Below are 504,518 nucleotides of genomic sequence, written 5' to 3' on the forward strand. Positions count from 1 at the left end.
AGCATCACTGCTGCTGTGCCTATTGGTCAAAGCAGTTGCAAGCCTACCCAGTTTCAAGAGGGGGGTCACAGACCCTACCCCTCCATGGGAAGAATATCAAAGAACTTGGGAGCTGTGTCACAAAACCACTACAAATCTCCAGTCCATGTGTCATGAAACCACCGCAAACCTCCAGTCCACTGAACCTCACACTTTCCTCATCATCCACTCAAGTTTCTTGCCTGACATCAACCCTCTCAACCATCAGCTTGTCCTTCTCTTCTGGATCATTTCCATCAGCAAACAAGCACAACCTATGTTAAAGAAAATGGTAATTCTCACCTGATGGTACAGCACATTCAAAATCATGGCATTTACAACACTGTTATGCCTTAAAGAAAGTGACAGTTGGCCGGGAGCTGTGGCTAACACCTGTAATCCCAGCACTTTGGGAGGCCGAGGCGGGAGGACCACGAAGTCAGGAGATCAAGACCACAATGGCTAACACGGTGAAACCCCATCTCTACTAAAAATACAAATAATTATCCGGGCATGGTGGCGGGCGCCTGTAGTCCCAGCTACTTGGGAGGCTGAGGCAGGAGAATGGCGTGAACCCAAGAGGCAGAGCTTGCAGTGAGCCGAGATCACGCCACTGCACTCCAACCTGGGCGACAGAGCGAGACTCCGTCTCAAAAAAAAAAAAAAAATTCTTCTTCTGGTTTAAGAAAGAAATCTCACACATAGTTATACCTTTCAGAAAACAGATTTCTACCAGTGCAGAAGAAGATTATAATATGCACCAGAGTTGAAGTTTTTAAATAGATTGCTACTATCAGGATTTTTTTTTTTTTTTTTTGAGACACGATTTTGCTCCGTCGCCCAGGCTGGAGTGCAGTGGTGCAATCATAGTTCACTGCAACCTCCGCCTCCCAGGCTTAAGCCATTCTCCCCACTTCAGCCTTCCAAGTAGCTGGGACTACAGGTGCATACCACCACACCCAACTCATTTTTGTATTTTAGCAGAGACATGGGGTTTCACCATCTTGGCCAGGCTGGTCTCGAACTCCTGAACTCAAGTGATCCACCTGCTTTGGCCTCCCAGAGTGCTGGGATTACAGGCATGAGCCACCACACCTTGCCAGGAAATTTTTTAAATCTCTGAAATCTGAATGTCTTACTAGACTCCTTCATATAACGTACATGCCCAAAGACACTTTTATAATAGCTGAACAAACAACAGAATTATACACTTTCATGAAAGTCTTTGCACTGCAGCAGGGTCATAGCCCCAAGGAGGACAGCACTGCAGCTTCGACAAATCTCTCTCTGACATACAAATTTTGGAGAGTTTTCCATTTACTGTGATGAGTGCAAAGGGAACAGGCCCAGCAAAGTATGCCAGGAGCTATCAAGCTGGAGAATGTTTGATGTTTGGTGAGCACTTCTCAGATTTCCCCAATTCCTCCTGAAGATGCACTAAAGTTGGTGATGTCAGGGCTCTGCCTGACAGGGAGAGTCCCTGATAGGTTGCTGGAGACCCTGAACAGAGATTTACCAGGCCTCTTACACCCACAAACTTGTCATCCTGGAACTCCCAGCATAATTACCTAATTTGATTAACAAACACTGTCTTTTTTTTTTTTTTTTTTTTTCTTGAGATAGGGTCTCGCCGGGCGCGGTGGCTCAAGCCTGTAATCCCAGCACTTTGGGAGGCCGAGACGGGTGGATCATGAGGTCAGGAGATCGAGACCATCCTGGCTAACATGGTGAAACCCCGTCTCTACTAAAAATACAAAAAACTAGCCGGGTGTGGTGGCGGGTGCCTGTAGTCCCAGCTACTCGGGAGGCTGAGGCAGGAGAATGGCGTAAACCTGGGAGGTGGAGCTTGCAGTGAGCTGAGATCCGGCCACTGCACTCCAGCCTGGGCGACAGAGCGAGACTCCGTCTCAAAAAAAAAAAAAAAAAAAAAGAGATAGGGTCTCACTCTGTCACCCAGGCTGGAGTGCAGTGATGTGATCTTGGCTCACTGCAACCTCTGCCTCCTCAGCTCAAGCAAACCTCTCACCTCAGCCTCCTGAGTAGCTAGGACCACAGGCACCCACCACCATGCCTGGATAATTTTTTATTTTTTTGTAGAGACAAGGTTTCACCATGTTTTCCAGGCTGGTCTCCAACTCCTGGGCTCAAGTGATCCACCTGCCTTGGCCTCCCAATGTGTTAGGATTACAGGCATGAGCTACCATGTGTAGCCTCAAAACCTGTCTTTATCCTCTGGATCTAATAGCTAAGTTCTAAGTACAATCTTGCTACATAGGCCACAGGATAAGAGACGAGGCAGCTGGGAGGGTGGCACTTCTTCCCTCCCCTGCCTCACTTTCTCACCCACCCACCTTATTTCCTGCAGCTTCAAACAAACTACTTGCATGTGAATCCTGGTCTCAGCTACTTCTTCTGAAAGAATCCAATCTAAGGCATCCTGTTAATTATGACACTCACACTTAAATTATCAAAGACTAGTTAATCAATATTTTTACCCTCTTCCTGAACAATACAAGGACCGGAGAAGTATTTAACTATTTACTCCAGTCCCAAGTTAAATTTTATTATTATGTATTTTAATATTCTTTATTTTTCCTTTTTTTCCCTGATGTTTCAGACAGAGTCTCACTGTCACCCAGGCTGGAGTGCAGTGGCATGATCTTGGCTCACTGCAGCCTCGACCTCCCAGGCTCAAGCAATTCTCCTGCTTCAGCCTTCCGAAGTACTGGGATTATAGGTGTGAGCCACTGTGCCTGGCTATTATTTTTCTTTTCAAGACCCATAGGAATTGTTATCATTGCTTTAAACCATCAATGTTTACTTAGATTTACCCAATGTTACCTCTTACTGGATTCTTCATTCCCTTTTCTTGTCAGATCATCCTGTGATACCACTTCTTTTTTTTTTTTTTTTTTTTTCTGAGACAGAGTCTCACTCTGTCACCCAGGCTGGAGTGCAGTGGCGCTCGGCTCACTGCAAGCTCCGCCTCCCGGGTTCACGCCATTCTCCTGCCTCAGCCTCCCAAGTGGTTGGAATTACAGGCGCCCTCCACCACACCCGGCTAATTTTTTGTAGTTTTAGTAGAGACGGGGTTTCACCGTGTTAGCCAGGACGGTCTCAATCTCCTGACCTTGTGATCTGCCCGCCTCGGCCTCCCAAAGTGCTGGGATTACAGGCGTGAGCCACCGTGCCCAGCCGATACCACTTCTTTTTGCCTGAAGTACACCTTTTAAATATTTCTTTAATGAGAATCTTCGCTAGTAAACTCAGTTTGTCTGAAAATGTCTTCATTTTGTCCTTGTTCCTGAAAGATAATTGTACAGGATATAGAATTCTGGGTCAGGTCCTTAGTTTCCATTATCACCGCCAAGGTCTCATCCATTGTCCTCCTCTGGCTTTCCTTGTTGTTACAAAGCATCATCTCTCAGTCACTCCCTTGAAGGTCATTTTTCATGCATCTCCAGCTGCATTTAGGACTTTTTTGTCTTTGGTGTTCTGAAGTTTATTTTTTTCTTTTTTTTTAGACGGAGTCTCACTGTCTCCCAGGCTGGAGTGCAGTAACACAATCTCAGCTCACTGCAAGCTCTGCCTCCCGCATTCTCCTGCCTCATCCTCCCCAGTAGCTGGGACTACAGGCGCCCGCCACCATGCCAGGCTATTTTTTTGTGTTTTTAGTAGAGATGGGGTTTCACCATGTTAGCCAGCGTGGTCTCGATCTCCTGACCTCATGATCTGCCTGCCTCAACCTCCCAAAGTGCTGGGATTACAGGCGTGAGCCACCGCTCCCGGCCCTTGGTGTTCTGAAGTTTCAATGTGGTATATCTAGGTGTGGGTTTACTTTGTATTTTTTTCTGCCTGAGGTTCTCAATTATATAAATTTATATGAATTTCTCAATTACATTACTTTCATTAGTTTAGAAATTTCATAGCCATTCTCTCTTCAAAGATTTCCTCCGCTCCCTCCCATCTCTTCTCCTTCAGGCACTCTAACTAGGCTCATGTTGGATTTTCCTATTCTAGCCTTTATGTCTCTTAACCCTCCTTCCAGGTTTTCCATATCTGTGTCTTTCCAGGCAGCATTCGGTATACTTTATTCATATTTATCTTTTAGCTCATGAAGTCTCTCTTCAGTTATTTAAATCTTCTGTTAAAGCTGCATACTAAGTTTTTAATTTAGTTGAAATTAAAATTCAATGAAATTTGAACTAAATTAAAACTTTCCTTTTAGAACTTCCATTTGGTTCTTTTCAAACTGCTTGACTATGCTCTATAGTTTCATAGTGTTTATAGTGGATTTTGCATATATTTTCTTTCTTTTTCTTTTCTTTAGAGACAGGGTCTCACTGTGTTGCTCAAGCTGGAGTGCAGTGGCATGATCATGGCTCACTGCAGCCTCAACCTCCCATGCTCATGTGATTCTCCCACCTCCCAAGAAGATGGGACTACAGGTGCATACCACCCTTTTTGGCTGATTTTTTATTTTTTTGTACAGACAGGGTCTCACTATGTTGCTAGGCTGGTCTCGAATGCCTGGGCTCAAGAATTCTCCAGCCTTGGCCTCCCAAAGTGCTGGGATTATAGGTATGAACCACCATGCCCAGCCCTAAAACATATGCAGATGTAAAACATAACAACACCAATACAGAGGATGGGAGGGAGAAATGAAAACATACTGCTGTAAGGAGGCTCTCACATTATTTGTGAGATGCTATAACATTATGTGAGTGTAGACTACGACAAGTTAAAAATATATATTATAAATCCTAGAAAGAACATTTTAAAAATTACAAAAGACACAATTAGTAAGCTAAGAATGGTAATAAAACAGAATACTAAAACATACTTGATCAATCCATCAGAAAGCAAAAAAGAAGTGGAAATTGAACTAAGATGGGACAAATAAAACAAATAGCAAGATTTAAACCCAATAATATCGATGATTTCATGAAATAGAAATGATCTAAACTCAGATTGAAAGGCAGAGATTATCAGAATGTATTTAAAAAGTGAGACACAAACTATAAGCTACCTCAAGAAATGAAATGTTAAATATAAACACTAAGATAGGCTGAAAGTAATAGACTGGAAAGAAAGAAAAATAAATGAGCCAGGTGTGGTGGCTCATGCCTGTAATCCCAGCAGGGAGGCCAGGGTGGGAGGACAGCATGAGCCCAGGAGTTCAAGACCAGCCGGGGCAACAGAGTGGGACCGCATCTACACACACACACACACACACACACACACACACACACACACACACACACACACACATTAGCCAGGTGGTGGCACACACCTGTAGTCCCAGCTACTCGGGAGGCTGGCGGATTGCTTGAGCCCAGGAGGTCAAGGCTGCAGTGAGCTGTGATAGTGCCACTGGACTCCAGCCTGAGGAACAGAGTGAGACCCTATCAGAAAGGAAAAGAGAGGGCAGGGGAAGGGAGGGGAGGGGAAGGGAGGGGAGGGGAAGGAGAGAGAGGGGAAGAGGAAGAAGAAGAGAGAAGAAGAAAGAAGAAAGAAAGAAAGAAGAAAGAAGGAAGAAGGAAGAAGGAGGAGGAAGAAGGAAGGAAGGAAGGAAGGAAGGAAGGAAGGAAAGAAAGAAAGAAAGAAAGAAAGAGAAAGAGAGAGAAAGAGAATTAGAAGGAAAGATCAGAATCAATGAAATAAAAAACATATACACAATTGAGGGTAATCAATGAAACCAAAAGCTGGTTCTTTAAAAAACTCAATAAAATTGGTAAACTTCTAGCTAGACTAATCACGAAAAAAGAAGACATAAATATCCTTACCAGGAATGAAAGCACAAATATCACTATAGATTCAGCAGATATTAAAACAATTATAAAACTATGAACAACTTTATGCCAATAAACTTGACAACGTAAATTAAATGAACAAATTTCTTGAAAGACACAAATTACCAAAGCTGGAACAAAAAGAAATAGAAAAATCTGAATGGCCTCATAATTATTAAAGACATTGAATTACCAATTAAAAACCCTTCCACAAAGAAAACTCCAGATCCAGGTTGCCTTACTGGTGAATTCTAGCAAATATTTAAGGAAGAAATAATACTAATTCTACATAAACATTTCAGGAAACAGGAGGCAGAAAACTTCCCAACTCATGTTATGAAGCTAGAAGGTCACTTCTAGCTGAAAATTTGGAGAAATCATATCACCAAAGAAACTACAATCTAGTTTGTCAAATCCTCTGACAATTCAGCTCCTAATCCCTACAAAAGCCAGTAAGCATTTGATCCCATAGAAGAAACTGTGCAGCCTCCAAGAAGGTTCCTCTCCAGTGTCTTCCTAGATGTGGACACGAAGTGTAACAGACAAGGAGGAACATTCCAGAAAACAGAGCCGGCCCTGCCAGGAAAGGGGACTTCACTATTTATGCTCAATAGGATTTGGCAAGTGCCATAGACTAGAGATTGGGTCGAAATAGGGGTCTTTGTTTTATTTACCCGATTCATACTCTTTTGTTCTGTTTTGTTTTTTTGAGACAGAGTTTCACTCTTTTTGCCCAGGCTGGAGTGCAATGGCACAATCTCGGCTCACTGAAACCTCCACCTCCTGGGTTCAAGCGATTCTCCTGCCTCAGCCTCCCGAGTAGCTGGGATTACAGGCGTGCACCACCACGCCCGGTTAATTTTGTATTTTTAGTAGAGATGGGGTTTCTCCATGTTGGTCAGGCTTGTCTCTAACTCCCAACCTCAGGCGGTCCGCCCACCTCAGCCTCCCAAAGTGCAGGGATTATAGGCGTGAGCCACCACGCCTGGCCCTTACTCTTTCTTTGTATGTTTGGGACACACAATATGTTTTAGTTTGTAAGTCATTGGATTAAACTAGTGTACACTGAGTTGGTTGGAGGATGAATGACAAATCTTTTATAAGTCACTGGACCACAATGATCTACCTCTGGACCCGAAGGAGCAAACTGCATATAAGTCAGAGAACCTAAATTTTGAGCTGAATGCTGCAAGTAGTTAGAACTTTTACAGTGGTCTCCCTTAGGGATAAGGTGAGTGAGTTTCATATACAGGAAGCAGAGAGGGCATGGCCAAAGGGGCAGATGGTCCCCTAATATCGATTTTCCAGTTTTCCCATAATTTTAGAATCCCCAGTCAGCACGCACACCTGGTCTTTATCCATTCACCTGCTGACGCACACTCAGGTTGCTTCCTAATCTTGGCTATTGTGAATAATGCTGCAGTGAACATGCTAGTACAGATATCCTCCAAGACACTGATTTCATTTCCTCTGGATATACATCCAGATGTGGGATTGCTGGATTGCATGGTAGTTCTGTTTTAATTTTAATTTTTTACTGTATTCCATCATGGCTCTTCCAATCTACCTTTTCACCAACAGTATACAAGGGTTCTCTTTTCTCCACTTCCTTGTCAGCATTTGTTATCTCTCGTCTTTTTTTTTTTGAGACGGAGTCTTGCTCTGTTGCCCAGGCTGGAGCGCAGTGGCCGGATCTCAGCTCACTGCAAGCTCCGCCTCCCAGGTTTACGCCTCAGCCTCCTGAGTAGCTGGGACTACAGGCACCCGCCACCTCACCCGGCTAGTTTTTTGTATTTTTTTAGTAAAGACGGGGTTTCATCGTGTTAGCCAGAATGGTCTTGATCTCTTGACCTCATGATCCTCCTGTCTCGGCCTCCCAAGTCTTTTTTTTTTTTTTTTAAGACGGAGTTTCGCTCTGCCGCCCAGCCTGGAGTGCAGTGATCAGTATCACTAATCAGTGATGTTGGGCCCCGTCACACACTTGTTGGCCATTTGCATGTCTTCTTTGGAGAAATGTCTATTCAGGTCCTTTGCACATTTTAAAATTGGGTTATTTGCTTTTTTGCTATTGAGTTTTGTAAGTTCCTTATACATTTTTGATATTAACTCCTTATCAGATATATGATTTGCAAATATTTTCTCCCGTTCCATAGGTTGCCTTTTCATTTTGTTGACTGTATCTCGAAAAGAAATTTATAACCTATTCTTTTAAATTACACAATGGTCTAATGAAGGGATAGAGAGAGGAGAGTGGCAGCCAGGTCACGTCACATACATCACAAATCCACTCCACATTCTCATCTTCCCATCCGTGTAAACCACCAAGGAGTCCAGGCTTCACTCAGCCAACCAGGCACAGTCATAACTACTCCCAGGCCTTGAGCCAAAACATGGAATCCAGATTCTCTTTGAAGTGCATCCATGTTGATAAATTGCACTAACCTACAATTCATTCTTGGCTTTGTATCCTCATAGTCCATTCCTGCATGCATTCCCCCTAGCCTTTATTGATTGATTGATTTATTTTTGAGATGGAGTTTAGCTCTGTTGCCCAGGCTGGAGTGCAGTGGCACGATCTCGGCACAGGCTCAGGGGGCTGCCATGGTGTCAGAGAAGGCCTGGAGCAGGAAGTGCAAAGACACACAGCAGAGATGCAGCTCTGTGTCCCCTGCAGTTAAATAAAGGTGGGCTGAGGGCATCAGTCAAGACACCATCTCCTGACCCCTCAGATCTACTCAGCGACCACATTGAGTCTGCTCTGTCACGATTCTTCAAAGCAAAGGCTAGTTACAACTCCTATGAAAGCCTTAATACAAGAGGCTTAGCAGAACAAATACAACCCCCACTGCTACAGCTTCTCCCAAGTAACAGATATTCAGCAGCCACCTCCTCCTTGGCCTCACCCTCACCAGCATTCCAGCTTGTCTCCATGGCTTGCCTGGTGACACCGCCCAGACCTTCACCCTGTGGGGTCTGAGCCCTTAGAGGCTATGGCTGCTGAAAAGACCTTTTCAGCCAGGCGTGGTGGCTCAGTCCTGTAATCCCAGCACTTTGGGAGGCCAAGGTGGGCAGATCACAAGGTCAGGAGATCGAGACTATCCTGGCTAACACGGTGAAACCCCGTCTCTACTAAAAATAAAAAAATTAGTTGGGCGTGGTAACGTGCCCCTGTAGTCCCAGCTGCTCAGGAGGCTGGGGCAGGAGAAAGGCGTGAACCCGGGAGACGGAGCTTCCAGTGAGCTGAGATCGCGCTACTGCACTCCAGCCTCAGCGACAGAGCGAGACTCCATTTCAAAAAAAAAAGAAAAAAAGAAAAGAAAAAAAAAGACCTTTAATTGTCATTACTTGGCATGGAAGCACCAAGACAGACCTAGATGAATCTTCTAAGTGCCAGACCAATCCCTGCTTGCCCCATTACGCAGCAGCCACATAAACAGCTCTATCCTCACTGTTTATCAGGATCAAGTATCCCCTCCTTTGTGGCCTGCTGGTCCACCAGTATGAGATGCTGAGAGTAACCTGGTGGTCTTTGCAGATTCAGGCTTAGCGGGGGTATCCTTCCTGCAACCAGCGGGAGTGCCCTTGTGGAAGCGTTCCTACCTGGGAAACAGGCCCTAATCCGGCAGATCCTGAGGCTGTGGAGACAGAATGTACAAATTCTAAGTGTGAGTCCCTGGGAACGATGGTGAGAAGCAGCAAATCCCAACCCTTGGGTTCCTGGACCTGTGTCTTTGTTCTTGGATCCACAGAATGTATCTACTGGGGGCAGAGCACCATGTGTTAGGCTTTGATTCAGTGTGTAGATCCCAACTCCTCAGGATACTGTCCTAGAACCAGGACCTCAGCTAAGCCCTTAAGAAGTCATCCCATCTTTCCAGTAGCCTAGCGGCTTTTGCGTAACGCAGGATATTAGGGAAGCAGTGGATCCCATGGCAATCCACACACTACCATACCTCTTTCACTATAAAATGGCTTTCTTGGCCTGAGGCAATGTGATCCATGATCCCACGTTGGTACATGGAGCATGCCTGAAGTGCCTGGATAGTGATGCTGGCCTGGGACCCTGTGGATACAGAAGACAAACCCTTATCCAGAGTGGGTGTCAACTCCAGCAACGATGAAGGGCTGTAACCAACTTGCCACTAAGTAATTAGTTGGGGTGCTCTAGGGATGGTGTCTCGGCAGGGGCTCAGCACTGATCACTTTCAGCAGCAGTCATCATGAGACAAGCCTTGATAAAAGGCCTGTGTTGGGTGACACTAACCTGTGTTCCTTCTGCATGATGCCTCCACTGACAGTCCACTGTGCAAGCAGAGGGTAGCCAGGGGCACAGCTGACTGACATCCATCCATCCTGCTGTTCAGCGACTCCTCTGCAGTATTAACATGAGGCAGAAAGATGCACATATTGTCTGGCTACTCCTGTAGGTCTATCTTCCCTTCTTGCCCTTTTCAGGCCCCTGAGGAGCCAGCAGGACGTCACAACCCAGAAGCTCATATGCGTCCCTCCCTCAGGCCACTACTCTGTCTGCTCCCTCCCTACAAAGTGGATATCCACACGAACTGCTGGAAGCTCAGCCCCATGGAGGATTTCCTATTATTGTCCTTTAGGGTCACCCTGAATGGGACTGTAGTGTACCTGTGGTTCATTTTCAGTTCATATCAACACATCAAACTGACCCATACACGAACCAGACCAGAATGTTTGTTTGTTTTGTCTAAGAGAGAAGTATCAGTGCAAAGCAGATGTGGGGCCACACCGCCACCTCTTCCTGTAAATGACTGTTACCCACTAGACAGGCTTGGGTCCAAGCCCAAGGCTACCTTTTTCATTGCACAATCAATTGCTACTGAGCCTCTGACCTACTGACTTGGAGGATCTGACAATATCTCGCTTGGGCAGACTCTGTTGCAAGGTCACTGATGCCCTACCAGAAGGTGCTCAGTCTCTACTTGGGTCTGGTAGTGTGCCTGATACTGCTTTCACTTGGTGAGTAGTTCTCTGCTGCAGAAGGCATGGTCTTGTCCAAGAACTCTAGGACACTGCACTGCAACTCTTCCGTTGGAGTTTGCCAGAGATGCCATATGGGGTCCTTCCGACTCCAAATAAGCCCCCCGTAACCCACTGGATCTACGCAGCAGGGAAGCCCATCTCCCAATCCAAATCTTTAGCAGAGCCCTCTTTTTCTCTGAGTCCTACTCAACGCTGGAAGTTTCCCCGTTACCCAATACAGGGGTCAGAGGTATCCCCTAGTGCAGTGCACGCTGACTCCAAAACACAGAGGTGCATCAATGCTGTGCCTCTTTCTTCCTTATAAGGATGCAGGATGCAGTAACTTGTCCCTGGCTCACCCTCAAACGCTGCACCCCTGAAAATGTCACTGATCTGGCAGGCTCCAGAACTTCTGAGGGCTTCTCCCTCATCCTCTGACATGCATTGCCTTAACAAGGCCAGAGCACTTCCTTCTCCACCGTGTCCAACTAGTATGATGTCATCGATGTTATATGGAATATCGATAAGCTACCTAAGGTCCAACTGGAATGATGTCGTCAGTGTTACATGGAATATAGATGATAAGTGGCCTAAGGTGCAACTGGTATGTCATCAGTGTTATATGGAATATAGATAAGCTACCCAAGGACTATTGTGACAAGAGAATAGGAGAGTTCAAACAGCACGAAGCAAGACAATTTATAGAGCTGTCCTTCCCATATAAGTGTGAACTGCTTTCAATCCTCTTTACCACTGGGAATTGAAAAGAATGTTCACCAAGAGCCGGGCGCGGTGGCTCAAGCCTGTAATCCCAGCACTTTGGGAGGCCGAGACGGGCGGATCACAAGGTCAGGAGATCGAGACCATCCTGGTTAACACGGTGAAACCCCGTCTCTACTAAAAAAATACAAAAAAACTAGCCGGGCGAGGTGGTGGACGCCTGTAGTCCCAGCTACTCGGGAGGCTGAGGCAGGAGAATGGCGTGAACCCGGGAGGTGGAGCTTGCAGTGAGCTGAGATCCGGCCACTGCACTCCAGCTTGGGTGACAGAGTGAGACTCCGTCTCAAAAAAAAAAAAAAAAAAAGAAAAGAAAAGAATGTTCACCAAGTCAATAATTGCATTGAGTGCCGGAGGTGCATTCACCGGTTCCAGGAAAGATACCACACTTAGCACAGCTGTGTGATCGGGGACACGACTTGGCTAAGTTTGTGCCGGATAACATCATTTACTTGAATCCACCAAGACTTAGCAGGAGCCATTCAGGTTAATTGAAAGGATGAAATGGTGACCACCACTTTATAAGTCTTTGAGGGCGAAATACCTCTGCAATTATACCTGGAATGCAGGATTGTTTCTGACTTACAATCCTGGAAAGGTTTCAGTAGGTGAGGAGTTTCAAAGGCTTCTACTTTGCTCTTCCTTACCATATGGTACCAAAGGCCTGGGATTAATGTACAAGCTTGGCCCTCTGCTAGGTACAAACATCCCAAGTATGCATTGAGACCAGAGAAGTAACCACAGGACTTGGGTTGGGATTCTGATTATCATCTGATTTCCATACACCTGTACCCTAATGAGAGGGCCATGATGCTTCAGGGGTCCTGGTAACAACGTCAGCTCAGATCCTGTATCTAACAGCCCTTGAAAGATCTAGATAGTCCTTTTTCCAAAGTAAACTAGTTTTTTTGGTGTGTTTTTGTTGTTGGTCAGACAGGGTCTTGCTGTGTTGCTCAGGCTGGAGTGCAGTGGTGTGAACACAGGTCACTGCAGCCTTGACCTCCTGGGCTTAAGTGATTCTCTCACCTCAGCATCCAGAGTAGCTGGAACCACAGGCACCTGCCACTAGGCCCAGCTAATCTTTTAATTTTTTGTAAAGACAGGTTCTTGCTATGTTGCCCAGGCTGGTCTCAAACTCCTGGGCTCAAACGATCCTCCTACCTCAGCTTCCCAAAGTGCAGGGATTACAAGTGTGATCCACTGCCCCCAGCCAGAATCAGTTACTTTTTTTTTTTTTTTTTTGATACGGAGTCTCGCTCTGTCGCCCAGGCTGGAGTGCAGTGGCGCCATCTCGGCTCACTGCAAGCTTCGCCTCCCGGGTTCACGCCATTCTCCTGAGTAGCTGGGACTACAGGCGCCCGCCACCACGCCCAGCTAATTTTTTGTATTTTTAGTAGAAACGGGGTTTCCCCGTGGTCTCGATCTCCTGACCTCGTGATCCACCTGCCTTGGCCTCCCAAAGTGCTGGGATTACAGGCGTGAGCAACCGCGCCCGGCCCACTTTTTTTTTTTTGAGACGGAGTCTCGTTTTGTCGCTCAGGCTGGAGTGCAGTGGCTCGCTGCAACAAGGCCTGGGTTCAACAGATTCTCCTGCCTCAGCCTCCCGAATAGCTGGAATTACAGGCACACACCACCACACCCGAATAATTTTTGTATTTTTAGTAGAGACAGGGTTTCGCTATGTTGGCCAGGCTGGTCTCAAACTCCTGACCTCAAGTGATCCACCCTCCTCAGCCTCCCAAAATGCTGGGAGTACAAGCGTGAGGCACCGCGCCCGGCCCAGTTACTTTTTAAAGTGGCTCCAGGTCCCTTTAGGGTAGGATTGCGGGAGTATTTTTTGGTATATGCTCAGAGGCTGGTATTGTAAGATCCTTCCTGAGAGGAACCAAGCCTCCTTGTCAATTAATGGGCTCTAGGTCTCAAAACTGACGCTGATTTAAACAGAATGATCATGATTTTCCACTGCAGCAAGTGATATTAGCCTTGTGATCCCCAATTTTTGATTTCTTTCTGGTTATCAAATCAAACAATACTCTAGTCAGATGCCCCAAGGAAAACCATGGTTCGACAGACACTGCCACGGATCCCTGCGGGTCCAGCGTTGCTGGTCGCCGCACCAGCCTGGGGCAGCAGCAGAAATGCAGGAGGCACGTGTTTAAATCGGGGCGCCCTCAATGTGAGGTGCGCAGGCCGAGAAGGGGGCTGCGGCAAGCTGCCAGCCTCCACCTTCCGCTCTTGGGTTTGACTCTGTAATTAGTTCTAGGCCTGGAGGAGACGAGGAGGATGGGGGAGAGGGGAATGAATGAAGACGCGCATCTCAAGCAGGGCAGCAAAAGCCTCCTCAGAGGCGCGGCTCTACCGGACAGGGGAGTCCCCGTGTGACCGGGGATTTATGCACCTGGAGTCATCGAACTGTCCCAAGGGCCATATTCCTTCAGCAAATGTTTACTGCGTACCCACCAGGTGCCCGCATCCCGCACTCTGCCCGCGGTGGGCGGCCCTGCCTAGCGCGCGCGCCTCCTCCAGGCCTCACCCACGCTCAGGACGGACGCGCGCTGGGCGGCTCTTCCTCGTCGGAGCGCCCCAGAGGTCGGGGAAGAGGGCCCGGCAAGAAAGCCCTCGCACCGGAGCTGCACCTGCAGCCGCCGCACCACCGCCCCTCCGGCCCCCACGGGACAGAGGCGCGGCTCCTTCTCTCCGGTCTTCCGGGACGCTACCTCGCCCAGCCCGTTCCGCGCCCGCGCACGCGCCGCTCCGCCACCGGATTGGCCCCCGGCGCCCCGGATTGGCCCAGGCCGTCCAACAGCCGCCCCGCCCAGAGAGAGGCCATTGGTCCTTGCCCATAGGGGCGGGGCACGGCCGAGATAAGCGGAATTCGGCCTTCGGAAAGAGCCCCCGGGCCGGGGCACGGAGAGAGCCGAGCGCCGCAGCCATGAGCCGAATAGAGCCGGAGAGACCCGAGTATGACCGGAGAAGCCCAGGCCGGCCGGAAGAGGAGCCGAGCGCGGCCGGAAGGAACCGAGCCCGTCCGAAGGGAGCGGAGCGCAGCTGGGCGTGGGGCCCGGTCGATCCCGCGCCATGGCGGCCGAGGGGACAGCTGTGGCCGGAGGCGGGGCTGTTGGCGGCTGCCTGGCCAAAGACGGCTTGCAGCAGTCTAAGTGCCCGGACACTACCCCAAAACGGCGGCGCGCCTCTTCGCTGTCGCGTGACGCCGAGCGCCGAGCCTACCAGTGGTGCCGGGAGTACTTGGGCGGGGCCTGGCGCCGAGTGCAGCCCGAGGAGCTGAGGGTTTACCCCGTGAGGTGGGAGGTCAGGGGTCAGCCTCTCCGGTGCGCGGATCGGGGTCAGGGGTCAGCCGCGGGGCCCTCAGGATGCTCCATGTTTTCGCCCCTTCTTGCGTCCGAGCCTGGGGCGGGGCCGGGGCCGGCCTGGCCGGGAGGGGGCCGGGGCCGCGGCAGGTGGGGCCGCCCGCGGGCTGAGCGCGCCTGGTGTGGGTCTGCAGCGGAGGCCTCAGCAACCTGCTCTTCCGCTGCTCGCTCCCGGACCACCTGCCCAGCGTTGGCGAGGAGCCCCGGGAGGTGCTGCTGCGGCTGTACGGAGCCATCCTGCAGGTGAGGGGGTGTGAGCGCCGCAGCGCAGTGGCTTTAGGGCCTGCCGCTTACGGGATGCGGGTAGTAGTGTCCCCATTGCGCAGTTAAGGACAGCCAGGCTCACAGTCTAAGAGTAACACCTTCTCACACTGAAGCCTGGGCCTGTATTCCCAGCGCTTTGGGAGGCTGAGGCGAGAGGATCACTTGAGCACAGGAGTTCGAGACCAGCCTGAACAACATAGTGAGACCCCATCTCTAAATAAAAACAGACCATCGCGAAAGCCTGTGCTCCAGAGCCTCCAGGCAATTGGACCAGAAGTCCCAGCTCTGGTGGGAGGAAAGCAAGCCCTCATGTCTGTCCCTGTGCCACTTTGCCTTGGCCCTTTTGCTATCCATCCTTTTTCAGGGCGTGGACTCCCTGGTGCTGGAAAGCGTGATGTTTGCCATCCTTGCGGAGCGGTCGCTGGGGCCCCAGCTGTATGGCGTCTTCCCAGAGGGCCGGCTGGAACAGTACATCCCAGTACGAGCCCAGTCCTACCTTCTCCTCCCCAAGGCACCTCCACTCCCTAACCCTACCCCAGTGCCCAATGTCTGCCTTCACATCCCTCACCCCAAACCCTGACCTCCCCCCATGCCCCAATCCTTCCCCCTCCTGCCCCAGCCCCATCACCACCCTGATAGCTTCCTGGGTGCAGAGCCGGCCATTGAAAACTCAAGAGCTTCGAGAGCCAGTGTTGTCAGCAGCCATTGCCACGAAGATGGCGCAATTCCATGGCATGGAGATGCCTTTCACCAAGGAGCCCCACTGGTTGTTTGGGACCATGGAGCGGTGAGTCAGGAGCCTCCTCAGGGCTCCTGTACACCTGAGCTGAACCTCTTTGCCAGCACATGTGCCCGGGGCTCTATCCAGCCCTCCACTTGAGAGGATTTGATATCATGGGCTCTCACAGAACAGGCTTTGAAATGCCTGCCAGAGGCCACAAGCAGTGCCTCATGCCTGTAATCCCAGAACTTTGGGAGCCGAGGTGGGTGAGTCACTTGAGGTCAAGAGTTCCAAGACTGCCCTAGCCAACATGGCAAAATGCCATCTCTACTAAAAATACAAAAATTAGCCCATCGTGTTGGCAGGCACCTGTAATCCCAGCTACTCAGGAGGCTGAGGTGGGAGGATCCCTTGAGCCCAGGAGGCGGAGGTTGCAGTGAGCTGAGATCGTGCTATTGCACTTCAGCCTAGGTGACAGAGCAAGACTCTGTCTCAAAAAAACAAACAAAAAAAGAAAATAAATGATTGCCAAGGCCAGGCACGGTGGCTCATGCCTGTAATCCTAGCACTTTGGGAGGCTGAGGCGAGCATATTGCCTGAGCTCAGGAGTTCGAGACCAACCGGTGAAACCCTGTCTCTATTAAAATACAAAAAATTAGCCAGGCTAATGTCTGCGTGTACCTGTAGTCCCAGCTATTCGGGAGGCTGAGGCAGGAGAATTGCTTGAACCAGGGAGGCAGAGGTTGCAGTGAGCCGAGATCGTGTCACTGCGCTCCAGCCTGGGTGACAGAGTAAGACTGTATCTCAAAAGAAAGAAGAAATGGGCCGGGCGCGGTGGCTCAAGCCTGTAATCCCAGCACTTTGGGAGGCCGAGACGGGCGGATCACAAGGTCAGGAGATCGAGACCATCCTGGTTAACACGGTGAAACCCCGTCTCTACTAAAAAAAATACAAAAAATTAGTGGTGGGCGCATGTAGTCCCAGCTACTCGGGAGGCTGAGGCAGGAGAATGGCGTGAACCTGGGAGGCGGAGCTTGCAGTGAGCTGAGATCCGGCCACTGCACTCCAGCCCGGGCGACAGAGCGAGACTCTGTCTCAAAAAAAAAAAAAACAAAAAACAAAAAAGAAAGAAGAAATGATTGCCAGACAAGTCACACAGTGATAAGAGCAGGGGTGCAGTAGTCTGGCCTGAGGGGTAGATAGGAGAGGGATGGGAAAGAATATCAGAGCCAGTGTGTCCTATTATTTGGGCTTCAGGTACCTAAAACAGATCCAGGACCTGCCCCCAACTGGCCTCCCTGAGATGAACCTGCTGGAGATGTACAGCCTGAAGGATGAGATGGGCAACCTCAGGTGAGGGCAGGCAGGACAAGGCTAATGGTAATGGTGTCCGCCCTTCCAGTATTTGCTGAGGGCTGGTGTCAGGGCCTGGCCTGTTCGTGTGGCTCTGATCCTTCTCTAGTCACTCCTGCTCAGGACCCATGCTCCCATACCCCTGCAGGAAGTTACTAGAGTCTACCCCATCGCCAGTCGTCTTCTGCCACAATGACATCCAGGAAGGTAGGAGAAGGCATCTGAGTCTCCCAACCCAAGATGGAGGAGCCAGAGGGCTCTGGAGTGAGCAGAACCTCACCCCATTCCCCCAGGGAACATCTTGCTGCTCTCAGAGCCAGAAAATGCTGACAGCCTCATGCTGGTGGACTTCGAGTACAGCAGTTATAACTATAGGTGAGGCTGGAAAGATGGCTTCCCATAGATCTGTTCCCACAGGGCACTTGAAAACAGGCCAGCTGCCCAGGGCATTTGGGGACTGAATGTCCACTTTATTCTCCCAGGGGCTTTGACATTGGGAACCATTTTTGTGAGTGGGTTTATGATTATACTCACGAGGAATGGCCTTTCTACAAAGCAAGGCCCACAGACTACCCCACTCAAGGACAGCAGGTATGTGGGCCAGAGGCTGGGGAGCAGGACCCATCCTGTGAGGAAGGAGGGAGGTGGAGTCTGGAAGGAATGGCTGGAAAGGATGTTACCTGGGAAATACTCCACAGTCTCCCCAATTCCTGACTCTTGGCCGTTGATCGCAGCTGCATTTTATTCGCCATTACCTGGCAGAGGCGAAGAAAGGTGAGACCCTGTCCCAAGAGGAGCAGAGAAAACTGGAAGAAGATTTGCTGGTAGAAGTCAGTCGGTGAGGAAGGAGGGGCAGGGTGGGGTAGGGCAGAGCAGAGGAAAGGGGGATTGGGGAAGAGGCAGATTAATCAAGCTGCAGGGAAGGTGGTTGTGCAGAGTGGGGTTAGCACAGTGGGGGAGAAGTTAAAACTGCAGGGATTGGCCAGCCTGGGTGAGGGGATCCAAGCAGAGCCAGATGTGCTTTATGAATACCCCTACTTTTCCTGCCCTCCCCCCAGGTATGCTCTGGCGTCCCATTTCTTCTGGGGTCTGTGGTCCATCCTCCAGGCATCCATGTCCACCATAGAATTTGGTTACTTGGTAAGTGACCCTGGGAATGGGAATGCTGCTAGCTGGGGACTGGGGAGCAGCAGCAGCCACACTCTTCCAGGAGGCCTGGGGAGTCCTGGGTGGCTGTGGGCAGTCTGAGGTGGGTGCAGAATGCTGGTCCCACGTCTTCTCACCACTGTGTGGGGTGGGTTTCCTTCCCTAGGACTATGCCCAGTCTCGGTTCCAGTTCTACTTCCAGCAGAAGGGGCAGCTGACCAGTGTCCACTCCTCACCCTGACTCTCCACCCCCCCACTCCTTGGATTTCTCCTGGAGCCTCCAGGGCAGGACTTTGGAGGGAGGAGCAACCAGCAGAAGGCCCTGGGGACTGGGCTGAGCCCCCAAGTGAAACTGAGGTTCAGGAGACCGGCCTCTCCCTGAGTTTGAGTAGGTCTCCATGGCTGGCAGGCCAGAGCCCTGTGCTGTGTATGTAACACAATAAACAAACTTCTTCCTTCGCGCCCTGTCCTGGCCCTGCTGAGCAGCAGCAGCAGAAAGTACCAAACCAAGCAGTACACACAGAGGGGCTCTTCAGTGCCGTGGGCTTGAAAGTGGTTAGGGTTCATGCTGCCAGTGGGGGTCCCCCATCCCTCCCCACTCCCCTGGCTCCAGCTTAGAATAGTGAATACTAGGACTTGGGGAGGAGAAGGAGAGTGATGGGGATATGAAGACGACCCTGAGGTGGGGATGCCGCCCAGAGCACCAGCGATCCCAGAACAGGCACAGCTGACACATCGGTGACCTTTTCCCTACATTTGGCTATTTTTAGCTGTAATGCCACCATCCTCACGAGACTCTCTGGGGCCCCCCAGGCTCCCAGACCTTTGAGCAACCTTCACGGCGCAGAAACCCAGCCCCGCCCTGCAATTCCCACCGCGGAAGGCGGGTGGTCTGGTTCCCGCCCCACGTTTTTCCGGACCCCGATTTGGGAGTAGGTGTCAGGTTCCTGGTGAGGGCGGGGCGGGGGTGGCTAGGCCTGAAGGACGTGGGGACACGGGCCAGAGTGGCTGGCCCCACGCGCGGACAGGAGCGAACCTGAGCTGTGAGTAGGGGCCGGCGCAGGGCGGCCCGCGGGGGTCTGGGCCCCCAGCCCTGCACAGGGGCGAGGATGGCGCTGGGGCCCGCGCGGTCGGGCGGGGAAGGGCGGGTGCCTGAACCCTGCCTCTGTCCAGGCCAGTCCGCTTCCAGGGGCGCTTCTCTTCCCCGCCCGCGCCCTCGCTGACGCCCCCCACTCCAGGCTGCACTTCACCGTCCTTCGGGTTCCTGCAGCTTTCAAGGCCCAAACCCCCTGCGCCACAGTGGCTGTGCCCACCCGGAAGGCTGGCGCGAGGATTTGGCGGCGGTTGGCCTGGCGGGGGGCGCGGGCCGGGGGCAGCCGCTAGTCGCGGGGTGGGGGGTGCGAGGGGTCGCGGACTGGCTGGGGGCTTCTCGGCGCAGCTGGCGCGGGGCCGGCCTAAGCGCGCCCGCGCACCCACCTGCCCCCGTCCTAGGTGCCGACCAACCCCCAGGATGGCGGAAGCGCACCAGGCCGTGGCCTTCCAGTTCACGGTGACCCCAGAGGGGGTCGACTTCCGGCTCAGTCGGGAGGCCCTGAAACATGTCTACCTGTCTGGGATCAACTCCTGGAAGAAACGCCTGATCCGCATCAAGGTGCGCACAGGTGCTTCTCCCAGCAGGTGCAGAACGGAGCTCTCACAGCGGGGGCAGAGGCCGGCTGTCGGCTGTTAACCGCTTTGTTAGGGTCCCTCACTGCCTCCTTGGCTGGCAGTTCCGCCCGGTACAGGTTCTGGAAGTGCAGACGCCAGAGGGGTGCACAGGATGTGGTCCGACACAGGGAGCTGTGGGTGTGGAGGAGGAAGGAGCACAGCAGGGCATCAGGAGAGAACGCCGTCCAGGCCAAGACCAGGAGCCGGTTTCCAAGACTTCACAGGCAGGCTAACCTCACGCCCTCCGGCTCCATAAGGGCGCCTGTTTCTGCCCGCAGAATGGCATCCTCAGGGGCGTGTACCCTGGCAGCCCCACCAGCTGGCTGGTCGTCGTCATGGCAACAGTGGGTTCCTCCTTCTGCAACGTGGACGTCTCCTTGGGGCTGGTCGGTTGCATCCAGAGATGCCTCCCTCAGGGGTAAGGAGTGAAACTGGAAGAGCACAGGTGTCACCAGGGAGGGCTGGGCCCAGCTCCCAAGCCTGAGGTTCTGAGCTGGGCAGATACAGGACAATAGCCATTGGCAGTCACAGGGCAGCCCTCCCCTATGACAACCATTGTCTTAGTCCTATATCAACTCTTATTTGTTGCAGTCAGACATGAGTGTGCCCAGGGAGGTTCTTCCTCTTGATGTCTCCCCTGAGACAGTTCACAGCCACCCGAGGCTGGCCTCAGGAGGACCCCCTGCAGCCTTTGCCCCCTCTCCAGTAGGTGTGGCCCCTACCAGACCCCGCAGACCCGGGCACTTCTCAGCATGGCCATCTTCTCCACGGGCGTCTGGGTGACGGGCATCTTCTTCTTCCGCCAAACCCTGAAGCTGCTTCTCTCCTACCATGGGTGGATGTTTGAGATGCATGGCAAGACCAGCAACTTGACCAGGATCTGGGCTGTGAGCAGCAGTCAGTGGAGGGGTTCAGGCACCTGGGTTGAGACGCTTTGGGCTCCTTTAGGGTTCTGAGCTAGAAGGGAGAGGCAGACAGGGCACTGGTGCCTGTTGTGTGGTTTGTCCTGGAGGGGCTGGGATGGTTCTGAGGGTATCAGGGAGTTGCTGGTTGGTTTCCGTTCTTGCCACTGGCTCCCACCCCAGCACTCTGCTCTGTACCCCCAGATGTGTGTCCGCCTTCTATCCAGCCGGCACCCCATGCTCTACAGCTTCCAGACATCTCTGCCCAAGCTTCCTGTGCCCAGGGTGTCAGCCACAATTCAGCGGGTGAGGGCCTCGCTTGGGCATCCCAGTGGGCAGGGGAGGCTGGATTCAGGATATGTTTCCAAATATAAGGTTCTGTGCAAAGAGTGGCCTTAAGGGCTTGAGAATAATGGGGCCGGGTGAGGAGGAAGAGGTGGGAAGAGGATTAAGATAGAGGCAGCCCTCGCCATCTGACCCCACGGTGATGATAACTGGCTGGACAGTACCTAGAGTCTGTGCGCCCCTTGTTGGATGATGAGGAATATTACCGCATGGAGATGCTGGCCAAAGAATTCCAGAACAAGACTGCCCCCAGGCTGCAGAAATACCTGGTGCTCAAGTCATGGTGGGCGAGTAACTATGTAAGTTTGTGCCCCGGGCTCACTGTCACCTGCCATGTGTCCTGGCTGCCCCTGCCCCAGCTCTAACCTTCCACCTGCCCACAGGTGAGTGACTGGTGGGAAGAGTACATCTACCTTCGAGGCAGGAGCCCTCTCATGGTGAACAGCAACTACTATGTCATGGTATGAACTGGAGCCCCCAGGCCCCCGCACCTCCTCGCTCTGTCCCAGCTCCAAGGCAGAGGACCTGGAGGATAGCCCGGAGCTCTGGTAGCAGCTTCCGTGGGCAAGTGGGGGTTATGGAGTGAGGCCTGAGGGAAAGGGCAGAGGGAGAGGAGATCCTAGAAGAGTCCAGAAGCAGCTTTGGGGCAGTGGAGATCCTGAGGATGAGGAGAGTGGTGACCCCCAGCCTGCCACCGCCTCTCTCAGAGTCCCAGGGTCACTGCCCCTACCCAGCTCAGGCTGTCACCTCTTTCCTTGGTTTCCTCACTGGCCTCCTGGCCATGGGTTCCCAGCTGCCCTGACACCATAACCGGGAAGTTGTCTAGAACACGTCTTGCTTTGTGTCCCTCTGCAGAGCCGGGCAGCAGAATGAAGGCCAGGCTGCTGCTTTTAGAGCTCAGGAGGTCACAGTCTGCCTCTGCCCCATGTAACTGGCCCTTCTGAGTCTCTGGGTCTCCCAGCCACCCGGGCTGTATGGCACGCCTCTTCTCTCCTTTCCCACTGTCCAAAGCACACTTGACTTGCCAGAGTCTATCAGAATTCTCCTCCATAAGCTGTCCTTCCAGGAACTTACACACAACTTGTCCATACCAGAGGTTTTAAACTGCTTTTTAGCGGTAGAACCCCTTTATCAAAGCAAAATAAGTAGAATACAAGCACATAAAACAGGTTATAAAAAGGCAGCTCAGGCCGGATGCAGTGGCTCACTCCTGTAATCCCAGCACTTTGGGAGGCCGAGGCAGGTGGATCACGAGGTCAGGGGATCGAGACCATCCTAACACAGCGAAACCCCGTCTCTACTAAAAATACAAAAAATTAGCTGGGCATGGTGGTGGGCGCCTGTAGTCCCAGCTACTTGGGAGACTGAGGCAGGAGAATGGCATGAACCCGGGAGGCGGAGCTTGCAGTGAGGTGAGATCGTGCCACTGCACTCCAGCCTGGGCGACAGAGCGAGACTCTGTCTCAAAAAAAAAAACCAATAAATAAAAATTTAAAAATAAATATAGGCCAGGCGCGGTGGCTCACGCCTGTAATCCCAGCACTTTGGGAGGCCGAGACGGGCAGATCACGAGGTCAGGAGATCGAGACCATCCTGGCTAACACGGTGAAACCCCGTCTCTACTAAAAATACAAAAAATTAGCTGGGCATGGTGGTGGGTGCCTGTAGTCCCAGCTACTTGGGAGACTGAGGCAGGAGAATGGCGTGAACCCGGGAGGTGGAGCTTGCAGTGAGGTGAGATTGTGCCCCTGCACTCCAGCCTGGGCAACAGAGCGAGACTCCGTCTCAAAAAAATAAAATAAATAAAAATAAATAAATAAATAAATAAATAAATAAATAAATAAATAAAAAGGCAGCTCAGAGTCAGGCATGGTGGTGCATGACTCTAATCCCTGCAACTCAGGAGGCTGAGGCAGGAGGATGACTTAGGGCCAGAAATTTGAGGCTGCAGTGAGCCATGCTTGCCCCACTGCACTCCAGCCTGGGTGACAGAGCAAGAATCTAACTCTAAAAAATAAAGAATTGAAAAAGCAGCCCCAGCTGAAGCTGGAGCAGAGGGTTACTGTGACCAGCTGTGCATTTCTGGAGGCTCACCCTGGCAGCATGTGCAGGACGGACTGGAGGAGGGAGACAGAACACCTCAGGCCCCCAAATAGACTGGTCCTTGGGTCAGCAAGACCCAGGTGACACCCACACAGAGGCCCCCACCCCGCAGGCTCTGCTTTCTCTGTAGGACCTTGTGCTCATCAAGAATACAGACGTGCAGGCAGCCCGCCTGGGAAACATCATCCATGCCATGATCATGTATCGCCGTAAACTGGACCGTGAAGAAATCAAGCCTGTGAGTTGTGTCAGGGTTGAAGGTGGGATGGGAGAGGAGACCTAAGTCTGAGCCATGCTGGGCCTTCCCCCAGGTGATGGCACTAGGCATAGTGCCCATGTGCTCCTATCAGATGGAGAGGATGTTCAACACCACTCGGGTCCCGGGCAAGGAGACAGGTAACTGAGCCCTCCCTGCTCCCTGTGGGCCACTGGCTGGCTCGCTGCCCTCCTGCCTGCTCATCACCAAGCGTCCCCAGTGTCTCAGGGTCCTGAAACTGTGAATAGTAGTCAATTGTGACAGATACTAGACATCTGTTATTTACAGGCATGATGCTGGTTCAGGGACCCCATGGGGCCCAGAGCAGAGCCCCCGCACCTCCGGGGCTCACTGTGCGTGGTGAAGGGAATCCTGCTGCAGCCCAAAGCTTAGGACAGGCCGGGCACCACCATGGAGCCAGCAGAGGAGGGGAGAGGCGCACCCAGGGGTCTGGCAGAGGCAGCAGCCTTCCCTGCTTCTGACACTGTATCCTTAGGCGGTTTGCACAATCTCCTAGTGCGTTTCCTCTTCTGTGAAATACTTCATAGGATTGTTGTTGGTGTTATATGGGAGGTAGCGGAAGCACCAGCACAGGGCCTGGTTTAGGACACTCGGATCCCATCCAGGGGGCAGGAAGGCCCAGGCAGAGGCTGAGCAAAGCAGGGTCTCCAGGGACACCCAGTGCATGGGAGGTGGGCCCTTCCCAGGATGTAGCCGGGGTCCTGCCTCAGCTTGCCTGTGGCCTCTGTCACAGATGTGCTGCAGCACCTCTCAGACAGCCGGCACGTGGCTGTCTACCACAAGGGACGCTTCTTCAAGCTGTGGCTCTATGAGGGCTCCCGTCTGCTCAAGCCTCAGGATCTGGAGATGCAGTTCCAGAGGATCCTGGACGACCCCTCCCCACCTCAGCCTGGGGAGGAGAAGCTGGCAGCCCTCACTGCAGGAGGAAGGTATCAGGCTGTGGGGAGGGACTGTCCTCAGCTTGAGGTTCAGGGCTCCATGAGAAGAGGAGCATGGCCCTGACTGCCACCCTGGAACTGGAGGCTGGAGGCACAACTAGGGGAGGGGCACTGGTGGTAATGGCCGCAGGACAGCCAGCATAACCTCCCTCTGACGGGTGGCAGCTAGGTGAGAATGTGCAGAGGGTGGGGACACCCTCCGAAACAGCCTGGCACCCCCACCTCCAGGCCCAGCCTGGCACACACCCCCCCACCTCCAGGCCCAGCCTGGCACACACCCCCCCACCTCCAGGCCCAGCCTGGCACACACACCCCCACCTCCAGGCCCAGCCTGGCATACACACCCACACCTCCAGGCCCAGCCTGGCACAAACCCCCCCACCTCCAGGCCCAGCCTGGCACGTACCCCCCACCTCCAGGCCCAGCCTGGCACGTACCCCCCACCTCCAGGCCCAGCCTGGCACGTACCCCCCACCTCCAGGCCCAGCCTGGCACACACGCCCCCACCTCTAGGCCTAGCCTGGCACCCCCCACCTCCAGGCCCAGGCTGGCACGTACCCCCCACCTCCAGGCCTGGGAATCCTGCTGCAGCCCAAAGCTTAGGACAGGCCAGGCGCCACCATGGAGCCAGCAGAGGAGGGGAGAGGCGTACCCAGGGGTCTGGCAGAGGCAGCAGCCTTCCGTGCCACCTCCAGGCCCAGCCTGGCACACACACCCCCACCTCCAGGCCTAGTCTGGCACCCCCCCACCTCCAGGCCCAGTCTAGCACATACCCCCCCATCTCCTGGTACTCCCCAGTCTCCAGGTCCAGCCTGGCACCCCACCCCCATCTCCAGGTCCAGCCAGGCCCTCGGAGGCACCCTCATCCCAAGTCCATGTGCCCACTGCTTACCCTGCCCCGTGCTGCAGGGTGGAGTGGGCGCAGGCACGCCAGGCCTTCTTTAGCTCTGGAAAGAACAAGGCTGCCTTGGAGGCCATCGAGCGTGCCGCTTTCTTCGTGGCCCTGGATGAGGAGTCCTACCGCTATGACCCCGAAGACGAGGCCAGCCTCAGCCTCTATGGCAAGGCCCTGCTACATGGCAACTGCTACAACAGGTGCGGCTGCCCCCGCCCCACAGGTCACAGCTTAGGGTTAAAGGTTAGGGTTATGGTTAGAGGATTGAAGATAAAAGGTAGGTTGTGAGCTGGGTGCGGTGGCACACACCTGTGATCCTAGCAATTTGGGAGGCCGAGGCAGGTGGATCACTTGAGCACAGGAGCTCAAGACCAGCCTGGGCAATGTAGCAAGACCCTTTCTTAAAAGTAGTTAGGATTGTGATTAGTGGTTAGGTAGGGATAGTGGTTAGGATTAAAGGTTAGGGTTTGGGTTAGAGAGTAGGGTTAGAAGCCGGGCGTGTGGCAGGCACCTGTAATCCCAGCTAGTCAGGAGGCTGAGGCAGGAGAATCCCTTGAACCCGGGTGGTTACAGGGAGTCAAGATTACACCACTGCACTCCAGCCTGGGCAACAGAGCAAGACCCCATCTCAATTAAAAAAAGAGAGAGAGAGAGAAGAGAGAATAGGGTTGGTGTTAGGGTTAGTGTTAGGGTAACATCCGAGTTAGGGTTAAAGGTTGGGGTTGCAGGTCAGGCTTCTCTGGACATTCCCAGCTTTGGTTCTTCATGTGTCTACTCTCCCCGCAGGTGGTTTGACAAATCCTTCACTCTTATTTCCTTCAAGAATGGCCAGCTGGGTCTCAATGCAGAGCATGCGTGGGCAGATGCTCCCATCATTGGGCACCTCTGGGAGGTAATAGCCTTGCAGAGGGAACCTGCAGGGCAGGCTGGAGGGGATGAGGCCGGCCTCTCAGCCTCATCCTCTCCCTGCAGTTTGTCCTGGGCACAGACAGCTTCCACCTGGGCTACACGGAGACTGGGCACTGCCTGGGCAAACCGAACCCTGCGCTCCCACCTCCTACGCGGCTGCAGTGGGACATTCCAAAACAGGTGGGTTGGAAGCTCCCAGAGCAGGTGTGAGACCACAAAGCAGCAGGCGGGTACAACCCCAACAAGGCCTGAGTCCCCCTCCTCCTCCTCCTCCCCTGCTGGCCCCACCGCCTGACTCAGCCCTCGGGAAGGCACAGGGCACATCTCAGGATACCCGTAGAGTCCAAACTGGCTTCAGGGAGGACAGAGACCACCCACTGCCCCTGGGGCCATCTGTGTTTAGAGAAGGCCATGAGATGGGGGCGGCACTCACAGGCCCCTGGAGCATTTTCAGCACTTCCCTCTTCCCCACAAAGCTCAGCCCAGCCTCTGGGGGCTGATTCTCCCTCAGATTGTCTTTTGCATACCCTCCTCCTGAAGATGTCTTGGCCAGCTGTGCCCTTCCTCCACCAGCTAAATGTCATGCCTCCTAGACGTGACCCAGAGTCCTGCTTGGAGAGCCCTGCCCTCAGCTGACCCTTCCCATGTCTTGGCCGGCTGTGCCCTTCTTCCACCAGCTAAACTTCATGCCTCCTGGATGTGATCCAGAGTCCTGCTTGGAGAGCCCTGCCTGCAGCTGACCCTTCCCATGTCTTGGCAGTGCCAGGCGGTCATCGAGAGTTCCTACCAGGTGGCCAAGGCGCTGGCAGACGATGTGGAGCTGTACTGCTTCCAGTTCCTGCCCTTTGGCAAAGGCCTCATCAAGAAGTGCCGGACCAGCCCCGACGCCTTTGTGCAGATTGCACTGCAGCTGGCGCACTTCCGGGTAGGGCCCCACTCCCGCTGCTGAGAGGGCAGGGCGGTGCCAGGGTCTGCCTGCCAGATTCACCCCTCTGTATATCCCAGGACAGGGCGCACTGCAGCTGGCGCACTTCCGGGTAGGGCCCCACCTCCCGCTGCTGAGAGGGCAGGGCGGTGCCAGGGTCTGCCTGCCAGATTCACCCCTCTGTATATCCCAGGACAGGGGTAAGTTCTGCCTGACTTATGAGGCCTCAATGACCAGAATGTTCCGGGAGGGACGGACGGAGACTGTGCGTTCCTGTACCAGTGAGTCCACAGCCTTTGTGCAGGCTATGGTGGAGAAGTCCCACGCGGTGAGTGTCCTCTGCCCCGCATGGGGGCCACGGTCGTCTGCCTCCTGTCTACCTGGAGGGTCAGGGCTACTCTTCACCCCTTTACTTCTGCCCCACAGAAAGCAGACCTGCGAGATCTGTTCCAGAAAGCTGCTAAGAAGCACCAGAATATGTACCGCCTGGCCATGACCGGGGCAGGGATCGACAGGCACCTCTTCTGCCTTTACTTGGTCTCCAAGTACCTGGGAGTCAGCTCTCCTTTCCTCGCTGAGGTCAGCACCGTTGTTGGGTGTGTCCTTTGTCCCACTGCCCTCCTACACCCAGGGCTTGGGCCATCTCATGAGGGAGCACGGCCTGTGTTCTGTCTGGCTGGCTCCCCTGAAGCTCCCTGGAGGGCTGGGCCAGCTTTCCTGCCCACACCCCAGCTGGGCCTGCGGTCCTGGGCCCAGCGGGAGCAACATCCTCTTCGTGTCGTTGGTGTTCTTGTGACAGGGAACAGACAAACGTATGATCTGTCAGGTGGTGACAGCACTACTGAGACTAGTGAGGCTGTGGCGGGGAGAGGCAGAGCAGAGTGGGGGCCGGGCAGCTCACACAAGCCTTATGTGGCATGTGCAAAGGGGACCACGGGGTGGTGGCCAGGGAGCTCCTGCACCCTCAGCAGAACCGTGCCTGGCTCAGAGTACGTCGCAGACACCACCTGTCGGACAGGTGCTTTGGGCGTGTGGCATCTGACCGGCTGCGGCCTCCATTGCAGGTGCTCTCGGAACCCTGGCGTCTCTCCACCAGCCAGATCCCCCAATCCCAGATCCGCATGTTTGACCCAGAGCAGCACCCCAATCACCTGGGTGCTGGAGGTGGCTTTGGCCCTGTGAGTGCCCCTGAAGGGGGTGGGTGGGCAACACCAGGGCCCTGAGGGTTTCAGTGGCGAGTGCAGGCCCTGAGGTCAGACCAGAGGCAGGAGCACCTTGCTTAGAGCCTTGCTTAGAGGAGAGCATAACCCCAGACCTGCACAGAAGCAGAATGTTAGCTGTGGACTCAGGCAGCCAGGTGCCTGCGACCCACCCATCCCAAATACCTCCCTGCTGGAGCATGACGGTGCCTGGGGCTGTTTCCAGGGTACTGAGCAGTGCACTGGGTGCTTCTGAAGTCTGCTTATCCAAGAGAGTGCAGCTGTCTCCCACAGAAGCCTTCTCGTGGGCTAGTTTGTCAGAAGGCTAGAGAACCCTCTGGAGAGAGGCAGCGTGATCTAGAGTATAGGCCCCCTGAGGGAAACTGGGGGGTCCTAGATCCCTTGGTGGGGTCTGGGCAGCATTCTTTGGTTTTCACGGTTTCCTGGGGGTGGTCCTCAGGAAAAATGCAGTGTCTAGGGCTGGGGCCCGTTCCTGCAACTCTTGTGGGAAGAACAAGTTCCACATCAGCTTGGTTTTCGGATCTTCAGGGTTTGAGTTCTGCCCTTCTCCTTCACCCTTCGTGTTGCCCTTAGGTAGCAGATGATGGCTATGGAGTTTCCTACATGATCGCGGGTGAGAACACGATCTTCTTCCACATCTCCAGCAAGTTCTCAAGCTCAGAGACGGTGAGTCGGCCGGGCGCGGTGGCTCAAGCCTGTAATCCCAGCACTTTGGGAGGCCGAGACGGGCGGACCACGAGGTCAGGAGATCGAAACCATCCTGGCTAACACGGTGAAACCCCGTCTCTATTAAGAAATACAAAAAACTAGCCGGGCGAGGTGGCGGGCGCCTGTAGTCCCAGCTACTCGGGAGGCTGAGGCCGGAGAATGGCGTGAACCCGGGAGGCGGAGCTTGCAGTGAGCTGAGATCCGGCCACTGCACTCCAGCCTGGGCGACAGAGCGAGACTCCGTCTCAAAAAAAAAAAAAAAAAAGAGACAGTGAGTCTTCGGCCCCAGCTCAGGCCTGAGGAAGGGTGCCACCTGGGGCTGCCCAGGAACACAGGTGTCTTTGGCCGGGGAGGCGTCCTTGCTTGTGGGGACAGTGGGGTGGGTGCATATATGACGGTGCATCTGAGCTCTTGGCTCCCACAGAATGCCCAGCGCTTTGGAAACCACATCCGCCAAGCCCTGCTGGACCTCGCTGATCTTTTCCAAGTGCCCAAGACCGACAGCTGAAGGTTGGAGAAATACCAGTCACCCTTTCATCCCCACACTGTGGAGGAAAGGACCTGTGGCGGCTCACAGGCATGAGGGGTGGCCATGCACAGGTGCCCAGGCTCCAAGGACAGCTCTGGCAGCAGGTCCTCACTGGGCAGACGCTGCTCCCCGAGGGCCCGGTTGGTGGAGGTGGGGTTGGAGCAGGAAGGGAATTTTGATTTTTTTTTTCTTGATAGATACTAATAAAAATAAGGCTGTGTAATTTTCTCTCAGCCCTTAGGTACCTGTGTTTTGTTTGGGAACTAGGAGGCCCTCCCCCTCCCCCAGCTCAGACCACAGAGGTGGCAAGAGAAGGGCTGAAGCTGGAAGACTGTTCATGAGGGACTTGTGTGACCTGCTTTGAAATGTGTGACTCTGCTGAGTGACGTAGGCTCTGAGATAGCTGTCCATGCCCACGTGTTTGCTTGGAATAAATTCTTGCTTCAGAACCTTCACCTGTTCCCTGGGGCCATTTCTGTTTGTCTGTCTGCTGGAGAGTGAGCCCACCTCCTCCCATGCAGGGACATGTGTGAGGCACCCCTCTTGGCTGAGGCACAACCCTGCAGGGGCCCCGCAGCTGCTTCTCACCATGGAAAGGGGCTGCAGGCCCAGGCCTGAAGTCTTGGGGTGTCTGTGAGAGGGCACACAGGATGGTCTGTAGCAGCAGATGCTCCTTCATCGAGATTGGCTTGGCTACTAAAATCATCTTAAGAGTAAATGCAAAATAATTTTTCTTTTTTTTTGAGACGGAGTTTTGCTGTTGTCACCCAGGCCGGAGTGCAGCGGCACGATCTCAACTCACTACAACCTCTGCCTCCGGTTCAAGTGATTGGCGTGCCTCAGCTTCCTGAGTAGCTGGGATTACAGGCACCGGCCACGATGCCTGGCTAGTTTTTTGTATTTTTAGTAGAGACGGGGTTTCATCATGTTGGCCAGGCTGGTGTCGAACTCCTGACCTCAGATGATCCACCTGCCTCGGCCTCCCAACATGCAGGGATTACAGGCGTGAGCCGCCGCGCCCGGCCATAAAAAATAATTTTTCCGAAAAGTATAAGTAGGCCCTCGATTACTGCTGCGTGCTTGACTGAATCTAGATCTTAGGTGCTAAGAACCCAGAAGTGAATGTGGTTCAGTTAGATTCAGTTCTGGGCCTTCATTTAGGAACCAGTGTCTTCATCTGTTTTTAGTTTTTTTCTTTTTTTTTTTCCATGAGATGGGGTCTCACTGTGTCGCCCAGGCTGGTCTCAAACTCCTGAGCTTACGTGATCCTCCCACCTCAACTTTCCAAAGTGCTAGGATTTCAGGCGTGAGCCACCGTGCCCGGCCAGGGACCAGTGTCTGCTGGACACCCACCATAGACTTGGCCCTGTCCTGGGGATTCAGTGGTAAACAAGGTCCTATTCCTGCCCATGTCGAATTCACTGCTGGGTGAGGAGGTGTGGTCAGGGGACACAGCAGCTGGCAGGAAACCAGAGGCTTTTGGAATAATCCACTTACCAAGTGCAGGCCTGGGTTGCTTAATGAAGGGGATACATTCTGAGAAGTGCATTATTAGGCGATTTTGTTGTGCAAACATTCTAGAGTGCGTTTACACAAACATAGATGGTGCAGCCTGCTACAGACCTGGCCTCTACTGCACACCCTGTTGCTCCTCGGTTACACGCCATTACAGCATGTTACTGACTACTGTAGGCCACTGTAGTACAACGGGAAGTCTTTGTGTATCTAAACTTGTCTAAACATAGAAAAGATACAGTAAAAATGTTATATAAAAGATTAAAGGCCGGGCGCGGTGGCTCAAACCTGTAATCCCAGCACTTTGGGAGGCCGAGGCGGGTGGATCACGAGGTCAGGAGATTGAGACCACCCTGGCTAACATGGTGAAACTGTCTCTACTAAAAATACAAAAAACTAGCCGGGCGTGGTGGCGGGCGCCTGTAGTCCCAGCTACTCGGAGGCTGAGGCAGGAGAATGGCGTGAACCCGGGAGGCGGAGCTTGCAGTGAGCTGAGATCCGGCCACTGCACTCCAGCCTGGGTGACACAGCGAGACTCCGTCTCAAAAAAAAAAAAAAAAAAAAAAGATTAAAAATGGTACCCTTATGGCCGGGCACTTTGGGAGGCCGAGGCAGGTGGATCACGAGGTCAGGAGATCGAGACCATCCTAACACGGTGAAACCCCGTCTCTACAAAAAATACAAAAAATTAGCTGGGCATGGTGTCGGGCGCCTGTAGTCCCAGTTACTTGGGAGACTGAGGCAGGAGAATGGCGTGAACCCAGGAGGCGGAGCTTGCAGTGAGGCGAGATCGTGCCACTGCACTCCAGCCTGGGCAACAGAGTGAGACTCTGTCTCAAAAAAAAAAAGCAATAAATAGCCGGGCGCGGTGGCTCACGCCTGTAATCCCAGCACTTTGGGAGGCCGAGGCGGGCGGATCACAAAGTCAGGAGATCGAGACCACGGTGAAACCCCATCTCTACTAAAAATACAAAAAATTAGCCGGGCGCGGTTGCGGGCGCCTGTAGTCCCAGCTACTCGGGAGGCTGAGTCAGGAGAATGGCGGGAACCCGGGAGGCAGAGCTTGCAGTGAGCCGAGATCGCGCCACTGCACTCCAGCCTGGGCGATAGAGTGAGACTCCGTCTCAAAAAAAATAAAAATAAAAATAAAATAAATAAATAAATAAATAATTTAAAAATAAATATAGGCCAGGCGCGGTGGCTCACGCCCGTAATCCCAGCACTTTGGGAGGCCGAAACGGGCAGATCACGAGGTCAGGAGATCGAGACCATCCCGGCTAACACTGTGAAACCCCGTCTCTATTAAACAAAATACAAAAAATTAGCCGGGCGTGGTGGCGGGCGCTTGTAGTCCCAGCTACTCGGGAGGCTGAGGCAGGACAATCGCTTGAACCCGGAAGACAGAGGTTGCAGTGAACTGAGATGGCACCACTGTACTCCAGCCTGGCAGAGCGAGACTCCATCTCAAAAAAAAAAAAAAAATACACCTCTGCCCTAAAAATGTTACATTCCATATCAGAGCGTTCTTCAGCTTCCAAAAGTATTTCCAGAGACCTCTACCTGTTCGGGTGCCAGTAAGCCTCCCCTGAGAAAGTGCCTGCATTTTGGTAGGCTTCTGGGGATATCAGCTCACCCCCTCCTGAGATAGCAGTGAACAGAGTTTCCAACAAGCTAGCTTTTAATTAACATCAAAATTCTGCATTAAAGTTCTTTTATCTGATTTGTTCTGGCTTAAAATAGTGAGATGAGGAACAACAGTGGTAAACCAGGGTATAAACCTCTGGTGTGGCCGGGTGCGGTGGCTCAAGCTTGTAATCCCAGCACTTTGGGAGGCCGAGACGGGCGGATCACGAGGTCAGGAGCTCGAGACCATCCTGGCTAACACGGTGAAACCCTGTCTCTACTAAAAAATACAAAAAATTAGCCGGGCGAGGTGGCGGGTGCCTGTAGTCCCAGCTACTCGGGAGGCTGAGGCAGAAGAATGGCGTAAACCCGAGAGGCGGAGCTTGCAGTGAGCTGAGATCCGGCCACTGCACTCCAGCCTGGGCGACAGAGTGAGACTCAAAAAAACAAACAAACAAACAAACAAAAACACCTCTGGTGACTGCTAGGCATGGTAGCTCACACCTGTATCACTGTACTTTGGGAGGTCTTGAGCCCAGGAGTTCAAGACCAGCCTGGGTAGCATAGTGAGACCCCATCTCTACAAACATTTTTTTAAAAACTTAGCCAGGTGTGGTGGCATTTGCCTCTGGCTCCAGCTACTCAGGAGGCTGAGTTGGGAGGATTACTTGAGCCTGAGAGATCGAGGCTGCCGTGAGCCATGATTGACCCACTGCATTCCAGCCTAGGTGACAGAGTGACACCCTGTCTTAAAAATAAATAAATAAACCTCTGGTGACAACCCACCAAACCCCAGTTAGTTCCCTCGTGTCCCATAGGTCTGCAGGTCTGCATTAATAAAAGCTAGCAGCCATAACATAAATCCTGAAACCTCATGGATCAACCCAATAGATGTTGGACTGTTGGTCAGATAAAATCCAGTTGGCTGAGATGAGAGCTCTGCTCCATACTGTTGAATCAAGGACCTTTGGTGACAGAGACCCTGCCTTCAGCAGGTAGTTCTCAAGCTGCCTTGAGCATCAACATCATAAGTACATGGGGAGAGAAAGGGCCACTTGTGGGAGGCTTTGATGGCCTCAACCTCAAAGTGATACACAGCATTTCCCTCCACACTCTTGGCCAAGACTTGTATTTCTTTTTTTTTGTTTTTGTTTTTTTTTTTTTGGTTTTTTTTTTGTTTTTTTTTTGTTTGAGACGGAGTCTCGCTCTGTCGCCCAGGCTGGAGTGCAGTGGCGCGATCTCGGCTCACTGCAAGCTCCGCCTCCTGGGTTTACGCCATTCTCCTGCCTCAGTCTCCCAAGTAACTGGGACTACAGGCGCCCGACACCATGCCCAGCTAATTTTTTGTATTTTTAGTAGAGACGGGGTTTCACCGTGGTCTCGATTTCCTGACCTTGTGATCCGCCCGCCTCGGCCTCCCAAAGTGCTGGGATTACAGGCGTGAGCCACCGCGCCCGGCAAGACTTGTATTCCAAGAGAACCTGAGAAGTAGAGTCTAGCTGTGTGTCCAGGGTGTAAGGGAAACATTTAGTGACAGTTGGTCTCAGATACACAAGGGCATGGAAAGACCAGCCTGACATCTTCCCGGGCTTCCCAAGAGCCCATGCCTTCATGGCCTGGAGTCTGCAGGGTAGCCCACCTCCAGCTCCTGAGCAGGGTATTCAAGAGCCCGCACATTCCAGCTCAACTGATCTTTCCTGAGTCTTCTCCGTCCCTTACCAAGAACCTTGAGCTCAGAACACAGTCGCCATTCCCCAAAGGAGGCAGCCTGAGCCACACCCTCACCTTTGCCCTAGATGGGCCTTCTGCCTGGAATCCTGTGCCCTTTCTCCTACTCTCCCGGAAGCTGTCTTCATTAGCCATCAGAATTATTCCTGATTCGGGCCGGGCACAGTGGCTCACACCTGTAATCCCAGCACTTTGGGAGGCCGAGGCGGGCGGATCACCTGAGGTCAGGAGTTCGAGACCAGCCTGGCCAACATGCTGAAACCCCCTCTCTACTAAAAATACAAGTATTAGCCGGGCGTGGTGGCAGGCGCCTGTAATCCCAGCTACTCGGGAGGTTGAGGCAGCAGAATCACTTGAGCCCGGGAGGTGGAGGTTGCAGTGTGCCGAGACTGTGCCAATGCACTCCAGCCTGGGCAACAGAGTGAGGCTCTGTCTCAAAAAAAAAAAAAGAAATTATTCCTGACTCATGTTTCTCCGGGGTGCTGTAACAGAAATCGGCTCTGGGCTGTATAAGCAAATGGAAGTGTGAAGAGCAGCTCGCAGGTGGAAAGGGATGGCCAGAAAACCAGGTTCAACGGGGCAGGAACCTGGCAGCGGGGGGAGGCAGTGTGGCCCAGGCAGCAGCCTCCTCAATAAACAGGCGAATGCTCACTCCTTGCCCAGAACTGTCTGGCTCAACTCCAGCCATTTTTCCTCCTCTGCAATCAGGCTGTTAAGAATCAGAATCCCTGAGAGAAAATTCAGGGGGTCTCAGGTTTGTCAGGATTCTCAAACACAAGGTGTTCAAAATCAAAGTTAACCTTCCAAGCTAGCTTCTCCCACTCTTCCACACCTCTGCCAGTGGTATCACCCCGGCCATTAGCCCGTTCCTTCTTTCTCCCTCCCTCCCTCCCACATAACCAAGCCCTCTCAAGTCGACCTTGGAATGGCTTTGACTCTGTCCACCACTCAGCCAAACGGCCGGCTCCGGCGCCACCCGCCTCGGCAGCCAGAGACCTTTTAGCTCTGCCACTCGCCTACTTACCACCCTTGTAGGGTGCCCATGGCCCTCTGAAAAAAGGCTGAGCTCAGACTGGCCTCTGGTCAGCCTCCTCTCAGCCGGAGGCTTCTGTCACTGCCCCTCTCGGTGCTGAGTGGCTCTGCTTCCAGTTCTTGCCTGGAGACCAGGAGCGCCCGGGAGACCCCAGCACTTTCCAGCCCACATGGACCTGCGTGCACCTCTGCCTCGTCTCCCTGAGCCTGGGCTGCCTCCTCTGTAAGACACATGCCAGACAATGTCCGCCACACATGGTCGCTGTGACAGTGGAACTAGCTGGGCGTTCGCTCCTCATTCGGCAAATGTTTACCAGCACCTTTGGTACCGGGCGCTGTCCGGGACACTGGGGACACAGCAGGCAAACGGGGCCCTGCGTGTAAATCCTTAAGCTCAAGAAGGAGGTGGGGGCAAAACTGTCAGGCCGGGAAGCTCTTCATCTCCGCAGGGTTCTCCCTCAACCTCAGGACGTCCCCAGCACCGCACCTGCCAGTCCCAGACGCGGACGCCGCGGACCGACGGGAGCAACACGGGATGACCCGCCTCTTTTCCCGAGGACACCCAATGAGGGCGAAAGGCCACTTCCGGGGCGGGTCCGCTACCGGAAAGGGCGGGGCATCCCTCGTGAGGAGCGGCCTTGTTCCTCAAGCGGCCGCTGGGGGCGCCAGAGCAGGACTGGAGCGCGGCCAAGCCGGAGGTGAGCGAGGCCGCGCCGCCCCGGACCCCGGCCCTCCCGACGCGCCCTGAGGGCTGGGCTCCGCCTGACCCTGTCCTGGCGTTCGCGGCGGCACCAACCCCAAACCAGACCCTTGGCTTCGACCCGACTCCACTCACCCCACACCCCGTGCTCCTCCCCCAACGCCCCTCACCCCCGCCTCACTCTTCACCTCACCCCTCACCCGCCTCGCCCCTCACCCGCCTCGCCCCTCTCCCCTCATCCTGCTTCACCCGTCACCTCACCCCACCTCATCCCACCTCACCTCACCCCGCCTCACCCCGCCTCACCCCACCTCACCCCACCTCGCCTCACCTCACCCCACCCCGCCTCACCCCACATCACCCCACCTCACCCCTCACCCGCCTCACTTCACCTCACCCCGCCTCACCTCACCTCACCCCGCCTCACCCCTCACCCCTCATCTCTCACATCACCCCTCACCTCACCCCTCACCCGCCTCGCCCCTCACCCCTCATCCTGCTTCACCCGTCACCTCACCTCACCCCACCTCATCCCTCACCTCACCCCGCCTCACCCCACCTCACCCCACCTCGCCTCACCTCACCCCACCCCGCCTCACCCCACATCACCCCACCTCACCCCTCACCCGCCTCACTTCACCTCACCCCGCCTCACCTCACCTCACCCCACCTCATCCCTCACCTCACCCCACCTCACCCCACCTCACCCCGCCTCACTCCGCCTCACCTCACCTCACCCCTCACCTCGCCTCGCCTGTCACCCCTCATCCTGCTTCACCCCGCACCTCACCCCGCCTCACCCCGCCTCACCCCTCACCCTTCACCCCTCACCCCTCATCTCTCACATCACCCCTCACCCCACCTCACGCCACCTCACCCCTCACCCTTATCCCGCCTCACCCCTCACGCCGCCTCATTCCTCCCCCTCTCCCCTCACTGCACACCCCATACCCCACTCTCCCCACCTCACATGCCTCACCTCAGTCCTTCAGGCCCTTACAACTCATCTACATCTCCTCACACGGTACACTCCCGATCCTGAAGTCTACACACTCTGGGCTTCTCATTCCATGCAACCTGCCCCTCTTACCCTTACATCTGCCACACCTGGGACCCCAGAGTCCACACACCACCTCACACCCCAAGTTCCCACCTGCACCTCTGGCTTCCTCCCACCTGCACTTCAGGACCGGCCCAGACTCTTCATAGCCCCAACTCCAAGACTTCCCTCCGCACATCACAGGTACATTCCCTTCCTATGCTGCTGTCATCCCGTACAGAGGAGCACATCTCTGCACCAAGCATCCCTCTTATCCCCTCACATTCCTTGTTCTGAGAGGGATCCCAGGCTCTATTAGAAACTCTTTGTACCAGGCAAGACACTCAGACCACAAACCAGACTCTAGGCTCTGACTCCCTCAACTCCTGTCCTTCACACCCAAAGTGATACCCAACCCAGACCCCACACTCCCGCCCCACACTCCTCCCGCCCCACACTCCTCCCGCCCCACACTCCTCCCGTCCCACACTCCTCCTGCCCCACACTTCTCCCGCTCCACACTCCCGCCACCCATCCTAAGCCCCGTTCCATTGTTTTGGTGCAGGCTCAGGCCTCTTTCTCCACCCAGTCCCAGTCATCCCGGGCAGTCTCATCAGGGAAGAAATGCCATGAATTCTAATCCTGTGGCTGCTTCCTCCACATCAGCTTTCACACCCTCTCCCTGGATCTCCTTTTCAGACCCATCCCTCTTCTGAGATCCAGTGCTGCTCTGGCCACAGCCTCCATCCTTCTAGCAGTCTCATGCTCTATCCCCAAATCTACATGGGGCCACCCCAATGCCCCACTTATAGAAACTACGTCTTTTATATGTCTCTGCTTCACCCCATCATCTTAAGCACCCCTTAAACCACTCTCATACTTGTGCCCTCAGTGTCCTTACCTTGTCCATCCACTGTGTGTATGTTTACATTCCCAGGCCTTCTACACTCCAGACATTGTCTGTGTGCCATCTTAGGGTCCTGAGGACACTGTAGCCATGTGGCCTCAGCCACATGCCTAAGTGCCCCTAGGGAGGCATGCAGCTTTGATAAAGCTTTATCATTCTCCTCAAACCAAGAACGTCTGTTGTTACAAGAAGAAACTTTTCATTGCCATTTATTAGGGAGTTAGAGACCATCAGGCCTGAAATGCCCCCCTTGCCATCCTACCTTTACTTCTACCTACCTTATTCTATCCCTACCTCCTTACCTTCCCTTACCTGCACAGGGTGAAATTACTTGTCTGAGACCAGTCCCTGCACCTATCAGTTACCCTTTCCCCTGATTCTTGGGGGCTTTTCTGTCAAGCTAGCTCTTTCCACACAGCCTAGAAACATGAGGAATTCAAAAAGCAAAAAACCTTCACTCTGTATCACGTTCTAGTTATCTCCTATTTTTTTCTCCCCTTCCCATCTAAATCCGTACACACGATCCATTTTGTCTAATGATCCATTAATTATTCACGAAAATATTTTTACTTTTATGCCTCTCCTGAAACATCTCACCGAGTTGATCAGTGACACCCCAATCAAATATCTTGAATTTACTTAGCCTTTTTTTCTTTTGCAGAGGAGATCTTCCAGCTCTTCCTCTGTAGCCTAGACTAGAGTACAACTGTCCCATCTCAGCCTCCTGAGTAACTAGGACTGCAGGTGTGCACCAACACACCCGGTTATTTTAAAATATTTTTTGTGGAGACTGTTGCCCAGGCTGCTCTCAAACTCCTGCCTTCAAGCATTTCTCCTACTTTAGCCTCCCAAAGCACTGGGATTCCAGGCATGAGCTACTGTGCCTGGGCCTGCCATGCCCAAATACTGTAGTCTTTGACACTAGTGTAATATCTCCCAACTTAAAACAAAATACCCCTGTGACTCTACATTACATTCCAGGTACTGGCTTGTTTCTCTGCTTCTCTTTGAAGTAAAACTCACCAGTTTCTACTTCTCCTTCCCTCTCTTTAGAAACATTTCAACTGGGCTCTTGTTCCAGCCACTCCATGAAAACAGCTCCTGTCAAGATTGCCAGTGTGATCTCCAGGTTGTCAAATCCAGTGGTCACTTTTTATTTATTTTTGTTTTTGTTTTTTTGAAACAGAGTGTTGCTCTGTCACCCAGGCTGGAGAGCAGTGGCACGATCTCGGCTCACTGCAACCTCCACCTTCTGGGTTGAAGGGATTCTACTGCCTCGACCTCCTGAGTAGCTGGGACTACAGGCACACACCACCATGCCCAGCTAATTTTTGTATTTTTAGTAGAGACAGGGTTTTGTCATGTTTGCCAGGCTGGTCTTGAACTCCTGACCTTGTGATCCCCCCGCCTTGGCCTTCCAAAGTGCTGGGATTACAGGCATAAGCGACTAAGCCTGGCCACTACCTCCACTTCTAACACTCTGGTCCAAGCCTCATCATTCCTTACCTGGAGTTTTGCAGCTACCTCCTTTTTTTTTTTTTTTTTTTTTTTTTTTTTTTTTTTTTGAGATGGAGTCTTGCTCTGTCTCCCAGGCTGGAGTGCAGTGGCGGGATCTCGGCTCACTGCAAGCTCCGCCTCCCGGGTTCACGCCATTCTCCTGCCTCAGCCTCCCGAGTAGCTGGGACTACAGGCGCCCACCACCTCGCCTGGCTAGTTTTTTTGTATTTTTTTAGTAGAGACGGGGTTTCACCGTGTTAGCCAGGATGGTCTCGATCTCCTGACCTCGTGATCCGCCCATCTCGGCCTCCCAAAGTGCTGGGATTACAGGTTTGAGCCACCGCGCCCGGCCTGCAGCTACCTCCTAACTGATGTCCCTGTTCCACCATTTCCACCCCTAAGTCTATTCTCAACATAGAAGCCAGAGTGATCCTTTTAAGTCATTATTCAAATCACATCACCTTTGTCAGATTTTTCCAGTGTTTCCTCATCTCATTCAGAATAAAAATCAAAGTCCTGGCCAGGCATGGTGGCTCACACCTATAATCCCAGCACTTTGGGAGGTCGAGGCAGGCAGATCACCTGAGGTTCAGGAGTTTGAGACCAGCCTGATCAACATGGCAAAACGCCATCTTTACTGAAAATACAAAAATTATCCGGGCATGGTGGCAGGCGCCTGTAATCTCAGCTGCTCAGAAGGCTGAGGCAGGAGAATTGCTTGAACCTGGGGAGGTGGAGGTTGCGGTGAGCCAAGATCACGCCACTGCACTCCAGCCTGGGCAACAGAGTGAGACTCCGTCTCAAACAAACAAACAAAAAAGAGTGTGTAGTGAGAAGAGAAGGGGCTGAAAGGACCCTGTTTGACCCATTAGAGCCAGCAAAGGAGAGAGCCAAGAAAGAGCAGGGAAGGAACTACCAGAGGTGGACAGAGTTTGGAGAAAACAAGGTTAAAACATCAAGAGAAGAGGATTTTGAGCAGGAGAAAGTGGCCAAATGTCAGTGCTGCAGATATGTTAAATAAAAGAAAGACAGAAAGTGCCCTGGGTGTGCCAGTTATGACTTTGGTGAGGGCATTGTCAGTATCAGAGACAGATGCCAGATGACAGTGGAGTGAGGAGGACAAGCAAATGTGTGAGGCCTGGCTGGGAAAGGAAGGAGAGGAAATAGCTATAGGAGAGGGTTAAGGAAGGCGTTCCAGACATTTCTTCCTCCCATCACCCACTATTAGCCCTCTGCCCTGCCACCTGCCTGTACCTCCCCACTCACGCTTAGCAAACTATTCCTACTTACCAAAAAGCAGGATGGGGTCCCTGCATGTGGAATGGCTTCATGCCCACAGAAGTAGCTCCTTTACAGATCCCAAAAGACCATACACCCTGCCCCTGCATCCTCATTCTCAGATCTGCCTGTCAGGCCTCCTGGAGGGCCCTTTGCCTCCCCCTCAGAATCTCTACCCTTAACAGGGAGGATGGCAAGAGGGGAAAGATAATAATTTTCTTTTTTTTTTTTTTTTTGAGATGAAGTTTCCCTCTTGTTGCCCAGGCTGGAGTGCAATGGCACAATCTCGGCTCACTGCAACCTCTGCCTCCCTGGTTCAAGTGATCCTCCTGCCTCAGCCTCCCCAGTAATCCCAGTAGCTAGGATCAGGCACCCACTGCCACACCCGGCTAATTTTTATATTTTTAGTAGAGATGGGGTTTCACCATTTTGGCCAGGCTGGTCCCAAACACCTGACCTCAGGTGATCCACCCGCCTCGGCCTCCCAAAGTGCTGGGATCACCGGCGTGAGCCTCTGCGCTTGGCCAATGATCATGATTTTCTTTCAGAATTAGGGCTTTACAATAGTCAACTCCTTTATTCAGCCAATATTTATTAAGCACTGCTGTTTTCCTAGCTGTGAGCTGAACACTAGGAATAGTTCATTGGAAAGATGGCTTCTACTCTCCAGGACCCCACAGTCTAGTTGGGGAGGTAGAGGAATCCACAATCACCATACCAGCTAAGAGGCACCATGATGAGGTAGGCCCAGGAAGTCACAGGAGAACTGAGTGGATGCCTATAACTCTGAAGTAAAGACCAGGAAGGCTTTCCCCACATGCACAGTGGGAACAATACCACAGCATCTGTGGCCCATCCCTCCCTATTTTATGCTTACCTGGCTCCTTCCTTCACCTTCATGAGGGTACAAGTTCCCTGACAGCTCTTACAACATTATTAATCTATTTCTCTCCTTTCTTACTAGTGCCTTGTAGATAAATAGGTGAGCATCAAATATTAACAGAATGAATTAATGTATATTAATAAAGATGAGAGGATCTGGAGTGATTTAATTACTGTTCAACATTTTAAATAACAACAGATATGATTTATTAAGTGCTCCTTATGGTAGGTACTGTGCTGAACAGTATATAATTTATTTAAATTAATCCTCACAAAACTCCACAAGATACAGGTACTACTAATAATTCCCTTTTAAAAAAATACAAAACTTGGCTGGGTGCGATGGCTCACACCTATAATACCAGCACTTTGGGAGGCCAAAGTGGGTGGATCACCTGAGGTCGGGAGTTCGAGACCAGTCTGGCCAACATGGAGAAACCCTGTCTCTACTAAAAATACAAAATTAGCTGGGCGTGGTGGTGCGTGCCTGTAATCCCAGCTACACGGGAGGCTGAGGCAGGAGAATCACTTGAATCCAGGAGGCAGAGGTTGTGGTGAGCCAAGGTCATGCCATTGTGCTCCAGCCTGGGCAACAAGAGCAAAACTTCGTCTCAAAAAAAAAAAAAAAAAACCTACAAAAATTACCAAAAATTTGTCAAGAAGATGTGTAAGTTGCCAAACATAACACTGCTGATATGTGGTGGAGCCAAGATTTGAACCCAGGCAGCTCAATTCCAGAACCAGGACAGTCTCTATGGGGCACTACCTCTAATGCCCAGGAGAATTCTTCTGGAAAATGAAGTTGATGATAATTTTTTAATGTATGAATCATTTCATATTTTAAAATTAAACTTACTCTCCTCCAGGCTCCCATCGCTTGACGTCTGTAATTATTACATTAACTGCTTTGACATCTGTCACATCCTGGTTTGTCATATGGTGTGTGTGACTTACTCCCATATTGCACTAGAAATTCCTTAGGTACAGGAATTGTATCTTTATAACATATCAGCACAATAGCTCGCATCTTACTGGGAACTCAGTATGGTTTTGCCGGAAAAAATTCCATGTCACCATTATGACAGACTTTTTTCCTTATGATGATGAAGATGTTTTCTATGTTAATGACTCCAGCCTTCAGCTACGTTTGTATGGCAAGGATGGAAGAAAGGGGAAGGACGACTTATATGTGCCAAATGCTATGCTGGGGCGTTTAGACATTTCCCATTTAACCTTCACAACAGCCCTGTGGAGGAAGTGGTATTGTCTGAATCTGAGAGATGGGGAAGGAATTCCTTGGAGAAATCACTGAGTTATAACCAGTGGAGCTGGAATTGAAATGTGGGTCTGTCTCACTGCAGCTTCTTTCTGTGCATTGCCTAGATGGCTGATGCTGACCCTGAGGAAAGAAACTATGACAACATGCTGAAAATGCTGTCAGATCTGAATAAGGACTTGGAAAAACTATTGGAAGAGATGGAGAAAATCTCAGGTAGGATGTGTGAACCCAAAAGCATCTGAGACAGGTCTCAATCAATTTAGAAAGTTTATTTTGCCAAGGTTAAGGATGCACCTGTGACACACCCTCAGGAGGTCCTCAGGACATATGCTCAAGGTTGGCAGGGTACAGCTTGCTTTTATACGTTTTAGGGAGGGAGAATACATCAGTCAGTACCTGTAAGAGGTACATTGGTTCGATCTGGAAAGGTGGGACAACTCAAAGGGGGATGATTCCAGGTTACAAGTAGATTAAATTGTTTCTGATTGGCAACTGGTGGAAAGAGTTACTGTCTAAAGACCTGGAATCGATAGAAAAGAATGTCTGGGTTATGATGATAAGGGGTTGTGGAGACCAAAGTTTTATCATGCAGAGGAAGCCTCCAGGTAGCAGGCTTCAGAGGGAATAGATTGTAAAGGTTTCTTATCAAACTTAAGGTCTGTGTTCATGTTAATGCTGGTCACCTTTTTCTGAATTCCAAAGGAGAGGCAGGTATGATGAGTCATACCCAATTTATCCTTCTCCTCATGGCTTGAACCAATTTTGGCCAAGCAACACACCCACCTTGGCCTCCCAAAGTGTTGGGATTACAGGTGTGAGCCAGGGTGCCTGGCCAAATAATTTGTGTTCACTAGAGCAGACTTTAGAAAATCTATACTTAGAAATGTTTGCAATATTTTGCCTATGTACTTGTGAACTGTGAATAGCTGAGACACGTATCAGTTAATTTAGAAAGTTTATTTTGCCAAGTTTGGGGACACTTACCTGTGACACAACCTCAGGGGGTCCTAATGACATGTGCCCAAGGTGGTCAGAGCACAGCTTGATTTTATTTATTTATTTATTTTGAGAAAGAGTCTCGCTCTGTCGCCCAGGCTGGAGTGCAGTGGCACAACCTCGGCTCACTGCAAGCTCCGCCTCCCGGGTTCACGCCATTCTCCTGCCTCAGCCTCCCGAGTGGCTGGGACTACAGGCGCCCGCCACCATGCCTGGCTAATCTTTTGTATTTTTAGTAGAGATGAGGTTTCACCGTGTTATCCAGGATGTTCTCGATCTCCTGACCTCGTGATCCGCCCGCCTCAGCCTCCCAAAGTGCTGGGATTACAGGTGTGAGCTACCGCGCCTGGCCTTGTATTTTTAATGGAGACGGGGTTTCACCATGTTGGCCAGGATGGTCTTGATCTCCTGACCTTGTGATCTGCCCACCTCAGCCTCCCAAAGTGCTGGGATTACAGGTGTGAGCCACTGCGCCCGGCCTTTTTTTTTTTTTTTTTTTTTTGAGATGGAGTCTCACTCTGTCACCCAGGCTTGAGTGCAATGATGTGATCTCAACTCATTGCAACTCCGCCTCCCGGATTCAAGTGATTCCCCTGCCTCAGCCTCCTGGGTAGGTGGGATTACAGGCGCCCGCCACCACGCCCAGCTAATTTTTGTATTTTTAGTAGTGATGAGGTTTCACCATTTTGGCCAGGCTGGTCTCGAACTCCTGACCTCAGGTGATCCACTTGCCTTGGCCTACCAAAGTGCTAGGATTACACACGTGAGCCACTATGCCCAGCCAGCAAACAGTTTTATATATTGAAAAATCTATCAATATTTTCCTTTCTGATTTATTCCCATTATTTTGACACCTAGAATGTCTTTTCCTAATCTGAGATCAGTGAAATATTAGTTGTATTTTCTTCTACTTTGCTTTGCATTCCTTTTTAACATTTAATCCTAAACCATCTGGCATGCCAAATGACCTACACTGCTTTTTTTCTTTTTTTTTCTTTTTTGAGATGGAGTCTCGCTCTGTCACCCAGGCTGGAGTGCAGTGGCACGATCTTGGCTCACTGCAAGCTCTCCCTTGCAGCTTCATGCCATTCTCCTGCCTCACCCTCCTGAGTAGCTGGGACTACAGGTGCCCGCCACCACACATGGCTAATTTTTTTTTTTTTTTTTTTTTTTTTTTTGTATTTTTAGTACAGATGGGGTTTCACCGTGTTAGCCAGGATGGTCTCAATCTCCTGACCTCGTGATCTGCCTACCTTGGTCTCCCAAAGTGCTGGGATAACAGGCATGAGCCACCACGCCCAGCCACGTGTTGCATTTTTATATAAATCTGCTACAGGCTGGATGCAGTGGCTCATGCCTGTAATCCCAGCACTTTGGGAAGCCAAGGCAGGAGGATCACAAGGTCATGAGTCCAAGACCAGCCTGGCCAATATGGTGAAACTCCATCTCTAATAAAAATACAAAAATTAGCCGGGCGTGGTGGCGGACGCCTGTAATCCCAGCGACTCGGGAGGCTGAGGCAAGAGAATCACTTGAACCCAGGAGATGGAACTTTCAGTGAGCTGAGATCATACCACTGCACTCCAGCCTGGGGGACAGAGTGAGACTCTCTCTTCTGTGATAATCCCTGGGCATAGAGGGAGGATGCTTGTATCGTTTTAGCAGCAGAGCATTTGCAGTGAAACAGATCCGGGCCGAGTGCGACGCCAAATGAGGGAGATTCATATCTTTGGTCATCTTCAGAATACCATGATTTTAGTTTCCTGGGAAGTAAAATGAGGAGAGATAAGTTAGACAATTATAAGAGTAATTTGTGCATTAGAACGGAATAAGGAACCTATTTCATTAGGGCACCAACGAAAAATATGAGGAAAAGTTATAATCTGGTACTCTCTAGAGAATGTAGCCAAGAAACAGTGATTTAATTTGCACTCAAAAAACTTGTTTTTTTGTTATGGCCGGGCACGGTGGCTCACGCCTGTAATCCCTGCACTTTGGGAGGCCGAGGTGGGTGGATTGCCTGAGGTCAGGAGTTCGAGACCAGCCTCAACTCAAATAGAGACACCCCGTCTCCACTAAAAATACAAAATTAGCCAGGCGGGTGGTACATACCTGTAATTCCAGCTACTCAGGAGGCTAAGGCAGGAGAATTGCTTGAACCTGGAAAGTGGAGGTTGCGGTGAGCTGAGATCGCGACATTGCACTCTAGCCTGGGCAACAAGAGCGAAACTCCATCTCAAAAAAAACAACAAAAAACAAAAAACAGCTGGGCATGGTGTTGCACACCTGTGGTCCCAGCCTCTTAGAGGCTGAGGTGGGAGGATCAGTCAAGCCGAGGGTTTGGAGCCTGCAGTGAGCCATGATTTTGCCACTGTACTCCAGTCTGGGCAACAGAGCAAGATCTCAACTCAAAAGCAATACAAGACAAACATTCATTTCTCGAGGCTGGGAAGTCCAAGATCAAGGTGCCAACAGATCTGGTATGTGGTAAGAGGTCTCTTCCTGGTTTGTAGATGGTCACCTTCTTCTGTTTTTTTGTTTTTTGGTTTTATTTTTGAGACGGAGTCTCACTCTGTCGCCCAGGCTGGGGTGCAGTGGAGCAATCTCGGCTCACTGCAAGCTCCGCCTCCTGGGTTCACGCCATTCTCCTGCCTCAGTCTCCCGAGTAGCTGGGACTACAGGCGCCCACCACCACGCCCAGCTAATTTTTTTGTATTTTTAGTAGAGATGGGGTTTCACCGTGTTAGCCAGGATGGTCTCGATCTCCTGACCTCGTGATCCACCGGCCTCGGCCTCCCAAGGTGCTGGGATTACAGGCGTGAGCCACTGTACCTGGACGATGGTCACCTTCTTTTTTTTTTTTTTCTCTTTTGAGACAGGGTCACACTCTGTCACCCAAGCTGGAGTGCAGTGGTGCAATCTTGGCTCACTGCAACCTCTGCCTTCCAGGCTCGAGGGATCCTTTTTTTCACCTCAGCCTCCTGAGCAGTTGCAACTACAGGTGCACACCACCATGCCCAGCTAAATTTTATATTTTCTATAGAGGCAGGGTTTCAACATGTTGCCCAGGCTGATCTCAAACTTCTGAGCTCAAGTGATCCACTCACCTCAGCCTCCCAAAGTGCTGGGATTATAGGTATGAGCCACCTTGCCTGACCAGCCACCTTCTTGTATCCTCAATAGAGCCTCACATATCCTTGCATAGAGTAAGAGTAAGCTCTTGTGTCTCTTCTTTAAGGGGTACTAATGCCATTCAGGAGGGTCTACCCTTAGGACCTAATCGTCTCCAAAAGACCCGACCTCCTAATACCTCACGTCGGGGGTTAGGATTTCAACAGGTGAATCTGGGGGGACACATTCAGTCCATAATATGTGTGCCAGGCAGTTTACATATATCACCCATTTAATCCTCACAGTAAGCCATGAGATTGGTGGAGTCTCCAAAGATGAGGAGACTGAGATAGATATAGATAGATAGATAGATAGATAGATAGATAGATAGATAGATAGATAGATAGATAGATAGATAGATTCTTTTTTTTTTTTTTTTTTTTGAGACGGAGTCTTGCTCTGTCACCCAGGCTGGAGTGCAGTGGCCGGATCTCAGCTCACTGCAAGCTCCGCCTCCCGGGTTTACGCCGTTCTCCTGCCTCAGCCTCCCGAGTAGCTGGGACTACAGGCGCCCGCCACCTCGCCCGGCTAGTTTTTTTTGTATTTTTTAGTAGAGACGGGGTTTCACCGTGTTAGCCGGGATCGTCTCTCGATCTCCTGTCCTCGTGATCCGCCCGTCTCGGCCTGATTCTTTTTTTTTTTTTTTTTTTTTTTTTTTTGAGACAAAGTTTCGCTCTGTTGCCCAGGCTGGAGTGCAGTGGTGCAATCTTGGCTCACTGTAACCTCCACCTTCCAGGTTCAGGCGATTCTCTTGCCTCAGCCTCCCTAGTAGCTGGGACTACAGGCACCCACCACCATGCCCAGCTAATTTTTATATTTTTAGTAGAGATGGGCCAGGAACACTGGCCATGTTGGCCAGGATGGCCTCAATCTCTTGACCTCATGATCCGCCCCCCTCAGCCTCCCAAAGTGCTGGGATTATAGGCGTGACCCACTGCGCCTGGCCGGGATTGATATATTTAAGCCACTTGTTCCAGGTCACATAGTTGGCAGGTGGAGAGCTGGAAGGCACACTCTGCTCTGGCTCCCAGGTCCCTGCTGCACCTGCTGTCCAGGTGGTCTGCAGCCTCCCTGTGTGGGAATGATCTGGGATGCTTGTTAGGATTTCACAAAGAGGAATTTTAAAGGGATATGTTTGCTATCTACAGTTGGTTGTCGTGCAGAGGGGAGATGACCTTTGTTCTGTATATTTGTAGAGGGCTGAACCACACCAGCCAGTGGACTATGCAGAGAAAAGGTTGGAGGTGGGATTTCTGCACACACTTCCTTAGAGTTCACACAAGAAGCATGTGTCCACCTATAGGCCCAGGGAATGCTACCTTCAAGTTGCTGTCAGAGGGAAAGAGCAAGAGAGTACGTCAGTTCATTGGTAGATGGTCAAGGACACCTTTCCAAGGGGAAAAGCCCCAGGCTTGGGCCTCGGCGAAAGCATAGAGGTGCCCAGGTGGAGGTGGGCAGGCATCCCAGGCCACTGAACATAAGGTGACATGAGGCTGGGGTCTTGCAGGACTAGGAACAGTCAGCTCTGCCTGAGTGTGTGAGCTTGGGTAGTTGTTAGGACTCCTCAGGGGCCACCTGCAGCCACTGGCTGTGAACTGCATGTAGGTAAGGAGCTGCGGTGTGCTCTAATTCTCCTCGCATTTCGTATCAGACCGGCCTCTGGCTTTTTAACATCATGTCTGGTGTATCCAGAAGTTATGCCTTGCATGAGACTGGGAAGTGTCACTCTGGATATTTGCAGGGAGTTGTTATGAGCCTGTAACAAGTAGCCTACCAGCTGTCTCTCCCTGGAGTAACTGGTGCCTCAGCAGGGTCTGGGCCTCCAGATGCTGAGCCCAGCTGCAAGCATCTGGCCCTTCTGGAGTACCCCGGAGCTGCAGCCCCTCTCTGTGGCCTGACCAGGCCTGTCTGCTTGTTGCAGTGCAGGCAACCTGGATGGCCTATGACATGGTGGTGATGCGCACCAACCCCACGCTGGCTGAGTCCATGCGTCGGCTGGAGGATGCCTTCGTCAACTGCAAGGAGGAGATGGAGAAGAACTGGCAAGAGCTGCTGCATGAGACCAAGCAAAGACCGTAGGCCCCACTGGCCCACCACAGCTGCCATGCCACCCTCTGCCCGTGAAGAGGTCCCTGGGGGATGGAGCTGGTGCCCACGCGAACAGCTGTATGCACTGTACTTGTTTCTTAATAAACTTATTTTTAAGCACAGCCTGAGGACCTCTTCTCTCCCATGCCATGATCCACCCAGCTGCCTATCAAGCCTTGTGAACAAAACACGACAAGTGCAAGCTGTAGGTGCTTTCGGTGAATTAAAATGTATTTGGTGCCAGTGGTGCTGAACATAGAATAAAAAACAAAAAATAGAGCCCAGACAGGGACACCCAGGCTGGAGGTTGGAGTGGGCCATAGTCAGATTTATTCACCTTTCTAGCATGGGTTTCAAAGTGCGTAAGGGGAGAAAACACAGCATGGATTGTGCTGTGCGTCCTGGACACCGTGCAAGGTGCTCACAGCTGCGATCTTGTCTCCCACAACTCTCCTGGGTGACAGATGTCCACTGTCCACATTTTACAGACAAGGAGAAAGGGAAGTCAAATGTCCAAGTCCACACAGCTAAAAAGGGGCAGAACTAGGGTGACACTCAGGCCTCATTTAGAGGTGGGGGATTGGTGAGAAGTGGGGTGGGCTTCTGGAGGGGCTTGGAGAGCCCCACAAGGCTGCAGAGGGTGGTGAGCCCGGAGTGGGCCTGGCCTGGTGTGGGCTGGGGGTATGGGTAGGGGCTGCAGACTGCAGGACAGCACCAACGGACCCAGTTTCAGAGGCAAGGGTTCTAGGCCCTTGAGAATCCAGAGCGTCAAACAGACCCAGATGGCTACAGGGTTGGTACCTGGGGAGGCCTTAGGACAGGCAGGAAGTCCCAGAGGTGAGGGCATTGCCTGGGGACATTTTTGCTCCCTGTCCTGCTGACAGAGCCTAGGAAATGTGAATGTTTTCTACCCCCTCCTCTCTCGGCTCAGCAGAGCTCCAGCAAGCCAGGTCCTTGTCTGCGGGGACGCATCAGTCCCTGGCTCTAGGGAATGGGGAGTCCCACAGACAGAGGGGTGTGAGCAGGCTGAGTGGGTCTGTAAGCAGACACAGAATTGAGTCAGGAAACAGTTTGAGTGTGGAGTAAGGGGCAGAAAGAGGCTGAGGGCGTCTGGGCTTCAAAATAATTGACAACCTTTAAAGCAGAAGGGGAAAGTTGTCCAGAAACAAGAGCAGGAGGTTCCGATCCCAGCCCCTCCCTGAGCCCTGGCCTCTCAGGCCCATCCCAGGAGGGTCTCCCTGCAGAGCCGTGAAGCAGCTTTGGGTCTCTGCCTGCCACTCAGAGTGAGGTCTGCAGCCGGTCCTCAGCGGGCAGAGTCAGGATGAATGGGCTGAGGACCCCTGTGCTCCCCAAGGGGAAGGGCTGCAGCTCCTTGGCCTGGAACTGGGCAGTCCCCCCAGAGACCGTGAACGTGGCAGTGACCTGGGGGTTGAGGCAGTAAATGGTGTTACCCAGGGTGGTGCAGCGCAGTGGGGCGGGGGCGGGCAGGGGCAGGGAGGCAGCCCTGCTCCAGGAGCCGGTCACCGTGTTGTAGCGCATCACCGCCGCGCCCACACCCCGCAGTAGGTCGAAACGGTATAAGAAGCCCCCGAGTGCCACGATGTCGCTGGAACGCCGGTGGCTGGCACTGTATGGGCACTCGTCCCAAGCATCCTTCACGGGGCTGTACCTGAGCAGGCGGTAGAAGAGGTGACCCCCTGTGACGTAGATGTCCCCACGGCAGGCCACAGCCTCGTGGGCCACAGGGAAGGTGCCTGCGGGGAGAGGCGCGCGTGGGGTCCAGGCATCTGTACGCGGGTCGTAGCACTCCATGCTGTACAGGCACTCGCCACCGATGGCATACAGCAGCCCGTCCAGGGCCACCAGCTTGAGCTGGGCTCGGGCCTGCTGCATAGGCCGAACCTGGCTCCAGATGTTGGTCAGAGGGTTGTAGCAGAAGACCTCGTTGGAGCAGACGGCCTTGGCACCGGAGCCTCGGATGCCCCCCGCCAGAAACAGGTAGTTGTGCATGGTGCAGAGACCGCAGCCCCGGAGCGGGGCCTCCTCGGGCACCTGGGTCAGGGGCCGCCAGGTGTTCTCCCGGGGGTTGAACACATGCAGGTGCGAACGTAGAGGTAGGGGCACAGGGGCTGCCACAGGAGGCTCCTCGCCACGAGGGCCCCTGGGAGGCCCTGAGCGGCCCCCCTGGTAGAGGCTGGGCAGTACGAGGACGCCCAGCACCGCCTGGCCCCGGCCGGTCCGCAGGCTGAGGATGCGCTCGCGGTCGGCTGCGCTCAGCCGGCGGTAGAGGCTCGGGTCTCCCAGCACTCGTAGCAGGTTGTTGCTCATCAGCGCGTACGTCTCCTGCGCCAGGCCGGGCTCCCCGTGCTGCTGGGCAAAGGCCAGCACGTCCAGGCAACTGCCCAGGTCCAGCCGCGCGCGCAGGGCCGCCGCCGTGGTGGGCTCCAGGGCCGGGGAGCTGAGCTTCCGGGGCCCCTCCACCACCCCCCAACTCCCGGGCCTCTGCAGAAACCCCAGGAGTTTCCGGGCCTCCTTCTGCTTCTCTGTGAGCGCCCTGCTGCGGCCGGCAGGGCTGCCCCCCTCCCCCGGCGCCTCCCCTGGAGGGTCCCCTGAGGCGGCCGGCCTGACCTCCTGCTGCGAGGTCGGGGCGATTTCACACCTGCTGCGTTTCCGTGGCTGGGGTACCGGCTGTGAGCGCCTCACAGAGGAGCAGGCCACGGGGCCAGACGGCCTCTGTGCAGGGGGCTGTGGGGGGCCCCTGGGCACCGCGGCTTGGGACAGCGAGTCTAGACTTTTCTCCCTGGTTCCCTCTCCTCTTAGGCCTGGGGGAGGGTCTGGGCTGGGCGTTCCGTTGGTCTCGGAGCTTCTTGTCTGTGGCTGACCTCCAGCCTCGACCAGGCCCCCTATACCTGTCCCCATGACTGTCCCCACTGAAGAAGAGGGACCATCACTGTCCTCAGAGTGTGTGGAAGTGCTGGGATCCACAGGGCTCCCAGGAACCGCCCTGGGGACACTCCCCTGGGGCCTCTCTTGCCTGGGGAAGGGGTGGCTTCTAAGAACCATGGCAGTAAGGTTTCCCCAGCTGGCTGAGACCTGCCCCTCCTGGTAGCGCCTGGGGACAGCCACACTCTCCTGAGGCTTTGACCCGCCAGCTGGGGCAGGGGATGAAGCTGGGGCAGGGGATGCGGCTGGGGCAGGGGATGCGGCTGGGGCAGGGGATGCGGCTGGGGTCAGGGCTGGAGGTGGAGCTGGGGTTAGGGCTGGGGTTGGGGCTGAAGTGAGGGTTGGGACTGGGACTGGGGCTAGGGCTGGAGTTGGGGCTGGAGCTGGAGCTGGGGCTGGAGCGGGGACTGGAGTTGTAGCTGGACTTGGGGCTGGGGCTGGGGTTGAAGTTGGAGCTGAAGTTGGAGCTGGGGTTGGGGCTGAGGTGGGGGATGAGGTTGAGGTGGGGGCTGGGGTCGGTACTGACACTGGGGATGAGGCCAGGGCTGGGTCTAGGACTGAGGTTGGAACTGAAGTTAAGACTTGGGCTGAGGCTGAACTTGGGGCTAGCGCTGCTCTGAGATTTTTGCCCACAGAAGGACCCTGGGTAACCCCCAGGGGCAAAAAATCTGAAGGAGAAGGGGTCGGGAGAGTCAGGGCTTCAGGTGGCAACCCGGGGCCGGGAGCTGCGGGCGGGGAGGCAGAGAGCGCGCCGGGCTCACGGCTCCGGGAGGGGGCGCGGCTGCGGAAGGCTGCGGCCGGCTTTGCTTGCTCCAGGGGCCGGGTGCGCCCCAGGTCAGCGGCAGGACTGTCGTCTCGGGGGCCGTCAGCCCCGGCCTGGCCCGCATTGTTGGCCCCTGAGGCCCCCGGCCCTTGGGACGAGAGTGGGCGTCCTAGAGGCGGACTGTCTAGCCAGGGGCGCGTAGAGCCTGGGGCTGGGCCAAAGCTCCGGGTGCCCGGGACCTCCCTGCTGGCCCAGGGCCAGCCTCCTCGGGGGGCAGGGACCCCCGAAGCCTCCCTGCTCCAGCCAACCTCAGCCCCAGAGCCCTCCGTCTGAGACCCAGGCTGCGGGGCGCGGGGCGCGGGCAGCACCGGGGGTGCGGGCTCCTGGGCGAGTGGGGGTCCTGTGGGCAGGACGCGCGCGTGGGCGTCCAGGGCGGCGGCCTCATCCACCGCGTCCCACACGCTCCCCGCGGCGCCCAGGCGAAGCGGGTCCAGTTTCCGGGGGCGGCGCACTCTGTCTCCCGAGCCGGCGTCCATCCTCCGCCGCCGGCCCCGGCCTCTCCCCAGGGAGCCCGAGGGCCCCGCGCCCGCCCGCCAGGGGCCACTGTCCTGTTGCCCCGCCGGGCCCGCCGCCTGGCGAGAGGGCGCCCTGACACCACCTGTCTCCGCCTGCGCCTCCGCTTCGCTGCCAGGGCTCCGAGGAGTGAAATGGATCAGGAGGGGGGCGCACATCCTCCGCTCTTCGCTCCTGCCCGGGAAGGCAGTGCCTGGCCTGGGAGGCTCCTTTCCTTCCGCTCGGGGGGCCGTGGGGGTGGCACTGCCCCGTTGTTGTCCTAATGCCCCTCTGCGGGCCTCCTCGACAGCTGTCTTGAGTGGAAGCCGGGCCATGGCGGCCGGGTCCCCGCCCGGGGCTGCAGCAGGGACAGGGCTCCGCTGGCCGCGTCCTGGGGGCTCCGGTTTCCCCTGCCCTGGGCTCTGCCCCTCGCTGCCATCACTAACCTTGGACTTCGGTTGCAGGGCCAGCTCCGCTCTTCCTGCCTGATGAGGTTGAGCCCTGAGGGCTGTGGACACTGGTCCTGCCGCCTCTTGGTCGTGCCCGGAGCCAAACCAGTGTAAGGCCAGCGCTGTGGCAGCCACCACAGCCAGCGCCAGGAGGGCCAGCACAGCACTATCCCAGTCATTGTCACTGTCCCAGTCCCAGCCCCAGAGGGGACCGTCTGGCTCTAAGGTGCCCTCGATCATGGTTCAGGGCTGCCACCCGCTGCAAGGGGCCCGATGGCAGGCTGGCAGTGCATACAGAGCACAGAGGCCTGGGCTGGGGCACCGGCCAGCGCCCGCCCCAAGGGCTGCCCAGTTAAGGTGGACCAGTCCTCCGGGGCCTGGGAAGGGTAGGGTCTCTGCTTGCACCCAGGCCTGGGGGTGTCAGTAGGGCCTGGCTGCAGATATCAGGAGACAGTGAGGCTTATGGTAGGATAGGAGCCCAGGGTCTCTGCAAGCACCTCACCAGCTCCTGCCCTCTTCTCCTCCTCATAGGCCCCAGGGTCCAGTGGCAGCGTTCCTGAGCTCTGTGCTGACATCACAGCCAACCTGCTTCTGCCTGGTAGACCCTCACATCCCTAAATTCATTCCACACCCCAGAGTCCCTCCTCTCAGCCTGGGTCCAGCTTCAGGGGGCTTGGCAGGGAAGGGTTACCCACAGGGAGATGTTATCTCTAGCTCTAGCAATGTGATGCGGCCCTGATGAAATCACCAGAAACCGGAGAGGCAGATTCCACCGTGGGCCAGCATGGGAGGGGTGGGGGCCGTGCATGGGAGGGGTGGGGGCCAGCATGGGAGGGGTGGGGGCTGTGCACGGGAGGGGTGGGGACCATGCCTGATGGTGGTCTCTCGGGCTGAAGAGGGAGACCCTGGGCATGGGTCCTGGCAGTGAGCATTATCATTGCAGGAGTGCAGTGGAAATTTGCATTGGGGCACAGGGACGGTGCATAGAGGGGAGGCGGAGGTTCCCATAGCTCCTCCTCCAGCAGCTTCTGGACTCCTTGCTCTGGGTTCACCAGACATGGGATAGGGTTTTCAAGTCAACAGAAAAAAAAAATGGGATAAATAAAATCCAAACATATTTCTCTTTATGGCCAGGCTTATTTCAGCCCGCCTAGACCTTCTAGGATCTCCTAGACCCCCTGCACCCATCGAGAGTGTCTTGACTGCCCAGATAAGACTCTCACTGTGTCCCTGGTGAGCCCTGAGTCCAGCCTGCCCCCTGCTCCAGTTACCGCATCAGCCAGCACCTGGATCCTTCAGAAACCACCCCCCTCTGGCCCCAGGTGCTCTAAGAGCCAGACTCTGGGTGTCTTCATCTCAGTCCTCAGCCTTCCCTTGTCTGAGCTGAGGACTCGCCTGCAAGACCACATCCTGGCCGGTACCTCCTAGCCCTGGTTCAGGCCGGCATGTAGGTGCCGCTGTCGGATATGAGCACTTACTTCCTGAGGGAGAAGCCTTGGCTCCTCCTCTGCTCCTTATCTAATCCCATCTCAGGAGTGAGTCTTGGGACAGGTGCCAGGTGGGGCTCAGACATGAAAAAGAGCCTGGAGTCCCTGGGACAAAGGCAGGGCTCCCTGGAAAGTACTGTGTGTATTTTTCCTTCCTCTGGGACACAGTAGGCCTGGGGATTTCTCCCTTACTCAAGCAGCAAGGAGATGGCCTAGGAGTGTCCCTGGCACCCAGCCTGAACGCTACTGAGCCTCAGGTAACTCACCTCCCAGGTCCCCCTGGGACTATTAGATGTCAGTGAGTGGGTGAGGGTAGGCCCCATACCTTAAGGTGGACCTCAAGTTGGGGAAAAGCTTTCTAGACCCTGCCCTCATTCTCTGTCCCAGTCTCAGGCTCTGCCTCTTGGTTAAGTTTGGGGTCCACAAACCTTCAGAGGATGGAGATGACACCCCCCTACCTGCACCTTCTTATAGGCCATTCAGTGTCCATCAGTCAACTCCACCCAGCTTCTGAAGACCCCAGGCTGTGTCAGAGAACAAGGGCAGCGTTCAGCCTGTGATGCCTCAGGACACCATGGTAGGAGGAACCGAACAGAGGAAGTCACCCCACCAGCTCCCCCAGGTGTGAGGACCGCTAGCAAGGACATGCTCAGTCCCATTCTCTGTGGAAGGGAAATGCCTCACTTTGTCAAAATTCAGATCAAGGGCAGAACTTTGTCCTTTGTGGGGAAACTCCCGGTTGGGAAGGTGACTGAGGACAGGTGAGTTCTGCCTCCTAACTTCTAGAGAGTTAAAATGTGGCACACCCAGGCACAGTGGCTTGTGCCTGCAATCCTAGCTACTCGAGAGGTTGAGGTGGGAGGATCACTCTAACCAAAGAGTTTAAGACCAGCTTGAGCAACATAGCAAGACCTGCCTCTTTAAAAAGAACTGAAAAAAAACCCAGTGTGGCACTGCTAGAAAGGTGGCAGGACTTCAAAAGCACATGAGATCATCTGCACCACTGTGAAACGCGAGTCACCGTGCTGCTTGTGCTATGATAGCACAAATATCACAATTTACTTTCAAGATAAAAAGTCAAGAAAATGGGTCCCAGGAAGGTCCGACCCTCAGCAGCCTCCTTGGAGCACCCTTTGGATTACCTGCGGAGGCGGCCCAGTGACTGGAGGAAGGAAACCCTGTACCAACCTCTCCAAGAAACAAGGGACTCCTGCCTAAGACCTGAAGCTGCTGTTTCCTCAGAGACAACACAAGTGCAATAAGGATGGGGGTCGTCCCCGCCTGCCGACACCATCGCCACCTGCACACTGGCATCCACCAGAACCCACCACCACCTGATCACCCAGCCTGGGCAAAGCTGGCCTCAGCCACTGCTGTGCCCTTTCTAAAACATTTAGTAGTGCTATAGTGAAATGAAGACATACGTCCAAATGCAGAACTAAATACAGAGACAGCTCACACACATAAAATATGTAGAGAGCAGCAAACTCCATCAAATGTAAAGTTTCTCTATTATTGGAATGTTTTCGAAATAAGAAATATTGTACCATCAAAAACGATTGTACAAAACAAAGAATATCAGAGGCAGGTGTGGTGGTGCACGCCTGTAATTCCAGTTACTCAAGAGGCTGAGGTAGGAGAATCACTTGAACAGGGGAGGCGGAGGTTGCGGTGAGCCGAGATTGCACCACTGCACTCCAGCCTGGGCAACAAGAGTGAAACTCCATCTAAAAATAAAAAATAAAAATAAATAAATAAATAAATAAATAAATAAATCAAACAAAATTAAAAAGCAAGAAAGTGAACTAGAAATTAGTAGCAAGAGGAATTTTGGATTTTGAAAACTACACAAACACATGGAAATTAAACAATATGCCCCTGAATGACCAGTGGGTCAACGAAGAAATTAAGTAGGGAACTAAAAATTTTCTTGAAACAAATGAAAATGGAAATATGACATACCAGGCTGGGCATGGTAGCTCATGCCTGTAATCCCAGCACTTCGGGAGGCCGAGGCAGGCAGATCACGAGGTCAGGAGATGGAGACCATCCTGGCTAACACGGTGAAACCCCGTCTCTATTAAAAATACAAAAAATTAGCCGGGCATGGTGGCGGATGCCTGTAGTCCCAGCTACTCGGGAGGCTGAGGCAGGAGAATGGCGTGAACCCGGGAGGCGGAGCTTGCAGGAGCTGAGACCGCACCACTGCACTCAAGTCTGGGTGACAGAGCAAGACTCTGTCTCAAAAAAAAAAAGAAAAAAAGACATACCGCCGGGCGCGGTGGCTCAAGCCTGTAATCCCAGCACTTTGGGAGGCCGAGACGGGCGGATCACAAGGTCGGGAGATTGGGACCATCCTGGCTAACACGGTGAAACCCCGTCTCTACTAAAAATACAAAAAATTAGCCGGGAGAGGTGGCGGGCGCCTGTAGTCCCAGCTACTCGGGAGGCTGAGGCAGGAGAATGGCGTGAACCCGGGAGGTGGAGCTTGCAGTGAGCTGAGATCCGGCCACTGCACTCCAGCTTGGGTGACAGAGCGAGACTCCGTCTCAAAAAAAAAAAAAAAAAAAAAAAAGACATACCAAAACCTGCGGGATGCAGAGAAAGCAGTGCTAAGGGAAGTTTATAGCAACGGGAGCGTACGTCCGAAAAAAGCAGAAAAGGCTGGGTGTGGTGTCTTACACCTATAATCCCAACACCTTGGGAGGCCAAGGCAGGACGATTGCTTGAGCCCAGTCATTCAAGACCAGCCTGGGCAACACAGCAAGACCCCGTCTCTACAAAAAATTTACTAGCCAGGTGTGGTGCTGCATGCCTATAGTTCCTGCTACTCAGGAGGCTGAAGTGAGAGGATCTCTTGAGCCTGGGAGGTCGAGGCTGCAGAGGGCCAGGACCATGCCACTGCACTCTAACCCAGACAACAGAGCGAGACCCTGTCTGGGAAAAAAAGACTTTAAAAACTTCAAATAAACAACCCAACAATGTCTCTTACAGAACTAGAAATGCAAGAGCAAACCAAACCCAAAATTTGTAGAAGAAAAGAAATAATAAAGATCAGAGCAGAAATAAATGAAACCAAAACTAAAAAACAATACAGGCCAAGGCGCAGTGGCTGACACCTGTAATCCCCGCACTTTGGGATGCCAAAGTGGGCGGATCACTTGAGCTCAGGAGTTCGAGATCAGCCTGGCCAACATGGTGAAACCCTATCTCTACAAAAAAAATATGAAAATTAGCCAGGCACAGTGACACACACTTGTAGTCTCAGCTACTTGGGATGCTGAGGTGGGAGGATTGCTTGAGCCCAGGAAGTAGAGGTTGCAGTGAGCTGAAATCATGCCACTGCACTTCAGCCTGGGTCATAAAGTGAGACTATCTCAAAAAAAAAAAAAAAAAAGACAATAATAATAAGAATAATAATTGTTTTTTGTTTTGTTTTGTTTTGTTTTTGTTTTTTTTTTTGAGACAGAGTCTCGCTCTGTCGCCCGGGCTGGAGTGCAGTGGCCAGATCTCAGCTCACTGCAAGCTCCGCCTCCCGGGTTCACGCCATTCTCCTGCCTCAGCCTCCCGAGTAGCTGGGACTACAGGCGCCCATCACTGCGCCCGGCTAATTTTTTGTATTTTTTAGTAGAGACGGGGTTTCACCGTGTTAACCAGGATGGTCTCGATCTCCTGACCTCGTGATCCGCCCGTCTCGGCCTCCCAAAGTGCTGGGATTACAGGCTTGAGCCACCGCGCCCGGCCAAGAATAATAATTGTTAAAAGACATAAGATGTCAAACAGGTATATGAAAAGGTGCTTTAACATAATTGATCATCAGAGAAATGTAAACCAAAACTACAATGAGGTACCATCTTACCCTAGTTAAAATGGCTTTTATCCAAAAGACAGGTAATAACAGCCAGGCGCAGTGGCTCACGCCTGTAATCCCAACACTTTGGGAGGCTGCGGCCCGCGGAACACCTGAGATCAGGAGTTGAAGACCAGCCTGGCCAACATGGTGAAATCCTGTCTCTACTAAAAATACCAAAAAAATTATCCAGGCATGGTGGTGCACGCCTGTAGTCCCATCTACTTGGGAGACTGAGGCAGGAGAATTGCTTGAACCCGGAAGGCAGAGGATGCAGTGAACTGATATGGCACCACTACACTCCAGCCTGGGGGACAGAGTGAGACTCCGTTTCAAAAAAAAAAAAAAAGGTACCTAGGAAGAAGAACTAAATCTGTTCTTTGACAAATACATCAACCAATGTCACCGCTGATAAACAAATATTAGCCACTGAGGAAGGGGCGGGAAGGGGCGGGAGGCAGCGCGTCCCCGGGGTGCAAATGCCCTGGAACGCCAAGTGGTGGCTTCAGAACTGGATTAAAATTTGTTTCCGCGAAAGCCTGTAGTCATGTCCGGCGCCGACTGGCGTTTTCCGCCATAAACTGAGAACGCGTCAGGGATGGCTCCGTCGGCAGCGCGCGAGCGCCCCGGGGCCGCGCCTGGAGGGTTAACAGCGATTCGCGGGTGAAATGTGAACCCGCAGCCCCCGGGCAAAGCTGGAGACTGCGAGGCCCGGGGAGCGCGAATTTCTCTGCATTTCCGGCTGTGGCCGCAGGAGGAGGCTGGAATCCAAAACGGGCAAAAAAGTGCGACACCGGGGCCGAGGTGTCGGGTCGCCTCGAGGTGTCGGATCACCTGAGGTCAGCAGTTCGAGACCAGCCTGGCTAACACGGAGCAACCCTGTCTTTACCAAAAATACAAAGATTAGCCGCGCGAGGTGGCGAGCGCCTGTAGTCCCAGCTACTCCAGAGGCTGAGGCAGGAGAGTCGCTTGAACCCGGGAAGCAGAGGTTGCAGTGAGCTGAGATCACACCACTGCACTCCAGCCTGGGTGACAGAGCGAGACTCTGCCTCAAAAAAAAAAAAAAAAAAAAAAAAAAAAGAAAAGAAAAAAAGACACCAGCAAAGGTTTTTTTTCTATTAATAACTAGGTCCCCCCAACCCCCAAAAAGGAGGATGGTTAAAAGCAGAAAAATAAAGCAAAAAGTAAAGCCTTTTGGCCGGGTGCAGTGGCTCACACCTGTAATCCCAGCACTTTGGGAGGCCGAGGCAGGCAGATCACCTGAGGTCAGGAGTTCAAGACCAGCCTGGCCAACATGGTGAAACCCCTTCTCTACTAAAAGAAAAAAAAAAAATTAGCTGGGTGTGGTGCCAGACACCTGTAATCCCAGCTACTCAGAAGGCTGAGGCAGGAGAATCGCTTGAACGCAGGAGGTGGAGGTTTCAGTGAGCCAAGATCATGCCACAGCACTCCAGCCTGACCGACAGAGCGAGACTCTGTCTTAAAAAATGAAATAAATTAAGGGCTTTTATATTTCAAAATCTGAAGACAATCACTGTAGTTCAGATAAAATAAAATTTTCATATTATTTTATTATTTTAACATGTTTCATATTATTTTAACGTGTGACATTAGACAATTTCAGAAAGTTGTTTTAGGTGTTGCGCTTCTGTCTTCTTAGGTGTCCTCATCCCTTTTCACCTCAGGAACTCAGCGTCTTCCTCAGCAGCACTTATGAAATCAGCCTAATGCAGTTTCTCAATAACATGAATTGCAGTAGACCACCGCAACCTTCCGGAAGCTCTCTCAGCTCAGTTCCCATTCTCCCACAGTCTCTTGGTTCTCCTTCTACCTCACCGGTTGCTATTCCTCTGCTTCGCACCCGAAAATGTGCCCGGGGCCTACTGTGGGCCTAGCCAGGCTTGCTTACGTGGTGCAGTTTCCCATGAATGATGCCCAGTCATTACCATGTAACCTGTGGCAAGCCAGCAATATGGCCCTGGTGACAGAAAAAAAAAAAAAATGCACTAGGACTTGGATGTGGATCTAAGCCATGTTCCTTACCAACAGCATGTTTTGCAACCATGTGTTAAAGAAACATCTGACTCACGACAAAATTTTAAAGGGTTTATTTGAGTAAAAAACAATTTATGAATTGGGGAACACCTGACTGAAAGAGGTTTAGTATTCCAGAGACAAGATATCAAATGCAAGTTTTTACTGGGAAAATGTAGAAGTACAATAAAGAAATGATTTGATTGGTTACGGTTATGGAGTTGCTTTCTTTGGCTTATCGTGTTGGAAAGTCAGTATCCGTGATATAATGATAGTTGTTTACTTATGATTGGGTGGGGTTAAAATTTATCTCTGTCTAATGGAAGCATTTATCAGAAACAACTCAGCCAGCCATGGTAGCTTATGCCTATATTCCCAGCACTTTGGTGGGAGGCGGAGGTGGGCAGATCACCTGAGGTCAGGAGTTCAAGAACAGCCTGGTCAACACAGTGAAACCTTGTCTTTACAAAAATACAAAAATTAGCTGGGCGTGATGGCAAGTGCCTGTAATCCCAGCTACTTGGGAAGCTGAGGTGGGAGAATTGCTTGAAACAGGGAGGCAGAGGTTGCAGTGAGTCAAGATTGCGCCATTGCACTCCAGCCTGGGCAACAGGGAAAACTATGTCAAAAAAGAAAAAAAATAAATGACTCATGCCTGTAATCCCAGCACTTTGGGTGTGCGGCTGAGGCAGGGCAGATGACTAGTGTTTGAGACCAGTCTGGGCAACATAGCAAGACTTTGTCTCTACTGAAAAAAAAAACAAACAAAAAAATGGCTCAAGTTAAGTTTCACTTATGTTTTCAATTTAAGCAAGGTTGAAGTCACGAGGCCTAACTTGTTTTGTCTGCTTAGGGATTCTTCAGGCCTGGTCTCCATTTTAATTTACTTGAACAGGCTGGGTGCAGTGGCTCACACCTGTAATCCCAGCACTTTGGGAGGCCAAGGCGGGTGGATCACCTGAGGTCACCAGGCCTGTTGGAGACCAGCCTGGCCAACAATGGAAACCCGTCTCCACTAAAAATACAAAAAAAATTAGCCGGGCGTGGTGGTACTCACTGGTAATCCCACCTACTCAGGAGGCTGAGGCAGGAGAATCGCTGAGCCCAGGAGGCGGAGCTTGTAGTGAGCCAAGATCACGCCACTGCACTCCAGCCTGGGCAACAGAGCGAGACTCCATCTCAAAAAAACAAAACAACAACAACAACAAAAAAAACATGTATATATACAAAAATTAGCTCAGCGTGGTGGCACGCACCTGTAGTCCCAGCTACTCAGGAGGCTGAGGCAGGAGAATCGCTTGAACCTGGGAGGCAGAGGTTGCAGTGAGCCGAGATTGCACCATTGTACTCCAGCCTGGGTGACAGAGTGAGACTCCATCTCAAAATAAATAAATAAATAAATAAAACTGTCATCTCAGTTTATTTTTCTTGTTGACAAATTGTGTGATGGAGATAATATGAGTTTATTTGATTAACAAAGCTAGGTAGAAAGTCCATTTTTACTAACTCACCAATATTCTTATTTATTAAAGATTAATCAAGCTGCATGCACGTGAAAAGCATTTGGGTTCGTTCCTCTTTTTTCTGAGAAAATACTTCATATAGACACTTGTTTTTCTTTTTCTTTTCTTTTCTTTTTTTTTTGAGACAGAGTCTCGCTTTGTCCCCCAGACTGGGGTGCAGTGGTTCGATCTTGGCTCACTGCAACGTCCACCTCCCAGGTTCAAGAGATTCTCCTGCCTCAGCCTCCCGAGTAGCTGGGATTACAGGTGCCCGCCACCACACCCAGCTAATTTTTGTATTTTTAGTAAAGACAGGGTTTCTCCCTGTTAGCCAGGCTGGTCTTGAACTCCTAGTAATCCACCCGCCTTGGTCTCCCAAAGTGCTGGGATTACAGGCGTGAGCCCACCATAAACACTTTTTTTCTCAGGCCACTGACAAAAATGTCAGAGATAAGTATTTGTCTGTCTAAGAAAATGAGGAGGCATACTGAAGAAATGACTTGATTGGTTCCAGTTATTCAACTTCCTTATTTGGTCTGTCTAGTTGGGAAGTTCCTAGTTACACAATCAAGAATTAACTGGCTGCTTAGGACTGGCTGGGGTTGAGTTTTACTTCTGCTTAACATAACCATTTATCAGAAATGACTCCAGTTAAGTTTCACTTATGTTTTCCATTAAGGCAAGGTTGAGGTCAGTTACAATGCCTAACTGGTTTTGTCTGCTCAGGGATTCTGCAGGCCTGGTCTCTATTTTAATATTTAACCCATGTAAGGTAATTATGCTGGGGTTTCACAGGAATCTATTAGAGTTGGGAAAATTAAGTCTTCCTGGAATCTGACAGGACCTCACCGCAGATGTCAAATATGAGTCCACCAGCTTAAGGTCCCTGCTGAGGACGGCAGAAACTTGAGAAGCTGCACCCATCAAACATCCCACAAGCTAACTCATGAAAGTTGGCGGAGACACGCCTGAGCGCTGAGCATCGGAGGCTGTGGCTTGTTTATGATCCATGTATCAGAGTGCTGGTTTCTGCCACTCTCCAGCCCCCGGAGTGCTGCAGGGCCCTGGAGCTCTTTACCCACGTGCACACTCTCAGTCGGCAGCAAAGTTTTTGTGCAAAGAGCTGGATTGTGGCTATTTTTGCCTTTGCAGGTCATACAGTCTCTTGCAACTACTCAAGTCAGCCATTGTAACACAAAACTAACTTTAAAAAATAGTAAACAAAAGGATGTAGCTGCGTTCCAATAAAACTTTATTTTTTATTTTTATTTTATCTATTTATTTATCTATCTATCTATCTATCTATTTATTTATTTATTTGAGACGGAGTCTCGCTCTGTCGCCCAGGCTGGAGTGCAGTGGCATGATCTCGGCTCACAGCAAGCTCCGCCTCCCAGGTTTATGCCATTCTCCTGCCTCAGCCTCCCGAGTAGCTGGGACTACAGGTGCCCACCACCGCGCCCGGCTAATTTTTTGTACTTATTTTTAGTAGAGACGGGGTTTCACCGTGTTAGCCAGCATGGTCTCGATCTCCTGACCTTGTGATCCGCCCGCCTCAGCCTCCCAAAATGTTGGGATTACAGGCGTGAGCCACCGTGCCCGGCCCCAATAAAATTGTATTTACAGAAACAGGTGGTGGCTGGACTTGGTGACCCCTGCACTAAGCGGCCCCATCCATTCCCACGGCTTGCGCACGCCTGGCAGGTCGGCATCTCCGGCCTGGACCTCTCCGCTGCGTCTGCCATGAACGTCTTCCCTGGGTGGAAGACGACATCTCAAGCCTGCAGTGCTCACATCAGGACTCTTGATTTTCCACTGCGCTGAATGTGGTCCATCGTGTTCAGCTTCCATTCTCACCTCCTTTTGTTTATTTTCCGGTATTTTAGAACCTAAAATACAAATGAGGCAATACTGTGTTTTACAGATTCCGTTGCAGCCAGAGTTCTGGGCGAGGCTGTTGGAGTCAGTGCAGTTGTGTAAGATGTGAAACGCAGGAAGGACTCCTCGGAGGCCTCCGCCCTGCGCTGAGGCTGCTGGCAGGCAGGGCTGTGGAGACTCAGCCGTTGCTGAGGGAGGCCTGGGCAGCAGGGGCGCGGCCTCAGGATCCCCGGCAGGTTCCTGATCTCAGAATCACAGCTACCCAGGTCTCCTCTTAAGCTCAGTAGTCCCAAAGGCCACCTGTCAGCTATTATACCACCAACGCATCCAGTGATTCTATAATATTCCCTATCATAAATCCATTTCTACCTTAAACCCAAGTGGTTCTTGCCTGATACACTCACCCCACCTCTCTCATCTTCGCCTCGGAAAATCTCTATCCTGAGTTAGTTCCAATCAGAAGGGAACAACCACACCAGGAATGTGAACAGGAAAAACATTAACAGAGAATCATTGCCTAGTAAGATGACGTTAACAGCAAGGTCACGAAAAGAGGATGCAAAGGGATTCAGAAGCAGCAAATGCAGAAAGATGCTGCGGGCCGGGCGCGGTGGCTCACGCCTGTAATCCCAGCACTTTGGGAGGCCGAGACGGGCGGATCACGAGGTCAGGAGATCGAGACCATCCTGGCTAACACGGTGAAACCCTGTCTCTACTAAAAATACAAAAAACTAGCCGGGCAAGGTGGCGGGCGCCTGTAGTCCCAGCTACTTGGAAGGCTGAGGCAGGAGAATGGCGTGAACCCGGGAGGCAGAGCTTGCAGTGAGCTGAGATCCGGCCACTGCACTCCAGCCTGGGCGACAGAGAGAGACTCCGTCTCAAAAAAAAAAAAAAAAAAAAAAAGATGCTGCGATGGCCAGGCTTCAGGAGCAAGGAAGGGCCAGGAATGCAAAGAGCTGCCCCCGCCCAAGGCCCAGCCAAGCTGGTGCATCAAATTAACCATCGCATACAGTTAATATCTAAGAACCTTTTATTCTTTTCCTGTTTTAGAATTTTTTTGACAATTGAACACATTTTTGCATATGAACTTTAAATTTGTGTTTTCCTATTTTTAACATTGGAAATCTAACTGGAATTAAATATTTATATTCATTTGAGGAGTTGTTTGTTGTTTGTGACGGAGTCTCATTCTGTTCCCCAGGCTGGAGTGCAGTGGTGCAATCTTGGCTCACTGCAACCTCCACCTCCTGGGTTCAAGCAATTCTCCTGCCTCAGCCTCCCGAGTAGCTGGGATTACAGGTGCCTGCCACTACGCTCGGTTAATTTTGTATTTTTAGTAGAGATGGGTTTTCATCATGTTGGCCAGGCTGGTCTCCAACTCCTGACCACAAGTGATCTACCTGCCTCGGCCTCCCAAAGTGCTGCGATTACAGGCGTGAGCCACCACACCCAGTCTTGTCTTCCCATCTTGTTCAGAGGATTACTGGTAGGGTAATGAAAATCGAAAAGCTTTAGTCATCTGAACAGGTAACCTTAACTTGTTCTGTTTTATCAAAAATATAATTTAAATCCAACTGTCCTTTTACACACCCATGAATTTATATTATTATGTTTTACTGTTTTTGTTTTTGCTTTTGTTTTTGTTTTGAGACAGAGTTTTGCTCTTGTTGCCCAGGCTGAAGTGCAATGGTGCAATCTCGGCTCACTGCAACCCCCGCCTCCCGGATTCAAGCAATTCTCCTGCTTCAGCCTCCTGAGTAGCTGGGATTACAGGCGTGCACCACCACACCTGGCTAATTTTTGTATTTTTAGCAGAGACAGGGTTTCTCCATGTTGGTCAGGTTGGTCTCGAACCCCTGAACTCAGGTGATCCGCCTACCTTGGCCTCCCAAAGTGCTGGGATTACAGGTGTGAGCCACTGCGCCTGGCCTACTGTTTTATAACTAAAATTCTCAAGTGAAAAGCCACAAGATCTTTGTTTTGTCTATGTTTTTATGTCTTTATATCTATATGTGATTTTAATTTACAAAGAGCTCTATTTAATTGGCACAAAGAAAAAAAGCACTTAAATTAAGTAATTTAAGAGCATACAGTTGCCGGGCGCGGTGGCTCACACCTGTAATCCCAGCACTTTGGGAGGCCAAGGCGGGCGGATCACAAGGTCAGGAGATCGAGACCATGGTGAAACCCCATCTCTACTAAAAATAGAAAAAAATTAGCCGGGCGCAGTGGCGGGCGCCTGTAGTCCCAGCTACTCGGGAGGCTGAGGCAGGAGAATGGCGTGAACCCAGGAGGCGGAGCTTGCAGTGAGCCGAGATTGCGCCACTGCACTCCAGCCTGGGCGACAGAGCAAGACTCCGTCTCAAAAAAAAAAAAAAAAAAAGAGCATACAGTTTATACTATTTTTATACTACATTTAAGAAATATAGGGACAACTACAGTGGCTCACGTCTGTAATCCCTGAACTTTGGGAAGCCAATGCAGGAGAATTGTTTGAAGTCAGTTTGATACCAGCCTGGGCAACAAAGTAAGATCTCATCTCTACAACAACAATAAAAATAGCTGAGTGTCACTATTAAAATATAGATAGGTAGATAGATAGAATAAAATAAAATAAAATAAAAATAAAATCATTCTGCAAACTGAGTTCATCGTATTACTTTACTCTGTATGATTCTTTGAAAACTCTGCACCTGGCCGGGCGTGGTGGCTCATTCCTGTAATCCCAGCACTTTGGGAGGCCGAGGCTGGTGGATCACGGGGTCAGGAGATCGAGACCATCCTGGCTAACACAGTGAAACCTCGTCTCTACTAAAAATACACACAAAAAAAAATTAGCTGGGCATGGTGGCGGGCACCTGTAGTCCCAGCTACTCGGGAGGCTGATGCAGGAGAATGGAGTGAACCCAGGAGGTGGAGCTTGCAGTGAGCCGAGATCGTGCCACTGCACCCCAGCCTGGGCGACAGAGTGAGACTCTATCTAAAAAAAAAAAAAACAAAAAAAAAACAAAAAAACCCTGCACGTGTCGAACCTCCGCAAAAGTACAACTGCTAACCAATAATGTGGGTGCAGCACTTTGATATGACAGCGAACACCTATGAGACTGATACAATGAAAGGCTGACTTAACCCAACAGCTACTCCTTCCAAATTTCCTTCCAGCTGCTCAAATGTGGCTCAAATGGTTTTGACACTGACTTAAAATTGCTGGCCATTCTCCCAACATGGCACCAAATCAACCTGGACAAGAAGGGACAATCAAAACCTACACAGGATGATTGATCAGTGATGTCTTCAGAAAAAAAATTTTTTTTTTGCTACTGAGTCTCTCTTGGTCACCCAGGCTGGAGTGCAATGGCACAATCTTGGCTCACTGCAACCTCCGCTTCTCAGGTTCAAGTGATTCCCCTGCCTCAGTTTCCCAAGTAGCTGCATTACAGATGGTTGCCACCACGCCCAGTTAATTTATGTATTTTTAGTAGAGACGGGGTTTCACCATGTTGGCCAGGCTGGTCTCCAACTCCTGACCTCAGGTGATCCGCCCACCTCAGCCTCCCAAAGTGCCGGGATTACAGGCGGGAGCCACCGCACCTGGCCTCAGAGAAAGATCTTCATCAAAAGGAGGAAATATAAAAATTGCAATAACCCCTTCCTTCTTTAACTAGGTGTCTGAGGAGTTTTGTCTGCGGCTCGTCCTGCTACAGTTTGTAACTTCAGATTATTTCTGACAAGTTTTGATCCACGGTTTTTTAAAAAAGATTTGTCAATTTCAGGCCGGTCGCGGTGGCTCACGCCTGTAATCCCAGCACTTTGGGAGGCCGAGATGGGCAGATCACGAGGTCAGGAGATCGAGACCATCCTGGCTAACACAGTGAAACCCCATCTCTACTAAAAAATACAAAAAAACTAGCCGGGCGTGGTGGCGGGCACCTGTAGTCCCAGCTACTCGGGAGGCTGAGGCAGGAGAATGGCGTGAACCCGGGAGGCGGAGCTTGCAGTGAGCCGAGATCCCGCCACTGCACTCCAGCCTGGGAGACAGAGTGAGACTCCATCTCAAAAAAAAAAAAAGGTTTGTCAATTTCAAAATATGTGTTTGGTCCTGCTTCCTGTTCTTTCTTTCTTTTTTTTTTTTGAAACAAGGTCTCACTCTGTCACCCAGGCCAGAGTCTAGTGGTGGGATCGCAGATCACTGCAGGATCCAACTCCCAGACTCAACAGATCCTCCCACCTCAGCCACCGACCCCATAGCTGGGACTACAGGTGTATATCATCTCACTTAGCTAATTTTTAAAGTTTTTTTTGTTGAAATGGGTCTCACTGAGGCCTCACTGGGCCTCAGCCCAGGCTGAGTCTTCTTCCTCCACTTCCTTTTTTTTTCTGAGACAGTGTCTCACTCTGTCACCCAGGCTGGAGTGCAGTGGTGCCATAGTGGCTCACTGCAAGCTCCACCTCCCTGGTTAACGCCATTCTCCTGCCTCAGCCTCCCGAGTGGCTGGGACTACAGGCGCCCGCCACTACGCCCGGCTAATTTTTTGTATTTTTAGTAGAGACGAGGTGTCACCTTGTTAGCCAGGATGATCTCGATCTCCTGACCTCGTGATCCGCCCGCCTCGGCCTCCCAAAGTGCTGGGATTACAGGCGTAAGCCACCGCGCCCGGCCCTCTTCCTTTTTTTTTTTTTTTTACGTTTTGTTTGCCTAGAATTGTATTTGATTGTAATCAAATCATGTGTCATATCTGTTTTTCAATTTGTATGATTATTTTGTGGCCCAATACATGATTGTTTTTTGCGAATATTTCATGGGCTTAAATAGACAAGAAATTCTCTCTCTACACATAATTAAATGGAGTGTGTGCTTTGCATTATTCAATTCCTTTATTCCCATCCTTGCTTTTGTCTGCAGATTTGCCTAGTTCTAGAATGGGTGTACTGAAGCTTGGGTAAGGGTGAGGCCAGCGTTCTAGGGGGCTCAGCCTACTGTCCCACCCGTGCCACAGAATCCACGGAGAGGCCCAGCGGCCGCACTGGGTGGGGGCGAGGGGGGAGGCGGAGCCAGGTTGGGGTGGGTAGGCAGTCAGTGCGGTTGCCAGGAAGCGGGAAAGGGCCACAATGGGGTCTGGGAGGTGGGCGGGGCGGAGCGGGGGTGTCCAGCCACGTCGCTTTGTTTCCCATAACAGGAGCCACCACTACAGGTCAGTGCACCTCGGGGCCTCCCCTCGGGGCACCGGGTCCCCCACACCAGGCCCTCCCCGGGGCACCCTTTCCCAACACTACGAAAATCTCCTGCCCCCACCCCGCCCCCAGGTGATTCCCTCCACCAAGTCTGGGTCTAAACTTGGCCCCCGCGAGCTCACGTCCCTACCTAACCCGCCTGGAGTCCGGGTGATGGTCCTGGACCCGCTGCCGGCCCCACGCCACACACAGCGGGGCAGGAAGCTCGCGTTTGTTTTGCTGGCGCCAGGGATACGGACCAGGCCCCGCCCCACCGCGCGCTAATCCCAGGGTAGTGGGAAAGTGCGCTCCCCAAGAATTTGGGGTGGAGGGGCCGCGGCCACCGCCTTCTGTCCGCAGGTGCTGCGAGCCGTAAGCGCCCCCCACCCGCGCTATGGGCTCGGACGCCTGGGTGGGCGTTTGGCGGCCACACCGGCCCCGCGGCCCCATCGCAGCGCACTACGGAGGCCCTGGGCCCAAATACAAGCTGCCGCCCAACACCGGTAGCAGGGGCGGGCCCCGGGATTGAGGGGTGGGACGGTGCCGGGGGGAGGGAAGGGGAAGAGACCAGGGAGGTCTGCGCTCCGGGCTGAACCGAGCCTGCTAGAGGGGAGAGGGGGTCTGTGCCGGGGGAGGGTCCGTGTTCCAGACGGGGGTGGGGGCTGGGCCCGGCCAGGCGCTGACTCGGATGCTCCCAGGCTACGTCCTGCATGACCCGTCGCGGCCCCGCGCCCCCGCCTTCACCTTCGGCGCGCGCCTCCCCACGCAGCAGACGACGTGCGGCCCCGGGCCCGGCCACCTGGTGCCCGCCCGCATGACCGTGCGCGGCCCCGACGGCGCCCCCGCCTACTCCATCTACGGCCGCCCGCGCCGCTCAGCGCCCTTCCTCACTCCCGGACCTGGTCAGGACCCCCGGGACCCTGGCCACCCAACGCCGAACTGCCTCCAGGGAGGCCCACCTGGGAACCCCCCACCTGAATCCCGAGTCCCACTCAGATACCCTAACACCGCATAGTCGGAACCTTCATATCCGGGTCTCAAATCCCAAACCCCGAACCCCACGGGGCTTTGACAAATCGTGGCTCAGATTACCCCCTAGTCCCAGGACCCCATCTCGGGTACCCACCAGGCCCCCCCCCCAGTTCCAGACCCCCACACCCTTGATCCGCCCCGCAGGCAGGTACTTCCCGGAGCGAGCGGGGAACGCGACGTACCCCAGTGCGCCTCGGCACACCATTGCTCCCCGAAACTGGGGTGTCCAGGCGGAGCAGCAGAGCCCAGGTGAGGCCAGAAAGGCCCATCCCAGCACTGTGGGCCTTCCCACTCCAAACCGGGGACCGCCCTCCGGGAGCTGGGACCACCCTGCGCCTGTCCACGGAGACCCACTACCCCCGAGCCCTGCCTCCTCCCCAGGTCCCGGGGCCTATACTGTGCCCTCGCTCTTGGGTCCACGCGTCATCGGCAAAGTCTCCGCCCCAACTTACTCCATCTACGGCCGCAGAGCGGCGGGCAGTTTCTTCGAGGACCTCAGCAAGGTGGGGGAGGGGCCGGGGCGGACGCAGGGGTCCCTGGTCCGCGGCAGCGGAGGCGGCAGCCAGCACCCTCTGCCCTCCCGCAGACCCCAGGCCCATGCGCCTACCACGTCGTGAGCCCGGGGGTCTACAAGTCCCGGGCCCCCCAGTTCACCATGCTGGCGCGGACTTCGCTCCCCCAAGACAACACTCAGAAGCCAGGGCCCGCGGCCTACAACGTGGATCAGGTGGCCTGGAGTCCAGGGTCAAGGGTCAGAGTCAGGGGAGTGGGGAGGGCCTGAGGTCGGAGTGATGGGATCAGGGTCCCCGGGGATCCAGGGGTCCCGGCGCGGAGAGGACGCCGGCCCCGCGAGGTCAGTGGTGTCTCCGGGCCCGCAGCACCAGAAGCCCCGCGGCTGGAGCTTCGGGATCCGACACTCGGACTACCTGGCCCCGCTGGTGACCCACGCGGACACCTGACCTGGCAGGCGGGAGCGGCCCCACACTTGTTTGCTTAAAGTCTGCGAGTCCGCATCGTGTCCGCCTCTCTCTCTCTCTGCGCGTCCTGGGGCAAGGCCAGGGGCGGAGCCGGGGCTGGGGCCGTGTCCCAACTCCGAACGCAGCGGGGCGGGGCCGGGACTCCAGCGCTGCGCCGCGTCCGAACGTCGAGACCCCACCGAGGGCGGGAGGGGGACTCTCGGGAGCCGCAGACGCCCGAGGCCCACGCCGCGCGGGACCGGCCAGTGGTCACTCCCGCCGACGGCCCCGGGCCCCGACGGCCCGGAAGTCCCGCGTGTCCGGGGCATCGGCAGGGGGGCGGCGCGCGAGGCTCCCCCGGGGCGGTGACTGCTGAGCCCCGCCCGCCAGGCGGCCCCACCCGCCTGCTGTCCTGGGGCGTCGCCGCCCCGCCGCCCGCAGTGGACCGCTGTGCGCGAACCCTACGGTCGCGACCCGAGGCCGAGGCCGGGTACCTGGGCTGGGATCCGGAGCAGGCGGGCGAGGGCAGCCGCCCTGAGCAGGTACGGGCGGGAAGCGGGAGCCAGATACGGACAAGGGCGACACAGACACAGGACCGAGGGGCGGACACCGGAGAGACACGGGAAAGGGGTCGGGACAAGAGCACGTGGCTCAGACACCGACGCCAGGAGGCCGCAGACCCCGGACGTGTCAGGCATCCCCGCGGGCCCCGAGCGATGGCGGCCTCGATGACGGTGGGAACCGGAGCCCCACCTGCGCCTGGTGACCTCTCCGGGGAAGGGAGCCAGGGACTTCTCGACCCCTCGCCAGAGCCCAAGCAGCTCCCGGAGCTGATCCGCATAAAGCGAGACGGAGGCCGCTTGAGCGAAGCGGACATCAGGGGCTTCGTGGCCGCTGTGGTGAACGGGAGTGCGCAGGGCGCACAGATCGGTGCGTGGGGAGGGTTGGGCGTTCCTGACCCCGACCGGGAGGTCAGCCCAAGAGACTATGGGTCCCTGGGGGTGCGACAGTGCCCTACTACCAGCACCGGCCCCAGGGTGCCCCACTGCTGTGGGCTGCCACCCTCACGGGTACCCCCACATACCAGGGGCCATGCTGATGGCGATCCGACTTCAGGGCATGGATCTGGAGGAGACCTCGGTGCTGACCCAGGCCCTGGCCCAGTCGGGGCAGCAGCTGGAGTGGCCAGAGGCCTGGCACCAGCAGCTTGTGGACAAGCATTCCACAGGGGGTGTAGGCGACAAGGTCAGCCTGGTCCTCGCACCTGCCCTGGCGGCGTGTGGCTGCAAGGTTAGAAACCACCTCCTTCCCAGATGGGAGCCTGTGACCCCACATGCAGCAACCAGGCCATCCACAGGCAGCTCCCAACCTCAGGCTTGGCCCAAAGCCCCCAAGACAGTACCCAGGTTTCTCCCCAGCACAGAGCTTGGGGCCCCTCCGGCTCCAGACCAGGCCCCCTGGAGCAGGAAAAAGATCCACTGATGGAATTCAGACCCCTTTCCCCTTGTTTCCCCTGGGGACGGGTACCAACCTTCTCCCCTACTGACACTTCTCAACCGAGAAAACTTCCTTTCCATTCCCTCACCAGCTGGGCGCCCCTATAGCTGCTTAAATACTTTCTAAATCCAGCTGAGGTCCTAGCCAGGGAAGGTGAAGGGATACATGGAGGTGGGGGGAGGAGTACTGTGCAGGGCACTCAGCATCCCTGACCACCAGGTGCCAATGATCAGCGGACGTGGTCTGGGGCACACAGGAGGTACCTTGGATAAGCTGGAGTCTATTCCTGGATTCAATGTCACCCAGAGCCCAGAGCAGGTACGGGGGTGGGGCATGGATCAGTCATTGATCCAGGTTGATGATGGAGACCCTGGCCAGAATCACTAAAGGATCACTGGTGGATCATTAGGGTCATTAATAAGGACACTGGTCAAGGTTACTCATGGGCCTGAGCCAAAATCATCAGTGGAACTTTGATCAGGATCATAAAACAGGGAGTTGATCAAAATTATAGATGGCTGGTGGGGCACGATGGCTCACACCTGTAGTCCCAGCAGTTGGGGAGGCTGAGGAGGGCAGATCCCTTGAACCCAGGCATTCAAAACCAGCCTGGATAACATGGCGAAACCCTGTCTCTACAAAATAAAAAAATTAGCCGCGTGTAGTGGTGCGCACCCGTGGTTCCAGCAACTCAGGAGGCTGAGGCAGGAGGATCACTTGAGTCTGGGAGGTCTAGGCTGCAGTGAGCCGTGATGATGCCACTGCACTCCAGCCTGGGCAACAGAGTGAGACCCTGTCCCAGCACTCTGGGAGGCAGAGAGAGGATCGCTTGGGCCCAGTTGGAGACCAGCCTGGGTAATATAGTGAAAACTTCATCTTTAAAAAAAAAAAGAAAAAGAAAAAAGAAAATAAAGCCCAATGTGGTGGTATGCACCTGCAGTCCCAGCTACTGGGAAGCTGAGGTGGGAGGATCACTCAAGCCCAGGAGGCAAAGGTCTCAATGAGCAGAAATTGTGCCAACTGCACTCCAGCCTGGGCAACAGAGCAACACTCTGTCTTAGGAAAAAAAAAAAAAGGCTCTGGGCCATTTGCCAGAAGTCACTGAGGATAGGGGATGTTTGACCAGATGCAAGCGCTGCTGGAGCAGGCGGGCTGCTGTATCGTGGGTCAGAGTGAGCAGCTGGTCCCTGCAGACGGAATCCTATATGCAGCCAGAGATGTGACAGCCACCGTGGACAGCCTGCCACTCATCACAGGTGACCTGACTCCATGGCCTGCTTCTGCATGTTACAGGCCCCTGACCTCCAAACTCAAGTCAGGGTTCTCTCGTTAGGAGTTATGTGTCACCTGACAGTGTGCCCCCCTACCCCCATCACAAGATGCCTGACCACCACGTGAGGTGGCCTGATACACAACCCACCAGGTGCTGCCACCCCCATAAGGGACTTGACCCTCAATGCTCAGGGCCCCTGACCCCAAAGTCGGCATCCCCCAAGTCTCCCAAGAAGCTCTAGGTTCTCCATTGTCTCCAACCTCCTCTGCCTCCAAAGCCTCCATCCTCAGTAAGAAGCTCGTGGAGGGCCTGTCTGCTCTGGTGATCGACGTTAAGTTCGGAGGGGCCGCCGTCTTCCCCAATCAGGAGCAGGCCCGGGAGCTGGCAAGGACGCTGGTGAGCGGTGTGGCCTCTTCCTGGGGAAGCGTCTTCATGCGGGCCCAGCCTACCCTTCACCCTTCTCGTCCCCACTGCCTCCCTCCACTCAGCAGTCCTGCCTAACCCCAGTCCCACCCTCTTCTGCCCGAAGTCCCTCCCTCCCTCACGGACCCCCAACCTGCTGTGACTTTAGAGGTCAAGGCTGGCCCAGCCTGGGCCTGGGGAGGCCCTCTGTGGCGTCCCTCTCCTAGGCCAAGTACAAGTTCCTCCTGGCCCCGTGGCGAGGTGTGGCACTTCACTCGTTTCTGTTCCCCACCCCAACCCTTCCCTGACTTCATCCTGGCGGGCTGGCAACCCAGGGTGCAGCAGGGGCTGGAGTTCGACAAAGAATGGGCTGCAGGACGCCCCGCCACGTGGGGTCCGCGCTGAGCCTCGTCTCGGTAGGTTGATGTGGGAGCCAGCCTAGGGCTTCGGGTCGCGGCAGCGCTGACCGCCATGGACAAGCCCCTGGGCCGCTGCGTGGGCAACGCCCTGGAGGTGGAGGAGGCGCTGCTCTGCATGGACGGCGCAGGCCCGCCAGACTTAAGGGACCTGGTCACCACGCTCGGTGAGGGGGACGGGGCGCAGGGGAGCGGCGGACGGGGGGTGCTTCCCGCCGGGGCCGCCCTGGCCGGGCCGCGCCTAAGCCCCGTCCCCGCCCGCAGGGGGCGCCCTGCTCTGGCTCAGCGGACACGCGGGGACTCAGGCCCAGGGCGCTGCCCGGGTGGCTGCGGCGCTGGACGACGGCTCGGCCCTTGGCCGCTTCGAGCGGATGCTGGCGGCGCAGGGCGTGGATCCCGGTCTGGCCCGAGCCCTGTGCTCCGGGAGCCCCGCAGAGCGCCGGCAGCTGCTGCCTCGCGCCCAGGAGCAGGAGGAGCTGCTGGCGCCCGCGGATGGTGAGCGTCGGGGAAGTCCTGGTCATCCCGCCTCCGCCATCCCCTTCCCTTCCTGAGCCCCCGCCCCTTCCCGAGTCCGCGCGTCCCAGCCCCTCTCCCCGCAGGCACCGTGGAGCTGGTCCGGGCGCTGCCGCTGGCGCTGGTGCTGCACGAGCTCGGGGCTGGGCGCAGCCGCGCTGGGGAGCCGCTCCGCCTGGGGGTGGGCGCCGAACTGCTGGTCGACGTGGGTCAGAGGCTGCGCCGTGGTGAGCGCCGCCCCCGCCCCGCTGCCCCCGCGCCCCCGCCCCGCCCCGGCCGCGCGGCCTCTGACAGCCCCTGGCTCCGCAGGGACACCCTGGCTCCGCGTGCACCGGGACGGCCCCGCGCTCAGCGGCCCGCAGCGCCGCGCCCTGCAGGAGGCACTCGTACTCTCGGACCGCGCGCCCTTCGCGCCCCCCTCGCCCTTCGCCGAGCTCGTTCTGCCGCCGCAGCAATAAAGCTCCTTTGCCGCGAAACTTTGTGGGTGCTTGGCTCGCCGGGGCGGGAGCGAAGGGATCGGGGCCGCGGGGGCGGGGCCGTCTCGGCGAACACGTGACCTGCGGTGGGCTCCGCCTTCCGCGCAAGCGCCGAGAGCGCGTCAGCGGCCGTGCCCGTCTGCGCATGGGCAGCTCCGGGGAACGCCTGCGCCCTGGCTGCGAGCTTGTGGCGCCCACGATACCTGAGCCCGCGAGGAGCCCGCGAGGAGCCCGCGGGGCGGAGCGCAGGGAGCTGGAGGTCGCGCTGCCTCTCGGGGGACTGGTCCACTGACGCGCGGCCCCGCCGCGAGGTGCGGACGCCGGGGCCGGGAGGGAAGGAGGTAGCCCTGGGCGCTCGCTGGACTCCAGGGTAGTTTCCCAGCTCCGGCTACTGCGCGGGGCTGGCGGGGGGCACCCCGAGGGCGCGCTGGAGGGAGGAGCGAGGCTGGGGCGCCCGGGGGAGGCTCCCGGCTAGCACCGGTGTTCTCGGTGCGGCCGAGCACAGTTCTAACGCGCTCGCGCGGTTCTTTACGTGGTCCTGGGACCTTTCTGGCCACGAGGGCGTTGGCCTTGGTGGGGAGGGGACAAGCCCAGAACCGCCCGGGCGGAGGGTGCCCTCAGCAGGAGGGGGGGCAGTGACGAGGAGTCCTGAGACCTCCACCTAGCAAACCTTCCGGGGGGGGCCCGTGGGAAAGGCGCAAAGATCACCAACGCAAAGGCAGAGCGTCGGCTGTGAGCCGGGAGGAGCTGCTGGGAAGCCTGGATGTGAGGAGGGTGGGGTTTTGTGGCGGTGGAAGGAAAGGTTAAATACGGCAGGCAGGCAGAGTCCGAGCTCCGGGGGTAGGTCGTGCAGGTTTGCTGCTTGCAGTGTGGAGGAAGGCCACGGTTGGCTTAAGTGGCCCGAGGTGACAGGAAAGTGCTGGAGGAATCGGTTACTCTAGGGACTGCAAGCCAGAGTTACCCACCTCCTTTTAAGAAATGGGTTTATTGCGAATAGATAACGTGGTTAGGAGTCCAGGCAAGGCATGCACTTGGAATGCTTTCAGTCAGCAAGAGGGTCACCTTGCTGAGGTGCAGGGCAAGGTGTGGCAGGCTGGTGATCCCAGGTGGAGGACAGGAGTGACAGGTGTGGATGTTTGGTGGAGGTGTTCTGAGCTCAGGTGAGCAGTGACAAACGCCTGTTAAGCCTGAACGTGGCCTGGGTCCTTCGGATGGGTTGACTGGTCTCTCCAGTCGCAGGGGCAGCCCAGGCACCGTCCTGGGCCTTCCCTTCTGGCTCCTGACACCTGTGCTTGTTTCCAGGAGCATCAGATCCATGCTGCTGCTGACTCGGAGCCCCACAGCTTGGCACAGGCTCTCTCACCTCAAGCCCCCAGTCCTCCTTGGGACCGTGGGAGGCCAGGCCCTGCATCTGAGGTCCTGGTTTTTGTCAAGGCAGGGCCCTGCAGAGACAGGTAGGCAGGGCCAGCCTCAGGGCCCTGGGCTTCGAACCAGGCTGTTGATCACAGCCCTGTTTGGAGCTGGACTTGGTGGGGCCTGGCTGGCCCTGAGGGCTGAGAAAGAGAGGCTGCAGCAGCAAAAGCGAATAGAAGCCCTGCGCCAGGCAGCTGTGGGCCAGGGCGACTTCCACCTGCTGGACCACAAAGGCCAGGGTCGCCGCAAGGCTGACTTCCGGGGCCAGTGGGTGCTGATGTACTTTGGTTTCACTCACTGCCCTGACATCTGCCCAGACGAGCTGGAGAAGCTGGTGCAGGTGGTGCGGAAGCTGGAAGCAGAGCCTGGTTTGCCTCCAGTGCAGCCCGTCTTCATTACTGTGGACCCCGAGCGGGACGATGTGGAAGCCATGGCCCGCTATGTCCAGGACTTCCACCCAAGACTGCTGGGTCTGACCGGCTCCACCGAACAGATTGCCCAGGCTACTCACAGTTACCGTGTGTACTACAGTGCCGGCCCCAAGGATGAGGACCAGGACTACATCGTGGACCACTCCATTACCATCTACCTGCTCAACCCTGACGGCCTCTTCACCGATTACTACGGCCGGAGCAAGTCAGCTGAGCAGATCTCAGACAGTGTGCGGCGGCACATGGCGACTTTCCGCAGTGTCCTGTCTTAAGCCACTGCAGCCTGGGCCCCATCATTAAACAGGGTGCGTTTAATCTGTGCGTGTGTGATCTGTACCAGCAGCCCATGGAGGTCAGGCAGCCCTCTTCTCTGCGCAGGGCAGGTGTACGGAAAAGGGTTTTTGGGGGAAGATGAGATGGCAACACTGCTTTATTAGGCTGGGCCAGCCAGGAGCAGATGCACGGCTCCTCAGTACACATCCCCCACCCCTGCCTTGGTGCTCCCCACTCAGGGCTGGGCCATGGAGGGGGCAGTGTAGGTCTGGAAGCGCTTGTGGGCTCGCTGGTGTGTGAGCAGTCTCAGGGACATGGTGTCCACGGCCGTCTCCAGCCCAGGCTGCTGGGTGATCTCCACTGTGTAGTCATTGGCCTGCAGGGGCGGGGCATCAGCAGGGTCTGGGAACCGTCTCCCCCTCCCACGCATCGCAGGCCACTCACCAGCTGCAGGGAGGCCAGCATAGAACGGCACACCTCGAAGGCCGGCTGGCCGGCCACCAGCTCCGCAAAGGGACACCACTCATTGAGCTGGGGGAACCGCGAGACCACCTGGTCCCCATAGGTGTGGATGTCAAAGGGTACATGCTGCTCCTGCACAGGGGAGGGGCGTGTTGGCTGTGGAGAGAGGCAAGGCCTGGGACAGGCCTGCAGCAGACAGCTCTGGTTCCCAGCGACCCCGCCTCACCTGCTCCTGGAGCAGAGGCTGCACTGTGTCCTCCCAGTCCCTGATGCGCTGGCTCAGCTCTGTCTCCTGGACAAACTTCTGGGAGGTGGCGATGAAGAGCTCCTAGGAGAGGATCAGCAGAAGGTACTGCCTCCCAAGCAGGGCCTGGGCGCCTCTCACCTATCCCCCTCCCCTCCCCGTCCCTCTCTAACCCAGGCCTACCACGTTCCTTCGAACCAGCTCCTCGTAGCTCAGGGACACCGGCACTGTGTCTGGGAAGGGGCAGCTGTGAGCTGGGCAGCTGAGGGGCCACACTCTCCCCTGCCCCCAGTTCCAGTGGCCCCTCAGCACTCCTAGCCCGCTGCCCACCTACCAAGGTCAGCAGCTTCCCTGGGGTCTGCTCCCTCAGGCTCCACATACTCCTCAGGTTCTAGAAAGTCATCTGCTGGGAGGTGGGAGAGTAGACAGCACAGAGGCAGCCAGTCAGCTGGCAGCAGGTGCCAAGCCCCACCCCACCCCCACCGGCAGGCACCCACCTGCTGCCCCCAGGTCTTCCAGAGAATCCTCCAGGTGGTCCTCCTCTGCAGACCACAGCCCTTCCTCGGCCCTCGGCAGCCACTGCTCGGCCACCTGTCCAGAGACAGCATCTGTGAGGGGCACTGTCATCTCCCACCAGGGCCGCCACGGGGTCCTAGATCACAGCTGACCAGTTGGGACTTGCCTCCCTCCTCTGCAGCTTCCGGAGAGTTTCCAACTGCTCCTTCACGTGTGTCCAGTACAGGACCTCCATGTCTGCAGACAAAGACCTTGTGAAGACTCCCTTGTCCTTCCCAGGCCCTGTGCCAGTCCACCCGAGGCTCTGGTGACACCAGGTGGGGGCAGAGGTAGGGGAAGGGGAGTAAAACTGTCTTCCCTGAGGACTTCAGCCTCACCTGCAAAGGACGGACCCTTTCGCCGAGGCCTCCGGCTGTCAGCATGGTCAGCATCTGTGAGAGAACATGGTCAGCACCAACCAGGCCAAGAGCTGCCCACGGCAGTGGGGAAAGGGCGTTGATCCTCCTCCACGGGCCCTGGCCCAGCCCCCAGCTCCCAGGGGTCCGGAGTGCGTAGCACACCCACTCACAGGCAGCCAGGTACCACTGGTGGAAGTCCTGCAGCTTGGCAGCACTCTTCCTCTTGCGCTTCTGTCCCGGAGCCTCCTCCACACAGGGGGGCACAGAGTAAGGCCTACCTAGAGGCAAACAGGGACTGTCTTAGAGCTGCTGGGCAATCAGGGTGCAAAGCCCTCTCCCACCCCCCTACCTCATGCCCCAGGAGACCCAGCCAGGAGTACCTGAGTGGAGGTATCTTCCACCCAATTACCTTTCTTGAAGGGCTTAGACTCCAGGGAGTCAAAGGGGTCCAGGCTCTGCCAGGGCTCTGGAGTCTCCTGGGCACAGAGCACAAGAAGGCGCTGGAGGAGTAGGGGGTGCACAGCCGCCCTCCCAAAGGAGAAGTAGGGGGTGCACAGCCGCCCTCCCAAAGGAGAAGTAGGGGGTGCACAGCCGCCCTCCCAAAGGAGTAGGGGGTGCACAGCCGCCCTCCCAAAGGAGGAGTAGGGGGTGCACAGCCGCCCTCCCAAAGGAGGAGTAGGGGGTGCACAGCCGCCCTCCCAAAGGAGGAGTAGGGGGTGCACAGCCGCCCTCCCAAAGCCCAGGCAACAAGTGCGGTGACAGCCTGGGACAGAGCCGACCACACTCAAATCCTGGATCACAGAGGGGAACACTCGAGGGAGGGTGGGGGCCCAGAGTCGCATGAGGGGGTCTCTAAGAGAGCAAGTGCAAAGGGCCACAGGCTGAGAACACCGCAGGAGCAAGAGCATGATGGGCAGGCAGCCAGTCCTCGAATCTGCCCGTCCCTCCCTGCCAGGGTCAGGGCCCCAACGCTCCTACCTTCATGCAGGATGCAGGCTCTGGGGCCCCCTCTCGCTCCCGCAGCATGTACCTCCTGGGCAGGGCAGCACTCTGCAAAGACAGTCACAGGGTCTCCACTTCTCCCCTTTCTCCACTCAAGGCTCTGGGTACCCCAGGAACTCCACCTTGGGTCAACATCAAGAACTCTACAAGGGCCGGGCACGGTGGCTCATGCCTGTAATCGAAGCGCTTTGGGAGGCCAAGGTGGGCAGATCACCTGAGGTCAAGAGTTTGAGACCAGCCTGGTCAACACGGTGAAACCCCGCCTCTACTAAAAATACAAAAAAAATTAGCCGGGCGTGGTGGCGCACACCTGTAATCCCACCTACTCAGGAGGCTGAGGCAGGAGAATCGCTTGAACCCAGGAGGCAGAGGTTGCAGCGAGCCAAGATCACGCCACTGCACTCCAGCCTGGGCAAAAGAACAAGACTCTGTCTAAAAAAAAAGAAAAATCCTACAGGGGCCAGACACAGTGGCTCACGCCCATAATCCCAGTGCTTTGGGAGGCCAAGGCAGGCAGATCGTTTGAGCAAGGAGTTCCAGACCAGCCTGGGCAACGTAATGAGACCCCGTCTCTACAAAAAATACGAAAATTAGCCAGGCGTGGTGGCACGCACCTATAGTCCCAGCTACTCGGGAGGCTGAGGTGGAAGGATCACCTGAGCCTAGAGAGGGTCAAGGCTGTAGTGAGCCAAGATCAGGCCACTGCACTCTACCCTGGGCAACAGAGCAAGACCCTGTCTCAAAAACAAACCAACAAACAAAAAAACCCTGCTAGTACTCTCTGGGGGCATTAAAAACCCGAAGAAAAACTTTAAAACACAAACAGTGGGCTGGACGCTGTGGCTCATGCCTGTAATCCCAGCACTTTGGGAGGCCAAGGCGGGTGGATGCCGGGCATGGTGGCAGGCGACTGTAGACCCAGCTACTTGGGAGGCTGAGGCAGGAATGGCGTGAACCCAGGAGGCGGAGCTTGTAGTGAGCCAAGATCGCACCACAGAACTCCAGCCTGGGCGACAGAGTGAGACTCTGTCTCGCAAAAAACAAAAAAAAACAAAAAAAAAACACAAACAGTGGTCACGGGGTACTCTTCTTCAAAACTAAGAAAAACGAATAGAATATGACAAATATCCATGTCATCGACCAACCAGAGTGAAGAAACATTAACATTTCCTCTGTATGCATCGGGTTGATTTTCTGCTTTAATAAATAAAAAGGATTTCTTGGCTCTAGACTGCGTACAGTTGACCCTGGGGGTTGAGGGAGGCAGCAATGCCCTCCAGACACCCCCTCCTACCAGCCCAACTGCAAAAGAGGCGCCTCGGCGACCAGCGGCCATCCCAGGTAACTGTGAGCTCGGCAGGGCCCAAACCCTTGGACGCCAGCCCACTACTCCGAAGATCATCAGTTCTGTCCAGAGAGGGGAGGAACACGGAAGCTGCCGTTCCAAAGGGCTGGCTGCAGGACGGTGGGCTTCTGCCCCAGACCAATGGCCCAGGGCCAAGGCCATAGCGCTGCCCTCCTCGTGCAGGCTGACTCAGCCCCAGAGCCAGGGTTGCCCCGTTCACAGCTCAGGCTCTGCAGGCCTCCACGTGGGTCCCACCTGCTGCGGGCTCCTGGGCTCCTCAGGCTCCAGAGTGGCCTTGGGGGCCGAGGCCTCAGGAAGGTCTACTGCCTCCTCTGCATCCTCGTCCTCACCCCCGCCCAGGGGCGCCGGGCCTTCTGGAGAGGGGCCTGGACAGGGAGCAAGAGAGTGATCAGCTCCAAGGAATGTCGAGACCAGACGGCACCAGAGGGACCCTGACGGCTACTTCCTCCCTCAGCTTTAGTCACGGAACCCAGAGGATTCAGCAGGTGCCTTGCACCCTCCTCGTCATGGTAGTGTGCTGTGCTCTGTTTGGTTCATTTTATTTCTTGGCAAATGTTCCTCTTTAAATGCAGCCATCCACATCTGCCCAGAGAGGACACCCAGGAAGGCAGAGGGCAGTCAGTGAACCAAGACGGGCTGAGGCTTAGGTAAGGCCAGGGGCTGTGGCTGCTTCCCCGGGGTGAGGCCTCATTCCCGTGGGCCATGGAAAGGGTGTGAGGCTGGCAGCTGACAGCAGCGCCTTGGACCCCTGTCCACTGAGAGCTGCCTCCCTGGTCCCCTTTGGCTGCCATGCCAGTCCCACCAGGGAGCTTTCTTCTCACCTGGGTCCTGGGAGAAGCCAAGTGCTGGGACAGGGCTCCTGCACACGGAAACTTCCATTGGCTGCTCCTCAGTCCTCCCGGCATCTGGGAGACAGGGATTGGACAAGGTCAGCCCAGCCCCTCTCCAAGATGGTCCCTGCCTGGTGTTCAACAAGCCCCTCCAAGGGGCCAGCAGAAGGGCAGAGTCCAGCAGACTCCAGGCCTTGGGCTGGGGGAACACAGCAGGGCCCTGAGCCAGGCACCAGGTCCCTGGCACTGAGACCATGTTAACTTGTAATCAAGGCACAGCAGACGGGTGGGATGAGCACCAGCCAACCTGTCTAGACTGGAGCGGGCACCCAGAGAGAGGGAGCTCCCAAGACCAGAGGTGGCAAGCACAGGGCACCCCACAAGAGTCCACCCAGAAGACCCTCCCTCCCTTCCTTCCCACCAAGCCCCCGCATCCAAGCCCTCACCCTTCTGGGTCCTTGGCATGGAAGCGCCTGCTGGCTCCACGGGGGACATGCCCTCTGGCTCCAACATGAAAGCCCCTCTGGGGTGGGGAACGCACGTGTTCATCCTGAAATCCTTCCGGCTGGCCAGGACCTCACCCTGACGGCTGTGCCGGCGAGAACACGCCCGCTGTAGAGACCCTTCCCAGGCAGGCCTCCCTCCTCCCTCGCCGCCGCCGGGCTCAGACCCTACCTGTACAGGGGACTGTTGTTCTTCTCCACTTCATCAGGGGCCACCAGGGCCATGGGCAGGAGGGGGAGGATGAGGACCTCCTGCATGGAGGCCGAGGCTGGGTGAGCCAGGCATCCTTCCACTCCAGTGGAGAACAGAGCCCACACAGGGCAGCGACACCTTCCCACACCCGATCAGCTCAACACAGCCCCAGGGAAAGTGCTGAGCTCGCCCCAACCTAAGAGGGGCCAGGCCAGGACTCACGCTGGGCGCCTGATCGTTCTTGAGATCCACGTTAGTCCGGGAGTCAGGGAAGTCATCCAGCGACAGGAACTGGAGGGAGACAGAGCTCATGGGGGCCGAGCCCAGGCAAACACACAGTGGGCGGGGGCCACGTGCCCAAGAAACTCACCTCATTCTCTGCCTCCTGGGGGGCCCCAGAGCTGGCATCCCCATTGGCCCTGTCCTCCTGCACCGAAGAGAGCTGCTTGGCCCGCCTGAGAGAGAAAAGTATCCCATGGGCATCCCAGAAGCTGCGGGGGCCTCCCTGGCCACATGCAGGGCAGCACAGTGAGTGGCTCCGGAACTCACCTCTTTCCAGAGATGAAATCAAGGGCCTGGTAGACGAGCGAGTAGAGGTATTCCACCTGGTGACCAGACGCAGGCAGTGAGGACCCAGAAAGGAGGGGCCCACCCCCAAGGCCTTCCCAGCGGTGCCCTCCACGAGGCCTGGCCACTACCACCAAACCTCCAGTACAAGAAACCACCAATTTTTGTTCCAAAAATAATTCTCAAATCAAACCACGAATCTCATGAGAATTACTTTACCAGCTGAGGCCACCCACATCTCTCTCCTGCCTGCTATGTTCCACGCAGCCGCCAAGCATGGCCTTCTCAACGGGTGACCTTGACGGCAGTGTGGTGCCCACAGTATGCCTCACACAGCCCTTGGTGGCCAGGCCCCTCGTGCTTGGCACCCACTCTGCCAATGGCCTGTAGTCCTGCTGCTCCTCCGCCCATGTGCTCCTGCCAGCATCACCCTAGTTCCTCCTCCTCATGTCCTGGCCCTGCCCCGTCCCAGCTCCAGCCGCCACGGGGCCTGCAGGACACAGTCCTTCACCCACTTCCTGTCCTCCTCCTCCGCAGAACCATGAGGGTAGTGGCTGCGGATTTTCGAGGTGCTGACAATGAAGCACCCACAAGTAGAGGATGGGGAAGGGTAAGGTGGGTGCATGGGGCACCCTGGACTGTGCCCAAGTGCACACAGCAGGTGTCATTCCCCCAAGACAACAGAGCCCAACAGCACACAAGACCCTCCCTGCCTGGTTGTGCGATTTAAAATTAAAAAGTTCTTGGTGTTGGAAGGTGCCGAGGAAGTGGCTGAGACCTGAGGAGAGAGGGAGGTAGGTCACAGACGGGATGACCACTGCGCCTGCCCCAGAAGAACTGACTGCGGTCCCACTGGCCACCGAAATGCCAAGACCAGCGTCAAGCAGGGCCCACCTTCTTACTGTAGACGCAGGCAGAGCCCTGGATCAACAACGCTGCCTCAATGAAGTTCATTGTGGTCTTGCCTTCGTCAAAAGAAATGCAGATCTGATCCAGCTGCAAGAAACAACACAAGGGCGGGGGAATCCAAGGCCCAGTCTGCACTTGCTGCTTCCAGGGCAGCCCCACCCATCACTGGTCTCTGCCCAGCACCTCCTGAGACGGGTAGCGCGAGCTCTGCTATGGGCTCCCCGGTTGTCCCTGGTATTTGGGTGGATAGACAGGTCTCCGTGTTTCCTCCTACTTCCTATAACAAAAACCTGTTTTGGAAGTGGAAGGCCCCCAGGGCACACTGTCTGCAAACAACCAGGGCAGCACAGCGGCTCACTCCACAAGGCGCCGCCTCCACAAGGCGCCATAAGCTGACAGGCTCCAGCAGGAAGACCCCTGACACAGAGAAGAAAAGGAAACCTCAGGGGTAGGAAAAGCAGAGACAAAATGCGGAGGTTTCCATCCTTTGGGCAGAGAACTCAGGAAACAGTTACGGATTAGTCATCATCCTTCCTCTGCCCCCCTCAGCCTCCCGGAGCCCCAGCTCCTGTCACCCCTTAAATGTCAGTGTCCCAGGCATTCCATCCTCAGCCTCTCTTCTTCCCATGCAGCCCCCGCCATGCACATTCCTTCATCCCATGCCCAAGCTGCCAACCATGAGCCAACGAGCCCCAAACCCATCCTGACCAGCTCTCTCCTCAACTCTGGGGCTGCATTCACAGCTGGCTGCAGAGTACATTCAAATGTCCCCAAACACTTCACTTCCATACTTAACCCAAGATCCTCCCCAACGCTGGCTCATCTGTATTCCTTCTCAGCAAACGACACTTAGAAAAAACAAAAGGCCAGGCGCGGTGGCTCAAGCCTGTAATCCCAGTACTTTAGGAGGCTAAGGCAGGCGGATCATGAGGTCACGAGATCGAGACCATCCTGGCTAACACGGTGAAACCCCATCTCTACTAAAAATACAAAAAATTAGCCGGGCGTGGTGGCAGGCGCCTGTAGTCCCAGCTACTCGAGAGGCTGAGGCAGGAGAATGGCGTGAACCCCAGAGGCAGAGCTTGCAGTGAGCCGAGATCGCACCACTGCACTCCAGCCTGAGCAACAGAGCAAGACTCCATCTAAAAAAAAAAAAAAAAAAAAAAAAAAAAGGCAGGGCACAGTGGCTCAGGCCTGTAATCCCAGCACTTTGGAAGGCTGAGGCGGGCAGATCACGAGGTCAGGAGATGGAGACCATCCTAACACGGTGAAACCCTGTCTCTACTAAAAATACAAAAAATTAGCCAGGGTAGTCCCAGCTACCCGGGAGGCTGAGGGAGGAGAATGGCGTGAACCCAAGAGGCAGAGCTTGCAGTAAGCGGAGATCGTGCCACTGCACTCCAGCCTGGGCGGGTACATTCAAATGTCCCCAAACACTTTACTTCCATACTTAACCCAAGATCTTCCCCAACGCTGTGGCTCGTTGGTATTCCTTCTCAGCAAATGACACTAAAACAAAACAAAACAAAACAAAACAAAACAGGCCGGTATGGCGGCTTTGAGCGAGACTCCGTCTCAAAAAAAAAAAAAAAAGTTTTTGTAGAGACAGGGTCTCTCTCTGTTGCCCAGGCTGGTCTCAAACTCCTGGCCTCCAGCGATCCTCCTGCCTCAGCCTCCCAAAGCACGGGGATCACAGGCATGCGCCACGGCGCCCAGCCACAAACGACACTTTGAAGCCCCTGTGTGTCTTTCCAGCTCTTCAATTTTGCATTTCCATCTGCCTGGAATGCCCACCCCCAACTGTCCCCATGCAAACTCTTTTTCAGAGCCCCTCCATTCCTGGGGCCTCCGTGCAGCTCCATTAGTGTGATCATGTCCCTTAGTGAACTGTGAGCAGCATTAGTGTAATTCCAGCCTTCTGTTCAGTGCCCGACCCCGGTGCCCAGTAAATATCTGATTAACACATGCATAGGTAATGTCAAAGCTAAGCCTGGAAAACGCAGAGGCTCACCAGACAGATGAAGGGAACATGAAGGCAGCTAGCAGAGACTGGACACATCTCTTCAGGAAAATGAGCATGATCTAAACATGGCCAAAGCGTGCGGTGTGCTGGGGAGAGGCAAGATTTCGGGAACCATGGTAGCACGAAGAGAGGGAAAGGCTGGGAAGCCGTCCCCAAGGGGAGTCACTTCCATTAGCTCTTGAAGGATAAAGCGTGTTTGTCGGATCTGGGAGGAAGGGAGAGGAAACAGCAGCATGGTCGTCTACGGAGTGTGAGGACCCTGGGGGTGTTCAGGACCTGAAGAGCTGGCCCAGAAAGAAGGGAACATGGAGGAGAGGGCGGCCTGGAAGCCGAGCTGCAGAGGTGGCCCTTCTCTCTAGTGACCCTCAGCCCGGCCGGCTTGCCCGCTCCCAGGACACCGGGCCTCATTTGTCTTCTCACCTCCGCAGGTTGGACCTGCCATCTGAGCCCAAACCCACACGTCCAGCTGCCTTCTTCAAACATTGCTTGGATGTCTTCACCAAGATTCACACTGAATGCATCCACACTGAACTCCAGATACCCCCCAACCCACCTGCCCAGAAACCCCGGGGTTCCTCTCCGTAGTCACCCCCATTCTGGCCCCACCACCTCCCCTTTTGCTTCTGCACTGACAGGGCTCCTCCTGCCCTTCGCTCCCCTCACATCCACTCTCCACACTCTGCTCAGTGCCTCTGTTTAGGATTTTGAGTTTTTCGGAAGAGTGGTAGGAAAAACCCAAAAAATTAAATGGAGCCGGAGGGAGGCCTCCATGCTGGCCAGCCTCCCTCTCCAGCTGCCTGCCCTCCTCTCTACTCCCAACTCAGAACCTTCCGTTTTGTTTCGTTTTTTGAGACAGAGGACCCATAGGTCCTCTGTCCATAGGACTCTCCATAGGACCATATATTTTCTTACTCTGTCACGCAAGCTGGAATGCAGGGGTGCAATCTCAGCTCACTGCCACCTCCCCCTCCCGGGTTCAAGTAATTCTCCCTGCCTGAGCTTCCTGAGTAGCTGGACTTATAGGCGCCCGGCTAATTTTTGTAAAAACTCCAAACCTGCCAACGCCAGGTTTCCTCCACCTGGAACATTCTTTAGCTCACCATAATTAAGCAACTACTTTCATCCAAAACTAGGTCTCCCAAACTCTCCATAGGACCATATATTTTCTTTCAAATCCCTCGTAAGTTTCTGCTGTTTTTTGTTTGTTTTTTTGAGATGGAGTCTCACTCTGTTGTCCAGGCCGGAGTGCAGTGGCGCGATCTTGGCTCACTGCAACCCCTGCCTCCCAGGTTCAAGCGATTTTCCTGCCTCAGCCTACCAAGTAACTGGGACTACAGGTGTGTACCACCATACCCGGCTAATTTTTTGTATTTTTAGTAGAAACAGGTTTTCACCATGTTAGTCAGGCTGGTCTCGAACTCCTAACCTCAAATGATCCACCTGCCTTGGCCTCCCAAAGTACTAGGATTACAGGCGTGAGCCACCATGCCTGGCCATCAGTTTCTGACTACACAAAGTCACCCGCAGCGGTGGAGGATGGATTCTGATCTGCCACTAACCACTGATCATTCAGGGCACATCTCTACTGCCTCTACTAACAGAGTTTCTGTGAGGACTCTGCATTCGTATGTGTAAAGCACATAAAACAGGACTCTGCATTCGTATGTGTAAAGCACATAAACAGGTGCACAGGTGCTTAACACAAGTAAGCACCAAATGCGTATTTATTATACCTCCACGCGGTTACTCTGTTGGACCCGTCTTCCCATGACAGTGGGAGCCCTGGCATAGTGAGGGTTATCATTTGCTTTGCTTGGCACTATTTTTTCAAAGTTTAACATGGTTCTTGGCACACAATTCACAACTAACAACCATGAATAAATAAATGGATAAAAGAGGGTAGGATCACGACAGTATTAGAAAAAGAACATTCTGGCCAGTGCAGTGGCTCACACCTATAATTCCAGCACCTGGGAGGCCAAGGTAGGTGGATCGCTTGAGCTGGGAGTTTGAGAACAGCCTGGGCAACACAGTGACACCCCATCTCTACCAAAAATACAAAAAAATTAGCCGTGCAGTGGCACGTGCCTGCAGTCCCAGCTACTTGGGAGATGGGAAGATCACTTGAGCCTGGAAGGTCAAGGCTGCAGTGAGCCATGATGGCACTACTGCACTCTACCCTGGGCAACAGGGCAAGACCCTATCTAAAAACAAAAAACAAAAAACAACAAAAAAGAAAAAGAACATCATGGTAGTGTGTGAAAAATGAAAGAAGGAAAAAGATAATACTAGAAACCAGGAAATGAGGACTTAAAGCAGCAGAGGTTTGGAAGAGCAGACACAAGAAAGCAGGAAGGGAGCTGACCAAGCCAGCAAGGAGATTTACCAAGTGAACAGGTGTCCCCATGGACCCTGCTTGATCTGAAAACCTGAATCCACAGGAGCTCTGCCCAGCACAGTTTCCTGTATTTTCTCAGCCAACTATGTATCGGAGCAGAGAAGTTCAGTCATCAGACACATGTGCATTTAACAAACACTTTAACATCCACACCTATGTGCCAGGCACTCTACTAAACAGACAAAAGAGGGCATAAGCATGGTCCCTGCCCTGGCAGAATTCACATTCTAGGGTGGAGACAGGCCACAAACAGGTTGAGTTGAAGAATGGCTTGTGGCCAGGCGCAGTGGCTCACACCTGCAATCCCAGCACTTTGGGAGGCTGAGGTGGGCGGATCACGAGGTCAGGAGTTGGAGGCCAGCCTGGCCAACATGGTGAAACCCCATCTCTACGAAAAATACAAAAATTAGCCGGGCGTGGTGGCAGGCGCCTGTAATCCCGGCTACTCGAGACTGAGGCAGAAGAATCGCTTGAACCCAGAAGATGGAGGCTGCAGCGAGCCGAGATTGCACCACTGCACTCCAGCCTGGGTGACAGAGTGACAGTTTGCCTCAAAAAAATAAACATATAAATAAATAAAATTTTTTTTGGCCGGGCGCGGTGACTCACGCCTATAATTCTAGCACTCTAGGAGGCCGACACAGGTGGATCACGAGGTCAGGAGATCAAGACCATCCCGGCTAACACGGTGAAACCCCGTCTCTACTAAAAATACAAAAAATTAGCCGGGTGTGGTGGCAGGTGCCTGCAGTCCCAGCTACTCAGGAGGCTGAGGCAGGAGAATGACGTGAACCCAGGAGGCGGAGTTTGCAGTGAGCCGAGATCACGCTACTGCACTCCAGCCTGGGCGACAGAGCAAGACTCTGTCTCAAAAAAAAAAAAAAAAAAAAAATTTTTTTAAATGGCTTATGATAAACATTCTAAAGTACATAAGGTGCTGAGATGGAGAGAACTATTTTAGATAGGGTGGTCAGCTGACATTTACACTAAGATCTAAAGAATGAAAAGGACTCAGTCAGCCAGGTGTGGTGGCTCACGTCTGTAATCCCAGCACTTTGGAAAGAGGCAGAGCTGGGTGGATCACCTGAGGTCAGGAGTACAAGCCCACCTGGCCAATGTGGCGAAACCCGTCTCTATCAAAAATACAAAAATTAGCGGGGCGTGGTGGTGCATGCCTGTAATCCCAGCTACTCGGGAAGCTGAGGCAGAAGAATCACTTGAACCCGGGAGGCGGAGGTTGCAGTGAGCCAAGACTGTGCCACTGTACTCCAGCCTGGGCAATAGAGCAAGACTCCACCTCAAAAAAAAAAAAAAAAAAAAAGAAAAGAAAAAAAGAAAAAAGAAAACAGACTCAGTCATTAAAAGAATATTCCCAGTCAGGTGTGGTGGTGCACACCTGTAGTCCCAGCTACCTGAGAAGCTGAGGCAGGAGGACTGCTTGAGCACAGCAGTTTGAGACCAGCCTGGGCAACATAGTAAGATCCTCCTCTCTGATTTTTTTTCTTCTTGTCCTTGCCATATGAAGTCTCTCTTCAGTTAAAAACAAAAAAGAGGCCGGCGCGGTGGCTCACGCCTGTAATCCCAGCACTTTGGATGGCTGAGGCGGGCGGATCACGAGGTCAGGAGATCGAGACCATCCTGGCCAACACGGTGAAACCCCGTCTCTACTAAAAATACAAAAAAATTAGCCGGACAAGGTGGCGGGCGCCTGTAGTCCCAGCTACTTGGGAGGCTGAGGCAGGAGAATGGCGTGAACCCGGGAGGCGGAGCTTGCAGTGAGCCGAGATTGCGCCACTGCACTCCAGCCCGGGCAACAGAGCAAGACTCCGTCTCAAAAAAATAAATAAATAAGTAAATAAATAAATAAAATAAAATAAAACAAAATAAAAAATAAAAACAAAAAAGAACATTCCCAAGTGGGAGCAGAGAGCATGAAGACCTTCCACCAAGAAAAAGCTTGGGGTGCCACAGGTTGACTGGTTCAAAAGAAGATACAAAATAGGCCAAAATGAGGCTAAAACGGGGAGCAGAGCCAGGTTCAGGGGAGGAAATTTGGGTTTTATTCTGAGCATAACGGAAAGCCACTGAGGGGTTTTAGGCAGAAAACAGTGCTGTGGCCGGATTTTAATTTTTAAGGGTCATACTTGCTGCTGGTTGGAGCACGAATCGGAAAGGGACAAAAATAGGGATAAGGGAACCCAAATAGGAAGGTTTTACACAGATCCAGGCCAGAGACAATGGTGGCCTAGACCAGATAAAGTGGAGAACAGATGAATTCAAGTGATATTCTGGTGGTATAACTGATGGAATTCATGGGTGAACTGGGTGTTAAGCGTGGGGCTTCACTATAGTCACATTCAGCTTTTGCCTTTGAACAGTGGTGCCATTTTCCGAGATGGGAAAGGCTGAGGTTTAAGCAGAAAAATGAAGAGTTCCACTTTAAATATGTTAAATGAGATGTTTATGTAACACCCAGTAGATGTCAAGAGAGCAACTGGATATGTAAAGTAGATCTGGAGGAAAGACCTGGGATAGATGGAGCTGCAGATCTGGTAGTTCTCCTAATACAGGCGATATTTAAAAATCATAGAAATAAATGACACTGTTCAGGGGAAATGCATCAGAAGATCACCCAGGCCCTATCCTGAGGAACTCAACACTTAGAGACTAGATAGAAGAAAAAAAGCAGGCAATGAAACAGGGAAACAATCTTACTACTATGTTTCAAAAAGGAAGGAGTAGCCAGTCCAACAAATGCTGATTTGAGTAAGAGGACACTTCCAGTGTTCCATGGATTGGGTAGGATGGAGATCACTGTTGATCAAAACAAGAAACAAAAATTTAAGTGTCGTGGACGCCAGACTGAGCTGGGCTGAGGAGTGAAAATGAAGTGCAGATACGGAGCAGACAGCTTAACAGAGGTCTAGACAAGGCTGTCAAATATGGAAGAAACACTAATCGCTAACAGAATGGAGCACAGCAATAGCCTGAAATTGGTTTGAAAATCCAAGATAAAAAATCCCTCTGACGTCGTGATCCAGACCTCTCAAACACACAAGCATGCTCTTAATAACTGCAACAAAAGCAATAACGCTTTCTAGACTATTCCACTGCGTTGGGGAAACGGCTGGTCACCACCCACTCAATCATTCACACGGTTCGCTGACGGGTAGAGACCTGCAATGACAGCTCCACGCTAATCTAACAAGGGGTGATTTGGGGGAGGCAGAGATGGATTTTAAAAAGAAGCAGGGAGCCCGAAGACCAGCGCTGCCAGAGCGCCAGATGGCCATAAGCGTGGAGGCTGCGGGACGCCCACAGCCCGGGGCCCGGAGCCCCCGCCCCGCAGCCCCACCCGCCGGCCCACCCCGCGCCACTCCCCCGCCACCCTCACCTCCTCCAGATACTCGCCCAGCTGGGCCGCCACGTCCACCTCCCAGTTCTTGGTGAGATCGCGGATGGGCTGCAAGAGGTGAGCGAAGCGCGCCTCCACGTCCTCCATGTCCGGGAGGGAACGGGCGGCAAAGGGACCGTAGGGCTGCCTTCCGAGGGGTACGGCGTCCTCAGCCCGCCACTAGTTCTGGCGCCATTTTGCTGTTCCCGCCCAGGAAAATGCGTAGGCGCGGCGTCGCGCGCATGTCTATGACGTAACGCGGGCCAAAGCCCAAGAGGCGATGCCCCGCCCCGCGCGGCCGGAGCGCACCGGAAAAGTCGCGGCGCAGGGTAGGCGCCGGGGCCGAAGGGGGCGGGCGGTGGGCGGGGCTTTGGGCTGCCGCCGGTTTGGACGGGCGGGCTTTTGGGCCCGCCGTGGGTGGGGCGGGACGGGGCGGGGCGGGACCTGGGGCGCCGCGGGTTGGGCGGGCGGAGCAGTGAGGAGGCGGGGCCTCGGGCTGCCGCCGGCGAGGTAGGGAGGGACCTGGAGCTGCCGCGGGCGGGCGGGCGGGCCGAGGAGGCGGGGCTTGGGGGGCTGACGCGGGCGGGGCGGGGTGTGGAGCTGCCGCGGGCGGGCGCGCCGAGGAGGCGGGGCCTGGGGGCTGCCGCGGGCGGGGTGGGCGGGGCCTGGAGCTGCCGCGGGCGGGCGGAGAGGGCGGACCCTGCTCTAGCGGGCCGCGTAGCGGACATGGCGGGCTCCCGGCTCCCGCGGCGGCTCTTCCTCCAGGGCGTGGCGGCCGTCTTCATGTTCGCCTTCGCTTCCCTCTACACGCAGATCCCAGGTGAAGGCACCCAGGGTGGGACACCCCCAGCCTCGGCGCGGGACCCTATGTCCTCTTTTCTCTGTGCCCGGCACTCACGCAGTCTGGGGTTGGGAGTGACGGCCAGGCCTTGGCGTGGCCGGAGGGGGTAGGGGGCGGAGGTTCGTGTCCTGCAGGCCGCTGTGGGGGTAGGAATCGGTGCGGTGATCCGTTTGCTGTGAGGCTCTGGACTCTGACCTGGGGTGGGGGACAGAACTCTGGGAGAGGTGGGAGAGCGGCTTCCTCCCAGACCTGGTGGGGCGGGTAGGAGGTCGGGCTGATACCTGGAAGAGGGCAGTGGGCTCTGCTGGGTGGAGGCCCTGACCCCGCTAGTTGAGCAGGCCTCTAGCCCTGGGACGGGGTTTTGACAGGTCCTGACCTGGGGGACGGGCTCTGGAGGGACTGCGGACCCTGACCTAGGGATGGAGGTATCCGCGTGCTCTGACCTAGGTTGGGGGGTCTGCAGGCCCTGACTCAGAGGTAGTCTAGTCTGCAAGGGCTGTCCAGGGCCTGGCCCTGACGTGCCCTCCCACAGGCCTGTATGGCCCCGAGGGCATCCTACCTGCAAGGAAGACGCTGCGGCCGCAGGGCAAGGGCCGCTGGCAGCAACTGTGGGAGACCCCCACGCTGCTGTGGGAAGCGCCGAGACTGGGGCTGGACACGGCCCAGGGCCTGGAGCTGCTGAGCCTGCTGGGCGCACTACTGGCCCTGGGGGCCCTGCTGCTGAGCCCACTGCGTCACCCCGTTGTCTACCTGCTGCTGTGGGCTGCCTACCTTTCGGCCTGCCAGGCAAGTGGGACCCCTGTGACCAGCTCAGTCCACCCCTACCCCTGCCTCTGCCTTACCTGAGTCCACAGCCACACTTGCTCCCTGACGGCCCCTCTCTCTGCAGGTGGGCCAGGTGTTCCTTTATTTCCAGTGGTGAGTGACCGCTGGGCCTGGGGCTGCGGGAGGCTGGGTGGGGGTGGGGTAGGGCCTCTCCTGGGAGGACCCTCCCAGGGGAGCAGCTGTGTCGGGAGGAGCTCTTGGTGCTATTTTCTGTCCCCATAGGGACTCCCTGCTGCTAGAGACTGGCTTCCTGGCCGTGCTGGTGGCCCCGCTGAGGCCAGCCTCCCACCGCAAGCAGGCCCCCCAGGGCGGGCGGGCAGGGGCCCTGCCCCATGAAGACCTCCCCTTCTGGCTAGTGCGCTGGCTGCTGTTCCGCCTCATGTTCACCTCAGGCGTGGTCAAGCTGACCAGTCGCTGCCCCGCGTGGTGGGGGCTCACTGGTGAGGGGCCCTTCCTGGACCTGGGGTGGTCTGGGGGCTCTGCCAGCCCTGACTCCTGCTCTCGCCTGCAGCCCTCACCTACCACTACGAGACCCAGTGCCTGCCCACGCCCGCCGCCTGGTTCGCACACCACCTGCCTGTCTGGCTGCACAAACTCAGCGTGGTGGCCACCTTCCTAATCGAGATCGCCGTGCCGCCCCTGTTCTTCGCCCCCATTCGACGCCTGCGTTTGGCTGCCTTCTACTCGCAGGTAGGTGAGAGCTGCAGCTGTCAGAGAGAGGCAGACAGGGCTCGGCCTTCAGCACTGCTCAGCGTGCCCTGTTGGGGACAGGGTGGCTCCCGGGGACAGGTGGCAACCGCTGTTGGGAAGGCCTTGTAGCAGAGGGATGCGCCCCGCAGGATGGAGGTGGGTGCCTACTAGGTAGGGCTGCATCACAGGGTCGGGCGTCCGTCTCCGGGAGCATTGAGAGTGGGCCGTCCCCAGGTGCTGCTGCAGGTCCTGATAATCATCACTGGCAACTACAACTTCTTCAACCTGATGACGCTGGTGCTCACCACTGCGCTGCTAGACGACCAGCACCTGGCTGCTGAGCCTGGCCATGGCAGCCGCAAGAAGACGACCACCTGTGCGTGTCACTCGTCCTGGGTTCGCTGTCGCTAGCCCCCTGCCCTCCCGGGGGTTCTCCCCTCCAACACCCCCACAGGACTCCCACTCTAGCTGCACCCCAGCCCCCTGGCTAGGGACCCTCTGCTGACCCATGACTGTCCTGCCCCACAGCCTGGCCCAAGGCCCTGCTGGCCACACTGTCGCTGCTGCTGGAACTAGCCGTCTACGGGCTTCTAGCCTATGGCACTGTGCACTACTTTGGCTTGGAGGTTGACTGGCAGCAGCGCACCATCCACTCCAGAACCAGTGAGTGCCGACTTGGGGGGGGCCAGAGGGCAGGGGCGGACCAGTCCTCACACCCCCCTTCTCCGCCAGCTTTCACCTTCCACCAGTTCTCTCAGTGGCTAAAGACACTGACGCTGCCCACCGTGTGGCTGGGTGTGGCCTCCCTGGCCTGGGAGCTGCTGAGTGCCCTCTGGAGGTACATGGCCCAGGAAGCGGGGAGGGGGCACACGTGTGCAGGGCCGCCATGACGACCTTGGGTCCCTACCCACAGGTGGACCCAGGTGCGGGGCTGGCTACGGAAGTTCAGTGCTGCAGTCAAACTGTCCCTTGTGAGCACTGCGACTGTGGCCTTGTTCTTGATCAGCCTGGTGGGTAGCACTGGAGGGCTGGGGGGCAGGCCGGGGGCAGGACAGCCCTGAGAACCGCCCACCTGCCTCCAGGTGCCGTACTCCTACGTGGAGCCCGGGACCCACGGGCGCCTCTGGACTGGGGCCCACCGCCTGTTTGGCGCTGTGGAGCACCTGCAGCTGGCCAACTCCTACGGCCTCTTCCGCCGCATGACCGGGCTTGGTGGGCGGCCTGAGGTGGTGCTGGAGGGCAGCTACGATGGCCACCACTGGACGGTGAGCCCTCACAGGGCGGGCAGGGTGGGGCCCAGGTCAGCTGGCCCAGCTGACTTCGGCCTGCCTGGCAGGAGATCGAGTTCATGTACAAGCCTGGGAACCTGAGCCGGCCTCCCCCAGTTGTGGTGCCCCACCAACCACGCCTGGATTGGCAAATGTGGTTTGCAGCCCTGGGCCCGCACACGCACAGCCCGTGGTTCACAAGCCTGGTCTTGCGCCTGCTGCAGGGCAAGGAGCCAGGTGCGAAGCGGGGTGGGGAGGGGCAGGGTGGAGAGGGAGACAAGAGGGGGCGGGGAGGGTACTGCGGGAGTCACACTGACCCCTCTCGCTGCAGTGATCCGCCTCATCCAGAGTCAAGTGGCCAGGTATCCCTTCCACAAGCAGCCGCCCACCTACGTCCGAGCCCAGCGCTACAAGTACTGGTTCTCCCAGCCTGGAGAGCAAGGGTAAGGCCAGGCACCGGGTGAGGTGTGGAGCCCGGGGAGCAGGGGTAAGGCCGGGCACCGGGTGAGGTGTGGAGCCCGGGGAGCAGGGGTAAGGCCGGGCCCGGGTGGGGTGTGGAGCCCGGGGAGCAGGGGTAAGGCCGGGCCCGGGTGGGGTGTGGAGCCCGGGGAGCAGGGGTAAGGCCGGGCACCGGGTGGGGTGGGGTGTGGAGCCCGGGGAGCAGGGGTAAGGCCGGGCACCGGGTGGGGTGGGGTGTGGAGCCCGGGGAGCAGGGGTAAGGCCGGGCACCGGGTGGGGTGTGGAGCCCGGGGGGCAGGGGTAAGGCCGGGCACCGGGTGGGGTGTGGAGCCCGGGGGGCAGGGGTAAGGCCGGGCACCGGGTGGGGTGTGGAGCCCGGGGGGCAGGGGTAAGGCCGGGCACCGGGTGGGGTGTGGAGCCCGGGGGGCAGGGGTAAGGCCGGGCACCGGGTGGGGTGTGGAGCCCGGGGGGCAGGGGTAAGGCCGGGCACCGGGTGGGGTGTGGAGCCCGAGGTGCCGCCAGGCTCTGAACATCAGGTCCCGCTGCAGCCAGTGGTGGCGGCGCCAGTGGGTGGAGGAGTTCTTCCCACCCGTGTCCCTGGGAGACCCGACGCTGGAGACACTGCTCAGGCAGTTTGGGCTGCAGGTAAGGGGGTATCAGCCAGGCTAGGGGAGGTGGCAGGGGTGACCCTAGCCTCCTGGGGTGAACCCCGTAAGCACTTCCCCAATCTCCCTCCCACAGGACAAGAGCCCACCCCGGGCCCGCAGTGCCAACAGCACTCTGGCCCAGGCCCTCCACTGGACTCGCACTCAGCTGTCTCCTCTGGAGGCCCCCGCCCTGCTCTGGGGGCTCCTCGTGGCCATAGGGGCTGTCAGAGTTGTGCAGGCCCTGCTAGCACCCTGGTCTCTCCGGTCCTCCCCCCTGGCACCAGCCAGCGGGGAGAAGCGCAGGCCAGCCCCCCATAAAGACTCTGGAGCTGCCTCCGAACAGGCCACCCCAGCCCCCAACCCCTGTACCAGTAGTTCTCGGACCGCCCGGCGAAAGAAGTAGCTGTGTTCTCCCGGCTGCGCATCCTGAGAGGGTTGGGTCCCTGGGACTGCTCTGGCCTCCGGCAGGACAGGACCCAGCCACTGTGCCTTAGCTGACCCTGCAGGGCCGGGCACAGGTTGGGGGGCTGCCCCTGGGGTTTGCAGGGTGCTGCATTGAGGGCTCCAGGCCCCACCCCCACGCCAGCCACGCCCCTCCCCAGGACTCCCACTGTTGCCTCTGTGATTGGCCCAGGAGGGAAACACGACCCAGCTCAAGACCCTTCCCCTGCCCTGGGCTGTGGGGGTCTGAGTCTGGAACCCCCACCCCAGGCCCCATGCCGGAGGGGAAGAGGCTGACTCTCAGGGAAAGAGGGGAAGCACTGTCATCTTCCACGTCATCTTCACACCAGCCCATCCTGCCCTTTAGATCTGGGCACCAATAAAGGCGTCTTTTGTGCTTGGCTGTGTGCCTGGTGCTGCTTTCACGGGAGGCCTGAGGATGGGAGTGTCTCCCCTACTCCGGGCAGTGGGCGTCCAGAGCACCGTCAGGCTCCCCCACGGCGTGGCCCCCCAGGCACCCTCCTGCCCCATCCTTGGCATTCTCTGTAAGGAGGCCTGGCTTGGCGTTGTCCATTGCCTGACCACAGAGGAGCCTCAGGCCTGGCACAGCCCAGTGGACCTGTCAGCTCCACACTCCAAGGCTGGTGGTGGAGCTGGTCCCTCCCTTCCCTCCTGCTCACATTTCCTGGCCTCAGGAAAGGATGGAAGGGCCAGAGTGGGCAGGGGGTGAAGGAGAGATGAGGTGGGCGAGTTAATAGAGGCTCCTCTGCAGAGTGAAGCCAGGGGGAGGGGAGCTGGAGGCCCTGGGTTGGGACGGAGGAGGGAAGGTGCATCTGATGCCCCCAACCTCGATCCTAGGAAGAAGACAGCAGCAGAGAAAGCAGTCAGGGCACCGTCCAGGTTTCCGTTTGGGGTCAGGTTATCAATTGGAGGTCACCGCCCACCCTGGAAACTCACAGCACAGCTTCCTCTGCCTCTGGCCCGTCCTTGGTACAGTCCCCATCTCCTGCTCTCCCGCCAGACCCCTGGGCAGCTCCCACTATACCCAGCTCCCTCACGTCGCTGACCTCCATCTGGCCCACCCAGACAGAGCTCCATGCTCAAACACAGCCGGTGGCGTGAACTCTCAGATGCCTTCAGGGGCTCCTATACATGGAATAAACAATCGAGAAGTCAGCCTTGGCTTAGTAATAGGCCGTGCATGGTGGCTCATGCCTGTAATTCCAACTCTTTGAGAGGCTGAGGGGGGGTAGATCACCTGAGGTCAGAGTTCGAGACCAGCTTGGCCAACATGGTGAAACCCGATCTCTACTAAAAATACAAAAATTAGCCGCGTGTGGTGGCGGGTGCCTGTAATGCCGGCTACTTCACAGGCTGAAGCAGGAGAGTTGCTTGAACCTGGGAAGCGGAGGTTGCGGGGAGCCGAGATCGTGCCACTGCACTTCAGCCTAGACAACAGAGTGAGACTCCGTCTCAAAAAAAAAAGGTAATCTGTTTAAAACTCAAAAACCTGTTCCTAGGCTTCTTTGTTTTCTGGACAGGGTCTCTCTCACTCTGTTGCCCAGGCTGGAGCAGTGGTGCAGTTGTGGCTCACTGCAGCCTCAGACTCCTGAGCTCAAATGATCCTCCTGCCTCAGGCTCCCACCACCACACACACTCCCCATGTTGCCCAGGCTGATGTTCCTAAGCTTTTTTTTTTTTTGAGACGGAGTCTCGCTCTGTCGCCCAGGCTAGAGTGCAGTGGCGCAATCTCGGCTCACTGGCATGCATCCGACCTGATGTTCCTAAGCTTTTAAGCTCACTTTATGAATGTCTTCTGTATTTTTGTTTTCTGTAACAGCTTTCTTGGTAAGTCACATGCTATACAACTCACCCATTGCAAATGCACAACTCAGTGGCTTTCAGTATATTCACAGAGTTGCACATCCATCACCAGAGTTCATTTTATTTATTTATTTATTTAGAGACACAGTCTCACTGTTGCCCAGGCTGGAGGGCTGTGGCACAATCTCAGCTCACTGCAACCTCCACCTCCTGGGTTCAAGCGATTCTCCTGCCTCAGCCTCACAAGTAGCTGTGATTACAGGCGTGAACCACCACACCTGGCTAATTTTTGTAGTTTAGTAGAGATGGCTTTTCACCATGTTGGCCAGGCTGGTCTCGAACTCCTGACCTCAGGAGATCCGCCCACTTTGGCCTCCCAAAGTGCTGCGATTATAGGCCTGAGCCACGGCGCCCGGCCCAGAGGCCATTTTAGAACCTTTCATCTCCTCCGGAAGAAACTCCGAACTGTTTAGCTGTTGCCCTCTGACCCCTCCCCACCAAGCCCTAAACAACTATTCATCTACCTTTTTTCTTTGTGGATTTACCTATTCTGGACATTTCCTGTAACGTGGGACCTTTTGTGTCTGGCTGCTTTCACTCAGCACGATGTTTTCAAGGCACATCCACATCATAGCACATATCAGCGCCGTGTTCCCTTAGGAGTGAGTCAGTTCAGTGTACGCAGGGACCACATTCTCCCTGTCCTTATTCATTCAGGTATCGATGGATGCTTGGATGGCTTCCACCTCTCTTGGGTGAGTAGTGCTGCTGTGAACATTGGGTATGCAAGTTTTTGTGTGGGATTACAGATATGCGCTACCACATCTGGCTAATTTTTGTATTTTTAGTAGAAATGGGGTTTCACCATGTTGGCCAGGCTGGTCTTGAACTCCGGACCTCAAGTGATCCACCCGCCTGATCCTCCCAAAGTGCTGGGATTACAGGTGTGAGCCACCACGCCCAGCCTATGTAGAACTGATTTGATGAGAAGCTGAGTCTCTAACAGATGCAGTGACTAGGACACTATTGGGTCAAAGAACCACATAGGCTGTGCACCAGGAAGAAACACACACAGGCTGGCACTGGTAAAATGCAAAATAAATAAATAAATAAAACCACTTGCATTTGTCAAAAATAAAATTTTAGGCTGGGCGCGGTGGCTCACGCCTGTAATCGGAGCACTTTCAAGACCATCCTGGCTAACACAGTGAAACCCCATCTTTACTAAAAGTACAAAAATTGGCCGGGCGCGGTGGCTCAAGCCTGTAATCCCAGCACTTTGGGAGGCCGAGACGGGTGGATCACAAGGTCAGGAGATCGAGACCATCCTGGCTGACACAGTGAAACCCCATCTCTACTAAAAAAATACAAAAAACTAGCCGGGCGAGGTGGCGGGCGCCTGTAGTCCCAGCTACTCGGGAGGCTGAGGCAGGAGAATGGCATAAACCCGGGAGGCGGAGCTTGCAGTGAGCTGAGATCCGGCCACTGCACCCCAGGCTGGGCGACAGAGCGAGACTCTGTCTCAACAAAAAAAAAAAAAAAAAAAAAAAAAAAAGTACAAAAATTAGCTGGGCGTGGTGGGCGCCTGTAATCCAGCTACTCAGGAGGCTGAGGCAGGAGAATGGCTTGAACCTGGGAGGCGGAGCTTGCAGTGAGCTGACGTCGTGCCACTGCACTCCAGCCTGGGCAACAAGTTTTTTAAACTCCGTCTAAAAAAGAAAAAAAAAATTTGCATAGAGACATTTGTGGCTGCTCTGTATATTACAGTCATTAGCTGGAAACTGTTTATGAGGTGATAGCTAAGTAGGGGGTCGTTTAGGAGAATGAGCTATTGCCTTCGTGTATAACAACTATTGAGAAGAAATAGTTATGTGATACCATCGTAATTTTAAAAAGAGAATCTGGACCAGGCACGGTGGCTCACGCCTGTAATCCCAGCACTTTGGGAGGCCAAGGCAGGCAAATCACCTGAGGTCAGGAGTTCAAGACCAGCCTGGCCAACATGGCAAGACACTGTCTCCACTAAAAGTACAAAAAAATTAGCCAGGCATGGTGGTGTGTACCTGTAAGCCCAGCTACTCGGGAGGCTGAGGCAGGAGAATCGCTTGAACCTGGGAGGTGGAGTTTGCAGTGAGCCAAGATCGTGCCACTGCACTCCGGGCAACAGAGCGAGACTCCGTCTCAAGAGAAAATAAAAATAAATAAATAAGAGGATCTGGAATTTTGATCACATAATGATACCCACAAGAGAAAGTTCTGTCTAGTTACCAAGGGGAAATAGATCCAGAATTTGTCAATAGTCAGTGAGTTTGGAGATAGGGTTTTTTTAGTTATTTTGTGCTGATCGATATATGCACATTTCTACTTTAGTTATTATTACCCGTTACATAACATATATGCTTGAATATTTACTTCAAGGAAACACACCTCTATAAGTGATATTCAAGAGTAGCTACTGGGCTTGAGAATGAATGTGTTAGAACAAATGAGATTGTCCTATGAGAGAGGAGGCAGGAGCCAGGGAGGAGGATCCCAGGTGGCCAGGGCTCGGCAGGGAGGCAGGGCCATCGGAGGGCGGCCAACCAAGGAACCACCCCACGGAGGTTTGCAGAGGTCAGGGCCCCCCCAGGTGATTGGATTGTTGTGGAGTGCCCAGAAGACAGGGAAAGTCTGAGTTCACCAGATAACTCAGACCAACTGGAAACCCAGTGGTGGTTCTACAGAACCAACTAGCATAGGATTGGCTGTGTGAGGGTGGGGTTGGCGTCTGTCTTCACTGCAGCTCTGTCTGCAGAGCCATCACTGTAATAGCTCACAGTAGCTGCTCAATATGTGTCTGAAGTGAATTAATATCTAGGAGGGGAGGAAGACAGGTATAGCTCTTTGCAGAGACTTCCCACCTGAAATGCCATCGCCCCAGGCACTGGAGCTGTCCAAAACCTTGGCTTGTGGAGAATTTCCAGAAGGGGGCACTGTGGACGCGGTTCAGTATCTGCCTTCCAAGGCTGGGGCTCCATGTCAAAAGAAGGTGAGACGACGGGGCACAGCGGTCACTCCTGTAATCCTAGCACTTTGGGAAGCCACAGAAGGATCACTTGAGGCCAGGAGTTCAAGACCACTTGGGTAACATAGCAGGAGCTTCTCTCTACAAAAAAAAATTTAAAATGTAGCCAGATGTGGTGGCCTGAACCTGTAGTCCCAGCTACTTAGGAGTCTGAGGCAGGAGGATCACTTGAGTCAGGAGTTCAAGGCTGCAGTGAGCTCTGATTGCACCACTGCACCCCAGCGTGGCAACAGCAAGACCTGGTTTCTTAAAAAAAGAGATGAGATTGGGGTGTCCTGCTTCCAGGCATGTGGAGGGGAGAACTGGGAACTGTGGACTGTAGGGGATCGCACACCTTTGGACGGGAAGAGCAGCTTTCCAGAGCTGCACGGAAACCACGGGCAGAGGCCCTGGCTGCTGAGATGATTCTAGCCATGTGGCCCGCCCAGCGGGAAAAGCAGGAACAGAGACCAGAAATGAGGCCGGGCACAGTGGCTCACGCCTATAATCCCAGGACTTTGGAAGGCTGAGGCGGGTGGTCAGGAGTTTGAGACCAGCCTGGCCAACATGGTGAAACCCCGTCTCTACTAAAAATACAACAATTAGCCGGGCATCGTGGTGCACACCTGTAATCCCAGCTACTCAGGAGGCTGAGGCAGGAGAATCGCTTGAACCTGGGAGGCGGAGCTTGCAGTGAGTTGAGATCACACCACTGCACTCCAGCCCGGGTGACAGAGTGAGATTCCGTCTCAAAATAATAATAATAAAAAATAAATAAACGTTAAAAATGGCAAGAGTGGCCCAATCTAGAGAAAATGTAATTTGGGAGGGAATAGCTATCCCTTTACTGTGACCTTACGGTATCTACAAAGCAATGTCATGTTCTAAATCTGCAGAGAGAAAATTTTAAGGGGCCAAAGTCCAAGGCGGAAGTCAAAAGTTTTGCAAGGAAATCGATGAGGTTGGTGATCTGAGCTGGGCGAGGTTGGACAGATGGGTGCCACAGTCCAGGTGTCTGACTGTCTCTGGCAGGTAAGCAGAGATCTAGAGCTGTCCTGTGAATTAAGTGGGAGACTGGACAGAGTTGCAGACTTGTGTATTGAGGAGAAGGTCGTGGACAAGCTGGGCAGTGAGCTGGCAGAGAGAACACCCAAATACCCAGAAATATATATATATATATATATATATATATATATATATATTTTTTTTTTTTTTTTTTTTTTTTTTTTGAGATGGAGTCTTGTTCTGTCGCCCAGGCTACGGTGCAGTGGTGCGATCTCAGCTCACTGCAACCTCTGTCTCCTGGGTTCAACTGATTTTCCTGCCTCAGCCTCTGAAGTAGCTGGGATTACAGGCCGTGCCACCATGCTCAGCTACTTTGTTTATTAATTAATTATTTATTAGTAAAGACGGGGTTTCCCCATGTTGGCCAGGCTGTTCTCCAACTCCTGACCTCACGTGATCCCCTCACCTCGGCCTCCCACAGTGCTGAGATTACAGGTGTGAGCCACCACACCTGGCCCAGGAAGATTTTTTTTTTTTTTTTTTTTTCTGAGATGGCGTCTCGCTCTGTCGCCAGGCCGGAGTGCAGTGGCATGATCTTGGCTCATTGCAGCCTCCGCCTCCCGGGTTCAAGCAATTCTCCTGCCTCAGCCTCCTGAGTAGCTGGGACTACAGGCATGCACCACCATGCCTAGCTAATTTTTGTATTTTGTTTGTTTTTGAGACGGAGTTTCACTCTTGTTGGCCAGGCTGGAGTGCAATGGTGCGATGACCTTGGCTCACCGCAACCTCCGCCTCCCAGGTTCAGGTGATCCTCCTGCCTCAGCCTCTCGAGTAGCTGGGATTACAGGCATGTGCCACCACACCCGGCTAATTTTGTATTTTTAGTAGAGACGGGGTTTCTTCATGTTGGTCAGGCTGGTTTCAAACTCCTGACCTCAGGTGATCCGCCCACCTTGGCCTCCCAAAGTGCTGAGATTACAGGCGTGAGCCACCACACTGGGCCCAAGATGTTTTTAGCAGGAGAAAGATCAAGCTTAGTGCAGGTTTGGGAAAATAGGTAACAACCAAAGGTAGCAACATGAGATTCCATACCTGGATTTTGTATACAGTTTATTAAATGGATTGGGACTGGAGCAAAAATAGATTTTCTAGGAACTACGGACTCCTGTGATTGGGGGGGTAGACAAAGTACAGCAGCATCAGACAAGCCCTCGCTGAGGTGCTGGGCCAGAAATCTCAGAGGTCAGGTAGAAGAGGGCTCCTGTATGAAGAGGGAAGGTTTGGGAGGGCAACCTGACTTGTCTCCAGAAAAAGCTGGAACTAGTTGGCTTAGTGGCCAAGAGAGACTGGATTGAAAATGAGGAATCACGGCGCTGTTGCCTTGTCACGGATACCAGCCCAGCCCATTTCTCTAAGTTGCCATGGGGTAAAACAAACGTGCTGTAAACTCTTCCATTCCTTTGGTTATGAATTATGTATCTTCTTTGTTTTTTGTTTGTTTGTTTGAGACAGAGTCTTGCTCTGTCGCCCAGGCTGGAGTGCAGTGGCACGATCTTGGCTCACTGAAAGCTCCGCCTTCCAGGTTCACGCCATTCTCCTGCCTCAGCCTCCCCAGTAGCTGGGACTACAGGCCCAACTAATTTTTTTGTATTTTTAGTAGAGACAGGGTTTCACTGTGTTAACCAGGATGGTCTCTATCTCCTGACCTCATGATCCACCGGCTTCAACCTCCCAAAGTGCTGGGATTACAAGCGTGAGCCACCGTGATTGGCCATTTTTTTTTAATTTTGTTTTGTTTTTTGAGACTGAGTCTCCCTCTGTTGCCCAGGCAGGAGTGCACTGGCGCAATCTCTGCTCACTGTAAACTCTGCCTCCCAGGTTCAAGTGATTCTCCTGCCTCAGCCTCCCGAGTAGCTGGGGTTGCAGGTGCATGCCACCACACCGGCTAATTTTTGTATTTTTAGTAGAGACAGGTTTCAACATGTTGGCCAGCCTGGTTTCGAATTCCTGACCTCAAGCGATCCTGCTGCCTCGGCCTCCCAAAGTGCTGGGATTACAGGCATGAGCCACCTCACCCAGACTCCTCTCTCTTTTTTTTTTTTTTTTTGAGGCAGAGTCTCGCTGTGTCACCCAGGCTGCAGTGTACAGTGGCGCGATCTTGGTTCACTGCAAGCTCCGCCTCCCGGGTTGACGCCATTTTCCTGCCTCAGCCTCCCAAGTAGCTGGGACTACAGGCGCCCGCCACCACGCCCAGCTAATTTTTTTTAGTAGCCATGGGGTTTCACTGTGTTAGCCAGGATGGTCTTGATCTGATTTGGTGATCCACCTGCCTCGGCCTCCCAAAGTGCTGGGATTACAGGCGTGAGTCACCGCGCCCGGCCCATCCTGTTTCTTAATAAAGTTATTTTGAAAAATTAGAGCCAAGCACGGTGGCTCACACCTGTAATTCCAACCCTTTGGGAGGCCGAGGTGGGCGGATCACCTGAGGTCAGGAGTTCAGGACCAGCCTGACCAACAGGTGAAACCCCATCTCTACTAAAAATACAAAAAATTAGCCGGGCGTGGTGGCAGGTGCCTGTAATCCCAGCAACTCAGGAGGGTGAGGCAGTAGAATCACTTGAATGCAGGAGGTGGAGGTTGCAGTGAACCAAGATTGCGTCATTGCACTCCAGGCTGGGCAACAAGAGCGAAACTCTCTCAAAAAAAAAAAAAGAAAAATTAGAAAAATAAACGTATCTATTTTCTTTTTTTTTTTTTTTTTTTGAGATGGAGTCTCACTCTTGCCAGGCTAGAGTACAGTGGTGCGATCTCGGCTCACTGCAACCTCCACTTCCCTGATTTAAGCAATTCTCTTACCTCAGCCTCCCGAGTAGCTGGGACTACAAACATGCGCCACCACGCCGGCGAATTTTTGTATTTTTAGTAGAGATGGGGTTTCACCGTGTTAGCCAGGATGGTCTTGAACTCCTGACCTCGTGATCCACTGGCCTTGGCCTCCCAAAGCGCTGGGATTACAGGCCTGAGCCACCGCACCCGGCCAACTTACCTGTTTTCTTTTGTTGTCTGTGCTTTTAGTGTCATATCCAAGGAAGTATTGCCTAATCCAATGTCAAGGAGCTTGTCCTCTGTTTTCTTCTGAAGGTTATAGTTTTAGCTCTTTTTTTTTTTTTTGAGACGGAGCTTCACTCAGTCGCCCAGGCTGGAAGGTGTTGGTGCAATCTCAGCTCACTGCAAACTCTATCTACCAGATTCAAGTGATTCTCCTGCCTCAGCCTCCTGAGTAGCTGGGATTACAGGCAAGTGCCACCATGCCCAGCTAATTTTTGTATTTTTAGCAGAGACAGTGTTTCACCATGTTGGCCAGGATGGTCTCGAATTTCTGATCTCATGATTCGTCCATCTCGGCCTCCCAGAGTGCTGGGATTACAGGCGTGAGTCATTGCGCCTGGCCATTTTAGCTCTTAAGTTTAGGTCAGCCGGGCGCTGTGGTTCACGTCTGTTATTCCAGCACTTTGGGAGGCCAAGATGGGAGGATCGCTATAGCCCAGGAGTTTGACACTAGCCTGGGTAACATGGAGAAACCTTGTCTCTACGAAAAATAAAAATTAGCCAAGTGTGGTGATATGCGCCTCTAGTCCCTGCTACTACTTTGGAGGCCAAGGTGGGAGGATTACTTGAGCCCAGGAGGTCGAGGTTGCAGTTAGCTGTGATCACACCACTTCACTCCAGCCTGGGTGACAGAACAAGACCCTGTCTCAAAGCAAAAAAAGTTTAGTTCATTGATCCATTTTTATTTAATTTTTGTATATGATGTAAGGTAAGGATCCAACTTCATTTATCTTTTTTCTTTTTTTTTTTTTTTTTTTTGAGACAGAGTCTCATTCTGTCGCCCAGGCTGGAGTACAGTGGCGCGAACTCAGCTCACTGCAACCTCCGCCTCCCAGGTTCAAGTGATTCTCCTGCCTCAGCCTCAGGAGTAGCTGGGATTACAGGTGCCCGCTACCATGCCCAGCTAGTTTTTGTATTTTTAGTAGAGACAGGGTTTCACTGTGTTAGCCAGGATTGTCTCAAACTCCTGACCTCAGGTGATCCACCTGCCTCGGCCTCCCAAAGTGCTGGGATTACAGGCGTGAGCCACCATACCTGGCCCAACTTCATTTTTCTGCATGTGACTATTCTATTTGTCCAGAACCATTTGTGTTTGTTTGTTTGTTTGTTTTTTGAGACGGAGTCTGGCTCTGTTGTCCAAACTTGAGTGCAGTGGCGAGATCTTGGCTCACTGCAACCTCTGCCTCCTGGGCTCAGATGACTCTCCTGCCTCAGCCTCCCCAGTAGCTGGAGTTACAGGCATGCACCACCATGCCCAGCTAATTTTTGTATTTTCAGTCAAGACAGGATTTCACCACGTTGGCCAGGCTGGTCTTAAACTCCTGACCTCAGGTGATCTGCCCGCCTTGCCCTGCCAAAGTGCTGGGATTACAGGCGTGAGCCACTGCTCCTGGCCTCATTTGTTGAAAAGGTCATTCTGTCTACTGTTGAATGATTCTGGCACCCTTGTTGAAAACCATTTGACCATATATTGAAGGGTTTATTTCTGGGCTGTCTATTTAACCCCATTGGTCTCTGTGTCTGTCTTTAAGCCAGTGCCACACTGTTTTGTCTTTTTTTTTTTTTTGAGACAGAGTCTCACTCTGTCACCCAGGCTGGAGTGCAGGGTCGTGATCTCAGCTCACTGCAACCTCCACTTCCCAGGTTCAAGCAGTTCTTCTGCCTCAGCCTCCCGAGTGGCTGGAATTACAGGCACCCGCCACCACGCCCGGCTAATTTTTGTATTTTTAGTAGAGACGGGGTTTCATCATGTTGGCCAGGCTGGTTTCAAACTCCTGAGCTCGTGATCCACCTGCCTCGGCCTCCCAAAGTGCTGGGATTACAGGCGTGAGCCACCGCGCCTGGCCAAAATTTTTAAGTGTTATGCCAGGTATGGTGGCTCACGCCTGTAAGGGTGGGTCACCTGAGGTCAGGAGTTTGAGACTAGCCTGGCCAACATGAAGAAACCCCGTTTCTACTAAAAATACAAAAATTAGCTGGGCATGGTGTCACGTGCCTGTAGTCCCAGCTACTCAGGAGGCTGAGGCAGGAGAATCTCTTGAATCTGGGAGGTGGAGGTTGCAGTGAGCTGAGATCACGCCACTGCACTCCAGCCTGGTGACAGAGTAAGACTCCATCTCAAAAAAAAAAAAAAAAAACAAAACCCTGTCAGAAAGCTTCAAAGTTCACAGTGGTGGACACAGGTTTACCTAAATCCTGATGTTTGCTCGAAAGTTCAATTTTATCATTTACAGGAAACGCTGTCATTGTTTTCCTTGGTGGGACAGGGTGACCCGCCCACCTCAGCCTCCCAAAGTGCTGGGATTACAGGTGTGAGTCACCGCACCTGGCCGGTTAAATTTATTTCTAAATGTTTGAAGTTTTTGTAGCTGTTGTAACTGTGATTGTTTTCTTGATTTTTTGGATTGTTGTTACTGTATAGAAACACTACTGATTTTTGTATGTTGATTTTGTATGCTGCAACTGTACAGAATCTATTAACTAGTTTTAACATTTTTTGGTGGAATTTCTGTTGTTTTAAGCCACTCAATTTGTAGTAACTTGTTATGGCAGCCATAGGGAACAGTCTGGGGATCTCGTCACTCCAGATGGCAAGTTGCACATCACAGAGTGTGGCCGTCATGTCGGAAGGAGCCGGGAGTTAGCCTGGAAGACCCTCACCCGTCCCCGCCAAGGATGGAACAACTGAGCCCTAGGAAGGATCCCTCGAGGAACAGAGCTGTTAAATATGGTGAGATCTGTTGTTCTTCCTACAAACAGAAGCTGACTGCCCCGAAGGATGCCAGGGAACCAGCTCTGAGGCACGCTGGTAAATTAAGGGAAGAGGCCAGGCACGGTGGCTCATGCTTGTAATCCTAGCACTTTGGGAGGCCTAGGCAGATCACTTGGGGTCAGGAATTTGAGACCAGCCTGGCCAACATGGCGAAACCGCATCTCTACTAAAAACATAACAAATTACCCAGGCATGTTGGCAGGTGCCTGTAATCCCCACTACTCGGGAGGCTGAGGCAGGAGAATCGCTTGAACCCAGGAGGTGGAGCCGAGATCGTGCCACCATATTTCAGCCCTGGGTGACAAAGCGAGACCCTGTCTCCAAAAAAAAAAAAAAAAATTAAGGGGGCCAGGCACAGTGGCTCATGCCTGTAATCCCAGCACTCTGGGAGGCCAAGGCAGGTGGATCACCTGAGGTTAGGAGTTCGAGACCAGCCTGGCTAACACGATGAAACCTCGTTTCTTTTTTTTCTTTTTTCTGTTTTTTTCTTTTTTTTTTTTTTTGAGACGGAGTCTCGCTCTGTCTCCCAGGCTGGAGTGCAGTGGCCGGATCTTAGCTCACTGCAAGCTCCGCCTCCCGGGTTCCCGCCATTCTCCTGCCTCAGCCTCCCGAGCAGCTGGGACTACAGGCGCCCGCCACCTCGCCTGGCTAGTTTTTTCTATTTTTCAGTAGAGACGGGGTTTCACCGTGTTAGCCAGGATGGTCTCGATCTCCTGACCTCGTGATCCGCCCGTCTCGGCCTCCCAAAGTGCTGGGATTACAGGCTTGAGCCACCGCGCCCGGCCTTTTTTTTTTTTTTTTTTTTTTTTTTTTTTTTGTTGAGACGGAGTCTCACTCTGTGGCCCAGGCTGGAGTGCAGTGGCGCAATCTTGGCTCACTGCAAGCTCCACCTCCCGGGTTCACGCCATTCTCCTGCCACAGCCTCCCGAGAAGCTGGGACTACAGGCACCCCTCACCACGCCCGGCTAATTTTTTGAGTTATTAGTAGAGACGGGGTTTCACCGTGTTAGCCAGGATGGTCTCGATCTCTTGACCTCGTGATCCACCCGCCTCAGCCTCCCAAAGCGCTGGGATTACAGGCGTGAGCCACCGTGCCCGGCCAACCTCGTTTCTACTAAAAGTACAAAAAATTAGCCAGGTGTGGTGGCGCGCATCTGTAATCCCAGCTACTCGGGAGGCTGAAGCAAGAGAATCGCCTGAACCTGGGAGGCGGAGGTTGCAGTGAGGTGAGATCGCACCACTGCACTCCAGCCTGGGCGACAGAGTGAAACGGTCTCAAAAAAATAATAATAATTAAGGGAAGGACTGAAACATCGATCTACCTTTCCATACAAACAGGACCACTGTGGAGCCAAAGAGCACGTGGGAGGCAACTTCCGCTTCCTGAAGCGTTCCCTACGGTGGCCGAGGACAGACCAGAAGCGTTCCCTGCGCGGCCGAGGAGAGACCGGAAGCGTTCCCTGCGCGGCCGAGGACAGAGAGCAACCCGGCTGTTCCATACCCGGGGAGTGAAGGATCCGGATGAGCTTGAACACCCACAGCTGCCGTCTGACAACACTGAGGACAGGCCCCGCACGCCTCTTCCTCAGGAAACACCACTCCTGAAAGCACTCGTGCCCCCCACCAACCAAACGGAATCTGGGGAAGCCTCTAAATCCGGGCACCGACTGGCAGAAGGTCAGAGGAAAACGTTAACAGGTACAGAATCGGCCGGGGCGGTGGCTCGAGCCTGTAATCCCAGCACTCTGGGAGGCCGAGACGGGCGGATCACGAGGTCAGGAGATCGAGACCATCCTGGCTAACACGGTGAAACCCCGTCTCTACTAAAAATGCAAAAAATGAGCCGGGCGCGGTGGCGGCGCCTGTAGTCCCAGCTACTCGGGAGGCTGAGGCAGGAGAATGGCGGGAACCCGGGAGGTGGAGCTTGCAGTGAGCTAAGATCCGGCCACTGCACTCCAGCCTGGGCCACAGAGCGAGACTCTGTCTCAAAAAAAAAAAACAAAACAAAACAGGTACAGAATCTCCACAAAGATGAATTCCCTGGGACAATTTACTTTCTTCAGAGATGAATTTCGGAGAAGATGGAGGGGCGGCCACTGGTTGGCAACAAGGGCTGCATGCCTGAGTGACAAAACCATGTAGAGAGGAGGGACGGTGCCTTCAAAGCCGCGGAGGGGCTGCTCTGCACGGGAGCTGCACCCAGGGCACGCGGAGGGTCCTGGAGGGTCGGTTCAGGGGTGGTGGCCACAGGTGTTTGCTTTATAGCATTTAAACTGTGCACTTGTTTTATTTTATTTTATTATTTTATTTTTTATTTTTGAGATGGAATTTCACTCTTGGTACCCAGGCTGGAGTGCAGTGGTGCAATCTTGGCTCACGGCAACCTCCTCCCGGGTTCAAGCGATTCTCCTGCCTCAGCCTCCTGAATAGCTGGGATTACAGGTGCCTGCCACCATGCCTGGCTAATTTTTATATTTTTAGTAGAGACTGGGTTTCACCGTTTCGACCAGGCTGGTCTTGAACCCCTGACCTCAGGTGATCCACCCGCCTCGGCCTCCCAAAGTGCTGGGATTTTAGGTGTGAGCCGCTGTGCCCGGCCTGCATTGTTTTTTTTGTTGTTTTCTATGATGCATTATTTTAGCTATTGGGCTATTTTTTAAGGGGACGGAGCCCGGAGGACTTGGTGACTGTTTTGAGCTTGTGGGGGTGAGCTGGATGACTTGTCCCCCAGGCTCTGACATGGGAGCTGGGAGTATGAGCGGATGTTTACCACGACCAGTGAGGTGGGACACACACGTCTCAGCCTGGGAGTTGGCCTCCACCCTGCTGGCAGGGTCACTCGGCCTGGGCCACCCCCTGCTGCAGTAACACCCAGTGAGGCTCCAGAAGAAGCACAATGTCCTTCCAGGTCTTTATTGCCGCCAGGCACAAGTTGCCACGAGGGGTGGCGACCCTAAGGGGGTGAGTGGGGTCCCCCACCAAGGTGAACCCTGATGGCGGCTGTCTGCCCAGGGCCAGACCTCTCCAGACAGGCGGAGGGCCAGGCCTGGGTCCAGCAGCAGCTTGGGTGGCAGGAGGGTCACCAGCTCAGGATGCCAGGGCAGTACTTGTCAATGAGCCCCTGGTAGTAGGGCCGCAGCTTGTCCACATCCGGCAGGTCCGGGCACTTGGTGTAGAGGTCGAACTTGCTGGAGCAGGGAGAGGCGGTGAGCCCCGTGAAGAACCCCCAGGTCCCACCCCCGCCGCTTCACTCCCACAAGCCCCCTTGGCGGGGAGGGCCGTACTTGAACTCCTGTACCCAGGGCAGCATGGCCAGGTCCTGCTGGCTGCACAGCTGCTGGTAGTCGCTGCCCGTGTGCCAGGGGTAGAAGGAGTGGAACCGGATCATGTAGAAAGCCTGTGGGCAAGCCATACCCAGCCGCTGTCTCGGCTGCAGGACGGGGCCTGGTGGCCGGGGCCGGGCTGCCCCTCCCCCCACCTACCTCCGGGGGCAGTGAGAACTTGTTAAACTTCATCACCTGGTACATGTACTCTGTGGGGAGAGGGTGTCACCACCGGGCACCACCTCTGCCCCACCGTCCCCCACTGCCCCAGTCTGGCCTCACCATCGTGGCCCCAGGACATGAGGACCCTGTCGAGCCCGCAGTGGGGCTGATACATGCCGAGTTCTGTGCTGCAGTGAGATGCCAGGGTGAGGGGGGCTCAGGAGCCGCCCAGGGAGGGGAGCCCAGCCCTGGGCAGCGGGAAGCACCTGTATCGAGGATCCTGGAGGTCAGGGTTGTCCTGGAAGGTGGAGTCGCGGAAAACCACGGAAGCCTGGGGACGGCATCCGACAGGGAAGGTGTCTCCGACGACCGCCCACTGCAGAGGGACAGGCAGGTGTGGGGGTGTGGGGGGCCGTGGGGGTGCACTGGCCGGTCCCCTAGGCTGAGCACCGAGGCCACCAGAGGGACAGGCAGCCGTGGGGGGGCTGTGGGGGGTGCACTGGCCTGCCCCGCAGGTAGTATCCTAGGCCAAGCACCGAGGCCACCAGAGGGACAGGCAGTTGTGGGGGTGTGGGGTGCCGTGGGGGGTGCACTGGCCGGTCCCCTAGGCCGAGCACCGAGGCCACCAGAGGGACAGGCAGCCGTTGGGGGGCCGTGGGGGGTGCACTGGCTTGCCCTGCAGGTAGTATCCCAGGCCAAGCACTGAAGCCACTCCGCTCCCCCCACCTTGCCTCAACATGCAGACCTCCTCACCCACAACCACCAGCCCTTACCTGGGGCTCCCCGAACAGGGCCAGGACCTTCCCCAGGTCGTGCAGGAGCCCAACAAGCTGGAACCAGTCTGGGAGGGGGATGGACAGGGTAGGTTGGGGACTGCAGAGGCCAAGGCAGAGGATGAGCAGGCTTGCGGGGCTGAGAGCCAGGGGGGGCCCAGGGCCTGCTCCCCAACCCAGGCAGGGCTGCTGGAGGCCTGGGCCCACCACTGCCCCCTTCCACCCTATAGGCCGCTGCATTCTGCCCCTTGGAGGCAGCACCTGCCCCCCTGCAGCAGAGCTGGGGCTCACCCTTGTCTGGGTGGGCCTTCCGGATGCCCTCCGCTGTCTGGAAGGCATGGAAGGAGTTGGGGAAATCTACATCTGGGTCCGACTCGTCCACCAGCCCATCCAGCAGGTCCACAGCCTCCATGATTGTCATTTTCTTGTAGGAGAAGCCCCCAAACTGGGCATGCTGGTGGGGAAGGAGAAGGCAGCGTGGCCCAGGGTCAGCAGGCCCACCACACAGTCCTCTCCATCCTCTTGGTGCCTGGTGGGCTCATGGGGTTGAGGGCAAGGGTCCTCCGCGTTTGCACAGGGTGGCAGGAAACGCCTACCTTGCTCCTGACGAAGTCCACCGTCTGGTGCGTGTGCATGAGCTTGTAGGTGGTGAAGACACGGTCCAGGAGGGGACCCGACTGCAGGCCGGAGGGTCAGTGGAGGCTGGCACTACCCCCACCCTGCATACAAGGCACCGTGCCTCCCCTCTCCCAGGCAGCCCCACAGGGTGTGATGGGGGTGAGGGTTCCCACAGGGCACCTCCTGGAGCTGTGTGAGGGGCAGGTGCTGTTCCCCAGGGTGTGGATGGGGAGTCGGGGGGTGGGACGTCAAGGTACTCACTGTGTAGTTCCGGAAGCTGGCCTTGTCTTTGGCCACCTCTGGGTCCACATCAGGTCGGTAGACCAGGGAAGGGTCTGGGCCCTGGGCAGGTGGAGGATTGAACCTATTTCACCATCATGTCAGCTCCACGAGGAAGCACAGACACTCCCAGCATGGCTGCAGACTCCAAGCCTGCCTCCGCTCGAGAGCTGGTGGGGGACACGAGAGGGCACAGCCTCTCCTGCACCATCATCCCGGCCCCTGCCCTGGCCTCAGCGAGTCCCAGGAGCTCTCACTCCCAGGTCCTTATCTGCAAAGTGAATGTCAGCAGACGTCTGCTTCCGGGGTGCAGGGGACACCACGCCTGAGCGGCACCCATGGCCACCCTTGCGGGGTGGAAGCGGCCTTGGGAGGAGACTGAGTCCGCAGGGAGCCTGGGGGTCGGCAGCCACTGGCTCTTCCCCAGCTGGACGGAGCAGCAGGGCTGGCCAGCGCCAGCTAGAAGAGGGCAGGAGCAGCTGGCCAGCAGGAGAGCAGTCAGCGGGGCCTCTCTGCATGGGGTCTGGGTACTCACCACCATCACCTTCATCCTGAGAGGAAGCGGCGCTCAGGTGGCAAAGTGCAGGCTGGTGAGTGTGTCCTCAGCCGGGCTCCTATATACACCCCAGGTTACATAAGTGACTGTGGTAATGAGTGACCATCCACCCTCCTCCTGGCCTCAGGGAGTTAATGTGTCAGCACACGAGCAGCCCCCAGCAGTCCCACATCCTCTTGCCCTGACTCGGCCTCCCTCCTGTCCTGAGCCGCTGACCTGCTTAGGGTTGTCTGTGGGCCCAGCCTCCCGCTTGACTCTGGCTTTAGACCCCTCTGTGGGGTCCCACAAGTAGGGGCAGACCCAAGACCCCACCCTCAAGCACACACCTCCTCTGCACCACCCCTGCCCCGGCTGCCCCACTGGATCTCAGGGGAGAAAACTTGCCCCAGGCCGCTCATGATTCTAGGTGGGGCAGGGGCTAGTTAAGAAAAGATGATTCTGAGGACTTGTTAAAATGGTGAGAAGAGCTTTATTCGAGAGCGTGGTGAGAGGAGCTCACCTCCGAATTCAACGACCGCTGGAGATTGATGGCATCGGAGGGGTCAGCGGATGGGAAGTTGCTAGGGGAGCCTTTGAGGGTAGGGGATTCTCACCAGAGCAGCTCAACGGGGGTCTTGCAGGAGGCCGGCAGGGTGACGAGATCACGGGTGGGAGATGAAGAACTGGATCAGATATCAAGGGTGGGTAATTCTCCATAAACTGATTTACCAGGATTCTTGCTAACACCGGGGTCGGTGGGCCCAGAGAGGATGGGGATGAGGTCAAGCCTGGTCGAGGAAAGGACTCAGGAGCACCTGCCTAGAGTTCGGCCACAGAATGTGTCGGGCTCTGGGAGAGGGGCCTCATGGAGAGTGGGGAGCAGAAATGGAATCGCCAGCACCCGGGCTGCCAATGCAACTTCCCATGCATGGGTCCTGCAGGCACAGAGGACACTGGGAGAACAAAGTGCCCGCAGCAGAGCTGGCATCTTGGAGCGTGGCCAGGGAAGAGTCTGGGAACAGCAGTCAGCTGGGGCAGGGGAGAGGGCAGTGGTTTGCTGGGGCCATACCTAGGGCTGTGCAGATCACAGTTCTGGGCTTCAGGTGTCAGGTGAGGGCTGTGGGGAGCTGACCTGACTCAACAAGATTCTGGCACAGCTGAGCTGAAAAGGAGCTGTGAGGAGACCCCAGCGCCCCCATTTAAATGGCACCTGCCCCGCACTCTCCTTGTCTGACTTCCCGTGGCACTCAGCACTCCCGGCCTCTCCACCACCCACTTACTCTACCTTCTATGTTTGTCTCCTTCTGTCTCCCCCTAGAATGTCAGCCCCCAGGGGCAAGGCTGTATCCTCAAGTGTCCCAACAAGCGTGGGTCACGTGCTCAGCATGCACTGGCCAGAGGGATGGAGACAGGCACTGGGAGGAGGCTACGGCCATTGCCCCCACAGCAGGTGGTGCCTGGGTCAGGAGAAGGTGTCTGGATAGGTTCAGGAAGTGGGACCAGGCGGGATTCATAGGAAGGTGCAAGGGAAGAGGGGGGGGTTTTTGTTTTTGTTTTTGTTTTTTTTGAAACAGAGTCTTGCTCTGTCGATCAGGCTTGAGTGCAGCAGTGTAATCTCAGCTCACTGCAACCTCCACCTCCCGGGCTCAGACGAGTCTCCTGCCTCAGCCCCCTGAGTAGATGTGATTACTAGCGTGTGCCACCACACCCAGCTAATTTTTGTATTATTACTATTTTTTTTTTTTTTTTGAGACAGAACTTTGCTCTTGTTACCCAGGCTGGAGTGCAGTGGCCCAATCTCAGCTCACTGCAACCTCCAGGTTCAAGTGATCCTCCTGCCTTAGCCTCCTGAGTAGCTGGGATTACAGTCATGTGCCACCGTGCCTGATAAATTTTGTATTTTTTATTTAATATTTAATATTTTAATATTGTATATTTTATTGTATTTGTATTTAATTTTGTAATTTTTGCATTTTTAGTAGAGACGGGGTTTCACCATGTTGGCCAGGCTGGTCTTGAACTCCTGACCTCAGGTGATCTGCCTGACTTGGCCTCCCAAAGTGCTGGGATTACAGGCGTGAGCCACCGGGCCCGGCCTAGAGGAGGTTTTGGCCAGAGCAGCGGGAAGTGGTTGCTGGCGAAGGTGGGGGTGAGTGCAGGTGCTGCTGGGCCTGTGCGTGAGGGTGTCAGGTGGGTCTGGCTTCACACCTGAGGCGATGCAGAGGGTCACGGAAGGCGGCCTCCTGACTACAGGGCATGAGGAGGGTGAAGGCTTTCCTGGAGGAGGGAACACTTGGCCCTGACCACAGGCAGGCCCCAGACGGGGTGCCAAGCTGGACTTTGCCTAGGCAGGAGAGGAGGCATCTGGGAGGGTTTTGGCTGGGTTGAGTAGCGGACACTGAGCTCCTGACCCCCCAGCCTTGCCCCGGGGTCCCCTCCCTCTGCCCTCATGCCCTGTGCTCTGCTGACACCCTTCAGTGACCACAGGACACATGACTCAGAGGCCGAGGCCCCTCCACCCTGCAGCCTCTCAGCAGCCAAACCTCCTGTGCACCTGGGGACTTGGCACTCCCCGCTCCTTCCCCTAGGGAAGTCCTGCTGTCCTCAGACCTCACTGATCCAGTGCTTCTCCCAGGGAGCCGGCCTTGACTGCCTTGCTGTGCGGCCCACCACCCTGACCACCTCTGCTGCAACCCTAGTCCATCTCCCAGTGCACGGAGGCCTCCACAGGGCAGGATCAGCCTGGACTGTTCCCACAGGGCCTCATGGAGCACAGGTCAGTTACCTGGACCCGGCGATCCCTGAGCTCAGGGAGCAAGCACAGAGGCGGCGCCTGGGTGGGCGCTTCCAGGACCCTCCCCTTTGGAGGTAGTCACTGAGGGGCAGGCTGTGGGGGAATGTCCTGAGCTCTGCTGTAGCCTCTAGAGTTGGGGTGATCATGGTGACCCTCATGGGGTGGCTGAGAGGGTGACCCTAGCAAACATTTGCAAATTAAATGCTGAGTGTTTGCTAAGTAGCGGAAGGAACCCTTTCTGAACCCCGCGTTCTGCTGGACGACTGGGAGCCTCGAGTGGCACACGCACATGAGCCCCCATCTCCCCGGGGAAGAACACACACCAAGTCCGTGCACACTGGCAGTGGTTCTTGTTCTTGTCATTTGGGGCTGGGCTGCCCTCCCGGGCTCTTGGCGAGTCACCTGCTGCCCCCACACCTGGTTCCACTGGGCCCCCACACTGGGTGGTGGTGGGGCGCCTGGGTTGCCTGTGGAGCCCCACCCTTGTCTGGCTGCCAACAAGGGTCTCACCCCCTTGAGGTGGGGTGGGTCTATTTGGGCTGGGGGATCTTGCCTCACCCAGCCCTGCCCTGTCCTGGGGTAGGAAGGGGTGTCCCTGTCCCAGAATGGTTTGGGGTGGCTTCTGAACTGCTGAGTTCCCCTCCCCGGCCTCCCACAGGGCATCCAGATGGAGTCCCCATGGCTACCTCAGTCTGGGCTCCAGGGTTGGCAGCTGGAGCCACAGAGGTCCCTTCATGACCTCTGGAGGGCCACCATCCTTCCCTTGCCCAACCCCAGGGGGCTATAGCATCCCACACTCCCTGTCCTGTCCCAAAGGCATGGGGAGGGAGAGGCTGGGACCCCCGGCCAGGCAGGCACGTGGAAGGGCTGGTTGTGCATGACAGCAGGAACAGCCCAGGCACAAGGCCGGGCTTCAGTCTGACTGGACCAGCAGTGGAGGGGCCGCTTCCGGCCAATTCAGCCCCTCTCCCCTGTTCGTCCAGACGTGGCCCTGTGGGTTCAGGGCCCAGCTTCTGCTCCACGTCCCTGGCAGATGCCTCCTTTTTAAAACGCTTTTTAGCATCTGGTGCTGCCACCAGCTGGGTCTGGCAGCCATCCCCCAAGGGTTTACAATTTCAGGGTGTTTAGGCTCCTTGACATACCAGCACTGCATATAGACCAGCCTCGGTCTACAGGTGTGCAAGGGTTTACGTGTGCGACGCCGTGCAGGCATTGTTGCTGCAGGACCTGCTGTCTGCAGCTCCGCGGGACTGGGCTGCGGAGGGGGCTCAGCTGCAGCTCTGGACGGGGGCACAGCACCCTGGCTGGGATGGCCAGGGGTGTGGCCCAGCCCCACTTCAGCCATAGCTGTGGGGGCTGCTGGGGTCCACAGGAGCTGAGTCCTGCCGGCCAGCCGGTCCCATGAGTTGCCACAGGCGGTGGCTGAGATTCTGCACCTGACAGGTGCCCAGCACACAGCCCACTCGCAGGAGCTGGGCTTGGGTCCTGCGGGAGCCCGAGTGTCTTCGGGGGCCCGAGTGTTGGCGGCCACCATCCCGGAGAGGCTGACCCATAGCAGGGGCCAGGCCAGCACCCCTCTGTGGCTGGAGGGCCTGGTGAAGCTTCCAAACCACAGGTCGGGGTGCGGGGTGCCTGGGCTGCAGGTTGCTGGAAGGGGTCCGGGCTGGGGGCTCCCTGCAGAGGCAGATGGAGAATGTCAACTGGATGGCTCAGCCTTTCAGAGACCTCACACCTACCCACTTTTGCCTCTACACAGGCCTGGGTCACTGCCAGGGGAAGCCCACGGCCCCCACCCACACACAGCCTGGAGCATAGCCAGGGGAAGCCCACGCGTCCCCTCTGGGCTTGGGGCCTGGGACCATCTCAGTGGCCCGGGTCACGTGTCCTGGGAACCGGCACCTCCTTGAGCAAAGGGCACCCCCGCGGCCCAGCCTCTGCGGGTCACCACTCTCAGGGCTCAGGGTGACTCAGCTTCTGCCCTCCCTTTGGTCACAGGTGGGCCTGGGGATACCGCCAGCCTTCCCTCCCCCAGCAGACACCCCCAGAAAAGGGGCTGCTGTGTCCACCTGTGTGGGGAGAAGCAACTGCCCTGTGCAGGGAGGCAGAGGAAGAGGGTCCTCTGGCCCTGCTCAGGCGCTGCTGAGCCTGGGGCAGGGGCCTTGGTTTGGGACGGGAGCCCTAGCAGCAGGTGGCGGTTGGAGGGAGGGCGGCCCCCGGCACTCTGCTTCCCTGTGGGGGCCAGAGGGGCTGGCTGGCCCAAGACCTGGACTCACCTGGGTTTGACGGGACGCGGGTCCCCGCCCAGGCTGCGGGACAGCACGCCAGGGAGCTGCAGGCAGAGGAGGCTGATGCAACCCAGGGCGGCCGTCGGGATCCGGGCCATGGCGGGCGGCGCTGCGGGGGAGGGAGCGGTGAGCCGGGCAGGTCGGGGGCAGCCTGAGCCGCGAGCCACCCCCTCCGCCGGCACCTCGGGGAGCCCTCCGCGGTCGGGGCACCGGGCGTGGGTATGGCAAGCTGGGCACGGGCGTCCGTCGGGGCGCAGGCCTCGGGCGCGAAGCGGGCAGCGGGTCTGGGGTCGGCCGCGGGTCCAGAGCGCAAGGCGGAGCGGGCTGGGCGGGTTGGGGGTCCTGTCTGGAGCAGAGTCGCGGCCCGGATGGCACCTCTGGAGCTGAATACGTAGCCTTTCCAGCAAGGGGCGGAGCCGGGTGCACGGACGGGGCGGGGCGCCCCTGCCCCGGGCTAAGCCACGCTCCGGGGCGGGGAGGGGGCTGTTCCCGCCGGGAGCGCTCGGCGACGGGCCCGGGACCGCGGGGCTGCCAGCCTCACTCCAGGCGCCTTCTAGTGGGGACGCAGCCCCGAGCCTGGGGGGGCCGGTCTTCCCCAGGCTGAAGCGGGGTTCTAGGGGGCGAGCCGTAGTCCAAGCTGATCCCACGGCTGGGGCGGACTCTCACCCTGTCAACCACCTCCCGATTGGTGGGTCCTGGCGGTCCCACCCTCCAGGGTCTGATCCGGTGGACCCCGGACCCGGGCCTGACCAGGGAGTCCGCGGGATTCCGCTATCGTCTGACGCGGTGTCCCCAAACCCGGGGCTGCGCTCCTAAAAAGCTCTACCTACCGCCAGCCGCTCCAACCCCAGACCAAAGTATTGCACGGTTTCTGTAACAAATCTAAACAAGTGTCCGGGCGCGGTGGCTCACTCCGGTAATTCCAGCAATTTGGGAAGCCGAGGCGGGCGGATCACCTGAGGCCTGGAGTTTGAGACTAGCCTGGCCAACATGGAGAAACCCGTCTCTACTAAAAATAAAATTAGCTGGTCATGGGCCGGTGGGGCGCGGAGGCTCACGCTTGTAATCCCAGCACTGTGGGAGGCCGAGGCGAGTGGATCACGAGGTCAGGAGATCAAGACCATCCTGGCTAACACGGTGAAACTCCCTCTCTATTAAAAATACAAAAAATGAGCCGGGCGTGGTGGCGGGCGCCTGTAGTCCCAGCTACTCGGGAAGCTGAGGCAGGAGAATGGTGTGAACCCGGGAGGCGGAGCCACTGCACTCCAGCCTGGGGGACAGAGCTAGACTCCGCCTCCGAACCCCCCCCAAAAAAATTAGCTGGGCTTGGTGGCGGGTCCCTGTAATCTCAGCCACTTGGGAGGCTGAGGCAGGAAAGGCTGAGGCTTGAACCCAGGCGGTGGAGGTTACAGTGAGCTGAGATCGTGCCATTGCATTCCAGCTTGGGCGACAGAGTGAGACTCCGTCTCAAAAATTAAAAAAAAAAAGAAATTTAAACAAGTGAAACGTGAGACTCTCCTCATCATTACCACCCACTGGGTACCCCTACCCCGGTCTGGGTGGGAGCCCTCTCCTGACCCGCCCTGGGCACACCAAGGTGCGGCCGTGTGAGGCACACACATCCATGTGTGCAGACCTGCAATAGGACTGAGACCCCATTCTTTACTGAGAGCTTGTTTGTAGGTCCTGGCAGAGGAGCACAGCTACTGGAAGCCTGATCCTTCATCCTCTTTGACGGAGCACACAGCTTCAGAGGGACACACAGGGAACGGTGGGGAAGGAGGGGACACCTACCTCTGAGCCAACCACATCAGCCGAATCAACCCTGGTGACCAGTGGGGTGACAGGCCTCACAGCCTGACCGTCCTCACATCAGAGACCCCATTCTTTCCTATGGCTGGACCTACTCCAGCATATAGGTGTTGAATGATTCACTTCACCTGCGATTAACGTGAAATTAGGTGACCACCAGTCTTTTTGTGAGTTGCTGCCTCGAGCTCACAGACGTGTCTGTACGACACCTTCCTGGAAGTAGAAATTCTGGTTGAAGGTGAGTGCGTGTTGGTGTTGATAGATGGTTCACTGTTCTCCACAGTTTTCGCCTACCCACCATCCACGAGTCCTGGACTTGGTGTCATGGGCTCCAAGCTGCTGAGACTGGCCTCTCTCTTGGGTTAGCTGAGGATCTCTGCGTCTGTTTGTGCTTCCCCTTCTGTCTCCCCAACCCCTGCACTCACCCTGTAACCCCCTGCTGTGCCCCCAGCCTGGGAACACAGTCAACATCTGCTGGATGAATAAGTCGAGGAGTGCCGAGCACACACCACACAGGCCGTTCTGGGAGGGCGGGGATGCCCTGCAGGTATTATTTACTTATTTTGACCAGTTAAGGGGCAAGGAGTGTCACATTTATAGGTTTTTTTTTTGAGACGGAGTCTCGTTCTGTCACCCAGGCTGGAGTGCAGTGGCCGGATCTCAGCTCACTGCAAGCTCCACCTCCCGGGTTCACGCCATTCTCCTGCCTCAGCCTCCCGAGTAGCTGGGACTACAGACGCCGCCACCTCGCCCGGCTAGTTTTTTGTATTTTTTTTTAGTAGAGACGGGGTTTCACCGTGTTAGCCAGGATGGTCTCGATCTCCTGACCTCATGATCCACCCATCTCGGCCTCCCAAAGTGCTGGGATTACAGGCTTGAGCCACCGCGCCCGGCTTTTTTTTTTTTTTTTTTTGAGATGGAGTCCCACTCTGTCACCCAGGCTGGAGTGCAGTGGTGAAATCTCAGCTCACTGCAGCCTCCCCTCCCAGGTTCCAGCGATTCTCCTGCCTCAGCCTCCCAAGTGGCTGGAATTACAGGTGCCTACCACCACGCCCGGATAATTTCTGTATTTGAGACAAGATTTCACCTTGTTGGCCAGGCTGGTCTCAAATTCCTGACCTCAGGTGATCCACCCACCTCAGCCTCCCAAAGTGCTGTGATTTCAGGTTTGATTTGAGCCACTGCACCCAGTGGTTTGTTTTGTTTTTGGTTTTTGAGATGGAGTCTCACTCTGTCGCCCAGGCTGGAGTGCAGTGGCACAATCTTGGCTCACTGCAACCTCCGCCTCCCAAGTTCAAGTAATTCTCCTGCCTCAGCCTCCCTAGTAGCTGGGATTACAGACGCCTGCCACCACACCCAGCTAATTTTTGTATTTTTAGTAGAGACGGGGTTTCACCATGCTAGCCAGGCTGGTCTTAAACTCTTGACCTCAAGCAACCCACCCACCTCTGACTCCCAAACTGCTAGGATTACAGGTGTGAGCCACCAAGCCCAGCCAAGTGTCACATTTATGTTGAAAGGCGGAGTGGCAGCCAAGAAGGCAGGTGCTGAGGAGGCAGGCAGAAAGAGCTTGAGGGGACAGAGTGGATGAGTGGGAGAAATATAGCAGGGCAGGATGGTAAATGAGGGGCTCACAGTTCCCGGCGAAGCCCTTCTGTTTGCTGATGTGGCAGCTGCTGAGGGGGTGGGAAGAGGTCGGGACCTGGACATGCTGAGGCCGAGATGCTTGAGGGTAGTCCAGGGAGGGGGTCTGGCTGCTCCCCAGCCTGGCAGGCATGGGACTGAGAGAAGGCAGGTCGAGAACAGTTTTGGAGATCTCAGGGATGGCGCGGCCATGGAGGATATGGTGAGCCTGGTCCACAGAGAATGCGGAGAGGCCGGCCAAGAATAGAGCTCAGCGCCAGCTCTGGAGGGCCAGGGAGGGAAGGGCCTGAGCAGAGGATCTCCCAGGTTCCCAAGTCTTGCTGCTGCGGCTTCTGCTGCCTCCCGACTCGGCCCTCAGCCTTCCACACCGCCACCAGCTCCGTCCTTTCAAAATATAAGTGCAATCAAATCATTCGCCCCACCAATAAAGAAAAATCAGTGACAATTCCCTGTCCTCACAAGGTTTTAAATCTGGGACAGGTGGAGGTCAGCCCCAGTGAGGGGCTGCGTTTCAGACCCTGGGATGACAGGACAGTTGCTGCCCCTGTGAGCCACAGTCCTACCTCCCGCCGCCTGTGGGGAGGGTGTGTCCTCTGCCCTCAGGCATCAGCCTGGCTGCTGCTTCTGCACCTGCCCTGCCCACCAGAGAGGAGTCCCCCTCTGTGATCCCAGGGCCCCTGGCACTTGTTTCATGTGACTCCATTCTTAGTTGGAGGAGCTGCTTCTGGGGAGTGATAGGGCCCCAGCACTGCTTATGATGGACACAGGTGAAGAGAAGACACGAGTCGCCAAATGAGCCAGGGCTGGACCATAGGAGGGGGGCGGTGGCACTGGAGAATGCTTGTGAGAATCTAAACAAGCTAGGGTGGTAACTGGCTGGACAAAGCATCTTTGGTTTTTTCCTTTTTTTTTTTTTTGAGATGGAGTTGTGCTCTGTCGCCCAGGCTGGCATGCAGTGGTGCAATCTCGGCTCACTGCAACTTCCACCTCCTGGGTTCAAGCAACTCTCCTGCCTCAGCCTCCCGAGTCGCTGGGACTGCAGGTGTGAGCCACCACACCTGGCTAATTTTTGTATTTTTAGTAGAGACAGGGCTTCACCATGTTTACTAGGCTGGTCTCAAACTCCTGATGCCAAGTGATCCACCCACCTTGGCCTCCCAAAGTGCTGGGATTTACAGGTGTAAGCCACCACGCCTGGGCTTTGGGGGTTTTTGTTTTGAGTGTTTTATGATGGCAGAGGTAAGTTTGACTCTGATAGCAAGGAATCCATAGACAGGGAATGATGGAGTTTGGCGGTGGGCACTGACAGTGAATGATGGCCTGAGATGAGGGATGGGCAGGGGGGCAGAACCTGTGGTAATGGAGGGAGGGGTGGTGTGAGGGGTGTAAGATGGGGGCTTGGTGCTCCCACCTCATAGCTTCTGTTTGCTCTGTGAGGAGCAGCCAATCATCTCAGAGACACTGGAAGTGGGGTGGGAGGTTTGAGGAGAGTGCAGACTGCAAGACAGCTGACCAGAAATCAGCAGGCCAGGTGGTAGCGAAGGGCGTCCATCCATCTGAGCCGCCGAGCCACTATGGATGGTTGTTCCCAAGGGCCTGGTGGAAGCGTGAGAGTGGAGAGTACGATGCAGGGTCCCCAGAGTCTTTCAGAAGAGAGCCAGCCCTGGGCTCAAGCACTAGCCCAGACTTGCCCAGGGAGACTGCCAGCCTGTACACAAGCTCAATGGTGTGGTAATGTGGTGCTGAGGACCTTTTTGGGTGCAAGTGACAGAAACCAGCTTGAGCCAGCTGGAGCAAAAAGGAGGATTTCTGGTAGGGCACAGTTTCTCACACCTGTAATCCCAACACTTCTCGAGGCAGATGCAGGAGGATCATTTGAGGACAGGAGTTCAAGACAAGCCTAGGCAACATGTCAAGACCCTGTCTCTACAAAAAAATTAAATTTTAAAAAGAGGACTTCTCAACCTGTGAAAACCAACAGTGGTAGAGGAGAGGTGTAGTGTGGCCCATGCCTGAGGGCAGGGAGGGGGCCCTGGTGGGGTCTCTCAGTTTGATTCCATTCATTCTCTTGGTCTGGATCCTGCCCATGGAGGGAGCGTGGATGCCAGTCATTTGGCCAGTTCTTGCAACAGCCAAACTCATTTAAAAGCAGATCTTCAAGGCCAGCCAGGCACAGTGGCTCACGCCTGTAATCCCAGCACTTTGGGAGGCTGAGATAGGCAGATCTCGAGGTCAGAAGATCGAGACCATCCTGGCTAACACGGTGAAATCCCGTCGCTACTAAAAATACAAAAAATTAGCCGGGCGTGGTGGCAGGTGCCTGTAGTCCTAGCTACTCAGGAGGCTGAGGCAGGAGAATGGTGTGAACCTGGGAGGTGGAGCTTGCAGTGAGCTGAGATCACACCACTGCACTCCAGCCTAGGCGACAGAGCGAGACTTTGTCTCAAAACAAACAAAAACAAACAAAAAATAGACCTTCAGGTGGGCCAGGCGCAGTGGCTCACGCCAGTAATCCCAGCATTTTGGGGGACCGAGGTGGGTGGATGGCCTGAGGTCAGGAGTTCGAAACCAGCCTGGCCAACATGGTGAGACCCCGTCTCTACTAAAATACAAAAATTAGGCATGGTGGCGCACACCTGTAATCCCAGCTATGCAGGAGGCCAAGATGGGAGAATCGCTTGAACCCAGGAGAGACGGATGTTCTAGTGAGCCAAGATCGTGCCACTGAACTTAAGCCTGAGTAACAGATTGAGACTCTGCCTCAAAAACAAAACAACAAAAAACAGACGTTGGCCTGCTATGCTCAGAGGGATTTCCCTGTTGCACCAGGCTGACTCCTGCACCTTCTCTCCCAGCATGTTCTGCTGTAGGCTCATGCTCATCCCTGAGCCACTTCAGGGGTGGCCCTGGCCAGCCCTGCCCTTGAGAGGGGTGGGTACTGTCAGGGATCCTGGGTGATGCAGCTTTCCTAGAGCCCCCTGCTCCGTGGCCTCATGTGCCTCACACGCTTAGAACACTTGCTCTTTTACAGGGGGACATGAGCGTGCCGTTTTTAAGCTAATGTGTTAAATGTCTCACTTCGCCTTACAGATGGGGGCTCTTCAGCCTGGGACCCCCAAGGGCAGGGCCTGATTCTCTCCATTCCCTATCGCCAGGCTGGCAGCCCCTGAGGTGACGGCCCTGCGCCTCCTCTGACTTCTAGTTTGGGGGGCCCGGTGGGCAGCGCCCAGGCTCCTCCCGCCTTCCTCCAGTTGGACAGCGAGGGGCGGGGGACGGGGCGTCTGGGGACCCGATCCCCAGATTGGGAGGGCCCAGGAGTGGGGTTCGGGCCCCTGTGCGGGGAGTCCCAACCGCGAGGGCAGCTGTGGTCCTGGCCCTTGCCTCCCGCCGACACCACGGCCCACCCGGGTGGGGACGTCAGACCCGCCGGAGCCGCAGTCCGGGTTCCCGGCTCGAGGGGCGGTGCCCGGGCCCCAGAGTGGGCAGCGATGGGCGGGGAGCCGCCCTCGTACCTTCTGGACCAATGAAGATGCGCGGTTGAAGGCCCCGCCCACTCAGGGCGGGACGACAGCACGCAGGCGCACGGCGCGCCCGGGCGGGCCGGCTGGCTGGGAAGATGGCGGCGGGAGCCCGGGCCGCCGCCGCCGCCGCAGAGCGAACCCCGGGTGTCCGGGGTGCGCGGTCCAGCGCCGGGGCCGGGCCATGAGCGCGCCATCCTCGAGTCCCCGAGCCGCGGAGCCCGCCCGCGCCCCTCGGGCCGCCCCGCGTCCCTCGCCATGGCGCGGCTCGCGGACTACTTCGTGCTGGTGGCGTTCGGGCCGCACCCGCGCGGTGAGTGCCGAGGCCAAGCGCTGAGGGTCGGGGGCTGGGTTTGAGGGTCGGGGGTCGGGGGTCGAGGGCTGGGGGCTGGGGACCAGGTCGGGGGGCCGAGAACTGAGGGCCGGGCACTGAGGGCTGAGGACCGGGGGCTGGGCGCTGAGGGCCGGGGTCGGGGGGCCGAGGGCTGAGGGCTGAGGGCCGGGGCCGGGGACGGGGACCGGGGCCCGGGTGGGGGCTGAAGGTCGGGGCGGCCTGACAGCCCGTGGGGAGAATGGGCGTCCGCTGGGGGCGGCGTGGCCGCGCGGGCCTGGTGGCGGCCGGGAGGGAAGCCTGGGCCCGGCCTGCCCAGCCTCTGTGGGGTGGGACGGGCTCTCCCCTTGGCCGGCTGCCGGCGGCTGTGGCTCTAGTGGCTCCAGGGGCGCGGACCCGCGGCTCACCAGCCCGCCCCTGACCTTGGTGCTGCGTCTGAAGCCCCTGGCGGTCTTGGCGGGGTGCATAGAGGGGGTGGAGTTCGGGTTGGTGCATGGAGAAGCGGTGTTTGACTTGAAACTGGGAGGATTTCAGGAGGAAGCGTCGAGAGTAGAGAGGAGTATTCCTGGCGACTCGCCTGACGGGCCAGGCCCTGCACGCCAAGCCCTGGGTGGGGGATCAGCGTGGCAATGGGTGCCTATGCCCAGGAGGTCTGTGTCTGGGGTCAGCGCCCGTGTCTGAGAGCCCTTCAGCCCAGGGGGTAGGAGAAAACGGAGCCTGACGATGACATCAGCAGCAGCCTGGAGACAGCAGCGCTGGCGAGCGTGCTCGGTGTGCCAGGCCCCGCACAGCCCTTTGTGTGCATGATCTCACCTCTTCCTCCCAGCAGCCCACCGGGGTTGCCCTGCTGTTGCCCCCATCTGTAGAGAAGTCAGGCGGGGATAAGTTGACTGCCTGGCCTGGGCCGGCTCAGAGGGGCTGGGACTGGCACCCAGGCAGTCAAATCCTAGCTGCAGACGGGCAGTAAGTGAGGATGGCTGTGTGGTCAGGCAGGGGCTGGATGTTGAGGTGGGGTTGAGGTTACCTTCCCAGTTACCGTGTTTTTTTTGTCAGTCCAGCTGTCGCTGTCCCCACCCAGGACCTGGACTTCTCTCTTCTTTGTGTTTCTTCTGCTGGACCCCCCACACACTTCCTGAAGCCTCTTTAGCGTCTTCTTCATCTTCAGCCCCTCCTAGTAGCCTCTTACGCAGCACACGCTCTTCCCTGTTACCGTCTATCCAAATGTGTGTCTTATGGCACCGTCCTATCCAAGTGTGTGTCTGACGGCACCGTCAGTCGTGAGCATCTGCCTTTTTCTTTAGAGAGGGAGTTCTCGCTTGCTAGGAGCACACAGTCCTCATCCCCCGGGTGCAGGCTGGCTGTCAGTGTTGCCTTGACCCACAGAGGGAGCTGTCTGTGCTGAGGCACCTGTGAGGGGCAAAGAGGAGGCCGTACCACCTGGGGCAGAGGGTGCCTGAGGGAAGCAAGGCTGGCTGAGGGCTGCCCTGGCGTGAGGGGCCTTGGGCTGGGGGTCGGAACAGGGGCTGCAGGAACAGCTGATGATGACTCTGATGATCCTAAGGGCAGTGTGGAGAGGGTTTCGGTTGGCAGAGACTGCAGGCAAAGGCCAGGTGGGAGGCTTGGTGGCCGTGGGGTGAGGAGTTGAAGGTGGGCACAGAGAAGAGGCAGAGTGGGCTCCACGACAAGCTGGCCGTGACATGTGTGTGCTCATTGCTGGAGCCACATGTAGTGCAGGCACCTGTGTGTGTGTGTGTCCTTTGCGCAGGACAGGGTAGAAGGCTAGAGCCTGAAGTGCCCCCCTCGCCCTTCCCCTAAGTGGCAGGGAGGAGTGATAAGTGGTCCACTGTAGTAGGGTTGGGGGACCGTGGAGCCCTGTGCCCACTACCTTCTGGGGTTGAGCTGGTCAGCTGCTTGCTGGCCTCGCAGCGCCTTTGAAGGACTTGTTTATCCTTGAGGGGAACAAGCCTATAGACTGGGACTCTGGTCATGGACTGAGGATAGAACCAGGTACCAGGGCAGGTCGGGGGCGGAAGAGGCAGAGGAGCATGGCGTGGGGATCACTTATCTCTGCTTTGCCCCTTGAGAGCCTTGTGACTTGGAGCCAGTCGTTTGGCTCTCTGTGCCTCAGTTTCCTCATCTGGGGATGGAGTGAGTCATGCTAACCTCCCAGGCTGCCGTGAGGATGCAGTGAATGCACACGTGTGAAGCGGTGGCACACAGGAGGGCCCTGGAAATGATGAGTATCTTTAGTGACTGAGCAGCAGGTGTGTGGATTTTCTAGGCACAGATACAACAGACACTTCTAAGTGGGTAGAGGACCCCCTCTGTTCTGTCAGGCTGAGTATGACTTCAGGGCCGGATGCAGGGTCTCTTGGGTTGGGGATTAGGAGGGCGGATAGCTTGTCTTGCCTGGATCTGGACATCCTGTCTGGAGCTGCTGGGTGCAGGACCAGGGTGCTGAGGGTGCACGAGTCCTGCCTGAGGCAGCATCCCAGTTGCTAGTGGTCACCAGCTGGAAACCTCTCAGGAAAGGTGGGGAGGGGCCCTGAGAAGGTAAATGCCTGTGCTGGCCGTGACTCTTTCACCTCGGAGAGTGATGGTGGCCGGCGCCGGCCCATCTGCAGGCCCCTCACCTGGTGAGTCAGGGATCACCTTCTGTGCCCTGGGGCCAGCATCAGGACTAGACAGACCTCTGCCCGGCTCTTCGCCCAGAAGGGCCTTGATCACAGCATGGCCAGTGCTGAGGTGTCTTTGGGAGCAGGAGACACATTTGATCTGGCCCTGACCTGGCCAGCGGCCTTCCAGCTCCAGCAGCCAAGTGTGCATCTGCCTGGGAGGAGGGGCTGGACCCCTTGCATCTGAGAAAAAGACCTTTTACTCCATGGCCTCGCCTCATCCTGACTGTGATGAGCTGGCTGCATTCTTGAGCCCCATCTACTGTCCCCACCCACGTTCCTTCCCGCCCTCTGGAGCGGGCCGGGGCTGTTTGGGACGGCCTCAGCTGCCTCCCAGCCTCCACCCTGGGAGCCGGAAGGGGTCCAAGGCCTTGGGTCAGAGCTGCTCTGGTCTGATGGGCAGGGGAGGTTGGGGGGATGGCTGAGGAAGCTGCAGGGGCCCTGCACATGGCCTGCCGCTGTGGCTGAGGGAGCCATGTGCATGTTGGGGTTCGGTGGGTGGTGTCGCAGGAAGGTGCTGTCCTTCCTTCTTTTCTTCTCTTTTCCTATAGCTGGGTTCCCCCCAGAGCAGCAGAGCTGGCCAGGGCTGGTCTTCGTGCACGGTGGGGAGTGTGGTGGGGGAACAGGAGAGGCTGCCATCGTTCTTTGCCTCCCTACAGCACACGCTGGCCTGGGCCAGCCCTCCAGGCATCAGAGCCTGGCACTGGTGATGGGGTGCTGCCAGCAGATGACAGAACGCGAGGTCTGTGTTCGCCTGCCTGCCCGCCCGCCTTTCAGGCCTGCAGTCTGTGTGGGGCTGGCTGCGGGGACACTGGTGCAGGAGGAAGCGCTTTTTGAGGAGCTTTCAGGACAGGAGCCCTAATGTCCTTGGGTGGCCCCCTCGGCCCCATGTTCAAAGGTGGAGGGGCAAGAAAACCTTGGTGCCCTGTGCCACACGGCACACTGTTTGGATTCGTCCTGTTGCTGAGGGGAGAAGCGGGGAGGATACCCTCCTTGCTCTCTGATCTGAGGTAAAGGCAGCACTCTGGTGGGCAAGGAGCTCAGCTGCTGGAGGTCACTCCTGTGGCAATAGGGCTCAGGTGGGGTGGGTGGGGACCCCGGAGAGACATGGCAAACCCCCCCATCCCCCTGGAGGCCAAGATGTGGCCTGGCCCCAGGCAGCACAGAGCTGAGGTGCAGGCTGGGACCTCAGAACGGGGAGGAGGAGAGCTGCTCACAGCCCAGGGCTGCAGGGCCCTCCATGGCCTGCTTTTCCAGGGGCCAGCTGTGTTCTGTCATTCCCTGGGGCTCCGGAAGGTGCCCTGTACTTCTGATTGAGGAACCTGTTTGTTTGTGGGGTGTGAGTGCGTTGGGTGTGGGGAGGATGGTCGTGTAGCCGACTGTATGTGTTCTACAAGCCTTAATTAGTCTGTGGTCCGTCCCAGCCAAGCTAACAGGTGCACTAGCAGTCACTGGGGTGTGGTGGAGGGAGGTCGGTCCTATGATCCCTGTAGGCCCCAGGCTGGGGCAGAGCGTCCCAGGGGACGGGGTGCTCTGTGGGCTGAGACCTGAAGGCTGCTCTGAGACCTGAAGGGCCAGTCTGGGGCCGTCATGGCACAGAGGAGCTCAGGGAGAGATGCCTGCTTGGCCTGCTGGGCCAGCCCAAGGAGAGTGGAGCTCAGGGCTGGCTCTTTGGAGGGTAGAGCCCTGCAGAGGACTTAAGGCTGAGTGAGTTGGTGCTTCACAAGACAAATGGGGTGGAGAGGGTCAAGGTAGACAGTGACCTGCCACTTTGCCCATCCTCCTGGGGAAGACTGCCTTTCCTGCCTGGCCTGGGGGAGGCTGCAGTGCAGGGACTGCTGTCCCTGTTCATAAACCCCTCTTCCTTCCTCCGCCTGCTGCCTCGTGGCAAGAACTGGGTGAGTCCTGGGTGCCAGCCAGGGCTGGGCCCAGATGGTGGTTTGGGGCCGAGCACAAGGAGGCCTTTGGGGGAGTGGGTGGAGTGGGGGAGGAGCCGCAGCTCAGGGCCTGTGCCTGAGTGAGCTGTGCTTGGGGGTGTGGAGGTAGGTGTGGCACCCGCAGACACCTGGGTCCCCATCAGTCTGCCGCCTGTCCTCTGCAGGGTGTCAGTGGTGGGAGGGGGAGGGGAGCAGGAAGCTGAGGTTTTGTGAGTCAGAATTGGCCCCTCACCGCCCCACCATCTCCCACTTAGCAGCAACCTGCCCACTGCCGACTTCCTTGGCTCTGCCTCTGTAACCCTGGAGGGCGGGTGGTCTCCCTGCCTGTGGGGGACCTGTGGAGTGTGTGCCATTGGGCTGCCAGGGTTGCTCATCTGTTCCCAGGAGGACCAGGCACGCTGGATGTGGGGCTGCAGCTTCCTGGGGATCGGGGTGGGGGTACACGAGGCGATCTGTGTTGTGTAGGACCCCCCCTTGCCCGTCTGGCTCTGCTGCCTCCGCCAGGTGGGTGGCGGTGTTGAGGCCTGTCCAAGCGGAGGATGGGCACAGGCCCTGGGGACCTGTGGGTTGTGTGGAGGAGGCAGGGAGGCTTTCGTCTTTCTTGCTGCACCTGCTCCGTCCTCCACAAGCCCTGGGAGGCCTGTGGAGCCGTCCTGCAGCGGGAGCCACACCCTGAGTATCCCGCTGTGGTCCTGACCACCAGGCCTCCTAGTTTGGCTCTCTAGGGGTGAGCCACAGGCAGGCACCTGTAGCCCAGCAGTGTGGACTGGGCCTGGAAAGAGTGCCCGGGTGTGGTTGTCGGGGGAACAGAGTAGCCCAGCAGTGTGGACTGGGCCTGGAAAGGGTGCCCGGGTGTGGTTGTCGGGGGAACAGAGTAGCCCAGCAGTGTGGACTGGGCCTGGAAAGGGTGCCCGGGTGTGGTTGTTGGGGGAACAGAGTAGAAGGAGAGGAGGGATCTCTTGGGGAGATGTAGGCCTCTTGGCTTCCCCTGCCTGAAAGCCTCCTCCTGGCCCAGGGGAGCTTAGGCTGTGCTCAGCACCCATCCTATGGCCTTTGTGCAGGGAGATTTGGAGACAGGGAGCAGGCCTGGATGCGACCACCGTCCCACTCTCCTCTGAGAGCTGCTGGATCCCAGTGCTCAGGAGGCTGTCTGGGTATCCTTCAGTGGTCGTCCTGGACCAAGTCTCCATCCTTCCCGTCTGGCTGCTGCCCCTCTGGGTCCTGCTGGCTGTGGGGATGGTGTTCTACCAGGCAGCTGCCAAACTCCACCTTCTGGGACCTGTACTGGGTCCTGTCTCTGAGGCAGCTGGGACGGGGAGGAGTCTGGGGCTGTGGGCGCGGGGATGTCCCCTAGCCTGGTGGGGCTGAGGCTTCTTGAATCCCACACAGACAACAGACGTGAGTCCTCCACATGCCTGGCTGGGCCCAGGGCTGGTGGGTGACAGGGAGCTCTGGGGGATGCCCACTGCTGGGGGGCTGAGAGCCTAAGTGGGGGCCTGGCTGTGGTGGCAGATGCTGTGGGGGCTGTGGAACAGTCCTGAACTGTTGACCTTCGATGGAGGGCTGCTGTGCTGTGTGAAGCTGGGCTGGTCAGGCTGAAGGAGGTCTCTGGGATGGGATCGGGGAATGGGGATGGTAGTGGCAGGGGCTTCTCTACTCTCGGGTAGCCTTGGGGTCTGCGGCTGCCCAGCAGACTCTGCATACAGAACTATTTTTAGGGAACTGAGGCTGATCTGGTGCCAGATGAGGGCCTGGTGGGTGGGAATGTTTCCACACTGGGATCCTCAAGCCTCCTGGTGGATGGGGGGCGGGTCGGGTGCTCTGACCACCTGTTCTTGTCCTCAGGGAGTGGGGAAGGCCAGGGCCAGATTCTGCAGCGCTTTCCGGAGAAGGACTGGGAAGACAACCCATTCCCCCAGGGCATCGAGCTGGTAAGTGGGGGGCGTGCTGAGACGGTGCTGGCAGGTGGAGGGGGTGGCAGGTGGGGAGGGCAGGTGGGCACAGCCCTGCCCTCGTCCCTGACTGAGGGGCCTCTGCAGTGCCCGGCTTACCGCTGAGTGAGGGACCAGACAGCAGAGCCGCTGTTGGGGGGTGTGGCCGGCTTGGCCGGCAAACTGCTCGGTGCTCATGTCACTGTGTCATGTTGTCACTCAAACATGATGGTGGGGACTGTTCCCATCTTCTGGTCCTTGCCCCAGGTGGGGAGGTCAGAGGCTGTTACTCCTTTCAGTCGGAGACACTGACGCCCAGGAGGCCACGTGTCCCCAGGGTCTCCAAGCAAGGAGCTGCCTGTGTGTGTTGGAGCCTCCAGGCCTGGCAGTGCAGACGCTGGGGCAGGTGGGCTGGTTCTTGCCCCAGGTGTAGGGGGAGGAGCTGACTGCTGAGCCCTCCCTGCAGTTTTGCCAGCCTAGCGGGTGGCAGCTGTGTCCCGAGAGGAATCCACCGACCTTCTTTGTTGCTGTCCTCACTGACATCAACTCCGAGCGCCACTACTGCGCCTGCTTGACCTTCTGGGAGCCAGTGGAGCCTTCACAGGTCAGCTTGGGGCCTCTGGGTATGGCATGAACAAAGCTGCATCCTTGGGCCATGGCCAACTCCCCCTGCCCCCATCTCCCCCGACCCCTAGCAGGAAACGACGCGTGAGGAGGATGCCCCAGAGAGGGAAGAAGAGGAGGATGAGGGAGGCCAGACCCACCTGTCTCCCACAGCGCCTGCCCCATCTGCCCAGCTGTTTGCACCGAAGACGCTGGTGCTGGTGTCTCGACTTGACCACGCGGAGGTGTTCAGGGTGAGGCGGGCAGCCGGGGTGGCGAGGCAGGACGAGGGTGCTTCCATCGGCTGTCCCGCCACTCCCCGCTCTGGTCATTGCAGAACAGCCTCGGCCTCATCTATGCCATCCACGTGGAGGGCCTGAATGTGTGCCTGGAAAACGTGATTGGGAACCTGCTGACGTGCACTGTGCCCCTGGCTGGGGGCTCACAGGTGGGTTTTGGGGGCAACTGGTGTCTGCACAGCCACAGGCCCTCCTGCTGGGGCCCTTGTAGGTATTTGGAGCCCAGCCAGAGCCACACACAGCTGGAGGCCTTGGATGCTCCCTCCTGTGTCCTTGTGCCACCGTTGCCCCCGACAGTCCTGGCCTGCTCACCTGGCCTTTGCACCTGTGCTTTGGGCCTGTGTCCTTCAGCCTCTCTGTCCGCTCCTTCAGTGGTGTGTGCCTGTCTCTGGATGTTGGTGTCAGCTTGTTTGTCTGCTTCCTGCCCTGTGCCTGGGTGTGTTGGGGCGTCTAACCGTGTCTTTCTGCCCGTCTGTCCTGTGCAGCTGGACTCTGTTGAGGAAGGAGCGGTATGGATTCTTTGTTTCTTCTGCCCACCTAGGCCCCAGCCCTACCCCCAGTCAAAAGCAGCCACTCCTGTCCTGAGTTTTCTCTGCAGCTGCTTGGGACAACAGAGGCAGGGCATGGCATTTCCCTCTTGCCATGTTGCCCATCCCAGCCAGTCCCACCTCGGGTCTGTCTGTCCACCAGGGTGTGCCTGGGGCCACGGTGCTCTGGGCTGACTTAGATCTGGTCAAGCTACTGAGTCCCGATCATTCTTTTTTTGCAGAGGACGATCTCTTTGGGGGCTGGTGACCGGCAGGTCATCCAAACTCCACTGGCTGACTCGCTGCCCGTCAGCCGCTGCAGCGTGGCCCTGCTTTTCCGCCAGCTGGGTGAGCCTGTCTGTCCCACCCTGCATGGCTTCCCCTCGGGGGCTGGTAGTCAGGGATGTGGGTTCTCGCTCTGCCTGGGTAGGGGCCCAGGGTCCTCTCCAAGCTTCTCCTCTTCTTTTAGGCATCACCAACGTGCTGTCTTTGTTCTGTGCCGCCCTGACGGAGCACAAGGTTCTCTTCCTGTCCCGGAGCTACCAGCGGCTCGCCGATGCCTGTAGGGGCCTCCTGGCACTGCTGTTTCCTCTCAGATACAGGTGACCCCGCCCGGCCCTCCCAGCCCCTCCTCCTGGCCCCTTTGCCCAGCCACATCCCCTGGCTCACTGCGTCCTTTGGGGCCTGCACAGCTTCACCTATGTGCCCATCCTGCCGGCTCAGCTGCTGGAGGTCCTCAGCACACCCACGCCCTTCATCATCGGGGTCAACGCGGCCTTCCAGGCAGAGACCCAGGAACTGGTAAGGGTTGTGCTTTGTGTCCACCTCGGCCTAAGCCTGCGGGTCCCTGACTGCCGGCTCCCTCGGCCCGCAGCTCGACGTGATCGTTGCTGATCTGGATGGAGGAACGGTGGCCATCCCTGAGTGTGTGCACATTCCACCCTTGCCAGAGCCGCTGCAGAGTCAGACACACAGTGTGCTGAGCATGGTGAGGGACACCACGGGCAAGCGGGAGCCTTGGGGGCCTTTGGGATGTGGCCGCCTGGCAGCACGGGGAGCCTAGAGCTGGGGCCAGCGTGCAGCCGCCTGCTCCGTTCTGTGCTGGCAGGTCCTGGACCCGGAACTGGAGTTGGCTGACCTCGCCTTCCCTCCACCCACGACGTCCACCTCCTCCCTGAAGATGCAGGTGGGTGTCATTGCTGCTCCTGCATGGGGACCCCGGGGCACTCAGGCTGCCCCGCTCAGGTCTGCTGCCACTGACACACAAGGCATCACCCCCAGGCTGGCCCCGGCTCCTGTAGCATAAGCAGGAAGGAGCCTGGGAGCAAAGCAGCTGCCAGCAGTTAGGTGTGGTGGTCGTGAGCGGTGCGGGTGAGGCGGCAGGGGCCCAGCAAGGGGCTGGAACTCAGCCTCTGGTCACAGGAGCCCTTGAGGGTGCTGAGCAGGAGTGCCTCATCCAGACAGTTTCAGAGTTGCTGGTGGCCCTGTGTGCAGAATGGTGGGAGGGGCAGAAGAACGGGAGCAAGGCACCCTGGGGAGGCCCCTTCCCAGCTTGGGGTGGGGGGGTGGAGGAGCCCCTGAGGGACCTGGCGTGGGGGTCGGCAGGGCTGGCTTTCGCCTGCAGTCAGCTTTCCTCCCAGGACAAGGAGCTGCGAGCTGTCTTTCTGCGGCTCTTCGCTCAGCTGCTGCAGGGCTATCGCTGGTGCCTGCACGTCGTGCGCGTCCACCCGGAGCCTGTCATCCGCTTCCATAAGGTGGGGCACCTGGCGGCTGGGGGTGGAGTGGGAGATAAGTGCCTGGTGGAGACCCCTGAGGGACCGACCTGCTTGTGTCCCCCAGGCAGCCTTCCTGGGCCAGCGTGGGCTGGTGGAGGATGATTTCCTGATGAAAGTGCTGGAGGGCATGGCCTTTGCTGGCTTCGTGTCAGAGCGTGGGGTCCCGTACCGCCCCACAGACCTGTTCGATGAGGTGCACCCCCACCCTGCCCGCCCAGCCCCCTGCCCTGGCTCTGCCTGACCATGGCTTACCTAACCTCCTGCCCACCCCGCTAGCTGGTGGCCCACGAGGTGGCACGGATGCGGGCAGATGAGAACCACCCCCAGCGTGTCCTGCGTCACGTCCAGGAACTGGCAGAGCAGCTCTACAAGAACGTACGAGGGTGGAAGGATGGGAGGCGTCGCACCACCTCGCTCCCTCGGCCCCTGCTCCGAGGGTGGCAGGATGGGAGGGCATCGCACCACCTCGCTCCCTCGGCCCCTGCTCCGAGGGTGGCAGGATGGGAGGGCATCGCACCACCTCGCTCCCTCGGCCCCTGCTCCGAGGGTGGCAGGATGGGAGGGCATCGCACCACCTCGCTCCCTCGGCCCTGCTCCGAGGGTGGCAGGATGGGAGGGCATCGCACCACCTCGCTCCCTCGGCCCCTGCTCCGAGGGTGGCAGGATGGGAGGCGTCGCACCACCTCGGTCCCTCGGCCCTGCTCCGAGGGTGGCAGGATGGGAGGCGTCGCACCACCTCGCTCCCTCGGCCCCTGCTCCACACTTCCCATCTCCCCGCAGGAGAACCCGTACCCAGCCGTGGCGATGCACAAGGTACAGAGGCCCGGCGAGAGCAGCCACCTGCGACGGGTGCCCCAGCCCTTCCCCCGGCTGGATGAGGGCACCGTGCAGTGGATCGTGGACCAGGCTGCGGCCAAGATGCAGGGTGCACCCCCAGCTGTGAAGGCCGAGAGGAGGACCACTGTGCCCTCAGGGCCCCCCATGAGTGCGTAATGAGGAGGGACGGGGAGGCAGGTCCCGGGCGTGGCCCAGGACGGGCATGGGGTCAGGGGTCCGAGTGTGCGTGTTCTCTCCCCACAGCTGCCATACTGGAGCGGTGCAGCGGGCTGCATGTCAACAGCGCCCGGCGTCTGGAGGTCGTGCGCAACTGCATCTCCTATGTGTTTGAGGGGAAAATGCTTGAGGCCAAGAAGGTGAGGGCTGTGCAGGCTCCAGCCGGGCCAGGGCAGCGGGTTTCAGAGGAGACCTAGGGCACGCTTCGCCCTCGTGGGTGCTGACCCTGCCCCGGGGCCTCCTCTGTCTAACAGACAGCTGGGGGTGGCTGGGCCGGCCTGAGGGCAGGTGGGCGCCGGCTCTCCTCTCGACCGCAGTGAGTGGTGGGTCAGGCCTGCGTGGGAGGCCCAGCCAGGGAGATTTACTTCCATTTTTAGAAATCAGAAGGTTTCACTATTATGTTTCCTCTGTATCCTTCCCCTTAAATTGGGCCGTACACGACCTGCTCCTCGTGCTTTATGGAAACAGAGGTTGCTCCCTGCTGTTTTACCCTCTGTGATGCTCACTTCACACCTCTGGGGTCTTTCATCATGGCCAGTTGGAGTCTCTTGTTTTTCTTTTTTTTTTTTTTTTTTTTTTGGAGATGGAGTCTCGCTCTTTCACCCAGGCTGGAGTGCAGTGGCTGGATCTCAACTCACTGCAAGCTCCGCCTCTCGGGTTTACGCCATTCTCCTGTCTCAGCCTCCCAAGTAGCTGGGACTACAGGCGCCCGCCGCCTCGCCCGGCTAGTTTTTTGTATTTTTTTAGTAGAGACGGGGTTTCACCGTGTTAGCCAGGATGGTCTCGATCTCCTGACCTCGTGATCCGCCCGTCTCGGCCTCCCAAAGTGCTGGGATTACAGGCTTGAGCCACCGCGCCCGGCCTGTCTCTTGTTTTTCATTGGCTGTGTGGTGTCCCTTTGGGGCGGCCAGTTTTGTGATGAACGATGTAGCAATAGAATACAAACTCCAAGCCTTTCTGTGCCAGGCGAGTCACTGAGCCCTGGCCAGCCAGGCAGCTCTGAGCCTGTGAGCTGGGGGGCCTGGGCCACAAGGCCTCTCTCTGGAGCGCACCTCCCTGCCGGCTCACAGGTGCAGCGTCTGTGTCCTCGTGTCTGGCCTGGTGAACTTGTACTTGTGGAGCTGCTGGGCCCACTGGAGGTTTTAGTCTTTATTGGTCAGCAAAGCCCCAGAGTCTGGGACATCCCACCTGAAAGGCATTTGGGTCTCCTGGACTCCTGCTGCCCTCCCTGCCTGGGCCCCCAGTGGGTCTTTTCTGTGCCCTCAGCCCGTGTCTCCTTTCCCCACCTGCAGCTGCTCCCAGCTGTGTTGAGGGCCCTGAAGGGGCGAGCTGCCCGCCGCTGCCTCGCCCAGGAGCTGCACCTGCATGTGCAGCAGAACCGTGCGGTCCTGGACCACCAGCAGTTTGACTTTGTCGTCCGTATGATGAACTGCTGCCTGCAGGTGAGGCCAGGTCTCCCATCCTGCCAGGGGCGCATGAGCGGGAACAGGCGGGGAGACCCTGGTCTGCGGGTGAGAGTAGAGAGGGTGCAAGAGACTCCTGTGCCAGTGGGCAGGGGTCCTGGGTCTGCAGGGAACACAGTGGAGAGAACCGTTTTTGGGGGCAGGTGCTGGGGCCTGGGGTTTCCTGATGTAGAGCCTCTGAGGCAGCCCTGGGGAGCTGGAGCCACGGTGTCAGGTGCTGGTCCGCGGTGGCTACGGGGGTGGTGGGGGCATGGTGGGAGGTGAATGCTGCCTGGGAGGGGAGATGTCCTCACAGGCTCTCGCTTTGCCTGCAGGACTGCACTTCTCTGGATGAGCATGGCATCGCAGCTGCTCTGCTGCCTCTGGTCACAGCCTTCTGCCGGGTGAGTGGTGGCATGGCTGAGGTCTCCTTCCCAGCCCCTTCCTGGCTGCATCCCGCTGACCTTCTCCCCTGGCTTCTGCAGAAGCTGAGCCCGGGGGTGACGCAGTTCGCGTACAGCTGTGTGCAGGAGCACGTGGTGTGGAGCACGCCACAGTTCTGGGAGGCCATGTTCTATGGGGATGTGCAGACTCACATCCGGGCCCTCTACCTGGAGCCCACCGAGGACCTGGCCCCCGCCCAGGTGCGCAGGGAGTCCTGGGGCTGGGGACTGGGGGCTGGGGGCAGTGTGGCCCCAGCTCATGCCTGTGGTGCTGTGGCAGGAGGTTGGGGAGGCACCTTCCCAGGAGGACGAGCGCTCTGCCCTGGATGTGGCTTCTGAGCAGCGGCGCCTGTGGCCAACCCTGAGCCGTGAGAAGCAGCAGGAGCTGGTGCAGAAGGAGGAGAGCACGGTGTTCAGCCAGGCCATCCACTACGCCAACCGCATGAGCTACCTCCTCCTGCCCCTGGACAGCAGCAAGAGCCGCCTACTTCGGGAGCGCGCTGGGCTGGGCGACCTGGAGAGCGCCAGCAACAGCCTGGTCACCAACAGGTGAGGCGGGGACTGGGGGTTGGGCCCAGTGGAGTGGGCGGGGCCCATGCCCACAGTCTCTTCCCTGGCCCAGCATGGCTGGCAGTGTGGCTGAGAGCTATGACACGGAGAGTGGCTTTGAGGATGCAGAGACCTGCGATGTGGCTGGGGCCGTGGTCCGCTTCATCAACCGCTTCGTGGACAAGGTCTGCACGGAGAGCGGGGTCACCAGCGACCACCTCAAGGGGCTGCATGTCATGGTGCCAGGTACGGGGGTCTGGGCTGGTGACACCCCCTTGGATGGGCAGGGCTGGACGCAGAGTGTGAGAACTGCCTTCCCCCAGACATCGTCCAGATGCACATCGAGACCCTGGAGGCCGTGCAGCGGGAGAGCCGGAGGCTGCCGCCCATCCAGAAGGTTTGTGGGGGCCAGCAGGGCCACGGGCGCCCAAGGCCGGGGCTGCATCCTGAGCTCCTGCTCTTGTTTTCGAGTAGCCCAAGCTGCTGCGGCCGCGCCTGCTGCCTGGGGAGGAGTGTGTGCTGGACGGCCTGCGCGTCTACCTGCTGCCGGACGGGCGTGAGGAGGGTGCGGGGGGCAGTGCCGGGGGACCAGCATTGCTGCCAGCTGAGGGCGCCGTCTTCCTCACCACGTACCGGGTCATCTTCACAGGGATGCCCACAGACCCCCTGGGTGAGCCTGCAGACCCCCTGGCCCTGTCGCCCCCTCCCGCCAGGTCTTTGGGGTGAATGGACTTTCCCTGTTTCTCCCGCCCTCTTCTTGGGGGTTGTGGATCCCCATGGGAAATGGGCCTTTGTCTGCTCCTTCCCCACCCACTTGGGATCCCCCATAACTGTGGTACCCTGAGATTCTGGGACCCCCCTGCCTTATCTTCCTTGCTTCTGACTCTGCCTGGCCTGTCCTAAGTTGGGGAGCAGGTGGTGGTCCGTTCCTTCCCGGTGGCTGCGCTGACCAAGGAGAAGCGCATCAGCGTCCAGACCCCTGTGGACCAGCTCCTGCAGGACGGGCTGCAGCTGCGCTCCTGCACATTCCAGGTGGGGCGTGGTGCACGGGTGGGGCTCTCGTCCCCACCCTGGTCTTTCTCGTGCGAACCGGTCTTTCTCGTATGAACCATTTTTAAGCCAGTTTCCACCAGTGGCCCTGCTGTTAGGCCTGCGTGTCTGGGGCCCTCACCGTGGCTCGAGTTGACGTCCACTGTTTGATATGCAGTCTTTGGGTCCTTGTCCTTTCCTTGGGGCGCCGACCCTCAAGTGCATGTCTTGGGTGTGCCTTGCAAGCCCGGGCCTTACCTCACAGCCACTGAGATGTCAAGTTTACACAAATGCTTGCCTTTTTGTGACACGGGCACAGGCCTTTGCCTGTGCCTTGCTTCTCTCTGTGTTACGGCTGCGGGGGGAAGGGGAGCCTGGCACCTGGCAGCGTCAGAGTTGGGGGAGGGGCTGGGGGCCACCCAGACTCCTAAGGGTTGCTTTTTCTGACGCAGCTGCTGAAAATGGCCTTTGATGAGGAGGTGGGGTCTGACAGTGCCGAGCTCTTCCGCAAGCAGCTGCATAAGCTGCGGTACCCGCCGGACGTCAGGGCCACCTTCGCGTTCACCCTGGGCTCTGCCCACACACCCGGCCGGCCCCCGCGAGTCACCAAGGACAAGGGTCCTTCCCTCAGGTATGGATCTGGGTCCCAGGCCGGGGCAGCTGGGCCTCAGCCATGAGTTTCCGCTCCAACCCTCCTGGGCCCCGTGCCCATCTTTGTCCCTCTTCCTCTCACCTTGGTGACTCTGTGTGCCCCAGAACCCTGTCCCGGAACCTGGTCAAGAACGCCAAGAAGACCATCGGGCGGCAGCATGTCACTCGTAAGAAGTACAACCCCCCCAGCTGGGAGCACCGGGGCCAGCCGCCCCCCGAGGACCAGGAGGACGAGATCTCAGGTGGAAGGGTGGGGGGAGTCCTGGGTGGTCTCTGGATGCTGACACTCGCCAGGGAGGATCAGGACAGGTGGAGTGGCCTCTGGGTGATGACCCCGTGTGCCTGGCCTGCACAGTGTCGGAGGAGCTGGAGCCCAGCACGCTGACCCCGTCCTCAGCCCTGAAGCCCTCCGACCGCATGACCATGAGCAGCCTGGTGGAAAGGGCTTGCTGCCGCGACTACCAGCGCCTCGGCCTGGGCACCCTGAGCAGCAGCCTGAGCCGGGCCAAGTCTGAGCCCTTCCGCATCTCTCCGGTCAACCGCATGTACGCCATCTGCCGCAGGTGAGGCCGGCCGGGGCTGGCCGGGGGGGTCGGCAGGTGACTGAGTGTCTTTCCTGCCTCCTGTGGGCCTGGGCCACGGCTCCTGGTCACGTAAGGAATGTGGAGGGGGAGAGGGCGGAGGGACGGGCCACAGGGCTGGGGGCGTGGGCTGGAGGGCCCCCTTCTGTTGGGAGCCACGGGCTGGCTCCTCTTGCCCTGCTTGGGGCATGAGCCCAGAGTGGGTGGGGCCGGCCGCCTTCACGCCTCTGCCTCCCCACAGCTACCCAGGGCTGCTGATCGTACCCCAGAGCGTCCAGGACAACGCCCTGCAGCGCGTGTCCCGCTGCTACCGCCAGAACCGCTTCCCCGTGGTCTGCTGGCGCAGCGGGCGGTCTAAGGCCGTACTGCTGCGCTCTGGCGGCCTGCATGGCAAAGGTGTCGTTGGCCTCTTCAAGGCCCAGAACGCACCTTCTCCAGGTACCTCCTGCGTCCTGCCCTGTGCCTGCTCTGCCCTATCCCACCCTCCCCTGCCTCAGCTCCACGTCCTACCCTAGGCCAGTCCCAGGCGGACTCGAGCAGCCTGGAGCAGGAGAAGTACCTGCAGGCCGTGGTCAGCTCCATGCCCCGCTACGCCGACGCGTCGGGACGCAACACGCTTAGCGGCTTCTCCTCAGCCCACATGGGCAGTCACGGTGAGGGTGCTTGTGGGCAGACGGTGGGGCCGGGGGCACTTTGCGGGGCTGTGGTGGCATTTGTGGTTTGGCAGGCAGGCCACGGAGGGGCAGAAACGGCGTTGATCGTGGATGTTTGGGTATGGGATGAGGAGCATGCCCTTGGGGTGCCGTGGGGCAGGGGCGGGAAGCCTGCCCAGACCAGGTGTGTGCCCCGACCTCCGTCCGCCCCGACCTCCGTCCGCCCCGACCTCCGTCCGCCCCGACCTCCGTCCGCCCCGACCTCCGTCCGCCCTGACGTCCTGCCCTCCCTGACATCCTGCCTGCTCTGACTGCCCCGCTGTCCACCTCTGTGTCTGCTGCAGCTTCCTGCAGGGGCCTCTGGGTGCTGCCTCTACGTGGCTCTGTCTTATCATTTCCCACAGCCTGGAAACATCCCAGATGCTCCTCTGTCCTGTTCCCTCCCAGTGTCACTGTTTCTCCTCATGCCCCAGCCTCCGCCCTCCCCACATCCCCCTATCCAGACTGTCTGTGGAGCCTCTGGCCTGGCTCTGCCTGCTGCTTGGCCTCTGTCCTCGTGTGTCCTGGTTCCTTGGGCCTTGCCCGAGCTGGCCCTGCTGTCTCTGTCCCCACCGCCTCGCACACTTTACAGGTGCCGTACGCACACTGAGGTAGACTGGCCCCTGGACGGGGTGGCAGGTATGCCCCGCACTCACTGTCGGGAGCACTTGTTCTCTAGTGCAGAAGTGGTTTTGTTTTTCCAGATACCACGTTACATGGTTCTGTTTTACACTCACCCTGTCTTCCTGCCTTCCCACCCCTGCCAGAAACCCTGAGTGGCGCTTGCGGGTGGGCCCGGCCCGGCCCGCCCCTCCATCACCATGTGTGTGCCTCCCGTGGAGTCCCTTTTGCGTCTCCGACCATCCCCAGTGCCCGTGGCTGCTGCCTCCCAGTGTCCCTCTCAGTGCCTAGCAACACTCGGGCTCAGCTTCCCTCAGCTGTAGTTGTGGCTTCTAGTCCCAGCTCTGACCTCTTTATAAGGACCCACTGGGCCCTGGTTGGCATCCAAAGTGGGCTGGTGCTGCGTCCTCACTGTGAGCTGGGTGCCTGCAGTGTGGCCACCGTCAGAGGATGCAGGGTGTGTTGGGCCGGCATTGTGCTTGGCCCCTGGTGACTTGGTGGGCGAGGAGACGTTTCCTCTCTCAGTCCCACCCTCGGGCTCTACAGAAGCTGGTGAGCCTAAGGCAGGGCCAGGCGCCCAGAGACCCACTGTGGACCCAGGCATCTCCCAGCCCTTTGGGCTGCCACTTCCTCTTGTGGCCTCCCCTGTGCCTTCAGGCCACATCGTCCAGACTGTGAGCCTCAGCCACAGACCTGCCTGTGTCCTGGACTGAGCTGCTCTCCATCCTTTTGGACTGGGCTCAGGCTCTGAGCCCACCCTCTCCCCTCTTTGGGAAGCCTCCAGGTCGCTCGCCTATTCTCCAGGCCACACCTCTTGGGCACCTCCTGTTGCTATGCCCTGAACAGAGGCCTCTGCATGCCCGTCTGTTGCGAGTTCTGAGCTGTGCCCATCACAAGCCCTGGTCCCCTGAGTGGAGGACAAAGGGCCAGGGTGTGGAGGAGGGACTCAGAGACAGACTTGCCCTGAGCTGATTTAAGTGGGAAGAGAGGAGGTGTTCGGGGGAGAGCCCGGAATCCCCACCACACAGCCCTTCTGCTGCCACAGAGTGCTCTGCGGACTGCCCTGCCCTGGCAGAGAGGCCCGCACCAGGATGGCTCTTCCCACTCTCCTGAGATCAGGGACTTGGGGCTGACGGCTGCTACCTCCAGGCTCCCTGGGGGCTTGGTGGGACCCTCCGGCCTGTAGGCACCCCCCAAGCTGGGCACGCCCAGGCCTGGGGCTAGGCCTGAGCCTTCTCTCTGCTGTGCCCCCAGTTCCCAGCCCCAGAGCCAGGGTCACCACGCTGTCCAACCCCATGGCGGCCTCGGCCTCCAGACGGACCGCACCCCGAGGTACCGTACCGAGCCTGCACAGGCCAGCCCTTACTTGGTGCTGGTGGCCTCTAGTGTGCACTGAGTTATTGCGGGCACTAATGTCTCCCTCCACGCCTGACACTAACGACCTGTCTCCCGAGCCCCAGTCCTTACCTACCTGACCCGCGAGTCCTGCCCTAGAAACTAACACTGGCTGCCACCCCACGTCTCAGCATCTGTGTGTTCCAGCCCTCCTCTCGCACGGCCCTGCCGGGGTCCTGCCAACCACCCCTGCCCTGGGAGCTCAACCCCCTCCCTGGAGGCCAGGCCCAGCCAGCCCCAGGTAAGTGGTGCCCTGGCCCCCCTCGGGTGCTTACCTGGCGTCTTCTCCACAGGTAAGTGGGGCAGTGTCCGGACCAGTGGGCGCAGCAGTGGCCTTGGCACCGAGGTGGGCTCCCGGCTGGCTGGCAGAGACACGCTGGCCCCACCCCAGGCCAACGGGGGCCCTCCCGACCCGGGCTTCCTGCGGCCGCAGCGAGCAGCCCTCTACATCCTCGGGGACAAAGCCCAGCTTAAGGTGATTGGGCTGGGGGGTAGGGGTGGGGCCGGGCAGGGGGCTTGGGGCCTCACGTGTCTCACGGTGCTCGGCCGGGTTCTTTTCAGGGTGTGCGGCCAGACCCCCTGCAGCAGTGGGAGCTGGTGCCCATTGAGGTATTTGAGGCACGGCAGGTGAAGGCCAGCTTCAAGAAGCTGCTGAAGGCGTGTGTCCCAGGCTGCCCTGCTGCTGAGCCCAGCCCAGCCTCCTTCCTGCGCTCGCTGGAGGACTCGGAGTGGCTGATCCAGGTCTCTGCACTGCCCCTGTCCCTCTGCCCACCTTGGTGCTGGGCCTACCCCTTGGCTACAGCCGAGTGGACGGGTCTAGGTTTGCTTGTCTGAGTGTGTGGAACGCTGGAAGGAGGAAGTGACGGCCACTTCCCACCCCGGCTCTGGGGCCGGAAGGCAGCTGGCAGTGAGAGTGGCCAGGGCCTGGGCATGGGTGTGTCGGAGCAGTTTGCTGGGTCCAGGTGGGCCGATGACCACACGGGGGATGCGATTTATGGTTCTGGGCCTCTGCTGCATTCTTGTGGGGGTGGGTACTGACAGGACGCTGGCTCAGTGAACACTGAAGATGAGGCCACCGGGCATCTTGAGGGACAGGGACGTCCCTCAGTCCTAGAGAGCTTGGAAGGGGGTGGGCTGTGGCCAGCAGGCTGGAGGCGGCGGTGGTTGGCATGCCCAGAGCAAGCTGTGTCGGTCCAGTACTGTGCCCACATACAGGGCTCAGAGGGCTGTGGACAGGGCCTGCCTCCCCGGTGCCTGTGGACGTGCGGGTCTCTAGCCTGATGAGTGGTGAGGCGGGAGGGCGGGGGGTCCCAGAGGTGCTGAGGCCGCCTGTCCCTGCAGATCCACAAGCTGCTGCAGGTGTCTGTGCTGGTGGTGGAGCTCCTGGATTCAGGCTCCTCTGTGCTGGTGGGCCTGGAGGACGGCTGGGACATCACCACCCAGGTGTGTGGCGCATGGGGCTGGGGTGGGCCAGGCTCCCGGGCTCCTCACTGACCCTCCGGCGGTGCTGGCAGGTGGTATCTTTGGTGCAGCTGCTCTCAGACCCCTTTTACCGCACGCTGGAGGGCTTCCGCCTGCTGCTGGAGAAGGAGTGGCTGTCCTTCGGTCACCGCTTCAGCCACCGTGGGGCCCACACCCTGGCTGGGCAGAGCAGCGGCTTCACACCCGTCTTCCTGCAGTTCCTGGACTGCGTACATCAGGTGGGCAGGCTGCTGTGTGGGTGGGCCGGGGCTGTGCACCCTGACTGCTGACCCCTGGCCCCTGACCCACATGGCGTGCAGGTCCACCTGCAGTTCCCCATGGAGTTTGAGTTCAGCCAGTTCTACCTCAAGTTCCTTGGCTACCACCACGTCTCCCGCCGTTTCCGGACCTTCCTGCTCGACTCTGACTATGAGCGCATTGAGCTGGGTATGTGGGGAGTCGGGGCTGGGACAGCCACGGGTCAGGAGGGCCCAGGCTCACTGCTGGCCTGTGCAGGGCTGCTGTACGAGGAGAAAGGGGAACGCAGGGGCCAGCTGCCATGCAGGTCTGTGTGGGAGTACGTGGACCGACTGAGCAAGAGGACGCCTGTGTTCTACAATTACATGTATGCGCCCGAGGACACGGAGGTAAGCTGGGGCCTGGGTCGGGTAGGCAGCTCCTGCCTGACCCAGGTCCTCAACTGCAGGCCCACCCCCAGGTCCTGCGGCCCTACAGCAACGTGTCCAACCTGAAGGTGTGGGACTTCTACACTGAGGAGACGCTGGCCGAGGGCCCTCCCTATGATTGGGAACTGGCCCAGGGGCCCCCCGAGCCCCCAGAGGAAGAACGATCTGACGGAGGCGCTCCCCAGAGCCGGCGCCGTGTGGTGTGGCCCTGCTACGACAGCTGCCCGCGGGCCCAGCCTGACGCCATCTCACGCCTGCTGGAGGTGCGTGTGGTCCCGGAGCAGGGTCTGGCCTGGCACCCCCTCCTCTTGCTCAGACTCCAGGGTTGTGCTTGTGTGTGCACTTGTACACGCACGTAAGTCCGGTTACCCCTGGGGGTGGCTGTGGCTCCCCAGGGCCCCGCCCCACTCAGTGGATGCTTCCAGACAGTGACCTGAGACCCCCAGGTCTCAGTACACAGCCTCCACTCTGGGCCCGCGTGTTTTCCCTGACGTGGCTTTGAGCAGCTCAGGCAACTCTTGAGGAGTCAGCCCTTAGAGATGACGGTGTTTTACTCCCTCTGCCAGACTGCCTGCCCCACCTACCCTAAAGTGAGCAGCTCTGGGTTCTTGCCCTGAAAGCTTGGGGTTGACATTTAGGCCTCTCTTACCCCTCACTGTGCCATCCCTGGTGGGCCTGGACTGAGGGAGAAAGGAGACTGAGGGGTGGCGGCTAGGTTGGTGTGTAGGACTTCAGAGCTAGGCCATGGGGGACCTGTACTCAGCTCCCCACTGTTGGCTGCGTGGCCTTAGAGGTTATCTGAGCATCTTAGAGCTTCTGTTTCCTCGTGCAGAAAGTGGAAATGCTGATTCCTGCCTTACAGGGAAGTGGTGAGGCTGAAATGAGTCATTTATTTCAGTGACTTAGCATGGGGCACCAGGTTTGGGGGAGCACGGGAGTCATGGTTTGCGACGGAGGTGATCCACACACAGACAGCGGTCCCTTTTTCTCTCAAGCAAAGCTCATTGTCTTAGGTTGGCGCGGTCCGATTGGTGCTGACGAGTCACTCAGCTTTGCGGTGACCAGCATCCGCTTGCTCTGTGATTTTCTATACTTGTGTTTTTTACTGGTCTGTGTGTTTATGTTTAAGGTGAGTTTCTTGGACACAGGATGTAGATATAGTTGGGTCTTCCTGTTACCCAGTCTAATGGTTTTTTTTAATTGGAATTTTTAGCCCATTTTAATTTACTGTTACTATTGATGTGGCTGGCTTTAAGTCTGGCGTCTCGCTGTTTGTTTTCTCTTTGTCCCTTTGATTTTTTTTCCTTTCTTGCTTTTCTTTTTTTAAAAAATATGTTTTTAGTATTCTGTCTACTGTGAGTTGAGCTGTATCTCTCTGTGTTATGTTTCAGGAGTTGCCAGGGCTATAATCATCTGACTTGAAATTACATTACCCCGTTCACACCAGAAGAGCCTTACAGTGGTGTATGTCCATTCACGCCTTTGCTGTCCTCCTGTCACTGTCACACATTTTACTTTTACATATGACATAAACACCCAGCGTGGTGGTTTTTTTTTTTTTGAGACGGAGTCTTGCTCTGTAGCCCGGGCTGGAGTGCGGTGGCCGGATCTCAGCTCACTGCAAGCTCCGCCTCCCGGGTTCACGCCATTCTCCTGCCTCAGCCTCCCGAGTAGCTGGGACTACAGGCGCCCGCCACCTCGCCCGGCTAGTTTTTTGTATTTTTTAGTAGAGACGGGGTTTCACCGTGTTAGCCAGGATGGTCTCGATCTCCTGACCTCGTGATCCGCCCGTCTCGGCCTCCCAAAGTGCTGGGATTACAGGCTTGAGCCACCGCGCCCGGCCTGTTTTTGTTTTAAACAGTCAACTTTGTTTTAAGGAAGTTAAGAAGGAAGGAAAGCGTCTTCTATTTTTGCCGTTTTTAACATTCTTCATTCTGTCAGTATGATCCGGTCTGGTTATTATTTCTCTTCAGCCTGAAGAATTTTTAATATTTCTGGTAATACAGATCTGCCAGTCACAAGTTCCCTCAGCTTTTGCTGATCTGAAAACATCTTTGGGCCTTTATTATGCAAAGGGTGTTTTCTCTGGATATACAATTCTAGGTTGACAGCTTCTTTTTTTTTTTTTTTTTTTTTTAACATTCAGCAGCTAAACTGATGTCACTTTAAAAGATATCATTACTGCGCCGGGCACGGTGGCTCACGCCTGTAATTCCAGCACTTTGGGAGGCTGAGGCAGGTTGGATCACCTGAGGTCAGGAGTTCGAGACCAACCTGGCCAATATGGTGAAACCCCATCTCTACTAAATATAAAAATTAGCCGGGCATGGTGGCGCCTGGAATCCCAGCTACTCAGGAGGCTGAGGCAGGAGAATCGCTTCAACCTGGGAGGTGGAGGCTGCATTGAGCTAAGATCGCGCTAGTGCACTCCAGCCTGGGCGACAACAGTGAGACTCTGCCTCAAAAAAAAAAAGAAAAAAAAAATTACTTTGTTTTCTGGCCTGTATTGTTTCTGCTTAGAAGTTGGTGTTCATTCTTATCCTTATAAACTGTGTATAATGGTGCCCTTTCATCCTCTGCCTTAAGATTTTGCGTTCATTTTTGGCTTCAGCAATTTGACCATCATGGTTTTTGCTTTCATCCTGCTTGGGGTCTGTGGGATGATCATTTTCGTCAAATTCAATACATTTTAAGCCACTGCTTCTATAAATTACTTTTTCTGCATAATCTCTCCCTTTCTTTCCGGGACTTTCTTGTCCTGTATGTTGCTGAGGCTCTGCTTTTTTTTTCTCAGTTTTTATCTTTGCAATTCATTTTGGATGATTTCTGTGGTCCTATCTTCAAGTTCACTACTCTTTTCTTTGTTTTTAATATACTCAAGCCCATCAAATGAATTTTTTTTTTTTTTTAATTTCTTGAGACAGGGTTTTGCTCTGTTGCCCAGACTGGAGTGCAGTGGCACAGTCATGGCTCACTGCAGCCTGGACCTCCCAGGCTCAAGCAATCCTCATGTTCATTCAGCCTCTCGAGTTGCCGAGACTACAGGCCTGTGCCACATGCCGGCTTTTTTTTTTTTTTTTTTTTTTTTGTAGAGACAGGGTCTCCCTATGTTACCCAGACAGGTCTCATAAACTCCTGGGCTCAAGCAGTCCTGTCACCTTGGCCTCCCAAAGTGCTGGGATTACAGGTGTGAGCCACCGCACCTGGCCCCATCTAATGAATTTAACTCTCTTCATTATAGAGATTCCCCATCTGATAAACCGTTATGTCCATCTTTTCTTTTAAATCTTGAAACATATTTATAACTTAAAAATATATACAAAGATGGGGTCTTGCCCTGATGTTGCCCAGGCTGTTCTCACACTCCTTGGGTCAAGTGATTCTCCCTCCTCAGCCTCCCAAACTGTTGGGATTACAGGCGTGAGCCACTGTGCCCTGCCTGTGTTGTCTTTCTTTAAGGAGTCTTGGGTTTTATTCTTGCCGGTAGGTAATGAGCTTGTGGGTCAGCTTGATCTGTTTGAAGCTTGTTTCTAAGCTTTGTTTGGGCAGCTCTCCAGCACCTCTAGAGAAGCTGCAGGGATAAAGCAGCCTAAGGTGTGTGGCCTCTCCAGGGCTTCAGTTGGAGTTTTGTCTCTGTGTCTCCGGTGAGGTCCTGCCACACTGGCTTTTTGGAAGTCCAGCGTCTTTCAGCATTGCTTAACCTCTAGAGTTTGGACTCGGCTCATAGCTTTTTTTTTTTTTTTTTTTGAGGCAGAGTCTCGCTTTGTCGACCAGGCTGGAGTGCAATGGCGCACTCTTGGCTCACTGCAGCCTCCCGAGTAGCTGGGATTACAGGTGCCCACCACCATGCCCGGCTAATTTTTGTATTTTTAGTAGAGACGGGGTTTCGCCATGTTTGCCAGGCTGGTCTCGAACTCCTGACCTCAGATGATCCACCTGCCTCGGCCTTCCAAAGTGCTGGGATTACAGGCGGGAGCCACCGCGCCTGGCCAGGGGGTGTGTGTTTTTAACTTACCCTGTTGGGGTTTGTGGTGCTTATGTTGTTTGATGCCTCTGGTTAGTTTGGGAAATTTTTCAACTGTTGTCCCCAAATATTCACTTTGCATATTTCTTCCCTCCCTTTGCCATCTCCCCCTGTGATCCAGTTACACACGTGTTAGGCCTTTCCATTGTATCTCTTTCCTGTATTTTCCATCCTTTTGTCTTTTCATGCTGTAGTCTGGATATTTCCTTTTGAACAAACTTTTCACTAATTCTCCCCGCCAGGAGCTGCAGAGGCTGGAGACAGAGTTGGGCCGACCCGCTGAGCGCTGGAAGGACACCTGGGACCGGGTGAAGGCTGCACAGCGCCTCGAAGGCCGGCCAGACGGACGTGTGAGTGAGGGCCAGTGTGAGCGGCCACGGTGGGCCTGTTGCTGGGAGAAAGTGGCGTCTGCCCAGCCCTGACCCAAGTCCCAACCTCCTGTTTCCAGGGCACCCCTAGCTCCCTCCTGGTGTCCACCGCACCCCACCACCGCCGCTCGCTGGGTGTGTACCTGCAGGAGGGGCCCGTGGGCTCCACCCTGAGCCTCAGCCTGGACAGCGACCAGAGTAGTGGCTCAACCGCATCCGGCTCCCGCCAGGCTGCCCGCCGCAGCACCAGCACCCTGTACAGCCAGTTCCAGACAGCTGAGAGTGAGAACAGGTATGAGGGGCCCTCCCACTGCTGCACGGAAACCTCTGAGCTGGTGTTCTGGGGTCCCAGGCAGTCCTCTGGTGGGAGATGCAGGTGCTTTTGAGGAGCTTGTCATTTCTTAGGTTAGAAGGATTTGTTGGGAAGGCCACAGTGATGGCCTAAGTATACGCTACCATCGGGAGGGGTTTGGGGTGTGGAACTGGTGACCGCAGCCGACCACAGCCTGCAACGGCTGAGGGAGAAGCAGAAAGAGGGAGGTAGTGGGGCCCCCATGAGTCTGGAGCCTGACAGGATCCATCCCGGGCAGCTGCTGCCACGGCTGCTTCCACATATCTACCTGCCCGGCATCCCTCTCCTCGTCAGGGCGACTGCCGTGTGGGGGGGCTGCTTTCCCAAGACCCTGAGGCTCTGCTGTGGGGATGCTCCCTGGAGTCGAGGGGGTGGGGCATCCTTCACTGTCTCCTTTCTGGGCTGTCTTCCTGGGCTTGCAGCCCCGAGGCTGCTTTGTGGCCCCCTGGCCAGCGCTCTGGGCGTAGGTCAGTTCTGGGGACAGGGAGCCTGGTCTTACCTCCTGGGCTGGGACAGCAGGTGGGGACAACTGCTGGGGCCTGGGCTTGGCTGGGCCATGACAGCCAACCTGGCTCTGGTTCTGCTGCAAATGCAGGTCCTACGAGGGCACTCTGTACAAGAAGGGGGCCTTCATGAAGCCTTGGAAGGCCCGCTGGTTCGTGTTGGACAAGACCAAGCACCAGGTGAGTGATCAGGTGGTCGGGGGGACTCGGGGGAAGGGGCTGCGCTGACTCTGTGGCCTCCTCCAGCTGCGTTACTATGACCACCGTGTGGACACAGAGTGCAAGGGTGTCATCGACCTGGCGGAGGTGGAGGCTGTGGCACCTGGCACGCCCACCATGGGTGCCCCTAAGACTGTGGACGAGAAGGCCTTCTTTGACGTGAGCCTTGGCCGGGGCTTGGGAGAGGGGAGGGAGGGGCTCTGGGGTGTGGGGGCTGCGGAGTCAGTAACCTGCCCTTCCCCAGGTGAAGACAACGCGTCGCGTTTACAACTTCTGTGCCCAGGACGTGCCCTCGGCCCAGCAGTGGGTGGACCGGATCCAGAGCTGCCTGTCGGATGCCTGAGCCTCCCGGCCCTGCCCGGCTGCTCTGCTTCCAGTCGTTACCGACCACTAGGGGTGGGCAGGGCCGCCCCGGCCATGTTTACAGCCCCGGCCCTCGACAGTATTGAGGCCCCGAGCCCCCAGCACTTGTGTGTACAGCCCCCGTCCCTGCCCCGCCCCGCCCGGCCGGCCCTAACTTATTTTGGCATCACAGCTGAGCACCGTGCCGGGAGGTGGCCAAGGTACAGCCCGCAATGGGCCTGTAAATAGTCCAGCCAGCGGCTGCAGGCGAGTTTCTAGAACCAGAGTCTATATAAAGAGAGAACTAACGCCATGCTCCTGTGCCTGCCTTACCCACGTCCCAGCTGCCTGTTCTCAGCCTACCCAGAGGGTCCCGTCTGCCCCTATCCAGGCCCACCTAGTGGGAGGCTGGCATCTTTCTCATGAGCCTTTCCTGGTGCCTGGGTCCACCCAGCTCAGCCTGCACGTCCCTGGGAGTGGCTTTGCTCTGGGGGCAGATCGAGCAGGAGGCTTCACTGGGGCCTTGCTTGATTCCCCCCAGGCCTCAGGGCTGGTCTAGGGGCCGGCACAGCTGGAGAGGAAGCTGCCATCCCTCCCCAGGGGGTGCAGAAGCTGGCATCACGGAGACTTGGGGGGTGAAAGGGTGGGTGGTCATTTGCCCTCAGGAGGCTGTTGCAAGTCCAGAGGACACTTGAGGTGGACGGCAGCTTCTGGTTAGACCCTCTGAGCTGAAGGGATGGAGGCCAGACCCAGGAGAGGGTACAGCAGGCGCCCAGGGGAATGCGGGTCGACCACATCTGGCCCTCTTCAGGCAGCAGGCGGCACCTGGCAGAGGGAGGGGGCAGTGCCCGTGGGGGATAGACCCTGTTCTTGGGAATTCTGGGGTCTCAAAGGGCCCCGGTCCTTCCCTTTTTGGTGTCACTGTGGCCCCTCACTGCTCTTCCCATTCAAACCTGAGTCCCACCCGGCCCAGGGCTTCGCCTGCTGAGCTGCTGTGTCCTTGCCTATGGCGAGGCCTGGCCAGGGGTGTGGGAGCAGAAGGTGGGGAGGGGTGTAGGTGCTGCCAAGGCCCAGAGAACATCTGAGAGTGGCACCTGGTGACCTGGCCAGAGGGGTGGTGGGGGACAGGGGACCCAGCAAGAGGCCCTTCTCAGGTGGGAGGTGAGCAGGTGGGGGTGAGGGGAGGGTTCTGGTGATCACTGCAGAGGTGGGGCCTGGTGCTGGCAGGTGGGGGGGGGCCAAGACCCTCCCCTGGGGGGACGTTGAAGCCAAGGACAGCGTTGGACCCTGTCAGGCCCAGCATGATGCCACCACCTCCCCCACCAAACAGGTGGTGCTGGGACACCGGGGGGGCGGGGGAGACGTGGTCGGGCTCACTTGAGCCACTGAAACCAGCCAGGTCTTCCCTCAGGCCAGGCAGATGGAGCCTGACCAAAGTTCCTGGCACCTGGGAAACCCACAGGTCAGAGTAAGGGGAGAAGGGACCCTGCCCTCCCTATTCCACGTTTGTGGGGGGAGAGAACAAATGCCAGGCACAGGGCAGGGGTGAGAACAAGGCAGTGTGTGTAGCTGGGGCGGAGCCGGCTCTGGGGAGCTGAGCAGGTCCTCGCCAACCGTGGTGGAAGCAGACCCTTGAGTCATTTTTCAGATGAGCCCCCGGCAGGGGTTCCCACTCAGTGAGGCAAGGTGGGGCCCAGGCTTCCGGGAGGGGGAGGGGGAGGGGAGCTGGCACAAAAGCAAGGCCTGGGGTTGGTGTGTTTGAGCGTCAGGTGAAATGGCCCCCCCATCCCCCAAACAGGAAAAAGCTCAGTGTTTGCTCAGAGATAGAGACCTGCTGTTGTGACGTGGCCTGTTCCACCTCCACCCATTACACGGGGATGATCCTGGGGGATGGGGGGCCACAAAAGAGACGCAGGAGGAGACACTCCCACCCTGGCCGGACTGGGGCTTTGGGGCCAGAAGGTTCACAATACGCGGTTTGTCCGAACGTCACGGCTTTTATTGGGAGTTGGGGGTTTTGGGTGCCCTGTCAGGTGATCAGAACATTAAAAATGGACTCAACGTAAAATAATCTTCTGGACCCTTCTAGGACATGGCCATGACCAGTAGTGCTAGAAACCAGTCTTCAAGCCCCCAGTGCCAAGCCATGGCCCCACTTGCACACCTGTGGTCTCCCCTGCCAGGCACCCTATGCTGGGCACAGGGACATCCCTGCCAGGCCGAGAGCCTTGTGATTTTAAGGCAGTCAAATCTCACAGCCTGGTTCAGTGCCAGCTCCAAGGGTTACTGGGCAGCTGCAAGGGTCTGAGGCCCTTATGCATTCCTGTGAGTCGGGTGTCCCCAACCCAGGCCCTTGACTCTGCCCTGAGCTTGCAGCTGGATACAAAGTGCAAAAAAGCTTGGCTCCTTCTGTATTCTTTAAAAAAGTCTCTAAAAACAGCCTCCAAGTCCACGCCCTTCCTGGCCCATCAGGTCCTGGTGGCATCTCAGGGTCCTGCCCCCACCCCCACCCCGGCTCCTGCAGGCAGACCTTATTGCTGTGCTCCGGGCCTGGGGGCGGCTGAGGTGCCCCTCTGTCCTCCAGCAGGGCACGAGTGACCTGAGAGGCCCACTCAGGCAGAAGAGACGCAAGCTGGGCTGTCCAACTGGTTTCAACTGCCAGCTTTACCAATGCAGCATTTATTTTAAAATTAAATTAAATTAAAAAAAAAAAAAGATTGCATCACCAGGTAGTTTTCTCGATTAAGGATGCAGCCTGACCAGGGCGGGCCGTGGCCGGGCGGCAGCAGCATCACACTGGGCCATTTAAGGCAGCTCCTTCCGGCGGGGCATCTCTCTTCCTGCAGGAATGGGGTGGGGTTGGAGCCGTGCGGGCTGCGGGCCCTGTCCGCACCCCCTACCCCCACATTCAACCTGCTCACCCGTCCTTTGTCACTGTCCCCAGGGTGGCCACCATGGCTGGGGCTGTTGTGACTGCCATGATGGGCCCTAGGGGGACCGCCACGGCCACTGCAGAAGAGACTGCTGGGCTGGGTATGGCGGGGCCAGCCTTGCTCAGTGCTGTGGTGATGGCCACAGCAGCCTCGGGGGGCGGAGCCATGGCTGGGGCAGCGGTCACTTCCTTTGGCGCGGGGCAGGCAGGGTCTAACAGCCGGCTGTTGGCACACACGGCCCTGTGTGGCAGACACGGGTTCCGGTTACGGGCACCCCCACCCTCAGTGCCACTCCACCTCATGCCAAAGGACCAGCTGGACAAAAAGGTCCAGGTGGCCTGGAGCACCATCTTTGGCCCCTCCCACTCCTGCCCTCTGTGGGGTGGCCCAGGTTGTGCCCAGCTAGGCAGCTCTGCGGCCCCGAGTTCCAAGTACTGGGACAAGTTGCCTGTCCACGGATGACCTCAAACCTCCTTCCAGGCAGCGCTCAGATCCTGTGCTGAGCCTTACACTGGGCAGTGTGGGGAAACCGCCGGAGGGATGGGAGGGGAAAGAGGATCCTGCTGGGCATCTAAGGGGCTTGCTCTGGAGGGAGTCAGGCACCCCAAGGCCCAGCCTGGCCACGAGCAGCAGATGAGCCCTCTGGCCTCCTGCAGGGCGAGGACACTGAGTGTCTGACCCAGCGAGGGGCGCTCAGGCCGGGCGGGGGTGCAAGGAGCTCACCTGCAGGCTGGGCCGCCAGGACAGTGCAGGCACAGCTCTAAGTGTCAAGTTTTATGCAGACAGCCCCGTGGAAAAAAGCAACTTACTTTGCACAATGATATTCCCCACTTTTCAGAACAAAGCTTTTTACGGGTTGTTTAGGAAAAGTGGGTAAAGGTTTGTTTTGGTTGACAGAGTCTCTGACGCCCAGGCCGGAGTGCAATGGTGTGATCTCGGCTCACTGGTTCAAGCGATTCTCCTGCCTCAGCCTTCCGAGTAGCTGGGACTACAGGCGCCCGCCACCACGCCCGGCTAATTTTTGTATTTTTAGTAGAGACGGGTTTCACCATATTGGCCAGACTGGTCTGGAACTCCTGACCTCGTGATCCACCTGCCCCGGCCTCCTAAAGTGCTGGGATTACAGGCGTGAGCTACTGTGCCTGGCTGGGTAAAGACTGTTAAGAATTTCAGTGACTAGGCTGAGTGCAGTCACTGCTCAGCGCAACAGCGCAAGACTCCATCTCAAAAACAAAAACACAAACAAATAATTATTTTCAGTGACTAAACTTTTAAGAAGGAATGAAGCCCACGCAGGAACTCTGTATGACTTTCAACCTGAGGGGCTCTGGCCTGGGCTTCCCAGTGACTTTGGCATCGGGACATCCACTGCTGTGGCGTTGGCCCCGTTTCCTGTGCTGTGCCCCCCACTTGCTGCAGATGCCCTGAGGACAGGGTGGCCAAACAAGGGGAGAAGCTGTGAGCACAGACGGGGCCTGCCGGTCAACAGGGCGGGGAGACCAGCCCGGCGCTGAGCTTGCAGCTTGGCTGGGGGAGATGCCTGGAGCCCCAGTACCACACAGACCTTCCAGGACTGCTGGGGGTCAGCGAGCAGGACCCTCTGAGGTGTCAGACCTGCTCCACATGTGAGGGGAGGGCAGCACAGGGGAGACGCATGCAGGCTGAGGCCCTTCACAACCACGGAGCCAGGAGGGACTGGGATGTACCACCAGGCGACAGGCACCTCGTCCCCTCCTAGAGGAATCCAGTCCAAGGACTTCCCCACTGTTGCCTGGACCTACTGGGAGCTCAGGCCCCAGGGCCTTTGCACAGCTGTACCCTTGCCGGGTGCACCCTCGTCCCCCCGTCAAGCCCAGTCCTACCCTCCCCCTTAGGTTTACCTGGCCCTGGCATCTACCCCATCTGTCCTGCCCTCCTGCTAATCTCCCACCCCCTGACCCCAGAGGCCAGAGAGGTATCTGTTCACTGAAGAATGCCAGGGACCTTCTTCCTGTGGAGGGATGGATGGGGTTCAGCTTGCTGGAGGGGCCGGCCAGACGCCAGCCTCCTCACAGGGAGTGCCTCCCTCTCCACTCTCTCCCCAGGAATGGCTCTTGGGGGCTCAAGGGAGCCTGGGCCTCTGACCACCTGCAAGCTGCCTCCAACTCTCAGGGTCTGGACCCCCCAAATGCAGTCCTGAGGCCCCCACCCCCATTCTACTGTCCTGCTTCTGAGGCGTCTGGGAATCACAGGCCTCCCGTGGAAGGGGAGCAGCGGGCGAGGTCTGTGTGAGCTCCACAGATGCCCGCTCGCCTGCCAGACTTAAATTCTGTGCCCCTCCCTGACCACCAGGGTACCCAGATCCCAGGTGGCTCAGCCAGGCCCAGAGCCCCAAGAGCTGGGCTGTTCTCTCCAACCGGGATCTGGGGTAGGGGCTGCTCCCCCACGTCCCTGGAGGACTGTCTGGGACACCCAGGCCCTGTCTTCTTGTCTTAACCACTCACAACGGAGAACACAGATGTTCTGTCCGAGAAACGAGCCCCACCCTCCTCCCATCCGGCTCCACTTAATGTGCAGCATCACCCTGAGCATCACCCCCCGAGCCAGCCTCTGAGGGCCACAGGCACCACCACCCCGAGCCAGCCTCTGAGGGCCACAGGGCCATGGGGGAAGCAGTGTGGGGAAGACCTCTGGCCTGGCCTCGGCCTGCTCTGGGGGGAGCTGAGACCTGGGGACGGCCTGGAAGCCGCACCCTTTGCACTTGGGCAGGCCCGCCCCACTCCCCACGCCCCACACACCTGCCGACAGCCTCCTCTGTCCTGGCCCCTGTGGGCCGCGGGGGGGCCTCCCGGCCAGGACTCCTGCTCACGGCATCCACGGCACTCGCTGCCTTCTGGTAGTCCTCGCTGTCGGAGCCCCCAGAGGAGCTGCTGTCAGAGGCCAGCAGGGGGGCCTTCCTGGTGACACATACGTTCCAGGCACATGGAGAAGCTGGGCTGACTGCAAAGGAGGAGGCCTGTGCTGTCCAGTGAGGCAGGAGGGGCCACAGGGCACGGCCACCCTGGCCATAGGGCCCCCATACATGTGGCCTCTCACATGCGCCTGTTGCCTGCACACGTGTGCCTGAGAGCCGCATGATGAGGCAGACAGGCTCACGCACCTGCCATGGGGTCTCCACACAAGCAACCCTGTTGCCTCCCCCATGATACAGGGCAACACGCCTTGGTCTCACAGGAGGACACAGAGGCTCAGGGAGGGGCCCACTCCGCCTCATATGGTCCTGCCACAGCTCCTTCAAGCACCTGGGACACCAGTGTTGGCAGCCAGCTGTCACTCTCCTGGAGCTCTCAGCCTTATCTGGGGCAGCTTCTGAGCCTGACGAGGGGGCTGGGGGCCAGGGGCTCTGATCAGGCCCCAGAACGGCTTCCTGCCAGCACCCCACCCACATACATCTCAATACTGGGGTCCCGGGGCTGCTCGCCGGAACCCGGGGTGCAGGCCTGGGCTGTGCCACCTACTCAGACCGGACTCAGGGCCAGCCCGATGGCCTTGCTGCCTCCCCCTGGGGGCCTCCCCATCCGCACGTGGCTGCTCCAGTCCCACTGCTGTATCAAACCCCAACGTCACCAGAGGCCCAGCAGCATGCGGGGCCCTGGCCACCACCTCCCACTGCCCCCAAGGAGGGCGGCCAGCTGGCCTCAGGCCTTAAACTGGGCAAGGCTGGGCCTCTGCAGGAGCCTGGGTGCTGCCTGCACTACTCCTACTCACAGGCTTTCTCAGGGCCTTGGCTCCGGCTGCCCTCAGCGCGGCTGCGTTCTGTGTCCACTGGAGAGCTGCACCTGGGCCCTGACTCGGAGCTGCAGGCAAGCACGAGGACAGGGTCAGTCCCGGGGGACGGGCGCCTCCTGACCCTGACGGGCACTTCCTGGCACGGCCCCCTCCTGCCAGCGCATTTGTTACCAGCAGAAGGGCTGGAAGTCGGTGAACTTGGCCCAGCCTTTCTCCTCTGGAGCTGAGGTGCCAGCTGCCCACACGCTGGCACCCACGTCCCTCACCACTCCTGGGGCTGTGGGTGTCGAGTTCACTGGCTCATCAAACACTGCCGTCCACATGGCGCCTGCTGGGGGAGACACGGGTCAGGTGTGGGCAGGCCTGCCTGGGGTGCTGCAGGCAAAGGGAAGGCAGCACCCCCACCCCAGGGGCCCCACAGAGGTTGACAGGAACATGGAGCTGATCCAGGAGGGAGGGCTGGGCAGTGCGCATCAGCCTCTCAGAGAGCAACGGGGCAGCTTGAGGGTCCTGACAAGCTGCCAACACCCATGGGGCATGTGACCCGAGGCTCAGGGAGGCGCCTGAGGGGCCCCAGGCCTCCAGCAGGGCTGAACTGACCGTGGAGGTGACACCACTGCCCTGCCCTAGCCAGGAACGCAACCGACAGAGACGGCAGCTCACCGAGCACCACTGGCCCCTCCCTGGCCTCGAGGATGGGGTGCCTCCCTCCTATCTGGGATGTTCGTGCTTCCCTAGGGTGTCACCCTTGCTCCGTCAGCCTCAGCTAAGAGCTCAGCACCTCCTAACAGAGATTCCTGTCCCCCCGCAAAGTCCTGAGTGCCACACAGATTCCGGTCCCCCCTGCCCAAAGTCCTGAGTGCCGCACAGATTCCTGTCCCCCCGCCCACAGTCCTGAGTGCCGCACAGATTCCTGTCCCCCCGCCCACAGTCCTGAGTGCCGCACAGATTCCTGTCCCCCCGCCCACGGTCCTGAGTGCCGCACAGATTCCTGTCCCCCCCGCCCACAGTCCTGAGTGCCTCAGTGCTACCTCCAGGGCAGGGGTAAGGAGAGGGGTCTTATCAGCCATGCGGCCTGTGACCAGCTCCTGCCACAGACGTAGGCTGTGAGGGTGGCGGCCGGCCTGAGCTGCTGTGCTGGGGAGGGCGTCAGGCCCGTGCCCAATTTTGTGGGGGCCGGGTGGACGATGAAGACTAGGTGGACACCACCCACCAGCCTTGGCAACGTGGCTGAGTGACCACAATCAAGAGGCAGGGCCAGGAGACCACCTTGTGCCGGGCACAGGGCAGCACAGACCCCTACTCAGGATGGCTGGGAAAGAGCTGGGGATGCAGGCTCCGGGCCACAGTGAGCCCCAAATGAAGCTTCCACAACACCCAGGCCAGGGTACCATGTCCTGTCCCCAACACCCACAGCCCCGGCCCCCAGCGCCACCTTCTGAGTCACCCTCCACAGTGGGGGCTTCCTTCTTCCCAGGGGCCAGGGGGGCACCTGCCCCAGGTGCATCTCCGTGTGCTTCTGAGCTCGCCTTCCCGTCCTGGCCTCCGCGCTCTGGGCCATTCTTTGAGCAGCTGTCTGAAGCATGGGGGGCTCCAAACCTGGGGGAGACTCAGAGTCAGATGCCTGGTGGCCCAGGATGGACGCCTAACGTTAAGGGTTAGTGACGGCCCCAGGCTCGGGGCTGAGAGTGAGCACAGATCATCTCGAGAGAGGAGCAGGAGTGGCTCTAGGCCTCAGCTCCGGGCTCCTCAGGGTCACCCGCTGCGTTGGGCCCCAGAACTTGCAGGACAGGTGAGCCTGCTCTGCGAGTCAGAGTTAACAAGCAGCAGGGCGTCGGGGCGTCTGACGGGTGTTCTGGTGGCTGCACCTCCTCGGCAGAGGCTCTGGGGGATGGGCGGGCCCCGCACCTGGCTCTGGCCATCACCCGGGTGGCACAGCGAGTGTCACTGTCCTCCCAGATGTCCTCGTCCTCATCGTCATCAAAGGGCTGGATGCGGTCGCTGCAGCAGGCCTCAAACAGAGCTGCGCTGGGCTGCCGAGTAAAACGCCAAGGTCAGTTTCCAGAGGGTCTGGGGGAGACAGGAGGTGCTCTCCCCAAAGGGCTCCCAGAGGGGCTTAGTTCAGGATGTGGGAGCCCCGGGCTGGAGGGCAGGATGGGGAGGGGCAAGGAAAGCGACTGTTCCGAGCTCCACAGAGGGGCCTCCCCCAGCCCCACCACACAGGCCCACGGCAGACCACAGGCCCATGGCAGACCGAGCCATGGGCGCGGCCTGAGCTGCCTGGGAAAAGGGTGCCCGCACAGTGCCACACAGCCCCGCACAGTGCCACACAGCCCCGCACAGTGCCACACAGCCCCGCTGGCTCACACTGTCCTCGTCAGCGTCGATGTTGAAGTTAATCTCTGCAATCCTGTCAAACGGGGCACTGCAAGAGCAAGGAGGGTGGTCTCAGCGCTCCTGCCCCCTCACTGCTCATCTGGGGCCGCAGTTCTTCTCCCCTGGTGCTCACTAGGGACATCAGGCCGCACTCCTGGCAAGGCCTCAGGGAGCTGCCACCGTGGGACCCCAGCATCGAGGACGGGCGTCCAAGCAGACTCACTTGATGTTGTCGTCCTGGTCTGCAAACTCCTCATCATTGAAGCCAAACTGATCCACGAAGCTGGCTGCCATCTGCTGGATCTGGTAGTCAGAGAAGGCCTGGGAGGGAGGGAGGCAGGGACACCAGTCATGGAGCAGCCTCAGGCCTGGAGGCTGTTCTTTGGAACCACAGGCTCTCTAGTTGTTCAGGAGCTTCTCCTCCAGCAAAAGCCGGCAGTAAACTCTGACCGTTCAGGGCTCACGATTCTACCGAAACTCAGGCTGCGCGCCCGCTGCGGTCACATCTGAGATACGCCCCATATTCTGACTTTGGAGTCCATCTGCTGTGTTCTCAGCGCTCTCATCAAGGTGGAGTGACTTTGGGGTTCTCCCCTCAGACCCACCCCGCCCCATACGTGCTCGGAGACGAGCCCCCTCTCCCCTTTGCTAGTGAGATGCCATCAGACTCGTCTGGAGGACCAAGCGCAGCGCACACAGGTGCCGGCCACGCCCTCACCTGCTGAAGGGACAGCTCGTTAGGGAAAGCACCCTCAATGTCCTCGTCCTCACTCGAGGAGTGAAGGTGGTGAGTGCTCACCTAAAACACAGGCCAGATGGGGTGGGCGTGTGAGCCAGCCCAGCGCCCCAGATCCCACCCAGCCCAGCGCCCAGGACCCTGCCCAGCCCAGGGCTCCCAGACCCCGCCCAGCACGTCACTCGTCAGATCTCTGGGCCCCAGAGGCCGTGTTGTGTAAGGTGCCCAGGTGAGGCCAAGGCCCCGTGACAGCCCAACCTCCATGTGCAGGGGGCAGGTTGTGGGTCTCAGGCAAAAGGAGCCCTCTGCCAATAAGCTACAGCTCCTGGAGTGGGAGGGAAGGGAACTGAGGCCAACACCGGCTCTGCACAGAGGTCCTCAGAGACCCAGTCCTGGTGTGGCACAGGACAGGGTCTCTGTTATGGACACCAGCCCAGAGGACACACTGCACACTTGCGGGCTACGCAGGGGCGCCGCGTGCAACAGGAGCAGGCAGGTGTGCGGCCCTTGTGCCTCCCTTGGCCTCTGCCTCAGGGCAAAGGCAGGAGCGTCGGACGGCGTCCCAGCACCGTGCACATGCCAAGGGGGCAGCCTCGAGCCTCCTCACCAGGTCCACAGTGTTCCTGCGGTTCGTCTCCGTCAGTGTCTCCTCCACGAAGCTCTCCCAGCGGCCACGGCAATCCGCAGGGAGCCCTGCAAGGGAAGTGCTGCCTGGTGAGCCCTGGGAGACCCCGTGCAGATGGCGCAAGGCACCCAGGAGCTACAGCAGGTGCATCGTGGGTCCAGGAGGATGGGGCGCTGCTACCGCGGTCAGTCCGTCTGAGGGCCTGAAGCACGGGCTTTGCTGGATGGGAAGGAGGCAGCACAGCCGCGTGTCTGGAGGGACCTGGGGCCACACTGAGATTGAGGTGCAGCAACTGTGGGCAGGGTGGTGGGTACATCTGCTCCTACCGAGACCCCAATGGGCATCCGAGTTCCAAGTCTGTTGGTGCGGAAGCCCATGGTGAGGAACTCCCAGAAATGAGAAGCCGCGGAACAGAATCTAAGAAAGCAGCCAGCCTCCTCCTCCCCGCCCCACGCCGGCCTCCTCCTCCCCGCCCCACGCCGGCCTCCTCCTCCCCGCCCCACGCCGGCCTCCTCCTCCCGGCCCCACGCCGGCCTCCTCCTCCCGGCCCCACGCCGGCCTCCTCCTCCCGGCCCCACGCCGGCCTCCTCCTCCCCGCCCCACGCCGGCCTCCTCCTCCCGGCCCCACGCCGGCCTCCTCCTCCCGGCCCCACGCCGGCCTCCTCCTCCCGGCCCCACGCCGGCCTCCTCCTCCCGGCCTCACAGGCCCAAACTCAGCAGCAGCCCACAGGCCGGGGCACGTGTCCTGTCTGTTTTTCCGGGGAGGTCAGAGCCCTGGAAGGACTCACATCTGGAGATCGTGTGGGATGACCCAAGGGCTTCCTGCTTGCCCCTCGCCTCCCTAAACTGCCTCTGCCCCGGGGAGCCGTCCCTGGCCTCGACTTCTACCCATGTGCTTTGCCCTCCAGGATGTGGGGAAGCTCCTCCTGCCCTTTTATTATTTATGACGGCAGCCGGTGGGCCTGACCTCGCCAGGGCCTAATGGAGCCCAACCCAGGAGACCCCTCACTATGGTCCTGGGGTGCAGGGAGGACTATCCAGAGCTTCTTCACCTTACACAGGTATAGGGAGGAGGGGCCACAGCTGGGCCCGCCTCTGCCACACATGTGCTGTGCCTGTGCCCATCTAACCCACTGTGTTTTTTTTGTTTTTTGTTTTTTTTTTTTTGAGACGGAGTCTCGCTTTGTCGCCCAGGCTGGAGTGCAGTGGCCAGATCTCAGCTCACTGCAAGCTCCGCCTCCCGGGTTTACGCCTTTCTCCTGCCTCAGCCTCCCAAGTAGCTGGGACTACAGGCGCCCGCCACCTCGCCCGGCTAGTTTTTTGTATTTTTAGTAGAGACGGGGTTTCACTGTGTTAGCCAGGATGGTCTCGATCTCCTGACCTCATGATCCGCCCGTCTCGGCCTCCCAAAGTGCTGGGATTACAGGCTTGAGCCACCGCGCCCGGCCCCCACTGTGTTCTTAAGAGACAGGCTGCTACCTGCTCCCCTGAGAATTGTGCTAGGAAGTCTCACACCTGAGTGAGAATGAGACTCTCCAATCACCTGAGTGCAGAGCACACGGCCAGGACAGCCCAGCCAGGCAGGGCTCCATCAGATGCAAGGAGCCTGGCGGTGCTAATGGCTTCTGAGCACCAGCTCCGGAGTCACCAACTGCCCCGGCAGGACTGTCTCTTGTGCCACATGCTGACGCCTGGCAGGGTCTCCACAGTCCGCCCAACAGAACTGACACATGAGACCCAGGCCCCCCGAGGAGATATCTGATGTGTGAAGTGAGAGCACAGAGGTGGCGGCGGGGTCTCTCACTGTCAGTGCAGTCAGCACCTGCTGACGGGCAGAGGGCAGCCTCAGGCGGCAGCTCCTTTGGGGCCCCGGTGCCCATGACCAGCAGGATGACCGGGTTGGGGGCTCACCTCGGATGACCTCGCTGATGTGCGTCTGCACAGGGCCCCGCTCCAGGTTCTGTACCACCGCGTTGGCGATCCGCGTGAGGTGGCCCATGTTCCCACGTCTCATGCCACCCGCTGCCCTGAAAGCAACAGGCACCATCAGGGCGGCCTCCTAGTCCTGACCTTGCCAGACCCACGACCCAGAGAACCAAGTGGCAGAGGCCTCCAGGTTCACTTCCAGAGCAAGTGCGTGGCCTCTGCCCAGCGCTCGCGCCCCTGGCCCTGCCTCCAGGACACTTCTGTTTGAGCAGCACCTGCCACATGCAGAGGCTCACCCCAACCTCACCACCAAAAGTGCCCGAGACAGACGAGGAGACAGACACTGCTCTCACCCCATTTTACAGACAGGGAAATGGAGGCAGAAAGGCCGTGGCATGGCCTAAGCCCCGCTGGTGGCAGCAGTGGCACAGGAGGTGAGCGCACCCTGTCAGCTACAAAGCTCAGGCTCAGCACCCTGCAGGGAGGGGCGGGCAGGACCTCCATGCTGTGCAGCCCAGCTCAGCCTCTGCTTCCCCACAGCTGCACTCAGACCCCTCCCAGCTTCCGTGAGTCCCTCCTCACATCGCCCAGAGCCAGAAAGCTCCCAGCAGGACAACCAATGGGTGGAGATGGCTCTGGGCCCAGGACAATAAGCAAGACATGTGTTCTGACCAGAGGGAGCACCCATTAAGCAGCAGACACGGAAAGACCAAAATAATGTGTCCCCGTGTGTGAGTGCTGACGGAGGGCCTGAGTTCTTGGGGAAGATCAGGAATGGACAGGGGACCCGCAAGAGTTTGGCAAAGCCTAGGCAAACCAGGTTGGGCGGGGGCCAGAGCAGGTGCCTGGTGGGGACGGGACCGCTTCCTGTCAGCTCCCCGTGTCCCCTCCCCAAGTAGTATTTGCAGCTGTCCACCCAGTAGGAGGGCCCCTTGCACGGCAGCCCCAGAGTGTGGGGCCGCATCGCACACCCGACACTCCGCCCGATCCTGCAGTCCTGCACGCAGTGCCGCCAGGGCTTGAGTGAGGTGCGTCTCTGCATCCCTGACTGGCCAGGCTGGGTCCCTCCATGTCCGAGTGGCTCTTACTGTGTGTGGTCATTGGCTTCCCAGGCCTCCAGGATCCTCTGCACCAGGCAGCACTTCTGGAACAGCTGGTGGGTGGGGTGGGGGGCAGAGTGAGTCAGGGTCTGAAGGAGGCATGCACCCCTCCACCCATCCCTGGACTGGGCAGGGCTGGCTGGCGGCCACCACGTCTGTGTGGACTTTGCAGGCCCTTAACTGCTGCACACGCACAGCCTCAGCCTCCGTGGTCCTCACCAAACACCAGAGGAGGGTGCTATTCAGCAGCTCATACTGCTGAGCGCCCTGAAGATGAAGCCTGAGAAAAGGACCCTCTCCCTTCTCCTCTGACTCCTGGAATTGCCCCCTGACCCTTGCCTTCCCCTGGGCCTTCTCCCCGTCTCTCAATTGCCCCCGACTTCGGTCACTCTCCTACCCTCTTCCTCCGTGTCCAGAGGGAACAATAGGGCTGTTTGTCCTCAGCACTTTCTCTCACCTCCAGGCCCTGACACAGATCACTTCTTGTACCTGAGATGTTTTTCCTGGGCTCCACCTCACACTACGATATACCCGTGGCCCTGCTATCTGGGTGATGGTCCCTGGTTGGCCTGCAGATCCCTCAACACCCTCTCCCCACCATGCGGTTCCCATCACTGACACTGCTGGCCCCTGGGCATTTATTCCTCATCACTGACACTGCTGCCCCCTGGGCATTTATTCTCCGGGCCTCCAGCTGGAGGCCAGACTGGACTCATCTTATCCAGTGCTAACCCCTGCCAGGCCTGCACATAGAAGGCACCAGTGCCCTGCTGAAAGCAGGTGGCAATGAGACCTGCAAGCCCCACTCAAACCCAAAGCCCACTGTCTCCGAGCCTCTGACCGACACCTGGGGACCCTTTTCCAAGCCCTGCCCCCATGTCAGCTGCACAGCAAGGTCTGGCACACGTCAGCGCTGACGTGGACGCGGTCTGAGTGGGGCGCAGCTGGCGCTGATAAGCTGGATGCTGCTTGGACTCACGTGGGTCACCATTGTGTTGTCAGGGAGGCTGGCAGGAGGCTGGGGGGTCTCCAGGCTCCGGTTCCCGTTCTCATGCAGAGGCTCCGCCCTGCTCTCGGACCCGCTGGCTTCTGTCCTATCCTCGCGGGCAGCGTGGGAGAGAATAGCGGCTATGCAGAGTTCCACTTGGAAGTGCAGAAAGTTATTCCAGGTGTACTTAAAGAACAAGTCCTGGGTAAAGAGGACAGAAGACAGTTCTTAGGTCGGTTTTCTCCTGCCGGCTACACCACAAAGGGGAGGGAAACCCTTCCTAAAGGTGGCGTCCTAACTCCTCACGAGTAGTCTCTGGGCAGCCAGGAAGGAGTTTTAGGCGTTTTCCTGAGGCTCATCTCTCTGTTAAGGAGCTTCTTCAAATTCAAATAGCCACGGGCACTTCCGTCTCCTGCCTGTGGTAGCCACGGGCACGTCTGTCTCCTGACTGTGGGTGTCCATCGGTCTCTGCTCCGATCTGAGTCATCACCTTCTTTCTACTTTCTGCGGGTTTATTCTTTTTTTTTTTTTTTTTTTTGAGATGGAGTCTTGCTCTATTCCCAGGCTGGAGTGCAGTGGCGCGATCTCGGCTCACTGCAACCCCTGCCTCCTGGGTTCAAGTGATTCTCCTGGCTCAGCCTCCCGAGTAGCTGGGATTACAGGTGCCCGCCACCATGTCCAGCTAATTTTTCTATTTTTAGTAGAGACAGGGTTTTGCCATGTTGGTCAGGCTGGTCTTGAACTTCCAACCTCAGGTGATTTGCCCGCCTCAGCCTCCCAAAGTGCTGGGATGACAGGCGTGAGCTTCTTTTGTCCTTAAGTTGGAAGCTTAACTCATTAATTTGCAGCCTTTCTTCTTTTCCAGTCTGTCTTTAAAGGCTACATTTCCCCGTATACAATCAACTTTAACTACATTCTACACATTTTGCTGAGTAGTATTTTTATTCTTCTTCAGTTCTAAGTATGTGAAAAGTTCCTTTATGATTCTGCCTTTCTTGTGAGTTACCGGAAGTGTGTTAGACTCTCGAGCACATGAGGATTCCACCCAGGATGGGCAGGCGTGTGCACATCGTCCACCACACAAACATGAGACTGGGAGGGGCATATCCAGACACCCCTTAAGGGAGCCCAGACCTAAGCAGCATGGGCTGAAGCCCAGAGGAGGCTCTGGCCACCTAGGCACTCCCCTGGGGACAGAGGTGGCAGAGCGAGGACAGCTGCTGTCTCTCACCTCCCATGTAGCCCCTTCCAGACGAGGACAGAGAGGGGGACATAGGTCTGACCCACTCACCCCCCACTGTTGCCTCTTACATTCCAGGGGCCACGGCAGCCTGTGTCCCAGACCCTCTTCCGCCTCCATGGAGGAGGAGGAGGACTGTGTGGGGAGGGGAATGGGGGGAGGTATATATTCCACACCAGGATTCGAGCTTGAGCCCCTGGTTCCACACAGTGGGGTTGGAGCTAGAGAAAGGCGGGAGGCTCATTTGCTTCATGTTCTTCTCCACAGGAACACGCTCCTAAATCTCAGCTTCACCTTCTCTGCCCACGTGACCTTGAGCAACTCTGGAGAAGGCTTGACTGTGTTACCTCATCTATAACATGGGGTCAGACCTACCTCTCAAGAAAGAAAAGCCCAGACAAGATGACTTTGCTGGGAAGTTCTACCGAACATTTATTTTGCTGCCGCTTGTTTTTCATGTCCTGGCGATGAGTTCTACCACACGTTTAAAGAAGAACTAACACCAATCCTTCTCAAACTCTTCAAACACACTGAAGAGGAGAGAACATTTTCTAATTCATTCTGTGAGGACAGCATTACCCCGATGCCAAAGCCAGACAAGGACACTACAAGAAAAGAAAACTACAAACCAATATTCCGTATGAACATGGATGCAAAATACCAGCAAACCAAACTTAGCATCTTATCAAAAGAATTACAGGCCGGGCGCGGTGGCTCAAGCCTGTAATCCCAGCACTTCCGGAGGCCGAGACGGGCGGATCACGAGATCAGGAGATCGAGACCAGCCTGGCCAATATGGTGAAACCCTGTCTCTACTAAAAAATACAAAAAACTAGCCGGGCGAGGTGGCGGGCGCCTGTAGTCCCAGCTACTCCGGAGGCTGAGGCAGGAGAACGGTGTAAACCTGGGAGGCGGAGCTTGCAGTGGGCCGAGATCCGGCCACTGCTCTCCAGCCTGGGCGACAATGAGACTCCGTCTCAAAAACAAAACAAAACAAACAAACAAACAAAAAATTATATACCAGGATAAAGTGGGATTTGCTCCTCAAATGCAAAGATGGATCCACATATGAATATCAATCGATATACGACATTAACAGGGTAAAGGACAGAAGCCAAATGATATCTCAACTCATACAAACAAAATCTGATAAAATTCCACATACGGCCGGGTGCGGTGGCTCACGCCTGTAATCCCAGCACTTTGGGAAGCTGAGGAGGGTGGATCACCTGAGGTGAGGAGTTCAAGACCAGCCTGGCCAACGTGGTGACACCCGTCTTTACTGAAAATACAAAAATTAGCCGGGCGTAGTGGTGGGCACCTGTAATCTCAGCTACTCAGGAGGCTGAAGCAGGAGAATCGCTTGAGCCCAGGAGGCAGAGGCTGCAGTGAGCCGAGATCATGCCACCACACTCCAGCCTGGGCAACAGGAGTGAAACTCTGTCTCAAAAAAAAAAAAAAAAAAATCAACGTACTTTCTTGATCAAACACTCAAACTAGAAATAGAAGGAAACATCTTCAGTATGATAAAGGAATAGAAGGAAACATCTTCAGTATGATAAAGGAATAGAAGGAACCATCTTCAGTATGATAAAGGAATAGAAGGAACTATCTTCAGTATGATAAAGGCACCTATGAGAAGCTCACAGCTGACAACACATTCAATACTGAAGGACTGAAAACTTCTCTAAGATCAGGAGCAAGGCAAGGATGCCCCCTCTCACCGCTTCTATTCAATCTTCTCTTAGAAGTCTTAGCCAGAGCAATTAGGCAAGAAATAGAAAGAAAAGGCATCCAAATGGTAAAGGCAGAAGTAAAATTATCTTTGTTCCCAAATGACATGATTTTTTTTAGCAAGGGTTTTGCTCTGTTGTCCTGGCTGAAGTGCACACAGTGGCGTGATCTTGGCTCTGCAGCCCTGACCTCCCAGACTCAAGCGATCCTCCCTCTTCAGTCTCCTGAATAGCTGGGACTACAGATCTGTGCCACCACACCTGCCTAATTTTTATTACTATTCTGTAGAGACAAGGTCTCACTATGTTGCCCAGGCTGGTCTTAAACTCCTGGGTTCAAGCAATCCTCCCATCTAGGCCTCCCAAAGTGCTGGGATTACAGACGTGAGCCACCACACTCGGCCTGATATGATCTTACACACAGAAAATTCTAAATATTCCACATAAATTGCTAAAGATAATAAACAAATTCAGCAAAGTTCTAGGATACAAAATTGACACACAAAAAAGCAGTTGCATTTCCATACACTAGCACTGAATAATCCAAAAAGGAAGGTAAGAAAACAATTTTATATATGATAGCATCCAAAAGAATTAAGTCAAGGAGATAAAAGATTCGTATACTGCAAACTACAAAACACTGCTACAAGAATTTAAAGACCTAGGCCGGACACGGTAGCTCATGCCTGTAATCCCAGCACTTTGGGAGGCCGAGGCAGGTGGATCACAAGGTCAGGAGATCAAGACCATCCTGGCTAACACGGTGAAACCCCATCTCTACTAAAAATACAAAAAATTAGCCGGGCGTGGTGGGGGGCGCCTGTAGTCCCAGCTACTCGGGAGGCTGAGGCAAGAGCCTTGTTTGAACCCAGGAGGCGGAGGTTGCGATGAGTCGAGATTGCACCACTGCACTCCAGTCTGGGCAACAGAGTGAGATTCTGTCTCAAAAATATAAATAAATAAATAGGAAGACATCTGTGTTCATGGATTGAAGACTTAATATTGTTAAGAAGACAGTATTACCCAAAGTGATCTATGAATTCAATGCAATCCCTCCCAAAATCTCAACAGTATTTTTGCAAAAATCGAAAAACCCATCCCCAAATTCATACAGAATCTCAAGGGACGACTTTGAATAGCCAAAACAATCTTGAAAAAGAACAAAGTTGGAAAACTCACACTTATGACTTACTACAAAGCTACAGTCACCAAAATAGTGGGGCACTGGCATAAGGACAGACATATAAAACAACAAAATAGAACAGAGAGTCCAGAAAGAAACCACTGCACACACGGCCAGCTGTTTTTTGTTTGTTTGTTTTTTTGAGACGGAGTCTCACTCTGTTGCCCAAGCTGGATGGAGTGCAGTGACGCGATCTCAGCTCACTGCAAGCTCCACCGCCCGGGTTCATGCCATTCTCCTGCCTCAGCCTCCCGAGTAGCTGGGACTACAGGCGCCCATCACCACGTCTGGCTACTTTTTTTGTATTTTTAGTAGAGATGAGGTTTCATGGTAAACTACCATGTTACAGGATGGTTTCGATCGCCCGACCTCATGATCCACCTGCCTCAGCCTCCCAAAGTACTGGGATTACAGGCGTGAGCCACCGCGCCCGGCCAGCCAGCTGGTTTTTTAACAATTAGGCCAAGACCATTCATGGGAGAAAGGACAGTGTTTCTTTTTTTTTGAAACGGAATCTTACTCTGTCACCCAGGCTGGAGTGCAGTGGCGCAATCTCGGCTCACTGAAACCTCCGCCTCCCGGGTTCAAGTGATTCTCCTGCCTTAGCCTCCCAAGTAGTTGGGATTACAGGCGCCGCCACCACGCCTGGCTAATTTTTATATTTTTTGTAGAGACGGAGTTGTGCCATGTTGGCCAGACTGGTCACGAACTCCTGACCTCAGGTGATCTGCCTGCCTTGGCCTCCCAAAGTGCTGAGATTATAGGCGTGAGCCACCGTGCCTGGCCTAGGACCATCTTCAACAAGTGCTGGGAAAACTCGATAACCCCATGTAAAAGAATGAAGCTGGACCCTTATCTTACACCAGATACAAAAATTAATTCAAAATGGATCAAAGACCTAAACATCAGAAAGAAAACATAAAACTTTTCGAAGGAAGCACAGAAGAAAAGTTTCATGATACTGATTTGGAAATGACTTTTTTGGATATGACACCGAAAGCACAGGCAACAAAGAAAAAAAAGAAAATTGCATTTCACCAAAATTTAAAACTTGTGTGTCAAAGGAGTAAAGGCAGGGGGCTGGTGGCTCACGCCTATTAATTCCAGCACTCTGTAAGTCAGGAGTTCAAAAACAGCCTGATCAACACAGTGAGGCCCCATCTCCACAAAAAATATATAAATTAGCTGGATGTGGTGACGCACACCTGCAGTTCTAGCTACGCAGGAGGCTGAGGTGGGAGGATCACTTGAACCCAAGAGTTCAGGGTTACAGGGAGCTACGATCACTGTACCGCAAGACCCTATGTCTAAAAAATTTTTTTATGTAAAAAGATAACCCAAAGAAAATATTTGGGTATATCTGATAAAGGATTAATATCCAGGATATGTAAAGAACTTCTAAAACAAACAAACAAACAAAAAAAAACAACTCAATTCAAAAATGGTCAAAGGAAGGTTGAATAGACATTTCTCCAACAAAGCTATTCACATGGCCAACGAGCAGAAGATGTTCAACATCACTCATCACACGGAGACACCGTTCCACATGCACATCAGATGACGAGCATCAGCCACACGGAGACACCGCTCCACACGCACCACACGGAGACACCGCTCCACACGCACCACACGGAGACACCGCTCCACACGCACATCAGATGACGAGCATCAGCCACACGGACACACCATTTCACATCCACATCAGATGACCATCATGAGAAGGAAGACAAGTGTCGGCGGGATGAGGGTGAGGATGTGGAGAAAGGGGAGCCTTTGCTGACAGGAGGATAAAACGGTGCAGCCACTGTGGAAAGGTCTGGCCTCAAAAATTAACCATGGAACTGTCACATGACCTGGCCTCGTAGGTATTTATCCAAAAGAACTGAAAGGAAGGACTCAAACACGTATTTGCACACCCACATACACAGCAGCCTTATTCTCAACAGCCAAGGCTGGAAGCAACCCAGCTGTCCACCGATGGATGCACGGACAGAACGTGGGCCCCACACAGTAATTATTCAACCTTAAAAACGAAGGAAATTTGGACATACACTACAGTACTGAATGAGCTTTGGGCACATAATGCTAAGTGAAATCAGTCAGTCACAAAAAGAGAATACTTTACGATTCCACTCATAAACTGTACCTAGAATAGTCAAGTCAGAGACAAAGAGAAAGGTGCTTTGCCAGAGGCTGTGGAGAGGGAGAATGAATGGGGAGTTAGTGTTTAACAGAGAGAGAGTTTCTGTTTGGAAAAATGAAAAACTTCTAGATACGGATAATGGCAATGGCTGTACAAGATGGTGAATGCACTGAGTTACACACCTTAAAATAATTAAAACAGCCAAGTTCATGTTATGATATTTTACCACAGTAAATATAAAAGACAGGAAGAAAGTGGAAGAGAGAATTATTTTAAAGAGGGAGAAGGGACCGGGCACAGTGGCTCACGCCTGTAATCCCAGCACTTTGGGAGGCCAAGGCGGGTGGATCATGAGGTCAGGAGTTTGAGACCATCCTGGCTAACATGGTGAAACCCTGTCTCTACCAAAAATACAAAAACAATTAGCTGGGCGTGGTGGCGTGTGCCTGTAATCCCAGCTAGTCGGGAGGCTGAGGCAGGAAAATCTCTTGAACCCAGGAGGCAGAGATTGCAGTGAGCCAAGGTCGCGCCACTGCACTCCAGCCTGGCGGTAGAGCAAGACTGTGTCAAAAAAAAAAAAGAAGAGGGAAAAGGAAAGTAGGTCTTTTGTAATTGCTTCCCTGAAGCAGCCTGGGATCTCACAGCCAAAGCAGTGCCCCAGAACTTCTACATGCTGACAGAACTTCTGAGCCAGACAGCACTTCCAGCCCAGTTCTGAGACTGGCTCATCCTGGGACTAAGATTGCAGGGAGATTCCAGCAGAGCCCCAGAGCCAGGCAGAAGAGGGGAGGCTGTGTCTGCCAACAGGACCCACTAGGGCAGTGCCCCTCGCCCTCAGGGGAGCAGCCCTGTGCTCTCTGCAGAGGAGCCTGCTGCCCACAGCCAGGGCTGCTCACTGGCACTGCCCACCAGCACCGCCTGCCCTTTCCTCTCCCCAGACACCTGGAGCATCATGCAGGCCGTCTGCAGGATGGAGAAGCACTGCCCGCTGGCTTTGACAAAAACTGCCAGGTTGACCTTCTATTGTGGAAGACGGAAGCTTCTCTTTTAGCACATTTTATACTTAATAACCACCGTGTAAGTTCTACGTTGTTCAGTCAGAACATGACAAAGGAGGTAGACATGTCACTCCATTCCGTCAAACAGGGCTAGAAATCCGCCTTCTGCTTTCAGGGCAATTCTGCAGTAGACTTGTCACTTCCCGTGAGCCTGCAGCTGAGACACGCCTCACTGTTGCTCTGTGCCCCACCAGAGACCTGTGGTCCAGCCTTGGGACTGGCACCTCCCCTTGGCAGAGCTTTGTCCAAATGCTGGGGCCCCACTCTGCGGCTCCCGACAAGTCCACAGGCCAGGCCCGGCACGCTCACAGACACGCAGCGGGGCTGAGGGGCCCACTTACCAGCAGTAAGTCCATGGTGTTGAGCCGGCAGAGCTCCTGGTTGATGCTGGGTGTGTTTGTGTGCAGCAGTGCTGCCATGAGGCGGGCGCCATGCAGACGGGCATTCCCCAGGGGCTCCTCCAGCACACCAATGGTGGTCAGGATCGCTTTCTTCTGCAAACACAGAAGGTACCACCCAGTTAGGCCCTGTGAGCAATGAGGCCACTGCTGGAGTCTCTGGGCTCATGCCGGGACCCCGCCCAGGGCGGTGAGGTGCATGGCGGGGGTCCACGCCGGGACCCAGCCCAGGGCGGTGAGGTGCATGGCGGGGGTCCACGCCGGGACCCAGCCCAGGGCGGTGAGGTGCATGGCGGGGGTCCACGCCGGGACCCAGCCCAGGGCGGTGAGGTGCATGGCGGGGGTCCACGCCGGGACCCCGCCTAGGGCGGTGAGGTGCATGGCGGGGGTCCACGCCGGGACCCCGCCTAGGGTGGTGAGGTGCATGGCGGGGGTCCACGCCGGGACCCCGCCTAGGGTGGTGAGGTGCATGGCGGGGGTCCACGCTGGGACCCCGCCTAGGGTGGTGAGGTGCATGGTGGGGGTTCCTCAGGGAGGGCTGTCTGCCAGAAGAAATGAAGGGATCAGTGGGGTGAAGAGGCTGCTGCTCCCCTCAGGGCCTCAGAAGAGTGCTCCCAGGATGGCTCACGGGCACTCCAGTCTGAGCCTGTGGGGCCAGAGAGCCGTGCACCTCAGCGGGTGAGATGTCCAAGATGGGGCCAGCGGCACCAGTCTGAGGTCAGAGCCCTTGGCATGATGCCTCGCTGAGGATGCCCAGTGGGGCTGCCTCTGCGGACACAACCTCAGAACACCAAGTTAACAAGTGTCCCATGAACACACTTTGGGGAGACGGACGGAAATGCCTCCTCAGATGGGCCGCAGGTCTTTTCTGATCCCCTACACTCAGCATAATGCATCTGCCTTCTCTTCACTGAAGGCTCCAGGCTGACAAAACAGAATCCCAGCCCCCACAGGGCTCGCTAGGGGGGCAGGTGGATCTTACCAAGGTGGCGAGTGAGAGGAACTGAGCTGTAGGTCAGGAGGGCGCTACGCAGCGCGGGGTGGGGGGCGTTGTGTCTGGGGAGGGTGAGACGGGATGGGCAGTCGCCTGGCTGGCAGTCTGAGCCGGGAGGAGCCTTTGTGTGCTTCACCCTCCTCAACATGACCCACGCACTGCCCAGTGCTGCTGAGCGGGGCAAGGGGCCTCCCCTGCCACCCCCGGACCCCTCTCTCAGGAGCCCAGCATCCCTTAGCTAGGTGCCCCCAACTTGGAGGCCAGGCCTGTGGTGACCTCCAGGTCAGCTGCGGAGGCAGAGAAGAGCACTTGCAGATCTGGGAGAGCAGTCCTGAAAATGTGTTTTGGCACCTACCCGGTGCTTCTCAAGTGGGGGGGGGGGAACGGCTGTCTTAGAACACATTCACTCCACACTCTGCTTCCTATGGGACAGGCTGTGGGTTCCCCTCCCTGCAAATCAACCTCCCCTGCGAGGCCTCCAAAGGCACTCAGCAGTCGCCACGGCCATTTACCTTGGGGGGGTTGAGCAGGAGCTGGTGGAAGTCCTTCAGCCGAGGCTCGATGCCGTGTAGTACACTGCTGCTGACAGTGTATGACCTTTCCAGTCCCTGAGAAAAGGAGTCCACCAAGCCCTCTGTCCTGTGGATGAGGAAAGCAGATGGAGACCGGGGACACCAGGGCCCTGTCCAACCTCACCAGCAACTCAGTGCATCCTCTTCTTCCAGAAAGAGCCCTCTTTAACTTCCCAAAAATAAATCCTAGAGGAGTGCAGCTACCCAAGGTCTCCACACGTGATCTGGTGACTGGTACAGATAGAAGAAAAAGGCACTAAAGACCTTCAGGAAGATGACTGCTTGTGACATCCGAGAACATGGAGAAAGGGCAAGTGACACAGGACTCACTGCCCCCAGCACCGGTGGGGTGCTGCTCTGTCCTCCTGCTTTGAAAACCTTCACTGCTACCCCTGTATCTTTCACACTGTTCCTGTGTGGACCTTCTTTTTTTTACTTTTAGCCGGAGTCTCACTTGGTCACCCAGGCTGGAGTGCAATGATGCGATCTCAGTTCACTGCAACCTCCACCTCTTGGGTTCAAGTGATTCTCCTGCCTCAGCCTCCCGAGTAGCTGGGACTACAGGCATGGACCACCACAGGCATGGACCACCACACCCGGATAATTTTTGTATTTTTAGTAGAGACAGGATTTCGCCATGTTGGCCAGGCTGGTCTCAATCACCTGACCTCAGGTGATCGCCTGCCTTGCCTCCCAAAGTGCTGGGATTACAAGTGTGAGCCACCATGCCCAGCCCCTGTGGTGTTTTCAAGGAAGTCTGAGATATTTATTTAAACACTCTTTCCAGTTGTAAAAATAATACATAATCATATATTTTTTAAAGTAATAAGCAAAAGAATTTCAAAAATCAGAGAGCGAGGTGCAGTGGCTCACACCTATAATCCCAGCACTTTGCAAGGGACAGGCGGGAGGATGGCTTGAGCTCAGGACTCTGAGGCCGCACTGAGATACGGTCGTGGCACCGCACTCCCACCTGGGGGACAGAGCAAGACACCGTCTGAAAATCAGCAGCAGCAGCAGCACAAGAATCAAAGAGAAACAGCTGGCTTCTCTCTGTTTTCCTGATTTTTACACAGTCCCCTCCATCACATGTAGGGTTGAGCCTGGGCCTCAGAAGTGGCTCAGCTTTCCTGGATTTATGAAGATTAAAATACCAATATTCCACTTGCCTAACTAGAGAAAAACGACAACATTTTCACACTATTTTTGGTTAATAAACAAATAAGTATTAGGTAGTACAAGAGAGACAGAGACAGTCCTAACAACCTCACTACCAAGGTTAAGTCAATTTCTTGTCATTTTCTTATTGTTCCCTTTTCTTTCACTTTCAAAAAGCACAGGCTATCAGTGTTGGGGGCTGAATTACGTTCTCCCCAGAATGCGGAAATAAGGGAGCTACAGTCACCTTGGGAGAGTTAGACATCGTCGCATGTGATGGAATGGAGACGACGGAAATGTCCTGGAGATACCAGGTTCCCGCTGGCACGTGGGGAACCTGAATCCACAGATGGGGTTCAAGGGCCAGGGGCAGGCCAGGAGGGGAAATGCCCAGAGAACACTGATACGGCCCTTTCGAGACATACACTATAGGATCTCCTGGGCATCTGGCAGGCCAACCACACCCCCGTCCCAATGCCTCCCTCACAGACTCTCCACTCGACTGTCTTTCCATTTGCGCCTGATGGGCGTCCTCCTCGGAGTTTCAACTGCTTGAAAGGCTTTGGCACTGCCCAGCCTTCTGTGACCTGAGGGCCTTCTAGGCCACACTGTGATCCAGAGAAACAGTTTCAAACACTTCCTGAAATTTCTACCTGGGGTCAGAGAAGGGTCTCCAGCACCTATATCCTCAAACCAATTCAACTTTCACCTGAACTCACTTCTGCTGCTGACTCCTCTGTCTCTGCCTATTCACTGTCGTGCCTCAACAGGCCTCCAACAGCTGCAACTGAGGATAGCGGTGTGGGGTCACAGCAAAGGAGCTCCTCCAAGCAAGCTCCACTCTCCTCTGCCACATATTGCCCCATGCTTGTGTCCACACTGGGACCCCCTCACTGCCTCATCCCAGGTGGTCTCTGCCAGATGCGGCCTCTCAGGGAAAACGTGCCTGACTGCGAGGCTCCACCCACCAGCCCCATGTGGGTCCCTTCTTGTGAGCCCTGAGGCACAGGGTGCATGTCTACGGCACTCGCCACTCTGCATCACCCTGGCTGTCCACACACTGGCCTCCTGTGCCAGATGGGAGCAATTAAAGGGAAGGGGCTGTGTCTCAGTTCTCTGACTCCTTGGGCCTGTGTTAGTGCACAGTGGGTACAGAAATGACACCTGATGAACGAGAAAGTGCAACGGAGGACAGTCGCCTGGGAACCAAGTGCTAATGCCACAGCCCCACCCTGTGAGGGCCAGTGTCTGCCTGGGAGATAAACACATGTATATATAACTGTGTGTCGCGGTGGAAACCCTGCCACACACACACACACACACACAGGAGCTGTGGAAACCCTGCCACACACACACACACACACACACACACAGGAGCTGTGGAAACCCTGCCACACACACACACACACACACACACAGAGGAGCTGTGGAAACCCTGCCCCACACACACACACACACACACACACAGGAGCTGTGGAAACCCTGCCACACACACACACACGCACACACATACAGGAGCTGTGGAAACCCTGCCACACACACACACGCACACACACACACAGGAGCTGTGGAAACCCTGCCACACACACACACACGCACACACAGGAGCTGTGGAAACCCTGCCACACACACACACGCACACACACACACAGGAGCTGTGGAAACCCTGCCACACACACACACACGCACACACAGGAGCTGTGGGGACTTGTCACAACAGTCCTCGGGGAAAACCTGCCAACCACACCTGCTCTACACATGTCGACACCTGCATCGCCAACTGGTCACGACGAGCAGCTTCAGGCTGGAGAGGAAGCACCAGTGATGATGAGGGTCCAAGGGGACTTGGCCGCAGCCATAAAGTCAAGCCTTCAACAAGGGAAATCTATCTGTGTTATTACTTGCATAATCAAAAATTAAAAACACAAATGACATAATCCAGACTGCTCATGTGGGCTGCCAGTCACTGAAGCACCAAGTTCAGCTCCATACGATTTCTCCTCATGAGACTCACCCAACCCGCCTGGTTTCCAGCAAGGTGAGTAACACCTGAGTCCCGCTAACGAGGCAACTCTCCGTCCGGTCTCCATCAAACATGTTCTTCAGAAGCTGCTCCACACAGTCCTGCCTGCTGGACACACACAGAGGTCACTGCCTGGCAGATCAGACACACACACAAGAGACACACACAGAGGTCACTGCCTGGCAGAGCAGACACACACACAAAGGATGCAAGGATGCTTCTTGCTCCCCGTGGAGGACCCCAGCAAAACCCTAAACCTGCTCAGGCTCAAGGCCAGGCGCCAGGGTTCTCAGGACACTCCTGCTGCTGCTGGCCCACTCTCTAGACCCGCCAGGTGACTCCTCTGGAGACCCCTCCCTCTGGAAATAGGCCCCCAGTTAACACGGGCTCTGAACCTGGGGTTCATTCGAATGTGAATCAGAGGAGGTGGCAGCATGTCCTGGTGCTCAGAGCGAGGCTCAGCGATGTCCCCATGACCCAGAAAGGGAGGCCCACCAGCACCACGGCCCACCAGCACTCACGACTCCAGCGCTGTGAGGAGGGGGTCTGGCTCCAGAGCCTCTTGCAGCTGACTGCCCTGGTCTCTGCCCAGCCTAACTATGTCACAGAGAGTCTGAGAAGCATTTGACTGCCTCTGAAAAGACAAGGGAAACACAGAGCCCCTCAGTGTGGAGAAGAAACAGTAGGACCAGCCCTGGCAGGCACACAGGGCACAAGTCCTGCTGCTTCTCTGGCAGATGCTAGACTTCTGTTGTTATTCAATACCACTGTGATGTTAAATTCTTTCTTTCTTTTTTTTTTTAAAAAGATGTGGGACTTTTGCCGGTTGTAATGGCTCTGGCCTGTAATCCCAGCACTTTGGGAGGCCGAGGCGGGCGGATCATCAGGTCAGGAGATCAAGACCATCCTGGCTAACACAGTGAAACGCCATCTCTACTAAAAATACAAAAAATTAGCCGGGCATGGTGGCAGGCGCCTGTAGTCCCAGCTACTCGGGAGGTTGAGGCAGGAGAATGGCGTGAACCCGGGAGGTGGAGCCTGCAGTGAGCCGAGATCGCGCCACTGCACTCCAGCCTGGGCAACAGAGCGAGACTCCGTCTCCAAAAAAAAAAAAGGATGTGGGACTTTCTCTAAACCAGTTTTCTACAAAGATTCCAGACAACAGCTTCATTTCAAAGAAGCTCGAGTATGCCTTTTCTGTTGTCAAAATGTAGATCTGGTTAGATTTTTCTTTTTTTTAAGCTGCATTGAACTATCTTTAGGAATTCAAAACAGGGCTAATAATGGTCAGATATGCAATGCAGATACTGGGCTATACCTGTGATCCACATTTTGAAATATACTGAATATGTGGCCATGTTATTGATACTGTATTTTAAATGTGGTAATAAGTAGCTGCTGTTATTCAGAATGAGTCCTGTAAGCTGATGAAAATAGGGAAGTTGCTACCAAGAAAACAGAGGACTCAACTTTTCTAGGGAAACATTAACACACAATCCCTGATGGGAACCTGCCCCTGCTGACAATGCCGGGGTTGTTCTCTAGGGAAGACAAATGTGATTCAGAGAGAAACAACCCGACTCCTTGCAGCATTGGCTCACACGCTGTGGGAAGACGGAGGGGCAAACACTCACAGGAGTGTTTTAGGGAGAAAAGAAAGCAGCTAGATTAGCCCTGAGCTCTGCCTTTGGGACCGAGGACAGGCCATCAGTCCACAACACCCACATGCATGGGTGGACTCTGGTTCTCAGGCAGGGTGGCCTCCTCGCTTCCTACAGACGCCAGTGTGGCCTCTCCCATCTGTCTGATCAGCCCTGTGGGCTGACAGAGAACGAAGCAGGGTGATTGGCCAGGCAGCGGTGAAGGCCTCAGACACGAGTCAGCACCACTGTTTTCCAATTTGCCAAGGACGCGTGGTTGTATGTATAGACAGATACGTGTAATGCTAGGAAAAGGTCTGCTGGGATGTACCCCAAACTCTGAACAGGCATCACCACAGGGAGCCCCATTGTCACCTTAGGTGCTTCCAGGGTGGGTGGTTTCTAGGGGGCCCCTAACAATCCCCTCCTGGAGTTCATGCCCCTATAGCCCCCATCTCTTTTAGTGAGGGCTGGACCCAGCCACCCAGCTCTAAAGAGCCAAATACAGTAAGAGTGAGGGGAAAGCTCAGCTCCACGTCGTGTGCTGCCCTGTGGAGAGGCCCACGTGGTACAATGACGAGGGTGGCCTCGGCCCACAGCCCTGAGGAACTGTATGCTGCCAAGCCATCTGTGACCATGGAGCTGGCCTCTACCCCAGGGGAGCTCTGAGATGACTGCACTTTGTGAGAGAATGAGCAGAAGAGCCACTAAGCCACATTCAGATGCCTGATCCACAGAAACTGATACTGCTACAGGTAAAAATACTTGCCATAAGCAACTACGTTTCAGGGTAATTTGCTATTCAGTCGCAGACGACCAATACAATTCTATTAGAATTGTTCTTTTGTTTGTTTGTTGAGACAGAATCTCGCTGTCGCCCAGGCTGGAGTGCAGCCGTGCGATCTCGACTCACTACAAGCTCCCCTTCCCGGGTTCGAGTGATTCTCGTGCCTCAGCCTCCTGAGTGGCTGGGATTATAGGCACCCTCCACCACGCCTGGCTAATTTTTAGTAGAGACAGGGTTTCGCCATGTTGGCCAGGCTGGTCTCAAAACTCATCACCTCAAGTGATCAGCCTGCCTCAGCCTCCCAAAGTGCTGGAATTACAGGCATGAGCCACCGCGCCTGTCCTAGAATTGTTTTTATCATACACATATATTATTTTTCAGTTAAGGAAAAAAAGCCTAGGCCAGGCATGGTGGCTCACTCCTGTAACCACGGCACTTTAGGAGGCTGAGGTAGGAGGATCACTTGAGGCCAGGTGTTTGAGAACAGCCTGAGCAATGTAGTGAGACCTCCTCTCTATTTAAACAACAAGAAAACAGCCTAGAGGCCAGGTGTGGTGGCTTACCTGCCTGGGTGAGCAGGAGAATCGCTTGAACCCGAGAGGCGGAGGCTGCAGTGAGCCAAGATCGCCTCATTGCACTCTAGCCTGGGCAACAAGAGCGAAACTCCACCTCAAAAAACAAAAAAAAAAAAAAACAAAAAAAAACAGCCTAGAAGTCAGTGCTTGATTAAAGAGAGAAAAGTACCCAACAGATCCTCATCTTAGGAAAGGGATGACTTGCCCCTCCCTCGCTCCCTTGGCCGGCAGCAGTAGATGGCCCAGCAGCCACAGGCCTGGGCTAGCATGCACGAAGCTTGGTAAGCAGCACACTCACATCTTCATCCTGGCTCGGGTGGATCAACTCCACAAGCCTCTGGATGACTTTCTCTTCATTCAGCCACTGAAAGAGAAAAAGAGGCCTTTCAGTGTCGCTGCTCACGTCTAAGTAAACAGCAGGAACCTTTCCCCTTCAGCGCAGCACTGCACCCGTTTTCTAGAATAGACTCTGCCTGACACGCCCCAGACCCAGAAAGAACACAAATAACACACAATGACTGAGTTTTGGGAGGTCCTGGAAGTAGTTGAAAAGATAATATGGGGTGACCACCATGCCTCTGCCCTAACGGTGCACATGTAAGCTCTGTCTTCAGGATTTCTCTCTAAGGACCAGGGTGCAAATGAGCCACACGGGCCACAGCTCAGGAACCTGCTGGATGCTGAAGCCAGAGAAGCCTCAGCTGTTCCCTGCAGCACTGGGGCCTTCCCAGGATGAGGAAGAGTAAATCCACCCTGGCGAGGCCACAGGAACACTGTGGGGTCAAGCTCATGGGCAACGGGGGCCCAGTGTGAGTGTCGGGGTCCGGCAGGTCTGGGCCACATCTGGCTCCCACACCGCACTGCTGTGCCCTGTGCCTAAATTCCTTATCCCAGAATGGGATGACCTGTCCCCACGTGGCTACTTTGTGAAGTGAATCAAGTAAAGCAGCTAAAAGGCTGCCTGATGTACAGTTCTGCAGGCTTCCCACTAACGGCTATGACCACAGCTAGTACTGATCCTGCGTCCACTGTGCAAAGGTGGGTGACGGTCAGTCATTCCCTGCGTCCACTGTGTAAAGGTGGGTGACAGTCAGTCATTCCCTGCGTCCACTGTGAAAAGGTGGGTGACGGTCAGTCATTCCCTGCGTCCACTGTGAAAAGGTGGATGACGGTCAGTCATTCCCTGCGTCCACTGTGTAAAGGTGGGTGATGGTCGGTCATGCCCAGTGAGAAGCTGCTCCCTGAGGAAGCATTACTAACCTCAGAGTGACAGTGACCACCTGGATGAGTCCAGATTCTAGGAGCTGGGAAACAGGGAGAGGGCCTCACAGTTTACTCTATTTTATTTATTTATTTATTTTTGAGACGGAGTCTCGCTCTGTCACCCAGGCTGGAGTGCAGTGGTGCGATCTCGGCTCACTGCAAGCTCCGCCTCCCAGGTTCACACCATTCTCCTGCCTCAGCCTCCCGAGTAGCTGGGACTACAGGGGCCGCCACCACACCTGGCTATTTTTTGTATTTTTAGTAGAGACAGGGTTTCACCATATTAGCCAAGATGGTCTCCATCTCCTGACCTCATGACCCGCCCACCTCTGCCTCCCAAAGTGCTGGGATGACAGGTGAGAGCCACCGCGCCCGGCCTCTACTCTATTTTAAATCTCACCATAAACAAAGCTGGCCAAACAGTGAGTGGAAGTTTGTGGGGCATGGATTTCCCGGACTTCTCTGGGGGGCATCCTCCTCTTTTCGGGAACTATAGCACCTGCTCTCACTGACTAAACACCATCAGAACAGACGCATGCACACTCCAGGGTAAACAATGGGGCTCTGCAGGTAACTGCTGTCCACCAGGGCTCTCCTGGCAGGCACAGGCCTGGACGCAGGGCCAGCACCTCACTGACCTCCTGCTCTAAGCCACAGGGGTGGGCGCTGGCAGGGGAAAAGGAGGCAGGCAAGATAAGTCCATTTCAGCCTCTTCACAGAGCAGGAGGCTGGAGACTGCAGAGAGAAGGGACCGCTCTGCTCCGCGCTTCTGAGCAAGTTGAGTCAGAACAGTGGGAAAGGTGCAGGCCACAATCCTTGACAAGAACCCCTAACAGCCCCATGGAGAAGTGCACGCTGGGTGAAGAGATGAGGGCCGGGCGCCCTGGTGCTGTGAGCTCCTGCACTTAACCAGCTGGCTTCCTGCAGCACCCCTGCCCTCGGGAACTGGGGGGACTCCTGGACTCACATGCAGGACTTCCTGCCGGAGCCCGGCTGGCTCCACACAGCTGACCAGGCGCAGCAGCAGGTCCATAAGCGCTGAGGTGCCGATGTGCTTCAACACCAGGCTGATGAACTTGTCCTTCTTCTTCAAAAATGTAATCACCTGAAATCACACACACCTGAGAGGCAGGCAGGGCTGACCCTGACAACCATGAGACTCCTCCTTCAAAAACTCTCATGGGAAAGTTGAACTGTTAATTATATCAAGCAGAAATAACGGAAAGACCCAGACAAGATTGTAAGAAAGCTCTCTCAAGGGACAGGCAGAGAATTCTACCAGGCAGTGGTGTATGTGAGGGCCTGGCAGGGGGAGGCCGCTGCACAGGGACAGCTGTGGCTCTGCACTGACAGGACACAGCTGTCCCAGGCGGGGCACCACAGGCTGCGTGAGAAGCTGCCATTCAATACCTACTGGTTCGGGTTTTTCCAATAGAAACGAATGGTGTAGACAGAGCTGAGCTGAGCTGATGGCCATCGCTGGCAGCCCCAGGCCTAGAACACACACCCAGGGAGCACAGAGTGCACAAGATGCCAGCTGCTGACCAAAACCAGTGAGCAGCTGAAGGTGAAAGAAGACTGAGGTTTTAGAAAAGAAAAAGAGGCCTTCTGTGGCTGGCTGATGACCAGTACCAATGAAGTGTAGACAGCTAAGCGTGAGGCCACGGGGAGGCACAGCACCCATCACAGACGCAGTGAGCTGCTCAGATGGTGGATCTGAGGTAACAGTGGAGAGTTGAAGGCTGGGCTTGCTGCAAATTCAGCTCAACTCAGCCTACAGAGATAAGTGTCTGCTATGTCCAGGCTACTGGGCTGGGGGCTGGGGTAGACCCAGCCCTCCACTGGAAACAATGGGAACACAGAAGGCCCACCTGGCTACAGGGCCTCAGCCTCACTCCCCAGTGCTGCGACGAGGAGGGAGAGCAGGAAAAGGGTCGGTGGGAAAAGAGGAGGGAAGAAGAGGAGGGGAAGGAGGGGGCAGGGGAGGAGGAGAGGAGGATGGCTCTTCGAAAAGGATGATTAAACTTCTAGAAAGACTAAGGACAAAACAGAAGATGCAAATAACAATATCAAGAATGAAACAAGGGACATCACTAAAGATCCTACAGAAATAAAAACTACGATGAGAGGTTTGTAGTTTTTTTTTTCTTTTTTTTTTGAGACAGGGTCTCACTCTGTCGCCCAGGCTGGAGTGCAGTGGTGCGATCATAGCTCACTGCAGCCTCCATCTTCTGAGCTCAAGTGATCCTCCCACCTCAGCCTCCCAAAATGCTGTGGTAACACGCAGGAGCCACCACACCTGATGTACTATGAGAAATTAACAGAAACAATTTTATGCCAGTTTTTGTAAATTTAGAAAAGAAACTTCCTTTAAAAAAGTACTTATCTAAACTGACAAGAAACAAAATCAATTCCAGAACATAATAAAACCCCACAAAATCTATAATTAATAGGCTCTCTATACAGAGAAGGTTTAACGGCCTTACCAATAAATTCTTCCAAACATTTAAGAAAAAATAACCCTAGGCTGGGCGTGGTGGCTCACGCCTGTGATCATGGCACTTGTGGGAGGTCAAGGCAGGCGGATCACTTGATCTCAGGAATTCAAGACCAGCCTGGCCAACGTGGTCTCTACTAACAATGTAAAAATTAGCCAGATGTGGTGGTGGGTGCCTGTTAATCCCAGCTACTCGGGAGGCTGAGGCATGAGAATTGCTTGAACCTAGGAAGCAGAGGTTGCAATGGGCCAAGATCGCACCACAGCACTCCAGCCTGGGGGACAGAGTGAGATTCTAACTCCAAAAAAAGAAAAAAGAACCTCTATTTTTTTTGAGCCCATAATGATCAATGGATCATATTCACATATTCACATCAATATTCTAGTTGTGATATTCTACTAGTGTTTTAGAAAATGTCACCACTGGAGGAAACATGTCAGAGCATAAAAGGATTTTTTTTTTTTGAGACAGGGTCTCGCTCTGTCACCCAGGCTGGAGTGCAGTGGCCAGATCTCAGCTCACTGCAAGCTCTGCCTCCCAGGTTCACGCCATTCTCCTGCCTCAGCCTCCCGAGTAACTGGGACTACAGGCGCCCGCCACTGCACCTGGCTAATTTTTTCATTTTTACTAGAGACAGGGTTTCACCATGTTAGCCAGGATGGTCTCGATCTCCTGACCTCGTGATCCACCTGCCTCGGCCTCCCAAAGTGCTGGGATTACAGGCGTGAGCCACCGTGCCTGGCCTTTCCTTTTTCTTTTTTTTTTTTTTTTTGAGATGGAGTCTCGCTCTGTCACCTAGGCTGGAGTGCAGTGGCGCGATCTCGGCTCACTGCAATCTCTGCCTTCAGGTTCAAGTGATTCTCCTGTCTCAGCCCCACCAAGTAGCTGGGATTACAGGCATGTGCCATCACACCCAGTTAATTTTTATATTTTTAGTAGAGACAGGCTTTTGGCATGTTGGCCAGCTGCTCTCAAACTCATGGGCTCAAGTGATCCACTCACCTTGGCCTCCCAAAGTGTTGGGAGGAGTGAGCCACTGCTCTTGGCCAAGGATTTTCTTCATATTATTTCATACAAATACAATAATCTCAATCAAAATTTCAATTAAAAAGATACCATTTAAAGGCCGGGGGTAGGGGCTCATGCCTGTAATCCCAGCACTTTGGGAGGCCCAGGTAGGTGGATCACCTGAGGTCAGGAGTTCAAGACTGCCTGGCCAACATGGTGAAACCCCGTCTCTACCAAAAATACAAAAATTAGCCAGGCGTGGTGGTGGGCACCTGTAATCCCAGCTACTTGGGAGGCTGAGGCAGAAGAATCACTTGAACCCGGGGGCGGAGGCTGCAGTGAGCTGAGATTGTGCCCCTACACTCCAGCCTGGGAGACAAAAGGGAGACTTTGCCTCAAACAAAAACAAAATCCTTGTATGCTTTGACATGTTTCTTCCAATGGTGACATTTTCTAAAACACCAGCATAATATCACAACTAGAATATTGATGTATATGAGTATGATACATTGATCATTATAAGCTTGAGAAAAATAGAGGTTCTTTTTTCTTTTGTTGGAGACAGAATCTCACTCTATCCCCCAGGCGGGAGGGAGGCTGAGGCACGAGAATCACAAGAATCGCTTGAACCCAGGAGGCGGAGGTTGCAGTGAGCCAAGATCGCACCACTGCACTCCAGCCTGGATGACAGAGCAAGACTCTGTCTCAAAAAAAAAAAAAAAAAAAAAAAAAAAACACTTAGAATAATACAAAGATATCAAATACCTAAGAATAAATCCAGTGAAAGATGCTCAAGACTGCCAGACAGAGAACTGCAGTGTATTTCTGAGAAATCAAAGCAGCCTGAGCTACCGGCTGTGCTGCTATGGTGTGAAATAGAAGTGGCTGTGCTACAGTAAGGCCTCACTCACACCCTCCGTGGCTGCCTCGCTCGCACCCTCCGTGGCTGCCTTGCTCGCACCATCAGTGGCTGCTTTGCTCACACCATCAGTGGCTGCTTTTGGCCTGTTCACACTTTGCCAGACCCAACTACAGCCAACGCAAACCTCATCAAAATTTCAGTAGGTTTATTTTTTGGGGGGCAGGGTATGGAGAGGGAGAATGTAGAAACTGACAAACTCATTCTAAAATGTGCTGATTCTAAAACAATCAAGAAAAAGAAAAAAAATAAAAAATAGAAAAGAAAAAAATAAAAACAAAAAACAAAATAGGCCATATGCGGTGGCTCACGCCTATAATCCAGCACTTTGGGAGGCCGAAGCAGGCGGATCACCTGAGGTCAGGGGTTCGGGACCACTCTGGCAAACATGATGAAACTCTGTCTCTACTAAAAATACAAAAATTACCCCAGCGTGGTGGCGGGCGCCTGTAATCCCAGCTACTCAGGAGACGGAGGCAGGAGAATTGCTTGAACCCCGGAGGCAGAGGTTGCAGTGAGCTGAGGTCATGCCATTGCACTCCAGCCTGGGCAACAGAGCAAAACTCCGTCTCAAAAATCATCATCATCATCATTGGCCGGGTGCGGTGGCTCACATCTGTAATCCCAGCACTTTGGGAGGCCGAGGCGGGCGGATCACAAGGTCAAGGGATCGAGACCATCCTGGCCAACATGGTGAAACCCCATCTCTACTAAAAATACAAAAATTAGTTGGGCGTGGGGGCGCACGCCTGTAGACCCAGCTACTGGGGAGGCTGAGGCAGAAGAATCGCTTGAGCCTGGGAGGTGGAGGTTGTGGTGAGCTGAGATTGCACCACTGCACTCCAGCCTGGCAACAGAGCAAGACTCTGCCTCAAAAAAAAAAAAAAAAAATTAATAATAATAATCAAAAGGCAAAGAATCATAAAAACAATCTTGAAGAAAAATAAAGAGATACAGAAGAAATGTGATTAGCCATGAACAAATGACGTGGAATCTGACTGACAGAGACACGGGGGTTCGTGAAATATTTTCTCTAATTTGTAGACATTTGAAAGAATTCGTAACGAAGGGCGGGGAAAATGCGGACGGTCGTCTCCCGGAAGCCCCGCCTCTGGGCTACTCCCACAGTTCCAGGAAACACAGGAGGAAGGCTCGTGGCATCCCTGCCTCACGGCTGGCCCTGAGAACAAACCAGCTGCTGGGTGATGGAAAGTTTCGCTCTTGTTGCCCAGGCGGAGTGCAGGGGCACGATCTTGGCTCACCACAACCTCTGCCTCCCGGGTTCAAGCGATTCTCCTGCCTCAGCCTCCTGAGTAGCTGGGATTACACGCATGCACCACCACGCCCGGCTAATTTTGTATTTTTAGTAGAGACGGGGTTTCTCCACGTTGGTCAGGCTGGTCTCAAACTCCCAACCTCAGGTGATCCGCTTGCCTCGGCCTCCCAAAGTGCTGGGATTACATGCGTGAGCCACTGCGCCCGGCCAATAGAATAAAATTGTAACAGTTCAGTTCATATTACTTTAACGCCTTAAGTACTGGGTAAGGGAATGGGAGAAAAATATTATATGAAGTAGTAAAATTATTAAGAAAATATCTGAAAGTGGCAGAGGAATAAGATCAGCTTATGGCAAATTACGAGATACATGCATCTAGTCACTGGGCTGCAAGGGCCAGGTCATCAAGGTTTTTACAACTTCTACTACCACCCCACAGCCTCGACAACCCCCGGCCCACACCACAGCTCCCCGCCGCCTCCACTCCCACTCCCACTCCCATTCTGCCAGCAGCCTCCCACCCAGCAGCACCCACTGCTGCTGGTGCCCTTCACTTACACACAGCTTCAGAAGGAGCTGAGGTGAGGCAGTCCCCTGGGGGCCCTTGCAACTCTCAGATTTATGGCACAAGGAAAAACGGCATTCCACTATACACTCACATGCACACTGAATGTCGTCAAGGTGAACGGCGGCCTTCCTGGGGCTGCACTTTCTCAGAGCTCAAAGCAGATGTGAGATAACGGTTTGTGCCCTGACTGAATGTTTGATGGTATGAAACAATTATGGTTACTATTTTTGGAGTGTGATTATAAAATTCTGATTATATTTAAAAGAAAAAAGTCTTTATTTTAGAGATACACAGCTGGGCAACGTGGCTCACACTTGTAGTCCCAGAACTTTGGGAGGCCTGGGCAGGCAGATCACTTGAGCCCAGGAGTTCAAGACCAGCCTGGGTAACATGCGGAAACCCCATCTCTACAAAAAACATTTAAAAAAATTAGCCAGGTGCGGTGGTACGTGCCTGTAGTCCCAGCTACTCAGGAGGCCGAGGTGGGAGGATCCCCTGAGCTTGAGGAGGTTGAGACTGCAGTGGGCTGTGATGCAGCCAGTGGACTCCAGCCTGGGCAGAGTGAGACCCTGTCTCAAAAATAAATAAATATATACACATACTGAAATCTTTATATAAGAAATAATCTGGTGTCTAGGATTTGTTTTAAAATACTCTTGTCGGGGACGGGCAGGTGGGGCATGACACAGGAAGAAGACTGGGCAAGGCGGACCACAGGGTGCAGGCACAGGGGCCACCACCCCTCTCTACCTGTGTGTCCACAGCCTGGAGGGGCAGACGCCCGGGTCAGGTCACATGTGAGGCAGGAGCAAGGATGGACTCCAGGAAGACCCTGCTACAGCTGGCTGAGATGAATTCACTAACTGCTTTTGCAGAAGTCTAATGTGAGAAGTTACCTTTGTTTTGAAAGAATAAATGCTCTGGACAGACAGACACGCCACCCACACAGACAAAGCTGCAGACCTGAGAAGGTGGATGTCCAACGTCTTGCCATGAAGCCCCAGGACCTCATACCTCCACCTGGTAGGTGACAGCACAAGACGGCCTACTTTGGGGCCCCGTGCAGCTCCCAGGGATGGCGGGAAGTGGTGCTTATTCCAGAGCCAGTTACAACCTCCTCCTTCTTTTTTTTTTTTTTTTTGGACAGAGTGTCACTCTGTCGCCCAGTCTGGAGTACAGTGGTACAATCTCAGCTCACTGCAACCTCTGCCTCCCAGGTTCAAGCAATTCTCCTGCCTCAGCTTCCCAAGTAGCTGGGATTACAGATGCACACCACCACGCTCAGCTAATTTTTGTATTTTTAGTAGAGACAGGGTTTTGTCATGTTGGCCAGGCTGGTCTTGAACTCCTAACCTCAAGTGATCTGCCCAGCTCGGCCTCCCAAAGTGCTGGGATTACAGGCATGAGCCACCATACCCGGCCAGAAACACTCCTTCAAATTCCAGTTCTCAGACTGGCAAAACCCCCACTGCTCCACATGTGTTGCACAGAAGAGTCACAAATGCTGTTCCCACGGCCTGAGGATGAGTCACACAGCCAGGACCACAGCAGGACACGTCAGTATCCACCATGACAGTGCCCCAAATCACATGGGCTTTGCACATTTACCTGTTCAGTTTTTCTTGCAATGAGATTGCCAATGGTCTTGCTGAAAAAACTGGCGAGCAGAGGATTGAGAGGCGGCTCATGGTCCAGGAAGTCATACAGGAGGCTCAGCAGGCTCTCGTCCCCACCGAGGCGGTCGCTGATCTGTGGCACATCACAAGTCAGAAGCTCACAGGCTGTGTTTGGATATCTAAAAGGGCACAGTCCAAGCACTGGAGGTGAAATTAGACTTCTCCAACTCTTAGGAAGCTGCTTACATAGTCTGTTTCTTAGGAAGCAGACCCAAGTGATAAAAACTATAGACCTCAGAACAGAATAAAAACATGACTACCTGTGACCAGCTAGAAGTTTTTTAACATACCTTCTATGCTCCTCATGCCCTATATGCTGATATCCGACATTTTCTGACCCTACTCCCATTCTTTAAATAACTTCTCTCAGTCTTCTGGCTTCTCCTCTCCAGGCCTTCACACTCACCTGCCAGGTCTCTCACCTCCTGTCTGATCACACTGTTTCCATGAGGACACGTCTGTGACCATTTCCATCTTCCCCTCCACTGAGCCTCTCCTCTCCCTCTAAGCCGTGACTCTTCCATCAACAAACACAGGCCCAATCCATCCCCAGACGGGAGACACACCCCCTTAGCAGGTCAGGAAGCAGCATGAGGGACGAGGCACTATGCACTCGGGAAGCAGTGTGAGGGACGAGGCACTGTGCAAGAACTTTATGACTAGGAAATACCAACACCTGTGAATAATGCACTTTTCATCTGATTAAAATGACCAGATACAAAACAATCCATAGCCCAGTGCATATGATCCCATGAGGACATCACTGTGCTCCCTCTTTTGCACCTGGTAGACAGAGGTGGGTGATGGCCATCGCCCTAGGAAAGGCACACCCCACAGCCCACACAGCCCTCAACAGCAGCCCCCACAGCAAGGCCTGGCAGGTGACCCTGCCTCTGGGAATGCTGGAGAGAGGCACAGGGCCCAGCAGGCAGGAACCCAGTGGGAACATCCCGTAGGAATGGCTGTCTCAGAACAGGCCTGTCCCAACATCAGGAAGTGACCTGTCCTCTCTGTGTCTAGGTTTTCCCATCTGAACGTGCAGGTGAGGACAGGCACAGTGGCTCACATCTGTAATCCCAGCACTTTGGGAAGCCGAGGCGGGTGGATCACCTGAGCTCAGGAGTGGGAGACCAGCCTGGGCAACATGGTGAAACCCTGTCTCTCCAAAAAAAGAAAAAGAAAAGAAAGGAAAAATTAGCCAGGCGAGGCAGTGCGTGCCTGTGGTCCCAGCTACAGGGGAGACTGAGGTGGCAGGATAGCTTGAGCCCGGGAGGCAGAGTTTGCAGTGAGCTAAGAACACACCACTGCACTCCAGCCTGGGTGGCAGAGGAAGACCCTGACTTAAAAAAAAAAAAAACAATGCCAGGTGCGGTGGTTCACACCTGTAATCCCAGCACTTTGAGAGGCCGAGGCAGGTGGATCACCTGAGGTCAGGAGATCGACACCATCCTGGCCAACATGGTGAAACGCCATCTCTACTAAAAATACAAAAATTAGCCAGGTGTGGTGGTGCATGCCTGTAGTCCCAGCTACTTGGGAGGCTGAGGCATGAGAATCACTTGAACCTGGGAGGCGGAGGTTGTAGTGAGATGAGATCGTGCCACTGTACTCCAGTCTGGGTGACAGAGCAAGACTGTTTCCAAAAAAAAAATTAAAAAATAACGTGCAGGTGACAGTGCCTGCCCATGCCTGTCGCACAGCAAGTGTGTGCTCAAGGTCAGCTGCTATGACCTTCCTTCTCTTGCCAACATGTGGCTGGTGCCAGGTGAAGAGGCAGCCTTAGCACTGGACCTAAGCCAAGGTGGTCGCTGTGACTGGCTAGAGGGGTTTGGGTTTGGGAGACTCTATAGGAAACAGCTGGCCAGGCCTGGCGGCCGACCAAGTGTGGAAGGGGAAGAAACGCAATGACCTCGGCTGGCTGCGGGGTGGGTGTTCCTCATCAGCCCAGACAAGAAAGTGCCACTTTTAGAGCTCTGAAGAACAGCGTCTGTAAGGGCAGGTGGAACGTAGAGGGTCAAAGAGTGGCCCAGGAGGCGTGGGTTGGGGAGACAGGACCTGGTTGGGGCCTGATGGAGTAGGGCATCAGGGCACAGGGGCACTGCAGGCTGGATGTGTGGGCAGATAGGGGGCCTGAGAGGTGGGCGCAGGGAGGCTGGGGCAGGCCTGGGCTCATCCCCTCATTAGCCGACCTTTCTGGCCTTTAGTTTCCTTGTCTGTTAATTAAGGCAGGCAGTACCCACCTTGTGGGATGTCATAGGGGCTGGCCAACAAGTGCCTGGCACAGTGGACAACACACGGCCCCTCAGGGCAGAAGGACCAGAGAGCAGGAGAGGAGGGCCGGGCTGGCAGCCTCAAAGGCCACAGCGAGGCCCCAGGTCTACCAGATCTCTAACACTAAGACCGGTGTGCTGGGCAGGGGGAAGAAGTCACATCCCATGGGGTGAGGAAGAAGATCAAAAGTGAGGAAGCAGAGAAACGTCCAAATCATTCCTTGAAGAAGTATCTCAATACTATAGGGAACAAATTGATTTTTTTTTTTTTTTTGAGATAGAGTCTTGCTCTGTTACCAAGGCTGGAGTGCAATGGTGCTATCTCAGCTCACTGCAACCTCTGCCTCCCGGGTTCACATCCTGTCTCAGCCTCCTGCATAGCTGGGATTACAGACAGGCACTACCATGCTCGGCTAACTTTTGTATTTTTGGTAGAGACGGGGTTTCACCATGTTGGTCAGGCTGGTCTCGAATTCCTAACTTCAAGTGATCTGCCTGCCTCGGCCTCCCGAAGTGCTGGGATTACAGGCGTGAGCCACCAAGCCCAGCTCCAAACTCATCTTGTCTACACACGGACAAACGTATGCACACATGGCACAAACCAAGCTAGAAGACGCTGATTCTCTAGATGGAGGGACTAAGATTTTCTCCTTTTTTCCTTTATCAACATTTTACAATTATTCTTCAAATAACAGGTGCTGCTCTAGTAGTTTAAAAACTTACACAAGGTACAGAAATTCCACAGCACATGGAGCACACAGGCTTGTTGATACTCCCTCTGAAACTCCATCTCAAACAACACGAAGAATTAAAAAGACAAGAAAAGAGAGGCAGAAACGACAAACCAGGCCCGGAGGCCCGAACCAGCCGGCCACGTGAAGACGGCCTTGGCACAGGGAAGGCTGAGCTTCAGGAGCCCACAGAAGGGGCACCAACTAGAGATGAGAATTCAGGCCACAGAACTCCAGAGAGGCCTGGACATTGATTTGGCGGTCAGCAAGGGCAGGGTGGGCTGAAAACTCACAGGCCAGGGCAGTGGGACATGTCCCTCCCTTATGGCCTCCTGGGATCGGTGGGCCAGGGACGACAGGCACAGCCGCAGGGTGATCAGACACTATCCAGAAATAGGGGACTTGGAAAAAAAAAAAAACAACACTGGGGTGCCCCCAACCCTCTCCCCAACTCAGCTCCTGATACTAACAGGTCCATGCCCCACAGGGGGGAGCTAGGATTCTTTTCTGGGAAAAATAATGAGACAAAGAGAAAAGTCAACTAGTGGCCTCTAAGCTTGTGGTGAGTAAGCCCCAGGCAGATCCCAAACTCTGTGCAGGATTTAGGGCCCCACTCAGGAAAGCAGCATGGTGCTGACCAAGCAGAAAACAAGGCAGAGGAGAGCGAGTGACAAGGAGGAGAGTGAGCGTAGAGAACAGAAGACGAGGCACGCAGAGGACAGCGAGTGTAGAGAACAGAAGGAAACTCTTTTAAACTATAACGTTCTCAGAGATGACACATTGAGACTGTGTATACATGAATAAGAACTGGAAGCTTTTATTAAAATATCTGAGAATAAGAAACAGCTCTTAGAAATTAAAAATATGGGCCAATCGCGGTGGCTCACGCCTGTAATCCCAGCACTTTGGGAGGCCAAGGCGGGCGGATCACGAGGTCAGGAGATCGAGACCATCCTGGCTAACACAGTGAAACACCGTCTCTACTAAAAAATACAAAAAACTAGCCCGGCGAGGTGGCGGGCGTCTGTAGTCCCAGCTACTCGGGAGGCTGAGGCAGGAGAATGGTGTAAACCCGGGAGGCGGAGCTTGCAGCGAGCTGAGATCCGGCCACTGCACTCCAGCCCGGGCGACAGAGCGAGACTCCGTCTCAAAAAAAAAAAAAACAAAAACAAAAACAAAAATTAGCTGGGTGTGGTGGCGGGCGCCTGTTGTCCCAGCTACTTGGGAGGCTGAGGCAGGAGAATGGCATGAACCCGGGAGGCGGAGCTTGCAGTGAGCCAAGATTGTGCCACTGCACTCCAGCCTGGGCAAGAGAGCAAGACACTCTATCTCAGAAAAAAAAAAAAAAGATTAAAAATATGACAGATGTTAAGCATGGTGGCGAGCGCCTGTGGTTCCAACTGCTTGGGAGGCTGAGATGGGAGGATCACCTGAGCCCAGGAGTTTGAGTCCAGACTGGGCAACATAGCAAGACCTCATGTCTAAAACACAAACACAAAATAATGGTAGAACTTTGAAAAGTCAATAAAAGGACGAGAACTTAAAAGATGAAGAAATCTCTCAGATGTAGGTCAAAAAGGCAAAGTACAAAACATTAAAAGCAAAAATAAGGAAAGCATTAATTTGAGTGATCTAACACCTGATTAGAAGTCCCAGAAAGAGAAAAGAAGGAAAATATCAAAGAAATAATATGAGAAATTTCCCTCAGCTAACGTCATAAATGTACAGACTAAAACGGTTCAGGGAGCCCAGCACGACATATGAAGGAAATGGATATCCACTGTGGACCTCAGTGTGAATATGCACATATTGTCTACTGCTGAGCTGATTTGTTTACTTGGGGTATATCTGCTTACTTATAAAACTCTTCCCTTAGAGTTAGTTTTTCTCATTGCTCTGTTTGCTTGATTTTGTACTTATCTGTTACTAAATTCTCCCAAGCTCTGACTTTCATGAAACTCTCTTGGCTCAATGATGCTGTTCTGGGATCCTCGGTCCTGACTCAAGAGAATAATTCCACATTACTGGGAAATTCAGGAACAACAGGTCTTAGAAAAGAACCTAAATGCCCTCAGAGAGGAGAAAACAGGTGACACACGTGAGCTGGGAGCTTGTTACATCAGACTTGTGACACTAGAGGACAACACGGAGGCTCCCAAAGCCCAGGGGGTGATGCTCAGTCTGAACTTCTAATCAGAGGGTCTCAAACACGCAGGCCCGATGACCTAAACATCACTGCCCACGAACTCCGTCTCAGGAAGCTGTTTTTTGTTTTGTTTTGTTTTGTTTTGTTTTTTGAGACAGAGTCTCGCTTACTCGCCCAGGCTGGAGTGCAATGGCGCGATCTCGGCTCACTGCAAGCTCTGCCTCCCGGGTTCACGCCATTCTCCTGCCTCAGCCTCCCGAGTAGCTGGGACTACAGGCGCCCGCCACCTCGCCCGGCTAATTTTTTGCATTTTTAGTAGAGACGGGGTTTCACCGTGTTAGCCAGGATGGTCTCGATCTCCTGACCTCGTGATCCGCCCGCCTCGGCCTCCCAAAGTGCTGGGATTACAGGCGTGAGCCACCGCGCCCGGCCAGGAAGCTGTTTTAACAGAGTACAATTTACCACAGGAAGTCAACCAAAGAAGAGGAAGAAGCCATCACAGGAGGTGGGCAGTGGATGTGGAGGGGATGGACAGTTGGGCAGTGGATGTGGAGGGGATGGACAGTTGGGCAGTGGATGTGGAGGAGATGGACAGTGGCCCCATGAACTGCTACGGTGAAGTTCCCTTCCTCCCAGTGTTTCCTTTAGTGGAGATGCCGTCTTTCTTTCAGTTCTGCCGAGTGCAGCAAGTCTCTCTGGGGCGGGGTGCTTCCTGGGGGCCTGTTGTTACCCACTGCTGCTTCCCACTGGGTGAGCAGTTCTAATTCTGCAATCAGGAATCAGGAAGCCCACAGCTCAGAGTTACTAATGACACTGCTTTATGAGTAATGAAAGCGACAGCTTGGTGTCTCTTACTGGCTCTTCTGTCTTATTTCTCAAATAATCCAGATCTCGGACAAGAGCTCACGAAGAGACCAGGAGCACCCACAGGCTCTAGGGCTGACCATGTGACTGCTGCTGCCTCCAGCCCCGGGTGGCACCCTCTGCTGTGGCCTGGGCAGGCAGCACTCTGACTCCGGAAGGTGACCAGCCGTCTTACGGCCACAGTGGTTTTTCAGCCAAGGGCTGCTTCATAGAGGTAGGGGAGCTGCACATCAGGCCTCAGAAGAGGCAGCATGTGGGCCTCACCTGCCTGGAGCAGTCCCTGGCTTTAATTAACCAGGGTCAGGGGCTGCTACCTGATCCCAAACCACTCAAACCAAGTACAGCTTCTCTTGAGCATGGACAGCTCAGGCAAATTATCCACTTTCAAGAAGAGTCCTCCCATAATTCAGCCTGTGGTCATGGAGGTGTCCTGCCAGGTCTGCAGAACCCTGACCTCCAAGGCTAACAGGTTGCGGGAGGAGGTGTTTAACCTGGCAGTGCCACCGAGGCAGGGATAGCAGAGTCTCAGAAGCACAGGCGCTGCTACATTCTTGGAATGTAGCCACATCCATTTGTTTACTATTTTCTGTAGCTGCTTTCATGCTACAACTTGAGTCCTTCCAACAGAGACCTTACGGCCTGCAAAGCCTAAAGTATTTACTCTCTGACTTTTCACAGATACAGACTGCCGAATCCTGGTCTACACGCATACTTATATCTTCTCCATCTTTGTTTATTTTTTAGAGAGATGATAGTCCCGCTGTGTCACGCAGGCTGGAGTGCACTTACTCTTCGCAGGCATGATCACAGCACACACGAGTCCCCAGACTCCGGGATCTCAACTCCCACCTCAGCCTTCCAAGCAGCTGGGACCACAAGCATGTGTCACCACGCCTGGATCTTCCCCATCACTGAAAAATAATCTTGACCTTTCTTCTTCCTTCAGCTACCACTCACTCCATCCATCCATCCATCTGTCCTATTCCATTTCTCAAAAAAGGTGTTTTTTGTTTCATTTTGTTTACAATGGTAGTCATGTGACGCAGACAGACTGGAGAAGGAAGAAAGAAATCTTAACCGGTTGTGACCAATTAGGTGTAAATACTGCTGCACTTGGACTAGCCTCAAAAAAAGTGTCTTCTGTAATCCTAGCACTATCCTAGCACTTTGGGAGACTGAAGCAGGCAGACTGCCTGAGCTCAAGAGTTCAAGACCAGCCTGGCCAACATGGTAACCCCGTCTCTTCTAAAAATACAAAAAATTACCCAGGCACGGTGATGTGCACCTGTCGTCCCAGCTACTCAGGAGGCTGAGGCAGGAGAACTGCTTGAACCAGGAGGCGGAGGTTGCAGTGAGCCAAGATTGCACCACTGCACTCCAGCATGGTTGACAGAAAGAGACTGTTTCCGGAAAAAAAAGCCTTAATATGTTTCAAAAAAAAAATTTTTTTTTTAATAAAAATAGAGATGGGGGTCGGGTGCAGTGGCTCACGCCTGTAATCTCAGCACTTTGGGAGGCTGAGGCAGGTGGATCACCTGAGGTCGGGAATTCGAGACCAGTCTGGCCAAAATGGTGAAACCCCGTCTCTACTAAAAATACAAAAAATTAGCTGGGCATGGTGATGCGTGTCTGTAATCCCAGCTACTTGTGAGGCTGAGGCAGGAGAATCGCTTGAACCTGGGATGCAGAGGTTGCAGTGAGCCGAGATCGTGCCACCGCACTCCAGCCTGGACGGCAGAGTGAGACTCCGTCTCAAAAAAAAAAAAAGAGATGGGGTCTCACTATATTGCCCAAGCTGGTCTTCAACTCCTGGGCTTAAGTGATCCTCCCACCTCAGCCTCCCAAAGTGCTGGGATTACCAGCGTGAGCCACCACACCTGACTTCAATGTTTTTTATACAAGTGATATGTGCATGCGCTTTGAAAACTCAAGACAGAAGACAGGGTTGATGACTCAGAGGAAAACTCAGAGAGCTGACAGGGCTGGTAAGGAAAGGCTCCCCCTTCCCAAGTCACGCTCCTCAGAGGCAACGACTGGACTCTTTCAGCAGTTTTCTCCAATGTTAACCTCCATGTTTCTAAATAATACATACGTACATTTCTTTTTTGTTCATCAATTTTAGACATTATGAATTAACTTCCTACAATGGAAGGCAAAGCTTTCCCACCATCCAACTTCCCTCTCCCTTTCCCTCCCTCCGAAGTTACAGGGTAATTTAAGGGATATCCTGCGTGTACTGCCTACAGCTGAGCGGACCGTTCACTCAGGGCATCTCTGCCTACAGCTGAGCGGACCGTTCACTCAGGGCATCTCTGCCTACAGCTGAGCGGACTGCTCACTCGGGCATCTCTGCTTACTTATGGACGTCTCCTCCAAGTTCACAGTCCTCTTGCTGTTTGCTCGGTTCTGCACTTACCTACTACTGATTTCTCCCAAACTCTATGAGACTCTCCTGGCTCACTGCTGCTACTCTGGGATTCCTGTCCTGACCCAGAAGACGCCTCCCCACTCTCCTCGCCCCATACCTGTCTCTCAGCTCTAATTTGTCACCAGACTGGGCCACATTTGGGAGTGGGAGGGATGGGGCTATCAACAGTGATGCTGACACAGCAGGTGTGACCGGCACACCAGAAGCCACAGCAGCTTCTGGTGTAGCCGCCCCACCCTAAGCCCTCGGTTCCTTACAGGCAAGGCCCTGCTCAGGCTAGAACTCTCCTCCCCATCCCAGCACTGCTCCCCTTACCTGAGAGGACCTGCCTGACTACCCTAAATGAAGTACTGACCACCCCCTGATACAAGGACACCCTGGCTCCCTATCCTGCTTTATTTTCCTTGTAAGACCATCAAAGAGTTTCTGTAAACGGCCAGAGAGGAATTATTTCCCATGGCCCCTGCTGCAGCTGCTCAATGCTACATGAGATGTGGATGAGTGTGGATGTGTCTAATAAGACTTTATTGGTGGACACTGACACATGAGTTTCATGTCGTTTTCATGTGTGTAATAAAATATTCTTCTTTTGATTTTTTTTTTGAGACGGAGTCTCGCTCTGTCGCCCAGGCTGGAGTGCAGTGGCACGATCTCAGCTCACTGCAATCTCCACCTCCTGGGTTCAAGTCATTCTCCTGCTTCAGTCTTCCTGAGTAGCTGGGAGTACAGGCATGCACCACTACACCCGGCTAATTTTTGTATTTTTAGTAGAGACGGGGTTTCACCATGTTGGCCAGGCTGCTTTCAAACTCCTGACCTGAGGTGATCCACCCCCGTTGGCCTACCAAAGTGCTGGGATTACAGGCGTGAGCCACCATGCCCGAGCTTCCTTTGATTTTTTTCCCCCAACCATTTAAAAAGGTAAAGGTAAAACCAGCTGGACACAGTGGTTCACACCTATAATCTCAGCACTTTGGGAGGCCAAGGTGGGTGGATTGCTTGAGCCCAGGAGTTTGAAACCAGCCTGGGTAACATGGTGAAACCCCATCTCTACAAAAGAAATATAAAAATAAATTGGCCAGGCATGGTAGCATGCACCTGTAGTGCCAGCTACTTGGGAGGCTAAGGCGGGAGGATCACTTGGGACCGGGAGGCAGAGACTCCAGTGAGTTGAGATCATGCCGCTGCGCTCCAGCCCGGGCGATAGAGTGAGACCTTGTCTCAAAAAACTAAAATAAAAAAGAATATAAAACCATTCTTCACTCACAGGCCACAGAGAAACAGGACATGACCTGCAGGTTGAGGTTTGCTGACCTGAATGGATCTCCCACCTCCTGAGGCATCACCTGGGGACACAGCGGGCCATGTGCTCCTCGCAGAGCTGCACTGTGAGAAGCTGGGAGGCTGGCTCCGCCCCGTCCTCCCTCTTGCCCCAGGCCCATCCTTGCTCACCCTTCTGTCCTGACTCAAGGCCCTGAAGCTCCAGCCATCTCACCACACTGCCCCCTTCCTCTGTGTCATCTCCTAGCATCCTGGCCAGGGCTGAATGAACGTTTCAGGGAAACCTTTGAGAACGGACAGTACCACGAATGACAATCATGTAAGTCCTTCAAGCTGAAGACCTAAAGTGAAGCATGTCCCAGGACTGTGGGTCAGACACTGCACATCTCTCCTGCCTGGCCGTTCTGTGGCCTGGAGCCAACCCTGCTGACAGTGCTGCCTCATGCTGCAATGCCACCCGCATCTCTAGCATGGGATCCGTCTTTTTTCCCCAACATATTGCCACTCAAAACACTGACATATACCAACCTAAAATTTACTTATAATTCAGAATGAGAAAATGCAGGCACAAGACAGCCAAAACTCTTTTTTTTTTTGAGATGGAGTCTCGCGCTGTTGCCCAGGCTGCAGTGCAGTCACATGATCTCAGCTCACTGCAAGCTCCGCCTACCGGGTTCACGCCATCCTCCTGCCTCAGCTTCCTGAGTACAGTAGCCTCCAGGACTATGGGTGCCCGCCACCACGCCCAGCTAATGTTTTGTATTTTTAGTAGAGATGGGTTTCACTGTATTAGCCAGGATGGTCTCGACCTCCTGACCTAGTGATCTGCCCGCTTTGGCCTCCCAAAGTGCTGAGATTACAGGTGTGAGCCACTGCGCCCAGCCTTTTTTTTTTTTTTTTTAAAGACAGGATCTCACTCTTGTCACCCAGGCTGGAGTGCAGTGGCACAATCATGGCTCACTACAGACTCAACCTCCCAAGTTCAAGTGATCCTCCTACCTCAGCCTCCCAAGTAGCTGGAACCATAGGTGTACACCACCACATCCGGCTAATTTTTAAAAAAATTTTAATAGAGACAGGGTCTCACTATGTTGCCCAGGCTGGTCTCAAATTCCTGGGCTCAACTGATCCACCCACCTCAGCTTCCCAAAGTGCTGGGATTACAGGAGTGAGCCACCGCCCCCAACCTGCAAACTCCTCAACATCACACCCCATGGGAGTGCCCTCCTCACTTCTCACATGAGGTGGATTTTTATGGCTCGCTTCTTCACCAGAAATCCCCAACTCCGGCCATCCTCAGACACTGCCCGCGGCATCCCTGCAGTACTGCCTGGCGTACTGGCCCACCACAGCTTTGGTACATACTTGAAGCGGACCTTCTCCTCCATGTCCAGGGGCGGATCCTGTGTGATGAGGCTCACCAGCTCCTCCATGCACTGCTGCCTGCACAGGAAGTCCAGCAGCTTCTGGTTCTGAGCCTTACACTCCTGCAAGATGTCATCTTCATCCATTAACTCCTGCAGCGTCACATGCTCCTTGTCCAGCAGCTTGTCAACGTGGGACGTGGTGTTCAAGTCAAACTTCCAGAACATCGTGACGGCCGCGGAGCTGCAAGCGAGGGCAAAGGGGTCACTTCTCTCACCTCTGCAAATCCAGCTTCAGCAGCACTAGACCCAAGACCCAGAAGTCCATCCGCAGCATGAACACACACGATTCCCAGGGCTCAGGATGGTGATGCCCATCAGGAATGGTCTGGGCTCACAAAGTTTGCACAGACTTCCCAGCTGCTCGGCAGCTCTGAGGCTGCACCCCAGCTCCAGGACCTGCCTCTCCAGGTTCTCCTCTGGGCTAAGCCCCTCCTTTGCCCTCACTCCCCACACTGTCCCCCATCCAAAAGCATGCTCAACACGCTCCTCAGGGTTCTTTCTTGCTCTGTAGTTCTGTTCGGCGAATGCACCCCGGTGTCTCTCCCACGTGTCAGGGATGCCTTCTGTCCTGAGTGAACACCGGACACCTCCCCTCCAAAAGTCTCACATTTGTGAGCAAACTCAGCAAGTCAAAATCAAGACAGACGATGCTGCCCGACCCTGCGCTCACTCCTCTGCCACCCCCCAGCCACCGGCCCCTCCACTCATCGTCCCCATCTTGCTGAATCACACCCAGGGTTATCTCTGAAGCAGGCACCTCCTCACACGAACACCAACCGGGCACTAGGTCTTGCCACAGGCACCTGAGGAATCACCACTGATCCAGCCCCTCCTCTGCTTCCCAGACATCCTGGCTCTTGCTGTCTTTGTCTGGACAGACAGGGTTTGTCTGTCACTCTGTGGGTCAGACAATGTCACTAGGGTCTTACATGTCACTCTGTGGGTCAATGTCCCTAGGGTCTTACATGTCACTCTGTGGGTCAGACAATGTCACTAGGGTCTTACATGTCACTCTGTGGGTCAGACAATGTCACTAGGGTCTTACGTGTCACTCTGTGGGTCAGACAATGTCACTACGGTCTTACGTGTCACTCTGGGGGTCAGACAATGTCACTAGGGTCTTACGTGTCACTCTGTGGGTCAATGTCACTAGGGTCTTACGTGTCACTCTGTGGGTCAGACAATGTCACTAGGGTCTTACACGTCACTCTGTGGGTCAGACAATGTCACTAGGGTCTTACATGTCACTCTGTGGGCCAGGGCTGGTTAGCAATGAAGTTTTCACTATTCTGATAGAAAGTGAAAACATAAAGCCTACATCTTTAACAAAGTTAAAACTTTATGTGATTATAAATCTTTTCAATGTTACATGAAACATTATTTTTAAAATTATAAATAGTAGGTAGAATTTATCTTATCTAATATTTTTACTTAGAAAAATAAAAGGCTGACCACAGATGTAAATGCCCAGGTTTGTCTGTCTGTAAAGCCAGTGCTGCTCTAGGACCCCTGACATGGGAGCCTCCACCGTCCAGCCATACTCCCACAGCCTCTGGCTTTTGCTAATTCAAACTCACTTGATGTCTGCACATCTTCTCATCTCAGCTTCAAAACCTCTCCTGGTCCCAGATGCCCACTAGGCTACTTTCTACAGCATGCCACCAGGTCCTCTGGGCACCTCCTGGGTCTCCTGGACCCCATCTGCACTACAAGGACACTGCATTTTTCTTCCCATGCAAACTGCACTTTCCTACTTGTATCCTTCTGCACTGGTTCCGGAACCAGCTGCAGCTAAGGGTGTGGCCCTGCAGCCCCCAACCTATCCACACCACTGGGGTAGGCCCTTCTCATGGACTTAGATGTGAAGAGCCCAGAGGTGGAGCTCTTAAGGGCCCAAAATGAAGCTGCTTTGACTTTCAGCACAAGGGACTCCATATATACACTGATACTACACTCAGTTTTGATTCTGGGGTGTGGGGGAGTTCATTTTTTTTTTTTTTTTTTTGGTAGAGACAGGGATTCACTATGTTGCCCAGGTTGGCCTTGAACGGCTGAGCTCAAGCGATCTGCCCGCCTTGGCCTCCCAAAATGCTGGGATTACAGGCGTTGAGTCACCACACCTGGTCTGCATTCAGTTTTCCTTCTGGGTCTTAAGATCTTCCTTATTCTTCTTGTAAGGGGTGTGGATAGATATTTATGAGTGGTAGCAGCAAACTTCAGAGGACCAGAAATAATGATTCCTAAAAGGACTTTCAGGAAAAGATGGCTGCCTCCAAACACATATGGAATGCTCCTCTCTCCGAAATGCACTACGTCTCACATACCTGGATGACACACAACCCAGGAAAAGAAGCGAATCCCACCTTGTCAAGGCTGTTTTTTTTTTTTTTTCCTCCAAAATCAGAACTTGCAAGATAGGGCAGTTAGAGGTGACTTGTGGACAGTCCTGTTTCTAGCCACAGAGAAGACGGAAGGCTGGGTGGATTACCAGAGACCATCAACGAAATAGGATCCTGTTAGAAGAGTTTTTCTAGTAGGATCATTTAAAACAACCAGATTAATCCAAAAGACCAAAGCTAAAAATAAAAATACAAGGAGATAAGCAACAAAAACAGAGGAGATAAATTTAAAAAACCAGCAAGATACCAGACATAAATTCAACCATTTCAGTAAGTGCATTAAATGCAAATAGTCATTTCAATTAAAGATAAACATTGTCAGATGGGATTTTATTTTTAAAGATGGTGTTTCGCCATGTTGCCCAGGCTGGAGTGCAGTGCCACAATCATAGCAGGCTCAAGCAGTCCTCCCATCTCAGCCTCCCAAGTAGCTAGGAGTACAACCAAGCAACACCATGACCGGCTAATGTTTAAATTTTTTATAGAGATGGGGTCTTGCTATGTTGCCCAGGCTGGTCTTGAACTCTTGGTCTCAAGCGCCTTGGCCTCCCAAAGTGTCAGGATTTCAGATGTGAGCCACTGCATCCAGCCCGAATTTCTTTTTTTTTTTTTTTTTGAGACAGAGTTTCACTCTGTCACCCAGGCTGGAGTGCAGTGGCACGATCTTGGCTCACTGCAATCTCCGTCTCCCGGGGTCAAGCGATTCTCCTGCCTCACCTTCCTGGGTAGCTGGGATAACAGACACGTGCCACCATGCCTGGCTAATTTTTGTGTTTTTAGTAGAGATGGAGTTTCATCATGTTGGTCAGGCTGGTCTGGAACTCCTGACTTCGTTATCTGCCTTGGCCTCCCAAAGTGCTGGGATTACAGGTGTGAACCACCACACCCGGCCCTGAATTTCTTTTATTAGTTGACATATATTTAGGATTGTTATGTCTTTTTTTTTTTTTTTTTTTTTTTTTTGAGACAGAGTTTTGCTCTTGTTGCCCAGGCTGGAGTGCAATGGTGCAACTGGCTCACTGCAACCTCTGCCTCCTGAGTTCAAGCGATTCTCCTGCCTCAGCCTCCCAGGTAGCTGGGATTACAAGCATGTGTCACCATGCCCAGCTAACTTTTTGTATTTAGTAGAGACAGGGTTTCAACATGTTGGCCAGGCTGGTCTTGGAACTCCTAACCTCAGGCGATCCACCTGCCTCAGCCTCCCAAAGTGCTGGGAATACAGGTGTAAACCACCACGCGTGGCCTGTTATGTCTTCTTGATGATTAATTCTTCGATCATTTTGAAATGTCCTTCATGATCTCTGGCAATATACCTTGTTTTGAAGTTGGCTTTGTCTGATGTTAACATAGTACACCATTCTCACCATTCTTGTGACTCATGCTTGGTATATGTCCTTAACATCCTTTGACTTTCAACCTACTTGTGTCTTTATATTTAAAATGTTTCTCTTGAAAAACAGCATATGGGCCAGGCGCAGTGGCTCACGCCTGTAATCCCAACACTTTGGGAGGATGAGGCAGGTGGATCACTTGAGGTCAGGAGTTTGAGACCAGCCTGACCAACATGGTGAAACCCCATCTCTACTAAAAACACAAAAATTAGCCGGGTGTGGTGGTGCGTGCCTGTAATCCCAGCTACGTGGGAGACTGAGGCAGGAGAATCGTCTGAACCCGAGGAGGCAGAGGTTGTAGTGAGCCAATATTACACCACTGTACTCTGGCCTGGGTGACAGTGAGACTCCATCTCAAAAAAAAAAAAAAAAAGAAAAGAAAAAAAAAATCTCTGCATAACAAGAACACTTCTATGTTTCCATCACCTCTCCCCACATTATAAGAAACACTCAAAAATGATCACATCAGGCTGGGCACAGTGGCTTACGCCTGTAATCCCAGCACTTTGCGGAAGGTGGGCGGATCACTTGAGGTCAGGAGTTTGAGCCCAGCCTGGCCAGCCCCATCTCTACTAAAAATACAAAACTTAGCCAGGCATGGAGGCGCACATCTGTAATCTCAGCTACTCGGGAGGCTGAGGCAGAAAAATCACTGGAACCCAGGAGGTGGAGGTTGCAGTGAGCCAAGATTGCGCCACTACACTCCAGCCTGGGCAACAGAGCGAGACTCCGTAAGAGGCGTCCTTTAAGAGCTCCCTGCAATGGCACTGGTTCAGTTACAGCTAATTTCACTGTCAAAGAAACAGACTCCAGAACATTTACTAAGATAATATGGCAGACTTCTTTTTTCCAATTTTTCTCCTATCTGCACAACCACACCCTATCTATCCTCCAAAGAGATGCCAGCATCTTCCTGGTTGGCCCTACCTACAGGGAAGACCTTTCATTTCCTTCCCTACATGACCCCAAGGTCAGCACCGGCAGCATCTTCAGAACAAACAAGTGGTCATGGCCAATGGCTTGTCGGTTTAAGGCATTTCTGGTTACACCGGGAGTCTCCACAGAGCGTAAGGATTCCTCTCACATCCTGACTCCCATCCTCAGTGGTCCGTCTGGGATGTCAAGCACAGTATGATCAACATCTTCTAGATTCTTACCCAATGCTAAACGAAAGGAACTTGAAGTTCAGCTTCTTTACTTTTTCAGGATGGCATATCCGTCAGACAGAAGGTAGATTTCAACAGAAATGTTGCCCACATGACCATACAGTTCCATGAAAGAGCCCTTTAAAAAACAACATTCTGTGATAGAGACTGTTGCTAAGAGAAAATCAGAATCTGAAATGCCCTATTCACTGGCCACAAATCGATTGTGTTTTTGTTTTTGTTTTTTGAGATGGAGTCTCACTCTGTCCCCAGGCTGGAGTGCAGAGGCGCAATCTTGGCTCGTCGCAACCTCCACCTCCCAGGTTCAAGCAATTTTCCTGCCTCGGCCTCCTGAGTAGCTGGGAATACAGGCACCTGCCACCACATCTGGCTAATTTTTGTATTTTTATTAGAGACGGGGTTTCACCATGTTGGCCAGGCTGGTCTTGAACTCCTGACCTTGTGATCTGCCCGCCTCAGCCTCCCAAGGTGCTGGGATTACAGGTGTGAGCCACCGTGGCCGGCCCTTTTTAAAAAATGTATGTCTATTTTTGAGACAGGGTCCCACTCTGTGAGCCAGACTGGAAGGCAGAGGCCTGAACGCAGCCACAACCATCTCAAACTCCTGGGCTTAAGTTACCCTCCCGTCTCAGCTGCTCAAAGCAAACTCCTGGGCTTAAGTGACCCTCCCGTCTCAGCCTCTCAAAGTGCTGAAATTACAGGCATGAGCTACCTCCAGTATTTTGGCTTTTTTTTTGAGATAGGGTCTCGCTCTATTGCCAAGGCTGGAGTGCAGTGGTGGGATTTTGGCGCACTGCAGCCTCAACTTCCTGGGCTTAAGTGATCCTCCCTCCTCAGCCTCCCAAATAGCTGGGACTACAGGCATGCGCCGCCACACCCAGCTAATTTTTGTACTTTTATTGGTAGAGACAAAGTTTTTCCATGTTACCCAAGTTGGCTGTTTGTTTGTTTTCTTTTTTTAATCTTAAAAAATTTTTTTGTAGAGACCATATCTTGCCATATTGCCCAGGCTGGTCTTGAACACCTGGGCTCAAGCAATCCACCTGCCTCAGCCTCCCAAGGTGCTGGGATTACAGCATGAGCCACTGGCACCTGGCCACTGTTTTTCTTTTAAAGATTTATGATCAAAGTCCTAGCTCTGCAGTGTGACCTGAGGCTACTTACATGATCTCTCATGCCTTGATTTCCTCACCTATAAAATGCAACAATCAACATCCCCTGTGGTGAGGATTACTAAGTTATGCCACATAAAGGCTCTCGAGCAGTTCCAGCACATTTCATTATCAAAGACCCTCAGTGTAGAGATGGAAACAGAGATAAGGTCACTGTGCCCACAGAGGGCATGCTCCGTGGTGGCCCAACCTGTGCCCTCATACCTCTCGTCCCTCTTCCACCTTCAGGACATCACACTGTCAGCTCAACTGCAACGTGGTGGGAGAATTAACACCATGGAAATCAGCAAGTGCTACAAACCAGGAGGGTTTGTCCTCCCCAGAAAGCCCGTTGTTAAACATTTACCAACATACCACTGGACAGGCTGGATGCCTGATTTCCATTTGGCCTGAAAAAAAATGGCAACGTGAGCCCATGAAGCACAATGAATATTTGTACAACCAAGGAACAAACAAGACTATGTCGATCCTGGGCACAGTCCACTGAAAAAAGACCAGGGAAAAAAGTCTAACTTTAAAAAGGGGGTGGAGTGGGGCAAACAGGTTAAATAAAAATCCAAAATCAGAAGTGAAAAGAGGCCAGGCACATGGCTCATGCTTGTAAAATCCCAACAACTTAGGAGGCCGAGGTGAGGAGGTTCACTTGAGCCCAGGAGTTCAACACAAGCCTGGGCGACACAGCAAGGCTCCAGCTCTATGAAAAAACGTTTAAAAAATCAGCTGGGCATGGTGGTGTGCACCTATAGTCTCAGCTACTCGGGAGGCTGAGGCAGGGGGACTGCTTGAGCCCAGGAGGCTGAGGCTGCAGTGAGCTATGATCGTACCCCTTCACTCCAGCCTCGGTGATACAGCAAGACCCTGTCTCAAAAATAAATAAATGATTTTAATTTAATACATAAATAAAGGCCGGGCGCGGTGGCTCAAGCCTGTAATCCCAGCACTTTGGGAGGCCGAGACGGGTGGATCACGAGGTCAGGAGATCGAGACCATCCTGGTGAACACGGTGAAACCCCGTCTCTACTAAAAAATACAAAAAACTAGCCGGGCGAGGTGGCGGCGCCTGTAGTCCCAGCTACTCGGGAGGCTGAGGCAGGAGAATGGCGTAAACCTGGGAGGCGGAGCTTGCAGTGAGCTGAGATCCGGCCACTGCACTCCAGCCCGGGCGACAGAGCCAGACTCAGTCTCAAAAAAAAAAAAAAAAAAAAAAAAATACATAAATAAAGTTCTCAAAGGCTGCTTCTTCCCAAAACCAGTAGCAAGGTACTGCGGAAGAGCAGGGCAGATAGGAAGAGAGGGCCTGGATCCACACCCTCCACCTGTGTGACTGCAGGCATGTGTGGGAGAAATTCTACTTGTCTCCAGTTTCCAGTCTCCGTTTCTTCAACAGAATGGAGGTCAGCTGGGTACATGGCCACCCTCCTTCAGCCTAACTTTTCCAGCCTTCCTTACAGCCAATTATCGTCATGTGATTAAACTCTGGTCAGTGGGTTGGGAGTAGAACTGACACTGGAACCTCAAGCTCTTACTGTTGTGAGCTTCCTTGGTTCTGATTTTTCCACCTGGCGGGAAACCAAAAACCATAAAGACCCTTTTAGATCCACGAGGGGAAGCCACAAGCTGAGGAAGGCCACCTGGTTGACCAAACTGTTAGAGGAGAAAGAAATGTGCTTGCATCTTGCTCAAGCCGCTGTTCTTTGGGACCTCCTTTCTGCAGAAGCTCGGTTTGTACCTTATTACAATTTGAGCAAGGTTCTTTACCTCCCTGAGTCTATGGCTTGAATAAACAACCACTTCAAAACTCATGTTAACACTTAAGGCTGGCCGGGCGCGGTGGCTCACGCCTGTAATCCCAGCACTTTGGGAGGCCGAGGCGGGTGGATCACATGGTCAGGAGATCGAGACCATCCTGGCTAACACGGAGAAACCCCGTCTCTACTAAAAAATACAAAAAATAAGCCGGGCGTGGTGGCGGCGCCTGTAGTCCCAGCTCCTCAGGAGGCTGAGGCAGGAGAATGGTGTGAACCCGGGGGGCAGAGGTTGCAGTGAGCCGAGATCGTGCCACTGCACTCCAGCCTGGGCAACAGAGCGAGACTCCATCTGAAAAAAAAAAAAAAAAAAACTTAAGGCCAGCCGTAGGGGCTCACGCCTGTAATCCCAGCACTTTGGGAGGCCGAGGCAGGTGGATCACCTGAGGTCCGGAGTTTGAGACCAGCCTGGCCAACGTGGTAAAACCCCATCTCTACTAAAAATGCAAAATTAGCTGGGTGTGGTGGCGGGTACCTGTAATCCCAGCTACACAGGAGGCTGAGGCAGGAGAATCGCTTGAACCCAGGATGCAGAAGTTGCAGTGAGCCGAGATCGTACCATTGCACTCCAGCCTAGGAGACAGAGCAAGACTCCATCTCAAAAAACAAAACAAAACAAAACAAAAAACTTGGCCAGGCACGGAGGCTCAAGCCTGTAATCCTAGCCCTCTGGGAGGCCGAGGCGGGTGGATCACAAGGTCAGGAGATCGGGACCATCCTGGCTAACACGGTGAAACCCCATTTCAGCTAAAAATACAAAAAATTAGCCGGGCATGGTGGCAAGCACCTGTAGCCCCAGCTACTGAGGAGGCTGAGGCAGGAGAATGGCATGAACCCAGGAAGTGGAGCTTGCAGTGAGCCTAGATCGAGCCACTGCACTCCAGCCTGGGAGACAGAGCAAGACTCTGTCTCAAAAAAAAAAAAAAGCTGGGCGAAGTGGCTCATGCCTATAATTCCGGCACTTTGGGAGGCCGAGGCAGACGGCTCACCTGCGGTCAGGAGTTCAAGACCAGACTGGTCAACATGGTGAAACCCTGTCTCTACTAAAAATACAAAAATTAGCTGGGCATGGTAATCCCAGCTACTCGGGAGGCTGAGGCAGGAGAATTGCTTGAACCCGGGAGGCAGAGGTTGCAGTGAGTCGCTGTGCCATTGCACTCCAGCCTAGGAGACAAGAGCGAGACTTTGTCTCAAGAAAGAAAAAAAAGGCCAGGCGCGGTGGCTCAAGCCTGTAATCCCAGCACTCTGGGAGGCCGAGGCGGGCGGATCACGAGGTCAGGAGATCGAGACCATCCTGGCTAACACGGTGAAACCCCGTCTCTACTAAAAAATACAGAAAACTAGCCGGGCGCGGTGGCGGGCGCCTGTAGTCCCAACTACTCGGGAGGCTGAGGCAGGAGAATGGCGTGAACCCGGGAGGCGGAGCTTGCAGTGAGCTGAGATCTGGCCACTGCACTCCAGCCTGGGGGACAGAGCGAGACTCCGTCTCAAAAAAAAAAAAAAAAAAATCCCTGGCTGGGTGTGGTGGCTCATGCCTGTAATCTCAGCATTTTAGGAGGCCGAGGTGGGTGGATCACCTGAGTCAGCAGTTTGAGACCACCCTGACCAACATGGTGAAACTCTGTCTCTACTAAAAATAAAAATCAGCCAGACGTGATGGCGGTGCACGCCTGTAATCCCAGCTACTCGGGAGGCTGAGGCACACGAATCACTTGAACCTGGGAGAGAGAGGCTGCTGTGAGTCTAGATTGCACCACTGCTCTCCAGCCTGGGTGACAGAGTGAGATTCTGTCTCCAAAACAAAACAAAACTTAATCCAAGTGTGGCAGTATTGAAAGGTAGGGCCTTTAAGAGGTAATTGGATCGTGAGAGCTCTGCCCTCAAGAATGGATTAATCCATTCGTGAATTAATGAGTTATCATGGGAGTGGAACTGGTGGCTTTATCAAAAGAAGAGGTTAGGTACGGTAGCTCAGGCCTGTGATCCCAGAACTTTGCAAGGCTAAAGGCAGGAGGCTCACTTGAGGTAAGGAGTTTGAGACCTGCTAGACATGGCAAGACCCTGTCTCTATGGAAAACAAAACAAAACAAAATTAGCTGAGCATGGTGCTGCGCACCTATAGTCCCAGCTACTCAGGAGGCTGAGCGGGGAGGATCGCTTGAGCCCAGGAGGTTGAAGCCGCAGTGAGCCGTGATTGTGCCACCGCACTTCCAGCTTGGGCAACAGAGTGACACCTCATCTCTTAAAAAAAAAAAAAAAAAAAAAAAAGGAATAAAGACCTGAGCTAGTACATGAACACACTCAGCTCCCTTGCCACGAGACACGCCACTCTGGGCCACCACAGTGTCCCCAGCAACAAGAAGGCCCCCACCAGATATGCCTCTCAACCTCGGACTTCTCAGCCTCCATAACTATATGAAAGAAATTTCTGGCCAGGCGCAGTGGCTCACGCCTGTAATCCCAGCACCTTGGGAGGCCGAGGTGGGTGGATCACGAGGTCAGGAGATCGAGACCATCCTGGCTAACACAGTGAAACCCCGTCTCTACTAAAAATACAAAATAAAATTAGCCGGGCGTGGTGGTGAGCGCCTGTAGTCCCAGCTACTTGGGAGGCTGAGGCAGGAGAAAGGCATGAACCTGGGAGGCGGAGCTTGCAGTGAGCCGAGATCGCACCACTGCACTCCAGCCTGGGTGACAGAGCAAGACTCCGTCTCAAAAAAAAAAAAAAAAAGAAAGAAAGAAAGAAAGAAATTTATTTTCTTTATAAATTAACCAGTTTCGGGTATTCTAAACAGCAGAAAACAGGTTAAGACACTGGGCTTCATATAAAATAATATTTTCTTCAAAAGGCTACAGGAGTTACATAACGCACCTGGCATATTTTCAGTGCCCATCAAATCATACTTGAATTCACTAAATGAGTGAAAGAAGGGATGTGATGTCACTAATACGCATGAGCTCAAAAGTGTTCATCCTTCTCCTTTTTTTTTTGAGATGGAGTCTCGCTTAGCCGCCAGGCTGGAGTGCAGTGGTGTGATCTCAGCTCACCACAACCACCATCTCCCGGGTTGAAGCAATTCTCCTGTCTCAGCCTCCCGAGTAGCTTGGATTACAGGCACCCGCCATCATGCCCGGCTAAATTTTTGTATTTTAGTAGAAACAGGGTTTCACCACATTGGCCAGGCTGGTCTTGAACTCCTGACCTCAGGGGATCCGCCCACCTCGGCCTCCCAAAGTGCTGGGATTATAGTCAGAGCCACCGCACCCGGCCTCATCCTTCTCCTTTTTAAGTTAATTTTTAACACCCACCCTCTCATTTCCCAGAGGCAGAAAGATAACAGCCCCATATGGCTGCAAGAAAGAAGGAAGCTGAGGAGGCTAAGTCCTATATATTCTCCATCATAAACAAGAAGGCCCAAGGAACTCACAGAAAGCAAAGAGAGAGGGAACAAGACACGCCTGGGGGTCAGGACTTAATTCTACCTGGCGCTCCTTCCTGGCCACCACTTACCAAAAGAGAAGCAATCTCTCTACTATGGTAAGATGCTATTCTCTGGTGTGGAATTCTATATTTGGGAAAACGTGGGCAATCCTAAAAACAAAAATTAAAAACTAAAAAATACAGTCAATTCTTTACCCAAACAGCAGAATAAGACTTCCAAAAGGACTCATGATGTAAACACATTCTCAACGAGACCAGGACCACCGGAAAAACCAGCACACTTGGGCAAACCAGGGCTGATGGGCACCTACCAATACGAAAATACCAGCATCTTAAGATGTTTGACACGTGGAATGAATTGGAATCCTTCAGTCATATCTTGAGGATTCGTGGACCCCTTCGTTTTCATATAATTTCAAAATCAGGCTGGGTGCGGTGGCTCATGCCTGTAATCCCAGCACTTTGGGAGGCCAGGGCAGATAGATCACATGAGGTCAGAAGTTTGAGACCACCCTGGCCATTTCTACTAAAAACACAAAAATTAGCCAGGTGTGGTGGCACATCCCTGTAATCCCAGCTACTCGGCAGGCTGAGGCAAGAGAATCACTTGAGCCTGGGAGGCAGAGGTTGCATTGAGCTGAGATTGTGACACTGCACTCCAGTCTGGGTGACAGAGTGAGACTCTATCTCAAAAACAAAAACAAAAACAAAAACAAAACAACAAAAAAAAAGGCCAGGCGCAGTGGCTCACGCCTGTAATCCCAGCACTCTGGGAGGCTGAGGCAGGCAGATCACAAGGTTAAGAGATCGAGACCATCCTGGCTAACATGGTGAAATCCCATCTCTACTAAAAATACAAAACATGTGCCGGGCGTGGTGGCAGGCGCCTGTAGTCCCAGCTAGTCAGGAGGCTGAGGCAGGAGAATGGCGTGAACCCAGGAGGCGGAGCTTGCAGTGAGCCGAGATCGCGCCACCGCACTCCAGTCTGGGTGACAGAGTGAGACTCCATCTCAAGAAAAAAAAAAAAAAGAATTGACTGTATTGTAGCTTTGGATCATTTTGGATTTTCTACATATACAATAGTATCATCAACGAATAATAGTTTCTTCCTTTTTAATTATTTTATCTCTTTATCCTCTTTTTCTGATTTATTGGGCTAAGACTTCCTTCACTATTCTCAAGTGGTAAAAGCACGTGCCCTGTCTTCTTTCCATTTTCACAGGTTAAGTTTTCAATATATTATTATTTAATGGTTGCTAAAAAAAACTGTTGCAACTTTTCCTCACAAGAATAAAGGAAGGTCCACTATTTTCTCTTCACTAATTTGGAAATTGTACACTGTTTCTATTCTTACAATAATTCCTTAGAACTTGTAAACTGCACTTATTAAAATCTACAGCTAATCCCTATCCTAGTTTGCTGTGGTTTGGATATGGTTTCTTTGGCCCCACCAGGCCTCATGTTAAACTGTGATGCCCAGTGCTGAGGTGGGGCCTGGTAGGAGGTGTTTAGGGTATTGGGGCAGATCCCTTGTGAATGGTTTGGTGCCATTCTTGAGGGAGTAACAGAGTTCTCACTCTTTTTTTTTTTTTTTTGAGACAGGGTTTCATTCTTGTCACCCAGGCTGGAGTGCAATGGCGTGATCTTGGCTCACTGCAACATCCACCTCCCAGGTTCAAGCGATTCTGCTGCCTCGTCCAGCTAATTTTTATATTTTTAGTAGAGATGGGGTTTCACCATGTTGGCCAGGCTGGTCTCGAACTCCTGACCTCAGGTGATCCACCCGCCTCGGCCTCCCAGAGTGCTGCGATTACAGGCGTGAGCCACCATGCCCGGCCAGTTATCATTCTTAGTTCCCAAGAGAACTGGTTGTTGAAAGAGTTTGGCACCTTCTCTTTCTCTCCCTCTTTATCACCACGGGGTCTCTACAAGCTAGCTTTCCTTTGGCTCCCCTTGAACTTCCGCCATGAGCAGAAGCAGTCTGAAACTCTTACCAGAGCCAGAACTGTGTCAAATAAACCTCTTTTCCTTATAAATTACCCTCCCTCTGGTTCCTTTATAACAACACAAATGGACTAAGACACAGCTACTACAAAGACTGGAATGTTTTAATTTCATTTACTCTCCTTCATGACTTACATGTTACTATTTTCATATATGATGCAATTCTACCTTGATTTTACCCCATAGATATTATTACATTACTAACAAATTAGTGGGGTGTTTTGGAGGGGACAGGGTTTTGGTCTGTCAGCCAGGCTGGAGTATGGTGGTGTGATTACGGCAATATCAACTTCCAGGACTCACATGATCCTCCCATCTCAGCCTCCTAAGTATCTGGGACCACAGGAATGTGCCACCATGCCCAGGATTTTTTTTTATTATTGGTAGAGACAAGGTCTCCCTATGTGGTCCAGGTTGGTCTCAAACTCCTGGGCTCAAGTGACCCTCCCAAAGTGCTGGAATTACCGGCAGAAGACACTGCACCCAGCCAATGTTAATTTGAATTTTCTCACATATTTGCTTTGCATTCTTCTTTGAATCTCAGTTCTTCCATTTAGGATCAGTTTTCCGCCTAAAGTCCATTCTATTTCTTATTTTATTTTGAGACAGGGTCTCATTCTGTCACTCAGGCTGCAGTGCAGTGGTGTGATCTTAACTTACTACAACCTCCACCTCCAGGCTCAAGTGATCCTCCCACCTCAGCCTCCCAAGTAGCTGGGACTACAGGTGTGCACCACCGCTCCTGGCTAACTTTTGTGTTTTTTTTTTTTTGTAGAGACAGGGTTTCACCATGTCACCCAGGCTGGTCTCAAGCTTCTGGACTCGAGCAAGCCACCCTTCTCAGCCTCCCAGAGTGCTGGGATTACAGGCCTGAGTCACCGCGCCTGGCCCGTTCTTGAGAATTATATTTAGTAAAGGACTGTGTCTTACCCTGTTTCTCTGCTATAACAAAATATCTTAGACTGGGTAATTTATAAATGACAGAAAATTATTTCTCAAAGCTCTGGGGGATGGGAAATCCAAAACCAAGGCAGCAGCAGATTCAGAGTGTGATAAGGACCTAATTTTCATAGATGGTGCCTCCACTGTGTCCCCACATGGCAAAAGGGACTAACAGACTCCCTCAAGCCCTTCTACAAGGCACTAATCCCATTCATGAGAGTGGCCCTCACAACCTTATCATCTTCTAGGCCTCACCATTTTTTTTTTTTTATTATTAATTGGGACAGGGTTTAACTCTTGCTCAGGCAGGAGTGCAGTGGTGCAATCATGGTTCACTGCAGTCTCAATCTCCTGGGTTCAAGTGATCCTCCTGCCTCAGCCACCCAAGTAGGTGGGTCTACAGGCAGGCTCCACCATGCCCAGCTAATTTTTTTTCTTTAGAGAGAGAGAGTTTCACCATGTTGCTCAGGCTGGTAGGCCCCACCTCTTAAGACTATTGCATTGGGGATTAAGTTTCAATATGAATTCTGGAGGGACACAAACATTCAACTACAGCAGATAATTTTTTTTTTTTTTTTTTTTTTTTTTTGGAGACAGAGTTTTGCTCTTGTTGCCCAGGTTGGAGTGCAGTGGCGCCAGTCTCAGCTCAACACAACTTCCACCTCCCAGGTTCAAGCAATTCTCCTGCCTCAGCCTCCCAAGTAGCTGGGATTACAGGCACGCACCACCATGCCCGGCTAATTTTGTATTTTTAATAGAGATGGGGTTTCTCCATATTGGCCAGGCTGGTCTTGAACTCCTGACCTCAGGTGATCCACCTGCCTCGGCCTCCCAAAGTGCTGGGATTACAGGTGTGACCCACCACGCCAGCCTACAGCAGATAATTTTTTTGAAAGATAATTTTTCCTGATATAAAGTTAGAAGTCAGGAATTATTTTACTTTCAGCACAATGAAAATATTACTCCACTGGTTTCTGGTTTCCATTGTGGCACTTAAGAAGTCAGCCATCATTCTTACTGCTGCTCAGATAAAGTTGATCTGTCTTATTAGTTTATTTTAAGATCCCTCTTTGTCTTTGGTGCTTTACAGTTTTACTCTCCTTCGGCTAGCTATAAATTTTCTTTTTATTTATCCTGCTTACCATTCAGTTGTCTTCTCAAATCTGTAGACTTCTTTTGAGACAGTCTCGCTCTGTCACCCAGGCTAGAATGCGGTGGTGCAAGCTCGGCTCACTGCAACCTCTGCCTCCCAGGGTCAAGTGATTCTCCTACTTCAGCCTCCCGAGTAGCTGGGATTACAGGCATGCGCCACCACGCCCAGCTAATTTTTGTATTTTTAGTAGAGATGGAGTTTTGCCATGCTGGCCAGGCTGGTCTCAAACTCCTGACCTTGTGATCCTCCCGCCTGGCCTAAATCTGTAGATTTCTTTCACTGATTCTGAGAAATTTTAGTCTTTATCTTTCCTAATAATAAATCTGCCTCGTTCTCTCATTTCTCTTTACAGAACATTAAGTAAACACTCATTAGACATCCCCCCTCGATGTCCCATGTTCTAGTCAGTTTCCCATCATTTTCTCTGTGCTTCATTCTGGGTAATTCCTTCTGACCTGTTTTCTGGTTCAGTGATTTTCACTTCACTGTACATATTTTTTTATTAAACCCCTACACACTGAATTATTATTATTATTGAGAGAGGGTCTCGTTCTGTCACCCAGGCCGGAGTGCACTTGCACATTAATGGCTTGGCCTCCTGGGCTCTAGTGATCCTCCCACCTCAGCCTTTCAAGCAGCTGGGACTACAGATGTGCACCACCACAGCTGGCTAATTTTTAAAATTCTTTGTAGAGACAGGTTTTCACCATGTTTCCCAGGCTGGTCTTGAACTTCTGGGCTCAATTGATCTCTCTGCCTCTACCTCCCAAAGTACTGGGATTATAGGCATGAGCAACCATACCTGGCCTGAATTCGTGATATTGGATATTTTATTCTTTATTTCTAGACGTTCTATTTGCTCCTTTTTCAAATATTCTAGATCACCTTCTATTGTTTCCTACAAATATTTTTATGTTATTAAATATTTATTTCTTTAAAAATAGGCCAGGTGCAGTGGCTCACGCCTGCAATCCCAGCACTTTGGGAGGCCGAGGCGGGCAAATCACGAGGTCATGAGATCGAGACCAACCTGGCTAACACAGTGAAACCCCATCTCTACTAAAAATACACAAAATTAGCTGGGCGTGGTGGCAGGCGCCTGTAGTCCCAGCTACTCGGGAGGCTGAGGCAGGAAGATGGCGTGAACCCGGGAGGCAGAGCTTGCAGTGGGCCAAGATCATGCCACTGAACTCCAGCCTGGGCAACAGAGTGACACTCCATCTCAAAAAATAAAATAAAAATAAGAAGCACACTCAGCCAGCATGCTGGATCACACCTGTAATTCCAGCACTTTAGGAGGCCAAGGTGGGCAGATGGCTTGAAGCCAGGAATTCGAGACCAGCCTGGGCCACATGGCAAAAACCTATTTTTACAAAAAATACAAAGAATTAGCCAGGTGTGGTAGTGTGTGCCTATAGTCCCAGCCACTCGGAAGGCTGAGACAGAAGGATCACTTGAGCCCAGGAGGCAGAGGTTGCAGTGAGCCAAGATCACACCACTGTACTCCAACTCCAGCCTAGGTGACAGAGTAAGATCTTCTCACGCACACACAAAAAGCACACATTTTAATGGTCTGTTTCTAATAATTCCAATACCTGAAGTCTTTGAGAAAGCGTTTCTACTGGTTTTTCTGTTTTGAGTGCAGTGGCGTGATCTCGGCTCACTGCAAGCTCCGCCTCCCGGGTTCACGCCATTCTCCTGCCTCAGCCTCCCGAGTAGCTGGGACCACAGGCGCCCGCCTCCGCGCCAGGCTAATTTTTTGTATTTTTAGTAGAGACGGGGTTTCACCGTGTTAAGCCAGGATGGTCTCCATCTCCTGATCTTGTGATCCACCCGCCTCAGCCTCCCAAAGTGCTGGGATTACAGGCGTGAGCCACCGCGCCCGGCTTCTGGGGGGTTTTTTGAGACAAGGTTTCACTTTGTCACTCAGGCTGGAGTGCAGCGGTGCAATCACAGCTCACTGCAGCCTCCAACTCATGGACTCAAGTCATCCTCCTGCCTCAGCCTCTCAGTCTGCTGGGATTACAGGCATGAGCCACCATGCCTGAACTGTACTGGTTTAACTCAGGGTGGCTTATTTCCTTGTGTGCTTAGTCATTTTTGTCTGTGTACTATTTTTTTTTTTTTTTTTTGAGACGGAGTCTCGCTCTGTCTCCCAGGCTGGAGTGCAGTGGCCGGATCTCAGCTCACTGCAAGCTCCGCCTCCCAGGTTCCCGCCATTCTCCTGCCTCAGCCTCCCGAGTAGCTGGGACTACAGGCGCCCGCCACCTCGCCCGGCTAGTTTTTTGTATTTTTTTAGTAGAGACGGGGTTTCACCGTGTTAGCCAGGATGGTCTCGATCTCCCGACCTCGTGATCCGCCCGTCTCGGCCTCCCAAAGTGCTGGGATTACAGGCTTGAGCCACCGCGCCCGGCCTTGTCTGTGTACTATTAATCACTGTCCTTAAAAAATAACTGCAGGCGGATCACCTGAGGTCAGGAGTTCAAGACCAGCCTGGCCAACACAGTGAAACCCCATCCTTATTAAAAATACAAAAATTAGACAGACACACGCCTACAGTCCCAGCTACCTGGGAGGCTGAAGTAGGAGAATCACTTCAACCTGGGAGGCAGAGGTTGCAGTGAACCGAGATTGTGCCACTGCACTCCAGCCTGGGTTACAAAGCAAGACTCCACCTCAAAAAAAAAAAAAAAGAGAAAAGAAAAGAAAAAGAAATCTGCAGGGATTCTTTGTATCTTAGGATGAAGGTAACTTCTTCCAGCGAGGTTTTATCTCTGTTTCTGTCAGATGACAAGGTAGAAACACCTTGAATTAAATTCATGCCTGATTTCCCTTAACTACCAGGCAATGTAACCTGGGCTAAAAAACCTCACAAAGGCCAATATATAGCCACAATTCTCAGACACAGGTTTTTTCCCTTTTCATCTTTTTTGTGCTACATTTAGTAAAAAGACAACCAGGCGGGGACACGGAATGGTGTGAGGCACATGTGTCTCCAGTCTGCCCTCACACCTTGAGGATACAGCCCTTCAGAGCTCCACCAGTGTGGGGAGGGTTTCCTTTAGGTTATTTACCTTGAGAGGAATGGAGCTTAACTACTGTTCTTTTCACCCTGCAAATCCTCTAAACTCAAAGCCCCACTTTGTCTACATCAGCAAACGCCCTCAAGGCAAAAGCAGACTCCATTCTACCGTGTTTAAAGGTGTTTAAATTACCTTTCTACCTTATTTTCAGTCAGATTTTGATCGAAAAGTTCCTTGCTTTTTTGTCAGTTCTTTTATTTATTTTTTTTAATCTAACAATTGTGGTTGTTTTTCTGGGGTGGGGTGGGGGAGTAGAAGGTAGTCTAAATAACCTAGCCTAACATTCCCAAAAACATAAAACCTTGCCATTTTTCTTGCAAAATGTATTTGATAACACGATTCTATAATGAAATTTATGTGCTCTCGTCACTTTGAGGAATTATTCTACTCTTTACTGGCTTCCATTCATGCTGATGAGACATGTTGTCAACCTAGCTAATGTTCCATTTTAGGTAATCTGTTTTTTAACTTTTACCTTAATATCTTCTTCTTTTTGTCTTTGGTGCTATACCACTTCAGTGTGTGGGTGTGGGTTTGTTTTTTTCTTTTTCTTTCTGAATTTTTTTTTTTTTTTTTTGAGACAGAGTCTTGCTCTCGCCCAGGCTGGAGTGCAGTGGCTTAATCTCAGCTCACTGCAACCTCCACCTCCCACCTTCAAGCAATTCTCCTGCCTCAGCCTCCGGAGTAGCTGGGACTACAAGTGCTTACCACCACGCCCGGCTAATTTTTGTATTTTTAGTAGAGACGAAATACAGGATGTTAGCCAGGATGGTCTCGATCTCCTGACCTTGTGATCCGCCCACCTTGGCCTCCCAAAGTGCTGGGATTACAGGCGTGAGCCACCACGCCCGGCTGGGTTTTTTTTCTAAAAATACTGATTGGAACATACTGTGATTCTTAAACCTATGAATTTATGTCTTTTATTAGTTTCTGAAAGTTCAAAGTTATTAATACTTTGAATAATACCTCTCTTCAGTATTCCCGAATTTTTCATTCGAGAATTCCAACTACGTATTTACTACCATCACTGATCTCTCAGGGCTGCACTTTGGATAATGTCTTCCACTATGTTTCACTTTACTAATTCCATCTTCATCTATGTTTAATCTGTTTAATCCATATATTGAATTTTGGTGGGTTTTTTTTGAGACAGGGTCTGGCTCTGTCACCCAGGCTGGAGGGCAGTGGCACGACCTTGTCTCGCTGCAGCCTCCACCTTTCAGACTCAAGCCAGCCATCCGCCCAGCCTTAATGCATCAAAGTGTTCACAGAAACTATACTTGGCCAAGCACGGTAGGTAACTCACACCTATAATCTCAGCACTTTGGGAGGCCAAGGCAGGAGGATCACTTCAGCCCAGGAGTTCAAGGCCAGTCTGGACAACACAGTGAGACCCCATCTCTAAAAAAGTTTTTTTAATTAGCCGTGGTGGGCTGGGTACGGTGGCTCACGCCTATAATCCCAGCACTTTGGGAGGCTGAGGCGGCTGGATTGCTTGAGGTCAGGAATTCAAGACCACCCTGACCAATGTGGTGAAACCCCGCCACTACTAACAACACAAAAATTAGCAGGTCATGGTGGCTGGTGCCTGTAATCCCAGCTACTTGGGAGGCTGACACAGGAGAATCACTTGAACCCAGGAGGCGGAGGGTGCAGTGAGTCAAGGTCGTGCCATTGCACTCCAGCATGAGCAACAGAACGAGACTCCATCTCACACACACACACACACACAAATATATATATATATATAAAATAAATAAATTAGCCATGGTGGTGCATTCCTATAGTCCCAGCTACTCAGGAGGCTTAAGTGGGAGGATCCTTTCAGCCTGGGTGTACATGGCTGTGGTGGGCTACAATCACACCACTGCACTCCAGCCTGGGTGACAAATAAATATAAAATAAAGAAATTATATTTATTCTAATTCATCCAGCATCTAACTGAACTGCAATGGAGAAGCCTCGTAAGAGTATCTAATACTGCTGGAAGCAGAGGTCCTTCCCTCCCTTTTTCATTTTCTACATAACTGTGTGGCTTGAATGGCAGCTGTGACCGTGTATATGCTGTATCTCACATGTTCCCCACAAATGAGACAGAATATATACCTCATTACATACGTGCAAAACTGTTCCCATTTTGTCAGAATTAAACTTTGGGCCGGGCGCAGTGGCTCACACCTGTAATCCTAGCACTTTGGGAGGCCAAGGAGGGCGGATCACAAGGTCAGGAGTTTGAGATCACCCTGGGCAATATGGTGAAACTCCATCTCTACTAAAATTACAAAAATTAGCTGGGCGTGGTGGTACGCGCCTGTAGTCCCAGCTACTTGGGAGGCTGAGGCAGAAGAATTGCTTGATCCTGGGAGGCGGAGGTTGCAGTGAGCCGAGATCACAGCACTGCATTCCTGCCCGGGCAACAGAGTGAGACTCCGTCTCAAAAAAAAAAAAGAATTAAACTTGGGCTTGGAAAGACCAAGTAACTTGCTCAAAAACACACAGAGCATCTCAAAACTAGACACAGGAGGATCAAAAAACACCAAAAGAGACCATGAATACATCTTCTATTTTTTTTCTTTTTTTTTTAAACAGAGTCTCGCTCTGTCGCCCAGGCTACAGTGCAGTGACACAATATTGGCTTACTGCAACCTCCACCTCCCGGGTTCAAGCGATTCTCCTGCCTCAGCCTTCTGAGTAGGTGGGATTACAGGTACACACCATCACGCCCAGCTGATTTTTGTATTTTTAGTAGAGATGGGGTTTCACCATGTTGGTCAGGCTGGTCTCGAACTCCTGATCTCGTGATCCGCCCGCCTCAGCCTCCTAAAGTGCTGGGATTACAGGCGTGAGCCACCACGCCCGGCCAGCACATCTTCTAAACTACATTTTTTGCTGTGACCCATCTTCGAACTTCCACCTATACAGACCTTTTGTATAAATTACACAATAAAACAGAATCAAATTGAAAAAGAAACTTAGCTTACCTTCTATGGAAATCTCTTGTTTAAATCATGTATTCAGGCAAAATAGAAAAACATTTGTGGTTTTTTTCTTGGAGTATATGCAGCTTTAAGAAAATTTTTTTCATTCAGTGGAAGATTGATAATCTCTTTACCTGAAAAATAAGAGGAAAAATCTTATTTTAAGTTCTTCCTTGGTAAAGTTAACTTATCAAAATGGCAGACAACAGGAAAAGGAGGCAGGGCGCTGTGGCTCACACCTATAATCGCAACACTATGGGAGGCCAAGGTGGCAGATCACTTGAGTCCACGAGTTCAAGACTAGCTTGGGTGACATGGAAAAACCCCATTTCTACCAAAAAATACAAAAATTAGCCAGGTGTGGTGGTGCACGCCTGTAGTCCCAGCTACTTGGGAGGCTGAGGCAGATCACTTGAGCCTGGGAGGCAGAGGTTGCAGTGAACTGAGATCATGCCACTGCACTCCAGCCTCCGTGACCAGAGACTGACCCCATCTCAAAAAATAATAATAATTACAAAATTTAAAAAACAGAGCAATGGAAGAGCATTTATCATCTGTCCCTTAAATATAAATGTTGTCTTTGATTTCATAATTCAACTAACAAACATGACACTTAAATGATATATTAAGGTAGTTTTTTTTTTTTTTCAGAGATGCGGTCTCACTATGTTGCCCAGGGTGGAAAGCAGTAGCTATTCACAGTTCCAGTCCCACTACTAATCAGCATGGTAGTTTCCGATGTGCTCCATTTCCAACTTGAGCTGGTTCACGCCTCCTTAGGCAACCTGGCAGTCTTCCTTTTCCGGGAGGTCACCAAACTGATGACGAACTTAGTGCGGACACCCAGTTCACACAGCACATTACAGCCTTCAAGTGATCCTCCTGCCTCAGCCTGCTGAGTAGCAGGAATTACAAGCACAAACCACTGTCCCTGCCTATATTATAACTTTAAAACTCCATTTTATAATTATCCTAGTCCCAAGTGAAATAATGTATTTAATAATTTGTGGGATGGGTGGAGTATTATGTTTAATTGGTGTTGTCAGGTATGAAATCCCTCAGAAAATAAAATTTGTTTTAAAAGTTCTGATTTTTAGCTCTTGAGCCCACCGTCACTTAAATTTCCAATAATGATTAAAAATATTTTAAAATCAGGATTGCCAATACCCTGACCTTTAAAAAGGATTTCTTAGAAATAGGTCCTACAGGCCGGGCGCGGTGGCTCAAGCCTGTAATCCCAGCACTCTGGGAGGCCGAGGCGGGCGGATCACGAGGTCAGGAGATCGAGACCATCCTGGCTAACACGGTGAAACCCCGTCTCTACTAAAAAAAAAAATACAAAAAACTAGCCGGGCGAGGTGGCGGGCGCCTCTAGTCCCAGCTATTCGGGAGGCTGAGGCAGGAGAATGGCGTAAACCCGGGAGGCGGAGCTTGCAGTGAGCTGAGATCCGGCCACTGCACTCCAGCCCGGGCGACAGAGCGAGACTCCGTCTCAAAAAAAAAAAAAAAAAAAAAAAAAAAAAAAGAAATAGGTCCTACATTTGTGGCTGGGCGCAGTGGCTCACGCCCATAATCCCAGCATTTTGGGAGGCCAAGGCAGGTGGAACATGAGGTCAGGAGTTCAAGATCAGCCTGGCCAACACAGTAAAACCCTGTCTCTACTAAAAATACAAAAACTAGCTAGGCTAAATGGCAGGCGCCTGCAATCCCAGCTACTCGCGGGGCTGAGGCAGGAGAATCACTTAAACCCAGGAGGCGGAGGTTGCAGTGAGCCAAGATCGCACCACTGCACTCCAGCCTGGGCCAGAGTGAGACTCCATCTCAAAGAAGAAAAAAAAAAGAAAGAAAGAAAAGAAAAGAAAAAAGAAAAAAAAGAAATAGGTCCTACATTTAAACTTTTTTCTTTAAAACATGGTGTGGCTGGATGTGGTGGCTCACACCTGTAATCCCAGCACTTTGGGAGACTGAGGTGAGTGGATCACGACGAGGTCAGGCATTCGAGACCAGCCTGGCCAACATAGTGAAACCCCGTCTCTACTAAAAATACAAAAAATTAGCTGGGCTTGGTTGCAGGCGCCTGTAATCCCAGCTACTCGGGAGGCTAGGGCAGGAGAATCACTTGAACCCGGGAGGTGGAGGTTGCAGTGAGCCGAGATCGCACCACCGCACTCCAGCCTAGGCAACAGAGTGAGACTCCTCCATCTCAAAAAAAAAAAAAAAGAAAAAAGAAATAGGTCTTACATTCAAACTTTGTTCTTTAAAACATGGTGTGGTTGGACGTGGTGGCTTATGCCTGTAATCCCAGCACTTTGGGAGGCCGAGGCGGGTGGATCATGAGGTCAGGCATACGAGGCCAGCCTGACCAACACAGTGAAACCCCATCTCTGCTAAAAATACAAAAAATTAACTGGGCATGGTGGCAGGCACCTGTAATCCCAGCTACTGGGGAGGCTGAAGCAGGAGAATTGCTTGAACCCAGAAGGCTGCAGTGAGCCGAGATCGTGCCACTGCACTCTAGCCCTGGCGACAGTGCAAGACTCCATCTCAAAAACAAACAAACAAGACGTGGCGCATAGTTCTGTGCACTGTTAGTATCTGGAAAGCATTTTGAGAGATCAATGGAAAGCTAAACATTCTAAACTTAACATGAATACACTTCTTTTTTATTCAGAACATAAAATCAGATCTTTCAAAGTAAAAAAAAAAAGTGTCAGTCACTGTTGAAGTTGGGTGATGAGTACATAGATGTTAATTATTTTTTCTCTACTTTTGCATATTTTTACATTTCATAAAAATCAAACAAAAGGCGGAATGTGGTGGCTCACATCTGTAATCCCAACACTTTGGGAAGCCAAGGCAGGAGGATCACTTAAGTGCTGGAGTTTAAGACCAGCTTGGGCAACACATTCAGACCTTGTCTCTATTCAAAAAACAATTTTCAGTTAGCTGAGTGTGGTGGCACGCACCTGTGGTCCCAGCTACTCAGGAGGCTGAGTGGGAGGAATGCTTGAGCCCAGGAGTTCAAGGCTGCAGTGAAAGGCCAGGCGCAGTGGCTCACACCTGTAATCCCAGTACTTTGGGAGGCCAAGGTGGGCGATCACTTGAGGTCAGGAGTTCAAGACCAGCCTGGCCAACTTGGTGAAACCCTGTCTCTACTAAAAACGCAAAAAATTAGCCGGACGCATGCCTGTAATCCCAGATACTCAGGAAGCTGAGGCAAGAGAACTGCCTGAACCCTGGAGACAGAGGTTGCAGTCAGCCACTCCAGCCTGGGCGACAGAGTAAGACTCAGTCTCAAAAAATAAAATAAAAGGCTGCAGTGAGCCACAATCACACTACTGCCCTGCAGCCTGGGTAACAGAGTGAGACCCCATCTCTAAAAAACAAAAAATAAAAATCAAACAAAAAGGTACTCAAAGTGGTGCCAGTAGCCCAGTTACCACCTTCTAAAACAGGTAACACTTTTTTATACCTAACATTTCATGATAAAAATTATTAAGCTAAGTAACTCAAAATAGGCTTCTCAGCCCACTTTTCTAAAACTTTATACACAGTTTTCAAAATAAGGAAAAGTTTTTACAATGTTGACCTTGGGCCTGTTTATTCTAATCTTGAGTCAATGATTTTGTAGCATGCATCTTCTTAACAAATTCTACTCAGTGTGAGCTGGGGGGAGAATGGCTGTCTGTGTCCCTAAACAGCACCAGCATTAGCCAGGCGTGGCAGTGCACGCCTGCAGTCCCAGCTGCTCAGGACTGAGTGGGAGGATCCCTGCAGCCTAGGTGTGCATGGTTATGGTGAGCTATGATCACACCACTGCACTCCAGCCTGGGTGACAAAGTGAGACCTTGTCTTGTGGGCAGCAAGCCACCCAGGTGCCAAGGCAAGAGACCGAGGGCACAAGCTGTTCCAGTACAATAAATAAATATACAGAAGAAGAGTTATACCAGAAATAGACTACAGATATGATGATATATGAATATTATTAATCATTAGTTTGTAGCATTACTCTTTCAATATTGTAATAATCTTTGTTCTACGATTATAACCTAGGAAAAACCAGGCCATATAGAGATAGGAAATGAAGGGATACGGTGAGAAGTGACTGGAACACGAGTGTGAGCCTCTGTTACGCCCAGACAGGGCCACTAGAGGGCTCCTTGGTCTAGCGGTAGCACCAGGGCCGGGGAAGGCACCCGTTACTTAGCAGACCGGGAAAGGGAGTCTCCCTTTCCCCCGGGGGAGTTAGAGAAGACTCTGCTGCACCACCTCTTATGGAGGGCCCGCCATCAGTCAGGCCCGCCCACAGTTATCCGCAGGCCTGACCGTCTCCCTGAGATGCTGTGCTTCCGTGGTCACACTCCTGGTCTGCTTTCACGTTCCGCCCTGTACACCTGGCTCCGCCTTCTGGAGAGCAGTAGCAGAATTAGTGAAAGTACTAAAGTCTTTGAAATGCATAGAAGAAATAATGACATAAGCTGCTCTCTCTCTCTCTCTCTCTCCACCTCGGCTACCAAACAGGGAAGAGCCCCCTGTCCAGTGGACACGTGACTCATGTGACGTTACCTATCACTGGAGATGGCTCACACTCCTTACACTGCCCCCTTGCCTTGTATCCAACAAATAATAGCGCAGCCAGGCATTCGGGGCCACTACCAGTCTCCGCGTCTTGGTGGTAGTGGTCCCCCAGGCCCAGCTGTCTTTTCTTCTATCTCTTTGTTTTGCATCTTTATTTCTATGATCTCATGTCCACACATGAAGAGAAAAACCCACAGGCCCTGTAGGGCTGGACCCCATATTGTCTCAAAAATAAAAAAAAATAAAGAAATTATATTTATTGTAATTTATCCAGCATTTAATTGGACTGTAATGGGAGAGCCTGGTGAGAGCATCTAATAATGCTGGAAGCAAAGGTCCATTCCCTCCCTTTTTCGTCTTCTACTTAACTGTGTGCCTTGAATGGCAACTGTAACAGCGTAGGAGAGATGGGCAGCTCCAGGCCCACTCCTTAACAGGTACATCCTAAGCATCCACCCCCCATCCTCTGCTCACTGCTTCCCCGGCAACATCACAGCCTCCTACACTCTCCTATTGCAGGCTACAAGCCTTCTTTCGCCCGTACCCTCCAGCCAAGATTCTGTCTCAGGAGGGGAGACTTCAATCACTTTCTTCTCATCATTCCCTCAGCAGCTCATTCTACAGCCCTTGATTTTTCTAGGGAAACTTCTTCCAAGCCCTATCCCCACCATCTTCACTCAATACACCAAATGCTTTGATGTCTACCCAGGAAAAAGCCACCTCTGCTCTCCCGTCCAGGCATCCCACATCCCAGCCAGGAAGTGGGTCAGCATTCTTCTAGGTGCCCATGAGTATTTCTACACAAACTTAAGCTTTCACTAAAAACCTCTGTTTTTTTTTTTTTTTTTTTTGAGACGGAGTCTCGCTCTGCCGCCCAGTGGCCGGATCTCAGCTCACTGCAAGGTCCGCCTCCCGGGTTTACGCCATTCTCCTGCCTCAGCCTCCCGAGTAGCTGGGACTACAGGCGCCCGCCACCTCGCCCGGCTAGTTTTTTGTATTTTTTTTAGTAGAGACGGGGTTTCACCGTGTTAGCCAGGATGGTCTCGATCTCCTGACCTCGTGATCCGCCTGTCTCGGCCTCCCAAAGTGCTGGGATTACAGGCTTGAGCCACCGCGCCCGGCCAAAACCTCTGTTTTTTATACTTTTGCTTCTGGCCAAGATGGACCAACAGACCAGATTTACCTTCCCATCTGCAACAACTAAAAAAAAAAAAAAAGAAAAAAGAAAACACAGGGAAGCAAATGGTTTTCAAGACACTCGACACTGGCAGTAAATGGTCCCTGAAAACAGGGAGACAAATGACAGGAGGGAGCCCTGTAATCGTCTAGCCTCAGCCTGAAAAGCCAGGCCACAGCCCAAGGAAGAAGCACCAGGGGGAGGATGGCAGTCTCCTGACTTGGAAACTCAAAGCTGGGAGTCCAGGCAGTCCAAGGTAGCTAGAGTTCACAGACAGAACACCAGAGAGGGCAAAGCTCACAGCAAATGCTGAAGATCTACAGAGGACACCTCCCGCTCCAGTCTCCAGCCAAGCACTGATCAGTGCACGTGTGTAAGGAAGGTGTTCAAGCCAGGGAAAGCATCACTCAAGAAGACGAGAGGGGCCGGGTGCGGTGGCTCACGCCTGTAATCCCAGCACTTTGGGAGGCCGAGGCGGGTGGATAACCTGAGGTCAGGAGTTCAAGACCAGCCTGAACAACATGGTGAAACCCCATCTCTACTAAAAATACAAAAATTAGCCGGGAATGGTGGCGGGCACCTGTAATCCCAGCTACTCGGGAGGCTGAGGAAGGAGAATTGCTTGAACCTGGGAGGCGGAGGTTGCAGTGAGCTAAGATCGCACCACTGCACTCTAGCCTGGGCAACAGAGCGAGACTCCATTTCAAAAAAAAAAAAAAAAAAAGATGAGAGGGAACAATCCTCAGAGCTCACACAGAGCCAAGGATACTTCCTCTTCCTGCCAGTCCCAGTGGAAAACCTCGTAATTCACAAGGCTTTGGACATAATGCTCAGAAGACATTTGCCTCAGTGGCGGGGCAAAATTAGCCCTAGACTAAAAATTAGCCGGGTTCCACCTAACAAAGCTGAAATGCAAGACCTATCAGAATCAAACTGTTTGCAAGTAATTGAACCTCATCCCAGAACAAAGGTCAAGAATATTTACAGGAACACAAAAATGCTCCGTATCCAACAAGATAAAATTCACAATGTCTGGGCATCTGATCAAAAAGTGCTAGGCATGCAAGGGAGCAGGAAAAGAAAAATCATAAACCACAATGAGGAGAAAAACATAAAACCAACCCAGAAACGACACAGATGAGTTAACAGATAATGCTGGTCCAGGGGTTCATGCCTATAATCCCAGCTACTCAGGAGCAAGGTGGGAGAATCACTTGAGGCCTGGAGTTTGAGGTTGCAGTGAGCCAGGATCGCACCACTGCAATCCAGCCTGAGTGACAGAGCAAGCGGAACCTTGTCTCTAAAAAAAATAAATAAATAAAGAATTGATAAGGACATTTAAATAGTTCTTATAAACGTTATCTCACGCCGGGCATGGTGGCTCACGCCTGTAATCAATCCCAGCACTTTGGGAGGCCGAGGCAGGCGGACTGCCTGAGATCGGGAGTTCAAGACCAGCCTGTCCAACATGGAGAAACCCCGTCTCTACTAAAAATATAAAATTAGTTGGGTGTGGTGGCGCATGCCTGTAATCCCAGCTACTGGGGAGGCTGAGGCAGGAGAATCACTTGAACCCGGGAGGCGGAGGTTGCAGGGAGCCGAGATTGCGCCATTACAATCCAGCCTGGGCAACAAAACTCCATCTCAAAAAAAAAAAAAAAAAATGTATCTCATATGTTCAAAAACCTAAAGGAAAGATTAAGTAGAGACATGGAAGATATACAAAGACCTAAAGAGAATCACAGAAGATGTTTTTTCTTTTTATGCACCACCTTCTGATACCATCACACATAAAAACATTCTTAATCCAAAAGAAGGTAGAAAAAGACAAACAGCGAACAAAGAATACACTGTACTTCTCCTGTAAGCCTCTACACGACGACAACTACATAGGACCTCCACACAATATAACTTTGGTACTCCTTCCTCATCCCCACTCGACTCTGTAACCAAAACCCACCATCTAAATAGGCTGAGTGTCTCTCCCAGCTAACACCCTGGCACATACAGTCCCTCTGACTGGAATGCCCTCTTCCCACTTTCTCTATTTGACAAACTTGTGCCTGATCTTCCTATCTGAAGTTCATCTACATCTACCTTTGTCAACTTTCTGAGTCCCTCCTCAGTGCTCTCACAAGACTACTTATACCTTCTAGAGAATTAAAATAACTCAATTTTAAATATTTTTAATTATGAAATTTTTAAATACATTGAAGTCTAGAGAAGGGCATAATATCCATGTGATGAGACTTAACAAACACTAACATTTGTTTGTATGTGCCTCTTTCTTAATGTTTCTAGGACATTGAGATACGCAGCAACTCAAGCAATCCCCTTCTTCAGAGACAATCACTAACTTGCAGTATCCATAATTTCATTATTTTACGACTTATATTCCCAAAAAAGGCACATTGCTTTAAATACATATTTCAAGTACGATACTTCTCTCATATATCAAGTTCCCATTTATACAGGGTCCTTTTCCAGGTCATCCATTCCACTGGCCTCACAATAAGTTTGAAAATCTGGGCCAGGCACAGTGACTCATGCCTCCAATCCCAGCACTTTGGGAGGCCGAGGTGGGCAGATCACCTGAGGTCAGGAGTTTGAAATCAGCCTGGTTAACATGGTGCAACCCTGTCTCTACTAAAAATACAAAAAAATTAGCCAGAAGTGGTGACACATGCCTGTAATCCCAGCTACTCAGGAGGCTTAGGCAGGAGAATCACCTGAACCCGGGAGGCAAAGGTTGCAAAGGTTGCAGCGGGCCAAGATTACGCCACTGCACTTCAGCCTGGGCAACAAGAGCAAAAACTCCGTCTCAAAAAAAAAAACACAAAAAAAGTTTGAAAATCTGTTATGGCAACTTCCTTCTTATTCTTTTTCACACTTGTCTTGGTTATTCTTCACCCTTAAAAATTTTCTAGTAAAGTAAGTAAATGGAACCAAACTGATGAGGAAACAGCAGAGACTGGATCATGAAACAAGTTCCTGTGGAGCTGAATGGTCGGGTTCCTTCCCCGAGTCTGGCTCCCGTGGAGCACGCTGAATGGTCAGATGAGCCCAGCTCTAGCAGGGCTCCAGGTCCTTCTGCAAGAACAGAAGCAGGAGAGAGATCGACAGGCTCATGAGCAGCAGCTGTGGACAGTGGAGCTAGCTTCTCCATTCTGCAGGTTGCCAGCTCCTGACTCTACCATATGCCCTCAAGAAGAAGAGCCAAGAAACACAGTGAAAAGGTGGAGAATCTTCCTCAGGAAAAAGCTTTGCATGAGCACTGGAAGCACTCAGGCCTAGGCTAATTCCAGACACCAGGAATATGAAAGGGAAAAAAGGAAGCTTGCTCTACTCAGAGATGAACATACTAAAGCATTATACCTCTGAAGTAAAGGCTTTTCTTAGAGGTGCCCAGTCACCCGACTGCTGATTCTCCTGCCACATCCTAAAGCACAGATTGCAACTTAAAGGCCTGCAGAACAAGGCAAGACACTAAGCGTAAGGAAGGAGGCTGGCTGAAAAGACAGCAGCGAGTGAAGGCTGCAGCACCAGCGGGCATGTGCCCGCTGAAGGGAGCAGAGACAGGCCCACCCCAGCAATCACAGCTGTGCAAGGACACAGGGCACCAGGACACGTCTGCTTCTACAAGAAATGACAAAAATTCTAATTTTTTTGTAAATCCCAAATCTTCACGTTTATAATTAATTTAACTTTTTAACACTATGTGGGCCAATACTATGCAGGACAAGCCAAATACATCCTCAGGCCACCAGTGGCTGAGGAGCCAGTCTGCAATGACTGCTCTGCCAGAGAGCCAGCCGCCTTCTCGCCCTCCACTGACCCGGTGTCTTCCTATGCTTAGGTGGCCAGAACACAACACGTTAAACAGCAGACAATTATTTCTCACAGTTCTGGGGCCTAGAAGTCCAAGGTCAAGGTGCTGGCCAGTGAGGTTTCTGAGAAAGCCCGTCTTCCCCGCTTGCAGACCACTGCCTTCTCACTGTGTCCTCACAGCAGGGAGGGTGAGAGCACGCTCTCGGGTGTATCTCTGTATGAGGGTGCCAGTCCCATCTTGAGAGCCCCACCTGGTGACCTCACGGAACCTAATCATCTCCTAAAGGCCTCCCTCCAAATACCACTAAATGGAAGTTAGGAATGTGGGGTGGACACGACACAATTCAGTCCATAGCACCCTGTCTGCCTTTGAGCCCTTCCAGTAACTGAGCACGGGATGAGGCCTCCACGTAAAGCATGTGCTCTGCAACAGGAACACAGTGAGGACCCAGCGACGGGCCGAGAACAGCCTGCTTATGTCGCTGCACATTCCAAGAGTCTTCAAGCTCCCAAGGTAGCAATTCTCCTCCCAGCAGTGGAGGCCCAGCTGGTCTCCCACCAAAGTCTCAGAAAGGTGACTTTAACACACAGCCCCACCAGACAGCTGTCAGGCCCACTCCAGGCTCTCAGTGTCTCCTGGCATTCAGAAGAGTATCCTCCTGGCTGTTACAGAGGATGAAGGCTGAAGTGAAAACTGAAAACCTCCATCTGCTCACCACTAGCAACCATGGCAGCTCTCCCAGTTAAGGACAGAGATGGCCAGCATTCTGAGGATGCACCTTCCTCATCACCAGTGCTAAGGGCCCCGGCCCCCACTCCTCCCCTTCCTGGAGCCCAACGCAGACCCCCCCACAAGCAGCCAGAGAACCTCTTGAGACAGGCAGCCCTGGCCACATCAGGACACTTCCCGACCACAAAGGTCCGGGCATAACGTCCAGTTTCCATCACTGAGCAGCTCTGGAACCTTGGGCAAGTGCCTGCTGCATGTACACTGCAGGTAAAAGTGCGACTCCAAGACAGCACTCATGTCTGCCACCACTGCCCTAGGACAGTGGCTAATACCAGATGCCTCCAAGGGGCCTAGAGAGAAAAACAATCAACTGTAGGAAACCATAGCAAGATCCTAGTCTGCGCCTATCCGCATCACAACAGACAGACAGACTGCCTGTGTTATATTTATTGTCAATAATATACTCCTGGGAAAACACGAACCAGAACAAACAGTCACTGGGTCAAGGGCAGATGGGCAGGGCGTACTCTGGGCTGACACTCTTGAAGGAAAAATAGCTGAAGACAAGCTAGATAAAAAGCATTGTCAAACAAGCAGAAAACAGCAGCAAAAAGCAGCAGGGAGGAAACTGGGGCAGTGAACAAAGCTCAAGTCCAAGCAAGACGCACAGAAGAACCAAGAGCCTAGAAACTGCCTTTAGGATTCCAGCAGCCACAGGAAGAGAGCGGCAGTAGCTGGCTTCATCCGCACACCTAAAGCTCAAAGCCTAATGCAGCAGATAGTTTCCCACCAACCTCAGTTCACAAGCAAAAAGCAGAGGTCTCAGTAGTTACACGACTGGCCCAACGTCATGGGCTAGTAAGTATCCGTTCTAGAACTTGAACCCAGGTTTGGATGACAGCAAAGTCCCTGTTCTCAGTCTCCATATGATAACCAGATTCTGGCTGAGTCAATGAAGAAAAAAAGGAGTTATCAAAGGAAATCCAAAAGGAATGACCAAGATTGAGGGTGATGACAGGAAGGCACCACCCACGACCGAACTAGTCCAAGAAGGACATCACAGCCAAGAGCTAAGAAAGGGTCAGAGCAGAGTTCCATAGGCTTAGAGATGGTGGGATCACGAGGAGAGAGAAGTCTTTGAAGTGGAGCAGTCAACGGGATGAGTGACAGTCAAATTCCTGAAGCGCTCCTAAAGGTTTGACTGTCCATAGTAGCCGAGAGAGAGGACACTGGGCATCAGTCAGTTCATTCAGCAACAAATGTAGCTAATAGTGGGACAAACCTAGTCACGCCCCAAGGAAGCTGACGTCTAGCAGAGAAAACAGACACTGATAGACTCCACACAGTGCCGGACCTGAGAAAGACTGGCGTGAGCAGCAGCAGTGGGCAGCAGCACAGGCCAGCTCCCTGGCTCACGCCCAACAGGTGCCAGGCGGGTTCTAACGATGCAGCTGACTGCCAGCTTCTCTGCAGCTCCTTGGTGAACAGGGGTTAAAACAGGGCAGGCATGGTGGCTCACACCTATAGTCCCTGTGCTTTGGGAGGCCCAGGCAGGAGGACTGCTTGAAGCCAGGAGTTCAAGACCAGCCTGGACAACACAGAGACACCCCATCTCTAGAAACCTTTTTTTAAATTAGCCAGGTGCGGTAGCGTGTACCTGGAGTCCTAGCTATTCAGGAAACTAAGGCAGGAGGGTCTCTTGTGCCTGAGAGTTCAAGATTGCAGTGAGCTATGATCATGTGTTCCTACCACTGGAACTTCAACCTGGGCGGCAGAGGAGACCCTGTCTCTCCTTAAAAAAAAAAAAAAAAAGCCGGGCGCGGTGGCTCAAGCCTGTAGTCCCAGCACTTTGGGAGGCCGAGACGGGCGGATCACGAGGTCAGGAGATCAAGACCATCCTGGCTAACACGGTGAAACCCCGTCTCTACTAAAAAAAATACAAAAAAAAACCTAGCCGGGCGCAGTGGCAGGCGCCTGTAGTCCCAACTGCTCGGGAGGCTGAGGCAGGAGAATGGCGTAAACCCGGGAGGTGGAGCTTGCAGTGAGCTGAGATCCGGCCACTGCACTCCAGCCTGGGCGGTAGAGCGAGACTCCGTCTCAAAAAAAAAAAAAAAAAAAAAAGCCAGGCATGGTGGCTCACACCTATAATCCCAGCACTTTAGGAGGCCAAGGCAGGCAGATCATGAGGTCAAGAGATCAAGACCATCCTGGCCAACATAGTGAAACCACATCTCTCTAAAAACACAAAAACCAGCCGGGTGTGGTGGCACGCACCTGTAGTCCCAGCTACTTGGGAGGCTGAGGCAGAATTGCTTGAACCTGGGAGGTGGAGGTAGAAGTGAGCCGAGATTGTGCCATTGCACTCCAGCCTCCATGACAGAGCAAGATTCTATCTCAAAAAAAAAAAAAACAGTGCTGAAAGGAAAAAAAGCTGTTAACCTATAATTCTATATCAAGCAAAAATATCCTTTGAAACCAGAAATATAAATAAAAACATTTTAAGACAAACAAAAGCTGAGGGAATTTGTCCTCATCATTCCCACATTACAAGAAATCCTGAAGGAAGTGCTTCAAGCTGAAGGAAAATGATCCCGGAGAGAAATCTGGTCTGTAAAAGAAATGAAAAATTTCCCAACTCATTCCACAGGTCCCAGTATTACCCTGATATCAAAACCAAAGACATCAAAAGAAAAGAAAGTCACACACAAATCTTTCTTAAGAAGGCAGATGTAAAAAGCTTCAACAAAACACTAGCAAACCAAATCCAACCATATAGAAGGATTATACACCACACCATGGGGGAGTTAATTCCAAGAATGCAAGGTTGCTTTAACACCTGAAAATCAATTAATTTAACATATCACATGTGGATAAAGGACGAAAACCAAGTGACCAGAAAAACCATTTGACAAAATCTAACACTCTTTCATGACAAAAAAAAACAAAAACAAAAAAACACTCTACAGGCCAGGTGCAGTGACTCACGCCTGTCATCCCAGAACTTTGGGAGGCCGAGGCGGGCGGATCATGAGGTCAGGAGACCATCCTGGCTAACACGGTGGAACCCCGTCTCTACTAATACAAAAAATTAGCCGGGCATGGAGGCGGGCACCTGTAGTCCCAGCTACTCGGGAGGCTGAGGCAGGCGAATGGCGTGAATCCAGGAGGCGGAGCTTGCAGTGAGCCGAGATAGCACCACTGTACTCCAGGTTGGGCAACAGAGCAAGACTCCATTCCCCCGCCCAAAAAAAAAAAAGACCAGCCTGGCCAACAGGACGAAACCGTATCTCTACTAAAATACAAACATTAGCTGGGTGTGGTGGCTGGCGTCTGTAATCTCAGCTACTCAGAGGCTGACGCAGGAAAATCGCTTGAACCCAGGAGGTGGAGGTTGCAGTGAGCGGAGACGGCGCCACTGCACTCAAGCCCGGCAAGAGAGCGAGACTCTGGCTCAAAAACAGTGGGGAGGAGGGGTGAGCGGTGCTTTACACTACTTGGTTTCAAGATACACCATTAAGTTACAATAATCAAGACACTGTGGTGTTGGCACAGGATAGAAAAACAAACCAATGGAACACAAAAAAACAGAAATAAGCCTATAGACACATTTAATTAATTTGTAACAACAGTTCCAATGGAATTAAACAGAGAAGAGAGTCCTTTCAACAAATGATGGTAGAACAATTGCTTATCCATGTATCCCAACCCCACCTCACATCACACACAAAAATGAAAGCAAGATGGATCACACAGAAAAGAGACCAGCAGTTGCTCAGAGAAAGAGGGAAAGGAAACAGTGGAAGGAAAGAATCCTAATGGCCCATGAGGAAATTTGGGGGACAGTGAATACATTTACTATCCTGACTATAGTGATGATTTCACAAATGTATACATATGCCAAAACTTATCAAATTTTATACTTTAAGCATGTATAGTGTATCATCTGTTAATTTTATCTCAATAAAACTGTTAAAAAGAAAAAGATGGATGACAGACCTAAATACAAAAGCTACCGCTGTAAAGCTACAAAAAAACACAGGGCAGCATCTACACAATCTGGTGCGGGCAAAATTTTCTTAAGACACAAAATAATCATAACAGAAAAAATTGGTAAAGTTTTACTTTATCCAAATTTAAAATGCTCTGTTCATCAAAAGATACCATTAAGAAATAAGAAAAAATGGGCCGGGCGCGGTGGCTCACGCCTGTAATCCCAGCACTTTGGAAGGCCGAGACGGGCGGATCACAAAGTCAGGAGATGGAGACCATCCTGGCTAACACGGTGAAACCCCGTCTCTACTAAAAATACAAAAAACGGCCGGGCGCGGTGGCTCAAGCCTGTAATCCCAGCACTTTGGGAGGCCGAGACGGGCGAATCACGAGGTCAGGAGATCGAGACCATCCTGGCTAACACGGTGAAACCCCGTCTCTACTAAAAAATACAAAAAAAAACTAGCCGGGCGAGGTGGCGGGCGCCTGTAGTCCCAGCTACTCGGGAGGCTGAGGCAGGAGAATGGCGTAAACCCGGGAGGCGGAGCTTGCAGTGAGCTGAGATCCGGCCACTGCACTCCAGCCTGGGCGACAGAGCCAGACTCCGTCTCGGGAAAAAAAAAAAAAAATACAAAAAACTAGCCGGGCAAAGTGGCGGGCGCCTGTAGTCCCAGCTACTCGGGAGGCTGAGGCAGGAGAATGGCGTGAACCAGGGAGGTGGAGCTTGCAGTGAGCCGAGATCGCGCCACTGCACTCTAGCCTGGGCGACAGAGCCAGACTCTGTCTCAAAAAAAAAAAAAAAGAAAAAAGAAAACAAAATAAATAGAAGCTGGGTACAGTGGTTCACACCTGTAATCTGAGCGACTCAGGAGGCTAAAGGTGGAGGATCACTTGAGGTCAGGAGTTAAAGACCACCCTGGGCAACACAGAAAGACCCCCCCATCTCTACCAATAATTTTTTTATTTTTTATTTTATTTATTTTTTTTGAGACAGAGTCTCGCTCTGTCGCCCAGGCTGGAGTGCAGTGGCGCGACCTCGGCTCACTGCAAGCTCCGCCTCCCGGGTTCACGCCATTCTCCTGCCTCAGCCTCCCGAGTAGCTGGGACTATAGGCGCCCGCCACCGCGCCCGGCTAATTTTTTGTATTTTTAGTAGAGACGGGGTTTCACCGTGGTCTCGATCTCCTGACCTTGTAATCCGCCTGCCTCGGCCTCCCAAAGTGCTGGGATTACAGGCGTGAGCCACCGAGCCTGGCAATTTTTTTTTTTTTTTTTAATTATCCAGGTGTGGTGGCTTGTGCCTATGGTCCTAGCTACTTGGAAGGCTGAGGTGGGAGGACTGCTTCTGGAGGTCAAAGCTGCAGTGAGCCATGATCACGCCACTGCAATCCAGTCTAGACAACAAAGTGCGACCCTGTCTCAAAAAATTAAAATTTAAAAAATTAGCCAGGGGCCAGATACGGTGGCTCACACCTGTAATCTCAGCACTTTGGGAGGCCAAGGAGGACAAATCACAAGGTCAGGAGTTGAAGACCACCCTGGCCAACATAGTGAAACCCCGTCTCTACTAAAAATACAAAAAAATTAGCAGGGCGTGGTGCCGGGAGCCTGTAATCCCAGCTACTTGGGAGGCTGAGGCAGGAGAATTGCTTGAACCTGGGAGGCGGAGGTCACAGTGGAGATCGTGCCACTGCACTCCAGCCTGGGTGACACTGCGAGACTCTGTCTCAAAAAAAAAAAAAAAAAAATTAGCCAGGGAGGCCGAGGTGGGAAGACTGCTCGATCCTAGGAGTTTGAGGCTGCAGTGAGCTATGATGACATTACTGTACTATTGCACTCCAGCCTGGGTGACAGAGTGACACCTCATAGAGAGAGAGAGAGAGAGAGAGAGAGAGAGAGACAGAAAGGGAGCAAGAGAGGGAAGGAAGGAAGGAAGGAAGGAAGGAAGGAAGGAAGGAAGGAAGGAAGGAAGGAAGGAAGGAAGGAAAGGGAGGGAGGGAGGGAGGGAGGGAAACAGAGAGAAAAAAGAAAAGAAAGGAAAAGAAGAAAGAAAGGCGGGAGGGAGGGAGGGAAAAAAAGAGATGAGAGAGAAAGAAAAAGAAAATAAATAGGCAACTCGTATTACAAAAAAAATTAACCCCGTTCCTCTTCCTCCCCTCACTATGTATGTATATACATACACACATGCACACACCACAAAGGACTCGTAACCAGAATTTATTTTTGTAAACTCCTAAAAATGAATAAAAGGACAATCCAATAAACAGTGGGTAAAAGCGTGGATATTAATACTTCACAAAAAAATACACAAATGGCCCGTAAGCACCTGAAAAGTTGTTCACCATCATAATTCATCAGACAAATGCAAATTAAAACCACAGTAAGATATCACCACTGCCTGAACGGCTAAAATTAAAAAGACTAAGTGCTGTCATAGACAAGAAGAAAAGGAACTCTCGCACATCTGGTAGGAGTGTAAAACGGTACCAGTTTGGAAAACAGGAAGGTTTGTTTTTGTTTTGTTTGAGACGGAGTCTCCCTCTGTTGCCCGAGCTGGAGTGCAGTGGCGCAATCCTGGCTCACTGCAACCTCTGCCTCCCGGGTTAAAGCAGTTCTCCTGCCTCAGCCTCTGGAGTAGCTGGGATTACGGCGCCGGCCACCACAGCCAGCTAATTTTTGTATTTTTAGTAGAGACGGAGTTTCACCATGTTGGTCAGGCTGGTCTCGAACTCCCAACCTTGTGATCCACCCTCCTCAGCCTCCTTTAAAGTGCTGGGATTACAGGTGAGTCACCACAACCAGCCGAAAACTGGCAGTTTCTTAAAAAAGTGAAACATACATCTATATTATAACCCAGCACTTGTATTCCTATTTACTCAAAAGAAATAACATATGTCCACAGAAAAGACTTGTATTAATGTAAGAATTTTCACCAGCCTGGCTAACATGGCAAAACCTCGTCTCTACTAAAAATACCAAAAAATTAGCTGGACATGGTGGTGTGTGCCTGCAGTCTTAGCTACTTGGGGGGCTGAGGTGTGATGACTGCCTGAGCCTGGGAAGGTTAAGACTGCTGTGAACAATGATCACTCCACTGCATTCCAGAGTAGGTGAAAGAGTGACACCCTGTCTCAAAAAAAAAAAAAAAAAAGAAAGACTGTACATTCTGTGCTAAAGAGAGGGACATACACTACAGGTATTAAACACCACTATGTACCCCATAAATATGTACAATTATTATGTGTTATGTGTATATTTTTTTAAAAAGAAAAAATTTTTCAAAAAGGTGTTTTTCTTTTTTTCTTTCTTTTTTTTTTTTTTTTTTTTTTTGAGACGGAGTCTCGCTGTGTCTCCCAGGCTGGAGTGCAGTGGCGTGATCTCGGCTCACTGCAAGCTCCGCCTCCCGGGTTCACGCCATTCTCCCGCCTCAGCCTCCCAAGTAGCTGAGACTACAGGCACCCGCCACCACGCCCGGCTAGTTTTTTGTATTTTTTTTTAGTAGAGACGGGGTTTCACCATGTTAGCCAGGATAGTCTCCATCTCCTGACCTCGTGATCCACCCGCCTCGGCCTCCCAAAGTGCTGGGATTACAGGCTTGAGCCACCGCGCCCGGCCTCTTTTTTTCTTTTTTTTTTCATTTTAAAGAAGAGGGCAGGGCGCGGTGGCTGACGCCTCTACTCGCAGCACTTTGGGAGGCCAAGCAGGGCAGATCACTAGGTCAAGAGATCGAGACCATCCTGGCTAACACAGTGAAACCCCATCTCTACTAAAAATAGAAAAAAATTAGCTGGGTATGGCGGCAGGCGCCTGTAATCCCAGCTACTCGGGAGGCTGAGGCAGGAGAATGGTGTGAACCTGGGAGGCGGAGCTTGCAGTGAGCCAAGATCACGTCACTGCACTCCAGCCTGGGCGACAGAGTGAGACTCCGTCTCAAAAAACGCTGCTTGCTGTATGTGGATATAACATGATTTCCAATATAGAAGGAGTATCTCTAATCCAAAAATCGTGAAACTGAAATCCTGGACCAGGCACAGTGGCTCACGCCTGTAATCCCAGTACTTTGGGAGGCTGAGGTGGAAGGATCGCTTGAGTCCAGGAGTTCAAGATCAGTCTGGGCAACAGAGCAAGGCCCTGTCTCTGCAAAAAATAAAAAATTAGCCAGGCATGGTGGCAGGCACCTGTAGTCTCAGCTACTCAGGAGCCTGGCAGGTCAAGGCTGTGGTGACCCGTGATTGTGCCACTGCACTCAGCCTAGGTGACATGGAATGAGACCATCTCAAAAAAAAACAAAACAAAACAAAGAAAAAAAACAAAGGCTGATCCAGGTGCAGTGGCTTTTACAACTAATTGATCAAAACCAGTTACAGATTTGTATGGTATGTGTATGTGTATGAGAGAGTCTCACTGTCATCCAGGCTGGAGTGCAGTGGCATGATATCGACTGACTGCAACCCCTGCCTCCCAGGCTCAAGCGATTCTCCTACCTCAGCCTCCCGAGTAGCTGGGATCACAGGTGCCTGCCACCATGCCCAGCTAATTTTTGTATTATTAGTACAGACGGGGTTTAACCATGTTGGCCAGCCTGGTCTCAAATTCCTGACCTCAGGTGATCCACCCACCTCAGCCTCTCAAAGTGCTGGGATTACAGGCGTGAGGCACCGTGCCTGGCTACAGATGTTTTTGTTACTTCTCCACTCCCAGACTCCCAGTGTTTCACTTGACTAGGCAAAACAAAAACACAAACAAAAACAAAACCAAAAAAACACTCCAACCCAAAACTTGTTGGGCATCTACATGGTGCTCAAAGGACACCCTCACTGGAGCATTTCAGATTCCGTATTTGGGATGTTCCACTGGTAAATCTGAGAAAATCTGAAATCAGAAACTCCTCTAGTCCCAAGTATTTTATTTTATTTATTATTTATTTATTTTGAGATAAAGTCTCACTCCGTAGCCCAGGCTGGAGTGCAGTGGCGTGATCTTGGCTCACTACAATCTCTGCCTTCTGGGTTCAAGCGATTCCCCTGCCTCAGCCTCCTGAGTAGCCGGAATTACAGCCATGTGCCACCATGCCCCACTAATTTCTGTACTTTCAGTAGAGACAAGGTTTCACCATGTTGGCCACGGTGGTCTCAAACTCCTGACCTCAGGTGATCTGCCCACCTTAGCCTCCCAAAGTGCTGAGATTACAGGCGTGAGCCACCACGCCCAGCCTCCCAGTCAGCTTTTCTAAATAAAATTGTGTTGGAACATAAACAGGAACACACACACAAATGCCTGATACATAATCAGTTATCGTTATGATTCCAAAATTTATTCTCTTTTCTTTATTCTTCCTCTATTCTTCTAGGGAATCTATTAAAATTTTTTTTTTGTTTTTTTTTTGGTTTTTTTTGAGACGGAGTCTCGCTCTGTCGCCCAGGCTGGAGTGCAGTGGCCGGATCTCAGCTCACTGCAAGCTCCGCCTCCCAGGTTTACGCCATTCTCCTGCCTCAGCCTCCCAAGTAGCTGGGACTACAGGCGCCCGCCACCTCGCCCGGCTAGTTTTTTGTATTTTTTTAGTAGAGACGGGGTTTCACCGGATTAGCCAGGATGGTCTCGATCTCCTGTCCTCGTGATCCGCCCGTCTCGGCCTCCCAAAGTGCTGGGATTACAGGCTTCAGCCACCGCACCCGGCGGAATCTATTAAAATTTTTAAAAAATATTTTAAGTTAGCCTTTTCCTTAACAAAAAAAAAAGGGGGTGGAGAGGCTTTTGAATCAAACAACCTGGGGTACAAATCTTGCCTCTATCACATACTTGCTGTTTATCTCCGTTTCCTCATCTATGAAACAAAACAATACAGGTGTACTTTGTCTAACGTGCTTCCCTTCATTGTGCTTCACAGGTTTTTTACAAATTAAATGTCAGTAGCAACCTTGTGTCGAGCAAGTCTACAGGCACCATTTTGCCAACAGCATGTGCTTACTTCGTGTCTCTGTGTTGCATTCTGGTAATTCTCACAATATTTGAAAATTTTTCGTTATTATTTTATCTGTTACGGAGACCTGTGATCAGTGATGTTTGATGTTACTATTGTAATTGTTTTGGGGAACTACAAACCGTGCCCATATAGGACGGCAAACTTAATAAATGTTGCGTTTTTTTTTTTTTCTTTGAGACGGAGTCTTGCTCCGTCGCATAGGCTGTAGTGGCGTGATCTTGGCTCACTGCAAGTTCCGCCTCCGGGGTTCACGCCATTCTCCCATCTCAGCCTCCCGAGTAGCTGGACTACAGGTGCCCGCCACCATGCCTGGTTAATTTTTTTTTGTATTTTTAGTAGAGACGGGGTTTCACCGTGTTAGCCAGGATGGTCTCGATCTCCTGACCTCAGGATCTGCCTGCCTCGGCCTCCCAAAGTGCTGGGATTACAAGCGTGAGCCCCCGCGTCCAGCCAATGCCACGTATGCTCTGACCGGCCATTTCCCTGAGTCTCTCCCTTTCCTCAAGGTTCCCTACTCCCTGAGATACAACAGTAATAAAATTAGGTCAATTAATCCTGTACGAAAGGAGAGTCACGTCTCTCATTTCAATTAAAAGCTAGAAACGCTTAAGCTTAGCGAGGAAGGCATGTCAAAAGCCGACAGGCCAAAAGCTAGCCCTCCTACACCAGTTTGCCAAGTTGTGAAGCCCAAAGAAAGGTTCTTGAAGGAAATTAAAACTGCTACTCCAGTGAACACACAAATAATAATAAAGCAAAACAGCTTTACTGCTGATATGGAGAAGGTTGCTTTCTGTTTGGAGACACGGTCTTACTCTGTTGCCCAGGCTGGAATGCAGTGGCACAATCATAGCTCACTGCAGCTCTGATGTCCCAGACTCAAGCCATCCTCCTGCCTCAGCCTCCCCAGTAGCTGGTGTAGCACCACTACACTCAGCTAAACATTTGATATTTTGTCGAGATGAGGTTTCACTATATTACCCAGGATGGTCTCAAACTCCCGAGCTCAAGCAATCCTCCCCACTCAGCCTCCCAAAGTGCTGGGACTAGAGGTGTGAGCAACCGTGCCTAGCCTGCAGAAAGTTTTTTTTTTTTTTTTGTGGGACAGAGTCTCGCTCTGTCACCAGGCTGGAGCGCAGTGGCACGTTCTCGGCTCACTGCAACTTCTGCCTCCTCCGTTCAAGCAATTCTCGTGCTTCGGCTTCCCAAAGTAGCTGGGACTACAGGCACGTGCCACCATACCCAGCTAATTTTTGTATTTTTAGTAGAGAAGGTGTTTCACCACGTTGGCCAGGATGGTCTCCTCCTGACCTCGTGATCCACCTGCCTCAGTCTCACACGGTGCTGGGATTACAGGTGTCAGACACCACACCCAGGGCCTGCAGAAAGTTTTAATGGTTTAGAGAGAAGACCAAACCAGGCTTCAATAGCCTACAGCAAGGCCCTCACTCTCTTCAATTCTACAAAGGATGACAGAGATGACAAAGCTGCGGAAGAAAAGCTGGAAGCTAGCAGAGATTGGTTCATGAGGCTTAAGAAGCCACTCTATTAGCATAATAAAATGCAAGGTGAAACAGCAAACGGTGGCTGGGCGTGGTGGCTCCCAGGTTGTATTTTTAGTAAAGATGGGGTTTCACTGTGTTAGCCAGGATGGTCTCAATCTCCTGACCTCATGATCCGCCCCTCTCGGCTTGCCAAAGCACTGGGATTACATTACTTTGTAATCTCAGTAATCTCAGCTGAGAATCTCAGCTGTAATCTCAGCTACTAGGGAGGCTGAGGCAGGAGAATCGCTTGAACCTGGGAGGCGTAGGTTGCGGTCAGCCGAGATCACACCACTGCACTCCAGCCTGGGCAACAAGAGCAAAACTCCATCTCAAAACAAACAAACAAACAAACAAACAAACAAAAAAACCCACTGTTAAGACCTACTGCTCAGAAAAAGATTCCCTTCAAAATATTACTGCTGACAATGCACCTAGTCACCCAAGAGCTCTGATAAAGATGTACAAGGAGATTAATGTTGTCATACCTGCTAACATACTCCATACTGCAGCCTGTGGATCAAGGAGTAATTCTGACTCTTAAGTCTTATAATTTAAGAAATACATTTCAGGCCGGGCGCGGTGGCTCAAGCCCGTAATCCCAGCACTTTGGGAGGCCGAGACGGGCGGATCACAAGGTCAGGAGATCGAGACCATCCTGGCTAACACGGTGAAACCCCGTCTCTACTAAAAAAATACAAAAAACTAGCCAGGCGAGGTGGCGTGCGCCTGTAGTCCCAGCTAGTCGGGAGGCTGAGGCAGGAGAATGGCGTAAACCCGGGAGGCGGAGCTTGCAGTGAGCTGAGATCCGGCCACTGCACTCCAGCCTGGGCGGCAGAGCGAGACTCTGTCTCAAAAAAAAAAAAAAAGAAAGAAAGAAATACATTTCAGGTCGGGTACAGTGGTTCACGCCTGTAATCCTAGCAACTTTGGGAGGCCAAGGCAGGTGGATCACCTGAAGTCAGGAGTTTGAGACCAGACTGGCCAACATGGTGAAACCCCGTCTCTATTGAAAATGCAAAAATTAGCCGGGCATGGTGGTGGGCACCTGTAATCCCAGCTACTCAGGAGGCTGAGGCAGGAGAATCGCTTGAACCTGGGAGGCAGAGGTTGCAGTGAGCCAAGATCACACCAGTGCACTCCAGCCCAGGAAACAAGAGGAAAACTCTGTCTCAAAAAAAAAAAAAAATAGTAACAGAACTAGAAGTAGAGCCTGAAGATGTGACTGAATTGCTGCAATCTCAGGATAAAAGACATGAGGAGTTGCTTCTAATGAATGAGCAAAGAAAACGGTTTCTTTTTTTTTTTTTTTTGAGATGGAGTCACCCAGTGGCACGATCTTGGCTCACTGCAACCTCCACCTCCTGGGTTCAAGCAATTCTCCTGCCTCAGCCTCCCGAATAGCTGGGATTACAGATATGCACCACCACGCCCGGCTAATTTTTGTGTTTTTAGTAGAGATGGAGTTTCACCACGTTGTTCAGGCTGGTCTCCAACTCCTGACCTCAGGTGATCCACCCACCTTGGCCTCCCAAAGTGCTTACAGGGGTGGGCCACTGCGCCCAGCTGCTTTTTTTCTTTCTTTCTTTCTTTCTTGAGATGCAGTTTCGCTCGTGTTGCCCAGGCTGGAATGCAACAGCGTGATCTCGGCTCACTGCAACCTACACCTCCCAGGTTCAAGCAATTCTCCTGCCTTAGCCTCCCGAATAGCTGAGATTACAGGCACCTGCCACCACGCCTGGCTAATTTTTTGTATTTTTAGTGAAGACGGGATTTCAACATGTTGGCCAGGCTGGTCTCGAACTTCTGACCTCAGGTGATCCACCTGCCTCAGCCTCCCAAAGTGCTGGGATTATAGACGTGAGCCACTATGCCTGGCCACATTCTGCTTTTGTGGGTGTGCTTTTATTTATTTTTGGCATAGATGGGGCCTCATTATGTTGCTCAGGCTGGCCTAGAATTCCTGGCCTCAAGTGTTCCTCCCACCTCAGCCTCCCGAAGTGCTGGGATTACAGGCACCAGTCACCACGCCCAGGCTGTGTTTTATTGTTTTTTTTTTTTGAGACAGGGTCTCACACTGTCGCCCAGGCTGGAGTGCAGTGGAGTGATCACAGCTCACTGCAGCCTTGACCTCCCCAGGCTCAGGTGATCCTCCCACCTTGGCGTCCGAGTAGCTGGGACTATAGGTGCACACCACCAGGCCCAGCTATTTTTTTTTTTTTGAGAGGAAGTCTCACTCTTGTCGCCCAGGCTGGAGTGCAAAGGCGCAATCTTGGCTCACTGCAATCTCCACCTCCCGGGTTCAAGCGATTCTCCTGCCTCAACCTCCTGAGTAGCTGGGATTACAGGCGCCCGCCACCTACTGTATTTTCAGTAAAGACGGAGTTTCACTATGTTGGCCAGGCTGGTCTAGAACTCCTGACCTCAGGTGATCCACCTGCCTCGGCCTCCCAAAGTGCTGGGATTACAGGCGTGAGCCACCATACGAGGCCCTGTTTTTTGTTTTTGTAGAGATAGGATTTTGTCATGTTGCCCAGACTGCTCTGGCCTTAAGTGATGCTCCCACTTCAGCCTCCCAAAGTGCTGGGATTACAGGCGTGGACCACTGCACCCAGCCCATGTGCTTTTTAACAAATACCCATTCCCAAGGCTTTAAACCTTATCCCCATGATGACGTTGTACACCTACAGCTTGACCTCTCCTCTGGGTTCCAGATCCCTTTCTCCCTAGTGACCCTTGGACTTCTCAGACGTCCACTACTTTCAGCCAAGAGAAAGCCTTGCTTTCTACTTCCAAACTGTAATAACACCCCCAGCCCTGACTAATTCAGCTTCCCTATTTCAATAAACAGTGCTACTATCCACCCATTTGTTCCATCAAAAAGCCTAGAAGGGTTGACGGGGCTGGGAGGAAAAAAGAAGCCCAGAAATTACCCTGAGTCCACTCGTTCTCTCACACCTCTCTTCTCATCTATCAACAAGTCCCAACATCTCTACCTCCAAAATATCTCCCTAAATCCACCACCAAGGTCTAAACCATTACAATCACTACACCCACCTCCCAACATTTCATCTCACCCCCGCCTCCTGTTCACGTGCCAGTGTCCATATGATCATGGCACTCTCCAACTCAACCTCCAGGCCAGGTTTCTCCTACAACTCAGACTCAAGGTTCAACCCCCTACTAACAGCTGCAAGGAACCGCTTAATGAGAAGACCAACTTTCTAGCCCAGGCTCCTGCCTCTCTCTCCCCTTACCGTAAGCACATCAGTCTTATCTAGGTTCCTGGGGGATATCACACCCGAAATTTCCCACCTCAGGGCCTTTGCATGTGCTGTCCTCTCAGCCTGGGAGACTCTGTCCCCCAACTTGTCTCAAAAGCTAGCTGCCTCTCACATTCCAGAGATTAACTGAAATGAGCTAGAAAAGTCAAAGGGGTGAGATACATACACTGATTGTGTACCCACAACATTTCAAAGTAAAAAATAAAAACAACGGGAAGATAAACCAGAAAGGAAGGGACATCAAAAAGAGGTGAACAGCCGATAGTGTCAGCAATTGCCGGGGCACGGAGAAGCCAACAGCGTGGCAGAGAGGCCACGAGGAAAGGGTGGATGAAAGAACAAGACACAGGAGAAGGGTCTAGAACAAAATCAGTGACAAAGGGGGGGGCTGCAGTGAGAGGCAGGGACTAAATAAATGGAAGTGACAGACTTGGGGGAGCCGGTGCTGACAGATCAGGGAATAAGCAGCAAATTGGGAGGCGTCAGTAACAAGAGAGTGGACGAAGCAGATAGGGAAGCTGCGAGTACGCAGAGTGGCAGGTGGGAGGACAGTAAGGTGCATGGGGAAGGTGACAGGTGTGAGGGAAGAGATGATGGGGATGGAAGGAATAGGACAGTGCAGGGTAAGGTGAGGTCGCAGATGACTGGTGATATCTGACACAGTGACGGGGAACGTGGCAGGAAAAGAGGAGTGGTGTTGGAAAGAGGGGGAAATGACGGAAAGGGGAGTCAGTGATTGGACGAGAGGGGTGATGACAGCGGGCACTGAAAGTTCTCCCACTGACAGGCGGGAGAGAAGCAGTGGGGAGACACTGACAGGCGGGGTCCCTAACAGCAGGGCAGGGTACTAATGGGTCCCTGATAGACAAGGGAGAAAAGAGGAAGCATGAAAGAGGGGACAGGCGCTGACAATAGGGGAGAACTCATGGGGAACATCTGACAGGCACTAACACAGGCTGACAGCAAAGAGGGGAAAGGCCACAACAGGCAGGACGGGGGACACACTTATGAGGGAAACTTACTGACAATGGGGCTCACCGACAGAGGCACCGGCACTGATGGGGGGCACTGACAGAGAAGATCAATGACAGGTGGGGGCACCGCTGACAGAAGGGGTCACAGAGCGCTGGGACTGACAAGGAAGGGCACTGGCAGGGGAGGGATTATGCAGTCAGTGACTGATTGGGTACGGGTGGGGGTGCAGACACTGATGGGGGGGATGTGACAGAAAGAAAATAACTGACTGGCGGGGGCACTGGCTGATGGGGGACAGGGATGCGGGACTCTGACTGGGGAACACTGATGGGTGGCAGACTGGACTGACGGTGGGGGAGCACTGACCAACAGTGGAGGCACTGACCAGTGTGGAGGCACTGACCGAAGGGAGGGGCATGACTTGCAAGGGGCACTGACGGTGGGGGGCACTGATGGGTGGGGTGGGGACTGATGGGTGAGGTGCAATGACTGGCTAGCAGGGAACACTGACTGGTGTAAGGTGGGGGAACAGAAGGAGAGCACTGACTGGGGGGGGCACTGACTGACTGGGAGGGAACCGACTGCGGGGGGAACTGACTGGGAGGGAACTGACCAGAGGGGGCCTTGACTTGCAGGGAACTGACTGGAGAGAGAACTGACTTGGGGGGCCTTGACTTCGGGGAACTGACTGGAGTGGGCATTGATTTGGGGGGCACTGACTGGAGGGGGCACTGATGGGAAGAACTGACTGAGGGGGACACTGACTGGGGGGGCACTGACTGACATGGGGGACACTGACTTAAGGGGGCACTGACTGGGGGGAACCAACTGACTTGGGGGAAACTGATTGGAGGGGGCACTGACTTGGGGGAACTTACTTGGGGGGAACTGACTGGGGGTCACTGACTGGAGGGGGCACTGACGGACTTAGGGGGACACTGACTGGGGGGCACCGACTGACTGGGGGGGACTAGAGAAGGCAGTGACTGGAGGGGCACTGACTGACTTGAGGGGCACTGACCGGGGGAACTGACTGGAGGGGGCAGTGACTGGGGGGAAATGACTGGAGGGGGCAGTGACTGGGGGGAAATGACTGGAGGGGGCATTGACTGGGGGTCACTGACTGGAGGGGGCACTGACGGACTTAGGGGGACACTGACTGGGGGACACCGACTGACTGGGGGGAACTGACTAGAGGAGGCAGTGACTGGAGGGGCACTGACTGACTTGAGGGGCACTGACCGGGGGAACTGACTGGAGGGGGCACTGACTGGGGGGAACTGACTGGAGGGGGCAGTGACTGGGGGGAACTGACTGGAGGGGCACTGACTGACGGGGGGGGAACTGACTGGAGGGAGCAATGACTGGAGGGGCACCGACTGGGGGGAACTGACTGGAGGGGGCAGTGACTGGGGGGAAATGATTGGAGGGGGCACTGACTGGGGGGAACTGACTGGAGGGGCACTGACTGACTGGGGGGGAACTGACTGGAGGGAGCAATGACTGGAGGGGCACTGACTGGAGGGGCACTGACTGGGGGGAACTGACTGGAGGGGGCATTGACTGGGGGGAAATGATTGGAGGGGGAATTGACTGGGGGGAAATGATTGGAGGGGCACTGACTGGGGGGAACTGACTGGAGGGGGCATTGACTGGGGGGAAATGATTGGAGGGGGCATTGACTGGGGGGAAATGATTGGAGGGGCATTGACTGGGGGGAACTGACTGGAGGGGCGCTGACTGACTGGGGGGGGAACTGACTGGAGGGAGCAATGACTGGAGGGGCACTGACTGACTGGAGGGGCAGTGACTGGGGGGAAATGACTGGAGGGGGCAGTGACTGGGAGGAACTGACTGGAGGGGCACTGACTGACGGGGGGGGGAACTGACTGGAGGGAGCAATGACTGGAGGGGCACCGACTGGGGGGAACTGACTGGAGGGGGCAGTGACTGGGGGGAAATGATTGGAGGGGGCACTGACTGGGGGGAACTGACTGGAGGGGCACTGACTGACTGGGGGGGAACTGACTGGAGGGAGCAATGACTGGAGGGGCACTGACTGACTGGAGGGGCACTGACTGGAGGGGGCATTGACTGGGGGGAAATGATTGGAGGGGGAATTGACTGGGGGGAAATGATTGGAGGGGCACTGACTGGGGGGAACTGACTGGAGGGGGCATTGACTGGGGGGAAATGATTGGAGGGGGCATTGACTGGGGGGAAATGATTGGAGGGGCATTGACTGGGGGGAACTGACTGGAGGGGCGCTGACTGACTGGGGGGGGAACTGACTGGAGGGAGCAATGACTAGAGGGGCACTGACTGACTGGAGGGGCAGTGACTGGGGGACAGTGACTGGAGGGGGCAGTGACTGGGAGGAACTGACTGGAGGGAGCAATGACTGGAGGGGCACTGACTGACTGGAGGGGGCAGTGACTTGGGGGAAATGACTGGAGGGGGCAGTGACTGGGGAGAAGTGACTGGAGGGAGCAATGACTGGAGGGGCACTGACTGACTGGGGGGGGAACTGACTGGAGGGAGCAATGACTGGAGGGGCACTGACTGACTGGAGGGGGCAGTGACTTGGGGGAAATGACTGGAGGGGGCAGTGACTGGGGAGAAGTGACTGGAGGGAGCAATGACTGGAGGGGCACTGACTGACTGGGGGGGGAACTGACTGGAGGGAGCAATGACTGGAGGGGCACTGACTGACTGGAGGGGGCAGTGACTTGGGGGAAATGACTGGAGGAGGCAGTGACTGGGGAGAAGTGACTGGAGGGAGCAATGACTGGAGGGGCACTGACTGACTGGGGGGGGAACTGACTGGAGGGAGCAATGACTGGAGGGGCACTGACTGACTGGGGGGGGAACTGACTGGAGGGAGCAATGACTGGAGGGGGCAGTGACTGGGGGGAAATGACTGGAGGGGGCAGTGACTGGGGAGAAGTGACTGGAGGGAGCAATGACTGGAGGGGCACTGACTGACTGGGGGGGAACTGACTGGAGGGAGCAATGACTGGAGGGGCACTGACTGACTGGGGGGGGAACTGACTGGAGGGAGCAATGACTGGAGGGGCACTGACTGACTGGGGGGGAACTGACTGGAGGGAGCAATGACTGGAGGGGCACTGACTGACTGGAGGGGGCAGTGACTGGGGGGAAATGACTGGAGGGGGCAGTGACTGGGGAGAACTGACTGGAGGGGGCAGTGAGTGGGGAGAACTGACTGGAGGGAGCAATGACTGGAGGGGGCACTGACTGGGGGGAACTGACTGGAGGGGGCACTGACTGGGGGGAACTGACTGGAGGGGGCACTGACTGGGGGGAAATGACTGGAGGGGGCACTGACTGGGGGGAAATGACTGGAGGGGGCACTGACTGGGGGGAAATGACTGGAGGGGGCACTGACTGGGGGGAAATGACTGGAGGGGGCACTGACTGGGGGGAAATGACTGGAGGGGCACTGACTGGGGGGAAATGACTGGAGGGGGCACTGACTGGGGGGAAATGACTGACTTGGGGGGGAACTGACAGGGGGGCACCGACTGACTGGGGGGAACTGACTGGAGGGGGAACTGACTGACGCGGGGGAAGTGACTTGGGAGGCAATGGCTGACTGGGGGCCGGGTCCGAGTGGCGGGCGGCCGCACTCACCTGCCCTGCGGGCCGGGCGTCGCGGCAGCTCCTCGGAGGCCCGTGTGGAGGCCCGAGCGGAGGCCAGGGCGCTGGTGGAGGCAAAGCCCGGGCGGCCTCGGGCGGGCCGCACACACATGGGCCCGGCCCGGGGCGCAGCGCCTGCGGACACCGGCACGGCCGGCCGGCGGCTCGAGACCGACTCGGGGCCGCGGGCGGCACTCGGATCGCTCCAAAATGGCGGCGGCGGCACACGGGCGCGCGCTCCGGGGGCGGGGTCTCCGCGTGGGGCGCGCACGCTCGCGGCCGGGGGCGGGGCCGCGCGGGTGGGCGGGACCGGGACCTGGGCCAGCTCTTCGGGCCCCCTGGAGCCGGAGCACTACTCTGTGCAGCCCGCGTGGGAGCACTAGGCTCCCGGCCTCGGAGGGGTGTCCACTGTCTTGAAGTGGGTGGGGTAAGAGTCCGTCTTTCCTCTTTTACGTTCCCCTTTTAGGTATGGCTAAAGTTTTGTGCAAGCATAGTTAATTTTGTTGTAGCCACAAAACAATCCTCTAGAGGCCCGACGCAGTTTGAGAGCCACACACCTGGGGCAGGGGTTTCCCCGTGGCCCAGGAAAGGGCCTGTTCTCCCGGGCCTCCCTCCTGCCACAGGCCCCTCCCAGAGGCCGCGGGGCATGGACGCCCAGAGCAGCAGGAGCAGGCTCGGTCCCCGGCTCCAGGCCTGGCCCCTCCCCGTCTCGCGTCCTGCCTGGATCCGGAACGCCTGAGCCGCCTCCAGACACTGTTTTCTCCAGGTGCCCTACGACTTCTTGCTCGGCGTTTTGGAAATTAAGTATGTGCCTATTTAACAGGTGCTGGAATTGTTTAATTCCATCAAACTAATCTCAAAAAATGATCACTATTATTTCAGATGTCAGAGCGAGCTGTGGGTAAATGTTGGGAAAACATGGCTCACTTCAGGGATCTCTAAACGTTGTTTCCAGTTGTCAGTGTATTGCCCAGTATTCACCGATGCTCTCAGGGAAAGCGGATCTGGGCGGCTCAAATATTCGGTATTTCTCCTTTGCCAGCTGGCGCTGCTAGGCTTTGTCGGTAGGGGGCGCCAGAGAGACGTTGCAGGAGAAAAGGGCTTGGCCTTGCGGCTGGTGGTCCCGGGCTTCCCCGACGCCTGTCCCCTCCCCTGGTCAGAAGCACTCTCCTCGGCGGTTTTATAGCAGATGTCTCCAGCGAGCCTTTCCCCAGCAAAGCTTTTCCCCTAGCATCCTAAGGGTCAGATTTCTGGCAGATTTCCGTTGAGAGAACTTCCAGGAAGTGGGGGTAAAGAAGCCTCAGCCTCACAACCTAGAGGAGAGACGTCCTGCGTTCAGTAGGCTGTGCCCTTCTCATGCCCTCGCCATGGTCTCCTTTGCAGGAGCGGGAGACGCTGCTGAGTTGAGCTGCGGAATGGGGACTGGGGCCAGGGGTACCAGATGCGGGAGATGCTCCAACCTCCCTTTTGCTGCCCTAAGCACGTTCAACTCTCTGCCTGATCTTGATACCCCTCCTGTGCTCAGCCAGTGCACCTGGGGTCAGCAAGAGCCCCTCTCCTCCTCTCTCACCCACACTGGATTCATCAGCAAATGTGTTCCCTCCACGGCAACATGTGGTAGCTCCACTACCAACATTCTGGTTTGAAACCAGTTTCTTTCTCCTGACTCCCAATAGTCTCCTACGGGGCCCCTGCTTCCATCCTGGAGTACTTGCTGTAGGTCAGCTTGCTGTAATCAGCAAAGCACCCAGAGGGGTCCAGTTAAAATAGATCCGATTCGCTGGGCACGGTGGCTCACGCCTGTAATCCCAGCACTTTGGGAGGCCAAGACGGGCGGATCACAAGGTCAAGAGATCGAGACCATCCTGACTAACACGGTGAAACCCCGTCTCTTACTAAAAATACAAAAATATTAGCCAGACGTGGTGGCGGGCACCTGTAGCCCCAGCTACTCGGGAGGCTGAGGCAGGAGAATGGCGTGAACCCGGGAGGCGGAGCTTGCAGTGAGCCAAGATCGCGCCACTGCACTCCAGCCTGGGCGACAGAGCGAGACTCTGTCTCTAAATAAATATATGAAATGAAATGAAATAGGTCAGATCACATCTTCCCTACCCCCAGGAGCTCTTGCCTCACAGGCTGAACGACAAAGTCCCTGCTGTTGCCCACAGCGCCCTACATGACCTGAGCTCACCTCTCCTACTCCCCTTGCTCATGGCTCCCATCGCGACTGCCTGCCACAGATGGTTGGCTGGTGATGTCCCTGCATCCCCGCAGGGACATCCTCGGTCATTGCTGTGCTTGGGACTGTCCTCCGGGATCTTGACTGCACTGTGCCCTTCCCTGTGGGGGTTTCCCTGGTCACTGTGTTTCAACTCACAATCATACACACACACACCACACACCACGTACCACACACACTACATACCACACACACCACATACCACACACACCCCACACACCCTCCACACACACCCCACATACCACACACACCCCACATACCACACACACACCACATACCACACACACCCTCCACACACACCCCACATACCACACACACACCATATACCACATACCACACACACTATATACCACACACACCCTCCACACACACCCCACATACCACACACCCAAATACCACACACACATACCACATACCACACACATTACATACCACATACATTACATACCACACACACCACACACCCTACACACACACCACACACCCTACACACCCTACACACACACACCACATACCACACACACCACACACCACACACACACCACATACCACACACACTATATACCACACACACGCACCACATACCACACACATTACATACCACACACACCACACACACACCACACACCCTACACACACCACACACACACCACACACCCTACACACACACACCACATACCTGTAACACACATACCACATACCACACACACTACATACCCCACACACACCACACACCCTATACACACACGCCATACACCCTACACGCACACCACATACCACACAACCACATACCACACACACCACACACAACACATACCACACACATTACATACTACACGCACCACACACCACACCACACACACCACACACCACATACCACACACACGACATACCACAGACACACCACACACGCTACACACACCACACACCATACACACACACCACATACCACACACACCACATACCACACACACACCACACACACACACCACACACTGTACACACACACACCACATACCACACATACCACACACACACCACATACCACACACACCACATACCACACACACACACCACACACTGTACACACACACACCACATACCACACATACCACACACACACCACACACCACATACCACACACACGACATACCACAGACACACCACACACGCTACACACACCACACACCATACACACACACCACATACCACACACACCACATACCACACACACACCACACACTGTACACACACACACCACATACCACACATACCACACACACACCACACACCACATACCACACACACTACCCACACACACCACACACCATACACACACCACATACCACACACTACATACCACACTTACTACATACACATACACTACATACCACACACACCACACACACCACACACCCTACACACACACCACATACCACACACACACCACATACATCACACACCACTTACCACACACACTACATACCACACACCACACACACACACCACATACACACACCACTTACCACACACACTACATACCACACACCACGTGTACCACATACCACACACACGACATACCACAGACACACCACACACACACCACATACCACACTCACACACCACACACACTACACACACACCACACACCATACACACACACCACACACCATACACACACACACCACATACCACACACACCACATACCACACACACTACATAGCACACACACTACATACCACACACACTACATACCACACACACCACACACATACCACACACCCTACACACACACACACACCACATACCACACACACACACCACACACACCACTTACCACACACACTACATACCACACACACTACATACCACACACACACCACACACCCTACACACACACACCACATACCACACACACACACACACCACATACACACACCACACACCACTTGCCACACACAGTACATACCACACACCATGCACACCACATACCACACACACTACATACCACACACACACCACACACCAAACACACCATACACCACACATACCACATACCACACACTACACACACTACACACCATACATATACCACAAACACCACACACACCACACACACTACATACCACACACTGCACACCATACACACCACATACCACACACCACACACCACACACACTGCACACATACCACAGACACACCACACACACAGACACACCACACACATCGCACACACATGCCACACACAGACACACACACACTACACACATGCAAGTGCACGCACACACACACCACACACCACACACACCACACACACACACCACACACACACACCAACACACCACACACCCCACAGACACTATACCCACACAGCACACACACCCCACACAGCGCACACACACCACACACATACACCACATACACACCACACACATATACCACACGCACATGCATGTACACACACACCCCACATACCACACACTATACACCACACATACACCACACACACAGCACACACACAGACACATACACCAACACACCACACACATACCCCCACACACACACTATACCCACACAGCACACACACCACACACACATTCCACACACACACCACACATCGCACACACACCACACAAGTGCACATGCATGCGCACACACACACTTCATCACCACCTTCCCCGCTTGGTTTTTCCTCCTTCAAAATTGTATCACTAGTCACAGTTCAATAAAGGGACAGAAGCCGGGCGCGGTGGCTCAAGCCTGTAATCCTAGCACTTTGGGAGGCCGAGACGGGCGGATCACGAGGCCAGGAGATCGAGACCATCCTGGCTAACACAGTGAAACTCCGTCTCTACTAAAAAATACAAAAAAATAGCCGGGCGAGGTGGCGGGCGCCTGTAGTCCCAGCTACTCAGGAGGCTGAGGCAGGAGAATGGCGCAAACCCGGGAGGCGGAGCTTGCAGTGAGCTGAGATCCGGCCACTGCACTTCAGCCTGGGCGACAGAGCGAGACTCCGTCTCAAAAAAAAAAAAATAAAAAAAATAAAAAAAATAAAGGGACAGAAACCACACAATGGTTTCAACAGGGAAAGTCTGATATAAAATATTATCAACGGCCGGGCGCGGTGGCTCACGCCTGTAATCCCAGCACTCTGAGAGGCCAAGGTGGGCGGATCACGAGGTCAGGAGATCGAGACCATTCTGGCTAACACGGTGAAACCCCGTCTCTACTAAAAATACAAAAAATTAGCCGGGCATGGTAGCAGGCGCCTGTAGTCCCAGCTACTCAGGAGGCTGAGGCAGGAGAATAGTGTGAACCCAGGAGGCGGAGCTTACAGTGAGCCGAGATCACGTCACTGCACTCCAGCCCGGGTGACAGAGTGAGACTCCATCTCAAAAAAAAAAAAAAAAAAAATACACATATATATATAATATATTATCAACAAAAGGGGATTAATTATAAAGTAATAAAGTTAAGTTTGTGTTCAAGAAAGGACAGTCTAGCTTGGGCAACACAGCGAGAGCCTGTCTCTACAAAAATTTTTAAAATTAGCTAGGCATGGTGGTGCACAGCTGTAGTCCCAGCTACTCTGGAGGCTGAGGTGGGAGGATTGCTTGAGCCCTGGAGGTTGGGGCTGCAATGAGCTGTGACCATGCCACTGTACTCCAATGTGGGTGACAGAGCAAGATCCTGTCTCTAAATTAATCAATTAAAATAAAGAAGGAACAGGCCAGGTATGGTGGCTCACACCTATAATCCCAGCACTTTGTGAGGCTGACACAGGAGGATCACTTGAGGCCAGGAGTTTGAGACCAGCCTGGACAACACGGTGAGACCCAGTCTCTAAAAAAAAAAAAAAATTCTCTACTAAAAATACAAAAATTAGCTGGGCATGGTGGCACACGCCTGTAGTCCCAGCTACTTGGGAGACTGAGGCAGGAGAATTGCTTGAACCCAGGAGGTGGAGGTTGCAGTGAGCCGAGATCACACCACTGCATTCCAGCCTGGGCAACAGAGCAAGACTCCATCTCAAATAAATAAATAAATAAATAGGCCGAGCGCAGTGGCTCATGCCTGTAATCCCAGCACTTTGGGAAGCCGAGGCGGGCGGATCACGAAGTCAGGAGATCAAGACCATCCTGCTAACTCGGTGAAACCCCGTCTCTACTAAAAATACAAAAAAAAAAAAAAAAAAATTAGCCAGGTGTGGTGGCAGCACCTGTAGTCCCAGCTACTCGAGAGGCTGAGGCAGGAGAATGGCGTGAACCCGGGAGGCGGAGCTTGCAGTGAGCCGAGATCGTGCCACTGCACTCCAGCCTGGGCGACAGAGCCAGACTCCGTCTCAAAAATAAATAAACAAATAGGCAAAAGATCTGCATAAACATTTATTTAAAGAAGCTAACACGAATGACTTAGAAGCACATGATAAGATGCTCAACATCAATAATCTTCAGGGAAATGCCAAACTCATCCACAATAAAGTACGGCTGCAGACCGCCCCCTTGAATGGCTGGAACAATACTAAGCATCGGAGAGGATGTGGAGAACTGGAACCTTTATACATTCCTAGTGGGAATGTAAAACTGTTCAGAAAAGTTTGATAATTTCTCCAAAGTTTGAACATAAACTTACCATACAGCCCAACACTTTCACTCCTACGTATCTACCCCCCAAAAGTGGAAATGTGTGTCCCCACAGAGACTTGGACACAAATGTCACAGCAGCATGAGTCATAATAAGTAAACACTGGAAACAATCCAAATGTCCTTCAAATGGTAAATGGACAAGAAAACGTTATATAAAAATACCATTCATGAGAAGGAATGAACTACTAGTACATGCAACAATATGCATGAGCTCAAAAACATAATGTGAGGTGCAAGAAACCAGGCAGAATAAACTAGTCTATGCATTAGTTTCCAGTTGCTGCCAACACAGGTCCCCACACACATCGTGGCTGATAACCACACACATTTATTACCTTACAGTCCTGTAGCTCACAAATCTGAGATGAGTCTTACAGGACTAAAATCCAGGTGTTGGCTTCCTTTGGGAAGCTCCAGGGAAAATCTGTATCTTCGCTTTTTCCAGCTTGCCCTGCATCCCTTGGTTCATAGTGTCTTCCTCCATCTTTAAAGCCAGCAGCTGAACATCTTCCAGGTTCTTTTTCTCAGATCCTAGCATCACATTGACTTCTCTGACTCTAAGCCTCCTACCTTTCTCTCTCTCTCTCTCTTTCTTTTTTTCCGGAGACAGAGTCTCCCTCTGTCGCCCAGGCTGGAGTGCAATGGCGTGACCTCGGCTCACTGCAACCTCTGCCTCCTGGGTTCAAGCGATTCTCATACCTCAGCTTCCTGAGTAGCTGGGATTACAGGCACCCACCACCATGACTGGCTAATTTCTGTATTTTTCGTAGAGACAGGGTTTCACCGTGTTAGCCAGGATGGTCTCCATCTAGCCAGGATGGTCTCGATCTACTGACCTCATGATCTGCCCGCCTCAGCCTCCCAAAGTGCTGGGATTACAGGTGTGAGCCACCACACCCGGCCAACTACTTTTAATTATATACAAATTAAGGTGCAAATTATTCAGAAAGTTTTAGAAAAAGGGCGTTAACTTTAGGGTAGTTATCATGGGAAGGGGCAGTAACTTGTGGGCATTGCCATGGCAATGGAAACAGATGGTACTGGCAGGCGTGTCTCACGGAGAGGTGCTTTTGCCTCTTCCCAGTTGCAGCCAGTCTTTTTTGTTTTTTGGGTTTTTTTTTTGAGACACAGTCTCCCTCTGTCACCCAGGCTGTACTGCGGTGGCGCAATCTCAGCTCACTGCAACCTCTGCCTCCTGGGTTCAAGTGATTCTCCTGCCTCAGCCTCCCGAGTAGCTGGGACTACAGGCACCAGCCACCACACCTGGCTAATTTTTGTATTTTTAGTACAGATGGGTTTTCACCGTGTTACAGGCGCGGTGGCTCAAGCCTGTAATCCCAGCACTTTGGGAGGCCGAGACGGGCAGATCACGAGGTCAGGAGATCGAGACCATCCTGGCAAACACGGTGAAACCCCGTCTCTACTAAAAATATACGAAAAACTAGCCGGGCGAGGTGGCGGGCGCCTGTAGTCCCAGCTACTTTGGAGGCTGAGGCAGGAGAATGGCGTAAACCCGGGAGGCGGAGCTTGCAGTGAGCTGAGATCCGGCCACTGCACTCCAGCCTGGGCGACAGAGCCAGACTCCGTCTCAAAAAAAAAAAAAAAAAAAAAAAATCGGAATACATCTTACAATGATGGCATACAGTAACCACAGGGGGGAAAAATGCTCAAGACCATTAGTCATACCAGAATACATCTTACAATGACAGTGCAGTAACCACAGGGAAAAAAAATGCGCAAGACCATTAGTAATCAGGAAAATGCAAATTCAAGTCACAAGAATACACAGGTACACTGGCACATGCCTGTAGTTACAGCTACCTGGGGGGGCTGATGCGGGAGGATCCCTTGAGCCTGGGAGTTCCAGGCTGCAGTGAGCCATGATCACATCACTGCACTCCAGCCTGGGTGACAGGATGAGATCTCTTCTCTAAAAATATATATAAAATTTAAAAAATCACGAGATACCACTACCCACTCATTGGCTACAATGAAGACGCTTGGCAACACCAAATGTTGGGAAGGATGTGGAGTAAATGAAACACTTACACAGTGTTGGTAGGACTTTTTATTATTATTTTATTTTTATTTTTTTTGAGACAAAGTCTTGCTCTGTCACACAGCCTGGAGTGCAATGACTCGATTTCGGCTCACTGCAACCTCCGCCTCCCAGGTTCAAGCGATCTCATGCCTCAGCCTCCCGAGTAGCTAGGATTACAGGCGCCTGCCACTATGCCTGGCTAATTTTTGTGTCTTTTAGTAGAAATGGGTTTCACCATGTTGGCCAGGTTGGTCTCAAACTCCTGACCTCAGGTGATCCACCCGCTTGGGCTTCCCAAAGTGCTGGGATTACAGGCATGAGCCACCTCGCCTGGCCTGGTAGGAATGTTTTTAAATGTATGGCTGCTTTGGGAAACGCTAAACATATACCCAGGCTATGCCTCAGCAATTTGGTTTCTACATATGCCCAAGAGAAATGAAAACAAGCCCGGGCAACATGAGACCCCATTTCCACAAAAAGAAAAAAAAATTTAAAAAATAATGGGGTATGGAAGCGTGTGCCTGTAGCCTCAGCTACCCAGGAGACTGAGTGGGAGGACAGCTTGAGCCAGGGGATCGAGGCTGCAGTGAGCTGCAATGGGCCACTGCACTCCAGCCTGAGAGAGAGTGAGACCTTTCCTCTAAAAATAAAAATAAAAGCAACAAGGTCTGGCCTGGCGCAATGGCTCACGCCTGTAATCCCAGCACTCTGGGAGGCCTGGGGGGCAGATCACCTGAGCTCAGGAGTTTCAGACCAGCCTGGTCAAAATGGTGAAACCCTGTTTCTAAAACTAAAAATACAGAAATTAGCCAGGCATGGTGGTGCACGCCTGTAATTCCAGCTACTTGGGAGGCTGAGGCAGGAGAATCATTTGAACCCAGGAAGCGAAGGTTGCAGTGAGCTGAGACCGTGCCATTGCACTCCAGCCTGGGCAACAAGAGCAAAACTCTGTCTCAAAAAAACAACACGTTCATGTGCTGCTCAACGGTGAAGCTACGTCCTGAGAAATGTGTCATTAGGCGATTTTGTTGTGATAAACTTAGATGGGACAGCCTACCCCACACCTAGGCCAGATAATCCGAACAACACGTGGTAATCTTTTATTTATTTATGTATTTGTTTTTGAGATGGAGTCTCGCTCTGTCGCCCAGGCTGGAGTGCAGTGGCACAATTTCGGCTCACTGCAACCTTTGCCTCCGGGGTTGAAGCGATTCTCCTGCTTCAGCCTCCGGAGTAGCTGGGATTACGGTGCCCTCCAGCCACCACACCAGGCTACGTTTTGTATTTTCAGTAGAGACGGGATTTCACCATGTTGGTCAGGCTTGTCTCGAACTCCTGGATTCATGATCCGCCACCCCCGCTCGGCCTCCCAAAGTGGTGGGACGACAGATGTGAGCCCCCGCGTCTGGCCAACACGTGGTAATCTGAAGGGACCACCACAGTATATGCGGCCCGCCTTCCACCGAAACGTCACGAGGCCCACGACTCAAAGGCGTGCTCCATTAAGTTACCGATAGCCCCAAACTCGCCCTTCCACGCCAGGCCTCGAGGTGCTCTGTGGACCACGGTGGGGCCCGTGGCCCTCGCGAGGGAGGGAAGGCGCTCCAGGTTCCCGCGATTCCCCCGGAAAGTGAAACTGCAGAGGCGCCACGTGGACACCGGCGGTCAGACGCGACCCCAGGCCGCACCGGCCCCAGAGGAAACTAGCGGGAGTCCATGGGGCGGGAGCGCGAGTCCGCGGTGGTGGCTGGGCGCTCAGTGAAGACGCCATTCCGCCACGAAAACGCCCGCGACGCCGCTCCGCGGTGGGGCGAGGCGGGCTGGCCGGACCTGCGAAGCCCCACGAGCTCGGCGCCGGCTGGCTGCGGCCTTGCTCTGCCTCCCCGGCCTGGCCGCGAGGCTCCCGCAAGCCGGCATCCGCTAGCACCGGGGCCGACCCGACTCTCTCGGGCCTCAGACGGCTAGGGCCGTGGAAAACTCCGGTGCGGCCTCTTCCCCGGAAGTCCCCCAGTGGGCTCCGGCCGCTCTGGCCCGCGCGCGCCCGGCTCGCTGGTGCCCTGGGCGGCGCCCGGCCGCTGGCGAATCTCCGGCGCTAGGGGGCGCGCGGCCGCGGTGGAGCCGCACTGGGCCGCGGCGGCCGCTCGACTGCTCTGAGACGCGGTCCGGACGCGCACCGCCCCCGCCCGCGTTCCCCCGGCAACCTGCGGCCGCCGCCATGGACGCGCTGTTGGGCACAGGGCCTCGCCGGGCTCGCGGCTGCCTGGGCGCGGCTGGACCCAGGTCTTCAGGCCGCGCGGCGCGGACCCCGGCGGCGCCCTGGGCGCGCTTCTCCGCCTGGCTGGAGTGCGTGTGCGTGGTCACCTTCGACCTGGAGCTGGGCCAGGCGCTGGAGGTGAGCGGGCGCGGGCGGGTGGGCAGGGCTGGGCCGCTCGGGGCCCTCGGCCGCCCCGCACTCTCCCTGGCCTTCGGCCGCCGCCTCCTGGAGGGGCCTCTTCCCCGGGCCTCAAAAGCGCTTCCCAGGCCGAGGAGGGAAGGCCAGCCGCTCGGAGTCGGATGTTGTCTTCACATTGGGATGGAGAATTTTGCATCTCCTGAGTGGCACTCTTTCGATTTTTCTCAGTAAATATCTCACATCTCCCCACTCCATTCCCCACCGGAGTAGTGACACCTTCATCCCCGCAGTGGCTCCCGCCAGAGTCCCGGGCTTACCCTCTGCTCCGCGTCCCATCTCTGGGCATAGGCAAGGCTGACGGCTCCTTCTGCAACAAAGGTCTCGGATCCGTTCTTTTGCTGCCATCACTGATGTCATCCCCGCCCCAGCTGCACCCCAGAGTTTAATCTTTGTTGCTCTCCTGCTTAAAACCCTGCAGCGCCTCCTCGTTCACCTAGAATCGGATCCAGACCCCATAGGCCCTTGTCCCTCGACCTGCGTCTTGTGTTCTTGCTCTTGGGGGTCTGTTCATCGGCTGTGCCCGTGGGCTTTCGATGTGGTCTTCCTACTGCCTGCAGGCCTCCACTCACCTACCCACGCACGCAGCCTCCCTTCCTCCAGGGAGGCCCCGCGGGATGATCTCCTCTGTGTCCTGTATGACACACACGGGAGAGCTGACCAGCACAGGGGAGGCCCACTTGCAGGTGGAGGGAGGCTTTCCCGCACTGGCGGAGGAACCTCCTGAGAGGTAGTGAGCGCTCTATTACTGCAGGTGTCCAAGGTGAGGCCAAATTGTCATCATCAGGAAAGCCAGACAGCGTGTCTCTGTGGTTGGGAGATGCTTTCTAAGGCCCTGCTGAACTCCCAAGAAGCCGTAAGAAGCCTATAATCTTCCAAACAGAAAACAGAAAAGCGCTAACTCTAGCACTCTCTGGAGCGCCTCCCACCACACAACGTCCCCATCAGGTGCACCGTCTCGAACAGCATCACTGGGTGGGGGCTGAGTACCAAGAACTGTGGTGACGGCCGGGCGCGGTGGCTCAAGCCTGTAATCCCAGCACTTTGGGAGGCCGAGACGGGCGGATCACGAGGTCAGGAGATCGAGACCATCCTGGCTAACACGGTGAAACCCCGTCTCTATTAAGAAATACAAAAAAAACTAGCCGGGCGAGGTGGCGGGCGCCTGTAGTCCCAGCTACTCGGGAGGCTGAGGCCGGAGAATGGCGTGAACCCGGGAGGCGGAGCTTGCAGTGAGCTGAGATCCGGCCACTGCACTCCAGCCTGGGTGACAGAGCGAGACTCCGTCTCAAAAAAAAAAAAAAAAAAAAAAGAACTGTGGTGACCTGTCCAGGGTTGAGAGCCCACTTTCTTAGTTCAATACTGTTGCCCAGATTGTTACCCACAAAATCACAAAAGAAGTTAAGAGGCTCCGGCCGGATGCGGTGGCTCACCCCTGTCATCCCAGCACTCTGTGAGGCTGAGGCGGGCAGATTACCTGAGGTCAGGAGTTCAAGACCAGCCTGGCCAGCATGGTGAAACCCCGTCTCTACTAAAAATACAAAAATTGGGCCGGGCGCGGTGGCTCAAGCCTGTAATCCCAGCACTTTGGGAGGCCGAGACGGGCGGATCACGAGGTCAGGAGATCGAGACCATCCTGGCTAACACAATGAAACCCCGTCTCTACTAAAAATACAAAAAAATTAGCCGGGCGAGGTGGCGGGCGCCTGTAGTCCCAGCTACTCGGGAGGCTGAGGCAGGAGAATGGCGTAAACCCGGGAGGCGGAGTTTGCAGTGAGCTGAGATAGTGCCACTGCACTCCAGCCTGGGCGACAGAGCGAGACTCCGTCTCAAAAAAAAAAAAAAAAAAAAAAAAAAAAAAAAAAAAAAAAAATACAAAAATTAGCTGGGTGTGAGGATGGGCGCCTGTAATCCCAGCTACTTGGGAGGCAGAGGAAGGAGAATCGCTTGAACCCAGGAAGCGGAGGTTACAGTGAGCCGAGATCGCACCATTGTACTCAAGCCTGGTGACAAGAGTGAGACTTCATCTCAAAAAACAAAAAACAAACAAAGAAGTTAAGAAGTTCCTGGCCCGGCGCGGTGGCTCAAGCCTGTAATCCCAGCACTTTGAGGGGCTGAGGCAGGCGAATCACAAGGTCAGGAGTTTGAGACCATCCTGGCCAACACAGTGAAACCGCATCTCCACTAAAAATACAAAAATTAGCCGGGCGTGGTGGCAGGCTCCTGTAGTCCCAGCTACTCGGGAGGCTGAGGCAGGAGAATCGCTTGAACCCAGGACGGGGAGGTTGCAGTGAGCTGAGATCACACCACCACACTCCAGTCTGGGTGACAAACTGAGACTCCATCTCAAAAAAAAAAAAGTTAAGAAGTTCCTCTGTTCCTTAAGGCATTCTCGTGTTATTTTCTAAACCCCATTTGAAAAGTTACTTCTGAGCTGTTGAAGGTTGTGTGTGCTTGGGATACCCAGCTCGGACTGGGGGCATGGTCAGCTGGCAGAGTGCTGGGGACCCAGGTCCATGTCCGAAGCCTCCATAGCAGTGACATGGACACCTACAGATCACTGGGTCTGTGCAGAAACCTGGCAGTGGATCCACTGGGGCCTGAGCACATGACTCTTGCTTTTCCTCCCTCCCGTGGAAGTCACGGGGAAGATTGAGGTCGTTTTAGTCACTTACAGACTTTTAGGGAGCACCCACTGTGCACTCAGTCACAGCTCAGCCCAGCTAAGCACCGCAAAGTCCCAGGGCTGTGCTTGGTTCTGCGACGTGGAAGGAAGACCCTAGTTGGGATGCATGCAGCTCAGAGGATGGAATGGGCTTAGGTAAATAAGTCTTGGACGCCGAAAAGAGACAGGGGAGGGGGTCCTGTTTCAGGTAACCCCTCTCCCAAAATGGCAACATAAGCAAAAGGCAAAGAGCTGGTGATTCAGCTACTCATTCAGTAAATCACTTTGAAGGCCAAGTGCAGTGGCTCACGCCTGTAATCCCAGAACTTTGGGAGGCCGAGGTGGGCGGATCACCTGCGTTCAGGAGTTTAAGACCAGCCTGACCAACATGGAGAAACCCTGTTTCTACTAAAAATGCAAAATTAGCCGGGCATGTTGGCTCATGCCTGTAATCCCAGCTACTCAGGAAACTGAGGCAGGAGAATCGCTTGAACCCAGGAGACAGAGGTTGCGGTGAGCTGAGATTGCACCATTGCACTCCAGCCTGGGCAACAAGAGCAAAACTCCATCTCACAAAAACAAAACAAAACAAAAAACCGTAAATCACATTAAGCAGCTATCACCAGCCCAGCCCCACAATACTGGTGCCCAGCACATGAGAAGACAAGGCTCTAGCCCTCTAGGAGTTCACACTATATGCCAGTGATATGGAGAGTAAGTGGTTCAGGGTCCATAGTGCTCACAGGATACCCTCGCAACTGTACACATGGGGGCACCGTGGAAATGAGTGCAGTGCAGCCTGCTTGTGAGATGAGGCGTCCAGCTTGAGAGGGGTCAGCAGGGCTGTGGGGTGACAAGGGGTCTGGCTTGAGAGGGGCTGGGCAGGACTGTGGAGTGACTGGAGTGTACAGGTCAGCTTAGGAAAGGGCCTGGCTCCGCCTTCTCAGCTTTTGAAAACTCACCTCTTGGGCCGGGCACAGTGGTTCCTGCCTATAATCCCAGTACTTTCAGAGGCCGAGGTGGGAGGATCACTTGAGGCCAGGTGTTCCAGACTAGCCTAGGAAACATAGTGAGACCCTGTCTCTACCAAAAATAAAAATAAATTAGCCAGGTGTGGTGGCATGCACCTGTAGTTACAGCTACTCAGGAGGCTCAGGCTGTAGGATTGCTTGAGCCCAGGAATTCAAGGCTGTGGTGAGCCATGATCACTGCACTCCAGCCTGGGTTATGAGAACCTGTCTCAAAACAAAATTAAAAGAAAAAAAAAAGGCTAGGCTTGCTGGCTTATGCCTGTAATCCTAGCACTTTGGAAGCCCAAGGTGGGAGGAGCACTTAAGGCCAGGAGTTCTAGACCAGCCTGGTCAATATAGCAAGACCCACATCTCTACAAAAAAATACAAAATGAGGCCAGGTGTGGTGGCTCACGCCTGTAATCTTAGCACTTTAGGAGGCTGAGGCAGGGGGATCGTGTGAGCTCAGAAGTTTGAGACCAGCCTGGGCAACATGGTGAAACCCCATCTCTACTAAAAATACAAAAGATTAGCCGGGCATTGTATGCCTGTAATCCCAGCTACTCTGGAGGCTGAATTAGGAGAATTGCTTGAACCCGGGAGGTGGAAGTTGTAGTGAGATGAGATCGTGCCACTGCACTCCAGCCTGGGTGACGGAACTGGAGCGCAGCTCTCAAAAAAAAAAAAATCAAGCCTGTAATCCCAGCACTTTGGGAGGCCGAGACGGGCGGATCACGAGGTCAGGAGATCGAGACCATCCTGGCTAACACGGTGAAACCCCGTCTCTACTAAGAAATACAAAAAACTAGCCGGGCGAGGTGGCGGGCGCCTGTAGTCCCAGCTACTCTGGAGGCTGAGGCCGGAGAATGGCGTGAACCCGGGAGGCGGAGCTTGCAGTGAGCTGAGATCCGGCCACTGCACTCCAGCCTGGGCTACAGAGCGAGACTCCGTCTCAAAAAAAAAAAAAAAAAAAAAAAAGAGCCAGGCATGGTAAAAGAGCCAGGCATGGTGGCACACACCTGTTGTCTCAGCTACTCAGGAGGCTGAGGTGGGAGAACTGCTTGAGTCCAGGAGTTGGAGGTTGAGCCTGTCTGTTAAAAAACAAAAAACAAGCCGGGTGCAGTGGCTCACACCTGTAATCCCAGCACTCTGGGAGGCCAAGGCGGGCGGATCACGAGGTCAGGATATCGAGACCATCCTAGCTAACACAGTGAAACCCCGTCTCTACTAAAAATACAAAAAAACGGCCGGGCGCGGTGGCTCAAGCCTGTAATCCCAGCACTTTGGGAGGCCAAGGCGGGTGGATCACGAGGTCAGGAGATCGAGACTATCCTGGCTAACATGGTGAAACCCCGTCTCTACCAAAAATACAAAAAACTAGCTGGGCGTGGTGGCGGGCGCCTGTAGTCTCAGCTACTTGGGAGGCTGAGGCGGGAGAATGGCGTGAACCCGGGAGGCGGAGCTTGCAGTGAGCCGAGATCACGCCACTGCACTCCAGCCTGGGAGACACAGCGAGACTCCGTCTCAAAAAAAAAAAAAAAAAAAAAAAAAAAAAAAAAAAAAAAAAAAAAAAAAAAGCCGGGCATGGTGGCAGGAGCCTGTAGTCCCAGCTACTCAGGAGGTTGAGGCAGGAGAATCGCTTGAACCCGGAAAGTGGAGCTTGCAGTGAGCGGAGATCACATCATTACACTCCAGACTGGTGACAGAGCAAGACTCCGTCTCAAAAAAAAAAAAAAAAAAAGTCCAACCAAATAGAAAACAGATGGATTCTCATCAGCGCTGCATTCAGCCCACCAGGACAGGACACACTGGCTTCCAGGAGCCATGCTGTACATGAGGGTGAAGATGAGAGACAAGGAGGCTCTCGCATAGGAGAACAGCTTTGACCCCGGGGATCCCGAGGGTGGCCAGGCCATACCTTCAGAACTGCTCCCTGGATGTGCCTTCTCTAAGCCAAGCTCCCACCCGCAGTCTTCCTCAGTGACTGCTCACCAGGAGCAGAGACCGGTGCAGGCTGCCTCAGGTGAAAAGGGCGAGACCCTTGCGGAAGCCCGAGCAGGGCACAGCCTGGCCTGGGAGGCCTGCATGCCCTCAGGATCAGCTCCAGGTGTCCCTTCACCTTGGCATGCCCAACCCCAGGTAGCCTGACCCCTGGCTCAGTACTCAGCTTCAGGCTGTAACTGGGCCCCAGGGCTACTCCCAAAGATGATGAGCCTGAGAATGTGGGTTTCCCTGGTCAGACATGCTGAGGGCCCCCGGGCATGGGCATGGAGCTCAGAGGCCACAAGCCCCCGTGACCAGCAGACCAGGTACAGAGTCCTGACCTGAGGCAGAGGGTACCTGCCTTTCCTCAGCCCTCCTCAGTGCGGACACATGAAGGCTCAGACTGAGTGGCCCTATATCCCCAGCCCCTCACGGAGCTATCCTGAGGCGCCCCTGTGGGTCCAGCCTACTCCCAGCTTCCTCCTCCGTCTTCCTCCTGACCATTCCTTGGTGCCTGTTTAGCTCCCCTCCACCCACCTGTCCTAGTAGACCTCAGAGACCTCATCACATATGCCACAAACACTGTATTTGGGGAGGGTCTGTTCTGTGCCAGGTGTTGGGAGGCAGAAGTAACCAGGACAGGGTCCCTGCCTTAAAGAGATTTGCTCTGCGTTGGAAGAGACAAAGCAGGACCGACCACAGTAGCAAGCCCAGAGCAAACAAAAGCAGAGCTATTTTCACAGAGCAAGCGGGGCACAGTGGCTCACGCCTGTACTCCCAGCACTTCAGGAGGCTCAGGTGGGAGGATTGCTTGAGCCTAGAAGTTCAAGGCTGCAGTGAGCTGTGATTGCGCCGCTGCGCTCCAGCCTGGGTGACGGAGCGAGACCCCGTCTCTCAAAAAAAAATGGCAGATGCTGGCCGGGCGTGGTGGCTCACGCCTGTAATCCCAGCACTTTGGGAGGCCGAGGTGGGCGGATCACAAGGTCAGGAGATCGAGACCACGGTGAAACCCCGTCTCTACTAAAAATACAAAAAATTAGCCGGGCGCGGTTGTGGGCGCCTGTAGTCCCAGCTACTCGGGAGGCTGAGGCAGGAGAATGGCGTGAACCCGGGAGGCGGAGCTTGCAGTGAGCCGAGATCGCGCCACTGCACTCCAGCCTGGGCGACAGAGCGAGACTCCGTCTCAAAAAAAAAAAAAAGAAAAAATTAGCCGGGCGCAGGGGCGGGCGCCTGTAGTCCCAGCTACTCGGGAGGCTGAGGCAGGAGAATGGCGTGAACCCGGGAGGCAGAGCTTGCAGTGAGCCGAGATTGCGCCACTGCACTCCAGCCTGGGCGACAGAGCGAGACTCCATCTCAAAAAAAAAAAAAAAAAATTGGCAGATGCTTTCATCCAGGGCCTGGCTCCTCACTGTTTGGGGGCTCAGGGCACATCTTGGAAGAAGCCTTATTATAGCCTAAATTCAACTCAGTGGAGAAGTTGGGCAGATGGGATGAGGAGGGGACAGTGTACAGAGGCCCTCCCAGCAGGCTTCAGACAGCCCAGGAGACACTGCAGGGTCCACTGGGAATGGGGGCCCTGGGAGGTCCCTAGACGGAAAGTGGTCCACGTGTGCATGGACCTGCTGGGCTGGGCTCCCAGGGTCACCTGCCCCACCTGCTGCCTCTGTCAGTGCACACCTGTCTTCCAGGTCATTCAGCGCCTGCTTAGTGTCATGCTCTCCCCCACTGTCCACTCCTGGGGGTGCAGGGCTTGTCCGGCTGGGCACTCACTGGGCACTGCAGGTGGGGCACAGGCCCTGGCAGGGGGAGGCTGGGTGAAGACTACTGAGCACAATGGGGAGAGGGCCTGACGGCAGGCTGCCATCATGGAGCAGGGGTGCTTCCGGGCCTGCATCTGAGCAAAAGCTTGGGGAGCAGCATGTCCGGGGCTCTCTGGTTTGGCAGGTGGTGATGGAGATGGAGGACCAGCCAGGTAGGGCCCTGTGACCGTCCCGGGTGAGGGGCCTCTGGATCCCTGAAGCACTACCCTTCTGATGTCTGATGCTGTGAACTGATGTCTGGGTGTGTAGGGGCAGGGGGGCCCAACTACAGTTTGGGCAAGAGGTGGTTGAGTGGCTGTGAGGACCAGGGGTGTGAGAAAGGGGTCAGGAAGCCCACCCCATTGTGCTGGCCTCTTACTGAGAGGGACCTGGGGAGGTGAGAGTAGAGAAGCCTCCGGCTGGCAGGGGAGTTGCCTGGGGACTGGTGCCTGGAGGTCAGAGAGAGGAGCGGGTCAGCAAGGAGCTGGGCACAGTAGCCAGAGAAGATGGTGTGGGGAGGACGCAGCACGCTGTTGGAGCAGGGAGCCGGGGGCGAGCCAGCACCATGGCACTGACCTGCGCCCCAGAGACAGATGCTGCAGCTGCTGGGGTGGTCCCAGTCCAGCGGATGCCATCAAGGGGTGTTGCCTCCTTGGGCAGATGGCGTCACCAGGCGCTCTGTCTTCCTCTGCAGCTGGTGTATCCAAATGACTTCCGGCTCACAGACAAGGAGGTGAGTCCTGGCCCTCTTGGGAATGGACGGGACCCAGGAGTGGGTCGGCCCTCACCGGGTTTTGTATGTTTCAGAAAAGCAGCATCTGCTACCTGTCTTTTCCCGACTCACACTCAGGTAGGTGACCCCATCTTTACTGGGGCTGGACATGAAGCCAGCTGGGCGTCCCTGTAGCCCAGGCCAGGGGCATCACGGCTGCCTAGGCTGCCCATGTGCAGAGTGCCACAGGGGGTGGGCAGCACCAGCCCCATGCCCACTCAGTGGAGGCACCCAGATCTCCGCGTTGCAGCAGGTCAGGCAGGTCCCCAGATGCACGTGGAAAGGGTGTCTCTCTGCAGAGACCAACAGTCTCCTACACCCCACACAGTGGCCACAAGGGGCTGGGCCTCCCTCTCGCTCCTGCCCTGGGGCATAGACATCTGGGTAACCATTTTCTAGTGCCTGGTTTCTGTCTCAAGCATGTTGAGCCAATCTCCCAGATAGGCTGAAGGTGCGTTTCTGTGCGAACATATACTAAGGCCTGTAGGTGCAGGGTGTGCAGGAGTCAGAATAGGAGCCCACTGGGAAACACAGGCCCCTTCAGCTGGGCATTCTTTCTGAGGCTTTTTTTTTTTATTTTTGAGATAGAGTCTGACTCTGTCACCCAGACTAGAGTGCAGTGGCGCAGTCTCAGCTCACTGCAACCTGCACCTCCCGTGTTCAAGTGATTCTCCCGCCTCAGCCTCCCAAGTAGCTGGAATTACAGGCGTGTGCCACCATGCCTGGCTACTTCTTGTCTTTTTAGTAGAGACAGGGTTTCACTGTGTTGGCCAGGCTGGTTTCTGGCTAACAGCAGAGGCCAGGCTCGCAGGGCCCTTGCTCCCCGGTCCCCAGCTCCCGGCCCTGACGTGTGGTGGGCTGCCCCCTTCTCAGGCTGCCTTGGAGACACTCAGTTCAGCTTCCGCATGCGCCAGTGTGGAGGGCAGAGGAGCCCCTGGCATGCCGACGATAGGCACTACAACAGCAGGGCCCCCGTGGCACTGCAGGTGAGCACTGGGCTGCGTCTCTGGCCTGCTTCTCTTCCCCTGCTCCCCACGGGTCCTGCCAGGGTCAGGCTGGTGGGAGAAGCCCCTTCGGAGTGCCTGGGCACTGTGTGGCAGGAGAGGAGCTGGCCATGCCCCGCTGACCCTGCAGTCCCAGGCACCAGTCCCAACTGAGGATGGGCCAGCTCTTCCGGGGTCTCCCCAGGGTCCCTGGGGCTTTCCCTTGGCACCACACATCCGTGACTGGGCATCTGCATAGTTGAACAGGGGCCCACGTGAACCTCCCAGGGCCCCCAGCACCCTGAACCCCTCTCCCCTACACCAGCAGACTCCCTGCTGTATCAGCAGGGCTGTTACCCACCTTCTGAGCCCAGGACCTCCTGGCCTCCGCCTTGGTGGCCAGAGGGCAGGGACAGAAGCTCCAGGAGCCTTCTGGTTCTCCAGGCTCCCATCTGCTGCCGTCCCTGCATGCTTCTTGCCACTCCCAGCCCTGGGGCTGGCCAGGTGGTCTGAGTGGGGCATGGCCTGGCTAACCCTTGCTCCTTCCAGAGGGAGCCGGCGCACTACTTTGGCTACGTGTACTTCAGACAGGTGAAGGACCGCTCCGTGAAGAGGGGCTACTTCCAGAAGGTGCGCTGCCTGGTCACTCTGGGCTGGCGCCTCAGAGAGGCAGGAGCTGGCAGGCAGCAGGAGGGACTGTGGGGCGGGCAAGGGGTCCTGAGCCTCCAGCAGTGCCCACCCCTCCTGCAGCCCCACCTGGGCTGTGTCCAGCTCTCCTTGCAGCCCCCTCTGCCCTGTCCTTGCCTGGCGTGGCACCCGAGGCCCTTATGTCCCGGTCCAGGACATTTCTGCCCCTCACTGATGGCTGGAGGGTCATGTCAGGGTCAGGACAACCCAACCTGGAAGCCATAGGCCAAGAGTAAAAGCTGCTCAGCCCCTTGGGAGATCATTCCAGAAATTCTGGCCACCATGCGTTTCCCTCCGAAGGCCCTAGGGTCCAGCTGCCCCAGCCGCCACCCAGGGAGTTCAGGGTTGGGTTTTCTCCTGTCTGATAATTCTGGGGTCTGAGTCAGGCCGTTCCCGGGGCAGCTGTCTTGCGGAGCTGGTGGGACATGCTACCCTGGGCCAGCTCCAGGTGAGCGTGGCTTCAGGGGTCCCCGTGGGCTCCTGAGTGGCTGGGGTGAGTGAGGCCTGGAGCTGGGGGCCTCTAACTGGCCCCGTGGCCCCGCAGTCTTTGGTGCTGGTGTCCCGCCTGCCCTTTGTCCGGCTGTTCCAGGCGCTGCTAAGCCTCATTGCCCCTGAGTACTTTGACAAGCTGGCGCCCTGCCTGGAAGCAGGTGAGTGGCCATCAGGTATGGCCATCGCGGTCTCATCATCCCAGCTGTGGCCCCTGGTGGGCCTGACAGCAGCTTCTCCTTGGGGAGGGTCCTGACGCCGGCTACTGCATCCGCAGTGTGCAGTGAGATCGACCAGTGGCCGGCGCCTGCACCTGGGCAGACCCTGAACCTACCTGTCATGGGCGTTGTTGTCCAGGTGAGAGTCAGCTGGCTGGGGAGCAGGCTCTGCAGGTGTGTGGGGAGGCCTTACTCCCTCTGGCAGCTGCTCCCTCCTTCTCCCAGGTGCGCATCCCATCCAGGGTGGACAAGTCCGAGTCCAGTCCTCCGAAGCAGTGTGATCAAGAGGTGGGAGCTGAGGTGGAGGCGGAGCTGAGAGGGCTTCACCCGATTGAGTCCTGCTCCTGGGCTGGGTGGTCCCACACCTGCCTCCCTGGTCCACCCTGCGGGGTGGTCAAACCCAGGCAAAGCCACAGCCTGTGCCTTGGTGTAGGGCTGGGCGCTCTCCACCCTCCCCTGCGCTGTGAGGCAGGGGCTGCTTGGGGCCCAAGGGGTGCCAGCCCCCCTTGGCCCTGACCTACACTCCCCTCCTCTCAGAACCTGCTGCCAGCCCCAATGGTTCTTGCTAGCGTCCACGAGCTGGACCTGTTCAGGTGAGTCCCCTAGGGTTCTGCATGCTGCTTTGGGGGAGCTCACTCTGTGCACGTGCAGGTACGTGTGTGCGTGTGTGTGTGTATGGCCAGCGCCATGTGGGGACTGCCCAAGGGAGGCAGCGCTCATCCTGAGTAACCCTTGGGACAGTTCTGGAAGGAAGAAGGGAGAACTGTGTAGAAGAGGAAGCACGTGCCACGTGGCTGCAGCCAGCGGAGATGGGCACAGTGGGCAGGAGGTCCTGAAAGGCAGCCAGCGGAGATGGGCACGGTGGGCAGGAGGTCCTGAAAGGCAGCCAGCGGAGATGGGCACGGTGGGCAGGAGGTCCTGAAAGGCAGTGTCAGGAGAGGCTGTTAGGAGCGGATGCCTGAGTCTGCCTTCACTGCCTCTGGGCGAGTCTGCAAGGGAGGCTGGGCTTTGAGACCATCCTGCTCTGTGGAGGGCCCAGCAGGAGCCAGGGCTGCACTTGGGATGGGCACAGGGAGACCAGAGGGGTCCAGGTGGCTACCCCCCATCCCAGGTCAGCAGCCCCTGCCCCGGCCCTGGGGCCACTTTAGGACAGCTGGTCCCTCATAGGTGGGTCCAGGTTGAGTCCCCCATTCCCAGGCCCAGGCCCAGCACAGGTGGACTGTCGGAGCTCGGGGTGGCCATGATAACCCGAGACACTCACATCTTCAGACAGATCTGTCTTCATCTGGCGCAGCGTGCCGTGTTCACCGGCGCCTGGGTGAACACATGGGAGAGCAGGGCCAGGGCCAGGAGTCTCAGCCCCTTCCTGACCTCCCCGACCTTCCTGCCCGGCCCCAGGTGCTTCCGGCCTGTGCTGACTCACGTGCAGACACTGTGGGAGCTTGTGCTCCTTGGGGAGCCCCTGCTGGTCCTGGCACCCTCGCCCGACGTGTCCTCAGAGATGGTGCTGGCCTTGACCAGGTACCACCTTGGCTCGGTCCTGGCTGGGGTCACTGGACCATCGCGGCTGTGCCTCACCTGCTTCCTGTGCTCCTGCCCACAGCTGCCTGCAGCCCCTCAGGTTCTGCTGCGACTTCCGTCCCTACTTCACCATCCATGACAGCGAGTTCAAGGAGTTCACCACACGCACGCAGGCCCCGTAAGTGCCGCCTCCGCCCCACCTCTCTCGTCCTTGCTGCACCTTCCTGGACCTCTGTCTCTGCCTCTTCTCTCTCTCTCTGTCTAGACCAAACGTGGTCCTGGGAGTCACAAACCCTTTCTTTATCAAAACACTCCAGCACTGGCCCCACATCCTCCGAGTCGGGGAGCCCAAGATGTCAGGTCAGGCTCCCGGGGAGGTGCAGGGGGTGATGCTCAGAAGCCTCATTGAGTGTGGGGCTGCCTCAGAGCCCATGGCCAGAGCTGCGGGCATTGAGGCCTGGCCACCGGGCATGTCTCGTAGGAGACCTTCCTAAGCAAGTCAAGCTGAAAAAGCCTTCAAGGTTGAAGACCCTGGACACTAAGCCAGGTCTGTGTTCCCCTCGACCTGGAGCCCCTCCACGGTGGAGGGGCCTGTCTTGTACCTGGTGGGTCTCCCGGGTGGGGCAGCCCAGCCTCCCGACCCCTGCTCCTCTCCCAGGACTCAGCAGCAGAGCCCAGACCCCTCAGCCCGGTCCCCCGACCCCTGCTCCTCTCCCAGGACCCAACAGCAGAGCCCAGACCCCTCAGCCCGGCCCCCCGACCCCTGCTCCTCTCCCAGGACTCAGCAGCAGAGCCCGGACCCCCTCAGCCCGGCCCCCCGACCCCTGCTCCTCTCCCAGGACTCAGCAGCAGAGCCCGGACCCCTCAGCCCGGCCCCCCGACCCCTGCTCCTCTCCCAGGACTCAGCAGCAGAGCCCGGACCCCTCAGCCCGGCCCCCCGACCCCTGCTCCTCTCCCAGGACTCAGCAGCAGAGCCCGGACCCCTCAGCCCGGCCCCCGACCCCTGCTCCTCTCCCAGGACTCAGCAGCAGAGCTCGGACCCTCGGACCCTCGGGGAGGGGGCGCCTTCTTGTCTTCTTCAGTGGGTCCCTGTGTCTGGGGTGGGGTGGGTGAGATTTTCAGGTGCAGCCAAGGGCATGGGGCTGCAGGCAGATGAGACCCCCACCCTGGCTCCTCTGTGGGGCTGCAGGAGTGTGGGAGGGGGGCCCTTGAAAGGCGGGGCGCCAGCTGTGCCCTCCCGCCAGGCCTCTACACCGCGTACACAGCCCACCTCCACCGCGACAAGGCGCTGCTTAAACGGCTGCTCAAGGTATGGGCTGTGGCGGGAGGGGGCTGGGGACGCAGGGAGTCGGGTGGTGTGAGGTGCAGCAAGGGCCTGGCCCCCCTTCCCTGCAGGGCGTGCAGAAGAAGCGGCCATCAGATGTGCAGAGCGCCCTGCTGCGGCGGCACCTCCTGGAGCTCACCCAGAGCTTCATCATCCCTCTGGTGAGGCACGGGGCTGGGGGGGAAGGGGCTGGAGGGGAACGGAGCTGGGGGAGATGGGACAGGGGAGGATGGGACTCGGGGGCACGGGGCTGGGGGGAATGGGTCCCCGGGCTCACTCCCCTCCCTTCCCCACCCAGGAGCACTACATGGCCAGCCTCATGCCCCTGCAGAAGAGCATCACGCCCTGGAAGGTGGGGGTCCTGTGGGGTCCATGGAGGGCGGGTTCCCTTCCTCACCCGGAGAAGGGAAGGTCTGGAGCAGGAGGCCATGGCTGTGTAGGAGACACAGGGCTCAAGGCCATCATGTTGTGAAACTGAGGGCCACAGGGCAGGTGGCTGGCGGGACCCTTGGAGGGGCTCAGGGTCTGCGCCCTGGGAAGGGCTATCCTGGGATCTGTGCCAGGCAGGGTGGGGGCTGGGGGTATTCAGAAGTGGTGAGGAGCGTGTCTGGGCAGCGTACCGGGTGCAGGCCTGTGAGGCCGAGTTCCCACATGCTGGCTCACCCACCCCCAATCAGACTCCCCCCCAGATCCGGCCCTTCAGCCAGGATGACTTCCTGCGTAGCCTGGAGCATGCCGGGCCCCAGCTCACCTGCATCCTCAAGGGCGACTGGCTGGGTCTCTACAGGTGGGTGGACTGCGGGTGCAGCCTCAGCCTTCCTTGGTCCCCAGGGTCAGCCCCGCGGCCCTGCCTGCCCGTCCCCAGGGTCAGCCCTGTGGCCCTGCCTGTCCGTCTCCAGGCTCAGCCCCGCGGCCCTGCCTGTCTGTCCCCAGGGTCAGCCCTGTGGCCCTGCCTGTCCGTCCCCAGGGTCAGCCCCGGGGCCCTGCCTGTCAATCCCCACAGGCGGTTTTTCAAGTCCCCCCATTTTGACGGCTGGTACCGGCAACGGCACAAGGAGATGGCCCTGAAGCTGGAGGCCCTGCACCTGGAGGCTATTTGTGAGGCGGTGAGGGAGGCTGGGGGTTGGGGAGGGCCAGAACATGGTGGGGGTGGGCACAGGCCCAGGGCAGTGGGGGGCCTTGCTGACAGCAGACCCCATCTTACCCTGCAGAACATCGAGACCTGGATGAAAGACAAGTCCGAGGTGGAGGTCGTGGACCTGGTCCTGAAACTTCGTGAGAAGCTGGTAAGATGCCTCCCAGCCTTGTCCCAGCACCACTAGCCTGGCACGGAGCTGCGCCTGCCCTGACCACAGCTGCCCCTGCAGGTGCGGGCTCAGGGCCACCAGCTCCCTGTGAAGGAGGCAACGCTGCAGCGGGCCCAGCTGTACATCGAGACGGTCATCGGCTCCCTGCCCAAAGACCTGCAGGCCGTCCTGTGCCCTCCCTAGGACAGAGCCAAGGGCCACGGTCCCAGGGTCCTAGGTCTGCCTGAGCCTCCTGCTCCCCAGTGGCGGCGGCACTGGGCCAAGCACACGCTCCCCTTCCTTGGCCCCCCGCCCAGACTGCAGGCTCCTCCATTGTCTCAGCAGTAAAGGCGACATTTGGAACCACAGCATGGCCCTGACCGTAGGGATTCCGTGCAGGCGGAGCCTTGCCTCCTCCTGGGCCCCACCTGGCCTCCACAGACCTTAGGCTGGGACTGGGGTGGGGACAGGCTGGGAGCCCTCGCTGATGTGGGTGCGTCTACCGTCTGCCCCTCCCGGTGCCCATCTGTTGGCCCCCAAGCCCCCTGCACTGTGTGTGGTGGTTCCTTCAGCCCAACAGGCTGCCCAGGACAGGAGGGACCCTCTCCTGACCAGCCGCCGACTCGTCTTATCTGGGGTGGGAGGCTGTTTTGCACACCGTCATCAACTTGAGAAGGAGAGAGACTGCTTTGCAGTGTGAAGAGCTCTGCCCACCACCCCTGATGCCCCTCTGGGCCCCCACCTGCTTGGGGCTGTGGTTTGTTGGGAGGTAGGGGTTGGGCAGGGGGCGGTGTGGGGCCCAGCACCTCTGCTAGGAGAGCTGGCTCAGCCTGGCCCTCAGAGGGTCCACAGCACCTTCCTGGTTCCCAGTCCTGGAGCCCCCACCATGCGCCAGCTCCATATGTCCCTCCTGGGAGGTGGACAAGGCTCCTGTCGTCCAAGTGTGTCCGTCCATGCCCCACATGCAGCCCAAGGGGCTCTGGACTTCGGCTTGACCCTGCCTTTGGCTGAAGCCTGCATGTCTCCCTTTCCTTGGTAAGGGGTGAAGATCCCTAAGAGCCACCTCTGGGTCATGTGCTCCCCCTGTGACACCTGCAGGCACTGAGGCCCATGGGTACGGTGTTGGCACTGCGCAGCACACGGTGACGGTACTGTCAGGGCTCCGGACAGCCAAGCCCCGCTCAGCATCACACACTGTGTGCCCAGGAATAGGTCCCCTGACCACTCAGACCCTCAGACTCCTTGCCTGAGCGACCCAGCAGTGCAGATGCCCGACATGGTGCTGGGAGGGTCACTCATGGAGAATGGGCTTTGTACCCTGCGAAGCCGGGCAGGTGCTGGCCAGGGGACACAGGACTGGGGGAAGGACTTTTCTTTTTCTTCTGAGGCCCCCATTCAGTCTGTAGAAGGTAGCCTTCGTTCAGCACGCGTGCGCAATGTACTGTTTGTGTTCTCATTGGTGGTCTCGGACCACATCCTCCAGCCAGGCGGTGTAGAGTGAGCACTGCCAGCCACTTCAGTGCAGGGCGTGACCGAGCCACGAGGACAGCGGGGTCAGGTGTCTGGATGACAGGTAGTTCTCAGAACTTGGTACATGTCAACTTGTCCAGCCAGACTGCGCCTAGGACAGCCTGTCCCTGTCACCATTCTACAGACAAGGACACAGAGGCAGCCGGGAGGGTGACAAAGGGGAGCTGTCGAGCCCAGATGTCTGGTGCAGGGTCCAAGGACGTGACCACGTTAAACAGAACACGTAGAGGCTGAGGCGGCAAACCTGTTCTGTGGCGGGGCAAGCCGGGGACCTGAGGGTGAGAAAGGTCCCGGCCTCAAATTCTGCTTGGGCCTCCCAACTGTAGCATGGGGGGACCAGCCTCCCTACTGAGGGCTTGGTCTCTAGAGGGTCTGCAGAGATGCTGGCACCTCCTGTGTGACCAGCTTGAACACTGACCTCCGTAAGATGGGGCCTGGGGGCCAGTATAGGCCCTGCCATCAGCTGCCCTCCACCAGGGCCCTCTGCAAAAGCCTTGTGCTGGTGGCCCGTCCCCTGAGTACCACCACTTCAAGGTGTCGAGGAAGCTTGGGAAGACAATCCGCCCCTCTCACAACTGTGGCCCCCCTTTGGGGAGTGTACCCCAAGGACCACGGTGGCATGTGCTTCCCCACACCACAGTCTCACCTCATGGCTTTCTGAGGGCTGCCCCACAGCACAGAGGGCTGCAGACCCACAGGGCTGCAGGGAGGAGCTTCAGGCTAGTCTCCGAACCCCCCAGGGACCCTGGCCACTGTCTGTCCAGAAACGCACAAGCAGATTTCCCTGGAGGGCTCTGGTAAGGCCACATAGGTGGGCGGGTGGGAGACTTGGTGGGGGGCACTGGGCCAGGCGGCCAGCATTGCCCTGGGCAGAAGCCAAGGCTAAGGTGGAGGGTAGTGTCCCAGCCCCTCTTCCTCAGGGCCTGTCCCCACCTATGCAGAAGAGGCCTGGGGTGGAATGTGGCCTGGGGTGAATGGGTGAGGGCTGGGCATGGAGATCTGCCAGCTCCATCTGTCCCGATGCCTCTTGTGGCCCCCCAGTGTCAAGGCCGCTCTGAGTTGGCTGAGCCTCTGTCCAGGGCTGGGCCATGGCCCTCCCCTCCCCACGCACACCAGGCCAGGGGCAGGCAGTGAAGAGACAGGAAGGCCCAGAAAGCTCTACCCCTGGCCACAGTGCCAGCCCCCGCAGGCAAGAGGGCTTGCTGGGCAGAACTGTTGGCAAGGGTGAGGACTGCTGTGGTTACAGGCCTCCTGAAGGACAGGGACCACAGAACCCAGAGGGTGGAGAGAGCTGGGAGCAGGTCTGGAGTGGGGCTGGGGGCTGAGGATGCACACAGGGCGTGCTCAGGGACAGGAAGGACAGCTGCTCAGCCTCAAGCTTCCTGCTGGCTATTTAAAGACTCCCTTTTGGTCTAGAACAGAGGCCTTCCCACGGCTTTGGTATTAAAATGTCCTTTTGTGACACAGGGCTTGTCTTTTCCTTTTTTGATAAAATGTTGGCAACCTTGTCAGACCCTGGTAATTTTGGGGTCCTCTGCAGTGAAGGGGAGGGTGGCCGCAATGTGGATTGTGGTTCAAGGCCCAAGGGAAGATTTGGGCAGGAACAAGGCCTGGCTGCTTGAGGGTGAGAGAAGGCAGAGACCGAAAGAACTAAGTCAGGCTGGGAGAGTTTGTCAGGATGTGGCAGGGCAGATCCCAAGTGGGGGAAGCAGGGGAGGAGGGGATGCCTGGCTGGGGACAGGAGGAAGCCGACCAGCTGCAAGGACGGGGCAGGTCTGGGTGGAAGGCCGGCCCCAGGGAGGGGTGACCCAGGGTGGGGGCGAGGGTGAGGGCTTGGGGAATGCTTCCGTCTCCTGCTTAGCACATCCAGTCCTGGGAGGGCAGTGGAGGCATGCTCCAAGGTCTGGCCCTGCAGAGGGTTCTCCACCTTTTCTCAAGCGCAGCGGACCCCAGGAGCACTGGGGCTGGGACTTGAGGCCTGGGATGCCAGAAGTGGGGCCAGCTCTGTCCCAGAAACCATAACCCCAGAAAGAGGTCTCGTGCCACCCACCTCCAGGCCCTGAAGGATCAATGTGGGGTCCCAGGTGCAGCGTCCCGAGGTGCTGCTGGAAGCCAGGGATGTGCTGGGAGGCCATCCTCAGGTGCCCGGTTTACCCTGGGAAGTTGAGGGCCTGAGACCCCTGGGAAAGGGCCAAAGCCCAGCAGCCCCCACCCCTGAAACCTGCCGGGGAGCGACTGGTCTGCTCCTGGTCTGGGGGCGAGGGTCTGGTGCCCACCCATCTCAAGACTGGCAGGGACCCTTGTTCCTCTGGCCAGGCAAAAGTGCGCCCGTAATGCCCTCCCCTAGCGCCAAGCCCTGGGCTCTCCTCAAACCTGTGGGGTTCCTGTGGGGGTGCTCTGGCCAAGGGGCCTCTGTGGGCACTCGACCTTCCTGGACGGCGGCATGGTGGGCAGGGTGCTGCCCTGGCTGAACCTGGGTCTGAACTGGGGTGCCCAAACCTACCCAACGATGCTGTGGCTGCTGGGGCAGGGGAGACATGGGGGCAGCGCAGGGGGCGCAGGCCCAGCCCCTCCCCTCCCGTCCCATTCTCCCTTCCCTTCCCATCTCTCTCTGTTCCCTCCCCTCCCGTTCTCCTTTCCCTTTCCCGTGCCCTCCCCTCCCGTTCTCTTCTGCCCTCCCCTCCCCCTCCCCTCGTTTCCTCCTCCCCTCCCCTTCCCCTCCCCCTCCCCCTCCCATCCCCCTCCCCTCCCCCTCCCCTTCCCCTCCCCCTCCCCCTCCCATCCCCCTCCCCTCCCCCTCCCACCCCCCTCCCCCTCCCATCCCCCTCCCTCTCCCCCTCCCCTCCCCCTCCCTCTCCCACTCCCCCTCCTCCCTCCCTCTCCCCCTCCGCTTTCCTCTCCCTCTCCCCCGTTCTCCTGTTCTCCCCGCCCTCCCCTCCTCTCCCTCGTCGGGGGCGGGGCCGGCAGCTCCCGCGCGCTCCGGCCCCTCCTCGGCCACACAAAGGCCCCGTCTCCATGGCAGCAGCGCGGGCCAGAGCGCAGCGCCGAGCGCGGCCCGGGCGCCATCGAGCCTTGGCGGCGGACGTGCAGGTACCGAGCTCGGGGGACTGGGCTGCGGGGGACGTCGCGCTGGGCGCGGGGGGCTTCGCCGTCAGCGCCGCTCCGCCCGGGCCTGCCGCGCTCGGGCCCGGGGACCTGCGGCGGCTGCGGCTCCGCGGAGGGCTCCCGGGGCCTGGGCCCCGTCCGTCGGTCCATCGGCGAGGCCCGGGCCGCTCCCGCCCCACGCCCTTCCCGGTGGGGACTCGGGGGACGGGCCCGGCCGGCGGGGGCTGCGCGTCCCTCCGGAGCAGCGTCGGATCCCTCCTCCGCGCCTGCCTCTCACTCTTCAGCCGCCGAGCTCCGTGCGCCGAGCGGAGATGGTCCCGCGGTGCGGGCGCTCCGGGCCGGCCCCAGGCTCAGCGGCACAGGAGCCTGGCTCTGCCCGAGCTCCCGGGGGCCGTCCCCGCACCCCTGGGGCCTGCTTGGCTCGGGGGGACCAGGGCGGAGAACACCCGCACCTGGCGAGACCCCACGGCCCGGGCCTCCTCGCGGTTCCCAGGGTGGCGTCTGGGTGGACACCCCGAAACACAGAAAGTCTTAGAAGCGGTGGCGCGGGCCCTGCCTCCCCGCTGCTGACCGTGCCCCTCCGCACCCTGCTCATGCAGGAAGCCCCTGTCCTGCCAGCGCCCCTGGTCGGGCTATTCGGCAGATCTGGGGAGCCCGCCTCCCGCTGTCATCTGGGGGTCTCAGAGCCCGGGAGCCCTGGAGCTTCCTGCCAGGCCCTTGATTTCTCTTCCCGAAGCTCCCTGGGAAAGGAAGAAAGGGGTCTGTCTGCCCACTGTGGGCTGTGGCAGAGTCAGGACAGGGGGTGAGGGTGGGCCCCAAACCCGGCAGGTCTCGGGGGGCCTGGAGGGCTCCCTGGGCCCCACCTTCCCTGGACCCCCCCGCCCCCCACTTAATGTCTGACTTTGGCCCTTGCTTGGAGGCTCCGCTCAGCCTGCCAGGCTTTAAAGTTGAGCTTCCTCAGGAGCCCTTTGCGGGTGGGAGAGTGAGGCTGCCAGGAACTGGGGTCTCTCAGCCTGCCCCGTGCCCAGATGACCCTGGCACGGAACAGCTGAACAGCTGGTGGGAGGAGCCCTCCCTTTCCTGCCCAGAGGTGAGGGTCCCCCGGCGGGCAGGGCCAGCGGGCATTTTTTTGTGGCGAGTCAGCTTTTTACATGTTGCATAGAAATCCGCGGAGCTGACTGAGGAGCAAGCAGGTGGGCCTGGCACATCTGAGTCCTCTCAAGGTTCCAATGTGGGGCCCACCTCTGTCTGGGGTGTCTGGGAGGCCTGAGGTCTTGCCAGGGGTTCCTTGCCCCAGTAGAGGGAAGTTACTGAGAAAAACAAGGGTTTGGAATGTGAGTCCCCCTCCCCCACCGGCTGCCTGCCAAGAAGGAATTATTTTGGATTATCCAGCCGTGTCCAGTCACCCGAAGCGGGAGGCTGCAGCGTGGGAGAGGGATCCACTTCCGGGCCGTGGGTTGAGGGCCCCAGGAGGAGGACAGGCAAGTCCGGGCAGCTCTGCCACTTTCTACTGCAGCTGCCCAGACTGGGCGGGGAGGAGATGCGTCACCTTTGGGTTGAAGAAGGCCCCAAGGTTGGCCCCAGCAGGCCCTGCTGAGCCTGCAGTGGGCCCAGGCCCCTCTGGGGGAGACCATGGGATGGGAGGAGCTCTGGGCCCACCCAGGGACCCCCTCGCCCCGAGAAGCCTCAACGGTAGTCTGAAGAGCCTCTGAGGCACCCTCCAGACCCAAGTTCAGGGACACACCCTGTGCCAGTGACCTATGCGTGCCAGGGAGGAACGGGCAGGAGCGAGGCCAGGCTGCTAGGGACGGCACTGGGGTCTTCCTCAGGGGGCCCTCCTGCCCCAACTGACTCCCTGTTCAGCTCCTGACTAATGGATCAGCCTCCCTCCAAGCCCCTCCAACAGCCAGGCCTCGCCTACGACCCCCGGTGGATATGGCGCCTGTGAGCCCATCCCACAAGTGGGGAGACTGAAGCCAGAGATGGGTCTGTGTAAGGAGTCATCTGCGACGCTGTGTGCCCAGGGCTGTGGCTGCCGGGCGCTCTGGGTCCATGCTGTGTGTGCACCCGGGGCGTGTGCCCAGCAGCCTGCATGGGGACCACATCGGGGAGGTGGAGCCGGCAGCTGGCCCCAAGTGCAGAAAGCCCAGGGGCTTGGCCCTGGCCCAGGGAAGTGGAGCAGAAGAGATTGGATTGGAAGGTGCTGGGGAGGGCCCATATGGCACAGTTCTCCTCCCAGCCCAGGACGTCGTCCATTCTCACTGTGTCCTGCCCCCTGCCTCATGCTGTGCCAGCCACAACCGATGGTCCCCCTGGGACATGGGCGTGGGCAGGGGTGCACTGGCTGGGAAAGACTGTGTCTTCCGGCCCCTCATATTGTGCCTTCTCTAAGCTAGGCAGGCAGTTGGATGCCAGGCCTCTGCCACGAGGGCTGCCTTCCCCTGAGATGGGAGTTCTCACTCAGCTCATGCCTCTGTCCCTCTGGCTGCAGCCTGGCCGCCCTCCTTGGAAGTTGGTGGGGAACCTCTTGTACCCAGAGCCGTCCTTGGATGCGGTTTGGGGATGAGGTGGTGAGCTGCTCAGAACTCACCCAGTGGCCAGCCAGGGGCCCCCCAGCCTTGACCTCCCTTCTGTGAGGCGGATCCAGGTTCTCTGGGGGTGGGGGATTCGGTGGGGTTGGGGCTGGGCCGAGCCCCTCCCTCCCTTAGGAGTAGTGGCTGTTTGTGTTTGGGGTGGGGCTGTGGGTGGGGTGGGACTGGGTCTCTGACTAATTACAGGATGGGGAGGGTGGGTCAGAGCCTACAGCTGGTGGGGGGTGCTCGGGCTCTGGGGCCCCAGGGAAGGCAGCTGCCCTCGCTTCCCTCTTTCTGAGCTACACAGGTTCCTCCACTTTCTTCCTTTCCATGGTTTCACATCCCTTGACACAGGGCCTGCTTCTTCGCATACCCCCAGATTGTAAGGACCCCTGCCTCTCTCTGCGGACCAGGGGAGGAGCCTGTGCTGTTCTGGGCTCCCCCAGCCACAGGTGTGGCCTCAAGCCAGGCCCCAATACAGTGGCCCTCCTGGCTCAGAAGCCTCCTCTCTGAAGACCAAGTGTGTGAAGGGATTGGCTGGGCCCCTGCTGTCTGGCCCTGAATGCTGGCACCCTGCCCCCCGCCGTGGGTCTGCCCTGCTCTGTGAAATTCAGGAACCTGTGACAGTGACTGGCCCCAGGCCCAGTGGAGCCAGGGATGGTGGGGCAGGCTGCCCCTGGTGGTACTGCAGGTCTGCCCCACCCCCTGGGGATGTCTGTGTCTGGGGAGGAGACTGGGGCTGGCCTGGCCGAGGAGCCGGGGGTTCTAGTTCCCACAGTCCTGCCTCTGCAGCCCAGATCCTGGAGCCCTTCACATCCAGAGACCGGCCCACACCGAGGGCCCACTGTGGTTGGTGGCCTTCCCTGGGGGTGACCCCCGAGGCCTGGCCGAGGCCACACCTGAGCTGCCTCGTGTCCCAGGCTAGGTGAGGGAGGAGACTGCCCTGGGCTGGGATCAGGGTGCCTGGGGGCAGGTCCAGCTCTCTTCCTCAGCCCCCTGAGGTCTCCTGGCTTCTGAAAGCCAATAGTTCCTCATTCCAGTGCCCGCTGAGTCCTGGCCCAGGCCTGGAGCAGGAGAGGTAGGTGCTGCCCCAGTTCTACCCCCAGCTCTGCCAGCAGCAGCAGCATCAGGGGCAGGGACTGGGCTCCTGGGGGTAGGGCCCCTGGCCCCTCTGGCACAGCTGGTCAGCAGCTTCCCTGGGGGGGCCCTGGGTGGAGTCACAGTGTCCAGCACCGACCTCTGGGCCCGATGCTGCGCCAGCTGGGCCCCACAGCAAGAGTGAGAAAGAGGAAAATGCTTGGTGTCCACCTCTGAGAAGGCCTCCTGTGTGAACACGGCCCCCCGAGGGGCCAGGCAAGGGCGTCTGCCCCGTGGCTGGGACGGTTCCTGCCCACAAGCCCTGTGCAGGGGTGGGGCTGTCTTCCCAGGTGACCTTCTGCTGTGGTCTGGGACCCCTGAGCCAGCATGCCACCTGCTCAGAGACAGATTGGACCACTGTCAGATTGGTGGCTGGGGGCACTGCCCACTCCTTCCAGGCAGCTTTGAGGGCTTCTCAGAGGAGGAACCTCCCTGCCCTGCTGGTCCGAGGCGGGGTGCTAAAGGCTGAGGCAGTTTCCAGGGGGCTATGCCTCAGGCCGCATGAGTGGCCGGCGTAGGAGCCTGCTCTGTGATTTTCACTGCACCTGCCTGGGGCCCAGGCTCCATCCTCAGCTGGGGTCTGGCTTTGAACCTAGGTGAGTTCTGGGGCTCTGAGGACAGGCCAGAAGCAGGAGCGTGGGGGGTCTCTCCTGGGGGAAGCAAGGGAGACTCAGAGGTGGTAGGGTGGCATGGGGGCCACAGCTTGGCGGGATGGCGGGGGGCTTGGGGGTAATCCAAGTCTTTCAGAGACCTAGCCATGGAGAACGGGGTTTGAGGACCAGCAGGAGGTGAGGACTGTGGATCCCGGCCCTGCCAGGTGTGTTTTCAGAGCTGGGGCCTGCTTTGGAGGAGATGGAGGGCACAGAACACTGCTGAGCCCAGGCCCCGTGCCCAGCCCTGCTCTAGCCTCACCGGCTTGACACCAGGGCCTCCCTCCCACCAGTGAGGGGGAGAAGCTATTTTAAGTGGAGCCAGCAGTTGACAGGGGCGAGGGGCAGGTGGTGGGAGGGAGGTGCTCCAGCATGGCCCCCCAGTCCCTCTCAGCCTCAGAGATTGGCCAGGGGAGCTGAGGGGCTTGGCCTCCCCACTCCCATCTTGGCACCAGGCCTGATCTGGTGACCACCCTGAGGGACCTCAGGAGAAAAGGATGTTAGGGAGGAGGGCGGGAAGGCGGGGCACCCCGGGCAGGCCACCCAGGCCCAGCAAAGCTCGCCGGAGGGTCCCCCAGTTCCGCATCTAGACCTAGGGCCCAGTGACCCTTGACCAGACCCTGGGGGGTTCGAAGTCCTCAGCTCCACCACTAACAGAGCAAGCCGTCGCGTGGAGCAAGGGGCTGGACCTGGCCTCCAGGGGCACCCACCTCCCCACACAGCGCCGGCCACGGGCCACACCTCCCACTCACTGACCTGCCCCCACTCTGAGATGGGCATTTCCTCATTGGGAAATCCCGGTCCCTCTAGCCTCCCAAAGCCCTGAGTGTTTGCCCCTGTGGGGCCCAGCCCACATCCTGGGGCGCCTCACCCTTGGCCTGGACCCAGATCCTGCGCAACACCCTGTGCCTCACCAGCCCCCAACTCATCCTGGGCAGACACAGCCCCTTTCCTCTTTTGAGACGGCCCTGCCTCTGCCCTCCCTTCCCCCATGCCACCCCCAAGTCATCCTGGGCAGATGCAGCCCCTCTCCCCTGCTGAGACGGCCCTGCCCCCGCCCCCTTCCCCCATGCCACACACGGCCCCTCCCTCGGGGCTCCAGGCATGCCAGGCTCTGAGACCCCCACTGCCAAGATCCCAGCTACCCACTGCCTCTCTCAACCCAAGTGCCCCAGCCTGAGGCATCTCTCCCAGGCTCTTTGTACTGGGGGCGAGTTCTGGGTGTTGGGGTGAGACCCTGTTGGCAGAGCTCTTCCGGCAGCACCCAGCCGTGTGTGTCTGCACATGTGTGGTCATGTGTGCAAGCGGTGTCTGGCACACAGGCTTGGCGCGGCGCCCCAAGCTAATTGTGGGGTTCAGCAGTGATGGGAGAGGCGGGGCTGGGGTGACCGCTGAGGCTCTGACAGGCTGACGGGGAGATTACAGGCCTTGCTTACTGCTCACTGGCTGGGGCCTCACCCATCCACCCCCCACGCCCACCCCGGGGGTGAGAAGGGGGCTGTGGGCGGGGGCTGGTCCTGAGCCAGCTGCATCCAGGCAGGACCTGGTCTCTGAGCAGCTGGGTGCTGTGGGGTTGAACTGGAAAGGGGGAGATGCGTGGGGGCCACTCAGAGGAGAGCCTGCAGGTGGGGCTGGGCACCGGTGGGCCTGGAGGCCTCCTTTCAGGAGAGACTCCAAGTGACCGAGCCCCAGAATCCCACGAGAGTCCTTCCGTGGCCGCTGGCTGTCTGACCACACGTCCCGTCCTGATGAGCTAGTGGTTCCTGCAGTGGCCACCGGTTTCATGTGTGTGCCCCGAGCACCTGGCAGTGCCCGCCCCTCCCGCAGGAGGTCCTCAGGAAGCACAGGGACATCGGTGGGTGCCTTGCGCTGCCCAGATTTCTGACCCGAAGGACCGCTGTGTAGCAAGAGGGGTCTGCAGCTGTGCCCAGGCTGGACAGGATGGGGGCTGGGACCCCAAAAGGGGTGGCTGAGGAGAATGGTTCTGCAGGCCTGGCGCATGTGGGGACAGGGCACCATAGCCAACTGGATCCCACCTTCTGTCAGGGCTGGCGAGGACCCTCCTCCAGATGCGCCAGTGGGCGGTGGCCAGAGAGGAGGCTGAGGAGGGCCTCGAAGCTGTGTGTAGGATGGGAGGGCAGCCTGCGGCCCGGGTCTAGGGAACCCACCATATACAGGGACTTCACTTGGTACCGAGGCGGGGAGGGGGCTGGGGTGGGTGAGGCAGGGAGGGGGCTGGGGCAGGCCCCTTGGGCATGGCCAGGTGAGCTCAGGGGGTGCCTGAGGGCCAGGGCTAAATACAGAGTGCCTGGGTACCAGGTGGCCTGGGTGCGTCAGGAGGTGTGGACCAGTGGGGCCTGTGACCAGCCCGGCTGGAGCAGGTGACAGGAGGAGCTGGGGCTTCTTGAGGCACCCCCAGGATCCTGGGCTGGTGACCCCGTCGCTGCCGCCAGCCAGGGTGACTTTTCCTGCTGGGACCCAGAGCCCAGACTGCAGGGGAGGCTGGCCCCAAAGAAGGAGCCCCGCCCTGGAACCAGGCTGGTGGGGAAGGGGCGCGACGGCCTCCACCTGGGAGGGGTCCTCGGCCGAGAGTCCAGCGGGGATCGCTGTAGACGCTGACGCGAGGCTCAGGCCGCGACGTCAGTCTGTCCCTGGAGCCCCGCCCCGCCCCACCCCAGCTCCTAGGTCGGGTTGCGCCGGGAGCTCTCGGCCTTTGCTCCGGGTGAGTCTGGCCTTGACCCTGGGTCCAGAGTCCTGCGGGAGGCTGTTCTGGGCAGGGTCGTGCATGATTGGCAGCTGGGCCGGGAGGGGCCGAGCCCTGAGACCGACCCGGGGCACGGGCGGAGCCACCACCGGCGGGGCGGAGCCGCTCCCCGCGCCCCTTCCCCGGCCCGGAGGACTTAGGTAATGGCCGTTCGCGCGCTCCGATGTGCCTGACGCCAGGTGAGCGCCCCGCGGGGACGATGTCTCCTGCGCTCCTGTGACTGTCGCCGCCGCCGTCATTGTTACTCGGGTCAGGCTCCCACCCGCCCCTGGGTTCCCGGCCTGGTAAGGTTTGTCCCAGAGGCGGCCACGTGCTCCCGCCAGGTGCGCGCCAGGTGCGCGGGGTCGAGGGGCGGACGGGGCGCCGGAGTCCCCGGGAGGTGGCCGCGGAGCTCAGGCTTGCGGGGGGCAGTGGGCGGCGCCGAGGAGGCCCGGGCCTAGTCCCCGCGCTTCCTGGCCCCGGGCGCGCTTTGCCCCTGGCTCCCTGGCAACCGTTCTGCGCCCTCCGGGGAGTCTGGCGGCGCCGGCGCCGGGGGGAGGGGCTGTGCCACCTGGGTCTGTCCGGGAGGAACAGTCCAGGGCGCTCCACACAGGCCGGGGTGCCAGCCTTTGGCTCTGGCCGGGTACCGGGCTCGCAGACCCACCCAGGAGGCACTCCTCCCCGCCCCGCTGGCTCCGGGGGGACCGCCCCCGCCTCCTGGGCTGAACTCTGGCCCGGGTCAGCGGCGGGTGAGGCTGGGTGGCGGGGCCGCCGGCTCGCCCTCGCCGGGTCTCCCGCGCGCTCTCGGACCAGTCCCTCCCGCGTCTACCCACGGGCGCGGTGCTGCGGGGAGGGGCGGCCGGGGTCCTTGCCGACCCCCCAGGCCCCCGCCCCGCGGCGCCCCCCTCGAGCTTGTTTTGAAAACGGCGGAGGCTGGGATTCGCCGGCGCTCCTGTTTTGTTTCCTCTGATTTGTTTAGCGCTCTGGGCTAATTGCAGATTTGCGTGTGTCGCTAGCCTTGGCCCGGCCCTCTGGCTGCTGGCTGCGGGGGCTCCCTGGCTTCTCTGTGACGCCTGTCTCCCCGTTCCCGGACGGCAGCTCTCAGATGCGTCTTGGCCTTGGGGCAGCCAATCGCTCACTTTGTCGAGGCTGCTTCACCCGCCCCCGCACCGGGGTCCCCCAGTGCAGGGCCTGTGCCCACCCCAGTCCTTTGAGCCCCGGAGGGCCGCACAGCCTTAGGACCCCTGCGTGCTGCACCGCAGCAGTGGAGGGTTGTGCTCATGCCACCCCCTCCTGTCCTCCCAGGCCTAGGCCTGAGCTGTCCTAGTTCTCCATGGCTGCTGCTGCTGCCTGGGTCCCCATCTTGGCCCCGGTCTGGCAGCTGCCCATCCACCTCCTCTGCCCCCTCCTCTGGCCCCTGCCCTCTCTGGTTCCCCTGCCAGAGCCCACAGCCTGGCCTGGCCAAGAGCAACCCCCAAGCTGGGCCCCTCCTCCCACTGGGCCTGACTGCTTTGTGCTGGTTTGATTTTAGCATTAAGAATAGCTTAGTCTGGCTGGGTGTGGTGGCTCACGCCTGTAATTCCAGCACTTTGGGAGGCCAAGACAGGCGGATTGCCTGAGCTCAGGAGTTCGAGACCAGCCTGGGCAGCATGGTGAAACCCCATGTCTACTAAAATACAAAAAATTAGCCAGGTGTAGTGGCGTGCACCTGTAGTCCCAGCTACTCGGAAGGCTGAGGCAGGATTAATTGCTTGAACCCGGGAGGCGGAGGTTGCAGTGAGCCAAGATCGTGCCCCTGCACTCCAGCCTGGGTGACAGAGTGAGACTGTCTCAAAAAAAAGAAAAGAAAAGAATGGCTCAGTCTGTTTGCTTGAAAATACTGAAAGGCAGAACCCCCAATTTTAGCCCCCCTGCTGAACCGTCTCCCAGTGCAGCCAAGACTTGGGGCAGTCTCAGAACCAAGGCTGGCAGGAGTTGGGGGACCTGGCAGCCCCCACTCTTGACTTCATCTGGAGTAGGGCTCTGTCTTTCCCCTTTAGATGCCTGTTGTTTACCTTTTTTTTTTTTTTTTTTTTGAGACGGAGTCTCGCTCTGTTGCCCAGGCTGGAGTGCAGTGGCCGGATCTCAGCTCACTGCAAGCTCCGCCTCCCGGGTTCACGCCATTCTCCGGCCTCAGCCTCCCGAGTAGCTGGGACTACAGGCGCCCGCCACCTCGCCCGGCTAGTTTTTTGTATTTCTTAGTAGAGACGGAGTTTCACCGTGTTAGCCAGGATGGTCTCGATCTCCTGACCTCGTGATCCACCCGTCTCGGCCTCCCAAAGTGCTGGGATTACAGGCTTGAGCCACCGCGCCCGGCCGCCTCTTGTTTACCTTTACCTGGTGAGAGGGGTGGGAGACAGACTCAGCCTGTGCAAGGGGCCTGGGGCTGCTGGTCAGAAAAAAAAAGGGGACCTGAGGAGGGGACCACAGGCGCCTAGCCAGCAAGCAGCTCCTGCTCCCTCCTAGACTGTCTAGGGCAGAGGGGGGAGGCCCAGCATCCCTGGGCTGCCCTTGGCCCCCATCAGAGTTCTGATTGGGTGAGGAGACCCTTCTGCTCTGTTGGCCTGGGGGTGACCTAAGGGTGCAGGTGTACTTTCTAGCTCCCACCCCTGCATGTCGCCACCCCTTCCTGGCTCACTGAGTTTGGACCGGCAGGTGCCTAGTGGCCAGATCCAGTGTTGAGACTTGTTGGGGCAGGGGGTGGGGGTGTGTGGCCACGCCCTGTGGGTGAAGACCACAGACCACAGAGAAGGCCAGTCCCTCAGGGGCTGGGTTAGAGAGGGTGTCTCTGGGACTAAAGGATGGGCAGGGGCTTTCTGGGGAGCACGGTGAACACAGACTTGGGAATGCCGTGAGGCGGCATTCCCTGGGTGCCTTCTCTGAGTGGGCACAGCTGTAAAGATTTCCACACCCACTCAACCTCAAGGCAGCCCTCTGAGGTGGGTGCCATAATGACCCCAGACTACCTATGGGGAAACTGAGGCACAGAGCAGCTTTCTGAATGGCCCACATGAGCCAGCCAGAACGTGACAGACCTGGGGTGTGAACTCACTGGTGTGGCTCCGGAGTTCAGGCCTTGAGGTCTGTGTGTGCAACAGCCTCGGGTGTGACCACAGCCACCTAAGGAAGAAGCTCCTTTTTCTGGGATAGCTAAGCGGGAATCCTGTGAGAGGGAGATGGAGCCTGGCTCAGTATTGAGAGCAAGATGGATGGAGGTGGGAGAAGCCAGAGGCCGAGCAGAGGAGGCAGACTTGGGCCAGGAAGGGCCCCAGGCTGAGGGTGGAGGGATCCTGGTGTTCTTCTCTGGGAGGGGTAATCCATGGCCTTCCTCCACTGTGAGGGCCAGGGGAGAGGACAGCAGGAAGCCCCCTCCAGGAGAGTGAAGTATGGGCCCTGCCTCTGGCTTCCTGAGTGGATCGATCTCTCGGGGGAGGTCGTTCTAGGGGGCGCGGGATGGGCAGGGAGGAGGCCAGCCTCCCCTGACCTTGGCTGATCCCCCCAACCCCAGGGCCTGGGCTGGTGGAGGCTGGGGCCTGGGGGTGTGCTGCAGGGAGAAGTTTGGGGGCTGCAGGAGGCTGAGGGAGTGGGCACAGGGGCACACAGGCTGGCATGGCGTCCCTTCAAGGTGGCAGGTCTGGGGCCACTGTGCCACCGCCATGGCTGCCACCTCCTTCAGGAGCTGCAGTCTCCACTCCAGTCCCGGCGGGTCCCGGCTTTCTCAGGAGGCCCGGTGCTGCCCTGTGCTTTGGCTTCTGAGTTTGCCAGAGGAGTTTGCCTTTTTCACAAAGGCGCTGTTGAGTCTCAGGTCGAAAGGACACTCTCTGCCCATCAAACCTCATCCTCCCCCAGCCCTTTGGCCGGGTTAACCCTTACCTGTGCGGCACGGTAGCACAATCCATGTACAGCTGTGACGCTCACCTCCCTTCCCGCCTCCCCGCTGCTGGTGTTACTGCATATCTAACCCTGGGTCCTGCTGCACAGGGCACATGAGGATCCTGGTGGGGTGGGAGGAGAGTGGGGCCTGGCCCTGCCGGAGGAGGCGCTTTGCTGGCACCCAACCTGGCCAGGCTGGAGTGGACTCTGGGGCCTGAGCAGGATTCAGTAGCCGAACCTTGGTTGTGGTGGTGGCTGTTGAGGGCCTGGAGAGTCACGTCCTGAGGCAGAGTGGAGCCTACCTTCTTTTTTTTTTTCTTTCTTTCCTTTTCCTTTTTTTTTTTTTTTTTGAGAGACAGAGTCTTGCTCTTTCCCTAGGCTGGAGTGCAACGGCGCGATCTCGGCTCACTGCAACCTCAGGTGATCCGCCCGCCTCAGCCTCCCCAAGTGCTGGGATTACAGGTGTGAGCCACCGTGCCTGGCTCAGCTTCTTCTTTAGACAAGCAATATGTAAATATAGTCTTAAACTTGTGTTCTGCTTTAATCTTAGAGTCAGGGTCTCGCTCTGTTGCCCAGGCTGGAGTGCAGTGGCACAATCACAGTTCACTGGAGCCTAAACCTCCTGGGCTCAAGCTACCCTGCCTCAGCCTCCTCAGTACCTGGGACTTCAGGCTGCACCACCACACCCGGCCAGTTCATGGTGTAGTCCAAGTTCCTTGAACTGTTTTGTTGTGGGGGGGGGGGTGTGCGTGTGTGTCTGTGTGTGTGTATGTATTTTAAGACAGTATCACTCCGGCCCGGGCTGGAGTGCAGTGGCCTCCTCCTTGCTCCCAAAGTTCACCACTATTTTCTTTTCTTTTTTTGAGACAGAGTCTCGCTCTGCTGCCCAGGCTGGAGTGCAGTGGTGCGATCTCTGCTCACTGCAACCTCTGCCTCCCTGGTTCAAGCGATTCTTCTGCCTCAGCCTCCTGAGTAGCTGAGATTACAGGCGCGTGCCACCACGCCTGGCTAATTTTTGTATTTTTAGTAGAGATGGGGTTTCACCATGTTGGTCAGGCTGGTCTTGAACTCCTGACCTTGTGATCTGCCCGCCTCAGCCTCCCAAAGTGCTGGGATTATAGGCGTGAGCTACCGCAGCCAGCCACTATTTTGAATTTGGATTGAGGCCTTCTGGAGCCTCTCAGAGATGGATGGGGCCAAACCCTGCACTCAGATTTCTCTATCAGAGTCAGCACAGACGCACGTGCATCTACCATGTAGTCTTGCACAGTATCCTCTGGTGGGATGCTGGGTGGCTGCCACATTTTCGCTAAAGCCAACCATGCCGAGAAGCACCCTGGGTCTGTGCCTCCCTGTGGGTAGAGTGGGTGTTTATCCAGAACTAGAAGATACAATAACAAGGGAAGATACAATAGCAAGCATTGCTGAATGCTACAGTGTAACACTCTGAGACTTTTTTGTGAATGAATTCATTTAGTCCTTATAAACCCCTGGGGGTAGCTCACTATTCATTCTCCATTCCACAGATGGGGAATGAGGCACAGAGAAGTTAAGTAACTTGCCCAAGGTCACACAGCTAGTAAGTGAAATTTCGGGGTCATGGGTGTGTATATTTTTCAGAAAGCAATGTTTTTTGTTGTTGTTTTTGAGATGGAGTCTGACTTTGTCGCCCAGGCTGGAGTGCAGTGGTGCGATCTCCGCTTACTGCAAGCTCCACCCCCCGTGTTCACGCCATTCTCCTGACTCAGCCTCCTGAATAACTGGGACTACAGGCGCCCGCCACCACGCCTCGCTAATTTTTTTGTATTTTTAGTAGAGATGGGGTTTCACTGTCTTCGCCAGGATGGTCTCCATCTCTTGACCTCGTGATCCACCCGCCTCGGCCTCCTAAAGTGCTGGGATTACAGGCATGAGCCACTGCGCCCGACCTCAGAAAGCAACTTTTATTTTAAGCAAAGTAATAGCCATACCTAATTTAAACAGGCAGAAAGCCTCTGACAGAGGGGAGTGCCAGGAGCCCTGGAGGTGTCTGAGGAAGGGGCTGCGCAGGAGCCAGAGGAAGAAGGCAAAGGCCAGATAGGGTCCTGTGGGTTATTTCTTCCCCCAGCCCCCACCAGCATGGGACAGAGGTAGGGGGCTCCTCTTGTGACTGGGCTCCTCTTGTGACCGGCGTCTCTCCTTTGCCTCCTAGAGAATCTCGATGCTGGCCTGGAGCAGAAACTGAGCTGGATCACTGGAGCCTCGGTGAGGGGGCTGCACTCCACCTGGGAAAGGCAGTGGGTGGCTGGGGCCATGTGGACAGGGAGGCTGGAGGTATCTAGAACTGCCATGTGGTGTCTGCAAGCCTCTGTCCAGCCAGGTTTCAACCATACGTGTCACTCTGCTGCTCCTCCCATGGCCTGGCCTGGATGGAAGTGGGGAGCTTCCCTGCCCACAGCACGCTGTGAGGCCCCCCGGTTCTCTGAGGCCAAGCTTTCGCTCAGGTGGAGTGGTCTGCAGTGAGACTGGAGCACCGGGTTCTGGGACATTAGGGCTGGGAATTTGGGCGTTGGGGGTGTGGTGATGGGGGTGCCCGTGCAGATGCTTGGTGGGCCAGCAGCAGACAGAGTTGGTGTGGTCTCCTGAAAGTGCCCCTCCGAGCTTCAGCCAGGAGGAAGGCACCAGAGGGCCCGAGGAAATCCCCGCCAGCCCCGTAAGTGGGGGTCCCAGGAGGGCTTCAGAACAGGAAATGCCTGCTGCCCGCCCTCCCTCCTGTTCCAGGAACACAGGCAGCAGGAAGTGGAGCTGGCTGTGCCGGGCGCCTCCTGCACTGCCTGAGCTTTGCTGCTGGTCCGGTGGGTTGCCCTTTGCTCCTGGGCCTGGGCAGGCAGGTCACCTGAGGCCTTGTTTGTCCAGGAACGAGAAGGCAGCTGCTACCTGTAGGGTGTCACCCCAGCGTCGCCTGCCACCCTGGAAGGCCTGGGCCGGCGAGGCCCTAGGAGCACGGGCCGAGTCAGGCTTTCCCCGGTGGCACACGGTGGTGTTTATTGAGCACTTAGGGTGTGCCAGCCCCTGGCAGGGACAGCAGAGCCTTCTTCCGGCACCGGGGCCCCTACAGCCCTGGTGGGTGGGTGAGTGGCTTCCCTGGGTGGAAGCTGATGGGGACGGGTGAGGGGTGGCCGGTGGGGGCCCAGAGCCATTGCTTTTCCTGGGGCTGGGGGCGCCACAGGGTTCTCCAAGCTGCCCCACCTCAGTACGGGTCAGATCCGAGGGGACCGTGGGCCCCGCCCCCGCGCCGCCCCCGCGCCTCCTTCCCGGCTGCGGCGCATTCCATTCATTCCCGGGAGCTGCGCAGGGCCGAGGCCACCGCCGAGCTGGGCCGGGTGAGCTGGGCCGGATGAGCCGGGCCGGGACGGGAGGGCAGCAGGCCTGGGCGCAGGGCCGAGGGGCCTGGTTGTTGCCTGTTGCCTGCCCCCGCTGGCGCCACTGGGTGCACTTAGAAGGCGGGGGCCCGCGGGACCTGCCCCCGGATGGCCGTGGGTGGGAGGGGGGCGCAGCAGGGGTTGGGGGGCCTTCGGGCAGGCGCTGCCCCTCCCTGGTAGGGCCATGGGCTGGAGCTGTCGCCTGTGGGCGTCTCCTGGAGGCCTGGGACTTCCATACCCTCCTCTCCTCTCCCCCTGGACAGGCCACTGAGCCACAGCGGGGGACCCTGGCTGAGCTGGGCATAGACCCCCCTCCCCCAAGGTCGCGCCCAGAGGTTCCCGTGGGCTCGTAGAATCTTCCTGTCTCACTAAAACCAGCATCTTCTGGCTGATCACCCCTGTCGGGGTGAAGCCTGGGGTCCCCTGGCCCTGCCCAGCCTCTGCCATCAAGTGGCCAGGAACTCCCTGGCCTGTGGGTGTCACCCCTCCCAGCGGCTGCTGCGCTCGTGGGCACCTGGGGGCTCCAGGGGTTGGGCAGGGGGCTTCAGGAGCTGGGCAGCAGCTGAGCACTGAATCCCCGGTGCAGGGAGGGGGTTCTGTGTGGCGCAGGAGCTGCCTGTCTGATGGGCACGTCCTCAGGGAGCAGGAAGGCCAGTGCAGCCCCGTCTCACTCATGCGGGCCCTGGGGTGGTTCAGATGTTGTCGGTTGGTTGCATCTTGGTCGCACCTCAAGAGATTTCAGGAAGCGTGAGGGCAATCCGAACGGGGTGCCACGGGCAGGTGGAGGGCGGCTGTGCCAGTAGATGCAGCTTCACCCAAAGCTGAGGCTCGGGAGAAACACCTCCCCTGGCTACAGAGCAACAGAGCGGGCTTCCTTGCCCTCCTGGGAGGAGAGGCCACAGGGACCGGGGGCTGTCAAAGGGTGGAGAAACGCAGTGGTCAGAGGCCAAGCTGCTCCCACTGCAGGTCAGAATCCCAGCCCCACCCATGCCCGCAGTGTGGCTTTGGGCAAATTTCACTCCGTGCCTCAGTTTCTTCACTTGAGAAATGGGTCACAAGGCTGTCATGGCTCAGCCTGGCCGTCAGAGACACAGAGATGTGGAAACATTTGCATTTTGTGACTTGTTGTTTCCACACTTAAAACTTTTTTTTTTTTTTTTTTTTTTTTGAGACAGAGTTCCACTCTGTCACCTAGGCTGGAGTGCAGTGGCGCAATCTCGGCTCACTGCAACCTCCACCTCCCGGGTTCAAGTGATTCTCCTGCCTCAGCCTCCAGAGTAGCTGAGACTACAGGCGGGTGCCAGCATACTCGGCTAATTTTTTGTGTTTTTAGTAGAGACGGGGTTTTTCCACGTTGGCCAGACTGGTCTCAATCTCCTGACCTCGTGATCCGCCTGCCTCGGCCTCCAAAAGTGCTGGGATTACAGGCATTACAGGCGTGAGCCACCAGGCCCAGCAGAACTTTCAAATAGGTGGTGAGAAAGAGGATTGCGTTTCGAGGGGATGAGACGTATGCAGGGAGGTGACACTTGCGGTGGCCTGAGAGGGTGTGGCAGTCCCTCTGGAGGCACGGCGTGGGCCTGCACAGGGAGGTGGGGGAGGCCAGGGCCTGCATCCCTCGTGACCCTTTGCCATCAGGTCTGGACCCCCTTGGCACCTGCCATGTCAGGGCTGCCCTGTACACCTGGGAGCCCCCAGGGTTGGTGCACTCAGGGAAGATGACAGTGGGCCCAGGAGTGGGGGTGGTTGGGAGCATGAGGCGGGGGCACTGGCAGGGAGGCTGATGCAGGGATCACTGGCCAGGATGGAGCAGGGTCCCTAGCGTGAGAGGGACGGACCACCTTGAGGAAGAGCTCAGAGGCAGAAGGGCCCTGTCTGCCACTTGCATCTGAGCCCCCAAGATGCACCTGAGTTTGGTAGGGAAGGAAGGAGGGAGAACCACACATGTCCTGGGTGGCCTTGGATCGTCCTTCTGTTGGGAGACCCTTAACTCAGCCTGGTCCTCAGAAGCTCACCTGTCACATCACACATCCCCCTCATCCACCCAGACCCAGGCCGGACGCAGGCACAGACACCACACCGAGACGTGCTCAGTTACACACACATGGACACAGCCTGTCTAGCACGAACACTTGGGGGCCTCCCCTTCTGAGACCTGGTGGATTTGGAGCTGCTCACGGCTCCCCAGGTCCCCTTCTTGCCTCCCCTGTGTCCCCATCAGACGCTCTGCCCTGGGGGGTGGCATGGGCCACGTGCGAGGAGTGGTGGGTGATTGCTGGCTTCCACTGTTGCACCAGGGCAGGGGGCCTGGAGGCGGTCAGGCCGCCTGGGGCTCTGGTGGGCAGTTGTAAACAGCATGTGCACTTGCTGGGGTATGCACAGTACACCCCTCGCTCTCACCCGATTCTCCAGTTTCCCCGTGTCCTTCACCCCTCACTCTCACCCGATTCTCCAGTTTCTCGTGTCCTTCACCCCTCGCTCTCACCCGAGCCTCCAATTTCCCGTGTACTTCGCCTCCACCCCATATGTGAGCTGCCTGTTCCAACGTCCAGGGGTCGGTCTGTCAGCCTGAGCCTATGCGCTGGGGCCAGTGCCTCCCGACCACCCGGAGCTGCTTGGGGTCACAGGTCAGGGGGCGTGTGTGTGAGCAGCTGAGAGCCTTTCTGGGGGCGTCGACTCCTTGCCTCGGGACTAGGCCTGCCGGTGTTGTGAGCACCTCCGGGAGGGATCCTGTAGTAGGCAGTGGCAGTGCCTTGGCCCCAGTGGTCGGTCAAGGTGGCCTTGAGGAGGGCTGGGAGGTGGTCTCCAGCAAGATCTTGAGGATGGCGGGGGTGTGAAGCAGGAAGGGGCGGAGCTCCGGGTTCCTCAGTTCGTGGAGTGGCATGATCCTCTCTGTCCCATGTTCTGACATTTGGGGCAGGGCCCGGAGAGGGATTTGATGGGGGGTCCTCTGGGCCGGGGCTCCCCTGACCCTTCACTCTTCCCACAGGGTGCCGGGGACAATGGCACTGCGGCTCTGGGCCCTGACCCTGCTGGGCCTGCTGGGTGCGGCGGGCAGCCTGAGGTCCCGCAAGCTGGACTTCTTCCGCAGCGAGAGAGAGCTGAACCACCTGGCTGTGGACGAGGCCTCAGGCGTGGTGTACCTGGGGGCGGTGAATGCCCTCTACCAGCTGGATGCCAAGCTGCAGCTGGAGCAGCAGGTGGCCACGGGCCCGGCCCTGGACAACAAGAAGTGCACGCCGCCCATCGAGGCCAGCCAGTGCCACGAGGCTGAGATGACTGACAATGTCAACCAGCTGCTGCTGCTCGACCCTCCCAGGAAGCGCCTGGTGGAGTGCGGGAGCCTCTTCAAGGGCATCTGCGCCCTGCGTGCCCTGAGTAACATCTCCCTCCGCCTGTTCTACGAGGACGGCAGCGGCGAGAAGTCCTTCGTGGCCAGCAATGACGAGGGCGTGGCCACGGTGGGGCTGGTGAGCTCCACGGGTCCCGGTGACCGCGTGCTGTTTGTGGGCAAAGGCAACGGGCCGCACGACAACGGCATCATCGTGAGCACCCGGCTGCTGGACCGGACCGACAGCAGGGAAGCCTTTGAAGCCTACACGGACCACGCCACCTACAAGGCCGGCTACCTGTCCACCAACACACAGCAGTTCGTGGCGGCCTTCGAGGACGGCCCCTACGTCTTCTTTGTCTTCAACCAGCAGGACAAGCACCCGGCCCAGAACCGCACGCTGCTGGCCCGCATGTGCAGAGAGGACCCCAACTACTATTCCTACCTGGAGATGGACCTGCAGTGTCGGGACCCCGACGCCAATGCCGCGGCCTTTGGCACCTGCCTGGCGGCCTCCGTGGCCGCGCCTGGCTCTGGCAGGGTGCTGTACGCTGCCTTCAGCAGAGACGGCCGGAGCAGTGGAGGGCCTGGTGCGGGCCTCTGCCTGTTCCCGCTGGACGAGGTGCACGCCAAGATGGAGGCCAACCGCAACGCCTGCTACACAGGCACCTGGGAATCTTCTACAACCCCACGGGAATCCCGTGACATCTTCTACAAGCCCTTCCACGGCGACATCCTGTGCGGCGGCCACGCGCCGGTACGGGCCTCTGTGTGTTCTTGCGGGGCCCGGACTGCAGGCGTCCGTGTGTGGGTTTGCGTGTCCCAGCCTGCTGGGGAGGGTGCACGTGAGCAATGTGGCCGTGGTTCTCGCCAGCGTGGGTGCTCGCGTGGGTAGGTGCTGCGTGTCTCAGTGCCATTCACGCCGGCACCAGTCCCAGGCCTGTGTCGGGCACTGGGTCACACAACAGCACGGTGGGGCTCCCTGCCATGTGGGCCCTGTTCTCGGGACGTGTGTGGGGCACATGTGCCGAGGGGAAGGGCCTGTCCCAAGTCTTGGAGCCCGAGTGGGGAGGGCCCTTCAGGACGGGGGGTCTGCCTGCCGTTGACACGCTGCGGTCCGCAGGGCTCCAGCCAGAGCTTCCCGTGTGGCTCGGAGCACCTGCCCTACCCACTGGGCAGCCGCGACGGGCTCAAAGCCACGGCTGTGCTGCAGCGTGGAGGCCTGAACCTGACGGCCGTGACGGTCACCGCCGAGAACAACCACACTGTGGCTTTTCTGGGCACCTCTGACGGCCGCATCCTCAAGGTTTGGCCCAGGCTGGGGCAGGGAGGCTCTGGAGGGCCTGTCTGTGCACGAGGCCCCTACCCTCACCAGCCTGCCCTCATGCACACAGGTGTACCTCACCCCAAACGGCACCTCCTCAGAGTACGACTCTGTCCTTGTGGAGATAAACAAGAGAGTCAAGCGCGACCTGGTACTGTCTGGAGACCTGGCCAGCCTGTACGCCATGACCCAGGACAAGGTGAGCCGGACGCACCGCGGAGACCACTCCAGGCCAAGTGTGCCCTTATGACAGGCCTGGGGGCCAGAAGAGGACTGGGTGCTGCAGAGCCAGGCCCTTCTCCTTGGGCTGGAAGAGGGGCGGCTGGACGGGTCCCGGGCAGCGTCTCCATCCTGTGTCTCTGGCACTGCCCCTGACTCTGCCACTCCTTCTGTCCTGTGTGGTCTCAACCAGGTCTCTCCCTCCGGCCCCGCCTGTGCCCCGTCCTGATGAAAGGGACCTGGGTGTTCTGAGGGTGGATGGCAAGACGGGGTCCCGGCACAGCCTCTGTGAGCTCAGTCAGTGGGGGACGTGGGCCTGGGCCCCAAGCTTGTGGGGGGTTGGTGCAAGAGCCCCTCAGGCCGGGCCTAGGAGTACCCCTCGGAGGGAACCAGTACAGAGGAGGGGAGCTGCCCCAGGAGACCCCACAGCCAAGACCTCCCGGCTTCCCTGGGCTCCCATCGGGATCCTGGGCGTGGCATGGCCAGCAGGCCAGGGCCACACAGAGCCAGAACTGTTTAACAACAAGCCTGAGGTTTCTGAGGCTTTCGAGGCCCTGGGACAAAGCTGGGTCAAGCTGGCGGTCTGGGAACATCCAGGGTCTGCGGAAGGCCCGTGTGGCCTCTGCCACGGTCCCACTCTCGGCCCCGCTGCCCCAGGTGTTCCGGTTGCCAGTGCAGGAGTGCCTGAGCTACCCGACCTGCACCCAGTGCCGCGACTCGCAGGACCCCTACTGCGGCTGGTGCGTCGTCGAGGGACGGTGAGTGCCTGGGGGGGATCGGGGACACGGCCTGCCTCTGGGATCCTGGTAGGTCATGGCTTGGGTCGGGGGACACACTGCACTGTCCTAGGAGAACAAGACCCCACCCTGGGCTGAGGGAGTCCTAGTGCTGAGGCCGCCCCCTGCGCCTGCAGATGCACCCGGAAGGCCGAGTGTCCACGGGCCGAGGAGGCCAGCCACTGGCTGTGGAGCCGGAGCAAGTCTTGCGTGGCCATCACCAGCGCCCAGCCACAGAACATGAGCCGGCGGGCCCAGGGGGAGGTGCGTGGTGGGGCTGGGGTGGGGGTCCTCGGACCCAGGCTCGGCCAGGTGGGGGCTCCCCCAGGCTAGTAGCTGTTGGGACAGGCAGGGGAGGGCCCCACGTCTCCCCCGCCTGGGCTCCGGGCACTGAGCCTTAGTGATGGAGCCCGCCCTCCGTTGGCTCCCTGGATCCCTGTGACCTGGGTGGGTAGGGGTGGGGCTTGTCCCTATCCAGGGTAGACCCAGGCCTTGTCCCAGGAGGGGTGACCACAGAGGGGCCTGTGTTGGAAGATGCGAAGTCAGGTTCTGGAGGCTCCTCTGGGACGTCCGCCCACACACACAGGGAGGTCGAGTCACGGGTAGGTGGGCAGACAGGACTTGGGGTTCCCGGTGTGAGCTGCAGGGCTCCTCCCTCAGGTGCAGCTGACCGTCAGCCCCCTCCCCGCCCTGAGCAAGGAGGATGAGTTGCTGTGCCTCTTTGGGGAGTCGCCGCCACACCCAGCCCGTGTGGAGGGCGGCACCGTCATCTGCAACTCCCCAAGCAGCATCCCCATCACGCCGCCAGGCCAGGGTGAGGCCCCTTCCCAAGCCCCCAGGTGGCCCTTCTCGGTCACACGGGGCCCTGTGCACGTGGGCTCTTGCCTCTGCTGGCCCCTGGGTGCAAGCTGGGCACAGGCACACTCTGTGGCCACTCCGGGGGCCCAGCCTGAATGAAGCCTGTGGTGGGGTTGCTGTGCGTGGTGGGGGAGGTTCTGGCCCCCAGGGCTGTCTGCAGCCATGCCCCCAGGCCCGTAACAAAGGTGACTTGTCTTCAGCCTGTTCTCTCATCACGTCCAGAGCAGCATCCGGGTGCCCTGTCCAGCCTGAGACAGTAGGGGCTGTTCCCAGAGGCTGCAGGGCCGCCAGGGCTGTCTGCAGCCACGCCCCCCAGGCCCGAAGCAAGGGTGACTTGTCTTCAGCCTGCTTCCTCATCACGTCCAGAGCAGCATCTGGGTGCCAGGTGCCAGGCCCCGTCGTCTGGGCAGACGCCCCTCACCCCTCCCTGCCGTGTCCAGCCCAGCCTGAGAGAGCAGGGCGGTTCCCAGAGGCTGCAGGGCCTCACATGTGGGCCAGGGCAGGCGTCACACCCATATCCCTTGAGTTTTGGGGGCACTGGGGCCACACAGTGACGTGGGCAGGGACCTGGCAGGTCCTACCCAGACTCCAAGGAGCCGCTGCCCTCAGTGCCTGCGGGAACAGAGGGTACGAAAGCAACCTGGCCCTGGGGAGGAAGGCAAACCCCGCACTGGGCCCGACACCCAAACCGAGATCTGATAGCAGGTGGCAGGCCCAGCCCAGCGTGAGCGCGGGGCGTCCTGGCATGCACCATCTGAAGACCAGGCGTCTCCACCTCGGCCCCCGGAGTCAGCCCCAGGGGAGGCTCAGCCCGGCCCTCGGCCCTGCAGCCTCCACCTTGATGCCGTCCCCTCTGTTGTCTGCAGACCACGTGGCTGTGACCATCCAGCTCCTCCTCAGACGAGACAATATCTTCCTCACTTCCTACAAGTACCCCTTCTACGACTGCCGCCAGGCCATGAGCCTGGAGGAGAACCTGCCGTGAGTGTCTCCTGCCCCTCGACCCCGCCCCACCCACCCACCCAGCCCTGCTCACAACCTTCTCTGGATGCAGGTGCATCTCCTGCGTGAGCAACCGCTGGACCTGCCAGTGGGACCTGCGCTACCATGAGTGCCGGGAGGCCTCGCCCAACCCTGAGGACGGCATCATCCGTGCCCACATGGTGAGGGGCCTCGGGGACATGGTGAGGGGCCTCAGGCCCTCGGGGGACTGTTCAGGGCACGGCTGCTCTGCTGTGCCCAGGCAGCACCTGACCAGCTTTGCTCTCCCAGGAGGACAGCTGTCCCCAGTTCCTGGAACCCAGCCCCCTGGTGATCCCCATGAACCATGAGACAGATGTGACCTTCCAGGGCAAGAACCTGGACACCGTGAAGGTGCGGAGGGAGGGGTGCCGGGCGGCGACAGGCTAAGGTGCGGAGGGAGGCTGCGGCAGGCCAGCGACAGGCAGGCTAAGGCGCAGAGGGAGGCTGCGGCAGGCCGGTGCTGATGGGTGTGTGGTAGCCTGAGCTCCACCTGTGCTCCCCAACTCGGGACCCCCACATGAGGTAGAGGGCATAGGATATATCAGGGACAGAAGCCAGGAGGGAGCATGCGGGGGCCTTTGGATGGGACTGAGCAGAGGTGGTGGAGGAGGCAGGTGTGCGGAGGTTGAGGGGCCAGTGCCACCTCCCGAGGAGGGAGCTGTGGGGGCCACGATGCCGGGTGGGCCGGGCGATGCCCTCAGGTGGATGAGTGGTGGAGGTGACCAGGGGACACCCACACAGGACGTTCAGAGGCTTCTGCAGACACAGGTGTTTGGACTCTGGAGTGGCCGAGGGGTCAGCTGGCATGGGAGAGTCTGAGGGACAGGCACGTGTGGGGTGAGGAGAGGGCTCACACTGTAGACACTGAGGAGGGACTGCGGGGGTTCTGGGAGGAGGGCCAGGGTACCAGAGCCGCCCGTCCAGGGTCCTGACGGGTTGGTCTGCAGGGTTCTTCCCTGCACGTGGGCAGTGACTTGCTCAAGTTCATGGAGCCAGTGAGCATGCAGGAATCTGGGACCTTCGTCTTTCGGACCCCAAAGGTATGGCTCCAGGGCAGGCCGGCTCAGTTGCTGGACCCTAGGGCCCAGGGTGGGGTGGCGGGTTACCTCCAGGACTGTGAGGGGAGAGGCAGCAGGGAGACCCCAGGGACCAGAACCCAGCCAGGGGCTTGCCGTGCCCTTCGCTGCTGGAGAAGCCCCCTCTGCCCTCTGCCTCCGGGGGACAGAGTGGCGCAGAGCAGTGTCCGTGGGGTTCCCCAAATTCCGACACCTGAAGGCCTCCCCTGCTGCCCTTGGCTGGGAAGGGACCCGGTGGCCACAGGGTGGTTGCCCTCGTGACCCCCGACCCGCGCCCCTCTGTGGGGGCGGGAAGTGCAGTGTGCCCCTGTGTGTTCCCCAGCTGTCCCACGATGCCAACGAGACGCTGCCTCTGCATCTCTACGTCAAGTCTTACGGCAAGAATATCGACAGCAAGCTCCATGGTGGGGGCCATGGGCGGGTGCAGTGGGGGGTGGGCAGGGGGACAGGTGGGCACCGTGGGGACAGGTGGGGGCCGGGCAGGCACGGGGTGACCGCTGATGGCAGCTCTCCCCGCAGTGACCCTCTACAACTGCTCCTTTGGCCGCAGCGACTGCAGCCTGTGCCAGGCCGCTCACCCTGACTACAGGTGTGCGTGGTGCGGGGGCCAGAGCAGGTGCGTGTATGAGGCCCTGTGCAACGCCACCTCCGAGTGCCCGCCGCCCGTCATCACCAGGGTGAGCCCCTCGCAGCCTGGCCCACACCCTCCCGTGCCCCTGGCCTGAGCCCCTCTCTGCTCACCCGGCTCTGCGGTTTCAGATCCAGCCTGAGACAGGCCCCCTCGGTGGCGGCATCCGCATCACCATCCTGGGGTCCAATTTGGGTGTCCGAGCAGAGGACATCCAGAGGATCTCCGTGGCTGGCCGGAACTGCGCCTTTCAGCCGGAAAGTTACTCCGTGTCCACCCGGTGAGTGGACGGCCCTGGCCCGGGCCCCGTCGGCCGTGTCAGTACCCACGCTGGGGTTCAGGTGACGGGGTGGGTGGAGAGGCTGAGGGGGTGAGGGTGTCAGGGTAGGGGTGGGTCGGGAGGGCCTGGGCCACCCTGCCTGTCGTCCGCCAGGATCGTGTGTGTGATTGAGGCTGCAGAGGCGCCCTTCACTGGGGGTGTCGAGGTGGACGTCTTTGGGAAACTCGGTCATTCGCCTCCCAACGTCCAGTTCACCTTCCAAGTAAGCACCTGGCCTCGGGGACCTGCCGAACCCGGGAGGAGGGCTCTGCCCGCCACCTCCCCACGACAGTTACCATCCAGCCCAGGGCTAAGGGTGTCCTGTGCCCCGTCCTCACCCGACTGCCCCTGCGGCTCTTTCAGCAGCCCCAGCCTCTCAGTGTGGAGCCGCAGCAGGGACCGCAGGCGGGCGGCACCACACTGACCATCCACGGCACCTACCTGGACACGGGCTCCCAGGAGGACGTGCGGGTGACCCTCAACGGCATCCCGTGTAAAGTGTGGGTGTCACCGCCAAGCTGCTGAGTCTGGTTGGCCCTGGCCCTGGGTATGGAGGGGGGCACTTCCTGACACCTGAGTGGCCCTAAGGGATGGCGGGGCCAGCCTGGTCGGGCTGGGGCTGGTCCCGGGGGAGGGGTTGATGCAGACTAGCACCCTCCCTCCCCAGGACGAAGTTTGGGGCGCAGCTCCAGTGTGTCACAGGCCCCCAGGCGACCCGGGGCCAGATGCCCCTGGAGGTTTCCTATGGGGGCTCCCCGGTGCCCAGCTCTAGCATCTTCTTCACCTACCGTGAAAACCCCGTACTGCGAGCCTTTGAGCCACTGCGAAGCTTTGCCAGGTGAGGCTGGTGCGCCCCGCCCCGCCCCACTCTGCCCACACCCAGCTGCCTCCTCAGTGCCCTTGGCTGACTGCGCTGAAAGGAATGTGGTGGGGCTGGTCTGTGCAGCGGGAGGAAGCCTCTGGAAAACCCCACTGCACCCCAGATCCACTTCCTCCTAGAAACCCAGACGGGCACACCACAGGGCTCCATGCTCACCAGGCCCCACGTGCCCCCCGCCCACGGTGGCACAGTCCCGTGCTCAGCACGGCCCACCGTGTTGCCCCTTTGCCCACCCAGACCCACACATGCACCTGGAAGCCCTGTGTGGGCAGAGCCAGGGTGGGCGGGGACGGGAGGGCAAAGCCTGCAGGGACCACCCTTGCCGGCCGAGCCCACAGCGGCACTGCCCTCCCCAGTGGTGGTCGCAGCATCAACGTCACGGGTCAGGGCTTCAGCCTGATCCAGAGGTTTGCCATGGTGGTCATCGCGGAGCCCCTGCAGTCCTGGCAGCCGCCGCGGGAGGCTGAATCCCTGCAGCCTGTGACGGTCAGTCCTGGTGTGGGCTCAGCTCTGGCACCGGCCAATGGGATCACGCCCAGGAAGGGCAGGGTCTTCACCCGGGGGCTGACGGCTGGGACTTGCCCGCAGGTGGTGGGCATGGACTACGTGTTCCACAACGACACCAAGGTTGTCTTCCTGTCCCCGGCTGTCCCCGAGGAGCCAGAGGCCTACAACCTCACGGTGCTGATCGAGATGGACGGGCACCGTGCCCTGCTCAGGACGGAGGCCGGGGCCTTCGAGTACGTGCCTGACCCCACCTTTGAGAACTTCACAGGTGGTGTCAAGAAGCAGGTCAACAAGCTCATCCACGCCCGGGTGAGGATGGTGCAGCCCCGGGGCTCTGGGTCCCGTTCGGGTCTGGGCTCAGAGCTGGTCCACGCGTCCCTAGTTCCTTCCTGCTCACCCTGGCCGCTGCCCCCTCCCCAGGGCACCAATCTGAACAAGGCGATGACGCTGCAGGAGGCCGAGGCCTTTGTGGGTGCTGAGCGCTGCACCATGAAGACGCTGACGGAGACCGACCTGTACTGCGAGCCCCCGGAGGTGCAGCCCCCGCCCAAGCGGCGGCAGAAACGGGACACCACACACAACCTGCCTGAGTTCATTGTGCGTGCACGGGGCGGGCGGGAGGCGCCCCCACGGGACCGCGCTGAACCTGGCCCCCCACGCAGGTGAAGTTCGGCTCTCGCGAGTGGGTGCTGGGCCGCGTGGAGTATGACACACGAGTGAGCGATGTGCCACTCAGCCTCATCTTGCCACTGGTCATTGTGCCCATGGTGGTTGTCATCGCGGTGTCTGTCTACTGCTACTGGTGAGCCCGCCCCGCGGCTGTGCCAACACCCCCAGCCCTCAGCCCTCCCGCCTCGGCCCCTCTGGCCTCACCCGCCGCCCTGCACAGGCAGGCGTGTAGATCCACCTCCTCATCCGGGCAGCTGAGCAGTCGGCCCGGCAGGACCCAGGAGCCTCCCTGTGCCCCGCAGGAGGAAGAGCCAGCAGGCCGAACGAGAGTATGAGAAGATCAAGTCCCAGCTGGAGGGCCTGGAGGAGAGTGTGCGGGACCGCTGCAAGAAGGAATTCACGGGTAGGGGCCGCTCGGCGGCGGCCGCTCGGGGGCTGGTGCTTGGGCTCCTCCTACGGCGGGAATGCTGTGTGTGGTGTGGGGATCAGGGCCCCAGGTGGCCAAGGACGTCTCACGCCAGCCTCCCCCTAGACCTGATGATCGAGATGGAGGACCAGACCAACGACGTGCACGAGGCTGGCATCCCCGTGCTGGACTACAAGACCTACACCGACCGCGTCTTCTTCCTGCCCTCCAAGGACGGCGACAAGGACGTGATGATCACTGGCAAGCTGGACATCCCCGAGCCGCGGCGGCCGGTGGTGGAGCAGGCCCTCTACCAGTTCTCCAACCTGCTGAACAGCAAGTCCTTCCTCATCAACGTGAGCCGGGTGGCCAGCGGGCGGGCGGGAGGGCGCACAGGCGGCGCTGGGCAGGCTCTGACCGCCGGCCCCCACAGTTCATCCACACCCTGGAGAACCAGCGGGAGTTCTCGGCCCGCGCCAAGGTCTACTTCGCGTCCCTGCTGACGGTGGCGTTGCACGGGAAGCTGGAGTACTACACCGACATCATGCGCACGCTCTTCCTGGAGCTCCTGGAGCAGTATGTGGTGGCCAAGAACCCCAAGCTGATGCTGCGCAGGTGCACATGGGCGGGACCGCAAGCGGGGCGACCACAGGGGCTGGTGGCCGGTGGCACAGAGGCCTATTGGGCACCCAGGAGCCGGCAGGTTCCAGCCAGCAGTGGTGGGGGGCAGCCTGGGGTGATATCCCTGGCAGCAAACACAAAGCCGGACTCTAGCCCTTCCTGTCCAGCGGTTTCAGCTGGTCACAGCGTAAGTCCTCTGCAGAACAGGAGAAAGGTGGCGGACTTCCCATAAGGGCTGGTGCTGCCACCGGGCAGTCCTCACTGCAGGCCACACCCAGGCCTGGACGGGCGACGCTGGCGCAAGCGTGGCCGGGTGCTTGGAGGAGTCAGTTGGGCCTCAGGAATACTATGGGGTCACTTGCTACAAGGCCTCCCTGCACCCCCAGGTCTGAGACTGTGGTGGAGAGGATGCTGTCCAACTGGATGTCCATCTGCTTGTACCAGTATCTTAAGGTGGGTTACACTGCAGCCTGGCTGGGGGTTGAGGGGCGAGGCAGACTGCTGCCGTTCCCTCCAGTGTCCCCCCTATCTGTACAGCACCTTGAGGTGGACCCTGCCTGGACAGGTTTGCTTCCTGCCCCTGACACGGTCAACCCTGTCCATGCCTCTGGCCAGGGCTCCGGGGGCCCCTTCCAGGCCTCAAGTCCCCTGACCTCCCAGCCTCCCCTCCATGTTACTCCAGGACAGTGCCGGCGAGCCCCTGTACAAGCTCTTCAAGGCCATCAAACATCAGGTGGAAAAGGGCCCGGTGGATGCGGTACAGAAGAAGGCCAAGTACACTCTCAACGACACGGGGCTGCTGGGGGACGATGTGGAGTATGCGCCTCTGGTGAGCTCCTGGGGTGGGGGCCGCCATGGGCGCCTCGGATCTGGGCTAAGGAGCTTGGGCATCCCCTGGCCACAGACGGGACCCACAGGCTAGAGGCCGTCCACCTCCTCTGTGGATCCGAGTTACAGCCTGCTCTTACTCGGGCTCGGGGAGGGGCCTGGGTGCCGGTGGCTGTGGGCTCTGGAGGCTGTAAGTGTGCGGGCCCTCCGTCAGCTCTTCCTGGGCACCCCCACCTCCTGGAGGCCATGTGAGGGGCCTGGCACACCAGGTGTGTCCGGGGTTCCGTACACACGTGACCGGTGGGTGTGGCAGGAGCCTGTGCACGCGTGAGACGTGTGTATTCCGTGTGTGTGCATGTGCTTCCGTGAGCTTGTATGTCAGCCTGAGTGAGCGGTTCTGAGCTGTCCCCGTCTTTCTGTTCTGCTGAGCCAGAGCAGGCAGGGGAAGGGCAGAGTGTGGTCATCTGGGAAGCCTCGGGGGCTCGGAGCCTGCCGGCGGAGGCCTGCTGTCCGAGGGTGCCGCTGTGGTGGGCAGAGCTGGCGGGGCAGACAGTGGCTCCTACGTGGTGCGGGTGAGAGCAGGGCCTCCCCGTCCGACTTCATCCTGGATGTCTCGGCAGACGGTGAGCGTGATCGTGCAGGACGAGGGAGTTGATGCCATCCCGGTGAAGGTCCTCAATTGTGACACCATCTCCCAGGTCAAGGAGAAGATCATTGACCAGGTGTACCGCGGGCAGCCCTGCTCCTGCTGGCCCAGGCCAGATAGCGTGGTCCTGGGTGAGTGCCGGTCCCTGCCCGTCTGCACACGGTCCCTGCCCGTCTGCACACAGGCGCCCATGTGCCTGGCCCGTGTCCTGGGGCAGGATCCTGCCTGGCCGGCTTTCTCATGTGGGAGTGGTGGGCAGTGGGAGGAACCTTGGTGGCCGGGGCCCAAGCTGGGCTGTCTCTTCCCAGAGTGGCGTCCGGGCTCCACAGCCCAGATCCTGTCGGACCTGGACCTGACGTCACAGCGGGAGGGCCGGTGGAAGCGCGTCAACACCCTCATGCACTACAATGTGAGCGTGTGGGCCGGGGCGGGCGAGAACTGGGCACTCCGGGGCACAGCCCACTCTCACCACCGTGTTCTCCAGGTCCGGGACGGAGCCACCCTCATCCTTTCCAAGGTGGGGGTCTCCCAGCAGCCGGAGGACAGCCAGCAGGACCTGCCTGGGGAGCGTGAGTCCCTCCCTCTTGCCCGTTTCCTTCCAGCCCCAGGTGGTCGGCATGGACCACGTCCGCCCTGGAAACATGTACCCCCACCCACCCCGCCACCACTGCTCCCCGTGGGACCCATGCCCCAGACCTGGGTGGGGGTGTCTCAGTGCCCGCTTCCCACAGGCCATGCCCTCCTGGAGGAGGAGAACCGGGTGTGGCACCTGGTGCGGCCGACCGACGAGGTGGATGAGGGCAAGTCCAAGCGAGGCAGCGTGAAGGAGAAGGAGCGGACGAAGGCCATCACTGAGATCTACCTGACGCGGCTGCTCTCAGTCAAGGTGGGCCCCTGTGGGTGTGTGGGTTGGCACCAGGAGCTGGGACCATGGCGCCGCGCTGAGACCCACCCCCCCAGGAGCTGGGCCCACGACGCCACGCTGAGACCCTCCCCCCAGGGGCTGCGCCCACGGCGCCACGCTGAGACCCTCCCCCCCACGGCGCCGCGCTGAGACCCACCCCCCAGGAGCTGGGCCCACGACGCCATGCTGAGACTCTCCCCCCCCCACGGCACCACGCTGAGACCCTCCCCCCAGGGGCTGCGCCCACGGCGCCACGCTGAGACCCTCCCCCCCACGGCGCCACGCTGAGACCCTCCCCCCCAGGGGCCGCGCCCACGGTGCCACGCTGAGACCCTCCCCCCCACAGGGCACACTGCAGCAGTTTGTGGACAACTTCTTCCAGAGCGTGCTGGCGCCCGGGCACGCGGTGCCACCCGCAGTCAAGTACTTCTTCGACTTCCTGGACGAGCAGGCGGAGAAGCACAACATCCAGGATGAGGACACCATCCACATCTGGAAAACAAACAGGTGAGGCTCTGCACCCCCCGCAGCCGAGCCCAGCTCCACTACTTCTCACTCTTGGGAGGCTCCGCACCCCCCCGCAGCCGAGCCCAGCTCCGCTACTTCTCACTCTTGGGAGGCTCCGCACCCCCCCGCAGCCGAGCCCAGCTCCGCTACTTCTCACTCTTGGGAGGCTCCGCACCGCCCCCGCACCGAGCCCAGCTCCGCTACTTCTCACTCTTGGGAGGCTCCGCACCACCCCCACAGCCGAGCCCAGCTCCGCTACTTCTCACTCTTGGGAGGCTCCGCACCCCCCAGGCCCAGCCCCGCTCTCATTCCCGCCGCTCTGCCTCAGCTTACCGCTCCGGTTCTGGGTGAACATCCTCAAGAACCCCCACTTCATCTTCGACGTGCACGTCCACGAGGTGGTGGACGCCTCGCTGTCAGTCATCGCCCAGACCTTCATGGACGCCTGCACGCGCACGGAGCATAAGCTGAGCCGCGTGAGTGGGGTGGGGACAGGTCGGGGGAGGGAGGCCTGGGTCTGCCCCAGGAGCATCTTGTGAGCTGGGAGCTTGTCTGGGGTGTGGATTTGCACATCTTGGGCTGGAGCCCTTGATGAGGGGGTGGCGCGTGGCCGAGGCTGGGGGCACAGGTGCCCAGCAGAGCCTGGGAGATCCCGAGACCACTTGCCCTCTCCCACAGTACCCAAGCAGAGAAACTGAGTTTTACTACAGATCACAAAATAAGTAGTTGTTTTGGTTTGTTTTTTATTTTGAAACAGAGTTTTGCTCTGTTGCCCAGGCTGGAGTGCAGTGGCGCGATCTGGGCTCACTGCAACCTCCGCCTCCTGGGTTCGAGCGATTCTCCTGCCGCAGCCTCCCGAGTAGCTGGGATTACGGGTGCCCACCACCACACCCGGCTAATTTTTGTATTTTTAGTGGAGACGGGGTTTCACCATGTTGGGCAGGCTGGTCTTGAACCCCTGACCTCAGGTGATCTGCCCGCCTCAGCCTCCTAAAGTGTTAGGATTACAGGCATGAGCCACTGTGCCCGGCCTATACTTTTCTTGATGAAAGTGTCAGTTCAGGGCAAGGGGAGGCTACCCAGGGGGACTCTGAGCGGCCCCAGCCTGGGCCCCTTGGCCAGGCATCACTGGGTTTTCTCCCCGACAGGACTCTCCCAGCAACAAGCTGCTGTATGCCAAGGAGATCTCCACCTACAAGAAGATGGTGGAGGAGTAAGTGCTGCCCGCCCTCCAGGCCAGGCCCCCGTGCCCACCCTCGACCCCCTGCGGGGAGGTTCAGGCCTTGGTTTCTCCCACCACCCCCTTTGTGTCCCCCGCTGCCCACACTGTGATGCTCCCACCCCTGCAGTTACTACAAGGGCATCCGGCAGATGGTGCAGGTCAGCGACCAGGACATGAACACACACCTGGCAGAGATTTCCCGGGTAAGGAGGCCACCAGGGACGCACCCACGGCCGTCTCCTGCTCCTGGCTCCTACTACCCTGTGCTGAGCCTGGCCCTGAGCTGCAGGGCAGGGGTTAAATGGTGTTGAGGGGGAGAGAGGGTGGGGTGGGACCTCGAGGTGGGCCCAGCCATGTGAATTGAGCGTGCTGTGTGTGGGGAGTGTGAGCTGTTTGAAGCCAGGCCATGCCCACAGCACCCCCTCCCTGTGGCTCAACCCACGGCCATGCCCACAGCACCCCCTCCCTGTGGCTCCACCCACAGCCATGCCCACAGCACCCCCTCCCTGTGGCTCCACCCACAACCATGCCCACAGTGCCCCCTCCCTGTGACTCCACCCACAGCCATGCCCACAGCGCCCCCTCCCTGTGGGTCCACCCACAGCCATGCCCACAGTGCCTCTCCCTGTGGGTCCACCCACAGCCGTGCCCACAGCGCCCCCTCCCTGTGGCTCAACCCACGGCCATGCCCACAGTGCCCCCTCCCTGTGGGTCCATCCACAGCTGTGCCCACAGCGCCCCCTCCCTGTGGCTCCACCACCCACAGCCGTGCCCACAGCGCCCCCTCCCTGTGGGTCCATCCACAGCCATGCCCACAGTGCCTCTCCCTGTGGGTCCACCCACAGCCATGCCCACAGTGCCTCTCCCTGTGGGTCCACCCACAGCCGTGCCCACAGCGCCCCCTCCCTGTGGCTCAACCCACGGCCATGCCCACAGTGCCCCCTCCCTGTGGGTCCATCCACAGCTATGCCCACAGCGCCCCCTCCCTGTGGCTCCACCACCCACAGCCGTGCCCACAGCGCCCCCTCCCTGTGGCTCCACCACCCACAGCCGTGCCCACAGCGCCCCCTCCCTGTGGGTCCATCCACAGCCATGCCCACAGCGCCCCCTCCCTGTGACTCCACCCACAGCCGTGCATCACACAAGAAGACACTGAGATGGTTGTGTGTGCAGGATTCTGTCTGTGTGGGTGTCTAAGGCCACGCCACATGGGGGGCCCTAAGTGCTGCCTGTGCCCAAGGCCCCAGCTGCTGCCCCGGGGAGGCCTCTTGTCCTGGGCGTCCTGCACTACCCCTGCCAGCCCTGGGGCTCCCACAGCCCCTTTTCTGCCCTGACCGTCCCGTCACCCCGCAGGCACACACGGACTCCCTAAACACCCTCGTGGCACTACACCAGCTCTACCAATACACACAGAAGTACTATGACGAGGTAGGGTCAGGCCCCTGGGGGCGGGGGGGGGCCGGGCGATCCCCCAGTGTGCTCTGATGGGACTCTCCCTCAGATCATCAATGCCTTGGAGGAGGACCCCGCCGCCCAGAAGATGCAGCTGGCCTTCCGCCTGCAGCAGATTGCGGCTGCGCTGGAGAACAAGGTCACTGACCTCTGACCTCCAACCTCCAGTGCTGCCTTGGGGCGTAGGTACCCAAGGTACCTGAGAGCCCCTCGGGGGAGGAGGCCAAGTGGCTGTGGCTGAGGCCCCCACCCTCCCCCGGAGAACGCGCCCCATGCGGGAGTGGGTGCAGCAGGAACCCACCCAACGTCTAGACTGTAGCATCTTCCTCTGAGCAATACCGCCTGGGCGCTGCACCAGCACCAGCACCAGCACCAGCCCCGGCCCCAGCCCCAGCTCCCTCCGGCGGCAGAACCAGCATCGGGTGTTCACTGTCGAGTCTCGAGTGATTTGAAAATGTGCCTTACGCTGCCACGCTGGGGGCAGCTGGCCTCCGCCTCCGCCCACGCACCAGCAGCCGCCTCCATGCCCCTGGGTTGGGCCCCTGGGGATCTGAGGGCCTGTGGCCCCCAGGGCAAGCTCCCAGATCCTGCGTCCGTCTGTCCACCTCGGGATGGGAGGAGGAGAAAAAGCGGTACAATGCCTTGCTGACCTCACCGGCTTCCCAAGGGTGCCGGCACTCTGGGTGGACTCGGCTGCTGGGCCCCACGTCAAAGGTCGAGTCGTAGGTCAAGTCCTGCGTCGGGGCCCAGACATCCTGGGGTCCTGGTCTGTCAGACAGGCTGCCCTAAAGCCCCACCCAGTCCAGTGGGACTGGGAGCAGTTCCACCAAGACCACCCTACCCCTTTTTGTAAATCTTGTTCATTGTAAATCAAATACAGTCGTCTTTTTCACTCTGGGTTGGCTGAGTTCCTACTGGGGCTGCGGTGCCCTTGTTCACCACCCCTTCCCTGGGCTCTGTGGGCCCTGCTGGGAGGGGAGCTGCGGTGAGGTGGAGGGGGCTGGAAGGGGTGCTTGTGTGAGGTGAAGGGGGCTGGGAGGGGTGCTAGGGGGAGGTGGAGGGGGCTAATAGGGGTGCTTGGGGGAGGTGGGGGGTGCTGGAAGGTAGGACTGCTTCTGGTGCCATCTGGTGGCTTCCATGGCCTCCTGCTTCTTTCATGCAACACATTCTTACCAAATGGCCACTGCACACCACGCATGCACTGTCTTGAGCGCTAGGAACAGCAACAACCACGACAGGCAGGGCTCGGAGCCTCCCCTGTGCACCGAGAATACAGACAGCCCAGGCAGAGGGGCATTCAGTGCTCCAGACACAAAGTGAAGGCCCAGCTTCAGATGTGGCTGGATCTAGGCACACATCCTGAGGTTCTGCTGGTCTGGACTGCTGACCCACTCACGAGGATCCGTTCTCAGGCAGCCCCAGCCTGTCTCCCCGACTGGGGCACATCAAGGCCAGGGTCTCTTGATGGGCAAGGCCTCCACTGCTTGAGTCCCCTTTGGACTGGGGCACCTCCATTCAAGCCACGATGAAAAACGGGTGGCCTTCTCTCCCCCACAGGAGAAAGGGGTACAAGGCAAACTGACATCCCCTGCTCTAGGGACCCCTGAAATGACATTGGGTTCCTCCCTTCCCAGAGACATGGCTGGTCAGAAGATCAGAGCAAGGGGGTGGACCGAAGTCTGAAGTGCTGAGTGGCAGGTCTCAGGTAGTGAGCTGGGAACCTGGAGACCTGGCTTCCGTACTCGACCCCTGCAGACTATCGTGCAGGGGGCTGGGGACCTGGAGGCCTGGCTTCTGTACTAGACCCCTGCAGACCATCGTGCAGGGGGCTGGGGACCTGGAGGCCTGGCTTCTGTACTAGACCCCTGCAGACCATCGTGCAGGGGGCTGGGGACCTGGAGGCCTGGCTTCCGTACTAGACCCCTGTCTCACTGGGCAGTCAGGAAAGAAGGGAAGGTTCAGTGAGACCCCACACACGTGAAACTTGGGGCTGGGGAGAGGCTGCAGGCCCAGCAGTCCAGCACCCAGGTGGGGGCCGGCATGGGTAAAACCCGGGCATAGCTGCTGGGGTGCACATGGGTGGGCCGGAGTGATCATCTGGGGACAGACGAGGGGTGGCCTGTCCTTCCTGGTGCTTTCCAAGTCCCATTTTCCTCCCAGAGTGGTGGGAGGAGAGGCAGTGGGTAGCTCACCAGCCCAGGGCTACATCCTGCTTGCTTCTTACCGGCAGGACAAGTCCTCTGCTAAATCAGCTCCGCACCCACCATCACCTGGTCCCCCAGTGAGCAAGGCCAGATTTGCCTTTTAGGACGTTCACTGACTGCAGGAAGAGGCCAGCTGGGAGGGACCGGGGGATCAGAGAGGGGCTGTCACACCCCTCCAGTGAGGAGGGGTAGCCAGGACCAGCAGGCAGTGGGATGGGGGGGATGAGCACCGAGGAGGGGTGGTCTGCTGTATTCAGGGACCACAGTGAATCAGCTGGGTAGGAGGTGCCTCTGGCCCAGGGCCTCTCACTCCTGCCCTGCCACCTGCCCTTCCCGGCTCCCCTGACCCAGGGCAGTCCTGTCACCACCAGCCTGCTTCCCCTCTGGGCCTGGGACTGTCCTCCACTGGCAGCTCCCTCCAGGGGGGCTTCCCTGGCCCCCACCGCGCTCTGACGGTGCCTCTACTGGAAGGCGGCCTCCGGGTCCTCGCACCACCCGAAACTCCTCAGTGGTCACTCCTCGGCAGTGCCACGACCCCACACTGTCCCCAGTAGGCGCATGGGTGGGACCTCTAATGCCCGGGGCAGGTCAGCTCAGTGGGGAGAGGGTCCTGTCCCCCGCCCCCCACACACACGCTCACCTGACCCGCTGAGCCCCCCCCCCACCCCCCCCCCACCCCCGGGCCTCCCTGGCCGGGAGGATTGCGGGCGGGCGGCGCCTGGGGGAAGCCTGACACCTCCCCACCTCCATGTCCCCTACCCTAGGGGCGAGAACCGAGCCGCCCAGTCCCCCGGGAGGCGCAGGGGCGGGGCCGGTCGCTATGGGAACTCGATTCCCGCCCCGCCCGGCCGCGGTACAGACAAAGGCCGCTCCCCTCCCCCGGCGGCCGCGGCCGCGGTTCCCACAGCCCCGGGGCTGCGCTCCCGCCTCCTACTCCTTTAGCTGAAGCTCCATTAATTCCGCACAAAACCCAGCCTGGCCCAGTGAAAGGCGACCCGGGGCGGGGGCCCTCCGGGAGGCCGCCGGTGTCCTCGCCCCAATCCAGCCCCAGCGAGGACAGAGGCCATCCCCGGGCCCGCGCCAGGCCCCAAGTCGGATGCCGGCTTCCAGTAGGGAAACTGAGGCACGGGGCTTGGTCATGCAAAAGAGGCCGGAGCGGCTGGGACTGAGACCCGTTCCTTCGCCGCGGTGTGCATGGGTCCGTTGGCCAGGACCGCGCTGGCTGTTTTAATTTGGTTGCCGATATATAAAAATCAGATTTGATATTAAAACTCGGATTTTAATGTTTTAAAAAAGGAGTTATTTGGGCCACTGGGATCCTGATTTCTCACTTCGCTGGAGGGGGCCGCCCAGCCACGAAACCTCCCACCCACTGCTCTACCAGGGCGGAGGTCGGTGACCGGTGCTCCAGGAGGCAATGCTCCTCCGAGCCCTGGTCACTTTCCAGTGGGAATAAAAGTAGCTGTGCGGCCCCGGGCGCGGCACAGACGCCGAGAAGGAGTGGAGCGCTGCCCCCTTCCCCGCCGAGGCAGCCCCCCGCGCCTGGCCGCCCGCGGGGCTGACTTCAAGGACCCTGCACCCAAAGGCGGCTCCTCGGACCTGGGATAGTCAGGGTGGGCTTCCTAGAAGTGGCAGCTAAGGAGGAGGAAAGGTTCTGGGCAGCAAAAAGGATCCGTTTGGGGCCGCTGTTTGTGGGTAGGAAGGCCCCGCGGTGACGCCGCTGTCCCTGGTCCTGACAGTCCAGCGGTCGCACCTCTCCCAGAGGGGAGGTCAGGGCGAGCCGGGGCAGGAGGCCTGGAAGGTTCTCCGAGGCGCGCCGCAGACCAAGGCCTGCAGATCCTGCGTGAGAAAGCCAGGCCAGCCCTGTCCCAACGCCTTTCGGCTTATTTTCCTATCCAGTGCCGAGTCTTTGGGAGGTGCTATTCTTATTTCTGTCTTGATGAAAAATACTTCCCATGGTTCACCCAAGGCTTCTTCGGTTTTGACGGTTCTTCCTCGTTGGGGAGGGCGCCGCCGGGGTGGGGAAGCCCGGGTCGAGCCCAGACGCGGGCGCAAATCTGGAGAAGCGCGCGGCCCCCAGGAGGTGAGAGCTGGAGGGAGGTGTCCGCCCTTGGCGCCCCCCCGGGAAGGGGAGGGCTGGTTTCCGCTCCGCCGCCGCCTCCGAGGCGCAGGAAGCAGCGCATTTGTCTTCGGGAACCCCCCCACGCCCCAGCCACCCAGCCCGGGAAATCCGCCCGGGCCTCCCGGCCCCGCCCCGGAGCCCCGCCCCGCCCGCCGCCACCGCCTCCGCCGCCCTCCGCTCCGCTCCGCTCGGCTCGGGCTCGGCTCGGGCGCGGGCGCGGGGCGCGGGGCTGGCCCCGGGCGGAGCGGCGGCCGGTCCGGACATGTCGGGCCCTCGCGCCGGCTTCTACCGGCAGGAGCTGAACAAGACCGTGTGGGAGGTGCCGCAGCGGCTGCAGGGGCTGCGCCCGGTGGGCTCGGGCGCCTACGGCTCCGTCTGGTAGGGGCGGGGCACAGGGGGTGCTGGGTGGGGGCCGGGCCGGGCTGGAGAGCGCGTCCCCTCCTAGCCCGCGCGAGGTTCTCGGCGTGGGGAGGGGCCTCGCCCTGCCTCCGCCCCCGGGCGCCGCGCGGATCTGAGGAATGAATGGGGGGGCGGCGTAAAGAAACTTTCCAAGCAGACGCCGTTACCGGGAGGGAGGGGGTCCTCCGGCCTCGCCCGATTCGGACCGCCCCCCACCAGGCCTGAGGCCTGGGGGGTCACAGCCGACGTGAGGGTGGGTCTCACGCGACCGAGCCCCGAGCCACCCTGATGTCCGGGCCCCTAAATGTCTGAGCACCCACTGAGTCGGGTCAGGCAGCCCCCTGGGTCTAGCGGATGCCCCTCCCCCGCCCGGGCTGGGGGCTATTGTCTGAAAAGGGAAGCCCCGCTCCCGGAAGCCAAGACCTCTCCCCCTGGGATGGCCTCAGGCTCCCCCTCAGACCACAAACCCCACTTAGGCCCTGGGGCCAGAGGACCTGGCCTGGGGCCCAGGAAGACGACAGAATCTAGGTGGGGGAGGGGGTCGACTGGGCCAAGGCCTCTGTTACCAGGGCAGCCAGGGTTGGAGGGGCTTAGGGTGAGGTGATTACCAAGAGTCCTAAGTTTCAGCTTCCATGTTGACTGGGAGGCCGATCATGGGTTCAGGCTTTGAGAGGTGCAGCTGAGTCCTCACCACGGCCAATGCCCCTTAGCTGCTGCCCCACTGGGGGGTCCTGGTGGGGCGTGAAGGCAGAGGCAGCCAGAGCAGGGCGTTGTCCCAGGCACTTGCAGGTTGGAAGTGGGATCTCTAGGCCCACCAGATTCAGAGCTCAGGAGCCAGCATCAGGGCTGGGGGTCCCAGGGCAGGCTGTCTTCTGGCGTGGTCCCTAGCCATCCGTCAGAAGCTGCAGGTGGGTCATGCTAGCCATCATGCCAGCACAGATCTGTCTTCCTCTCTGAGACCTCAAGGGCAGGAAAACGGTCTGGGACAGTGTGGGAGTGGCCATAGGGAACTAGGGCGGGGCCTAGCTGGACTCTGGGAGTTGCTGAGGGGTGTCCAGTTCTCCGAGTGAGGCCTGGTCTCCCCCCTTGCACCCCTGGCCCATTTTCTCAGTTCCACTGCCAAGGGTGCGGACCGGGTGCCAATTTCCTGTCACCTGACCACACAGATACAATTGGCCAAAAGAACCTGCTGCCCCATGTGCGGGGCCACTCGCCTCACCACCTCAGAAGCACCTTTCCCTGGTCGTAGGCTGGGAGCATGGCTGCCCCAGGCACCTCGACCTGGGCCCATGAGCATCCCAGACCCAGCGGGAACCGCCCCTGCTCCCCGTTGTGTGGGCATGGGGGGTGGCCGCAGCCTCCACTTCCTCTGGGACAGGATCCCAAGAGACAGAAGTAGGAGGGAGAGAAGGGGCAAGAATCAGCGAGAGGGAACAGGCTGTGCAAAGGCCTTGCCTTTATTTAGCAGGGCTGAGGGCAGTGGGACATGGGAGGGTGGGATGAGGGGTCACTGGCAAAGGGAGTGTGCGCTCAGGAAGCTGGTGCAGGGTGGAGGGTCTGGACCTCTGGGAAGTGGGGCTGGGCGAAGGGCTGTTCTGTGGGGCCAGCACACGCCCTCAGCTGTACATCACCTTCTGTCCAGGTTTTGTTCCAAATAATGATGCAATAAACACTCTGACCAACTTTCCCTCCGCATTTTGAACATTCAGAGGCACTGGGGGTCCAGGGGCTTTGAGGTGGCTCTAGAATCCCCCTCCATGAGCCTCCTGGGACCATGGGGTCTATGGGGCAGAGGGAGGCCGGTCTGCTGCAGGTGAATGCCAGTGGCTGTTTTCCTGCTGTGTTTTTCCACGCTGGGTGGGGGGCCTCTCCCCCAGCCTCGCTTTGAATGGGGGCCCCTGGTTGGGAGTGGGAATCAGTGGGGTCAGGGGACAGAGAAGGTCCAGGACCTTGAGGGGCGAACACACGCATGGCGGTCCAGCCCCAGGGGCTCCTTCCCAGCAAGCTCGGAGAGGGTAGGCCCGAGGCGGGAGGCCGAGCTGGGGCGGCGGGGCTGGGGCCGGGGCCGGGGCGGAAAAGCTCCACTGCCCCATCCCCACAGAGAAGCGGCGAGAGCGGCGCCGCCCGGGTCCACGCGCGTGCGGACGGGAGCGCGTGTGCGCGCGGGCGGCCGCCCTCGGACCCCTCCCGGCGCCGCCTCACTCGCCCGCCTTCCAGTTCGGCCTACGACGCGCGGCTGCGCCAGAAGGTGGCGGTGAAGAAGCTGTCGCGCCCCTTCCAGTCGCTGATCCACGCGCGCAGGACGTACCGGGAGCTGCGGCTGCTCAAGCACCTGAAGCACGAGAACGTGAGCCGGGGGCGGGCCGTGGGGGGAGGGCGCGTCCAGGGGCGGGGCCGCGGGCGCAGCCAATGGGTGGGTGAGCTCTGGCGATGGGGGCGTGGCCATAGGGGGCACGGCCTGGCCCTGCGGGGCAGGGCCCGGGGGGGTTGAACCACAGCCGGGGGTTCGCCGCCCGGCCCTGACGCCCCCTGCCACCCAGGTCATCGGGCTTCTGGACGTCTTCACGCCGGCCACGTCCATCGAGGACTTCAGCGAAGTGTGAGCGGCGGGGCGGGCGAGGCAGCGGGGAGCGCGTTCGCGGAGCGGCGGTGGGGCCCTGTCCTGACCCCCTGACCCCGCCCCAGGTACTTGGTGACCACCCTCATGGGTGCCGACCTGAACAACATCGTCAAGTGCCAGGCGCTGAGCGACGAGCACGTTCAGTTCCTGGTTTACCAACTGCTGCGCGGGCTAAAGGTAGGGCGCCCTGGGTTTCGCGGGTCCCCTCGCGGGGGGCGGGCGGGCCGGGCCTGGCGCTCACCACGATCCCCCTCCCGCAGTACATCCACTCGGCCGGGATCATCCACCGGGTAGGTGCGACCGCAGGGTGAGGGTCGGGTCCAGCAGGGCTCCGTCCCGGCCTCCTGTGCTCACGCTCCGCGTGACCTGCAGGACCTGAAGCCCAGCAACGTGGCTGTGAACGAGGACTGTGAGCTCAGGGTGAGGCCCGAGGGCAGGGATGGGCGGGGCGGTGGCGAAGCCCGTGAGGAGCTTGAGAACACCTCGTGGTCGCCCCAGATCCTGGACTTCGGGCTGGCGCGCCAGGCAGATGAGGAGATGACCGGCTACGTGGCCACGCGCTGGTACCGGGCACCTGAGATAATGCTAAACTGGATGCATTACAACCAGACAGGTGCAGGGGGAAGGCCTGGGGGGACGAAGGCCGAGGGCCTCGTCTGGCCCTGGACTGGTTCTGCATGCCAGGTCTTGGGGGGCGGGCAAGGTCCCCAAGAATGTGGGACCCACATTCAAAGGCAGCCCTTCAGAGGCCGCTAGAGCATGACGGGTGCTGGCCTCCTCTGGCCCTGCAGCTACAGGCCTCCCCCTGCCCAGGGGGGTTGGGTATGGCGGAGGAGGGGGTCTGCCCGTCTCAGGGCCTGGATGTGACTGTGGGTCTCCTGGAGGAGGGACTTGGGGTGAGCACACTGATGGAGGCCCCCTCGCCCTCAAACAGTGGACATCTGGTCCGTGGGCTGCATCATGGCTGAGCTGCTCCAGGGCAAGGCCCTCTTCCCGGGAAGCGACTGTATCCTTGGCTCAGGTTGGGGAGCAGGGTCAAACAGGGCCCCTCTTGTAGGGTAGGGACCAGTGCTGGCCCCTTCTGGCGGGTCTTGCCTCTTCTGCCCCCCATGCCATGCTACTTTGGGCTGGCCATCCTCAGCTCTAGGAGAGCGGGCTCTGGGCAGCGCCCCAAAGTTTTGGGTCTGGGGGCCCAAGAGAGGTCCTTGGCTGGCCCGTGGGTGTTTCCTGAGTGATACAGACATTGACCAGCTGAAGCGCATCATGGAAGTGGTGGGCACACCCAGCCCCGAGGTTCTGGCAAAGATCTCCTCGGAACACGTGAGTTGGTGCCTGCCTCTGCTGGTCGAGTCCCAGGCTCTCTGCCTCTGCTGGTCGAGTCTGCCTCTCTGCTGGTCGAGTCTCCTCCCTCTGCTGGTCGAGTCCCAGGCTCTCTCGGGGAGAGGGTGGTGTGGAAATGTGGGGACAATATGGGGAACATGGGATGTGGTGGGATAGAGACTACGTCAGGTGCCCAATCTCTGCAGGGGAAACAGGAGAAGGGGGAAGATGTTCCTGACACCAGGGACAGTGAGTGCAAAACCATGACCCCAGCAAGCAGTGCCTGGCCAGGGCAGTGGGGTTGGGCTGGGTGGAGGGAGTGTACTTGGACCCAGCTCCTGCAGGCGTTAGGGGCCAAGTGAGGAGCTAGTCACCGGACCCTATGTGGAGAGAGTCACTGGTCTGCCTGTGCCCTCGTCCTAGCCTGTTGGAGTGAATTGAGTCTGGGGGCTTGCCAAGAGAAGCCCCAGTTTGGGGCCAGGGAGGCAGAGAGTGAGCAGCCTCCCCAGGTGTTCTCGTGTGCCCTCCAGGCCCGGACATACATCCAGTCCCTGCCCCCCATGCCCCAGAAGGACCTGAGCAGCATCTTCCATGGAGCCAACCCCCTGGGTGAGGACTGCCCTGGGGCTAGACTGGGCTCCATATCTGGCCCTGGATACAGAGCTGACCCTCTCCTCCCTGCCACTGGCTCCCCTGCAGCCATAGACCTCCTTGGAAGGATGCTGGTGCTGGACAGTGACCAGAGGGTCAGTGCTGCCGAGGCATTGGCCCACGCCTACTTCAGCCAGTACCATGACCCTGAGGATGAGCCAGAGGCCGAGCCGTATGATGAGAGCGTTGAGGCTAAGGAGCGCACGCTGGAGGAGTGGAAGGGTGGGCATGGCAGTGGCTGTGGGTGTGTCCAGGGGCCTGCAGGCTCCATTTCCCCAGAGGCAGGAAATGCCCCGGTTCCTCTCCAGACTGGTCAGGTGTGGAAGGGTGTTCGGGTGTCCAGCACAGGCTGGGGGTGGGTGGGGTTGGGGAGTGGCACAGGGCAGGTTCTGGCTCCCAGACTCTGCTGAGGCTGCTGTCACAGGGTGGTGGGCCTGGGCTGGGTGGCAGGTGCCAGACAAGCAGGTGGGGGGCTGGGCTGTGCGAGGCACAGGCTCACCCTTTCCCTTCACCTCCTAGAGCTCACCTACCAGGAAGTCCTCAGCTTCAAGCCCCCAGAGCCACCGAAGCCGCCTGGCAGCCTGGAGATTGAGCAGTGAGGTGCCGCCCAGCAGCCCCTAAGAGCTTGTGGAGGGGATTGGGCCTGCACCCTTCCACAGCTGGTCCGATTTCCTCAAGAGGCACCTCCCACATTCCTATGGTCACTGACTCCTGGCCTAGGACCCCTCGCCTTCAGGATAATCTACACACATGTATGCATGCACAAACATGTGTGTACATGTGCTTGCCATGTGTAGGAGTCTGGGCACAAGTGTCCCTGGGCCTACCTTGGTCCTCCTGCTCCCTTCTGGCTACTGCGCTCTCCATTGGGACCTGACTGTGGGGTCCTGGATGCCAAAAGGGCACCCCTGCGGAGTTCCCCTGTCTGTCCCAGGCTGACCCATTGGGGAGCGTCAACCTTGGGGTCTCTTCTGTCCCAGGGCTCTCTGGAGGACACGCTGGGGCCGGGACCCTGGGAGACTCAAAGGGAGAGGTCTCAGTGGTTAGAGCTGCTCAGCCTGGAAGTAGGGGGCTGTCCTGGTCAGTGCTGAGACCCACAGGTCTAAGAGGAGTGGCAGAGCCAGTGTGCCACCAGGCTGGGCACGGACAACCACCAGGTGTCAAATGAGAAAAGCTGCCTGGAGCCTTGTGTTCACCCGTGGGTGTGTGTGGGCACATGTGGATGAGCGTGCACTCCTCGTGTTCATATGTCAGGGCACATGTGATATGGTGCATGTGAATCTGTGGGCGCCTAAGGGCCAGCAGCCATGCCTGGCAAGAAGCTGGCGCTGGGGCGGGCGTGCTGTTGCCTTCCCTCTCCTCAGTTCCTGATGCTGTGAGGGGTGTTTCAGACTGGGGGCTCCAGTGGGCGAAAGGGCAGCCACATGAGCGCCAGCACGGGCTTTCTCCTCGGATATGTGACCCGCAGCAGGCTCCTGAGGCTGGGGGTGACTGGGTGGTTTGGCCTTGGGACGCTAAGGCAGGTAGCACACGCGGGTGTGGACTTGGACTCGGACACTTGTGCGCCGCACCCTGGCCCGCTCTCTACCTCTGCCCACCGTTGTGGCCCTGCAGCCGGAGATCTGAGGTGCTCTGGTCTGCGGGTCAGTCCTCTTTCCTTGTCCCAGGATGGAGCTGATCCAGTAACCTCGGAGACGGGACCCTGCCCAGAGCTGAGTTGGGGGTATGGCTCTGCCCTGGAAAGGGGGTGACCTCTTGCCTCGAGGGGCCCAGGGAAGCCTGGGTGTCAAGTGCCTGCACCAGGGGTGCACAATAAAGGGGGTTCTCTCGCTCGGTTCATATCCAAAGGCCACTCCAGGTCCTGCTGCCCCCGCCATCCCCACTGCTGGGCATGGGGGGAGTGTCTGGGTCACTCTGCATCACTCACCTCTAGCTGGCCAGATCCCTCAGGCCCCCAGTCAGACCAGTGGCCATCTTCTGGCACCCTCCCTGCTCCCTGGAGGGTCTGAGCCCAGGGGGACCAGGGGAGGACACGGCTGATGGGTGGGCTCTGAGGGCACAGGGTGGGACGGCCACCCAGATGGTGACCCCAGCTGCCCTGTGGGGATGTACTGGGCAGGCTTGGCTTTGGGCCAAGATCCAGACACCACCTCCCTACCCCTCAGTGGTCAGGGAAGCTGGCTGGGGGGAAGTTGGGTGTCAAGGGAGCAAGGGTCTGCCCATCCCTGGGCGGGGGCTGGGTGGGCTAGGGAAAATAGCTTTCCTTTCCTTCCTGGTGAAGGAAAAAGAGGCCACTTTAACCCAGAGAATGTGTGTGCTGGTCCCGTTCCCACTATGCTCTGCAGCTTACGTGTGGGGGAGGGGCCAGACCATTTGGGGTCAGGCAGTGTCTCTAGGGGCCAGGGACAGTCTGTGCCCTTGCTTGGGTCTTGGGTAGGGGTGGAAACTGTCTGGGAGTTGGGGGCCCTCCTGGGGCCTCATCAGTGTAGTGGTCAGTCCTGGGGGAAGTCCAGTGTTGGCGGTTGGGGGTGGGAGCAGAATGGGGACACAGCCCCACCTCAGAAGCCTGGTCTGTGCGGGGCCTTCTGGACCCCTGAGCTCCACCACGGGGAGTTAAGGGGGACAGCAGTGGCAGCTGGGCTTCCTGAAAGAGGTAGATGGAGTGCCACAGGCAGCCCAGGGCACAAAGGGTGCAGGCCACAGGCAGCTGTGGTTTGGGCAGCCCCGGGCTGCCCCTGCTCACTGGGCACGAGCTGATGAATGCCACGGAACACAGCCCAAAGCCCAGGTGTAAAGCTCCTCCCGCCCTTGAGCGGCTGAGCTGCTGATTCATGGCCGGAGGGCGGGGCAGAGGGCCCTAGCGATCCTGTTACCCACCAGCCCAGTGGGCTCCCGGGGTGCACCCACATCCCTCCTCAGACCCAGGTTTCTGGACTGTGGAGGGGGTGTCAGGGTGGGGCTTGGCCCACCAGAGCATCTGGTCTAGGATGGGGCCAGACATATGGGAGGATAACGCCCACACAGAGGGGTCAGGCTGAGGGCCCCAGCAGGTCCCCATCCCTGCTGGAGACAGTGCAGCCACCCTCAGCCTGGGTTTTGCAGGACAGGACAGGCAGGGATGGGACGGGCAGGGGCACCAGCACTTGCAACACTTGCAGCAGTCACCCCGCAGATGGGGGGAGCAGGGGGAGGAGTTGGGTGTCCAAAAGGGCCCTCGGGTACCTATGGGACTGAGAGGCCCGGGGTCAGTGGCCACAGGGGTGGGGTTGGGGATGCAGCCTGAGGATTTTGGGAGACAGACCCCTCCGTGTAGAAAGAGGGATACAGGCAAGACAGGTGCAGATGGACCCCCCATTCGGGGATGGATGGATCAGGCGCAGAGGTAGGGCATCCTTGGGGGTGGCGTGGGAAGTTGACTCTAGGTACACAGGGCTCAGCCCAACTTGGGACTGCCGATAGAAGTCAGCGCTCAGGCTGTCAAGGATGGGCCCTGCGCCCTGGAACCATGGGCAGTCAGGACTGGAGCCCAGGGTCTCCGCAGGAGCTCCCCACTCTCCCGGCTCCACCCCCAGAGCGGGGCAGTTCAGCCAAAGGGGAGAGGCTGACGGGGGTATCTCCGCGCCGCGTCCGGCCCTAGGTCGGGACAAAGCTGCGGGGCGGCGCTCCCCTCCCCCTGCGCTTCCCCCCAGGCTCCGGCCCTCCCCCGGCGGCGGCCGCCTCGGGTTTCCGGAGGGGCCGGAGGGCGGGCGAGGGCGTCACGTGCGCGCCGCCCGCGGGCCGGTTGGTCCCCGGGCGGGGGAGGGGCCGTGCGCTGCCTGGGTCGGGGTCGGGCCAGGGTCGGCACCTGGGACATCCCCGAGGGAAGGGCCGGGAACAGGAGCGTCCCAGCGGCGGGCGGGCGAGCAGCGCAGAGTCGGCCCGGGGCGCACGCCGAGGAAGCCCCGCCGATCCCAGGTCCCCGGTCCTGGGGCACCGCCCGCGGGCTCTGCGGGGTGGGCGGCTCCCGGGCCTGCCATGAGCTCTCCGCCGCCTGCCCGCAGTGGCTTTTACCGCCAGGAGGTGACTAAGACGGCCTGGGAGGTGCGCGCCGTGTACCGGGACCTGCAGCCCGTGGGCTCGGGCGCCTATGGCGCGGTGTGGTGAGCGCGGGGCGGCCGGCGGGGCGGGCGGGGCCTGCGCGGGGTGCCCGGCCTTCCCGCTAAGCGGTCCGCCCCGCAGCTCGGCCGTGGACAGCCGCACCGGCGCTAAGGTGGCCATCAAGAAGCTGTACCGGCCCTTCCAGTCGGAGCTGTTCGCCAAGCGCGCCTACCGCGAGCTGCGCCTGCTCAAGCACATGCGCCACGAGAACGTGAGTCGCGCGACCCCGCTCCGGGAAGGCGCCCCGGCCTCGGCTGGGTTCGGCTGGGCTGGGTCCCTCCACCCGGCAACTCCTTCCCCAGGCAACCTGCTGTGGGGCGGGGCGGGGGTCGGGCCGTGGGCCCCCAGGGGAGAAGGAGAGCAAGGAGACGACTCCCCCAAGGGCCATTCCCCCTCCTCTGCCAGGCCCGGGAAAGAGCCCCTTGACTTGGCGTCTCAGCCAGGCCCTGGTCAGGGGACACGACTTGGCCAGGCCCAGGGGATCCTCCAGGTCTCACGCCAAACCCTGCCCCCAGCCAGGAAGCCCGCGGTGAGAGGATGCTCCCGGCAGGAGGATTTTCCTGGAAGGGGCACCTTCTCTTTCCCATCCGGGCCCCTCTCCAGCCCCTCTGTGGAGCCCACTTTGTTGCTGTCCATCTCCCTAGTCTTCCGACCCGGTGGAGGGGGAGGAGGGGGGCGCCAGAACGTAGGGAGTATGGTGAACCCTGGGGGTGAGTGAAGGGTTCAGGGAGCTGCTGTTTGGGGGGCACTGGGCGTGGTGGTCATCTCACAGACACCCTCCCTTTCGTTGTGGGGGCCCATCCTTTCCAGTCCTGCCTGTGAGATGCCATGCACAGCTGCCCTGGGCCTCTCCCACGGCGTGGCTGGCTGCGAAGAGCCTGACTTCTCTGCCAGGGGCCCTCTGGTTTCTGGACACAGTCCCACTTGTCCACTGCCCCCCATGTCACTCCTGCCCTGCCCCTGGTCTGGGCCCAGCCTGAAGGCAGGTGGTCTGGGCACCCGGACCCTAGCTCCAGTGTGAGATGCTCTGGACCCTCCTGGGTCATCCGAGCCACCGGTGCCCTGGGAGAATGAGTCCCTGCGTCCACCAGCAAACCACCTGCCCCCTGGTTCCTGGCCACCGCCACTCTCTCAGCCCCTTGGGTGGGTCCTTTTCTCTGAGGCTTCCCATAGCCCACCCTGACCCCAGCTCACCACCCCGGGCCCTGTGAAATCTGTTTGCAGTGGACACCAACCTTGCCCCCACCTCGACACCCCCGTCACACCCGGCCCTGCCCCCACCTTGCCACCACTGCACTCCCCCATCCCGCCCGTCACACCAAGACCTTGCCCCAGGACTGTAGCCTTCCCCTCGGCCCCCTGCCCCCACCCACCCACTCACTCACCTGCTTGGGCCTTGCCCCATCCAGCCAAGCGCTCTGGGGCTTTTCTTTCTTCTTTTTTTTTTTTTCTTTTGAGATGGAGTTTCGCTCTTGTTGCCCAGGCTGGAGTGCAATGGCATGATCTCGGCTCACCACAATCTTTGCCTCCTGGGTTCAAGTGATTCTCCTGCCTCAGCCTCCTGAGTAGCTGGGATTACAGGTCCATGCCACCATGCCTGGCTAATGCTTTGTATTTTTAGTAGAGACGGTGTTTCATTATTTTGGGCAGACTGGTCTCAAACCCCTGACCTCAAGTGATCCGCCTGCCTCGGCCTCCCAAAGTGCTGAGATTACAGGCCTGAACCACCGCGCCCGTCCACTGGGGCTTCTCTTTTTTGAGATGGGGTCTCCCTCTGTCGCCTAGGCTGGAGTGCAATGGCGCGATCTGCGACCTCCACCTCCTGGGTTCACACAATTCTCCTGCCTCAGCCTCTCTAGTAGCTGTGACTCTAGGCACCCACCACCACACCCGGCTAACTTTTTGTATTTTTAGTAGAGACGGAGTTTCACTATGTTGGCCAGGCTGGTCTTGAACTCCTGACCTCGTGATCCGCCTGCCTTCGCCTCCCAAATTGCTGGGAGTGCAGCCGTGACCCACCGCGCTGGGCTTTTCTTTAGCCACCGCCCTGCTGTCCTGGGGTCCCCGCTGTGCCTGGGGGTCCACCCCCTGGGCTCCCGGCCTGCAGCTGAGGCTCCTTCCCTGGAACCCCATCTTCCTGGAAGACTGAAGCTCTGTGAGGCCACATGCCTTGCTCAGCGGGGGAGGAGGCTCTGCCACAGGCCCCAGTCCTGCCATCCCCATGCCACCTCCCTCTCCAGGCCAGCCCCCACACCACAGAGGCCAAGTCAAGTCCTATGGCCCCTAGCCCACAGGACACTGCTTTCCATCTTCTGCCAAAGCGCTCTCCTGGGCACCCTCCAGCTGTCGTGTCCACAGACCCCACTGCTCCCAGGCCTCCCTGGACGGGCCTCTGTTCCTTCTCCTCCTCCCTCCACATTCTTGCCCACGGCTCTGGCAGAGCTGTCCTTCCAGTTTAGGTCCATTCTTGCTTCACTCTGGCCAGTCCCTACACCACGGCCAGCAGGACGCGTTTAGCATCACACCCGTTTAAATCCTTCCCTTTCTCTTGGGATCAAAGCCAAACTTTCACCTGGTGTGTGCTGCCCTGCCGGCTCCCTCTGGCCTCTCCTCAGCCCCTCCCTGGCCTGGGCCTTGGCCACCTGGCCTCCCTCCCTGTGTTCCTCAAACTCTCCCAAGTGTTCTCCCTCTTGCCTTGGCCACTCTGCATGTGCCCTCTGCCGGGTGTCCTGCAGCCCACATGTCTACCTGTCCCTCCATCCTTGGCTGTGCAGAACTTCTCCGGGCCTCCCTGGGACCCTGTCACCCCAAAATGCTGAGGCAGCAGTTATCACATGACCTGTCCACTGTCCATCTCCCCAACCAGGGGTGCTGTGGGGACCAGGTCTGGCAGGTCATGGTGCTGTCCACCTGGGCCTCACCAGCAGAGGCCTGGCCTCTCCTCATAGCGCTATCCCTTCCCTGGGTGTCAGTCTGCTTGGTTGGGGAGAAGAGGGGAGAAAGGGGCAAGTGGCAGGAGCCCTTTGGATGGTTCAGAGCCAGCCCAGACTCCGGGTTGCCCTTCCCCCAGAAGATCCCGGCTGTCACCATCCAAAAATAACCTGTCTGTGGGTATGTGTGCCAGGGCTGGGCCACGCTGCCAGTGGGCAGAGCCAGGCCCTTTGGACAGTGGGGCATGACGACAGCTGCAGAGGGGGTTTCCTGCCCAGAGGGCTGTGCCACTCTTGGGGGGTGTCCCAGCCCGTGTCCTCCGCTGCACTCTCAACCCTACCTGGCCCCCCAGGTGATTGGGCTGCTGGATGTGTTCACTCCTGATGAGACCCTGGATGACTTCACAGACTTGTGAGTGCCGACCTGGGCTGGCTGCTGGGCACAAGGGGTGGTGGGCAGCTCTGGGCACTGGCTTCAGGTTCCAGTTTGGCATGGGGTTCTCTTCCTGTAGCCTGAGTGGGGGATGCACACTGCCAACCCCCCCCATACTACTCTGCCCCACACCCTCCCCCACATGGTCCTGAGACCCACAGCTGGGCAGAGCTGGGGCTGCTGCCTCCCTTCACGCCTGGCACCTGGGCTCTCCGGCACCGGAGGTGTGAACCTTGGACCTGACCATTTGTTAACAGGAAGGTCCCGTGCTGGGGACCCTGGCACCAAGTGTGTGGCCGGTAACTGGAGCTGCTGACCTTTCCCAGCAGGTGGGGGAGAAGCGGTAGGGAGGACCCACCCTGCCCTTGCCCTGCAGCCGACCACCCCGGGACTCACACCTTGTCAGCCAAGAGTGAAGGGCCAGGCTGAGGAAGGCCTGGAGAGGGTAGCAGATGCCTCCCGCCTGACTTGCAGAGGTCAAGGACCCACGCTGGCCTCAGTGGCCTCTGGGGAGGTGCTAAATACCATTCTCCTGTGTCCGTCTCCACCGGCTCAGCCAGCCCCTCTGACCCAGATGCCTTGCCTTGCCCCCATCGCCCCCAGGCACCTCCCTCATCTCTGGCACAAAGTTCCGAGGTTGAAACCTGACTGCCTCCCTCCCCTGCCTGTGAAGACTCGAGCCCTGCAGCCTCAGCCCCAGCCTGGCACGCAGGGCGCTTTAGCAGAGGGTTCAAAAACCCCAAAGGGAGGCCGGGGCGGTGGCTCAAGCCTGTAATCCCAGCACTTTGGGAGGCCGAGACGGGCGGATCACGAGGTCAGGAGATCGAGACCATCCTGGCTAACACGGTGAAACCCCGTCTCTACTAAAAAATACAAAAAACTAGCCAGGCGAGGTGGTGGGCGCCTGTAGTCCCAGGCTGAGGCTGAGGCAGGAGAATGGCATGAACTCGGGAGGCGGAGCTTGCAGTGAGCTGAGATCCGGCCACTGCACTCCAGCCTGGGGGACAGAGCAAGACTCCGTCTCAAAAAAAACAAAAACAAAAACCCCAAAGGGCAGCCTCCTGCCTGTCTGACAGTCCTCAGAGTGGGAGGGAGGTGTGAGCGTTGCTGGCAGTGACAGTTGGGGCAGGATGGAGCCTGGCACTGCAAGGTGGGGTTGTGAGGATGCCGAGGCTAGTGGAGACGGGTGCTGCAGGGTAACCTTCCCGGGGGCACCTGCTGGATCCCGGATGGGTCTGAGCCTGGGCCTGCTGGGTAGGCCTCTGAGATGCAGAGGCTGGCTCTGCCCACTGATGGTGCTCCGGCCTCTCCCACAGTTACCTGGTGATGCCATTCATGGGCACCGACCTGGGCAAGCTCATGAAACATGAGAAGCTGGGCGAGGACCGGATCCAGTTCCTCGTGTACCAGATGCTGAAGGGGCTGAGGGTATGGCCCCAGGGGAGGCTGCAGGGAGGCAGGCAGGGCCTCGGGGCTGGGCAGAGGAGGGCCCTGTGGCTCTGAGGCCCTGGTACGCTGAAACCTGCCGAATCTTCTGTCCCCGCAGTATATCCATGCTGCCGGCATCATCCACAGAGTGAGTCCTGGTGGAGGAGCCACCCATCAGCCATCCCCCAGCGCAATCCCCCGCCTCCACGTCCTACCTGTGAGGGTCTGACAGGGTCTGGGGGGGCTGACGGGGTCTGGGGGTGCTGAGCCACGCCTCAGGCACAGCCCCTGGTGGGAGCCTGCCTGGATGCCCAGGTACCTGGGTCTGTCCTTGAAGGGCTACAGGGAGCAAGGGGGCCAGGTCTGGTGGCCCCATCTTTAGGTGCCACCCAGGCTCTTGGCTGTGTCCATGCTCGGGAGGGTGGGGCACAGTGGCCACCTTTCCTCTGTCCCCAGGACCTGAAGCCTGGCAACCTGGCTGTGAACGAAGACTGTGAGCTGAAGGTGTGTGCCACCTGGCAGGGGCCCCTCCGGATCTGCCCACCAATCCACCTGTCAGGCCTGGGCAGGGGGCCAAGGCCCCAGGCTCTGGGCAGTGGCTGAGGAGCTGGTGGGTGGGTGAGCCCCAGGAGGCAGTGGTATGCCACATGCCATACCTGCAGCGGGTGAGGGTGGGAGGCGCCCCCAGGCCCCTGCCTGGTCCAGGACAGGGCTGAGGCCTTGGTGGGCAGCAGGTGACAGCAGGGAGAGGGGAGCCCCAGGGCCCCTGCTCCATCCCAAGGGCAGCTGGGCTCGGTGCACTGGCCAAAGGGAGGAGCTCGCACAGTTTGGGGTCCGAGGGCTTGGCCTCAAGTCCTCAAAGGTTGTCAGGAGGCCCCAGCTTGGGGCTTCGAGTCCAACCCCGCCGGGGTCTCCTGGACCATGGGTGGCCTGTCCGCTCCTTGGGAGTCCCCTAGAACCCACCTCCCCGATTCTTCCTGCAGATCCTGGACTTTGGCCTGGCCAGGCAGGCAGACAGCGAGATGACTGGCTATGTGGTGACCCGGTGGTACCGGGCACCCGAGGTCATCTTGAATTGGATGCGCTACACGCAGACGGGTGAGAAGCTGCCTAGAGATTTGGGCCTCTCAGGCTGCACCATCTGCTTCTCTACTTCTTCACTGAGAGCCCTGTGGTGGCTGCTCCCCAGGGAGGCTGTTGAGCTGGGGTGGGAGCCGGGTGGGTGGGCTGTGTCTGTGTTTCCTCCCTCCCCATCTCATCCCGTCCCCCTGCCCACGGGGCTGACCATGGCTTTTATCTCAGTGGACATCTGGTCTGTGGGGTGCATCATGGCGGAGATGATCACAGGCAAGACGCTGTTCAAAGGCAGTGACCGTATCCTCCAGCAGCACCAGGGGCGGGTGGGGATGGCTCCTGCCCAGGTGGGGGGTTCTGGGGCGGTGGGGATGGCTCCTGCCCAGGTGGGGGGTTCTGGGGGTTGGGGATGGCTCCTGCCCAGGTGGGGGGTTCTGGGGTTGGGGATGGCTCCTGCCCAGGTGGGGGATTCTGGGGGGGTGGGGATGGCTCCTGCCCAGGTTGGGGGTTCTGGGGGTTGGGGATGGCTCCTGCCCAGGTGGGGGGTTCTGGGGTTGGGGATGGCTCCTGCCCAGATGGGGGGTTCTGGGGGGGTGGGGATGGCTCCTGCGCAGGTGGGGGGTTCTGGGGGTTGGGGATGGCTCCTGCCCAGGTGGGGGCAGTGAGGGCCCTGATCTCTGGCCCCCCGAGCTGTGCTCCTGACCTCAGTGCAGACCTGGACCAGCTGAAGGAGATCATGAAAGTGACAGGGACGCCTCCAGCTGAGTTTGTGCAGCGGCTGCAGAGTGATGAGGTCAGTGGTGAGTGGGGAGCTGGGTGGGGGTGGGGGCGGACCCGGGCCTCGGTGTTGGCCCCTCACCCTTTCTTTCCACATAGGCCAAGAACTACATGAAGGGCCTCCCTGAGTTGGAGAAGAAGGATTTTGCCTCCATCCTGACCAATGCAAGCCCTCTGGGTAGGGCTGGCTAGTGTGGGGGCCACCAGGTGCTGGAGTGTGGGGCCTCCCGCAGTCTGGCCTGACGCACCTTCCCCCGCAGCTGTGAACCTCCTGGAGAAGATGCTGGTGCTGGATGCGGAGCAGCGGGTGACGGCAGCCGAGGCACTGGCCCATCCCTACTTCGAGTCCCTGCACGACACGGAAGATGAGCCCCAGGTCCAGAAGTATGACGACTCCTTTGATGACGTGGACCGCACGCTGGATGAATGGAAGCGTGAGCTGGGGGCTCCGGGCAGGGCCTGTGTGGACCCGAGTTGGGGGCTCTGGGCAGGGCCTGTGTGGACCTGTGAGTGGGGGGGCTCTGGGCAGGGCCTGTGTGGACCCATGGGTGGCAGGCTTCGGGCAGGGCCTGTGTGGACCCTGTGGGCCCTGTGCAGGTGGCCAGGCTCAGAGTCCTAAATCCCCGTCCCTGGGATGCAGGTCAGGTGAGGAGAATGGGAGGTCAGAGGGCAGCATGGGGCCGCGTGGCCTGGTGGAAATGACCTCTGGCTGGAGCTGAAAGATGAAAGGAGGGTGTTCCTGGCAGGCTCAGCACAGAGGCTGGCACAGAAGGAGCCGGGAACGGTGAAGGGCAGCTGTGAGTCCGGGCAGCAGGGCCCACTGAGCCCCTCCTGGCCCCAGACCTGCTGCCCTTCCGCCATGTCCAGGCCAGAGACCCGGGCCACCGTGCCACCCTCACCATGTCCATTTGTCCCTAAGGCCTCTCTCCTCACATCTCGTGAATCTGTCCTTGCCTCTCCTTGCTCCAGGTGTTTTTTTTTTTTTTTTTTTGAGACAGTCTCGCTCTGTTGCTCAGGCTGGAGTGTGGTGGCATGATCTTGGCTCATTGCAAGCTCCGCCTCCCGGGTTCACGCCATTCTCCTGCCTTAGCCTCCCGAGTAGCTGGGACTACAGGTGCCCGCCACCACGCTCGGCTAACTTTTTGTAATTTTAGTAGAAATAGGGTTTCACCGTGTTAGCCAGGATGGTCTTGATCTCCTGACCCCATGATCCGCCCACCTCGGCCTCTCAAAGTGCTGGGATTATAGGCGTGAGCCACCGCGCCCGGCCCTCTCTTTGGTCCATTTTAGGATCCTTCCCATCTGGACAAGACATGTATGTCTTATATACCCAAGATAGTCCCCAGGGCCTCACCTGTCTCCCCCAGCCCCCCTGAGCAGTCCAGACCCCAACCCTAACTACTAGGGTCCATCATCCCCTATACCAGGGGCTATCCCCTCATCTTGGAGGGCTGGCCAAGGCCTGTGCAGCCTCAGGCTGAACTCAGGGAAGCCTCCCCAGCTCCCACAGCTATGCTGTGGCCTGAGGCTATGCTGGACCTGGCTTCATTTTTGCTCCAGAATGGCAGGCTGTGTCTTCTTCATGGCTGCATGACCAACCTGTGGTGGGGGTGCCCGGGGACAGCAGGTGGACACTGGGAGCAGTGCCGTGTTTCAGGCCCTGTCCTGGCTCTGCCTTGGGCGCAGGGCCTTGGTCCTCCACACTGGCTGGGTGGGGCTGGATGGACTGAGATTCTTCACCTGTGCTCCTTAGGGCCACGGGTCCCTGGGTGCCTGCAGCAGGGCCTCCACCCTTCGCTGTGTGTGCTTAGTTGTGTGCTTATGAGTTTGGCTTTGATTAAAGGTTTCTCCTGCTAAAAAGATAACTTGAAAACCATGGGCCATAGGATCCTCTCTGTAGTCCCCACCCACACAACTGTAGCTGGGGCCTCAGCTCTTAGGACAGACCGTGGTGGACACGTGGCCAAGCCCTGGCCACCTCCCCTTTCCCTGGAAAATCCGGATCTAGAGCAATGGCCTCTTCACACAAACCTTCTCTCAGTAGTTTGGACCACATTAGGATTAGAGAAGGGCCCCACGAGGCACCGCCAGGCGTGTCTGTGAGTGACACCCCAGGATGGAAGGCAAAGGCTGACCCTGGTTTCTGTTGTGCCCCCCGCCCCCGCCAGGTGTTACTTACAAAGAGGTGCTCAGCTTCAAGCCTCCCCGGCAGCTGGGAGCCAGGGTCTCCAAGGAGACGGCTCTGTGAAGATCTCTGAGCTCCAGGGTGGTAGTGAGGACCACCTTCACCTTCCACCTGAGAGGGGACCCTCGTTGCCACCTTGACCTTGGCTGGGGCTTGCATCCCAAGGCATCCGTCGGAGCAGACCCCTGGGTTCCATGGACCCTCCTCCCCATGCCCCTGCCTCTGCTCTCGGGTGCCCATCCTGGAGGAGCACCTGAACTTTCTGGACAGGACCTCTGGCCGACCTGGGGATGGCCTCTGATGCCTGGAGCCGGGGCCCCCTTGCCCGGTGCCCTCAGAAACCTCGGAGCTGGTGGGGCTCCAGGTCAGGCCCTGGCCTCTGAGCCCTGCCTGCTCTGGGCCATGCGGAGGAAGAACAGAGGGTGGGCGCAGGGCACCAACTCAGGGACATCCCTTCTCCTGGGCGACGTCACTGGACCTTCCTGCACCCCTGCCTGGAATGTAAATCAGCTGTGTGGCGCCCACGTGGCTGGAATGAAATAGACCCTTTTGTAGCTCCCTGCTCTGGCTGTGCGTCCTCATGCTGCGACCTGTCTTAAGGCCTCCAAGCCCTTGGCCTGCATGTAGAGGAGGCTGGCCTGATAGCTCAGACCCTCAGAGCCAGCTGGGGGGCCTGAGCATCCCATCTCTCCCAGGCCACAAAGCTGGTGCCCACTTCCCCAGACCTGTGCCAGTGAGCTTCGAACCCCCACATTAGGGCTTGACCCCCTCCCCTTTTACAGGGTGACCTTCTGCTAATGGCTTAGAGTCTAAGCCACTGTGTGTGGATCCTGAAGCCAGACCCAGGGGCAGGGCCTGATGGGGAGAAATGTTAGGATCTACCCTAGCTCTCTGCACCCTCCAAGGCCAGCAGGTCCCTGGGGGGAGGGGGCACACTGAACACCTTGAGACCCCTCTGGCCCCTGTGGTGGAGTGGTGAGCACAGAGGGCTGGGTTTTGTTTTTGATCAAACCTCTAGTCCCTACCTACTACCGTGCTCCAGTGGTATCTTCATGCCCAGGCCGCCCTCTGCAGGCCACTCGGTGTTTCCAAGGGTGGCGGCTGGACCACAGGCCACAGGCACCTCCAAACCTGTCCCAGGGCAGGGGGTTACAGTAGAGAGACCAGTGAGGGCAGGGCAGTCCAGGCGTCCTCCTCGGTGGACACTTCCACAGCTGGCCCAGCCAAATTGGACTTGATGAGCTGCCACGACAGATGTCTTCTCTGCCAGCGACCCTCATGCCTCTCCAGGGCATCCGGGCATGGGGGACGTGATCCCTATCGGCTCGGGAGCCGCGCTGACTTGTGTCATGGCTGCTGTCCACACGGGGCCCAGCTTCCTGCCATAGGTGGCCTGAGGACTGGGGGCCCCAAAACTGACCCAACTAAACGTGAGCTCCGGCGGGGACAGGGTGGCCCCTGGACTCCAGGGGGGCTCCGGTCTCCTCTTGGGGCACCTTGCTCCGTGGCTGTGCCCGCGCCTCCTGCCTTCCTCACTTCCTCTGTTCCCCGCCACGCTACCGCAACTCCGGTCCAGTGTCCCCGCCTCCACCGACCTTGACTCTGCTCTTAGGCCAGGGATCTTCTCGGAGCCAGAACCGGACTCGCCCTCCTTAAACCTCCAGGGCGGTGCTGCGCCTGGATGCAACCACGACTACCGCCCTGAGCCGGCCGCAGCGCCACCCGCCTCCCCGCGGGCTTCTCCCGCCTCGTGGCCTTTGCCTGCGGACCCCTCGCCCCGCTCGCCCTTCACCCCGGCTCTTCCTGCGCTCGGGCCGGGTGGCCTTGGGGCTGCGCTGGACCCTGACCCGGGAGCTGGAGCAGAACGGGGATCGCCTGGGCAGGCTCAGCCACAGGCGTTCGGGTGGGGCTGCGGCGACCGCCAGCGCAGGGCCTGGGGACCCCGCCCCTCTAGGAGGGGATCGGGGCGGGGCCGAGGGGGAGGCGGAGCAGCAGCGCAGCTCGGAGGGCTGGCGGCTCCGGGCGCTGAGGCTTCCGCGCCTGCTGGTTCCTCGCTCCGGGGCGGGGCTCGCGATAGCGAGCGGTAGCAGGGCGCGGGGCGGGACCCGGGTCCGAGGCGAGGAAGCCGGAAGCCGTGCGCGGGGAGCCTCCCCCTTCGACTGCAGCCTCGCTCGGCGCCTTCTGCACGCCTGGGATCCCGGAGCCTGCCTAGTTCTGTGCGCTCCCGCCCAGGCCGGTGCCCGCCGCCCGCCTGCGCCCCAGGCAGGTCCCAGGCCTCCGGCTGCTCCCGGCCGAAGGTGGGGACTGGCAGTGGCAGGCACCGCTGGCGAGGGCGTTTGGGGACCCAGGGTGACCACGGCGCAGCCATGGGGACCGCGCTTGTGTACCATGAGGACATGACGGCCACCCGGCTGCTCTGGGACGAGTAAGTGGGACCTGGCCGAGGTGGGGTGCGGGGAGGGACCTCTGGACTGAGCTCTTCGTCTGCCCCAGCCCCGAGTGCGAGATTGAGCGCCCTGAGCGCCTGACCGCAGCCCTGGACCGCCTGCGGCAGCGCGGCCTGGAACAGAGGTGTCTGCGGTTGTCAGCCCGCGAGGCCTCGAAAGAGGAGCTGGGCCTGGTGCACAGGTCAGGACGGGGGAAGCCCCCCCATGATATGGGGGCAGGCAACCCATCTAGAAACCTGGGAACCTGGGCCTGCCAGCCTTGAAGACAGATCCTCTCCCTATGCACCTTGGGTGGGCTCACAGGCTTGAGGAAGTGACAGGGTGGCCACTCCCACCACAAATCCCAGCTCCCCCCTCCTGGCCCCCTGCTCCTGCTGGTGACCGTGCCTCTCCTGCCTGCCCATCTGCATGCAGCCCAGAGTATGTGTCCCTGGTCAGGAAGACCCAGGTCCTAGGCGAGGAGGAGCTGCAAGCGCTGTCCGGACAGTTCGACGCCATCTACTTCCACCCGGTGCGTGTCCCCGGACACACTCACCTGTGCAGACACATGCACGCGCCTCTGCACGTTCACAGTCATGGCTGCCGATCCCAGCCAGCGTCCCCTGGTCCGTGCACGTGACATTGTCCAGCACACCTGCCTGCTGGCACTGCCAGAGCCTGGGACTGGCCTGTTGTGCCCAGCAGCTGGTGCCTTGCAGCCTGACACAAGTGTGGGCATGGCCTGCAAAGGGCAGCAGGGAAGGCGGGGGGGCTCATCTGTGCCCCTGCGCCCACAGAGTACCTTTCACTGTGCACGCCTGGCCGCAGGGGCTGGACTGCAGCTGGTGGATGCTGTGCTCACGGGAGCTGTGCAAAACGGGCTTGCTCTGGTGAGGTGAGAGCTGCTGCTTCCCCTGGCTGCTCCTCTGTGGGTGGCCCTGTGAGGGGCCAGGGCAACCCTGACACAACCCAAATCCTCCTCTCACGCCATAGGCCCCCCGGGCACCACAGCCAGAGGGCAGCTGCCAACGGGTTCTGCGTGTTCAACAACGTGGCCATAGCAGCTGCACATGCCAAGCAGAAGCACGGGCTACACAGGTGTGTGCCAGGCTGGCTGCAGGGTGTGGGCCCAGGCCACACAGCAAGGGGCGGCACAGGTGGTGAGAGAACCCAGCCAGCATTTTCCCATCCCTGGCCGGGCTCCTGGAGGTGGGAGGCCCTGCCCCTCAGCCAGCAGCGCTGTCTGTGCCCAGGATCCTCATCGTGGACTGGGATGTGCACCATGGCCAGGGGATCCAGTATCTCTTTGAGGATGACCCCAGGTGAGCAAGGGTGCAGACAGCACCCTTTCCTGCAACCCCAGCCTGGCCTGGGAAAATCCAAGGGCAAGATACAGACGTGCTCGGGTCAGGGTTCTACGGGCAGCTGTAGAGCTGTTGAGGGTCCTGACCTCTGATCTCTGGCCCTGGCTGGCCGTTGGCAGCGTCCTTTACTTCTCCTGGCACCGCTATGAGCATGGGCGTTTCTGGCCTTTCCTTCGAGAGTCAGATGCAGACGCAGTGGGGCGGGGACAGGGCCTCGGCTTCACTGTCAACCTGCCCTGGAACCAGGTGCCTACCCTCAAGCCCCAGGCCCCCACCCAGACCCCTCCCCCCAGCCCCCTCCCCTGCCCCACAGTTCAGGATGTAGCCTGGGATGTCCTGCCAGGTCGGGATGGGAAACGCTGACTACGTGGCTGCCTTCCTGCACCTGCTGCTCCCACTGGCCTTTGAGGTGACTGCACGGAGGATTCCCCCAGGGCAGCCGGGTGGGAGGGAACTTGGTGCCTGGAGCGCCACGGTGAGGGCAGGAGGAGGGTTATGAGCTGCCCCACTGCTGCCTGGCAGGGAAGAGTGCTCAGGAGGGGATGGGATGGGCCTGGCTTGCCCTCACCTGGGCTCCAGCCCCTCTCTCAACCCTCCCCACCCCGGCCTGACCTGTAGTTTGACCCTGAGCTGGTGCTGGTCTCAGCAGGATTTGACTCAGCCATCGGGGACCCTGAGGTGAGGGCCTTGCCTGGCCAGGGAGGGCTTCTAGGGTCCTGGAGCCCAGGTCCCCCATCACACATGGCTTTGGTTCCAGGGGCAAATGCAGGCCACGCCAGAGTGCTTCGCCCACCTCACACATCTGCTGCAGGTGCTGGCCGGCGGCCGGGTCTGCGCCATGCTGGAGGTGACTGGGGAGGGCACATAGGGAGGGTTCCTGGGCCAGAGGTCTGGGGGTCAGGAGCATGGGAGCCAGGTGCCCACGTGGTACTTGGGAGGGGCATCCTGCCTGGGATAGAGCCAGGCAAGGGCCGTCCTGGTGACACCCCATCCCAGTGCTATCTCTGCCCCAATCATGTCTCCACCCTCCTCCCAGGGCGGCTACCACCTGGAGTCACTGGCTGAGTCAGTGTGCATGACAGTACAGGCGCTGCTGGGCGACCCGGCTCCACCCCTGTCAGGGCTCATGGTGCCATGTCAGAGGTTCGAGGGGAGGGAGGGCAGGCGGGGCTGGGGTGTGAGGCCAGGCGTCACCACTGTTGTGTCTCCCCCACAGTGCCCTGGAGTCCATCCAGAGTGCCCGTGCTGCCCAAGCCCCGTACTGGAAGAGCCTGCAGCTGCAAGGTCAGTGTGGCCAGGTGCTAGGCTGCAGGATCCCACCTCAGGCTCCGTGCAGTGGCTATGACTCTGAACTGTCCCTAGATGTGACCCCTGTGCCGACGAGCCCCAGCACCCACTCCCCAGAGGGGAGGCCTCCACCTCTGCTGCCTGGGGGTCCCACGTGTAAGGCAGCTGCACCTGCACCTGCACCGAGCTCCCTCCTGGACCAGCTGTGCCTCTGCCCTGCACCCTCTGTCCGCACCACTGTTGCCCTGACAGCGCCAGATATCACACTGGTCCTGCCCCCTGATGTCATCCAACAGGAAGGGTCAGCCCTGAGGGAGGAGACAGAAGCCTGGGCCAGGTGGGCAGGGCTGGCCTGGGGAGGATGGGGCCGCATCTACACCTGTGCGTGTGTGTGCCTGACGTGTAGTCACTACGTGTCTGTGTGTCCCTCTGGTCTGTCCACCACAGGCCACACGAGTCCCTGGTCCGGGAGGAGGCCCTCACTGCACTTGGGAAGCTCCTGTACCTCTTAGATGGGATGCTGGATGGGCAGGTGGGAGCACCTGTGAGGGGTTGGGGGTGCTGTGGACCTAGGGGCGGGGACCAGGACCTGCCAACGAGATGTGGCCTGTCCAGAGGAGGGCTGGGTGGTGCAGAACCACATGGATGTGAACGTTGCCTTGTGCCAAGAACGGTTCTCAGAACAGCCCCAGGGATGGGGATCACCAGCGTGTCTGACCTCTGACCTCAGCTTCTTCAGTTAAATGCTCTTTGGCAGAGAGGTGAAGGGGGTGATTTAAAGTATACATTTAGGCAGGGTGCAATGGCTCATGCCTGTAATAACAGCAGTTTGGGGGGCCAAGGTGGGAGGAATGTTTGAGCTCAGGAGTTCAAGACCAGCCTAGAGAACATACAGAGACCCTGTCTCCACAAAAAATAAAAAAGTCAGCCAAGTGTGGTGGCGTGTGCCTGTAGTTCAGTTACTTAGGAGGCTGAGGCAGGAGGATCACTTAAGCCCAGTAGTTTGAGACTGCGGTGAGCTATAATTGCGCCACTGCACGCCAGCCTGGGTACAGAACAAGTCCCTGTCTCTCAAAAAAAAAAAAAAAAAAAAAAAAAGAAAGAAAAAAAATTACAGACGTAAGCATCTTATTTACAGAAGCAGAGTAATTGACCTGAGTGTAAGAAGTGTGGCTGGCAGTAGCCACAGAGATACACGGAATGCAGGGAACCGTGGATCTGTTTACCTGGCTCGGGAGTTGGCTGCTGCCTCGTCCTCCACTGTTTCTTCATCCCACAGGTGAACAGTGGCATCGCAGCCACTCCAGCCTCTGCTGCAGCAGCCACCCTGGATGTGGCTATTCAGAGAGGCCTGTCCCACGGAGCCCAGAGGTAAGCCTCACTTGACCATCCGGAGCCTCTGAGGGCAGGACCTGTGGGCACCCCTATCCTGGCTGGCCAAGCAGAGAGAGCTCTGGGAATGGACTCTGGACAACAGGAACACCTGTCCTGAGGCCAGCTCTTCCTCCAGGCTGCTGTGTGTGGCCCTGGGACAGCTGGACCGGCCTCCAGACCTCGCCCATGACGGGTAGGACTCTCACGTCTTGCATCTGTCCAGCCATGGATGTGAATGGGCATGCGACGGATGTGTGCCTGGGCCCCAGGGTGACGGGTGGGTGGGGCACTTGGTACTGAATGGAGCCTTCCTCAGCTGGGGTTTGGGAGAAGGGGTGCTACAGGCAATGCCAGGTGGGTCTCCAGCACAGAGGCTCAGCAGTCACAGCATCCCTGCCCATGGCCCTGTGAATGCTCTTCCACCTCTGCCTCTGTGGTCTGGGCTCAGGAGGGTGAGCAGGGCCTTACACTTATGCACATGTGTCCTGGAAGGAGGACTCTGTGGCTGAACATCGGGGGCAAGGAGGCAGCCGCCCTATCCATGTTCCATGTCGCCACGCCACTGCCAGTGGTGAGTGACCACGCCCAGCAGCAAGGCAGGTGCTGGGGAGCCCATGGATGTGTGCCGCTGCTGCTTGCTGGCATGTCATGATAGCAGGCCTCTGGTCCTTCCTGTCTCCCTGCTCCTGCTCCAGGGGTCCTGAGATTGAGAGGTTGGGGGGCCAGAGCCAGCAGGTGTCTGTAGATGAGGAGCTGGGCTCTGCTGTCCCCACAGATGACTGGTGGCTTCCTGAGCTGCATCTTGGGCTTGGTACTGCCCCTGGCCTATGGCTTCCAGCCTGACCTGGTGCTAGTGGCGCTAGGGCCTGGCCATGGCCTGCAGGGCCCCCACGCTGCACTCCTGGCTGCCATGCTTCGGGGACTGGCAGGGGGCCGAGTCCTGGCCCTCCTGGAGGAGGTAAGCTGGGCAGGGTGGAGGTGCTGTGGGGTGGGATGAGGGGAAGGACCAATGACTGCTTCCGTCTTCGCCCCTGGCCCAGGACTCCACACCCCAGCTAGCAGGGATCCTGGCCCGGGTGCTGCGTGGAGAGGCACCTCCTAGCCTAGGCCCTTCCTCTGTGGCCTCCCCGGAGGACGTCCAGGCTCTGATGTACCTGAGAGGGCAGCTGGAGCCTCAGTGGAAGATGCTGCAGGTGAGGCTGATTGCGGAGGGGCCTCTGCCCTGGGGCCCGGCTCTGCCGCAGAGGTCGGTGGGGAGGGCAGGGCAAGTGAGTGCTGAGAACCAGCTCCAGTGCAGAAGGCCAGCTGCGCGCCTCCTCCCGGCTCCTCCTCCTGTAGTGCCGTCCTCACCTGGTGGTTTGAAATCGGCCAAGGTGGGTGCATTTACGCCGCAGAAATGACACCGCACGCCAGCGCCTCGCTGCCGCGATCCGGACCCCAAGCCCGCGGCTCCCACGACTCCGGGGCACGGAACCCCGCCCCCTCCCACCCCCGTCCCCTCCCACCCGTGCTTCCCCCGCTCCACCCCTCACTTCGCCTCGCCCCGCCCCACCCATCGCGCCCTGGCCCGTCCCATCCGAGCCCATGCAACCCACCCTCGGTCCCGTTCCGGCCCCTGCGCCCCGCTGCCCTTCCCTCCCCGCCCTTGCGCCGTTAGTAAACATGGGTCAAACGAAACCCTGGTTCTGCCTCCTTTACTGAACACGCTGGCCTCGATCTCTCAACCGCGGTGCGGGACTCAGGCCGGAAGTGCGCCGCGGCCCGGGTTTCACTTTCACGCGCAGCCGGCGTTCCCGTGACGTATTTCCGGCGCGCCCGCCCTAGCGCTCTTCACGCTCGCGCTGCTGTGACGCGACGGAGGCGGCGGTAGCGGGAGCGGTGGGCTTTTTCCACAGGTGACGCCTGGAGAACGGGTGGACGTGCAGGCCGGGAACCACCCGGCTGCGCCCCCAGACTCTCCGCTGCCCACGAGTCTCGGAGTGGCACCCTCTCCTGGTCGTCTCCTCTCGTGGGGCCCGAAGAACGGGGCAAAGCCGAGTTCGTGCGCTGTACTGCGCGGGCGCGCGTTTCGTTCTTCGGGTTTGCCATGGTTCTGTGACTCCCTAAAGGTTGAGGGCTACTGAATTGGAAGAAACGCCAAGCTGGCTTCTGGGGGGCTGCCGGGCGCCGGGCAGCGTGCTTGGGCTGGGGAGGGCAGGGCGTGTTTACTCTGAGTAGAGCAACCGCAAAACCTCCTTTAAAAAATACCCGTTCTGAGCTGCGGCGTTGGAGAGGCCGCCTGTCGTTCAGCCCCTTCAGACCCTCTCTCACTCCGTCTTCCGGAGCGTGAGTGAAGCCCGGGTGAGGTGTTTTCCCGCACGCCGGGGGCCCGGAGCTGAGAAGGGGCATGGCCAGCATCACGCAGCTGTTCGACGACCTGTGTGAGGCCCTCCTGCCGGCTGCCAAGACTCACCTGGGCCAGCGCAGTGTGAACCGGAAGAGGGCAAAGCGGAGCCTCAAGAAGGTGGCCTACAATGCGCTTTTCACAAATCTTTTTCAAGATGAGACTCAACAGCTGCAGCCTGACATGTCAAAACTACCAGCGAGAAACAAGATCCTCATGTTGTCCTTTGACTTGAGAGTGGGTGGCCTGGGCCCCGAGGCCGACCGTCTGGAGGAGCTTGTGGAGGAGCTTGAAGCAGCCCCTTGCTGTCCGCTTTTGGAGGTGGGGTCTGTTTTGGACCTCCTGGTTCAGCTGGCAGGGAGTGGTCCCCCTCAACTTCTGCCGAGAAATCGAGACTACTTCCTTAACAACAAGCACGTGGGGAGAAACGTTCCGTATAGCGGCTATGATTGCGACCACCTGAGTGTGTTTGAGACGGACGTTCAGTCTCTGATCTCCAGAGAAGAGTGTTTGTGTCACAGCATGATCCAGGAAACACTTCAGGTTATGGAGGCTGCTCCAGGCACCGGCCTGCCCACCGTCGGGCTCTTCTCATTTGGTGACTCTTGTGGTGACAGGTTTGAGAGAGACACCCGGGTCTCGCTCTTCCGGGCCCTTGTGCACAGCCGCACTGACGACATGGACGTCCGACTGGGCCTGCCCCCCGTGCCAGACAATGCAGACCTCTCTGGGCTGGCCATTAAGGTAGAATGTTTGGTTTTTCCTCTTTCACCTTTCTTGGGGTTTGGAAAATGCTTTCTGTGACTTTCTTTCTTTTTTTTTTTTTTTTTTTTTGAGACGGGGTCTCACTCTGTCACTCAGGCTGGAGTGCAGTGGCGTGATCTTGGCTCACTGCAACCTCCACCTCCTGGGCTCAAGCAATTCTCGTACCTCAGCCTCCCGAGTAGCTGGAATTACAGTCACCTGCCTCCACGCCCGGCTAATTTTTTTTTTTTGGAGATGGAGTCTCGCTCTGTTGCCCAGGCTGGAGTGCAGTGGTGCGATCTCGGCTCACTGTAACCTCCACCTCCCGGGGTCAAGTAGTTCTCCTTCCTCAGCCTCTTGCATAGCTGGGATTACAGGCGTGAGCCACCATGCCCAAGTAATTTTTGTATTTTTAGTAGAGATGGGGTTTCACCATGTTGGCCAGGCTGGTCTCCAACTCCTGACCTCAGTTGATCCACCCACCTCGGCCTCCCAAAGTGCTGGAATTAAGTCACTGCGCCTGGCCCAGTGACCTTCCTTTTATCCTGGTAAAAGGGGGGATAGTCTGGTGGCTGCATTGTGGGGTGGGGCTACTGGAGTGGACTTACTGGCGGCCACCCTGCTCTGCAAGGACAGTGCTGCCCACCTGCCGGCCAAAGCAACGTGCTGCTTTTCATCTTTACCTAACGGGGCATGTCATTAAGCCTCCTCTGCCTTCTAGAGCTGCCATTTAAATTTAAGTTAATTAAAACAAAATAAAAAATTCAGTTCCTCAGCCCCACAAGCCACATTTCAAGTGCTCAGTAGCCACATGTGGCAAAAGTGTTCACGTTTTGTGATACGTGCAATTGGATATGCTTTTGCTGTCTGTTGCCTGAGGCTTTCCCATGGTCACGTGTAGCTCCTCATTTGAGTTTTGTGTTTTCTTGCTTTATCAGTGTTGCCCAAAGGATACATTGTTACTAGTCATTCTATTCCTGTGAGATAGCTAGACAATTTATAAACATATCTAATGCTACAGCAAATGTCTTGGTGTACAGCAGTTTTGTGTTTTGTTTTTGAGACAAGTCTCGCTCTATTGCCCAGGCTGGAGTGCGATGGTGTGGTCTCGGCTCACTGCAACCTCCATCTCCTGGGTTCAAGTGATTCTCCTGCCTCAGCCTCCTGAGTATCTGGGACTCCAGGCGTGTGTCACCATACCCAGCTAATTTTTATATTTTTTTGTATTTGTATTTTTTTTAATTTGATTTGATTTTTTTTTTTTTTTTTGAGACAGAGGCTTGCTCTGTTGCCCAGGCTGGAGTGCGGTGGCACGATCTTGGCTCACTGCAAGCTCCGCCTCCCAAGTTCACGCCATTCTCCCACCTCAGCCTCCCGAGTAGCTGGGACTACAGGCGCCCGCCACCACGCCTGGCTAATTTTTTGTGTTTTTAGTAGAGACGGGGTTTCACTGTGTTAGCCAGGATGGTCTCAATCTCCTGAGCTCGTGATCCACCCGCCTCGGCCTCCCAAAGTGCTGGGATTACAGGCGTGAGCTTGGCCTGATTTTTTTTTTTTTTTTTTTGAGATGGAGTCTCACTCTGTCGCCCAGGCTGGAGTGCAGTGGCCGGATCTCAGCTCACTGCAATCTCCGCCTTTCAGGTTCACGCCATTCTCCTGCCTCAGCGTCCTGAGTAGCTGGGACTATAGGCGCCCGCCACCACGCCCAGCTAGTTTTTTGTATTTTTTTGTAGAGACAGGGTTTCACCGGGTTAGCCAGGATGGTCTCGATCTCCTGACTTCGTGATCCGCCCGCCTCCGCCTCCCAAAGTGCTGGGATTACATGCGTGAGCCTGGCCTGATTTTTTTTTTTTTTTTTTTTTTTTTTTTTGAGATGGAGTCTTGTGTAGGGACCAGTCCTACAGGGTCTGTGGGTTTTTCTCCCCATGTGTGGAGATGAGAGATTGTAGAAATAAAGGCAGAAGACAAAGAGATAAAAGAAAAAACAGGTGGGCCCGGGAGACCACTACCACCAAGACACAGAGACCGGTGGTGGCCCCGAATGCCAGGCCGTGCTGTTATTTATTGGATATAAGACAAGGGGGAGAGTAAGGAGCATGAGCCATCTCCAGTGATAGGTAATGTCATGTGGGTCATGTGTCCGTCCACTGGACAGGGGACCCTTCCCTGTTTGGCAGCCGAGGCGGAAAGAGAGAGAGAGGAGACAACTTACACCATTATTTCTGCATTTCAGAGACTTTTAGTCTTTTCACTAAATCTGCTACTGCTATCTAGAAGGCAGAGCCAGGCGTACAGGATGGAACATGAAAGCGGACCGGGAGCGTGACCACTGAAGCACAGCATCGCAGGGAGACATTTAGGCCTCTGGATAACTGCGGGCGGGCCTGACTGATATCTGGCCCTCCACAAGAGGTGGTGGAGCAGAGTCTTGTCTAACTCCCCCACCGGGGAAAGGGAGACCCCCCACCCCGCCGCCACTGTCTGCTAAGTAGCGGGTGCTTTTCCTTGACATTGACGCTACGGCTAGGACCGGCGTCTTCCCAGGCGCTGGCGTTACCACTAGACCAAGGAGCCCTCTAGTGGCCCTGCCCGGGCATAACAGAAGGCTCTTAGTCGTCTGGTCACTTCTCACCCTGTCCCTTCAGCTTCTGTCTCTGTATGGCCTGGTTTCTCCTAAGTTATAATTGTAGAGTGAAGATTATTATGATGTTGGGATAAAGAGTAATTGCTACAAACTAATGATTAATGGTCATATATAATCATATCTATGATTTATATCTAGTATAACTGTTCTTCTTTTTTATTTTATTTTATTTTATTTATTTATTTATTTTTGAGACTGAGTCTCGCTCTGTTGCCCAGCGCCCAGGCTGGAGTGCAGTGGCCGGATCTCAGCTCACTGCAAGCTCCGCCTCCCAGGTTTACGCCATTCTCCTGCCTCAGCCTCCAGAGTAGCTGGGACTACAGGCGCCTGCCACCTTGCCTGGCTAGTTTTTTGTATTTTTTAGTAGAGACGGGGTTTCACCGGGTTAGCCAGGATGGTCTCAATCTCCTGACCTAGTGATCCGCCCGTCTTGGCCTCCCAAAGTGCTGGGATTACAGGCTTGAGCCACCGTGCCCGGTGCTTTTTCATTTTTTTTGAGACGGAGTCTCGTTCTCGCCCAGGCTGGAGTGCAGTGGCGCGATCTCGGCTCACTGCAAGCTGCACCTCCTGGGTTCACACCATTCTCCTGCCTCAGCCTCCTCAGCACCTGGGACTACAGGCGCGCACCACCACACTCGGCTAATGTTTTGTATTTTTAGTAGAGACGGGGTTTCACCATGGTGTTGATCTCCTGACCTCGTGATCCGCCTGCCTTGGACTCCCAAAGTGCTGGGATTACAGGTGTGAGCCACCACACCCAGCCTACAATTCTGATTTTATATATTTTCTTTATTATACCGGAACGGCTTGTGCCCTCGGTCTCTCGCCTTGGCACCTGGGTGGCTTGCTGCCCACAGTCTTGCTCTGTTGCCCAGACTGGAGTGCAGGGGTGCAGTCTTGGCTCACTGCAACCTCTGCTTCCCGGGTTCAAGCAATTCTCCTGCCTCAGCCTCCTGAGTAGCTGGGACTACAGGTGCCCGCCACCATGCCCAGCCAATTTTTATATTTTTGATAGAGATGGGGTTTCACCATGCTGGCCAGGCTGGTCTCAAACTCCTGACCTCAGCTGATCCACCCACCTCAGCCTCCCATAGTGCTGGAGTTACAGGTGTGAGCCACCGTGCTTGGCCCCGGTGTACAGTAATTTTTTAATGTTTAGTGTGATTTTTTTATTCGGGGTTCCCCACAATGGAATTTCCAGGTCAGAGGCATCTCAGAAAGTTTCACTGTAAGTTCCACTGAGGCTTATGTGTTATATGGAATTGGAAATTGGCAGCCTTGACAAATTATTTTGTTTAATTCCTTAAATGGCTCATTGGGGGAAAACATTATATGGTACACATGTGCTTGAGAAAAACAGAAGAAACATTTTGATAGGTCTTTGCCTCTAACAAGTCAATGGAACTAGGTGGATGAAGTTCCTGGAATTCTCATTGCCCTTGGATGAAATGTGGACACAGGAATGAGTGGCGGTTTGCCCTTCCCTGTGTCTCCAGGTCCCACCGAGTGTGGATCAGTGGGAAGACGAAGGATTCCAGTCAGCATCCAACCTGACTCCTGATTCTCAGTCTGAGCCCAGCGTGACCCCAGACGTGGACCTGTGGGAAGCCGCACTCACCTATGAGGCCAGCAAGCGGAGGTGCTGGGAGCGAGTCGGCTGGTGTGTGCCCTTCTTTGCCTTGGCATGCAGTGCCCTTACCCCTGCATGAGCGTGGCCTTGGGTGGGGTGTGTGGGGGGCGTTGTGTACTCAGGGTCCCAGGCACTTGTGATGAGTTGGGAACCTAAGCTAGTGTCCCACATTGACTGAGTCCTGGGAGTTAAGAGAGATGCAGAGGGGAAAACACTAACAGCCTTTTTTTTTTTTTTTTTTTTGAGACGGAGTCTCACTCTGTCGCCCAGGCTGGAGTGCAGTGGCTGGATCTCAGCTCACTGCAAGCTCCGCCTCCCGGGTTCACGCCATTCTCCTGCCTCAGCTGCCTGAGTAGCTGGGACTACAGGCGCCCACCACCACGCCTGGCTAGTTTTTTGTATTTTTTTAGTAGAGATGGGGTTTCACTGTGTTAGCCAGGATGGCCTCGATCTCCTGACTGCGATCCGCCCGTCTCGGCCTCCCAAAGTGCTGGGATTACAGGCTTGAGCCACCGCGCCCGTCCACTAACAGCCTTTAAGGAGGCCTCACCTCCCCACCCAGTAACCAGATCACACCTGCCGGGCAGAGCAGTCGGAGCAGCTAAGTTATGTCCTTACGACCAGTCAGAGGTGCCTGAGAGCTGCCTGGCAGGCTGTGTGGTTAGTGCCAGGAAGAAATGCTCACTGGGCACAGGGTGCTGATGAAGGAGCCTTTTCTATCCGTGTCTGGAGGAGTTGGGAATGGCAGTCTGGGCAATGAGAAGCTCCAGCTGCAGCAGCTTTTCCCTGACTGGTGCCAGCAGCTTGCTCTCCGGATGCAGTAGCCACTCACTCCCTGGCTCATCTGGGTCCAGAGGCCTCTGCACTCAGGGCCTCTCAGAGTCTTTAATGTGGTGGCATCTTTTGATAACTCCCAGAACCCAGATAGAGAATATGCATTTTGGCCTGGCACGGTGGCTCACAGCTGTGATCCCAGCACTTTGGGAGACTGAGGTGGGCAGATCACTTGAAGTCAGGATTTTGAGACCGGCCTGGCCAACATGGTGAAACCCCGTCTCTACTAAAAATACAAAAAATTAGCTGGGCATGGTGGCAGGCACCTGTAGTCCCAGCTACTCGGGCGGCTGAGGCAGGAGAATGGCGTGAACCTGGGAGGCGGAGCTTGCAGTGAGCCGAGATCGCGCCACTGCACTCCAGCCTGGGCGACTGAGTGAGACTCCGTCTCAAAAAAACAAACAAACATATATATATATAAATTAGCTGGGCATGGTGGCGTATGTAATCCCAGCTACTCAGGAGATTAAGGCACGAGAATTGTTTGAACCTGGGAGGCAGAGTTTGCAGTGAGCCGAGATTGCACCACTGCACTCTAACCTGGGCGACAGAGTGAGACTATCTCAAAAAAAAAAAAAAAAAAGAATAATACATATTTCCCCAAATGTTTGGCCATGGAATGCCCCGTTCACATCCAGTCCACTGGTGATCCTGTGGGTACCGGTTTGGGGAGTGTTGGGTGAAAGAGTCAGGGCTGGCCGGGAGCCGAGTGCTCTGGGATGCAGTGCCTGGGCTGTTGCAGCCTGGACAGGAGCATGTGCCCGCGGGCAGGCATGCTTTCCTGACATGAAGATTCCTGCAGGGATGACTGTCTGCCTGCCTCCCAGCACAGTGGTGGTGGCCTTATCCTGACTGCCAGGACCTTCCTGCCGTGTCACTTCCTGCTGTTCCATCAGTCAAAGCAAATCTCATGGTCCTGCTCTCTGCCAATCCCTCACATGTTTAAAAACTGGCCCTACAAGTTATTGCTGTATTCTGTACATGTCTGCTAATAGTATTTATTTTCTCTTTTTTTGGTATTTATTTATTTATTTGAGGTGGAGTCTCACTCTGTTGCCCAGGCTAGAGTGCGGTGGCACCATCTTCAGCTCACTGCAAGCTCTGCCTCCCGGGTTCAAGTAATTCTCCCTCTCTCGGCCTCCTGAGTGGCTGGGATTACAGTCGCCCACCACCATGCTTGGCTAATGTTTGTAAAAACTCAGAACCTTCCAACACCGGGTTCCCTTCACCTGGAACATTCTTCAGCTCACCATAATTAGGCAACTCCTTTCATCCTAAACAAACTAAGTCCCCCAAACTCTCCCTCATAAATCAATCTTTCTTTCTTTCTTTCTTTCTTTCTTTCTTTCTTTCTTTCTTTCTTTCTTTCTTTCTTTCTTTCTTTCTTTCTTTCTTTTCTTTCTCTCTCTCTCTCTTTCTCTCTCTCTCTCTTTCTCTCTCTCTCTTTTCTTTCTCTCTCTCTCTCTCTCTCTCTCCCCCTCTCTCCTTCCTTTCTCCCTCTCCCCTTCCTTTCTCCCTCTCCCTCTTTCTTTTTTTTTTTTTTTTTGAGACGGAGTCTTGCTCTGTTTCCCAGGCTGGAGTGCAGTGGTGTGATCTTGGCTCACTAATTTTTTTGTATTTTTAGTAGAGATGGGGTTTCACCATGTTAGCTAGGATGGTCTCAATCTCCTGACCTCGTGATCTGCCCACCTTGGCCTCCCAAAGTGCTGGAATTGCAGGCATGCGCCACAACACCTGGCTAATTTTGTATTTTTAGTAGAGATGGGGTTTCTCCATGTTGGTCACGCTGGTCTCAAACTCCATCTCAAAAAAAAAAAAAAGAAAATTTGTGAGTTTTTTTTCTGTATCCATCTCTTACAGTTTTTTTGAGGTGGGGTAGTAAAATTTATATAATGTTTTTACCGTCTTAACCAGTTGTACCGCTTTGTAATGCTGTGTGTATTTTCACTGCTGCACAGCAAATCTGCAGGAAACTCTGAATCCATTAAACAGCTTCCCATTCACTCCACTTTTTTTTTTTTTTTTTTCCGAGACGGAGTCTTGCTCTGTTGCCCAGGCTGGAGTGCAGTGGCACGATCTTGGCTCACTGCAACCTCCACCTCCTGGGTTCAAGCCATTCTCCTGCCTCAGCCTCCCGAGTAGCTGGGATTACAGGCGCCTGCCACCATGCCTGGCTAGTATTTGTGTTTTTAATAGAGTCAGGGTTTCACCATTTGGGCCAGGCTGGTCTTGAACTTCTGACCTCGTGATCTGCCTTTCTTGGCCTCCCAAAGTGTTGAGATTACAGGTGTGAGCCACCGCGCCCGGCCTCCACTTTCTGTCTCTAGGATTTTGTTCACTGTAGGGACCTCATGTAAGTGGAGTCACACAGTGTTTTGTGATGGCTCATTTCACTCCACGCGGCATCCTCGAGCGCTGTCCCTGTGGAGACAGTGTTTTGTGATGGCTCATTTCACTCCACGCGGCATCCTCGAGCGCTGTCCCTGTGGAGACAGTGTTTTGTGATGGCTCACTGCACTCCATGTGGCGTCCCTGAGTGCCGTCCTTTCTGGAGCATGTGTCTGAGCTGCCTTCCTTTATAAGGCTGAATGATGGGCGGGGGTCTGCATGGGCCACCTGTATTTATCCTCTTCTGCTGGGTGCTCAGGCTCCTCTACCCCTGGCTATTGTGGATGATGTTGCTGTGGATGGGGGTGTGGGTGCTGCTGTAGACAGGCATGTGGATGCTTCCATGGACCTGGGCGTGGATGCTGCCGTGGACAAGGGTGTGGATGCTGCTGCCGTGGACAAGGGTGTGGATGCTGCTGTGGACAGGAGTGTGGATGATGCTGCCGTGGACCGGGGTGTATGTGATGTTGCTGTGAACAGGTGTGTGGATGCTGCCATGGACTGGGGTGTGGATACTGCCATAGATGGGGGTGTTAATGATGCCATGGACAGGGGTGTGGATGATGCCGTGGATGGGGGTGTGGATGATGTTGCAGTGGATAAGGGTGTGGAGATGTTCCCATGCACAGGGGTGTGGATACTGCTGTGGACAGGGATATGGATGCTGCTGTCATGAACAGGGGTGTGGATGCTGCCGTGAACAGGAGTGTGGATGATGCTGTGGACCTGGGTGTGGATCCTGCTGTGGACAGGGGTGTATATGATGCTGCTGTGCACCGTGGTGTGGATGCTGCCGTGGACCGGGGTGTCGATGCTGCCGTGGATGGGGTTGTGGATGATGCTGCAGTGGATAAGGGTGTGGATGATGTTCCCATGGACAGGGGTGTGGATACTGCCATGGACAGGGATGTGGGTGCTGCTGCTGTGGACAGAGGTGTGGATGATGCTGCCATGGACGGGACTGTGGATGATGCCGTGGATGGGGGTGTGGATGATGCTGCAGTGGATAAGGGTGTGGATGATGTTGCTGTGGACGGGTGTGGATACTGCCCTGGACAGGTGTGACTGATGCTGCTGTGGACAGGGGTGTGGATGATGCCATGGACATGGGTATGGATGATGCCACAGACCTGAGTGTGGATAATGCTGTCGTGAACAGGTGTGGATGGTGCTGTGGACAGGGTTGTGGATAATGCTGCTGTGAATGGGTGTGGATGCTGCCGTGGACCTGGGTGTGGATGATGCTGCCGTGGATAGGGGCGTGGATGCTGCTGCTGTGGACCTGGGTGTGGATGATGCTGCCGTGGACTTGGGTGTGGATGATGCTGCCGTGAACAGGGTTGTGGATGCTGCTGTGTACATGGGTGTACAAACCTTGTTTTGTTTCTAACAGAAGAATACTTTATGAGTAAGTCACCACCCCAAGGGCCACTGGCGTGGCCTGGGGTGCTCTTCCAGGGCTGGGCCCGTCGGATACCCCCGGCCATGCCCAGGACCCCAGGCAGGTGCCCTGGACACATTTCCACATGAGTTGTCCTGATAGAATTGATTGTGCTGGTGTTCACAGCAGTATCATCCACAAAAGGCTGAGTGGTGAGTTGGCATTTGTACATGGCTGCGTTTCTTAGAGTTTATTGTTTTGAATCACTTTCGTTCTTCTGTTCGTGCCCATTCCCGAGAGAAAGTATGCTGGTGCTGAGGTGCAGGTCATCACGTTTGCTCATGGCCTCTCTTCTGCCCCCCTCGCAGCCCCCCTGGCCACAGAGAGGAGCCTTACTTGACAGAGGCGGGAAGGGACGCTTTCGACAAGTTCTGCAGGCTCCGCCAAGGGGAGCTTCAACTGCTTGCTGGGGGCGTCCTACAGGCCCCACAGCCCGTGCTGGTGAAGGAGTGTGAGCTGGTGAAAGATGTGCTGAACGTCCTGATTGGGGTCGTGTCTGCCACGTTTTCCCTCTGCCAGGTGAGAGCTGCTCACTCCCGGCCACAGCGGCGTGGGGCTGGCCCCCTCTCTACCAGGCACTGCCCAGCCCTTTACAGGGCAGAACAAGCCCCAGTACAGGGAGTGGGGAGTGGCAGGGAAGGCCATCTTCGAGGGCCACCAGTGATGATAGTCAGCATCATCCCATTTTGGTTCTAAAAAGTGTTAACGTTCTTTTAAAAAACTGCAGAGAAATAACATGTTTATTACTGTTGGCAAAGTGATAGGAAATGTCCCTTCCCCCATTTCCATTTCCATCTTGGAGAAGTGCCAGGCGCCTTCCGAGCCTTCCCATCGCTCGGGAGGAGCACCTGCCTGCCGAGAGCGTCCCAAGATTGGGGTCTGCGCTGCTCTTCTCACTGGACCATGGTGTCATCCGGGATGGGTCCGGGACTTGCTGGTTCTGGCACCAGCTGCAGTTTAGCCAGCCCTCTTGCTGGGCACTGAAGCCGTAAATGGATTTATTCAGAAATAGGAAGTCTTGTTCTGCAGCTTTTTCCTTCTTTGGTCTTAAATGTTCTGGCCGGGTGCGGTGGCTCACGCCTGTAATCCCAGCACTTTGGGAGGCCGAGGTGGGCGGATCACGTGGTCAGGAGATCGAGACCATCCTGGCTAACACGGTGAAACCCCGTCTCTACTAAAAATACAAAAAATTAGCCGGGCGTGGTGGCAGGTGCCTGTGGTCCCAGCTACTCAGGAGGCTGAGGCAGGAGAATGGCATGAACCTGGGAGGCAGAGCTTGCAGTGAGCCGAGATCGCACCACTGCGCTCCAGCCTGGGCGACAGAGCGAGACTCCATCTCAAAAAAAAAAAAAAATGTTCTTTTATGGTGGCCATTCTTAGACTTCAGAATGGACTAGAAGCACAGCCAGTGACTGCCCCAGAAAAGTGCTCACCAGCAAGCTCCAGCTGCTGTCGGCGCTGACGGCGCCTGTTCTCAACACCATTCTCGCGGCTCATCTTGTCTGTTGTGGGGATAGCCTTATTGTGTGGCACCAACCCTGACTCTTTCTCTTGTTTTTTGAGACAGGGTCTCACTCTTTCGCCCATGCTGGAGTGCAGTGGCACTGTCACAGCTCACAGAAGCCTCGACCTCTTAGGCTGCATCTCAATCCTCCCACCTTAGCCTCCTGTGTAGCTGGGACTACAGGCATGTGCCACCACACTCAGCTCATTTTTTCTTTTCTTTTTTTTTTTTGAGACAGAGTCTTGCTCTGCTGCCCAGTCTGGAGTGTAATGGCATGGTCTCCGCTCACTGCAAACTCCACCTCCCAGGTTCAAGCAATTCTCCTGCCTCAGCCTCCCGAGTAGCTGGAATTACAGGTGCACACCACCATGGCCGGCTAATTTTTGTATTTTTGGTAGAGACAGGGTTTCACCACGTTGCCCAGGCTGGTCTCGGACTCCTGACCTCAAGTGATCCGCCCACCTCAGCCTCCCAAAGTGCTAGGATTATAGGTGTGAACCACCACACCAGGCCCAGCCAGCTCATTTTTAAAATGTTTATAGAGATGGGGTCTTGCCGTGTTGCCCAGGCTGGTCTTGAACTCCTGGGCTCAAGTGATCTGCCTGCCTCAGCCTCCCAAAGTCCTGGGATTACAGGTGTGAGCCACCATGCCCGGCCCCTATTTTTCATTTCTGATTTTAGTAATTTGATTTTTTTCTCTTTCATAGTCATCTTTTCAAAAAAATTTTTTTTAATTTTTTAATTTTTTTTGAGACGGAGTCTTGCTCTGTCACCCAGGCTGGAGTGCAGTGGCGCTATCTCGGCTCACTGCAGGCTCCGCCTCCCGGGCCCGCCACCATGCCCGGCTAATTTTTTGTATTTTTGGTAGAGATGGGGTTTCATCGTGTTAGCCAGGATGGTCTTGATCTCCTGACCTCGTGATCCACCTGCCTTGGCCTCCCAAAGTGCTGGGATTACAGGCATGAGCCACCGCGCCCAGCCCATAGTCGTGTTTTTTCTTAATTATTCTAGCTAAGACTTGTCAATTTTGTTGATCTTTTCAAAGAGCCAACTTTTTGTTTGGTTCTCTCTATTGTTTTTCTATTTTGTATTTTTTTTTTCTTTTTGAGACACAGTCTCACTCTGTCTCCCAGGCTGGAGTACAGTGATGCGATCTCAGCTCACTGCAGCCTGCACCCCTTGGATTCAAGCAATTCTCCTGCCTCAGCCTTTCAAGTAGCTTAGACTACAGGTGTGGACTACCACGTCTGGCTAATTTTTGTATTTTTAGTAGAGATGGGGTTTCACGTGTTGACTAGGCTGATCTCAAACTCCTGACCTCAAGTGATTCACCCACCTCGGCCTTCCAAAGCGCTGGGATCACAGGTTTGAGCCACCGCGCTTGGCCTACTCTGTATTTATTTCTGCTCTAATTATCATTTGTTTTCTTCTGCTAGTTTTGGGTTTAACTGCTTTTTTTTTTTTTTTTTTTTTTTTTGAGATGGAGTCTCGCTCTGTTGCCCTGGCTGGAGTGCAGTGGCACAATCTCGGCTCACTGCAACCTCTTCCTCCTGGGTTTAAGCAGTTCTCCTGCCGCAGCCTCCTGAGTAGCTGGGATTACAGGTGTGCACCACCCCGCCCGGCTAGTTTTTGTTTTTAGTAGAGATGGGGTTTTCACCATGTCGGTGAGGCTGGTCTCAAACTCCTGACCTCAAGTGATCCACTTGCTTCAGCCTCCCAAAGTGCTGGGATTACAGATGTGAGCCACTGCACCCAGCCTGTTTTGTTTTGTTTTGTTTTTTGAGACAGGATCACCCAGGCTGGAGTGCAGTGGTTCAAACATGACTCACTGCAGCCTCAACCTCCTGTGCTCAAATTGATCCTCCTGCTGCAGCCTCCTGAGTAGCTGGGACCAGCAGGCCTGCACCACCACACCCAGCTAATTTTAAATTTTTTTTGTTTTTTTTTTTTTTGAGACGGAGTCTTGCTCTGTTGCCCAGGCTGGAGTGCAGTGGCGCCATCTCAGCTCGCTGCAACCTCCACCTCCCACATTCAATGATTCTTCTGCCTCAGCCTCCTGAGTAGCTGGGACTACAGGTGTGCAGCACCACGCCCAGCTAACTTTTTGTATTTTTAGTAGAGACAGGGTTTCATCATGTTGGCCAGGATGGTCTTGATCTCCTGACCTCGTGATGCGCCGGCCTGGGCCTCCCAAAGTGCGGGAATTAGAGGCAAGAGCCACCACACCCAGCCTAGAGATGTCTGTGTGTTTTTTGTTTTTTTTTTTGAGACGGAGTCTCACTCTGTCGCCTAGGCTGGAGTGCAGTGGCACAATCTCAGCTCACTGCAACCTCTGCCTCCCACATTCAACGATTCTCTTGCCTCAGCCTCCTGAGTAGCTGGGAGTACAGGTGCACACCACCATGCCCGGCTAATTTTTGTGTTTTTAGTAGAGACGGGGCTTTGCCATGTTGGCCAGGCTTATCACGAACTCCTGACCTGAAGTGATGCACCCGCCTCGGCCTCCTGAAGTGCTGGGATTACAGGCGTAAGCCACCATGCCTGGCCTAACTTAAAATTTTTGTAGAGATGGGGGTCTCGCTATGTTGCCCAGGCTGGTCTCAGACTCCTGGGCTCAAGTGATCCTCCTGCCTCAGCCTCCCAAAGTGCTGGGATTATATGTGTGAGCCACTGTGCTTGGCCTAACAGCTCTTTTTAAAATATCTCTTTAGGATATACACAGTGCTGTTGTGATTTAGTATCTTGTTTCCTTGTAATGTGGGATATCTCTTTTCCTTTCTAACGTGCGTATTTGCAGCTGTAACCTCCCTCCTGGCTTCTGCTGCACCCCGTTCGTTTCGGTTGTCATGAGCCCTCTACTGGGGGTCTCCACTCTCTGGTTACAAACACATTGCGGGGAATGTGCTGTGGCAAGTCTTTGTGCATCTTCCATCGTTTCCGCTCTTTCATCCCGAAGAGTTGAATGAGCGGGTCTCACGGCAAACATGTTTTATAGCTTCTGCCCTAGGAGGCTGTCTGTGTACTTGTGTCCTGTGGAAGGTGTTCTGTTGTTTCCTACCCTTTTCTACACTTGGCATTTTAAACATGTATTTTTCAGTGTGGTGAGAATTTGTGCCTTGTTTTGGTTTGTACGTTTTTGTCCCTCAGTGTAGGAGTTCTGGGTGCGCCTTCTGGGCGTTTGCTTTTGGGTCCTGGGGGCACTCTAGGTGGTGTGGGGTTGGGTGCAAGGGTGGAAGGAGATGGCACCTTCCTGGGGGTCTGGGTGCCTGGCCTCTGAGCAGTGTCCTCTACCCCTGTGCAGCCGGCCCAGGCCTTTGTGGTGAAGCGGGGTGTCCACGTGTCGGGAGCGTCTCCCGAGAGCATCAGCAGCCTGCTCTCGGAGGTGGCCGAGTATGGGACCTGCTACACGCGCCTGAGTCACTTCTCTCTGCAGCCGGTCCTGGACTCTTCGTACAGCAAGGGCCTCGTGTTCCAGGTACGGCCTCTGCCTCGTGGCTGTCACACATCCTTGTGAGAACGGTGCACACGACCTGGAAAAGAGAATCTCAGAAGTCCTTCTGCAGGACCAGACAGTCTAAACCTTTTCTTTCCTTGCTAACATCTGAAACCCAATAGTGGCTTGTGAGGGATGGGTCAGTGAAGATGTTTTACCTCACTGGAAACCTGGGGCAGATGCGTGTGGGCCCTGGGGTGTGTGGGAGGCAGGTGCAGCCAGCATTCGGGGCATGCGAGGCAGGAAAGGCGTTAGTGGGGCTCTTGCCGCCTGCTCCCCAGTGGGCCCGGCACATTGCGGATGACTGACGCTGCCTGGCCCTCGTGTTGGGTGAATTTACATTGCTGGGCGTTCTGAGCCAAGTCTGGCTCCGGAAGCCGCTCTTTGGTGAGTCTTGAAGCTGGCTCATATGCTGAGTAGAGACCCATGGGACAGAGGCTGCACCTTGACTGGGAGAGAATAGGCAGGCGGATGATCAGTAATTTGGGGGCTGAGAGGAGGGTGTTCGGAAGGTGGGCAGAGAGCACTGGAGGAGCCAGGTGGCGCAGCCTCCTTCAACTGTTGCTGCCACAGCAGGGGCTGTAGGGTGGGGTGATGTGGTGAGGTTTAGGTTTTAGACGGGCTGCGGAGGTGGACATGGTGGGAGCTGCATGGGACGGGGAGAGCTTCTAGGCAGAGGCTCAGCCCTGGGGGACTTGAGGGCTGCAGATGGTGGAGAAGGGGGCAGAGCAGGGACACTGAGAAGGGCTGGACTGTGGTTCCCACTCATCTGGCAGGCGTGGCCAGGCGGGTTCTGGGGTGGGTGGACTGAGATTGGTCCAGGGTGCGCCTGTCTTGGTGTGACCTGCAGGGCCTGCTGCTGTGGCATTGCCCAGGATGCTGGTGCCACTGAGACCACTGTGGTCCGAGCAGACGCAGCTCTCACAGCACTAGTGTCTGTGCACAGAGCGCAGCCGCCATTTCCCCCCTCACCCCTCAACCCCTATGCCACGCCCCTGGGGCAGCTGGTCTCAGATGAGAGGAAGGGTTGGTGGGGGGGCCACAGCTTCTGGCTTCTTGTGGACGGGCCACATTTCCACCTGGTCCAGTGGTGGGACGTGGCTCACAGAGGCCCATTGCTTGGAAATGGAGCCCAGAGCTGAGGCAGGAAACAAAGCGCTGTGCCCAGTACTGGTGCCCCTCAGGCCCTGGTCACAGCTGCGTCCATGTGCTTGGCCACCCTCCTCCCAGCCTCTTTGCCCACAGGCCTTCACCAGTGGCCTGAGGAGGTACCTGCAGTATTACCGGGCCTGCGTCCTTTCCACTTCGCCCACCCTGAGCCTCCTCACCATTGGTTTTCTCTTCAAGAAACTGGGCCGGCAGCTCAGGTGAGCCTCAGCATGGCGACTGAGCAGGGGACTTTGCAGGAGTGGCATGGAGCTTGCTGGGTGATGGAGGGTTTGCTCTGCTTCCTGGCAAGGAGGGCCTTTGAGAACAGCCCTCAGCAGGTGACTGGATGGCCCTTGGCTGGCCGAGTTCACCAGGTGCCAGGCAGAGTGGGTGTGTCTCCCATGGGCCTACCACAGCTGGCCCCATCCAGGCCCTCCAGGCCTGGTGGCTCCTGCCTAATTGGCACACAGGGTCCCTAGGGATGTGGCTTCTGGTACACACAAGCTGGTTACTGAGCAACCAGGCTGGGGAGCTACTGGCAAGTGCTGTCAGACGAGGAAGAGTGAGGAGTTGGGCGTTGGGAGCAGTGGGAGAGGCGACCTTCCAGGCAGAGGAGCAGAATGTGGCAGCCCTGAGGAGACCCAAGGGCTGAGACACCGTGGGGCAGGGGAGCCTGGGCTGTGAAGGCGCGAGTTGTGGCAGGTGCTTGGTGCCACTGTGTGGATGGGAGGGGCTCTCAGGTGCAGCCCCCGGAAGTGGGAGGATCAGGGTGATTAGTGTGTTGGCCAGAGCCTGGGAGGGAGGGGCCTGTTGGGTTGTGGGTACTTCAGTGGGTCTGTGTGGACGGTGCAGAGGCCCAGGGCTGGGCACAAGTCCTCCAGGGAGCCCATTTCTGGGTCGTTGGGGTGCATGTGGTTTTTAAAGACTGCATCTGAAGTCAGTTGCTCCAGGGAGCATGAAGATACATGGAGATTTTGCTCATGATCTGATCCAGGCCTGGGGACCCTGAGCCCGGTCACCTGGTCTGATCCTGCCTCTGGGTCTAGGTACCTGGCCGAGCTCTGTGGCGTTGGTGCTGTGCTCCCAGGCACCTGCGGAGGAGGCCCCAGGGCTGCGTTTCCCACCGTGAGTTGTGCGTCCCTGCCGAGTGTGTCAGCCTGGCGGGTTCCAGGAAAGGGGGCGACTGAGCGTGTCCTTGGGGGGCTGCTGCCGGCAGGGCTGCATCTGACTCCCAGGGCTGGGTGCACTGAGCTGCCCCCCCCCCGCCCCCTTTGTGGTCTGCAGGGTGTGAAGCTGCTGTCCTACCTCTACCAGGAGGCGCTGCACAACTGCAGCAACGAGCACTACCCTGTGCTGCTGTCCCTGCTGAAGACCAGCTGCGAGCCCTACACCCGGTGGGCGGTGGGCGGTGGGCTGGGCGGGCATGCACTCCCACCAGACAGACATTTGAGAGCAGTCCCTTGTCAGACACCTGCTGAATGTGGGGATCACACAGGAAGGAGAGGGCAGGATAGGTGGCCTGGGCAGGAGCCCCCAACCCCCAACCCCAACCCCACTCCACAGCCCCTACCCTGCCCCGACTCCATTCCACCCCTCATGGATGGCCACACCCCACCCCGCCCCTCACTGAAGGCCACGCCCCACCCTGCCCCTCACTGATGACCATGACCCACCCCGCCCCTTACTGACAGCCACACCCCCATCCCGCCCCTTACAGCCTCGCCCCACCCTGCCCCTCACTGCCGGCCCCACCTACCTCTCTGCTGACCGTGCCTACCCCTGCTGCTCCCCGATTGCAGGTTCATCCACGACTGGGTGTACAGCGGTGTGTTCAGAGACGCTTATGGCGAGTTCATGATTCAGGTGAACCATGAGTACCTCAGCTTCCGAGGTAGGTGGCAGCTGGTTGCGGGGCAGGGGTCTGTGCCTGTGGGCCTGGGTTCAGGGCCACGGCCATGCCGGCCACCCTGGTGTTCGCCCCACCTTAGATAAGTCGTACTGGACACATGGCTACGTGCTCATCTCCAAAGAGGTGGAGGACTGTGTTCCCGTGTTTCTGAAGCACATTGCCCACGACGTGTATGTCTGCGGGAAGACCATTAACCTGCTGAAGCTCTGCTGCCCCCGGGTGAGGAGGGGCTCACGCATGGGGAGGGGAGGGGCCAGTCTTCTCCGGGGCTGAGTCTGAGGCTGGGGCTGAATGCTGGTGGCTGTGCCTACATCGCCTTTGGCAGCATTACCTCTGTTGGTCCGACGTCCCCGTCCCCCGGATCTCAGTGATTTTCTCCCTCGAGGAGTTGAAGGAGATTGAGAAGGACTGTGCCGTCTACGTCGGGCGCATGGAGAGGGTGGCCCGCCACAGCTCTGTCAGCAAGGAGGAGAAGGTGCGTGGCACCTCGGGGGTTTTCTTTGCCCCACCTCTGCTTCCTGGGGTCTCAGGTTGGTGGGGTGGACCGTGAGGGCTGTGCAAGATGGGGGCCTCCCTTCTGGCATTTTCTGTCCTGGCGGTGGCCGGGGTGGGTTCCAAGGGGGAGCTGAGACGAATATCCTGGAGCCAGATGCCAGGCAGGGGCTCTGTTCTCTCCTCCTGGGTTTGGGTGGCTCAGCCTGAAGCCCAGGTTTTGCTGGCGTGGGAAACTATGCTGGGGCTTCCCCTGGGCCCGCCGGCTGTGGACAGACAGTCCTGGCTGCACTCCAGGGCGGCAGGGCCTGTGGTCCTGTACTCAGATGGCCTTTGCAAGTCCCCCTTCTGCTGGGAAGGGACAGTGTGTCAGGGACGAGCCACGCCTCTCCTGTGTCCTCTGGGAGGGGCTCGGTAGTACAGTCAGTGCCATTCCGAGGAACACCGTTTCTGGCCCAGTGCCTGGTGGGCAGCAGGGATACCTGGGCAGGGGCAGGCCTATGAGGCTGAGTGGGGAAGCCCCCTTTCTCAGGCCCCTTGGTTTCCTTCCAGGGTAGGCACACAGCCGGGGGTCCTCAGCCCCAGATGTCTCTGTGAGAGCCGGTCAGCTCCCGTCCATGGCCTGGAGCCAGCTTTGCCACTGCTGAGAGCCTGGGGGTGGGGAGGGGTGCCGGGGGGGTGTCCTGCCATCACCTGGTCCCTCCCCGAACCCTTGGACCATGTGTCTCCCCTGCCGGCCCTGAGTCCACAGGTGTCCTGGGCATCCTAGGTGAGGGGTCAGAGGATTAGGTTTTTTTTTCTTTGAGACAGGGTCTCACTGTGTGGGCCAGGAGGCTGGAGTGCAGTGGCTCGAACATGGCTCACTGCAGCCTCCACCTCCCAGGCTCAAGAGATCCTCCTGCCTCAGCTCCCCCCATCCCCCGCCCCCCAAATAGTTGATACTACAGGCGCCCGTCACCACACCTGGCTAATTTTTGTATTTTTAGTAGAGGTGGAGTTTTGCTATGTTGTCCAGGCTGGTCTCAAACTCCTAAGCTCAGGTGATCTACCCACCTTGGCCTCCCAAAGTGCCAGGATTACAGGCGTGAGCCACTGCGCCTGGCCAGGATGCTTTGTTTAACCAGTTGTCTTTCTCAGGAATTACGTATGGAAATTGCAAAACAAGAATTAATTGCTCATGCCCGGGAAGCAGCATCCAGGGTCCTGAGTGCACTGAGTGGTGAGTGGCCCCAAGTCCTCCCTTCTGCAGTTTCGGGGGTCCTTGCTGGGGCCTCCTTGTGACATTGCACCCCTTACTGTCCCTATGTAGACCGGCAGATGTCAGAACGGATGGCCTTGGACGCCCGAAAGCGCGAGCAGTTTCAGAGGCTGAAAGAACAGTTTGTGAAGGACCAGGAGGTGGGTAGGACCTGTCCCTGCGGGGTCAGGCCCGTGAGTCCTGATTTCACAGGCCAGGCTGTGTTTTATAGCGACGCCAGGCGGCCAGGCAGGAGGAGCTGGATGATGACTTCAGCTACGCCCGTGAGCTCCGAGACAGGGAAAGGAGGCTGAAGTCCCTGGAGGAGGAGCTGGAGAGGAAGGCGAGGTAGGGCAGCCGGGGCTCCAGGCTTAGGGGTGCAGTGTGGCAGGGGCCCCGTAGCTCTGGCTTAATCTTACTGATGATTTTACTTTTTTTGAAAACCTTCAAGCAACATTAAGGTAGAAAGACCAATGTGCTGAACCCAGAGTGGCTGTGGCCATTCTGCCATATCCAGGTGTCCTTAGCCGTCCTGCGTGTGGTCTTGTGGGTAGTTTGTATGGATTAGGGTCCAGGCGAGGCCTGCATATTGTTTGGGGTCCTGTCTCTATTATCTTTCTAAACATCCCCCCTTATTTATTTTTAAGTCTGTTACTGGTCTGAGACAGGGCTTTTTTTTTTTTGAAACGGAGTCTCGCTCTGTCACCCAGGCTGCAGTGCAGTGGCACAATCTCTGTTCACTGTAACCTCTGCCTCCCAGGTTCAAGCAATTCTCTTGCCTCAGCCTCCCGAGTAGCTGGGATTACAGGTGCCTGCCACCACATCCAGCTAATTTTTTGTATTTTTAGTAGAGACGGGGTTTCACCATGTTGGCCAGGCTGATCTCAAACTCCTGACCTCAGGTGATCCACCTGCCTCGGCCTCCCAAAGTGCTGGGATTACAGGCGCAAACCACTGCGCTTGGCCGAGACAGTGTTTGTCCCACTCGGCATCTGAGTCTGTCTCCCTGTGCTGTCATCAGCCTGTCCCTAGGCTGAGTAGTGCTGGAGCCTTCAAGGGGCTGTTCGGGGTTTTGGAGAGAGCCTCTTATGGGAGGGACTGGCCGCTTCCTGCTCAGCGCCACGCGATGCTCTTGTCCCAACCTTAGATCTGTTTATGGAGCCCCTGAGGGATATGTGTGGAGGGGTGCACGTGCCTGTGTGCAAGCATGTCTGTGTATGAATTTATGCATGCATACCTGTTCACGTATGTCCGTCAAAGACTGTCCTGTTAACACATGGATAAAACCAGGCCTAGACACTATGTCTCTGGCCTGTGGCAGCCAAATTAGAGCTGGCCAGTCCAGGTTTGAGCCCAGTTGCCTGCTGGTGAGAAGCTCAAAATCATGGGGCACAGTGAGGCAGGCTTTGAGTTCAGCAAATAAAGCGTTTGTGTTGGTTTTGCCTCACGTGCTTTTTTGCATTAGTCTTCAGTTCTCAGCTTTGTACCTGTAGAAGGGGAAAAGGCCTTACGTCTTCGGGGCCTGGGGCCCTCGGCCTCCTGCTCACCCCTTGCTTCAGGCCACACAGGATCTCATTCCGCTATTCATCCAGCAGACGTTGCTGAGCCCTGGCTGGGCACCGACTCACCAGGGTCTCCCAGCCTGGCAGGTGGAAGGGCCTGCCTGGTGCTGCCCTGCAGGTGCTGTGAGGGTCCAGAGCTATCAGCCCCTGGTAGGGAGAGACTGGGGGGCAAGGGCCCACTGGGGCCTCTGTTACGGGGAACCATCCTGGCCTGAGAGGCACCAGGTGGATGGGGTGGGGTGACTTGTGGCCGTGTCCTCTCTGGGTGTGGCTTCAGGCAGGCGCTGGTCGACCACTACAGCAAGCTCTCTGCAGAGGCAGCTCGTCGGGAGCAGAAGGCACTGTGGCGAATCCAGAGGCACCGACTGGAGAGTGCACGGCTTCGTTTTCTCTTAGAAGATGAGAAACACATTCAGGTATCTCTGTGGCTTTAGGTGGCACTCTTTCCCTGGGCTTTGGGGGTCTGGGCACCCCCGAGACTGCACACAGACCTGTGTGCTCTTCTAGGAGAGGGCTGGCGGCTCTCGTGTTGGCAGCAGAGCACTGTCTCTCTCCCTGTGTGCCACCAAATTGCACAGATACAGGCGGTGAGGAGCTCGTGGTTTTGAAGTACTTTCTGCAGGCCCAGGGTCCCAGTGGAGCCCAGCACAAGCCTTGTCTGGTTCAGTACACACAGCTGCCATGGGCAGTAGGGGCCGTGCTTGACTCCAGCTCTGCTGGTCACCCCTCTGGCTTGAATTTACAGGAGATGCTGAAAGCAATGTCTGAGGCTCACCAGCCCCAGGAGCTGCCAGACGTCCTCTTGAGCGTGCACCCCCAGGTGAGCGGTGGAGCGGAACCCAGGGTGCCCTAGCTCTGAGCCAGGGGTGCCGGGCCTGGTGGTTTCCCCATAGCCCTGGGCACCTCATGTCGGTCATGGCTGCACAGCTGAACTTGGGGGACAGTTCGAGGGCTGGGGGAGCCTGAGACCAGACTGGGTCTTGATGTCACTTGTGTTTCAGGTCGCATCTCTGGGTCCTGAGGACCCAGAGGGAGACCAAGGCAGTGATGCTGGGCCTGCGGAGCAACACTCAGCTGCCTGGGATGGCCGGAACAGGCCAGGCCTGCCGACCCCACAGTCCCTTAAGCCTCTAGCAATGGGGGCTGGTGGCACAGGACTGCAGCAGGCGGAGGAGGCCGGACCCTTCTCTGACAGCCTCAGCATTGGAGACTTCCTACCTGTGGGCCCAGGGGCTGAGCAGTCCGTGCAGACTGGCATGGTCCCTCTCCTGGAGGCAGCGCTGCAGACCATCAACTTGGACCTGCCCCCCTCAGCTCCTGGGGAGGCACCCGCAGCAGCCAGCACTCAGCCTTCCAGGCCACAGGAGTACGACTTTAGTACTGTCTTGAGGCCAGCTGTGGCCACTTCACCTGCACCAGGACCCCTGCAGGCTGCAGAGTGCAACTTGGGCAGCTCAGGGCCACAGCTGTGGGAGGACAGTTGTGGGAAGCTGGATGCCTGTGGCTCCACCTTGCAGGTGGCTCTGTCCCCCTCACACCCACCCAGGCGTGCCGCTCTGAAGGAGGGGAGCAGCCAGCCCGCAGAGCAGCTCTTCGGGCATGAGTCAGGAGGTGGTCTTCCCACAGGGGGCTATGCTTCTGAAACAGCTCTTACCCGGCCACAGTGGAACATCCACGGGCACGTGTCTGACGCCAGCATCGGGGTCGGGGAGAACGTGTCAGAAGTGGCTCCCACCCGGCCACGGTGGAACATCCATGGACACGTGTCCGATGCAAGCATCAGCTTGGGGGAGTCCGTGTCAGAAGTGGCTCCCACTCGGCCACGGTGGAACACCCATGGACACGTGTCCGACGCCAGCATCAGGGTCGGGGAGAACGTGTCGGACGTGGCTCCCACCCGGCCACGGTGGAACACCCATGGACACGTGTCTGACGCCAGCATCATCTTGGGGGAGCCTGTGTGGGATGTGGTTCCCACCCGGCCACGGTGGAACACCCACAGACACGTGTCTGACGCCAGCATCAGCTTGGGGGAGCCTGTGTCGGACGTGGTTTCCACCCGGCCACGGTGGAACACCCATGCACCCGTCCCTCCGCCCCACATGATGCTGGGGGCTGTCTCACCAGAAGCTGAGCCCAACACACCCAGGCCCCAACAGAGCCCCGCTGGCCACACGTCCCAGTCAGCGTTCAGCCTGGGAGCACAGAGCACTGTGCTGGACTGTGGGTCACGGCTGCCTGTAGAAGTGGGGCCATCTCTGTCCTCCCTCAGCTCAGGCTGCCGGGAGGAGAGCATCAGCATCGGGGAGAACATGTCAGACGTGGCTCCCACCCAGCCATGGTCGCCCAACACCCCGGGAGACGGCGTCTCTGAAGAACTAGGTGAGAGTAGGGTGGCTGGTGGCCAGGATTGGGACTGTGGGACCCACACAGTCTGGGAGGTAGGCAGGCGGTGGGGTTGGTGGCATGTGAAGCTCCCCTCAGGCCTCCTTTGCCAGCCAGGACCTGGGCTGCTGTTTGGGGGACATGGGAGGGGCTGCTTGAGCCGGGAGCGGCTCTGCTCCATCCCCTTCACAGGCGCTCGGCCCTGACGCCCTCTTGTCCACTTGTGTCCACACAGGCCCTGGGAGGAGCGGGGACACTGAGGAGCCACTGAACTCACAGGTTAGGTGGATGCAGCCTGGGGGGTCCCACAGCAGGCAGGGAGGCTCCGTCCCTCCAGATTATCACGCGGGTGGGTCCCACATGCGGTTTTCCTTTTTTTGGCTCGAGCTGGGAGTTGCGGAAGCGTGTGGTGGGGAGGTGGTTCTGAGGCTGGTGTTTTGTTAGGAAAACGCAGCTGCCCAGAGCAGCCCAGGCCCTGGTGAGGAGGCGGCATTGGCGGCGGAGGCTCAGGGCGGTGAGCAGGCCTACCTGGCAGGCCTGGCAGGGCAGTACCACTTGGAGCGGTACCCGGACAGTTACGAGTCCATGTGTGAGTGCAGCAGCTACTGCTGGCAGGGAGCCCTGGGCTGGCCGGTTCCCAGCACTTGCTCCATCTCCTGTGGGCGGGGGTGGAGCCCTGGGCCGCCGGTTCCCAGTATGTGCTCCATCTCCTGCAGCTGAGCCACCCATCGCTCACCTTTTGCGCCCTGTGCTTCCCCGGGCCTTCGCCTTTCCCGTGGACCCCCAGGTCCAGTCTGCCGCGGATGAGACTGCTGTGCAGCTGAGCGAGTTGCTGACGCTGCCCGTGCTCATGAAGCACTCCATCACGGCACCATTGGCCGCCCAGTGAGTGCCCCCGCCCCAGCCCACCCACCCAGCCCGTCCTGGCCTGCCCTGACTCCAGCTCCCTCCTGCCAGCATCTCCTTGGTGAACAAGGCTGCCGTCGACTATTTCTTTGTGGAGCTGCACCTGGAGGCGCACTACGAGGCGCTGCGGCACTTCCTGCTGATGGAGGACGGCGAGTTCGCCCAGTCCCTCAGCGACCTCCTCTTTGAGAAGGTGACCTCCGGACATGGAATGGGGCCAGTGGTAGAGGGGAGGCCGTGGGAAAGGGGAGACTGGTTGCAGGCCCACAGCCCCATGGGGCGCCAGTGAGTGCCAGGCATGTGCTTGGGATTCCTGGGGACACTGGTCCCTTTTCTGCCCAGCTTGGGGCCGGGCAGACACCCGGGGAGCTGCTCAACCCGCTGGTGCTGAACTCTGTGCTGAGCAAGGCCCTGCAGTGCAGCCTGCATGGGGACACCCCGCACGCCTCCAACCTCTCCCTCGCCCTCAAGTACCTGCCCGAGGTGTTTGCCCCCAACGCCCCAGATGTGCTCAGCTGCCTGGAGCTCAGGTACAAGGTCAGCAGCAGCCCCGGTCACGGGGATGGGACAGGGGCTGCCCGTGGGACACCTGCTGAGCCGTGTGTCCCTGTAGGTGGACTGGCCACTCAATGTTGTCATCACTGAGGGCTGCCTGAGCAAGTACAGCGGCGTCTTCTCCTTCCTGCTGCAGCTGAAGCTCATGATGTGGGCGCTCAAGGATATCTGCTTCCACCTCAAGCGCACAGGTGAGGCCCCACCGGAGCTCGGCGCCCCACACCCCTGGCTTGAGGCCGCGCTCACCTCTGCCCTCTGCCCTCTGCCAGCCCTGCTGAGCCACATGGCCAGCTCCGTGCAGTTCCGCCAGCTGCAGCTGTTCAAGCATGAAATGCAGCACTTCGTGAAGGTCATCCAGGGCTACATCGCCAACCAGATCCTGCACGTCACCTGGTGCGAGTTCAGGGCCAGGCTGGCCACCGTGAGCGACCTGGAGGAGATCCAGCGTGCACACGCAGAGTACCTGCACAAGGCCGTCTTCAGGTGAGGCCCGGGCAGCGGCTGCGTCCCTGTGGTCGCGGCTGAGCCCACCCAGCAGCACTGCCTCCCCGCAGGGGCCTGCTCACGGAGAAGGCGGCGCCTGTCATGAACGTCATCCACAGCATCTTCAGCCTCGTGCTCAAGTTCCGCAGCCAGCTCATCTCCCAAGCCTGGGGCCCCGCTGGGGGCCCGCGGGGTGCAGAGCACCCCAACTTTGCACTCATGCAGCAGTCCTACAACACCTTCAAGTACTACTCCCACTTTCTCTTCAAAGGTGAGGCCCACCCTGGCTGGGAGGGCTGTGGGGAGGCAGGGCGGGGCTCCCACCATGGGCAGAAGCCTGAGCGGCTCACGGGTCCCTAGTGGTGACCAAGCTGGTGAACCGCGGCTACCAGCCCCACCTGGAGGACTTTCTGCTGCGCATCAACTTCAACAACTACTACCAGGACACCTGAGGCTGCTCTGCGGGGGACATGCACAATAAAGGTGTCCTCAGACCCTGTCTGCATCTCTCTCTCCTGGGCGGGGCTGAGGGCAGGGCAGGGTGGGGGAAGAAGAACCACAGATGGGCCTGAGGGAGCTGCTGGTTTATTTAGGAGCCTGGGTCCAGCCCCCAGGGACCAGGCTGCACTGCTGAGCTGGCCTCAGACAGAGACGGGTCAGGTCCTGACTGGATGTCTCTGCCATCATGGAAAGACAGGTGTGCAGGGCCCAGGCAGCATCCCCCAGTGCAGAGGGCAGCCCGGCACCGTCTCGGCCACTCGGCAGCACACGGGGGCCTCGGGAGGCTCCAGGGGTGTGGAGCGCGTGCCGAGGCCATTACGAAGATCATGTCACACACAGTTCGGCTGCCCAGAGCGGGGGCTTACTGCTGTAGGAGCGCTGCCTGCCGTCCGCCCCGTCGGCCTCCGTGGCCTCGGGATCTGTGGCAGCCCCCGCCTCGCAGTGGTAAGGGTTCTCCAGTAGCTTCAGCACCCGCCGCACCTGGAGGATCGTGAGGGTGAGAGGGGTCCGGGGCCAGCCCCCCATCCCAGGGACCACAGGGACAGGCCCATGCTTGCCTCTGAGAAGTCCCCGCGCTCGGCAGCCTCGATGGCGTTCTGCGCGATGTAGTTCCTCAGCACGTACTTGGGGTTGTTGGCGTGCATCACGCGCACACGCTCAGCCTGCCAGGCAGCAGCATCCCCGGCGCCTTCCAGGTCCTTGTCCAGCCGGGCTCTGGAATGAGTCGGGCTCTGGAATCACAGCCGGGCTGGACTTTCCCAGCCGCGCCCCCCACCAGGTGACCGTGGACGCAGGGCTCACCTGTACGCCTGCAGCCAGTCGGCCCAGTGGCCCTGGTTCCGGCTCTGCAGCTCTGCCATGCTCAGCTGCTCCAGCCGAGACTGCTGCTCCACACGCTCCAGCTCCCTGGCAATGCCTGCCCGGGTGCCCATGAGCGCGAACAGCTGCGGGTTTGACTGTGCCAGCATCAGCATCATGGATAGCTGCCTGTGGGGAGGCCAGGGTGTCTGGGAGGTAGCCCCTGACCGTGTCCCTGCTCCGCAGGCAGCTGCTCCTCCTGCCCCAGGCTGCTCTCACGGCTCACCTGGAGTCCAAGGGCCCAAGCAGCCCAGTCCCCAAGGTCCCTTGAACTCCACTAGCAGGGATGGACCCAGTGGACACACACCAGTCATGTCCATGCTCTGCTGCCCAGCTTTCTGCTGGAGAGTCTCCGCCTCCAGAGTTTAATGCTTGTGGGACGGGCACTGCTATTAGCGCTTCCCTCATTTCCAGAAGGGTCCAGGTGGGCTGGGGCCACCCTTTCTCCAGTGGAGGGGGTTTCACGCTCAGCAGGGCCTGCTGGCTGGCACTCCCACCCAACCCCACTAGTCTTGTTTTTTAAGTTAAAAGCAGCAACACTTTCCGCGTCTCAGCCTGCACATGGGCGGGACCCTTCAGACGGGACGGCCCTTCCGTTTGGAAGATGGTGTGGGAAAGCTTGACCTCTGGGAGCCCATCCTCCCTGGAAACCCAGAGGCTTTCCCTGAAGCCCAACCACAGCCGAGACCACGGTCTCCCCCCACACCTGTGTCAGCCTCGCCGCCCTCTCCTCTGTGACCAACGGGCCCCAGCACCACAGAGACGCCCTGACTGCGCCTGTCCCTGGGAGCGGAGCAGCCACCTGGGCACCAGCCAGCCCTGCCTCCAGCTTCTCCTCCGGCCTGTTTCTGATTGTGCCTCCCTTTCTGGAAACAAATCCAAGGAAGTAGGAACTGAGTACCCACCGGGGATCCATCTGGGGCCGGAAGGCCAGCCTCAGCTCCTCCAGGGAGGCACATTGCTCCATCAGCCTGGCCAGGAACTCCGCCAGGCCTGGCGACTCCAGCTCCACTGGGAAGGAGCTCAGCAAGAAGAAGGTGTTTGTGAAGTCAGCACCTGGAACACAGGCTGCTCAGGGAGCTGGAAGCAGAAGGCCCAGGGTCCCTGTCCTGGTGCCGTACAGAGCCCCCCAACCCTCACCCCCGCCAGCACACGTGCTGCATGGACCCACATGCTCCATCCCCCACCCCCACTCCAGCACGGACCCACACAATCCCCGACCCACACCCTCCACCTGGCACAGGTGCCATACAGACCCACACACTACCCCAGAGGACCCACATCCTCACCCCAGCACAATGCCACACGGACCCACACCCAGCAAGGATGCCACAGAGACCCACATGGACCCAAACGCTGCCCCCAGCACAGGTGCCACATGAGCCCTGCTCAGCACTGGTCCGGGGACTCCTGAGCCCTCCACACCCCACTCCTCCACCCATCCACCGCCCAGGCGGCTGCCACTTGCTCTGGCCCTGCAAGTCACCTGTGAAGTGGGCTAACACCGAGAAGGCACAGAGGCTGCTGCCCGGCCCTCACATCCTCAGTCACGACTGCCTGCTTTAGGAGCTAGCGAGTGTTGAGGAGAGGCTGTCACCAGCCTGCAAAAGGCCCAACTGTGACAGACACTGCGATCCTTCCCGACTCCGGAAAACAGCTGTCTCAAAACCACAGTGACCCTAAGACAACGTCTAAAAATGAGAAGGGAGCCAAAGCAACATACTACAAAAAAGTCAACTACACACAAAGGCAGCAACAGAGAACGTGACGGACCAAAAACATGGCAGAGGTAGTTCCTTATCAGTAATTTGAAAGCAAATGGATCTCTCCAATGAAAGGCAGCTTGGCAAAGTGGGCGAAAAGACAATTTCCATGCTGTCACCACACGATCTGCAAGATGTTCAAAGACACGAACAGGCTGGAAGTGAAAGGATGAAGAAACCCAGGCAAAGAGTAACCTAAAGAGAGCTGAGGTGACTATTATACTCACATTAGATAAGTTTTCTATTTTTTGAGATGGAGTCTTGCTCTGTTGCCTGGGCTGGAGTGCAGTGGTGCAATCTCGGCTCACTGCAACCTCCGCCCCCCAGGTTCCAGCAATTCTCCTGCCTCAGCCTCCCAAGGAGCTGGGATTACAGGCATGCGCCACCATGCCTGGCTTGCTTGCTTGCTTATTTATTTATTGGGAGATGGAGTCTACTCTGTCGCCCAGGCTGGAGTACAGTGGCGCAATCTTGGTTCACTACAACCTCTCACCTCCTGGGTTCCAGCAATTCTCCTGCCTCAGCCTCCCAAGTAGCTGGGATTACAGGCACCTGCCACTAGGCCTGGCTAATTTTTGTTTTTGTTTTTGTATTTTTGAGATGGGTCTCACTCTTGTCGCCTGGGCTGGAGTGCAGTGGCGTGATCTCAGCTCACTGCAACCTCCGCCTCTCGCGTTCAAGTGATTCTCCTGCCTCAGCCTCCTGAGTAGCTGAGATTATAGGCGCCCACCACCATGCCTGGCTAATCTTTGTATTTTTAGTAGAGATGAGTTTCACTATGTTGGCCAAGCTGGTCTCAAACTCTTGACCTCTGGTGATCCGCCCGCCTTGGCCTCCCAAAGTGTTGGGATTACAGACGTGATCCACCACGCCTGGCCAGAGAAGATTTTAAATAAAAAATTGTCAGAAGGGCCGGGAAAGGTAGCTCACCCCTGTAATCCTAGCTACCTGGTAGGCTGAGGCGGGAGGAGATAACTGGAGCACAGGAGGTGGAAGCTGCAGTGAGCTGTGACTGTGCTACTGCACTCCAGCCTGGGCAACGAAGTGAGACACACCCACCCTCAACCAAAAAAAAAGTTACAAGAAACAGCATTATATACGGCAAGAGTCAGTTCATCAATAAAATGTAAAAATTATGAACATGCACCTACATGTACCCAATAAGAAAGCCCTAAAATGTACAAACGTTGGCAGAATGGAAGGGACAGAGAACAAACAGTTCTATCTATAGTAAGAGTTGGAGACTTAAACACACCACTTAATAATGGATAGACCATCTAGGGTCAGGCGCAGTGGCTCATGTGTGTAATCCCAGCACTTTGGGAGGCTGAGGCGGGCGGATCACGAGGTCAGGAGATCAAGACCATCCTGGCTAACACGGAGAAACCCCGTCTCTACTAAAAATACAAAAAATTACCCGGGCGTGGTGGCGGGCACCTGTAGTCCCAGCTACTCGGGAGGCTGAAGCAGAAGAATGGCGTGAACCCGGGAGGTGGAGCTTGCAGTGAGCCAAGATCGCGCCACTGTACTCCAGCCTGGCCTGGGCGACAGAGTGAGACTCAGTCTCCAAAAAAAAAAGGCATCTAGACAGGAGATCAATGAGAAATGGAAGACCTGAACAACAGCCTAAACCAACAAGACCAAACAGGCATATACACAGAACACTCCGCCCAGCAGAACAGAGCATACCGTCTTCTCCAGGGCACATGGGACGTTCTCCAAGATAAGCCACAAAACAAGTTGTAATAAACAAAAAAAGGCTGACATCTCTAGCCACAATGGAATGAAGCTAGAAATCACTTAAAAATATAACACACTGGCCGGGCGCGGTGGCTCATCCCTGGAATCCCAGCACTTTGGGAGGCTGAGGCAGGCAGATCACTTGTGGTCAGGTTTTGGAGACCAGCCTGGCCAACATGGTAAAGCCCCATCTCTATTAACAATACAAAAATTAGCCAGGTGTGGTGGAGCATGCCAGTAGTCCCAGCTACTTGGGAGGCTGAAGGAAGAGAATCACTTGAGCCTGGGAGGCGGAGGTTGCAGTGAGCCAAGATGGTGCCACTGCACTCCAGCTTGGGCGACAGAGCGAGACTCCGTCTAAAAACCAAGAAAACACAAAACACAACATACCAAAATTGATGGACACAGCAAAAGCAGTGACCAGAAGGACATGCACAGCTGTAAATGGCTACACTGAAGAAGATCTCCAATCAGTTACCTCACCTCACGCCTAAGGAACTGGAGAAAGAAGAGCCAAGATTAGAGGGAGATAAGAGACTGAAAAACAGAGAAGCCACACACTGCGTAACTTACACGAAGGCTTTAGAGCAGTCCGGTTCACAGACTCAGAGCAGAGTGGCTGCTACCAGGGGCTGCAGGGAGGGGAATGGGGAGCTGGTAATCGGCTCGCACAGGGTTTGGGTTGTAGATGTGAACAAGCTGCAGGGCTCAGCTGTACAGCACTGCTCCTGCGTCAGCTATGATGCGCTGTGCACCTCCTGTGCACTCCACAGTTTAAGAGGATAGATCCATGTGGTGTTCCTACCACAATAAGATTGTTTTTAAAAAACTGTTATGAACAATTGTATGCCAAAATTACCTACAAGACATGGACAAACTACATGACACAGAAAATTCCTAGAAACACAAATTACCAAAACTGACTCAAGAAGAAAGGAAAATCTAAATTGATCTAAGACAAGCAAGGAGACTGATCAGTAATCCAAATTTTTCCAACAAAGAAAAGGCCAGGACCAGATGGCTTCACTGGTGAATTCTACCAAATACTCTTAAGAACAAATGGCAAAAAATCCTTTGCAAACTTTGAAGAAAAAAATGGAAGATGGGGGAATACCTCCTAACTCACTCTGAGGCCAGCACCACCTTGACATCAAAGCCATACACTAAAGAAAAAACAAAGCAAAACTATAAGCCAGTATCCCTTACGCATACAGATGCAAAAATCCTCAAAATACTCACAAAATTCAGCATATTAAAATAATTATACAGCATAGGCTGGGCGCGGTGGCTCACGCCTGTAATCCCAGTACTTTGGGAGGCTGAGGCAGGCAGATCACCTGAGGTCAGGAGTTCGAGACCAGCCTGACCAACATGGCGAAACCCCATCTTTACTAAAAATACAAAATTAGCCGGGCATGGTGGCAGGTGCCTGTAATCCCAGCTACTTGAGAGACTGAGGCAGGAGAATCACTTGAACCCGGGAGGTAGAGGTTGCAGTGAGCCAAGATCATGCCATTGCACTCCAGCCTGGGCAACGAGAGTGAAACTCTGTCTCAAAAAATATTAAAAAATAATTATATAGCATATTAAAAGGACCAAATAAAATTTATCCCCAGAATGCAAGGAGATATGAATGAAATAATAAAATCACATGACCATCTTCATTGCAGGAAAAAGCGTTTGATAAAATGCAGTCGCCTTTCATGGTAAAGGCACTCTGAAAGAAAACTTCGGCGTGGTAAAAGCTGTATGTTAAAAAGCCCACAGCTAACATCACACTCAATGGGTGAAACACTGAACACTTTTTCCCGAAGGTTAGGAACACGAAAAAGATGCCCATCTCAGCTACTTCTATTCAACATCCACATCCTAGCTAGGGCACCCCAGTGAGTCATCCACATAACCCAGCAGTTCTACCAACTGTACACCACGGGACTGACAGCAGGCATCAGAGAGCTTTGCACTCACTTTCACGGCAGCACTGCACACAACACACAATATACCGTACACAACAGCCAGAAGAGGAGCGTGTACGCCAGTAGGTCATGGATAAGCAAACTGTGGCCTGTCCACGCAACGGGATGCTTCTCAGACTTCAAATGGAATAAAATCCTGATACGAACCTGGATGAACATTGAGGACCTTCTGCTAAGTGAAATAAGCAGTCACCAAGGAACAAACACCATATGATTCCACTCGCAGGAGGCCCCTAGATTCACCAAATCCATAAAGACAGAGAGTAGAATAGGGGTGCCAGGGGCTGGGGCGGGCCCAGGGAGTGATTGTGCACTTGGAGACTGGAAGCTGGAAGGTAAACCATCTCTAACCACACTAGCACAGGAAGCGCCTCGCTGTGGGCACGGCTGGGTCACTCACCGGTCAGGTGCATGGTCTCCAGGAGCTTGGACACCAGCGCCCTGTCTTCCTCCAGCTCCAGCTGCACAAGGCCCAGCTTCCTGCGCATCTTCTGCATGTAGTGCCTTTGGAACTCGGCATCAAACTCCTCGGCCAGGATGGCCTCGCCCAGCTCCAGGGGCAGCTCTGGCTGCAGGGCCTCGGCCAGCTTCTGCAGGTTCCACTTGCACACCTCGGGCTGCTTGCTATATGCGTAGCGGCCGGTGTTGTCGGAGGCATTGCACACGTGGTCAGGGTCATACCTGCCACACAGGGCAAGAGAGCCACGCCCTGCCTGAGGGGAAGTTCCCAGGAGATGGTGCAGGCACCCTGGAGGGGAGGCCCAGAGGAAGTTCCCACGTGGCCATGGCTCTCTGGCCCTGTCCCACAGGGGTCCTGTCTCAACAGCCTCCGCCCAAGGCCTCCGGGATTGCCCTGGACTCTCTACTTCCTACATCAGCCCCCAGCCCCCGTCGGCATCATGGGTGTCTCGGGGCAGCAGGCTTCATGCAGCTTGCACCCCCCAGTCACTTACCTGTCCAGGAAGCCGAAGGGCCCGTAGTCGATGGTGAGCCCCAGGATGCTCATGTTGTCAGTGTTGAGCACGCCGTGGCAGAAGCCCACGCACTGCCACTCAGCCACCATCCACGCCGTGCGCCGCGTCACCTGGGGGCGGGACAGCGTGCTTGCTCCCTCCTCCCGGTCCTGCCCAGACCCCCCAACTCGTGTCCATCCTTCCCCTCCCGGAAACCAGCTGTGCTTCGCTGAGTGGCTCTCACTCTGGTACTTCTGGGCAATGTGTCCCGATGTCCTGTCACCGTCTCCACCACAGCGTGGCAATGCAGAGTGTGTGTCAAGGGTTCTCAAGCCTACTCACAGCATCCACTCTTTTATATGCTCACAAAACTTGGCTTTTACCCAAACTAGAAAAATCAGGGAACCCCAGACGCAGGCCCAGTAGAGACCCCAAAGAAGCAGGGAAGGGTCAGCTCACTGAGGGGCCGCACCTGCCCCAGGGCCAGGCCACTGTCCATCCCGGTGCCACCACCACCCTGCCGGCCTAGCCCCTCCAACCAGACAGCAGTCCCCACTCAGCCCAGCGCTGGCAACCGTGAGAATAGGGGCCAACCAACGGGGGCCAGGAGCCCCCAAGATGCACTGAAGGCCCCACTGACCCTGCTCAACACAGGCCTGACACTGCCTCGCTCCTGCCAGGCCACCAACGCTCCTGGGAGGCAGGCAGTGCTGTCCTCCCTGCATCCTGGCAGAAGACTGAGGCTCAGAGGGGCAGAGTGACCTGCCCTGACCACCCATGCTGTCTATGCCGGAGTACCAGGCTGCCCTCAGCGGCTCCTCCCGGCCTTTTGCAGCCCCGTCATCCCCGACACGGAGCACGGCTGGGGTGGACTGAAGGGACGCAGCTGGGGCAGGACACAGCCCCAGGAGCACCTGCCTCGGGCCCACTTCTGCTGACGGCAGCTCAACAGCCTCCAGCCACATGGCAAAGCGGGTCCCCACACGGCCCTGGCTGCAGCTGCTCCAGGGATGGCCTGAGACTTCTCAAAGACGATGCTGTGCCTCGTCCCCCGAACCCCCACTTGGTCTGACCCCACTGATGCTGCAGGCCCCCAGCCCAGCCAGGTGAGGTGCCGGGTTCCCCCACCGTGCACTGAATGCCCTGTGACAAGGACGATGCCATCAGACCGTGGGGCAGGGACGCAGACCCAAGGCGGGCCCTCAGCATCTCCCCAATCAGGACCCGACTGGCTGCCCTGGGCATCAAGACGTGTCGACCCACGTGGGAGGTGCCCAGCACCCATGGTGCTTCCACCCCGCGCCCCTGCCCCGAGCTGGCCCTGCAGGGATACCAGCAGGAGAGCACGCCCAGGGCCCCCAACGCCACTGAGCCCAGGGGAGTTTCAGGTTTGTCCCAGGGCACACGTGATGGGGTTTGCGGACAGGAGGGGGAGCTCAGAGAAGGGCGGGGAGGCTGGGTAAAAGCCTTTGTCCCCCGGCCACAATGAGGGTGCCTTCAGCACAGGCGAGGACACCCAGCACCCACCCACAGGGAGGGGCGGCCTGCAGCCCACTGACCTCCCGGAAGAAGGCAGCGTTTCTCTGCACGCGGTCACTGGCGTGAGCAGCCTGGATCTCAGGGTAAAAGGAGCTGATGACATAGTCAAGCAGCTGCACGCGAATGTCGTTCCTCCCCACGCTGGGGCCTGCACGCCCTGTGTGCTCATCTGCGGACTTAAAAATCTCAAAGGATCCAAACCTGGAGGGAAGACCCGAGTTGTCAACAGGTCAAACCTGACCCCGACCCCTTGTGAAAATAAGAAAAAGAAAAACACGTTGTTGTGGCTATTTTTTTCTTTTTTTTCAGACGGAGCCTTGCTCTTGTTGCCCAGGCTGGAGTGCAATGGCGCGATCTCGGCTCACTGCAACCTCCAACTCCTGGGTTCAAGTGATTTTCCTGCCTCAGCCTCCTGAGTAGCTGGGATTATAGGCACACGCCACCACACCTGGCTCATTTTTGTATTTTTAGTAGAGACGGGGTTTCACCATGTTGGTCAGGCTGGTCTGAAACTCCTGACCTCATGATCCACCCGCCTCGGCCTCCCAAAGTGCTGGGATTACAGGCGTGAGCCACCGCACCCGGCCTGCTGTGGTTATTAAATCTTGCAGCCCTACAGCAGAAAGAGAACCTTGATTAAAACAAAAGCAAACAACCAAAGAGAATGCACCCTGGCTCTACCTGACACAAACACAGACGTATTCCACTTTTGGTCAACATCCAGCCACTGACCAGGCCCTGTCTACAGAGTCTGGGGCACATGCGGGGGAGGCCCATGGGGTAAGAAATCACCAACACCCCCTGCACCCCCACCCCAACCCCACGAGGAGGGTTTTCTGCAGGTCTCACACCTGGAGGGGCGTGGCCTGCCGCCGCATCCTCGGGAAGGGGGTGTGAAGGAGAGTCAGCTGCTGCGGACACACATCTGTGAGCACTCAGCAACAGCCGTCCTCCAGGGTGACCGTCCCCCAGCGGACATCAGGCAAGGTCTGGACATTTTCATTGTCACAACTGGGGTTACCACTGGCCCAGAGCAGGGATGCTGCGTACCACACGGGATGGACTTCATGACGATGGAAGTTGCTGCCCCAGATCCTTCCGTCCCCACCACCGCAGGACAGGAAAGGCCAGAGGCCCACAGGCAGCCACAGGGGTGGGCGGCTGGTGTCCCGGGCAGGATGGGGCCGCGAGACCAACAGACAACTCTACGCTCAGGTGTTCAGGAGGAAGTGTTAGTCACCAGGTGGTGAGGTGACATCAAAAACTGATGGTTGGCCGGGCGCGGTGGCTCAAGCCTGTAATCCCAGCACTTTGGGAGGCCGAGACGGGCGGATCACAAGGTCAGGAGATCGAGACCATCCTGGCTAACACGGTGAAACCCCGTCTCTACTAAAAAATACAAAAAACTAGCCGGGCGAGGTGGCGGGCGCCTGTAGTCCCAGCTACTCGGGAGGCTGAGGCAGGAGAATGGCGTGAACCCGGGAGGCGGAGATTGCAGTGAGCTGAGATCCGGCCACTGCACTCCAGCCTGGGTGGCAGAGCAAGACTCCGTCTCAAAAAAAACAAAAAAAACAAACAAAAAAAAACTGATGGCTGGGGGCCGGGTGCAGTGGTTCAGGCCTATAATTCCAGCACTTTGGGAGGCCAAGGTGGGTGAATCACCAGAGGTCAGGAGTTCGAGACCAGCCTGGCCAACATGGAGAAACCCTGTCTCTACTAAAAATACAAAAATTAGCTGGGCGTGGTGGCGGCGTCTGTAATCCCAGCTACTCGGGAGGCTGAGGCAGGAGAATCACTTGAACCCGGGAGGTGGAGCTTACAGTGAGCCAAGATCACGCCATTGCACTCCAGCCTGGGCGACAGAGCAAGACTCCATCTCAAAAAAAAAAGAAAAGAAAAGAAAACTGGTGGCCGGGCGCGGTGGCTCAAGCCTGTAATCCCAGCACTTTGGGAGGCCGAGACGGGTGGATCACGAGGTCAGGAGATCGAGACCATCCTGGCGAACACCGTGAAACCCCGTCTCTACTAAAAAATACAAAAAACTAGCCGGGCGAGGTGGCGGGCGCCTGTAGTCCCAGCTACTCGGGAGGCTGAGGCAGGAGAATGGCGTAAACCTGGGAGGCGGAGCTTGCAGCGAGCTGAGATCCAGCCACTGCACTCCAGCCCAGGCTACAGAGCGAGACTCCGCCTCAAAAAAAAAAAAAAAAGAAAACTGGTAACTGATGGCTCACGTCAGAGAGGAGCCAGCCCAGGACTCCAGACCAATGAGCAACTGACCATCAGATCAGAAAGCACGAGCAGGACACCGGGCACAGCACGCTTGTGGCTCCTGCTTCTTCAATGGCTATTTCCTCAGTCAAGTCTAAGTACTTCCTTGTCATAAACTCCAGCAAACAGTTCTGGACACTGTCCCCAGCCTCAGGCTCTGGGAGCCCCTCCTCCCCAGAAGCACCAGGCAGGGACCCTTCTCTGGTACCCGTGGCCCTGGACCCCCCGCTGGTGCTTTGAGACATGCCAGCTCCCGCAGGCCCATCTCTGGCCGCAACGAGGGCCTGGACGGGCACGTGGGAGGGCTTAGCACAAGTGTCCCAACCGAGCACCAAATGCCTTTGCACTCAGATCCCTCCCAGTGGGTGTCACGCAGCTACTTTGCAAACAGGCAGCTTCTGAGGCTGCCAGGGACAGGCTAGACTTTCAGAAGAGGCCAAGGCGGTCATCTGAGTTTGTGTTTCTGCCAGAATCCTAGCAGCACAGGCCCAGATCTCCTAGGACTCTCTAAGCAAGCGTGTGTAGACAGGCCTAAAGGACCCCGGCATTACCTTATGAAAGTGGAAGCTATACGCAACACAACCGTGCATTGTTCATATTTGGGATTACCATCATAGAACACGTCGCGCACCACCGTGGACTCGGACGTGACACAGGCACCGGCCCGTGTGGTGGGGACCCCCAGGTGGAACATGGCTTCGCTGCACAGGAACTCCCGGATGCTTGACCGCAGGACCTTGCGACCGTCGGCCTGTCTGAAACCAAACACAGAGTTCACTACGTGGGCTGGGCAGGAATCACCCAACACCAAGATTCCAGGCAGCACACGGAAAGGAGGGAACGCATGTAACGTGAGCAGCTCACACGTCCCTGAAAACCGCCCATCCCAGGTGACGTCAGGTGCCTCGTGAGCCTCCAACATCGCCCAGTTCCGGCAATCACACACCCCAGCAGGTTGTCGGCACAGCCTCTGGTAAAAATGGGCCTGAACACACGCAGGAGTCTGTCTTCCTGCCCGGGACGAGGATTCTGCAGCAGAAGCCAAGACTGTGTGACTGTGCAGCAGGGGCAAAGGGCCTGGGGCAGCCCTGCTCCATGGGACACAGTAGCCTTTGTCTGCACCAGGACGGGTGCCCAGGTATAGGCCAGCCAAGGAATGAGCTCCTCTGTGCCTGCCAGAGCCCTCATACCCATGGTGGGAGGAGGCAGGGCAGAGAAGCCAGCTGCCCGCCCCGAAAAACCCGCCCCTTGAGGCTCCAACAGCACCGGCCTCAGGGCACTCAGCCACTTCTGACCCCCAGGTCTCGCATTCCCTTCCCCACATGTCTTCAGGGCCCTGGTCTCCACCTCACGTCCTGCAGAACTGCTGAGGCCAGGGACTCGGATGCACATGGGGAAGGGGATGTGAGATCTGAGGGCCAGATGACTGCCCTCTTTTTCTTCAGTTATTTTCACTGTGGTAAAATACACACAAAATAAATTTACCATCTTAAACCACTTTTTCTTTTTTGCTTTTTAAAGACAGGGTCTCACTCTTGTCACTTGGCCTGGAGTGCAGTGGCACAAACCTGGCTCACTGCAGCACCACCCTCTCGCCTCAGCCTGCCAAGTAGATGGGACTACAGGCACTGCCGCCAGGCTCGGCTAATTCTTATCTTACTTTTTATAAAGATGGGGTTTCATTATGTTGCCCACGCTAGTCTTGAACTCCTGGGCTCAAGCAATCCTCTCACCTTGGCCTCTCAAAAGTACGAGGATTACAGGCATGAGCCATTGCACCCGGCCCACCTTAGCCATTTTTAAGTGTACAGATCACTGCTATTAAATACGTTCATAATGTTGCACAACCATCACCCCCATCCATGTCCAGAAATCTGTCTTGTGAAATTGAAACTTTGTCCCTATTAAACACTAGCTCCCAATTCCTCTACTCCCTCCAGCCCCTGGCACCTACCATTCTACTTTGTCTCTATGAATGTGGCTCTCTAGGTACCTCAGATAAGTGGAATCGCACAGGATTTGTCTTTCTGTGACCAGTTTATTTCACTCTGCAGCATGTCCTCAAGGTTCATCCGTGTTGTAGCACGTCAGCATCTTCTTTTTTTTTTTTTTTTTGAGACGGAGTCTCACGCTGTTGCCCAGGCTGGAGTGCAGTGGCGCGATCTCGGCTCACTGCAAGCTCCGCCTCCCGGGTTCCCGCCATTCTCCTGCCTCAGCCTCCTGAGTAGCTGGGACTACAGGCGCCCGCCACCGCGCCCGGCTAATTTTTTTTTTTTTTGTATTTTCAGTAGAGACGGGGTTTCACTGTGGTCTCGATCTCCTGACCTTGTGATCCGCCCGCCTCGGCCTCCCAAAGTGCTGGGATTACAGGCTTGAGCCACCGCGCCCGGCCAGCATCTTCTTTCTTAAGGATGAATAATATTCCATTCATCTGCTGATAGACACTTGTTCTGCCTTTTGGCTATGAATATCGGTATACAAATGTCTCCCTGAGAGCCTGCTCTTGAAGCAGGACTGCTGAATCACATGGTGATTCTATTTTTAATTATTTGAGGAACTTCTACACTGTTTTCCACAGCACTGTATAATTTTACATTCCCACAGCAGTGCAGAAGGGTTCCAATTTCTCCACAGCCTCAACACTTTAACTTACATTTTTTTTTGGTGACAGGGTCTCGCTCTGTCACCCAGGGACAGTGGTGCAATCTCGGCTCACTGCAACCTCCGCCTCCTGGGTTCAAGTGATTCTCCTGTTTCAGCCTCCCAGTCCATTTTTGAATTGTTTTTTTTTTTCCCATTGTTGAGTTTTGAGAGTTCTCTGTATATTCTGGATATTACTCACTTACCAGATACATGAATTGCAAATATTTCCTCCCATTCTGTGGGCTGCATTTTTACTGTTAATACTGTATTTTTATGCATAATTTTAAGTGTTCATGAAGTCCTGTTTGCCTATTTCTTTTTTTTTTTTTTTTTTTTGAGACGGAGTCTAGCTCTGTCGCCCAGCCCAGGCTAGAGTGCAGTGGCGCGATCTCGGCTCACTGCAAGCTCCGCCTCCCGGGTTCACGCCATTCTCCTGCCTCAGCCTCCCAAGTAGCTGGGACTACAGGCGCCCACAACCGCGCCCGGCTAATTTTTTTTTTTATTTTTAGTAGAGACGGGGTTTCACCGTGGTCTCGATCTCCTGACCTTGTGATCCGCCCGCCTCGGCCTCCCAAAGTGCTGGGATTACAGGCGTGAGCCACCGCGCCCGGCCTGCCTATTTCTTTAGTTGCCTGTGCCTTTTGTGTCACAGCTGAGAAATCACTGCCAAATCCAATGTCATGAAGCATTTTCCCTATTTTCTCTAAGACTTTTAGCTCTTATGCTTAGGTCTTTGGTCCACTCTTCAGTTAACTTTGTTCATGGTGTAGGTAAGGACCCAGCTTCATTCTTTTGCATGAGGATCCAGTTTTCCCAGCACCATTTGTTGAAAAGTCTTTCTCCATCGAATGGTCTCAGCACACTTGTTGACAATTTGCTGACCATATATGTGAAGGTTTATTTCTAGGCTCTTTATTCCATCCCACTGGTCTATGTCTATCCTTATGCCAATGCCATACTGTTTTGCTGATTGCGGCTTTGTAGTAAGTTTTGAAATCAGGAAGCATGAGTCCTCCAACTTTCTTCAAGATTGTTTTGTCCATTCAGGGTCCCTTGAGATTCCATGTGAATTGTATTACTTTTTGAGACAGGGTCTCACTCTGTCATCCAGACTGGAGTGCAATAGGACAATCACAGCTCACCGTGGCCTTGAATCCTGGGCTCAAGTGAATTCTTCCACTTCAGCCTCCTGAGTAACTGCAATGAGAAGCACACTCCACCATGCCCAGGTAATAAAAAAAAATTTTTTTGAAGAGACAGGGTCTTGCTGTTTCCCCAGGCTGGTCTCCAACTCCTGGCCTCAAGCAATCCTCCTGCCTTGGCTTCCCAAAGTGCTGGGATTACAGGAGTGAGCCACTGCACCTGACCCCATGTGAATTTTAGAATGGGTTTTTCTATTTTTGCAAAAACTGTCATTGGTATTTTGATAGGGACTGTACTGAATCTCTTCAAAGAGTACTGTTGTCTTTCAAATATAAACTTATCCAACCCATGAACAAGGGATGTTTCCATTTATGTTTACTTTCTTTCAGTAATGTTTTTCAGTTTTCACCGCTCAAGTCTCTTCCTTCTCACGGCCACTTCAGATGTTAGCCTCAATCCCAGAGAACTGGTGAGGCCAGGGACCCCAGGACACTTGTGGGGATGACAGGCAGGGTCTGAGTAAAGGTCAGAGGACTCCTTAATTTTTAGGAGAAAATATATTCTAGCATACCTCAGGTCTGAAAGCACTGAGTTAATACTCGAGTCTTCAAATATAAAAAGTGTCTTCCAGTGACAGATTACTCTCATAAAAAATTTGTCTTTATAACTCAAAATATCACCAAAACGAAAGTTTAAGATGTTCGCCAGAAAGAAAAACAAAAAAGTAAAAAAAAAAAAAACGCTCACAGGATAAGCAGGCCCCAGGCTGAGCATCTCCACCACGTTCCAAGGGTCAGAAATGCTCCGTGGGCGGCTGGTGCGTCAACACTAAGCAGGTCGCTGGGGGTGGGGAGGGAGGGCCAGGCTGCCCTCAGACACAGAACAGAACGGATGTGGAGACGGGGGAGTGAGGAAGACCCCAGTCTGAGGAGCTTGCTTGGCAGACGGAGCCCCAGGGAAGGGATGCTGAGGGACTGAGGGGCATTTCAGGCACTGGAGGGGGAGGTGATGAGAGCACAGGGAGGGGCCGGATGAGACGCGGCTTTAGCATTTCTCTGAACATAAAATGTACACTTGTGTGTATTGTTTTCCTAGTCATTCCACAAAAGTAGTAAACAATATGGAATAAATACATTAATTGTTTAGTGGAAAAGAGCAGAACAGACCAAAGTGCTATCTGTACACAAGAGGCAGGTGGCGTGCACGGCTCCCCGGTGGGCCTGGCGGCATCTGGACCCAGATCTTGCCTTAGACTACCTGTGTGCCCCCCTCCCCCGAAATCTAAACGATGCCCACCTCACTTCGGGGTTAAAAAGGGCCGCCCGCATGGAAGTCATGGCCAGAGTAGCAGAGCGAGGCTGCTGGACGAAGCGGCCCGCCCCACGGGCGATCGGAGGAAGGCTGGGGACCTGCGGGGTTAGGGTTAGGGTTAGGGTTAGCCTAACCTCTCACCCCGGCTCCCGTCCCTGGACTTGGAGCCCCAGCGAACGTCGGTAAACATGAGTGGCGTCACTGGTGGAGCTGACTCCAAGGTCCTCGGCGGGTTGATGAGCACAGCGAGCGGGCGGCTGCCAGCACCGCGCTCCCGCGGGAGGAGAGGAGGCCCCACTTGGCAGTGGCCTCGGGACGCCCCCAATACCGCGCTGGGTGGAGGGCAGGGGCGCCCCGGCGGGGAGGACCCACCCGCGCCCCTCGCCCGCCCCGGCCCACCTGGAGAAGGGCGTGGGCCCAGCGCCCTTGAGCTGCAGCTCCCAGCGCTCGCCGGCCGCCGTGCACACCTCGCCCAAGTACATGGCGGCGCCGTCGCCCAGTTGCCCCGCGAACTGGCCGAACTGGTGGCCGCAGTAGCAGTGCGCGGCGGGCTCAGCGCCCGGCAGGAGCGCGTTGCCGCTGAAGAACAGCGCGGCCTCGGCCTCGGCCTCGCGTGCGGGCGGCGCGCCCAGGCCCAGCAGTGCCAGGGCGGGCTCCGACAGCGCCACAAGGCGCGGCTGCCGCAGGGGGGTGGGCCGCACGCGGGTGAAGCAGGCCCCGGGCACCTGGCGCGGCGCGGACTGGGCGCCCTCGGGACCGGGAGGCGGCGCCTCCACGGGCAGCGCGCGCAGGGCGCGGTTGTCGAAGCGCAGCCCCGCCAGCCAGCAAGGCGCGGGCTCCATGGCGGCGCCCGACAAGGTAGAGCCGGGCGCGGGCGACGGGTGGCAGCGGCCGAGGGGCAGGAGTCGGGCAGCTGCGAGCGAACCCCCGAGAGCTGCCCTGTACGCGGCCATCCGCGGCGGCGCTCCCGCCGGAAGCCAGCCTCTCCCGCCCGGAAGCCAGCCTGCCCCTCCCGGAAGCCCCGCCCCGCGCGTCCCGCAACCCAATCGCCAGTGGGGGTGTGTGGGGGCGGGAGGCGCGGTGTCTGGCCGGGCTGTAATTGGCTGCCTTGTCGGTCTGTCCGCATCTCCCTGCCCGAGGGTCTGAGGCGTCCCGGGTGGCCGCCGGCGTCATGGGGCGCGCGCTGCCGCCAGCGGGATGACCGATGGAAACGCCTCCCAGACCGCCAGCGACGACCCCGCTCGGGCAGCCCCGGATTTCCTCGGCTGCACCGGCGCCGGCAGCAGGGGCCCACGTCCGTTCGGGTCGGGCCGGGGCTCAGCGCCGCGCCCCACAGGCGGCCCGGACCCCGCCGCAGCTCAGGGCCGCCGGAGCCTCGCGCCGCCTCTCAGGGTGTCCCCTGGCCTCCGGCCTCTCGGGCCCCTCGCCTGCCGTCTAGGAACGAAAGGGCCTTGGACCCGTGCCCGGCCCGTGGAACAGCGCCCGGGCTCGGAGAGGCCCCGCGAGGCCGCAGGCGCAGACGCTCCCGGAGGCCTGGGCGGGCACCGGGGTCTTCGGCTGGCTTGAAGGACCCGACCCCCGGGGGAGGGGTTTGGGGTCGGTGTGGCCCAATGAACGCGCGGGTTCAGCCCAGCCTGTGGTGCCCCCGCTTTCCATCTCCTCCGGACCCGGCCCCAGAGGACAGTCTGAGAGGCCGGTGACCGCGGATCCTGGACGCGCTTCCCTCCTGCCTGTGGTTTCCCTTTATTCCCGCAGCGCCGTGAGTCCACCTTTCACTTACCGGAGCCACATCCAGAACCTTCTCCTGGGGCCACAGCGTGGGCTTGCGAGACCTGTGTGACCTCAGCTCTGCCCCTTCGGGGCTGCGGGTGAAGCCCTCAGGACACTCCGCGTGGGTTGGGCAGGTGACCGGATGAGGGACAACGTGGTGAAGTGCCCGTGCCCGACCCTCCCCTGCAGCCCACAGCAACCGTTCCCTCCTCAGCAGCCCCCGCCTGGCCGCTCTGGGCACCCCTGTTCCCTGTTCCCCAGGCCCTGGGCCCTCCCGATCTGTCTCCTCGACCCCCGGCCCCGGTCTGGCTCAGTCTGTCCACACTCTGGAATCTGGTGGGACTGGGTATGGAGGGTCTTGAGTGTCAGCAGGCCACCTGCGTCCCACCTGGTGGGTGAGAAGGGTCCCACAGGTCAGCATGGAGGGACAGTGACCCTGTCTCTTCCGCGGGAAACCAGGCAAGCTCCCCCAGGGCCCCTGCAGGGCCCCCAGCACACGCTGCCCTGGAGCATGGGGGAAGAGGCCGGGATCCTTCATTACCTGAACCCCATTTCCACACGTCACAAAACAGGATTTCCAAAATTAGAATTTATTTCAGTTTCTAAGGAATGAATCCCCGAGTGTGGCAGGAAGGACACGGCCAGCTCCTGATGCACACCTGATGTGACTCAACACTGAGTCGGGACAGACACAACCAGAGGTGACCTGGGTCCAGGCTGGGGCTGCACAGGCCGTGTCCTGGACAGCCAGGAGGGAGGCCCCGCACACAGACGGCCGCCGGGCAGGGGGCCTGAGCGGGGCAGGCCCGGCCATAGCCCATGTCCTTGGCCTTCCACATAGGTGCACACATTCTCTGCCCACAGAGGGCTAGACACCCTGGGCACCCCCTCACTCCGGGGGCTCAGGACACAGGCTTCCAGGTGAGGCTGCGCCTGGAGCCAGAGCTGATGTTTGGCTGCACACAAGCCCACTAGGGACAGACCCCAGAACACGAATTCTGTCCCCCTGGATTTAAGGCTGGTGTTTTTTGACATTTACTTCAGTTTTTCTCTTTGAAATTAAAATTACCTGAGTAAAAGATTTTGAGACATTAAAAAAGCCAAAAACACAGAATCCCTGCAGGCAGACGGCGCCGGGGAGGTGGCCGGGGCCAGGATGCCGGGGGCATGGCAGGGTTGGCTGGAGCTCAAGGGCCGGGCCTTTGTCCCAGTCTCGCCTGCCCTGGAGTCCCCAGGAGCCGCCCCTGGGCGGAAGCTCCCATGACTGGAGCACAGGAAGGCACAGTGAGGTAGGGACAGTGGCCATTGTCCCCCGCCCGCCGCCAGGGCTCAGAGGGCAGCGCACACCTCGGCTCCTCCAAGCCCCTGCCTCCTCGGAGCTGGGCGTCTTGTCCAGAGGCCGGTGAACGGCCCCTGCAGTATGGGAGGGGAGGGGCTGCCGGGAGGCCTGAGCTCAGACAGTTAAATAATCCTTTATTTGGGTGGGCTGGGGGAGGGGTGACTGGACCAGGAGGGCAGGCGAGGCCGGGCCCAGACCCCCATGGGGGGTGGCAGGGGCCTCCGGCGGGCTAGGATGCGCCTGGCACCCAGGAAGTGCCGCAGGGGCACTGGCTCCTCAGGGGCCCGAGCGGGCGGGGAGCAGTCTCCTACTTGTGCCGGGCCTCGGTCACCCTCTGCAGGCAGTACTGCGCGGCGGGCAGCGACAGGACCAGGCTCGCAGTGCGGCGGCCCATCCAGTACAGGCTGTAGCCCAGCAGACCGAAGAAGGCGGCCTTCACGGCCAACCGAGACACTCTGCCGGAGACGGATGGCGGGGGCACGCTGCGGGAGGGAGGGGGTGCTGGGCCTGGCTGGGGGTGGGCTCCCCACACCCCAGCCCCCACGTCTGGGTCACCGCCACGTGCGGTTGGCCTCCCGGGGGCTCAGCCTCCACCTGGGGGCTTGCGGGGCGGGGCTCGCGGGGTGGGGTGGGCACTCACGTCATGATCTCCTGGATGTTGAGGTCGGTGCTCCAGTTCTTCTCAATGCCAGGCACGTGGCCCATGCCCACGACGCCCACCACCACAGAGGGGACACACTTCCTGGGCTCGGCTGTGGGGAAGGACAAGGGGTCAGTACCCGCTCGGGCCTCAGCCTCACGGGCGGCCCCGTGCCCAGGGACAGCCGTCACCGTCAGAGGCCCGAGGCAACTCAAGGCGCCGGGCGGCCTGGCGCAGCATGTAGGTCAGGTAGACGTCGCGCTCCGAGACAATGGTGCGGTGCAGGTCCGGGAACTCGCCGATCATCTCAGCCATCATCTGCTCCAGCAGGTCCTTCTGCTTGCAGCGTTCCACGTCGTCCTTGCTGTGGAGAGGGTGGCTGCAGCCCCGCAGGGATGGGGCAGCGTGCTGGGGGAGGGCTGGCACCGTGGACACCAGGCAGGGACCACAGCACGTTTGTTTGGGATTTGTGGTAGACGGAAAGGGCAGGGAAGGCCTCGAGTGAGGACTGGCTGCGCTTGGACCTGCACAGGAAGGCCTGGAGCCTCCCGCAGACCACCCTGCAGGCCAGCCAGGGTCCTGGGGGCAGCCCTACCTGATGGGGTCTGACAGGAAGCACAGGCCCCAAGCCAGCCTGACCTTCTGCCAGAAGGAGAGCGCAGCGATGGCCCTCTTGAAGGTGACAGGGATGGGCCGGTCACCCAGGTGGAACTTGCAGAAAGGCACCTTGCTGGCCTGGAGCAGAGGCTGGGCGTTGGGGAGCAGTGGGAGCCCCAGACCACCCCTGTGAGCCACATCCCTGTGGTCACCCCCTACCTCACCCTGTGCCCACCTCCTTGAAGGCCTCCCTGAACTCGCCGCCCGGGGCCATGCCCAGCTGCTCGGTGATGTGCGCAGACACCTTCAGCAGCAGCATCTGCATCAGCCCCGACATGAGCCCGTTCTGCAGAGAGAGGGAGCAGGCGTCAGCGGGAGGGGTGGGGCTGCGGGGTGCGCTGGGGGAACGGCAGAACTGGGATGGCAGGCAGCACCAGCACAGAGCTCCGCCCCAGCCCCGTGCTGTGTCCTCGGCCCCCTCCCCGACAGGTGCAGGACCACCCTAGCATACAGAGGGTGGGACCAGAGCAGGGAGTGCTGGCTCAACAGTCACTTCTCAAAGGTAGCTCCCTTCAGAAAAGGCCTTCACAGGCTGGGTGCGGTGGCTCACGCCTGTAATGCCAGCACTTTTGGAGGCCGAGGCGGGCGGATCACTTGAGGTCAGGAATTCTCTCAGACCAGCCTGGCCAACATGGCGAAACCCCATCTCTACTAAAAATATAAAAATTGGCCGGGCGCGGTGGCTCAAGCCTGTAATCCCAGCACTTTGGGAGGCCGAGGCGGGTGGATCACGAGGTCAGGAGATCGAGACCATCCTGGCTAACAAGGTGAAACCCCGTCTCTACTAAAAATACAAAAAACTAGCCGGGCGTGGTGGCGGGCGCCTGTAGTCTCAGCTACTCGGGAGGCTGAGGCGGGAGAATGGCGAACCCGGGAGGTGGAGCTTGCAGTGAGCCGAGATCGGGCCACTGCACTCTAGCCTGGGCCACACAGCGAGACTCCGTCTCAAAAAAAAAAATATATATATATATATATATAAAAATTAGCCGGGTGTGGTGGTGGGCACCTGTAATCCCAGCTACCCAGGAGGCTATGGCAGAATCACTTGAACCCCAGAGGCAGAGGTTGCAGTGAGCCGAGATCACACCACTGCACTCCAGCCTGGGCGACAGAGCGAGACTGCTCCGTCTCAAAAAAAAAAAAAAAAAAGCCGGGCGCGGTGGCTCACGCCTGTAATCCCAGCACTTTGGGAGGCCGAGGCGGGCGGATCACAAGGTCAGGAGATCGAGACCACGGTGAAACCCCGTTTCTACTAAAAATACAAAAAATTAGCCGGGCGCGATGGCGGGCGCCTGTAGTCCCAGCTACTCAGGAGGCTGAGGCAGGAGAATGGCGTGAACCCGGGAGGCGGAGCTTGCAGTGAGCCGAGATGGCGCCACTGCACTCCAGCCTGGGCGACAGAGCGAGACTCTGTCTCAAAAAAAAAAAAAAAAAAAAAAAAGAAATAAAAAAGAAAAAAGATCTTCACGAGGTGGTCTTGTGCTGCACAGGGGCCGCCTTGAGCTGGCACGGACACTGGGCGCTGGGCAGGCAGGCCGGAGACGGGGCCTCGCCACTCACCTGCCTGCTGAGGCCAGCACAGCACTGCCGCTGGTGCAGACGCCAGGCCACCCACATCTTCAGCAACCACAGCCTGAGACCTACTGCCCCGGGTCTCGCCGGCCAGCTGGGGCCACAGGGGTGTCCACGCGTGGAGATGCTGCCCACAGAAGGGCAGCAAAGCCCCGGGGGCCACGCAGTGCCGGGCAATTGCTCACACCCTGCACACGCCCAGGGAAGGTCTGGGCCTGAGCCCTGGGAATGTCCCATCTGATGGAGGGCCCGTGTTTCTCCTGGGCCCAGGCCACCCTGGAGAGCCCGGGCTAACTTATCTTATCCTAAGATGTGCATGGGGCCTTGGTCTGCTGGGACCAGCTCCACCTCTGGAGGGGCTGGGGCCTGAGCTCAGCTATGCCTGTGACCAACCCTGGTAGAAACCCAGACACCAGGGACAGCGAGCCTCCGCCGGGAGGGGACAGGTGAATCGGACACCTGGTGTCTCCCAGACCCTGCCCCACACCCCCTTCCCTCTGTGATGCCGCAGCACTGAGCACCACAGCACTGCCGAATTCTATGCCCCTTCGAGATCACTGGGCCCCAGGCTCTGGTGGGGAGGCTATCTGGCACTGGGCCCTGGCTGGACTGGGGACTGCCCTTTACAAGATGGCCCACAGAAGTCCGTGGTGACTTCCCTCACCTGGAGAAATTAAAAAATGAAAGGCAGGTGCCAAATGTTTAGGGACGTTTCTACAAGATCTCATTACAATTGTTTCCTTTGAACAGGGGGAAGGCAAACTGACTAGGGCTGGAGTCAGGTATCCCTTTGAAAACACAAAGATCAGCCGGGCATGGTGGCTCATGCCTGTAATCCCAACACTGGGGGCCGAGGTGGGTGGATTGCCTGAGCTCAGGAGTTTGAGATGAGCCTGGGCAAAATGGCAAAATCCCATCTCTACTAAAAATACAAAAAATTAGCCGGGTGTGGTGGCGGGCACCTGTAATCCCAGCTACCCAGGAAGCCGAGGCAGGAGAATCGCTAGAACCCAGGAGGCGAAGGTTGCAGTGAGCTGAGATTGCACCACTGCATTCCAGCCTAGACAACAGAGCAAGACTCTGTCTTTAAAAAAAAACAAAACAAACAAAAACGAAAACACAAAGAGCAATGAGAAAGTCCTGCCTCAGCAGTCACTGCAAGGCTGGAGAAGTGGGGACAGGAGGAGCCCTGAGCCCCACCCACTTTGGGGCCTGGGTGCGGTACCTGGGGGGCCAGCCTTGCAGTGAGACCTGACCCGTCCCCAGCGAAGGCTCAGCAGCCCAGTCCTCGGGCGACCAGCCCCAGCCTCAGCTTGGAGAGCCACCCGTTTCCCCCTCCCTTGCCTGAAACCGGGTAATGGAGCCTCTTACCTTTCTCCTGCCCCAGGGGAGGTCCCCAACCCGGTGATCCCCAGGGCGGGCCAGGCACAGCCACACTGACTGGGGCCATGGGCCGTGGGAGGAACCTGGGCAACAGGCGCACAGGTGGCTTTGACCCCGACCCCGACCCCGACCCGCGGCTGCGCACCTGCCTCACGGCCTGCTGCAGCTTCTCCAGGCTGAGCTCCTGCGCCTCCCGCAGCAGCGTGCTCTCATCCATCTTCAGCATGGACACACGGTACTGGCAGAGCTCCACGACCACCACGTCAGGCTGCACCTCCCGGATGGTCTGCAACAGCCGCAGGCCACGCCTTGTGAACATGGCCAGCTCCCTGCCCCTCAGCACAGCTGACACCAGCACCAGGGGCCCCATCCCAGGGGCAGCCCGCTGCTGCAGTGACAGCTCGATTCTTCAAGCAACAAGAGAGGAAGCTGTGAAGCTTGTTCACTTGTCAAGTGGGAAGACGCACGAGGCTGTTATGGCTCCCAGGCAGGAAGCCCACCGCGCCACTCCCAGGGACCACAGAGTGTTGAAGCAGATGGCCTGCGGTGCACACACACGGGCACACGGGCCCTGCCACGAGGTCCCTTTGATTGCAGGACACAGGAGCTTACACCAACCCGCGTCCGGGCTGTGGCGGGCGGTGGCACTCACCTTCACGACATCCCTCTTGCTGTCGTCGCTGAAGTGGGCTGTCCCCACCACATACACCCTGCTCCCATCTTCAGCCACCAGCTGGGTCACAGTGCGCGGCAGGTTGGGCTGCTGACGCCGCCGCTTTAGCTTCATCTCCAGGAGCAGATTGAAGGCGTCCACGTCAGCTGCAATAGCAGCACAGGCCGTTGTGGGACCGGGCCCACCCAGGGACACCGCCAGGCCCACCCCAGGGACACCGCCGGGCCCACCCAGGGACACCACCAGGCCCGCTGGCAGCCTGGGCTCCGGAACCCTCCTGGGTTCTGAGAATCAAACAGGTGCAGAGCACACGCCCCCTGGCGAGCATCACACGCCACATGCTTGGCCTGCCCGGTGATGGAGACACCAGCTACCAACTCTGTGAGCTGGATGCCGTCGAGAAGCCAGGGCCTCAGGAGTCCTGTGCCCCATACACCCCGTGAGGGCGACCCTGGGGGCTGCTGTAGATGACGCGTGGTGTGGGGGACAGTGGGGGGTGGGTGCTGCAGGGGGCTTAGCTAGGGGAGGGGCTCTGAGGCAAAGCAGGCCCCCCACCCCACTCAGGAGGGACAGGCTGAGGCCACAGCAAGGAGGGACTCCCATGCCGCTCACACTACTTGTGCTCAAGAGCCCCTCCAGGGGCCGGCCTGTGCTGTTGGCAGCCCCTCCAAGAGGCTCCACTGTCAGGCAGGGCCCAGGAGCAGCTGCTGTTGGGGGGCAGGTCTGCCCTCTGGAGCACCAGGCCCAGCAGCACTTACCCCAGGTCTCAGCCAGGACCCTGCTCACCACAAGCTCCAAGCCCCTAGCAGCGGTTGGCTGCCTCCCCCTCCTCCTTGACTCAACAGCCCAACATGGGGGAACGTGCCAGGGCCCTGAAGGAGACATACACAGGTTCTGGGGGTCCCCAGAAAGCACCCTGGGCACCGGCTCTGAAGCCTCCGACGACACAACAGGTTCCACGTTGGCCTGCAGGCGGAAGGGAGAGTTCAAGTCAGGGTCCATGCACCCCAGAAAGCCAGGGCTCCGTGGCAATTCCACGGACCACGTACCCTGGAAAGGGCCCTGTGGCCGCTCCGTGGACCACACACCCTGAAAAGCAGGGTCCGTGGCTGCTCCATGGAGCCTAGGCCCCTTGCTGCTTGGCTGTCACTGGCATGGCTGCCATCAAGCTAGGCAGACAGGGCCACCAGCCGCCTCAGCCCAGGGCCCCTCTCCCTCGGAGGTGCCTCCTGCCTGACCCTGGAGAGCCCTGTGAAGATCACCTTTGCAGAACAGCAGCCAGGGACCGACCCCAAGAACCCACACAGTGGGGAGGTCCCCCACCCCTGCCTCTGTGCATCCAGCCCAGCCTCTACCTCACCTCATTCGGTGGCTGCTGCTCCTCCCCGTCCATGGCTGGGCGGCGGCTTCTTGCACGGGTGGGGAGCCTGAGGAGAGGCATGAGAGGCGGAGTTTCCACCTGGAGCCCCAGGCCTGGCTCAGGACTCACTGCGTAGTGCTCTGTCAGTCTAGAACCATCTGTTGGGCGGGACTGGGGGCTCCTTTCCCCATATCCCCAAACGCCTCCTGCCCATCAAAGGCTACTGAGGTCCAGGGTGCATTCAGGTCAGGCCCGGGTGGGGAACAGCCAGCAGGTCCCCGGGGACCCACCATAAGCAAAATGCAGATGGGCTAGGGCGGGCTGCTGGTGCTCAGGCCTCATTCAGAACAGGGCCAGAGCTGCCCAACCTTCACCGCGGCATGGCGGGCAGACACAGGAAGGCGGCCCTGGGGTCCGTGCCTGATCTCAGGACACAGAACACAGCTTCTGACACGTGGCAAAGACCCCAGGGCCTTTGTACAAAAGCCACTTCCCCTTTCGGTAACTACAGCCCAGGCAACGTCATCAGAGTCAGTACAGACAGAGGAATCCACAAAGCACACAGTTCAACGTGTTTGGAGCCAAGACCTTCTCTCCCAGATTAAGAGACAAACATGGTGTGGAAGGAACCATGGCAGAAACTCGGACAGGCTGGGGCAGCCATGCGAGGGGGCTGCCCCGACGTGTCACAGCTCCCCACAGACCCTCAGAGAGAAACCAGGAGCTCAGGCTGGGGGCCCAGGAGCCTAAGGAAGAGAAAGAAAACAGCCAGGCGCCTGTAGCACCAGAGGCACATGCCGGCCAAGACCCATGGTGCCCCTTGAGGTGGGGGCAGGGACCAGCAGGTTGTCCTGAGACCGGCCACGGAACGCCAGGAGCGACTGACAAAGTCAATGGCTCATGCATGTCCTGGCAGATGGATGTGTCGCCAGGCAGAATCATTAAAATATCCAAAACAGGCCAGGCAGGGTGGCTCACACCTGTAATCCTAGCACTTTGGGAGGCCAAGGTGGGCGGATTGCCTGAGCTCAGGAGTTCGAGACCAGCCTGGCCAACACAGACCATCCTGGTGAAACCAAGTCTCTACTAAAAATACACAAATTAACCAGGTGTGGTGGTGCATGCCTGTAATCCCAGCTACTGGGGAGGCTGATGCAGGAGAATCGCTCTGAACCTGGGAGGCAGAGGTTGCAGTGAGCTGAGATCATGTCACTACATTCCGGCCTGGGTGACAAAGGGAGACTCTGTCTCAAGAGAAAAAAAAAAAAGTGAAAAAAAAAAAGAGCCGTTGGGAGCTATTCTGAACTGTCTAGTCTTGCAAGGCATTGTGGTTTTGTCTTGAAGTGTCTGCGTCAGTCAGAGACGAGCGTCTGTGGAGGACACAACGGGCTTGTATTGCTTCAGAAGGGGCCACTGCCAGGTTCTGCTCTGATGCCTGTGTGCATCTGGGGTCATTCTCGTATCACTACTGCTGCCCACTTCTCAGAACTCATAAGAAAAAGGAACAACGAGTAATAAGATGCTACGTGAGGTTCCTTTCCTCTGCAAACCCTGCTGGCACACAGCCGCAAGCACAGACCCCGGCCCCAGCCAGGACTCACGGACCCAGCTGGGTCCCGGCCACGCATGTCCGAGTTAAGATGCCTCCAAGCTCAGGTGTCCTCACCTGTGAACAGGAAGGAGCTCTCCGTGCAGTGTCTAGGAGGGCAGTCGGGGGGGGGGTGGCAGGGACAGTTCTGAGCAGGGGAAGGGGCCTCAGTGCAACCAGAGGCCCCATCTGAAGCTGACCAAGAAGAGGGCAGCCCACCCTGAGGACAGCCAGGACTTCTGGAAGAGGAACTGGCCTGGTTTGGGGCAGGTGGTGCAATGGGGCCGTGGTCAGGGGAGGTCAGCTGAGACTAAAGAGACAGCTGATAAACACCAGGCTGGCCTGGGAACCCAGTCCTCATGCCCCCGGGGGCCTTGAGCCTCTGCAGAGGGCAAGGAGAGCCCACCCCACAGGCTCCCCTCTAGGGCCGTGCGGCCTTGGCAGGGGGTCCCACTCCTTTCCACCTGGGTTTGAGTCTGGACCCAACCCTGGCCTGGGCGTCTTAATGGTTGGCATATCCAGGAAGTGCTGCTGGCACTGGTCGGAGCAAAGGCCTCGGCAGCTTGGGCCGCCTCCTTCCCCTTTTGCAGATGAAAGATACAAAACCGGCTGGAAGCTGTTGTGAGCAGCTGCCAGGCCAGCTGGCCCAGACAAGCACCCGGTCCGGGGGATGGCCACCTCCCTGGGTCCAGCTGCACATGGAAGTTGGGACTCTTACGAGCACGGGGGAGCACTAGGCTGGAGTCTGGGAGGCAGTTTCTTAGGAGCGCGGGGGAAACTCACACACGGAAGTCGGGACTCTGAGAGCAGCGCAAGGCTGCCAGCACGCACGCACGGGGGAAACTCCTTAAAGAAACTCTTGTGCAGCCAGTGGGAGGCTGCCTCGGCCCAGCCAACGGGAGGCGCCCACGTTGCCACAGCCCTTCCCCCATGGGTGTGGCAGCCCCAGGTCTGCGGTCAGCCCCCGCCCTCCACCCAGCCTGGCCAGACCCGCCTCTGAGGCCGGTCCAGGGTGCGCCTGTGGCCATGGACAGGGCAGGATCTCAGTTGCAGCAGCAGGCGCTGGTCCTGACCCCAGTCGTGCCACGGGGTGGGCGTGCACAGGTCTCCTGTCGGGGCGGGCAGAGAAGCCTTCCTGGCCGGCAGCCAAGCCTTGAGCAGGACGATGTCAGCGCCACCAGAGGCAGTGCCAGCCCCCAGCCCTGGCCCCTGAAGCCTCTCAGCAGAGGCGTGCTGCCCGCAGGGGGCCAGGCGGAAGGTCACTGAGGCCCCTCCAGCACCTAAAGCCCGTGATTCTGGGGGACATATCTGGCAGCCCCCCTCACAGTCCCAGCACTCTCTTTCCCTCCTCGCTGAGGCCCCTGGAAGCTCTAGGGTGTGATTTCAGGTCACCAGCCCTCCTCCCTCTAGCCTGCTCCAGGCAGCCGTGCTCTTAGACATTTACAGCTGGGCCCAAAGCCTCTCCCAGCTGCCTGGTGGTAAGCAAAGGGCCCTGGCCCGAAAGCCACAGATGCTGGGCCTGGACTCTGAAGTGTCTTCAGAGGCAATGTCTGAAGAACCACCCACCTGGATCCCACCCCTACAACCTCTGGGTCCCAGCAGAGCCATCACCTGGGGTCCGGCCAGCGCACACGGGAGCCCCCTCTGGGTCTCAGCAGAGCATCACCTGGGGTCCGGCCAGCGCACACTGCAGCCCCCTCTGGGTCCCAGCAGAGCATCACCTGGGGTCCGGCCACTCTCCTTCCCAAATCCCCAGTGCTGACACTGCCCCAGCGAGCCTCACAGCGGCTTCTGGCCTTGTTACCCGTGAGGCCAACCCGCTGGGAGGCAGTGCAGCCTGGAAGGAAGCCAGACGCTTCTATCAGACCAGCTGTGCTTCACTCTCCCTGCCCCGCACAGATGTCCACCGACCAGGACTGGGGTGGGTGCTGAACACGATTTGTGGGAGATGCCTCCTGAGCACGGGTAGCTGGCAGACAGGGTCCTCGGATCTCAGACCCCAGCGCTGCCCTGGGCAGGATGCTTCAAACGAGCCTCCGGTTAAGGCGGGAACTTGCCTCCAGGGTCAGCATCCCACCTGTCCCACACAGGTGGCCCTCTCTTGGCTGCAAGCACAAGCCACATGCAGACGCTGCTTTAGCAGTCGGCCTCAGCCTCTGAGCTTCTCTGCCACAGCATGATCTGTCCCAAAGGCAAAGAACAGGGTGGAGACCCACAGGGCAAGAAAAGACTCAGCAGCCTGATTTCAGGAGACCCTAGACACTGCCTCTGAAGACACTTGTTCTCCAAGGGCTGTTCCTCATCCGTGAAAAGCGGTATCTGGCTTTGGAAACCATGATCCTCTGTGCAGACGAAGCCTCTGAGAGTTCCCAGCAGCCCAGGAGGACATCTGTTGTGCGCGAGAAAAGCCCTAGACACAAAATCAGAGCAGCATCTATAGTCCTTTGGCATCAGAGAAGGCTGTTTGCATCCAATGTCCCACAGGGTGTCTGTCCCAGGATGTGACATCCAGTCCCAGGCTGTTTGCATCCAATGTCCTGCAGCGTCAGGCTCCACAGATGCCTCAGACGGCACATCCCACCTGCCTGCTCAGGCCCCACTGCTACAGACTGAACTGTGTCCCCAAAAACCCACAGGTTAGAGCCCTAACTCCCACTATGAAGGTATTAGAAGGTGGGGCCTCCGGGAGGTGATCAGGTTCAGATGAGGTCATAAGTGCAAAGCCCCGGTGACGGGGTTAGTACTCCTGGAAAAGACACCACAGAGCTCTCGCTCCCCGAGGTGAGAACGCCGCAAGAGGGCCCGTCTACAAGCCAGGAGGCTGGATGGCAACCAGTGACCTTTGACCTGGGACGTCCAGCCCCTAGAACTCTGAGAAAATTAATTTCTGTTAAGTTTTTTCCCAGCACCAGTGAGGCACGGTGGGAGAACACTACTCGCCCACAGCCCCAGCTACTCAGGAGAGGCTGAGGTAGGAGAATTGTCTGAGGTCTGGAGTTTAAGACCAGCCTGGGCAACTTAGCGAGATCTCATTTTCTTTTTTTTTGTTTGAGATAGAGTGTCACTCTGTCAGGCTGGAGTGCCACAGCATGATCTCAGCTCACTGCAATCTCCCCCACCCCGGGGGTCCAAGCGATTCTCCTGCCTCAGCCTCCTGAGTAGCTGGGATTACAGGCGCGCGCCACCACACCCAGCTAATTTTTGTATTTTTAGTAGAGATAGGGTTTCACCATTTTGGCCAGGCCAGTGTTGAACTCCTGACCTCCTGATCCACCTGCCGCAGCCTCCCAAAGTGCTGGGATTACAGGCATGAGCCACCGCGCCAGGCCGAGACCTCATTTTTGTTTTTGTTTTTGAGACAGAGTCACACTCTGTTGCCCAGGCTGGAGTGCAGTGGCGTGATCTCAACCTCTGCCTCCCGGGTTCGAGTGATTCTCCTGCCTCAGCCACCCAAGTAGCTGGGATTACAGGCACCTACCACCACGTCTGGCTAATTTTTGTATTTTTAGTAGAGATGGGGTTTTGCCATATTGGCCAGGCTGGTCTTGAACTCCTGACCTCAGGCGATCCACCCGCCTCAGCCTCCCAAAGTGCTGGGATTACAGGTGTGAGCCACCACACCCAGCCTGTTTTTTTTTGTTTTTCTTTTGAGATGGAGTCTCGCTCTGTTGCCCAGGCTGGAGTGGGTACGATCTCGGCTCACTGCAAGCTCCGCCTCCTGAGTTCATACCATTCTCCTGCCTCAGCCTCCTGAGTAGCTGGGACTACAGGTGCTTGCCACCATGCCGACTAATTTTTTGTATTTTTTAGCAGAGACGGGGTTTCACCATGTTAGCCAGGATGGTCTCGATCTCCTGACCTTGTGATCTGCCAGCCTCGGCCTCCCAAAGTGCTGAGATTACAGGCGTACACCAACACACCCAGCCCAGCCTATTGTTTTTTTAAAGTTTCCTGGTCTGTGATGTTTTGTTACAGCAGCCAGAGCTAAGACACCCATCCTATCCCCTTCACCCTACTAGAAACTGCCTCCCAGACTCCAGCCTAGCTTCCTAGTGCAGACCAAAAGCTAGCTAGCACCAAATGCAGTTCCCAGAAAAAACCCATCTCTCAACCAACCCACTAGACCGGCTCAGAAAGCCCAGGTTCCAAACTGGTCAGACCTGGGGGTTGCAGAAATGACAAACTTGGAGGGACCAGGGTGTGGCCCAGAGCTCTGACCTCCCCTGCTTCCCATTTCTGAGGCTGGCGCCTTTGGCCACAGGAAACCTCTCCCGGGTCTGGTGGGACCGCTTCACGCAGGTGTGGCAGAGCTGGGAGACGGGAAACGCACCTGAGCCAGAACCCGAGGCCTCCTCGCCAGCACACCTGGCAGCCCCCAACCTCCGGGACCTGGTCACAGCCAACGCACAGCCCCCACACTGACCACCATGCAGGGGGCCCCACAGGCTCCTGCCACCCACCCACCCTGCCAGGCCCCCTCCTCGGACCCCACAGCATCACGGCCTCCGGCGAGGCTGGCCAGCGGCCCCAGCAGTCACACTGCAGGGGCGGCGGCAGCAAGCGGGGAGCAGAGACACACAGGGCAGTGAGCCTGGCGGCCTGCACAGCCTCTTTAGGGACCTAAAAGCTAGGAGGCGTCCATCTGGAGGCTACCGAGGCTGCGGGAGTCCCGCAGGGACCTCAGCACCCTCGCAAGTTCCTGGTTGTTTCTGGGACGCCAGTGCCCAGACAGCTCCCACTCCATTTTTCTTGTAAGAGTTTTGAAAAAGACACACGGCAGCTTCACGGTAGCTCAGTTACAAAGACCTTTTAAGTTTGGGCTGAGCACAGCGGGGGACGATCTGGCGTCCACTTCGCCCATATGGGAACCCCGCTCTGCTCCACTTGAAGGGCAAAGGCACCTACAGAGGAGCGAAGCCCCAGGTTTCAGCGGGGCCGGAGGGACAACGGGGGTCCGGGGCCTCACGCTTGGCCTCCTCCAGCACCCCCAGAGACCCGCAGGCCTGGGCCGCCTTCCTCCACTCTCACCTCGGCCGGCTCCACCGCAGGCGGGAGGCGGGGATGGTTGGGGCCCTCCCGACCCGCGAGGACCCCGGGACTAGAGGTCCGACCCGCGCCCTCCCGCGAGGCCGCAGCTGACCCTCCCGGCCCCAGCCCTGGGGGCTCCGCTCCTGGGCAGCGTCGCTCCAGGCAGCGGTGGCGGGGAACGCTCGGGGCCTGCTCCCACCCCAAACCTGACCCGGGCCTGACCCCCAGACCTGCTCCCCCGGCTCCGAAACCTGACCCCGGCCTGGCCCCCACGACCTGCTACCCTGGCCCCCAAACCTGACCCGGGTCCGGCCCCCCACGACCCTGCTCCACCGGCCCCAAACCCTGAACCTGACCCGGGCCTGACCCCCACGACCTGCTCCCCCGGCCCCAAAACCTGAACCTGACCTGGGCCTGACCCCCACGACCTGCTACCCCGGCCCCAAAACCTGACCCGGGCCTGACCCCCCCGGCCCCTACCCCCCGACTCGGGCTGGCTCCTCCCGCCCCCCACAGTCACCCCACGGCCCTGACCCGGGCCCGCCCCCCGCCCGGTGCCGGGCCCCGTCCTCACGCACGCGCTGTCCGCGCCGCGCGGCGTACCAAGGCGAGGCAGCGGCGCTCCTCAGCCGGCCTCCATGCGGCGCGGGACCTCAACGGACGGGGCGGGCTGGGGCCGAGGGGCGGGGCGGGGCGGACGGGCCAAGGGCGCCGGCGGCCGCGCGGCATGCCGGGAAAGGTAGTCCCACGCGCTTCCCGCTTGGCCCCGGCCTGCGACTGCGGACTACACTTCCCAAGGGGCCGCGCGCGAGGCCCCGCCCCGCCCCGGCGCCCCCGGGTCCTAAGGTGCACCGGCACGCACTAGAGAGGGAGGGTTCGAGTCCCGCCGTGGCCACGGCCTTGCGAGGCGCGCTCACATTCTCTGGTCGCAGCTCCCAAGCTGTGAAATGGGGACAATGCTCGCACGGCGTCCACAGGGTGGTTTTGAGTCGAATGATATTGAAATGTAACTGTTTTGTGAGTCGTCAGTCCCACACGAAAGAGCCGATAGTGGGACGCGAGGAGCCGAGAACACGGGATCCGGGAACGCGCCGACAGGGCCTCGGCCCGACCCCCTCCCCTCTGGGGATCGGCCTAGTCCATCCTCCGGGAGTCAGCCCAGAGCCGTCCCTGACCCGGGACTCATGCCTCAGCGGGACCTCAGCCTTGCCGCAGGTTGGGGCACCCCGGGGAGGTCGGGCCCCAGGGGCCCCGCAGCCAGCCCGGCGTAGAACCGGGACCGGGCGGGAGTCTTAGGGCAGGCCGACCCCCGGCCTCATGGACCCTGACGCGCGGTCACTTCCGATCGTCCCGAGGGCCCCAGCGGGACCCGGCTGGCCGCGGCCACCCCGACGCTAGACCCTCGCTGTGCGCCTTCCGCCCCGAGGGCAGGGAGAGACTGCCTGGCCCCACCCGCCGCGCCCCTCCTGCCCGGGCTCCTGTCCCCCTTGCTGCACCCAGCCTCTCCCAGGGCGGCCAGGGCCCGGTGGCCAAGTTGCTGCGCGCTTCGGGGAACGGCGCGGACTGGGGGCTGGGCGTAGTGAGGGTCCCGGGCCCTTCGCCGCCGCATGCAGACGACTCGCTGCCAGCCAGCTGCTGCGCCGTCCGCCTGCCCCGCTCGCCTGCAATGGTCAGACCGCGCATCCCGGGTCCACGACTTCCTCCTCCACGACCCCGGCTTCTTGGCTGACCTGGCGCTGGCGCTGGCGCTGGGCTTAGTGCAGGCGTGGGCGTGGCGATGGTTTGCCTGCGGGCTGCATGCGCGGCCCCCACAGCCAGCTCCCCGAAGCTCTGCACCCACATCTACCGCGCTGACCCAGCCCAGGGATCAGGTCCTTGGAGCGGGGCCTGCCCTGGGGCCAGGACTCCAGTCACCAGGGAAGGGCTGCTGTGTCTTCCTGCCAGGCACTGATGAGTTAGTTGGGGAAAGGGGCCAGGTGGGGCCCAGCTGGGGAACCCTTTAGAAGAGGGAGGAGGGCGCACCTCTCTACTAGTGCCCTGGGACCAGCTACTCTCTGGAGCTAGGGTAAGGACCTCAGTGACGGCTGCCCCGCGCAGGAACCTGCAGCGAGCCTGGAAGGCTGACCCAACAGGCCTGGGATTGTGGGAGTCCAACGCAGCGCCCGGGTCCGGTCTGGGTCTGCCTGAGGCGGTCCACCAGGACTCCGTGCTGGGGAGCCTGCTTCCTTCCAGGCTCCAGGAAGGGAGGCCCCGGCCCCAGCCCCAGGTTCTGAGGAGCTACCACCGCTCGGGTGGCCTGCAGGGGTCCCCTCAGGTCCCCAGTCCTGAGTCTGCGGGTGGTCCTCCCGGGGTCCCGCGGGTGGGTGAAAATGACTGTCCACACAGCAGCAGGCTGGGCTCCCTCCAGCAGTCTGGGCTGGCTGCCCACTGAACTCTCTTACACAAGAGGCTCCGCCCCCTCCTACAGCTTCCTGGTCCCCAAAGAGGCCTGTGTCCTCCTGGTTCAGTGAAGGACACTCACTTTGGGCTCTAGGGCCTCTGGCTCACACCCTCTCCATTCATTTTCATTATTCGCTGCCTTTGTGGTCATTCTGCCTTTCTGACCACCTCGGCCACATCCTCATAGGAGGGCAGCGGTTGGCAGTGGCCCCGGCTCTACCTCACCCATTTCTCAGCGCTGGGTTGGTGTGGAGGGAAGATCCCTGGCCTGGGAGCTGGAGGCCTGGGTTCTCGGTCCTGGCCGTCTGGCCGTCTGGAATGGGTGCAAGGTCCTCCTGGAGCCCCTCCTTCTCCACGAGAGGGACAGTACTATCCACCTGCCAGGCCTGCCTATGCTCAGGGAGGGGGAGGAGGCACTATTTCAAACCAACGCCGGCCCTTGGGCTGCAGAACGACCCTCTGACTCACCTGGGCAAGGTGGCCAGTCGGGGAGGGGAGGGTGTCCGAGATCCCAGCCTCCGGTGGGCAGTAGACAGTGGAGAAGCAGAACTGCCCTCCGATCCGGCTGGGGTCTCCTGCAGGGCTGCACTAGGCTGTGGGGGGTGAGAAGCAGAACAGGGGGAGATTGAGTCCTTGGGGAGCATGTGGGGGAAACTGAGGCAGGACCTCAGCCACTGGCCTTGCACCACCACCCACATCCCAGGCTGAGCTTGTCTTCTAAAGGTCTGCTCCCAAGCCTGCTCTTCTCTGGGCAGGCTCCGTACCTTCGCCGTAGGGGGCAGGTGGGGTTGCCTTGGGAAGAGGGTCAGGTGGAGGTGGAGGACGTGCACCCTGGGGTGCCAGAGCTTTTGAGGCCCCGACCCCGGGGGGCTGGCCGTGTGGATGCCCTGTTCATGGAGCGGCCAGAGGAGGTGTTTCTTGAGGTGCCCTGGGGGCAGTGAGGAGTCATCCTAGGGAGGGTGGGGGTCATGAGGAACAGAAACAAACTGTGTGAAGCCATTTGTGCTGGGAGGGACAGTCTTGGTCCCCAGCTGGCTTTGTCTTCAAGGGGTGGACCTTGAGGAAGGGCCAAGTCCCATTCAGAGCAGAGTGACAGATCCCACAGAAGCAGGCATTGGGGCAAGGGGAGGGAGGGAGCCCCATGGGGGAAGGGGGTTGGGGCTGGTTCAGCCCTGACCCAGTGCCAAGGGTGAGCGCCACCCTTTCAGGCCTCTGCCCGCCTGCCTCTAGGAATGTGGCACAGCTGGCAAGGACATAGCCAGAGGAACAGGTCTGGGGATGAGACGGTGGTGTTGCCTGGGAGAGTCGGGAGCCAGCGTCTCACTGTAGGACGGACACCAGTTCCCCATCATGGGCCGCGAGGAGGGCCGGCTCCAGCCCAGGGCGGGGTGCTCACTTGAGGCACGAACCTCTTTCCAGACAGGAGCTGGTTTGACACCTCCTGCCAGGCCGAGGCCCACAGGCGGGGGATGGGCAGCGTGGCTGCTGCCCATGGCCCTGGCCCCATTGAAGACTCCAGTGGCTCCACCTGAGGCCTCCTCTGTCCCCCAGCTCAGCTCAAGCCCCACATCGGCCGAGACGTTTTCTGGGCAGGGCAGCTCCCCTCTCACGATCTGGGATACAGGGCCTGAGGGACTCAGCACCACCCAGACCAGCTGCCCCCAAGGACTACTGGACGTCTCCCTCTCTGAGCCGAGCCATGTGGGATGCTGGGTGGCCTCTGGGGCAGGGAGGATGGGTGCACGTGTGAGGTTGAGGAGGGCCCTGGAGGTAGGACCTCAGCCCCAGCTTCAGAGCAGCAAGGATGCCCATGGCAAACGCTACCACTGGAGGCCAGCATCCCTCAGGTCTCCTCAGCTGCCATGTCCTGTCCACCCTCGCCACTGAGCTGGTCTGTGGGTGCAGGACCAAGGCCTACTGCCAAGGCCCAGGGCTCAGCCCTCCCTGCACAACCAGGCTGGCCTGGGCTGGCATCTGTGGGAATGCTGGGCACATGGGTGTGCAGGCTGGGGAGGTGTCCCGAGTTAGGTGAGCATGAAGAACTGCGTTTTTTTTTTTTGAGACGGAATCTCGCTCTGTCGCCCATGCTGCTGGAGTGCAGCGGCATGATCTTGGCTCACTGCAACCTCCACCTTCTGGGTTCCAGCGATTCTTCTGCCTCAGCCTCCTGAGTAGCTGAGATTACAGGTACGCACCACCACGCCCGGCTAATTTTTGTATTTTTAGTAGAGACAGGGTGTTACTATGTTGGCCAGACTGGTCTCAAACTCCTGACCTGATGATCTGCCCACCTCAGCCTCCCAAAGTGCTGGGATTACAAGTGTGAGCCACCACGCCCGGCCAAACTATGCCTTTTATTTTCTGCTTCATTGCTTTGACCTCCGGGTCCTTGCTGGCCCTGGTGAGATTGCCTCTCCTAGGGCCCACCGATTTGTCAGCAAACAACTTCCTGTGCAAGCTCCTGGGTTCAGGGCCCACACCCCCTCCAGGCCTCCTCCGTGGGCTCTCACACACTAGGCCCTATCCCCCTGCCCTTATCGCCCTGGGCTACGTACCCGGCAGCCAGGGGCAGCCCCTGCCCAGCACCCACCAGGGTGTCCACTCTGGAGTCACGAGCCTGTGGCCCCACCCCACTCGTTCCTTTGGTGGAGTCACGGTGAAGGCCCTGCCCACGCTTCCCCCCATTGCCTGTGTCTGTGACAATCCGGTGCCCTCCTGCGTGGCCCTGGGTGGCACGGGGTATCTGAGTAAATTTTTTATTTTTTTTTAGAGACAGGGTCTCGTGGAGTCGCCCAGGCTGGAGTGCAGTCGCGCAATCATGGCTCACTGAAGCCTCGAATCCTGTCCTCAAGTGATCCTCCCACCTCAGCCTCCCATGACAGGCGTATACCCTGGCGCCTGGCCCAGCTCTTTTAATGGCAAGAGGCCTTGCCAGCCCAGAAGAGTATAAAAACCTCCGTTTTAATGTGGAGGGCGAGATACACCCTCCAGCTTGTGTCCCCGTGTGTCTCACACTAGGCCCTGGCCGTGGGGGCCACACCCTGGAGAGACCCTTCCTCCTGACTCCTGGGAACCTGGGGAGCCCTGCCCTGCCCACTCAGGGCTGCTCCAGGAGGGGCCTGGCGACGGGGCTTCCAGGAAACCCAGGCCAGGCGGGAGGTGAGACCGTTCTGATCTCAGCAGCGCCCACCCTTGCAATTAGTGACCTACACCACCGACCCCACTCCAGCCCCCATGGGGTTCTGGCCTCGCTGCCCAGCCACCTGTCTTCAAGGAGCCTCTGTTCAGACTCTCAGGGTCACCTGCCGGGGTCTACAGGGCACGTGGCTCCATGGTGCACCCACGGGACCAGCCTTGTTCCATGGAGTCCTGGCCCCAGCAAAGGCGCCTGCACAGGACCTCCATGTTGTTTTGAGCATCCCAGACCACACTGAGGGCACCTCCTCCAGGAAGCCTTCCTGGATCCTGCCAGCTCTCTGTTCTCCTAGAGGGTGCCTCACACTCCCCCTCCTCGCTCCCCTGCCGGAGCGGGAAGACTAAGGGGGTCGTGCATTCGTCTCCCAAGCCTGTGTGCCCAAGGGCTTCAGGCCACAGCTGAATCGCCTCCGTGCCCACAGCCTGAGTCCAGGGCATGTCCTGCTCCAAGTGTGACACCTGCTGTGGGTGCAGAGGGGCCCCCATCACGCGTTTGAAGGCGGCCCCTGCCCCACGTCCCCCAGCACCCCCACGAGAGGCGCCGAGTCAGGGGACGGGTGTGGAGGGAGGCAAAGTCCCCGGCCGAGCACAGGCGGTTATCAGAATAATATTTATTGATATGCTCGGTGCTACCTTGTTAATTCTGCATCACATGGCCTCCACGGCTGAGGTATTCGGGGTGGGACCAGCCGGGTGCCAGCCGGGGCTCCCACAGGAAGCCGTGTGGCCTCAGCCACGGCAGGGGGCCCAGGTGGGGGACGTGGTTATTGCGTTGGGCTGCTTCCCTCCTCATACATGGGCCACGCGCCAGCGCGCACTTGCTCACTCACCCGCCTGCTCACACACAATCCCACCCAAGCTGGCACCACACCCTCTGTGCACATGCATACACGTGCAGACTCGTACATACACACCCGCTTGCTCACGCCCACCTCTGCTCATGCCCGTTCACACACACACACCATCCTGCTTTAAACCCATCCTAAGTCTCCTGATGATAAATATGCTTGTTCGGTACAGCAGTCTTAGTAAAATAAAATGTATGTCAGGCAACAAGGAGAAAGTGCATGTTGATCTTTGACCCGAGGGTGGACCTCGGTCCCTCCCACCCGAGGGCATCAGGTCCCTGCAGGGGGTGACCCCTGAGCACGTGACCCCATGGGCGTGGCCACCCCACTGGTGGGACCGGCTCCACCTTCCTTTTCCCTGGCTCTGGGCTGGGGGAGCTGGGCTGTCCCGCCAAGCCCGGGGCCAGGACGAAACGGACTACAAAAATAAACTCTTCATCTGGAGGCCCCCACACACGGCTGGGCGCCTGATGCAGGAGCATGGGAAGCCGGCTTCAGCCTTCCTGGCCACCGGCTCCACGGGGCCACCTTTTCCCGCCCCAGCCAGTGCCTGGCGATGCCGTCGGGGTGGGTTCCCCTGTGGAGCGGGTGGGGTGGCGGCCCCAGGCATGCGGACGGAGGTTGGGGATGTGGGCAGTGCGGTCGAAGTAGAGGCCACGTCCACGCAGGGCTGGTGTCCGCCGGGAGGCATCTGGAGGGGCTCTGACGGCCTGGGCGGTGCCATCCCTCAAAACTCCACAGTGCTCACGACCGTTCTCGGCTCGTCGAAGGTGGCGATGAGGATCTGCTGCGGGGCAGGGATGGCGATGAGGTCCCCCACGTCCTGCGGCAGGCGGGGGCCCCCTTCCTCCTCCTCCCGGGCCTCGTACAGCGTGTTGATGTGTAGCAGCGGGTGCGTGGCGTTTCGGCTCAGGATGGTGAGGGGCTCCGCCTTGCCCAGGCTGGCTGGTGTCAGAGGGGCCACAGCAGGCGCGGCGGGAGGTGAGCGGACGTGGAACGGGCCCCCCGAGGGAAGCACTGCCCGGGCTGGCTCTGCGGGGTACGGGATTTCCTTCTCGGGGAGCGGAGCATCTGCAAACAGCCAAGAGCACAGATATCTCACGCCAGCCGCCACTGCGCCCCTCTCAGCGCCCACCCAGTGCAGGCTGGCGGGGGAGCAGGGCTCACGGCTCTGAAGGGCCCTGGAGGTGCTGGGTCTGGACGCCCCTGCACACAGCAGCTGGCCTGGGCACACGCCCCGCCCCACTGTCCTGGAGCCGCAGTGCCGTCGGTGGAATTTCCTCACCCGAGGAACTTGGCTCCACCGCGCACGCGGAGCTCCAGGAAGCTGACCAGGAGCGCCTCCCTCCCAGCCTGCCTCCTCCCCACCTGCCTCCGGGGGGTCTCCAGGGCCCTGCCTGGCCTGAGGCTCACCTTGACAGAGTCCGTTTGATGCAGACGGTTCAAACCTTGGCCTCCTCCCTTCCCCCTTTGAGGGGGCCTCAAACCAGGCCCCCTCCCTTCCCTAGCGCCCTGGGCAGGCTCCCGTGGGCCGCTGTGGCTGTGGGCGCCTCTCCCATCCCCAGTCCTCCGTCCCCAGTCCCCAGCCCGGCCCCTACCTTTGGTGGGCGCCGGGGCCAGGCCCAGCCCACAGTCCTCCGCCTGGGACAGGAAGCCCCCCTCCTGGCTCCGGGAGGCGGGCAGGGCGGCGGGCACCGCCTCGGGCTTGGCCTTCTTGGTGCCGAGGATGTAGGGGTGCACGTCCAGGGAGAAGTGGCGCGCGTGCTTCTTGTCGGGGGCGGGCGGCGGGGCGGGCGCGGGGGCAGGGCCTGGGCCTGGGTCGCCTCCTCCGCCCTTGTAGTGGTGGGTGGAGCGGTCCAGCAGCGGCGCTATCAGCGTGTCAGTGGCCGTCTTCCTGCGCGCGGGCTTCGGTTTCTCCGCCTTGCTGTTCTCCACGCGCATGATGGCCAGCGGCTCCTTGAAGGGCTGCGGCAGCGGGTTGCTGGTGGGGATCCACTTCATCTTCTTGCGCGGCCGCTTGACCACGGGCGGCTCGGCGGCGCCGTCGGGCTCGGCGGGGTTGGTGCTGGGGTCCACGGTCTGCACCCCCGAGTCGCGCACCGTGGGGGTGGCGTCGTGGTTGGACTGCGCCAGCGCCGCCAGCAGCTGCCGGACCACGTTGTCGTACATGAGGTCACTCTCGTTGGTGATGAAGTCCAGCCGGTTGAGCGACTTGATGTGGTCGCGGTTCTCGTCGCAGAACATGGCCAGGATGTTGATGTCGCAGAACTGCGAGCGGCGCCACTGCCGGCGCGTCTTGATGCCCACTTTGTGCAACTTGTCGAAGATGAAGTTGCTCTTGCGGAAGATGAAGAGGTGGATGAGGTTGACGAGGATGATGAGGTTCATGACGCACAGCAGCACGATGTCCACACCCGCGATGATGCGCTGCAGCTGGACGGACGGGAGCTTGCAGCTCACGTGCACCGCGGGCCCCGCACCTGCCGCCCCGTCCGGGGACGCGCCCAGCGCGCAGGTGAACTCGTTCTGCTTCTGCGTGGCGTAGTAGGTGCACAGGTAGGAGATGGGCACGGCGCTCAGCAGCAGGATCAGCACGTGCCGCGCCAGGTACAGCTTGGCCAGGAAGTTGCTGCGGCCGCGGCGCTCCAGGTACTTCTCGAACAGGTTCTGCTCCGGGCTCTTCTCCTTCTCCGCGTTCTCGATGATCTCGCGCTTTTCGCGCTCCGTGATGCCCGGGCCCTTGGACTGGATCTGCTTCTCGATCTTGGGCGCGCGGCCCTCGGCCGCCCGGTGGTAGCAGTTGTCGATCTCCTGCAGCAGGAAGTTGAGCTCGGAGGTGAGGCGCGTGGAGGCCAGGAACTCCCAGCCCAGCGCGGGCACGTACATGATGGCGGCGAAGGCCAGCAGCGCGTAGGGCAGGAACTTGTGCTCAAACAGCGACGGCCACAGGCTGGCGTCCACGCCGGGCAGCGCGTCCCGCAGCTCCGTCCAGCAGTAGCCGCGGGCGTACAGCGCCTGGTCGCGCGTGAAGTTGTGCGGGGTGTAACAGTAAATGGGTTCCTCTGGGGGCAAAGAGGAGACACGGGCTGGGGCGGGGAGGCGGCTCGGGCTGGGCTGAAGAAACCGGGCTGGACCTGACCACGTCCCTACCAAACCCCTCCCAGGAGCCTCTCCAGCCTCCTCCCACACAGCGCCTGTGGTTCCCCAAATGAACCCCACCCCCTCCCCCACCACGGTGGTGTGGGGGTCTGGCCCTGAATACCCCCACGAGGTCAGCTGGGAGGCACCTGCAGGTTGAAGCCATGGCCGCCTGCGAAACCACCTGAGCCACGCACCTGTCCAAATGTCACAAGGACTGTGTGCACAAGGCGAAACCAAATCCCAGAGAGGACCAAGGCAGGTCGGGACTCCCAGGCAGGGTCCCTCTTCTATCCACACAGCCGGACCCAAACCAGGTCCCAGCCATGGGCCATGTGCTTCCCTGGGAGGAAGGCGGTTGGCTCAGGTGCTGCTAGCTGGCAGGGTGGTTTCTACAGCACTGGGAAGCCAGTATGGGCTCTGCCCACCCTTGCGGGTGAGGGGCACCTCCCTAAGACCCGCTGTTCTGGGGACTGGCCAGCCTGGGGACCCCGGACACCAGGTGGGGCCGATTGGGGATGTCACCTGCTGGACTGCGGTATCTCCTGCTAAAATTGAAAAGAGGGGGTCCCTCAAACTGCAGGCAAATGGTCGTCACTGAACTCTGTTTTCCCTCAAGACCGTGTCTGTGCCTGCAGGTGACAATGGCACACACGGCAGTAAAAGCGTTCAGGACACTCGCGCCTTGGCTCAGTGTGGGGTCTGAGCGCCTGGGATCTTGCTAATGTTTCCCAGGAAGGCTCAAAGCCTGGGGCCTCCAGCCACTGTGCCGTCTGTCCAGGCTGAGCCCTTCACACAGCACATGTGACGGGGCCCACACCAGCCTTGGCCTTGTCTCCCAGCCCCAAAGAGCAGCCCCAGGGCAGGACCCACATCAGCGCAATCCCCTCCCCACAGACCAGAAGCAACAGGGACAGGCCTGTCCGTCTGTGCCGAGACCTGAATGAGGGTCGGAAAGCGAGGCAGATTAGAGACTCCGCCCACTCTGAGAAGAGCGGCATTCACTGCTGACGCCCCACAGGGGCCCGGGGGCTGGGCAAGACGGCTGGTGACACAGCTGGGCACCTCCAGCCCTGAACCCGGCTCAGCAACGAGCCCCTCAGACCGCACATGGAGCTCCTGGCTGCCATTGTATCGCCACTGACGCACATCCACCAGTCTGGACAGTCTGCTCAGGGAGGGTTCGAGGACAACCCCTAAGGCTGGGCTCCCATGAGTCATCGGATCCTTCTGAGGGTCCTGGGGACTCTGGAGGGTTTGGGGGGAAACCTGGGAAGAGGCAGGAAAAGCTGGGACCTGAGGCCCGAGTCCTCGGTGGGGACATTGAGCTGGACTCAGAGAAGAGCAAACCGGACAAGGCAAAGGAATCCACTCTCTTGGTTGAGAAAATGGCACATTTTATTTACTTATGTTTTGTTCTCACAGCCAATCCCAGGAGCCAGAGAAGAGCGTCCACCCTGGGGAAGAGAACAGGGACAGGTTTGTGTCCCGTCCTGAGCTGGGCCCATCCCTGGCAGCCACCCTTGCTGGGCATGTGTGGCCAACATGGGTGGGGAGAGGCCCCAGAACCCCTGGCCCAGACTCCAGTGGGGCCGCAGGGAGACAGGAAGGAGTGCTCCTTGTCTCTGGGGCAGGGGACGGCCTGGCCTCCTCCAGGGTGAATGAAAGCAGGGGCCCCACCCTGCGCCACATGTCTGGCGAGCTGCCCCCACTGTGTGGAGCCTCACTTGGACCCGAACTCCTCACTCCTGTTACTGTCTCCCTGCCGGATGGCGGCAGCAAGAGGAAGCTAAGTCCTGCTTGTCACTCTGACCTGAGTTTCCTCATCTGCTCAACCAAGGATACTGCCCTGACTCACGGCAGGTGAGCGGCCCAGCCCTTTGGGGGCCCCAAGGCATGTCCAGCAAGGCCTTCCTCCTCCCTGGACTTGCCGCACCTGCAGGGCGCAGGGTGCTCCTGGCAGCCTTAGCAGGTCCTGATGGACTCAAAGCTGTGCCGGCAGCTGGGCCTCTCCCGGTGGATGCTGCCGCAGCTTCCAGCAGGGGATGCCAGGGCCAGGGGTGCTGGCCTGACTTGGGGTGGAGCAGCAGAGAGGGGCTACTGAGCCCAAATTCATGGGCCCATCCCACACACAGCAACTGCCATGGGTCCTTTGCCTGAGGCCCTGCTCTGGGACTTCCCAGGGACAGTGGGACCCTGCCTTGGCCAGTGCAGGTGTCCAAATGAGAGGCAGGAAGGCCTGGCCCATCCGACAGGGCAGACAGAGCCGCCGCCAGGGGCCCCTTTATCAGGAGACACTGCTGTGTGGACCCTGGTCATGCCAGCTATGCCCCAAGAGAGAACACTGGCTTCCCAGCCAAGAAGCCTGTGACACCAAGTCCTCAGAGCCCCAGTGACAATGTCAGAGTTGGCAGCCAGGGGCCTGGTGCTGCCTGGAGCACCTCTGAATGGGTGTCTGAGCGCACCCCACCACGGCCCATATTCCCATATTTGGAATGCTGTCCACAGGGCCCCAGGCCACAGCCCAGCCTCCCGGCCCTCCCCCAGTTGTGCCCTTCCTCGGTTCTGCCATCCCCAAGCTTGTCTCCAGCCCACCCCTGTGGTCTGGGCTGCACATGGCCCCAAGGTGACCCCCAAGGGTGAAGCTGGGTCCCTCCCGACAGCCCCTCCCACCTGGGGAGTGGGGACACCTCTCCAGGACCCCCTGGCTCTGCACAGGCTCCTCCTGTCTGCTGGCCAAACCCTGTCTAGTCATCTCAGACCATTGCCTCATCCTCAAAGCCCTCGGCCCAGGCCAGGCCCTGGCTCTTCCCCGATTCCCCTGGCCTTACAGACCTCCACACGGGGTCTGCAGTGAGCAGATTCATGGCCCCCAAAGATGCCACATCCCAACCCTGGAGCCTGTGGCGGTGTCACGTTTCCCAGTTCACGAGGACTTTGCAGACATGCCTAGGTTGGGGGTCTTGGTGGGCGGCAACTGCAGGTTTCCTCTAAGAGGGTCAGAGTCAGGGAGGGGATGTGAGGACAGAAGCGGAGGTGGGAGAGAGGACGCCACGCGGCCGGCTCTCAGGACGCAGGAAGGGCTGCAAGGCCAGGAATGTGGAGGTCTCCGGAGGCCGGAGAAGGCGGAAAGTGGATTCCCCCTGGAGCCAGCCCTGCTGACACGGTCGTTTTAGCCCCATGAGACTCGCATCTGGTTTCTGACCTGTAGGTTTGTTCCAGCAGCCATAGGAAGCTAATCCTGGCGGTGGCTGTGCACCTGCTACATTCTCCAGTCTCTGCAGGCTGAGGGGGACCAACAGCCTTCTCCGGCCCACCCTGGAGACCCTGAGACTTGGCCCTCAACCTTCGAGGGTGCCGCATCCCGAGACAGCAGCTGGCCACACGGGCCCTCAGGCCCAACCCTGCCCTGCGGCATCAAGGGCTGCGGGGCTGCGCTCGGCCCACCAAGGATGCTGAGGCCAAAAAGAGGAACCAGCCCATAGGCTCCCGGGAGGGTGCTCGGGGGCAGAGCACTCGCTTCCTTTCCGTTTTAAAGAAGAAAGTTGGGCCGGGGGTAGTAGTTAACGCCTGTAATGCCAGCACTTTGGGAGGCCGAGGTGGGCGGATCACCTGACGTCAGGAGTTTGAGACCAGCCTGGCCAACACGGTGAAACCCCGTCTCTACTAAAAATACAAAAATTAGCTGGGCGTGGTAGCGGGAGCCTGCAGTCCCAGCTACTTGGGAAGCTGAGGCAGGAGAATCGCTTGAACCCGGGAGGTGAAGCTTGCAGTGAGCCGACATCGCACCATTGCACTCCAGCCTGGGTGATAGAGCAAGACTTTGTCTCAAAAAAAGGGCACAGTGGCTCACGCCTGTAGTCCCAGCACTTTGGGAAGCTGAAGTGGGAGGATCACTTGAGCCCAGGAGTTTGAGACCAGTCTGGAGAACATGGCACAAAAATTAGCTGGGTGTGGTGTTGAATGCCTGTGGTCCCAGGCTGGAGGCTGAGGCAGGAGGATCACCTGAGCCTGAGAGGTGGAGGTTGCAGATCGTACCACAGCACTCCAGCCTGGGCGACATACCAAGACGCTGTCTCAAAAAAAAAAAAAAAAAAAAAAGAAAAGAAAAAGAAAAGGGAAATTTGGACACAGACAGGGAGGGAAGAAACCCATGAGAAGACAGAGGCAGAGACTGGGTGAGGTGGCCATGAGCCAAGGTGCGCAGGTCAGCACGAGGCTGGAAGGTCCCTTGCCTAGAGCTTTGGAGGGAGCAGGGCCCTGCCGACACCTTGAGTTTGGACTTTTGGCCTCCGGAACCATGAGAGATAAATGTCTGCTATTTGAAACTGCCTAGTTTGTGGTACTTTATTGCCACAAACACAGAGAACACACATGGCACCTGGACATGCTGGGCCTGCCCCAAGGCCCCCGCACGCCCGGGCTCCCTGCTCTTCAGTGTGTGCTGTGCGCCCACCCCAGGGGTCCTCTAATCCCCGGTGTCTGGGCTCCAGTGTCCAAGAGGAGACCAGCAGAGCCCTCCTCCGCCCCTGGGTGGGATCAGACAGCCTGGCCAATGTCCACCCTCAGGCCTGGTGACTCCTTAAGGAGTCACCTGGGAGATTCAGGAAGCACCAGTGCTAAGGCAGGGTCCGCCAAGGTTTGGAGGCTGCAGAAGAGAGGGCCCCAGGGCCCCAGCACCCCTCCCTGCTGCAGACTGGCCCCTCTGGGCCACACAGGCCAGGAGACCCTGATCCCCCTTGCTTTGGCCCAGACCCCAGGGGAGGAAGTTCTTGGCTCCACCTGTCTCGCCCCGCTCCTTAGGGAGGGCAAAGGCACCAGAACCCCACCCCGCAGAGGCTCACAGGCAGGCTGGCTGCTCTGTCCATCTTCCTGCCTCGCCTGGGAGGCTTCAGGTGCCCTCACTGGTCCTGATCTAACCAGCCCGGGTCCCTGCCCTGGTCCAGCTCCCATCTCCATGCAGGAGCTCCAGGCTCCCTGCTCTGACACGTGGCCCTGCCCTGTGCTAGCTCCCCTGCTTCAGACCTTCAGAGGCCACCAGTGCCCCAGGATAGGCCTCGGGCCGCCGGAGGGGTGGAAGGCCTGGGCCTCTCAGAGACTCACTCTGCCCTCCTTCCACCCAAGTCCAGCCCGGGGACCCTGCCCGGCAGCTCCACCAGCCCCTGTAATCAGCTCTCTGCTCTCAACACCCGTCCTGGCCTTTCCTGGTCCCCACCTGGCCACCCCGCACCCCCTCAGATGCTGCTTGTGACATTCTCCAAACCAGACCCCATGTCTCATGACATTTGGGACCCCTGGGTCCAGACAGGCCTAGTCCCACCCGCAGCTCATGGGCGGACGAATGGAAGGAAGAACAACAATAAAATAGAGACGAGGGGTCTGGGCGACCAGCGACCAGCCACACCTGCGAGGATGGGGGCGGCTGTGGAAGGTGCCTGGGACGCCGCGGACGCAGCCAGGTCACGGTGGGCGCGGCTGGACGGAGCCGCCGGGGACGCGGGAAGCGCCAGCGCCCGGACACCTGCGGACGGCCCCCTGCCCGCGCCCCGCGCCCCGGCCGCCGGCCTCACCTGCGAAGTTCTTGGTGAAGACCAGGGTGACCAGCAGGATGGGCACCAGCACGGTGCCGATGGTGACCACGCGGTCGAACGGCAGCTCCAGCTTCAGCTGCAGAAGCAGCGCGGCCAGCGCGCCCGCCTTGTCGTCCTGCGCGCCCGGCAGGATCAGCTCCCGCAGCTTCTCTCCCGCCAGCAGCGCGGTCGCCATGTCCGCCGACTGCTCCAGGAGGTGGTGCATGGGGGGCGGGGGGCGCGGCCCGGCAGGGGGGGCGCGGGCGGGGCGGGGGGCGCGGGGCGGGGCGGGGCCCGGCGAGGGGGGCGCGGGCGGGGCGGGGGGCGCGGGGCGGGGCCCGGCGAGGGGGGCGCGGGCGGGAGGCGACGCGCAGCGCGGGGGCGGGGATCGGGGAGCGTGAGGGCGCGGGACGGGGACGGGGATGGGGACGGGGGGCGCGGGAGAGGGTGGCAGGGGACGCCGGGACCGAGCGGGGTGCTCCGGGGGATGGGAGTAGCTGGAGGCGCGGGGCGGGAGCGGGGCTGGCCGGGCGCGGAGCCCGCGGCGGGGTTTGGGGGGCGCTCCGCCGCCGCCCCCGGGGGCAGGGGTCGGGCGGCCGAGGCCGGCGCGGGGGTGGGGGGCACAGGAGCCGCCCGCCTCCGCCGCAGCCCGGCCCCCGCCCTGGCGCGTGCCTCCGGCGGGGGCGGCGGCGGGATCCCGGCCCGGAGCGCGGGCGGCGGCTGCTGTCCCTGTCTGGGGCCGGCGGCCCCGCTCCCGCCGCGGGGAGGGGGCTGTTTACCTGCGGCGACTCCGCGGCGTGGCTCCGCCCCCACCCCGCCCCCCGCAACGCAGATGCGGCGCGGGCGATGACTTTGCAGAAAATATTTAAATGAAATGAAATGAATGAGTAATGACCGGTCCGTCTTCCTGGGAACGCGGGGTGGCGGGGTGGGGGCCGCCCCGGCCCGCGAGAGGGTGGGCAGGGGTGGGGGCGGCCCTGCGGGGCTCCGGGCCGGGGCGGGGGCGCCGCTCGGTGGCGACTCGAGGACCGGGCGCGCGCTGGGGCTGCCCCCGCCGCACCGCAGGGCTCTTCGCCCAGCCCAGGACGCAGAAGGGGCTTCCTCGCCCGGGCCCCCCACCTGCCCCAGCCGCGCCCCGCTGTGGGCCCGGAAGCTCCCGCGCTCCTGGGGTGCTGCGGCCACGGGTGGGGAGGCCGGCGCCCTCTTCCCCGGGCTCGGGCGCCCGTGCGCGGACAATGAGGGCATCTCCCCGCCCCACACCCTCCAATGCAGCCCCGCCCCCACCTGACCCCCCCAGTACCCCCAGTCCCGCCGCCGTGAGTGACCCCATCACCGCCGCGGGGACCCCACTTCTGCAGCCCGCACCTCCTCCCCCACACGCCCCATCCCGTCCCCTGTTCCACAGGCGTTCCCAGGGCCTGTGCCAGCTCAGGGGGCCCCCGCCGCCTCCCTGACCTTCATCCCCTCCGCTCCCCACAGCCCCGCCCTCCGTTCTGTTCTCCCTTGGGGAGCCGGGAGTCTGGCTTCAGGCGCGGGTGCATCCCGCGTGGTCCCCGCCCACAGGGTCCTCTTTGGGGCAGCGGTTTTCCCTTGTGCAGGTTCCCTTCCCACTATACCAGGACGTACGTGCACAATCTTTCATATAAAAGATTCAGCGTGATTGGAGTTTTAAGTTCATTCAATAATTCATTCCAAAAATGTATTTTGAGCCCCAGTGTTCGCAGGCCGGCCACTGCTGTGAGCAAACCAGGAGGTCCCCCTGCCTCCCTCGGCTGCAGAGGGGATGTGTGTCTGCTTTGAGCTTTCACGCTGTCTGTGCTTTTAAAGATCCTTGCATGTTTCTGAGGGATGCCCGCCCATGGCTTCCAGCAAACTTCATCCTAAGGCAGACAGTTCAGCTACATCCAATCCCAGCACCCAACCACCCAGTCACCCCAGATAAACCCAGTCACCCCAAATAACCCAGGCACCTCCAGATAAATCACCCCTAGCAGATAACCCAGTCACTGCCAGATAAACTAATCACCCCAGGCACCTCTCACACAACCTATTCACCCGGTAACTCGGTCACCTCCAGATAACCCAGTCATCCCAGATAAAATAATCATCCTCAAATAATCAAGTCCCCTTCAGGAAACCAGATAAACCAGTCATCTCCTGGATAACCCAGGCACCCCTCAGATAACTCATCCCATATAACCCAGTCACCCCCAGAGAACCGTCACCCCAGAGAACCCAGCCACCCCTCACATAACCAAGTCACCCCCCAGGCAACTCAGTCACTCCCAGATAACCCAGAGCAGTGAGTTCCAGCCCCTCTGAGTGTGGCTGCTGGGTGGGTGTCTTTGTTTTTCAGATGCACTTTCTGCTTTCGCACGGGTGCCTCTCCATGCTTTCCAGAAGTGCTGGACCAGTGCACGCTCACACCATCAGTGAAAAAGCTTCCTGTCCCTGTCTTCTTTCCAGCTCTCAGACCGATCCACCTTCTAGTATTTACCATCTTCTTTCCAGCTCTCAGACCTATCCACCTTCTAGCATCTACCATCTTCTTTCCAGCTCTCAGACCTATCCACCGTCTAGCATCTACCATCTTCTTTCCAGCTCTCAGACCTATCCACCGTCTAGCATCTACCATTCTGAGGCAGGGAGTGTAGCTTCGAGGTACTTTGAGTTTCTTTATTCCTAGCGGTTTGTGTTCACGGTCTGCGCAAACCCTGAGCATCACTGGTCAGAGCTCACTGCAACCCTGAACTCCTGGGCTCAAGCAATTCCCCCACCTTGATCCCTCAAGTAGCTGGCATTATAGATGCATGCCACCACGCCTGGCTTCTTTACATTGTTACTATTATTTTTTGAGACAAGGTCTCTCTGTTGCCCAAGCTGGAGTGCAGGGGTGTGATCTTGGCTCACTGTAACCTCCGTCTCCTGGGCTCAAGGGATCCTCCCACCTCAGCCTCCTGAGTAGCTGGTTCTGCAGGCGTGCACCACCATACCTGGCTAATTGCTTTGATAGAGATGGGGTTTCGCCACATTGCCTAGGTTGGTCTCGAATTCCTGGGCTCAAGTGATCCTCCTGCCTCAGCCTCCCAGTGTTGGGATTATAGGCATAAGCCACTGCACCTGACCTTAAAATTTTTTTATCTGTAGAAACGGGGTCTCACTATATTGCCCAGGATGGCCTCAAACTCCTGATCCCCCAGCCCCCCCACCCCCCACCTTGGCCTCCCACAGTACTGGGATTGCAGGCATGAGCCCCTGCACCTGCTGCATTTGTTTTGCATGTTGCCCCCCTGCCTGGGGCAGCATCTGGGCCACAGCAGCTTTTCAGTGAACAAGGACGGTTGAGTGGGTGTGATCTTGCATGCCTGTTGAGCGCCACTGAGCACCACTGGCCAGTCACTGTCTCGCACAGGAAGTGGTGGGAGCTTGACAAGAGGAACGCCTGTGGCAGAGCCGGGACCTGGATTCAAACTCGGCACCCTGGCTGCCATCTTCATTCCAGGTGAGTGGAATGATGAGCAAAGGTCCGTGATGACACCCTGGCTGCCTGGCCTGCTACCCTCCTCAGGAGGATGTGCGGAGGGAGTGAAGGGTCCACCCCTGCGGTCTTCACACTCCGGTGGCCCAGACTGGAGGACAGTCTTCCCAAATCCCCATATTGTGGGAGCAGCTGCTTCTTTCTCTTGGTGATACATTAACATGAGATTTCAACACATGGAAGGATCTTGAAAATGGTGAGTGCTGTGCAGAGCTTGTATTCCCATCTCTTTCTTCAGGCCAACAAGCTTTCTGAGCTTCCATATCCATGAAGATGAAAATCAGGAAAAAAAACTGACAAACTTTCATTTCTGCCCTAAGTAATATCTTCGCATGAAGACATTATTTGCAAATAAGCCCCATACAGATAATTAAATAATGCATTTCTGGCCAGGTGCGGTGGCTCACGCCTGTAGTCCCAGCACTTTGGGAGGCTGAGGTGGGCGGATCACTTGAGGTCAGGAGTTTAAGACCAGCCTGGCCAACATGGTGAAACGACATCTCTACTAAAAATACAAAAATTAGCCAGGTGGCCAGGCGTGGTGGCTCACGCCTGTAATCCCAGCACTTTGGGAGGCTGAGGCAGGTGGATCACGAGGTCAAGAGATCGAGACCATCCTGGCTAACACAGTGAAACCCCGTCTCTACTAAAAATACAAAAAAATTAGCCGGTGTAGTGACGGGCACCTGCAGTCCCAGCTACTTGGGAGGCTGAGCCAGGAGAATCGCTTGAACCTGGGAGGCGGAGGTTGCAGTGAGCCGAGATCGTGCCACTGCACTCCAGCCTGGGCGACAGAGTGAGACTCCATCTCGAAAAAAGAAAAAGAAAAAAATAAAATAAAATAAATTAGCCAGGCATGGTGGCATACGCCTGTAATCCCAGCTACTCAGGAGGCTGAGGCAGGGGAATCGCTTGAATCCAGGAGGCAGAGCTTGCAGTGAGCTGAGATTGTGCCACTGCACTCCAGCCTGGGCGACAGAGTGAAACTCCATCTCAAAAAAAAAAGAAAAAAGAAAAAAGAAAAAAAATTTCCAGTTCAATTTTATTTTTATGCTTATTACTAAAACTGGAAATGTATGCATGTCATTTTGATTGGGTATTTATAATAATCATAAGAATAACAATCGGCCAGATTGTTCCCATGTTAAGCCTCAGTGCGTGTATTTGGTCAGGGTGTGCTGAGATGTGTTTGGTAGGGACAGGCCAGGCCATGCCACAGTAACAGACGCCAACAGCAGCCCTGGTTGTTGCCCCACACACTGCTCCCAGGGAGGCTGGGGGCTGTCCCGCTGTCCTCAGCCTGGCACAGCAGCCCTCGCCCTGGTGTCCAGTGGGGAGTGGGGGTGAGCTGCCTTCTGCCCTCAGAGCCTTCGCATCGGCGACGTCACTGGCCTTACACACCTGTGGTGGTGAAGGAGGTGGGGGTGAAATCCTGCTCTGTGCCCAGATGCCCACACCTTTCAAACATAACACATTTTGCATTAGGATACAAACATGTGGGGGAGTGGAATAGAAATGTGAGTTCAAGGAAAAGAATATTGAAATAGACTTTCTAGCTGTGAAAGAACAACTTGCTGGTGTCCTCTAAGTGGATGATGGTATCACATTGTAACGGCATTTTTTGTTCCACTGGATACACTGAAAACGCTGTTTAAATTGTTTTTCTTTAAAATGGCAAGATTTGGCCAGGCGCGGTGGCTCACGCCTGTAATCCCAACACTCTGGGAGGCCGAGGTGGGTAGATCACAAAGTTAGGAGATGGAGACCATCCTGGCTAACTTGGTGAAACCTTGTCTTTACTAAAAATACAAAAAATAAGCCTGGCGTGGTGGCGGCACCTGTAGTCCCAGCTACTCGGGAGGCTGAGGCAGGAGAATGGCGTGAACCCGGGAGGCAGAGCTTGCAGTGAGCTGAGATTGCACCACCGCACTCCAGCCTGGGCGACAGAGTGAGACTCCATCTCAAAAAAAAATTTAAAAATAAAAAAATAAAAAAATAAATATAATAAAAAATAAAAATAAATAAAATGGCAAGATTTATAATATGCTGTGACTTACATCATAAGCACGTTTAAAACATGATGAAGAAAAACCTTAGATAACTAAAAAAATGAGGGAAGAGATACACTCCCTTAAGGTTTCATTTAGGGGACTCCAAGCACCAAAGTTGAAAACTCTGCACCAGCCTGGCCAACATAGCGAGACTGCCTCTACAAATAATCATAAGCAAATTAGCCAGGTGTGGTGGCACACGCCTGTGATCTCAACTACCTGGGAGGTTGAGGTGGGCGGAACACTTGAGCCCAGGAGATTGAGACCAATCTGGGCAACATGGCAAAATCCTGTCTCTACAGAAAATTAGCCAGGTGTGATGGTGCACACCTGTAGTAACAGCTACTTGGGAGGCTGAGGTGGGAGGATCACCCGAGCCTGGGAGGTTGAGGATGCAGTGAGCCATGACTGTGCCACTGCACTCCAGCCTGGGCAATAGAGCAAGACTCTGTCTCAAAAAAAGTCCAAAATCCTGTGCAGATGACACCTGTCTACAGACCCCATTTGCTTCTGCTCCCCTTGCCTTGCTTTGCAGGGATGTGTGGGTGGCTGAGCAGTGCTGCCTTCCCCATAGCCTGGGCCCCTCCAGGGCAGCCTCCTCACTGACCTCCTTCTCTTCCCCTCCCTCCCTGTCACCTGACAGCTTCCCTGCCACTCTTGCACCAGCGAACAGGTGCCCCGAGTCCTTTATAGAATGACCCTGCCTGGTCTCCTGCCACGCCGGACACACGCCAGATCATTGCTGAGGTGTCCCCAGCTGACGACACCTGCCCAGCCTCAATAGTGGCTCCCCACGTCTCTGCCCAAGAGCACTCCCTCAGGTGTGGACCCCATGCCTGCTTCTTGCCTCTCTCCCACCTGCCAGGACATCCAGGTCACTGAGCCCAGAGAGGCAGCCTCTCAGTGTCAGCGCTGACCCCACTGCTCCCCTCACCTGGGTCAGAAAGGTCCCCAGCCTCCCTGGGGGCGCCCCTTCGATTTGGGGTTGACGGGATGGAGAGGTTCTTGCCCCAGGACTTGTGCTCTGCAGCGGGAGTCCAGCAAATGCTGGCTGCAGGAGCGTGGGCACAGCAGCCTCCGTGCATGGGGGCTCTGCCTGGGCCTACCAGGCTGAGGACAGTGCGGGGCTCACCCCAAGTGTTCTTCCTGCCACTTCTCTGCTCCTCCTGGCCTGAGATGCGTCGCCCGTCTCCACGTGTTTTATTTCTGGCCCAGAGATGTGTTCTAAGGACCCCTAAACTCAGTACCCCTAGGGTGCAAGCCTGCACCCAGGAACCCACCCAGCTGCAAACTCCCAGAAGTACTGGGCCTAGGGCAGGCCTGACTGCCACCCCCACAACCCTGGCCCCATGTAAAGCCTCAGGCCCTGTGGGCTCTACATGCCTGGTCCATGGCCCTGGCGCTCTGCTGAGTGGAGCTGGCAGCCTTGCCTGGAGCCTGGCACACGGCTAGTTCAGGTGAAGTGGACAGCAAGCCATCTCCAAAACCTGTGCTAGCAGGGGTGAGAGGCCACATGAAACCCTGGTCATCACTGACATGGGCACACATCTCGAGGTGGAAAGGCTGCTGGGGGTCACTCGAGGGTTTATTTCAGGGTGGGCGGCAGTGACTGCCCCGTGGCAGGAACAGGCTGGCATATGCCAAAGTCAGGGCAGCAGCAGCTGGGTTCAACCTGGCAGCCCCACACCCACACACAGTCCCGCCTGGCTGTGAGACAAGGGCAGGCCACAGGAGCCACGGAGCAGATGGAAACAGCATCGTGGCCAGGCCGAACACATGGTTTCGCTGCTGTCAGCCACTGCAGATCAGTTGGGCTCCTGATGCTTCTCTGGTCCTGTAGATTCTGGCACCACTGGGTAGGAGGGGTCTGCCACCCCGTCGCCACAGCTGCAGACAGAGGAGAAGCGGATGGCCAGTGAGTCAGGCTCCCACAGCAGGCTGGGAGCTGCACTCTTTTTCCCACTGTGGGTTTTACAAGGGGACTTAGTTTACCCTGTTAGCCTATGCAAGACAGGTGACATAACCCCGAATGTCCAGGAAACGCTGACTGCTGAAGCCTAGGATGAGCTGAGGAAGGTGGCTGGCGGAGGACTAAGGCTACAGTGGGTTGGGGGGCATGTGGGTGGGGGTGAGGGGAGCAGGGGAGAGCAGGCTAGAGCATGTTCTAGAGCCAGCCTGTCCTTGAGGAAGACAGCAGAAGTGCTCACTTTTGCAGAGACTGCAGTTCAGGAGGTAAATCGCATCCCATGTAAACACCATTTGTAATACTGTATTCCAGCAAAGCACCAAAACAGGGGTCCTGTTGGCAATAACAATTAGCCTGGCATGAGAGCAAGTGAAGGCCCCATGTCTCCTGGTGCCACGTGCGTCTCATCCCCAGTGACCTGGACCCTCCCTCCTTTTCTTTTCTTTTTTTTGAGACGGAGTCTCGCTCTGTCGCCCAAGTTGGAGTGCAGTGGTGCGATCTCGGCTCACTGCAAGCTCTGCCTCCCGGGTTCACGCCATTCTCCTACCTCAGCCTCCCAAGTAGCTGGGACTACAGGCGCCCGCCACCTCGCCCGGCTAGTTTTTTTCTATTTTTCAGTAGAGATGGGGTTTCACCGTGTTAGCCAGGATGGTCTCCATCTCCTGACTTTGTGATCCACCCGCCTTGGCCTCCCAAAGTGCTGGGATTACAGGTGTGAGCCACCACACCTGGCCCGGACCCTCCCTCCTTAAGTGATCACAGCCCACCCAGTGCCTGAAAACTCACTCGAACGAGAACATGGGGGTTTCCCAGCACTATCAGCAAAGCTTTGGGTCTGGTGATTGCAACATTAAATCTTTTTGAGTTGGACAAGAAACCCAAAAAATATCGATCATCTTCAAATCTATCTTCATTTGACCGTACCTAAAAGCACACAGAGATGAATAAAAACAAAATGGCGTTTTAAATTTTTGGGGGGCATGAAGAGAAACTCTTGACATATGAAAACATTTAGAATGTTAAAAAGCAGAACGACCTCCTTTTTGGTTCAAAAAGAAACAGGAGGAGGAGGGGGAGGAGGAGGAGGAAGGGAGGAGGGGGAGGAGGAGGGGGAGGAGGAGGGGAGGAGGAGGGGAGGAGGAGGGGGAGGAGGAGGGGGAGGAAGAGGGGAGGAGGAGGGGGAGGAGGAGGGGGAGGAGGAAGGGAGTAGGGGGAGGAGGAGGGGGAGTAGGGGGAGGAGGAGGGGGAGGAGGGGGGGAGGAGGGGGAGGAGGAGGGGGAGGAGGAGGGGAGGAGGGGAGGAGGAGGGGGAGGAGGAGGGGAGGAGGGGAGGAGGAGGGGGAGGAGGAGGGGAGGAGGAGGGGGAGGAGGAGGGGGAGGAGGAGGGGGAGGAGGAGGAGGGGCAGCAGAAAGGGGTGGGACTCATCGGACTCCGTCTGCAGACAGGGAGCCCTCATGCTTGTGGCTGTCTGGATGGCGGGGTCTTAGGGGCTCTCCCGTTGGTACCTGCCCTCCCACTCTCTGCTCCTCAGCTGCCTGTTCTTCCAACTTCGTGTCCCTCCTTCTCCAAGGCATTCACCATGTCTTCCTGGGTCCCTTCTCTTTACTTTCCTTAGTCTTTTCAGTATTGTTTTCAAAGACCTTCCCACAGCCATGGCTCACGATGGCTCCTGGGCCTAGGGAGTCTCCGCCTACAGCTGCTTCTCTGTGCTGGGAATCGGCCTCTGCCCCTTTAGATCTGAAGCCCCCCAAACCCCCAAGGCAGCAAGCGCCTGACTGGCCAACCCCACGGAGAACAGGGATACCTACGGTAGAAATGATGATGACCAGATACTCTTGTCCTTGAAACTCCTCTACTGATCCAACCTTTATATCCATCAGATCAACATTACGCAAAAGAATTCTGATTTTCTCCACCTTGAGAACAGATTAAAAGAAAGACTAAAGATAACACTGTACGAATCCATTTTTCTTTTTCTTTTTTTTTTTTGAGACGGAGTCTCGCTCTGTCGCCCAGGCTGGAGTGCAGTGGCCGGATCTCAGCTCACTGCAAGCTCCGCCTCCCGGGTTCACACCATTCTCCTGCCTCAGCCTCCCGAGTAGCTGGGACTACAGGCGCCCACCACCTTGCCCGGCTAGTTTTTTGTATTTTTTTAGTAGAGACAGGGTTTTACCATGTTAGCCAGGATGGTCTCGATCTCCTGACCTCGTGATCCGCCCATCTCAGCCTCCCAAAGTGCTGGGATTACAGGCTTGAGCCACCACGCCCGGCCTTCTTTTTTTTTTTTGAGATGGAGTCTTATTGTCACCCAGGCTGGAGTGCAGTGGCGTGATCTCGGTTCACTGCAACCTCCACCTCCTTGGTTCAAGCAATTCTCCTGCCTCAGCCTCCTGAGTAGCTGGGATTACGGGCGCCTGCCACCACACCCGGCTAATTTTTTGTATTTTTTAATAGAGACAGGGTTTCACCATGTTGGCCTGGCTGGTCTTGAACTCCTGACCTTGTGATCCACCTACCTCAGCCTCCCTAAGTGTTGGGATTACAGGCATGAGCCACCGCCCCCGGCCTGTACATATCCATTTCTTTACACATCACAGCGTGAACCAAATATTGGCCAATGTGCAATATTGTTTTTTTTTTTTTTTTTTTTTTTTTTTTTTGTGAGACAGAGTCTTGCTCTGTCGCCGGGCTGGAGTGCAGTGGCCGGACCTCAGCTCACTGCAAGCTCCGCCTCCTGGGTTCCCGCCATTCTCCTGCCTCAGCCTCCCGAGTAGCTGGGACCACAGGCGCCCGCCACCTCGCCCGGCTAGTTTTTTTGTATTTTTAGTAGAGACGGGGTTTCACCGTATTAGCCAGGATGGTCTCGATCTCCTGACCTCGTGATCCGCCCGTCTCGGCCTCCCAAAGTGCTGGGATTACAGGCTTGAGTCACCGCGCCCGGCCTGTTTTTTAATTCTTTATTGTTTTCTTCCAATCTGAATTGATTAGAAGACAAATTCCAGTTTTAGTTAAACTGGGGACGGGGGATAATGCTTATTAGGAAAGCCAAGTTTCATGTGGAAAATCCTCCCTCCCCACAAGCACACATCAAGGATGGAGGAAGTCCTTCAGGAGAAATGAGATGCGTGTCTGCTGCTTAGAGCTGAGGTGTGTGTCTCAGCAGGACGGCACCTACAAGCTGAGGTTGACACCAGGACACTGGCTGTGTGATGTCTGGCAACTTACTTGTCTCCACAAGCCTTCATTACTCTGTACCTCTGGGAGAGCTAAGCACTCACCTCTTGAGGCCCTGAGGTCAGACAAAAGGAAACATAACACCTGTGAAGGGCCCTGCGGTGGGCACGCCCGTGGTACAGCTGATCTGTTACTGTGACAGCCTAGGGGACCCACCTTTTCTTCTGCATTTTGGGGGTTCTTTCCAAGCTCTGCTTGGTGGTGTGAACGCCACAGGGACACATACTTCATGAAAGTGTTCGGCATGGGAGCCACCCGCGTCCCCACCAGAGCTCCAGGGCCACTGTGAACGTGTGGAGATGCTTCCTGGGACCAGTCCCTGGGCCTCCGGGGCCACTAACTCCCCTATAATCACACCGCAGTCACAGGAAATGAGAAGTGTCCCATTCAAATATAACATTCAAATATAACCAAAGTCACCCCTTTGAGAAATACTGGGTTAGAGCTGGGGGCTGGCAAATGTTTTCCCAAAGGGCCAAATATCAAGGGACATATAAATGTAACCATTTAGAAATGTAAAAACTGTTCTAAGCTCCGGCCATAGAAAAGCCTGGAACTGGCGCGTGGATGGCAGCCGGCTGACCTCTCGTGCTGAGTGACATTCGAGTGCGGTTCTGCTCCTTTAAAAACCTGCTGCTGCTCAAAGGAGCTCGTTTCTGCCTCTGTGGGGCTGCAGGGACCTCGCAGAGCCAGGCGTGCCTGGGCAGGGCGTACCTGCTTCCGGTAGGGCGTGATGACGCCGATGTCGCTGGCAGACACCTGACTGGAGATACTCTGGGCCAGGAGGCAGCAGTAGCGCAGGACCTGGACAGCCTCGGCCGGGTTGAACCACGATGGGCTTTTTCCCTCCCGTGCCTCGCTGCCCTGGGTTGATGAAGAGGGAAACCTCCTTCACTCCATGAATATTCGCCAGAAGAGGCTGCAACCCCGGAGCTGAGGCTGGTGCTGGGAAGACACACCGAATATGACAGAACGGACCCCTGCTCTCACACACAACTTACTGGGAGCAGGGCAGATGGCACATGTTAAACGATGATGACATGGCTCACAGCCATGCGAAACGCTGCAGAGGAGGATGGTCACACGAGTCCACCACTCGGGTCTGAGCCCCAGAGTGGAGGGCTGGCTGGCTCATCTTCTTCTTCTTTTTTTTTTTGATATTAGACCTTTGACATAGCTACTGTTCATCTTGAAAATACTCTTCCTTAGAAAACATTGATGAGATATACTGACATAAAAGACAGACATATAGATCAACAGGGTAGAATGGAGAACCTAGAAATAAACCCTTGCGTATACGGCCTATGGCCAGATGACTTTTGACAAGGGTGCCAGGACAGTTTTTCAACCAATGCTGCTGGAAACACTAGAGAGCCACACGAAAAGGATGAAGACGGACCCTCACCTGACACCACCTGGAAATGTAAACTCAAAAGTAGATGGAAGATCTAAACCTAAGACCTAAATCCATAAAATTCTTGAAGGAAAACAGGGAAAAAACCCCACAACACTGGGTTTGGCAATGATTTCTTGGATACGACACCAAAGCCACCGGCAATAACTAAAAGGGATATACTGGACTACATCCAAATGGAAAATGTCTGGGCATCAAAGGATGCAATCAACAACGTGAAAAGATAATCTGCGGAGGGGGAGAAAACCTTTGCAAATAGTATAGAAGAAATTAATATCCAAAACTATAAGGAAGTCTTAAACTCACTGACAAAAGGCGACCCAATTAAATATGGGCGAAGGACCTGAATTCTCCAAAGGAGACATACAAATGGCCAACAGGTGCATGAAAAGCTGCTCAAGGCCACAAATCGTTGAGGAAATGCAAATCAAAACTACAGTGAGCTATACCTCACTCCCACTAAGATGGCTACTATAAAACAACCCAGAAAATAAGTGGTGGTGAGGACGTGGGGAAACGAACCCTGTGGCACTGTTGGTGTGGTGTGGAATGCTGCAGTTACTGTGGAAAACAAGATGATGGTTTCTCAAAAAATTAAGACTAGAATTACCAACAATTCCACTTCTGGGTATATACCCATGAGGACTGAAAGCAGGGTCTCAAATAGATATTTGTACACCTGTTATAGCAGCACTACTCACAACAGTCAAATATCTGCAGCCCAAGTGTCCACTGATAGATTAACTGATAAGCCAAGTGTGGTGTATACACACAATACAATGTTACTCAGCCCCCAAAAGGGAGGAAATTCTAACACACACTACAACGTGGATGAACCTCGAGGACAGGATGCTCAGTGCAATAAGCCAGTCACAGGACAAACACTCCATGATTAATTCCACTTATATGAAGTACCTAGAACAGCTGAATTCATACAGTCAGAAAGTAGAATGGTGGCTGCTAGGGGCTGCAGGGAAGAAAGTTACTGTTTCATGGGTACAGAATTTTTTTTTTTTTGAGACGGAATTTCGCTCTGTTGCCCAGGCTGGAGTGCAGTGGTGCTATCTTGGCTCACTGCAAGCTCTGCCTCCTGGGTTCACGCCATTCTCCTGCCTCAGCCTCCCGAGTAGCTGGGACTACAGGCGCCTGCCACCACGCCCGGCTAATTTTTTTGTATTTTTAATAGAGATGGGGTTTCACCATGTTAGCTAGGATGGTCTCGATCTCCTGACCTCGTGATCCACCCACCTCGGCCTCTCAAAGTGCTGGGATTACAGGCATGAGCCACCGCACCCGGCCGGGTATAGAATTTTAATACTGCAAGATAAAAGTTCTGCAGACTGGCCGGGCGCGGTGGCTCAAACCTGTAATCCCAGCACTTTGGGAGGCCGAGACGGGCGGATCACGAGGTCAGGAGATCGAGACCATCCTGGCTGACACGGTGAAACCCCGTCTCTACTAAAAAATACAAAAAACTAGCCAGGCGAGGTGGCGGGCGCCTGTAGTCCCAGCTACTCGGGAGGCTGAGGCAGGAGAATGGCGTAAACCCGGGAGGCGGAGCTTGCAGTGAGCTGAGATCTGGCCACTGCACTCCAGGCTGGGTGACAGAGCAAGACTCCGTCTCAAAAAAAAAAAAACTAGCTGGGCGAGGTGGCGGGCGCCTGTAGTCCCAGCTACTCGGGAGGCTGAGGCAGGAGAATGGCGTGAACCCGGGAGGCGGAGCTTGCAGTGAGCTGAGATCCGGCCACTGCACTCCAGCCTGGGCAGCAGAGCGAGACTCCGTCTCAAAAAAAAAAAAAAAAAAAAGTTCTGCAGGCTGCAAAACAATGTGAATATACTTAACACTATTAAACTTCACACTTAAAAATGGAGGCTGGGAGTGGTGGCTCACGCCTGTAATCCCAGCACTCTGGGAAGCCGAGGTGGACAGATCATTTGAGGTCAAGAGTTCGAGACAAGCCTGGTTAATATGGTGAAACTCCGTCTCTACTAAAAACACAAAAATTAGCTGGGCATGGTGGGGCACGCCTGTAGTCCCAGCTGCTCGGGAGGCTGAAGCATGAGAATTGCTTGAACCTGGGATGCAGAGGTTGCAGTCAGCTGAGATCACGCCACTATACTCTAGCCTGGGTGACAGAGTGAGATGACTATCTCAAAAAAAAAAAAAAAAGTTTTTAACATGACAAATTTTATATTATGTGTAAATTTATTTATGAATGAATGAATGAGACAGGGTTTCACTCCGTCGCTCAGACTAAAGTGCCAGGGCATGATCACAGTTCACTGAAACCTCAGCCTCCTGAGTAGCTGAGACTACAAGTGTGCACCACCATGCCCGGATAGTTTTTGTATCTTTTGTAGAGATAGGGTCTTGCTATGTTGTCCAGACTGTTCTTGAACTCCTGGGCTCAAGCAATCTGCCTGCCTTGGCCTCCCAAAGTGCAGAGGTTATAGATGTGAGCCACGTCCAGCCCTACAATTTAAAAAAGTGACCACCAGGCTGGGCGCGGTGGCTCACGCCTGTAATCCCAGCACTTTGGGAGGCCAAGGCATGCAGATCACTTGAGGTCAGGAGTTTGAGACCAGCCAGGCCAACATGCTGAAACCCCCTCTACTAAAATTACAAAAATTAGCCGGATGTGGTGGCCGGCACCTGTAGTCCCAGATACTTGGGAGTCTGAGGCATGAGAATTGGTTGAACCTGGGAGGCAGAGGTTGCAGTGAGCCAAGATTGCGCCACTGCACTCCAGCCAGGGCGACAGAATGAAACCCTGTCTCAAAACAAAACTAAATGAACAAACAAAAAACCCAAAAAGTGACTGCCAGATAAAGCAGTAAAAATACAAAAATTAGCTGGATGTGGTGGCAGGCACCTGTAGTCCCAGTTACTTGGGAGGCTGAGGCACGAGAATTGCTTGAACATGGAAGGCGGAGGCTGCAGTGAACCGAGATTGCGCCACCGCACTCCAGCTGGGGTGAAAGAGCAAAACTCTGTCTCAAAAATAAAACCAAAAAAAAAAAAAAAAAAACCAAAACCAAAAAAAAAAAACAAAACCAAAAAAATCCCCACAAAACAAAACCCAAAAAAGTGACCACCAGATAAAGCAGTAAGAATTAATTTTGTTGTTGTTGTTAAACCATGTAACTTACTCATTTATTGTAAATAATAAATGACTGAAGAAACTTAAAAGATTAATGGGATGGAAACTTATAGCAGAAACTTCTAAACTGAGAAACAGTTCAATGAATAGCAACCAATCAACTAGAAAGAATCAGGAAATAAATAACTAGGAAAGGTAAAGAAGAAATAATGTGAAATCACTATAGACTGGACTGATTTATGTCTCTAAAAGCAAACTGACTCCCAAAATGGATTAAATATAAAAACCTAGCTGCTCCTAATACAATAAAAAATGAAAACAGAGAGCAAAGACATACCATGTAAAAATAAAAAAACGGCAATGTAAATATTACGAGGTGAAATTTAACACTCACACACAGGACGGTATGGAAGAGTATTACATAAGGAGGAAGATAAAGCAATGATAAATTGTATGCATGAAACATAGCAGTTAAAATTCGTAAGACAAGAACGATTAGAAACCCAAGGATAATTTGATGAGAAGCACAATGAGAACGAGAGGCTTCACTCCTCTTCTCCACCATGGCCTACCCGGTGACAGATCCTAGGTCAGGACACAGAGCTGCTGAGTGACAGCCTCCATGCATTTATTTTTATTTAGTTATATAGTTTTTAAGAGTCAGGGTCTCACTCTGTCCCCTGGGCTGGGGTACCGTGGTGCAATCATAGCTCACTGCAGCCTCAATCTCCTGGGCTCAAGCGATCCTCCTGCCTCAGCCTCCCAAGTAGCTGAGACCAAAGGCACATGCCACCATGCGCAGCTAATTAAAAAAAAAATTTTTTTTCTTTTTTTTTTTTTAAAGAGATGGCAGTTTCACTATGTTGCCCAGGCTAATCTTGAACTCCTAGGCTCAAGCAATCCTCCTGGCTCAGCCTCCCGAAGTGCTGGGGTTACAGGCGAGCCCCTGTGCCTGGCCACTAGTGTGTTTTCCTGATACCCAGGAAAGCTTCTGAGGATGGGCAGAGCTAGGAGGACAGATGGCGGGAGACCACTACTGGGGAGGGACCTGCCTCAGAGAGCACCATGTCTTGAGGTGTCCGGCTCACTGCAGAGCCCCTCAGGACTCCCTCCCTTCCAGATGTGAGCACCCCGAAGCCACCACACACACGTCCCACCCCACTGCTTTGGACAGGTCACAGACAGATTTTCTCCCTCAGGAACTTACGAAGAGCAACTGGGGGCCATGGCTGGGTGGGGCATGGAATGCAGAGGCCCCGAGGCAGCCGAGTGGTGTAGCCTGGACCCCTATCCTCCGGGGCCCGTGGCATGGAAGGGGCACCTGCACCAGGGTCCCCCTGTGGCCTGGGTGCAGCCCTCACTGCAGATACCGTGAATGCCCCTTCCTCTGGGGGAGGGGGTTAATGCAAAACTTGATTTCTGCTTCTAACTAAAGTCCTAATACAAACTATCTCATTTTAGTGAATGCTTGTAATTTTGCTTGGCCACTCAGCATCTAACTCTGTCCCTCCATGAGGCCTCAGAGAGGGGGTGGTGGCCCGTCACTCCTCAGGCCCCAGGCACAGGGCTCGGGCTTGCGGCTGCTGCCTTCCCTGCCAGGCTCTCTCCTGACAGCTCCAACCCTCGAGGGAAGCACCAGGAGGGAGGCGGCAGCGGCCTCCGGGAGCTTCCTGCGGCCCCAGGGTATCCCGTCACACAGCCCTGCAAGCTTCCCCAGGCCCCCCAGAGCTCACTGGGTAGCTCTGCTTCTCTTGGAGCCCAGTGCTTGTCTGCTGTGACCACCTGAGAGTGGTGCCCATGATGTCCCCTTGGTACCAGGCACAACTCATCTGGCAGGAGAAGTTGGCATCCATCTTGGGGGACACAAGCCCCTGATGGCTTTTCACTCTCCAGTGACCAGCGGAGCATCTGCCCCGCCACAAGCAGGTGACAAGAGCCTCACCTGGGAGGAAGGGCCTCCTGCCACACTGTCCTCACCCGACATGGTCACCTCCGGGTTCAAGACACAACTCACCCGCACACCATGGAAGATGAGAGGGAAGCCTTTCTTAGGCAGCTTCTCCCAGCCCAGCAAAGAGGTCACCACTGTAGGGTCCGCACAGACCTCGAGTTCCCTGTGGTAGAACAGCCGTGAGGGCAGGGTCAGCAGGGCCTCGTGGGACCGGTAGTTCTTCACCAGCTTTGTGACCTACAAGGAGAGGGTGATGGGTCACAAGGGGAAGGTGGCACCTGGCACAGTTTCTGTCAAAGGAAAAGCGGCTCTGTACGGCAAACGTGAGGCCCGCCTGACTTCCAAGCCCGACTCTGCCCCTGTGTGTCACCTGCCCCCAGACCAAGCCCTTGGATGATGGTGAAGCCAAGGGTCCATCTGAATAGAAAAATGAGAACATCAGGAAGAAAAGGGTGTGACGGCCACCCTCTTTTCCTCTCCTGGGTCTGGGTGGGGCTGAGGGGCCTCTCAAAGGGTTCCTGCCACCTGGAATCTGGCAGCGGGGAGGAGGGCAGATGGACGCTTCCCTCGTGTGCTGAGAGCTTCACCCTGCAAACAGTGTCTTGCTGGCCCACGCAGCCCTGCCTCTGCTGGCCACAGGGAAGGAAGAGCTCCTGGGCCCCTGGGCCAGGAGAGTATAGACGCTGTGACTGTGGGGGCATGGCCAGCCCTGGGCAGGCCTGGCTGTGACTTCACTGATGCGGCCGAGGGTGACTGTGATGTCACCAGTACATGGGACACATTTACTGTCTGCCTCCAACTTGCCCGGGAAGCTCACTCAGGGCAGGCACTCTTCCCCTGGCGCTGGTGTAGGCAGCCAGGGAAGGTCTCCAGGGACTACAGGAGTTCAACCAGTCAGAGTAATGCTCAGTCTCGACACTGCTCATCACACATGACCCACGTGTTGGCATGAGGACTTGCTGCGTCTGTGCCATGGGGAGCCGTCCTCTGCATGCAATGCTGCACCCTCTGCCCTCCTGTCACTGACTGTCCCTTGGGAAGACACTGCTGGGGAGAACACGCCCAGGGCTCTCCCTCCTTGGGATGAGTAACAAAGCCCGTGTTGGTGAAAACCTGAGTTCCTGTGGTGCTGTCAGTTACTCGCCAGGTGATACTGGCACGAGAGCGCCATTATTGGCCCCATGACTCCTCCCGACTCTGTCAAGCCTAACTAGAATGTGTCCACCCTCCAACGTGCTACTCCAAACTCCAAATGCGATCTAGAGTCATGGCACCTCTGCCTTAGCTGGAGCCGGGCAGCTGCTGGGGAAAAGAAAGGAAGCATGCCGCCCCCTGGGGTCACTGTGGCAGCCGCTCTGGTTGGAGGGTGCAGGACACTGCCCAGGCCCTGCACAGGACAAGGCCTTCACCTCCTGTGTGGCAGGGTCTGTCTGTACCTGTGGCTGTGTGCCACATGCACCTGCCCTGAAGGCTGTGTGGTGGGGACGGTGGTGACAGCAGCATGCTGGTCTCCCCTGCTGCAGCCACGTCACCTGCACCCACACCTCCAGCAAAGCAGCTAGCGCGTGGAGGGGTGCAGCGGCACTGGAGAATGAGGCGAACCTCTCAGGCGCAGCAGAGCTCTCAGGCACCCTTTAGGCCCAGCAGCTGGCCATCCTCCTGGGGGCAGTTTCATGGCCCCTGGCACAGCTGGTGCCTGTCTTGCGAGTGGTCCCTCATGAGACCTTCCTTGGCCTGAAGACCCCCACCTGCCCCACATCCTTGACAACCAGGAATGGGGTCCAGTCCTTTTCCCTGAAAGTCTGCCCACAGTAACTGCCCGTCATTTTCTATTGATGTTAATACTGGCAATGGGAATCAGATGGAGACTGTTCTTCTGTGGGCTACAGGGGCTTAAAAACTGAGGCTACTTGGTTCACTGTTTAATGATGGGCCCTGGAGGCCCAAGCTCAGTGTGCTGGGGGCTCCAAAGATGCAAATCCCAAAGCCCATCCCTCAGAATTTGGTACAAGGTTGGCTGAGAGCCCAGAACCTGCACTTCAGTGGGACCTTGGGGTCGGAGACCACTGAGGAGACACTGCCTGCAGTCACTCTAGGGCAGGCTTTTTAAGTCACAAAAGTGACTTCCTGCTTTTCTTATGTTCACAGAGTAACACAGATTTTAACTTATTTTACTGTATCTGACCCCAGAGTCTCAGCCATTAGCACCAGGCTGCAGTTTCTGCTGACAGGGGAGGCGCTGTGGTAGGTGCTCTCCTGCACTCTGCCCACGGACAGAGATCACTCGGGTGGACAGAGGGGCGAGCTGCTCAACTGCCCCGGAGCCTGTGTCTGCTTAACTGGGACCGGAACACGCTGGAGTCTGTGACTCACCAACAAGGGGTTATGTGCGCCACAAGCACCGAAAGCATTTTCGTCCCTCTGGTACGCGGGTCGAGACATCAGCCGTTCCAACAAGGACACGTTCAGACCATAGGCCATGGCGAGTCTGGACTTAATGACTGGGCCGAGCTGCATGGGGTCTCCTGCCAGCACAATCTGCACACGGAGGCCGGTCTCAGCCCACGCAGGGAGGCCGGTCTCAGGCCACACAGGGAGGCCCGTCTCAGCCCACGCAGGGAGGGGCCGAGGGGCCGTTGCCACGCCCACGGGCTCAGGTGGGGGTGGGGCCGCGTGCAAGGCCAGCCCATACTCGCTCTGGCTGCAGGGGATGACGGGAGGGGCTGGGAGACCAGGGGATGCTGACAGGGCTTGGAGCCATCTCTCCCTGCTTCTCCCCGAAGTCCTGCCACCTGCCTGGCTTCTGCAGCCTGGCTTTCTCTCCTGCGAATCTCTCAAAGTGGTAAGAGCCCCAAGGATGCCATCTATCTTCTGGAAGCTTCTGTGTGGCCGGCCCTGGCCATCATCCCACCTGCCCCTGGCCTCTTGCCCATGGTTGCCTTGACCTGGTGAGGCCGCCCGACGCCACTGCTCCGCCTGGACCAATCCCTGCTCCCTCCCTCAGCGCCACCTTCATGCTCCACCCCATGCCTGGTGACTGGGACAGGCATCTAGGATGGGCGCCAAGGAGGAGCCTGAAACGTCCAGTGCTGGACGCTGGATGAGCTTGCCTCGATGAGCCACAGGGAGGGAAACAGGGGAGTTCAAGGTGACGCCCACGCCACCATCAGAAGCACCCAGGGAGGAAACAGGTGGGAGCGGACAACAGAGGATGCACAGAGCTGGAGGCCGGGGCAGCCAGAAGTACAGGCAGGTCAGATGCAGGAGCACCGGCCCTGTTCGCCCCTCCAGACACTGTGCGGCTGGCTCACCCACAGCAAGGACCACATTCCTGACTTGACTGCTGCATCCCCAATACCTAGAATGGCTCCTAACCTCTGTTTTAGAAGTGAGTCAAGACATTCACTTCTTGTCCAAAAGGAATAAAGTACAATAGAGACCCATGGCCCCCAGCACCTCAGGGTCCTTGGCACTTCCACCTGACCCCATACGGCTGTGACTGTTCCCGGGAGGACCGCAGCCCCCATCCCTACAGGAGAACAGGGTGAGGAGGAAGCTGCACACACAGTAGTCAGGACTTACCTGGCCACTGACGTCTGACATCAGCCCCAGAGGAATGAGGCATTCCGGCTCACTTGCCTGCCCGGCCTCGTCCACAAACACGTGAGTGAAGTGTCCAACTCTAGAGCAAAGATGTTCTAAATGGTAATTTCTGCCAAATTGTTTTAGCAATCGATGCCTCTGACACACTGGCAAAGCCACGCTCAGCACCCATGGGGCCAAGCGGGGTTGCCCAGGGGTGTGTAGGAGCTGGGGTCTGGGTGTCACCCGGCTGGAGGAAGGACAGGCCACAGGCATCAGGATATGCTAGCTAAGCCACGTCAGCACCCGGTGCTCTGCACGCAGTGTCTGTATTTCTAGAGATGTGGAGGGAAGAAGGAGTGGGGGCGAGGGGCAACACATGAGCGTTTCCTGGGGGCAGCTCACAGGAGAAGCGCCGCAGGCTCCTGGCCTGCTCTCCACCTGCATCTCACTCCTGTGATTATCAAAATGCCCAGGTTTGAGTCCTGATCTCCCCTCTCTGAGCCTCCACCTCCCGTGTGTCCCTCAGGAGGCGGCTAGGGTGAGAGCCGAGCTGGCCGCCGTGAAGTGCTGAGAACAAGCCTGGCCGGGCAGGCAGCCACAGATGGTGGCCTCTCCTGCCATCCGCTCATTTCCTCTTGACTCATCCTTGTGAGCTATTCTCAGCTGGGCACTGCCCGGCCTGCCATGCCAATAGGCTGAGGCCCTGGGAGCCACTTCTCAATCTGTGCACTATTAAGAAAATGGGGTCTCTAGAATGGCTCCCCACAATTCTGGCCCCTGCTGCAAACTCAGTGAGGTTCCCAGTTACAGAGCAGCCCCTCTTGGTGGGCGCCTGTCCGGCTCTCCCTTCTCCATGTGCCCAGGTGTGGCAAGGGAGGTGCAGGGGCAGAGAGGCCACAGCGTTGCTGACGGAGGGGGTGGGGATTTTGCAGGAAGGAGTCGTCAGATGCTACCGCCCAGTCCGTGGCTCAGCCCCTCCAGGAGAAGTTGCAGAGCTCTTGCATGGGAAGGCTGTGGGACTGAGCGAAGAGCAGGAGCTCGTTCGGCTCATGATCTGTTTCTGGAGTGCAGAGGGGCTGCCCCACCTGGGGCCACAAGCTGAGGAACAGGCGCCCCGAGTTCACTGGCTCGCCCATCCCGGCAGCTTCTACTCTGTGGTCAGGAGGCCTCAGTGGGGAAATGCTGTTAGGGCAGAAACAGGTCCTGACGCCCGAGGAAGCAGGTATGGGGCAGGGAGTGTCCGGAGCCATGCCAACACTCAACAGGAGGCACCATGGGCCCGCACCCTTCTCACTGCCAAGCCCAGGTTCACCCTTCTCACTGCCAAGCCCAGGTTCACCCTTCTCACTGCTGAGTCCAGGATCTCCCCTCTCCAACCCCAGATGCTAGGCAAATCCATCACCTCTGAGCCTCAGGTGTCCCACTGTGGGGTGAGACCCTGTGGTCAGAGCTGTGCCGGGGTGGGCTACTGCTCACAGCAGTGCTGGGCCCCACACGTCCTGCACGTCCTGCATCCACTCATGGCCAGCTGACACCTTTCACTTCAGGTCTCAAGACACGGATTTCACAAGTGACACCGTGCACCCTCCCAGTGAAAGATGCAGCAACCAGCACACTGCCATTTCTCCATCTCATGTCCCCACTGCTGTTGAAAAAAATTAACATTATGTATCTTTCCTAGAATGTAAGCATTTAGGTTTGAATTCTGTATTAAGTGCAGTTATTTAATGTCACTTTTGCTAGATGACGTTGCTACTTCTTTACCCTTTGAAGTGTCCCTCCCCGCTCCAGCCGCCCCCAGTGGCCAGCTAACCCTGTGGGGCCTCTGCAGCTGGGCTGCAACACCCTCCCTGCTTCTGCACAGAGCGTCTCTGAGAGAGCGGCCTGCCCCAGCCGGTCACCTCCTCCCACTACCTGGACATCAGCTCCAGGGTGCAGGGTCCATGCTGTGCCCGCCCGGCCCCCACAGAGCCCTCTGCACCCCAGTGAGGCCGGGCTCTTCAGCTCTTGACCTTTGACTCATCAACACACATTAAAAAAAATCCCTCTCTTGTTCAGGTCTATGCTGTCCAATCCAGTAGCCATACATGGCTCTCGGGCACCGCACAGTGGCTAGTCTGAAACCTGACACGCTCTGAGTGTAAAATTCATCGTGGATTTTGAAGACTTCAACCAAAAAAATTGTAAAGTGTCTCATCAATCATGCTTTACTAATCTCATGATGAAAGGACGTTGTGTATGTGAGAGACTAAAACACGCCGATGAAACCATTCATGACACGTTGTGACAGGCGTGGCCGGCTGTGCCTTTGCTCCGTGTGGAGCTGACAGACCACCTCCTATGGTCACCCTCACGACCACCGTGACGCTGGACACTGTCCAGGGCGACCTGTCTCCAGGCCGTCAGGGAGGGTGGGGCTTCCCTCGGAGCCCCTAGCTTCTCCCTCTCTCACCCTCAGCCTGTGCCCCTGACACTGTCTGGCTCTACTCACTGAGAGGGAGCTGCCTGCAGCCTCCCCGACCCCACCTCCCTGCACGGGGGTCTGAGAGTGCCTTGGTCCTCACTCAGCCTCCCTGGGCTCGAAGCTCTTCCTCCCAGCCCTGCCTCCCTCCCGGAGCACTGAGTCTCTGGGTCATCCGCCCCTCAGACAGAAGCTAGGAGAGGACACCGACCTCTGCTCTGGGAGGTCCTGCGCCGCACTCCACGCCCAGGGCTCACCTCACTCCTATTTGGTAAAACAACCCTGAGCTGCTGCAAGTGGTGATGATTATCCGGAAGCGTGAGGCTTTCCAGATGTCTTCTCCGTCTCTGCAATACGGTTTGACGGCATCGATAACTATCTGGGGGCAAGGACACATAGAGTTTACTCCTCCAATTATTAAGCACTTCTATAAACTGGACGGAAGCACCAGGGCAAAAAGAATTCCAAAAGGGAACCGTGCCCTGGTGCCACTTCTTAGTTACGTCTAAGTCATGATTTAAGGTTTTTTCCTCAGAATACTTCATACTTCCTTATCAATTCAGTCCATGTTTTATCAACTCTAGAGTCACATATAACACATAATTCTGTGTCACGTATAACACATAATTCCAAAACAACTCTGTACATTTTCTATTCAGTTTGTTTGTTTGTATATTTAGAGACGGAGTCTTGCTCTTGCTCTGTCGCCCAGGGGTGTGATCTCGGCTCACTGCAGCCTCTGCCTCCCGGGTTCAAGCGATTCTCCTGCTTCAGCCTCCCCAGTAGCTGGGATTACAGGCGCGTGCCACCACACTCAGCTATTTTCAATGTCTTTTTTTTTTTTTGAGACGGAGTCTCGCCGTGTCGCCCAGGCTGGGGTGCAGTGGCGCGATCTCGGCTCACTGCAAGCTCCGCCTCCCGGGTTCACGCCATTCTCCTGCCTCAGCCTCCGAGTAGCTGGGACTACAGGCGCCCGCCACCACGCCTGGCTAATTTTTTGTATTTTTAGTAGAGACGGGGTTTCACCATGTTAGCCAGGATGGTCTCGATCTCCTGACCTCGTGATCCACCCACCTCGGCCTCCCAAAGTGCTGGGATTACAGGCTTGAGCCACCGTGCCCAGCCTTCAATGTCTTTTTTAAACACAGTATTTCAGGCCGGGCACAGTGGCTGAAGCCTATAATCCCAGCACTTTGGGAGGCAGAGGCGGGTGGATCACTTGAGGTCAGGAGTTCATGACCAGCCTGACCAACATGGTGAAACCCTGTCTCTACCAAAAATACAAAATTAGCTGGATGTGGTGGCCCACACCTGTAATCCTAGGTACTTGAGAGGCTGAGACAGGAGAATGGCTTGAACCCAGGAAGCAGAGGTTGCAGTTAGCTGAGATCACACCATTGCACTCCAGCCTGGGCAACAAGAGCAAAAACTCCGTCTCAAACAAACAAACAAACAAATAAAAGCAATACTTTATAACCAAACCAGCAACTTAAAATTTCCCTAAAGGGATACTTAAAACCAAACCAACAAAACAAAACTTATAAAGTAACGAGACATTTGGGGATTAAATAAAAGAGGAATGTGATAATTTAACAATGCTACGAATGCCCACAATAGGTCTGATAACTCACACAGAGTGAGAATGTGATGAAATATTCAGCAATCAAGCTCCACTATTTAGCGGTGAGGGAGGTCCCACTGCAGAGCCATTTCTCACACACGGCTTTCTGTGGCACCTCTCTGCCCACCCTCCTATCCCTGCCCTCCCCTGCTCACTTGGCATTTCCTATGTTCCATGGAGGGGTTCTGGTGCCCTTCCACTGCTCACAAGGGCTCACCTCCTCAAACCTGCAGGTGGCGTTCACCCGGACCATGGTGGCTGGCCGTAGCACCTTGCTCTCGTGCAGCCGCAGACACACGAGGTCAGCGGCGCTGTTGGAGGGCGCACAGACTAAAATCCGACTGTCCGGCAAGGCAAAGTGTACCTTCATCAAAGACACACAAGAGACCAAGGCTCAACATCCACATGCAAGGTGGAAACCAGGAGCCTAAGTTCAACATGAACATTTGGTGCAGGAACTCAGCTGCGTGGGCTCAGATGCCAGCCCCCAACACACTGAGACCTGGGCCACGACTCTGCCTCGTAATACTGCTGCCAAGGCGTGGGTAAGGTGGGAAGGTTCTCCACACTCTCTTAAGATTCTAAACCACCTTCCAGGGCAGAAACGGAGTCAGATTCATCTGCACACATCCGGCATGTTGTACAATTGTGCACTCAATACCTGTTTGCTAATTTGAATCCTGAATGACGCTAAATGTAGACGGTCTTCAACTTACAATGGTTTGACTTAACGCTTTTTTGACTGTATGATGGTGTGAAGGCCATCCCCAGTCAGTCTGCTCCTCAACTTACAACGGATCATGCCTTGATGAGCCTGAAACAGGCTTTTCCCAAATCCCATTACGATGGGTTTATTAGGTGGTAACTCCATCAAAAGTCAAGAAGCATCTGTACACAATATTTTCACAAACTTAACTTCAATTACAAATGAAGACATCTAAACCTTCTGCAGAACGGTGGCCGTAGCTACTCCAAGAGTCACTTCTGCGGCAAAATTTCATGATTCAGATAAAACAGTTTACTAGGCTAAAAATGAGTTTCCTTCTAAACCTATGAAATAAGCTTTTAAATCCCCACATATCCACATAAACAGACTTAACATTATGAAATAACTGGTATTTCTCAAGCTCTTTCCAGCTGTCCGATTCTACAATCTAAACCCACACTTCCTGAAGACACGGACGACACGTGAACAGCAGCAGAGCCACAGCACCCGCGGTGCCGCTGTCCTTACCTGTAAAACAGCCTCTATTATTGTCACTGTCTTTCCAGTCCCAGGAGGTCCAAAGAGAATATATGGGAGGGGACGGCAGTCACCACTCAGAATCCTTTTAACTGCTAACTTCTGATTTTCATTTAGCACCGGATTGAAAAACTCCATCTTTCTTGCTTTAGGGGTCTGAATTTCATCTACTGTATTCAAAGTGGGGAAAGTTTCAGTTAGATGCAAACAGCTCTCAACAGCTGTGGACACATCCTCACCTAGGTCAGGCGTCAGCACGGCTGTGTAAAGGCTAAATCAGACTACAGACAGGGAGCAGCTCTTCAGTGTTACCATGGGTAAGACGCACACAGGGGCATTCCTTTAATAATCTGTGTACGCTTTTTTTTTTTTTTTTGAGACAGGGTCTGGCTCTGTCACCCAGGTTGGAGTACAGTGGCACAATCTCAGCTCACTGTAACCTCCACCTCCTGAGCTCAAGCAATCTTTCCACGTCAGTCTCCCAGGTAGCTGGGACCACAGGCACCCACCACCACACCTGGCTAATTTTTGTATTTTTGTATTTTTTTTTTTTTGTATAGAGACAGGGTTTCGCCATGTTGTCCAGGCTGGTCTCGAACTCCTGAGCTCATGTGATCTGCCCACTTCAGCTTCCCAAAAGTGTTAGGATGACAGGTGTGAGCTCTGCACTCAACCTGTCTGTGCTTTGTTAAAGAGGGTCAGGATAACGAATGCAGCTTCTGAGAGGAAAATGACAGGGCATCAACTGATTCTGCGGCTTTAGAGATCACACTCAAATATTAGAGACTGGATTAGAAAATGTCCACATCTACAAAGAATACCTGGAAAAAACCACCCAGAATCTAAAAGTCTTCTTAAAGTATCTAACCTAAAACACCGAGTCTCCAGTCAAGGTGGAGACGGCAGCCACCTGCCACAGGCCACACGTCCCCCGACTGTTCTTCCTTCTGCATGAGAGCCCACTCCTCAAAGTCCCCGTTTTCCAGACAAGAGTCTCAGAGTTGCTCTTCTCCTTGCCCCTCACAAGCACACACCCCAATCACTCATCTCTGCAGTAAAGGGCGCCAGCGCCGGCAGGTCCTTGTCACCAACACGTCTCTCCTTTGTTCCATGTTCAGCTTGGTCCGTCATCGTTTTCCTAGTCTAGAAATTATCAGGCAGAAAAATGGTTTTAAAAAAACAGCTCGGTGTTTACACTGGCTTGGTTGAAAGAGCAAACATAAACATCTAGTGTTCTACTTTAACAGCTCTTTGGATGGATCACAGGTCAGACCCTTTGAAAAATAAAGAAAAAACAGATTATCAGATAAAAAGCTGCTAAAAAGGCTTACGCTTTTTCTTTGAACTTGCTTTTATAAATAAATATAAAGTAAAATTTGTGATGAAACCAAAGCGCAGGACTACATTTTATTTTATTGTCTTCCCTTGGTACATCCTACCTGCTTTCCAGGCTGGACAGTGGGGGAACCTGCAGGGGATGGTCAAGGGTACAGCCCAGGGCTCTGGGTCTCACAGGCCTGCACAGTGTGCAAAGTGCCAGTGCTGCCTATTGACGTCAGGCAAGATCCTGCACCAGGCCGGGCGCGGGGCTCACGCCTGTCATCCCACCACTGTGGGAAGCCAAGGCAGGGGGTCACTTGAGCCCAGGAGTTCACGACTAGCCTGGGCAACTTGGTGAAACCCTGTTTCTAGCAAAAATACAAAAAAAAAAGAAAAAAAAAAAATGAGCAAGGCATGGTAGTGCTCACCTGTGGTCCCAGCTACTTGGCAGGCTGAGGTGGGAGGATCACTTGAGCCCAGGAGGCGGGGCTGCAGTGAGTGGAGATTGCACGACCAACTCCAGCCTGGGTGACGGAGACCCCACAACTCAAAAAAAAAAAAAAAAGAAGGCTGGGTGCAGTGGCTCATGCCTGTAATCCCAGCACTTCGGGAGGCTGAGGCGGGCAGATCACGAGGTCAAGAGATCGAGATCATCCTGGCCAACATGGTGAAACACTGTCCCTACTAAAAATACAAAAATTAGCTGGCCGTGGTGTCACCAGCTACTTGGGAGGCTGAGGCAGAAGACTTGCTTGAATCCGGGAGGTGGAGGTTGCAGTGAGCCGAGATTGCGCCAGTGCAGAGCGAGACCGTCTCAAAAAAAAAAAAAAAAAAGGATCCTACACAAGAATTGGTTGTACGTTCCAACATAAACGGCATTTGTCCTAAACCAGTGGGATTTTCCACTTTTTTCATTACAATCTGTAATCCACAGCTTTGCACATTTATCTTTGTTAAATAACTTCATTACTTTCATAGGACAGATTCTGGAATCTGTGAAATCGAAAGTTCTGGGGTCAGCAGTAGTGGCTCACACCTATAATCGGAGCACTTCAGGAGGCTCAGGTGGAAGCACTGCTTGAGTCCAGGAGGTCAAGGTTGCAGTGAGCCATGACTGTGACACCACACTGCAGTTAGGAGGACAGAGGAAGACTCTGTCTCAAAAAAAAAAAAAAAAAAGGTCTCACATTAAAAAATTTACACACACGTTACTAAGTTTTAGTCTAAAACAGGCTTGTCCGACCAGCAACCCATGGACTGCATGCGGCCCAGGACAGCTCTGAATGCAGCCCAACACATACTCGTAAACTTCTTAAAACATTATGAGTGTTTTTGTGATTTTTTTTTTTTCAGCTCATCAGCTATCATTAGTGTTAGTGAATTTTATGTGTGGCCCAAGACAAATCTTCTTCCAGTGTGGCCCAGGGAAGCCAACAGATTGGACACCCATGGTTTAGAAGTTTATGCCAATATTCTCCTTCCACAACTATTGTGTTTTTCAGAGTGTGACTGACATACAATAAGGTGCACATATTTGAAGTGTGTGACAAGTCTGACATGTGCACATACCCATAAAACCATCAGCACAATAGAGACGACAAACAGACCCGTCAGTCCCCAGAGCTGCCGTGTGCCGCAGCCCCTCCAGTCACACTGGCTGCTCACGTGCTCTGGAACTTCATACTTCACATGAGTGCACACAGTGTGACTCACTGGAGAGACACCTGTGCTGTTGCATGTCAACAGCTTGCTCCCTGTATTGCTGAGTCATGTTCCATTGTACAAACGCAATGCGACTTGCTTATCCATTCACCTGGTCATGGACACTGGGTTTTTGGTGATTAAAAATCCAGCTGCTGTGAACTTTGTGTATGGGTCCTGGCATGGCCGTAGGTCTTCATCTCTCTGGGGCACACGCCTAGAGAGAAATGACTGGGTAGTATGGCAGGTGTGCATCCAGCTTCTTAAGAACACCTTTTGCACAGTGGTGTGCCACACCCACTTCCCACAGCAGGGTATGTGCCAGCGGCCCCACGTGCTCACCAATGCACAGATGGTCCAATTCAATTTCTGGCCATTCTAGTAGGTGTTCAGTGGTACCTCGTTGTGGTTTAATTTGTGTTTCCCTAACAACTAATGATGTTGAACATCTTTCATGTGTTTATTACCATCTGTATGTATTCTTTGGTAAAGTGTTCAAGTGTTTGATCCATTTTTGAAAACTGAGTTCCTAGGCAGTTTGTAGAGTACTGTTTGCCAAATACAAGTTCTTGATCAGATGTGATTTGCAAATTATTTTCTCTAGTCTGTCACTTTTCGTTGTTTTACCAGTGTCTTTTCTTTTTCTTTTCTTTTTTTTTTTTTGAGACAGCGTTTTTCTATGTTGCCCAGGCTAGCCTTGAACTCCTAGGCTCAAGAGATCCTCCAGCCTCAGTCTCCTGGGTCACTGGGACTAAAAGTGTATGCCATTGTGCCTGTCTAACAGTGTCTTTTCAACAGCAAAATACTTAATTTCACTGAAGTCCAATATATCAATTTCTTTATAAGTCATGCTCTTAGTGTCACATAAAAAAAATCCTTGCACAAAGGACATGCAGATGTTCTTCTACGCTGTTTTCTAGATGTATAGTTTCAGGCTTTACATTTACGGCTACGAACCACAGAGTAAGTTAGTTTTTGTCTATGCTGTGAGGTACGGATGCAGGTTCATGTTTTTGCATGTGTCCTGCATTTACAGATCATTTTAGGTAAAACAGGCAACTTGATAATATGGAGTCTTCGGACCCCAGAGATACAATAATGTTTAAAACATTTAGGTGCTACTTAAAAAAAAAAAATTCAGGCCGGGTACGGTGGCTCACGCCTGTAATCCCAGCACTTTGGGAGGCTGAGGCGGGCGGATCATGAGGTCAGGGGTTCGAGACCAGCCTGGCCAACATGGTGAAACCTCGTCTCTACTAAAAATACAAAAATTAGCAGGGTGCAGTGGCACGCACCTATAATCCCAGCTACTCAGGAGGCCAAGGCAGGAGAACTGCTTGAATCTGGGAGGTGGAGGCTGCAGTGAGCCGAGATCTGCCACTGCACTCCAGCCTCGGCAACAGAGCGAGACTCTGTCTCAAAACAAACAAACAAAAAACCAAAAAACAATTTCTGAGTGTTTACTGGAAATATATATACAACTTATTTTTCTACACTGATCTTGTATATTGCAAAATCACTTATTAGTTCTAACAGCTTCATTTTAGATCCCATCAGGTTTTTTCTTTTCTTTTTTTTTGAGACAGGGTTTCACTTTATCAGGGCTGCAGTGTAGCGGTACAATCACAGCTCACTGCAGCCTCGACCTCCCAGGCTCAAGGGATCCTCCTGCCTCAGCCTCCTGAGTAGCTGGGAGTATAGGTGTGTGCCACCATGCCCAGCTAATTTTTAAACTTTTTAAAAACAGAGACAGGGTCTTGCATGTTGCCCAGGCTGTTCTCAGTGATTTTCCCATCTCAGCCTCCCAAAGTGCTGGGATTACCAGCATGAGTCACTATACCCAGCCTCCATCAGACTTTCTATAGGATGTGGATGCCTTTTCTTTCTGCTTCATTGCACAATGCTGGGCAGAAATGCTGAGTAAACATGCTCTGATCCTGATCTCACAAGCAAAGAGCATTTAGTTATCACTAGGTAGGTTTTTGTAGGTAACGGAAATTTCCTTTTTATTTCTAGTTTGCTGAATTTTGATCAGGAATGGATGCTGGATTTTGTCAGATGGTTTTTCCTTTTCAGCTTGTTAATATGGTATATTACACATTGATTTTTGGAATGTTAAGCCATTCGTGGGATGAACCCTCTTGGTCTCATATACATGTGTCATATAAATATATATCTGTATATATGTGTGTGTGTGTGTGTATATATATATATATAATTTTTGAGACAGAGTCTCGCTCTGTCACCCAGGCTGGAGTGCAGTGGCATGATCTCGGCTCACTGCGATCTCCACCTCCTGGGTTCAAGCGATTCTCCTGCCTCAGCCTCCTGAGTAGCTGGGTCTACAGGTGTCTGCCACCGCACTCAGCTAATTTTTTTTCTGGGATGGAGTATTGCTGTATTCTATTGCCCACACTGGAGTGCAGTGGCACGATTTCAGCTCACTGCAGCCTCCACCTCTGTTCCATTTTAGATAGTTTCTACTGCTCCGTCTTTAAGTTCACTTTTTTCCTTCTGCATTGTCTAGTCTGCTGATAATTCTGTCCAATATATTTTTCATTTTAGGCACTGAAGTTTTCATTCCTAGAAGATAAAATTGTCTTTTATATATCTTTCATGTCTCCAATTAACATGCTCATGTCTTCTACTTTCTGGAACACATGGAACTTATTTATAACTGTTTTAATGTCCTTGTCTGCTGATTCTACCATGTTATTTTGGGGGGTTGGTTCCAACTGACTAAATTTCCTCCTTTTGGGTTATGTTTTTCACTTTTTCATTTTTTAATCAGATGTCAGACAGTGTTCATTTTATACCTTGTTGGGTGCTGGATAATTTTATATTCCTATAAATATTCTTAAACTTTGTTCTGGGATGCAATCCAATTATTTGGGAACAGCTTGCTCCCTTTGAGGCCATCATACTTTGTCAGTCTGGGCCGGAGCAGCCTTCAGTCAAGGGCTAGACTTTCTACACTCCTGAGACAACACCCTCCCAAGGACTCTACATGTGAATTATGAGGTTTTTCTTCTCTGGCTGTGGGCACAGCTATTTTTGGCACTGTGTCAACTTTAAGGATTTTTCTTGCTGTTCTTTCTAGCTGGTTCTTTTCCACACCTGGGTATTTTACTCACATCACGCATTCATCAATGCTCAGCTGGAAACTCAAGGAGGAACCTCTGTAGGTCCCCAGATGCTCTCTGTGCCCTGCCCTCTCCCCAGCATTCTACTCTGTCAGCCTTATCCCGCTTGCCCTCCCCACCCTTCCAAATGCTGTCTCTGCACTCAGATAGGTCACCAGCCTCCACCTGGGCTCCCTCTTGGTGCTCTCTGGCCAAGACACTCTCGGGAGGCTGTGAGTTGGGAAAACCATGGGGTCACCTCATTTGTTTCCTCTCTCAGGAATCCCTGTCCTATGACAGCTGATGTTAATGTCTGAAATTGTTGTTCCATATGGTTTGTCTGATTTTTTTATTGTTTCAGGAAGAAAGATAAATCTGGTCCCTGAAATTCTATCTTGGTTGACATATGAAATATTCTTGAGGCCGGGCACGGTGGCTCAAGCCTGTAATCCCAGCACTTTGGGAGGCCGAGACGAGCGGATCACGAGGTCAGGAGATTGAGACCATCTTGACTGCACTCCAGCCTGGGCGACAGAGCAAGACTCCGTCTCCAAAAAAAAAAAAATTCTTGAGTTTATTTTCAATCTAGTTAATCCATAAGAAGATAATGTTTTGCATTTTAAAATCTACAGTCAATTAGGAATGTGCCCACCTAAATAGTAGCACCTCCCCGACCTCACAGGCCATCCGCATCACAGACTGTCCCTGAGAATCAGGCAGTATAGCGAACTAGTAATGAGGTGATGACGGAGAAGAAAAGCACTGTCCAAGGAAGACTCCTTTCTATTTGCAGAACAAAAAAGAGATCAACTATAAAATACGCCACAAATAACTTTCAAGGATAACGTCTTGCTGCTTCATTTGTCGTATTTTCCATGATTGTGTAGGCATTCTAAACCTATCATTTTTGCATTTTGGGGGAGGAAGTATAAAATGGTAAGCATTTTTGAGTATTAGATATAATTTAAAAATTCATGTTATACATCGAAAACATGCTCATAAAACCAAATTTGAATAGCACAGAGTAAGTTGTAAGCTCCACCATGGCATAGATGACCTTCTCGTTATTAGAAACACGAAGATAAATAAAACCACTTCTATTGTATTCACAAAAAGAGGCACTATATTACTAATTATGGAGTGACTGGACTATGAAACCTTTTTTTTCTTTTTGAGATGGAGTTTTGCTCTTGTTGCCCAGGCTGGAGTGCAGTGGCTCAATCTTGGCTCACTACAACCTCTGCCTCCTGGGTTCAAGTGATTCTCCTGCCTCAGCCTCCCAAGTAGCTGGGATTATAGGTGTACACCAGCACGCCCGGCTAATTTTTTGGATTTTTAGTAGAGATGGGGTTTCACCATGTTGGCCAGGCTGGTCTTGAACTCCTGACCTCATGATCCGCCTGCCTCAGCCTCCCAAAGTGCTGGGATTAGAGGAGTGAGCCACTGCGCCTGGCCTAGAAGTTTTTTTTTTTTTTTTGAGACGGAGTCTTGCTCTGTCACCCAGGCTGGAGTGCAGTGGCCGGATCTCAGCTCACTGCAAGCTCCGCCTCCCGGGTTTACGCCATTCTCCTGCCTCAGCCTCCCGAGTAGCTGGGACTACAGGCGCCCGCCACCTCGCCCGGCTATTTTTTTGTATTTTTTAGTAGAGACGGGGTTTCACCGTGTTAGCCGGGATCGTCTCTCGATCTCCTGACCTCGTGATCCACCCGTCTCGGCCTCCCAAAGTGCTGGGATTACAGGCTTGAGCCACCGCGCCTGGCCAACCTAGAAGTTTTTATAAAATATCTTTGCAACATTCATGAAGTTTGGAAATGTTAACAATTTGCGGGGTGTGTATCCTTCCAGACATTTTCCATGCATACACAATCACATAAATGTACCTAAGTGTACACAAAAACCATATAATTTAAAAATAAAACTCTAAAGCCAGGCGTGGTGGCTCACACCTATAATCCTGGCACTTTGGGGGCCGAGGAGGGTGGATCATAAGGTTAGGAGTTCAAGACCAGCCTGACCAATATGGTGAAACTCTGTCTCTACTAAAAATACAAAAATTAGCCGGGTGTGGTGGCACATGCCTGTAGTCCCAGCTACTCTGGAGACTGAGGCAGGAGAATCGCTTGAATCTGGGAGGCAGAGGTTGCAGTGAGCCAAGATTACACCACTGCACTCCAGCCTGGGTGACACTGCAAGACTCTGTCTCAAAAAAAAAAAAAAAAAAAGAAAAAGAAAAAAACCCAACTCTAAGGTCATATAAACATCCATACTTTGCTTCCCCTATTTAATATATTGTAGCCATCTTAGCCCTTGCACATAAACTTTACACTAAATCTATTTTGTGAATATTGTAGTTCACTTGATTTTAACTGCAATTTTGGGTTATTTGTGAACCACACTGCTCGAATACTCCAGTCAACTGAGCGCTAATACGCCAAGAAGGAAATTCCCATCCCCTGTGTAGAGACAGTTACGTCGCTGAGCACTACCTTTTTGCTGGTGGACCGTCCATTGCTTTTGGTGTCTTGTTCATGGTTCCAATTTCCTGTCACTTGGGGAGACTGTAAAATAATTTCTTCTGGAAACAACACTTTTAAAATAAAAAAAGGTAAGAGCATAGGTATAACTAAAAAGCTAAAAAAAAAAAAATTAATAGAGGTTGTTTATGGCTGACCCTAAAGTAATTAATATTCTATTTCCTTCCTTTCTTAACCTGCCTGTTACACTGTTTCTAAATCAGAGCATTATTAGTACTGCATATTCTTCACAAGAAAGCCATTTACTAGCCCATCTGCAAAAACAAAAATGAATTACATTTATGAGGGGAAAGGCGAGCAAGATGAATTTATTTTCAGTTATTTAAGCAAGCTATTATTAGTTATTCACTAAGCTGAAATAGTAAGAAAATACTAAAACTTGATAGAAAATTAAAAACATGAATATAATAAAGTTTTACTTCTAATGTTATGACTGAAGAGACTATTTTACACAAAATTTTACATGAAGCCTATAAAAATACTCTGTGAAGATGTAACACTATCATTCTATAAAAATAATACCTTTTACACCTAAGTGGATGACTTGTTCAAGTGCAAAGTGACACCGTCTGCTTGTAGTCCTGCCGGGAAGAAAACCACATAAAATAACTAACTTTGCATTCAGAACTATTAAGGCTGGCATACAGTAATGCAAATTTGATTATACAACCTTTAAGTCAATATAAAAAAAACACAGCAACAATCCAACAATCAATGAAATAGAGAACAGAAAAACACTAGAAAGGATGGGTGCAGCAGCTTACATGTGTAATCCTAGCACTTTGGGAGGCCGAGGTGGGCAGATCACCTGAGATCAGGAGTTCGAGACCAGCCTGGCCAACATGGTGAAACCCTGCCTCTACTAAAAATACAAAAATTAGCCAGGTGTGGTGGTGGTGCACGCCTGTAGTCCCAGCTACTCGGGAGGCTGAGGCATGAGAATCACTGGAACCTGGCAGGCAGAGGTTGCAGTGAGCTGAGATGGCACCACTGCGCTCCAGCCTGGGTGACAGAGTGAGACTCTGTCTAAAAAATTTTTTGTAAAAACCACTAGAGAATACCAATGAAGCCAAAAAAAAAAAAAGAAAAAAGAAAAAAAAGCATGTGACAAAATCCCACACCCATTCTTTTTTTTAAAGAGACAAGGTCTTGCTGTGTTGCTTAGGCTGGAGTGCAGTGGCACATTCACAGCTCACTGAAGCCTCAAATTCCTGGGCCCACGTGATCCTCCCACCTCAGCTTCTCAAAGTGCTGGGATTACAGGTGTGAGCCACCACACCTGGCCCCATATCCATTCTTGATTAAAAACTCACTAAAATAAGAATCTATCTCCTCAACCTGATAGAGGGCCACTATGGAAGCTACAACCCACACTGTACTAACTCATTCAGGACTGATAGCCCTGCCCCTAAGACCAGGGACGAAGCCAGTGCATCACTTCTCACCACTTCTATTCCACACCGGCACAGAAGTTCCAACCAGTGCAGGAAGGCAAGGGGGAAACAAATACAGAGCATCCAAATAAGAAAGGAAGAAGTAAAACTGTCTTTGTTTTGTTTTGTTTTGTTTTCAGACAGAGCCTTGCTCTGTCACCCAGGCTGGAATGCAGTAGGGTAATCTTGGCTCACTGCAACCTCCGCCTCCTGGGTTCAAGTGATTCTCCTGCCTCAGCCTCCTGAGTAGCTGGGATTACAGGTACCTGCCACCACGCCTGGCTGATGTTTTGTATTTTTAGTAGAGACGGGGTTTCCCCATGTGGGCCAGACTGGTCTCAAACTCCTGACCCCAGGTGATCCGCCTGCCTTGGCCTCCCACAGTGCTGGGATTACAGGCGTGAACCACTGCACCCGACTTGAAACTGTCATTCTTTGATGTAGGACTGTATATGCAGAAAATCCTACAGACTCTATGAAAAGCTACTGTAGCTATTGAGTTTAGGAGACCTGCAGGATACAAGGTAAACAGACAAAAATCAACTGCTTTTTATAAATACTAGAAACAAGCAATTAGAAACTTAAGTTAAAATTACTGTTTATAGGCCGGGCGCGGTGGCTCAAGCCTGTAATCCCAGCACTTTGGGAGGCCGAGACGGGCGGATCACGAGGTCAGGAGATCGAGACCATCCTGGCTAACACGGTGAAACCCCATCTCTACTAAAAAATACAAAAAACTAGCCGGGCGAGGTGGCGGGCGCCTGTAGTCCCAGCTACTCGGGAGGCTGAGGCAGGAGAATGGCGTGAACCCGGGAGGCAGAGCTTGCAGTGAGCTGAGATCCGGCCACTGCACTCCAGCCTGGGCGACAGAGCGAGACTCCGTCTCAAAAAAAAAAAAAAAAAAAAAAAAAAAAAATTACTGTTTATAATAGCCATTTAAAAACTTTAAATAGGTATAAATCTGACAAAAGATACGTAAGACCTATACACTGAAAAGTATAAAATCTTGCTAAGGGCCGGGCGCGGTGGCTCAAGCCTGTAATCCCAGCACTTTGGGAGGCCGAGACGGGTGGATCACAAGGTCAGGAGATCGAGACCATCCTGGCTAACACAGTGAAACCCCGTCTCTACTAAAAAATACAAAAAACCAGCCGGGCGAGCTGGCGGGCGCCTGTGGTCCCAGCTACTCGGGAGGCTGAGGCAGGAGAATGGCGTGAACCCGGGAGGCGGAGCTTGCAGTGAGCTGAGATCAGGCCACTGCACTCCAGCCTGGGCGACAGAGCGAGACTCCGTCTCAAAAAAAAAAAAAAAAAAAAAAATTCTTGCTAAAAGAAATGAAAAAAGACGCAAATAAATAGAGAGATACCATTTTCCAGGGCTGGAGGACTCATTATTATTAAGATTTCAATTCTCCCTTAAACCGACCTATAGATTCAATGTAATCCCAATCAAAATCCCAACATGCTTTCTGTAGAAACTGATATGACCTAAAATCCATGGAATAATAAAGACCTAGAATAGCCAGACAACTCTGAAAAGGAACAAAGTTGAAGGCTTGATACTACCTGATTTTGAGACTTATCATAAAGGCACATATCATATACTACGTTTGTGTTCCCCTCAGCTTCATACAGTGAAACTTCATCCCCAATATGATGTTATTGGGTATGAGGAGTTGAGGCCTCTGGCAAGTGATTAGGTCATGAGGGTGGGGCCTCAAGAATGGAGTTAGTGCCCTTACACAACGGAGCACAGAGAGCTCTCTCTCATCCCTTCTGCTGCGTGAGGACACAGGGAAAAGATAGCCGCCTATGAACCAGGAAGCAGTCTCACTAGGACACTGAACCTGCTGGTGCCTTGACCTTGGGCTTCCCGACCTCCAGAGCATGAGTAATACATTTCTGTTGTTTATAAGCCACTCCATCTATGGTGCTATGCTAATGCAGCCTGAGTGGACTAAGACAGACAATAAGACCCTGTAATGTTGGTGTCAACACAGACAAGTGTACCGTACGGAACAGAACAGACAGTCTGCAGAAACAGATCAACAAATATTTGGTTGGCCGGGTGTGGTGGCTCACGCCTATAATCCCAGCACTTTGGGAGGCTGAGGCGGGCGGATCACGAGGTCAGGAGATCAAGACCATCCTGGCTAACACAGTGAAACCCCGTCTCTACTAAAAACACACATAAAAAACTTAGCTGGGTGTGGTGGCAGGTGCCTGTAGTCCAAGCTAGTCAGGAGACTGAGGTAAGAGAATGGCGTGAACCCAGGAGGCGGAGCTTGCAGTGAGCCGAGATCACGTCACTGCACTCCAGCCTGGGCAACAGAGCGAGACTTTGTCTCAAAAAAAAAAAAAAAAAAAATTTGATCAACTGATTTTTTTTTTTTTTTTTAAACAAAGGTACAATAGTAATTCATTGGAGAAAGGACAGTTTTTTCATCAAATAATGCTTGGACAACTGGATGTTTATTCCACCCTCCAATTTCCATTCATACCCCACAAATAATTTGCAAAGCTTAATGAGATAGATCATAATCCTAAATGTACAGGTTAAAGCTGCCAAGTTTCTAAAAGAAAACAGGATAAAATCGTTGAGATCCAAATTAAAGATTTCTGAGATGCATCACTAAAAGATCTGTGAAAGAAAACATTCATAAACTGGACTTCACCAAAATTAATAATTTCTGCTTTTCAAAAGGCACTATAAAAACAATGAAAATACAAGCTGTAGTCTGAGGAAATATTTGCACAGACACATATCTGATAAAGCATTGTACTGAAAATATACAAACATCTCTGCAAACTCAATCATGAGAAAACAATTTTTTAAAATGTGCCCAAAGACTTGAGGAAAGACTTCAACAAAGATTTTGTACAAATGGCAAAAAAGCACATAAAAAGATGTTCAGCGGCCGGGCACAGTGGCTCACACCTGTAATCCCAGCAATCTGGGAGGCCAAGGTGGGCAGATCATGAGGTCAGGAGATCAAGACCATCCTGGCTAACACGGTGAAACCCTGTCTCTATTAAAAATACAAAAAAATTAGCCAGACGTGGTGGCGGGCGCCTGCAGTCCCAGCTACTCTGGAGGCTGAGGCAGAAGAATGGTGTGAACCTGGGAGGTGGAGCTCGCAGTGAGCCGAGATCATGCCCCTGCACTCCAGCCTGGGGGGCACAGCAAGATTCTGTCTCAAAAAAAACAAAAAACGGGGCCGGGCACAGTGGCTCACGCCTGTAATCCCAGCATTTTGGGGGGCCGAGGCGGGTGGATCATGAGGTCAGGAGATTGAGACCATCCTGGCTAACACGGGGAAACCCCGTCTCTACTAAAAAAAATACAAAAAAATTAGCCAGGTGTGGTGGCAGGTGCCTGTAGTCCCAGCTACTTGGGAGAGGCTGAGGCAGGAGAAAGGCTTGAACCTGGGAGGCGGAGCTTGCAGTGAGCCGAGACCGTACCACTGCACCCCAGGGGGCAGAGTGAGACTCCGTCTCAAAAAAAAAAAAAAAAAAGGTTCAGCATCACTAGTTATTAGAAAAATACAAATTAAATCCACGAGATACCCCTTCACACTATGAGAATCAGCTCTGTTCTAAAGTCAAAGCAGGTCAAAGAGTCCAGGCCTAGACGTGGGCTATAGTCTCTCTGGCTGCCATGATGGGAGCCGTGTGCCTTCTACCAGCATTGCTGCTCCCTGTGGCCCCAGCCAACCCTCATGCGTCATCCAACACAGCTGCCCCTCCCTTCCCATTCCTGGGCCTTCTCATGGCACTCACATGCTGGGGTCTCTCGTCTTGTACAGCAAACAAAAAGCACCCCCTCCAGGGCCTCCTGTATCTCTTTGGTCACCAATTTCTCTCGCTCTCTCTCCATCCTACCCTCCCTTTCATGGGCAAATGCCTTAAAAAGGAATCAACGACATTTCTCCATTTCCCCGTAGTCCATTCATTCATTCTCAACACATTCCAATCTGGCTGTAGCCCAAATACTGCCAATTTTTCAGACATAAAAAGCACTAATATTAAAAAAAAATTGATAAATTTGACTATATTAAAACTAGCACCTTCTGTTAATAAAAAGACACATATATTTATATATATTAAAAAATATATACATAGTTTTTTGAGACAGAGTCTCACTCTGTCTCAGGCTGGAGTGCAGTGGTGTGATCTCAGCTCACCGCAACCTCCGCCTCCTGGGTTCAAGCAATTCTCCTGCCTCAGCCTCTCAAGTAGCTGGGACTACAGGCATGTGCCACCATGCCCAGCTAAGTTTTGTATTTTTAGTAGAGATGGGGTTTCCCCATGTTGGCCAGGCTGGTCTCAAACTCCTGACCTCAAGAGATCCGCCTGCCTTGGCCTCCCAAAGTGTTGAGATTACAGGTGTGAGCCACCGCACCCAGCCTCAAAAGACACTTTTTAAAAAGCTAAAAGACAAGGAACAAATCTGGAGAAGATATGTACCTAAGAATAGTTTATCATAAGGAATACAGAAAGGACTCCTCCAACAATGAAAATCAGATAAAGTACTCAATAAAAAAGAGGGCAAAAAACGCAAGCAAGCATTTCACGGAAGATGAACATTTTACAGTCCACAAACAAGAAGATTCTCAGCCTTGTAAGTAAGCCAGAGAAAAGTAAATCAAGACCATCATGAGACGCATTACACACCTACCAGAGTGGCACCAGTTAGGAAATCGAACAAAATCAGACTGCAGGGAGGGCACTGATCAACAGGCTGTTATATACCTGGATACCGGAAGTCACTGATGCAACCACTTGTAAAGCTGGAAACAGGAATATACCCCAAACCCAGCAATCCCACCCCCACATACACAGCGGCTCTAGGAAAAGCAGCAAACAATAGTAACAGGAAACAATGAAGATGTCCATCAACAGAAAACCAGGGTATTCACACAACCGCCAACCAATGAACAGTAGTTACAGGCAACAACATGAAGACATCTCAGGAACACAATGTTTAGTGAAAATCTGCAGCTCCTAGGAACCAAATACAGCAAGTTACTCCTTTTCTAAAGTTCAGAAGAATTAAAACTGAAGAATACACTTTTTGTTCACGACTAGTTAATGGTTTTGTGGAGGAAGAAAAAGTCAGCTGGGTGCCAGGTCACAGCACCCCTCATCTGACTAGAAAACAAATAAAAGTAAGGAGCTGGTAGCTGACAGTGACAGTGAGGCATGAACCAAAGATCCAGTGCACGTGAGGTCTGGGAAAGAATGAACATGCAAATGTATGCACCTTTATATCTCAAAAAATAGTTGATAATAAAGCTAGAAACACGGGACATGCAAAAATTCTGTAGGAGCCCACTTCATCCACGAGGCCTCTACACGTCAACCACAGGTGTGGTGGGGGCTCCTACGTCACTACTTAGATGTCAACGGCCATACTCAAGAGAAGACTGTCCAATCAAAGATAAAGAGACAAATTAACTGGGCATGGTGCCTCACACCTATACTCCCAAAACTTTGGGAGGCTGAGGCAGGAGGATCACTTGAGCCTAGGAGTTTATGACCAGCCTGGGATCCCATCTCTATTAAACAAACCAACAAAAAAAGACGGCCGGGCGCGGTGGCTCACGCCTGTAATCCCAGCACTTTTGGGAGGCCAAGGCAGGCAGATCACAAGGTCAGGAGTTCGACACCAGTCTGGCCAATATGGTGAAACACTATCTCTACTAAAAATACAAAAATTAGCTGGGTGTGGTGACAGGCACCTGTAGTCCCAGCTACTCGGGAGGCTGAGGCAGGAGAATCACTTGAACCTGGGAGGCGGAGGTTGCAGTGAGCCAAGATCGCGCCACTGCAATCCAGCCTGGGTGACAGAGCGAGACCCTGTCTCAAAAAAAAAAAAAAAGACATTTGAAAGAAGACTCACTAAAAGCATTACCTATTATATGTGAATTCCACATCCATAGGTTCAAAGTTATAGGCTTGTTCAAATTCTGGATTAATTTTAAGAGTTACATCTTCTTCATGAATCTAAAAAAGAAACAAACAATATACCTGATTTCTTGGAATAATGTGATATCTATATCCAGCAACACATCATCAGAAATGCATTCTACAGCTTTGAGCTAAAATTTGATACCTATCTGCAAAATTAGTTGAAAAGGATTAAATCATTATGCCATTCAATTATACAAACAAGAGGAAATGGATCACTACACTCAAACTTATTGAACTTCAATTCGCTGGGCTGTAGCCTCTCCTAAGGCTCTGAGAATAGAGAATGCATGGGAGGTCACTGACTCCATAGACACAAACAAAACAACCACAAGTGTAGCCAAGTGTTACCTACTGTAAGGAAGCCTCGATAAGAAGGTCTGCCAGGTGCAGTGGCTCACACCTGTAATCCTAGCACTTTGGGAGGCCAAGGTGGGCAGATCACCTTGAGGTCAGGAGTTTGAGACCAGCCTGGCCAACAGGCAGAAACCCTGTCTCTACTAAAAATAGAAAAAGGAGCCGGGTGTGGTGGTGGGCACCTGTAATCTCAGCTACTTGGGAGGCTGAGGCAGAAGAATCTCTTGAACCTGGGAGGTGGAAGTTGCAGTGAGCCAAGATCGTACCACTGCACTCCAGGCTGGGTGACAGAGTGAGACTCCATCTCAAAAAAAAAACAAAAAACAAAAAACAGCCATTACAAGACTTCTCCTTTTAGTAGAAAAGCCCTCCAGCTAAAGCAAGATCCTGCATGATCAGTTCTGCATATTCTTTCCTAGATAGTGTGGGTAGAAAAATAAGAAGGAAAGCCCTGATCCAAAAGGAGCTCAAGCTCTTCTCCAGGTAGCTCAGGCAACAGGGTGAGTTTCCTGAGGGTCAGGGCTGACACCAGCAGAGGGTCGGGAAGCTACGCCCCGGGCTGGCTTCCAGCCCCGGGAGGAAGGGAAGCAACAGTGGTACAGGACTGTGGGATCGTTTCCCCTGAGGATGAGGAAGACAGACCAAGTCCTCACTGTACACAGGAGACACGCGTTAGTCTACTTGAGAAGAGGAGGAGGTAGCATCCAAGAGAGCCTGAAAAGACGAAAATAATTTTTGGAGCTCAAAAGGATATGGAAGGTCATTTCAGATGCCAGGGTTTGATCAATGGCATGGAGGCCCAGCCATACGGCTCAGGAACCAGGGGTGGAGGCAGGCAGGTACCTTCCTCCTGAGATCTCTGGCTCTGCTTCTTTGGAGGTTTTGGTATGCTAGGCTTCCTTTCTTGGCACAGCTGGTCTACTATTTGGAGGCTAAGATGGTCACTCGGCCATCTTGGGCTCCTCATGTCAACTTGATCAACAGCAAAAGTGGGTAATGGAGAGCTGGCGAGGTCATGTCACCCGTGTCTCACATCTCAGTACACAGGCCATGGCCTAAGTCATTACAAGATCTCTGAAATCCTGCCAAGATTTTGTCTTCTGGGAAATATCCCATTCTACGAAATCAGCCACAGCATGGACCCTGCATGAAGGTGTAGCCCAGAGTGACTGTGGCGGCAAAGGTTGGAGGCTGCCTCTTCTCCAGATCCTTACCAGGCTCTTCTAGCTCTCTCAGTCCTTCTTCCCTCTGACAGTAAAGGCTCTGGCATTCTCCATTCAAGTTTTCTACATTAAGTAATGTGTCGCTTCATCTTCTCTGATGCACAGATAAAGCACCTCCCCTCTTATGCAGATCCCAGTATCGCTCCCAGTGCTATGCTCAGTACATGACCAGTAAAATCCAGCCCAAGAGTCACAGACCATCCCATGCAGAACCATCTGGAGCACCAGGAGCTACTCAAAGCCAAAAAAACCACCTTCACACAAACATCAGAGCTGCAAACTTGTAGGTGTATTTTTCCTTTCAAGGTTTCCACTCTGCGAGCTCTTCCGGAATACATTCAGAATGCCCAAATATAACTCAACGCAAACAACGTGACTTACATATAACCTAAAAGATAAATGTTTTACGTGGTTGAAAATTACAGTATTAAGTTTCCTTTATGCATCAAAAATTATTTAAAGATTCACTGTATCTTCACATTTTCCAAAATAGCCAATGCATATGGGAGCACTTCCCCAAAAGCCGTGGGGAGAATGTTACCTTTCCAACCAGTCAGAAGAGTGCATCCAACGTGAACTCATTAAGAGAGTGTGCTCTCACCTCAGTCACGTAGCTGATGTATTCGATGGCATGTCCATTGTACTCTTGAGTTTTTAAAATCAGTTTATCACCTAGTTAAAAAAATATATTACCATGTTTAAAGCTAATACAAAATCACAAATTTCTGTGCTGTCCTATAAAATCCAACATGAGGAAGTTCAATAAAACATTACTGGGGTCAGGTCGGGCATGGTGGCTCACACCTGTAATCCTAGCACTTTGGGAGACCGAGGCAGGTAGATCACGAGGTCAGGAGATTGAGACCATCCTGGCTAACACAGCAAAACCCTGTCTCTACTAAAAATACAAAAAAAATTAGGCGGGCATGGTGGTGGACACCTGTAGTCCCAGCTACTAGGGAGGCCGAGGCAGGAGAATGGCGTGAACCCGGGAGGCGGAAGTTGCAATGAGCCGAGATCCTGCCATTGCACTCCAGCCTGGGCAACAGAGCGAGACTCCATCTCAAAAAACAAACAAACAAACAAACAAAAATTACTGGGGTCAACTGTTTACAAATAATGAAATACAACAAAGAGGCCTGGCGCGGTGGCTCACGCCTGTAATTCCAGCACTTTGGGAGGCCGAGGTGGGCGGATCATGAGGTCAGGAGATCGAGACCATCCTGGCTAACACAGTGAAACCCCATCTCTACTAAAAATACAAAAAATTAGTCGGGCGTGTGGTGGGTGCCTGTAATACCAACTGCTTGGGAGGCTGAGGCGGCAGAACGGCGTGAACCCGGGAGGCGGAGCTTGCAGTGAGCTGAGATCCGGCCACTGCACTCCAGCCTGGACGATAGAGCGAGACTCTGTCTCAAAAAAAAAAAAAAAAAAAAAAAAAGAAATACAACAAAGAAACATGCTTGCATGCTTGATGTACATAGGTTGCTGATTTTTAGTGAAATTCTAACCCAAAAGAAAGAAAATGCGATAATGTGACTGTCATATTGCCAGTTAAAGAGTATCTTTTCTCTCTTAAGGGTGGTTTCTCTGCTAGTCTACCTAGGGAAGCATGCGAGTAACAAACACACCTGTGTACAGAGAAGGTCTCCCTTCGGCCAACCCTGGGACCTCCAGAACCAGCAGATCCCCATTCCTTCTTAAGACGATCCCGCTCATGTTGTACTCTTTCAGTTCCATTTCTGCATAAATCTCCTCAAGCCACAGCAAAGTTGAAAACTTCTCCTTGTAATTTGACATGTTCAGAAGCTGGAAAACACATAAACATATAGAATACAAAGTCAGCGACAGCGCAGCGGCACACTGGAAAGCTATAAAGTCAGCGACAGCGCAGCAGCACAACGGAAAGCTATAAAGTCAGCAACAGCGCAGCGGTACAATGGAAAGCAGCAGCTCTGCAGCGGGGACGTCCCAACAGCTCCAGTTCAGCACATGGCCCCCCAGGTAGGGCAATTCTCGCCAGAGTCTGCTAATGCCTCAGTACGTTTCCCAGCCTTCAGCACGAGGGCCATGAGGCTCCAGCACGCTCCCTGGCCTTTGGCACGAGGCTGTGGGGCTCCAGCTGGTGGTGTCCCTCCCTGCACTGCCCAGCACTGTCCACCCTCCCTGCTCTTTTTCAGGTTGTCCAAGTTAATTCTGGAAAGGTAGAATTTGGCTTCCACAGACGTCTGTGAAAAAAGGACAAACTTCTAGGTCTGGCCAAAGTGGACTAACAAGAACCAGATTTACCCTTGTACCTGAAAAAAACTTAGAGACATAGAAATAAGAAATGATGGTGTTTAAACAATGAACATCACGCAGCACAGGACTGTGATCCCAAGACTGGGGAAACAATCCATGGAGGCCCCATGACTGACCCACCTGTACCTGAACAGAGCTCCTAGGCCCCAGCACAGAGGACTCGGGGAGCCGCATGGTCTCTGAGGAGAGGAGCTCTGGTCTATGGGGTTGGGTGCTGGGAAGAGCAAGCAGCACACAGTGGTGTGGAGGGGTCGGGGGACCCACTCGGGACCATCAGTTCAGCACTGAGGAATGCACGAGACACCACCCTGCAAGACCCATTGTGGGGCCAGACCAGGGCCTCAGCATGAGGTGGGGGAAAACTCACAGCAGCCTGCCCGGAATCAGAAAGTGGGAGGGCAGAAAGTGCATCTGAACACATGGTGGCTGAAAATTTCCAAATGTGAAGAAAACTCAAGGCCACATATTCAAGAATCCCAATGAACCCTGAGCACAAGAACAGGAAGAAAAGAATCTCTACCACCACACATCATAAACCAAATCTATTAATATAAGTGATAAAAGAGAGAATCTTAAAAGCAGCTAAGAAGAAACAACGTTATGTGCAAAAGTGCAAAGATAAGAATTAAAGCAAAAGAACCCCATTAGAAAAACTAAAAAAATACTTAGGAGATGAATAAAAACAAAAACACAACATAGCAAGACTTACGGGAAAAGCATGAGCAGTGCTAAGGGAATTTGTGACCATGAGTGCTGATTCCCATGAGCACTGCAAGGAATTAGACAAAGGAGAACAAACTAAACCCAAAGATAGAAGAAGGAAATAAAGATTAGAGGAGAGATGAACAAAAGACAACTGAAAAACAATATAGAAAACCAGGAAAACAAGCTGGTTCTCTAAAAAGATCAACAAAATTGACAGACTTTTAGTAGATTAACTAGAAAAAAAGAGAAAGACATAAATTACTAAAATAAGATAGGAAAGTGGGAACATTACTACAGATTCTACAGAAATAAAAAGGATTATAAGAGAGTATAAGCAATTGTACACCAATACCCAGATGAAATGGACGAATTCCTAGAAACACAAAACCTACTAAGACTAAACCATGAAGAAACAGAAAATCTGAATAGACCGATCACTACTAAGGAGGTTAAAGTGGTAATCGATATTCTGAAAAGGAAAACCCCAGGACCTGATGGTTCCAAAGCTAAATTCTACCAAACATTTGAAGAATAACTAATACCAAACCTTCTCGAACTTTTCCAAAAAGATTCAAGAGGAGGGAACACTCTGACTTACTCTTATAAGGCGAGCATTACCCTGATCCCAAAGCCAGACAGAGACACTTCACGAAAAGAAAACTACAGACCAATATGAACACTGATGCAAAAATCCTCAATGATACTAGCACACAAAATTCAGGAGCGTATGAAAAGGATTAGCTGGGTGTGGTGGCTCATTCCTGTAGTCCCAGTTACTTGGGAGACTGAGGTGGGAGGATTGCTTGAGCCCAGGAGCTTGAGGCTGCAGTGAGCAGTGACTAAGCCATTGCACTCCAGCCTGGGCAACACAGCGAGACCCTGTCTCAAAAATACATACATAAAAGGATTACACCCTTTGATCAAGTGGAATTTATTCCTGGAATGCAAGGATAGTTCAATATCTGAAAATCAATTACTGTAGCAACACACACTAACAGAAGGAAAGAAAAATCACATGATCATCTCAATACAGAAAAAGCAACTGAATTTTCTTTTCTTTTTTTTTTTTTGAGGCAGTGTTTCCCTCTGTCACCAAGGCTGGAGTGCAATGGTGTGATCTCAGCTCGCAGCAACCTCTGCCTCCTGGGCTCAAGTGCCTCCAAGGTAGCTGGGATTACAGGTGCATGCCACCACGCCTGGCTAGCATCTGACAAAATTTAACACCCTTTCATGATAACATTTAACAAACCAGGAAGAGAAGAAAACCAGGCTGGGTGTGGTGGCTCATGCCTGTACTTGCCTGTAATTCCAACACTTTGGGAGGCCAAGGCGGGAGGATTTTGAGACCCCATCTCTATGATATACGAAAGTTAGCCAGGCATGGTGGTGTACCCCTGTAGTCACAGCTGTGAGCTGTGATTACACCACTGCACTCCAGCCTGGGCCACAGGAGAGCCTGGCTCAAAAAAAAAAAAAAAAAAAAAAAAAGAGAGAGAGAGAGAGAGAAAGGAAAAGAAAAAAAAAAGAAAGAAAAGAAAAGAAAGAAAGAAAACCACCACCTCAAAATGATAAAAGTTATATATGAAAAACACACTTTTTTTTTTTTTTTTTTTTTTTGAGACGGAGTCTCGGTCTGTCCCCCAGGCTGGAGTGCAGTGTCTGGATCTCAGCTCACTGCAAGCTCCGCCTCCCGGGTTCCCACCATTCTCCTGCCTCAGCCTCCCAAGTAGCTGGGACTACAGGTGCCCGCCACCACGCCTGGCTAGTTTTTTGTATTTTTTAGTAGAGACGGGGTTTCACCGTGTTAGCCAGGATGGTCTCGATCTCCTGACCTCGTGATCCGCCCGTCTCGGCCTCCCAAAGTGCTGGGATTACAGGCTTGAGCCACCGCGCCCGGCTGAAAAACCCACTGTTAACATCATACTCAATGGTGAAAGATTGAAAGCTTTTCCCATAAGATTAGGAACTTCCAAGAGAAGGATGCCTGCTTTCACCACTCCTATTCAACATGGTACTAGAAGTTCTAGCCGGAGCAATTAGGCAAGAAAAGGAAATGAAAGGCATCTAAATTGAAAAAGAAGAAGTAAAATTATATGTTTGCAGATGGCGTAATTTTATATGTAGAAAACTCTAAAAGATTCCACAAAAAGCTGTTAGAATAAATAAATTCAGCAAAGTAGCAGGGTACAAAATCAAAGGACAAAAAGTATCTTCATTTCTAAACAACAATGAAGAATCTGAAAAGTAAGCTATGAGAGCAATGTATTTACAACAGCAACAAAAAGAATAAAATACTTACAAATTAATTTAACCAAAGAAGTGAAAAACACATACAAAGAAAATGACAAAACACTGCTGTAAGAAATTAAAGAAGACATAAATAAATGTTAACATATTCCATGTTCATAGCCTGGAGGATTCAATATTGTTAAAATGTCCATACTAACCAACGCAATCTACAGATTCAATGCAATTCCCATCAAAATTCCAATGACAGGCCAGGTGCAGTGGCTCACACCTGTAATCCCAAGCACTTTGGGGGGCTGAGAGGGGAGGAATACTTGAGGCCAGGAGTCTGAGACCAGCCTGGGCAATGTAGTGAGACTTCGTCTCTGGGGAAAAAAATTCCAATGGTGTATTTTGCAGAAATAGAAAAAAGCATCTTAAAATTCATATGAAAGATCTTGAAAAGCAAAATAAATTTTGCCAAAGAACAACAAAGATGGAGGACTCAAATTTCCTGATTTCAAAACTTACTACAAAGCTGCAGCATCAAAACATCAGGTTGGTGGCCTGAGGAAGGAACTGAGGAGCACCCTCCAAGCCCAGCAGACCTGGGTCCCAAGGGAGGAGCTGAGGAGCACCTCCCCATCCCAGCAGACCCAGGTCCAGCTTTTTCTGCCACTTTCTTTCAATGAACCATTCAGGCATTTGCCTGCAAACTCAAAATGACTGGGGGAGAGAGGACTGCACTCCCGACTCATGGCATCCTCCCTGCCCAGGATCTGTGAGTAAAACATATCTGAACTTGTTTCTATCATGGCAATGGATTGAATTGCACCTTCCAACCCAAGAACCCAGTGCTGCCCAGGCCGCGTTTTCCCTGGCATTGAGGAACATAAGATTGAGCTCCCAGTGCCAGATGGTCAAGCAGGCATAACCTGGACACAGGTCAGACGAGAGCCACGAGGGCGTCTGCCAGAATAAGTTAGTTTCCTGTGTGAGGAACCCCTGGTCATGGGGCATCAGCCTGTCCTCCTGGTAGAACAAGTATCCCCTGAAGGGTGCATGGTGAACACCCAGGTCCCGTTCCCTTCATTCTCCTCAGGACAGGGCTGCCAGGTGCTCTGGCACTGGAGCTCCAGTTTAGCTGGGGACTCTCAGAACACCTCAAAGCTCTACAGAAAAAAACCCTCCTGGACAAAGGGCAATGTTCTCCCCTCAAACTGTCAAATTTCATAGACTTTTCATCCTTCTTGGACTTTTCTTCTCCAGACACCTCACTCAGAACATGCTCCTCTGTCTCTCATATGGGTGGGGACCTGGGCTCTCCTCCCCTGGACCCTTGCCCTGCTGGCTCTGTCAGGGTGATGTTAAGAGGCTGGAATGCTTCTTGCTCATAACAAAGGCCTCCTAGTCTAGTGAGAGAGGCTGAGTTGATGGCACAGGTATCCCTGAGTTCTTCTGCTCCAGACCCCAAAGGCCCTGTGCGTGACTCCCAGTGAAGCTGTGGGATGCCAGCCCCTGAAGCATAGCAGGTCTGGCAGTGTGCCTCAGGACCAGACAGTGACCCTCGTTATCTCAGCTACCTGTGAAGAAAATGAGCCAGATGAAGGTCTGAACCTGAGAAGGAACCTCCTGGCTTTGTCAGAAAACAAGAGCATTAGAAGATGCAAACACCCCACAGGCCATCAGACACTTCCTACCTCTGCAAGTAATGGCTGGAAAGTCAGGATGTCAATTTTTTGTTCCACACATTTTCTAAGTCTATCTGGGATTGGATATTGTGGAAGAAAACTTGGAAGTTGTCGTCTTGAGTTCCTTAAAAAATTAAGTTCACAAGTTAAAAACAAGTCTTTATTGCCAGGTATCACTAGACATTCTTTTTTTTGAGACGGAGTCTCGCTCTGTCGCCCAGGCTGGAGTGCAGTGGCGCGATCTAGGCTCACTGCAAGCTCTGCCTCCCGAGTTCAAGCCATTCTCCTGCCTCAGCCTCCCGAGTAGCTAGAACTACAGGCGCCCGCCACCGTGCCCGGCTAATTTTTTGTATTTTTAGTAGAGACGGGGTTTCACCGAGTTAGCTAGGATGGTCTCGATCTCCTGACCTTGTGCTCCGCCCACCTTGGCCTCCCAAAGTGCTGGGATTACAGGTGTGAGCCACCGCACCTGGCCTAGACATTCTTACCTAAACATCCTGTCCTATTTTAGGGAGACCAAAGTTCATCCACTCACTGAAAAGAACTGATATATGAACAGCTGGTCTAAGGCAGTGGTTTGAAGCTTTTGTTTTAGCTCTGGGATCCTTTCCTCAAATAGTTCCCATGAGTCTACTATTTGTAAACAGGTAGGTGTAGCTGCACAGGCTGTGGGAAAACAGGGCTGGAACCCCCAGAATCTGCTGGAACCAGGAGTTTGAAAAGAGCTGTTTTTAACATTCTATGAGCTGAGCTCTTCCTACTGTATTTGTCATCAGGACTCCATCTGGGCCTATCCCTGCAAAGCACACATTAGGAAAAGGCTGCTCTGTCTGGGTCCTGCCTTCGATTTGTTTTTGTTGTTTCCCAGCCTGTGGTTTCTTTTTTTTTTTTTTTTTGGAGACGGAGTCTCGCTCTGTCACCCGGGCTGGAGTGCAGTGGCCAGATCTCAGCTCACTGCAAGCTCCGCCTCCCGGGTTTACGCCATTCTCCTGCCTCAGCCTCCCGAGTAGCTGGGACTACAGGCGCCCGCCACCTCGCCCGACTAGTTTTTTGTATTTTTTTAGTAGAGACGGGGTTTCACCATGTTAGCCAGGATGGTCTCGATCTCCTGACCTCGTGATCCGCCTGCCTCGGCCTCCCAAAGTGCTGGGATTACAGGCTTGAGCCACCGCGCCCGGCCGCCTGTGGTTTCTCTGCATGTTCAGGATGAAGAACATTGCTGCTCTGGAGGCAAGCCCAATGCAGCAACAGAGACGACGGGAAAGGGACAGACAGGAGAGGAGAAGCCAGGAGAGAACAGGGAAACGAAAAGTCAGAGTGAGGTTGATAAACCTCAATTCAGCGAATAAGGATGTTAGCTGGACCTTTATCCCTCATTCCCTCCTAGCTTTCCATTTCAGTGCAGTCTCACCCAAGAGAGCTCACATTGCTCTCTGTATTCCATTCACTGTCATCTCAATTTGGGTTCCACTGGCTCACCCCTCAACAGGAGAAACGGTGTGAAGACACTCCCTGTGGTTTGTGTCAAGGGTTATGTCAGTGCTCACATGAGGTGTATTTGGAAAGCATTGATTACTAACATGAACAAGGTAAAGGGAAACCAGGATGATCACTATAGGCTTAGGTCAACAGCCTGAACAGCTAACAGAACCACATGGCCTCAACAGACACGCTGGATTAACAAAATGTGGTCGCTACCATGATGGGTGGATAAACTCAGCTGGGAAGGTGCTTGCCTACAGAGCACCCAGAACAGATCTGCTGAGTGAAAGCGCTGCTCTAAGAGCCAAAGCTGCCTGGCACTGGGGGTCCTAGCAGGAAGTACAGTGCCTGTGACAGGCAGCCACAGATGGACAGCTCTGGAAGCAGGCACCCGCCAATGCCCGCATGGGCAGGTCCAGACACCTGGTGCTCCAGGTGTGCTTGAGCCAACCCGGGTCAGGCACTCTGGGTCACCAACCTGACCGGCAGGAAACTAATGTCCTTGTTTTAGAGACGCTCCCCCACAATATGTTAATATTCACAGGGAAGTAACTGACCAGGGGGTTAAAATCCTTGTGGCTGTTTCTTTGTGTATTTCACTTTGTGTTAAGCCAAATGCTAACTAGAAAGCTGTTTGGTGTATCACTAGATGAGAACCAGGGATCCTCCAAGGCTCCTACAATTAAAACTCGATCCTCGGGGACTCGACTCTGTCTGGCAGCCGAGGGACCCTCCTGCTCCTTTTCTGGGTTACATCCCTACAGCCCCTTCATGTTGAAACTGTGCCCAAAGAGTTAAAGAAACCAATGACTAACAGAAATTCTTGAGCCTGAAGGATGGGTGATAAGAAACAACTCCAGGCCGGGCGCGGTGGCTCAAGCCTGTAATCCCAGCACTTTGGGAGGCCGAGACGGGCGGATCATGAGGTCAGGAGATCGGGAACATCCTGGCTAACACGATGAAACCCCATCTCTACTAAAAAAAATACAAAAAATTAGCCGGGCGAGGTGGCAGGCGCCTGTGGTCCCAGCTACTTGGGAGGCTGAGACAGGAGAATGGTGTGAACCCGGGAGGCGGAGCTTGCAGTGAGCTGAAATCCGGTCACTGCACTCCAGCCTGGGCCACAGAGCGAGACTCCGTCTCAAAAAAAAAAAAAAAAAAAAAAAAAGAAACAACTCCAACGCTAAGACTCCCTCTGCTTATGACATCAAAGGACTGGCTGAGATCAGCTAGAACCAAAATTGACAACTGGAGTTTGTGCAGAGCTTACTGACATCACAGCCTGGATTCCCACCATGTGTTTCATGAGAACTGGCACATGACCCGTGAGGTAGCATGAAGAGGTAACTACGCACACCCAAGGCCTTTCCAGCCCTCCCTTTTCCTTCCACCAACTACCTGTTAATCCCAGACTCTACCCGCTAAATGTTTTCTGATAAAATTACTGCCTTAAAGCCAGCACAGAGACACATTTGAGCTTGACTCCTGTCTCCTTGGGGGTTGGTTTTCAATACAAAGCTTTTCTTTTCTCAGAAACCCACTGTTGTAGCAATGGCCTCTAATGCATCAGGCAGTGAGCCCCTTTTTCTCAATAATAATGTGCCCAGGGATGACGAGTGCTTATTCACTTACTGAGTGATTGCTTTGTGCCAGGAAACTGTACATTTTACATGCATGACCTCACTCAACCTTTAAACCACACGAGGCAGGGACTATCATTTTACCAACAAGAATAAGGCTCAGAGTGGTTAAGAAACTTGCCCAAGGTCACACAGCTTCTTGGTGGTGGTGCTGTGATTCAGACAATGGTCTAACCTTAAAAGGTAAACAACCACATATTCTTCTCTGGTAACAGGTTTTCCCTTCAGTCTACAACTTAGTAGAAGTCCGTAATCCCTCATCTTGAACTGTAACTGGGGCAACACGTGATTTGAAATTCAGAATTTTCGCATATTACAAAAGTGACCCATCTCACCCTCGGGGGCTCTGGGGTAGTAGCAGAGCTCAAACCCATCAGTTATTATAGCTGATGGAGGAAACGTCACATACACGGGACAAAGTCATTAAACTTTAGAAAAGCCTGCTGTAAGGCCAGGCATGGTGGCTCAAGCCTGTAATCCCAGCACTTTGGGAGGCCGAGACGCGCGGATCACGAGGTCAGGAGATCGAGACCATCCTGGCAGACACGGTGAAACCCCGTCTCTACTAAAAAATACCAAAAAAAAAAAAAAAAAAAAAAAAAAAAACCAGCCAGGCGAGGTGGCAGGTGCCTGTAGTCCCAGCTACTCGGGAGGCTGAGGCAGGAGAATGGCGTGAACCCGGGAGGCGGAGCTTGCGGTGAGCCGAGATTGCGCCACTGCACTCCAGCCTGGGCAAGAGAGAGAGACTCTGTCTCAAAAAAAAAAAAAAAGAAAAGAAAAGAAAAGAAAAGCCTGCTATTCAGGGCTTTTTGGTTTTATAACTACAGAAGAGAACACGTGGACGTGAAATGCTTTCCTGAGACAAAACTCCAGTTACAATCTGGGTGGTCCCTATGTTCCCCAGCCACAAGTCCCAGATCACACACTGTTTCTCCTAACTTCATTCTTAAGTGGTACCACATCTTCAAACAGGCTTCGGGTGACCCCACAATCCTGTTGCCCCCAATGCGAGTGACACAGGGATGCCGTGCACTACACATCATGGCCTCGTCAGGATGGAAGAGGTGGTGGGAGCTGGGTGAGGCCAGCCTGCTCTGAGAGCCACCTTGAGAACTGCCAGGGCAGAGTGGGGCTTGAGGGAGTGAAGGCCGTCTTCCTTGGGCTTCACACTGCTGCTGGGCAGCTGCAGAAACAGAACTTGACCTTCAGAGTTCCATGGAAATGCACCCCGTCCCCCAAATACAATCATGGAAAGAGGCTTGAAACCCAGCAGATAAAACTGCCAGACCAAGAGCCACATTCATTTCACTTAGGGTACCTTTTCTGTGTGGTCACAACAACTGTCGTTTTTGTGGATGTTAACGCTTGTGAACTTTTAAGCTTTTTCCAAGAAAATGGTTCGCGCACAGCAATTAGTGACTCCTCCCCACTGATAACATTTACTTCAAGGTATCGCCCAATCAGGAAATCGGAAAAACAAAGCAAAAGGAGCTCCTTGCAGCGGCCAGGATTTCTTGAAAAAACAAAATGAAATTTAGTTTTAGTCATAATTAAGACAAGCAGAGTCAACACAATTTTCCTTTGCACATACAAGAAAAGTGACAGAGCTAACAGTCATCTTTAGTCTTCAATAATTATTTTTCCAGAGAAAAAAGAGATTTTCTAAAATAAGCTATGTAATTAATATTTTCTCAAGATAAAATTAAGCACCTATGGGCCGGGTGCGGTGGCTCAGGCCTGTAATCCTAGCACTTTGGGAGACTGAGGCAGGCAGATTGCTTGAGCCCAGGAGTTTGAGACCAGCCTGGGCAACATAGGATGAACCTGTCTCTGCAAAAAATACACAAATTAGCCGGGCATGGCGGTGCGTGCCTGTGGTTCCGGCTACTTGGGAGGCTGAGGTGGGAACCCAGGGAGGTGGAGGCTGCAGTGAGCCATGATCATGCCTCTGCACTCCAGCCTGGGCAACAACAACAACAAAAATTAAGCATCTATGACAGTCTTTTTTGTAATCCTAACATATAAGAATAGGAAAGTTTTGATATTCCCAGCTTTAAGTCAGAATTTTATGACATGACCAAAAACAGGTACACCTAACGTGCTTTCTGCCCAGCCCTTGCTGTGGCTCTAACTGGGGCTACACCATCCACACTACACGTTGTGCCCACCTATGACTTTTTTTTGTTTGTTTGTTTTTGAGACGGAGTCTCGCTCTGTCACCCAGGCTGGAGTGCAGTGGCCGGATCTCAGCTCACTGCAAGCTCTGCCTCCCGGGTTCACGCCATTCTCCTGCCTCAGCCTCCCGAGTAGCTGGGACTACAGGCGCCTGCCACCTCACCCGGCTAAGTTTTTGTATTTTTAGTAGAGACGGGGTTTCACTGTGTTACCCAGGATGGTCTCGATCTCCTGACCTCGTGATCCGCCCGTCTCGGCCTCCCAAAGTGCTGGGATTACAGGCTTGAGCCACCGCGCCCGGCCGACTTTTTTTTTTTTAATGACTTTTTTTTTCCTGTTTCTATGTTGTCATAAGGTCAAAAAAAAAAAAAAAAAAAAAAGCACTGAAGCTGGCTGCACCTCACACAGCTGACTGTACACTTGCCACCCACAGCTTGATGTTGATGAGCTGTGATTTCATCAGATTTAAGTTTTTTTTTAAAAATTGAGGATTAGACACCCAGCTGGAAGGCAATCACGCACCGTAGGGCAGTTTAGGCAGGGATGTGGGGACACAGGGAGCTGGAGGACAGGGCCTGTTTGGTCAGTTGATGTAGCCAACCACACCAGGGAGAGGGGAGGGCTCAAGGTTGGTGACTGGCATCCCAGCTAGGAAGGGACCGTCCCTGCCCCTCCCTCAGCACACTGTGCTGTCCGTGCCTTGGCCAAACACCCAGGTGACAGGATGGAGATGACCGAGGTTCGAGGGCTCGGCTACGGGGAACACGGGTAAGGCAGTGAAGAGGAGCCGACGTGATGTCTCAGAACAGCAGAAGCACAGGGAGCTCAGGCCTCAGAGAGCCTCACAGAGGCCCTGTTTTCTTTGTGAGGGTGGCAGCGAGGCCGTCTGGTGAGGACCCTCATGAGTAGTGCGAAGTTACAGGATCCATTGCCCCAGGTGGGTCACACTTGGTAGCCGGCTTCTAGATCAATGCTTTTTCTTAGGATTCTGTCACATCAAAACAATCAGGTGTACCTTTTTGTTTTTTTGAGACAGAGTCTTGCTCTGTCTCAGCTTGGAGTGCAGTCATGCGATCTTGGCTCACTGCAACGTCCGTCACCTGGGCTTAAGTGATTCTACTGCCTCAGCACCCTGAGTAGCTAGGATTACAGGGGCCCAAGTAATTTTTGTATTTTTAGTAGAGGCGGGGTTTCGCCATGTTGGCCAGGCTGGTTTCGAACTCCTGGTCTCAGGTGATCTGCCCGCCTCAAAGGAGTACCTTTTATAACGCCCAACCTAGAAGTATCAGAGAAACTTAAAAAGGCAGCTTTCTTCAGACCTCCAGGCCCTTACTTTCCATCACATACGACCACAATGAAGGTTTTTCCCCCTGGAGGGACAAGCCCCCCAGGCTCAGGCTCTGTCATCTGCTTCCTTGAGAGAATGTTGTCTTTTTCTCCATTTTCTCCTTTACAAGTATAATCACCTGGGAAATAACAATTTTAATACAAAGTTAGACCAAAAGGTAAATTATCTCTAACAGTGCTGGCATGCTTAGTGGAAATGAAGACTCTCTCAAACACACACACACACACAGATGCACACAAAAACACAGGGCAAAGTCTCAGATGGTGGCTGGAAAAACATAAAGAGAGAGAGCAGCTGGAAGTAGGAAAGGGCTGTGACCACAACTATCCAAGTGCTGGGAAAGAAGGCCCCCCCTGGCGTGCCCAGCAATCTTTCCCTGCTTAGAAGCACTCAGGAGCTGGCTGCCATCTGAAGCACCTCTTGGTATTTGTCAAGCTGCTTTCTGTCCCTCTCCCTAACCTTTTCAGCAAGAGGAGAAGGGCCTGAAGCCGAAGAGCTCAGAGCACAAAGCACTGCAGCTGCCAGGTATTCTGGCCCCTGCTGCCTGCCCTCTGTCCAGAGCTCACAACTCCATGGCCCGCTCCAGAGCTCACAACCCCATGGCCCCTAGCCCGCCCAACCTCATGCAGTGACAGCCGAAACGTCCACTACCTGGAGAGATTCCTCTGTTGTTCACCAAACCGTTCTCTGACATCTGAGAGATTGTGTTTTTTGTGTGGCTATTTAATGAATTAACATTTTCATCTGATGAATTCTCCTTCTCAGAAACAGAAACAAAAGATACTATGGGGAACGTCTGGTCTTTATCCAGCATTTGAAATCTGAATTGTTTAGATTGATCCCAGCCAGCCAGTTTACAGCTGACTAAGTTTTGAGGAATGTCTCCTTTATTCCTGGAAAAAGAAAATTAACCATGAACCCAGCCAGGATTTCTAAAACCAAAATATTCAGTTATCGTAAAACACAGAACTTAATCTAGGAAGTGGTGACTGCAAATACACTTACGAATATAAGTAAAAAGGACATTTTGGGGTAAAAAAGTTTGAAAAGACCTTCATAAAGAAAAAAAATGACCAAAGTGGGCTTTACAGAAATTATTACGTCACAGTTTAAAAGCCATTAATGTAGCTTTACAGAAAATGTTTCAGTGGCAAACTCACTCTATCCAGATCACCATGGTTTTACTTCTTCCTTCCTTTAGGGTTCCAAAATGTGTCATCTGTGTAACTTCAATATCACCTTTGTTCTTCAACAAAATGGTTCCATAGAACTGAGTGGCCTCATGAACGGGGGCGGCTTCTCTGAAAAAAGAGCCCCAGAAAGACGTCCCTCTGCAGCAGCACCACCCGCTCCTCGCCTGCCTCCGCTCTTAACGACAGACTGCCGGTGGGGCACCCAGAGGACCACTCCACCACAGGCAGGGCTTCCACAAGACTTAGGTTTCTAAGAAGGATGGCAAATCCGAAGGAAGAAAACAACACGCTTCGTGAAGTCTAGAGAAAAGGGAGCAGCCCAGAGGACAGTCACAGGTGATGAGCCCGAGAATGGTGTCCTGAATGTGCTCCCCGGCACTCCCCTACCTCTTGCTCAGGACGCAGAGTTAGGGTGCCATTCTCAGTCCTCTTCTCTCCAGCCACCTTCCAAGGTGGTGGTGGGGGAGGCAACAGGCCTTGCCTATTAGGGCTCCACTAAACTTGCTTTGGAAAGAGTTCTGTTGCTTTGAAATGTTTGAAAACAATGAAATAAGTTTTTTTCTTTAGAAAATGAGAAGATGAGATTTTACCTTTCCCTAAAAATGGACCCATTTACTTCCCCTTCTTCTACTGATGACGCAGGCTTGATTCTCCTCCCTGCCTCTCCACAAGCTCTTTCCAGAAGGTAAACCTGCCTCATGCCACTTTCCAATCTGTGGCGCCATAAAAAAAATGGGGTCTCTAGAATGGCTCCCCACAATTCTGGCCCCTGCTGCAAACTCAGTGAGGTTCCCAGTTACAGAGCAGCTCCTCCTGGCGGGCGCCTGTCCGGCTCTCCCTTCTCCGTGTGCCCAGGTGTGGCAAGGGAGGTGCAGGGGCAGAGAGTCCACAGCATTGCTGGAGGGGGTGGGGATTTTGCAGGAAGGAGTCATCAGATGCTACTGCCTGTCCCTGGCTCAGCCCCCACAGGAGAAGCTGCGGAGCTCTTGCATGGGAAGGTTGCAGGACTGAGCGGAGATCAGGAGCTCGCTCTCGGCACATGATCTGTTTCTGGAGGGCAGAGGGGCCGCCCTACCTGGGGCCACCAGCTGAGGAACAGGCGCCCTGGCTTCCCTGGCTCGCCTATCCCAGCAGCTTCTACTCTGTGGTCAGGAGGTCTCAGTGGGGAAATGCTGTTGGGGCAGAAACAGGTCTTTTTCAAGCATTTCTAGCCTAAAGAGAAGAGTGAGGAAAGCGCAGGTTTGGTGCTGTGCTGTCTCCTTAGCGGCCCTGGTGAATCCCACCCTGGTGAATCCCTGCAGGCCCCAGGCCATGCTGCAGGCCCGGGCTTTCTGGGCCTGATGCAAGAATGGGACGCCACAGCTTCTGCCTGGGGATGAGGTCAGAGAACAGATGGGAAGCCTGAGGAGTTGACTCAGACACAGGGAGGAGGTGCAGGTCAAGGAACCCCACCCTGTCTTATGTCCTGGCACCGGCAGGCTCAGCAGACTGGGCTGAAAGCAGAGCTCCTTTGTGTCCCAGGCCTCTGTGGTCAGATGGAGTGCATGTCACATCCTCGCCCAGGAGATGGGCCCTAGACACCCTCCCAAAGGAAAGCAGGGTCCAGTGGGGAGGGGGAACTGGGCTCCAAGCACCCAAACAAGCATCTGCCAGTGTGCCATGAGGCGAGGCGCCTGGGAGGCACAGCCCACCAGGTCCTGTCCCGTTAACACACCCCCACAGCCCCTAGTCCACCTTCCGGCAGCTCCCTTACATGGGGTGCACTGTTCCACACACCCGTGGCTCAGTTAACACAGGGTTGTCTGTCCGCACCCAGAGGCCCAGCCAGGCACCAGATACAGGGCTGGAAAGCAGACGCTTTCCCCAAACAGAACCTGCATTCTACCGGGATCAAAAATAAGTGGACTGATGGAGGAGATGTCTCAGAAGCTCACTGGTGGTGAGTGAGGAGTGTGAAAAGAAAATAAAGACTCACGGCCGGGTGCGGTGGCTCACACCTGTAATCCCAGCACTTTGGGAGGCCAAGGCGGGCGGATCATGAGGTCAGGAGATTGAGACCATCCTGGCTAACACAGTGAAACCCTGTCTCTACTAAAAATACAACAAGGCCGGGCGCGGTGGCTCAAGCCTGTAATCCCAGCACTTTGGGAGGCCAAGACCGGCGGATCACGAGGTCAGGAGTTCGAGACCATCCTGGCTAACACGGTGAAACCCCGTCTCTACTAAAAAATACAAAAAACTAGCCAGGCGAGGTGGCAGGCGCCTGTAGTCCCGGCTACTCGGGAGGCTGAGGCAGGAGAATGGCGTAAAAACCCGGGAGGCAGAGCTTGCAGTGAGCTGAGATCCGGCCACTGCACTCCAGCCTGGGCGACACAGCGAGACTCCGTCTCAAAAAAAAAAAAAAAAAATACAACAAGATTAGCCAGGCGTGGTGGCGGGTGCCTGTAATCCCAGGTACTCAGGAGGCTGAGGCGGGAGAATGGCATGAACACGGAAGGTGGAACTTGCAGTGAGCTGAGATCGCACCACTGCACTCCAGCCTGGGTGACAGAGAGAGACTCCGTCTCAAAAAAAAAAAAAAAAAAAAAAAAAAGAGAAAAGAAAAGAAAAAAAAAAAGAAAAGAAAGACTCAGTACCCCACTCACCATGCCAAAAGGAAAAAACTCAGCCAGAAGCTGAGTCATGCAAGAAGCTGCCTTTCCTTTGTCCCTAAGCAGAGAGCTATGAGACAAGGTTAAACATCTCCATGTTACCTACCTTCTCTTACATCAAAGTGCTGATTTACATAACCAACTCTCCCCCCGTTCCTTTTCCTTACCTCTTGCAAATGTGTATCCAGTCATGTGACCATACCCTCTTTCTCCTCCAGCCCACTTTTCTCTTTTAAATATCGAAGGCCTCAAAATCATCTTCAGAAAAGGGCAAGAACCACAGATTGTTCCTGTGGATTTGTGGTCCTTTTTCCCAGGTATGTCCTTCACTTTGGCAAAGTGAACTTCTAACTTGATTGAGGCCCGCCTCACATACCTTTCAGTTATAGGCAGGCAGGGAGGGGTGGGTCAGAGCTGGGGCCGCCCCGCAAGTAGCGAACTCAGGGAAGCCTTTTCATGTCTAGCACACAAAGAACACAGATACAGGAAATCTAATAATTTTTTGTTTTAATTGGAGATGGAGTCTGGCTCTGTTACCCAGGCTGGAGTGCAGTGGCACGATCTCTGCTCACTGCATCTTCCGCCTCCCGGGTTCAAGCAATTCTCCTGACACAGCCTCCAGAGTAGCTGGAATCAAGGGTGTGTGCCACCATGCCTGGCTAATTTTTTGCATTTTAGTAGAGACGGGGTTTCACCGTGTTGCCCAGGCTGGTTTTGAACTCCTGAGCTCAGGTAATCTGCCCGTCTTGGTCTCCCAAGGTGGTAGGATTACAGGCATGAGACACTGTGGCTGGCCAGAAATCCAATAATTTTAAGAACCATGTTCAATGCATTTTTTTAAATGCCAAAATGTGAAACAACAAGAGAAAAATCCACCAAAAATGTCAATCACCAATGTAAGATGAAGGATGAAGAGGGACCCCTAACTCCACCTTCAGTCAACCATGGAGATGGCTGAAAGCCTCCAAAAGACAGTCTCTCTTTTTTTGAGACGGAGTCTCGCCCTGTTGCCCAGGCTGGAGTGCAGTGGTGCGATCTCGAGAGGCTCACTGCAAGCTCCGCCTCCCGGGTTCACACCATTCTCCTGCCTCAGCCTCCTGAGTAGCTGGAACTACAGGTGCCCGCCACCACGCCCGGCTAATTTTTTGTATTTTTAGTAGAGACGGGGTTTCACCATGTTAGCCAGGATGGTCTCGATCTCCCGACCTCGTGATCTACCCTGCCTCGGCCTTCCAAAGTGCTGGGATTACAGGCGTGAGCCACCGCACCCAGGCAAGACAGTCTTTTTTTTTTTTTTGTGACGGTGTCTCCCTCTGTCACCCAAGCTAGAGTGCAGTGGCACGATCTCACCTCACTGCAACCCCTGCCTACTGGGTTCAAGTGATTCTCCTGCCTCAGCCTCCCGAGTAGCTGGGATTACAGGTGCCTGCCACCACACCCAGCTAATTGTTGTATTTTTAGCAGAGACAAGAGTTTCCATGTTGGCCAGGCTGGTCTCAAACTCCTGACCTTGTGATCCACCCGCCTTGGCATCCCAAAGTGTTGGGATTACAGGCGTGAGCCACCATGCCCAGCCTCCTTTTCCTTTCTCTTTTTTTAAAGACTGAGTCTTGCTCTGTTGCTCAGGCTAGAGTGCGGTAGCACGATCTCAGCTCACAGCAGCCTCAAGCTCCTAGGCTCAAGCAATCTTCCTGCTTCAGCCTCGTGCCTAGCTGGGACCAGGGGCACACACCACCACGCTTGGCTAATTTTTTAATGTTTTGTAGAGATAGGGTCTCACTACGTTCCTCAGGCTGGTCTCAAATTCCCGGGCTCAAGCAATTCTCCTGCCACGGCCTCCCGAAGTGCTAGGGATGCTCTCCTTTTACCTCAACAACTCAGGGCTTAAAATGTCTACTATTTGGCTTACTAAAGTAACTCTTCAAAATATGCTTAAATTGGGCCTTTCACATCCCAAAGAAGAAAAGCGTTTTCATTTATTGCGACAGAGTTTTGCTTGTCGCCCAAGCCTGAGTGCAGTGGCGCGATCTGAGCTCACTGCAACCTTTGCCTCTCAGGTTTAAGCAATTTTTCTGCCTCAGCCTCCCGAGTAGCTGGGATTACAGGCACCCACCACCAGGGCCAGCTAATTTTGTACTTTTAGTAGAGACAGATTTCACCATGTTGGTCAGGCTGGTCTCAAACTCCTGACCTCATGATCCACCCGCCTCGGCCTCCCAAAGTGTTGGGATTACAGGCGTGAGCCACCGCGCCTGGCCAGAAAAGCGTTTTCTTACCGCCTCTTCACTAGGGTCATACAGAGTGCCCTCCAGACGTAGCACGACTGGCTGCTCTCCACCACCACTGCATTGACCATGTCACCTCTCCGGGGTGTGTACCCGTCTGGCAGTTTCAAGGAGTCCAAGGTGAAGAAGATGCTTTCCTCTATCACCCCGTTCCTTCCACAGAGGCTAGAGATGCAGACCTGGGAGCACAGAGCTGAGCGTCACGGGAAGCAGGTGCTGCACGACGCCAGGGCACAGCTCTAACGCACACCCAAGTCAGCCCAAAGCACACAAGCTGCACCAGGAAGCTCAAGTCCGCCATCCCATAGCACTCGTTCAATATTTCTCTTTTTTTTTTTTCCTTCTATATTTTCTTTCTTTTTTTTTTTTTTTTTTAAATTATACTTTAAGTTCTAGGGTACATGTGGATAACGTGCAGGTTTGTTACATAGTCCAATATTTCTCTAACACACCTTTCTCCTTAGAACATTTTAGTACTGTCGCGTAAGCTGTAGACCTTAGAATTCAGCTACGCAAGCACTCAGGGTTACTGTTTCCTAAGGAAACACAGCATTATCAATAGGAAAACACACTCCTCTTTGGCCATGACTAAGCTGTATTTTTCCAGGCTCCCAACACATGCAGAAGAAGCCTGGGCTGTGCAAGTTACCCCTGATGGCAGGTCTGCTAGAAGCACAGAGAGGAGCCACTCGTCGGCACGCTACCTTGTCCACGCGCTTGTATCTCAGCGGCTTCACCGAGGTGGCTTCGCTGTTCCATGTGCCAGGCCGGATCCGGTACTCAGCCTCTACCCAGTCTCCCTTGCAGGGCTCGAAGCCTAAAACCGCCAGGGAAAAGCCATAGCAGTGTTAAAGTGCGTAAGTTATTCTGAGGTCGTGGTAGACTGAAATCATTTCTATCATATCTGAGGATACATTTGAACATTTAAAAGGCACTTTCTACTACTGTGAGAAACATATTTTGGAATTAAAAACCCTGAAGTATTAATATTTTTTTTTTTTTTTTTGAGACGGAGTCTCGCTGTGTCTCCCAGGCTGGAGTGCAGTGGCGTGATCTCGGCTCACTGCAAGCTCCGCCTCCCGGGTTCACGCCATTCTCCCGCCTCAGCCTCCCAAGTAGCTGAGACTACAGGCGCCCGCCACCATGCCCGGCTAGTTTTTTGTATTTTTAGTAGAGACGGGGTTTCACCATGTTAGCCAGGATAGTCTCGATCTCCTGACCTCGTGATCCACCCGCCTCGGCCTCCCAAAGTGCTGGGATTACAGGCTTGAGCCACCGCGCCCGGCCGAAGTATTAATATTAACCACTGCAATAAAATGAGCTGAGCTGGAGCCTCTCACTCACACCTCTAGGCTCCAGAAGGTGCACTGTGCATGCTCATGGCAGTCCTGCCCCATGTGGCACATCTGAGGGCAGGTGGCATCCCCCTTCCCCTGTCCTGTAGTGTTTGTGGCACCTCCCTGTCAGGGACACACACAGTGCTCAGGGACAGATAGACACCTGCGCTCAGGTGTGAGGGGAGCACTCAATGGTCCAGCCAGCCCCTCAGGGTGCCAGAGAGCTGGGCTATGGCCCCAGCCATGGCCTGCCGGACGCAAGACACCACTGGGCCTTCCGCAGCTGGTGGAAAACTGCAGGTTCAGTGACATGAAGTGGCTGAGCAGTGCTGACAGAACAGAGAGGTGGTCTGCACAGGTGTGCCATGGTACAGGTAGTTAAAATCTTTTTGTTATTTTGCAATAAGCACTCTGGAAGCTCAAAAAAAAAGAGTATAATTGAATACTGAGTTTCTTTCTCCAGAAAGCTGGTGATGAACACGTAACAGCACAAATATCAGCTGACATCTACATTCAACATGTGAGCCATGGTGAAATTATTGTCTATGTGAAAAGAGAGGCCGGGCGCGGTGGCTCACGCCTGTAATCCCAGCACTTTGGGAGGCTGAAGCGGGCAGATCACGAGGTCAGGAGATCGAGACCACGGTGAAACCCTGTCTCTACTAAAAACACAAAAAATTACCGGGCGCAGTGGCGGGCGCCTCTAGTCCCAGCTACTCGGGATGCTGAGGCAGGAGAATGGTGTGAACCTGGGAGGCCGAGATCGTGCCACTGCACTCTAGCCTGGACCACAGAGCGAGACTCCGTCTCAAAAAAAGAACAGAAAGAAAACAGAAGACATTAAAATATGCTAGGGCACTGACTTCAAGGTCAGGGAGTATTTTAAGAAGACCATGTCCTAGGGCCAGGCGCGGTGGCTCACGCCTGTAATCCCAGCACTTTGGGAGGCTGAGGCCGGCGGATCATGAGGTCAGGAGATCCAGACCATCCTGGCTAACACAGCGAAAACCCGTCTCTACTAAAAATACAAAAAAATTAGCCGGGCGTGGTGGCGGGCGCCTGTAATCCCAGCTACTCCAGAGGCTGAGGCAGGAGAATGGCGTGCACCCAGGAGGCAGAGCTTACAGTAAGCCGAGATTTCACCACTGCACTCCAGCCTGGGCGACAGAGTGAGACTCCGTCTCAAAAAAAAAAAAAAAAAAAAAAAAAAGAAAGTAAAAGGATATATACTTTTGGAAAGAAACAGTGTTATCCCCAAGCCCTATTTTAAAACATCTAAAGTACTTTAAATAGTACCTCAGTATTCCTGTAACACTAACTTAGATCAAAACACTATAATTAAATGGAAGCAACAACTACCCAGAAATTACCGACTGCATTTAACAAATGAACACAAAACACATAAAAACACAAGTTTCAACAGTGACCTGGCTGGGTGCGGTGGCTCATGCCTGTAATCCCAACACTTTGGGAGGCCGAGGTGGGTGGATCATCTAAGGTCAAGAGTTCCAGATCAGCCCGACCAACCTGGTGAAACCCCATCTTTACTAAAAATACAAAAAATTAGCTGGGCATGGTGGTGCACACCTGTAATCCCAGCTACTCGGGAGGCTGAGGCAGGAGAATCAATCGAACCCAGGAGGCAGAGGTTATAGTGAGCTGAGATCACGCCACTGCACTCCAGCCTGGGCAACAGAGTGAGACTCCATCTCGAAAAACAAAAACAAAAACACAAAAACAAAACAGTGACCTGGTCCCCTCTCCCAAAGTCCACTCAATATCCAAGACCCTCTGTGTAAAGCCAACACCTGGAGGAGCTACTCTAATCCCCAAACCCTCTCAACAAAGCATGCCCAAACCTGATCCCTTCAATGATGTGTGTAGCCATCGCAAATCTAGACACAGGGTTGTGTTCCGTCATCCAGGCTGGAGTGTAGTGGCTGGATCATAGCTCACTGCAGCCTCCAACTCCTGAGCTCAAGCGATCCTCCCGTCTCAGCCTGACAAAGTGCTGGGATTACAGGCACGAGCCACTGTGCCTGGCCCATAACAATCATTTAAAAGACAAAACCTAATTTTAAATGTGAAACAGACCCTTGAGCGTACCTTCGCACACACTCTCCAGAGAGAAGTAGGTGGTCTGACTGATACAGCCTGCGCCCTCCACCAGAGAAGTCACACAGCCAATCAACACTCGGGGGCTGCAGTCTGAGGGACTGCCTTGGTTTCTGCTGTCGTCTTCCCATTTATCAGAGACAGCTTCTACCTGTAAAACACACACACTGCTCTTTAAACCATAATACAAGAACTACAAGAAAAGCAAACTATAGGCTGGAATGCCTGTCTGAGTCCATTAGGGCTGCAAGTCCAAGATCAAGGCCCTGGCAGATTCCGGGTCTGGTGAGGGCCCTCTTCCTGGTTCCCAGTCGGTGTCTTCCTGCTGTTGGCAGAAAGGGCAAAGGGGTTCTCTGGGGTATGTTTCTTTTCTTTTTTTTTTTTTTTGAGACGGAGTCTCGCTGTGTCGCCCAGGCTGGAGTGCAGTGGCCGGATCTCAGCTCACTGCAAGCTCTGCCTCCCGGGTTTTTACGCCATTCTCCTGCCTCAGCCTCCCGAGTAGCCGGGACTACAGGCGCCCGCCACCTCGCCTGGCTAGTTTTTTGTATTTTTTAGTAGAGACGGGGTTTCACCGTGTTAGCCAGGATGGTCTCGATCTCCTGACCTCGTGATCCCCCCGTCTCGGCCTCCCAAAGTGCTGGGATTACAGGCTTGAGCCACCGCGCCCGGCCTAAGGTTTCTTAAGGGCTCTGCCCCGTGACCTAATCACCCACCAAAGCCTCCTAATAAGATCGCGCTGGGGTCAGGATTTCAACATACGTATTTTGGGGGACACATACATTGAGTCTACAGCAATCCCTTATGAACACTGATGCAAAAATTCTTAACAAAATATTATCAAACTGAATGCAGCAGCATATTAAAAGGATTATATCCCATGACTAAATGGGGTTTATCCCAGAATGCAAGTGTTTCAACATAGGAAAATCAGTCACCATATTACATTGATGAGGGAAAAAAATCACGATGATCTCAACTGATGCACAAAAAGCATTTGACAAAATCAACACTTTTCATGATGCACACTCAATAAACTAGGAATTGCAGGAAATCTCAACACGAGAAAGGCCATAAATAAAAAACTCACAACAAACACCGCACTCAATGGTGAAAGGCCGAAAGCTTTCCTCTAAGATCAGGAACCAGGTAAGGATGCCCATGCTCACTTCAAGACTTTCAAATTTCAATTATCTTTATTCACAGATGGTAGGATCTCATCTGTGGAAAACTCTAAAGATTCCACACATGTAAATAAAACAAAAAATGGTTAGAGCTAATAAATGAATCCAAGCACAGGACGCAAATATACAAAAATCAGATTTCCATACATTTGAAATGAAAAATCCAAAAAGGAAATCAAGAAAAAGGATTCCAAAGAAACGGCAAACAATTCCATTTATAACAGCATTGTTAGGTTAATAGGTTAATCCCTAAGAACACTTAGTAACCTAACTAAGGAGATGGAAGATGCATACAATGACACTAATGAATGAATTAAATACCTCAATAAACGGCAAGACAACCATGATCATGAATTTGAAAACCTATTATTAAGATGACAATCTTTTTATTTTATTTTTTGAGATGGAGTCTCGCTCTGTCGCCCAGGCTGGAATGCAGTGGAGCAATCTCTGCTCACTGCAAGCTCCACCTCCGGGGTTCACGCCATTCTCCCGCCTCAGCCTCCTGAGTAGCTGGGACTACATGCACCCGCCACCACGCCTAGCTAATTTTTTGTATTTTTAGTAGAGATAGGGTTTCTCTGTGTTAACCAGGATGGTCTCGATCTCCTGACCTTGCGATCCACCCGCCTCGGCCTCCCAAAGTGCTGGGATTATGGGCTTGAGCCACCATACCCGGCCAAGATGACAATCTTAAAACTTAACTATTAAGATGGCAATACTACCCAAAGTGATTATAAGAGATTAAGATGTTAATACTTAATTATTAAGATGACAATCTTAAGACTTATTAAGATGGCAATACTACCAAAAGTGATCTATTACACAAATTCAGGCTGGGTGTGGTGCTCACGCCTGTAATTCCAGCACTTTGGGAGGTCGAGGCAGGCGAATCACTTGAGGTCAGGAGTTCAAGATCAGCCTGGTCAACATGGTGAAACCCCATCTCTACTAAAAATACAAAAAAAATTAGCTGGGTGTAATGGCAAGCACCTGCAGTCCCAGCTACTTGGAAGGCTGAGGCATGAGAATTGCTTGAACCCAGGAAACGGAGGTTGCAATGAGTCAAGATCGCATCATTGCACTCCATCCTGGGCGACAGAACAAGACTCTATTTCAAACAAACAACAAAAAAACTCCAACAGGCCGAGGGCGGTGGCTCAAGCCTGTAATCCCAGCACTTTGGGAGGCTGAGACAGGCGGATCGCGAGGTCAGGAGATCGAGACCATCCTGGCTAACATGGTGAAACCCCATCTCTACTAACAAATACAAAAAACTAGCCGGGCAAGGTGGTGGGCGCCTGTGGTCCCAGCTACTTGGGAGACTGAGGCAGGAGAATGGCGTGAACCCGGGAGGCGGAGCTTGCAGTGAGTAGAGATTGCTCCACTGCACTCCAGCCTGGGCGACAGAGCGAGACTCCGTCTCAAAAAAAGAACAACAACAACAACAACAAAAAACCCCAACAAATTCAATGCAATCCCTATCAAAGTCCTATGGGTCTATTTGTATATAAATAGAAAAACCCATCTAAAATTCTAATGGAATCTCAAGGGACCATGAATAGCCAAAATGGTCTTGAAAAGGAGTAACAAAATTGACGGTCTCATACCCCTTGATTTCAAAACTTCCTACAAAGTCACAGTCATCAAACTAGTGTGGCACCAGTGTAAGGAGAGAAATATAAACCAATGGAATAGTAAAGAGAGTTCAGAAATATACCCTTGCATGTGCAGTCAACTGATTTTTGACAAGGACCATTCGATAAACTGCAATTGTTCAGTCTTTAAAAAAAAAATAGTGCTGGGAAAAATAACCATGGGCAAAATAATAAAGTTAGACCCTCATCTTACACCATACACAAAAATTAACTCAAAATGGATTAAAGTGGCTCAGCCCTATAATCCCAGCATTTGGGAAAGCATGGGGTGGGCGGATCACTTGAGCCCAGGAGTTCGAGACCAGCCTGGGCAACATAGGGAGGCCCCATCTCTACAAAAAATACAAAAATTGGGTGAGGTGACACACACCCGTAGTCCCAGCTGCTCAGGTGGCTAAGGTGGAAGGATCACTTCAGCCTGGGAGGTTGAGACTGCAGTGAGCTGTGACTGTGCTGCTGCACCACAGCCTGGGCAACAAAGTGAAATCCTGTCTCAAAAAGTATTTTTTTAAATGAATCAAAGACTTAAATTTAAAAGCAAAAACTATGAAACTCTTAGTAGAAAAAAATCTTAATATTCTTGGATTAGTCAACGGTATCTTGACTGTGACATCAGAAGTACAGGCAATAAGAGACAAATTAGACTTCCACCAAAATTTAAAACATCTGTGCATCAAAGGATACTATGAAGAAAGTGAAAAGACAATTGATAAAATGAGAGAAAATATTTGCAAATCAAGTATGTGATGAGAGATTAATATCCAGAATATATAAAGAATTCCTACAACAAGAAAACAACCTAATTTCAAAACAGGCAAAGGATTTGAGTAGACAGTTCTCCCAAGAAGATATACAGACGGCCAATAAGCACACGAAAAGATGCCCTCACAAATCCTTAGGGACATGCAAATCAAAACCACAGTGAGATAGTACCTCACAACTACGAGGAATGGCTACTGCCAAAAGAAAAAAAAAGAAAAAGAAAATAGCAAGTGCTGGCAAAGATACAGAGGAAGTAGAAACCTCATGCACCGTTGGTGGGAACATAAAATGGTGCAGCTGGTGTGGAAAACATCTGGTTCCTCACAAAGTTAAACCTAGACTTACCATATGGCCCAGTAATTCTCTTCCTAGGCATAGCCCCAAAAGAACCAAACAGGGACTCAGACAGACACTTGTTCATGGCAGCACAATTCACAACCAAAAAGTAGAAACAACCCAAATGTCCATCAACAGATGAATGGAGAAACAAAATCACACAATGGAATATTCAGCCATAAAAAAGGAATTAACTTTTGATACATGCTACACGGGCAAATCTTGAAAACCTAAGTCAAATAGCCAGACACATGACTCCGCTTATATGAGGTGTTTAGAATAGGCAAATTCATAAAGACATAAAGTAGAACACTGAATAACTGTTTAATGGGTACAGAGTGTCTACTGGGATGCTGAAAAAGTTCTGAAGACAGATTGTGGTGATGGCTGCACAACAATGTGAATGTGCTTAATGCCACTGAACCGTACACTTCAACATGGTTAAAATGGTATATTATGCATATTTTACCACAAGAAAAATACCTAAATAAAAAATAAATCCAGAAGTACATTCAGGTTTATACTAAATGGGGATCATTCTCGTCAAGTGAGAACGGCTCACAACACAGAAACTGCTCATGTTTTCCAACCATGTTAACAGTTCAAAGGGACAAAAACTATGGCATCATGTGGAAGATACTGAAAAGTACTTGAAAAATCCATTACTAATTTATAAAAGCAAGATTGTGAGTAGAGACAAACACTCTTCACCATAACAAAAAAGATCCTGCATTCCTAACAAGATGGAACGAGCGAAGGGCAGCTGACCACCAAAGGGGCTGGGACTTGCTGGACACCCAGGGGCCAGTTTTTCCACATTCTCACATTTCTGAGATCAGAATGAGTCTCAAGACCTATGTTTCCATTTTAAATTTTCATTATCAAATTAATGGTGTGTCTTAAAATCAACAGGAATTTGGTACGAGAACCTGCTTTGGAAGGCTGCTTGTGAGCTACACAACCACAGCTCAGAGAATGAGGCAAACATCATCTCCACAGGTTCTGAGTTCCAGATCCCCTTTGAAAGACTCTGAACCCAGAGTACTCCTTTAAATACACATAAAAACATGAGGACTATGGTGTAATTTCAAGTTCAAAAGGAAATCTTTGGAGGAAAAAATATAATTAAAAAATTGGGAAAGGGAAAGAGGGTAGTGTGAATGAGCCAGTTGTACATCTCTGATGATGGAAGTCCATAAATACTAACATTGGTGAACTAATAAAAGATACAAGCATGTTGTTTGAGTGACTCCACTACCCACCAGATGAGGTAAATACAGAAACCCAGAGCATCAGGTCTGCAGCATGAACGTGCAGGTGGGGAACATGGAGGGAGGCTCTTCTACTTTGTATTCAGTCTCTAAGCCAGAGCTGACAAAAATGTTCTCTATGTGTGCTGCCCAATTTGGTGGTCACTAGGCTTCATTTAGCACTTGAAATGTGGCCAAGGAAATAATTTTATTCATTTATTTTTAAGGGACAGGGTCTCTATGTGCCCAGGCTGGTCTCGAACTCCCGCCTCAGCCTCCCCAAGTAGCTGGGACTCTAGGTTTATGCCACCATGACTGGCTGTAAGTTGCATTTAGTTTTAATAAATTTAAACAGCTGCACGTGAGTGGTGGCTACCATACTGAATGATGGAATTCTAGACTTTGAATTATTTTATTGGGTATGCATTTTTCTTAATTTGAGAAAGATGATATTAAGCATTAGATGGTACTAACTATAATAGTATAATAAAGTACGTCTCAAGCATTTTATTTAATTTATTTAGTTTTTTGAGACAGAGTCTCACTCTGTCTTGCCCAGGCTGGAGTGCAGTGGCACGATCTTGGCTCACTGCAGCCTCCACCTCCTGGGTTCATGTGATTCTCTTGTCTCAGCCTCCCGAGTAGCTCGGACTACAGGCGTGTGCCACCACACCCAGCTACTTTTATATTTTTAGTAGAAATGGGGTTTCACCATGTTGGCCAGGCTGGTCTTGAACTCCTGACCTCAGATGATCCACCCACCTTGGTCTCCCAAAGTGTTGGGATTATAGGCATGAGCCACTGTGCCTGGCCATCTTAAGTGTTTTTAAAAAGTAGTTAATAGCTCAATAAGTTTGCCAGATTCCAAATTACATTTAAAAACCAAAAGCTTTCCCATATAGGAAGAAAAAGTTAAATTTGAAAATACAATAGAAAATGATGTTAATAGAACACATAAAAACTCCTGAAGATAAATTTAATAAGAAATTCACAAGACCTAAATGAAGAAAACTATTGAACTATAAAAAGAATACAAAGGGCCAGGCGCGGTGGCTCACGCTTGTAATCCCAGCACTTTGGGAGGCTGAGGAGGGTAGATCACGAGGTCAGGAGATCGAGACCATCCTGGCTAACACAGTGAAACCCCGTCTCTACTAAAAAATACAAAAAATTAGCTGGGCGTGGTGGCAGGCGCCTGTGGTCCCAGTTACTTGGGAGGCTAAGGCAGGAGAATGGCGTGAACCCAGGGAGCGGAGCTTGCAGTGAGTTGAGATTGCGCCACTGCACTCCAGTCTGGGCGACAGAGCCAGACTCCGTCTCAGAAACAAAAACAGAATACAAAGGAAGACTTAAATAAATGCACAAACATAATGTGTTGTTGGAAAAGACTCCACGTGACCCAAATATCAATTATTCTAAATTAAATCCATAAACTCAGTGCAAATCTGCAAACCCAAAGCAAATCTGGGCAGAGGGGGAGAAGCAAAAAGATTCCAAAACTCATCCAGAACAACTGAAGAGCCAGAAAAATACCATATGCTAATAAAAGCAAGGAAGGGAAACCTGCTCACCACCTATCACAGCACCCATGCCATGAGACCCCCTTATAAGCATCAGGACCACATCACATGCAGGTGGGATTCTGGTGCATGATTAAAGAATTTTCCAAATCAGCAGGGAAAAAGTGAGCAATGCAGATGACTGGCTAGCCATTAGGAAAGCAATGTCTGGTTCCCTCTCTCAGTCTGTGCACTAAAATAAATTCCAGGCCGGTCAAATATTTAAATATCAACAAACAGGCCAGGCATGGTGGCTTATGCCTGTAATCCCAACACTTTGGGAGGCCGAGGTAGAAGGATCACTCGAGGCCAGGAGTTTCAGATCAGCCTATGCAACAGAGATGCCATTTCTACAAAAAATTTTAAAAATTAGTCAGGTGAGATGGTGTGTACCTGTGGTCCCAGCTACTCAGGAGGCTAGGGTGGAAGAATCGCTTGAGCTCAGGAATTTGAGGCTGCAGTGAGCTAATGGCACTACTATACTCCAGCCTGGGTGACAGTGCAAAGCTCTGTCTCAAAAATTAAAAAAAAAAAATTCCAATTGTCAATAAACAATTTTCAGGGTAAAATCTGAATATTAGAAATAAGAAGTGGAATAAGCCTCCCTAAGGCTTCTTACAGCATCCAAAAGCTACATGGAAAAGAGGCACACTTAACTACAAAAAATGAAACTATAAAACACAGTCGAAGATGATCCTGGGGAAAATATTCCTAACACTTTTATACAATAATTTTCCTTAAAAAGCTCTAATTTCGGCCGGGCACAATGGCTCACATCTGTAATCCCAGCACTTTGGGAGGCCAAGGCGGCGGATCACGAGGTCAGGAGATCGAGACCATCCTGGCTAACACAGTGAAACCCCGTCTCTACTAAAAATACAAAAAAATTAGCCGGGTGTGGTGACGGGCGTCTGTAGTCCCAGCTACTCAGGAGGCTGGGGCAGGAGGATGGCGTGAATCCGGGAGGCAGGGGAGCTTGCAGTGAGTGGAGATCGCGCCACTGCACTCCAGCCTGGGCGACAGAGCAAGACTCTGTCTCAAAAAAAAAAAAAAAAAAAAAGCTCTAATTTCCCTAATATATAAGCTTTAACAAGAGAAAAGGTCGAACTCAACAAAAATGTGAACAAAGGACACAAAAATAATTCACAGAAAAAACATGAAGCCAGGCGCAGTGGCTCACGCCTGTAATCCTAGCACTTTGGGAGGCCGAGGCAGGTGGATCACGAGGTCAGGAGATCGAGACTATCCTGGCTAACACGGTGAAACCCTGTCTCTACTAAAAATACAAAAATATTAACTGGGCATGGTAGTGGGCGCCTGTAGTCCCAGCTACTCAGGAGGCTGAGGCAGGAGAATGGCGTGAACCCGGGAGGCGGAGCTTGCAGTGAGCCGACTCCAGCCTAGGCAACAGAGACTCCGTCTCAGAAAAAAAAAAAGAAAAAACATGAAAAGTTACCATACTTAAGGTTTAAATGCAAATCAAGTGCAGTCTCTCATTCTGCTCCTAAGAATATAAATTAGTGTATTATTGATGTTACTTTGGTGATAACCATTACATTGTTCAAAAAGCACAAAAATAATAGATACATAATTGCTATGTTTTCCACAGCATAAATTCATAAGCAAGCTTTACTTTCTAAAGTATACATGTCTATGTTGTTTGAATGATTTACAATGACTGCTGTTTATTTATAGAGACAGGGTCTTGCTCTGTCACCCAGGCTGGAGTATGGTCATGCGATCATAATTCACTGCAGCCTCAACCTTCTGGGCTCAAGCAATCCTTCCGCCTCAGTCTCCCATGTAGCTGGGACTACATGCATGTGCCACTACACCAGACTACTTTTTGTGGAGGTTTTTTTTTGTAGACACGAGGTTTCACCATGGTGCCCAGGCTGGTCTCTAACTCCTGAGCTCAAGTGATCTGCCTGTCTCAGCCTTCCAAAGTGTTGGGATTACAGGCATGAGCCACTGTACCCAGTCTGTTTATTTTTTAAAACAGAAATCATACAGAGCAAAAGCATCCCCTTGAAGGTATATTCCACTCTCTCTCCCTTGGCCGGGTCATGTCTGATAGATTAAACACAAGGAAAACAACACAAAGTACTGTGGCAAAGAAAAACTATTCCCAAATGAACTCAAACCTTACCCTGATTGCTTTCAGTCCATTGGACACTTTATTTTCCTCCACAACTGCAATCACTTCCTGTCCAACATTCAGAAGCACTTTGCTAGTCACAGCATCACTGGAGAAGTAGATCAAATCATCAATCATGCCATAATCGCTGCAGTACCTTGTCACGACACCCCGTACAGTTTTCAGCTTAGTGTCACCTGAGATGGGTAAACAAAAGTTATCTTGGCCATAAAAGCAAGGGCACACTACAGTGAAGTCCCACCAGAGAAAAGCAGAGTGCAAAAGCCTCCATGAAGGACTGTCGCCTAATGGGCTGACTTGAGACAGAGAGAATCCCATCAGAGAGTGCTGTGTCTGGAACGTGGGGTTTGGGGGCAGACAGCCCAGTTTCCTCTGAAGGGCACAGGTAGTGGCTGTGGAGGTGACAGCCCTGACTCCACAGCGGACTGCGGGGGTTGACTTCCAGCTCTTCTACCGCCATTGGTGTAACCTGGACGAGGTCCTTAACTACTCTGGGCCTGTTGCCATCTGTAAGATGGAGACTAATCGTCACTACCCAAGGGAGCTGCTGGAGGGTTCAGTGGCAGAACACACATGCATGTATGGACCTCTACGTGGCTGACACAAGTTAAGTGCTACGTAAACTGCCACGTATATCAGCATCTGGGAGATACTAGCATGCACGGTTTTATTAGCACTATCGATTATCTTCTTTCATCACCATCAGCAGCAGTCTTAGAAAACTAGAGAATCTCAACAAATATGCTGCTAGAAAAGGTTCGTCGGGGCTTTGCAGGCAAGTCTGACCCAGGAGCAGGGCACCCCTCAGCCATTTGGCTACTGCTGCAGCCATGGTCCTGAGTCCTGAACGCGCCTTTCCTGCAGCTTCCCAGCCACGGGAGGAACCTGGGGCGCTGGTTACGGTACAGGCAAGGAATCTTAGCGCTGCCAAGAGCTGGAGCTCCAGCTACGGCTGAGAGCGTTCTACCGAAGAGACCCAGATCTGCGGAGCAAGTGCTCCAGGTAACACAGCCGGCCCCCCGGGCGCCGGCCCCTCAGGCATCGGCCCCTGTGGATCCAGAGGCCCTGAACACGCTGCCTGCAGCAGGAAGCTCCCCTCCTGAAGCCTGCTCCTGGTTTCTCTCACAGAAGGCAACTAGGGACTACCGTGGATTTCATTCCCACAGAAGGAAACATCGGGAGAAGACATCAGAACCCCGGGAGAGGCTGGGTGCGGTGGCTCACGCCTGTAATCCCAGCACTTTGGGAGGCCAAGGCGGGTGGGTCACCTGAGATCAGGAGTTCGAGACCAGCCTGACCAACACGGCGAAACCCCCTCTCTACTAAAAATACAAAAATTAGCCGGGCGTGGAGGCAGATGCCTGTACACCAGCTACTCGGGAGGCTGAGGCAGGAGAATCGGTTGAACCCGGGAGGCGGAAGTTGCGGTGAGCCGAGATCGCGCCACTGCACTCCAGCCTGGGTGACAAGAGCAAAACTCTGTTTCACAAAAACAAACAAAAAAAAAACAAACAAAAAAACACCTCGGGAGAAAGGAATCGTGCGGGAATCCGAGCGCATCCCCAGCTTTAGGAAGATGGGCTCGGAAGCAAGGCAAGGAAAAGGCGCGTGTGGGCGCAGCGCGTTCTGAAAGGACAGGCGAGGTCGGCGGGGCCGCGTTTTCCGGGGCTTTCTAGGCACACAGCCGCCGGTGGCGCTGCCCACAGGGAGGAGCGACGTGGACAGGCGCCTCGGCAGCTGCTCGGCGCAGAAACACAAAGTGAGGGCGGCCAGGGGGGCTAGTGACACCGGCGAGACCTCACGGAGGACGGGCGCCCAGGGCGGGGGCGTGTGGGGTCCGCAGCCTCTGAGGCGAGCGAGGGGAGATGAGGAAAGGCCGGGCCCAGCGTCTCCCGCCCGCCGCACTGCACTCAAAGACCTCCGGGCGCGGCTCCCTGGTGGCTGACACGCGAGGGCCCGGGACCCGCCTCCCGCCCGGCCGCCCCGCCGCCTCCCGCGAGCCACCTTCCGCGAGCTCGAGCTCCGGCCGCCCGGCTTCCTCCCTAGCGGTGTCCGCCGTCCTCCAGAAGAAGGCCACCAGCTTGGCCGCGAGGCTCAACATGGCCCTCGCCCGGCATCGGCCGCCGCCACCGCCGCCGCCGCCCGCACGCGACCGCGCCGCTCCCGCCGCCCGCGACCAATGGGGTCGCCGCGCCTGGGCATGCGCGTTGGGGTCGTCGCGCGAGCCGGGACCCGTATAGAGGGCGGCGGTTGGCGCCTGGCAGCGCGTGACGAGGCGAGGTGCCTGGTGGGAGTGACGTCATGCCGGGCGCGCAAGGCGGTGTGCCCGCCGGGTGGGCGGGGCTTCGGGAGGGGGCTTGGCCTCGCGTGGGTGGGCGGCGCTTCGCGGGGGTCCGCCTTTTTGCCGCCCACACCTTAGGGAAAAGTGCGCGATCTTTCACCGCCCAGAGTGGTGTTAGGAGTCGTATTTTGTTGGTGTTCTTTATTAAGTTGGGGAAGTTCCCTCTAGTCCTATTTTTCCAAGAGTTCTTACAAGTGGGTGTGAAATTTTCTGCAACGCTTTTCTACGTGTATTCAAATGATCCTGTAGCTTTTTATCTCAGCCTGTATAGGGAATTTCATTGCTTGGCTCTCCTGGGAAAACTCACTTGGTCGCAATTCGTTATCCTTTTCGTGTATTGCCCGACTCAGCTTGGTGACGCTTGTTCCAGGGTTGGGGACGGTGCTGGTGAAGCAGATTGCTCTGTGGCCGACCTCCCGTTTTCTGTGTCTGTCTGGTTTGGGGTCCGTTTAAGCTGGGCCTGCAGTGACCAGGGAGTAGGATGATGTAACTTATTCCCTAAAAACTGTAGTAGTAGTCACCAGGGAACCCATCTGGGCTTCGAGTTTTCTTTGTGGGAAGGTTTTTAATGAGAAGTTCACTTCTGCATCAGCTAGAGGGCTATTAAAGTCATCAGGGTAACATTGAGTAAACTTTGGTAATTCTTTTAAGGAATTGGTCCATTTCATCCAATTATTAGATGTCAGATGATTGGCATAAAGTTGTTCAGCATATTTTCTTATTATCCTTTTATTGTCTGTATGGTTCATAATGATGAACCATCGTTCATTCTTGACATAGGTAATTTATCTCATCCCTCTCATTTTCCTTGATCAGTCTGTATTTATCAATTTCATTGATCTTTTTTTAAAAAATATCTCTTGATTTCATTGATTTTTCTCTATTTTAAAAATATCTTTATACTTGGCGAGACCAAGGTGGGTGGATCACTTGAGGTCAGGAGTTCGAGACCAGCCTGGCCAACATGGCAAAACCCCGGCTCTACTAAAAGATCCTTGCTCCACACTCTCTCCATCCTGGTCTTCTCATCTCCGTCCTCACTGCTCAGACAGAACTCGGCAACATCGCTCTGACAGCAGATTGTGTCTGCTCTTCAAACCCTATTCAGAGCCCAGTCCCTCCTCACCGCTTGCCCATTGCCACCTCAATGCCAGGCAGCACCTGCTCCTCCCACCCCCCAGCCTGCTCTCCACCCAGTGAGTGACCGGATGCTGCTCTGCCCAGACCCCTCCAGCAGGTCTGCCTCAGAGTCGAAGCAGAGTCGTCTCCACACCCACAGGTGCTAGTACCCAGCTGTCCTACCTGTACTCCCCTTGCGTGGTCCTCGCCTGCCCTCCCCCACCTGTGTCCTTTGCTTTGCCAGCCTCCCCTCCCTGCCTCCTTCTCACTGAGGCCTGCCCTGGCCCCTGCAAACAGCAGCCCCTCATTTCTCTCCCCTGACTTATTTTCCCTCATAGAGGAAATCACATGTGTCGCTGGACATACTAGTCTGTTCTCATGCTGCTATAAGGACATACCCAAGACTGGGTAATTTTAGGGTCAGGTCCTTATAAAGGAAAGAGGTTTAATTAACTCACAGTTCCACAGGGCTGTGGAGGCCTCCAGAAACTTACAATCATGGTGGAAGGGGAAGCAAACATGTCCGTCTTCACAAGGCAGCAGGAAGGAGAAGTCCCGAGCAAAAGGGGGGAAAGCCCCTTATAAAAGACCATCAGATCTCATGAGAACTCACTCACTGTCAGGAGAACAGCAGTGCGGGGGTAACCACCCCCATGGTTCAATTACCTCCCACCAGGTCCCTCCCATGACACATAGGGATTATGGGAATTACAATTCAAGATGAGATTTGGGTGGGGACACAGCCAAACCATATCACGGAATAACACACTATTTGTTTATCCTGTGCACTCCTGTGCCCCCATTGATTGTAAACAGCCTATAGGAAGGATGTCACTTCTCTGTCCACCCTGTAAATGTTTGTTGAATGTTGAATGATGATGGAACATCAGCAGGCAGAGGGAGGAAGGGCATTTTAGGAGCAAGAATTT

General features: G+C 55.6%; 24 protein-coding genes and 6 long non-coding RNA genes across 326 annotated transcripts; 16 read left to right on the forward strand and 14 right to left on the reverse strand.

Annotated features, from left to right (window-relative positions):
- Nucleotides 1-4,476: 4,476 nt before the first annotated feature.
- LOC141407812 (uncharacterized) lies at nt 4,477-14,528 on the reverse strand. Of its 7 annotated transcripts, none has more exons than XR_012418513.1 (5): nt 14,040-14,346; nt 10,075-10,182; nt 9,764-9,873; nt 9,330-9,445; nt 5,310-5,403 (listed from the first exon to the last, which is right to left on the reverse strand). XR_012418513.1 is itself a non-coding variant. In XM_074003340.1 (5 exons), the coding sequence occupies exons 1-4, from the start codon at nt 14,511-14,513 to the stop codon at nt 9,354-9,356; spliced, it is 711 nt and encodes a 236-aa protein (XP_073859441.1). In that variant the 5' UTR covers nt 14,514-14,528; the 3' UTR covers nt 6,885-8,478; nt 9,330-9,353. The 7 variants fall into 7 exon arrangements, 5 of the variants coding, with proteins under 5 accessions (XP_073859445.1, XP_073859443.1, XP_073859442.1 ...); XR_012418514.1 differs by lacking the exon at nt 5,310-5,403 and adding an exon at nt 6,885-8,478; XM_074003340.1 differs by lacking the exon at nt 5,310-5,403 and adding an exon at nt 6,885-8,478 and having other exon boundaries at nt 14,113-14,528.
- Nucleotides 14,529-14,589: 61 nt separating this feature from the next.
- Nucleotides 14,590-18,892, forward strand: CHKB (choline kinase beta). Its single transcript, XM_005566867.5, has 11 exons — nt 14,590-14,881; nt 15,082-15,190; nt 15,576-15,689; nt 15,865-15,998; nt 17,190-17,285; nt 17,434-17,492; nt 17,579-17,660; nt 17,768-17,876; nt 18,020-18,123; nt 18,344-18,425; nt 18,598-18,892. Exons 1-11 carry the CDS (start codon nt 14,658-14,660, stop codon nt 18,670-18,672), a joined length of 1,188 nt encoding a protein of 395 aa, XP_005566924.3. The 5' UTR covers nt 14,590-14,657; the 3' UTR covers nt 18,673-18,892.
- A 330-nt stretch (nt 18,893-19,222) lies between these two features.
- Nucleotides 19,223-30,344, forward strand: CPT1B (carnitine palmitoyltransferase 1B). Of its 17 annotated transcripts, none has more exons than XM_045363320.2 (20): nt 19,223-19,363; nt 19,923-20,082; nt 20,417-20,556; nt 20,845-21,025; nt 21,245-21,346; nt 21,547-21,684; nt 21,769-21,846; nt 23,619-23,726; nt 23,800-23,884; nt 24,499-24,694; nt 25,613-25,798; nt 26,385-26,490; nt 26,571-26,687; nt 27,268-27,432; nt 27,626-27,760; nt 27,859-28,011; nt 28,497-28,610; nt 29,226-29,318; nt 29,785-29,870; nt 30,124-30,344. In XM_045363320.2, exons 2-19 carry the CDS (start codon nt 19,942-19,944, stop codon nt 29,866-29,868), a joined length of 2,322 nt encoding a protein of 773 aa, XP_045219255.1. In that variant the 5' UTR covers nt 19,223-19,363; nt 19,923-19,941; the 3' UTR covers nt 29,869-29,870; nt 30,124-30,344. The 17 variants fall into 17 exon arrangements, 10 of the variants coding, with proteins under 10 accessions (XP_045219255.1, XP_073859434.1, XP_073859435.1 ...); XM_074003333.1 differs by having other exon boundaries at nt 20,848-21,025; XR_012418508.1 differs by lacking the exon at nt 19,223-19,363 and adding an exon at nt 19,433-19,474 and having other exon boundaries at nt 27,185-27,432.
- A 6,077-nt stretch (nt 30,345-36,421) lies between these two features.
- SYCE3 (synaptonemal complex central element protein 3) lies at nt 36,422-49,746 on the forward strand. 3 transcript variants are annotated; one of them, XM_005566870.4, is made up of 3 exons: nt 36,422-36,485; nt 43,474-43,582; nt 49,458-49,746. In XM_005566870.4, the coding sequence occupies exons 2-3, from the start codon at nt 43,474-43,476 to the stop codon at nt 49,613-49,615; spliced, it is 267 nt and encodes an 88-aa protein (XP_005566927.1). In that variant the 5' UTR covers nt 36,422-36,485; the 3' UTR covers nt 49,616-49,746. The 3 variants fall into 3 exon arrangements, with proteins under 3 accessions (XP_005566927.1, XP_065377969.1, XP_065377967.1); XM_065521897.1 differs by lacking the exon at nt 36,422-36,485 and adding an exon at nt 37,587-37,730; XM_065521895.1 differs by lacking the exon at nt 36,422-36,485 and adding an exon at nt 39,416-39,562.
- Nucleotides 49,747-49,834: 88 nt separating this feature from the next.
- KLHDC7B (kelch domain containing 7B) lies at nt 49,835-56,475 on the reverse strand. Its single transcript, XM_005566868.4, has one exon. It carries the CDS (start codon nt 54,569-54,571, stop codon nt 50,903-50,905), a length of 3,669 nt encoding a protein of 1,222 aa, XP_005566925.3. The 5' UTR covers nt 54,572-56,475; the 3' UTR covers nt 49,835-50,902.
- An 837-nt stretch (nt 56,476-57,312) lies between these two features.
- Nucleotides 57,313-57,897, reverse strand: LOC141407814 (uncharacterized). The gene is made up of 2 exons (XR_012418516.1): nt 57,781-57,897; nt 57,313-57,545 (listed from the first exon to the last, which is right to left on the reverse strand). It is a non-coding gene; the product is annotated as an uncharacterized lncRNA (long non-coding RNA).
- A 6,612-nt stretch (nt 57,898-64,509) lies between these two features.
- LOC141407815 (uncharacterized) lies at nt 64,510-72,013 on the reverse strand. Its single transcript, XR_012418525.1, has 2 exons — nt 71,778-72,013; nt 64,510-65,093 (listed from the first exon to the last, which is right to left on the reverse strand). It is a non-coding gene; the product is annotated as an uncharacterized lncRNA (long non-coding RNA).
- CIMAP1B (ciliary microtubule associated protein 1B) lies at nt 70,246-72,336 on the forward strand. 3 transcript variants are annotated; one of them, XM_045363335.3, is made up of 7 exons: nt 70,246-70,274; nt 70,654-70,796; nt 70,992-71,195; nt 71,470-71,574; nt 71,707-71,828; nt 71,912-72,052; nt 72,204-72,336. In XM_045363335.3, exons 2-7 carry the CDS (start codon nt 70,688-70,690, stop codon nt 72,282-72,284), a joined length of 762 nt encoding a protein of 253 aa, XP_045219270.2. In that variant the 5' UTR covers nt 70,246-70,274; nt 70,654-70,687; the 3' UTR covers nt 72,285-72,336. The 3 variants fall into 3 exon arrangements, with proteins under 3 accessions (XP_045219270.2, XP_065377985.1, XP_045219271.1); XM_045363336.3 differs by lacking the exon at nt 70,246-70,274 and having other exon boundaries at nt 70,559-70,796; nt 71,063-71,195; XM_065521913.2 differs by lacking the exon at nt 70,992-71,195 and having other exon boundaries at nt 70,246-70,796.
- Nucleotides 72,337-72,718: 382 nt separating this feature from the next.
- Nucleotides 72,719-76,858, forward strand: TYMP (thymidine phosphorylase). Of its 2 annotated transcripts, XM_005566873.4 has the most exons (9): nt 72,719-73,211; nt 73,369-73,571; nt 73,998-74,096; nt 74,905-75,034; nt 75,329-75,447; nt 75,874-76,036; nt 76,134-76,364; nt 76,469-76,609; nt 76,692-76,858. In XM_005566873.4, exons 1-9 carry the CDS (start codon nt 72,998-73,000, stop codon nt 76,838-76,840), a joined length of 1,449 nt encoding a protein of 482 aa, XP_005566930.3. In that variant the 5' UTR covers nt 72,719-72,997; the 3' UTR covers nt 76,841-76,858. The 2 variants fall into 2 exon arrangements, with proteins under 2 accessions (XP_005566930.3, XP_045219263.2); XM_045363328.2 differs by lacking the exon at nt 73,998-74,096.
- Nucleotides 76,859-77,015: 157 nt separating this feature from the next.
- SCO2 (synthesis of cytochrome C oxidase 2) lies at nt 77,016-79,017 on the forward strand. 3 transcript variants are annotated; one of them, XM_065521912.1, is made up of 2 exons: nt 77,016-77,228; nt 78,161-79,017. In XM_065521912.1, the coding sequence occupies exon 2, from the start codon at nt 78,174-78,176 to the stop codon at nt 78,972-78,974; it is 801 nt and encodes a 266-aa protein (XP_065377984.1). In that variant the 5' UTR covers nt 77,016-77,228; nt 78,161-78,173; the 3' UTR covers nt 78,975-79,017. The 3 variants fall into 3 exon arrangements, with proteins under 3 accessions (XP_065377984.1, XP_015312499.3, XP_015312500.3); XM_015457013.3 differs by having other exon boundaries at nt 77,016-77,199; XM_015457014.3 differs by having other exon boundaries at nt 77,016-77,169.
- Nucleotides 77,828-94,002, reverse strand: NCAPH2 (non-SMC condensin II complex subunit H2). Of its 17 annotated transcripts, none has more exons than XM_065521900.2 (22): nt 93,781-94,002; nt 87,977-88,074; nt 86,256-86,382; nt 85,951-86,052; nt 85,039-85,094; nt 84,860-84,944; nt 84,712-84,780; nt 84,469-84,548; nt 84,240-84,382; nt 83,785-83,868; nt 83,198-83,328; nt 81,574-81,645; nt 81,005-81,071; nt 80,766-80,873; nt 80,575-80,628; nt 80,364-80,434; nt 80,179-80,272; nt 80,016-80,087; nt 79,865-79,914; nt 79,664-79,765; nt 79,420-79,569; nt 77,828-79,351 (listed from the first exon to the last, which is right to left on the reverse strand). In XM_065521900.2, exons 2-22 carry the CDS (start codon nt 88,042-88,044, stop codon nt 79,211-79,213), a joined length of 1,926 nt encoding a protein of 641 aa, XP_065377972.1. In that variant the 5' UTR covers nt 88,045-88,074; nt 93,781-94,002; the 3' UTR covers nt 77,828-79,210. The 17 variants fall into 17 exon arrangements, 13 of the variants coding, with proteins under 13 accessions (XP_065377972.1, XP_065377973.1, XP_065377971.1 ...); XM_065521901.2 differs by having other exon boundaries at nt 80,016-80,084; nt 87,977-88,193; XM_065521899.2 differs by having other exon boundaries at nt 87,977-88,193.
- A 22-nt stretch (nt 94,003-94,024) lies between these two features.
- On the forward strand, nt 94,025-99,354 carry LMF2 (lipase maturation factor 2). 6 transcript variants are annotated; one of them, XM_065521898.1, is made up of 14 exons: nt 94,025-94,109; nt 95,154-95,407; nt 95,511-95,539; nt 95,669-95,886; nt 95,958-96,136; nt 96,371-96,512; nt 96,665-96,799; nt 96,869-96,974; nt 97,050-97,146; nt 97,219-97,401; nt 97,473-97,641; nt 97,736-97,847; nt 98,412-98,508; nt 98,605-99,354. In XM_065521898.1, the coding sequence occupies exons 1-14, from the start codon at nt 94,061-94,063 to the stop codon at nt 98,911-98,913; spliced, it is 2,079 nt and encodes a 692-aa protein (XP_065377970.1). In that variant the 5' UTR covers nt 94,025-94,060; the 3' UTR covers nt 98,914-99,354. The 6 variants fall into 6 exon arrangements, with proteins under 6 accessions (XP_065377970.1, XP_073859446.1, XP_073859448.1 ...); XM_074003345.1 differs by having other exon boundaries at nt 97,219-97,362; XM_005566879.4 differs by lacking the exon at nt 94,025-94,109 and adding an exon at nt 94,483-94,600.
- A 4,310-nt stretch (nt 99,355-103,664) lies between these two features.
- LOC123567171 (uncharacterized) lies at nt 103,665-112,737 on the forward strand. Its single transcript, XR_006689975.3, has 4 exons — nt 103,665-103,803; nt 104,715-104,850; nt 110,520-110,662; nt 112,043-112,737. It is a non-coding gene; the product is annotated as an uncharacterized lncRNA (long non-coding RNA).
- Nucleotides 112,738-113,601: 864 nt separating this feature from the next.
- On the reverse strand, nt 113,602-116,448 carry MIOX (myo-inositol oxygenase). 6 transcript variants are annotated; one of them, XR_012418523.1, is made up of 10 exons: nt 116,395-116,448; nt 115,842-115,922; nt 115,559-115,639; nt 115,254-115,416; nt 114,963-115,062; nt 114,456-114,565; nt 114,310-114,377; nt 114,187-114,236; nt 113,989-114,101; nt 113,602-113,892 (listed from the first exon to the last, which is right to left on the reverse strand). XR_012418523.1 is itself a non-coding variant. In XM_005566896.4 (10 exons), exons 1-10 carry the CDS (start codon nt 116,407-116,409, stop codon nt 113,784-113,786), a joined length of 858 nt encoding a protein of 285 aa, XP_005566953.3. In that variant the 5' UTR covers nt 116,410-116,448; the 3' UTR covers nt 113,602-113,783. The 6 variants fall into 6 exon arrangements, 2 of the variants coding, with proteins under 2 accessions (XP_005566953.3, XP_045219272.2); XM_005566896.4 differs by having other exon boundaries at nt 114,963-115,030; XR_012418524.1 differs by lacking the exon at nt 114,310-114,377 and having other exon boundaries at nt 114,963-115,030.
- Nucleotides 116,449-118,322: 1,874 nt separating this feature from the next.
- ADM2 (adrenomedullin 2) lies at nt 118,323-121,846 on the reverse strand. Its single transcript, XM_005566893.5, has 2 exons — nt 121,462-121,846; nt 118,323-120,862 (listed from the first exon to the last, which is right to left on the reverse strand). The coding sequence occupies exons 1-2, from the start codon at nt 121,569-121,571 to the stop codon at nt 120,526-120,528; spliced, it is 447 nt and encodes a 148-aa protein (XP_005566950.1). The 5' UTR covers nt 121,572-121,846; the 3' UTR covers nt 118,323-120,525.
- A 6,676-nt stretch (nt 121,847-128,522) lies between these two features.
- SBF1 (SET binding factor 1) lies at nt 128,523-155,249 on the forward strand. Of its 11 annotated transcripts, none has more exons than XM_005566890.5 (42): nt 128,523-128,760; nt 135,236-135,321; nt 135,788-135,925; nt 136,017-136,178; nt 136,262-136,372; nt 136,709-136,732; nt 136,993-137,098; nt 137,220-137,352; nt 137,443-137,551; nt 137,625-137,738; nt 137,859-137,936; nt 138,391-138,504; nt 138,590-138,718; nt 138,802-138,900; nt 139,306-139,510; nt 139,606-139,718; nt 140,871-141,020; nt 141,356-141,424; nt 141,506-141,664; nt 141,744-142,012; nt 142,086-142,258; nt 142,336-142,409; nt 142,487-142,682; nt 142,917-143,044; nt 143,494-143,672; nt 143,798-143,934; nt 144,048-144,255; nt 144,515-144,711; nt 144,789-144,926; nt 146,841-146,918; nt 147,275-147,456; nt 147,543-147,722; nt 148,323-148,424; nt 148,496-148,681; nt 148,763-148,889; nt 148,959-149,089; nt 149,161-149,391; nt 153,395-153,502; nt 153,601-153,812; nt 154,468-154,555; nt 154,622-154,753; nt 154,839-155,249. In XM_005566890.5, exons 1-42 carry the CDS (start codon nt 128,706-128,708, stop codon nt 154,935-154,937), a joined length of 5,709 nt encoding a protein of 1,902 aa, XP_005566947.2. In that variant the 5' UTR covers nt 128,523-128,705; the 3' UTR covers nt 154,938-155,249. The 11 variants fall into 11 exon arrangements, with proteins under 11 accessions (XP_005566947.2, XP_073859454.1, XP_073859455.1 ...); XM_074003353.1 differs by having other exon boundaries at nt 136,020-136,178; XM_074003354.1 differs by lacking the exon at nt 146,841-146,918.
- Nucleotides 155,250-156,913: 1,664 nt separating this feature from the next.
- Nucleotides 156,914-256,745, reverse strand: PPP6R2 (protein phosphatase 6 regulatory subunit 2). 50 transcript variants are annotated; one of them, XM_074003362.1, is made up of 25 exons: nt 256,522-256,745; nt 226,786-226,916; nt 207,611-207,760; nt 205,186-205,428; nt 194,033-194,219; nt 187,123-187,260; nt 185,191-185,256; nt 182,412-182,524; nt 181,882-181,995; nt 178,650-178,776; nt 177,087-177,239; nt 169,380-169,589; nt 168,389-168,453; nt 167,286-167,401; nt 165,357-165,442; nt 164,732-164,812; nt 164,237-164,334; nt 164,005-164,062; nt 163,546-163,670; nt 163,073-163,236; nt 161,809-161,965; nt 161,617-161,705; nt 160,647-160,848; nt 157,858-158,109; nt 156,914-157,776 (listed from the first exon to the last, which is right to left on the reverse strand). In XM_074003362.1, exons 4-25 carry the CDS (start codon nt 205,410-205,412, stop codon nt 157,728-157,730), a joined length of 2,877 nt encoding a protein of 958 aa, XP_073859463.1. In that variant the 5' UTR covers nt 205,413-205,428; nt 207,611-207,760; nt 226,786-226,916; nt 256,522-256,745; the 3' UTR covers nt 156,914-157,727. The 50 variants fall into 50 exon arrangements, with proteins under 50 accessions (XP_073859463.1, XP_073859460.1, XP_045219288.2 ...); XM_074003359.1 differs by having other exon boundaries at nt 161,809-161,968; XM_045363353.2 differs by having other exon boundaries at nt 161,809-161,968; nt 181,882-181,998.
- A 10,896-nt stretch (nt 256,746-267,641) lies between these two features.
- Nucleotides 267,642-285,634, forward strand: DENND6B (DENN domain containing 6B). Of its 50 annotated transcripts, none has more exons than XR_012418529.1 (20): nt 267,642-267,846; nt 276,055-276,093; nt 276,168-276,210; nt 276,967-277,118; nt 277,665-277,745; nt 278,347-278,452; nt 278,569-278,648; nt 278,735-278,797; nt 279,047-279,102; nt 279,908-280,030; nt 280,113-280,208; nt 280,296-280,390; nt 280,512-280,577; nt 280,689-281,339; nt 281,426-281,515; nt 281,653-281,706; nt 282,032-282,141; nt 282,288-282,460; nt 282,566-282,640; nt 282,722-285,634. XR_012418529.1 is itself a non-coding variant. In XM_065521932.1 (20 exons), the coding sequence occupies exons 1-20, from the start codon at nt 267,670-267,672 to the stop codon at nt 282,842-282,844; spliced, it is 1,833 nt and encodes a 610-aa protein (XP_065378004.1). In that variant the 5' UTR covers nt 267,642-267,669; the 3' UTR covers nt 282,845-285,634. The 50 variants fall into 50 exon arrangements, 8 of the variants coding, with proteins under 8 accessions (XP_065378004.1, XP_065378005.1, XP_065378006.1 ...); XR_012418528.1 differs by having other exon boundaries at nt 282,358-282,460; XR_012418531.1 differs by having other exon boundaries at nt 280,749-281,339; nt 282,358-282,460.
- A 1,532-nt stretch (nt 285,635-287,166) lies between these two features.
- Nucleotides 287,167-320,779, forward strand: PLXNB2 (plexin B2). Of its 13 annotated transcripts, XM_045363371.2 has the most exons (38): nt 287,167-287,260; nt 299,817-299,869; nt 300,482-300,534; nt 304,681-305,779; nt 306,146-306,328; nt 306,417-306,545; nt 307,223-307,323; nt 307,479-307,605; nt 308,002-308,155; nt 309,066-309,180; nt 309,254-309,362; nt 309,472-309,573; nt 310,170-310,262; nt 310,621-310,702; nt 310,818-310,975; nt 311,058-311,206; nt 311,360-311,468; nt 311,609-311,745; nt 311,913-312,083; nt 312,482-312,611; nt 312,714-312,941; nt 313,053-313,229; nt 313,295-313,434; nt 313,604-313,704; nt 313,834-314,063; nt 314,141-314,322; nt 314,715-314,781; nt 315,011-315,157; nt 315,777-315,933; nt 316,111-316,211; nt 316,287-316,371; nt 316,534-316,688; nt 317,053-317,213; nt 317,542-317,689; nt 318,362-318,426; nt 318,563-318,638; nt 319,789-319,863; nt 319,937-320,779. In XM_045363371.2, exons 4-38 carry the CDS (start codon nt 304,694-304,696, stop codon nt 320,039-320,041), a joined length of 5,535 nt encoding a protein of 1,844 aa, XP_045219306.2. In that variant the 5' UTR covers nt 287,167-287,260; nt 299,817-299,869; nt 300,482-300,534; nt 304,681-304,693; the 3' UTR covers nt 320,042-320,779. The 13 variants fall into 13 exon arrangements, 11 of the variants coding, with proteins under 11 accessions (XP_045219306.2, XP_073859503.1, XP_045219303.2 ...); XM_074003402.1 differs by lacking the exon at nt 299,817-299,869 and having other exon boundaries at nt 311,609-311,792; XM_045363368.2 differs by lacking the exon at nt 299,817-299,869.
- Nucleotides 320,780-324,068: 3,289 nt separating this feature from the next.
- MAPK11 (mitogen-activated protein kinase 11) lies at nt 324,069-331,050 on the forward strand. 4 transcript variants are annotated; one of them, XM_074003483.1, is made up of 12 exons: nt 324,069-324,174; nt 326,830-326,959; nt 327,153-327,211; nt 327,298-327,409; nt 327,493-327,522; nt 327,605-327,652; nt 327,731-327,845; nt 328,167-328,238; nt 328,473-328,552; nt 329,083-329,161; nt 329,252-329,425; nt 329,723-331,050. In XM_074003483.1, exons 4-12 carry the CDS (start codon nt 327,317-327,319, stop codon nt 329,800-329,802), a joined length of 771 nt encoding a protein of 256 aa, XP_073859584.1. In that variant the 5' UTR covers nt 324,069-324,174; nt 326,830-326,959; nt 327,153-327,211; nt 327,298-327,316; the 3' UTR covers nt 329,803-331,050. The 4 variants fall into 4 exon arrangements, 3 of the variants coding, with proteins under 3 accessions (XP_073859584.1, XP_045219325.1, XP_005566972.1); XR_012418593.1 differs by lacking the exon at nt 324,069-324,174 and adding an exon at nt 324,404-324,591 and having other exon boundaries at nt 328,976-329,161; XM_045363390.3 differs by lacking the exon at nt 324,069-324,174 and adding an exon at nt 324,404-324,591 and having other exon boundaries at nt 326,714-326,959.
- Nucleotides 331,051-333,049: 1,999 nt separating this feature from the next.
- MAPK12 (mitogen-activated protein kinase 12) lies at nt 333,050-342,728 on the forward strand. Of its 13 annotated transcripts, none has more exons than XM_045363379.3 (12): nt 333,050-333,342; nt 333,422-333,551; nt 336,624-336,682; nt 338,020-338,131; nt 338,250-338,348; nt 338,588-338,635; nt 339,115-339,229; nt 339,434-339,505; nt 339,919-339,998; nt 340,082-340,160; nt 340,243-340,416; nt 342,151-342,728. In XM_045363379.3, the coding sequence occupies exons 1-12, from the start codon at nt 333,218-333,220 to the stop codon at nt 342,228-342,230; spliced, it is 1,173 nt and encodes a 390-aa protein (XP_045219314.1). In that variant the 5' UTR covers nt 333,050-333,217; the 3' UTR covers nt 342,231-342,728. The 13 variants fall into 13 exon arrangements, with proteins under 13 accessions (XP_045219314.1, XP_045219315.1, XP_045219316.1 ...); XM_045363380.3 differs by having other exon boundaries at nt 338,250-338,279; XM_045363381.3 differs by having other exon boundaries at nt 333,050-333,283.
- Nucleotides 342,729-344,220: 1,492 nt separating this feature from the next.
- HDAC10 (histone deacetylase 10) lies at nt 344,221-350,295 on the forward strand. Of its 50 annotated transcripts, XM_005566924.5 has the most exons (20): nt 344,221-344,592; nt 344,661-344,795; nt 345,029-345,125; nt 345,391-345,488; nt 345,587-345,691; nt 345,847-345,915; nt 346,077-346,203; nt 346,301-346,366; nt 346,576-346,635; nt 346,715-346,804; nt 346,994-347,100; nt 347,174-347,241; nt 347,320-347,581; nt 347,692-347,776; nt 348,524-348,615; nt 348,755-348,811; nt 349,111-349,189; nt 349,394-349,576; nt 349,659-349,811; nt 349,957-350,295. In XM_005566924.5, exons 1-20 carry the CDS (start codon nt 344,534-344,536, stop codon nt 349,978-349,980), a joined length of 2,016 nt encoding a protein of 671 aa, XP_005566981.2. In that variant the 5' UTR covers nt 344,221-344,533; the 3' UTR covers nt 349,981-350,295. The 50 variants fall into 50 exon arrangements, 46 of the variants coding, with proteins under 46 accessions (XP_005566981.2, XP_005566979.2, XP_005566980.2 ...); XR_012418576.1 differs by lacking the exon at nt 347,320-347,581; XR_012418578.1 differs by lacking the exon at nt 346,994-347,100.
- On the reverse strand, nt 348,032-350,371 carry LOC107130963 (uncharacterized). Of its 3 annotated transcripts, none has more exons than XR_012418595.1 (3): nt 350,317-350,371; nt 349,773-349,968; nt 348,032-349,599 (listed from the first exon to the last, which is right to left on the reverse strand). It is a non-coding gene; the product is annotated as an uncharacterized lncRNA (long non-coding RNA). The 3 variants fall into 3 exon arrangements; XR_012418594.1 differs by having other exon boundaries at nt 350,214-350,371; XR_006689981.3 differs by having other exon boundaries at nt 348,356-349,599; nt 350,297-350,371.
- A 93-nt stretch (nt 350,372-350,464) lies between these two features.
- TUBGCP6 (tubulin gamma complex component 6) lies at nt 350,465-376,856 on the forward strand. 8 transcript variants are annotated; one of them, XR_010578269.2, is made up of 25 exons: nt 350,465-351,745; nt 355,886-356,049; nt 360,991-361,201; nt 365,488-365,661; nt 366,925-367,046; nt 367,875-367,953; nt 368,113-368,222; nt 368,628-368,719; nt 368,817-368,956; nt 369,063-369,212; nt 370,367-370,448; nt 370,539-370,627; nt 370,699-370,814; nt 372,306-372,444; nt 372,774-372,848; nt 373,030-374,410; nt 374,649-374,692; nt 374,858-375,002; nt 375,109-375,298; nt 375,371-375,512; nt 375,662-375,849; nt 375,933-376,065; nt 376,144-376,357; nt 376,429-376,628; nt 376,718-376,856. XR_010578269.2 is itself a non-coding variant. In XM_005566917.4 (25 exons), exons 1-25 carry the CDS (start codon nt 351,005-351,007, stop codon nt 376,807-376,809), a joined length of 5,220 nt encoding a protein of 1,739 aa, XP_005566974.3. In that variant the 5' UTR covers nt 350,465-351,004; the 3' UTR covers nt 376,810-376,856. The 8 variants fall into 8 exon arrangements, 6 of the variants coding, with proteins under 6 accessions (XP_005566974.3, XP_005566975.3, XP_005566976.3 ...); XR_012418569.1 differs by having other exon boundaries at nt 375,130-375,298; XM_005566917.4 differs by having other exon boundaries at nt 375,662-375,856.
- Nucleotides 364,962-366,928, reverse strand: LOC123567173 (uncharacterized). Its single transcript, XR_006689982.3, has 2 exons — nt 365,838-366,928; nt 364,962-365,716 (listed from the first exon to the last, which is right to left on the reverse strand). It is a non-coding gene; the product is annotated as an uncharacterized lncRNA (long non-coding RNA).
- A 69-nt stretch (nt 376,857-376,925) lies between the features above and the next one.
- On the reverse strand, nt 376,926-394,031 carry SELENOO (selenoprotein O). 22 transcript variants are annotated; one of them, XR_012418584.1, is made up of 11 exons: nt 393,452-394,031; nt 388,507-388,710; nt 385,708-385,888; nt 384,149-384,279; nt 383,596-383,876; nt 383,223-383,342; nt 381,793-382,020; nt 378,622-378,796; nt 377,660-377,845; nt 377,416-377,572; nt 376,926-377,338 (listed from the first exon to the last, which is right to left on the reverse strand). XR_012418584.1 is itself a non-coding variant. In XM_074003460.1 (11 exons), the coding sequence occupies exons 3-11, from the start codon at nt 388,647-388,649 to the stop codon at nt 377,174-377,176; spliced, it is 1,488 nt and encodes a 495-aa protein (XP_073859561.1). In that variant the 5' UTR covers nt 388,650-388,706; nt 393,038-393,150; nt 393,452-394,031; the 3' UTR covers nt 376,926-377,173. The 22 variants fall into 22 exon arrangements, 10 of the variants coding, with proteins under 10 accessions (XP_073859561.1, XP_073859564.1, XP_073859558.1 ...); XR_012418591.1 differs by having other exon boundaries at nt 383,228-383,342; nt 383,596-383,943; XR_012418580.1 differs by lacking the exon at nt 381,793-382,020 and adding an exon at nt 386,208-386,300 and having other exon boundaries at nt 383,228-383,342.
- Nucleotides 394,032-395,396: 1,365 nt separating this feature from the next.
- On the reverse strand, nt 395,397-411,491 carry TRABD (TraB domain containing). 18 transcript variants are annotated; one of them, XM_074003475.1, is made up of 11 exons: nt 409,666-409,724; nt 405,646-406,444; nt 402,447-402,513; nt 401,974-402,052; nt 401,066-401,232; nt 400,559-400,699; nt 397,634-397,744; nt 397,397-397,536; nt 396,993-397,165; nt 396,802-396,913; nt 395,397-396,643 (listed from the first exon to the last, which is right to left on the reverse strand). In XM_074003475.1, exons 2-11 carry the CDS (start codon nt 405,750-405,752, stop codon nt 396,469-396,471), a joined length of 1,272 nt encoding a protein of 423 aa, XP_073859576.1. In that variant the 5' UTR covers nt 405,753-406,444; nt 409,666-409,724; the 3' UTR covers nt 395,397-396,468. The 18 variants fall into 18 exon arrangements, with proteins under 18 accessions (XP_073859576.1, XP_045219319.2, XP_073859577.1 ...); XM_045363384.2 differs by having other exon boundaries at nt 396,993-397,180; XM_074003476.1 differs by having other exon boundaries at nt 409,641-409,724.
- Nucleotides 411,492-411,527: 36 nt separating this feature from the next.
- On the forward strand, nt 411,528-415,752 carry LOC141407817 (uncharacterized). Its single transcript, XR_012418596.1, has 2 exons — nt 411,528-413,688; nt 414,272-415,752. It is a non-coding gene; the product is annotated as an uncharacterized lncRNA (long non-coding RNA).
- PANX2 (pannexin 2) lies at nt 415,293-424,499 on the reverse strand. Of its 3 annotated transcripts, XM_045363391.3 has the most exons (4): nt 424,253-424,459; nt 420,089-420,139; nt 417,143-418,606; nt 415,293-416,615 (listed from the first exon to the last, which is right to left on the reverse strand). In XM_045363391.3, the coding sequence occupies exons 3-4, from the start codon at nt 418,428-418,430 to the stop codon at nt 416,272-416,274; spliced, it is 1,632 nt and encodes a 543-aa protein (XP_045219326.2). In that variant the 5' UTR covers nt 418,431-418,606; nt 420,089-420,139; nt 424,253-424,459; the 3' UTR covers nt 415,293-416,271. The 3 variants fall into 3 exon arrangements, with proteins under 3 accessions (XP_045219326.2, XP_005566995.3, XP_065378023.1); XM_005566938.4 differs by lacking the exon at nt 420,089-420,139 and having other exon boundaries at nt 424,253-424,499; XM_065521951.2 differs by lacking the exons at nt 420,089-420,139; nt 424,253-424,459 and adding an exon at nt 419,208-419,353.
- Nucleotides 424,500-431,408: 6,909 nt separating this feature from the next.
- Nucleotides 431,409-502,310, reverse strand: MOV10L1 (Mov10 like RNA helicase 1). 9 transcript variants are annotated; one of them, XM_005566942.4, is made up of 27 exons: nt 502,134-502,310; nt 500,121-500,305; nt 491,217-491,376; nt 488,478-488,590; nt 487,765-487,952; nt 482,805-482,945; nt 482,296-482,537; nt 481,630-481,762; nt 479,440-479,634; nt 475,009-475,123; nt 469,708-469,885; nt 468,678-468,748; nt 466,441-466,532; nt 459,617-459,675; nt 459,047-459,147; nt 451,452-451,560; nt 450,409-450,587; nt 449,392-449,538; nt 447,811-447,932; nt 445,090-445,189; nt 443,881-444,045; nt 441,571-441,744; nt 435,756-435,905; nt 433,616-433,723; nt 432,594-432,731; nt 432,049-432,140; nt 431,409-431,728 (listed from the first exon to the last, which is right to left on the reverse strand). In XM_005566942.4, the coding sequence occupies exons 1-27, from the start codon at nt 502,228-502,230 to the stop codon at nt 431,647-431,649; spliced, it is 3,636 nt and encodes a 1,211-aa protein (XP_005566999.3). In that variant the 5' UTR covers nt 502,231-502,310; the 3' UTR covers nt 431,409-431,646. The 9 variants fall into 9 exon arrangements, with proteins under 9 accessions (XP_005566999.3, XP_045219327.2, XP_015312517.3 ...); XM_045363392.3 differs by lacking the exon at nt 443,881-444,045; XM_015457031.4 differs by lacking the exon at nt 435,756-435,905.
- Nucleotides 502,311-504,518: the final 2,208 nt, after the last annotated feature.

The sequence above is a fragment of the Macaca fascicularis genome, chromosome 10 (genome assembly GCF_037993035.2).
Source record: "Macaca fascicularis isolate 582-1 chromosome 10, T2T-MFA8v1.1".
In the NCBI taxonomy this organism is placed as follows: domain Eukaryota; kingdom Metazoa; phylum Chordata; class Mammalia; order Primates; family Cercopithecidae; genus Macaca; species Macaca fascicularis.

Excerpts from the sequence above, each read along its gene's own strand:
- LOC141407812 (XM_074003340.1), bottom strand. The coding sequence starts at position 14,513 with ATGGCTGCGGCGCTCGGCTCTCTCCGTGCCCCGGCCCGGGGGCTCTTT. Across the intron at positions 10,183-14,112 it reads CGCGTCCGTCCTGAGCGTGG|AGGAGTCGCTGAACAGCAGG; the intron begins GTGAGGCCTGGA and ends TTAATACTGCAG. Across the intron at positions 9,874-10,074 it reads ATCATGCAGAAGGAACACAG|GGTCCCAGGCCAGCATCACT; the intron begins GTTAGTGTCACC and ends CTGTATCCACAG.
- CHKB (XM_005566867.5), top strand. The coding sequence starts at position 14,658 with ATGGCGGCCGAGGGGACAGCTGTGGCCGGAGGCGGGGCTGTTGGCGGC. Across the intron at positions 15,191-15,575 it reads TGTACGGAGCCATCCTGCAG|GGCGTGGACTCCCTGGTGCT; the intron begins GTGAGGGGGTGT and ends ATCCTTTTTCAG. Across the intron at positions 18,426-18,597 it reads CCATAGAATTTGGTTACTTG|GACTATGCCCAGTCTCGGTT; the intron begins GTAAGTGACCCT and ends TTCCTTCCCTAG.
- CPT1B (XM_045363320.2), top strand. The coding sequence starts at position 19,942 with ATGGCGGAAGCGCACCAGGCCGTGGCCTTCCAGTTCACGGTGACCCCA. Across the intron at positions 23,885-24,498 it reads GGTCCCGGGCAAGGAGACAG|ATGTGCTGCAGCACCTCTCA; the intron begins GTAACTGAGCCC and ends CCTCTGTCACAG. Across the intron at positions 27,433-27,625 it reads TGCAGCTGGCGCACTTCCGG|GACAGGGGTAAGTTCTGCCT; the intron begins GTAGGGCCCCAC and ends TGTATATCCCAG.
- SYCE3 (XM_005566870.4), top strand. The coding sequence starts at position 43,474 with ATGGCTGATGCTGACCCTGAGGAAAGAAACTATGACAACATGCTGAAA. Across the intron at positions 43,583-49,457 it reads AGAGATGGAGAAAATCTCAG|TGCAGGCAACCTGGATGGCC; the intron begins GTAGGATGTGTG and ends TGCTTGTTGCAG.
- KLHDC7B (XM_005566868.4), bottom strand. The coding sequence starts at position 54,571 with ATGATCGAGGGCACCTTAGAGCCAGACGGTCCCCTCTGGGGCTGGGAC.
- CIMAP1B (XM_045363335.3), top strand. The coding sequence starts at position 70,688 with ATGGGCTCGGACGCCTGGGTGGGCGTTTGGCGGCCACACCGGCCCCGC. Across the intron at positions 71,196-71,469 it reads CTTCCTCACTCCCGGACCTG|GCAGGTACTTCCCGGAGCGA; the intron begins GTCAGGACCCCC and ends TCCGCCCCGCAG. Across the intron at positions 71,575-71,706 it reads GGCGGAGCAGCAGAGCCCAG|GTCCCGGGGCCTATACTGTG; the intron begins GTGAGGCCAGAA and ends CCTCCTCCCCAG.
- TYMP (XM_005566873.4), top strand. The coding sequence starts at position 72,998 with ATGGCGGCCTCGATGACGGTGGGAACCGGAGCCCCACCTGCGCCTGGT. Across the intron at positions 73,212-73,368 it reads TGCGCAGGGCGCACAGATCG|GGGCCATGCTGATGGCGATC; the intron begins GTGCGTGGGGAG and ends CCCACATACCAG. Across the intron at positions 75,035-75,328 it reads CAGCCTGCCACTCATCACAG|CCTCCATCCTCAGTAAGAAG; the intron begins GTGACCTGACTC and ends CTGCCTCCAAAG.
- SCO2 (XM_065521912.1), top strand. The coding sequence starts at position 78,174 with ATGCTGCTGCTGACTCGGAGCCCCACAGCTTGGCACAGGCTCTCTCAC.
- NCAPH2 (XM_065521900.2), bottom strand. The coding sequence starts at position 88,044 with ATGCTCATTTTCCTGAAGAGATGTGTCCAGTCTCTGCTAGCTGCCTTC. Across the intron at positions 84,945-85,038 it reads GATTTCATCTCTGGAAAGAG|GCGGGCCAAGCAGCTCTCTT; the intron begins GTGAGTTCCGGA and ends TTTCTCTCTCAG. Across the intron at positions 79,766-79,864 it reads AGCTGGTTCGAAGGAACGTG|GAGCTCTTCATCGCCACCTC; the intron begins GTAGGCCTGGGT and ends ATCCTCTCCTAG.
- LMF2 (XM_005566879.4), top strand. The coding sequence starts at position 94,507 with ATGGCGGGCTCCCGGCTCCCGCGGCGGCTCTTCCTCCAGGGCGTGGCG. Across the intron at positions 94,601-95,153 it reads CCTCTACACGCAGATCCCAG|GCCTGTATGGCCCCGAGGGC; the intron begins GTGAAGGCACCC and ends GCCCTCCCACAG. Across the intron at positions 96,975-97,049 it reads CTGCTGAGTGCCCTCTGGAG|GTGGACCCAGGTGCGGGGCT; the intron begins GTACATGGCCCA and ends CCCTACCCACAG.
- MIOX (XM_005566896.4), bottom strand. Across the intron at positions 115,417-115,558 it reads TGGACTTCGTCAGGAGCAAG|CATGCCCAGTTTGGGGGCTT; the intron begins GTAGGCGTTTCC and ends CTTCCCCACCAG. Across the intron at positions 114,237-114,309 it reads CATGTCCTGGGGCCACGATG|AGTACATGTACCAGGTGATG; the intron begins GTGAGGCCAGAC and ends CTCTCCCCACAG.
- ADM2 (XM_005566893.5), bottom strand. The coding sequence starts at position 121,571 with ATGGCCCGGATCCCGACGGCCGCCCTGGGTTGCATCAGCCTCCTCTGC. Across the intron at positions 120,863-121,461 it reads CCGCGTCCCGTCAAACCCAG|GGAGCCCCCAGCCCGGACCC; the intron begins GTGAGTCCAGGT and ends CTGCCTCTGCAG.
- SBF1 (XM_005566890.5), top strand. The coding sequence starts at position 128,706 with ATGGCGCGGCTCGCGGACTACTTCGTGCTGGTGGCGTTCGGGCCGCAC. Across the intron at positions 136,179-136,261 it reads ACCACGCGGAGGTGTTCAGG|AACAGCCTCGGCCTCATCTA; the intron begins GTGAGGCGGGCA and ends TGGTCATTGCAG. Across the intron at positions 142,683-142,916 it reads GATGCCCACAGACCCCCTGG|TTGGGGAGCAGGTGGTGGTC; the intron begins GTGAGCCTGCAG and ends GCCTGTCCTAAG.
- PPP6R2 (XM_045363349.2), bottom strand. The coding sequence starts at position 205,412 with ATGTTCTGGAAGTTTGACTTGAACACCACGTCCCACGTTGACAAGCTG. Across the intron at positions 167,402-168,388 it reads GAAGCCAATGACCACACACA|GGCAGCGGGTGGCATGAGAC; the intron begins GTAAGAGCCACT and ends TGTTGCTTTCAG. Across the intron at positions 160,849-161,616 it reads CCAAGGCCCTGAGAAAGCCT|TCAGCCCAGCTTCTCCATGT; the intron begins GTGAGTAGGAGT and ends CCTCCTTTGCAG.
- DENND6B (XM_065521932.1), top strand. The coding sequence starts at position 267,670 with ATGGACGCGCTGTTGGGCACAGGGCCTCGCCGGGCTCGCGGCTGCCTG. Across the intron at positions 279,103-279,907 it reads CACGAGCTGGACCTGTTCAG|GTGCTTCCGGCCTGTGCTGA; the intron begins GTGAGTCCCCTA and ends GCCCGGCCCCAG. Across the intron at positions 280,209-280,295 it reads ACCACACGCACGCAGGCCCC|ACCAAACGTGGTCCTGGGAG; the intron begins GTAAGTGCCGCC and ends CTCTCTGTCTAG.
- PLXNB2 (XM_045363371.2), top strand. The coding sequence starts at position 304,694 with ATGGCACTGCGGCTCTGGGCCCTGACCCTGCTGGGCCTGCTGGGTGCG. Across the intron at positions 311,746-311,912 it reads AACGGCATCCCGTGTAAAGT|GACGAAGTTTGGGGCGCAGC; the intron begins GTGGGTGTCACC and ends CTCCCTCCCCAG. Across the intron at positions 315,158-315,776 it reads ATGTGGAGTATGCGCCTCTG|ACGGTGAGCGTGATCGTGCA; the intron begins GTGAGCTCCTGG and ends ATGTCTCGGCAG.
- MAPK11 (XM_005566915.5), top strand. The coding sequence starts at position 324,476 with ATGTCGGGCCCTCGCGCCGGCTTCTACCGGCAGGAGCTGAACAAGACC. Across the intron at positions 327,410-327,492 it reads AACTGCTGCGCGGGCTAAAG|TACATCCACTCGGCCGGGAT; the intron begins GTAGGGCGCCCT and ends CCCCTCCCGCAG. Across the intron at positions 328,553-329,082 it reads CAAAGATCTCCTCGGAACAC|GCCCGGACATACATCCAGTC; the intron begins GTGAGTTGGTGC and ends TGTGCCCTCCAG.
- MAPK12 (XM_045363379.3), top strand. The coding sequence starts at position 333,218 with ATGAGCTCTCCGCCGCCTGCCCGCAGTGGCTTTTACCGCCAGGAGGTG. Across the intron at positions 338,349-338,587 it reads CCCGCCTCCACGTCCTACCT|GACCTGAAGCCTGGCAACCT; the intron begins GTGAGGGTCTGA and ends CTCTGTCCCCAG. Across the intron at positions 340,161-340,242 it reads GACCAATGCAAGCCCTCTGG|CTGTGAACCTCCTGGAGAAG; the intron begins GTAGGGCTGGCT and ends CTTCCCCCGCAG.
- HDAC10 (XM_005566920.5), top strand. The coding sequence starts at position 344,534 with ATGGGGACCGCGCTTGTGTACCATGAGGACATGACGGCCACCCGGCTG. Across the intron at positions 346,204-346,300 it reads TCAACCTGCCCTGGAACCAG|GTCGGGATGGGAAACGCTGA; the intron begins GTGCCTACCCTC and ends ATGTCCTGCCAG. Across the intron at positions 346,367-346,575 it reads TGCTCCCACTGGCCTTTGAG|TTTGACCCTGAGCTGGTGCT; the intron begins GTGACTGCACGG and ends CCTGACCTGTAG.
- TUBGCP6 (XM_005566917.4), top strand. The coding sequence starts at position 351,005 with ATGGCCAGCATCACGCAGCTGTTCGACGACCTGTGTGAGGCCCTCCTG. Across the intron at positions 370,628-370,698 it reads AGTTTGTGAAGGACCAGGAG|CGACGCCAGGCGGCCAGGCA; the intron begins GTGGGTAGGACC and ends TGTGTTTTATAG. Across the intron at positions 374,693-374,857 it reads AGGAGCCACTGAACTCACAG|GAAAACGCAGCTGCCCAGAG; the intron begins GTTAGGTGGATG and ends GTGTTTTGTTAG.
- SELENOO (XM_074003456.1), bottom strand. The coding sequence starts at position 394,005 with ATGGCCGCGTACAGGGCAGCTCTCGGGGGTTCGCTCGCAGCTGCCCGA. Across the intron at positions 386,301-388,506 it reads ATAGCTTCCACTTTCATAAG|GGCTGCAAGATTTAATAACC; the intron begins GTAATGCCGGGG and ends TTTCTGCTGTAG. Across the intron at positions 377,846-378,621 it reads CGGCCCCAGATGGATCCCCG|GCAGCTATCCATGATGCTGA; the intron begins GTGGGTACTCAG and ends GCCTCCCCACAG.
- TRABD (XM_045363384.2), bottom strand. The coding sequence starts at position 405,752 with ATGCTCTGCTGGGACCCAGAGGGGGCTGCAGTGTGCGCTGGCCGGACC. Across the intron at positions 397,537-397,633 it reads TCAGGGAGGCCTTCAAGGAG|GCCAGCAAGGTGCCTTTCTG; the intron begins GTGGGCACAGGG and ends CCTCTGCTCCAG. Across the intron at positions 397,181-397,396 it reads TTCCTGTCAGACCCCATCAG|CCACCCTCTCCACAGCAAGG; the intron begins GTAGGGCTGCCC and ends GCGGGGCTGCAG.
- PANX2 (XM_005566938.4), bottom strand. The coding sequence starts at position 424,478 with ATGCACCACCTCCTGGAGCAGTCGGCGGACATGGCGACCGCGCTGCTG. Across the intron at positions 418,607-424,252 it reads CTTCACCAAGAACTTCGCAG|AGGAACCCATTTACTGTTAC; the intron begins GTGAGGCCGGCG and ends CTTTGCCCCCAG. Across the intron at positions 416,616-417,142 it reads GGCCCCGGCGCCCACCAAAG|ATGCTCCGCTCCCCGAGAAG; the intron begins GTAGGGGCCGGG and ends GGCTGTTTGCAG.
- MOV10L1 (XM_005566942.4), bottom strand. The coding sequence starts at position 502,230 with ATGTTGAGCCTCGCGGCCAAGCTGGTGGCCTTCTTCTGGAGGACGGCG. Across the intron at positions 444,046-445,089 it reads TGTCAGACGTCAGTGGCCAG|ATTGTGCTGGCAGGAGACCC; the intron begins GTAAGTCCTGAC and ends CTCCGTGTGCAG. Across the intron at positions 432,732-433,615 it reads TGGTCATCATCATTTCTACC|GTACGGTCAAATGAAGATAG; the intron begins GTAGGTATCCCT and ends GTGTGCTTTTAG.